The 562614-nt window shown below is 41.0% G+C and overlaps 67 protein-coding genes and 5 long non-coding RNA genes across 112 annotated transcripts; 38 read left to right on the forward strand and 34 right to left on the reverse strand.

The window, feature by feature from the left end:
• Positions 1-3919: 3919 nt before the first annotated feature.
• LOC6573952 (nucleolysin TIA-1) lies at positions 3920-70311 on the reverse strand. 5 transcript variants are annotated; one of them, XM_044008243.1, is made up of 9 exons: positions 66000-66020; positions 53796-53949; positions 18089-18176; positions 15612-15687; positions 15396-15492; positions 9495-9684; positions 8987-9388; positions 8358-8511; positions 3920-5040 (listed from the first exon to the last, which is right to left on the reverse strand). In XM_044008243.1, the coding sequence occupies exons 1-9, from the start codon at positions 66003-66005 to the stop codon at positions 4999-5001; spliced, it is 1209 nt and encodes a 402-aa protein (XP_043864178.1). In that variant the 5' UTR covers positions 66006-66020; the 3' UTR covers positions 3920-4998. The 5 variants fall into 5 exon arrangements, with proteins under 5 accessions (XP_043864178.1, XP_043864175.1, XP_043864176.1 ...); XM_044008240.1 differs by lacking the exons at positions 53796-53949; positions 66000-66020 and adding exons at positions 45115-46201; positions 48122-48316; XM_044008241.1 differs by lacking the exons at positions 53796-53949; positions 66000-66020 and adding exons at positions 45115-46201; positions 48283-48298.
• A 57198-nt stretch (positions 70312-127509) lies between these two features.
• On the reverse strand, positions 127510-130642 carry LOC116804895. Of its 3 annotated transcripts, XR_006356945.1 has the most exons (4): positions 130469-130642; positions 128878-129132; positions 127759-127926; positions 127510-127686 (listed from the first exon to the last, which is right to left on the reverse strand). XR_006356945.1 is itself a non-coding variant. In XM_032733801.2 (3 exons), exons 1-3 carry the CDS (start codon positions 128989-128991, stop codon positions 127651-127653), a joined length of 318 nt encoding a protein of 105 aa, XP_032589692.1. In that variant the 5' UTR covers positions 128992-129246; the 3' UTR covers positions 127510-127650. The 3 variants fall into 3 exon arrangements, 1 of the variants encoding a protein (XP_032589692.1); XR_004364924.2 differs by lacking the exons at positions 128878-129132; positions 130469-130642 and adding an exon at positions 128232-128295; XM_032733801.2 differs by lacking the exon at positions 130469-130642 and having other exon boundaries at positions 128878-129246.
• A 2634-nt stretch (positions 130643-133276) lies between these two features.
• LOC6573953 (trypsin-3) lies at positions 133277-134214 on the forward strand. The gene has a single exon (XM_001999976.4). It carries the CDS (start codon positions 133285-133287, stop codon positions 134065-134067), a length of 783 nt encoding a protein of 260 aa, XP_002000012.2. The 5' UTR covers positions 133277-133284; the 3' UTR covers positions 134068-134214.
• A 1652-nt stretch (positions 134215-135866) lies between these two features.
• On the forward strand, positions 135867-165656 carry LOC6573954 (tubulin beta chain). 2 transcript variants are annotated; one of them, XM_044008415.1, is made up of 7 exons: positions 135867-136162; positions 157187-157421; positions 158333-158562; positions 163044-163211; positions 163334-163598; positions 165040-165362; positions 165433-165656. In XM_044008415.1, exons 1-7 carry the CDS (start codon positions 136106-136108, stop codon positions 165523-165525), a joined length of 1371 nt encoding a protein of 456 aa, XP_043864350.1. In that variant the 5' UTR covers positions 135867-136105; the 3' UTR covers positions 165526-165656. The 2 variants fall into 2 exon arrangements, with proteins under 2 accessions (XP_043864350.1, XP_002000013.2); XM_001999977.4 differs by lacking the exon at positions 163044-163211 and adding an exon at positions 162748-162915 and having other exon boundaries at positions 135870-136162.
• On the reverse strand, positions 165643-169327 carry LOC6573955 (116 kDa U5 small nuclear ribonucleoprotein component). 2 transcript variants are annotated; one of them, XM_001999978.4, is made up of 7 exons: positions 169173-169327; positions 168882-168996; positions 168152-168823; positions 167999-168090; positions 167738-167929; positions 166174-167676; positions 165643-166115 (listed from the first exon to the last, which is right to left on the reverse strand). In XM_001999978.4, exons 2-7 carry the CDS (start codon positions 168993-168995, stop codon positions 165758-165760), a joined length of 2931 nt encoding a protein of 976 aa, XP_002000014.1. In that variant the 5' UTR covers position 168996; positions 169173-169327; the 3' UTR covers positions 165643-165757. The 2 variants fall into 2 exon arrangements, with proteins under 2 accessions (XP_002000014.1, XP_043864349.1); XM_044008414.1 differs by having other exon boundaries at positions 169238-169323.
• A 253-nt stretch (positions 169328-169580) lies between these two features.
• Positions 169581-171833, forward strand: LOC6573956 (28S ribosomal protein S18c, mitochondrial). Of its 2 annotated transcripts, none has more exons than XR_006356974.1 (2): positions 169581-171315; positions 171369-171537. XR_006356974.1 is itself a non-coding variant. In XM_001999979.4 (2 exons), the coding sequence occupies exons 1-2, from the start codon at positions 171282-171284 to the stop codon at positions 171776-171778; spliced, it is 444 nt and encodes a 147-aa protein (XP_002000015.1). In that variant the 5' UTR covers positions 171209-171281; the 3' UTR covers positions 171779-171833. The 2 variants fall into 2 exon arrangements, 1 of the variants encoding a protein (XP_002000015.1); XM_001999979.4 differs by having other exon boundaries at positions 171209-171315; positions 171369-171833.
• LOC6573957 lies at positions 171786-172448 on the reverse strand. The gene has a single exon (XM_001999980.4). The coding sequence runs from the start codon at positions 172374-172376 to the stop codon at positions 171852-171854; it is 525 nt and encodes a 174-aa protein (XP_002000016.1). The 5' UTR covers positions 172377-172448; the 3' UTR covers positions 171786-171851.
• A 141-nt stretch (positions 172449-172589) lies between these two features.
• On the reverse strand, positions 172590-175090 carry LOC6573958 (RING finger protein 37). Its single transcript, XM_001999981.4, has 2 exons — positions 173978-175090; positions 172590-173892 (listed from the first exon to the last, which is right to left on the reverse strand). Exons 1-2 carry the CDS (start codon positions 174689-174691, stop codon positions 173122-173124), a joined length of 1485 nt encoding a protein of 494 aa, XP_002000017.2. The 5' UTR covers positions 174692-175090; the 3' UTR covers positions 172590-173121.
• Positions 175091-175811: 721 nt separating this feature from the next.
• On the forward strand, positions 175812-178393 carry LOC6573959 (sphingomyelin phosphodiesterase). The gene is made up of 4 exons (XM_001999982.4): positions 175812-176908; positions 176978-177695; positions 177774-177923; positions 177990-178393. Exons 1-4 carry the CDS (start codon positions 175887-175889, stop codon positions 178092-178094), a joined length of 1995 nt encoding a protein of 664 aa, XP_002000018.2. The 5' UTR covers positions 175812-175886; the 3' UTR covers positions 178095-178393.
• A 448-nt stretch (positions 178394-178841) lies between these two features.
• LOC6573960 (sphingomyelin phosphodiesterase) lies at positions 178842-181299 on the forward strand. The gene is made up of 4 exons (XM_001999983.4): positions 178842-179001; positions 179104-179998; positions 180051-180918; positions 180997-181299. Exons 1-4 carry the CDS (start codon positions 178872-178874, stop codon positions 181099-181101), a joined length of 1998 nt encoding a protein of 665 aa, XP_002000019.2. The 5' UTR covers positions 178842-178871; the 3' UTR covers positions 181102-181299.
• An 87-nt stretch (positions 181300-181386) lies between these two features.
• LOC6573961 (corticotropin-releasing factor-binding protein) lies at positions 181387-194175 on the reverse strand. The gene is made up of 7 exons (XM_001999984.4): positions 193698-194175; positions 186097-186172; positions 182552-182826; positions 182366-182472; positions 182179-182297; positions 181925-182088; positions 181387-181865 (listed from the first exon to the last, which is right to left on the reverse strand). Exons 1-7 carry the CDS (start codon positions 193746-193748, stop codon positions 181623-181625), a joined length of 1035 nt encoding a protein of 344 aa, XP_002000020.1. The 5' UTR covers positions 193749-194175; the 3' UTR covers positions 181387-181622.
• Positions 194176-194678: 503 nt separating this feature from the next.
• Positions 194679-195659, reverse strand: LOC6573962. Its single transcript, XM_001999985.2, has 3 exons — positions 195176-195659; positions 194911-195119; positions 194679-194853 (listed from the first exon to the last, which is right to left on the reverse strand). Exons 1-3 carry the CDS (start codon positions 195657-195659, stop codon positions 194707-194709), a joined length of 840 nt encoding a protein of 279 aa, XP_002000021.2. The 3' UTR covers positions 194679-194706.
• A 1332-nt stretch (positions 195660-196991) lies between these two features.
• Positions 196992-208308, reverse strand: LOC6573963 (calcium-binding mitochondrial carrier protein Aralar1). Of its 4 annotated transcripts, none has more exons than XM_044008315.1 (11): positions 207817-208308; positions 200863-201015; positions 200169-200331; positions 199997-200088; positions 199705-199899; positions 199416-199639; positions 199092-199127; positions 198703-198869; positions 198522-198640; positions 197851-198460; positions 196992-197787 (listed from the first exon to the last, which is right to left on the reverse strand). In XM_044008315.1, the coding sequence occupies exons 1-11, from the start codon at positions 207880-207882 to the stop codon at positions 197489-197491; spliced, it is 2124 nt and encodes a 707-aa protein (XP_043864250.1). In that variant the 5' UTR covers positions 207883-208308; the 3' UTR covers positions 196992-197488. The 4 variants fall into 4 exon arrangements, with proteins under 4 accessions (XP_043864250.1, XP_043864252.1, XP_043864251.1 ...); XM_044008317.1 differs by lacking the exon at positions 207817-208308 and adding an exon at positions 204545-204754; XM_044008316.1 differs by lacking the exon at positions 207817-208308 and adding an exon at positions 201233-201390.
• Positions 208309-208556: 248 nt separating this feature from the next.
• Positions 208557-211277, reverse strand: LOC6573964 (STAM-binding protein-like A). The gene is made up of 5 exons (XM_001999987.4): positions 210907-211277; positions 210088-210630; positions 209708-210029; positions 209523-209635; positions 208557-209448 (listed from the first exon to the last, which is right to left on the reverse strand). Exons 1-5 carry the CDS (start codon positions 211020-211022, stop codon positions 209283-209285), a joined length of 1260 nt encoding a protein of 419 aa, XP_002000023.2. The 5' UTR covers positions 211023-211277; the 3' UTR covers positions 208557-209282.
• A 930-nt stretch (positions 211278-212207) lies between these two features.
• Positions 212208-218376, forward strand: LOC6587017 (neutral ceramidase). Of its 2 annotated transcripts, none has more exons than XM_044008318.1 (6): positions 212208-213025; positions 215842-216000; positions 216070-216393; positions 216457-217323; positions 217386-217996; positions 218051-218376. In XM_044008318.1, exons 2-6 carry the CDS (start codon positions 215875-215877, stop codon positions 218232-218234), a joined length of 2112 nt encoding a protein of 703 aa, XP_043864253.1. In that variant the 5' UTR covers positions 212208-213025; positions 215842-215874; the 3' UTR covers positions 218235-218376. The 2 variants fall into 2 exon arrangements, with proteins under 2 accessions (XP_043864253.1, XP_043864254.1); XM_044008319.1 differs by lacking the exon at positions 212208-213025 and adding an exon at positions 213065-213139.
• Positions 218377-218690: 314 nt separating this feature from the next.
• LOC6573968 (prolyl 4-hydroxylase subunit alpha-1) lies at positions 218691-242119 on the forward strand. Its single transcript, XM_001999991.4, has 11 exons — positions 218691-219145; positions 230000-230198; positions 237511-237662; positions 237738-237894; positions 237970-238157; positions 240480-240649; positions 240711-241193; positions 241269-241334; positions 241399-241467; positions 241529-241625; positions 241689-242119. Exons 2-11 carry the CDS (start codon positions 230008-230010, stop codon positions 241772-241774), a joined length of 1659 nt encoding a protein of 552 aa, XP_002000027.3. The 5' UTR covers positions 218691-219145; positions 230000-230007; the 3' UTR covers positions 241775-242119.
• Positions 218884-221348, reverse strand: LOC122757061. The gene is made up of 2 exons (XR_006356961.1): positions 219366-221348; positions 218884-219300 (listed from the first exon to the last, which is right to left on the reverse strand). It is a non-coding gene; the product is annotated as an uncharacterized LOC122757061 (long non-coding RNA).
• LOC6573967 (putative uncharacterized protein DDB_G0282129) lies at positions 233516-235776 on the forward strand. Its single transcript, XM_001999990.4, has 2 exons — positions 233516-235026; positions 235096-235776. Exons 1-2 carry the CDS (start codon positions 233656-233658, stop codon positions 235429-235431), a joined length of 1707 nt encoding a protein of 568 aa, XP_002000026.1. The 5' UTR covers positions 233516-233655; the 3' UTR covers positions 235432-235776.
• Positions 242120-243826: 1707 nt separating the features above from the next.
• On the forward strand, positions 243827-245736 carry LOC6573969 (prolyl 4-hydroxylase subunit alpha-1). The gene is made up of 5 exons (XM_001999992.4): positions 243827-244064; positions 244122-244291; positions 244363-245294; positions 245365-245530; positions 245596-245736. The coding sequence occupies exons 1-5, from the start codon at positions 243877-243879 to the stop codon at positions 245664-245666; spliced, it is 1527 nt and encodes a 508-aa protein (XP_002000028.2). The 5' UTR covers positions 243827-243876; the 3' UTR covers positions 245667-245736.
• LOC6573970 (prolyl 4-hydroxylase subunit alpha-2) lies at positions 245731-249766 on the reverse strand. The gene is made up of 6 exons (XM_001999993.4): positions 249474-249766; positions 247431-247585; positions 247139-247295; positions 246214-247072; positions 245977-246142; positions 245731-245905 (listed from the first exon to the last, which is right to left on the reverse strand). Exons 1-6 carry the CDS (start codon positions 249653-249655, stop codon positions 245811-245813), a joined length of 1614 nt encoding a protein of 537 aa, XP_002000029.3. The 5' UTR covers positions 249656-249766; the 3' UTR covers positions 245731-245810.
• Positions 249767-250646: 880 nt separating this feature from the next.
• On the reverse strand, positions 250647-255029 carry LOC6573971 (prolyl 4-hydroxylase subunit alpha-2). Its single transcript, XM_001999994.4, has 8 exons — positions 254696-255029; positions 254073-254227; positions 253872-254019; positions 253308-253498; positions 253091-253239; positions 252514-253023; positions 252270-252435; positions 250647-250766 (listed from the first exon to the last, which is right to left on the reverse strand). The coding sequence occupies exons 1-8, from the start codon at positions 254875-254877 to the stop codon at positions 250666-250668; spliced, it is 1602 nt and encodes a 533-aa protein (XP_002000030.1). The 5' UTR covers positions 254878-255029; the 3' UTR covers positions 250647-250665.
• Positions 255030-255844: 815 nt separating this feature from the next.
• LOC6573972 (prolyl 4-hydroxylase subunit alpha-3) lies at positions 255845-259039 on the reverse strand. The gene is made up of 6 exons (XM_001999995.4): positions 258552-259039; positions 258284-258483; positions 258058-258206; positions 256593-257021; positions 256339-256519; positions 255845-256264 (listed from the first exon to the last, which is right to left on the reverse strand). Exons 1-6 carry the CDS (start codon positions 258986-258988, stop codon positions 256242-256244), a joined length of 1419 nt encoding a protein of 472 aa, XP_002000031.3. The 5' UTR covers positions 258989-259039; the 3' UTR covers positions 255845-256241.
• Positions 259040-260423: 1384 nt separating this feature from the next.
• LOC6573973 (prolyl 4-hydroxylase subunit alpha-1) lies at positions 260424-261700 on the reverse strand. The gene is made up of 2 exons (XM_001999996.3): positions 261487-261700; positions 260424-261427 (listed from the first exon to the last, which is right to left on the reverse strand). Exons 1-2 carry the CDS (start codon positions 261669-261671, stop codon positions 260749-260751), a joined length of 864 nt encoding a protein of 287 aa, XP_002000032.3. The 5' UTR covers positions 261672-261700; the 3' UTR covers positions 260424-260748.
• An 839-nt stretch (positions 261701-262539) lies between these two features.
• LOC6573974 (prolyl 4-hydroxylase subunit alpha-1) lies at positions 262540-265307 on the forward strand. Its single transcript, XM_001999997.3, has 10 exons — positions 262540-262727; positions 262796-262947; positions 263015-263171; positions 263254-263581; positions 263647-264040; positions 264097-264179; positions 264246-264308; positions 264392-264467; positions 264724-264813; positions 264882-265307. Exons 1-10 carry the CDS (start codon positions 262540-262542, stop codon positions 264998-265000), a joined length of 1650 nt encoding a protein of 549 aa, XP_002000033.2. The 3' UTR covers positions 265001-265307.
• A 134-nt stretch (positions 265308-265441) lies between these two features.
• On the reverse strand, positions 265442-277860 carry LOC6573975 (J domain-containing protein). Of its 2 annotated transcripts, none has more exons than XM_015167202.3 (5): positions 277760-277860; positions 276870-276992; positions 271378-271479; positions 268598-268714; positions 265442-266786 (listed from the first exon to the last, which is right to left on the reverse strand). In XM_015167202.3, exons 2-5 carry the CDS (start codon positions 276954-276956, stop codon positions 266553-266555), a joined length of 540 nt encoding a protein of 179 aa, XP_015022688.1. In that variant the 5' UTR covers positions 276957-276992; positions 277760-277860; the 3' UTR covers positions 265442-266552. The 2 variants fall into 2 exon arrangements, with proteins under 2 accessions (XP_015022688.1, XP_002000034.1); XM_001999998.4 differs by having other exon boundaries at positions 268559-268714.
• Positions 277861-285236: 7376 nt separating this feature from the next.
• Positions 285237-337846, forward strand: LOC6573977 (tropomodulin). 11 transcript variants are annotated; one of them, XM_015167206.3, is made up of 7 exons: positions 285238-285671; positions 331188-331340; positions 331403-331915; positions 331979-332230; positions 332305-332452; positions 333811-334102; positions 334823-334881. In XM_015167206.3, the coding sequence occupies exons 1-7, from the start codon at positions 285429-285431 to the stop codon at positions 334836-334838; spliced, it is 1617 nt and encodes a 538-aa protein (XP_015022692.2). In that variant the 5' UTR covers positions 285238-285428; the 3' UTR covers positions 334839-334881. The 11 variants fall into 11 exon arrangements, with proteins under 11 accessions (XP_015022697.2, XP_015022692.2, XP_043864321.1 ...); XM_044008386.1 differs by lacking the exon at positions 334823-334881 and adding an exon at positions 335853-335921 and having other exon boundaries at positions 285239-285671; XM_015167210.3 differs by lacking the exons at positions 285238-285671; positions 333811-334102; positions 334823-334881 and adding exons at positions 302307-302377; positions 303597-303953; positions 332632-333360.
• Positions 314237-318933, reverse strand: LOC26527792. The gene is made up of 2 exons (XM_015167214.3): positions 318183-318933; positions 314237-314769 (listed from the first exon to the last, which is right to left on the reverse strand). Exon 2 carries the CDS (start codon positions 314419-314421, stop codon positions 314275-314277), a length of 147 nt encoding a protein of 48 aa, XP_015022700.1. The 5' UTR covers positions 314422-314769; positions 318183-318933; the 3' UTR covers positions 314237-314274.
• Positions 337847-338520: 674 nt separating the features above from the next.
• LOC6573978 (sodium-independent sulfate anion transporter) lies at positions 338521-341092 on the forward strand. Its single transcript, XM_002000001.4, has 2 exons — positions 338521-340320; positions 340380-341092. The coding sequence occupies exons 1-2, from the start codon at positions 338862-338864 to the stop codon at positions 340949-340951; spliced, it is 2031 nt and encodes a 676-aa protein (XP_002000037.1). The 5' UTR covers positions 338521-338861; the 3' UTR covers positions 340952-341092.
• Positions 340987-341997, reverse strand: LOC6573979 (plectin). The gene is made up of 2 exons (XM_002000002.4): positions 341883-341997; positions 340987-341817 (listed from the first exon to the last, which is right to left on the reverse strand). Exons 1-2 carry the CDS (start codon positions 341967-341969, stop codon positions 341107-341109), a joined length of 798 nt encoding a protein of 265 aa, XP_002000038.1. The 5' UTR covers positions 341970-341997; the 3' UTR covers positions 340987-341106.
• A 130-nt stretch (positions 341998-342127) lies between these two features.
• LOC6573980 lies at positions 342128-343094 on the forward strand. The gene is made up of 2 exons (XM_002000003.4): positions 342128-342751; positions 343086-343094. The coding sequence occupies exons 1-2, from the start codon at positions 342128-342130 to the stop codon at positions 343092-343094; spliced, it is 633 nt and encodes a 210-aa protein (XP_002000039.4).
• Positions 343095-343096: 2 nt separating this feature from the next.
• LOC6573981 (eukaryotic initiation factor 4A-III) lies at positions 343097-344926 on the forward strand. The gene is made up of 4 exons (XM_002000004.4): positions 343097-343341; positions 343401-343767; positions 343832-344023; positions 344091-344926. Exons 1-4 carry the CDS (start codon positions 343209-343211, stop codon positions 344596-344598), a joined length of 1200 nt encoding a protein of 399 aa, XP_002000040.1. The 5' UTR covers positions 343097-343208; the 3' UTR covers positions 344599-344926.
• LOC6573982 (4-hydroxybenzoate polyprenyltransferase, mitochondrial) lies at positions 344606-346479 on the reverse strand. The gene is made up of 2 exons (XM_002000005.4): positions 345298-346479; positions 344606-345238 (listed from the first exon to the last, which is right to left on the reverse strand). The coding sequence occupies exons 1-2, from the start codon at positions 346336-346338 to the stop codon at positions 345029-345031; spliced, it is 1251 nt and encodes a 416-aa protein (XP_002000041.2). The 5' UTR covers positions 346339-346479; the 3' UTR covers positions 344606-345028.
• Positions 346480-347745: 1266 nt separating this feature from the next.
• Positions 347746-350440, forward strand: LOC6573983 (high affinity copper uptake protein 1). Its single transcript, XM_002000006.4, has 2 exons — positions 347746-348127; positions 348718-350440. Exons 1-2 carry the CDS (start codon positions 348053-348055, stop codon positions 349174-349176), a joined length of 534 nt encoding a protein of 177 aa, XP_002000042.1. The 5' UTR covers positions 347746-348052; the 3' UTR covers positions 349177-350440.
• Positions 350441-350509: 69 nt separating this feature from the next.
• Positions 350510-367062, reverse strand: LOC6573984 (paired box pox-meso protein). The gene is made up of 2 exons (XM_002000007.4): positions 366257-367062; positions 350510-352171 (listed from the first exon to the last, which is right to left on the reverse strand). The coding sequence occupies exons 1-2, from the start codon at positions 366264-366266 to the stop codon at positions 351156-351158; spliced, it is 1026 nt and encodes a 341-aa protein (XP_002000043.2). The 5' UTR covers positions 366267-367062; the 3' UTR covers positions 350510-351155.
• Positions 354087-354829, forward strand: LOC6573985. Its single transcript, XM_015167215.3, has 3 exons — positions 354087-354352; positions 354413-354482; positions 354541-354829. The coding sequence occupies exons 1-3, from the start codon at positions 354251-354253 to the stop codon at positions 354735-354737; spliced, it is 369 nt and encodes a 122-aa protein (XP_015022701.2). The 5' UTR covers positions 354087-354250; the 3' UTR covers positions 354738-354829.
• Positions 356248-357067, reverse strand: LOC122757043. Its single transcript, XR_006356939.1, has 2 exons — positions 356954-357067; positions 356248-356867 (listed from the first exon to the last, which is right to left on the reverse strand). It is a non-coding gene; the product is annotated as an uncharacterized LOC122757043 (long non-coding RNA).
• Positions 367063-373579: 6517 nt separating the features above from the next.
• Positions 373580-374405, reverse strand: LOC6573986 (cytochrome c oxidase subunit 7A, mitochondrial). The gene is made up of 3 exons (XM_002000009.4): positions 374284-374405; positions 373765-374134; positions 373580-373706 (listed from the first exon to the last, which is right to left on the reverse strand). The coding sequence occupies exons 1-2, from the start codon at positions 374299-374301 to the stop codon at positions 373880-373882; spliced, it is 273 nt and encodes a 90-aa protein (XP_002000045.1). The 5' UTR covers positions 374302-374405; the 3' UTR covers positions 373580-373706; positions 373765-373879.
• A 68-nt stretch (positions 374406-374473) lies between these two features.
• On the forward strand, positions 374474-375260 carry LOC6573987 (ADP-ribosylation factor-like protein 2). Its single transcript, XM_002000010.4, has 3 exons — positions 374474-374621; positions 374680-375034; positions 375100-375260. The coding sequence occupies exons 1-3, from the start codon at positions 374557-374559 to the stop codon at positions 375232-375234; spliced, it is 555 nt and encodes a 184-aa protein (XP_002000046.1). The 5' UTR covers positions 374474-374556; the 3' UTR covers positions 375235-375260.
• LOC6573988 (uncharacterized protein F21D5.5) lies at positions 375038-376949 on the reverse strand. Its single transcript, XM_002000011.4, has one exon. The coding sequence runs from the start codon at positions 376805-376807 to the stop codon at positions 375245-375247; it is 1563 nt and encodes a 520-aa protein (XP_002000047.1). The 5' UTR covers positions 376808-376949; the 3' UTR covers positions 375038-375244.
• A 273-nt stretch (positions 376950-377222) lies between these two features.
• LOC6573989 (cytochrome c oxidase subunit 7A2, mitochondrial) lies at positions 377223-377876 on the forward strand. 2 transcript variants are annotated; one of them, XR_006356962.1, is made up of 3 exons: positions 377223-377369; positions 377425-377769; positions 377819-377876. XR_006356962.1 is itself a non-coding variant. In XM_002000012.4 (2 exons), the coding sequence occupies exons 1-2, from the start codon at positions 377340-377342 to the stop codon at positions 377701-377703; spliced, it is 309 nt and encodes a 102-aa protein (XP_002000048.2). In that variant the 5' UTR covers positions 377223-377339; the 3' UTR covers positions 377704-377876. The 2 variants fall into 2 exon arrangements, 1 of the variants encoding a protein (XP_002000048.2); XM_002000012.4 differs by having other exon boundaries at positions 377425-377876.
• LOC6573990 (probable Dol-P-Man:Man(7)GlcNAc(2)-PP-Dol alpha-1,6-mannosyltransferase) lies at positions 377866-380281 on the reverse strand. Of its 2 annotated transcripts, none has more exons than XM_015167216.3 (5): positions 380023-380281; positions 379784-379957; positions 379573-379726; positions 379138-379509; positions 377866-379076 (listed from the first exon to the last, which is right to left on the reverse strand). In XM_015167216.3, exons 1-5 carry the CDS (start codon positions 380279-380281, stop codon positions 377948-377950), a joined length of 2088 nt encoding a protein of 695 aa, XP_015022702.2. In that variant the 3' UTR covers positions 377866-377947. The 2 variants fall into 2 exon arrangements, with proteins under 2 accessions (XP_015022702.2, XP_015022703.2); XM_015167217.3 differs by having other exon boundaries at positions 380027-380118.
• A 551-nt stretch (positions 380282-380832) lies between these two features.
• LOC6573991 (26S proteasome regulatory subunit 6B) lies at positions 380833-382136 on the forward strand. The gene is made up of 2 exons (XM_002000014.4): positions 380833-381351; positions 381407-382136. Exons 1-2 carry the CDS (start codon positions 380847-380849, stop codon positions 382078-382080), a joined length of 1179 nt encoding a protein of 392 aa, XP_002000050.1. The 5' UTR covers positions 380833-380846; the 3' UTR covers positions 382081-382136.
• Positions 382137-382236: 100 nt separating this feature from the next.
• LOC6573992 lies at positions 382237-385912 on the forward strand. The gene is made up of 6 exons (XM_002000015.4): positions 382237-382519; positions 382580-383078; positions 383138-384250; positions 384305-384551; positions 384614-384756; positions 384818-385912. Exons 1-6 carry the CDS (start codon positions 382326-382328, stop codon positions 385886-385888), a joined length of 3267 nt encoding a protein of 1088 aa, XP_002000051.1. The 5' UTR covers positions 382237-382325; the 3' UTR covers positions 385889-385912.
• A 270-nt stretch (positions 385913-386182) lies between these two features.
• LOC6573993 (serine/threonine-protein phosphatase 5) lies at positions 386183-388904 on the reverse strand. The gene is made up of 8 exons (XM_002000016.4): positions 388645-388904; positions 388113-388354; positions 387902-388052; positions 387693-387814; positions 387365-387635; positions 386855-387305; positions 386715-386796; positions 386183-386652 (listed from the first exon to the last, which is right to left on the reverse strand). The coding sequence occupies exons 1-8, from the start codon at positions 388811-388813 to the stop codon at positions 386593-386595; spliced, it is 1548 nt and encodes a 515-aa protein (XP_002000052.1). The 5' UTR covers positions 388814-388904; the 3' UTR covers positions 386183-386592.
• A 284-nt stretch (positions 388905-389188) lies between these two features.
• LOC6573994 lies at positions 389189-390641 on the forward strand. Its single transcript, XM_002000017.4, has 2 exons — positions 389189-389695; positions 389762-390641. Exons 1-2 carry the CDS (start codon positions 389456-389458, stop codon positions 390386-390388), a joined length of 867 nt encoding a protein of 288 aa, XP_002000053.1. The 5' UTR covers positions 389189-389455; the 3' UTR covers positions 390389-390641.
• A 213-nt stretch (positions 390642-390854) lies between these two features.
• LOC6573995 (CLIP domain-containing serine protease 14D) lies at positions 390855-394487 on the forward strand. Of its 3 annotated transcripts, none has more exons than XM_032730367.2 (6): positions 390857-391423; positions 391856-392599; positions 393151-393253; positions 393503-393675; positions 393736-393840; positions 393944-394486. In XM_032730367.2, exons 1-6 carry the CDS (start codon positions 391363-391365, stop codon positions 394312-394314), a joined length of 1557 nt encoding a protein of 518 aa, XP_032586258.1. In that variant the 5' UTR covers positions 390857-391362; the 3' UTR covers positions 394315-394486. The 3 variants fall into 3 exon arrangements, with proteins under 3 accessions (XP_043864265.1, XP_032586258.1, XP_043864263.1); XM_044008328.1 differs by having other exon boundaries at positions 390924-390942; positions 393944-394487; XM_044008330.1 differs by lacking the exon at positions 393944-394486 and having other exon boundaries at positions 390855-391423; positions 393736-393905.
• A 325-nt stretch (positions 394488-394812) lies between these two features.
• Positions 394813-396675, forward strand: LOC116804146 (serine protease easter). The gene is made up of 4 exons (XM_032730375.2): positions 394813-395104; positions 395376-395572; positions 395632-395821; positions 395873-396675. The coding sequence occupies exons 1-4, from the start codon at positions 395044-395046 to the stop codon at positions 396601-396603; spliced, it is 1179 nt and encodes a 392-aa protein (XP_032586266.1). The 5' UTR covers positions 394813-395043; the 3' UTR covers positions 396604-396675.
• Positions 396676-396940: 265 nt separating this feature from the next.
• Positions 396941-398169, reverse strand: LOC6573997 (charged multivesicular body protein 3). Its single transcript, XM_002000020.4, has 3 exons — positions 398077-398169; positions 397703-397943; positions 396941-397638 (listed from the first exon to the last, which is right to left on the reverse strand). The coding sequence occupies exons 1-3, from the start codon at positions 398119-398121 to the stop codon at positions 397253-397255; spliced, it is 672 nt and encodes a 223-aa protein (XP_002000056.1). The 5' UTR covers positions 398122-398169; the 3' UTR covers positions 396941-397252.
• Positions 398170-398510: 341 nt separating this feature from the next.
• LOC6573998 lies at positions 398511-400701 on the forward strand. Its single transcript, XM_002000021.4, has 6 exons — positions 398511-398871; positions 398934-399191; positions 399250-399390; positions 399460-399599; positions 399675-399805; positions 399867-400701. Exons 1-6 carry the CDS (start codon positions 398620-398622, stop codon positions 400331-400333), a joined length of 1389 nt encoding a protein of 462 aa, XP_002000057.2. The 5' UTR covers positions 398511-398619; the 3' UTR covers positions 400334-400701.
• Positions 400702-400826: 125 nt separating this feature from the next.
• On the forward strand, positions 400827-404327 carry LOC122757042. Its single transcript, XR_006356938.1, has 3 exons — positions 400827-401164; positions 401241-401632; positions 403227-404327. It is a non-coding gene; the product is annotated as an uncharacterized LOC122757042 (long non-coding RNA).
• Positions 403059-407648, reverse strand: LOC6573999 (GTP-binding protein Di-Ras2). Its single transcript, XM_015167220.3, has 4 exons — positions 407510-407648; positions 406004-406303; positions 405760-405945; positions 403059-405698 (listed from the first exon to the last, which is right to left on the reverse strand). The coding sequence occupies exons 2-4, from the start codon at positions 406172-406174 to the stop codon at positions 405342-405344; spliced, it is 714 nt and encodes a 237-aa protein (XP_015022706.1). The 5' UTR covers positions 406175-406303; positions 407510-407648; the 3' UTR covers positions 403059-405341.
• Positions 407649-408047: 399 nt separating this feature from the next.
• LOC6574000 (metallothionein-1) lies at positions 408048-408581 on the forward strand. The gene is made up of 2 exons (XM_002000023.4): positions 408048-408181; positions 408281-408581. Exons 1-2 carry the CDS (start codon positions 408160-408162, stop codon positions 408379-408381), a joined length of 123 nt encoding a protein of 40 aa, XP_002000059.1. The 5' UTR covers positions 408048-408159; the 3' UTR covers positions 408382-408581.
• A 1349-nt stretch (positions 408582-409930) lies between these two features.
• LOC6574001 lies at positions 409931-413523 on the reverse strand. The gene is made up of 4 exons (XM_044008250.1): positions 412682-413523; positions 410701-411216; positions 410447-410641; positions 409931-410382 (listed from the first exon to the last, which is right to left on the reverse strand). The coding sequence occupies exons 1-4, from the start codon at positions 413055-413057 to the stop codon at positions 410165-410167; spliced, it is 1305 nt and encodes a 434-aa protein (XP_043864185.1). The 5' UTR covers positions 413058-413523; the 3' UTR covers positions 409931-410164.
• Positions 413524-413618: 95 nt separating this feature from the next.
• LOC6574002 (40S ribosomal protein S29) lies at positions 413619-414708 on the reverse strand. Its single transcript, XM_002000025.4, has 3 exons — positions 414599-414708; positions 414054-414153; positions 413619-413988 (listed from the first exon to the last, which is right to left on the reverse strand). The coding sequence occupies exons 1-3, from the start codon at positions 414658-414660 to the stop codon at positions 413980-413982; spliced, it is 171 nt and encodes a 56-aa protein (XP_002000061.3). The 5' UTR covers positions 414661-414708; the 3' UTR covers positions 413619-413979.
• A 148-nt stretch (positions 414709-414856) lies between these two features.
• On the reverse strand, positions 414857-417622 carry LOC6574004 (testis-specific zinc finger protein topi). Its single transcript, XM_002000026.4, has 3 exons — positions 416114-417622; positions 415772-416043; positions 414857-415709 (listed from the first exon to the last, which is right to left on the reverse strand). The coding sequence occupies exons 1-3, from the start codon at positions 417487-417489 to the stop codon at positions 414973-414975; spliced, it is 2385 nt and encodes a 794-aa protein (XP_002000062.2). The 5' UTR covers positions 417490-417622; the 3' UTR covers positions 414857-414972.
• A 2461-nt stretch (positions 417623-420083) lies between these two features.
• Positions 420084-423118, forward strand: LOC6574005 (formin-like protein 14). Of its 2 annotated transcripts, XM_002000027.4 has the most exons (5): positions 420084-420301; positions 420643-420906; positions 421047-421493; positions 421558-422502; positions 422567-423118. In XM_002000027.4, exons 2-5 carry the CDS (start codon positions 420664-420666, stop codon positions 422735-422737), a joined length of 1806 nt encoding a protein of 601 aa, XP_002000063.2. In that variant the 5' UTR covers positions 420084-420301; positions 420643-420663; the 3' UTR covers positions 422738-423118. The 2 variants fall into 2 exon arrangements, with proteins under 2 accessions (XP_002000063.2, XP_015022708.2); XM_015167222.3 differs by lacking the exon at positions 420643-420906.
• A 72-nt stretch (positions 423119-423190) lies between these two features.
• LOC6574006 (flavin reductase (NADPH)) lies at positions 423191-424240 on the forward strand. The gene is made up of 2 exons (XM_002000028.4): positions 423191-423473; positions 423537-424240. Exons 1-2 carry the CDS (start codon positions 423401-423403, stop codon positions 424085-424087), a joined length of 624 nt encoding a protein of 207 aa, XP_002000064.1. The 5' UTR covers positions 423191-423400; the 3' UTR covers positions 424088-424240.
• An 821-nt stretch (positions 424241-425061) lies between these two features.
• Positions 425062-427819, reverse strand: LOC6574007 (N-alpha-acetyltransferase 80). 3 transcript variants are annotated; one of them, XM_002000029.4, is made up of 3 exons: positions 427426-427819; positions 426260-426365; positions 425062-426160 (listed from the first exon to the last, which is right to left on the reverse strand). In XM_002000029.4, the coding sequence occupies exons 2-3, from the start codon at positions 426290-426292 to the stop codon at positions 425657-425659; spliced, it is 537 nt and encodes a 178-aa protein (XP_002000065.1). In that variant the 5' UTR covers positions 426293-426365; positions 427426-427819; the 3' UTR covers positions 425062-425656. The 3 variants fall into 3 exon arrangements, with proteins under 3 accessions (XP_002000065.1, XP_043864242.1, XP_015022710.1); XM_044008307.1 differs by lacking the exon at positions 427426-427819 and adding an exon at positions 426426-426501; XM_015167224.3 differs by lacking the exon at positions 426260-426365 and having other exon boundaries at positions 427426-427816.
• A 70-nt stretch (positions 427820-427889) lies between these two features.
• On the forward strand, positions 427890-429376 carry LOC6574008 (mediator of RNA polymerase II transcription subunit 6). Its single transcript, XM_002000030.4, has 4 exons — positions 427890-428543; positions 428603-428777; positions 428844-428949; positions 429020-429376. The coding sequence occupies exons 1-4, from the start codon at positions 428353-428355 to the stop codon at positions 429307-429309; spliced, it is 762 nt and encodes a 253-aa protein (XP_002000066.1). The 5' UTR covers positions 427890-428352; the 3' UTR covers positions 429310-429376.
• Positions 429321-431694, reverse strand: LOC6574009 (uncharacterized protein YMR317W). 2 transcript variants are annotated; one of them, XM_002000031.4, is made up of 3 exons: positions 430817-431692; positions 429698-430747; positions 429321-429640 (listed from the first exon to the last, which is right to left on the reverse strand). In XM_002000031.4, the coding sequence occupies exons 1-3, from the start codon at positions 431382-431384 to the stop codon at positions 429387-429389; spliced, it is 1872 nt and encodes a 623-aa protein (XP_002000067.3). In that variant the 5' UTR covers positions 431385-431692; the 3' UTR covers positions 429321-429386. The 2 variants fall into 2 exon arrangements, with proteins under 2 accessions (XP_002000067.3, XP_032589742.2); XM_032733851.2 differs by having other exon boundaries at positions 429321-430747; positions 430817-431694.
• Positions 431695-431803: 109 nt separating this feature from the next.
• On the forward strand, positions 431804-433747 carry LOC6574010 (synaptosomal-associated protein 25). Its single transcript, XM_002000032.4, has one exon. The coding sequence runs from the start codon at positions 432090-432092 to the stop codon at positions 432726-432728; it is 639 nt and encodes a 212-aa protein (XP_002000068.1). The 5' UTR covers positions 431804-432089; the 3' UTR covers positions 432729-433747.
• LOC6574011 (mannose-6-phosphate isomerase) lies at positions 433743-435568 on the reverse strand. 2 transcript variants are annotated; one of them, XM_015167225.3, is made up of 3 exons: positions 435477-435568; positions 434470-435093; positions 433743-434411 (listed from the first exon to the last, which is right to left on the reverse strand). In XM_015167225.3, the coding sequence occupies exons 2-3, from the start codon at positions 435044-435046 to the stop codon at positions 433798-433800; spliced, it is 1191 nt and encodes a 396-aa protein (XP_015022711.1). In that variant the 5' UTR covers positions 435047-435093; positions 435477-435568; the 3' UTR covers positions 433743-433797. The 2 variants fall into 2 exon arrangements, with proteins under 2 accessions (XP_015022711.1, XP_002000069.1); XM_002000033.4 differs by lacking the exon at positions 435477-435568 and adding an exon at positions 435204-435312.
• Positions 435569-435585: 17 nt separating this feature from the next.
• On the forward strand, positions 435586-438740 carry LOC6574012 (dipeptidyl peptidase 3). 2 transcript variants are annotated; one of them, XM_015167226.2, is made up of 5 exons: positions 435591-435682; positions 435926-436180; positions 436245-436551; positions 436707-437598; positions 437669-438740. In XM_015167226.2, exons 2-5 carry the CDS (start codon positions 436008-436010, stop codon positions 438667-438669), a joined length of 2373 nt encoding a protein of 790 aa, XP_015022712.2. In that variant the 5' UTR covers positions 435591-435682; positions 435926-436007; the 3' UTR covers positions 438670-438740. The 2 variants fall into 2 exon arrangements, with proteins under 2 accessions (XP_002000070.2, XP_015022712.2); XM_002000034.4 differs by lacking the exon at positions 435926-436180 and having other exon boundaries at positions 435586-435682.
• A 142-nt stretch (positions 438741-438882) lies between these two features.
• LOC6574013 (meiosis-specific nuclear structural protein 1) lies at positions 438883-440827 on the forward strand. 2 transcript variants are annotated; one of them, XR_006356950.1, is made up of 3 exons: positions 438883-439891; positions 439964-440533; positions 440603-440827. XR_006356950.1 is itself a non-coding variant. In XM_002000035.4 (2 exons), exons 1-2 carry the CDS (start codon positions 439022-439024, stop codon positions 440474-440476), a joined length of 1383 nt encoding a protein of 460 aa, XP_002000071.2. In that variant the 5' UTR covers positions 438883-439021; the 3' UTR covers positions 440477-440591. The 2 variants fall into 2 exon arrangements, 1 of the variants encoding a protein (XP_002000071.2); XM_002000035.4 differs by lacking the exon at positions 440603-440827 and having other exon boundaries at positions 439964-440591.
• Positions 440828-441141: 314 nt separating this feature from the next.
• Positions 441142-444076, forward strand: LOC6574014 (autophagy-related protein 13 homolog). Its single transcript, XM_002000036.4, has one exon. It carries the CDS (start codon positions 441503-441505, stop codon positions 443153-443155), a length of 1653 nt encoding a protein of 550 aa, XP_002000072.2. The 5' UTR covers positions 441142-441502; the 3' UTR covers positions 443156-444076.
• Positions 444077-447577: 3501 nt separating this feature from the next.
• LOC6574015 (adult enhancer factor 1) lies at positions 447578-448697 on the forward strand. The gene has a single exon (XM_002000037.4). It carries the CDS (start codon positions 447752-447754, stop codon positions 448394-448396), a length of 645 nt encoding a protein of 214 aa, XP_002000073.2. The 5' UTR covers positions 447578-447751; the 3' UTR covers positions 448397-448697.
• A 246-nt stretch (positions 448698-448943) lies between these two features.
• On the forward strand, positions 448944-451948 carry LOC6574016 (LIM and senescent cell antigen-like-containing domain protein 1). Of its 4 annotated transcripts, XM_015167228.3 has the most exons (7): positions 448944-449039; positions 449325-449423; positions 450296-450415; positions 450481-450786; positions 450843-450984; positions 451051-451309; positions 451374-451948. In XM_015167228.3, the coding sequence occupies exons 2-7, from the start codon at positions 449410-449412 to the stop codon at positions 451568-451570; spliced, it is 1038 nt and encodes a 345-aa protein (XP_015022714.2). In that variant the 5' UTR covers positions 448944-449039; positions 449325-449409; the 3' UTR covers positions 451571-451948. The 4 variants fall into 4 exon arrangements, with proteins under 4 accessions (XP_015022714.2, XP_015022715.2, XP_015022713.2 ...); XM_015167229.3 differs by lacking the exon at positions 449325-449423; XM_015167227.3 differs by lacking the exon at positions 448944-449039 and having other exon boundaries at positions 449125-449423.
• Positions 449273-450009, reverse strand: LOC122757054. Of its 3 annotated transcripts, none has more exons than XR_006356951.1 (2): positions 449622-450009; positions 449273-449550 (listed from the first exon to the last, which is right to left on the reverse strand). It is a non-coding gene; the product is annotated as an uncharacterized LOC122757054 (long non-coding RNA). The 3 variants fall into 3 exon arrangements; XR_006356953.1 differs by having other exon boundaries at positions 449610-450009; XR_006356952.1 differs by having other exon boundaries at positions 449601-450009.
• Positions 451949-471993: 20045 nt separating the features above from the next.
• Positions 471994-476174, forward strand: LOC116804881. Its single transcript, XR_004364902.2, has 3 exons — positions 471994-472563; positions 472636-473012; positions 474625-476174. It is a non-coding gene; the product is annotated as an uncharacterized LOC116804881 (long non-coding RNA).
• Positions 476175-485954: 9780 nt separating this feature from the next.
• On the reverse strand, positions 485955-496589 carry LOC6574019 (homeotic protein empty spiracles). The gene is made up of 3 exons (XM_002000041.4): positions 495071-496589; positions 487067-487224; positions 485955-486624 (listed from the first exon to the last, which is right to left on the reverse strand). The coding sequence occupies exons 1-3, from the start codon at positions 495999-496001 to the stop codon at positions 486088-486090; spliced, it is 1626 nt and encodes a 541-aa protein (XP_002000077.1). The 5' UTR covers positions 496002-496589; the 3' UTR covers positions 485955-486087.
• Positions 496590-504852: 8263 nt separating this feature from the next.
• LOC122757052 lies at positions 504853-511374 on the forward strand. Its single transcript, XM_044008304.1, has 2 exons — positions 504853-505001; positions 510532-511374. Exon 2 carries the CDS (start codon positions 510647-510649, stop codon positions 511283-511285), a length of 639 nt encoding a protein of 212 aa, XP_043864239.1. The 5' UTR covers positions 504853-505001; positions 510532-510646; the 3' UTR covers positions 511286-511374.
• A 22827-nt stretch (positions 511375-534201) lies between these two features.
• LOC6574020 (homeotic protein empty spiracles) lies at positions 534202-536519 on the forward strand. Its single transcript, XM_002000042.4, has 2 exons — positions 534202-535743; positions 535817-536519. The coding sequence occupies exons 1-2, from the start codon at positions 534549-534551 to the stop codon at positions 536170-536172; spliced, it is 1551 nt and encodes a 516-aa protein (XP_002000078.3). The 5' UTR covers positions 534202-534548; the 3' UTR covers positions 536173-536519.
• The last annotated feature ends 26095 nt before the right edge of the window (positions 536520-562614 follow it).

Genomic DNA, 562614 nt, shown 5'->3' on the forward strand with positions numbered 1-562614 from the left:
GCGTTGTTATTTTTACAAAATTTTTTTGCTTGTTTTTATTTGTTTTCCTTCAATATATTTATGTATACATAATATAAGTTTTTTGTTTTTAGCCGTTTATTTTTAATATTATATTTAAGTGTTATCTCTATTCATCATTTCTATGTTGCAATAGTTGTTCTTTTCATTTTTCATTTTTAATTTTTCCTTTTTTGTTCCTTCTTCGTGTTGTTCTTGTTTGTTGTTTTTTGTTTAAGCTTTGTATATTTTCTTAATGCTTCCTCGCTAACAACTCATTGGCTAGCCCCTAACCGTCCTGCTGGCTCTTTATAATTACAATCGATCCCCGTTTTGAGCAGCCTAGCATTTAAGGTTTCAATTTTAAATTTGTTGTTACTTTTACTTTAACTTTTACTTGTTTTTTCTTGTATATAATTTGTATAATATTTCGCTTGCTTTTAATTTGCTTTACGTTTGGCGCGTTGGTTTACAAAAAACGCGACCAAATTTTGTTTTTTTTTTTTTTTTTTTTTTTTTATTTTTTTTTCTTTTAACTATAAATATTTGCTTTCTTTCATTTTCTTGGGGCTGCTATGCTTAATTGGATTAACCTTTTAATATTCGTTACATTGTTTCACATGTGATTTCTTATGAAAACGCCATTTTGTATATACGTGAGTGTGTATTGTATGTGTGTGTGTGTGTATGACGATAGTTGTGGCCATGTTTGATGCCATATATTTTATTTCATATATATATTATTTTAAATATATATATATCATTTCTTTTATTAGAACATAGCTTATGTAATTTATTTCTAATTTTCGCTTTGTTTTTCGCTCTGTTGAATTATTATTTATTTTCTTTTTTCTTCATAATAATTTGCTTTCATATTTTTCCTGTTTGCTTTTGGGGCTTGTGTTTTCTAGTCCTTGTTCTAAAACACACTCAAACATTCTTAAATTTCTACAAAATATTTGCAATACTGCAGTCGATATCTATATTTTGTTTATATATTATTCGCTATTCACTTAACATATTTTATGTGTTAATACATACATATACATATATAGATTTTACTTCTCTTATCGCAAAGTGTGTGAGTGTGTGTCTGTGTGTTGGTGTAATTGGTGAAGTTGTGTGCACAGTTAATCTGCGTCTTAGTATGATGCTATGCTATTCAATACCTACATATGCATGTTTTTATTTTTATATTTTGTATTTTCATGTATTTTCTTTTTGAATTTGGTTTTCTTTAATTTAGCAGCTTTTGGTTATTTGCTCATCGTTTGATTTCTTCTACAGTTGCTGTGTATTTTGTTCACAATCATACTATGATTTTAAATGCATAAAATGCATGCTTATGCCCTCTGGAATATTGCACGAAAATATTATGGATTGCTTCGTTCGATCTTATATAGAGAGTCCGCCTCGCTCCGCTTACATGGCTAAGTGATTTAGTTTGCTAGTTTAACGCTTAACTCTTGGTTTGCTCTATTCATTGATATATATGTTTGTATATATATATATATACTATATAGAATACATCTCATATAGATAGGCAAAGGCTACGATAAATAACATTCGCCTAAACGAGATGAACTCACTATATTCTATTCACGGGCTGTCTCTCGGCTCTTGTCTTTGCTATCGAATGGAAAACCATAAACATAAGTTGATCAGATTTGATGCCTTGGCTATTTTTGCAACTCGTCATCTCTCGTCATCTATGTGTCGGTTTGAGTACGGCTCTATGTAAATATCTGTTATGTAACTATTTTTATATTCATTGATTTTTGCTTTGTTTTGTATTTTTACTGGTATTGTATTGTTGCTTAAATAATACTTGTCTTTGATTGATTTTCGGTTTTTGCTTTGTTCTTGTTGTTGTTGTTGTTGTAATTTGATTTGATTTCGTTCGTTTAATTTATTTATATTTTTGTTTTAACTTAATTTATGCTACGTTACTTAACTACAGCGTGACCCCGGGCCCTACATTCATTCCATGTTTTGTGTATGTATGTATGTGTGTCGCTGTGTGTGTGTGTGTGTGTATATCGTAAAATTTTGCTAATGTTCCAGTTACAGCTTTCGAATAATTACACACCAAATTGACTAAATTGTAATTGAAGTTTCTAATTTGAAACAACAATTGGTTTCATGCATTTTATATCCGTTTTAGTTGTGTTTCCGTTTCACAGTGTAAAAAACAAGAATTGCCTCAATATCAATTGCAATTTCAATAATAAATGTCTATAAAATCCGTTAGAGCTAAATCCAAACTAAATAATTCAGCTAGAGTCGTCGTCAACTGAAAACTGACTGAACAAAGAAAACAAAGGACATCATCAACTGAACAGAGTAGATACTTTCGACTGGAGTAGTGTTAGCTTGTCCAACTTGGCTTACTCAATGCTTATGTAATGCTCCTCCTCTTAGACGCCTATCAATATTTGTTTCTGTTATTTGTGGCTGTTTTACTGTTACTGTTACTGTTACTGTATATATATAAATATTTTGTTTGTATATGTATATGTTTGTAGACGTATATAAATGTCTTAGCACATTCAATAGTTGCACAACATTAATACTTTTTTTTTTTGTATTTTTTTTATATATGTATATATATATAATATACTTTCTTTGAATCGTTATTTAGCTTTTATATATCTTCTTAATTCTTAAGTTTTTTTTTTATTTTATTTTTTTTCTGTGTGTGTTTTTTATATTATTTATAGTTTTCAACTCTGGGTAAGCTTCTATGTGGAAACTACTCATTTAACTCTTCACTGATATGTTGCGCAAACATTAACAAACAAACCAATAATATTTGTATATAATTTCTCTTTTGGTTTTTTCATCTTTTCCCATATATTATTTTGTGTTAAATATAAAGTTTGCTTTCATAAATGTGCTGCTTTTCTTATAGCCAAATGTCTTTTTTTTTTTTTCTTTTTAAACTCTTTTTTTTATTGGTTTGGTCAACAATGCTTTAAATTTTCATCTGCCTAAGATATCGTTTATTTAACAAAAAGTTCCATTTCCTTTCCTCCTCTTCTCCTCATTTTTCCCTCATTCTTGGTTTAAAGAAAATAACAACATAAAAATGCATTCATCGCATCAGCTTCAATCTCTCTTTTTGCTCTGGCTTAAAATCACATCTACATCTAAGTCGTCTCCAGTCATGCTGGAGCATGCACTGTCCCTCGCAAAGTCCGTTAATTCTAGTGCTAAAAACATCTTAATAGACATTACAACTCCCTAGTTTCTTAAGCTATGTCGGTTTCGTAGTTTCTTTCGATTAGGGTACGGTTACGGTTACTGTTACGGTTAAGGTTACGGTTACGGTTGCGGTTACGGTTAAGGTTATGGTGAATGCTATACTTAGCGATCCTCGTTCAGCTATAGACATGCATACACAACACTCAATTATGTATTTGAACTATAGTACTACTAATTGCCATCTATCTCTGTCTGCCCCTATGCGAAAAGCAACATAACTGCATATGCTTATGTGTGTGTGTGTGATTGTGTGGCTTGTATACAAAACTATTAATACCCATACACCTAAAATAATATAGGCAAGCGCCACGTGCGAATTGACATCCAGCACCCCCTCCTGCTCCGCCTCCTGCTGACCCGCTCTTCAGTTGACCAGTTCAACTAAAACTTTAATTTAATTGCTCGATTCGTTCTCAATGATGATCTATTACATTTTATATCGGGTTTTTATCGCTTCAATTGTTTTTTGTTTCGCTTTGAACATATATTTGTAATTAATCATCCAGAAAATGTTCACATATAAATGAATGATGGACACATATATATATCTAAATGTATATATATATATATATGTGAATATTTGTGTGCATGTATATTTATATTAAGTTGCATATGCCACTAAGCTATGTATGTATATATATATATATATATGTACATATATTTAAATATGTGTATGTAACCATATACATGTTAAATAAGCATATTTTTTCCACTTATTACATAAGCCGTTGCAAGTGTATGTATGTATGTGTATATGTGTATCTGTCTGTCTGTGTGTGTGTTACGACTAACTATCTTTGACCTTTACTGAACTACGCTTTCTGTATATGTATGTATATATTCCTCTCAGGGGCGGCCAGTCGGAGGCGTGGCTGTTTGAACTATAATCATCGAGCAGCACCTAGAGCCCTATGTGTGATGGCTCAGCTAGTCTTATACTATATGGTATATATGTATGTATATGTACTTAATGGGCATACTCATGCTCATGCGAGTATGATTCAGTTATTCAATTATGCCCGAGTTTGTGTCTGAGTGTGTGCGTGTGTGTGTGTGTACTGAATGCACCCTTCCTGTCTCGCTGGCTTGAATTAATTGCTTTTGCTGCTGTGCTTGGCGCATGTTCGGACATGCGTAAATGAAACAGGATCTTCGGAATATGCATTATAATATTTTCATTTCAGCTTGGGGTTTGGTTTGGGGTTTGAGTTTGGGTTTGTTTTCGGTGTAGCGAATTGTTAATGCGCTCATTTAATTGCTATATATACGTATTTATATTGCGAATTTGCATTTTTTATGGCTAATATCAATTAATATCATTCGATGGCATATTTTGATTGTATTCATTGAACGTACGTCTATATAAGTATGAGTATATGCATGTATTTGTGTGTATCGGGCGTCTGCCACAGTGTCAGCTAATCTAACTCCTCCTCCCCCCCGTCCGCCCACACATTTCACAAGCCTCATTCAGCTAGCATTCCCCGATTTGGCAAGGCCCCCAAATATTGCAGTACTTGAATCGAACCACAACCAATTGGCGCCTAGAGTCGCTGCCTTTGGCATGAGAATCGACTCGAGCTGAGCCTCGGCAAAGGGGGGAAGCAGGCAGGCAGGTAATCTCGTCTAATTGATGTATGGCAAATGTGAAATTGTAAAGACCTGTGGAACACATGGGTGTCATCTGTAATTAGCTTTACATAATTCGTAATTCGGATTTCTGGGCTTTCTTTGTTTCTAACACAATAAATTTGCAGCTAACCATTCATCTTCTGGCAACTGAAATAAAAACATATACGTTTTATACGTTTGAGTACCATAAACAAGTTGATATTAAAGTAAGGTAAAACAGATACGTATGATGTTGAATTTTGATATTATGTGGCTTTGTACATGTCGTTTGAGGGATTTTTCAAGATCGAGTGACGTTTATATTGATCAAAGAAATCAAAATCGAAATTATCGCAAACTAGGTGAAATAAAGGAAATTAGTGTTTGTGTTGCTGCTATTAATTACAAAGCCTGTGAGACAGATAAAACGTATATTTGTGTTTGTGATGGCCATCTCCGATTTTCGGCCAGATATCATCATCGAATATCGAGCATCGAATTACGAGTTTCAGTTTGAGTTAAGCTTGTGGCTGGATTGCATTGGACTTGCGTTGCGTTTGTCAACGTTTGATAGATAGTAACGATTATTAGTTATTTCAGATACTATTAACTGCGAGTGCTTGGTAAATGTGTGTGTGTGTGTGTGTGTCTGTGGGTGTGTAGGAACATGTCTTTCAATTACTGAGCAATCACAAAATAAAGGACTACTTAGATAGTTGTATGAGCTTTGTGCTAACAATTCTTTGTAACATTCTGTTGCAGACTATAGGAAAATGATAGCAGGAAAAGTCGAGTTCATCAATTGTTTGGCTTGGCTTGGCTTGGCTTGGCTTGGCTTGGCTTGGCTTGGCAGTTGGCAATGTGGCGATGTTCTCGTCTAGATCTACGATAGTAATAGGCACTAGTGCTGTCTGTGTCTCATCATTGACACATTAAATAGTGAATGTATGTGTGTGTGTGTGTGTGTGTGAGGTCATGTATGCGATAAACGCTTTCTGCGCACAAAAGTAGGCAATGCTAAACGCTTACAGATGTCTGTATGTGTGTGTGTGTGTGTGTGTGTGTGTGTGTGTCTGCAGACCTCAGAATTTTTATAAATAAATCAGAGTATGTATGTGTGTGTGTGTTTGTTTGTGTATCTGCGCGTAATTAATTACAACGCATTTTTAATTATGTTTATTTTCACCATATAACGCATGTGTGTGTGTGTGTTTTTGTCTGTGTGTATGTATTAATGTGCATCCTAGGCTGCTTTGTGCACAACGCTCAGAAAATAGTATACTTAATTTATGGTCTTCTCTTTTTTTTTTTTTACCAAATTTTTTGTTTTACTTATTTACGCAATATATTTGTTTTTAATTGTCTTAATTTCTTCTACATTTACTTATAATTGGTTTTTTTTTTTTTTTTTTTTGTTTAATTTTCATTTTATTTTACGCGGCATGCATAACACATTTATATGAAGCATTAATTTATATATATATATGTATGTGTATGTGTGAGGTTGTGGGCTTGTGGAGAACCATGTGTGTGTGTGTGTGTGTATGCTATTTTAAAGCAACTTATTTTTTAATTTTTGTATTTTTTGCATTTAAGGCTTATTTAAGGGTCACCTGCAACTGTTTATGAAGCTAATATATCATGAGCAGCTGCAGATGTCTGTGTGTGTGTGTGCTGTAGCATATTTTGTTGTGGTTCTACTTTTGTTTTTGGTTTTCGGTTTTGGCTTTGGCTTTTGGGTGCTGCACTCAACATTCGACGTCAATTAAGCAATTGCTCGGCGCTTCGCATTTATTTACAGCTGATTTTGTTTTTCTTTCTTTTTGTTCAGAACTTCTGCTGTACTTAAAAAAAAATTTGATTTTTTTCTTTCTTTTTTTTTTTTGCTTTAATTTGTTTTTCTTTTTTAGCTTTTGTTGCTTACTGTGCCTGCAAAAGTAAAGGATAAACCTTAAAAAATAATATGGGTGTTAGTAAAAATTGGAAAAAAATAGTAGTCGGAATAAAATGTATAATGCAGTCAAAATTGTATGCAGCTCTCTTGAAAAATGAATGGCTATTAAAAACTTTGTATGAAGCAGTAAAAAAGTAAATTGATGTCGCATTGTATCAATATGAGAAGCAGTCGAATGCAGAACGCTCAAATGAAAATCATTAAATATTACTCACAAACACATCAAATATGTAAATACTCAAAGCGTATGCTTCGCAACAGGGATTAAGTGTACAAAAGTTCAGCTTTTGCTTTTTTTATTAGATTTCTATGTGCAGGCATTTAGAAGAGGAATTTCGTTTTATATTAATTGGCATTAGAAGCAAAATTCCTTTGTTGGTCGCAGTCGAAAGGAATTTCAATTGATTATTGAGTAATTTAAAACAGTTTTTTTTTTTTTTTCGATTTGTTTGCCGACTGAACTATTGTTATCATGAAAATTCAAATTTATTTCGTGTATATTTTATTTGATGTCAAACCAGGTTTTAATGTCAGGTTGAAGTGAAACGTGAACAGCAGCTGCGCTTACTTAGCTATTCTCAATAGAGAGTGAGATGAAAAGAAAATTTATTCCATTTATAAATATATATAAATATATATGAATATCTGCAAAAATATATATGCATGAAGAGCCTGACTATGGTATGGTTATACAAGTAAGTCTTTCTATGCATTTAGCGCTCTTCCAAGAACTCATCTTAATATACTCTACAAATGAAATATATCTAGTTCATTTAAGCTCATTTGCATATTATATTTCAGCACAATGCATGAAAAACTAATATTTTTTACTATGTGAAAAAGGTTTCAATCAATTATAATTAAATTTTCAATTCTGTTTACTTTAGTCAAATAAACCTCGAACAATTCTAATGACATATCAATTCTTGCAACTGAATATTTGCTTGTCGAGCAATAATATTGATGTTTTTGCTCAGATTTATTTCATTTTATAAATTGAATATTCGCTCACATATTTTTCACACTCATATTACATATTTGCTCTCTATTGTTCTGTGCTTGTTTTCTGATGCAAATACCTAAAAACTAAATGCATTAAACAACAACTACAACATGCTTAAGCTCAAAGCTCATAGTGCAGACAATAAGAGGCAGCCAAAAATTGAAAATATTAAAAATATATATATATATATATATATATATATATATATATATATATATATATATATAAAATAAATAAATATATATATATATATATATATAAAATAAATAAATATATATATATATATATATATATATATATATATATAACAATATTTATAAATAAATAATGCATATGGCATAGCTAACTAATAAATAAACAAATAAGTGAAATTGCAAACAGGCGAATCGAATGGAGATCAAATTCAAAACATTCAGAATATACGACTTTGAATGTATGTACAAATGCGAATATGCTTTATCTCTGTATATATGTTGGTGTGTGTGTGTGTGTTTATGTCATTTGGTATTGGTGTTGATTGGCACATACCTGGGGGCTCACTTGGAACTGCTGTATGGGATAGGCCACCACGCCGGCGGCCTGTGGTATTGCAGTGCCCGCAACGCCCGTTGCCAGCTGCTGGGCCGGCGAGATCTGGGCCTGGGTGACGCCTTGCCAAGTGGCTGGTATCTGTACGCCCATTCTGAAAGGGGAGAGGAAGAAGAAGAGTTCGTACATGAGCCAAGAGCCAAGAGTTGTTGACGGCAACAATAATGCACACACACACACACACACACACACACACAAACACTCAGGCACTCAGGCACTCCCAGGAGCCAGCTCTACTACGACAATTACCACCGGCGAGACAGATGAGCTCTGCTCCCTCACATATCCAGCAACTGCCCAGAATGCAGCATATGGATAAACGTGAGAGCCGTGCGCCGTGCACCAGGTAAATATACGCCGCACTCAGAAATGAAAACTTTAGCAATTAGCAAATGAATTCACTCATCCGTCTTGCTGTCGCTGCCCATCCCCGGTGGCGATTCAATCATGTTGTGTAGAGCGGCACTGGGAATGGGCGATGGGCAATGGAAAGGTAGCCACAACGCTAGCGCTTCAGCTAATGAAATAATTATCCATAAATCGATGGCAACGGCATCAAGGTTACCTACCCCATGTAGCCCTGCTGATAGCCTCCGTACTGGCTGAAATGGTAGCCCTGGATGCCCTGCAGGAACTGGTTCTGAACGGCCGCAGCGTTGGCCGCCGCTGCAGCTGGTGTAGCAGCGGCTGCGGTCACCGACGAGGCCGGATAGGTAGGCGTCGGCGAGTACCAGCATCCAGTGGCGGCCAGCTGCTGCCCATAAGCGGCGGCGGCGGCAGCAGCGGCGCTCACGCCGTATGGAAAGCCGGCGGCAGCGGCAGCGGCGCTGTTCAATGCCTGGCTGGCCATGGTCTGAGAGTTATTGGGGTCGCCGCTCTCCTTGCCCCAGGAGCACTTCACGGGCTGGGCATTGATCTCGGTGTTGTGCACGCCGACGATGGCATGGGTGGCTGCCTCCTTGGTGGAGAAGCTGCAAGTAGAATTGCAATGGCGTATGACAAATGAGCAGCTAGCCCTGGATATGGGCTCGAGGAGGAGCTGGGGGGAAGGGGGAGCCAGTGTGAGCCTCGACTTACCGCACAAATGCGTAGCCCTTGTCCTTGAAGACGCGTATTTCCTGTATCGCGCCGTAGGGCGCGAATGTCTTCTGCAGCACCTCCTCGCTGAGTGCGGTAAGGGCGCTATTAACGCCGCCCACATAAACGGTGCAATTGGAGGGACTGCTCTGGTTGTAGACCTCGTCGAAAGTTAACGGCTTGATGTTCTCTGTTGGCGTCGGGTTCGGGTTGAAATATGCAAGCAGAAATTGGCAACGATTGCCATTAGTGGCAATTCATTTCGATATTTCGCAAATGTTGGCCCCAAGCCACAATTAATGACTGCAGTTTTTATGCCTCCCTTTTGATTCTTTTTTTTTTTTATGTACTATATAATATTTTATGTCTCTTACTGCTATTGTTGTTGCTGCTGTTGCTGTTGTTGTTGCTTTCAGGGAACTGCATGATTAATATGCAAATTAATTAAGGGTTTTGCCCGCAGCTGAAACGACTACAGCGCCGCTTGCCTACGGTTTTGGTAATTAAAATAACCGCATACACTTAGTCAAAATATTTCCCCATATACGTATATGTGTGTGTGTCGTTGTGTGTGGCTGTATGTATATCTATATATGTATATATGCATATAGATATTCCTGTACGACAGCATTTAACGCTGTTCTTGCTGTTGCTTTTGCATTTTTAATTTATTTTATTTTTTATTTTTTTATCCCCTTCGTACGTATTTGGTGTGCTTGCAGTTAACGTGTTTCCCATTTTCTCGGTTTTTCGTTTCATATTCAGATGGGAGCCCACATTGTACGCCATATTGTGGCCGACTGTTGGGCACGTAGTATTTCTATGCAAAAGTTACACTAATTACTTCCTTTGAGCTTAAAACAAAATTTGCACTTTTAAAAATAATGTCAAGCTTGCGTGTTTATGTCTTTGTTTAGTTCGGAACAATTTACAGGGGCTCTGCACCAGTCACTGCCAGAACATACGCTTGTTCTCCATTCTCTTTATTTATTGTTGTTGTTGCTCTTGTTGTTATTCTTGTTGTTGTTTTTGTGGGCCATACGAAAGTTTATGGGATTTAAAAACGATTTTACTACATTTTTTATACTGATTGCTGCGAAGTAAATTCCATTGAATTTACGTTTTTTAATGGTCGCAACGCGCAATTTGATTAAAATCATGACAAAAACAGTCATTTATTTATGTAAAACAAAAAATGAATAAATACAGCAATTGGTTTAAACGTCAAAGAAATTCTTGCAATATATAATAAATGCTAAAAAAAAAAAAATATTATATAAAATATTAATATTTTTAAAAATATATGTATTAAGATTTTAAGTATTTTAATATTTAAAAAAGTACAGCAATTGGTTTAAATGTCAACACAATTCTTGCAATATAAAAAAAAAAATATTAAATAAAAATTTAAAATATTTTAAAATATATGTATTAAGATTTAAATATTTTAAAAAGTTAAAAAAAAAAAAAAAAAAAAAAAAAAAAAAAAAGCCGCAACTGCTTTAAGACTCAACGACATTCTTGCATTATAATAAATTTTGAAAAAATACAAAATATTAAATTATTAATCTATTAAAAAATATGCATTAAGTAGAACTTTAAATAAATTATTTATACTTTAAAAATAATATAAATTAAAAAAGGGTTTTGATTCAAAATTAAATATTAATATGAACTAATTTTGAAATTAACTACATTTTAATAAATAATTATTTTAAATAATTTTATTCAATTGTAAACGTACCGCGTCTGCTTAGTTCGTATTAGCCTAACCTTTGCTGATTTCGTGTAATGCTCTAAGCTCAGCCCTCCATTATAATTCCTTTACATATCGTTAGCTTGCGCTACTTGGCTCTGCCTCTCCCTCTCTCTCTCTCTCGCCGGCGTTTCATATATCTGTCTGTCCCGCTCCCGCTGCTTTGCAGCAAACCAAACAACACACAAAAATATGGCTCAATAACATGCAACAGGACAATTCTTATACACACACACACACATGCACAGCCGAGGGTGCAGCGTATAAGCTAACAAGCTTGCAAATATATTTGAAAGCTTTTGCCACAAATGAATACGCCTTGTCACACACACACACACACACACGTGAAAACATGCCCTCACGTGCTCTCTCTGAGCGTATGAGAGGGGCTTAGCCCTAGCTGCGTTGCATACTTTTGAGCGCAATGTTTCACTAATTTGCACTTTGCTTTGTGCTTGTGCCTTCGTTTCATTTCTTTGCCTACAGTTCTCCTTACGCTTTTAAATCCGTGTAATTAAATTTGGCTAGGTATGAAGGTAGCACACACGCACACACAGACACACAGACACGTATACGTGCTTAGCCTTGGGGCGATTTGCAGTCTGCTGCTGTTGTTGCCGTTGCACCCTTTGGCTGAGCTGCGACAGTCCCTTGCCACAATTCATTTCATGACTACACCAAATTAAAGTGCTCAGCTCGGCCTGTACCTTTGACTGCAAGTGTGGACATAATTATCACGTTAAAACTAAAGGCCCTGGCCGGCGGGCAGGCCACACACACACATACAAAAAGATATATACGTATATAATAATAATAATATATATAATAACCATTTGGCCTGACTGTCTGACCGTCTCCCTCTCACATTCTCACTCTCTCTCTCTCTCTCTCTTTCTCTCTCTCTCTTTCTAGCTCTCTCTCTGACTGTCTTTCTGTGCTCTTGGCACTGCAATTTGAATGAGCAATTACTGGCATGTACAACTTAATGATGAATTAATCACCCAGTCATTAGCGTACATAATTCAAGACTTTATACATATGTAAAAGAAAAACCATCCCCAGCAAACAAAAAAGCAATGCGAAGTTGCTGTTCGAGCACATTTTCAACTAATTAATATGCATGAGCTGGGCGTAAGCATATTATTTTAAAGACGCATTAGCCAAGCCAAAAAGCGAATTAATGTATTTGAGCTTGCGACAGAAAAGTTTGAAGCGGACGAGCGAGGAAGAGTGAGCAAGAGACAACCAGATGGGCAGTAAGTGACAGAGTGAGGGAGAGAGAGAGAGTCAAGCTTGGTTTACATCATTGAGTTATAGCAAATCCAACATGGAATCGTTAAATAAATCCTGCAACTTCAAGTATTTTGAGGCCATGCCCATGCATTAGCATAAAATGTGGCTTCACCTGCAAGTTTTCATGCAGACGGCTACGAATACAGTTAGCAGCACTTGGGCAGCGCTGCGAGGCATTTCAACTTTTACTTAATTGTGCGCAACTCTGCATAAAATGTTGATTTATTGCGGCAACTACAACTGCCAGGTAAGTAGGCGACTCACGCACACAGTCACATAATTTGCTTCAAGTTTCTGGGCACACTGCCGCCCACACCACGCCCACTCGCCAGTCGACAGTCGACAGTCGGCAGTCGACAGTTTGCTTTTGCAGCACAGTCAAAAGTCAAATAGTTTTGGCACAGAAATTTGTCATACAACATTGTCGACGTCGGCGTCGACGTCGCTGTCGTCAGCGTCGGCGTCGTGGGCTTTGTTTTACCGGCATATTGTTTCAGGTTAATTAAGTTATTACTATAATGAGCTTGTAAGTATTTTGGCCTTTATTTATGGCATGCATTGAATTGGCGCTGCAGCGGGAGCAGGAGCAGGAGCTGGAGCAGGAGCCGGGGGGGAACCTTAACCGGTTAACAAAAGCGAAACTTTGCCAAAACTTTTGCCACGAGCTGCTGTCGACAATAAAAAATGGCAAATGCGTTTATTATAAGCCCAGAGCTTGGCACACAAAGAAAGCAGAGAGTGAAAAAAAGAAAAAAGAAAAGGAAACCCCAACACGGAAAATAAAACAGAAAGAAGCAGAATATTGCAAAGCGACGCCAAAATTGTCACAACTGTAAAATGCGCAATTGCGTCGGCTCGTAAATCTTAGCTACAAAAGGACACACACAACACACACACATGCACAATGCTTGCACACACACACACACTCACATATGCTGGTGATTGGCTTACTAAACGTCGCAACTACGGACTGATTGCCACGGCTATAAAATGTGCAGCCTGCTTAAAACATAAAAATGCCAGACCAAGCCTGGCCAAAAGCACTCGCAGCAGCAGGAGTAGCAGCAGCAGCAGGAGCAGGAGCAGGAGCAGGAGCAGGAGTCGCAGCAGCAAAGTGGCTGCGTAAAATATCAAGTAATGCCAAATCCCAAATGCGAAATGCGAAATGAGTTGAGTGCTACAAATCGTAAAGGCTGGCAACCCAAACAACTAGACATGGCCATAAAGTCCACAACCTACTCTAACACACACACACACACATGAGAACTATATAGACGCATGGTAAAAACCCTTTATGTAGCTACGACTAAACGACAGCTCGTAATTGTGTAAAATCTTTGGCGGCGTCTTCGATTTTCGGTCCTGGCCTGCTGAATCAGCAAAGTCTCTCTCCGCCCTCCATTGAAATATCCAAATTATTTCGCTGGCAAATTGCTAATAATAACTTGTATTACAACTACAGCCACCGCCGCTGCTGCACGACCCGGCCCCGCCCGGCCCCTCGACCCCTCGGCGCGGCCCGGCACAGACAAGCCCGTGACAAAGGCAAATAAACAATGAGACCAATAAAAATCCGCTTAGGCTTTCATAGGCGTTTTTTATGACAACAATATAAATGCAAAAGCAAAAATTCATGCACATAGTTGTTGTCGTAGTTGTTGTTGTTGTTGTTGCTGTTGTTGTTGTTGTTGTAGTTGTTGTTGTAGTTGTTGTTGTAGTTGTTGTTGTTGTTGTTGGCCCCCAAAAATGGGAACCCTTCAACATGTCAGACCTTCCTTCGCACGATAAATTTCACCTTGACTCTGTGCCCGTGTGTGCGCATGTGTGTGTGTGTGCGTGTGAGTGTGTGTGTGTGTCGAGCAAAGAATGCCAAATGTTTGTTCTATAACCATGAAATTTTTGCTATCCTGTTACCCGCTCACTACAACTGAGTGTGTGTGTGTGTGAGCCTTTTATGATAATAGTTTCGTGTTGGCAAAATTTATTTATCTGATTTGCGTCCTTCTATAGTCGCTCTCAAAGTAAGAACTTCTGTCTGCGTGTGTGTGTGTGTGTGTGTGTATGTTCGCTCTTGTGTGTGTGCATCAAACAAATAAAAATTATGTTAAAACATGCAAATACGCGTTAACTTTTGATTTATGGCAGACCAAGACGAATCGAAAGGAGCTGCTCCTCCAGCGCTAACTGTTAATAATGATTGCGCTAGTTAGAGTTAGTTTTGTGGTTACAGTCGCTTAGCGCTTTCGAAGGGGGGGAGGGAGTGGAGGCGTGCGCAAATGAAAATTGATTCGCCTTGCCGTGCAATGGAATATGTCGCATTACTTTCCCTCGTTTTACCCTCCCGCTGAACCTTTTGCCGTCGACTAATTGAAAAAGTTGAAGCCGAAATTTTGGAGCCTGGCCCATTACGGAAATTAAGCGCGTGCGGTTTTTTTAAACAGCAAAAAAAAAAAAGGGAATGGTAAAAAAACACACAAAAATTAAGAAAACATAATCTGGCAGAAAATTTTGCTGCGACACGTTTATAAATAGCAGACGGGTAAGTGGGTCGGTGGGTTGGTGGGTCGGTGGGCTGGTGGGGCGAACCGCGGCTGGATGCCTTTTTGCGCAACCTTTGGTCCGTGTCATGCCAGTGATACCTTTGGCATTCATTGCCATAATTTCCTGTAATAAGACCGATGCGTCGACTCCTGCCAACAACAACAACAACAACAGCAACAACATTAGGAAGCGCGACACGAGCAACGGCAAGGGACTCGCTGACCCAGGGTCGCCCTCCATACGCACAGTCGCACGCACAGGCGGGGAAGGAAGCCCGGGGCCAGGCCAGGTGACAGTCATGATTTCCTTACCTTTACTTGCCGGCGGTTTCCGTGTGGCCCAATTCGTGCGAATCGAGCGCGAGCCCAGCCACTGCCCATTCATGGCCGTAATGGCGCTCTCAGCTTCCTGCAAGTAAAAACCAAAAAAGCGAAAGTTGAGAAACGCGTGCCGGACTCACATTGAGCTCATAGATATGGGCGACGGCATGAGACTGCATTACAATAGCCGAGTCGCGCCTTGCTTACCGATTTCTTGATGAAGGACACAAATCCATAGCCCTTCGACTTCAAGGTTTGTGGATCGCGCACCACGCGGCAGTCGCTGCAAAGAGGAAAAGGCGAGAAATGAGAAGTGATTGGGAATGCAAAATAATAAATAAATTAGTTATAAGTTTTTCAATATTTATTTAATATATTTATTTTATTTTCATATTTTGTGGCAATTTATTCCTTTTTAGTGTAATAATTTATTCAAATATTCAATTTATCTATTAAGCATATATATTTTTTTCTTTTCATCTTTTTTCTCACTTTATTTCTATTTAATGAAGTAAATTATTCAAATATTTATTTTAATCTATTATATTTATTATTAATTTCTCTTCTTTTCATATATTTTCTCACATTATTTCTATTTAATGCAATAATTCATTCAATTGTTTGTTTTAATCTATTAAATATATTTCTCTTTTCATATTTTTTTTCCCACTCTATTTCCATTTAATGTAATAATTTAATCAATTATTTCTTCTAGTCTAGCTCAGCATATCATATCCCTGCAAAAAAGAACTACGGCAACTGGAGATCTGCTGCCTTGCAAGCACTCTTAAGGCTCTCTTCAAGCCGAAGGCAAAGCCATAAATTTATTGAAATAGTTTTACAGCAATTTGAAATTAGTTTCGCTATAGTATAACGACAGCAGAAGAAAAGCGAGGAACATATTTATTTATCTTCTTTGTAGTACAAATTGTTTCATCTCAACACTTCAAGAGCGATTTAGTTGATTGCCCAGCGACCGCGCCTCAAATTGATTTCCCACAGCCATAGCCAGAGTCCGAAAATTCTTGGGGCCGTGGGGCTGTCGGGGCTGTCGGGGCAACGGCTAAGCTAAGCTAAGTTGCCAGCAAAGTTTGGCAATTACCCCCGATCCGGCAGTTTAGTTAACATAGTGCCGGGAATGTTGGCAATGGTGGCTGGCAACTTTTTTTATGATTATTATAAGTAAACTGGGGGCAGAGGCGGGCCAAGTCGGGCGAGCTGGCAGACGGCTTATTAAATATTCACACGCGCCGCGCATTTAACAAAGCTGAATCAGAAATACGCCAAGGCCCCCAACATAATGCCAAAACCAGGCAACAAACAAAGAAAAAACAAAATACGCCGTAAAAGCTCAGGCAGAACACACACACACAGAGAGACATAGACAAAAGCAAAAACAAAAACAAAAACAGGACAAGGAACACCGCACGCATAAAAGTTTTGACAAAGAAGTCGTTGGCCCCGGCCTAAGAATGCGACGGCGGCTGATCCCAGTGCGCCGCACGAACGAGTCCGTATCCGATACGGAATATCTGTATCAAAGTTCGTCCCGGTTGTTTGCATTAAGCGTTTTGACATGGCCGCTGCCATGGCAAGCAGATGACAGCCGCATATGAAAAGAAAGTTATTTAAGTTCGCGCTGCCAGCAGAGCGACGCAGACTGTTCGAGCCGATAATCCGGAGGTGGCGACATGGGCGGTTTCCGGTTGCCTGCGCCCATGTGCGTGGCGCAAACATATCAGCGATGATGATATCGAAGATATGCATCGGCCAGGTGCCAATCGAGTGCTCAATAGGCCGTCAAGCAGCCGCTGAAGCGCGTAGTTGATTTTACCATTTGAGCCGCTGGGAGCCTGGCAACCGTTGGCAGGAGGCAATCAAAGGACATGCGCCGCTCATTAGCACGACAAAGTCAGCGACTAGCTAAAAGCCTTGCGGCCAAATCAAAGCCCAAATCATTTTAATGAGTTTAAAATTATTAACATTCGCAATTGCTTCCGATAAGGGTGGACTGTTCTCGGGGGAGTAGCGGGGGGTTGCGGGCGATGCGGTGGTGCGCGCATTGATGGAACAAACAAGCGCATAATCCAAAAATCAAATACTTTAGCCAACATTTTCTACAAGTCGCCGGCGGGCAGGACATGCCACAGAGCCTCTGTCAGCCATTTGGGCCGAAACTTTGCGCCTCCAACAGCAGTTAATTAAGTCAAGTTTCTGCTGTTGTTGTTGCTGTTGTTGTTGCTGTTGCTGTTGACCATTAGCTTCAGCCGCTCGAGTCCTTTCATGCCGAAAAACAGCAAGTTAAATATTTAAGAATCTTTTGTTATTGTTGTTGCTGCTGTGATTGCTGCAACAATTTAACTCGAGCGACACTTTCTGTTTACTTTCAGCAGCGACTGTCGGGCCGCGTCGCACAGTGGCTGCCAGCAGAGTTCGCTTAAGTGAAATTAACATAATATACTTTTCCGCGGCGTTATGAAATTTTTATGTGTGCCAACGCAAGCGAATTACTGAGTTGATGCAAGCAACCGCCTCACATGCGCCTGCCCCAGCCCGCTCACCCCGCTCACCACCTACCAAAATATAAAATGGCCGCACACCTGCCGAAAAAGATGCGCCCAGGTAGGCAGCCACGAGAGCGGAAAGTAAATCGTGAGAGTGGAAATTTGCATTTTAATACTTACGAGATTTCGCCGAATGGTGTGAATGCTTCGCGCAATTGCTGAGTTTCAATTTCTGAGCTCAAGTCCCCCACAAAGATGTGGAATTGTTCTGCAAAAGATAATGAAAGCAGAGAGAAATAAGTTCAAGTTTATGCACAACTAAAGAGAAGCGACTATTAATGATGTTGCTACAGCTCATCTTCAGCCATCTCGACTCTGCTCAATTTTTAGTTAATTTTTCATAAATATCTCTCAGAAATTTCAAGCGCGAGTAGCAGCAGTAATTATTTATTAACATAAAGTCAAGTGCTGCCTCTTAAGCTGAATCGAGTCACTTAACCTTATCAAAATTGAGAGCTTGGCAAACTCTTTGACTTATAAGCTAATTATGTTCAGACTGTATAGCCTTATATGTGAAAGGGATTTTTGGGAGCATTTATGCAGTCTGAGATGTTGGAAACTCACGATAAATTGTGAGTATTTGAGAGTGTTACCAGAATGATGTATAGTAATAAAGCCAAAACTGTCTGTGATCAGTCTACTGAGTAAAGCATAATCTAGATTATGTCAGTCTAGATTTGCTTTGTCAGAGATTTATTATATTATATATTTATTATTTAGATATTTCTAAAGAGATTATGGTTATTCGTGCCGCTTTCACTCCATACCTAATATGCCTAATCGTACTCATTCGTACCCATCGACTTGATCATATCAAGACGGTGCTCGTAGTTCAAGCGTATGAGTGAACTACCATACTGAGCAAATTCTCTTAACTGACCAAGTTTTACATACATAGTCAAAATCGGAAGCAATGCAACCACAGTTGATTGCTCGGGTTTAGAACAAATTGTAAAAAATTTCCAGAGGAGCAAGAAAATAGAATTTAAGTAATTTACATTATCACGACTATCGTAACATTTTTTTAGTAAATGTCACTAAATAAATTATTCTTAAATAACTGATTTCGCCTAGCCACAAAAAAAAAAGTTAGAATTTAGTTCGTGTTGCCAACAGCAGCCAGAAACAAACAAAGCTCAATTTTTGATACTTTATTTTAGCAATGTTTTTAGTTAAATTTTTAGGTTTCTTGATAATTTCTTCAATACAGTTTTGGGGCTAACTATTTATTGTAGCTTACGGAACGCATTGCAATTAACAATTTTACTAATTAAAGACACTGAATCACAAGTGAAATACTTGATGCAGTCGTCCACATTTCAAAAGATTTTGTGAGAGGCTCAATGTGAGTAAGGCATTACAGTCACAGATGGAGGACATATTCCCACACACACAAACACAAACACAAACACACACACACACACAGTCACACATATTTAGACATAAACGAGCTGTGTATATGAAAATCAGCGAGTGCACAAATTCAAAGGCTTGCGCTGTCATGCGAACTACACACACACAAACGCAAAGAGCAAGATGCACAATGCACGCTCACACACACACACACATAAGCACATGGGAATACACACACACACACACACACACACATCGAGTCAAAACGCAATAATTTATTATTATTTTTGTGTGCTTTGTCTCTTTGGCACAGAAAAAGTCGCAGCGTTTCAGTTGCTGTCGCGGTTGCTGCTGCCGTCGCTGCCTGCGTCGACGTCGCCGTCGCCGTCGCCGTTGTCGTCGACTGCTTGTGCCGTTGTCCTTCGTATGCTTTTGTGTCAGCTAAGCTAAGGCTGAGTAAAACTGAGGGTTGGCAATAGGCTAAGGGCCAGCGTAGTGGGATTTTGGGGGTCGTCACACACACACACACACAGAATGAGAGACACACACACATATATACACTCACAGAGCCAGAAGTCTTACCCTAAATAATTAGCACTATTCAACTGGGGCATGACGACGGCGACGGCAACGGCGACGGCGACGGCGACTGCGACGTTGGCGACGTTGACGGGCGCGGCTGTGACTGCCGGCTCGACTGCGGCATGTCCTACGTCCTGTGTCCTTGTCATCATAGTCGTCGCTGTCGTCGCTGTCGTCGCTGTCGCCGTCATCGTCGTCGTCTGCTGCACGTGCAGAAATTAACATTTCCGGTAATTTTGCGAAAATGAAAAGCAAAGCGAAAAATTAACGGCAGCAGAAACGTAATGCGGAAAGCTTTTGTGTTAAATAAATATTAAAAGCAATTCGCCAGGCCAAGCCACAGTCACATGACGATGATGAGTAGTGACTGGGACAGAGAGTGAGAGGGAGATGGAGAGAGGGGGGTAAAGAGAGACTGCGCTGGCAGCTGTGTGAGTGAGCCGTTAAAGCTGGGATGTTGGCTTTTAAAACACAAACCGAAACGAGTAAATCGCTGCTGCTGCTCCTGCTCTATGTGTGTGTGTGTGTGCGTGCACAATTTTTATTTAATTGTAAATTGGGTATACGCCACCATTAATGAGCCCATTGTAAAAGCAGACGGCGGCAAGGCTTAGCTGACACTGACTCAAATTGCGATACACGCAGCTCCACCAATTGTCATTATTGTGAGCCAATTGTGCTTTGCCGTTGTCGCTCCACCTTGATGTGGCTGCTGCTGCTGTTGCTGCTCCTGCTGCTGTCGCTGCTCCTGCTGTTGTTGTCAGCTCAAAGGCAAAGCGACGTTTGAGGCATGCACGCAACCTGCGAATGGCTGCCCGGTTGACTGGCTGGCTGGCTGGCAGACATACTTTTGGCTTATTGGAGCTGGAACCAGCGAATGTAATATTCATGAGCCGAAACGAAAAGCAAAGTTCTTATTGCTGACATCGAGAGGGCGACAGAGAGAGAGAGATAGATAGAAGGAGAGAGAGAGACATGTACGCTAATTGCAGTCAAAGGCTGCTTTAAATTTGCCTGAAATGGGCAGCGGGTACGGCCTGGTTCTGTATCGGCAGCCACTTTGTTGCCTTGGGGCTGTCTGCGGGGGTGGGTGTGTGTGGTGTCTGTGGTGTCAAGGGGCTGCCAGCATTTCTTTCGGCTGGCTCGTCAGCTCGTTGCCTGATTAAAGCTGTGCGTATGTAATGAGTTAATTAAGTTTTTGGCATCGCTGAAGTAATCTCGCTCACTCTCCCTCTCCTCTCCTCTCTATATCCCCAGGAATCGTCATGTAGACCAGCACACGTGCACATCAATTAATTATAAATCCTCGGCAGGCACACGGCTTTTACAAGTGTTTTGTATATTTGCAGAGGACGCGTCTGCCCCGACTCGAAAGCGCTAACGACCTGTGCGCCGGGCAGGACATCGGATACGGCATGGAAGTACTTGTAGTGGTGGCAGCATGGCCAAGTGTGTCAGTAGTGTGCCACGCCTACTTCTCTACCTTTTCATCACTGCGAGCGGAAGCCCGACATGAGTGTCTTAGTGTGTGTGTGTGTGTGTGTGTGTGTTTTACAGCTTTACTTAGCTAGAGCTGCCAGAGTTGTTGTAAATTTTATGTTATCCGTTTCCATTGTTTGTGTTGCCTTTATTTATGTGTCGAGTCGTTGCCTGCCTCAACCCCAATGAAGAGAGAGAGCGGGGGGGAGAATGTGTGTGCGTGTGTGTGTGTGTGCGCTGATTTGCCATTGTTATTTATGCGCTTGTGCTACACCTTATTTCCTGTTTGTCTTACATAAGCTGCAACGCTTAATTACACGCAATCGCATAAAGTCGACTCGAGAGTCCTTAAGGGCCCACGGCGAATGTGGCCAATTTATCGATTGGCAACGCTGTCTATCGATAGCAAATGTGTGTCACCGCCTGGGCCATTTGCTGGAATGAAACAGATTACGCTTTTGGCATATATTTGCGCATTTTTGCATAGAAATCATTTTCAAATTCCATCCGGTCGCTGACCACACGGCGTATGCGTAATCGCAATGGCAATTATGTACTCAATGGCCAAACGGGCACTGCATCAAAGCTAAAAGCGTTTAGCGGCTAGTCACTAAAACCAACAGCTGACCGACTGCTGCGACTGCGGCGACTGCGGCGACTGCGGCGACTGCCCGCTGTCATATGAAAGCCCAAAATAAGCAAACAATTTGACGCTAACAACCGCAAAACGTGCACGACCCACAATTTGGGCGCTGCTCTGTGGGCGTGGGCCCGCCCACAGTTTAACCCAAAAAATTGATGAATATGTAAGCAAATACGAAGGACTAACACGCAGCGGGTGCTGCCACACATACTAATACATTGGATAAGTATATGCACACACACACACACACACACGGACAGACACATGTATGTAAAAAAAAAGGATCAAAGTCCTGAGGCGCGTTAATTTTACCAGACGTCAGCAGAAAAGTAAATCGGTGCCCAGTTGGGTGCGATGCTGCCCTGGACATTGGCTTCAAATATGAGCAGGAGCAGGAGCAGGAGAAGGGAGCAGGAGCAGGAGCAGGAGCAGGAGCTGGGAGCAACCCGCATGACCACAAATTATATTGAAATGTTAATAATCCAGTTGCTTAGACGTGCTGCGTGCAGCGTTTGGGGCTCGCCCCAGAAAAGGACAACTCAACTGCAAAAGGATATTTACATGGACATGGGCAGTGTCCAGGGCCGCCCGCCTGGGCTGACTTATGACTTTGATCAATGCCGGGCGGGGCACCCAATCAATTTGGTCCATTCCACATTTGCCGCATTTATGTGCCTTCGAGAGTCACTTATGCCCGCAATTTGGCACTGCGGTTATCCTGGCAATAGGATACTTGGGCAAGGAGACAGCAACAGGAGTGCTGCGCCTGCTTGCTGCTGCTCATGTTGTTATCCCAGCTTGCCGTTCGCCTGTGATATATGAGAGACAATTTGAATGTATTTGGGGCGTGCGTGGAGCAGCTTGGCTCAGCAAATCTTTAAATTAAATTTGCCCGACTCGAATCAGCGTGCATTATAAAGTATAATGTGCTTTTAATTTCATTAATTTGCAGGCAGCAAGGGCAGCGCGGGCAGCAGGGGCAGCAAGGGCAGCGGGGGCAGAAGGAGGCGGACTTGGATTACTGAATGAAACTAAAAGATCTAATTAGCGTTTACCAAGCGAGTACAGCAGAAGCAGAGACAGCAGCAGAGGCAGCAGCAGAGGCAGAGGGCAGAGCGACTGCTGCCAACTTAAAGCAAACTTTGCGCTTTAATTTCAACTTAATTACGCGCACAGCTAAGCAAATGCCCCGGCCTGCCGTGCAGCCGTTGCAAATGCAGGCACGCTGCAGTTGGCTAAACTGAAAGCCAATCAACTTATTTAGCCACCCCACTGCTGCTCCAGCTCCTGCTCCTGCTCCAGCTGTCTGTTTAATGAAACTGCCGGCACTTGAAAGGCGCGAAGCAGTCAACAGTCGTTGACATTAGCGGGGCATTAGATGCAGCTAATGCCATTGGCTTCTAGGCAGCTGAAATAGCTGAATAAATAGAGGTGGGCTCCCTTTAAACTAGACTTGTTCACTTCAGCTTATTGTTTCTTATTTGTATTGCTTCTCTGCACTGCAAATAACTGTTGACAGTTGCAAAATGTCTGCATATAAGTGAACTTTGCTCACAACTGAGAGATAGTTCCTTAAAGGAAACTCTGAGCAGATACTCAGAGAGCAACCGACTGCATCGGTTCTTTAATGAGCTCATTCCCGATCGACTTGAAGTCGTTTTCCTTTTGTTTGGCTGCGTATGTGAAATGAGCTTATGCATGTGTGTGAGAATTTATTTAACTTCTCGGGTGATTTGCACTCCTACTACATTAACCGATTGTCAAACGTATCGCTCCCTAAACGATGTTCGTGTAAAGGAAAAAAGGAAAAGAATCCCAGTCTCTTATGAGCGAGAGCGAGTGAGTATGATATATGCATATTAGTAAAGAAAGTGTAAATATTGAAACAATTAACTTTTGCATTCAAGCTATGCTTAAAATCCGCTTGAAGTTATGCAAAATGTTGTTTCATGTAATGTTAACTAACATGGCTAATGTGACTTTGATCTATGTTATAACATCAGAAGCTGGGCGGCATTTAAACTGATATCCTGCAAGTGCTCCAAAGCAATCAAAATAAATTATATAATTATTATTTAAGGATTGTTGGTAAATGATAAATACTTCTTAGAAATGCAAAGCCTTGAAAATAACTCTACTTTCAAATGAAAAGTAAAAGTGCTCAAAGTATTAAGTGAACCATAACAGCTTAGTTAAACCCACTGTTAAACCCATATGTTTTCCAATATAAGAATATTCTATATAAGCGTATACCTAGCCGCATTTTACGTATTTCTTTAATCTACTGGTGTCACACTATTGACTAAACAGACTTTCCTCTTCTTGATCCTCTTATGATAAGGTGCTTAGTTCTTACTCATCATGGCCCACCATCGATTGTGCTCAAGTAACTATCGTATTTATCGCTGGTTCTTCAACTCTAAGTGCGATAGGGCTGCTAAAGATTAGATTTTCATTTATCATACAATTGCTAATCTATATAAATGGGAAATTCGAGCATTGTTGTTCGTTCAAAGCTGCTGTTGCTGTCGCTGTCGCTGTTGGCAACAATTTCCTTGACATTGTCTATGTGTGAGTGTGAAAATCATTGCGTTCTGGTTGGGCTCCCAATTTCGCAAGCAGGAAAACGGCTGAAACAATCTTATCAAATTGTCGCGCAGATCAAATGAAATTTTCATTTTCATTTTCATTGTGGTGCGCGTCGCGTCGCTATGCGTTGAATGTCTTTTATATATATACATATTTATGTAATATACTGTGTGTGTGTGTGTGTGTGTGTGTGTGTGTGTTGTGCTGTGCCATGCTGGGGGTTGCTGACACCGAGGTTGAGCTACCTTTTCGTGCCGTTGCCGCAGAAACTTTTTGGGTTATTCAGTGACTACGTTGCACTATTCTTAGCTACTTGTGTGTGTGTGTGTGTTGTCGTTGTCCTTGTTGTTGTTGTTATGGTTGCTGTTGTTGTTGCTGCCATCGCCGTCGTCATCATCCCATTCCTCGTCCGCACCGCGACCGTCTAACGTGTAAAACAATGACTCATTAAGACTCATCTAAATTCTAATGAGATTCAGTAACTATTAAAAACAAAACATGCCAGAGCCAAAAGCAACAACAACAACAACAAGAGCAACAACAACTGTAGCAAAGGGTTGCTGCCCTAGAGGCAACGACTTCTCTACACCAGCACCCCCACTCACACTCACACTCACACTCACACACACACACACGCAAACACTCAAGTCTCTTATCAGAGCACCCTTTTGCCGCCGGCTTGCGTCCATTTTGTGCTGATTTCGGCTGCTGTCTTAAAGTGCTCGCACCCCAAGAAAGAAATTTCACTCATTTGTATGCGAGTCACTTGCTCTGCCTTTAAACAAACGTCAATAATTTGATTTAAATTTGGCACACAAATAAGAAAGAGACGGCGAGAGGAAGAGAGAGAGAGGGGGCGAGGGATATGTACTCGTTGGGGAAACGCAACAACAACAACAACAACAAAGAAATGAGGTGTATTGTATTGGCTGTGCTTATAAAGCAATCAGACCGATGCCAGCCAAATTGAGAGAAAGATGTCTGGGAGTCAGTTCTATTCTGGTTTTCCGCTCGCGTGCAAATTTCGCATTTAAATGCCAGTCATAGGCGCTTGTTTGCTTTTACACTTGGAGGCATTTGCATTTTGTGTGTGTGTGTGTGTGTGTTGACAAATGTGTAGAAAGCGTCGCAGGACTGCAGTGCACAGCTAAACGAGACAATGATGGAAGGCAAAAGAAATGGCAAATTTTTGCGTATGAGAAATCGAAAAAGGGGCAGGCAAAGAGGCCAAGGAGGCCAACGTGCCCAATGTCGCCAATGTGGCAAATGTGGCCAATGTGGCTTTAGCGAATGCATTTAACTGCTCCCAGGCGGGAAAACAAACATTTTGCCTTATAAATTAGAGAGCACAGTCGCTCACTCACACACACACACACACGCACACACTTGACTGTTGGCTGCATATAAAGCGAAATAGAAATTGCGTCTGTTTGCTTTTTTAGAGCGACAACAATGCAAACACCTAACTGGGCGCCGCAGCAGCGACAGCAACAACAACAACAACAGCAAATGCTGGGAAGCTGAATAAGCGAAAGCGTTTGGCTTGGCAAAAAAGGGTACAATGATTCTATATATACGGCTTGGCCATGGCCCTGTGTTTGGATTGGATTTTGGGTAGTTTAACGCAGTCAGACAAGAACAGAGCCCACACACACACACACACTCAGCCAATACCCCATCCTCTAGCAACAACGAACATTAAGCGGCGTTTGTTGTAGCATTTGCCTAGGAGAGGTCGGGCGGGGTCAGGCGTGTCTGGTGGGCAACTAATGCTGTTGTTGTTGCTGCTGCTGCTGCTGCCGGTCGCAGCACATGTTAAAGGTAAACGCGACGCAGGTGAACTCCACTCCCACTCCCACTCCCACTCCCAGCCCCAGCCCCAGCGATTCATGCAATCTGCATATTTGTCGGGCGCCACGAAAGCTAAAGCAAGTAAAACCTGGCTCAAATTGCGGTTACCGCTTTACTTTCCTCTACTTTTTTTTCCAGCCATTTCCCTTTCTCTTTGCCCCATTTCTTTTATTTTTATTTTTTTTTTTGTTGCTGTCATGTCACTAGTTTTTAGTGTGTGTAAGCGTAGGTGTTGATGTAGCCGCACTCAGCTCGACACACGCACAGACACGGGGCCCTTATTGGCCCAGTCCCAGTCACAGGGCAGACCTTAGCCTGGAAGGCGGCTACGATCGGGGTCCTGCCTGACATGGCTGCCACATATGCGTCGCTCCACACACACATACATACATACATCGAGCCTCGGGCTGGAAAGTAGAACAACGCCTCGCGCCGGCTTGTTAATTGTAAAGAGTTTGGCATTTGTGTGTGTGTGTGTGTGTGTGGGTGTGGGTGCGGTTAGAGCCAACTCTAACTGAAAGTGGCTTCATTTAGTTTCGCACATTCGCAGTTAATTAATTTTGTTGCCGAGCCAAAAGAACAAAACAACAACAGCACAACGCAGTGCTGGTGCGTTTGATCTAAATCCCCAAAGAAAAATGTTAGCAGTGACTGCCAGGACTGAGCCAGGACTGAGCCAGGACTGAGCTGGGGGTGAACTACAACTGAGGTGTGCGCAGCTGGCGCATAAAAAATTGAGGCAAATTAGTATTATGCGACAGCAACAGCAGCAGCTGGCCCTTCCCACCAGAGATCAAGCGAGCCATGAAGATGAGGCAACGTCACATCAATTTGTGAGGTCGAGAAAAAGAGTTTGGCTTAACTGGAATATCTATGTTGTAGAGATGGATAAGTTCAGTAAAATGTCCAGAGTGAGAGAGAGAGAAAGAGAGTGAGAGACAGGGAGAGAGATAGATATAGAGAGAGAAGAGAGAGAGAGAGAGTGACGAGCCTAAGATATTCATATGATTATCATCATTATTATCATCAACTCTTTTCTTCTCAGCTCGCAAAACAACATAAAAATTTTAATTTTTATGGAGTAATTGGTCAATTGGGCTAAGTAGTCTCATAGAGCATGCATGAGAGAGCCTAAATCCAAAATAAATATCAAATTTTTTTATATCAAAGGAAGAATATGAGCTTTCAGAGCTGAACAAGTAAAAGGCTTAAAACGAAAAATTTTCCGAAACATTAAATTTCTGTATTGAGCTGCAAGAAAATATTGACGTTTTTGGGTCTTTAGAAAAGTGTTCAAATGTAGAAGCCAACTTTTGGTGTTTAGAAACCTCCAAATTTAAAAAGGCTTTTCCAATGTAAGACTATAAATTGCTACAATTAAATTTGATTTTTTAACGATTTAATGGGAATGTTTTTTCTGTCAGGTGTACCCAATTTTTGTTTCTCTTTTTTTTTAGTTATTTATTTATTTATTTATTTTGTATTTTATTTTATTTTATTTTTTTTTTTTCAATGAACATTATTGAGAAGTCAAACATAACAGACTGTGAAGCAGCCTGTCAACGAATAAGCCTCATCCATCCCAACACATGTGAATTATTGTTAGGAAAATGAATGTGTATTAAGATAATCACTGTATTACTCTATATTAATAATTAAAGAACTAAGAAATAATGGTTAACTAACGACACTATAATGTCATCGATACATAATGAGACCGCCTTCAATAGAAATAGAAAATGTATTCCAAAATAAAAATTGAGAGCACAGGTTAGCTTATACAATTTAAATACGATTAAATAAATCCTTTCTCACTATTAGAAAGGAAGAGTAAATCAATCGCAACACTCCGCGATGATCAGCTCAATAGCAATCGCTTTAACTCAATCATCTAACGGCCTACATCACTGCAGCTCAATCAGAGATTTTCCCCATAGCTATAGCTAGCAAATGCTCTAGCTTAGAGTCCTACAAGCTGCTAATTGCAGTTAGCAATCCAGTTAACTCAACTCAGCTCATTTACTTTCCTAAAGAACAGCCAATGGCAATAGCCGTGAGCAGCTCGTGGCAGTGATCCGAGTTCGTTTGCTGCGCAGGAGGTCACACTTTTTGCACATGCTCAAATGGCCAATGCTCCTTGCTCTGGCGCACCCATTCTTGTTAGCGAACAATACGGACAATGCAAGTGCCAACAATCAGCCAGAGGGAGGATTGGCAACAAAAAATCGAAACAGAGCACAGTCTGAAAAAAATCAAAAACCAAATTCAAAACTCGCTTTGCGGCTGCCGAATGAATTGTTGATATTACTGCATCTGCAGCTCCATCTCCATCTCCATCCGAATCCCCATCTGCATCTGCATCCATAGCCGCATTTGTCAGAGCTGGGCGCAGCTGCTACACTTTATTTCAGTCAGTTTCTGCTTTTTTCTCCACCTTTTTTTGTAAGTGGCTTGTTTTTGCCATGTTCCATGCCTGTGTGTGTGTGTGTGTGTGTGTGTAAATTGCGCTCTTGTGTGCAAGTGCGGTCATTTAATTTCGATTTGTGTTTTAGATTGTTTTGCGTTGCATTTGTTGATTTTTGCCATTTAAATAGAAATTTTTATTTTCTACACGTTGCTGGACACGGTCTGGCCGGTCTCTCCGGTCGCTCCGGTCTGGCCTGGACCATGGTGGGTGTCCGTGGCTTGGCCGCACAGCCGTCGCCAGTTTTTCTTTTTTTTTTTTTTTTTTTTTTTTTTTGCTGCTGCTGCTGGCTTTTTCTAGCCAGTTTTTTTTTTTATGAACGCATGTCCTCGGGGTGTTGCCAACGCGCGCGCCTGGCAAATTGGATTTCTTTTTTCGGACATTTGAAACTGACGAACGCCGGTCTGGGATCAACCGACAATGGCAAGCTGCGACCAGACCTAACATCAGCACAAACACACACACACACACACACACATGCAAACAACACATGGCTGTACATGTAGATATACATATATGCGTATGTATGTGTGCACTCACAGTCGACGCTTCTATTAGCCGCGCGCATTCATAAGAGCGGAAATTTAATCTGTGCCACAGCCGCGCTCCGCTTTAGTCAATTTAAAGCTGACGGCAAATGTTATCAGCTCAAAAATACTCGTTAAATATTTAAATTGACGCAAAGCTAATGAAATAAAACCAATCCGCATGCGACTTCGACTGCGACTGCGACGCAGGCCGCAATCCATAGAGATTTGTGCGGCGCGTTCATTTCGGCTGACTGCCTCTTGTGGGCCGGAAGACGGCCCTAAGAACTGCTGCTTATACCTTTTACCACTTTCCCCTCTCCTCTCATCCATATTTGACTGCTGGCAGTCGCATCAGTCAAAGTCAATTCGACTGGAACAGTGGCAGCGGCTCTGATTCAAGCCACACAGCTCTAAGCAGTGCGACAGTAAGGCACTGCGCGTTTTGGTGAGATGCTCAACGCATTCGACCCACTGTGCAGGATGCGTCTTAGCATGCGGCACACGTAGCATCTTGCTTTAAATGTTTAAATAGAAGCGAATACGCTAAAAATCAGCAGTGACAACAGCACAACCGGATAAGAGACAGCACATACGCAAGCGAGAGGGAGAGTGTGCGAGAGAGAGAGAGAGAGGGTGATTGGCATAAATAAGTAAGAGCAACGATGGCCTCAGTCTCTCTTCGCCATATTGTCAGCGTAGCGTTTGTATCTGCACAAGTGTTTGTGCTTGTGCGTGAGCGTTCGTCAACACACACACACACATATACAGATTTATATATGTATGTAATGCATATATATATATTTACTCAAATGCTGTGCCCAAAGCGCACTTGAGTGTGTATCATCATCAACATCAGCTGCTCTTCAGCCAGGACAAGTCAGAGTCCTAGAGTTCCCTATGCCAACAAAATGTTGGCCCCGTCCCGGATCCCTAAACCCACAGCAGTTGGCTGAGCGCCGCTCCTGGCCATAGATATATAGATACAAAGCTACAGATATAAGCAGCAAAGCTGTAGAGCTGTGGAGCTGTGGAGCTGTGGAGCTGAGTGAGTGTGCACCCACTACAGTGACAGTATCTTTGCCCGCTTAACAGTATTACAAGCAGACTAATGAAACGAGCCGGGGTCGGGCTACGGCTCCGACTCCATCTCCGTCTCCGTCTCTGTCACCATCCCCAGCTCCGTCTCCGTCGAACTGGGTACTCATCCATTCCATGCCCCCATCCTTCCGTCTCCGGCTGCAATTTGACTTGACTTTTACGTATCGTCAAGTACTTTTCTGGTTTTGCCCACTCGGGGGACATTTGTCAGTCAAGAGACAAATTTAATTTTTGCAGCCAGACAGAGACAGAGACAGAGAGAGAGAGAGAGAGAGAGATGAAATGGACTGCGATTAGATATGAATGGCAATGAAAGTCATAGCAGCCGTATATGACGATCATGGGCTTAACTATTCCGGCTATTCAACTGTTTGTTATTGTATTAGGGCCCACTCGTTAGTCGGGCTCTGCACTCGCTCCGCATTTGGCCGGCCCCATTCGTATTTCATATGCAGCCCGGCAAGTGGGTGCCCACTTTGCGTATACGTAATTTTATTACAGCTGCCCAAGCAGAACAAACTGCCCTTTTGCCCAATGGCCGATGCTGTTGCAGTGCGAGTGGCATTGCCGTTGCCGTTGCCGGTGCTGCTGGCCAAAATGAATGGGCCGCAACTATTTTTTGGGGGGAATTACGTAGCCGTTGTGCTCCACTTTGTGTGCGGCAGCCGGGCCAGGCGATGCACAGAATTCATTTCGCATTGAAATGGCTGTTCAGAGAGCAATTAGCTGAAATTATTGTTGCTACGTGTGCGTCGTCACTTGCAGGGGTAACTGGCCGGCAGGGGGCGGAGCAGTAGGCGGGGCGTATGCTTAATGCGTGCGAGTATGGTCATTATTCAGAGCTTGCTCTGGGCCAAGCTGAAAAAAAAAAAAAAAATTCTGATTTGCGGTTTGGCAATGCCAGCCACAAGGCCATACACACACACGCGCACACACACACTTACACATACGCGCGGGCTATATAGAATTTACCATAATTTAGTGAAGCATCCCCCACAGAATGTGACGAAACGAGGCAAAGTCAAGTCGAGGCGAAATTATGCCAAAACAAATCAAGCAAATGAAAATATCACAGCCTCAAAATCAAGGCAAAATACACGCAACGCCAGGCCTCAAAAAGGGACCGTTCGACTTGAGAAGGGGCGCGGCTGGCGCTGGGGCTGTGGGTGCCACAAATGCTGTGCTTAATAGGCATCAGCTGGGTATTAAGTTGTTGTTTTTTGCCATCGACTTTGGCATCGTCTTCCTCAGTTCTGTTGCCTCGTCTTGGCAGCGTGACAACCTTTTCCTATTTTTTTTCTTCTTTTGCCTTTGGCTTGCCAGTTAGCAATACAGAACGTAGCCAGAACCAGAACTCGGGGCCAGAACTTGACTTGGGCATTATAACAAGCTCTCACCCAGCTGTGGACCTTCTTCTGGTGCTGCTGTGGCTGCTTCTTCTTCTTCTTCATCGTCGTCTTCGCCTGGCAATCCAACCTCACTTTCATTCAACAAACAATTTGCGGAATGCCATTAGGTGACGCCTACTGAGAAAATTATCTGTGCCACCCACTTTTTTTTATTTTTATATTCGACATCTGCTTCGCCGAGGACGCGGGCCGGGGAAGTGGACGGTGCAAATTCAATCACATCATCTTTTGTTGAACTCACGACGGCTCTTAACAGCAGCAACAGCCACCAATAAAGACGATTCAAAAAACTGCTGGCAGAATAAGTGTTGAGGTCTGTTGAATGCTGTCGGTCGTATACATGTATATATGTATGTATATGGGAAGTCTATACAATTATCTAATCAATTTTTAAGACATGTTTACTTTTTTTTTTATAATTTAAGACTGAGAACTGTAGCTAATAATTGACAGCGCTGTCTTATTCTTTTCAACGTATAGATTGAATATTGACTTCAGTTAAAATAGTGTGTAGTAGATGAATTTATTTTGAATTCAAGTCTATAAATGAATATTTTATGTGGTCTCTAACATCATTGAAATCTAATCTTAGGTTCCGTTGCACAATATTTGCTATGATATTCTGTTAATAGTCTAATCAATTTAAGCTTCGAGCTTTTAGCCTTAATTTTCTCGTTCTTTACTCTTCGTACCAATATTGGATGGATAGATTTGAATGTTGGCTTAAAATTCTGAGAAGAATGGCCACCACTCTGTAGGCCAACTTTTCGATCGAATTATCAAAAGAATGAGCATTTTAAAAATGTTGTTTTTTTTTTTTTTTTTTTTTTGCTTAAGGAAAAAATTCCCTAAAAAAATCTTGTTCAACATAAAATCACAAGTCATTTTAAATATGAATGAATTAATTTAATAAATAAGCTGCTACTGGATAGAGCTCGATAGTGGCTTTACTTGAAAGTTTCTACCATATATTATCAATGTTTACTTTGATCAATTCAGTTATCAATCAATTCAATTATAATACATGGAAAAAGATTGTTTTCCAGCTTTAAAAGCTTATAATATTACATAAATAATAAAAAAAAAATCTATATATTGCACTTCTCATAAATTTTACATTTTTAGATATTTCTAAGAGCGTTCTTAGCTAAAACTAAATAAATCAATATATTCATGTCACATTATTAAAGTTCAGTTATAGAGTTCAGTTATAGAGTTCAGTTCATCTCGTAGATAATATGATGGTGAACTATAAAAGGCGAAGACTCAATAGACTTCATCCTCTGGATCGTCGAGGATCGAACTTATTTTTAAATAGGATTAGGTTTAAATAAATAAGAGCGACATTCATGCCGACTAATTGGTTAAGGTTTGGAGTAAAATGCGCTATAGAGGATTAGGAAAAAAAGTTAATAAATAAAATGATAATAATATTAATAATTACTACTAAAATACAGAGTAGCTATATAAAACAAATTTCATTTTCATTTCGAAATTCAACTGAATCAATTGATTAATTGAAAGACTTATTAACAAATACACTCGATGACGCTTTATCAGCTCTACTGCTGGAATTTAGATATTTGAGAAATATTTGCAGTCTAAAGTAATAATTAATAGTTAATCAGTTAGCTGACTCTGACATATGTATGTTTGTATATGTGGACCTCATCTTTGATCGTGGGGCGGCGTGGGGGCATGGAGTGGTTGGCATCCAGTGTATGCTGCTTTTACAGCAATCAACGCTAGTTAGTTTCCCGTATCCGTTTACTAACTTTGTCACTTTGCGAACCTGTGCATCTACGTTTACATTACACTTCTCAACCACATCAAGAGCAAAGCCTTTAACGACCTGTCAAATTTCATTACAAACTTTAAAGTGCTCTTAACTTGAACAACAACCGCAAAATGCATCACACGACGGCAACTAAAACAAAATGCAACTACAACAAAAATTATAGACGAAGCTTCAAAAAAAAAAAAGATGAAGAAAATAGAGGAGGAAGCAGAGGTCTGGCAGGAGGTGGAGTAAAGCGAAAAAAAATTAATTGTAGCAACTAGTGAGTGTCAATGGAAACCACAACAACAACAACAACTGCTGATGCTGCAAACATAAAACTAACCAACTAACAAAGTATAAAACAAAAACAAAAAAACAACTATTGAGTGCTGCTCATTGCCCCAACTCCCACCCTCCATTCGCAGCCGAACCACCGACTGTCAGGCTCCACGAACAAAAATTTCTAATTTAAAAGTTTTGCGACCAACCGACGATAAGTGAGGCAGCCGAAACGGCAAATAGAACACAACAAAAGCAACAAAAACAAGCGGCAAATAAAAACGCAACAGCGTCACACAAAGAAACACACACACACACGCACACAGACACACATACAATTGCAGATAATGCAACCCCCACCCACTGGCGAATAAAAAAATAGCAGCCAGTGTAGCTGTAGGTGGCTGAAGCAAGTTTGGCCAAGTGCAGCTGCAATTTTGTTGCTGCGGCAGCGATGTCGGCGTCGGCGTCGGCATCGTAGGCGTTGCGTTGCTTTGCGTTGCGTTGCGTTGTTTTTGCCCACATCGTTAGCAAGGCACATCGGCAACATTTCGTCAGCTTCCGCCTTCGCCTCCGCCTCCGCCTGGCCCGGCCTGCTTGTCTCCAGCTGCTGTCGGGCCCCAGTGGGGCAGCCCAATGTGCCAGCCAGTGGCAGAGGCAGTGGCTGAGGCAGTGGCGGCCAGTTGTGTCGGTTGGAGCAGCCGCGTCATGCGCGTTGCTGCTGCCCTGTTTGCTTTTGCTTTTGCGATTGCAGCCGTAGTTGCAGGTCGCCAACCCACCCCCACCCCCCAATCCCAACCCCACACACCCAACCCCTGACACAGTCCAGCCTGCAGCTGTGAAACGTTCGTCTTTAGTCGCTGCTCCTCGGCAATCGTTGGCAGCAACTATTTTTATACACCGCTCACACTGAGTCCATGTATGAGAGACTGTGTGTGCGTGTGTGCCCTTAGGGGTTGGGGCGCGTTTGTCATTGTGCATTACATATAGCATGCATCGTGGTTGCCATTCAGTGTGGCAACAATGTTGCTGTATTGTTGTAATTTGCTTGTTGTTTCGCTTGCCTGGCTCGTTGCCTTTCATTGGTCTTGAGGCGCATTTTCCAGCATTTCATGCAATGATATTCATATTCGAATCGTGTGCATGTGGCCTGCTGGCAAATCGAATTATATTTGCTGCATGCCACAAAGCAGACTATGTACATGGCCGCAGTGCAAATACAGCTGCTGCTGTTGTAGCTTTTGCAGCTGTTGCTGCCCCAATCGAGTGGCCCCACTATGCACTTTCGCCCTCTGACCTGACCAACAGATTCCAGAAAATTCGATTAGCTCGTTGTTTAGCTAGACAATTATGACTGCCTTCAACGATTTTTTTTCTCTTTGTGTGAGTGTGTGTGTGTGTGTGCCTAAGCTCATTTTATGCCACACTTCATAATTTATTTTGCCTCTCTCTTTTTTAGATTTTCTTTTAATATGTATTTTGTCATGCATAATGGTGACATTTTGACGCGCTAATAAACATAATTTGCTCGTAAAATATTTTTATTGCCGTCGTCTTTATCGGGCTCATATCTGGCTCACTTCTGCCAGGTATGCTTAAGTAGCTGTATATGTATATGTGTGTCTGTGTGTGTGTGTACTCACACCTATACACACATTATATATTTTTGCTTGTGCAGCCAGAGATGAACAGAGTTCATTTGCAGATAGGCAAGTGAAACATAAAACTTAAAATTAAACAGATAACAAAGGCAAATGATATATTAACAGCGAACAGTGTCTGCATTAGTCGAAGATTGAGGGTAACAAACAGAATTTAAAAAGGTGGTACAGACTATAACGTCGTAAATAGTAAAGTGCCTATCCTCGGCTATAATAATCAGGGCTCATATTTCGAAGGTTTCACACCTAATTATAATTATATAATATATATGATTTTTTATATAATTATATCTGATTTTTTAGATTTAAATCTATACTAATATTTAAATTAATAATCCTTTATGATATATTCATAAGTAGATTAGAATATAGATGCAGACATGTAAGTCTAATGAATATATTATTTATTTATAAGATTAAATATTAAGCACTATCTACTGGGCCTTCGCCTTGTGCTGCATATATTATTTCTTGTTATTAGAAATCACTGAAAGATCAAATTGAATATGTAAATGATCTGTCTTTAGAAATGTTTCTTCATTCTGCTTATATTATTTTATATTATCTTATTTTAATGTCAGTTCTTTTTATATATATATATATATATATATTTATGATTTAATGTTTATAAAATAATAATACACTAGATTCGAACCAGTAGTAATATATTTAAAATATTTAAATCTGTGATAAAAAAAAAATAATAATAATAATAATATTTAATAAACCTAAATTGTTTAATATTTTATATATGCAATAATTATTTTTATATATTTTATATGTAATAATTAATAATTTATTAGATATGAGTAAGGTATAATAATTAATATTGATGATTAAAAATTATATAATTAATATTTTATAAATAGTTAATTATTTGCTAACTTATAAGCAATTTTCTTTTATTAAATATGAGAAAAATATTATTTAATAATGTTTATGAAGCAATTGCTTTAAAATTTATAAAAAAAAAAAAAAAAAAAAAAAAAAAAAAAAAAAAAAAACCAACATATATTTATGCATCAAATTATTGTTTAACCATAGGAAATAAAGACTAAAATAAAAATTCAAATTCCACAGCAGCTTAAGCATCATTTGGACTAGCTGCCAAATTAGCTATTAGCTAAATCGTGATAAATTTTTATTAAGTTTCTGTATCCAATTTAAAATAATTTGAAATCTATCTATGCTTGACTGATAGCAGCCAGATAATAAATAATATCAGATCATACATTATCGGTGACGACAGTCAGTTCTCGTTTCACTTTCTTTTCTTTTTTACTTCTGCTCCTATTACTTAATTTATCACTTGCTTTGCACCACAGTGGCTCATTATCTGCGGCGTCGTGTTGATGCGCACAGGTCTCTGATTTCCGCTCCACAGTGCAAAGGCAATCAAGGAGCTAGCGAACGGCAACAAATCACATTTTCCCATTTTCCACACACACACACACACACACACACATACTCAGCTATAAAGACAGCGTGTTACCACTTGTTTTGTTTTTCTGCACATGGAATGAGCAGAACGAAAAACATTTTTAAATATTTATTAGCAACAGCTTACAAGCATCATCTTATTTTGTTGTTGTTGTTGTTGTGGTTGTTGTTGTGGTTGTTGTTGTTGTTGCTGCCTTTTGGTCTCGCCTCGTGCGATAAGTAATTTCGTTATTTGCCAAACTCTGCGACCAACGCCCCCAAAACAAGGCAGCGCCTACGCCCACGCCCACGCCCCCAACGTGGCCCCCACTAACAGCAGAGGGTCTACGCCTTTTTGGGCGCTCGCGCCATTTGTCTGCTCATCCTGCCAGCTTGCTTGTTGATGCCATTATCTTATTCAGCATCCTTGTCATCTCATAAAGGATGCCTATTATAAATTAATTTTTACCATCCACGACTGCCGCCTGCTGCTGCTGGCTGACTCCTGCTGCTGCTGTTGCTGCTGTTGCTGTTGCTGCTGCTGCTGTTGCTGCTGGTTGCCACTTTTTGGGGGCGCTCTCCTTGCTTTTATCACTAGCCGCTCACGTTGCCCGAGCCCTGCCAGCTCGCATGCCAAACATGTTGCTGCTCTTTGTCTGCGTGTGTGTGTGTGTGTATGTGTGTGTGTGTATATGTGTTTGTTTGTCTGCCTATATGACAATATAATTTTTTGATTTAAGGCTGCTGCTGCTGCTGTCGCAATTTTTCAAAGACAACAACAACAACAACAACACATCCCTCATATTTTTCAGGTTGCCACAAGCAAAAAGTTGCTGGCATCCACACACACACCCCACACCCCACCCACACACACACACACACACATGCATAGCCTACTCTTGACATTGATGCCGTATGCTGTGCTCTCTATTTTATTGTTATCATTAAACTGTAACACCTCCCGCCCCAAGCACGTCGCATCCTGCTCCTGCGTGATGTCTGTCTGACATGTTGGCTTGTTTGCCTGTCTCGCTCCGAGGCGGCTTTGATGCGGGCTCTCGAGCCGCCCTCAACAAGTTTTTGGGCTGCCATTGATCCCAATATGATTAAAAACTATACGCTTGGCTTATCAATGGTTGGCCGTCTTTGGATGGATTTCTTGGGCTCTTGTTCAATCATGTTCGGATGGGCCATCGTTGCCGTTGCCGTTGCCGTTGCCGTTGCCGTTGCCATTGCCGACTCCTGCTGGCCATGATTAATTGGCAACCACAACTGGCGGCGCGGCGTGGCAGGGATGGGTAGCAAAATCAAAAGCAAAGCCCAGCGCGGCGACGCTTTTTGAGTGTTAAATGCACTTCATTCATCAACGCTTCGTAACCGCAACGAGCTGCTGGTCTGAGGCCAAAGAACAATAACAACACAGCAGCAACGGCCGCAGCTGGGGGGCAGGGCTAGGTGGCAGTGTGGCAGTGTGGCAGCTGCATTGGAAATTCAAATAAAATTTACCACAGTTTCGTAACTTTGTCAACGATGCGCAACGTGCGCTGTGCGAAAGGGGCCAGAGTGAGTGAGAGAGAGAGAGAGACAGCTGGGGCAGGAGGCGAGCAGCATCTTGCTGCTGCTGGGGGCAGGGCAGGGCGATGCCACAGCAGTGTCAGCCAACGAGTCATGGCGACGAATTGCAATTTGCAATTTTATGGCAGAGCAGCTAGAAGCAGAGACAGCTAAACGAACAGAAAATGAAGCAGCAGGAGCAGCAGCAGTAGCAGCAGGAGCCACAGAAGCAGCCGCAATACAAAACAAACCAATTTAAATTTTTAGCGCTGCCAGCGAGCAGGAAAGAGTCCAGAGCTGGCAAAGCTGAGCTGGGCGGTCGGAGGGCATGGCACTTGCAGAAATATAGTTAACAGCAAGCAAAAGCTGGCGAAAAGCGCAACAAAGCGTAGCTGACAAAATCAAACCAAATGCAGAGCACAGAGAAAACAAGAAAAAGGGCTGTTGGAGAGGGAGAAAGCAAAGAGAGAGAGAGAGAGAGAGGGAGACAGAGCGAGTGACAATGGAAAATTGGGGTTGAGTGCGATTCGGGTTGGGGATCGTTGGTTGTTGGGCGGGGGGAGGAGACGAGCGACGCTTGACTGGCCAAACACTCAATCAATAAATTATGCTGCCACCAAATATACAAATCGGCGACCGGCGAGCGAGCCACAGTGGTTGAGTGTGGTTGTGCCTGGGTCGTCTGTGGTGGTCTGCGGTGGGCTGTGGAGCTCAGTGGCGCTCTGCGAAGCTGTGTGCTGTCCGTTTGGCTTGTTTGGCTGGTCACGCGGCAGCCAAACGAGCTGTGAGCGCCAGCTGCAAAACAAAGGGCATGCCCCAAGCTGCAAGCGGCAAGCTGCGCCGCACAGGCGAATGTGGCTTTGTGGATTTTCGTGTGCTGCGACCACTGCCAGGCTACCAGGCAACCAGGCTGCCCCGCTGCCCCGCTGCCCCCGCTGCCCCGCGGTCACGCTGCCACCAATGCCGTTAGTCATTTTAAAAAGTGCTGCGCTGACGTCGGCCGCGGCCAGGCGTCAGACAGCAATGACAATGTCATGTGCGCGGCGCATTGTGCAAATGTGGCCAGCAGCAGCAGCATCATCAGGAGGAGTAACAGAAGTAGCAGCAGGCATAACCACTGGACCGGTCGCTGTTGCTATGTCAACGCCAAAGACAAAGGCGCACTGCGACCAAATGTCAAAATGGCTGCAAGGCGTCTCGGCAACGGCTGCGGCAGTTGTGGCTACGGCTACGGCTAGGGCTACGGCCATGGCTACGGCTCTTGTGGCCGCTTTCAGCTGCCGCCTGCTGCTCAGCATGACCCCAAGTTGACCTCGAGCACACGAGCCGCTCTGAAGCGCGGCAAGCTGAATCGATAATTTTCATTCGGCCCACGCAGACAAGCAAACAAACGTCGCCGAATGATTTGCATGCAGGTGCCCCTTCGCCCTCTGCTCCTGCCCCATGCCTCCTGCTCCTGCCCCATGCCTCCTGCTCCTGCTGCTTGTCCACGCCATCAACATTAAAAATTTGTATATCAAATATTGATCAGTATTGACGATTGCAAAAATGGCGGGTCCGCGAACCGGCAGGAAAGCCAGACACAATGTCAACTGCCTGGCACACATGCGACTGTGTGTCTGTGTGTGTTTGTGTGTGTGTGGGTTAATTGTGCAGCTGCAAACAAAAGTTTTTATTTTATCGCTAACCGCAACGCTTAAAAGTATGAAGTGCTTTTATTATTGGCATTTACAATGTGCAGCGAAAGGAGTCCAGGATTGCAGGAGTGCTCCAGCTGGAGCTGTGGAGCATCATTAATAAACGGAACATGAAACTTTCGCCCAGCCGCTTGATCGATATTCGTAATCTCACTTAACATTTGCGCACAGCTACGCACATGAAAGCACCTGCCACCCACACACTCACGCACATCCACGCACCCACACACACTCTTAAAAGTCTTGTCGAGCTTCATTGTCTCTGCTGTGCGACGTCCGTGTCCATGCGGTCCAACTAAGCGGAAGCTGTTGGAATTTACCAACGTTTAAACTTTAATGCTGTGTACAAGAGTACTTTTTATTGTTGTCCTGCTTTGCTGTGTGTGTGTATGTGTGTGTGTGTGTGTGTGTGTGTGTGTGTCTGCTCTTGTCTCTTCGTTTTCCTCTTTCACTTTTTTGTTGTCATTCGCTTTACCTAGCCACCTACGTCCCTCGGCCGTTGGGCTTTCGATTTTTTTTTTTTTTTTTTGTACTGCATGTCCTCTGCCTGGCTGCCCGCTCCAATTGAACCTAATCCGGCTGCTAAAGTATTAGCTTCGTAGTTGTATGCTCATCCCGGCTGTCCAAACTGCCTTATGCTGCTTTTGTTGTTTGCTGGCATTTAAAAAACAAAAAGCATCGACTCACTCCAGCCCCAGCCGGAGGTGGCCAACGGCGCACCAACTATGGCCAGCTGGAGGTCTGTAAAAACTTTTGCCTCTGTCTGAGCATCTGCAGTCATAGCTATAGCTGGAGCTGTAGCTGGAGCTCTAGCTGTCCCCTCACTTAATAACAAGGCGACAGTCGCTCTATGTGTATGTGTGTGTGTGTGTGTGTATGTCACCCTGTCGGTTGCAGAAAATGAACGACAGTTACTTGGCCCTTGCAAACGACGAGCATACTAATCTGTCTCCTCCTCCGCTTCCGCCTCCTCCTGCTGCTGCTTTTGCTTTACCCTCCCGTCGTCATGTTTTCCGTACAGCACGTAAATGAAGTAAATGAGCGAGAACTCCGATCATTGTGTTTGGCAATGAGGCGCTTATAGGAGCTCTCGGATTTTGCTTTGTTACACCAGTACATAGCGAAATCTATATATCATCCATCTATATTTTATATATGTATGTATGTATATGTGTGGAGCCATCAGCTCATCTGTAAAGCAGGTAGCGCACTGGCAGCTCCACAAAGACACGCCTGACAGTCGATATCAATGAATGCCACTCAGTTGCTGCTAAAAAATTAAAACACTATGCGACAGATCCGATCTGACACGATGTGATGGCAAGTGTCAGGTGAGCGCGCTTAGGTTTACACAGCCGTCAACATGCCGTATGATTGATTTTCTAGTCATAAACCAAGCAGGTCAGCAGCAGCAGGAGTAGCAGGAGTAGCAGGAGCAGCGGCAGCTTCACATGAAACTGTAAACTGAACGTGACCAGATAAATGCGGCAAATATTAAACGGAGAGCGTAAGCTTCAATAATAATAAAAGTTATAAATCTTAGCATTGGCTGTCGCCGCTCCGGATGAGAATCAGTTGAGGCATGAGAGGATGTGGCCATTCAGAAAGGGCACAGAAGGCGACGACGAGGACATGCTGCAGCGTGGCGATAATAACAATTTATTGCACGCACACAAACAACCCCAAACATAAGTACACACACACACACACACACACACAGACAGACACACTCATGTGTAGCGCTGCCAAGTGCACAGAAACAGACACAGCCACATCAGGAGTAGCAGGAGTAGCATCAGCAGCAGCAGCAGCAGCAGACAGTGCAAAGCAAAGCAGTGGGAGCTGGGCAGCCAGACGGGCATAAAAACCACACAATAATAAAAATGAACAATGACAGGTTAATAGCAAATAAATGAAAGCCCATAAGAAAAAGCGCAACAACAGCAAAATACTAAAGAGAGAGCGAGAGAGATAGAGAGTGAGAGAGTGTGAAAGAGAGCTGCGATAATGGCCAAGAGCTGAGCTGAGCAAAGAGTGCATCGAGTTGCTTGAAAGCAAACTTATTCGCTCAGTGTAGGCCATTGATATATGGTTTTCAATTTTCAAAACCATTGACCACTTACAGCAGCAACAGCAACAACAACGACAGCAGCAACAACAATAGCGCCAAGCTAAATGGCGGAAAAATGTCTGAGGAAAATGGCAACGAGGCGCCACAAGTGGATGCTGGCATATTTAAAGCATAACCACGCACGTAAGCGACTCGTTAGAGCCGAGCCAGGGCAGCCAAGGCAGCCAAGGCAGCCGGAGCAGGCAGGGCCGATTGTCTGGCTAATGGCCGCAATCGTACTTAACAGCTTCACATAACGGCAATAATGGCCCACGACGGCTTGGCAGCGACCCGCACTGGACTGACTCAACTGGCTCAACGGCAAACAGGTTGACAAAATGCAATGGCGAATGCGCCGAGTGCCCTGAATAATTGTCATCAGCATTACAATTACACTGGTGTGTCTATGTGTGTGTGCGGGTGTGAGCAGGTAACAGGAATCAATAATCAATTTCGAGTCATCTGACTGAGCGAATGCTGATGAGAATATATAGATTATATACATATTGAAATATTATAATGTAAACTTATTTTTAAATATATGAATTCTGTAATGAGTTCATTTATTTCCTTGAGATTAGGACTAATATAAAATTATTTATAATGATTTTAAAATCAAAACTAATTTAAGAATAAAGCACACTGACGCCTTTAGTTTGGCTCCAAAAAATAACAAGCTGACATATTTTCACCTAAATAAAATACTCGTAAATAACTCAGCCTGTTCTCTCGAATATTACAAAATTGATTCATATCAATTAAATTAATCAGAATTTATAATATAAATAGCATTTATGCTTTAATTCATTTAAATAAATGTTTTATTTTTTGCATTTAATAAAAATTTATAAAGTTTGAAATTTAATGTCACATAAATGAATATAAAAAAAAAAAATAACACAATAGATATTCATTTGCATACACTATAAATTCAAATTTATGCGCACTTTTTGCTGCAAGCAGAAAAAAAATAAAAATACAAAATACAAAATAAATAGAAAATTATTTATTATATTTATGGAAAAATATATTTCATAAATCTATTTTATTTTCGCAATTTGATGTTGCACAAATGCTGTTAGCTTTTTAAATTTTAAATTTCGGCAAATGGCTTTAACGATTGAGAGGGAGAGGGGGTAGGAGTAGAAAATCGATCACCTGCTTAAAGTTGAGACGCCCACGAGACGCAGCAACAGCAGCAACAATGGCGGCTACTTGGCAGCTGTGCCAACGCCTGGGCGAACGCATCTGTCAACGTCCTTAGAGTTTAACAAAGAAGGACACTGCGAGTGCACATAGGGAGAGCCAGACACCGGGCCACTTTATAAGCCAAATTTAACGCTTGCTCGTTGTTACTGTGGCTGCTGCTGTTGCTGTTGCTGCTGTTGCTGTTGTTGCTGCTGCTGTTGCTGTTGTCGTTTGCAATGCGCTTTGTCTGTTTGCTTTGTGGAAGGACAAGCAAGACGACAACTGCTGCTGCTGCTCCTGCTGCTGCTGCTGCTGCTGCTTTTAGTCGCCCCTTTTCGTCTCACTCGCTTTTTGGCAATTCGCCTGTGGATCTTACAACGAATTCAATTGAAAATTTCAGCAGACACTCGACGGGGAACGAGCATTGCAAATTTCAAAACAAATTTGCCGCAACGCAACAGCAGCAAAGTTTTTGCAGAGAAGTTGAAACTTTGATTCGCTTCGATTCGATTCCCTTCGATTTTCAATTCTCAATACTTTGTCCCCTGGTCCCCTGCCAGCCCTCGCCACCCTGCGCCACGTCTGGTCAAGTGTGGACGTGCGTTTAAGTGTTACGTATGCGTCACGTTGTCCAATGCACTTCAACTGGGCTCAATTGGCAGCGTCTCGTCTCCTGCTCCGTCTGGCTGGTTGTCTGAGGCGCTCAGTGTTCGGCTGTTTGCTTAGTGCAGTTTTCACTTTGTGGGCGTTACACACAAAAAAATAACAAACAGCCGCGCCCACCGCCCTCCGCCTCCCGCCCACACACTGAACCAGAGTCCTGCTCAGGAAGACTTTCTTATGCTATTTACTTTTGCCTTCCACACAGCCAGACTTGACGTTAGTTTTGTTTGCTTCGCTATGTGTGTGTGTGTGTGTGTGTTTACCTTTCGTTTAGCAATGGCTATGACAAAATCAAAAGCAAATCGCTGAGCCAATGCCAAAGTGGAAATTGTCAATAATTTCAAATTGATTTCTATTTGATTGAACAGCAACCAAAGACAATTGAATGAAAGTAAACACCTAGCAATGGGCACTATAATTGCACCAACACCAATATCAAAATACCTATTTCCGTTTAGTTTAGCTCGGCTTCAGTCTCTTTGAAACCGAAAGTGAAGAAGTGAAAGCTTGACGGCCCAATTGGCATTAGACAGTTGGCCATTACGGGCTTGGCCAGCTTTTACGAGGCATCATAAAAAGCGTTACTCGAACTGCGCCCGTCTCGTAAAACTCGTGAAATTCCTGGGCTGGCAGCCATAAAGGCAAATCGATAAGTGGGCCCAAAGTGTTGGCATCGCTCGTAAAGTAATCGAAATGGAGCGCAGGGCAATCAAGTCGCTGGACTTAATGTACTTGGGAATTATACGCTAATTATATTTGTAATTCTTATTCTATTCATGGCATAAAGTGATTCTTACCCTGCTTGGGCGATACGCTAAGCACCTGCTGCGGCGACTGTTGCTGCGAGTGAATTTGGTAATGCTGCTGTTGCTGCTGCTGTTGTTGTTGCTGCTGCTGTTGCTGCTGCTGTTGTTGCTGCTGCTGCTGCTGTTGCACGGCCACCGCCTGCTGCTGGGCGGCACAGACGGCAGCGGCCACGGCTGCTTGCTGCTGCTGCTGATGATGAGCAGCTGCGGCGGCGGCTGCTGCTGCTGCTGCGACTGCCTGCTGCTGCGACTGCTGCTGATGCGGCGACTGGGACTGCGGATGCTGCTGCTGCTGAGTCGTAACAATGGACATTTGCTGAGACGATTGCTGCTGCTTAACATTGACCTGGTGCTGGGCCTGCTGCTGCTGCTGCTGCTGTGCCGGAGCCTGCTGCTGCTGCTGCTGCAGATGCGTCTGGTGTATGGCCAGCAGCTTCGTCTCGTACGGCTTGGCCCCAACCGACAGCGGCTGACTGCTGAGCGTCATCTGTGCTGTTGCTGGCATCATTAGTGTGGGCATTGCCAACATTTTTTCGATTGCTGCTCCTGCTGCTCCTGCTGCTGCTGCTGCTTCTGTTATTTCTGCTGCTGTTGCTGTGGCGTTACTGTTGCACGTTTTGCGGTTTAACGCAACTCGCTTTGATGTTTAATGAAGTGCCGCCTCACAGTTGATGTGTATCATCAAATCGTGTTAAAATAATTTTCGGAGCATACGTTTGTCTTTTATTTTAAATATATATATTTTGATTTTGTTGTTGTCGTTTATTTTTTTTTTTTTATATATTTTTGTGTGTTGTGTGAAACCGCACTTTTAATTGCTGTTGTTGCAGGTTGTTGGTTTGCGTGTTCCTTTTTTAATATTTTACGGAAATCATTTGGTGCGGTAAATGATTTCTACAATTTTACTAATTCCAAAAGTTTCTTTTGCGGTTTGTGCTCGCATTTATTTGCCGCCTGCCGTTTAGCTTTTACAGTTTTTTATTTAATTTTTACTATTTAATTTTGCCCTCCATTCACTTATCACAGACCAATAAGATATTAACTTTTTTCTACAAGTTCTGGCGCTTTCCAATTTTTACTGGTTAAAAAAAGGATTTCAGTTTTAATGCATATAAATATATAATTAAATATATTTATAAATAAACGTACAAATTAATTTTTTTAAATATAAATCATATAACGTTATGAAAATATATAACAAAAAATTAATAATAAAATATAATTATTATTATTAATGTTTAAAATTAAAGTTTGATTCATCAAATTAAAAATTAAAATATTTGTAATAGTTGCGTTTGCATTTTCTTTAGTATATTAAAAAGCCAATTAACAAATATGAAACGTGCTTTTGGACTGAACCTCATTTAATTAATTTCAAATTTATTTTTCCATATTTATTTAACTAATCTGATTATTTGGGGCAACACTACGAAATAACCCTTCTCCAAGGCCCCATCAGCTGCGTGCTGCGTGCTTCAGAGTGCTAAGCCATCATCTTTTTTTTTTCCCTCTCTCTTTTTGGGTAATTGCAGTTTTTATGATTCGGTTTTATGATGTTCCTTAAGCACAAACATAACGTTCTGGGGCGCGGGCATTATCGTATATCAAGCCTAAGCCATTCACACATCATTTGAAAAATTAAATTTAATATTTTACGATTTTCGGGTGTGCGCTGTGTGTGTGTCTGTGTGTGTGCGTGTATTTGTGTGTATACAAAGCAAAGCTTGAGCCAACAAAAAATAAAAATTATGCGCGTAACGCAATGCGAAGCAGCAGCAGCAGCAGAAGCAAGAACAACACGAGCAAAATTATAACAATAATAATAAAAGGCAGCTGAATGTAAGCGCTGCTTTTTATGCGAGCGACGCGCGCCCAAGAGACAAAACAACAGAAGCCAAAAGCGAGAAACGAGAAACAAGAAACGAGAAACCAGAAAACCCAAAACTCTTCAAACTCCAAAAATCGCACGCCCCAAGTGTTGGCAAGTGTCAGGATCAGGCGCTGTGACAGCCACAGCTACATAGCCAGAGTCAGCGCCACAGTCGGCGTTAACGTCAGTCTAACGCTTCCGGTTTTTATAGCGCAACGCGCACAAAAGCCCCAGACAGCGGCACAGAGCCGGAGGAGACGGACAAATGTTATGTATAAATATAAACTTATATTTTTATTTTTGAAAGCAAAAAACACATACAACACACACACACACACACACACACACATACAGAGTAGACGCAGTAAAAAGCAACGAGTGTATAACAAATGCCAAAAAAAAGAAAACAGTGTACAATACACAGCATTCGTTGTCATCTAACTGAAATTTGTGTGTGTAAGTGTGTGTGTGTGTATGATTCATACACACAAATGCACTGGCCTTTTTATATGGCCGCGCTGTGTCGGCGGCTTTCGGCGTTGGCAGGCTGGCTGAAAGCATTTATTGGCTGCTCGTTGTCGGTTTATGTGCCACATAAGCCGAAGTGGCAGAATGTGTGCATGTATCTGTGCATGCATGTGTATGTGTGTGCATATTGTTGTTGTACATAATGTGTCCAACAAAAATGAAGAATAAGAAAACGAACGGCAAATACCGCAACACCAGCACCAACAGCAGCAGCAGACAAAAAGTCATTGTGTTCCTTGTAAATAGAACTAAAATCGATGCGTACAACAATTTTTATGTTCACACTCTTCAGCAAATCGCACATAAAACATCGAGTGCATGTATAAAGCTGCACGTTAAAATAGAAATACATAAGCCTAAACTATGCCCATTCACAATCAGACACTATCGGAGTCTCACAGCACTTTGCCCCAAAAAGTATGCTACGAAAAATTCAATTCGAATTTCACTTTTAAATCGACTTAAATTAACACAAAATAACTTGAAATGAAAATGGAACTTAAATGAAACTCAGCTCGAAAATAATATAAAACTAAATTCTTATTTTTTAGCAGATAAAATCAGTATTATAAAATTCTACAAACAATTAAACTTATTTACTTTTGTCTAAATTTTTTTTTTCCAGTTTTATTTTTATGTTTTTCAATTTATTTTAGATTTTCGACTATTTTTTGCAGTCGCTTTGCTGTTTATTTTGTCGCGTCGTGAACTGCGTTTTGAGTTTATATTTTGATATTTGGGGTTTACTTTGTTGTTTTTACTTTGCGTTTGAATTTCCGTGTTGCAGTTGCTGCATTATTAGATGGGTGTTGTTATTTTGTTTTGCTTTGATTTTTTGTTTTTGTTTTTGATTTTTGTTTTCTTTTTTTTTTGTTTGGTTTTGGATGTTTTTTGTTGGTTTGTTTGGAAATTATAATAACAACTTAACAACAATGTAACGAATATCCTTTCTTTACGAGGACACAATTCAAACTGATTGCGAAGCGCGCTCGTCGTCCTCCCAAATAGTCAAAGACATTGTCCGCTGAGGCATACCGTTATTCTGCCGGCGTCGCTGTCGCGCTGCCTTCGCTCCGAGTCCGGCACGCACACGAATCGCCTGCCAATCGTCCTGGCCAACTTCGTGTCGCGGCTCGCTCAGGCCTGCGCAATCTCACAGTTCGAAATGGTTTGTGTCTCTGCTAAGCGGGCTCAATCGAATGATTTATAGCACACTGAGCTGGCAAATTTCCCAGTGTAAGGTACGTTTATGGCACGGCCAGCTGTTATACTCTGCTCTCTGATGCTGCTTCCTTACAGCAGTGCATTCTTAAGAGGATTTCGCACAAAGTACTTGTGTTTCCCATGTTACGGCTGCTGCATTGTGGCGTGGATAGGCAGAACTTGATTCTGGCATGAGCGGCTTTGCGAACAGCAGCAGCAACAGCAGAATAATGTCAAATGTTAAGCATATTATAGACAAACAAACAGCATACACACACACACACACAAGCAGTAACTCTCATGCATTTACAGACAGCCCCGCACATAGTACACACTATTGTTTATGCGCTAAAGAGCCAATAATCCACTTTTGTTTTGTTATCATTTGCGCGCCCTTAAACCACCCGAGCAACCGAAGAACGGAGCTCCGACCAACCAACCCCACGGCCAAGAGGACATCAAGCCACCCCAACAGGCTAAGCGCCTTTGCCGCTGCTTTCACCCGTCTCCACTTAATTTCTACTTGATTTGTCGCTTAAGAAAACTAATTGTCTGCCTTTTGTTGAGCGTGAAAACAATAGAAAACATTTTAGCAACTGTTACTTTAGCCGAAAGCGTATTAGAAGCATGGCCAAGGCGGCGGCAGGCGGTGGAGCTAAGCACGCAGCAATGTTGCGGCTAAGGCGAGCCAAAGTGGCTGACGAAGTGGCTGGCGGCTTTAATGGTTTCGGTCTCTTTGGCCATGGCTAGCAGCTGCTGGCGTTTGTTTTCTCACAGTTGGCCTACGACGCCTTCAAGGTCGTTTGCTTTAAGCGGAAATGCAAATGTAATTTTAGTGCCAAAATAGTTGCAAAAGAGAGAAACAAAATTGAAGCCCTTGAAGCTAATTGGCGCGCTCCACAAAATTACTTTGATCTTTCGATTCTCGGCTAGACTCGATGCTCATTCTACATGCATTGGGGGCATGGCTAGAAATGCATTATAATTTATTTTTCATTTAACAATTAGAGCAGCGCTGCAGCTGCGAGCGCAACTCACACGGAAACTCAACTCGCTCTGCATATTCATGCTCAAGCAACGCAAACAAGTCGAATGCTGCTCAAGTTTGCGAGCCATGTTGATTTCGCAGCCAACAATCACAAACTAGCAATTGCAATGCCAGTTGCAGTTGCAGTTGCAATTGAGTTTTGAATGCGAAAATACACGTGAATATCAAATATCAACGCAAAAAACTATTCACACTCTGCACTCAAGTCAAACAACAAAGTTATTTCGAATATTTGCACACATTAAATATAAATAATATTAAAGAAATTGTAAGTTCTATATAGAGCACATATAATACAGCAGAAGTATTAGAAATTCGAATAATTTATGTTTTTAAGAGCTAAATTAATTATCTTATGTGTAATTATGTGCAGTAATTAAATTTAATTGATCAATATGTATAATGCAGAATTGTCAATTAACAATTACATTTACTCTTGTTGAGCGAGTAAAATAAATAAATAATAATAAATAATATAAATAAATCATATGCTAAGCGTATATATTTCAGGGTATTTAGGTAAGCTTCGTATTTATTTGGAACAAATTTGCCAAATTTTAATATACTTATTAGATTAGAATGATTCTAAAATTAAGACTAGTTTAAGAATTAAGTACTAGCACTAGTAAGACTTCGGCTTACAGCCTTAAATATTATTTTTATTATTTGCCTTATTTTTATTTGCCGTAGATATGCATTTTGGTTTGCCCACATATGCATACATATATATAATTCATATGTCCATTGGCTAAATATAATTTTTAGGCTAAATATAATTTTTAATTTTAATTTTTAATGGAATATATATTAATTATAATTTATAATTTTTGGGCTAAATATAATTTTTATTTAGGCATTAAATTATTATAATTAATTGAATATTAATTATAATTTTGTCATAGGAAATACATTTCTTGCATCTCACACGTTCCTAACAACAATCGCTTTTCTAGTACCTTTTATGTATTTTATTCATGAACTAACTTCTATGATCCCTTTTATTCCATTGAATAAGGAACTTCCTAAAAAGAAGAGCCTATTTATGGCCTTTATATACACACTCATTAAAATGTCTTAAGTATATTAATCTGTGTATGCTTTCATATATACAAAAAGTCTAAAATATTTAAAAGTCAAAGCTTTAGAAGGTATCGAAGAATAAGGTTACGAATGAATATTCTTGCCTTAATACTTCATATGCTTTAGTCATTCGATGCTACATCACACAAAATCAAAGAACTACAATTTCAGTATAAAAATTTAATAAAAGAAATAAAAGTCTTAGTGTAAGACCTGACGAAGGCGGTCATATTTAGAATCTACATAGTACGACGAGTACTTTGTGAAAATGAATGTATATAATACATTCAGTGCTTGCCTGTGCGGCTTTCATTACCCAGTTAACGGCTGCTGAGATAAGGAAGTTATCGAGTTGCATTCGCTTTTGATATTAAGCGAGCCCCAGCGAACCCAGTGCGCCTTTATATTTAAATGCAAATGTCCTCGAAGTCCGACAATAACGATATCAACAGAGCGATATACATATTACCTACTTGGCCCAGCACACCAAAACATACAAACTAACTGCCAAGCACACGCACACACACACACACACACACATGCACACATGCACACGTACTGCTGTGTGAGTGTTAGCCGTAAGGCAAAGGACTCACGTGAGCGATTAAAATCTGAAGGAAAGTATTTGTGTTTTATTTTACTTTTATTTTATTTTTTTCGCTACTTCTGCTGCTGCTCCTGCTGCAACTGAACGAGGGTTGTTGCCGCCAGCTGAGGTGTAAATGAGCAGAGCAGAGCAGAGCAGAACTGAGCTGAGCTGTGCGACGCGATGCGACGCTGAAAGGGTTGCCCAGCTGCGACGCGGGCAGAGGCAGTGGCAGCGGCAGCGGCAGCGGCGTGTAATTGGAGGCGAGTGTCGTGTAAAATGTAAAACTTGCGCCGTAAATAAATCAAAACTTTCTGACTGAACAAACATTCAGGTGAGCGAAAAAATGCAGCATGCGACGGCAACAGCCGCCAGCGTCAGCTTCAGAGCTTCAGCTACAGCTCCAATCCAAATGCGGGCCTCAGCTAGGCCGGTAGGGGTAGAGCGGTGCAGCGCACAGTTACATATTGACAAGTACGCCCAATGGGCGGCAGTGCCGTGTGTGTGTGTGTGTGGGAAGGTGTGCAGCTGAAAACCGTTACACGAACGAGGCCGCTGCTAAAAATTGGAACAGCTGCTGCCGTTGGGCCTGAGAGGTAAGGCTCTTCACCTGCAGCCGGCTGAGCAGTTGACGGCGCAGTTGACAGCGCTTTTAATTTTTTATTTTTATTTTTTTGCGAAACATCAAGCTTAAATGCTGAGTAAATTAACATACACACACAGTGAGTGAGAGAGAGAGAGAGAGAGAGAGAGAGAGAGAGCGAAATAGACCTCTTGAAATCACAAATGAGCTGCAATGTCTAGAGACTTTGGTGCCTGTCAGGCCCCGAAAAGTTTTTTTGTGGCCACACACTAAACGAAATGTAAATGGATCATTAATACTGCCCAGAGCACAACTACATTCATATATCTATAGAGAGCATGAAAGTTGCGTGCAAAAGTTTTGCGGATATCTTGGCAAAATGTGGGCAGCAGCAAGTCGCATTTGTTGTGGCAGCAATAATAAAATCATAAAAATATTATCATGTATAAACAGTTGCATAAAAGAGATCTTAAAACCATTTGCAGACTTCCGCTGCTCTGCCTCTGTTTCAAGCTCAACTTTCTCATATCTGAGGTAAAAAAAAAAAAAAAAACAACGAAAAAGAAAAAACTTTTGAATAAGTTGTCAGGTTTCTGGCATTCCCAGTCTTAGCTATAGCGAAAGGCATATTGTTCCATAGCTAATATTAAAATATTAGTTAGAATAAACTCAAATCGCTTAACAAAAATTATTGACTGACATGGAAGTATAGTAATACATAAAGTCTCGAAAAGTACTTAAAGCTAAAAGAACAAGTTCGTTCATATATTTCGTATATTTCAGTATCTATTTTAGTTTTTAAGGATGTCTTCAAATATATATTTTTAGCGATTCTTTGGATCACTCAATTAAATTTTTATTATTATTATTATTTTTATATATTTATTTTTATTTCATATTTTTAATATTTAATTAATTTATTATTATTTATTTATTTTATTTATTTTATTTTATTTTATTTTATTTTATTTTATTTTATTTTAATATTTAATATTTAATATTTAATATTTCTTCAAAAATATTTTTTTAGCGATTCGTTGGGGCACTTAATTAATTTTTTATATTTATTTATTTTTTTTTTTTTAATATTTCTTTATATATAAATATTTTTTTTTCTTTTAACGATTCATTGGGGCATTCATTTATTTTATCAAACCAAATCAGAGAGTATCTCAAAGTCACGCAGCTGAAATATGCATAAAAACTTGTTCATATTTTTTCGCTACGGCCTCGGCCATAAATATATTAAGCCGGAAAACTTTGCCCATTGCTAGTGGCTGCTCAGCTGGCTAGAGCCGCTTAGAGCGGCAGAATTGATGAGCGGAGTTTAACTTAATTGTATGTGGGCATCGCAGTGCGGCTCGGTGGCATGCTGATTGCGTCAAGATAGCGTTTCAATTTGTGCCGCGATAAGGCAACGAGACATAAAAGTAAATTGAAATACCTGTCGTTCGCATCAACGTCAACTGGCCAGCTGAATATCGCAGGCTGAGTGCCTCGAACTGAGCCTCAGCCTGAACCTGAAAGTGAACCTGAACCTGAACCTGAGCCTGAATCGCATGCTGATGCTGATAGGGGCGTGGGTGTGGCCTGGCTTGGGCATGGGCATGGGCATGGCCTCTGTTGTTGCATTGCCCGTGGACCTTGTCACGCACGTGCAGATGGCAGAGTTTCAAAAATTTTTAATTGAATTTGCCACTGGGCAATGGCTATTGTCTGAGCATGAAATCTCGTCTAAGGGCTGGGGGTGGGGATGCTGGGTGCTGCTACTCACTGTGCAACGGTATCATGTACTCCATTTCCGAATCACTGCTGCTGTCGGCCTCCTCCATGGGCTGTGCAACGCCTCCGGTTGGGGCAGACGAGTTCGTGCGCTGCGCCATCTCCATGGCACGCAATGCGGGCAGGCTGCGCGGCAATCGGCCGTTCTGCAAGAGGCGACAAGTGTTGGCATATTAAAATTAGACACAAATGAATAGAAACACGTCCAGGACACTTTCATTTGCAGCAGGTAATTATTACTGGAGCACCCCAGCTGCACGACCATAAAAAGAAAATGGAAAAAAATTGGACTGACCACCGGCCGGACAGCTGAAGCGAGACAAATGGCGTGTGCACTGCTATACAAATCATGAAAAAGGATAACACGTTGTAATCTGAGCAATGGATATAAATGCGTTCTCCTGCGCTCACCTTTCTCGAGCTGTGCCTTTTTTTTGTTTGCACGAAACTAAACTAAAAAGCAACAACGTGACAACTACAGCAGGACTAGCAGGAGCAGCAGGAGCAGCTGTAACTAGATGCTGCCAGAAATCCAATTTCAGCAAGTAGCAAGACATAAATTTGTTTGTGCCACACAGAGAGACGCATTAAAGCCTCGCACCGGTTGTCTTTCCAGGGAATTGGGTAACTGGGCCGAAGAACGACAGAGAGAGAGAGAGAGGGAGAGAGACATCCGGTCTGGCCATGTCCAGCAAATGAATTCTGTTAATGCAGACATTACTCGAGCATATTAAAAGTCCAAATGGTCATTTCGTACAGAATTTTATAGCAACTAGCCACAAATACACACACACACACAGGCAGACAGACAGACGGACGATGGCAGTGGGACAACAAATAGGCACATTTGTTCCGCCTCCCGCTGCCCAGCCCCTTGGCCAACAACCCTCAGGACTGCAGTCAATGGGGCAATGTGGTTAGCAGCCCCAACCTTTACGCAGTTTTGTTTACCTTGCCACGACAATTGTGGCTGACAAAAACGACAACAACAACTACAGCAACAACAACAACAACAACAACAACAATAGCAACTGAGCATGTAGTTTGCCAATATATACATAGGCACACATAAGTGCATATACACACACACACACACACACATACATATACTATACAAGTAGTTTTTTTTTGCACACCCCAACTGGTCAGGCGAGCGAATGCTGTACAGCCACACCCCCACCGCCGCCCCTTAGGACATTTAGTTTATTTGATGTTGCGAAATGAAAATTGTGACATAAAAGGGACTAACAACATAATTAAGTAGTGTCCAAATGTGCAAATCCAAAGGCATAAAAAGCGTTTGAAAAAAAATACAGCCAAATAAGAAAGAGAGAAAGAGTGAGAGAGAGAGAGAGATAGAGAGAGAGAGTGAGAAAAAATAGATAGCTTGCGAGCGAATGCGTTTATGTGCGGTTGCTGCTCGCCAAATGGCACTTAAAGGATTTGAGTCCAATTTCCAGCTTGAAGTAGGCTCCGAGTTATGGGGCAGCAAGCATATTAACTGAATGACTGGGGCAGCAGGAGGCAGCAGGAGGCCGATCGCCAGGCGCACATTAGATGCCATTTGCTCGTTTGTGGCCATAATTTTTAGTTTTTTCTAGCCACGTGTCGCCCACAAAAGGGTCATGATTAGTTTCTCGAAAGAAAAAAATAAGGAAAAAAAAACCTTGGTTCGCACAGAGCCCAAAACAAATAAACAAAGCCGGATCTGAATCGAATGCCGGCCAAGACATTGCCATAACTATTTTCAAGACTTAATCATGGCTAAATGTTTTTGTTGACACATTTCGGCTTATCCGCCGCCCGAAGGCAGCCAGAACTTATTTCATATTTACGAATCAAACAACAGCTGGCTTCATTTCTTTTAAATAAGTCTTAGCGATACAAGCAAGGCGCTTTACGGCAGCTCATTTAACAGAATTGTAAACACATTTCATCAACAACAACAACAACAACAAACGCTGGTAGATGGACTTTCTAACTAAGCTATCTGCTGGCACTTGTAAGCGTGGCGGAATTATTCCTTATGCGCTGCCAACAAAATTACCAAATTGGCTTACTGTGACTCTCTCTGCAATTTGTTGGCCTTTTACTTAGCGTAAACAGAAATACGTTTGCTCGCCTGCCTGGGCATGTTAACTGCTCTGAGGCCTTGGCATTGCTTGACGCGGCTTTCACTGGCTCAAGGTACCCTGTAACCAGGCATAGATCAAGAACTGTTGCTGCTGCGAATGAAGGGCCTTTGGATACACTTTTCTTATATGTAATTAATACATATATGTATATGTATATTTGAGATTAGATAATGAGACATTGCCTAAGCCTGCTGTGTGTCTTTCTAAGGCATGGCTTAAATAATGGCATGGCAATTATTATTACCGACTGTGGATACCGAGAAATGTTTCCTTTAGTAGATAGCAAAGAGAAAGTCAACATTATAAAGCTATTTGTTGATTAAAGCAAAATCAGAAGCCAATGTGATGATAACAGAGGATTGGACTGCTTTTAGAGGCCCATAGCTTTGAGCTGCCTTAGTTGACCATTCATTAAGCAGTTATTCGTAGGGATTCATTGGCTTAATTTTCCCATTTAATGGATAGAATTTCATCAGGAAAACTCTGGCAAACAAAATTGTTATAAATAAGTAAATAAATAAAATAAACATAATTCGCTTCTGTTTCAGTACGTCACAATCAGTCTTCACTGCACCTAATTCGAAATGCTAGCATTCCCTGAAATAGTATTATTAGGGTACATCATCAGTAAGTTCTACGCTTATCCACTAAATCTATTGTGAATTCAATAAAAAATATTGATTTATTAACGGGAATGTACTTGGATTGCTAATTCAAATTCTTTTCTAACGAATATGTATGTCATTTGTTGGAGTGAAGGCGTCGATAATGAATGATTGAATGAAAATATTTGGAGTCGTAGTTTCCTTTTCTTTTTTAAATATGGGAAGCTGTAATCTTTGTTCTTAGTGTAGTAGTAGTAGTAGTAGGTGAGATATGTATATTCAATGTCAAGGTAAAAAGTTCAGCAAAAGCCACGAGAGCAAGTACTCAGCGGAACGTTTACTACCGAGATCCAGTGATAGAATCAGTATCGGAGTTATGCTATTAACATAATGCTATTAATAGCATAACAAGGTAATATTGGGAAGGAGCAATTCCTATTAATAGTATTGGCATTAACAGTATCTGTTATCAAAAGATCTAAATGGGTTCTCATAAAGTGAACAATGCTTTATTAGTGATAAATATTATTAGTAACAAATATATTAGTAACAAATATTAAATTTCTAAATACATACGAGGTATCTGCTGGTCAGTCAGCTGTGCTGCAGCACATCAGACTTCTTTTATTTTGTTCATGTTTTGAGTATTTGATTTGATTTTCCAACAGTTCCCATCTGCAGCTTGTGTGCCTGTTTCTATGTGTGTGTGTGTGTGCGCGCGCTTTCTACATTTTTTATTTAATAAAACAAATTCAGCGGACAGCCTGCGGCGAACATGGCAAGCGAAATTAAATTATTTCCTTTTTGGGCCAAGCCGCGAACACGCTTTGCCGTTTCTTGTTGCCGCTGATGAAGGGGAGGCAGGCGGGGGCAGCTGAAGCTGGCATTTGACAGGCCTGTCAACAAAATGAGGCAGCGAGCGAGCGAGTGGCAGAGACGTCCGTCCGTCCGCCCAGCCGCCGACTTCTTTGTATTTGTATATTTTAATGACCAACAGACATCAAATATGCATGTCGAGCGGAGTGCGGAAAGCATCTTGATGCGGCCCCGTTAACTCACTCATTCGGGGGCCCAGATGGGATTTGCTTAAAACCGAAATTCGTTTCAATACGGCAAATGCATTTGCGGCCGTTCTTTGCATACATTTAGGCGTCGTTTTTCAGCTCGTTATATGCAAATGGGGCTTTTCATTGTTGAGCTTTAATGACGCCGCATCGCATCGACCTTCGCGCAAATATTGCAAATTGCCTGTCAATAATATGGAAATCACGCAGAAATGCCGACCATCAAGGGCTTAAAGTTTTTTCTCTCTCCTCTCTTTGTTTTTTTTTCTTTAATAAAAACATGCGTATGCAGCAGATTTCAAGCACGCACACACACGCACGCACATGCAATGGCATGCAAATATATGTGTATTTGTATTTATTTGTGTGTGCATGTGTGCATGCGTGCATGTGTATGCAGGCAAGTTTGTCCAACTGTCAAGGCGTCTGCCCTGGTCGGGGCCTGACATGTGACGTGATTTCCACGCTGCGTGTTGTTGTTATTGCATATTGCGCCGCACTTCCGTTTCCTGGCGGCGCGCCGCTGCATTTCTTTTGCATAATAGACGTTGATTAATGACGCGCCAAAGCACAGGTAAGAGTGTATGCAATACATTATTTATGAACGGCCGCTGCATAATTAGCGACGCACTAAAATTGCCAGCAACAGCAAAAATTATTAATAGCAGCCTCAGGCCCAGGTCCAACTGCATGCCACCCAAAGGTGGCCAGTTCGGTTGACAATGCATTGCCATGAAGATGGCTATTGTTGTTGTGTTGTTGTTGTTGTTGTTGCTGGCAGTCGGCTTGCTTTGACAGTTGCCATTTGCCATTTGCCAATTGGTATGCAGCGCAAGCTCACAGCGGCTGGAGCCCCAGCCCCAGCCCCAGCTGCAGTCCCAGCCCCAGCCCCAGCTCCAGCCCCAGCTCCAGCCCCAGCTCCAGCCCCAGCTCCAGCCCCAGCCCCAGCCCCATAAATTAGACCCTCTCTCCCATATCACTCAAAGCGATGTGGAACCGCAGCGGTGCGGCGGTGCGGCGGTGCGACAATGAAGCGGTGCCAAAACGGATAGACACGCTAACGGCATCAATCGGCAAAAGTGCAGAGCACGGAGCATGGCGTACGGAAATGACATAACAGTCAGGGGCCCAAGGACACGCAACATTGCATATTGGGAGCACACGGCGTATGAGCAATGCAAAATGCTGCCAACACGCCCGGGCCCAACAGCTCAAACCCATCCTGCCAACTGGCAACGATATCGCTCATAATTTCCAATTCGCATATTGCGGCTAGCATTCGACCGGACAAGCAAAGGCTATACCAAATCCAAACCCAAGCCTGAATCCAAACCCGAGCCCGAACCCAAGCCTAAACCCCAACTCAATCCCAACTGCATTGTCTCTGCTAAACTCTGCACATCCTGCAATTGCATGCCACACAATGTTTTGGCCTGTTTGCTCAGCTGCAGTTAAGTATGCGTTGCATGCTCCTCTGCTCTGCTCTGCTCTGCTCTGCTCTCATGCTGTTGCCGCCTCCTGCTGCAGCCTCATCCTGTTTTATGAGAGCATGGAAACTTCACATGCACTTTACCTACATAGATCAATTTTAAGGCCCAGCTCTGATGTCGGAGATGGCATAGAAATCGACGAGACATTGATTTTGATTTAAATTCGAATATGCAAAAACGGTTTGGCATATTTTCACAGTCTATTTGAGTTCTGTGTTAAGCCTAATTATGGAATTCTCTGCGAGTCAGACGAGCTGTGTCTGAGCAGAGATTAGTATCGGGAGTCTGCCTTTGCTCTGCTCGGATCAAGCTTATCTCAGCTCAGACATCTGTGGAACATTTTGAGACCCTTTTAGGAGTGAGCTATCAGATATGGAAACACATTGAGGGCAAAATGTGCGACTTCAATGAAATCCTTAATAGCCAAAGTCCATGCAAATCCTTTGTAACTATGTATTCATTCGCATCCAACTAATCGTCCAATAATTGACAATTTGACGGCTTTGCTAATTTGTTGTTACATGCGGCGCTGTCACAAACTTTCGCTGCCCGCCTTTTACGCTCTTCGCTTTGGTTAGACGGCAAAGCGGGCAAAGTTGTTGCCGTTGGTGCGGATGCGCCATGGCCACTCACAAGCAGTTACAAAAATACTCATAACACACAGCTGACACTAACACAAGCATGGGACAAGGAAAAGTTTGTTCGACAATTAGTTAAAGCCTTTTTTCCATATGTTCCACGATCAATTCGTGTCTGTTCAGAGTAAGCTCTATTAATAATGCGACCTACAGCTGTAATAATTATATGAGAACATGATTTAACTCAATGTCGGTATATAATTGCATGAGCAAGGCGAATCCTTGCAAGAGTTCGGCATACTTTTCATTCATAAGGGATGAAATGGGATCGCCAAAAACCAAATTCAATTTTTCTGCGCGTTACTTCTTATACGCTTACTCTCCTTCTGTATGCGTATGAGCATAGTGAGCTAGAGAGAGTAAGAGAGAGACAGACAGACAGAGTAATGAAAAATAGCTCACATGATGGTGATCACGTCTGTTTGAGCGCTCGAAGCATACTGATTTCGTCGTGTCTGATTTTCACTGCTCGAGCCTCAAGCCGAGCTGAGCCGAGCAAATACGAAGTAGAGCATGCATGGAACGACTCCAGTGACTCGATGCCTTAAGGCTTTCACGACTTTCTCATTCCGTCTTAAGGCTTCACATACTCTCGCTCATTTTAACAAAGTTTGCGCACTCCAACTCAAAGTCACTCAATACATTGTATGCCTCTCGCTCACTCCATCGACTTCATACCGAGTGGGCTCTACTTGACGTATGTTGTGAGTGAAGTGATGCAGCATGCATTTATTAGAGCTAAGAAATCAGGATGATATATAAACAGCTTCAGCTGAAGCTACTAAGCTACATATATATAGAGACCAAGAGAACTCAAACTAGTTCTAAGTGCAGACACTTAGATCAAGATCTAGAATTTGGCTGCGTATAAAGACTTACTTACTTTGCAGGTGTTCTCTAAATTCCTCTATATTTTATAAAGCTGTATATCAGCTGCATCAGCAGGCTCTGCTATTGACCATAGATAGAGTTACCTATTGCGCAGGAAATCTTTAGAAAGCTCATCAGATTCAGCCAGATCTTGCTTCTTCTTCTTCTTCTTCTCAAACATAATCAAAGACCCATCTGTTAAATGTAGTACACTATGAGTCGAAATAAACTTCATTTTCTCTCTTTATTCTTTATTATACTAATTGGTGTTGGAGTACGCTTATCTGACTGGCTGCCGAATACAGTTGGTGTAACCAAATATCTGAAGGCAGCTCCTAATTTATGTGAGAGGCAAATAAATCAATTAATGTCAAACAACCTGTAGACAACACGGCGGACAAAACGGCATGGATACGAGCTCAGCTGTGGCTGAGGGCGCTGACTGGGGGCGGATGGGCGCGGCAGGCGTTTTTGCTTCGTTAGACTAATAATAATTAGAAGCCCACTGACATTTTGAGTCGAAGGCAAATACAATTAATTACCACAAAATACAAGTAAACACAATACAAATTTATAAACACACACACACAGAGTGAACGTGAGAGCTGAAGTATAGGGGCAAGGGCATGTGGTGCAGAGGGGCAGAACTCGTAGATATCAAGAAGTAAAGCGGCAGACGCTAAATCAATAGACGCCGCACACAAAACTTGGCCATTTCGATGAAGAAATTATTTTCAAATGCTGCTGCGAAACACACTCAAAATAATGAGTTAGTGGCCAAGGAGCATGCTGAAGGAGGCGAATGAAGCGCGGTCGAAAAAGCCACAAAAAGCAACCAAAGTAACAATAACAACAACAACAGCAACAACAACCACAACAACAACATGAAATGCCCCAATCAATTATACGCCCAATTAAATGCTGAAAAAGCAGCGAAAAATACCGACAAATATAATGGAGTCGAAAACCAAGTCGAGAGTCGATCAGGAGACAAGACTCCAAGTCGCAGTCGCACAGCATTTTTACTTGTTATTGAAAATAGAGACGTGCACGTGGGCAAAAGACAAATAAAACTGTTTCAGACATTGCAAACAGTTGAGGCATGAGGACTGAATCGTGACGCACGTACGAGATACGCTCTGCTCTGCCCCTGCTGGCCAGGTGAATATCAATTATGGGCAATAGCAGGTGTTGAGCGATCCCAAAGAGTGCTGTGGCTAGCAGCTGAGAAACCTTTCAAGTAGAAGAGATCTCTACATTGCTCTAACTCTCTCTCTCTCTCTCTCTCTCTCTCTCTCTCTCTCTCTCTCTCTCTCTCTCTCTCATATGTTTGCATCTGACATTTCTCACTAATTTCGTGCTGTATATTGCGCATTATTCACTTTTATTTATGTGAGCTTTGCACTGTCAGAGAAGTAGAGAAGAGTGAGAGAGTGAGATGAGCTTACTGCTGACTGGCCAAGTTATGTGAGCTATTCTCCATTGTATAAACTTGCAAATAAGCCCCAAAAGAATTTGCACAAATATTTCCGTGCAGACGGCAACATGAAAATAAACAGCTAAAGGGAGCTAAAGTTATTTCATGTATCGAATGGCATTCGATGTTGCTCAACTGAACACTGAATGAATGCTTGAATAACTCACCGTACGGTAAAGCTCACTTACGTCGGCTCAGAATGCGACGTCCGGCTCAGGCCAGACCGGGCCAGTCCAGGCCGGGCATCAACAAATGCAAATTGTTATTGCAGCAGCAACAACAGCAACATTAACAACAACAACAACAACAACAACTGGCAGACAACTTCACATTAGTTGCAATTTGCGGGCTCTTGGTGTTTTTTGGGCGTGGCACATAAATTGCAAATCCTTAATAAACACTGGTCAACGGTTAAGTTTGTGGCTGAAGCTGGTAAACTTTAATTTACTAAATGCAAAAGGCAATTTAATTACGGACGCACACACACGCATACGCACACACACACACACACACACGCACACAATCACCTGGTTATCTTGGAATTTACTCATTTATTTATATCACTAAGTGCGAGCGTATTTAGCCCACATGCAAGCTCATCTATTTGCATAAATTTATTTTATGGTTTATTAAATTATTTTAATTGGATGAACAATTAAATCAGCAATGCACAAAGGTATTTGCCTAGTTCGATATAGATTCTGTGGCTACGCTTAGGCTGGCCAGCAATATGTGATCGAAGCGACTGCGATAATTTTAGTAAGTGCTGGAAAATTCCATAAATAAGAGTTTTTCATTTGAAAACCCAATTGAAATAATTTGCCATTTTATGTAAATTTTCATTTTAATTATATTTCCATGGCCTTGTTGAGGTAATTATGATATGGCTGCTTAGTCAATGGCGATAGAGGAATCTCTCTCCCAGCCTCTCCTCCACACCTTAACTCTCTCCTTCTCTCTCTCTCTCTCTCTATCTAATGGCATATTAATAGAGAAATCCTTTAAAAGAGTAATTTAAATACAAATGCTTTGAATTTGAAGCCATGGAGCCATTACAATATATTTATTTATCTGCTTATTTATCTCGCTATAAAAAAAAAAAAAAAACAATAAAACCTAAAAGATGAAGTGTAGAAAATATGGATAAGATCTCCTCCATAGCCAATGTCGTTTCTATAAGTCACTTTTATTCTCCTATTATCTCTAATTGTAATACTATTTATAATAAATTGTAATATACTTAATAATATATTTTAAAAATGTGAAATAAATAAAATGAATTAATGAAAATAAAAAAAATAAAAATGTTCATATCTTGCAGTGTACCATTTCAGGCTGTATTAGTATAGAATTATTCATAAATAGTAATAAATAATAAATTTAGGAATAATAATATATTTCAACTTAAGAGCAGCAAGCACATGGCTTATGCTCGCTTTTTCTATGTTTGTTTATAAATACTTTGCTAAGTTTCAACTAAAGGCGATCGGACATTGCTGAAATATTTATGACGAAGAAAGAATGCTCCAAGTTGTACAAAAAGTATTATTGAGTATTATTATTATTGAGTAGATCTGTATTTCTGCCAGACTTGTAAATTCGCACTTAAGGTTCAGTTATATTAGTATATAAAGACAACTGCTTCCCTGTAATTTTTAGATATAACGTTTTCAGCTTAACTAACTTTTGATAGCAGATAGCATCATCCACAAATTCGAATGCCATTTACTCAATAACATCTGTCAGCCTCTAGTCAAGTATGGATATTAATAGCAGCATAGTTGCGGAGCATTGGCGCTGCGTTGATGTCAATCAGCGTGCTTAGATCTTAGCCAACTTCTTGACACCTGCACTTGCTAGGCAAGTGGCGGGCAGGAGTCGCAGGATTCGCACTACTCGCTGTTTTTGTTGTTGTGCTTGTCGTATTTTTTTGTTTATGGCCAAGAATGTTGCACGCGTTCGAAACTCCGTTTGCCTCCGCTGTTAGCTGCCTGCTTGACTGCCTGCCTTTAATTTGACAGCCGTGGCTTGGCATTGTCGTTTGGTTTACGTGTTGTCTATCTCTGCCAGCGACACGCCCCGTGGCTGCAGCGCGCCGCCCCCTTTCCATCACCCCGCACGAGCGATTTCTTGTTCCACATTAGGAAACATTTTCTTTGTCAGTTGAGGTTGCATTTTATTGTGTTACAGCACAGTTTGGCTAAGCTGCCGCTGTTTCAGTTGTTGTTGCTGTGCATTTTGTTGTTTTTGTTGTTTGCTATTCTTTCTAGTTTTCGCCCTTCAGCTGTTGCCCTGCTGCCCCCGGCCCGTGCCTTTGCGCTGAGCGGCAGTTTGGGATTTGGCCTGACAGCTCGCTTGAAATTGCGACTGTCAATTGCATTTAATTCGCGTTCTTACTGCTGCCCTGACCTCAGCCACAGAGAACACAACACAAAAAGAGAGAAACAGAGAGAGAGAGAGAGAAAGAGAGAAAGAGAGAAAGAGAGAGAGAAGACTTAAATTCGACAAGAGACAGCCGCAAATTGTTTGATAGTTGCAAGTCTTGCATAAGCTGCCTATGAAAGAAATTTATGATGTGTATGTCCTTAACGCCTTTCGGATTGTAAAGCATCCGGCGTGTCGTGTGCTCTGCGTGCTGAAGGAGGTGAGGCGGCTGTTGGCAACGTTTACAGTTTCAAACGCAAGCCTGCTTACAGCTCTTCGAGTGTCAGGTAAAATAAACCGTTAAAAATAAAGAGCTTTCACAGCGACTTGCTTTTGAAATTTGGCGCCACACACACACATACAAATACACACACACACACACACAGAGACAGAGAGGAGATTCACACGGACACATCATCCGTGAGCGCAAGCAGTTTCAACAAAGAAGCACTTGACAGGCTCACACACACAAAGAGAGACACACATACAGCAGGATTGTGGTAAAAGCTTTCAAGTGGCAGCAGCAAAAATAGCGAAAACGAAGTCGCCTCGGCAGCTGCTGCTGCTGCTGCTACGACGTTCGCAGTTCGCAGTTCGCATCGTCCTTTTCATTTGGGCAACGGCAATTCAGAGACTCTTGGCAACCCAATGCGTACCACAGTCACACACACGCACACGATTGCTGGGGCATATGTATTTGTAGATGCGGTGAATTACACGCTATTCAACACCATCGAATTTCAGCAACGCCACCTCGCGGCCGCTGCACAGATTAAATTAACAGCGCACTGTGAACCATGGAAACCCATGGTGGGATCAGGCCGCACAGGACATTGGGGCGAACTTGAGTGGAATGAAGCACTTGCTGCAACTGATTAGCACAGCCAGCCAGCTGTATGAAAGGCGAGAAAGTCACCACAGCAGCAGCAGCAACAGCAACAGCAGCAACAGCAACAGCAGCAACAGCAACAGCAGCAGCAGCTGTTCATGTAGTCCTGTCACAGTGGTATTACAGCACAATGCGAGCTCTTTTTTTAGTGGCTCTGGGACCAAGTCAAGGTTTTGATTTGCGCTGTTGGCATCGCTTTTCACGTTTGGTCGCATCGCCGTTTTTACTGTTAACTTGTCCAATTTGCCATTTCAACTGTCATTTCAGCATCGCACAAAGCTTTCAGCTGTTGGCGCTGGCCACAAAGCGTTGCTTTGATATTGCATCCCCTGACATAAATATCGGATTTCTTTTGGCTAAAGTATCAAGAGCCATCGCCTGCACTGCGTCTTGCCTCAGCGTGTCCTTCATCTGTATTTCTGTATTTCTCTATTTCTGTATTTCTATCTGTCAAAGTAATGACAACATCAGTTAACGATTCGTTTGGTTTTTCTTTTTGCCGCTCGCTGCTCTCGTTGCCTGCCCCCACAAGCACAGAGTATCCTTTGTCCTGTGCTGCTTTTTGTTGGTATGTTAACGGTATATAAAATATGAATTCACTTACGACCATGCATCACACATCAGCCCGAGGCCATTAGGCCACTTCCACTCGCATTCAAAGGATACGCGTACTGCCATCCGCTTCTCTCTTCCTGCTCGCTGCCCGCTGCCCCATTGCATTGGCCTCTGCACTTTATTTGGCGCCACCTCAACGTGACTGTTTGTTTCTGCCGACCCAACATCCATTGTCTTTGCTTTTAGTCTCTGGGAGCCGCTTAATTTCATTCGGCTTTTGCCTTTTTTACGTTCTGTCTTTCGCAATGCCTTTCGATCGCCACAAAGAACAGATAGCCATGTCGTCTTTTGGCATCCATAAGCGGATAAATGGATTCTGCTGGCTGTACACGGGCTGGCCAGAAAAATGTCATTTTAAAGTGCTAAAAAGCCGCTCAAGAATGATTCGAGCTGCAAAAATGAATCATTTTAAACAGCTCCAAATAAATATAAGAACATGTTTAACTAAAAAATCCCTCTGAGTATAATACTTCATAAAATTATTATGCATAAAATTATTTATTCAAATGGGCTTTTCGAAAATGTAAAGCATTAACATTATTTGCTGTTGCCATTTGATATTTAATTATTTAAAAATAATTTGGAAATAGATGGCATGAGAAATGAATAGTAAGCTTAAAATACTTATAAACAATAATTAACAACTAGGAAAAAATTAAAAATGATTTGAATAATACTGACGAAGAAGAAGAAGAAGTCTGAACATTTCATATATGAAATATATATTTAATCATTTAATATATGTAAATACTTTCATTAAATTCCTGTCATCATTTGTCTATGTAGTATCTTAGAAATACTATCTCCTAGCTGATGGTGCTCACATAAAAATATATTTTTCACATATTTCTTTACATATGCATATAATATTAACAAAAAGAAATTTAATAAAAAATTAAATCGAAATTTCAATTCGTAAATTTAGATTTGATGCAGCTTTGGTAGGCTGAAAAAGCTACAATTCAGAGGTGCTCTATATGCTCCATAAAATCGTAATATTACATTCAGTATGTAGAAAATAATTCTCCCTTGCTAACTAAAAAATAAAAAAAATATTAAAAATAAAAAATAATAATAAATAAATCATTTCTATGCTCGCAACATAATCAGCCAGATTCAACATTTCTCTTTGGGGATAAAATTGTTCAAAATCTTATGGCACTCAGATGCAACAAGAAGCTGCAACACTTGAATTTGCAAATAGAGCCAAATGCAGCACATATGAAGCTGCTTAAATATGCAAATGCTAAAACCAAAGGCTGCCAGCCACACCTCCCGCCCCTCGACAGCCATTAGACCGCCATGCTCGCCGGCAGGAGCTCTAACACCGAAATCCGCTTTAAAAAGCTCGGCAATGGCAAATGGAATATGAACGGAGCAATTATTATTTTCCGACCGAGTGTTATTTTAGCATAATGCTGTGGGTGGGTCAATTGGGGTCTGCTGCCCGAATGAGAGTGATATAAAAAGAGAAAAGCTTCATGGGTTCTCGAGTGCAGTATTTTGACAAAACAACAGCTGAATATCCCAGTGCAGCATCAGAGGAGCCTCAGAGCCAAAAAGCATGCCAGGAGGAGGCTAACTGAGCACACATAAGCGAAGTACACAAACAAACACCTAGAGTCATGTGGAGCTGCAGTGGGAGTACATTATAACAATGACCAAGTGCAAACATTAAAGTGAGTGCATAAATGGTTTCTTTGTACTGCAGACTCGGCTTTTGAAGAGGAAGAAGAAGAGCCGGAGAGGCAAAAAAAAAAAAAAAAAAAAAAAAAAGTTAACTATAAATGGACGAACGTCGAGCAGGAAAAACAAACGAATTTCGGTTGGACTGTTTGAAAGATGAAGGCAAGGCATTGTTAAGTTGTAGTTGAAAACCAGACCGCAAGACACACACACACACAGGCACGCAATACACTCACAGATATGCGAATGTGTCTCAGAATGGACAGTTATGGATATGTTACAATGGCACTCACACACACACACACACACACTCACACATGGCCAGTCACTCACACTCGTGCAGTCGAGAAAGGGCATTTCATGGAAGATTTAACATTCAAATGTGCAGAAGACGAAAAAAACTGAATGAGGAGGTGAGGGTGGGGGGTGGAGTTTGGCAAATGCTTTGTAGCATACATTTCGAGAGCTAAATAAAACTACTTAGGCGAATGAATGAGCACAAGTAAGAAACATGCTGTGAAGCGAGCCAAGAGGAAAGAGGTCCTTCGCCTAATATGCATTTTGCTTATGTTTATTTAAAATGCTGTAGATGATGTGTCTCCGGGAAGCACGCTCAAAGTAAGTGCGAGTGAAGGCGAAATTTGACAAACTGCAAGTTGTCAGCAAAGGAGCAAAGTGAAGCTGAAGCTGAAGCTGAAACTGAAACTGAAACTTCAAATTGCTAGCTGTGAGCTTATGAATTTTCATACTTGCTTTAGCAGTTGCAGGTGGGTGCTAAGCGAAACTCTGCGTGTATATATATATATTTTTTTTTTAAACCTGTAAGTTAGTATGTGTGTCTGCTCAACTACAGTTCTTGCTGCTGCTGATTCTTAATCAGAATATACTGATCTGCTATGCACAAGCAGACAAAGCGCTGCCCGAACTAAAAAGAAATGCGGAATATACAAGGCACACGCTATCTGTGCAGTTGTATCCGAGTCCTTGCCTTTGGCCAAAACCAAAAACAAGCACAGAAACCAAAGCGAAAACGAAAGAAAAAGGGAAAAAGGGAAAAACAACTGACAAGCAAGAACGTAATTTACAAGGCGCGTTTGCATGTCGCTGGACAGCACTCAGGACTCTCAGGCTGAGCTGAGCTCAGCCAACCCCAAAAGCTGAGCACAGGTTTCAGTAGTTTGTTGCCATTTTTTAGTTGCTGTTGCTGTTGCTGTTGTTGTTGTTCTGCTCGCTGCTTAACTCATATTAAATGCAAAAGTCATTGAGCGCAGGACAGCAGCAGGAGGAGCAGGAGGAGCAGCAGCCGGAATAACAGGGGCTGCTGCAAAACAACAAGTTTATTTCCACATCCTTGGACATGAGTTTGCTGTAAAATTTCGTGTTGATGATCTTACTAGGTTATGCATTAGATTTTCGTGAGCCACACCACCAGCCCGGCCTTCCTCCCTGCCCTATCTCCCTACCGTCCTATCTCTCTCTGTCTATCTCTCTTTTGCTTTCAATATCAGCGCTGCCTGTCCTTTCACTTCCGCTCGCTGCTGCTGTATTTCCTGTCCATGTAACTTTGATTTTTTGTGTGCTGCCTCTGCGTTAAATCTCGCCAGCAACATGCACCGAAATTGTATTGCTAAGCTTTCGACTTAGCTGCAGTTGTTGTTGTTGCTACTGCTGCTGCTGCTGCTGTTGTCTTTTATGTTTATGCAAATTGAAATTTTGTGCAGCTCTTGTTAACTAATAAATATTAAGTATACGCGCCGAGGTACAGGCACACAAATCGCAGCATTTTAAAACTCTTTACTGACTCAATCCGATGCACACAGCGATTTGCCAGTGCACCTGAGTAGCACCTGAATGGACACAGCACTCACCTGCTGATGCGCTCTGATGGCCGCCGCAGCGACGACTTTCAGCGGCAGCACTTGCCGCGCGGGCGGTGTTGGCGGTGCTCGGACAGGCAGCGGTCCGGCTCTGGGTAGCGTCGTCTGGTAGTGGCACTGAAACGCTAGCGGCAGCAGCAGTGATGGCGGTGGCGGTGGCGGCAGCGGCGGCGGTGGTGCGGGTGTTTGACCGAATGGTTTCGTCGACTCCTTGGCAGCATGCGAGAACGGCACTGTCTGAGGCGGCACAGGCATACTGAAGGGCACAAATATCATGGGCGGTGCCGTGTTGCTGCTGTTGATGTTGTTGTTCGTGTTGCTGTTGTTGTAGTTCAAGGCAAAGTCATAGTTGTTGTGGCAGCTGGCAGAGCTAAGGCCAATGCTGTTGCTGTTGTGTGTATTATTGCAGTGGGCGTGGCAGGGAGTACTCGCTTGTTGACAACTGCCAGCGGCTGGCTGCTGCGCAGGCGTTCCAGCTGCTTCCAGGCAGGCAAACGGCGGCAGCTGCTGCGTTGTTGTTGTCTGCTGCAGCGTTGTGATGCAGCTGATCTGATGAGGAGGCGGTTGATGTTGATGATGATGCTGATGCAAATGTTGTGCTGTCACCTGCGGCGGCGGTGGTGGCGGCGGCTGCTGCAGCCTTGGCATGGGCAGATGCTCATAGCTCTGCCGGCAGCAGCGGCACTCCTGACAGCAGCTGGCAGCTGGCGGTGGCGGCTGACCGCTGTTGTTGCAGCAGTTGCTGCTGCCAGGCAGCGGATATGGATTGCTGTTGGCGCGCGCCGCTGTGCTGGAGTAGCTCAGCTTGGGCGCCTTGCCGCCAGCTGCTGATGCCGGCGTTGCCGTCGGCGTTGCCGTCGGCGTTGGCGTTGGCGTTGGCTGCCACTGCAGCGAGCAAGGCAGAATGCCCATGAGGCGCAGTCCCACAGCAGGACTGGCCGACTGTCCAGCTCCTAGGTTATCCAACTTGAAAGCGTGTTACCAGAATTTTATTTAACTGCAAAGAGAAATAGAAAAATTACTGTCTAATAAATGCTTAGAGTATATTCAGGTCAGCTACTGCCTTTCGCAGACTTTTCTCAAACACAAAAATTTAAGCAGCAGCAACTACACATTCCTCTTCTTCTTCTGTGATATATATTTGCACAACTTGATTATATATATCGTATTATATGCTTCACTCTCAGCTTTGGCTACATTCATTTCTGATTAGTAAGAGAGCGGGCCATGTCGCTTCGTCCCTGCGTCCTGTCGCCCCTCTTCGGTCCGGGTCTCTGGTAATTTATGAATAATTTTTGTTGTGCGCGGGAGCAAAACCTTCGACACGCTTGATTACAATTTCTTAAAATAATTTCGAAAAAAAAAAAAACAATGCGTAATTTCAGGTGCTTTGAAATTTTGTGGGCATAACAAAAACATTCATTTGCCTTTGCTTAGGCTCTGCTGTTTCTTCCTCCTGCTGCCTCCTGCCTGCTGTACGGCAGCTGGTTGTTGCTTACATATCCAGCCGAGGGCCCCCGGCTCCCGGTCCACTCTCTCTCTCTCTTTCTCTCTCTTTAGGCCGCTGGGCTGGCACTCGTTAGAGACTCTCAGAAATCACTCAAAGTTTTTCAGAAACGAGAAAACCAATTTTTCAGCTGAGTGCATTTTAATTTGGTATACGCCCCGTGTGCGCCTGTTGAGTTTGCAGTCCGCTCCACAACTCCACAGCTCCACAGCCCCCAGTCCTGGCATGAAGGAGTGTGAAAACCGAAAATACTATAGGTATAGAGCATATGGTCGGTGCGGCGGCTCTTGCTGTTGCCATTGCTATTGCTGCTGCTGTTGCTGTTGCTGTTGCTGTTGCTGCTGCTGCTGCTGCTGTTAAAAAGGTTTGCTTTTCATTTCAGCACGCCTGAAATGGCAACTTTGACAAACAGCAATAGCAATGGCAGCAAGCAGCAAGCAGCAGCAAGACAAAATGCTGCTTGCCCTGGCTCACTTTGCCTGCGCCTCCTGCTTATGCCTTTAAAATTGGCAGCCGAGTAGGACTCCTGCTCGTCTCCTGCTCGCACCTGCTCAGCGCTGCTGCAACTGCTAGCTGGCTGCCTCGTCTCATGCTGTTGCATTCCGCCTGCTTTTACGCACTTTGTCAAAACGAAGCCAAACAATGGAATTTTAAATGTGAAAAACTCGTAAACATGTCCAGCATCGGTTGCTATTACAGTTGCACCTGCTGCTACCCAGCTAAACAGACCCCACCGCCCCTCATTGTTTCGAGCAGTGTTCAATAAATTGCTGCAATTGATTTTACAGTCTACCTTCGGCAGCTGCCAGCAGCTCAGTGTATGGTGTTTAGCATTCGGAATCTAGCCAAGCTATAAGAAGAAGCAGAGCTTTCAATCATCTATTGAGGTGTGCATAAAAGGTTTGTAAACTAATTAAATGTGCTGAAACTTGCTTTACTTATATTTCTATTATTTGAGCAGAAATAAACTTAAATCGAAACTAAAATCTTAATTAATTCTAGTCATGTTATCAACTGAGAAATCAATGCAAATGCATTTGCTTTATTTATTATATGGAACCAATGTCTTCTTAAAGGCGTAAATCTTGAAATCTTGAAGAGCCAGCAGAATGACAGCAAATTATTTATCTTTCAACTTGACAACTCACAAGGGATTTGCTTATTAATGTTCGTAAGTCAAGTTAGCAACTCTTTAATTAAATATTTGATATTTTCCCGAAATTCATAAACTCCCTTTCAGTCGTAAAGACTTTAATACTTTGCGCTTGTTAAGTTTGCCTAATCTCCAAAAACTTGAACTTGTGCACTTTTCTAATTTGTGGAAGCCAAACGAGTACCGGCTTAAGCCATGCACATATTTCGGCTAGGTTGCCACAATATTCGAGGCACCTTGCCGGGGCGCACGAACATTGTTTGTAACCATTTCAAATATTTTCTAATAATTCCAAAAATACTTCAAACGCACAATGAAAAATATTTGCACAAAATTAAAAGCCAACACAAAACACAGACACACACACACACACACCTATGAAATAAAAATAAAAATGAAACTCTCAGCTCAAGATCAAAAGTTTTCAAGTGCTGCAAGCCCACGAACATATCAAATAGTTTAAGATACAAGACGGCAACAGAAAGAGCAACAACAACAACAACAACAACAACTAGCAGAAATATATGTAAGCATAATAAGTTTTGGCGATTGAGCTGGCGGCATGAGAAACTTTTGCTTTCGCAACAATTTGGCAGCGTGTTCAATTTAAATTTGGTAAAAATATGTTTGCCAAAGAACTTATCTAATAGCAGGAAGCAGCTGCCTGAGAGAGTTTTGGCCACTGTTCAGCTTAATTACAAAGCGAATAGTGAGTGAGTGAGCTAGTGTGCTGGCTGATATAAACATTGCCAGATGGAAAGTGGTTAAGCTCAGTTTGCCACAAAAAATATGTGACTGTTGTTGCCGTAGTTGTTGCTGTTGCTGTTGTTGTTGCTGTTGTTGTTGCTGTTGTTGCTGTTGTTGCCGTGGGAGATTCATGCGCCACTTGCACAAAAGCCAAAAGTACATAAAAACTTTGAAAAAGAATTTGGTAACATCAAAGCAAAAATTTTTAATGAATTTCTTGGCCAATCCCGAAAGCCTCCAAAACGCACCACCCGCAAATGTACGGGTGGCAGCAGAAAAACGGACGGCGGGAGGAGAGGCATGCTGAAACTGAAACTGGAGTGGGGCTCTTGACTCCTCTTGGCTTGGCCGGCATGGACAACACCCGGCTTTGACCATGGCACGGAAATCGTGTTGCTCGTTGGTGGCCTTAATTAAATTTAAATATTTTATCACCGAAAAATTGCCAGGCGGCAGCAACTGCACAGCGACAGCAACAACAACAGCAGCAACAACAACAGCAGCAACAACAACAGCAGCAACAACAACAGCAGCAACAACAACAGCAGCAACAACAACAGCAGCATCTCTGGCATGAAAAGGGTGCGGAAATGTTGGCAGTGTTTCCATGTGTGTGTTGCTGTTTGTGTTTGTCTTTGTAGGTGTATGTGTGTGTGTGTGTGTGTGTGTGTGCCAGTGCAGACAGCCAAAAAATACTGATGTGGGTGTATTTTTCATTATTTGCCAAGCGCTGCAACTTTTTTGCTTCCCGCCCGTCGGGCTGGTCCGCTGCCTTTGCCACACTTCATATTCAATTGTGTTGAATAATTGCCATACGGTTTTTTGACCAACGGTTTTTGACACTTGCCTAAAAGGACACACACGCGCGCTCAAGTGACGCACCCCCATCCCCAACCCCCTCCCCCTTCCAGTAGCCCTTGGCAAACGTTGCCCTTATGCCGCATTTGAAGTTGAACTTCCCCCTTCATGGGCGCCCGACCAAAAAGTGAGCAAAAAACATTCGACACAAGCTGAACGACTGCAGAACTGTGGACCTCTGACCACGCCGGCAACGGCAACGGCAACGGCAATGGCAACGGCAACAAAACATGCCAAAAGCGTTTTTTGAAATATCTTTGTAAATATTTAAAATGTTCCGCACATGCGGGTACTTCAATCATGCACCAAACTGAATTGAGCCGGGGGGAGGGGCGGGCAGGGTGATATACTGGTCGGTCGGTCGGTCTGTCTGTTGATGTCTGTTAGCTGAAGCTGAAGCTTGTGGAGGATTGGGCCACGAACCCTTGTCGCAGGCGTAAGTTTTAAATAGTTTTTGCTGGGCAATGTCAGCATACAATTTGGTATTCATAAATTAATGAAGCATCGGGTAAAAAATCTCTCTTTGGGCTCGAAAGTTTTTCCATAAATTATATACTAGGGGCCAACTGGGTGGATGAGATTTAAATATGGCATTAAAATATGTAATCTGCTTTGTATTTTCAAATCTATCGCATTCTGTTTGGTTCGCAATTTACAAGCAGAGATTAGAGTAATTCCAGCTCAAAATGTTTTCAATTTTACATTAAAAACTCATTCGACCTTGCTTTTTTCGGCTTTAACTAACTGTTGTTAGTAAATGAGCAGCTATTTAGTAAACTGTTTAGATTTTGTTACGTAGATAGCTAATTAATTTGCTTCTGTTCAAGATAAGGACATAACTTTGACTTGACTTGAGCAAAACTGAGTCAGATAAAATCCAAATAGTACAATATTTATCTGTATAATCTAAGCGATTTCACTAGACTCAGTTATACGCAAGTACCAAATCAAACAATACTTAAATTAGGAACGGAAAGCTAAAAATGATTTGATTATATTTATAAAATAGTTAGTGTAACGGTGGCTTATGATTAAAGATACAAACATAGAGTCCTACTCACAATAATTACCTTATCTCTAAGGCTATGCAATAAATGACCAACTTGAAGGATTAATTTAATATTTAAAATTAATCTTTTTTTATTATGATCTAATGGTCAAAAGCTTCCTTATCTTTAAATATTTTATTCAATAGTGGAGCATTTTAAATGTACTTAACTTCTCTAGCCTTTGATAGCTCAAAAGCTTATATTAACATTTATAATCATAAATCATTGACTGATGGCAAATGAATGATAAATTGTCGATATGATTTTAATAATTTCTAAATAAATATTAGAGCATTTAAATCGACCGACAGGTAGTCTCGATAGTGGAAACCATAGATGGGAGAAACTATCGACGGGAGAAAGCATCGTGTGGAGTAAATAATATTTTAAGGATTTTAACACCTTAACTTAACTTATTTTTGTTCTCATTTACTATTTTGATCTGAAATTGTATTGGGTTTTTGCAAATACCTTTTTAATAATTTCTCAAATTAATAAATTTGAATAAAAGTAAAGCAAATTAAACAAGAAGTATATTATTTTATTCCGCAGATTAAAAACATTAAAGAGTGGCGTGACAAGTAGAAATATAAAATATATTCCACTTTTAATTTTTTCATGATAAAATCTCACACAGATAGACGATCAAGTCTGGCGGCCGTAAAAATTTTGAATGGGATCCATTTAAGTAGATTGAACCATTAACAAATATTATGAAGTCGGCCAGGTATTCATATTATAAATAAAAATTTTGTTTATGCATTACATTGGGAACCAATAATAATACATAATAATTGCTCATTTGTTTTGCTTATCTTTTCTAGGATTTCTATAATTAACATGGAAATCCAGTCAGTTTTATTCTGATTTCTTGGTTTATTTAGACTATTTATAGTACTTTGACTTTTAGATAACAAGAGCTAAGAACATATATAATAATTATGATCTTTTATTTAAATTTATTTATTTTCCGTATACTTTACTTAGTTTTAGCATTAATTGATAACCTAAAGCTTGTTAGTCAAAAATAATTCACCAGAAATAAAAAATTATGAATTTATATAGCATATGGAAAAACAGAGCTAAGTAAAATCGAGAGCGATCGACGTCGTTAGGCAGTCAGTTGAGTCTCTCAGCTGTTTGTTTGTGTTTGAGAGCGAGGCCACAACAAGCAAATGAGCACCAAGCCGAACGGTGGCACGTGTGTAAATGAATAAAAAAAATTCAGATACAAACAGAGTAGCGTCATAGAGAGCACCGGCACTCACACTTATTCGCAGGCGCAACGCAATTGCATGGGCCGACGCGCCTCTCGTTTCCCTACACCAACACAACGGTAGCAATAACACACTCACGTTCACACACACTCACACACACACACACACAGACACCGAGAGGCAGCAAGTCGGCTGAGAAATGACACAGTTAGTGTTGTATCGAGCTCTTTTTGCAAAAGCACAACAAAACTCGCGACGTTGGCGGCAACAAACAACTACAGCGCAGCACAAGGATATACGCACTTTTACCGTGGGCTCGGCCGCTCGGCTCAGGACAATTACGGCAGACGTTGACGTTGACGTTGACTTTGTAGCGGAACACAGCGTCTCGTGTCGACGAATTAACACTGAAGAGCCAACTGGGCGGTCGGCGCTAGGTAGTTCAGTTGGCCCTGGCAGCGCCGCAGCTGCACAAGCACGCAAAGCGTGGACACATATACACACACACAGACAGAGACACACACACACACACATACACTGGCCAACCCAAGCAGCGAACAAAAAATTTAGCTAGGCTATAGCTATAAAAGGTTGTGGTTGACATTATCATGTGCAACTAAATCACACGCTTACACACAAGCGCATGCAACTCTCTGTGTGCGAGTGTGTGTAAGAGCGTGTATGTGTGTATGTGCTTGCTTAAAAACGAAAGCTGCGTCAATTGTACCAACTCATACTATGCACGCTTTGTCGCACCGCCCCTTTATGCGCTCATTCGTTCGTGAAATGCGGCGTATGAGTAATAAAAACACGCACACACACACACACTGCAAAATATCCGCCCCCCGCTCAGCGTACGTTTGTGCCATTCATGGCATTTGATATGCTAATTTGCACGATTCCCTTGAAGATGCGATGCCAGAGAGTCGCCAAAAGACGAAGCCACCACCAGCTGCTGCCAAGCCAAGCTGTAGCCATCTCCCAGCTCAGCTGCAGCTCAAGTTTCATACGAGAGCAACTCTTTGCCTTTGAAACACGTTGCGCTTTGTTCAAGGCTAAGGGTGCGCTACACTATGGCTACGTTATATATATAGGCATAGATATAGTAGCTCATCTGATAGATAAAGATAGGTAGACAGATATATAGATATATACAGATAGATAGATGTAGATACATACATGGACAGATAGGTAGATATATAGATAGATAGATAGATAGATAGATAGATAGATAGATAGAAACATAGATAGATATGGGTAGACAGATATTTAGATATATCAGATACCTAAATAAATAGATAGATAGATAGACAGATAGGGAGATAGATAGATAGATAGTTTGATAGATATACATTAAGATACATGGAATGATAGATAAATAGATAAATAGATGGATGGCTAGATTGATAGATGGATAGATAGATGGGTAGATGGATAGAAAGATGTATAGATAGATAGATAGATAGATAGACAGATAGATAGATAGGTAAGATTGATAGATGACAGGGAGATAGATACATAGAGAAAAAGGCAGATGGGTAAATAGATAGACAGGAAGATAGATAGATAGAAGATAGATAGATAGAAGATAGATAGATAGAAACACATATAGATATGGAGATAAAGATCTTATTTATTCATTTATTTATTCGATATTACACTTAATATAAAATTAAAACTAACATTAAAACTATGCGGCCTTCGAGTTGATATAGATCTTATAGTTTGTCAACTTTAATTGAATTTCAATTTAAATATAAAAATCCTTAAAAAGAAAACTTAAATGATATTCCAGTTGAATAAAATGCACTTCCCACTCAAGAAAAATATTTAGCTATTGCAACTGTAGCGCATTCCGCATGTCATGCAGATCCTATTCAACAAAACCTGCATGTGTGTGTGTGTGTGAGCGAAGAATCCACCACCGAAGCGCACGATTTCAGAGCATGCTTTTGTGCGCTCTCAGCTCTCAGCATGCTGCAACGCGACTCACTAATACCAAGAGAAGCGCCAGTAAAACGTCAGCAGGCAGCGCAATGTGCTGCATATACAGCACAGAGGCGGAGTCTCAACTCGGGGCTATGTAAAGGCCACGGCTGCTTATATACCCAACTGGGAGGTGGCTACAGTATTCGATATGTGCGGGACAATCATTTCGATAGCTGGACAAAATGGCGGCACTCAACATTCATCTGGATTGATTGACAAGTAGTTGGGCTATAAGACCCTGGTGATAACGACGCCACTGCGCTTTGTTTACCACTTGTTTAGACGGGGGCGACGGCGGGGCACAATACAAGAACGGAACGTAAACATAAACACGATACAGAATAAAACACGACGTGGACGTGGCATTCGAGAGCGAAAGTTGTGTTGGTGTCTTGTATCGCAGTTAGAGCCGACGAGGCCGACGAGCTCGACGAGCACGAAACAAACTCTCTCGGCTGCTAAAAGTGCGATACAATGCAACAACAGCAACAACAGCAGCAGCAACAGCCACAACAATCCATGGCAACTGTGGCGTGCACAGCCGGCATATCCTTTTCATCCTGTTGAGCGCGGGACACCTCGCATGCAACCGGCGTCCACTTTGACAGCGAACGGACACTATCGTCGACTCTTTGGCAGGCATATGTGACATTATCGGCGCTCTGCGCCCACGCGCGCCCAGCACAATGGCCAAAGGGACGAAGCACAAAAAGCAAAAAACCAAAAAAAAAGGTGGCCAGCCAAAAAGCCATGAATAATATTTGCAACTTATCTACGCAGACAGCCGAGCTCCCGCACATTGACAAATTATGCAAATTTTCCGCTTTCAGATTTTTCTGTGTAAACATTTACTTTACTTTTCCGTGCAGACTCTGCCAGCAGCCATCTGGCGCATCTTCCCTTTCGCAAGGACCAGGCCCCAGCCGCTCATTTGACATTCGTTAAAATTTCTTATCGGGCGCTTTCATTAACGGTCGTCTGGTCCTGGCCAGCGACCTTCTAATTGTCGTGCAAATTAGTCGCATAAAAATGCGACCGCGAGCATCAAGACGAAACGTTAAGAAAGGAAAAAATGTATATGTATATGTATGTCTATTCTCATTCTCAGCGATTGCCCAAGTTGCCTCTGTTTATTTACCAACTGCTGCCGGCTGCTGGAGATCCCCAGCTTCCATTGATATAGACGGGACAACGACCGTATGGCAGCTGTTCAAGGAAATGAAAAGCAAACAACTTCGCCACCGCCACCGCCACCACCACCGCCGCTGCCGCTGCCGCATGTGAGCCTGTGAGCCTTTGCGTTGCCCCTGCTGCGATTTTTAAGCGGCACACGAAAACGTGCCTGTCGAGGATTAGCCCCAGACACGCAGCAGACGCCATCAGGCAGCTGTTTGGGTGTCACAAGTGCCGCCGGAAACTCACAACAGGCCGGTCCACATGGATTCCTATAGAGCTTTCCACTTAATTCCCGTGGAACAGCCAGCCGAACGAAGGCCAATCGATTAGCCATGCGGAATGTGCTTAAAGCCAATGTTAAGGTCTTTAAACTGTTCCCAACCGTCGACTCTAGCGATTGATGAGCCACTACGACGGGTTGCCCACAAATTCAACTCGATTGCCAAAGCTGAAATCTTAACATCCCGTGATTCTTTCTATCTTACATAAACCAATAATAAATCAAGTTTGAATATAATTAATTGCAAAGAGAATGTAATCAAAAAGCTAAAGCGCACAATTTCTTATTAAATTGCTTAGAGGAGCTCATCAAATATTTTCAGTACTTCAAATGTCTTCTCAAAATTGAAACTAAAGTGGAAAACTAGTTATCGATTCATTTGTATAATCATTCCAAATAAGTTTTCTTTGCATTCATTAATTATTCAAAATTATTTTCTTTGAATCTTCGCCGCAATCGCAGCTGAAAGATTAATTTTATGTTTGTGACATAAATCAAGTTTAGTTTAGTCACAGAACGTAGTTTGCGTAAGACAATTTAATCATTTGTCGACTTTTTCAATGGCTAAGTAGTTCCATGATTTAATGTTAAATTATACTGTAGAAAAAAATTAAATAAATAAATAAAATATAAGATATATAAAAACAAGTCTATTGACATCAAAGTATACACTAATGCAAAATTATTTCAATGTCTTTACTATTGTGTTTACTAAAATTAAGTTTTTAATGAATTTCACTTTATCTGAAAGTATTCATATAAATATTTCTATTTATTTTTATAGATGACATGGGACAGTATGTTTGTATAAGTAAAGATTATTGTACTTTATCACGCGAATGTCACATAAATAGAGAAAAATAGATGTACTTTTATTAATATATGTATGATGCCTTCCAAACTCATTTTATAAATATTTCTAGTTCGCTCTCCTTCAGAATGCTAAATTGTAATCACCTTCTCTTTGTCCCCCACGATCATATCCGAATAGGCCTCACGGTCCTTTCCACTCAGCAACAACCGATGCTACGTTCGGCAACAGTTGCCTCAATCACTCTTCCTCGCTCTCCCTCTATCACTCGAGTGATGACGAGTGCACTCGTACAAAGTAAAGTGAACAGAGTAGAGTCGTTTAGGAAAGAGTCACCGATAGTAATAGTGCAGTATCAAGTCAATATACATACATACATATTACATAAAACCGGAGAACAATATTCACTTTTCACTCAATCAATATAATCTTTATTTTGTACATATTCACTCTCTGTTCGGTTATAAATATTAATATATTATATATGACAGTTACTTTTACTATTTTTTAGTTGCGTATAATAATTTTGTTTATCTAAACTCCATATTAGAGTGAAATGGAATTAATAGCTGGGGAAGGTCCTTTTTTTTGCTTTTGCCAGCTGAGCTGAGCTGTGCTTAACTCTTCAACCTAACTGCCAAATTCTCCTCGTTCCCAGCCCCTCACGGCCGGGCGGTCGGCATCTTCAGCCTCGGCCATGGCCATAATAAAGTCAATGTGCTGTCATTAACATAATTTACAAATACTTGCAGTCAGCGCGTCCACCGCTCGCACTGCTCCACCGTCTGGCACTAAATGTCTGTTAATTTGGAGCACAGTGAAGACTGCGCTGTGGAGGCCAATGCAGCATTTCATTTATTGCGCGGCAGCAGCAGAAGACAGAATGGCTGCTGCTCTAATTGAAAAATTATTGGGCCATAAAAAATGTAGAACGCATAAAAAATATGTTTGTTGCCTTTCAACAGCGACGACGCAACTTTTGCCAACTGAACGGGACTTAAACGCGAGTTTAATTAACTGCAAAGTTTTAAGTACTTTTAACCCCCTTCCAGCCTTCCAGCCCCGCCCACAATGTGCCAGTCAACCTATCGCACCGTGAATTTAATTCATATTTTGAATAGTTGTCTGAATACGCGTGTTTCGCCAATACACATAAAGCACGCGACATTTAATGGCGCTTTGCCTCCTTTGGTAGTTGAGCCATGGCGCAGCTTAAGCACTCGTCTCGTCTTGCATTTTTTCTTCTCCATATCTTTTGTGTTTTTCGGTGAAATAGGAAAACTTTTTGTATATTTATTTTATAATGAAATTCCCCAAAGTCTACAGAGATGAAATAAAGAGACAAATAGCGAGGGGCACGAGGAGAAAGTGAAGGGGAGTGAGCAGAGGGAGCACAGATAGCGAGAGAGTGAGAGAGAGGGAGATGGCTGCAGCAGCAGCAGCAGCAGCGGAAAAAGCATTTTGCAAAATTACCCTTAAAACAAAAATACATTATTGTCATCTAAAATGCAAGCATGCATTATCCTGTCACAGGTCCTTTGAGAGTTGGCTTTTTGTGTCGCCGTCGTCGGTTCCTTCTTGAAGTTGGTAGCCGTTGTTTTCCTCCTCTTGCTATTTTTTTTTTTTTTTTTTTGTATTTTGTGCAAAATGCAGCAACGTTTATTATATGCCACACTGGCCCGTTATGCCACACCCACAATGAGTGTTGCAGTTGAGTTTGTGTCCTTCATAAGCCAGGGACTTGGGATCAATTTGCCTGCAGCAAGAAACCTTTTTACTTGCGCATGCAAATATGGCAAACGCATTGCCAACTAAACGCGATGCGACACTCCGCCGCTCGACTGCTCTTCTTTCCTCTTTCCCCTCTCCTCGCTCAACTGCTTTCATCTTTTCATATTGCCACCCTTCAACTCTCTGAGCACTCAGCTCCAGAACTGGCCATCGGCCAACTGCGTCTCGTGTTAATGCTCTGTTCTTAGGGGAAATTATCGCAGCCAAAGCCACACTCACACAGTCACAGTCACAGTCACAGTCACAGTCTCACTCGCAGTCACACTCACAGTCACACATACTCAAACTGCCGTCCCATGCTCATGTTGAGTTGGGCCAAAGCAGAATTTGCCAAATTACATATTGAAATATTATTGCAGTGTGCCGAAAATTGTATTATGTGTCCCTGTTCCGGTTACCATTGTCACTCGCACCACCACCTCGCACCCCTCCGCACCCCTCTGGCCCAACTGCAGCTGTCCAAAGTGCGAATTTGACAATTTTTACAATGGCAGACACTGACTGGGGACATTTGGCGCTTGAAATTGCTTTCAAATTATTGTGTCAGCTGCGGCAACGTGGAGGCTTGCAAATCTCCAAGCTGGCCTGGTGCTGGACTTGGCCAGCCTGGCGCTGGCTTCCGGCCCCGGCTGTGCCTTGCGTGCAATTTGCGGCATGGAAATTGAAAAGAAATTATTGGTTATTTTTGCATGCGTTGCGCCTTCTGAGACCTCAAGGATAACAATCGCAAAACTGAGGCCAAGCCAAATTACACAGCTACACAGCTAATGAAAGCCCGCGCGATGACTAGGTAAGCCGCAATAAATGCAGCCCCTAAGACACATTAGCTCGAGCAACTAATTGACTTTGTATACGAATACGAATCAAATTATGCCTTGAGACTTCATGCTTGAGCTCAGCCATAGAAAAAATACTCTATTAGCTGAGGATATTCATAGAATATGAACAGATTTCAGTTAGAATACTCTGTGAATGCCAGAGACACCCAACCATAGATACACACACACACATATGCAGATAGTTGAAGAGAGAAGGAAATAGAGCGAGCAGCAGGGCAGCGGGATGGACGGGCGGGCCATAGCCGCAAATTGAAAGACAATAAATGTGCGCAGTCATATGGAAAATTGTGATATTCACACAATTTAATTAACATGAATAAATATTGTTACAAGCGGGCGGGCCAGACTGGTACAACAACAATAATAACAACAACAACAACAACAGCAGCAGCAGCAGCAGTAACAACAACAATGGCAACTAGCAAACCGGCTAACCAGCTAACGAGCTGGGCAACGTGGCGTATGAGTGACGGCGAACATTTGATTGTCTGTATGCAAAGGCAACGACAAACAAAACGCAAACAAATCGAGAGAATTGTCGAGTTTTGAAATCTAACAATACAAAAGCCTCCAACAGACAGCCAACGCCGAGCAGGAGCCCCAAATACCTAACCCGCTTCGCCCGACACTCGACGCATTCCGCGCTGCCAGCGACATCATAAATCCCTAAAATCTCGTTTGTTATTGTTTGAAACTCGACCTCATCAGCAGGCACTGCTTGAAGCGACTGCAGCCCACGCCCATTGGCAACCACTTCAATGCCGAGCCAAGCAGAATTCTGGCTAATCAGAGCATTTGGCGGGAGTTAAGCGCGACTGTCATGACTCTGTCCCCCAAGCCATGCCACATCCCACATCCCACAGCCCACAGCCCATGCCAGCTGCGAATCTAACGGGCTCTTCATTTCATTGCCGAGATTTGTCAGACTGCTTGACATATGTGTGTGTGTGTGTGTGTATGTGGGAGCCGACTCCTGCTTCAGCTGGCGGCCCTTTACACAGCCTTAGTCGAGCTTTGCTTTTATATGCATGACAGTTGTATCTGTGTCTGGGTTACAGGTCGATTTCGTTGCTTTGATAGTATATCTAGTAATAAATATAAATATGTTGTTTTTTGTCGGATGAGATGGTTGGTAATTATAAATATATGTGGGATTCCCAAAAAGCTACAACATCCCTGGCAGATGCACCGCGGAGTCGTTCGTAGTCAACGTAAACTTAGAGCTAGATAGGCCGTTGATAGACTTAAATAAAGAGAGTCGTGATGAAGCCGTCATACAGAGCAGTTGTGTGGCTTAGAGAAGCCGATGATGTTGAAGAATAAGAATAGTAAAATGAAGACAGTTGATCGCATAAAAGAAATAGAAGTCAAATAGAGGTCCCAAGAACTGCAAAGAAAGACGAACGGTCGATCGCCTGAAAAGATCACTTTTCGCGTTCAATTAATTCAATATGAGAAAATCGTCGACTCTCAATGCTTAATTATAATTTTAAATCTTTAGCAAAGCCGAAGGCGTATGGTATACACGAGTATGCATGCAAGCATTCAACTCTCTAGCTCTTATATCTTCTGAGATACTTTTGCTCATACGGACGGACGGACGGACAGTGCTATATCGACTCAGCTCATCGCCCTGATCAAGAATATATAGCAAGAATATATAGCACTTTAAGGTCACTCTTGCTCATGGAGTCAGTGGCCTTGAGGGGTCAATGACCTTGATGGCCCAAAGACCTTGAGGGCTCACTGATTTCCCATTGAATATGGGTCCAGAGTATAAAAATCTCTGATCACGTGGCCTTTCACTCATTTACAGAATCTAACAATAGATTCTTGATTTGGAATATCATAACAGATTATGATGGCAACAACAGCTCGAGTATATCTTTTTAATATAATAATTTGTAATTGGATTTATACTCTCTTAATTTATATATTATATATATTTTAATTTATTTATTTCTCACAGAAAGCAAACAAATTTAAGTAAATTACACATTAGGTTTTCTACAATTTCGCTGTCCATAATAGAAATTCTCTATGTCAACAAGTTAAAGAAATTTAAAAAGTCAAGTCCTTCCACGAATTCGGCTGAAAAGAAAATGAAAATAGAAATAAATAAAAGAATTAATTTGTATTTTCCCAACAATTTCATTAGCAAATTTCAATTAGTTGCACGATTGAATCGGCAAGATATTTACAACTTTTTGCCACTTAAACATTCCCAAATTTCTTTCTGCGTCCCTTCTTTCAGGTTTCTCTCGCTGCTTGCGCTATCTCTTTGGGCTTGTCGGCATCTATATTAAAATCAATTGTAAAATCAGTAGAAATAAACTCGGAGCAGCAGCGTAAACTTTCACGATTCACGATTGAAATCTTTTACAGCCAAATTATGAGCATTTTCAATTTTCCTTTCGGTTTCCTTGCCATCATCAGCCTGCTGCAGCCTGCTGGCAGGAGGCGAGGGCAGGCAGCTGAGCGTGACACAAAAGTAAAGCAAACTTTTGCGCTTACAGTTTCATGAGCAGCAATCGTATCTCTCTCCCCCTCTCTCTCTCGCTTACTCACTGTCTCTGTCTTTTTCTTTGGTGTTGAAGACGTCGATTTGCTACAACAACAACCAACAACGCCAACACCAACAACAATAGCAACAAGACCCATAACAATAACAATAACTTGACTGCAAACCTTTCAATACCAAGAAACGCTGCCATGTTTCAATTGTGCTAAGATGTAGATATATATATAAAAATTGTTGAAGCAGTTGGAACCGCTTGCCTCTGGCCGCAAGTCAAGTGGGTGCCGGTGTGGGTGCGGGTGTGGCCGCGGGCATAGGACAACCAGCAACAGCAATCATTGGGATCACAGAAAAAAAAGTCAATTGTTCAAGTTAAAGTGAAACTTTTTGAAGAACTTTTCCCAGACACTTGGCTTGCCCCAACAATTTGCTTTCAATTCGTGCCCTTTATCGCTGGCTCTGTGAGACTCTGTGTATTCAGCTGTTGGCCGCTCTGCCCCGCCCCTCTGCCTGTTGGCCGCCATGAAATTGCCATTGACACGTTAAGTTCGCAATTGTAGACCTGCCCGACGATTGTCCCACTCCCACTCCCCCTCTCTCTCTCTCTCTCCGCCCTGGGTCCGCTTTGCATGTCTGGCCGCGCCGCTAAACGTAGTTTTTCCGCACACTTTGTCCAGCTGTGCGTCCTGTGCAGACAGATCCTGTCGTTTTGGCTCTTATCTACAAATTCGTGCGTCTAACAACTTTGCTCTCTGCCAGACAGACTTTAAGATTGAAGTCCACTCCATGCCACTCCACTCCACGCTCGCTGTCGCACCTCATGAAATATATGCGCACCGCTCATATTTCAAATCGAAAGTTCATGTTTATATTTTGGCTAAGGGCTTTGCTAGTTGCATCCACAAAAAAAATAATACAAATAAAATAACGAAAATATATAAAGCAAGCCACTTTTGAATTTGACACCAGCTGCTGCCGCCTGCGGTCACCCAGTTCCCATGCCGCCTCCTGCCTGCTGCCTGAAGTGGCCGTAAAAGCTTTCAGCATTAATAGCTTGAGTGAGTTTCAATACATATTGACAATATGGCCATTGGCAAAACGCCACACACACACACACACACACGCACTCTCACACACACACACGCCAAATTGATGACAGTTTGCCAGTTGCAAAGCCGCAGCAGCATTCGGGGGGTCCTTGGGATCGCCGGGCATGCATATGTGAACCGACCATCGACCATGGATAAATACATGGAAATAGCTTTGGCTATTTGTTTTTGGCATTGTCAAGCCAAGGGGTATGTGGGTATGAGTTGGCGGGGAGCGGCGACGGCCAGCAGGCAGCAATCGTCGCTGTTATGGCTTGTGCCATTTTGGCACTTTGTAATTGCCTTGTTTGCCCCCATGTTTCCTTTTTTTTTTTTTTTGTTGTCGTAGCGCTTTATGTTGTTATTGCATTGTTGGCAAGGCATTTGGGTTACTTTTTTTTATATATATATATATATATATATATATGTATATGTATATTTATATATATATGTGCATGTGTATTGGTTTAGGGCTTTTCCTAAATCTGTGCCCATAAGCCATGCTTTTATATATCAATATTTGCGCGCTGTCTAAAGCCAAATAGAGGAATTATCAAATCATCCTTGGGAATAGATTCTATGCAAAAAGTTTTGTAATCGTTTTGCGGTGTGAGATTTCTGAATGTGAGTGGGGATCTTTAATATATATTTCTTAAAACTTTTAAAACAATATTTAAAATATTTAATTAAAATATTTAATTAAATATTATATAACATGTGAGCTTAGAATAAATTACATTCTATTTACATATCAGGAAGATTTACCATATCTTGAATTTCCTCCACAAATTTTCTTAGTTTTGATATAAGATAATCCCATTATATATATATAAAATTTAATGTAAAAACTCTAAGATATTTCAAAGGCTGCATAAGCATTGAATTCTAAAAATTCCGTATGCCCTTTCTCATTTTTTCTTTACTCCCAAAATGTTTTATTTCTTTGTTGTTTTCATTTCCATTTCGTTAATAAATGTTCTTTTATGCTCTTCATTCAAGATTTATGATTACTTAGAACTGACTCTCTCTGCTTGATTCAACCTTCTTCGCAGTTTCGATTGTCAGCCAAGTGCCTTGTGCCCTGAATAAGTTTATCCCGATTCCTTAAAGTTCAGCTTGACTGACGATAATTCTGGCTGGCAACAGAGTCGCAACAGTTCAGCTCGGGCAGCAGCAGTGCCTGCTAAACCGTATTAGGTGCTTGTCAGCTTCAACCAATTGGTCTGCATTCTTTCAGCTGCAAATGTAAGTGCAATTTTAATAACAACTCCATTGATTTATCGTATGCAAACCGCAAATTATTTTATTTGAATTCCAGAAGAGAAATGTCGCAATTGTTTCCCAGCAGCAGCATTTTTGCAATTGAAATGCCACCAAAGGCGCGCTCAAAGCCAACGGGTGGGTCTTAAGCCACAATATAGATATAGTCAAATGCATGTGTGTGTTATGTGTGTGTGTGTGTGTGTAATACACATGCATATGTGGAAGGCCGGCATGCCAGGCAGCCCGGCAAATGCATTTAGAATTTATGTGGCACTTGTCGTCGAAAAGCGTCGCGAATTTATTTCTTGTATGCGGTGAACGTTGACCACTGGCCATGGCCACCGGGCCGGGCCAATGGTTGCCCGGTCAGTTGCTCTCGCTGCTATTATTATTGTTGCTGTTGTTGTTGTTGTTGTTGTTAGTGTGGTGATAGCCTCCGGTCAGCCGAAAAGGGGCTCAAGAATATTTTGTTGCGGCGCGCGTCGTTTGTTTTATTGTTATTGTGCAGCCATGACTTAAAAATTTGTCGCGCGCTTTTCACAGGCCCAGGTCCCAATGCTGTAAGCAGAACAACAATAAGAATTACAACTGCAACAACAACAACAACAACAGTAGCAGCAGCAGCAGCTGGCGAAGCAAAGCTTTTATTTGGCTATTTGTTTGGCTGGCAGCCGAGTCCTCCCCACAGGAGTAGCAGCAGCAGCAGCAACAACAGCAACGGTAGCAGCACCGTTAAAATGAGTTTGTCAGCATTGCTCGGGTCTGGATGGGGCTCGAGCTGCTGCTTGATGCATACGGATTTGTCTATGGCCGTGTCTGCTGCTGCTGCTGCTGCACTCCTCACATGTGCAGTGTAAATTTATCGTTTTTAATTTGCCGCAAAAAAAAAAGAAGAAGCGAATGAACAATAGGAAAAAACAGCTAAAGGCAAAACGTAGCTGATGGAGGGGGCAGCCGTGGGACGCGGCTCAAGAAAAATGGCAGCCGCGTAATGCCTTTAATGGGCTTTGCGTGCCCCAGTCTCAGCCTCATGCCCCATGCCCCACGCTCCACGCTCCATGCTCAATCTGCGCGGCTATGCGAGCCGTTTTGCGTCAACTTATTGAAGGCGATAAATAAAGATTCCGCTTGATAAGTTGCAAGTGCGACGGTTGCAACAAACACACGCTCACGCACGCACGCACACACACACACACACACTCGTTGAGCACACGTGGCGTATGAGCGATTCGCCAATTGCCTGTGAACCTGACGCTGCAGCAGCTGGCGCAATGATTATGTGGTTAACATAAATTTGTTTGCGCAATTTGAAGAACTTGCGCTGGCTGCCCCCCCGCAACCGGTGCACCCCTCTCTCTGTCCGCTCTCTTTTCGCTCGCTTTCCGCTCTCTTTTTCCACAATGCCCATAATTCGTGGCCCAGCACAGCCCCTTAAACTTTCGACGCGCAAATCTATGGCCCAACGACGGCAATCAAGTGGCCCTGAATGACTGCAGTTGCTGTTGCAGTTTAGTTTAACTACAGTGGTGCGGTGGTGCAGCTGCAGAGGCAAGGTAAATGCAATTTATAAACACCAACAGCCACTGTGCAAATGAATATACTGGCAAAGCTGCTCAAGTCGAGCTGTTAAAAGCCGCGCAAGGCGAGCTGTCAAATATGCTGTGAGCTGACTCTTGAATCCAGATTGGATTATTGAATGTAATTATGCGATTTATGCATGCCCATTGTTAGCTCTGTTCGCTGAGCATAGCTAGGGTCGAACTAATATATAAAATATAAAGTAATTATTATTGCTTTACCAGTAGTTCTTCAAATGAACTTGGTTTATATCAAGAACTCTTTATTTTCTTCCATTTCTTTGCAATATTTTCAATCATCAATAAGGTCAAATATTTAATTCAATGCAAAGCTTGTTCATCAGGCAGCATACCCTCGGTCATGCACAGTATAACAAAGAAGCCCTTGCAGCTGTGCACTAAAATTTGAATTTATGTTATGGCCAAAACTTTGCACAACTCAATTAATTAACTTTTGTTGAAATAAAAACAACAACAGCAACAACAACGGAAAGAACAAGCAACACAATAAAAATAGAAATGAAAACAACAATTAACCCGCTGCGCAACAAGAACAATAAGTAATATAAATATTTTGTTTGCTCGCAAATACAAAAATGTAAAATTGCAAAAATTCTCATGAAATTGAAAAAAAAAAAAATAAAAAATAAAAAAATAGGAGAGCGAAATGAAATATGAAAATAGCCAACGATGTTTGCAGTGTGTGTGTGTGGTAAAAGCAATTCACCAAACTAAACTATTGCAGCCAAAGGACCGCAGGAAATCAGCGTATGATATGGAGCCCATTGAATGTGATTTCATTTATTTTACTTTACTTTTTTTTCCTTTTTGCTTTTTGCCACAATTTTTTATATATTCAAATATTTTATACAGCTCCAATTGCGCATACGAACCGTGGAACCTCAATAATGACCAGACGCCCAAAGGCGCGTGTCGTCGTTCATCATTTGGTCGCCTCTTTGTAAAATTGATGTGGATGCTTGTTGCATCATTTGCGGCTGTCCGTGTTGTTGTTGTTGTTATGCATGTTGCACGTTCATTGCTGGGCACTGTGGGCATTGGATATTACATGCAATTGCAGTGTGCTGAAAGTTTTGATTACCAACGACTAGCAAACTTTTAGATAAATGCAATCTATTTAATTCTAGGCATCAATTTTGATCCAGAGTAGTATATTTGGATTGTAATATCCTAAGAAATAGGATTGCGAGCTGTAATGGTTTTGTATTATAAAGAGGTAGTCATAACTGACGCCATAAAATAAATATAATCAAATATATCCGTGCATCTGTCTGTCTGTCTGTATGTATAAAAGCACAGATCGTGAGGCCCATAGGCTAGAGACTTCAAATGCTATTAATATATTGTTCCATTTTTTCGATAGCTTCTACGATTTCTTTAATATCGATCATTTAGTTTCGGGCTTTGGTTATAACTTGAATACCATAAAAGCCATGGACATCGGAGTTACTATGTTCCTTACGCTTGACATTTCATATACTGCTGTGCCCAATAAGAATTTGCACCTTTTTTCGATCAGTCATCCCATTTTCCTATAATCGATAACAAGAATCGATTTACTTTCTTTTCATATTTTTTTTTTTTTGGCTTGGGGACAGCAAAGGATGGAAACATTTCATATGTGAGCCTAGGCATCAGCTCGTTGCACAGCGCAGGGTATTTCCTAGTCCTGCAACTCCATTCAGTACACTTTTGTTTCGAATTCAATCGGGAACCGTATGCAAACCTGATAAAACAATACAACTCAAAGTAGGTAATTTCATCTATTATGATTTTGCTGATTGCAAACTAGCATCTGCTACAAAAGATATATTTCATATTCACATCGTATTAGCCTTTTTATTTATCTTTAATTTACATTTTCATGTGAAAACTGAGAAATTTGCAAGTACAAGAGTTTTGGATGCACCGATGCCCACTTGCACCTCATCATTGGCCTCGCATTTATCCAGTATTTGCTGGAGAGTTCGGGATATATAAGAAAATATAATTTCGCCTCATGTTTTGATAAGGCCATTTAATCAAGGGCCGTCGAGAACGCAAAGTGCTGCAAACTTCTGTAACGATTCCTGATTTGCTTTGCAATCTTTAACCTTTCAGCTTGCTGCAGTTGCCAAAAGAAAGGGGCGTGAGGCTGGGGGCGGTGTGTCTGGATGTGTGTGTGTGTGCAGCAAAATACCCAACAATTTTCACACGCACACAAACGCAATTGTTTGTGTTTGCCCCAGCGTGTATTTGTGCATGTGAGGAAGTATATGGGTGTGTGTGCATGTGAGTATGTGTGTGTGTGTGGGAGCGTTAATTTTCACAATATGTTGTATCCTGCAGCCAAAAGTTAATTAAAAACCAACAAAACTCGACGCAGCACACACACACACACACACATATATATACATATATGGATGTGTGTATGTGCTGTGCACATGGCCAGAGCTTCACGAGAGACCTGAGCATCCACTTGGCAAAAATTGTTGGCAACAACAACAATGCCAGCCATTTTTCTGACCCGACTGTGCGTTTCTTGGAGCCAACAAATTTTCGCATATCAAGGAGTCCCGAGGCGCATGCAACTGTTAAGAGCAGCGAAAGTGCTACAGAAGACATGTGGCATGCGGCATGCGGCATGTGGCATGTAAAAATCATTTACATTCGAGTCCCATATGGTGCTCCACTCGCTCCACTCACTCCAACCGGTTTGCTTTTCTGCATGCTAAAAACGCAATTTGCACAGTTTTGATTAGCCCGCATAGCCAATTTTTGCAGCTCGATATTTGATTTGAATGCGATGCTGGCCAAGGCCGAGCACGTAGCCGGGCTATTTGGCTGCGCTGCCGCCCCAGGATATGAAATGAGCGGCCAATTCGGCAAACGGCAAGCGGCGAACGGCTAACGGTTTGACGCATTTGGCCCAAACAAACAGCGACTCGTATATGTGCTTTTGTAAGAAAATGGAATTTTTAATCCAATTTAATTGGCAAACAGCTGCGTAGCCAAGGCAAGCAGCTCCATTGTGGCGCCAGAAGTGTTTGCGCCAAATCGGAACGCGCTTTGGCTGCATAAAAAACCAACAGCAGCAAAACAAAAACAAAAGCAAAGCGCAATATTAATAAATAAATTGGCGTTCAACAAATATGTTTGCACAATATTCGCTCTGGCTCTGTACCGCATTCAAGAAGGGGCACGCGGGCGACACATATTTTAAGCTTCCTTGCCACAATAAGCAGTGCAACAACAGCAACAACAACAACAACAGCCACAAAATTGAGCAGAGCTCACAAAAAAAGCGCTGCTGCACTTTGTTGATTAAATTTCATGCTCGACTCCATGCACTCGAAGCAGCTTCTATCTATGGCTCGAGGGACTGGCAGGGGTTCGCTCCACAATGACAAAATTGCTTTTGTATTAAATCTAAATTTTCGTGTTTGGCTCTAAGGCAATATCAGGGACATAGCATAAAGCCAGCAGCAAAGATAGCGCACAATTGAAGCGATTAATTCATTTAATAATGAAATATTGAAAAATATTGATGAATCTTAACAATAAAATTGACTTGGATAGTTTCCCAAGAAAGTGTTGAAGTATTCCGAAAGGAAGCTCGAGCTTCAACCCTATCAGCTGCATCCCTACCTCTAGCCCTTCCTCTAGCCCTACCCCTAGCCCTACTCCTAGTCCTTGCTCTAACTTTAGCCCTACCTTTAACCCTTTAACCTTTAATATGAAAGAAATCATCTTCTCAGATATAGATTTCGATATATTGTCATTCAATCGATTATATACGACATACAAGTCTACAGGTTCGAATTGGAATATCACATAAAGAACTTACCACACTGACTACATAAAAAGGCGAAAAAGACTCATATACCCACACTATTTAACTTATTGCTTCATTGTAATTGAATTTATTTTACCTCAGCTAAAATCCTTATATAGACGAACAGAGCCGTTTAGCTTTACATTCAACCATCAAACTACAAAAACATATACAAATGCAAAATATAAATAAAGCCATGAGAGATCTTGCATACTCAGGTGTTAAATTTTGCTGAACTACTCCTCTATTCGAGGAGAATAACTTGTGTCTACTGTCATAGTGTTCAACTGCGTGTGTTTGGAGCAGAGAGCAGAGAATAGAGGAAGAGTTGTTTTGATGCACCTATACTCAATCGAGTATATGCCATTTGCATATACATAAATACATACTGCGCTCTCTCGCTCCGCTGCCTTCAGCGGCAGAGATACATAATAAGAAATATATGTACTTTTAATTTAAGACTTCATTTGATTCTTATGATACAATTATTCAATAAAGAGCTCTTGACAAACCAACTTCAATATCTCTATTTGAAAGCACGATATTTTAAATTTGCTCAGCAAGAGGTTTAGCTTTCCTTCTGAGAAAAGGTCTGCCAGGCTCATGAAAAATCAAAATATTTTCCAGATAATTATCATTACTGAAACCGAATAATAAAAACACTTTCATTAATCATTATTTCTAGTGATTTCTTTTTTCATTGTCAAATCGGCCAACTCTAAAGTCATACATGATTGGCTACAATAAAGCCTGCGTATCACTTCCAGCTGATTATGCATATTAAATCCTTAAAAGTATTTCAAATATCACACTTACACTTGCAATAAAATTCTTAGCCAGCCAGACACATATCTTGGCCGTTAATTTCAAGTGCCTTTGATGGGCATAAGCTGTGCAACACTTTCGCAACTTCTGCAAGTTCGTTGAACGATCCGCAGTTTGCTCTTTGGTCCCGGCCAAGGTACGTACTACGTATCCCTTGCGATTACCATATGCAAAAATGAATCTCGTAAATCAGTGCAAATATATCCCAGCTCAGGCTTATTGCAGCAGCTTATCTGCTTATGACAGCTTTCCGCCTGGCAAAGAGCACAAAAAACCAAAAAAAAAAAAAAAAAAGTCAAAGGGGAAAAAAATAAAATAGCTGCGGTTAGTAGAGGTTGCCGAGGGCGACAGCAACTAACCAAAATGAAGCAGCCCACGGACACACGGACACAGAGACACCGACATAGACACAGACACAGACAACATAAAACACGCGTCCAGAGTGAGCATAAGTGGAGCGTTCGCGACAAACCCAAAAGGACAAAACCCAAGTAACCACAAAATAATAAAAAACCCAAAAAATGAAAAAAAAGGAGCAAAAAAAAAAAAAAAAAAAAAAAGAAGAAAGTAAAGCTGCAGACTCGTTCAATGTTTGCAAGCGTTAGAAAAGGCCATGAAAAAAAGAATGCGAAAAGTTTGAACATGCTGGCGGTTGCCTTCGACACTTTAAACAACAGCCAGGACAACAAGTGCCAAGAGAGAGAGAGAGAGAGAGAGGGAGAGAGAGAGAGAGGGAGAGCAAGAGGGATTTCATTGTCAGGCCACGTGCATGGGTTAACTGTCAACGACATCTTATTATGAATTAGTGTTAAATGCCGCGCTGATAGCGTTGATGGCACTTTACAGCAATTTCACATTAAATTCCTTGGCCCAGCGCGAACTTCATAAATAATTGACTTAAATTCCGATGGGCTGCCCTCAAATTTGTTCGCTGGCCAGTGGATTTATTTTTATGGCGGCCGCAGCAGACAGAAATCAGAAATCAGAGCCAGTTCACAAACTTGTTAATAATGTAGCAGCGGCTGGATGGCTCGAGGGCACCGCAGCAGCAGCAGCAGCAGCAGCACCAACACCAACACCAACACCAGCAGCAGGAGCAGTTTCGACTCCTGCTTCGCAGTTAGTGTGCCGCATTTTCCGGCACTTTCCAAAACAGTCACGTAACCACGTTAGTAATAATCACTAAAGTTTCAGCTACCTACAATCTACCCAGCCCCAGCCCCAGCCTGTTGCCGGCTGTTGTGTCGGCTCATAAATATTTGTGATGCGCCCGCCCAAGGTGTGCTCGGGGTCTCGTGGCTCATGGCTCATGGCTTTTGGCTCGTGGGTGCTGCAGTTGCTCTCTAAATTATTGAGCGCTGCTCATCATCATCATCAGCAAACATTGTGTGATCATCCTGGAGCTGTTCCAGCTGCGCCTCTTTCTGCTCCTGCTACTGCTCCTGCTCCAGCTGCTCCTGGCTTATTTACATTTCGTGCGCATCGCGTGCTGTGATTTACTTTTGCGGCTTAATTTCATCTCCAGACATTATTTGTGCCCCATGCGCTGTTTATCTTGGCCGTTAAGCACTCGACGCCCCTTATCTGGCTCCCTGACTTCTGGCTGGCATTTCTTTCGGCCTCTCCTCCTGCTCCTCCTTGTATTGTTGATAAACTTATGCAATTGCACGTGCCGCCTAACCGGGCCGTGAGGTGGCTGCTTTATGGCCCTCACTTGCCTGGCCCTAAGCCCTGTTTGGCGGTAAATTAACATGAATTTATAGTTAATGTGTCTACGAGTGTCTCGACTCTAGGACAAAGGCCAGCGGCACTCGTGAAGCCGGCGTTTGCTAATTGATTATGGCTCTGCTTGGCGCTCCATTGAGGCGTCATCAACTGGCGCATAAATCAGGCAAATGTCCGTCTCTCTCACTCTCACTCTCTCCTTCTCTTTCTCTTTCTTTTTTTTTTTTTTTTTTTGGCTGCCATAAGGCAAAGCCATGTATAAATTTACATTTTTAAGCAACAAAAGCAGCAAACGTAATAAAAAACAAAAGGAAATCATAATGCAGACTGTCAAAAGCAAAAAGGAAAAAAATGAAAGCGAGACGAGAGGAAAAGGCGCAAGCAGCATCGCTCTGCTGCTTTTATGATTGCAGCATGGCAATAAAATTGATTAAATGCGACAGCTCGTCGACCATTTTTTAATGCATAAATTTTAAGTAATTTACAGACGTCGCGACGTCCCACCCTCGACATGGACAGCAGGTACTTTCCTAGCTGCAGCTTGCATTACAGCTTCACCTGAATAGGCAAACAAACAGCTAAGCAAAATGAAACCAACGGGCTTGACACACTGCTTAATACTCATTCAGAAGTCATTATAAGCTACGAAGCAAACACACCTGCATAACGTTTATTAAATATGTGATATGTAAAACATATACGAAAATTCTTTGAACTTAGTTAATAAGTAATGTGGCTTATGTACTGCAGAGCCTTCACACTGTCAGCTAATCCTACTTTCTCTGGATTTGCGGCGTTGTAAGTTTGGGGGCATTCTCGACTCGAAATACGCATCAACGGTTTCATAACTTTCTGACAAATAATCAGGAAAACGTAGGAACTTTGCATGACAAACTCTTCGGCAAACTCTTCGCTTAGAAGGGGAAAAAAATGATCGTCGAGGACGTATACAGAGGCAAAATGCATTGGAAGATAGATAGAGAGAGAGAGAGAGAGAAAGAGAGAGAGAGAGAGAGAAAAAGAGAGAGAGAGACAGCAAGAGTGAGGGAGAGAGAGTAACGAAACTACTTAGCGAAACGCTTCAGCCTTGTAGAAAAAAAAGCAGAAGAATATAAATTATAAGAATAAATAAAAAATAGCAAAAATAATAATAAAAAAATAAAATTATAAACAAAAATAAAACAATAGTAAAAATAATATTTAAAAAAATCCATTTTTAGGCAAAACTAATTATTTTTAAACAGATAAAAAAAAGCCTGAAATGAACAGCAAATTATAATAAAGCAATTATTATTATTATTTTTTTTTTTTTTTAAATAAAAATAAGAATAAAAAAATATTTTTAAAAATATTTAAAAAAATAACTAATTTATTGGCAAACCTAATTAAATATTTTAACAGATAGAAAAATAGCCTAAAATGAAAAGCAAAATATTTGGTAGAGTAGAAAAAGCATTATATAAAGCTGTTGGTATAGCTAATCCCACACGTTGCTGGAGGCCAGTCCAAATATGAACTGCTGCTGTGTGGCGCTTCCCTTTGGCCACTTGAGACAGTTGGACCTTTAAGTGTCCAACTGCAATGCATGCTGTGACAGTTTGGAAATGCCAGCCAACCGGCAAAGTTCAAAAACCAAACTTTCATGAAAGCAACAACAACATCAGCAACAACAAAAACAACAACGACAACTACAAAAGAAAAACAATAATAAAAGCCGAATGTAACTACAAAAGGAAGCGAAGATCAAAAAGAAGCCCATCGCTGCCCACCATGGTGATGGCCCTCGGTCATCTGCGCTTAATTGTAACACTGATGGACAGAGCTGCACATGCAGTTTGCAAAACAAAGCCGGGCGCCAGTGTTTCAGGCGGCGCAAATGGGAAAAGCTTGAAATACTCTTATTGTCTGTGCTGAGTGCGGCTACTTTGACCTCAACTCCATGCCCATGCCCAGGCCCAAGTCCATGTCCATGTCCAAGTGCAGGCGCACCGCCTGGCAGCCTTGGACAATAGCTGGAAAAAGAACAAAACTCGGATGCCAATGTGCAAAAGTTGGAAAAATCTGAAAGGCCGTCAACGCCACACAATAAGTCAAGCTGCAACAGCAGCAACTACTCAAAAACAAAAACCAAAAAAAAAAAAAAAAGAAAAAAAGAAAAGAAGAAACAACAAAAAATTGGACAAAAAATGAAAACGGATATGCGCGCAGTTACTGCAGAAAACAAAGATTCGCGGCGCTAAGCAGTCGTGCGTGAAGTGCGTGTGTGTGGACTTATGTGTTTGCGTGTGTGTGAGAGTGTATGTGTGTGTGTGAGTGCGCCGGAAGCCATTAGACAAAAACGTGCAGCTGCAGCAGCAGCAGCAGCAGCGCGCAGCGAGCACAGGATATGCGCATTGTTGCCACTGCCCAAAAGTGGACACAATGTGGGCGGTCCTTGTTTCGTGTTCTGATTTCTATACACTAAACTCTGGAAAGATACAGCTCCTAAGACAGCGACTATAAGTGCGAAGGTGTCAAGTGGTATTGGGGGCTTTAGTTGTTGAATAAATTAAAAATAATAATTTTAATAAACAATAAATTTCGAATATCTTAAAATATATAGACAATAAAACTGAAACATATTGTATTATAGCATGCACATATAGTGCTTATAAATACTTACCACATTTAATGGTATGGATTTAAGGAACTCCAATTTTCAACATCCTCATCTTCCCTTTGATGTAATGTATATACATTTAAAACAGGGAATATAAGACACAGATTGAAAGCAGATATTCTTTAAATATTGTTAACCAAACGCCAATGGAGGCAAAATATTCTTTACACAAAAATTGCATATTTACTATCTTAACTAATTAAAAATATTTGTATATTTATATAAATATATTTAATAAATATATATAATTTATTATGACTAGTAACAACACTGATAAATTACCTTTTCTAAGTTATATTCTATATTTGCTTGAATATTGCAAGCCTTTTTATAAATTTTTAAATTTATTATTTATGAGCGATAGAAATGGACTCATATGATCGACCTACGAGCGTATGCAAAGCCTCATCAAGCCGATGCGCTCTGAGAAGAAATAGAGTGAAACCGGAAGGAATAGCCGTAATCTCTTACATAAATAATCAGTTGATCATACAATTAAAGCAGCGCCAGTTTCTATGAGCTCAGGAATAATCTAAGTATATATTGTAAATCCTATTGGAAAATGTCATAACTTTTGAAAATGGCAGTTCGCTCTCAAAATTTGTTTAAAAAAATCAGCGTTATACAAATCGAAAAGCAGTGAATTGGTATACTTTACAAGCTTTTGTTGAATTTGTACGTGGATAAACTTAACCTAAAGAAACAATTGATATTTACTATATTATATTCATTCAAAAACTATATAAATAAATAAATAATAAAGTCTAATTATATTATTATAGAGCTTTCATCAAATTAATATCATTGAAAAACACTATTAATAACAATAATTTAAATACTCATATAATATACAATTTTGTTCCCCCTTTAATCTCACTTATTCAAGTCTCATATAAATTTGTTTAGCATCAACTATAGAGTATTTCTGTAGAGAGTTTTTCCTGTTGCTTTCGGCCACAAAAAAATACTTGAACAGCTGCATTTCTGCGCTTCCGCCGTTTGCCACGGCTGCTGCTCCTGCTCCTGCTGCTGCTACTCCTGCAGCTGCTGTTGATGTTGGTTGTCTGTTAAATTCGGCGCAAATTGTTGCAGTCGCGGCAGGCCTTGCACCTGCAGCTGGCCGAGTGAACCAACTGACTGAAACGCAGGGAATTTAACGCGGCGCAGCTCGTTAATGCGGCAGAGGCCGCTAATGAGTCCGTCGCGCCTTTTGCGTGTACTCGGCCGCAAATTAATGGGCGATTCGCCAAGGATATTCGATTTATGCGAGTTGCGCGATTTTATGACCGCAGCAAAGGCCGCTTTTATCAAGTTTATCAATTAAAAACGAGCGTTTGGTAATTAAAATATTATTGCCGTTTTTTTCTGCTGGAGTTTTTCATTTAATTGTTGCATTTTTAATCAGCGCCTAATGAGCTAATCAATGTGCCGAAAATTGTAATTTCCGCCAATAGCGAAAAAAAAAATACACACAGACATACTCACACACACACGGAGGATTTTAATTAAAATTTGTATTCGCTCGCTGATAATTGAACAACAAATGTTTCATTAATAATCTAATTGACCATAATGCGAACGAAATTGGCACTAAATTAGTCACAGGAATTGCTGTTATGTTAGTCAAAAATTAAATTTGCAAATGGCTAAAGCCCACACAAGGCTCAGCCTGGGCCAGAAGCAGGCGCGCCACGCCCATCCCTCACCTAACAAGCGCAGTGCATAATTCAGCAAAGTTAAATTAACCAAAATACATGTTCAACAACAAGCCAGGCGAGGCCAGCCGGAAACGCACAACAGCAACAGCAACAGCAGCAGGAACAACAATAGCAACAGCAACAGCAACAACAATAGCAACAACAAAATGCAATTACATGCACTGCATACTTTTGGGCTGATGTTGGCTGTTGGCAGCAAGTTTCTCGGCAGCCGCAAAAAGCTCAAAGGTTTATTAGATTTGCGCTTTTATTAAGCGTTAAATTATTTCGTAAATTGCTTCCAGCTACAACAACAGCCGAAAACGCAAAGCAAATAAACACAGCAGCAGCAGCAGCAGCAGCAACAGCAGCAGCAGCATCAACATCAACAGCAACAGCAACAACTCGTCCTTCGCCCTCTCCTGCTGGTTGCTTTCTCTAGTAGTTAAATTACTTCATTTCTGTTATCATTTGCATAGACACAGACAGAAGCAGAAGCCGCCCTGCGGCACTTTAATTAATCATTTGAGTGGCTCCTGTTTTCATGCTTTTGCCCCATTGTAAAACTACTTACGAGCCGAAGCCGGAGAAATAAAAACAAAAGCTCTGCTAAATGAGCGAACGCACAGCAAAAAGGCGATTAGCTGGCTCAAGCAGCCACGCCTGCTGCACCACTCTGCCCCTCCCCATCTCTCACCCTGTGTGTGTGTGTGCGTGTGTGTGTGGTGTCCTGCTGCCTGTTGTCCTGCACTTGCCTGCTGAATGCCTTTTGTTTTGGGCAACTTTGCGCTAGGCAACACAAATAAATAAATATGTATGTATGTGTGTATGTGTGTGTACCAAAATATCTAAATGTGTAAAATGCATAGATGTTTTAACACAAACACACACACACATACATACACATACAATAGAAGTGGTTGCCTTTGACGCCCTTTTGCCACTGCTGCCGGCTCCTGCTTCACTTGGCAATGCTCCTGCTCCTGCTCCTGCTGCTGTCGTGCTTTGCATAGAAAAGAAAGCATCCAAATGCTCAAGCCTTTTAGAGCACAAAACTAAAATTAACAGCAGCAGCAGGAGCAGCCAGCAGCAGCAGCAGCAGCAGCCGGCAGGAGCACCAATTGTTGTCCGTCCTGTTCGTGGCATATTCATGAGCGGCCGTTCTTAAAGGCCGTCATAAATTTAAATTGGGCATGGCAAGGGCTACTTGGGTAAACATTACGACCAAATAGTGCAGTGATCCCGATCCTGCCAATTGCCAAGTAAAAAATTATTTCCTGTCGAATAACGGGAAGGCCAACAGCGAGCTACGACTTGTATTCCATGTAAGCACTAGGGAATCAACAACAACAATAGCAACAACTATAGCAACAACATCAACAACAACAACAACAACAACTACTACTACTCTTACTACATCAACAACCGGATGTTCATCCATCGGTGTGCACTGCGTCTATTTTATAAGCTTTTGCCAAATCTTTTCGAGTTGATTAAAAACAATAAAAACAGCGTGTTCCTTATGGCCAAAAGCTGAGCCATAAATAAGCAATTTATTGTGCGCTTCCGCCGTGTGCTCTGCTCCCATTGTGAGCGGGCCTGTATCACAGCAGAGTCCGGCGCTGCTCGATGGCACACGGCACGCTGGCAGCTCCATGGACTACGTTGCGCACCGCTGGGTCACCACCACTGCTGCTGGACGCTCATGGCTCATGGCTCATGGCTCATGTCTCGTGGCTCTGACTCTGACTCTGACTCTGGTTGTGGCTCTGGCCATATCCAGCTTGGCACTCGGACGGCTTTCGATGTTTATTGCAACATTTGGAGTGAAAGGCACGAAGCAATTTCCGCTGCCACGAGAGCTTAGCTATATTAGCGGACAACACACACACACACACACACACACACACACATACGGCAGGGCAAGGCACACCTAGCCACACAAAGGTCAAACATATTTGTGGCATTTTGCTGTTTCCTTTGCGATAAGCCCCGAGCATTAGTTATTTAAAGGCGGGTGCGACGGCTCTGCAAGTTGGCGTGATTTAAGCTTGATTTAGAGTAATGCGGCTGACAGCACGCCCCGTGACTGCAAACGACTGCACAATTTGTAACCAACTGTTCGTAATTACTAAGAATATTTTAAGGACAGATCTTGATCGCTGGCATATCAGATCTTTGCAATTTTTAATAGCTGTTCAACTTTTTAAATATTTTCATTTATAGAATGCAAATTGAGCGCTATTTAAATGTGGCACTCACTCTAAGTGGATCTCTCCTCTCATAATCTGAAGTGATCATTATCGTATAGTCAGGCACTCATAATAGTCTTCCATATTTCTCTTTTGGCGCATGCTCAGCTAAGATCAGAGAAAACCGAAGAGATAAAATCTAAATGAACTTAATTACTAAGACTTAATTTTTAGGGCTTAATTCCTGCTTAGCCTTTTAATTTTAAATTGCATATAACAGACAAAGAGGTTTAGATTATGAGGTGCACAAATAATACAAATATTTCTTGTTGAACTGGAAACCAAAATATTGTAGTCTTTTCAAAAATAAATAAATAAAATAAGAGAAAAAAATAAATAAATACAGAAGAAATATAATAAATAAATACAAAATAGATAAATATAATAAATAAATATAAAAAATAATATAAAATAAATATTAAGAAAGCCCGTTCTAGTTCTGACTCCCAAAAAGTTGCATTTGTCATAATATTTTAAGAGGAGTAATTATATAAAATAGCTTACCTTTGTATGAGATTTATAATTTCAAAGAGATTGCAGTCATTCGTTTCGTATACTCTCGATACTTTACATGTCTGCTCGTGCTCCCAGCACATCGGCTTGATCATGCTAGGCCGAGGCTCGAGCTCACTTATGAGCGTATGAGCTGCCTACTCTTGTATGATTGGAGCTGCTGGTAGTGTATGAGAGCTTAGCTAATTGTCCACAAGTGTTCTATGCCTACATACATATATGTATGTATGGAAATCAAGATAATTAGAAACTTACAATTACAATTATAATGCGTGTCAATTGCTTGACTCCGCTTATAGCATACGGTTATTGCGATGAAAATTCTGGTGCCCTTATTTAAGTATATGATTATAGCGTCTTTCGAATACATATAATACCAGTCCCTCTAGCATCGTTATAACCGGATTCTACTGTACTATGTGCTATGCTGGTAAATAGTAGCAGGTATAAAGACAAAAATTATATGCAACAAAAAACATGTTAAAAATATTAGCTGAAATATGTCATTAAAGTTACACGAAAAATAAAAAATAAAAAAAAATAAAAAAAAAGCAATTAGCTTTACTCAAAAGAAAGCTATACCTGAATATTTCATTAAAATATATTTTACTTATATATGCTTATGTAAATTGTAAATAAAAACTATAAAAACCTAATCCAACATGCCTTAGCAACAACCCAATGCTGTAGAAAGTTTTCGTTGCAAACAATTGTAATGCTCCTGCTCCTCCTGCTGTTGTTGCTCCTTCTTCTTCAGTTTCTTCCCCTGCTCCTGCTTTGGCTGCTGCTGCCCATTAAATCCGTAGCTCTGTAACTGGAAAATTGTAAATTCAACAGCGTAATGCGGACAGCGCTACTTATGATTACTTTTCGCTAATCGCTGAGCATTATTTCCTTTCAATTTGTGGTCTTTTATTTACGTGCATTTGGGCCAAGCGCTGACCGCACACACACACACACACACAGACACACACACACTCGTGCACACGTATGATGGAATCACGTATGCCGCACACATATAAGAATGTAACTGCTGCCAGATAGAGCAGCATGGGCACGTGCCGAAATTGTTTGGGTGTTACGGGTCGCAGGGGACAAAAATCTTTGGAAGAACCCCACGCACGTGACAACACAAATAGTTGCTCAATAGTTTTTGACCATTTTGTTGGAGCACTGGCGAGGGGTGGCACGGCAGGGGGGCAAGGCAGAGGGGCTGGAGGGCAGTTGGAGGGACTGGCATACCGGAAACTTTTATGCCATTGCATTTTTGACATTTTCCTCGGGCCACTAAATCCATTAAAATTATATTTTTTGGCGTATGCTTTTGATGCGCTTCTCTAATTTCATTTCATTTCATTTCATTTTGTATTTGTATTTCTTGTTGATGTCAAAATAAATTGAAGTTATTTTTCATTTTTGTGCGCAAATTGGAAATGTGGCCAGCACTTGCCTTCAACTCGAACAAATACACATACATACATACATGCATATGTATAATATACATATATACAGAATACGTGCATACTGGAATCGTACAGAGTTCAGCCCGTCTGGCCGCAGCAATTTTCTAATTAAATTCGATTTTCGCCATGCATGCGGCATAAATTGTTTTGTCATTTTCCGGTCATTGTGTGTGTGTATGTGTGTGTATGTGTGTGTGTGAGCATACGATATGCACAAATCGTTTATGTTTATATCTGTATATGTATATTGGAGTAATGCCACCCGACCCCCAATCCTTAACAGTGGCATTGGCAGCTTTTGTTCTTCCTCTTCCTCTTGCTCCTGCTTTTGCCTTTGCTCTTGCCTCGCTTCAGGCGACGAACTTGTATGCTCGTTTCAGATTAACAGAAATTGAAAATCTTTCTCTGGATATCTGCGACATGCTCCTCTCGTTATCTGCTGGAGGGGGGTGAGTGGCTTGGTATGTGTGCGGCTGTGTGTGTGTGCATGTACAAGAAATTTAACAAGCTGTATAATTGGTGCACATGCCCAACATACACCCCCTGCCCCCGCCACCTTGCCAGCGCCCACTTGGGCCACTCCAACTCCCTATACCTCAAACTCTCCCCAGCTCCACTTTCGGCATATTACTGTGATTTTTTTCTGTTCCATGTGTGTTACTTCCCTGAAAGTAAACCATGTGCAAACCAGGTATATTAGCTGTGCGAATTTTGAAAATTCAAATTTCGTTTGATATGATAGCAGGTAAATGAATATAGGTATATTAAATGAGAGAACGGATGAGGGATATATAATAATTAAAGCCATTAGCAAGAGAGACAAATATAGATTATACCGAATAGTATTGTCCGTAAGGTAGACAAAAGTCATATTTGGGCAAATTGCGAATAGATTCTTGACCTTCTGAAGTCGATAGTCAAGGCGAAAGATAAAGTTATAATAGTAGACTGATTCTAAGTTCTTGACAATTTCCACAGAAGCTGTGTTTTGAAATAAATAAAAATCAAATACAAGCCGATTTTAATGCCTTTTGAATAGAGTACAATGCGTAGTCCTGGAGAGATATATTTGTATATACTTATATTAAATAAATATAAATAATAAACTTTTGCAAATATGCTTCCGAAATAAAATGCTATAAAGCCATAAGCCATACAGATTTTATACAGAAAGCTAATTTGTGATTTGTTCAAGGAATACTTGGAGAAAAGTCTCTCTTATTGAAGAATAAATTTATGAATATAAATGTCGTTTCATTATAAATTAGTTAAAATGACCATTTAGATTTCTAAGCATGACTTTATGTCCAGGGTATTTCCTATTCGTTAGCTGTTGACTTGACCTTTCCCCAATTTTTTGCATATTTTTATTTTTTTTTTTTTTTTTTTTTATTCAATGTTGTGTGGTTTCTCATATAAGCATGCAATTTTATATTGAGGGGGCCGGGGAGGATGAGGGTCAAATGTTTCATGTTTTAACTCACATGTGGTTGGCATGTTTTATTTATACGCTGAGCATTTTTCAGAGGCACACAGCACCAATGTAGACACCACAACCCCGCCGACCACACCTGCCCAGGTAGCTCGGGCAAATGGGAGCGAAAATACATTCATTTGATCTGGCTGCTGCCTTGATTTTAACTATATAATAATCTTTCACTGCATCGAGATATCTTTTTTGGATGTATAAGTGAGAGAGAGAGAGAAGAGAGAGAGAGAGAGAGAGAGAGAGAGAGAGAGCGAAATTCTTGGCAAAGCTAAAAGCCGGTTGTCAATGGAGTTTCGTTTTGGGAAATGCCTTTGAAGCTGGATTCAGATTGCTTTAGCCAGCTCGAGCTGCATTCAATGCGAGCTCACAAAGAGATGACCTCCACCTGCTCGACTGCAGCTGATAGAATTAAATGGAATATTGCAAAATATGTTGTCCATAATGATGCTGACTAGCCAAGGCGGACAAAGCGGACAAAGCGGAGGAGGCTACTATTGAATGGCTGTCCTTGCCAAGATGTTATCCTTGTTGGGAGCATCTTCTTAATTTCCGTCTCGTCGACGCGACGGCAACGGCAGAAACAACGGCAACGACGACAACATTTCACTCAATTCAATTACCTTAAGAGTGTCACCGTCAAGTGTCTGGCAAGGACTATGCCAGGGCAGGAGCAGCAGCAGGAGCACAGCGAAGGGCAGGAGCAGCAGCGCTGCAACAAATGCAGTATACACCATTGTGGTTGTTGTTGTTGTCTTCGAGACTTTGGCATTTAAAATCCCACATTTGATGTGCTTAGAGCTGCTGTCCCTCCGGCTGGCTCTGTCTGGCCGTCTCGCCGTCTCGCCCGCCGCGCGACAGACAATTTTCGTTGGGTTTACCTATAAAGTCGACCTGATTTATTGCCTCACCTTGCCATTCCCGTGGAGTGCCATGCCCTGCCGTGGCATGCGATGCCGTGCCCCGTAGCCGACATGGCGTGTAATAAAATTTTAATCGATGTCGTACATTTGCATGCCAATTGCTGCCAGCTAGCAGTTGGAGCTGCATGCTCCCCGCTCCTGGCAGCCAGCATGCCACCCGGCCAATTACGAGCCAAGGCAAGCGAATGCGTCACATGTAATAAAACGCATGAGAGGCAAAGCCTTCGATGGCGACGCTAACTTGGCTGCCAACCGGGGCTAATTTGATGCGCATTTGCATAAACAACGCAACCAAATGCAGCTGCATGCAACTGCCTCGTGGCACCTGTAACCAGGCTAGTTAATAATTATAATATACCGCGCATCTGACTGCAATGGAATTGCGCTGAAAAAATGCGAAAATAAATTTGTGTTATTTTCTGAAATTAACAACGGAAATGAAAAAGAAAATTGAAAATTGTTCTGCTCCTGTCGCTGCTGCTGCTGCTGCTGCGGCTGCTGTTGCCAGATTCTGCTTCTTTGGTATGACTTCTTATTGCAAACGACGCAAAATTCTTGGCCTGCCTACATAAATGCTCCCCAGAGCGGCTGCTGTGCGTAATGAAAAAACTTAAATGGAATATAAATATGCGGCAGCTGAAGAGCTGAAGAGCTGCCTGGGCGGGGATGAGCTTGGCCAGCTGGAATTCAGCTGGGGAAATACAGTTTTTACCATGCTGAATGGTAATACAAAATGGAAATGGGCTAAGGGCAAAGGGAAAAGGGCAAAGGGCAAAGGACAAATGTGTAGCAACTTTTGAAGCGGAAATGAATTTTCAATGCATGCCGCTTAACCATATGACAATGTAATGCGCTCATTCACAATTTTAATCTCGACTCTAATTGCAAAGGCCGTAGCCGAAATAAGCCATTAATTTCATACTTGCTGACCATTAAGTCCATTCACGTGGCACTTGCAACACACTTTTACGCTTTGCTGTCATGGCAATTACGCCTAAGCTCTGTCAAGTGTCAGGCATAATGCGCCGATTGCCAGCAGCAACAACAACAACAACAGCAACAACAAAAGCAGTTGTCACTGTGGCCCATTAAGTCGGCGCCTGCCAAATTGCTGATCCAGCAGGGCAAATTCTTTTTAATAACTGGCACAGCGCGTGGCTTCTGATTCTGTTTGGGGCAACATGTGTGGCAAATAGTTCGCACAAGTCGCACGGACGGACAGCCAGTTGATAAAGACATAATGACATAGATTTAGTTTTTATGTGGCCACATTTGGGGCGCTTGATATGATTATCCGTTGCTGTTGCCGTTGTTGTTGCCGTTGTTGTTGCTGTTGTTGTTCTATAGAGTCAAATTATGGCTGCCGTAGCACATGAGTTTGCTTTTGGCCATTTATGCCATAATTTGCCAAACAACAATGCTGCTAGTTGGTTCGCCCCCCTTCCATTCCCCACCCACCCAAGGAGTGGGCTGGGTGTCGCTGGCAACAGCTTATTTGGCAAATCACCTGCGCTTCCTTAGCAGCTTCCTGCTTAGGCGAACTTAATACTTCCCTGCCAGAGCGTAAGACCAAAGACAAGAGCCAGCCAGCAGAGCAACATGTTTTCTTTAAGACGCAAATGCCTGTTGGTAAAATAAAGTACACACTCACACACACACACTCACACACACACACATACACACAGCTACACAAAATCCTTATAATACCTTGGCAATTTGGTACAAGTCTGCATCCTGTTGCTTGCCAAACAGGCCTCTGGCTTTCCATTTGATAAACAGGCGTGGCCCAGCTGCATAGCCGCTTCACTTACCTGTCAGACTGACAGACTGATAGACTGACTGTCGAACAACAACAACAACAACAACAACAAGAGGCCGACGAGCAGCCTGCTCATATTGTGCTTAATGTGTTGGTCTTGCCTCCATCAGTTTTTTTTTTTTTTTTTTCTTCTTTTTTTTCAGTTGTCTGCGCTGTCGGCTCTGAAGTACCTTTTTCAATTTCCCCAGAGGCGCTTCCGATCAAACAGGAAGTGCTTAAGTTCAAACTGGAGTGAAACACGCCCACCACAGCTCTGAAAACATCATTGACTGAGCCAAAGAGCGAACGCATGCTATTTGCTCACCAAAGCTTAGGCCACAGCGACTTGCCAATGCGCTACACGGCAGTCGAAAGAGCATAGCTAAAACTGAACTGAGCGCCATTTACGGCAACTTATTGGCTGTGACTGCATCAACTTGAACATATTCAAACCCCTCAGGCCCCAACTTCACTTGTAGCTCAGCTAGCCCTATAATCTTTCACAAAATAACAGCATGCGCACATCGCTTCGGCTCCATGCTCTCGCACACCTGTAACTTCATTACCGTCTGCCGCGCCGTCAGGTATGCAATATAAATATGAACTCGAAAAATATGCCGCCGCTTGGCAAAAGGCGTTGGGCAGGGGGCGCGGCCGGGTCGGGGGGCCCAGACACTGGCATCATATTTCATATGGCTAATAAACCAGACGCACAGGGAGCCACGAGGATGTCGACAGCAGCAGCAGCAGCAGCAGGAGTAGCAGGAGCAGCAGGAGCAGCAGCTTCATGAATTTATTAATGAGTGGCAAATGAAGTTTTTCAGTGCTTCATTCTACGGCTGTGCAGCATTCACAAGGCAGCTTAGTTCGCCAACCACAATGCTGACAACTAAGCTGCCACCCCACACACACACACACACACACACACACACACAGTGAAGAGGGTGCGGCAAAAAATGAAAACAAAGGAGCCCATCAAAAGCCAACCCGGGGGTAAACAATAATCTAAGGCATTTCTGTGCATAGCCCGAGTGTTTGCCCAACGCACACGCAGCCTGATTTACGTGCGTAATGCACAGGACTCTGTGCTAAACAACAATAAGTGGAGCAAGGACTCCGGCGGCAAGGCGGCTCAAGTGCTCAGCGAGCAATGCAAATTGAAAGCACAAACTGCAATTTTTGGTTTTCCAAGACAAAACAAACAAACACAGAAATGAACTCTGGCCACCCGGAAATGAATGAGGCGCGATTTGCTCGTGTCGCCAGCCAGCAGGAATGAAAGCGTAGCCAAGCAGGATGTCGCTGCTGTTCCTGCTGCTGCGGGCTTTGGCAGAGTTAACAAACTTTTGTGATTGATAAATATTTAAAGGGCAGCAACAAAGCGAAATAATTGAAATAAGTGAAGCAGCGACATCGAGGGTTGCTTTCTATCTCTCTCTCTCTCTGTCTCTCTCACTCACTATCACTCTGCTCTGCTTCCTCTTTGACCTGGCTGAGGGTTGGGCAGCTGCGTAGACGATTGTGACAACAACAAGCCAAAATGCTTGTTAGTCTCCAGATTGGGCACCCGTAGCTGCCGAAGCTGCCGAAGCTGCCGAAGCTGCTGGAGCTGAACCTTCATTCAATCTAATTTCGCTGCTTATCGCTGTAGCTGAAGCTTAGCTGCTTTAAAATGCGAATGACATGCCAAAGTACTCCAGATACAACAGATTGGGACAAGGGCGAGAGAAATAGCGACACTGCCAGCAGCTTGCCCCGCACACACTCTCTCACTCTCTCTCTCTCTCCCCTCTCTTTATAATGCCGTTGCCCTTTCCCCGTGCCCGTCTCAGTGAGCACGCTTCAGTGCAGGCTTTGTTTGCCGGATGAGCAACAGCGCGTCATGCGGCCTTAATGTCCTCGACTTGCTTGTTGATGTTACCTTTCCCTTTTTGAAATACTCTTCCCACGTAGGGCATGCCAGCATAAGCCCAATGGCTAAGTGGACAGCACGTCCAGGTCCTTATTTGAGTTGAAAATTCATCAGTGGAAGCTGAAGACTAAATCAACCTCAATTATTTCATACATTATGAAAACACTTTTTCTACTTATTTAATAAATTCAAAAACTAATTGATTAAACATTTCATTTTGCTACGGAATAACTAGCGTCGAGACTCAGATTCAAATCGAATTTATTCTACATCAAAGCTAAGAGGAATAGTGACCACACAGTTCCACAAGCGCAAACAAAGACCCAAATCAATAAACAGAAAATTTAACTTTGCTAAATAAGCTATAATTATTTTTAGTTTTTTTTAATGATCAGGTATAAAAAACAACAATGAACAGGTTTCATTTTTTTTTAAACTTATGAATTATTAAGTACTATAAATTATAGTCTATAATATTACATAATAACTTTAAAATATATTCGTACTCGCTTTTAAATTCATTTAAATTTAAAAAAAAAAAATAAAAATTTAAAAAAAAGTTAAAAAAAAAAAAAACAAAAACAAACAAAAAACAATTTTATTATATATTCCATTGTTCTATAATTTGTTTTCTTTTATTAACAAGCTGTATTTAAAATGGTATTGTTAATATTTAAAAACAATACACATTCTGTTTTTTTATCGATCATAATTTTTTATAGTGATTAATAAAAACTATTCCTAATAATAATAATTTCAAATAATTATTAATAATTATAATACATATTTTATTGGTACTAATTAATTTCATTTTTGTTATTAAATATAAAAATAAATACAAGCAAATATATATATATATATATATATATATATATATATATTATTTACAGAGCTATCAAATAGTTTATAATTTGATTCAAATGTTTGCTTAACATTTTTTGTACTTTAATTAAACATATTTCTAGTTTCTAGACTGAAGTAAAGTTCGTTCTCAATATATTCCTAGAGTTCAGATAAGAGCATTAAATTACGATTGTATTTATGCTAGTCTCGCTTCCGATGCTACCCTTAGAGCGGCATCTGACTTTCATTTGTGCGTTGTGCGTTCGCTTCTGTTTTTTCTACTTGGCTGCCGATTGCTGCAAGTATGTGTTAGTGTATGTGTGTGTAACGGCGTGTTTATGTCTGTTTGTCTGTGTCTGTGCCCACATAATGTCGCCATGTCGCCATTTCGGCAGACAGTGTTTGATTTGAATTCATTGTCGCGTAATTTGCGCTGCACGCCTTTCGGTTCATGCCCCGCGCAGCCCGGCCCCTGCAGAGTGTTGCGCCCACATCTCAGGTGCTCGCCCATTCCGTGTCGCTAATTACACAGTAATTAAAATAGCTGTATTTACACACTCACGCACACACACACAGACACATGCCAAGTGCGTGCAAAAATGCTAAAAAATAAAAAAAATATATATATGCACATATACATATATACATAATAGGTAAAACAGTGTACAATGCACACATACATATATTTCACATTTGTGCTCTTATGTTCCGGTACATTGCGCATACGCCGCGTACGCTGCACGCTTTGCATGCGCTTTGCAAATTAACCAAATGGCCAACAGAGCCAGAGCAAAATGAGAGTAGCGAAAAAGAAAAAAAAAAGAAAAAGTGGAAACCAAACCCTAAACAGCCGGCAAATGTAATGATGTTTGTTAGTACCGCCGGCCGGGCAATAATTCTTGCTTCGCTGTGGGCGTGGCGGACATTTAACACATTTCGCCCGTCGAAAACAAGCTGTAAATGTTGTGCTACCTGGGATTGAAAGTGGGCTTGGACTGGCGCCTGTATAGCCGAATGCTTTTAACTTATTTCGTATGGGCTGCGCCATTTTAATTGCATTTCACTGGCATTCTTTGGTCTGTCATGCAGGCGTTGCGCCTAAAAATAGGCTGCACTCGCGACCCTAAGAGTGCTTTTGCGTGTTTCTATTTCCAACTTAATTAATAGCAAACACAGCCGAACAAGAGCCAGCAGCAACAACAACACAACTCAGCTACAACAATGCCAGCAAACAAATGGAAATATTTACAAGTAAGTTTTTTTTTTTTGGTTCACCCCATACACTTGATTTATATGGCGCACATATTTTATGCATAATGCTGTTGGCTGTAATTAGTGCTGCATACGATTAGGCCAAGCCGGCAGCTGGAGCGGCTAAGCTGCTGCCTGATTTAGCCATTGCAATGCATTGCCCGGCCGCATCTAATATTTATTATCAGTAAATTACAATTTGTCTCTTACATGCAATACGATTCCATTGCTGCATCTACAGGTCATAAATATTTATTTACAACTCTCTACCGAAAGGCTGTCAGTGCCAAGAGCAAATGTTTGCCTAACTTTTGCCTCTGTCTCGGCCTTTGTGGCAGCGACCCTTTGCCCCCTTTGCCATGTCTCCCATTTACTCTGAAGCCCAGAGATATTTTTGCCTTGCAGCATTCCAGCTGGCATTTTTCACTGACAACTGCAGCCTTAATTAAACAAAAAATAATAATTTTTGTCATGCCAAGTGCCGTATCGCAAATGCACAAATAACTTCTCAATTGCAGCGCTGCAATTCTCAAATTATTGCCCCAAAACAAATAATCTCATGGAACAATGAGTGCTCGAATTTATTGATGTAAATACAGCTAAATAGAGACTGGAGGTGCAACTTTTTGTATGGAAATCCGATTGCAATTATTTGATATGGAATACTATTGGGATCTCAATAAGCTAGTTTTCGAAACATGCAATTGTTCGTGATAGTCTTGATTTATGCACTTAGCTCATATGTATAACAGAAATGCTTTTCATTTATTTCTGTATATTCATTATTAACATTTAGAGCATATGTTGAATAGAAATGCTTTATAGATTTTTTGTTTCATTATTTTCGTTAGGATCAAGTTTGCTGCAACTTCGGAAAATAATCATTCACAAGTATTACAAAATTTCATGATAGCTCTTTGAGTGATTTTAAGAATCTTTCATGCAGAATATAAATAATCCGATGGCATCTAGCTAGTACTCTAAAATGCTCGCATAAAGTAATGTTTTCTATACAGAAAATTTTAAATAGAATATTCAATACAAAACAGTTAAGTACAAAAATATATATGTACAAGGCAAGCGCCACAAAACGCTATTTTGTTTTGATTATAAACACATAGAGACAGATTCACACTCACTTACAGCTTACCTTCTGTAAACACATAGAGAGGAGATCATAAGTCCAAATCGCAACACAGCAAATGTTTCGCCCAGTCAACAAATTCGTAACGCAACAAATAACTAGAAAAGGAGGAAAAAATTCTTATAAAAAAGAAAAAATAAATAAATAAATAAAAAAAAACAGCAAAAAATAAATAAAGAAAAAAATTAAAGAAAAAATGCATATGAATAAAAAATTTTATAGACGTTATTAAGTATTTTATTATTATATTTTTTTAAATACTAACCACTTTTCGTAACTTTATTTTAAATAAATTAATGATTTTCTTTGAGAAAAGTCTTTCATAGCAAAGCAAATGGCTTTGTTATTTACAGACCTACATAGACAGATATTTCCCACTTTTTTCTAACTTTCAAAGAGAGCTGATAGTCTAATTATTAATACTTTTTTCCTTTTTACTTAGATTTTTTCATGGTATCTATTTATTTATTTATTTCTTTTTTATACAATTTAAGCATTTATATAAATTTACCACTAATTGCTGTTTGCCTACTTATTGTTTTGCATCTCTTTATATACATAGTTGCACATAAGTTTCCTGCTTGCATTGCAATAATCTGTCTTCAATTTAATATGTATGAACTTAATTAACTTTCTACTTAAATTAAGATGAGGCACTAACTGCGGCGAGGAGCTGGTTCTGGAGCCATAAACCAAAACCAGCACAAAGACAATAAACCAATTAACTTTATCACTTTTTGGAAGTCAGCAGCTGTTTTATTTTGGTAGTTGTGCGACTGTATGTGTGTATGTGTGCCAGTGTGTGTGTGTTTGTGTGTTGCGCTAATGAAGCAAAAATTATCTGCTTAGCGCTGGCTCATGCTGTTGCCTCTTATTGCTGCAGCGAATGCCAACGGGGCAACTGCCTCGGCCCCCTCTCTCCCACCCCCTCTCGCACGGCAACCAAGTGGCAGTTGCAGGTGCCAGGCGATAATGATTGTAATTAATTTAATTCCGTTATATTTTCATCTAGACGACGTCGCTGTAGGTATCGAAACGATCCTCCGCAATGCGCTAAATGCTTCTCGCCTTTATTACTGTCAGTTACATGTATACGTGTATGTGTGTGTTTGTGTTTGTGTTTGTATTTGTGTTTTTCATATGCTCTAATGGAAATGGGTAAACAGGGTATACTAAGCTAAGATATTTTGATTATGTACATATCTTAGATACATATATATAATTAAATATATCTCATCTCAATCCATTGCATCTTATCATCGATGTAACTTGATTAACAACTTGTTTGGAAGGTGCATTGCAATCGAAATACTTTTAAGATTAGATACATATACATATGTAAATTCGAATATCGTATGCATCAACAAATTTTATTTATTTATAGAGCAGAATTATTTTTTGTATTTATTAAGATAATAAATATTATGTAAATCATAAATATTACAAAAATAAAATACAAAACAATATAAAATTAAATCTAAAATAATCTAAAATTTTAAAAATTAATATAATCAGCAAATTAGCTCATTGGAGAAGAAGATAAAACATACAATAGTACATATAAACTTATAGCTCAGGGTATATCCTAGTCACACACACACTCTCTCTCTCTCTCTCTTTCTCACTTTCTCCTGCTCTTTCCCTCCTCCTGCATGGCATTCCCTTTAGTTTGCTGCTTCATTACGTTTCGTGTCATTGTTGCTGTTGTTGTTTTGAATGTTATTGTTGTTGTTGTTGTTGTTGTTGTTGTTGTAGCCACATTTTTGCTCTGTGCACTGCTTCATTTGCAGTTAATGCTGCTGGCCTTCTTCGAAATCAGTTAACTCCTTTTGCTAATTACTAAAGTTTTATTTCAGTGGCTTACCCCCCGCTGGCCCCCTCGTACCACCGACGACCCAGTCATAGTTTACAACTAGAGCTGTTACCAGAGGCGTGCGGCAATCTTGATGTTCGTGTCAGGGCCACACAGTCCCATATGCTTTCACAAATGCATGTGTATGTATATATGTATATGTTGCCCTAGACAAAAGGGTTAATTAAAAGCCGTAAAAGCCTGGCATTGGTATTGGTTGATATTACCTGCGTACCTGGCTTCAGTTTACAACATGCCATTCGGATCGGCGTTGATGTTACTTTGACAGCTACAGTTCAAATGTCAAGTGCAGACACACACACCCACACACACACACACTTGAGCACACTCGAACGAGGCAGCACAGGGCGGACGCCCACACAATATCGTCTTTTTAACGTACGAAAACAATAACAAGTTGTGAAGAGCAACATGTAAACGAAACTTTGGCGAACGAGTGCGGCTCAAAGGACAGAAAGGACTCTGACGGCACACTTGAAACTTGCTGGCTGTTGTTGGCTGCCGTGATGCACTGTCAGTAGGAGTGCACGATGCTATCAGTGTCCTCGAGCTGGTAAATATTGTTGCCAGAGTTATCAAATTGTGATGCAAGTGCCGCAAAGTCTTCAGAGCTGCTGCGACTCCTGTTCAGAATCAATCAAGTGCTCAAATTTTAATCAGTTGCACCACAACGAGTTGCTCGAACTTGTTAAGTTTGATGCCAACCGCAGCGCCAAACTATCCTGGCCTGGGGCTGAGGCTGGGGCTGGAGCTGGGTGCTGTGCCAATAGCAGCCGCAGCTCGACCACAAATAACACACGTTACCTGGTCAAGGATACGAGGCAGATACAGCCCCAGCCACTCCCCCTCGAGCCCCATTAGAGTCGCTCAAGTGCTTCGAAAGTTTTGATGCTTTTGGCGGATTGATGAGCCAGTCTGGAGCACAAGGACGAACCACAGGCAGGCGATGCATCAGTTGCTGTTGTTGTTGTTGTTCTTTCGTTATTTGTGCCTTTGTTGGTAAAACAAATAACAATAATTATCTTGACAACAATTTCCGGTATTTGCGCTTCAGTCGAGCGCAACGAGAGGCAAAATGAAACTCAACTCAACGCAACGCAACGCAACGCAACTCAACTCGGCTCAACTCTGCCCAGCTCAACTTCAGGGACGTGCCAAAGGACCCACACGCAGCAACAAGGACAAGACGTGGCTCAGCTCGGGCCGCATTCAGGTGAGGGAGAGTCGCAGCTTGAAATATTTTGTAATTTATGTTGCCACTGCGGCTGCTGCTCCTGCTCCTGCTCTAGTTGTTGTTGTTGTTGCTGCTGTTGTGTGGTTGAGCAACTTGTAATCATTAACTGTGGGCTGTGGATACCCACTTCCTGCCTGCGGTTGCCAGACACCCACAGCCAGCCCATCGTAAATATCATATCAGACGTTGTTAAACTTTTGCCTTCTGATTTTGTAAATTTGATAACAAATCAACTGACACAGGACTCGCTCGATTCGAGCTCGGCTATAAATCAGAAATCAGGCCATAGGTAAACAAAGGACAACTCAATCTCTCTGACAGCCGGCTTCTGCCTGACTGCCAAGCTCTCGAAGCATCGAATTATTAATTGTTAATTTAAGCATGAAATTAAAACAATAATTTATACATTTCCAATTGGGTTTTGAGCCATCTTCAAGGCATAACCAACAGCAGCTGCTGCGCCCCTAGCAACAACGACATCCTAAGAGTGAACTTTAAGCAGCTGAATTTAACAAACTTCTCAAGATTCAGTGATTCAGTGATTCAACTAAAAGGCGAATTGCAACTGTAAGCCTATTATATTCAATTTTAATTCGAATTTACAGCTGTAAGAGGTAGAGAAAGAGATTAATATTGAGAACAAATTTCTCCTTAAATTTAACTTATAAAACTGTAAATAAAGAAGAATTTTGGTTTCGTTTCAACAAGAAACTTTCTGAAGGACTAAAATTGGCAATGATATTAAATTGAACTTCGATTTAATTTTGAGACTATTATATGAAAAATATCCCAAATTTATAAGCAAAAGTCTCCACAGCATAAAACAACAAAGAAAAGATAATTATTTCGACTTTTAAATTAAATAACTTGATGAATATAAAATATGGCACTAATTTCTCTTAAGCATATATGTACATATTTTCCTGGGCCAATCTCTCGCTTTGTGCCTCTATATCTCGCTCTCCGTTTCTATTGAGAGTATATTATACTAAAATTATACTTTATAAGGGCATTTTAATATTAAATAAAATTAATATTTTTAAGTATTACAGATAGGCTTTTAGAATTAGCTTTAAGTAAATAATTACAGATTAAGTTGATGCACAGCATATTGGCCCACTAAGAAGTTCAGATTTTGAGCCAAATAAGCTGCCAAAAATTTAAATAAAAGATAAATAAAAATAAAATTGTATTTAAATTAAAATAAAATTTAAAAGTCATTAGATCAAAGTAAAATTCAGAGTTTTACCAGATTCACGTTTCTGTTAAATATGAAATATATAAGAAACATATCAATTCACATTATGTTAGTGAAGTCAAGTGATATTGTGAAGTAATAATACATATACTTTGATAACCTCTTCTTGTTAGAGTATTCCAAGCACAGTTCTTAGTATACTCAAATTGAGACTCGATGAAAATTAAATAAATACAGCTGTGGCTGAACGTGGTACCGGGTGTTACAGTGAGCGAATGAGATGGCAAGTACTCCTCATTTCGAAAAACAGTGTATGTATTGTTGTTTGAGAGCAATGTAAAGGAGGCTGCTGGATATAAAGAGAGATACGACTAGAGAGAGAGGGAGAGGGAGAAACTGAATTGTAGAAGCAGAGCAGCACAACTCATATACATATATAGAGCGTGGCTATGTAGATCTATGGATAACGGAAAGTGGTCATTTCGACTCACATATACATATATACATACACATATGCATATATATGTGCATAATCGCACAGAATCCTACATTCATACAAAATGTAACCAACTTTTGAAGATGTTTGACGGCCATCGATTGCAATCAAAACTTAAAGCCTACTGCCTACCATTTCAATCAAATTCTAAATTAATATAGTTGTAACTCCCATCTTTAATATGTGAAATTCTAGCACACCTGGGGCTTTTCGTTAGCTCAGCTCAAAGTTTTAATTGCGTCTGGGGTAAACGAAATTCCTGCCGCCTTAACAAACAACGAAAACAATTCCAAGCAATTAAACCCAAAGTAATTTTTGGCTAGAAATTTGCTAAGCCATGCACACACACACACACACTCACACTACCTCACACTCACTCACTCACACTCAGAAATATTTTAATTTGTATTTATTTTAATGCTTGAACGCGTTCAACAGAACGACAGGCGTTAAACCCACATCGTAGGTCGGTTAGCAAACGGAGCTCCCTTTTGTTTCCCACCCACTCAATAGGTCAGGCCCAGCCCCAAAAGCATGAAATTCCTTTTGAGATTCTGGTCAAATGATTCTCAGCTATTTTTTAACAGCGCCTCAAGCTATGCACCAAGTTTTCGTGGTTTTCCTCGAGCCTCCACACGCAAACACGAAGCAAATAGCCGATGGCACAGACTTCTGGCTGCTGCACACTTTAGCATCTAATAAAGTTTAACGGGCATGTGCATTATAATAAAATTTCATTAAATTACCCAGACCCAGGCTGAAACAAGAAAATCATAATAGGAAGAAGTAAACAATGTGATGATGAGCCCCAACGACTGTGCAATGCCCGCTTACGGCTCAAAGACAACTGAATATGTTAGAAAATTTAAGTTTGTATTTTAAGAGACTATATTAAATAAATAGAATGAAATCTCCCAAAGGCCAACAGAGGAGATGTCTATTGATTTCATATAGAATCTATAATGAAACCTTTGGGTTTCGTATTAAGTCCCTTGCACGACTTCAGCGTGAAGGCTACATAATTTATGAATTTATATTAAGAAGAACTCATCAGTGTATAATCAATCATAGTATTTTAATATCATTCTTATGCTTAGTATGACAAGTTTATAATTTTTCTTCTTCTTCTTCTTGATCTTCATTCTTTATCATGCTTTTAGCTAATTTATTTATTTATTAATTTATTTATTTTTTTTTATTATTATTATTATTATTTTTTTTTTTTTTTTTTTTTGTAGGAAATATTTTCAAGGTTCAATTTTATGCAGCTTAATTTTATATTTTGAAAAATATTTATTATGAAATTTTAAAAGCTATGTAAAACATAATTTAATACATATTTAATTAAATATGTTTATTTTTATATTTTTAAATATATACACTGCGCGTCATCAGGTTAGCGCCCCCCTTTACACTCAACCTCAAAGCTAAATAAAATCTAAACCATCAGAGCTCTATCTTTGAAATTTTTTTATATTATACTCCATTTATTTCTCTTTAAAATACAAAAAGAATGGCTACTGTAACAATAAGGATTATTTTTTAATAATTTTTTTTGTAAAATGTACAAAAAATATGTAACAAAAATTTGGTCATCAGATTAGCGCCCCCTGCATTAAATTCAATTTATTTAAGCTAATGACCAAAAATAACACCGGTATTTTAAGCTATTGTTATTTTTAAGTAATATTAGTAGTGCGTAGTGCCGCCATTGTTTAAAATTACTTCAAAAATTCGATTAGGAATGGAATTATAAAGTTGTTCAATATAATTCAAGGATATGGTTGACCAAGCGTGTTCAATACCTTTGATTAACTCTGTCCTTGTACTATATTGCCTTCCGGACTCATATACTTTCCTGACCAACCATCCCCAGACGTTTTCGATGATATTAAGGTCGGGTGAGTATGGTGGCCACTCCATGAGATCAACTTTTTGGCCCTGGATCCAGGACTTCACGGATCGGGCGGTGTGAATTGGGGCATTATCGTGCTGGAAAGTCCACTGCATGTTTTGAAAAATGTTTTGGAAATGTGGAAAAGCAGTTTTTAAAACGATGTTATAGTCCTGTGCGTTCATACGCGATGTCAAAAATTGAAGCTTGCATGTGCCGTAGTAAGATATTGCTCCCCAGACCATAACCCCCCCCACCCGGCTGTGTAACCGGTCCAAGTGATGTTCTTCTTTGCGTAGGTCATGGAAATAATAATTATAGCCATCAGGTCCTTCCAAATTAAATTTTTTTTTCATCTGAAAAAACAACATATTGCCATTGGGTAGACCACGTCATGTGCGCTCTGGCAAAACTAATGCGCATTTCTTTTCTCAGCATATTGAGTGGTGGTTTTTTTTTTAATTTCAGTCTCTTTATGTTATTAGCTTTCTTAATTACTCTTTGGACCGTTGATAAGCTCGCCTTAACACCGATTTTTTCCCTAATCTTAGTGGTTGAGTCATGGGAATTCGAAGCTTCCCGAACTATTGCTCTTCTATCTGCTTGTGAAATCACTTGATTATTGCCGCCTTTATAGTTTTTTCCATAGTTTTCCTTATTTTTAAGAAAATTGCCAATTGTTTTCCTGTGTCTTCCTGTTTTTTCAGCAATTTTATGGAAGGATAATCCAGAATCAAAGTATGCCTCAATCTTTGATTTTTCATCAAAAGATAAAACTGTTTTTTTACCCATACTGTACATTTATTTAAAGATATTGAATACTTTGAGCTTCCCAAAAAATTTGGTGACTGTACTTGGCAAAATAAGCAAGATAACTAAAATTTCATTTGGGGGCGCTAATCTGATGACGCAAAATAAGTGCACGCATTCTTTGCGAAAATAAAGAAGAATAGAAAATAAAATATAACGGTTCTTCTCTCGCGCTTGATTTTATTATGAGAGACATCTCATATGTTGACAACAAAATCAAAACAAAAACTACGAAGTTGCGTGCAATAGGAAAAGAGAAAAAAGCAAAAGAAGATGAGTGTGAAGGGGGGCGCTAACCTGATGACGCGCAGTGTATTTATATTTATTTATTTATTAAAAAGCTACATCTAATGTAAAATTAGAGGTAACATAATTAAATATTTTTATGCTATATTTACAAATTATTTTGTTGATATATTTTAGATATTCTAAATATACATTAATTAAAATATATTTATTTACATGGGAGTACAAAAATGGATTGATTGCAACTGTAATAACTGTGCAGGTATGGACTGTTCTAGACAATATGTGATAGCTCTTCAAAGTGCTTTTCCAGTACTAATAAGGAACTTAGCAGATCCTTAAACTGCTGTCTATAAACACTTGAGAATCTCTCGAGGTATAGATCTATCATATTCCTCCAAATTTCTACAAGCCTGTAACTCACTTCTAAATGGATAAACAGATCAGTATAGACAGTGGGCCCAATCAATATACTCCCTTAACTTTGTGAACGTGCATCAAAATAGGCTGAGAACCAAATAAGGCGCAGGCAAATTTGCGTTTGAAGGAAGCAAATTTAGATAAGTTACCAAAAATTAGACGGCAGACGACTACAACTGTATGTGTGTGTGAGTGTGTGTGATTGTGTGTGTATGTGTGTCTTGCATGTAACTGCCAGCTGAATGCCAGAAACAATTCAATTAAGCTGCAAAATGTGTGTGTGTGTGTCTCTTTGTGTGTGTGTGTGCGTGTGTGACGTGTGTAATAAAGTTTCATTTTATAGACCTGCTAGCAGCTTGGACCAACCATTGCATTGGCGTCGCCCGAGTCGCATCCTCAAAAGCATAACTCGTGCTCATCAGATTCCAAGCACACGTAGTTCCCATGGCTGTTGTTGTTGTTGTTGCTGCTGCTGCTGCATTTTGCACAAGTTTTGCTGTTGAAAATTGAAAGCATTGCTGCGGTCAGTGTCTGTCGTTTTTCTGGTCAAGCGAATTCTTCACAATTACTTCTACAGTTGGAGCGCTCGTTGTTGTTGTTGTTGTTGCTGTTGTTGTTGCTGTTGATGCTGCTGTGTCTGTTGCAGCTGTCCAAAACGGCGCACTAAACACTAAATAAAATTTTTGTTTTTCAACTACACACGCAGGACACACAGGACACACACACACACATGCACACGCACGGGGAGAATGCAATGTCCTTGTTCACATATGTGCAGCCTGTGCGTTCTACGGCCTGCTGCTAGTGCTGCTGCTTTGCCTCCTGCTTCGTCTCCTGCTTCAGCTACAGTCCACTGTGTGACTCTGCCATATTGAACGAAGATTTATTGCAGTGCCAGTTTGTCCAAGTGGAAATAAATCAAATAATTTTCCATGTGGAAAAATTTCAAATACAAAAACAAAAAAAAAAGAAACTGCCGAAAAATTAAAAGCCAAAACAAACCAAAAAAAAGAAAAGAAATAGAGGCAAAATACATTGACTAGAAAATGCCAGCAAGCAGCAAGGAAATTCAAGTGAGCCGCAGGCTCTGGCAGGAGCAGCAGGCTGCTGGCAAGGGTCCTTATATAATTTACTCATTATGCAAGCCAGAGCCTTGTATGAGTGTTGTGTCTGTGTATGTGTGTGTGTGTGTCGGCACTAGCAAAAGTGAAGCAAACGTTGCCCCGTAAGACCCGCCTGACTGCCTGCCCCAGTCTTTGCTCATTTTATATACTTACATAACAACAACAACAACAATAGCAACAGCAACACCATCAAGGCAAGTCATTCGGTGCATATGCATGAGGAGTCCTTTGGCCAGTCTCTGGGTCGTTGGGTCGTTCGCTTCACTCTGAGCTCTGCACTGCGCCGCTGTATTTTTATATTAGCGCACATTGCGCATACGCCCCGTGCACTTTCGCCACATTACCTAACTGTCATTGTCCAGAAATTAACGAAAATAAATGTATGCATGAGCGTACACAAACACACCGAGACACACACACACACACACACACACACACACTCAGACACTCGCTGCAAGTTTTCGGCTCTGACGGAAGCAAAAAAAACAAAGGAAAAATAAAACAAAATAGCGCAGAAAACTTTTGCATTTGCTCGTGCTAATGTATGTTAATTACAGGGGGATTTGCCATGCAGAGGATTTGCATTTTAATTTATGCACCGAAAAATTTGCCTTTTACTTGAACAAAAAAAAAAAGGAGGAAAACGTGAAGAAAAATAGAAAATTAACATGGCAGCAGACCAACTAGTTGAGCAAAAACAAACTGAAAACGGACAACAAAATAATGACACAAATGAGAAGTTACAACAACGCAATCATCTCAGTCACAGTGTATGAGTGTTTATGTGCCTGTGTGCGTATACTTTTAGTAGCAAGTGCCACGTTCATTTGCCTGTCAGTTATATTTGGGCGCAGCTCAATCTGAATCTGTTTCTTTGTAGCTAATGAACCTAAATTTAATTATAGAATAGTTGAATGCACTTAGATATTTATATATATGTTTTATATATAAGACACTGCCTATTCAATATTTTCAATGCATGACATACTTCCATCACAAGTGATTTCTTGGGCTTGACTTATTTAAAATTCAATCCACGAACTTATCTTTCCACTGTTTCTGCTCATGCGAAAGCTTTGCTCGAGCGAATCTGCTTACATCGATGCATGAGCTCTTCCCGTGAAAACTCAATTATTCAGGTAGCATCTCTCACACTTTATTTTGGAATTCACACCCAGGTCAGAATTCCTAGATATGAAGGAACAAACAACTTTTAAAAAGTATATGGTATGTAGTATGGTATATAATATAGCATGTATGTAGTATGGCAAACTTAATGTACATCCCGTTCTCTCTTTTATGATATTAGAAAAATTTCTAGTAGCCCAATTCAATGACAAACTGAAATGATTATAGATAGTCTTACAGTAAAACAGTATAAGAGTATAAGAGTATAGAATATGCGACTAAACATAACAGTCGATCGTTTATAGGGATATAGGTAAAACACTTTAACGCTTTAACAAATATACATATGTATATACAGAGCTGTCCACATTTTGTCAGATGGGTCCGGCAACTCTACACAGTTGCCCATATTCGACGGATCCATGTTTATTTATTTTCAAATGAATAGAAAATAATTTTTTTATATTAAAGATTATGATCATTTTATTTTGATGATATCCATAAGCCTGTGCAGAGCATTATGCCTGCCTCTATAAGAAGATATAGGGTTTTCAGATGGGCTCATCGAATATGAACAATAATTATATATTTTTTGCATTTTTGTGTAATGTTTATTCTATTGTATAAAGCTCTTCTACAAAACATCCATTCACAGCCCATTTATAATGCACGCTTTAATTATTCCACCTACAACATATAGTATCTCATGTTATTAACAAATAAGTACACCTTTTCTCTGCGATTCCTGTCACACAGGTACTCAGCTGCTCCGGCAGGTGGAACCATGGGCGAAATAGAATAGAGAGCGCCGAACAGAGGACCTCGCATGCTGTTCAATTAAATTAATACAAAGCTCGAGTACATGCTGTAAGGCTAAGTAGCAGCGCATATCGCATGCAAGGGGCACATCGTGGTAGATGGGGGCGTGGCAATCTCTGTAAAGCCTATGACGAGTAAATAACTTAAGCATTGGAATTTGCGCACTAAGACACAAACACATAAGCAAATGCAGTAGGCAGTAGGTGTGGGTGAGTGTGTGTGTGTGTGAATATGTGTATGTTTTTGTAGAAGCGTGTGTTGGTTAAGCATCTTATTTACGTATTTATATATTTACATTGTGAATATTTAATGGGGATATGCGACGGATTACAACAGCGAATGGGAGTGTGTGCGTGAGGACGTGAATGTGTGCATGTGTGTGTATGTGTGTAGAAAAATGACACAGTGCGAGATAACTAAAAGAGAATATTTAAGCAATCAACAAGAGGACAGATACAGCAAAGCAGAAAGGATGAGAGATACATATATGTGTGTGTACATGTTTGTGTGTGTGTATGTAAAGCTACATATGAGCACAAAGTCTGTGAGCTTAAATAAATGTTGCATAACCGAAGGGCCTGGCCTGGCCTCGCCTGGTCTGTCATGGGCCCTTTGCATTTGGCGCTAGCGACTCGCACAGCAAATGGCTATAAAGATCAGATTCAGTCTGTTGGCTCAAAGTGGCCGACGGCTTAAATCATTCAAGCGTTCTTTTTATGGCTGCAACGAAACGAGATGAGACTCTGCCGCTGTCGTCGCTCGCTGCCAACTACTTTTTGCAAAAAAGCAATTGTTTAGTTAATTAAACGACAAAGAATTGCACCGAGCTGACTCTGGCATTGCCCCCAGCAAATTGAGTCCAAGTCGATTGCCACTTGCAGATGCAAAGCGAAACAATCTGAGCTGTGGAATGAACAGCCTGATGAGCATTTGTACGCTCTGTTTGCGGCCAATTGAGATTGCATTATGCAACCCAACTTGAACCAGTTTATTGGGTACTCTATTAACAGAGGTTATATTTTAACAGAGGTTATCTATTAACAGAGGTCTGTACGAAAAATACAGAAATTTAATCAGCTTAATAAGTACAGAACAATAAATATAGTAGAATAGTTTGGATTAATAGAACGATTATACTTAAGGATATATTTCAGCAGTATACTAACCATTAAATATTTGCAGTGAAATATTTCAATACTTGGGAAATATTGTGCAAAATTGCATGGAGTACAATTTTTATGGAATTTATTTAATAGGCCAGTAGCTGAAACAGATGAAAATTTTATGTTATACCTCTTAAGCATAAGCTAATTATTATATAATTAATTCGATTATTCAAATCGCTAAATAAATATAAAAATAAATATTTTCTATATTCAGCCCCGATATCAATATTTTCCACATGTCTTTAACAGATTTCTTCACATTCCTCAACACAAATAATTTTGTTTAATTTTTTAGGTGTTTAATACAAGAGTATTTATTTACTTATTTATGTATTTTTTTTTTTTTTTATTTATTTATTTATTTATTAATTTTTAATTAATTTATTTATTTATTTATCATAAGCATTACATTTTTCAGTTAAATTATTTTATAGGTAAAGAGATCTCATTTATTTACGATTTTTACCATTTATATTTATTATTTATAACACAATAATAAATGTGCTTCATATGACCATGAGGATTCATCGTTTTATATATCTTGCGCAAGCCTCGCTTAGGCCAATATTTGCCAATTAAGCTTGAGTTGCTGATTTATATTTAGAGCAAATGTTCACAGATTATGGATTACTATTAGAATTATCAAATATATACTGCTAATCAAGTATATTTTGTAAGTTGTTGATGATTATATTAGGCTAAATGCTGAAAGCAATTTAAATCTATAATCCAACAGATATTTACAATGGGGTTACAAGAAATTTATTTGAACGGATAAAATTATGAAAGAGTTTTTGAAGGTGAATTTGATTGTAAAATTATAAAGATAATTTTTTTTTTTTTTTTTTAATATATTTAAGCGTTGAATCCGTACAATGCAATTATAGTAGCTTAACAACACAGTTAGAAAATAATATAAAGAATCTAACCTTCTGATATGCACAGGAGGACTATAAAGAAAAATAATTTGATTTGAGCTCTTCAAAACGTCTCACTTATTTTTATGATACATCAAAGGACGGAAAAATTGTTCACATCTCAGACGCATTAAAGAGTCCCAACTCTCAATCGAGTATTTATAAAGTACAAAAATGAGCTTACCACAAGCTTCAAGCGTGCTGGCGTCCAGCTGTGATATTTGCTTGCAACATTGTTTGAGGCGTGTGGCAGGCGCGTTGCATGCCATTAATGTTAATGAATTTTAATGGCTGCAATCAAACGAGCTGCTTTATCTCTTTAGCCGCACTTATGGCTAATGAGAGAGAAAGAGAGAGAGAGCAAAAGATAGGAAATTAGTGAGTCAACGGAATGCGCAACATTTTTAGCAAAAATGTTGCACTATTTTGGGGCATTTGTCGCATTACGCTTATCCTTTTATTTATTTGCACTAATTAACACTGCATTCCACAGTAAACGTTTGCCTTTTTTATACCGACCTCGTTTTGGTCATGTTTTGTTATTAACAACAGCGTAATCATCTTCACTGTTCACAAGTGAGGCTTTTTCGTTTTGTACCCTGTATATAAGGAGGGGAGGGTACAGTGTGTAAAGGTGTTTTAGAGCATGGTCAACGGTAGAATTTACTAACCTCCGTCTTTGTTGCTCTGTCCGATAAGTCCTGCTTTACATCTCCTGGTCTGTACATACATATACATATATGGAGCCATCGATTTAGGTATGAAGCGATTCGCCTTTCTATAGCATATATCCATAAATTAATAATCAACAAGTCCTTAAGAGGCTTTAAAGTTCCTTGCTGAAATGAAACCCATAATTGTACAGTAAAAATTTTTATAAATAAAAAACAAATCTCAGTCTAAGATATGTATTAAATTCACGGTCCAGGCTATCTGCTAGTCGGTCAATGTAAGTTTCATATATCCTAATATCTAAAGCATCGTTTGTTTCTTTTTGTGCTCTAATTAACTGCATTTACTTTAATGAGCAAAAATGGCAACTGCATTAGGAGCTGCAGCCGTAGCAGCTGCAACAACAGCACCGACAAAAAAAAAAAAAAAAAACTGACACAGTTACGTAAAAGACGTGACCGTGCGTGAAAACCTTGCTCTCGCCAGGAGGTTTGGGCGTGTGGTTTTTGCTTCTCTGTTGGCACCACAGACACCACATTCAGACTGCCGTTCAGTTAAGAGGGAGCTTTAATTTAAGCCTGTCATCAATTTCTATATATATATATATATATATATATATATATATATATGAATATGTGTATGTATATATATGTGTGCAGCTGTTCAGGCATTTGTCTATGCAAAATTTGTGACACTCATTAGTGCAATTTGCATGCATGACGGCAAATTGAGGCCCAGTTTCAAGCCAACAGCCGTGTCCATCTAACTGTTCCATTTGAAATAAATGCATACTCAGATTGAGATACGGATACATGGGCAGCTTTAGCTACAGCTGCAGCTGCAGCTGCATCCGCAGTTACAGTTATAGATACAGATGCAGATGCAGGGGCCAATTGCATTGTGCTGGTACGTTCATCAAATGCAGAGCCATAGACCGGACACGGCCGGAGTTGGAGCTGTAGCAGGAGCTGCAGCAGGAGGCGGTGTCAGATGCTGTACCAAAGGCAATTCGTTCGTTGTCGAATTCAAATATGTGTATTTTTATTTGACTATGCTTGCGTGTGTGTGTGTGTGTGCGTGTGTGTGTTTGTGTATGTGTCTGCATGCCTCTCATTCACCTTAGCCCCAATCCATGCCGTACTGTCCAGATTCAGCGACACTAAGTAAACATCAACGCAGCTGTGGTGTAGCATAACACACAGAGCCCATGGCCTGTCTGCGCTGCAGGCCATGGCAAATGCAAATATGCAAATGTGTAGGGAGCAGCCCAGCCCGATCAGGCCACACCCACTGCCCACATAGCGATAACATTGCTTTGGTTTCCAGCTTGGCGTCAAATGCAGATAAAACGCAAAACATTCCGAATTAGTAATCTGAAAAAGAAAACGAAAAAAAAGAACAACTGGCTATAGCAACAGCAAGAACAACAACAATTTTTGCAAAAACCAAATTCATTTTCAATTAAGCACATTTCAGCATATATCGACAGAGTGCGAAACCTCTCCTCTCTCTCTCCCACACTCTCTCTCTCTCTCTCTCTGGCCTAATACTTTTTGTAGTATAGTTGGCACTAGTGAAATCATTTGAAATGCTAAATAAATTACGTATACGTACGTTTCGCTCATATACATATACATACATACATAAGTGTGCATTGTGCAGTGCTATACGCACACACACACACACATATGTATATGTATATGAATGTATATAGTGTTTGGCAATTTGCAGCCGCCGCTGTTGACACTCGCCGGCCATATGGCCAGGGTGTCAGAATGTGGTCAAAATGCCAATTGCAAAACAATTGCATTTTGGTTACTTTGCTGTTAAATCCGGAATTTCGATGGCAGCCAACTAACCGACATGGCGACGGCTTCCGTTGACACTCGGGACACTCGGGCCAATCGGGTAGCCAGCTGCTTGCCTAGCTGCTAATGGGTGTGTGTGTATGTGAGTGTGTGTGTGTGTGTGAGGGGGTGAACCGACTCTGTATGCACGGAAAGACAATAAAACTCTAGAATCCCAAGCTTAAAAGCAAAATATTGTAGCTAAGCGCGCACACACATGCACAAAACACACACACGCGTATAAATCTTTTGCTGCATTGCGTGTATTTTATTTCGTATTCCATTTTCCCTTATATTTTTGTTGGCTCTGTTGTTGCTACTGTTACTATTACAGTTGTTTTTGCTGCTATTGTTGTTGCTGCTCGAATGCAATTTTCAAATTTGTAGACGACAAACATTTTTGACACATTCGCCAACAGAAAATTCGCCAAGCTAACATATTTAAAAAAAAAAAATTAAAAAAAGAAAACAAAACCCCAACAAGCAATTAAATTTCACACTTTAAAATGCAAAAAGCGGCAAAAAGTCTAAGCAAATGAAATACCCTTGAAGATATCTGCTCTGATGAAGGGAATTTATATATTATATTTTATACACACATTTTAAAAAGTTTTTATCAACATGCGCAGTGAGTTTCATTAAAAAAAATAATAACCGTTACATTATCTGCAAAAAAAAAACAGCTTAGTTGTTGTACCGATGATTCCATTAGTAGGCTCATTACATAGTCGACAGATCTATTCAATTTCTTTATAGGTTATGTAGGTTACCTATAGGGTATAGGTTATTGGTATCATGGTATGATATGTGAACTTTTTTGGCTAGTCGAACAGACAGAGGGCGTCTAATGCTTTTTACTAACCAGTGTATAAAATACAGAATAGAGTAAATGTCACTTAGCATACAATATACTCGTATTACATGCATACTAGTGAGTGTTCCAGTCAACCTAGACACCCTAAGGTGAAATATACAATATGAACTGAGATTTATGATATATTATTATTATATAAGTTAAGCGCTCCCATACTAGAGTACTAGTGATTGGGGGACGCTGTGTTGGGTTCTTGTGAATATATAACAACTTTGTGTTCAATGAAATAATATATTTTATATAATTTGGAACAATAGGTCTAAACTCTCTTTAGTCCGAATATAAACTGAACTAAATCTGTTCAACTGGTTAGGTTCTCCCCTTGAATGTCTGACTGAACTCTCCAGCCTCCTTAGATTGTCGAATGTCTTAACTTATATAATTGATCTGACTCATATAATATAGCTTTAAATAAAATAGAAATAATAACTGCTATAAATTCCAATTTATTACGAATTTATTATTATTATTATTTATTGGTTTTTTTTATTTTATTTATTTGCCTTGAACTTTTTTTAACAATCATATAAATATTATGCTACAAATTTACTGTTTTTATACAGAGGATAGCTATGGCTTTTTCATTGATATATTTATTCTAAATATTTTAATGTTATGAAAGTTGTTTTTTTTTTTTTTTTTTTTTTTTTTCAATGTTTCATTTTGAGGTGCACCTTTTAGCTTTTTGTAAATTTATATTTGGTTTACAAAATATAAAATTTTTTAAAATAATGACTATAATTTATATTTTGTTATTATGAAAAATACTTATTCTCTTTTTTAGAATATTTGTTTAGTAAATGCAAATTAAACAATTAATTCATTAAAGAATACTTATCTAAAGATTTCAAACTTCATATATAAATTCATAATTTGTATATCTTGTGGGCTTTATTTGCATATCTCGATCTACATATATACATCTACTTAAATCTCTAAACTTATTTGTAAAATCGTTGTTCATATAAAGAAATTATATTCGAATAATCTTTTTAGTTATTTATTTACTTTTTAATTCATATATTCAATTAAAGAGCTTAATAAATCAACTTGTCATTTGCATCGAATGCCCCTCAAGGTCGGCCAACTGGCCAAAAATCTGACCTCGATTGTTCCCGGTGGTGTACAGGGTATATGCGAGTAATATAAAAAAGAATTTGTCATACACACTCGCAAAAGTGCTAAATTGCATATGACATGCAAATACGTTTAATTTCAAAAACTAAACTAATAAAAGCAAGTGCAGCTCACGTCCAGTTTCCATTGCCGTTTGCCATTTCTAAAGTTGAACAATTTTATGTTTCTCTGCATTTTTGTTGTTGTATTTTTTATTTTTCATTTTCAGCAAAATAAGCAATCGAAATGAATTTTGCAAAATTTGAAAAGTTAACGCAAATAGAAATTTTGTTTGCAATGCAATGCAATTAAAGCTCGACCACGACATTTGAATACACATTTGTATATATGTATATTTGTGTATGTATGTCCTTGATGGAGTATACGATGGCCTGAATATATTTAAATCTATCTATGATATTAAAAAGAAAATAATAATAAAAATAAAATAAAAACCTATGCAAAGAAAATGAATGTTCTTTGATCAAATATTTATAAATTAAATTTAAAAAATTAAACTCTTCCGCTTTCGCTTTTGAAAATTGAATTCCTTTTGTTATACAACGTTTAGCCCCTTGGCTCTAAGGCACATGACAAGTCATTTCATTTGCCTTATTTGTAACTATTCAAACTGGATCTGTTTGAGAGATTCGCCTGCTCCTGGCCCGAGCGTGCTTCGAGATATTGTTACAGCTGCAATCGACAACAATGAGTTGGCAGATCGATTGTGTGGAAGAGATGAGGCATTGCATGGCCATCTGCCACTAATGCAGCATGTAGAAAATTACAGCAAAATGATGCGCAAAATATTTCAATACGAAATGATAAATATTTCGAATTATCAGCTCGGCAAGTAGGACAGCCGCTTCGTGCTCGTGCACTGCTGACTGAGAACGTGCTTCTCTTTTGCAACTGTCCAGGCATAAATACACGCGGGTATCATACACACATACGCACACACACATACGCATACACACAAACACACTGACAGTTAAAAGCGGCAACAAAAGAAATCGCACACTTCAACGTTTTGAATTTGTAAAAGGATATTTTTCACATTATAATAAGAAATGAGGCAGAAGACACGCAGCGCATGTTATAAGCACGCCCCCCACTGTTGGCCACGGCTATGCGGGCCCCCCATCTATCGCCATCTCGCTCGCTCTCTCACGCCTATCCTGCTGCTGCTGGCGGGCACTTTAAAATGCAGAACAGCTGAAAAATCATATAAACACAAATAATAAAATCGACAATTTGGCAAGAGGCGCACGCACATCTACATCTCTTTATATGATATCCTTGTATCCATGCGTGCGTGTGTGTGTGAGCACATAACTGTAAATGTACTGGCAACAAAACGTGCGGCGATTCGCTAACAAGTCCAACAGCCCCAATGAAAATGCTCAAGGAAACAAAAAAAGAAAAGAGTTAACTCGAATTCCCCCCCCCCCCCTCCCCCCAACATTTTGCTAAAGATAGCATCATACAGATTCAACTTGGCGACTAGACGTCGATGGGAATATGACCTCACACACTCACGCACACTCACTCATAAATACATTATGAATGCAAGCAGAACAAATTTATTAAGCTAAGACATGGCAAGCGAAACTAATCGATTTTTGCATAGAACTAAGCAGCTTAAATGGATATTTCTGTATTTCTTCTGAGTCTCGGAACAATTGAAAATGATTTGTTTAACAGCTTTTATTACTTCATTTATCTTGTGTCTGGCTAAAGCTAAGGCTGTGCTGCCAGAAAGGCCTGTAATCAGCCCTAGAATATATGGAGGTAGGGAAATATCTATCCAGAAACTCGGGGGCTATGCCGTACAGATCTACCTACGGCATAAGCTGATATGTGGCGGCACGTTGGTCAGCTCACGTTATATTGTGACAGCGGCTCACTGCTTCACAGCCACTGCGGACTACACCAAATATCACGTAGTCGCCGGCGAGACGGAGCTAACAACGTACTTTCCAACAGAGGAGTCGAAAAATACCATACTCAAGCTGAAGATCCACCCGAGGTATAAGAAAACTGAATTCATAGCCGACATTGCCGTAGCCTCCCTAAGCATACCCTATACAAAGCCCGCTGTCAACTACCTGCCGCTCTGTTCCCGGAAGCCGTCATCCGGCGATCGGGCCAGCGTCTCCGGCTGGGGCGTAAGCGACTACTACAAGGACACGTTGCGCGTCATGGAGGTGCCTCTAATTGCCAAGGCGGAATGCAACCAGAAGATGCAACGCACTATGCCCCAAAATGTGCTCTGTGCAGCCGACTACAACGGCCGCACCCTCTGCAACGGCGACTCCGGCGGAGCGCTGGTCATCAACGGCGAGCTCTGCGGCATCAGCACGTGGACTGCGCAGTGCGGCAATCGCGTCATGCCCGACGTTTTCATGAGCGTCTATTACTATCGGGATTTCATTAAGGAAACCATCGCCGATATGCGAAAATATAAATAACAAATCTACGACGAAAACAAGCTATTTATATACATAGATTTAATGATATATATAGTGATTTTTATTTTTTATTTAACAAATTGACCCCTTATAGCTATGAGTGAGCTATTAATATTTTCAAAATTAATAATAAATATTTGTAATATATATAGAAGGGGATTATTGAAAGAGAGAGATAGCGAGAGAAAGAGTGAGAGAGAGAGGGGGAGATCTAAGAATACGAGTAGGCCTTACAATATTTCACTGACAAATCAAAACATTCTTTAAATTCTAATGTGGTGAGGTAAGAGTTTTAATACTTTAGTTATCTGTTTACGAATATTAATATTTCGTTATATTTTTGTAACAATTGGAATAACGAGTCTCTAAAAGCAGAGATCAGTATCGCTATTTGCATATAAGTTTCAATATTTGCTCAATATAGAAAACCAACATCAATTGAATATTTGACTCAAAGCAAATCAAATCAATTTTGTCGCATTGACAGATTTTATAGTTAACAGATGCTCAATAATAGCCGAAAAATTGATTTGGAAAGCATTAAATTCATATATAAGGAACAAAAAATAATTAAATATTTTAATATATATATTTAGTTCGTAAATATAATATATCAGATTTTATTGTTATACATTAAAAATACAATATAAAATTAATAATATTAATAACTTAAGCTTTGAATTAAAAACTCTTACTTATTAGATAAAGATACAAATTTTGTATTTTCAACGTAGTCTTTATTTATGAAACATATCATTAATATAAAAAGTTGTAAGCATATAATATAATCATATAATATTATTAAAATGATTTAGAAAGTAAAGAATAGATAGATAGTAATATTTACTCTAGTTTAATGAATTCCGTTGAATTTATACGTAAGCATACATATGCATTTCAATAAAGCATAAAAAACATTTTATAAATTTGTTAACCGTAAAATAGTAATCTTAAAATCGGCTTTATATACCAAATAAAAGCAAATAGAAAACCATTAAATTGTTTACAAAAGACATTCCAGTGAGACAGGTTTTCTTTTGTACAAGTCATTTCCTTTCTCTTCCAACGCCGAAAGAAAGCAAAGAATGTCATGTTCTAGTATTCCGCCTTTTCGTTTGTGAGAACCTAACAGTCAATGCAAAACTTAGAGCTGAATCAAAATGCCTCACATTCAAAGCGCATACATGCTCGACCAGACATTCTTCTTCTTATGCTTAGCTCTCTGCGCTCTTTTCGCTGCTCTCTTTCCACAATCGCGCGCTCTGGCATTCATTCTTCCACATCGTTCCCAAGAGCTCCAACTGTTGCATTCTCTTTCGCCACATCGAATCTTCCAGTGCGCAGTCATGCATTGAGAGCGAAAGAGAGCGAGAGAGACCGCGTGCCACGCTGCTGCAGCGAGAGGAGAAAAGCAGCAGACGAAAACAAGTAACACTAACCAAACCGCAACACAGCAGCAATGAAAATGCCTCCACAAACCTGCCGGCGCTTCGCCACAATTCCAGTCAGTTTTTATGTTCATCATTCATTAATAGCGCTGTTGTTGTTGTTGTTGTGGCGGTAGTTGTTGCCTCTGCCTCTGCTGCTAGCTACACACAGCTTGTCGTCTGCATTAGCGCTTTATCAGCTGCCGCTACAATTCTAAGCAATTGCCTCCCGCTCTCGCTCTGCCGCTCTGCCTTCCAATGCCTCCCCGCCGCCTGGCATGGGAAAGACGCAACTAACGCTGACACAGCCCGCTGCCTCGTCGCGCCAACTCGCTCTCGGGGCTCGCTCACTATTTGTAGCTGCGGCCGTTTTCAGTGCACGTTGGAATCTTGACGCGAGCGCGACGATCACTCATAGTGTAAACCGTACCCAGAGCGTTTCGAATAACTCACACCCCGTTTCCCTCGCTTTTTGTGTGTGCAGCTGCTTTTGTGTGTGTGTGTGTAAGTGCGTGTGTCAGTCTGTCTGTGCGATACTCTGTGCATACACATCTTTCAAGCCGAATTAACTGCTACCTGACCTTTGCCAAAGTCTCAGAGCGTCTGACAATATGAGAGAAATCGTGCACCTGCAGGCCGGCCAATGCGGCAATCAGATTGGTTCAAAGGTACGTATAATTAATAACAATTCCTCCTCAGTGCCACACATTCGACGCCCCTTAATGAATAGTTTCGACTTTTTCACAATATTCCTAACCTCACATGTTTAATTATAAAACAGAACGAAATAATCGCGCTCTTTGCACTTTCCACGCTCAATCTCTTTCGCTGTGCCGTGCCGCACGCTCTCTTTCCCGCGCTCTCTCTATCACATTGAGTGTTTGTGTGTGTGTGTGTGTGTATATGTGTGTGCGTGCTCTTTGCCGCTTTGCTGCAGATTGTTTTCGATGGGGTTCGGGGCAGACGTGTCAGACACTCACGCGCTCTTGCGCTCTCAGTTCGGGAAACTATAGAACTGCAGAGTAACAACAATAACAACAACAGCAACAACATAAACTGACGCAACCGACAATTCTAGAAGTTTAAATTTGCGCTGATTTATCTTATCATGTTAATGATATCAGCAGGCAGCTGAACGTATGTATTCTGAAGCATTGGACTCCCATAGATCATTTTGCAAAACGTAACACAATATACAATGTGCACTTGGCTAAAAGCTTAAAGCTTAAGCAAACATGGCAAATTAATTACGACAGCCGTTATGCTAGTTCCCGTCTCTAGTTGCCAGCATTTCTTAGGATGTTTTCTTATAAAATAGATATATTTATAACGTATGTTGTATGTAGAGAATATAGAGTATCTCCTAGTCAGTCTAGTCAACTTAAAGTACCTGTAACATATCTACATATATAGAGTATCTCCAAATCAGTCTGGAAAATACAAACATCGATCTTGGTTCATTATATATGTATACATACATATATACACAGCATATCGTATGTAGAGTACCTCGTAGCCAGTCTAGCCACCTTCTAGCACTTGCTTCATACAAATCGGAATATTAAGTACCTCGTGAAACAATGCGATCATTCGTGTAAACTTGTTGGCTTTGATCTTCAACTTTGTGGTTCAAGTAATGCATATGCCGTTTGAATGTATTTCGAAACTTTCACGAAGGTTTTTTTGGGGCTGTGCTCCTCATATACCATTTGACAGCTCTGGCGGGCCTAGGTAATTAATGCTAGGTAAGCTTTCTTTCGAATGCCCTCTATACTTGACTAAATTTACCTGCTGTTTTATGATTGTTGTTGGACTTAGTGTTGTTGCTGCTGCTATATAGAAAAGTCCAGATAATTGGGAAGCGCTAAGAAATGCAGAGCACACTGGCATACACAATTAAAGCGGCACGAACAGAAATTTGTATCTTGTAGCTATTATATCTTTACGATTCGATCGCTCTTCTTTTGCCGCCTGCCAATTCCATTGACAATGACGCAGAGCGCACTTGTATTTCTCTTATCGCAATCCACCTATTTATGTAGTATTGTGTGTGTGTGTATGTGCATGTGTTTGTATGTATATATGCAATCAGTCTTGTTTACAAAACTTTGAACATAAGTCCAAGTCATAAATGGGTGACAGCTCGTATCGCTAGCAGAGCGGCGTACCCAAAAATAGGCATTACATATGACACTGACTATTCGGTTATTTCGCATCAAGTGGGTCACAATCTAACTGACGGCGCCGGCTGACTGACAAAAGCTGAACGCTTTTTCACTTAACCCCGCATGTTAACTGCCAATTAAAAGCAAAACTAGTTAGCGTGCGCAGCAGTGCCTGACTGAGAGTTACCCTAAGCTCTGTTGATGAATCATCGATAATTAATGCTACATGGATGAATATTATGGTATACGAAGATGTGCATGTATTTGGGATAGAATTATGCAATAATCATATATCGTCCTAATACATATATCGTATTCGTATGTAAAATAAAAAAATTAAAAAGTCATATTGAATATTCATTTACCAAATTCAAAATAATAACAAATATTGCCAATTAATTAAAATGAGTAAATTAAAAAATAAATAAAATAAATAGAAATTATTATGGTACATGTATTTGCAGACTTAAATAAAAAGATTTAATAAATTACTAAATATAAAAGTTATAAATATAAAAGTAAAAAGAAAAACAAAAATTACATATAATTGACAACAAAAATTCGGTTTATTACAAATTATTCATTATGAAAATAAAAAATATTAAAAATTAAAAATAAAATGTATAAAATAATTATGGTAGTGGAAGAGCGAGATAAAGCATATCAATCAAAATTAGTATATTAAAAATGAACATCATTTCGATTGTGAATTAATTAAGTTAAAGCAAATAAAATTTGTTCGAGCTGTGGATCTTATATCGATTGATTTCCAAGTCGATGTCAATGATAATTTGCTTTACTGTCTATAGTAGGCTCTGTTACATAGTGTTGCTTAAAACTATTATACCCCGTCTTCAACGCATTTCACCGGTTTGGGGGGCATAAAACTGAGCGTAGCTGTCGCGACGCAGCCCCAAAAAGGCAACTCGGTGCCCATTCTAAGCTAATTTAGCGCATTAATGTTGACTCGCGCAATTTACCCCAGCCATGAAAATCCAGAAAGAGCCACAACAACAACAGCAGCAACAACAACAACAACATCAATGAAGTCGTTGACGTTTGACACAGTTTTCGTTTTGCTTGTATTTTTCTCTTGGTGTATTTTCTTCGTTTCCCAGCGCAGTTTTCTCTGCACATTAACCCATCTGCATATTTCGTTACGTTACTTGTTTTTCTTCTTTCTCTCTTTTTATTTATTTTTTGCTCCCTTTTTGCCGGCTCTTTACACGCTTTTCCACTTCAATTTTATGTAAACATATTTTTAAAGGTCTTTTTTGCGTGTTACCAAGTTAATTAGGCCGCACGTTGCAATGACAAAGCCATGGCCTATCCCATCAGGTTTGATGTACCCATTTCCCATTTCCCATTTCACTCTGTTTCTGTATGCCAGCATAATTTAAAGTTTATTTAAATACAAACCTTCAATTCATTATACAATCTCTGACTACTGGGCTGAGCTGGGCAGGGCAGGGCAGGGCCCATGCTCATGTATAACACATCAAAATCCAAACACACAAAAAAGAAAAGAACAAAATAATTGTGGTTGCATTAAATTTGCCTATAATAATATTCGAGGATATTTTGCTGCTGGCATTATTTACATATACATTTAAATTTCGTTCATTTTCACTGTGATATTATTTTGCAATTTAATTGAATGTCCAATTCTGATTAATTGGCTGTCAGTGTGAGTTATTGTTTGTGCGCTAAAATAAATAAATAATAAATATGCAAAACTGCGTGCGTGGCGAAAAATATGCTCCCTCTAAATGGACAAATTTATGTACAGCAGCAAACTGTTCTTTTCTATACACATACATACAATCAATATATTGTATATACATATATGTAGGCACAGTCTGTTCAGATAAAGAAAACAAGCGCAGAGAATCGAGTACTATAAATTTGTCATAGGTTGCTAAAATCATAAATCAATAGATAACAGCAGCGTCAATAAGGGATAATAATTTTAACCTTAATGAAAAGAATAAACAACAAATATGCCCCAAATTAGATTCATAATGCATAATTAAAGTTTTGCTGAATATTGATTTATTTATATATTGAATTATAGTTTACTTGAATATTGTATAATATTTATAAAAAGCTCTCAAATCAATCGAATCAAAATTGTAAATAAAATATATAAATATACTCGCCGACCCGGCGTACTTCATTCCGCCTAATATTACGTGGCTACGCTCGTTATCAGTTAGGGTGCTCACCGTACGACCATGAATCATATCTGTAATTTCAGCCTGTAGTTCTGATTCGACTTTGTGATCTAGGCATCATCTCGGCACATATGATATCATCTTTTTCATCTTGTCGAATACCTTCGACTAGCCCTTTAAGCATGTGCGGTAGGCCTTGTTTTTGTCATTCTATGAAATATAGCCTGCATCGAATGTCCCCAAATTAATTTAACAATCCAGTTCATTCACTCATAGCTGGTGATTTCGAGTACTTCTACTTAGCACCTTTTTCATTCATTTGCTTCTCTTTAACCCGTGTCAGAAATCTACAAAATTTTGGGCCCACTTAAAGCAATTGTTAAGGCTTGAGATCCAATATTGAATATAAAAAGGCATTTATAAAATACATTTGCTGAATTCTACATTTTGGTTTGAACTGAATTCAACCCCCACAGAAAATAATACATTTTGTGCTTTAATTTTTCAATATGGCCTTAAGACTTTGTGCGCTCCGGTATGAGCATTGAAATTGATCACATACATATACACACTCACAACCAACACACACCCAACTCCGACACATGAACATGCACATTTATTTAGATACTAACGATACTACATACTAAGGTCATGCATGCCAGGATATTTTGAAAAAAGGCCTGCAGCGAGCTCTTTTTTCATTATTTACATAAACCTAATTTTCCCTAAATCATTTTCTGAACAATAACAGGCGAAATCTATTTACGGCGCACACCGTACGTCTTTGCCCTTAATTCAAGCGTCTTTCGTTCCCTTAAAAAAAAAAGAAGAAGAAAAGAAACGAAACGACGACGGCGACGGCGAGTGAGCAGCGAGGAGAAAAAATGGTTGGGGAAAAATCGTGGCAAAGTGAAAAAGTATATAGACAAGTGCAACGTTGTCGTATTTCAGCCAACAGCAACAACAACAACACAAAATGCCAAAACGCAACCAACAGACAATAAAATTAAAGAGCTGGCAAAAGCCAACGAAAACCAAAGGATCCAACGTGGCTTATACTGCATGCAAATGGCTGAAACACATTTCAATGTGTGCAACGTGTGTGTGTGTGTGTGTGTGTGTGTTGGCCCGCCTTAGGACACATTTATTTATGCTTATAATGGCAGGGCATCAGAGCAGCGCCAAAATAATGCACAAAATTGAATTATCGATAACGTTGGCAACTATCGCAGCTATAATTTCTTTATGGTTACACGCTTTTGCCATGTAGCATGAGCACGCTGCGGGTGGCCGTGATGTGGTGTGGTGTGGCGTGGGGCAGCCACCTGCCAGCTGCCATGTGGCATGTGGTTCATGTTTCTGGCTGAGAGTTTGCTCTGCCCGCTTGCTTCTTGCTAATGCGCCTGGCAATATGCAAATGCAATTTTGATGTGGTCCCTGCTATGAATTTTATCTGTCGGTGTTTGTTTGATGGTGGAAATAACAACAAGCGATTGATAACTTGATTGTTGTAGTTGTAGTTGTTGTAGTTGCTGTTGCTGCAGTTATTGTTGTTGTGCATTATGAGTGGAGTAGATCAACGGATGCATGAAAAACAATTTTAGCTAACCAGAACAGAAATCAATTGGAATCTAGCACTGTCCGCATTGCATTGCTAATGAAGAGCTGGAAGAGTCTAAGAGTCGATGATACAGAGGGTTTATTAATGAAATTGAATACTGAATATGGCTAGACGGCGTATATTTATTTACTTTTCTATTTACACTGTGGTACATCAGCATAGAGCTCTGTGCATGTTCTCCACTGATGTTGCATATTTTCTATATTATTTAGGCTATATTCACACACTTCTATTTATATTGGACTATGTTATGTTTATTTTTCATAAAATAAAATGCAATACTGCTCTGTATCATTTCGGTAAATATTTTTGTAATACATATATAAAATAGAATGCTTTCAGAAAACGGTCATTAGGATATTTCACTAAAATATTGAAAACTAGAATTACCAGAATTTTTTGTACGCCACAGAAGTGCACCAACAATTGCAGTAAATGCAAATATAGATGAGAAAACTGCTGTTGATTTTCTTGGTGAATTATAGATTTTAAACAAAATAATTAATTTAGGTATCCACACAGAGGAAAGCATATAAAATATAACAATATTTACAGAAACTTTATAATAAATTACAAATATTATTAGAGAGATTATTATATTATTCCATTAATATTATATATTCCTTTATTATTTCACATACTTATGACGCTACAAAAAATTTGCTAAATATTTTGATTGTTTTCTATAGTTTCAATTTTATTTAATTTATTTTTTGCAACACAAATTTAACTAATTTGTTAACAAATATCAGCTACATTTTTGTTGTTTATTATTTTTAAATTACAAAAATTGTTTAACTAAGCGAAACTCCATTAACATCAAGGCAAAAATGGGGTAAAAAAAAACATGCAGTATGTATTAGTCCTCGCAAGAAAATTCATTATGCTTCTATGAGCTCTATGTTTATTCGTGTAATTATTATGGTAGCCCTCGCGCTAAAAACACAAATTACAATCACTGAGGTATAACAACAGAAATTAAAATAAAAATATATATGTATGTTTGTATATTTGTAAAAAAGAATATGTTTTTCAATTTACATAAAAATGTGTTTATGCATACCAAATGAAGCTCATCCACATGCACATACATATTCATACGCACACATACGCGCCCTTGCGCCGAACGGTATGCAACACTGAAAAAAAGGGGTGAACGCTTTGCCAGCAGCATGTGGAGGCAAGAGCGCATCGTTGCACAAACTGATTATGAATAAACAAGCGGGTATTTTTATAAATATTTTGCGCATTTTGTTCGCATTTTAAAAGAATAACTTATTTATGCATTTCTCTGTGCATCGCTGCGCTGCCGCCCATGCAACATGCAAATTGTGTGCAGGCGCATAGATATTAGAAACACATTAAAGAACAGGCAGACACAGACAAAAGAAAACTGGCAAACTGGAAGCTGACAGCAAACAGCTGTGCTCGGAACACAAGCCACACTCACAGGTGCGACTGCAGCAGTTGTGGCCATAGGTAAGCCGCTTGAAGCGCCTGACCAATCCGGCCAGTTGCTGCGGTGCCGTCGGTGACAAATAGCCCAAGCAGGAGTAGGGAGAAATTCTTTACTGTTATTTATTTAACACTTTCGAAAAGCATTCCACTCCTCTCTGGTCATTAAAATCTCATGTTGCCCCTTAATGCATGCGGCTGTTGCACGCTTTCAAGTGCCCGCCCGACATTCGAGCCGCAGCCAAGGCTGGGCATATGTTTCATTATCATTCGCTGTATGCCAACAGATATTGTTGTTGTTGTTGTCGTTGTTATTGTATTTCTTTATTTGCATTCATTTCTCTTCTATATTGTGCATTCGGGCTTTTATTGTGCATTTTCAATTACTTTGGTAATTTTATATTATTGAAATTGCATGCCACAAACTGTAATTATGCCGTTTTGCCTTGCCATTCCACTTGCCGCTCTGATGCAGATGAACGCCACCTGAAATATGTTGCGCTTTTGTAATCTGGTATTTACGAAATAAATAAAACAGCAAAAGAACAGCAGGAAAAAAACGCAAATACAGATGCAACAAAAAAAAAAAAAAAAAAAAAAAAAAAAAAAAAAATTGAAAAAAGGTAAAAAAAAAGTAAGTGGAGTTTTATCCAAATGCATTTAAAGCTTTTAGGTTTAATCCGAGCTGCATAATTGTAAATACAGCCAGAAGCTGCGCGAAGCTGTAAATTATGCATGCAATTGTATTGGCAATTACATATTTTAGCCTTGTGCACGGCTGTTTGGCTGTTTGGTTATTGGGCTGGCCGATAAGCAGGCAACGGCAAATAACTTTGAGCCAGGGTGCGCAGCGAGCAGATAATGCTGACAGATATTAACCACACGCGATAGCAACTGCCCAAATTTATTGCACACTGACACATAATTAACAAAAACAAATCATGGCAAATGCAAAAACCAAAATAGAGAGATAGAGAGAGACATAGAGAGAGAGAGAGAGACAATAAAAAAAAAAGAAAAAAACCTACACACGAAATAATCAAGATTTGTTGGCTTTGTTTTTGTTTTATTTAAACACGTTGACAATAATTGTGCAGCCGAAATAGAAATAGAGATGAAAATGGAAATCGAAATGGAAATGGCCAAATGGAATTTCAAAATAAACAAGCTAAGCAAAACCCCATTAAAAACCAAATGTGGTCAAAATATATATCATTTATATGTGCGTGAGTGTGTGGGTGTGTGGGTGTGCAGGTGCATAAACATATGCAAAAGTGTGGCCAATAATATCCTAGAAAAATGCTGGCGTTGGTTTTATAATTTATAGCAGGTTAGCGCGCGCGTTTGGACCTGGCCAAACAGCCAAACCACAAATAGCCAAATGGCCAAGCACAATAATTGATCTGGCACAATATTAACAATTGTTTTGGCGTCAAATTAATTTGATTTTCAACGGTGTTTTAAGCGCGCTCAATAATAAAAACTCCAATCGCTATAAACAAATCAAATGCAATGCACAACACGAATTATCTAATCGTTAGATATATATAGGTATATTTCATCTGTGGAAAGCAATTAGTAAAAGGATATTGATATACATTTTATATATGCCAATAAAAAAAAAAAAAAAAAAAAAAAAAAACGAAATAAATAAATTACAAAAATTAAGAGTTAGCATAAATCATAAAACACAAAATATTTGCGCGTATTTGCATGAAAGCTTTTCAATTTTGGCATCTGCCATCCGATGCGGATCTGTATGGCAAACAGCAATAATTGGATTTTCCATCTACATATCCATACATACACACATATATTACTTACTCGTACCATTCGCCTTTGTTCAAACGGCCAAACGGCAATCAAAAAGAACATTGGGCTATGCTCGAATTGCAAATACCCTGTACATAGATCTGAATCGGCAAGTCGGAAAATGCATTTTCCAGTGTTTTATAAACTATGCTATTGAAGTGTTAGAAATTACAATCCAATATCTATACCAATATCAATCCAATATCATTGGGGAGTCATTGTGAAACATAGAAAAAGAGTTTTTTCTACACTTTTATATAGAAACTCATATATTAACGACAAAAATATAAATCAAATGGGGGCGTGACAGATCAGAAAATAGATCGGGGCAGCCATTGGGCCAGATACTTGTTATATGTATAATGTTTATTATATATTTAAGTAAATTTTCAATACAGCCCAATTAAACTTATGCAGGTTTATAGCCGAAAGAGCTCGTAAGGCAATGTATAAAAATATTAATTTAAATATGAAATGGATAAACATTTTTATGCATATATCGCAAACAAAATGGCAAAACGTTATCAGCAAATACAGCGGATGGCGTGGAGAAATGGCCCTTCAAATAAAATGACTAATATTTGATATTCCGTTCAGTTTATCTCTTTAGTTCTCTTTAATGACATTTTCAGTCATTAAATCGCTGAAATATATAACTGCTGCAAATAAAATTAATACAAATAATATCCATATATATGTAGTCGTTGCATTAATAGCTAGCAGTTATTTACGCTCACTCCACGCTCAAAGTGCAAAACCAAAATGAGAAAAAATTGTAAATGTCATTTATATAAATTAAAACTCTTCACATGCCACAAAACATGGCTATTTACATGGCACATACAAAACCGCACTGATACGACTATCGCGGCAATGGCAATGGCATTAGACAAAAAACTCTCTGATTTGTGCATTGACGTCGCATACTGCACATATGTAAATATCCGCATATGTTGTTAAACTACATTTCCGATAAGTCATTTCAATATTTTAAAATGTGTTTTTATGTGCTTAAAAAATACTTAATTATGATGAAATTAAATAAACGTAATATAAAATTGAATGAATAGAAAATATCTTTCGTTAAAGATTTTAAGTTATACTCCTTAAGAGAACTATAGAACAGAGAAAACTGCTGTCTATGCTTATTTAATAATTTTAAATATTAATATACATAAGCTATGTAGCATATTAACATATAGCCTTATCAAACATATATATATTCTTGATGTAATCCGATTTTACTTTGCCCATATATCTGCTCATATATGTGTATGTATATCTGTCTCTCTTCTGTCTGCCTAACAAGAGCAAGAGACGAGCCAGATCTACCGAAGATCATTAAAGATGTCAATGTGTATGCAGCAGTATTCATTTCGTATTTATATTGAAGTAAAACGAAGCTAGTTGCAGCAGCAGAGAGTGTTCCTATTGGTCGTTTAAGTCTCGACTGCAAAAATCTCTACCTGGAGCTGAGCTCAACAGTTGAGCGAGACTGAGTGAGTAAAAGTTGCCGTATATAAAGGGCAGCAGTTGCATCAATTCTTCAGTCGCCCAGGCCTGCCAGGGGTCAGTCATTCAGTGCAGTGAAGTGAAGGGGAGGGAAGTGAAGTTAAGTAAAGTAAATATTCAGTGATCGTTGAAGACTTAGAGGAAATACTTATAGGTAATATTAGGCAAAGGAGTTAAAAAAAAAAAAAACTTAGAGAAAACACGTAGAAAAAATACTTAAAGACAAAACTAAGTAGAAAATTTACTGAAAGCACTTAGAGGAAAGATTTAAATTTCTTCTAGAACTTAGAGGAAAGACTTAAAAAAAATTAGACAAATTTACATTTAATACTTAAAAGAATTACTGAGAAGAATACATGGCGGAAAATCTTAGTGGAAATAGAAAAACTGTTTAAAGAAAATAGTTAGATCACAGTGCAAAATCGACTGAGCTCGTCGCTTTGATCAAGAATATATATAAGCTTAATTGGGTCTGCCACGCCTCTTTCTGCATGTTACATACAAAGTGATTACACCCTAGATTAGCATTTTCAATGGGTTCCGGGTATAAAAAAATAATTAAACTTTTTCTAAATCTTTACAATTAGTTCAATTGGTGCAATTCGATCCTTATTTTCATGTTTCGTAATATGACAAATTTTGTTGTAAATGGTTCATAATGAATATGTTATTTACTGAAAAATAACATTTTGTCTATGGCATGCTAATTGTGGCAAGTGCATGTAAGACTTCGAATAAGGTTTGATTTGCCACAGATTTATTAACAATTTATTAAGCCTGAACTGCCTTTGGGTAATTGGTTTGCTTTACAGATCAGCTGACAGTAAGCAAAGAACATTCTTGACTTTAGCCAGCATACAGCTTTAACAGCTGCTCGGCTCGACTCGCTCTTTGCTAATAGCCTTTGAATGCCGTCAACAGCAACAACAATAAAACGACCACGGCGTAAAGCACTTAAGTCTAAGACGCGCGAGGCTGGCTCATATGCGTCAGCGGCACTTGAAGGGGTTGGGGCTAAGACTTGACGTTTAACGGCACATGAGTCTCCACACACTTCAATGAAATTTATCAGTGTTTGTGCGAGTGTGCCGGTGTATGGGTGTGCGCTTCCTGTACTGACACTGTTTATTTATTTAGCTATTGCCAAAACGTACTTCAATGCACGAGCTTCATATCGCTTGCCACATAAATATTATTATTATTGCTCACTCCGCCCCGAGGCGGCACGGGGCTGGACATGTAAATAAGCACACATTCATATACATGTATTTATATAGCAAATGATGAAGTGCAAGTCGAGTCGCCGCAGTGCAAGCAGTGCGAGCGAGATGGAGCACATGCAAAATGATAGCGGCAAGTGCTTGAAGATTTTGGCCATTAGCAAATATTATTGTTGACTAGACAGCAGCCACACCAGGACGTAGACGGCAGCTGGCAGACAGCAGGGCTCATACACCAACACAGCTCCAACACGCTCCAGCACTTCAGTCCGCTCCCAGGTGGAGAGGCTCGCTGGCTAACACAAAAACTGAAATGCTTTCATATGTCAACAGACACATGCAAATAGGCGCCAGCATAATGCCCTCTGATCGGAGCAGCTGGGCGCAAATCAATGGTGTTTACTGGAGGGCATGCAAATGGCCTGGTTATCCGCATTATTATTATTTATCTCGGCTGGGCAGGGCAAGAGTTTGAGAGGGAGAGGGAGAGAGTGAGAGAGAGAGAGAGAGTGAGAGAGAGAGAGAGAGAGAGAGAGAGAGAGGCCCAACACATTAGTTAAATCAATAGAGGGCCAACCAGACTAACCAACCAACCGACCGAGCGACCGACCAAATATACCATAAATATTTACATATCTAAATCGACAATTATTGAAATCTCAATTGAAATTGTTTGTCAATTGCGAATACCTGTTTATCTGTCTGCCTCTATCTGTGCCTATGTGTGTGTGTGTGTGTGTGTATGGGTGTGCATGTAACGAAATCCAATCCACAAAAGCAAATTTCAGTTTTGTTGTTTTATTGTTTAAGCGTAAAATCAATTGGTTTAATATTTAATATTTGAAGCGTTAATTTATACGAAAACACAAAATTCAACATATTGCCGTTGATTATTTTGCAAAATAAAATATTTAGATAATTTCTGTGTAAAGCCATATTTTGTTAGCCGACAATTAGACAATGGTTCAATTGGTTTAGTTATTGCATCATTACAAATAAAAATAAATAAACGAGAATTGTTAGTTAGTTTTATGGAATGTTATTCAGTCAAAGTTTTGCGGTTAAAATTGTGTGCGAAAATAGATTGCACTAGTCTGCACGAAGAAGAAGAAGAGACAACTGAAAATCGTCTTAATGCTTAATGAATATTCAATTTTATTTGACTCTACTTATTACTGTCTCTGCTCAATAAATATCAAATGCATATCAAATTGTTTATGTAAGTTGTTGCATATATTATGGAATTTTATGTATTTGGCTCGGATTGGCTGTGCTCTTGCCTACTTTCATTTATTATTGCAATTATCTTGATTCAAATCGAAAACGAATGTTTATTAATATTTCAGTTTACTTTTAAATGTTGTATTTATGCTGTATATGCAAAATAAAGAAGAAGAAAAAGTAAGAATTCGGCAGTCGAGCTCTACCGGCTGGAAAATACTCATTCACTGCACAAAATATTTGTATATTTGTCGGAAAAAAAGACAGGAAGGAGTCTACAGTTACTTAGAAACGTTGGGCCTTTAGCTCTAGCATAATATTGCACGATCAATAATCAACAGTAATTCGGTTTTTACCACCTCCATAATGAATGTATTGGCTAACAATATTTAACGTTTGATTGGAAGAGGGAATTCCCTCCTCAATGACAATGCACACATTCAGCCAATATACCCATTTGAGTTCGTGAATGAGTATCAAAACCAACAGCATAAACTTGACTCAGAGCAGGGGAAATTGCGCAGAAAAACAACAACAACTACAGCAAACGCAATGTGCTGATAATGACAATTAGTGGCCACATTTAAATTGATGCACTTGATGAGAAATGCAATTGGAAATGCAGCAGCAATGCACACACACACACATACAGCCATATAATGGGTAATTTACGAGATAGGCGAATTGGTAAAAATTGCATTTTTCTGGTGAACCGAGGCCACCTCGAAATTCACACGTACTAACAGCAAATTATGCTCGTTTTTTGTATATGTAGCAATAGTAGGGCAATTATACACACACACCCTTACATAAGAAACAATAAATTGCATGAGAATCGTTTATAATTAAGCTGCGTAAGGCCGAGCAGAAAAGTATGCTACGGCATTTTATTTGAGCAGCATTCGACGAAATCCTTTTAGTATTATTACAAAATACCCACACACACGCACACACACACACACACATGCACACGTCTGCGCACATGCAGATGGGCGTGACACGCGCCCATAGGATCGTTAGTGTAGTTTAGGGTACAATTCGTTATTTGCGATGGCACGCATATAAATTGCATTTTTGAGCAGTTGCCTCGGCTGCAGATGGCCAGGTTTCATCTTGTTTTTAAAAGGGTTTTGCCTCCACATATGCTTCTTCTTGCTTCTTTTTATCTTTTTTTGTCGCATCAATATGGTTTATGGCCAACGGCTGCAAAATGTCATCTATCGATGGGCGGCCGTTAAGCTTTGAGTGTGTACAGCCATTTTTATTTTATTGCGGCTTATGGCTGAGCTGGGCTGTGCCCGGGAGCAAAGCTCATTACGCTAATGGATGCCACGCACACACACACACACACACACACACACACACACACACACACACACACATACACACAGAGAATTACCATATATTGAAATATATTTTTGTGCTGCCGGCAAATTAAAATAAATTGACTTAGTTTCGCGCGCTTTGAATTTTAAGCGCCGGCTCTCACAAATCGGGCGGCTTTTGTGTGCGCATTTGTAAATTGGCAAATGGTCACCGAAAGTGTTGCAATCCTGTTTATTTATTTATAATTAGTTTAATGCAAACGTTCCGAAAATTCAATTTCAAATCAATTAAAATGTGCTCGTGCGCCGCCTTGTCAAAAATATATCGAGAATTTAGTTGCGTTTCTGGCTTGCGCTGATTTCAATTACAAATTGAAAATGTATATTGAATTGTTTTCACATTCTCTGCAATCACAAACAAATGTGGGGGCAGATTTCAGTATTTTAGTATATAAATAGGTATATTTATATACTAAAATATAGATTTATATTTAATTTATAAATATAGAATAAGCTAAGTTGTAAATATCTCAGTTGAAAAGCCATAGCTAAGCTCTGTATATAAATAAATTTTTAGCTTAAGGTTTATATGATTTATAATACATATATATATATATATATATATAAGGTGAACCACCTTACAATATAGTCATACAAATAAAAATATATTCAATGGAAATATAAATAAAAAAAAAGTAAATAAATGATATCAATAAAGTAAATGAATGAAAAAAATAAATAAATAAATAAATAAAATTTAATTTATCTTTTCTTCATATATGTACTTATATACTTAGTCAATTTGAATATATATTAAATTGATCACGTATGTAATTACATATTGCCTTAATTAATTTGAGTCTCAATTTATAACTACATATATTTTGAAAATATAATTTAAGAGAAGGAAGCTAGTGCCTAACAATCCCTCGCCGTGTTTGCAGTTTATCTAACTAATTAAATTGAATATTATAATTTCAATAATGAAAAAGTTGAGTTCGTAAACAAAGAAAAAAAAAACCACAAAAAAAAAAAAAAAAAAAAAAAACAAGTAAGAAAGCTCTAGTCGAGACTGCTCGACTACGAGATCCCCTGAACCCTTGGAGCAATAGATATTTCAATACTTTTTCGCGACTTTCAGCTTACACAAGAAACACGCACACACACACACACACACGCACGTACGCACACACAGGTAAACATACCCACACACGCATATAGACACACATACACACACACACGCATACAGACACAAACGCATACACACACACATACACACACACATACACATACAAGCAACCACGCATAAACACGCATGGGCTGCAGTGTGCGCTTACTATGAGAACTTAATTGTTTAATAACTTTTTTATGGACGTACGATCTTCATGAAACTTTTAGATAATGATTATAACATGAATATGCATGTACTTGCCAAAGCACAAGTCTCTAGTATTTGAAATACGCTTTTTACAAAAGTGAGGGTGAGGGGGTGAATTTAGAGGTGGGGGGTAAATTTTAACAAAAATCGAAATTGTATAAATTGCATATAAGCATACATTAAAAATTTGGAGACTCTAGCAATAAAGGTGTAGAAGATATAATTTTATAACTGGGTTTCGATAAGGTTTTTTATCGATAAAAAAAGATCGGGATGAGTTATCGATTTTTAATGATAAACTTGATATGCGCGCTGTAATTACGGACATTTTAAAAAAAAATTTGAAGTCTCTAGCTCTTATATCTTCTGAAATCGACGCGTTCATACATACGGACAGACGGACAGACGGACAGACGGACAGACGGACAGACAGACGGACAGGGCCAAATCAACTCAGCTCGTCACCCTGATCAAGAATATATATACTTTGTGGGGTCTGCCACGCCTCCTTCTCCCTGTTACATACATTTCAACAAAACCATTATACCCTGATTTCCCATTGAAAATGGGTTCAGGGTATAAAAAAAAATAGAAATATCTTTGCTGATTTTTAAATATTTTTTTTTTTTTTGTTTTTCAATATTTAAATAAATTTTTATAATTTTAAATACATCTCTCAGTGAAATGTGAGTAAATATTTAAAGCAAAAATCAAATTTTTTTTAATGTTAATATTCAAATGATTTTGCTGTAATAGAAGCAACTCAATAATCGTGTTTTATCGCTTTCTGTTGCAGAATGGAATTTTAATTAGAAATAATGTTTTTTATTTATGCGCGTGTAAACACGGAGCCACGCGCATTGGTTATGTAAATTTACTTCTATTATGTACATTATTAATTCAATTATTTATTTTAATTGATTTCAACAAATGTACACATTCCGTGCACAGCAATGCGTGTACTTCAGTTTAATAACACTTGTCGGTCTACTAAAAAAAACAGAAGAGTAGTGAAAATATGAACTGGAGAGAATTAAAGAGCTCTTGGCTTAAGATCTAACTGAACTGAAATCAACTCCTAAGTCCATTGGAATAGCTTCAACTATCTTGGCCATGATTTATTGCCATTGCAATTGTTTATTTATGCGTGCGCCGTGCGCCGCGAGCGAAAACGTCAAATTCAATATTCAAACGCAGTTGCCGAGCAATTTGGGGGCACTCGAACCTCCACAGCTCCAGAGAAGTCCCTCGCAACGGGATCCCATGGCGCACTGGCTGGGACATCCGGTGCGACATGCACTTCCGTTGCTTTGCGCAGAGCGCGCGCTCATCCTCTGCCAGGCTCCTCAAACGCACACCAGAATGTCCTTTTGTCTTAGGAACAAAGCGCAAACTGCAGCGTACATTTCTTTGCCGGCCGCAATTAATTTATGCTCGCTTTTTTCCTATTTTTTTTTTTTTTTTCTTCTTTTAACCAGCTTTGCCACTTGACTTTGGCTTGACTATGACTGTGGCTGTGGCTGCGGCTGGGGCATGGTCGCTCGGTCCGCCGTATTTTTGGGGGTTTTTGTTTGAACGCTTTGAGAATTTTAATTTTGAATTGAATTTCTTTTGGGCTCCCATAAAAAGACGGCGCCACAAAGGGCTGGCGAAGTGGCGCCGCTTTGGTCGACGCACGTTGCCTTTTGTTTACTTTTAATTTAATCATTCGTCGTGTTCCTCTACTTCGTTTTTTCGCAACTTCTTTCTAGTTTTTTAGCTTGTGCGCAATTTTGTAATTAAGCAATTTGACCTCAGCTAGCAAAAGTTTCACGCAAATGAAGGCAACGTAATTGATTTTTTTTCCACGTTTCGGTTGCAGCAGCTGAAGGCAGTGTTCTAAGACCACTTTATCAGACCCACCTCAAAGGCCGAGACAGGCATGCCAGCAGCATGAGTCGATATCAGAGCAGAGCCTTAAACGGGCAGTTGGACAGTTGAGCAACATTTTACGCCCGTCACTTACAACAACAGGGCAAAAGTTTTCACAATATACATACATAATAAGCTTTTTATGGAGTAAAAAAGCCAGAAGAGTTTACCTAAGATGGTGAGCAACAGGGATACCCTGTAATCGAGTTGAAGTAAGCAATAAAAAAGGAATAAATTGATAAAGTAGAAATGAATAAAAGTTGTAACTGCATTGATTGACATTTAAAGTTAATTTATGTATATGATAAATTACTCCAACTGATTCCACTCTCTGTTAGCTATTGGATTGTACAAACAGTTTGGCCAACTTCTGTTCGAATCTGGTTAGTGAATGGCAATACCCGTTAGCAAGTCAGCTGAAGGCGTGGCAGCCTTTTTTGCAAACAGCTCAGCACTCAATGCCAAGAGCAAACAAACAGCTCAAAAGTAGTCAGAAAGAAATACGCTTATCTGCAATTGGCTTCGTAAAATATACGAAAACATATTTAAATTTCCCCACAGGCAACAAGTGCCAGGACAACAGCAGCAGCAGCAGGACAAAGTCAGTCAACTAGTTGTCTCCCATGCGGGTAGCTAAAAGCACACACCCGCACACACACACACATACACACACACACGCATACAGGCAACAGCCAAACAAACAAATACCAGCAACAGCGTATGCAAATCAAAGTTATTGTCAGGCCAAAAGTGTCTACCGATGCGTACAATTGAGTGTCATATTTCCAGTTTCTTATATATGTAAAGCTAAAGGCGAAGGCGAAGGCAAACGGCAAACGGCAATGGCAATGGCAAACGGCAAGCTAAGCCACACAGCTATTTCTCATATGAGGTCCAAGTTTATGCAATGGAAAATTTGACTCTCAACTTTTTTGAACGTTTCCACTGCCACTTATATATACATATACATATATATTTTTGGGTATGCAAGTTGTTATCATTGTTGCGCGTCTAAAGGCCAATGGAGAAATAAAACTTTGCCAACAACAGCGAACAGTAATGCAAACATTTATGCTGCGCCGGGATTAACATAACAACAACAATAAACCTGTTACATAAGCGCCAAACTAAAAGCAATGCACATATTGTGTATGTGTATGTGTGTGTGTGTGTGTGTGTCTGTCTGAGTTTGTGCTTGCAATCAATGGTTATCCGATTTGAGGCAACAATGCTAAAAGCGCTTCAACTTTTACCTGTGGACTCAAGCAGAAGTTCAATACACTAGACAGGAAAAGTATGATGAATATTTTATTAAGTATGTGACAGTACTTATCGATCATACATATGCCTGTGTAGAGAACCCACAGCTGTCTTTCACTTTACTTCACTTCACTTTTTGTTTGGTTTTTGTATTTGACAATAACATGAATGAATTAGTTATTAAGAAAATATTGACGGACACTTGACGAATTAAGAAGCTCATTGAATAGAATTTTATATAATTATATTATATATTTTATATTATAAAAAACAAAATATTATAAAATATCTGTATAAGAAAAATTCTGATTTGGTTTAATTGAGGAAGGAATTTTCCAGTGTCAAATGATTTGGCTTTAGAATTTGCTGAAGGAACAACTCTACTATTAGGCATACTTACCTTATATCAGTTGTTCGACAACTCATATTCATGAGTCAATTCAATTCTTATCAACTTCAATAACATTTTACAAATAAAATAAAAATGCAAGAAGAGCGACTTGAACAGTTTCAGTTTTGTCTATAATAATTTCCACTCTTTATTTGCAATAAACATTTTCCCATAAATAATTCAAGACTTAATTACCTTAGTTAGCTGATGTCATTATAGACAAGTTACATCATACAGACGACGACTCTGATGACTCTGACTTAGATAAGTGGACTTTATAGGCTATACATAAAGAGAGCTTGCTTTTTGACTATCGTTCCGTGTACGTAAGTCAGCGCAAATGAAGCATAAAAAATACATATATACATAAAGTAAAGTAAAATGCTGAAAAGATGTCCGAGAGTGCTGTCAGGAAGGAAAAAAAAAAAAAAATAAAATATAAATATGAAGGCTTTGTGAATAACTTAAAGATATTTAATGGCTCGGTCACTGAAGCACAATAAGCAATGTTGCAGGATATGTGAACTGTTTTTACTTAATAATATAAAACTTACTTAATGCGCACATGGAAGTACAATTGAATAAGTCAATATCTATAATATGAATGAATCATTTCGGATAATTATTATAAAAACAGTTGAGAGTTGGCTTTATGGCAGGTTCTTGGTCAGCTGGAAGATTTCCAGCCCTACGAAACGTTGGTGGCTCAACATAATATCAGATGCCGAGTAAAATACATTAATTCATGTCCTTTGGGGCTTAAGTCTATTAAAAATCATTCCGATCGATGGGAGTGGCGTGCAGCGCACATTGCGATTTTCTCACAATTAGCATTTTGGCATCCACTCCAGTTTCTACCAGCCGCCGGCCCATGCACACTCATACAACAGACAACGCACACAGCCACATGCTCACACACACACACACACATACACACCCACATATATACATACACCTGGCCAACAAAGGCGAGCGAAACGATTGAAACATTTTTAAAAATTTGAAATTCATATGCGCAACAAACGTGAAATGTTTTACGAAGCGTATTGGGCAATAAAACCAAAGCGAAAAATGGAAAATGGGGGGAAAAAAAAACGAAAAAAGTAAAAGCAAAATAAAAACTTGAATCGCACGCAAGAAAAATACACGTGCAAATAAATACGAAATAAAAGCGGTTTGAGTAGAAAGGTTAAGGATAGTGGGCAAAGAGGGAAAGGGCGAGAGAGAGAGAGAGGGTATAGCGGAGTGGAGAGATCGAGTGCGTGGGTAATGGGGAGTGCAGAGGTGAAACAGGAAAATCGCTGAAGCACTCGAAGCATAGAAAGAGGCAAAAATAAATAAATATATGAAAACACCTAAAAGGATTCAATTATTCCCCCTCGTTACACAACAAAAAATAACACGAACATCGCTCCCGCTCTCCCGCTCCCCCCTCGCTCCTCGGCCAGCAAAAAGTGCGCGCCCATAAAAGTATGCAACAGAAATTGCTCACGGCATATAAAGTGCTGCAGAAGGCAGCAGGGGCGAGTGGTGCGGCACGGTTTGAGCCGTTTGAACGGGTTGGACTGGTGGATGATGGTGTGGACGCTATAGCATATGCACGCGCATAAATCGCAAGCAGATAGATACCAGAACGCTGACGACGACGACGACGACGACGACGAGGGCAGCGTTGGCGCTGCTATTGGCCATAAAAGCAAGCGGCATGTAAAAAGGACACTCATATTTATATGCACTGATTGCCCAAGCAATGCAACACAAACACACACACATACACACACGCATACCTACACACACACACTCACACATGCACACAGAGGCACACACTATTTGCTGACACATGCGAACCGATACGTATATTGATTGAAAAATAATATTTCAGCGCTGTGCAGTAAACTGCAAAAATACAGCGAGTCCTGCGTCATTTCTCATCGCATAGAAAGTAATATTATGATATACGAGCGCACAGCAGCCAGATTAGTGTATCTTAGTATATTCTACACGAAATTTGATCTCTACTCGTTAATTCAAAGTTATTTGATAAGCAAATAAGACCGAGAATTTTTCTTTGAATTTGTTAACCAAATAAGGGATTATAGCTGGAAGATATAAGGAATGGGAGAGTGTAACATATAAAGCAATATTTTGTATGTTTTTATCAAGTACTAAACCCATGCCATTATCATCGTTTATATTCGCATTTATTTCTCACAAATTAACACTTCCTATTTTCCTTTACTCCTTCAGTTCTGGGAAATCATCTCGGCTGAGCATGGCATCGATCCCAATGGCTACTACCACGGCGAATCGGATCTGCAGTTCGAGCGCATCGATGTCTACTACAATGAGGCATCCAGCGGCAAGTACGTGCCCCGGGCCGTGCTCATCGACCTGGAGCCGGGCACCATGGACTCGGTGCGCCAATCGACCATGGGACAACTGTTTAGGCCCGATAATTTCGTGTTCGGCCAATCCGGCGCGGGTAAGTGCTTCGTGTATTGGATTGCAATGCTGGCACAAGGCAACACTTTGAACATATCCCTCGCCCTCGTTCACCCCCCGGCCACGGCGTCGTTCATCAATTACCTTAGCCCTGAAGTACATCGGACAGCGTTCAGCTAATGCATTTCAGCTGCTCATTAATGCTGCCATGTCGAAGCATGTTACATGCATGCAGCTGCTGCTCCACTTTGCCTTCGTGTTTTGTTATTGCTCGCAAAATTCGCCCCGCAGCTGATCGGCAGTTGGTTCTGTTTGCCAGTTTGGTGGCCCTCATCAGTGACCATATCTCTGGCAACAGTTGTTCCAGCTGCTGCAGCAACAGCAACAGCAACAGCAACAAGCAGCAGCAACAAGCAGCAACGGCAACAGCAACGGCATATCATGTGCTGTTGTCATTGCTTTGCTAAGTGCAAACAAGATGACGTTGATGAAATTGCGACTGGGTCGTCCTTGCTATGAGCAATCCTGATAAGCAACATCAGTGGGCCACGTATGGCCAGCTCCTGCTACTCCTGCTACTCAGTTGGCTGCACCACCGTGCTTTTCCAATGCTGCTGCTGCTGTTGTTGTTGTTGTTGTTGTTGTTGTTGTTGTTGTTGTTGTTCCGTTAATTGCCGCTGTTGCTGGAGACGTGGCTGCCTGTCCGGATTGTTGATGATAATTGCAATTATAAAATAGCCTGCGGATGACGATGAAAATTAATTTTGTACATGTCACTCAGCACAATGTGCTGCTGTTAATGCTGTCATTGTTGTGCATGTGTTTTTATTAACTGCTCGCATGTATGTGAGTGTGTGCCTCTGTGTGTGCGTGTGCTGATTAGATAAATATGTAATTGTTATGCCTATACCTATTCATCTCTTCATCTGGCTATTTATCTACCCCGCACAGGCAACAACTGGGCCAAGGGCCACTACACAGAGGGCGCCGAGCTGATCGATTCCGTGCTGGAGGTGATGCGCAAGGAGTCCGAGGGCTGTGACTGCCTGCAGGGCTTCCAGCTGGCGCATTCACTGGGCGGCGGCACTGGCTCGGGTCTGGGCACTCTGCTCATTTCGAAAGTACGCGAGGAATATCCGGATCGCATTATGAACTCCTTCTCGGTGGTGCCCTCACCCAAGGTAAGCGTTCGCATTCCATTTCTATATATCATCCCATTCACACGCACAGCCCCCCCTCCCATGATTTTGGGCTGGCAAAATCCGCTTAGCGAAATCAGCTTAGCGTGCACTCATTGCGCTAGCGGCGTTTGTAAGCCAACCAGCAAAGCCCAAATGCTTTTCACCTTCACGCCTTTTTGTCAAATACACCAAAATCAGCCTACGAAATTTGGCCTCAACCGAATCCTGAACAAATCTGACTCAAATGTTGACCTAGTCTCTTTTAAAATGTTTATTTATTTTTTAGCTACACTGTATATTCCTTTTCCAGAAGGACGCAGCCAATTTCAAGTTGATCTTAAATTTTATATTATATAAATTTTATTTTATTTATTTATTTTCTTCTTTTTTTTTCAAGTAATCGCAGTCAACTTCTACTTAATTCAAAGTTGATCCTAAATTTTTTATTAATTGAATAATATAAATACAGTAGAGTCCCAATAATTCGAAATGGCAAGGAAATACATAGAAATTAAAATCATCAAGCATTATTGAGAACAAATTTCTTTCAAGAGGATCCATTTTTTTTTTTTTTTTTTTTTTTTTTTTTGATTTATCGCCATTTTTGATTTAGCGGGTTACGAGTTATCGAGACTCGACTGTATATATATTTTTCAAGTAATCTAGTTGATTCCAATTTTACAGGAATGCTTAAAGCATTGCTCAATTTTTGGTATTGGAGATTTTTATGTTCCGCTTAATAAATTTGATATTTATCTCATATAATCTCATATAAAAGGCATTCTAAAGATATAAATCTACTGGAGATAGTTCTAATTGTTTTCATATATATTTTTCGATTCGAAGGCGATTCTAATTAGGATATATTCAATATGCAATAGGATATATTGAAATGGAAATTTTTAAGCATATCTACTCTCTAGTATATCATATCAGCTAAGCTCATATAAATAGTCCTCATGTAGAGCATTGCAAATTCAAGTTTAGTGTTGAGCCTGCAGCATAATATCGAATTTTATTTTATTTTGGCCCCTTGTGTGCGAATTTCAATTGATGTCGTTTCGTTTATTGCCCACGGTATGCGGATCTGCCAAATAATATTAATTAATTTGCCAGCGAATTTTAGAACCGCCAACGGCCTGCGGCTAATTGACAATTCGATGGCTGAAATGCAATTTGGCTGGGGCCGCCACGAAAGGAGGAGTTCTCTCTAGGTGGTGTATATGAGTATTTCGTGGGCTGGTTCCTCAATTGCTGGATTCTGACACGCTTCAATTATTGCTTAATTAACCTAGTTGCATATTTTACACACACTCACACACACACACGCCCAGCTCGGGCGGCACGTGAGACGCCTTCATTTGCATTATAATCATCATGAGCATTTAATTACATTTCGACATTTAATTAAATTAATTTAGTGGCTAATTGATTGTCAATAACAGGCGGTGCACCGTCAACAGCACATCGTCATCGGGGTATTTTTTTATGAATTCCCTTCGTATTATCAAACTAATTAATTTTTTATTTTACATTGAAATTTATAAAAACAAAATAAAGTTTATTTAGTGGATGAGATTTTATGTAGTTTATATTTTCAATTAAATTTTTTAACATTATCTAAAGTGTCTAGCCAACTACAACTTTAAAGCGAAAATTAACACTTTTTTTTTTTTTTTTTTTTGACTAAAACATTATAGTTTACATAAATGAATTTTTTTTTTTTTTAATTAAACCTTAACTTCTAGTAGATAACCCCAAGTAGAGCTCAGCATTAGCTTTTTGTCATTAATATTCGCTTAGTCTACGATTACTGCATGGCCATCATCATAGTTAGTTCCATTTCTCACAATAATAAGATTTTCAATTTTTGTCTTGGAAATATACATTATATATAATTATACATATATATCATGTATATCATTTATCGCATTTAAAGCTCACCAATACAAGTATATAAAATAAATTTAAAGCCAGCTACAAACAATAAAAAATCATTATAATGTCATTCATTTAACCGAACTTCAGATGCAATCTCTTCATTTTTACGACTGCTGAATTGCCTCCAACTTGACACGGAATTTTAAAGGCGAGCAGAAAAGGTTTATTGATGCGTGAAATTAGCATTCGACAAACTGCTTAAACCAATATAAATGTACATATATACATATATCCTACTCTGGACATTTTTATTTGAGCACTCGCTGTGAGTCCATATGCAGATTAAATGGCACATACATTCTCTGTTCTGTTTAATTTATTGCCGTCATGCTTGAGCAGCAAAGAGCAAACTACAAAGTCGCACTTTGCATTGGGATTGGGTCAGTTCGGCCCTTTCGGCCAGTTGACCAGGCCCAGTCCCAGGCCCAGGCACAGCCTCTAAGCTAAGCCCTCCCCTCTCGCCACTCGCTGGCATTTGATATTTATGTGCTCTTGGCCTGGGCGAATTACCGCAATGTTTTGGCATTGGTGGCCATTTTGTTGTGGCCAGGAGCTGCCACGCGCCTGTCACTTGATGCGTATATCAAATTTCAGCGATTACTCGCAGATTTTAATAGTCAATTATTATTATTATTATATTTTTTCGGTTTATATCAAATTTAAAGTGAAATGAAAAGCGATTCATATATAAAACCAGTTAATGGTCTCTAATTAATTCTATGCACAGCACAGCAGCAGCATCCAGATGTCAAATCCTTTTCAGATTTCGAGCATAGCAAATATTTAGCTAGAGCAGTTCAGCTAATGCAAGTGCAGTAACGAAAGTTGGGGCCATGCATAACTCATTATAATTAGATTCATGCAGTATCTGCAGTCCAGGTGAGCGTTCGTTATTGCTCTGTGTCGGCGCCATTAAATAATTGCTAGGATTTATGGGCAAACATTTTGCATTGTACAAACAGCAATTGGCTGGCTGGCTGGAGACAGGCAGTGCAATGCATCTTGTCAGTGCAAATATAATAGGCCTGGGCAAAGTATTACACATAATTTTCAGTTTCTGCACACACACATACACACATGTTGCATGCAATAAGCAAGTGCATTTATGCAACAAATACTGGCTTGTATGCCCGTCAGGTTGGCAACACTTGGCTGGGGACTGCAGCAGGTGCATATCCTTAAGGGGCAGCACGTTTTCCCCATCCATTTCCATTTAGTTATCGTCTGAAATGCAACTTTCATGTACTTCACTCGATGCATCGCAAAGCAATGCAAAACACATTTCAGAGAATCGAATGCAATCTCTAATTTCTGCATTCGAGAGACCGAACGAAACATATGCATTTTCTGTTGACACTGCAGCTTAATTAAGTTACTCAAAATCCATAAATAGCAGGCACTGTTTGAAGATTAAAGCTGCAATTTAGCTGTCTAATTGATGTACAGGATAACCAATAAACTGATGGAGCTCAAAGCTAACTCAGACACTCAATGAAAATTATTAGAAAAAGTTTCTTAATATAACAATAAATATGTATATAAATTTAAAGTTTTTGATAAGAATTTAAATTAGATTAGAATTTATATTGGATCAGCACAGAATATCGAGGATGATATATGTATTACGATGCTATATACAATAGAATCCCGCTATAATGAAAGTATACCCGGAAAACGCTTTAATCATATAAGTTTGCTCATAAAATTTTGTCTGAGGACCAGAATTTTCGTCGTACCGTACGGACGGAGACGTATAAGCGGAGTCGTTATAGCCGGATTCTACTGTATTAGTATACTCAATGCATCATAGGGTATATAAATATATATTTATTTCCAATCAATTTAATTAATAATTAAAATTTGTAATTAAGTGCCGTCTCAGAAGCTCATATATACATATATAATAATTCATTTTTTTTTTTTTTTTTTTTTTTTTTTTTGATAACCTTTATAATTATTTAACAAGATATATTTTAATTGAGTTTATTTAAACTTTCGCTAAATAGGTAGACTAATCTATTAGGGACTATTGACTGATTACCAGTTTTATTTGAATGCAATTTATTTATTTATTTATTTTTTTAATTATTTAGTACATAAACAAATTCATTCATCCAATTAGATTATGATTAACTCTTGCAATTAATATATGTATTTGCTTATTTTATTTTCTTGCATGCGTCACCTGCGCCGTTTCTGCTGTCGTTTGCCGTTTGCCGTTGTTTGCTCTTGTCACTTACGTAGGTGTCCGATACCGTCGTGGAGCCGTACAATGCGACGCTCTCCATACACCAGCTGGTGGAGAACACGGATGAGACGTTCTGCATTGACAACGAGGCGCTTTATGACATCTGCTTCCGCACGCTGAAGCTCTCGTCGCCCACTTATGGCGATCTGAATCATCTGGTTTCCGTAAGTGAATTCCCACCAACAGATTAACTAATGTGTTTGTTCGGTTTTGTGTTCGGTGAATCCATCCACACCCTGTTTCCCTGTGCCCACACAACATGTCCGTTGTCCACGTTGTTGTTGCCATCCAGGTGTCGGAGGTGGTCGTTGAGCCATATAATGCGACTCTCTCGGTGCACGAGCTGTGCGTCAACACTGATGAGACGTTCTGCATTGACAACGAGGCCTTGTACGACATTTGCTATCAGACCTTACGCCTGGGCGCACCCACCTACTCGGATCTCAATCACTTGGTGTCTGTAAGTAACTAGCAATGGATGAGGACGACGACTCACTGCACAACTCAGGAACAACAAATGATGCCTCTATATTATTTATATTTAGCTAAACAGTTTCTAATTGGCATCTCTCTCGCCCCTAGATCACAATGTCCGGCGTGACGACCTGCCTGCGCTTCCCAGGCCAGCTGAATGCTGATCTGCGCAAGCTGGCAGTGAACATGGTGCCCTTCCCGCGCCTCCACTTCTTCATGCCCGGCTTTGCGCCGCTGACGGCCAAGGGCTCGCAGCAATATCGCGCCCTCACTGTCGCCGAGCTCACCCAGCAGATGTTCGATGCCAAGAACATGATGACCGCCTGCGATCCCAGGCATGGACGTTACCTAACCGTCGCCTGCATCTTCCGTGGTGAGTGCTCCAACCTTTTGCCCTGATAAATGGACACGATTATGGGGTTGACTTTTGGGTGTCGTTGACATGACTTGGCAGGGCGGCCCCACGTGCTCTTTGACGGGTCTCACGTGAAGGGCGGGCCGCGCCCACATTCCGACAGAGAAAAATGGTGTTTTAACAACAAGCAACAAACGCGGATATGGCCAACTCTCTCTGTGTTTGTGTGTGTATGTGTGTGTGCGTGTGGTTTAGGCTTAAACGTCCATTGCGCAGGCAACGCAGCTTAGGGCCGTCCAACTTAGTCGCTTTGTCATGGACAGCGGTTGGCGCACCTGTCCGCTGCGTAGGCCTCAGCCGTAGTCACGTAGTCACGCCGCTGCGACGCGACGCGACGCGACGCGCCGACGACAATTTTATTAGCAAACGCAAAGCCTACTTATGGGTGCCACTAAAAATGATTAATGCACGTCGACAGGCGGCTAAAAAGGCTGCAATCCGTCAGCGCGCACGTAGCGCAAATTTGTTTGTCGCCCTTGTCCTGCTGCCTGTCCCGCTTGCCGCTTCCTGCTCCCTGCTTCTCGTGGCAGGGGGCCGCATTTTTTCGCGCTAATTTTTAAATTAATAAACTGCTGCGCTGCGGCGCCCGAAAGTATGCCGCATAATATTTCATTTGTTATTCCTTGTGTGCCTAACAGCCGAACACTCGAACGACCCCGCCAACGCCTCCGCCCCCGGCCGCACGCACTTTGCCTTTGACTGATGACTCGCAAAACGCGCGTAATTAGAAATTTACTTTCAAGATCCATTGGGGAATTGCGAGTCTCGGCTCTAGTCCCAATCCCAATCCCAATTCCCATCTCAGTCGCCGGCGCAGTTCCAGTGCCGCGACCGCCGCCTGACACGGCTTTTGGGCCTTAACTAATCATGCTGAACGTGGCTTAAGGCTGCAGCGGCAGTGCCTGTCGCCCAACTTGCTCCTCCACGTTCCCTCCACCGTTTGTCCGCGCTTACAAAATAATTAATCACAAAAATGAGCGCCAGCTAAAATAAAAAAAAAAAAGAAACTAAACAGGGAAGCGCAGAAAAAAAAAGCAACAAGAATTTAAACAGCTTTTTTAGTTGCCTCATGGGACTGCTTCTGTTGGTGTCCACCACCTGCAGGCCCCGTCTCCGGCGCACCCACTAGACTTACGCCTAAGAGCGCCGGCATCGACACAAGCAGAAGCTGAATGAGAAGTAGCAGCAGCAGGAGCGGTAGGAGCAGCACAAGCATAGCCCAGGTGGCCAAGTGCGCTGTCAGGGCTTAGAAGCCGTTTAGTATTTCATATTCAGGGATTTGGGGATTTACTTGACGCATCAAAGCCATCTTGGCTTTTGATGTGAAAGAAAGCGGAAAAATGCTGCCACCAGAAGCAGAGTTCAAGTATTTTTACGCTGCACTCTTAATAATTAACAGGCCCCATGTCCATGAAGGAGGTGGACACACAGATGTTCAACGTGCAGAGCAAGAACAGCAGCTACTTTGTCGAATGGATACCCAACAATGTGAAGGTGGCCGTCTGTGACATTCCGCCGCGCGGGCTCAAGATGTCGGCCACATTCATTGGCAATACGACGGCCATTCAGGAGATATTCAAGCGCATCTCCGAGCAGTTTACGGCCATGTTCCGGCGCAAGGCCTTCCTGCATTGGTACACCGGCGAGGGCATGGACGAGATGGAGTTCACCGAGGCGGAGAGCAACATGAACGATCTGATATCCGAGTATCAGCAGTACCAGGTGGGACACACTCAGCTTGAGCTTATTAATTTCCTTTGCCTATAATCGCATACTCCTCCACTCCTTCCAGGAAGCAACCGCCGACGACGATGTCGAATTCGACGACGAGCAGGCCGAGCAGGAGGCCTACGAGTCAGAAGCACTGCAGAACGGCGCTGCCTAAGCAAGTACTCGAAATAATCGAGTATTACTTGTTATCTGCTGAACTATCTATCTATTTAACTAGGTTTACAGTTGTGTAGACACAAGTAATGAAAGTTAATAAACAGTAAACATAGTATTTCATTTTCTTTATGACGAATGCATTTTCATTTCCAAGTTGCTGTTAAAAACAGGTCAAGGATCTGTTCCCGATCGAAAATGCAGTATTTTATTGGATAGTTAGAGACTATAAATTATAGTGGATAGTTGAGTAGCACATCCTGTCGCGCCAGCTCCAACAACATGGGATCGTCGAAGAACTTGTTGATGGACACATCCTCGGAGAGACCCTTGCGTCGGCGTGTCTTGATCATGAACTCACGAGCCAAATGAGAGGCTTGCTGTGGCTCCAGCGGGCGGATGACAATACTCTTGTCCAGCGGATCGCCTGGCACGATTTGCCAATGATGGAATACAGACAGGCAGAAGGCCTGGCCTTGGGTATGCGTTCGCAGATCTGTCTCAAATCCGAACGAGTCAATGGCGGGTATAAATGCTTTGATTGTGTAGATAGGAGAACCCGAGACTGGCGCATCTTGTGTTACGTGACCTCTGCAAGCATGGATGAAATGAATACACCTCAAGCAAGTCTATATCTTAACAAACTTACCGGCGACGCGCCAGGACAGTGTAGACCGCTGAGACGCAATCCGCAGGTGCCTGCACCTCGACAAACAGATACGGCTCCATCAAACGGGGCGTGGCCATGAGGAAAGCTGAGTAGGCGACACGACGGGCTGTGGGAATGATTTGGCCGCCACCACGATGCAGTGCCTCATTGGCTATGACGGCGTCCAGAATTTTGAACTTAACATTGCGTATGGGCTCCTCGCAGAGCGGTCCCTCGCGTGTGCCCCATTGAAAGCCCTGCACTATGGAGTCCTTGACCGCAGTCAGTAAATTTTTATCGACCTCGGAGGGCAGCGTATCATCCACCAGAATGTTGGGTCCAGTACTATCCGGCCCAAAAGCCCAAATGGAACGGGCTGCCAGCAAATCCCAATCATAGTTGACCTGAAAGAACTCTCCGATGCGCTTCTTATTCCAATTGATGCAGACAGTCTCGTTCTCGATGTCCTCGGCCAAGCCCTTCTCCAACGGCTCCGATATCATGGTTATCTTGTTCTTCTTATTTGGTGTCTCGGCGAAACACTTCAATGAGCTGGTCTCCACAACGGTCTCACAGAATGCCACTACCGGATCGGCCACCTTGATATCGATTTCCGAGTACATCTTGCGCAGATCATGCATGACGCAGTCCAAGTACAGCTCGCCAGTGCCCAGGATAACGTGTTCGCCTGACTCCTCGACACGGGTGGACAGCAGAGGATACGATTTGTTCACTTTACGCAGACCGTCCAACATTTTTGGCAGCTCTGAGGGATTCACCGGCTCCACAGCTATCTTAATGATGCTTTGGGTGTTGAACTTGAGCGGCCGGAATATGTAAAGATCCTCGGGCACATTGATGTCCACAATGCTGGATGTTTTCACTATGCACTGGTCAATGCCTTCGATGAGCACCCAGTTGCCCGAGGGCACACGATTCAATTCCACTTTGTAGCGCGCCTCATAGACCCACAGTCTACCGACTTGAAGAATCCGGGAATCTTCCTCGTCCTGCAGTGTATAATTCTCGCCCAGCACGCGCACCTCTTGCCCAGCATGCAGTGTACCGGACACAATTCGAGCCAGCACCTGGAAGAAAGTGCAGTCGTCGTTGGGATACATCTTCGAGCTGTGGACCATCAGGGTGCCGTACTGATTGCACGATATCATGTCACGATAAATATCGCCCTCTTTTGGGCCAGTGTATATGTGATCCACTTTACGCTTGGCATTCTCCAGCGGTGACTTAATGTGCTCCACGCACATATCCACAAAGCCGCTGCAGTCGCCCATGAAACGATTGCACACCACGCGCAGCAATGGCCGTATGTTGGATTTCATCTCATCCTTTGACACGCGCACGTGCAGCTCTGCCAAGGTGTCCGACAGCGTAGTGTCTACGTCGCCCACCACTTGCGCAATCAATTTATACATGGGCTCCAGTATGAACTCCACAAAACTGCGCTGTGCCGAGTTGTGTGGCGGCTTCTTGGTAAACTTTCGCCTGTTGAGGGATTTAAGGATTATTTGATCAACACTTGGATACCATTCAAATCCAAACTTACGACTTGCTATGGAAGTACATGTCGCCCCATAGACGTTTGGCAAATTCATTGTAATTCACGCCTTCATACGTATCCGCATAGAGCTTGGCAAAGGACTTTAGGGTAAAACAAAAGCCGTACAAAGAGCTTGCAAAGCAAACGTTGCCTAGCACAGGCGAAACCATCAGATTATCATCCGCACTGCCGTAGGTGCTGTTAGATATAAAAGAAAGAATTTGTCATTAAAAAGGATTCTCAATATGAAAATGTCTACTCTCAAACCTCAACAAGCTGTTGACTTCCTCGACAATGTGCTTTAGCTTGAAGTAAGCGTCTTGAGGCGGCAGCTTGAGCTCCAAAATTAAGCGATCGATCTTAAATGGGAATTAAGTTAGCAACTATAAATTAGTATGCATATACATTCAATAAGCTCACCTTGTTGATGCAAACAGTGATCGCCAGCCGCTCCTGTACAGCATGCTTGAGCAGACGTTCGGTGTTCAGCATGACTCCTTCGGACGCATCAATAAAGAGCACCACGCCGTCGCTCATGCGCATAGCAGCGGTTGCCTCATCCGAGAAATTCACATGACCGGGCGTGTCAAAGATGTTTAGCAAGTAGCTCTTCTGCTTGACATCCTGCAAGACAAGCGTAACCGGTGTGGCCTTGATGCTGCAACCGCGCTCCTGTTCCGTGAATAGCGTGTCGGTGTAGCGCAGCGAGCGCTCCTCCATGTTCTCAAACTGCGGATGCGTCTGACGTATTAGACAGTCCACAAACGTGGTCTTGCCATGGTGCAAGTGACCGATTAGTGCAACGTTTCGAATCAAGGGTGGCGTGTCCATGAGGTCTGCCATGAATTCCATATCATAAGTAGTTTCGGGCAGATCCTGTTCTTTAATCTGGAATTTCAACTTCTTCACGGGCTCTATGAGCGGCTTGTCCAACGGTTGTGCGTCCTCCTCCTGCACAATCGTCTCCACGTCCGGCCCATACACCTCAACGGCCGATGGGTAATAGCGTTTATCCTCATGTAGCACAACAGCTGTTACTTCTTTATCTTCATCATCTTGTGGCTCCGCTTCATCCTCATCCATGGCATCCTCCTGCAACATGTTTTATATGTAAAACCAATGGAATAATTTAGGTCTCTTATGTACTTACATCTTGATCATCTTGCACATCGGGCTGACCATAAATACTTTGGTCATCATCATCGTCGCTGTCCAAATCAGGTCCTATATAGTTGCCGAACTCATCATACAAATCAGAATCCATTCTGCAATTTTCATACAAATTTATTTAAATACTTAATAACATTTTTTATCCACTCTAATGGGATTCTAAAATTGGTGCATTAAAAACATGGGTCACCCTAATGAAAATTTTGCCAAACGTTTACTCAGCTAAACCGGCATCGCCGAATGACCACAACTAGAGGCTCCAGCTGCTTACCTCGATTATAAAGTTGTTGTTTATTAATTTGAAGCAGAATGGAGCGTATTTGCAATGGGTTATACCTGGTATTTATTAAAATATAAATATTTTCAACAGAAAACGCGGAATACGATGCACGCCGCTCTTCTTCTTCGAAATCAAGCAAACAGCTGGCCGGCAACAGTGTGACCAAAGGCAATATTCGGTATAGTTGCCAACTACAAATAAGTAATGCAGCCCTGGCGGCAAAAATAATATTTGAATTTTCTGTTTTTTTTTTTTTTTTTTTTTTGTTTTTGCAACCTTCCTTTTGCACCATAATTGCTTTGACCATCCCTCAACAGTCATTAAAACAGGTAAGAGAGAGGTGCTGCTGGGTAGATCAGGTAGGCAGATAAAGATTTCATCTTACCAACAGATTGCTGAGGTAATTAGTTAACCGCGTAGTTCCCTTACAAGCACATCAATATGAATGTGTTGCTAGTTGTTCTGCCAGTTTTACTTTTAATCCCTATTATTGCTGGAAAAGTTGTAATTGCTGAAAACACAGCAACTCTTCCAAATACCATTGCCAGCCGCGAGGACCTAGTTACATTGTCAAAATATTACGTCAGCATTCACAAGCCGTATAATGTGAAGAAATATGTGCCGTATAGGCCAACAAACAAGACAAATATATTGCAAATCCCTCCAGCATTATTATTACCGGCAGTGCCAAAGCGCACAACTCAAACGCCCACCAATGATTTCGATTGGGGGAATGCTGAAGACGATATCGAAGTAATTAGTGATATACCAAATTATTCTACTGAACAATCCGCGAGTACCACGGAAATTCCCGAGATGTCCACATCATTGCTAACTATAATTGGAACAACGCCAGGCTTCGAAGCAACCACACCTTATTACTATATCAATACCAAAGATTCGAGCACCGAAGAGGACTATTCAAATAGCTCCACAACAGAGCCAACGCCTGAAGCTACCATTACAACAAGCTCACTAGCACCTGAGTCTGAATCAATAACCGAAACAAGCTCTACATCTTTCATGGATACGACCGCTGGAAATGATTTTACTACAGAACCAACATCAACCCAGCCAGAAGCGACAACCGAAATGGAAAACCTAAAAAGTTTACATCAATTGGCCACGGAAACAACGCCAACGATTGATGTCACCACCAATATAAATTGGGCGTTGCCAACAACATTGTCCCAGTCAACAACCGATGTTTCCATTTCCACAACTCAAGAACCGCAAACATCAACGTCAGCTGAAACAGAATCTACCACAAACATTGCTAGTACTACAATGCAATACACAACCGAATCAACAACTACAATCGATTTACCAGATACTACGAATTTAGCTATATCCACAACTGATGGAACTACATACTCCCAGACAGTGACTTCAAACGAATCAGCAGATGAAACGACTTCTCTGCCTATATTTAAATCTTCTCGAACCGAGACGTCAATCGATTTGCCAGACACAACCAAATTTATATCCACAACTGAATCGCCATCAAGAACATCTTCTCAGCAGGACACTACAACTGATAAACCAGACACAACTACAATTCTCGCAGTTACATCCACAACCGAAACATCTGAAAGTAATTCAACTGAAATTCCACTTACTCTGGCAAACACTTTTGCAGTTGAAAGTACTACTAGGGCTATTATTCAAGAGACGACCACAGCAGTGACAGCTAAAACTACCGTAAAAAATGCTGTATTTGTTGATGATATAATTCAACCTAAGCCGAGAAAGTTCACTTATTCTTCAGATGTAATGCCCGAAACGGATTGGGATTGATTGGATTGGGAGTAAATAAAAAATAGTGAAAAAAATATTAACCGAGTTGTTTTATTTGGGACCATGCATATTTACTCATATATCTATATCATAAAAATAACTAAAAGTCTTTGCACTTGAATTATATATTCAATGTCGAAACATTATTTAAATAAACCGCCAAGGGCTGCCAGATAGTTGAGTTGCAGCTACCAGGGCTGGCATATGCGCAAACAGCTGCTGAAATATATCTACTGGCAACATTCTTACTCTTCTACCTGGTGTGCCTCGCAGCCCTATCAACCGAAAGCGAAAATATTAAAGATGTTTAAGTTAACAAGGCTTATCGCTCGAAATGGTAAATGATAATCTAATAAACTAAAAGCATATTTATAACTGTGTCTTACTTAGTGAATGCTGTCCATTTAAGAGGCACGCAACAACTATTACCTCGCTCGTTCGCCAATGCGCCTGCTGTGAGTGAGACGGAAAACACATCGACAACAAAAAATGCCGACGAACCCATTGATATACCAAATCCTTTTGAAAAGGACCCACAGCTGTGCATATTGTGCAAGCACAACATAACGCCGCACTACAAGAACGTGAAGCTGTTGTCCCAGTTCCAATCGCCCTACACGGGTCGCATTTACGGCCGCCACATAACCGGGTTATGCAAGCAGAAACAGGAGGACGTGGAGAAGGCGATAGTACGCGCCCAGCGCTGCCTGCTAATGCCGGGCTACCACAAAGACTTGGATTTCCTGCAAGATCCCAAACTCTTCGATCCTGAAAAGCCCGTGCGCCCGCATAAATATTAGACACACGTTTTTCGTTTTGTTTTGTTTGCCGAAATACATTTTAATATTAATTGTATGTAATTTGGTGTATCAGTCAGTCTTCATCCAAGTACTTAAGCATTTCTAGAGGTATGCCTAATTGGGCGAGCAACGTTTGTTTGGTAACTCTAGGCTGCACCAGCTTCTGTAGATCATCCATTGCAGCAATAAAGCCATTTCTCCATGTATCTATATCGGCTTCTAGTTCAATTATTTGACGCTCTCTCCAGGTGTTAAGCTGGGGTTTTGTGTTTTCCGCAGGCGACTCCTGCTCTGGTGTCTTAGGCCTCTCCACAGGCTTCTCAGCAACGACGAATTCCAGTCTCTTCTTAGTCAGATCTCTGCACTTGCGTGCCAAGCCAGGACGTCGACAATTGGTTGAGTTTGCCTTTAGCTGTAGCGGCAGCGCACGTGGAGTTTCAATAGCATCAGAGGACTTTTCTTTATTTTCAGTGAATTGTGGTGTTGCAGCCAGTTTTTTTATTTGTTGACGAACTCCAGGCGTCGTATTGGCTTTTCTTACTAATCTTAATCCCAAACGACGTCTTGGCTGTGGCGTAACATTAATATTTTCATCCATTCAGATGCATTTATTTTATTACAATGTCTGATTATTAGGTAGCGTTGCCAGACAATCGAATTGTTGAACTGTTTAGCTCACACACACATACATATGCAGTTGTGTCATTGTCATAAAATTCAAATCTTTCAACTTGATCTGTATAACAGTTGCCTAGAGCCCCCGATACAAGCTTTCTACTAGCAAGTTATATATAGTTAGTTAAAGGCAATATTTTTTTTTTTTTTTTTTTTTTTAACTTTATTATGTTATGAATATATAAACTTCGCGCTTGATCTCGTCCATCCAATTGTGGGTTGTATAAAGTCTACAAAAATTATGCGCGCTTTATCTGCTCTATGATTATACATATACTATATAATGTAAGTTTAATCGCATTGCCGACTAAGTGTGACCTGATACTGATAATTGGGAATGAGCATCCATCCATCCAATCCGCCATTCCAAGTGTAATTTGGCTTCGAATAAAAAATCTCAGCACTTGCTAAAATCGACGCTGATATGATATAAATTATTCTAAGACCTATTTTTACGAACTTACGAACTGAACAATCAAGAAATAGAAGACACAATTTAAAATGAAGAAAAAATTAAATTAGATTAAATTATAAGTAAAGCCAGAACGCCCAATAGCGCCGCTTCGCTGGTATCTGAAGATTGAAGATTGGCAACAAAAAATCCTATACACGAACCTAATTATATCGAAGCACTAGAATACGAGACTATGCTGTATGGATAGGCACGACTACGGCAGCTTGTGATAGCGCTCCACGTCAACGCCTTGGAAAGACACCTTGCACACGCACTTCTGCGACGCCGATAGGATGACGAGGCACTCGCGGCAAACCAGGTGCCGACAGGTGCGAATCTCGTAGGCAAACTGACTGCTGCGGCAGTTGATACAGCTAGTCGGCTGCATAGGCTGTGGGGGCACCACTTGGGTGAAGCGGGTGATCTTCTGCAGAGCCTGCTGTATGGCCTGGTCAATGGAAGACGTTGTGCCTGTGGCAGATGAGGTCGTCGGCGATTGATCGGCGCTGCTGGCGGTGACGGTGGAGCTAACTGTATACGCAGAGTAGCTGTGTCGCGCGCGCTTAGCAGCGGGGGGCGATGTTGGGGAAAGGGAACCTGAGAATGCCGATGTGGCTGTGGCAGTGACTGTTGACTTGGTCTTGCGTTGCTGGTGCTTGTAACCGCTACTCAATGAGGAGTAGGTGCCGACGCTCATGCTGCCCGGCAGGCACATGTGGCTAGCAAACTGAGAGGCATGGCGGCGACGCATACGCGAGCTGCCCAGCGAGCGTGGCGCAGACTTGAAGTGCTCCGAGTGCTCCATTAGAAACTTTTCGATACGCGCCTTGAGCGCCAGGTTTAATATTGCTTTGCGTTGTGAGGTATATTCTAGTCCCGTGAACGGATCGGAAGGCAGGCGACCCCACTTGGCCTCCTCTTCCGAGTGCTTATCAATGGTGGATTGGTCGACCACTTTACCCGATGGCAACACCGTGGGAAATATCTACAAAAAAGAAAACCCGAGAAAGAGAGGGGAAGACAACGAGAACGTGAGTTAGAGCTACTGTAGAGCAATACAAACTACGCACCATTAATTCCCAGGTTATAGAATCAAGAAACTCCTCTGGTATCTCCAGCCTCGACTGCTCGCGCAGTTCCGGAATGTGACGCGAGGGCGAACGCTGGCCTGCCTGTTGCTGCTGTGCTTGGTCCCTGAGGCCATACGGATCACTTATCTCACTCCAAATAGTTTTCATTAGCTCGCGATCGGCCTTATCTAGACTGCGGGCAGGCAGACCCCACATTTGTATTTTACGCAGCACAGGCGGACACCGTTCAGTAGTTCGAATCACAATCTTCACGCTGTTCGTTGCGCCCAATATCTTGTGGGCCGTCTTGAAAAAGAATACCTTTTCGCTGCGCTGTTGTGCGGCTGCGGCACTGCTGCGCGAATTGTAATCGCTTTGATAGCAAAACGTTACCGAGTCCATACCCTTAGGAAGGTCACGCACATAGGCGACACGCTCCCAAATGCCATCATATTTTCCATGCACCTCGAAGCCCGTGGATCGCAAAGCTCCGGAGCTGGGCCATAGCTTAATTACCTTCAGATCGATGGCTTTGGGAAAGTCAAAGACGATATCAACGGGCGGCTTGCATACAGCGAAGCACATAAACCCCCGCTCGATGTGCTCCTCATTGTCTGATATGAGATTCGCAGCTGTGTAGCCATCCTCGCAGATGGCATCGCATTCCACAGAGGGCTTTAGTTTCGGATTAAGAAAGTTGATTAGACTGCTCATTGAATGCCTCTATGTATGCGTCCGTTCCCTTCGTTGCTCAGTTATTGGTCACGCGGCGTTGCCGTTGCGTCTGTTTTGCCCCACCTGCTCAGATTTTTTTCTGCTAATTCGCACAGAAAATGGCGTCACTGGCTCCTGTGTTTGCTATTGTCGCATACAATTACTCACGCCTCACATGCACGCACACAGTTACAACACACACGCAGCGCAGCGATTCAAAATATTCTTAACGCCTTAATTGATCTATTAGTTTTTCCGATTTTCTGCAATTTTTCCAAAGATACTGGCCTTTTTACAAAACCTTTCCGTCTTTTTTCTCTCGTGTTTTAATGGCTAATAACTCAGCTGTTTAGAATTATGATGCCAGCTGCCTTAAAGCAGGGTTGTCATGCACGCACACAACAATGCTTCAAATGCCAGAGCATGTTTGGTATTTTAAATATTCAATGATATTAATGGCTTAGATGGAATTATTTTTTCTATTTTATTAATTATATTCTAAAAGTTTTCTTGTATTCTTTGGCTTTTGAAAAATTTTCTTGGTGCATTTGATACTTTATTTTTCAAATGGCATACCAAAACAAATCCGTGCAATTTTCGTGGAGAATAACTCAAATGTGTTATCGATTTATTATTTATATGTTCACAATGGCAAGCGATATCATAAAAAATAACAATCGAAATTAGGCGCGTTTCTGATTTTCAAAAAAGTTCATAAATTTGTAATTTTTAGTATTTATTGTTAAATTTAGCTTGTAGTAAGTATTCTTGGGGGTTTATATTTTTTTGTTTTTTCTCCCAATTAATTATGCAATAACATGCCATATGTCATGTATGTAAATAAGTATCTAAACAGAAAAGGTCTATTCTTAGTCTAAACTCTTAAGTTATTGTAAAATTTTCTTATCTGCAAATAGTTTACTGCAAAGTACTTTAAAAATAAAATATTATAATGTTTTATTATTCTAAATTGCTTTTAGATACAGAATAAAACTGCAGTTAGTCTACTTGGACTAACTAGCTAATCACTTATTAGCTTCATTACTGAAAATAAATAGATTAATCCTTATCAAACTGCTAAGAGTAAAAACTCTGAATGGGTACGCTATCTGATGATAAGGCCCTCTTAGTGGTCATTCAAAACCTATAAATTGGTGTTCAGGTGCGACGGTCTGTTAGTAGATCAGTGAACGCCATGAAGTCGTTGATTGTGTTACTGTGTGGTCTTATTGCTGCGACGGCAGTTCATCTACCAGGAGTCCCGATGGACTTCGAGTTGGAGGATAAAGTGCTCTCGGCCATCTCCGATGATGTGGCTCAGCGCTTGGAGCAAGAGTACTATACCTTTTTGACAACCGGAGTGGAAACTCCAGCGTTTCAAAAACTAACACAACAACTGGCCAAGGCACATACCAAAAAGGATATATTTACCAAGAATCTGCCCGAGTTAGAGACACGCGATAGCTTTGTCGTTTGCACACTGTGTCGCTCTGTGATCAACGTTTTCATTCGATCCGTGCGCGAAGAAGGCGGCGAGTTGAATGGCGAAGACAGCGCTGTGCTTATGAAGAAGATTGCGATGGACGTGTGCCGCCGCATGGAACTCCAAACGGAGGAGGTGTGCGAGGGTCTGATCGACTTCAATCTACCAACTGTGGAGTACATAATGCACAACTCGGAGATGGACTCACACAGCTTTTGCTCCCTCTTCATGGAGGTCAGTTTCTGCAACACGGGCAGCAACCCAGCCTACAACTGGACCTTGACTGTCGACGGCAAAGTCCCCGCACCAACCGGCCCCAAGTCGGACACGCCCACTCACAGTGCCAACGACTTCAAAATATGCCAATTCAGCGATATTCACCACGATCCGCTGTATGAGCCGGGCAGTCTGGCGGCCTGTCCTGAGCCGCTGTGCTGTCAGCGGCAGAAGAGCACCACGGAGGGCACCAGCGATGCTGCCGGCTTCTGGGGCGATTATCGTGATTGCGACTTGCCCTGGCGATCATTTGAGTCGGCGCTGGATCACGCTGCCAAGACAGTGAACTGCAAATATATCTATCAAACTGGCGACATCGTTGACCACATGGTCTGGGGAACGTCTGTGAAGAAGAACTCTGAAGTGCTGAGCAAGGTTACGGATCAGTTCATCAAAGTGTTTCCCGAGACACGCGTCTTTCCTTGCATTGGCAATCATGAGCCACACCCACTCAATCTGTGAGTAAATAAATACTCCTTCTTCTTTTCCTTCTTACATAAGTAAATCTCCATTCCATTTGGCTACAGCTTCAGCCCCGAAGGAGTGCCGGATGAGATCAGCACCAAGTGGCTGTACGAGCACTTGTACAACGACTGGTCCAAGTGGCTTCCGGCAGACACCAAGGAGACCATATTGAAGGGTGGCTATTATACTGTTTCGCCAGAGAAGGGTTTCCGCATCATTGCGCTGAACGGCAATGATTGCTACACGGACAACTTCTGGCTGTATCACAGCGGCAATAACAAGATACCTCAGCTGCAGTGGCTCCACGACACCTTGCTGGCCGCCGAGGCCGCCGGTGAGCACGTCCATGTGCTAAACCACATACCCTCGGGCGACGGCACCTGTTGGTCGGTGTGGGCCCGGGAGTATAACCGCTGTATCACCCGCTTCCACAAGACAATCAGTGGCATATTCAATGGTCACTCGCACAAGGATGAGCTGAATGTGCACTATTCGGAGCAAGGTCACGCTACGGCGGTTTCCTGGAATGGCGGCGCCTTGACCACATTCAGCTACAAGAATCCCAATTACAGGGTGTACACTGTGAATCCGGACACGTACGATGTGACCAACCATCACACTTATATTTACGATTTGAACGAAGCCAACAAGAAGCCCGCTGAGCAGCCCAATTGGTTCCTGGAGTACGATTTCGCCAAAGAGTTCACCGAAGATCTGAGTCCCGCTGGCATTGACAAATTGCTGGACGACTTTGCCGACAAGCCAGACCTGATGCGCAAGGTTGGTTGCTGCTGGAGCTACTCCTATACATATATAAAATAAATATATATTCCTTATTCATTTCATTTCCCGTTGCAGTATTGGCGCTTCAGGGTCACCTCGGCGGAGCCCCAGTTGACCAGCGGCTGTGATCGCAATTGCTTGGCCGGCTCACTTTGCCGTGCCGCAACGACAGTGAACAACCAGAAGGAGCGCTGCGAGGAGCTCAAGCAGCGTCTCTTCGAAGCCGTAAGTTGTCGCTGCAGTTAAAGCATTTCATTCAACTAATCATAACCTTTCATCCGCTATCAACAGCTGGACAATGAGCCCGAGGAAAAGGATGATGGAGCGGCAGTGCTTGGCGCTTTGAGTATTAGCTCACTCTTGGCCTTGGCTCTCGCCATGCGAATTGGCTTCTAGAGACTTTTATCTGTAATACACTAATAATAACTTATATAATCGCACATACCATTTTCTCACTATCATGATTAAGTACAAAATCCAAAATATATTCACAAAAACACACACACACACACCCACACATAATCTTGTTTATGTCACCTTGTTAATCTATTATTTTCGTCCACTTATCGACTGCCAGAGGCTGTTGTACATGTGGGGCCTGTGTCATGCTCACACTGTGGGTTAGCCTAATCAGCCCTAAGCATCATATTAGCGAAAATTAGCCAATAAAGACATAAAACCTAGTTGCTGTTGTATATAACAAATATGTATTTATTTATATGGATTTTCTGGTTTATTGCCAAAGTCAGGGCTCGAATCTTGATCGAATGTTGAGCAGTTCTGCACGTGTGCGTGGAGCCTTTGTATTTATTTTTAGTGCTAATCAGATGGACTCATATCAGATCAAGTGCCTGAAGTGGCCAAGTCGTTAAGGGGATTACAATTATATGAGCTACCTTTTCTATTAATTGTTTAATAAACGGACTGTAATAAATATAGCTCTCTATTTTCTTTTTTCTCCATTTCTTTTATCAAACAAACAATTTGGTAGCCGTAGATATTTTATATAATTTATTACTTACCATAAAAATCTCTTGTGCTGTTGTATCAATCATGTTTAACGGTTATAACATTTAAAGCATTACGATAGGCCGATTGATAAGAGTCTGCTGCCTATAAATATGGGTTGATTGTTTCGCAGGAGTTTAGTCTTAGCCGCATTGCCTATCCGCAATGGATCGTGAGTGGAGTCTTCTGGTATTACTGGGCCTAGCCTCGCTGCTCGCCTGCGGCCACGCCCATAACCTGCCCGGTGTGCCGATTAGCTTCAGCACCGAAGAGCGTCTCACAGCTGCCAGTTCAGGTGATTGATTTATTTTCCACAAAAACTTATCGCAGCCCGCCGAGTGGCTCAAGAGCTGTCACGGAAAATCTAGATTCGCCCTAATCGTGTTTCCATTTGCAGTCAGCGTGGCGGAAGAGATTAGCCAGGAATTTGTGAAGTACCTGCGGACGGGCATCGAGTCGCCGCGACTGAAAGTTCTGGGCGATGAGTTGCGCACGTCACACAGCCAGAAGGACATTTTCACCCAGCCCTTGGTCGATCTCAGCGCGGCCGATCAGTACTTCACGTGCACCATCTGCCGCGCCACGGTCAACGTGATCGGACGCACCTTCACGGGCCCCAATGGCGAGCTGACCGGACCCAATCGCAATCAGAATGCCAAGAAGATTTTGCTGAGCTTATGCGACTACTTCGATATTCAGACGCAGGAGGTGTGCTCCGGCCTGTTCGACCTGAACTGGCCGATCCTCGACTACATCTTCAACGAGACGGTGGCCGAGTCGCGGAGCATTTGCAGCATGCTGCCCATCAAAATCTGCCAGGTGCAGCAACCGGAGTTCAAGCTGAATGTGACCATCGTCGGTGAGACGCCCAACGAATCCAACTACGAGTTGGCAGAGCACAGCGACAATGACTACCTGGTGCTGCACTTAACCGACATCCACTACGATCCGGAGTACAAGAGCGGCGGCCTGGCGGAGTGCAAGGAGCCCATGTGCTGCCGCGATGATCTGCCCGCCGATGCGAATACAACGGGCGCTGGCCACTGGAGCGACTATCGCGACTGCGACACGCCCAAGCACCTGATCCTGAATGCCTTCGAGCAGATCAAGAAGGAGCACGCGCTGGACTGGATCTACCACACGGGCGATGTGCCGCCGCACAATGTTTGGTCCACCACGCGGAAGGGCAACATGGATATGCTCACGGAGATCGATCAACTGCTCGCCGAGCACTTTCCCAAAATCCCAGTCTATCCCTGCCTGGGCAACCATGAGCCGCACCCAGCAAACGTGTAAGTAGAACCAAAGTCCACTCTCCACTCACTCCTGATATTTTTCACTTAGTTTTGGCAACGCTGAGATACCCGAATCTCTCCGAGTCGACTGGCTGTACGAGCATGTGTGGAGCCTGTGGTCCAAGTGGCTGCCCAAGGAGGCTGAGGCGACCGTGCGTCGTGGCGGCTACTACACGCTCTCTCTGAGGGAGGGACAGCGCATCATTGCGCTGAACAGCATGGATTGCTACCTGTACAACTGGTGGCTATTCTACGACGGCTCCATTGTGCTGGAGCAGCTGCAGTGGTTCCACGACACGCTGCTCGACGCCGAGAAGGCCGGCGAGCGGGTTCAGGTGCTGACTCACATTCCCTCTGGCGATGGCGACTGCTGGACGGAGTGGTCCAGGGAATACAATCGCATCGTGGCGCGCTTCAGCCGCGTCATCACGGGCATCTACAACGGGCACACGCACAAGGACGAGATGAATGTCCACTATACGGAGACGGGCCTGGCCATGGCTGTCTCCTGGAATGGCGGCAGTCTGACCACCTACTCCTACAAGAATCCCAATTATCGCATCTACCGGCTGCACGCGAAGACTCTGCAGGTGCTGGATCACCACACCTACACGATCAACCTGACCGAGGCCAATCTGAAGCCCAACGAGCCGCCCACCTGGAAGAAGGAGTACGAGTTTGGCGAGACATTTACGAAGAACACAAGCGCCGCTGGCATCGATCAGCTGCTCGAGGACATGGCCAAGAAGCCGGATTTACTGCGCCTCTTCTGGCGCTACAAGATGACCGAGGCGGATCCCAAGCTGGCCGCCGGCTGCGACGAGGGATGCCTGAACAGCACCATCTGCCGCATCGCCACAAGCCGGTGGAACGAGAAGCAGCGCTGTCGCCAGCTCCAGGCCATACTCCAGCAGAGCGTAAGTCGTGGCGGCCTTGAATATTCCAGCGTCGCATCGCATGCTTAAAGTCTTTTCTCTGTTATCCTTTGCTTGCAGCTCGAGAACGAGAAGCAGCCGCAGGACGACGGTGCAGCTGCATTAACGGCTTACAGCCTCGCCAGCGTGCTGGCTCTGCTGATGGCGCTGCGCCACTTGCTTTAATGGCAATCGAGCTGCCAAGAGTCAGACGAATGGCTTATCTTTGTGGGCTGCCGCACCACGATTATAGTTGATTATTTATAGCACATCGTTATTAATTAGTTCGATTAGCAGAGCGCCCATAAACTGCGCCATAAACTGTGCCCACTGACCCTGCTGAACCCACACACGATAGCAAATAAAACCAGTTTGTAGTTTTAACATTCAGAATTTTTGATATACACATATAATTACATTGAATTTACTTTCTTAATTTTTTTTTTTTTTTTCCTTTTTTTTTCGCTATTTAGTTTTGGCATGTGAATACTTTGTGCTCGGATGGGGTAAAGCGCTACAATAATAACCAAGCAAAATGGGAGTTGGGGTAGGCGCTGGGGCTGAGGGCTGAGGGGGTGGGGGTTGCCTTGCCTTGTCTCTCTGGTGCCATCGTGCTTACACATCCACACCCACATACATATTTACAAACATCAAATTGTAATCATTGTGCCGGCCGCATCCCTTCCTTCGTCTCTTTAGTTAGCCGCTTATAGCGCGCACAGGAGCGTGGCTATATCCAGATCGTGCTCGTCGGCCTTGCGTACGATGACAGCTGCCTGATTCTGGTAGCGACCGGTGGAGACCAGACGCACGCTGGTAACGCCACAGAATATAGCCTGCTCGGGACCCAGCTCGGTGGTGGCACCACAAACGGCACTGGCTAGCTCCATGCCGGTGGTGTCCAGCCCAGCCGAGCCACCAATATCTAGGCGATCCTCGTATTGGTGGCACTAGAAGGCAATGGGAATTCAAGAGTAAGAGCGACTCACTCCTGACTGAATATACTCACATCGTAGTTGACCTTCTCCTGAGCACGCACAGTCTTGCCGCCAATGCGCAGAGATCCCAGGGAGACGGCAGCCGGAAAGAGTGCGGAGAGTGTGCAGTTGCGAGCGTGTCCAAAGTTTGACATCTGATAGACGGCGGCGGTGTCCTGGACAAGTACATTGCAAGCTGGGAGGGAAAGAGTGAGAGAGAGAGAGGGGGAGTGGCAGACAGAGAGAGATAAATGGAAATCTTAGCTAATATTTCTAAAAAACTTACGTTGCGATATCTTATGGAAGCGCACGTTGGCCACAAAGGAGCCGCGGGTGGGTATGCGGTACTGCAGCAGTGCAGCATTCTGACTGGATCGAAAGAATTTCTTGTTGCTGAAGCGTGGCCTGGAAGCACAGTTACATAGAGGTAAATGAAAAGAGGTAAATAAAAGGGGAAGAGCATGCCAGCCTACCATTGCTTATTGTTGTTGCAGAACTCAAACACGCGATCCTCGAGCAGACGATGATGATCCTTGATTGACGGAAAGTACTCACCATTCAGCTCCCAGCCATCCACAAACTGCACAAACAGAATGAGTGGTTTGCCGTCGCATAAGCTCATCAATTATAATTGAACATTAAACACTGGGATCACTCACCGCCATCAGGCCACCCGATTCGCAATTGACGTCATAGTGCTTCATGGTTATCTCGACAATCGTGTCTGGCTCACCAATCACATATAGACCGCAGACGGACTCGGCGGCCGTGGCCGCGGCAGCAGCTGCCTCCAACTGCGCGCTGGTGGCCGCCTCCAGCTCCAGCAGCGTCGCATCTCTGTTGAAATTGAGCACGGCCAATGGAGCCGCTGGCGGCGCTGCGGCTGACTTCTTGAAAATGTAATCACCTGGCTCCGAGGCCACATGCATGCAATCTGTAACGGCATTGCGTGGGAGTTTGATTAGAATTCCCTCTCTCTCTCTCTCTCTCTCTCTCCCTCTCTCCCTCTCTCCCTCTCTCTCTCTCGCGCTCTTTCTCTTACTTCATTAACTGCCCGCTGGGCATATGAAAGCAATTTAACCAATTGTGTAAGTTGCAACAATTTGCAGCCGAAGCTTTGTCTGTGTGGGTGTGTGTGTTCGTGTGTGTTGATGCCCTAATTGAAAGCCACTTGGCTTTCAGCGCACACATGCAAATTGAAGCCACGTCTTGACCCAAGCTCGTTGCCAGCATCCCAGCAATTAATATATCATACACAGACCTGCGGGCCGTCCAGCTGATGCCACTTAATTCCCTGACTATGGCTACTGTTGCCTGATTTATGGCGCGCATTATTGGCTAGATTTTGGTAGTCCACACACAGACAGCGACACACGCACACACACACACACACGGGCACCCTCAAACCCGCCAATATGGTTTACTTTGCGCTGGCTTTTTATTACTCTTCTGCCTGACCAAAAACAATTAAACTATAGTCTGCCTTGGACATTTTCGCATGCTCGACACACACGCAACTTGAGTGTGTGTGTTTGTATGTGTAAGTGTGCCCAAGCGTATTTTGTGTGTCTGTCCATAAAATCGCTTATTGTGCACACGGCAGGCAGTACCTATTCGTATACCCTAATTAGGGTATGTAAAGTATTCAATTCTGTTGCTGCAAATATATATTTTCTTGAACTGAAATTTAAAAATGATCTATGTAAATAAAATGTTGTTTACTAATGTTTAATATTTTTTAAACCATTATGCCCTGATTTCCCATTTTCAATTGGCTCAGGGTATACAAAATATATAAATGTATATTTATGCATACATATTTGTCTCAGCTAAAATAATAAAATTTGTAAAGTTATATCTTATCATTCAATTTTAATTTTTTATTATTCAGCTTACATTATTTTAGGTATTATTTGACTAAAGTCTGCATTATTATATAACCAATCTATTTTGCTCTACAACCAGCCCTTAACTATTTATACTATCGAAATAAATAAAAATGATAAATATTAAATAAATATTAATAATTAATAAATAAAAAATAAAAAAATAATATATAATTAAAAATGTCTAAATTATTTGTAAATATAATTTAAGCAGTGAATAAACATGAGTTTATTTATTTAATCTAAATAAATAATAAAATGTTAAAGCACAATTTTAAAATATTGTAATATTTTCCTATTGTAATATATTGCTATCCAAAATGTTAACTGTATTTAACAATAACAAATTATCTATTATTAAGTGGTCAAGCAAGGATATTTAGAATTCGTCATGCTGATGTTTCGTTTGTTGTTTCATTTACTCCATATATTTGCAAAAGTATCTGCGAATGCCAAGTGGCTTTTAAGCGTTTGTGTGGGTGTGGGTGTGTGTGTGTGTGCGTGGGGATTTAGGACATTTGGCGCCTAATTGTTTATTATGTTGCTTAATTGCATTAAATTGTCACAATATGCGCATTTCAATAATTGAATTGAGTGCGCTTAACAACTTTAGCAACATTATGCATAATTGATAAATAACGACTGACATTGAATTTGCAATAGCTATAATTATGCACTAATGTATTCATTTATGCCAATTGATAATAAATTTGGTATTTTCTATGAAAAACACGATTTAAATGACAGTTCTTAAGCTTAGAAAGGACATATATGTATGTCTGTAAATTCCTTCACTAGAGAATTTTCCCTAATTAATTTTTATTTCTTTATTTTGCGAATAGAGCTTTATAATACATGTAGACTATTTTAAATATTTATAAATAAACTTAACTTTGTCTCAAAAATCAAGCATCAAAGAAGCTCACATTTGCTAAGCTGCCAATGCTCTTGGGCTAAAAAAGTTCTTTGATTTATTATGTAGAAATAAGTGGTTGAGTATATTAGACTGTCATATACTCTAAGCTCTGGGTTGTACCCTTGAAATTCGTGAGGGTATTTATTCTGATCTAGAAGTAAAAGTAAAACATATTTTCACAGCATTTCGTGTCAATGGAATTTAACATCAAGTTGAAATAAATTGATAGGCAATCTACTTAATTGCTTTTTAATTACACAACTTGTCCAGGCTGGGCAACTGGTTCAAAGAACTCTTGTCTACAGGACTAGACTGCCAGCAATAATATTTAAATTTCTTCTGTCTCCCTCTCTCTCCCCCTCTCTCTCACTCACTATGCATAATTAATCATATCAAAATTCAAAACTCAAGATGATGTCATCTATGAATAAATTATCGCGCAATCTCAGCTTTGACTTGTTTACTTGTTTGGCTAGCAGCGGCCGAAGGCGCAAACCCCCAGCAATTATAAATAAACCGAATAAATACAAAATACAGAAAATAAATAAAAAAGTAAAAGGAAACGGAAAACTAAGATTTCTGCAGCTATATTATGTTTACTCTAATGGAAATGGCCAAGGACGTAGCTGCGGTTGCCTTGCCAATTGCTGGCGTGTGGCCAGCTTGGATTGGTTATACTATTTATAGATGCTGTCGGATGGACTTACAGTTAGTTTACCGTTCTTAGCTCACTGACAAAATTCAATATGCTACTTTTTTCATTAGGAACTCAATCTTATCTTAATGACCATCAAAGCATTCACAGATTTGCTGTTGTCCTGACAATCGATGAATGAATATTCATGAGTTTTATTCGAATGGATTTCGATTGAAGTGCAATTTTTGATTGTGTTTGCTCGCATTTCTTGCATGGAGAAACAATTTTGCAGCTCTTATGTAAATAAATTACGTATACGTCATTGCGGCTAAAGTGGTTAAAAGAAAAACACTCGACAACATGCGAGCGAAAGCAATTTGAGAGACAGTTTGGCCCAACCGCAAATATTTTGTAAGGGTTTACACTCTAAAAAAGATTCGAGATTGTCTATTGAAACTTTGTGCAAAGTGAACTTTGGGGCTATCAACAGAATTGCCAATACTTTTCTATATTGTGAACTAAATTAAATACTATTAGTGCAGCAAATAAAATTGACAATTGTAAATTCCTCTCGCATTGCATCACCTTCATTTTTCTTAGTGTATAGACTCTCGACAGCCGCCAAAGTGCAACTCACCCGACGGCACTTGACTAAAACTTTTAACTACCAATTTGTTAGTGCATCTTCCGCCCACCCCCGCCCCCTGCCACTTTATCGCTATATAGGTACATAGTTGTATGTATTTGTGCGCGCTTTATTCTTACCTGCGATTCGGTGCTCGGTGTGGGGCATTGCTGCGCCCGGATACAGCTCGAAGGAGCGCTTCACGGTGGGCCAAGCCTGTGCGAAAGATTAAAAGTGTAAGAGCAAAATAGATGTTTTTTCTATGGGCGTGAATAGCCGCTTTGACGGCATCAGCCGTCATTCAGGCGACGAGACGGCAGAGATATGCACTCAAAATGTGCCGCAAATGTTGTTGACAAAACTGAAACGCGAATGCGATAAAAATCAGCAGGCTGTCGAGCCAATAACAGCCTTTCACTAAGCAACACGAGCCACAACATCACAGCACCACAGCAAAGGCAATGGCACGCTTTGTGCTAGTTGGCTCACATGCTAACATCAGACCCCCCGGCCTGCTGCGACCCGTGGGGGCAGGGGTCGGCAGGACAATGTCGCTGTGCCTGAGCCTCAATGCAGCTGCCGATGCTGTACAATTGCGCTTTTAATTAAACGCCGACCCACTCACTAGTCGACTAGTTGGCCCACTAGTCGAGCAATAACCACACGCGTAACTTGCAGCTGACTCGTCAGAGCAGCGAAGACTTAAGTGCTTCTGCGTCTTGAATTTTAAGCATAAATGTTTTAAGCTTAAGAACTCAATGTTCTATAAATAGCGACGGACTGAAGCCCAAGGGAAAAACAATGTCCTTTGACATGGGCTCGAAATCACATCATTCAGTTTATGGATTGCTCTTTGACAACTTCATTAATACCCTGTAATCAGTGTTGCTTTTTTACTTAACAGTTTTTTAAATTCTCTTTTCAGTAATTTTTCGGACGTAACCATACAAATTGTAAAATGTCTATATATAACAAGGGAAGATATCACATAAAAGAGAATATTTATGATATTTGTTAAGGAAATACGCAAAGTATTTACAAAGCAATCGTATTTATCTTTCCAATACTCTTTAAGCTGAAGCATAAACTCTACTTAGTCGTAAATAAATCTTTAACTAAACATTTCACAACTTAAATAAAGCTTAAATTTCGCTTACTCTTCGCTAAATATTCAGTTAAACATTTTACACAGTTATTCACAGTTCCTTCAAAGGAGTTTATTTTGGTTTCCAAAAGGGTTTTATTTCTTGAGAAATTTGTGATTTTTATCACACTGAGCAATTAGATAAGCTCAATCAAAGCCACGCCCTTCTTCTCTCTGGTACATGTCATATTTCAAGCCAAGCACTTTGACTCTGACTAGGCACATTTTTTTTTTTTTTTTTTTTCGCTATTTTTTATCACTGTTATTATTATTCATTTTCACAGTATTTTTTGTATCTTCGCCGAATTGATAAAAGGTTGCGTTCGGGGCGCTAATTGAAATTGTTTTTCATTTGGGTTCACGCTCAGACAGAAAAGCGACGGTTAAATTGATGAATGTGGATTCGCAACAGTGCTCAACCCTCAGAGTTCACGAAAGGAAAAAATAATTGTATTTGTGGCTCGAAGTTTGGCGTATTGTTTGCGCAATACTCGAAAAAGCCGACGTGATTTCGGTCTATAACGAGCTAGCCGTGGTGAGCCGTATGCTTATGAAACTGTCAATTAGTGGCGGCTTTGGTGGCCTAACTTTAATCTGCACACACACACACACCCACACACACCTACGCATGATATTTTTTATGCTCAAGTGACGTCATTAATCTTTGACGCTCGCAGAGGCAAAAGCAAATTGTAAAGTCAATCAAGAGGCTGTTGAACAATTCGCAGCATTCGTCAAAGCTGATGACAGTCGGTAAATAAATGATAAATATGATCCTTTTGAAAACACTCGAAGCAAGTTCATTTGCATAATATCATTGTCGCTGAATGGGATTCGGCATGCCAGGACGAGGCACCCAGCTACCAGGATAACAGCTGCCACCCATGGCTGTCGATTGGATTCCTTTGTTAAAGTTGTGGGATTGCTAGTTCGTTTTTAGCTGGCAGCAGCTGGTCCGAGTTGTTTGTAAAATTATTATGGCTTGTCAACGACACCTCTATCTTTATACCATACAAACACACACACACACACACAAACACACACAGACACAGATATCCATATAAAGTTCAATTCAAGTTATTTTACAGCTGACTTTAAATGATTTTTGATTTATGCGCACAGCTCTTGGAACGTGCAAAGCCACGTGCATATATTAATGACCTTATCATGCATTCGAAATTCATTTAGAATAATTCATTGGCAATTTAAAAGCATTCGTTGTCCTGCTCTCGTAATGGAACTTCGCATCAGATGTAGTCAAACATATTGTGTATTAAAAGTTTTCTGCTCTAATTGGCTACAAGTTTGTTCGTGTCGAATCTCTGTTCCAGCAGCAGAGTTCCTAAAATATTATGACTTAATTAAAACGCCACCAGCTCTGGCAGATGCTGCCGATGGCCAACAACAACAACAACTTGACACCTACGCCCACTACGAACCGGAAATGCCGTGAAAGGTATTCGGCAGCCCGTTCAAATATTTATTGCACACACACACAGGCACAAGCGAAAGATTTTCGCGCTAAGCCGTGACTTCCCAAATATTTACATTCCGTCTCAAATATAACAATTCACATAGTATGAGCATAGCATGACTTAATCATGAGATAGCTACAGCAACAGCTTACACGCAGACAGCAAATACTCGCTTTAAAAGGGTCGTCTGACCAGCAACAGGCTACGTCCTCAGTGCTATAAAACATTTTTCGGGCAGTTTTTTTTTTCACTTTTGTATTTATTAAATATTAACCAAAAATTGGCTTGCCTTTTTCACGACGTTATCTAATATGCATACTAATACGCTGTCCTTAAAGGATTGTAGCTAATCTTTCATTGAAATGTATATGATGTTCTGTTATATCAAACGCTGGGCAATTTCATTTTTCAATAACCCACACCATTGGAAGAGCATGTACTTTTACTTTTGCTTCTCTTTGCGATTCTCATGAGCTCTAGTTAGGCATTTGCCTATCGAGATTATAAATGGAATATCGTGTGAGAAAATTTTAAGCATATGTTGTGTTTTACAACCCAATAGGCTTAAGCTCTGCCTTTCTACTTCTCTGCCTCTCTCTCTTTTTCCCTCTCTCTCTCTTTTTCTCTCTCTCTCTCTCTCTCTATAGAAATATATGTAAATATCGTTTCCTTCTACAAAGAAGTGTTGAAATTTGTGGTGAAGCTTGTAAATATTTTAATATTTAATTGTCGATAAATACTTATAGCTTATAGAGATTATTTCGATTTATTAGATAAAATATAGCTTCTATATATATTTGGGCCGAAATATATACAAGTAGTATGCATTTTTGTATAAGCAAATAGTAAATTATTCTGATAGCCAAATCATTTATTCAACCGAATTATTAAATATAATAATATAAATAAGATATATTAAATATCATATAGACATGTAATGTTAACAGGGCAAAAAACTTTAAATTAAAAAATAAATAAATAAATAAAAAATATTTAGAAGTAGAATATAACATATATTATTTTTTTAATATTTAAAGGACAATTAAAAAGAAATTTTTTCAAATTTAATATATAAACTTTTGTTGTCACACAAAATTTTAAAATGTTTTAGTATTTTTCTTAATTAAATTTATTTTTTATTATTATTATTTTCATAATATATGATCATTATTATTATTTTTATTATAATTTTAATTATGTTTTATTATTTTTTAAAATCAATATTAATACTATTTTTGTATTATTTTTAATCTTTTATTGTATTTAATTTTTTTTTTATTTATTTTTTATTTTTACATATTATATATAGATTATTATTATTTCTGCTCTTGCAAAGCTGTAAACATATGAGAGTTCTGCTGTTGCAGCAGAGTTTTCCAGCGAATCGCTAATCTGTAATAATCTATTTTGGATTTCTATATTTAGCCCCTGACATACAACAGTTCGAGCGTCGTTCTCCAATAAATGAACAGGAGCAAGCAAATATTTGAGTTCACGCCTTCTCTTTGATTTTTTGTTTTTCCAATTAGTTCAAGTCCATTGAATTTGATTTTTAATTCAATGAATTGGCGGCATATAAATCAAATCAAGATCAAATTAGCCTTCAACCTCAATAAAAGTTTCTCATTAGCTCATTAAGAGATAGCACAAAGTTTTCGGATTGCAAATGTCGCCTTTCATTTCAGCACAAGACGTTCTTTGAAGCGTATGAAAAGTTAATTTTATCGCGTATACGCCTGAATGGCCAGTGGGACTAATGGCTCAGCGGGCCCAATGCGGCCGTTTATTAAAAAAGTATTTAATTAATTTACGCAAAAGCCGAATCAACAGCGCCGGCCGCCAGCTTTTAAGCCGCATTTAACTGAAAAGTGCAACTGCAACTGGAAGTGCAGTTCGAATGGGACCATTTACGTTGCTTGAAGCTAACTAATTACCGCGCAGAGCACTCGTGATGTCAACTCAGCGCGATGTTGTTGTTGCCCCAGCAAATGGAGCTTAATTAACTTTATGTCATGTCACGTCTATGACACGCAAAAATGGCTCAGTCATGTGACCCCAGCACCAGCTCCAGCTCCAGCTCCAGCACCGCAGTATTTTCCACAGCGTAAAGACATCTATTAGTTTGGCGGAAATTAGTCGCACATAGAAGCGCTGGAAGCACAGACTGCGTCTCGGAATTTATTGAGCATGCTGCAACGGATTTTATGCAAAGTGCGCACTCGCACCACCCCGACTCATATTTCATGTGACAGCATTGAGGGTTCTTTTTTTCCGATTTCTCTTTTTTTTTTTTTTTTTTTTTTTTTTTGGCACAAATTTGCGTGGGTAATGTGGCCAGCTGCTTCTGTACGAAATACTTAGATATTGGATTTATTGGGTCTGGGGAGCAGCTTCTGTCCCTGGCTGCTGCTGCCAGCGACGCAGTTGACAAATTGGTGTCGATTAAAAGTTTGCGCCCTTCCAAAGTGAAGAGCAAAAGCAACAACAACAGCAACAACTTCGAGTGCAAAAATTACTTTCACACACTCTTCGAGCAGAACAATGACAAATAAACGGTAATTAAGAAAGTTTGTCTCTGCACTTATTAAAAAGAAAGACAATAACCTGATTCTCTAATGCTGGCGTATACAAATATATATACATATGTGTATATTTACACATCTCGGTGTTGCTGTCGGTATACATATACATATATGTATTGCCGTGCCAATTAAGACTTTGAGAGCACATCAGCTTATTTTAATTGGCTCCTGGCAGATGTGCAAGGCAAATGTCACAGAGCTGGAGCAGGAATCGGGCACTTTAGACTTGGCCCTCTCTCGGTGGCTCACAGCCTCGGTGGCTCGTTAAGGGCCAAAGTGTTGCTAATGCTGTTAACATGCGGCATTAAGCGAGCATCAAGTGCAGGCTAAGCCCGAGGAATGGGGGCCTCATCTCCAACTGTCGTTTGAGTGACCAGCTTGGCTACAATGTCCGACTGGACGTTGACTATTGCATTGTGTCCAGGCCAAGCCAATGTGGACACAATGAATGGCCATCATTTGCAGTACACGTATATGTGTTTGTGTATGCGTATGTGTGTGTGCCTTGCCGGCCATTTTCCTCTTGCCTGAATGTTGACTTTTGCCCGCACAGCCGCCGTTGGCTCAGTCGCCATGTTTGAGTTGCCTGCATACAGTTAAATTGCAGCTGCAAAATTTACATTTCTTCTCCACTTGACACTGGCCACTTGGCTTCACTTGGGGCGATTTGGTCTGCTCAATGGAATTTACTGGCTTTTGAGTAGCTAACAACAACAACAACAACAACCGAGGCAGAACGTCGAACCCATGTAAACATATCGTTGCAACTGATATTATGGATAGCATTACGGTCAAAGGTGAGCCCGATAAGGATCCATTCATTCACAAGCCGTGTGCACATCGCATTCAATCTGCAATTCGAATTGATTCATGTTGTAGTCTGACGTTTTGCCATGTTCGATGCCTCTCGACCCACGCGTACGAAGCTCTCGCGTAAATTGTAATTAGATTACAATCGTACGTACTGCGCCCAGGAATAAACTCGCCTATATATAAATATATATATTGACAGATGAGTTGTTTGTATAATCAGCTTGTTGTTATTACTTAATGAAGTTAAACTTGCAGCTGTTGTAGGTCAGAGTTGAACAGGGGAAACGCGTGCACAAGTGCAAAGCCTATTTTTAGCCAATTATTAGTTGGTATCTGATGGAAATGCTTGTACATACTTTTCTTTTCTTCTTCCATTATAAATGCATTTCAATTATGTGCAATATGGCAATACTACTGCAACTATTAATCATTTATTTAAAATATTCCCTTATTCTGAGGCACCATTTGATTATTTTTATTACATTTTAAAAATCTGCTACAGCGAACCTTTCAAAATTTCATAAAAATTATTCGATTTTAAAGAATAATATTGAATATTGAAAATAAATTATTCTGTATTCATAATACTTAAAATAAATTATTCTGTATTCATAATATTTAAAATAAATTATTCTGTATCCAGTTCTTTCTTTTCCATGTAATGATATCGCTTAACCGTTTGATAGTTGACTAAGAGAAATTAACTATTACAGAATTTTAAAGTATTTGATCCGCTAATGATTATATGTTATGGGTCGTTTCAAAGTTGCTAAATTTAAATATTGAATAACCAATGCATCAATGCATTATAATATAGATTAACTAAAGAAATTCCCAGCAAAAAAAATATATATATATATCTCGGAGCATGTATTACTTATAAACACAGCTCGATTTCATTATGTATTTATTTTCATTATATTTTATTTTTTTTATCATTAGTTTATTATTAAAGTTGTTTAAAATTTTTTAAAGTTGTTTCTCATTAATATTTTATTTAATGTTGTTAATTTGGGGAGAAGCTATTGTAGTTCAATTTAAGCCAGTGGAAATCGATATTTGTATAATTTTTCAGTTTAAAAATATATTTTTGGCTGACTGGGAATATCTTCAAATCAAAATATCAGATAAAATAAATATAAGCAAATAAATATATTTTAAAAGACATCTTCCAACATAAAAACGCATTCAAATGAGCTCTGAATAAAATCCCAAAAATTAAATGATTAGCCGGCCCAAAATATTTTCTTATGAAATTATATAAATTATACTAACTAGAGAACCTCTTTTTAGGCCAAGCAAACTTTTTTTTAACAAATTACAGCTGTCGCTTGAGAATTGAATAAAAAATCTAATAAAAATGACAACGCGTGCAATAAAACATGAAATTGATTTCGCAGCAAATGATATTTGAGTCCGAGCCCTTTAATCTGACGCACGCCCAAAACTTATTCACATAATTTGAGCCTAATGAAAGCAATCTGCCGCAGCACATGAGCAGCAGAAAAAGCTGAACAAAAGTCGACAGGTTTCTGAAACTTTGCTCATAAAACTCGAATTGGCTTGGAGCCATCAATCTCTCGGCCGTAAGTCGCTGACAGAGGGAAATTAATTCAAATGATTGACAAGACACGAGTTGAATTTTGAGGCAAAAGTTGGGGCCAAGCAACTTGTTGATCGAAATCTAATTACACAGAGCCTCGAGGCTAGCTCCAGTCAGCACTTACCTGGACGCCCAGCACAATCATGGATAAGTAGCAGTAGACCACGAGCTTCATTCCGTCGGAGTTTGCGTCTGCCGCTGCACTAAATCGGACCGTGAAATTGTCAATTGCCGCTGCGGCGTTGCCTAGACCAGACTTTCAATTAACCGACAGCCAAAAAAGAGAGCAGTGCGTCCTGGATGGAGCCTGGAGCTGAAGCGAGGAGCGAGCTAAGCTGATTAAGTGGATTTGCGGCGAGCGGTCACACGCTACCAATAAGTTTATTAGAGCGAAGGAAATTGACGACGGGGCGGAGTCACGTAGTTCGCACTTGGATCTAGATTAAAAGTGAAAGCGTTTTGAATGGCACAGAAACCGTTACACGACAGAACACCTCGCAGGGATACAAAGGATAAAAACTGTTCAGGATATTGCAATGCACGACTTCCGTTGGCTGGCGACACGAGATGTCAAAGCTGCCGCAACCGACGACAGAATGTTGGTCCTTATCAGCGGCGCATTTCCTTTTATAGCCCTCGTGTTGCCACCACACGACCACCCACACCGCCCAGGCGCCTCAGCCCCGCTGCGTCGGCAGCGTCATCGCTCGCTCGTGAATTTGAAATCTGCTTTAAGTGCACAACTTTTGAATCCAATGCGAAAGAAAAACTTCGCCCATATGCAAATATTTTCTATTTGCTTACGAACTATTTGCAGCAACTGATTTTGGCACAAGTATTTTTATTCTTCTCCAAGGCAGTGCTCAATGGGTGCGTGTGTGTTTCTTTTGAAAAGTTTCGCGCAACATGGGAAACTCAACACGCCAAAAGCTTTGTGCAAAGCTTGCCACCAGAGCTGCCAACTTGCTACAAAAAGTTGCCAAGCTGAAAAGCTCTCCAACGAACTTTGCTTGAAAAGAAAACGGTATTTTTTTTTTTTTTTTAACTATCTATAAACTACATTTATTGACTGGAAAATTCTGCCACTTTCTTACTCCAACTCTCTCTTCACTCTCTCTGCTCTTTCCCCGCTTTTACTTCAAGCCAAACTCAAGTGAAGGCGCCATCCCCACGGGTATGGGCACGTTCCGCGGATGGCTCAAGTCGCCGCGATCGTAGTAGCCGCCCAGATGCTCGCCGGGCACATGGTACAAGCCATAGTGGAGTCCAGTATTGGCGACCTGTCCAAGAAAATGCTCGCATAACACAAATAGAAAGTTTATTTGGGCAGAGCTCACCCGCTTCAGGCCATTGATGGAGGCCAGCAGCAATGCCATTTTGGCCAATAGCAACGCCTTGCCACTGACAATGGCAAGCAGTTGGAAGCCCATTGGCACCAGCACAGCCCCTAGAGCCGTGACGCCAAACATCATGGTGATGATCATGTTGAAGCGATGCCGACGCAGCCGTGCGCTGCCCACGGTATCCGCCTTGCGCTCCGGCCCATCTGTGGATAGGATTCAGCTGAATGTTTAAGTGATTAGGCTCTGCTCAGCTACCCACCGTTGCTCAGATAACGCTCCGTGAGCTTGGCCAGATTGATCTGCAGCGTGTGTGTGGTGAGGCCCTTGGCCAGGATAACAGCGAGTTGATCAAACCAGGTCAAGTGCTTCAGATCCTTGGGCTCATCGGCCGCTGGTCGCGCTTGGCCATTTGTGGCATTTGGTGCGGCAATCAGCCGAACGCCCTCGTAGAGCGGAATCACATCCGCTGCCATGATGTCCTCGAATATTTTCAGACTGCGCGCACGAAAACATGACCACAAGCTCGAGCCGGAGCCGGAGCCGGTGCCGGAGGCGGAGGCGGAGCCCGAACGGAAGCAGCTGCGCATCTGTTGACGCAACTGCTGCAATTGGGCAATCCAAGAGACGCGCGTATCCGTGGCCTGCGTTGGCTTCACTGTTGCCTCTTCCTGGCCTGCCGTCAGCTGCAGCAGCAACAAACACACGGCCAACAGGCAGACACTTTTCGTGAATTTCCCTTGCATTCTGTGTGCGGCTAACCAAGAGTTCGCATCAAGATTCGGATTGAAACTGCGGTGGCTTGAGCGATCGACTGCAGCTTTTTATATATGACCAAGAGCTGGGGCCACTCAATGGAAACGCATTTTGCTGCTGCAACCCGTGATTAGACGGCCAAAAGGCTGCACTACGTACTGCGTGCAGAATAAAATTGCTAACGGAGATGGGAGATCGTGGTCAATGCTGACGGTCATGGTCAGCGGCTGCCAGTCGAGTCGAGTGGGCGGGTGCCCAGATCTAGTAAGCCACATGGCCATATAAAACTGTTGAATTCGAAATTGAATTTGTTGTCGATTGAGCGACCTGAAACCCCCCCGCCCTGCTGGGCAGCAAATTGCCTTGTCAACGCATTTGTCAAATGCCACCGTATTCTAATCGCATGTGCCACTCGACTGTTAGCTGATGCAGTTAGCCATGGCTAAAGCGTTTCAGTGAGCTCCATCTCCATCTGCAGCGCCGAGGGCGTCGTACTTTCCAATTCGATAAACTGGGAAAAGTTGTGACAGCAGCTCGAACTATATTCAGTTGCACACTTTCTAGTTAGTTGCACTACTTTAGACTAGGGCAACGGATTTAGTCAGAATGAGATTATTTAATACCTGTACGACATTTAGAGTGCATCCATGTTGGTATTAATTAGTTAGAGCTACAATAGGAATAATAGAACATTATTTAATCTTAGGTTTGAGGGGGTAGAGGTTGAGTAATCAAAAAAATTCCCAATTCCTATTCCTAGTTGATCAAATTTCTGATAATACTAAGACTGATCCCTAGTAGACAAGGGATACCTAATAAACAGTGAGTGTTCTTTTTTATATGGTTACAATACGGTTACTTGGTTGAGGTTGAATACATAGAATATACGAAAGTAGATGTTATATCTCTATTTTAATTATTATTTCTTGGGTTCTGATACGCCTTTCATTCTCTCTCTCTTTCTGGCATGCCTTCTTCTGTCTGTTGTCATTTTTTAATGGTTCTGGATATTGAAATTATTTGCAACATCCATAAAATCCCATACGAAGCTGGGCTTAGCAAAGTCTGGACTTCGTCTATAAACTTTATATGTTTATTATTTACATATATTTAAATATGAATTATTTATTTCTTTTTTATTATTGTTTGTTTTTCAATATTTGTACATTTATTTATGTTTATTTTCATTTGACATTTATTAGCTAAGAGGTAATTCATTGCATTTTACTTTATAACAGTTGAACAAATTCGTACTAAATTTAAAGGTTTTACGCTTAAATGTTTGAGTGCAATAAGAGACGTTCAGTGATTTCTTTTCTATTCTTTTGTTTAGATTTAGATTTAGATTTAGAGTTTAGACTATGCATCTAGTTAAAGTTACACTTTCTTCTTCAATATATGTATGTGTGTATGCTCGCTTGATGTGTAGGTAAAACAGTTGCCTTCAATTGTGTGCCATAGATGTTAGTTATATATTATCATATACTTGCATATCTATATAAATTTATATATATATATATGTAAAAGTTTTCTATTCCGTATGATTTATATATGTTTCAAAAGTTTTGTTACGTTTGGTACAACATGTTGATGGTACGAAAAGTTTCCTCTAGAATAGACATTGAGCTGTATCCTATATATGTTGTCCTCGACTGATTGTGGATGTGTGTGTAAACGCGTCTTAGCAAAATATAGACATTTGATCCAGAGTCGCCTTCAACCTTCGGCCTATATATATATTATATGTATGTACATATATGGCTACAACTGTACAACTTTAGACCTAACTGGCGCACGGCAGGCGATGCCGCCAATATAATCATGAGCCCGTCGCCGTTCCCGCCGGGGCAGCGGCAGCAGCGCCACGTCCGAATCGCGGCAGGTACAGGCCAAACTTGGACTCAATGCCTGTCAGGAGCGGCACAGCCGCATGGTAGCCACCAATGTGATCGGGCTTGGGCTGCTCCGCGCCCAGCGTGGCGTCCAGGGGCAGACCTGGTTTGGTGCCCTGCGAGCCCTTCGGCTGATTGCCGCCAAAGTCCACGTAGAACAGGCGCTGCAGCAGCTCGTATGTGACCAAGGTGACGCCAAATTGGGGCGATGAGCGGAAGACACGAGCTAATCAGCCAACAGAGAGAGTAATTAGAGAATGGTTTAGCTTCATACTCTGTGTCTACTCACCTGCTGTGCCCTTCCAGAATGCTCTTGGTCCCTCTTCGGCCATAATCTTTTTGGTGGCATCCCAAACGCCCGTGTACGTCGTCTGGCCCGTGCGGGCGGCCACCTGCAGGCGCGTCTTGATCACATCCGCGGGCGTCACCAGCGAAGCAGCGGGCACTCCCGCAATGGCGCCAGCGGCCAGCAGCGATACGGGATTGTTGTAGCCATCCTTATCGGCCAATGCGGCCTTGACGTGTGCATAGGTTGGGAAATAGATGGCCGAGAAGTTCACATCACGTAGCAGGCACGCTTTGGCCCCTTTGTAGAGGCCAAGGAAGCCCAGTTCGCGAACCACGGACAGCGCACTTATCTTGGAGCCGCCAGCAATCTCGCCGGCCACCTGCAGTCGGATTTTGACTATCTCCAGCGGATTTGTGAAGATGACCTGGGCGGCACCACCACAGGCGCCGGCCACAACCTCGCCCCAGACGGGAATATTGCCGCGCTTGTCCGACAGATTGTCGCGCACGAAATCATTGACAGTCAGCTTGATGGCCTTCTCCGGAGCGACGCCCATCAGCTGGGGCAGCAGACCGCGATAGAGGCCGAGGATGCCCTCGTGACGGATGACCTGTTGGATAATAAGCACTGGTTATAGCTAAACAATAATATTTCATATATATTTCGCGTACCTTCTTGAAACAATCCCATGAATTTCTATAGGCGACCTCGCCGATCATTGACCCCGTGCGCTGATTCTGCATGCGCGTCTTCACAAGATCAATGGGGTAGACCACCGTGGCGCCAGTAGCTAGAGGAGACAGTGCATAGATAAAAGACTTGCTAAACCCCAAATACTCTTCATTGGCTTACCGCCTGCAAAGGAGGCCAGAGTGAAGCGATAGGTGGCCTCCAGCACTTGAATCAATGCCGATCGATCACTGGGGCTGTCGACGGCCTTAATCTCGGCCAGACGGTGAGTAATATGCTTCGTATAGTGCTCGGGCCCGATGTTGCTCAGGTCGCTGTAGTCGATGCGGCTGTGGGGACAAACGATTTGAGCAAGTGGTTAGTCAAAGGATCAGGATGCAAGGATACCCACACATAAGGAACTAAAACGAATTTACACCGAAGGGGTGATGCATGGCCAAAGGGATTTTTGATTTTCGTATCTTTTTTGTTTATAAATTTTTGCGAGGGAGGAAAATTCCATGTCTTATTAACATTTTTCTGATGTTCTCTTTAAGAACAACAACACTTGCCTACTTGGAGAAATCTTTTTGCGTTTCCACCATCTTCTAATATTGTGAGAAATACATTAATGTGAACAAAATTGTATGAGTTCGAAAAAGAGAGAGCAAGAGGGGAGAGAGAGAGAGAGAGAGAGAGAGAAAAGATACAAAATGTCAACGGTTATTGCAACAGGAGAGACAAACACAGGGGAGGGATTTGATTATTTATTTTGAATTTCGAACATTACTGACCAAATGAATTGCCTACAAATGAAATGGTTTTCGTTGTTGTTGTTGTTGTCATTATTGTTGTTGGAGGAGGTGGTGGAAATATTAGTGACCTAGATGGCTTACCCAGGCTGATTAACAGCGCCCGTTATCTGAAACAATATATCAATTTCCAGCGGGGTAATCTGGCTCATGGTTTGCGCCGCATAGAGCAGCTCATCCTTGGTGACCATCTCGGTGCGACTTCCCTTGGTGGCATGTAGGTAAATCTGCTTGATCAGCTCCATGTTGTTGAGCAGCGATGTAAATGCCATGAAATACGGAAAGCTAACTCTGTGACCCTCGGTGACCTATGAAATGGTTTGACTATAGATATGCCTTGACATAGATGCGCTCAAGATTTATATAGACATACCGCCAGCAAGTTATCCTTGACATCGGGCGTGAGTAAATGCCGCTTGACCTTAACAATTATGTCCTGAAAGTCTAGGGGGGATATGAATCCAGTGCCAGCTGGATCTTTGCTGCGGAATGCCTCCATTGCGTGCTCCTCGTGAAAGTCGTGCAGCAGTTGCGTAAATTCAGCATAGTTGATAAGACGCTGCTTCTTCTACATATATATATATATATATACATATATTTATAGGGGTGTATGGGAAATCGTTTAAGTGTGTGCTTTAAAAATAAACATGTTTCCGTTCACGTACATCACCAAAGTAGCGTTTGATAAATGTGCCATCTAAGCTAAAAGGTATCTTTGAGTGCAGTTCAGTTTTTTGTACAACATCAGCGAAATCAGCTGGATGAATAAGTAAATAAACAAATAGAAGCAGCATAAGTCAATAGATCAAAATCAATAAACAAATACGTTATAATTACCGTATGAAACAGTGCCATTGCCTTGGCGATCAAACAGCTGAAAGGCAGTTCTGTAGAGTGCATCGGGGGCGCAGAGCAAGCCCTCGAATGCCTGAAATTCCGGGAACGATATGAGGCCATCTTTGCTCGTGTCCGCAATGCCGGCGAGCAGGCGCACCGATTCCTGAAAAGCCAAAGGGTTCAATGTTTAGTCGTTGGACTAATAAGTGGTGATTAGTTAAAGCAAAGAGTTTATCACAGGAAAAAGTACAATCCAAAGACTTCGACCCGGACGCACCTGGGAATCAACTCCAGCTGCGAGCAGCCAACTAACTGATAACAAACAACAACCGATTTAAATGCCGTGACGTCGACAGAGTTTCGCACGAGGCTGACAAATGATACCGAGTGTGAAACCGGTTCATTATGAATCAGTTAGCTCTATGAGATAAATATTTTAAAATTGGCTGATTCGCACAGATCTTACACAGATGAACGTTATCTCTACTCAACGAGCGTGTTGATAAGAGGTGCTCCGAGTATAGGGTTAGGCCGGACGCATGTTTTTGTTGCAGCTGTCGTTGATTGCTTATCACAAGACAGGCAAGACTGTATGTATGACCTTGCAATGACCCAATGATGCGCCGTTGTCTGTGACACGGGTTTTGTTTTGCTGCTGTTGTGTCTTGCTGCTGTCTCTGCTGTTGCTACTTACATCATTGAACGCCGAGTCTGTGAACAGGCCCAGAAATTTGCGCACGAAATCCTCGCTGGTCATATAATGCTCGCCATCCTTCTGCAGCGAGGCGTACTTCAGAAAGACTTCTCTCAGTTTATCAGTGCTGACGCGCTTCAGCAGCGAGGGTGTCTGCAAGAGAACAAAAAACCAGATAACAGATCGTATAGCATCGTATAGCACAGATTGTCACAAATATACGCGCACATCTCGCACGCGCGCTCTCTCGCTCGCGCTCTCGCTCTCGCGTTATTCCTCTCTTGGAATGGCAAACAAAAGCAACACGTGTCATAAATATACAAACGGTGTGCGCTCTCTCTCCGCTGTCGCTCTGGCGAACTCAACTTACAGTGGCGGCAATTGGCATTTTATTGATATTTGTTACTATTTCGCCTGGCAGCAGTGTGTTTTTTCAATGACCAAGTCTAGCTGGCATTAATTAGTGCATCGACTTGCGCCGAGTCCAAACTGAACCGAACCAAACCCGTTGCCCAACTGAATGCCCGCAACGGCCGCACTTCATTCTATTGCAAAGCAAAACTCGTCGCGACTCGCGAGAGCGCGCAAATTCTCTCTTCTTGCGTTTCGTTTTATCTTTTGCCTAACAGCGTCTGATCGCTCTGTCCGTGCCGCTCTTAAATTTCGCTCTCTCTCTCTTCTGCGTTCGGCTGCTCTTTGACACTTCCGCCTTTTTGTTGACATCATAAATTAGACAATATTTATGGTTTGCTTGCAAACACTTCGAAATGCGTGAAGAGTGCCAAATGTGCAAGGGCAACTACTCTTAATTATTGGCTGGGAATTTCTTTTATTGCCAGCCAGGGCTAATCGGGGGTCACTGCTGCTGTAAGCAATTCCGTCAACAGCGAACTGAATCGCCTTAAAGTCATTCACATTTATCAATGAATGCGTTGACGTAATGCGATTATCATCCGTTGAAATTGCCATTTGCTCTTTACATTGGCTGCAGAGAACGCCAGTTGTATGTAGATTTCCATGCACACACACACACACACACGCACGCACAAACACACGCACAGGTGATATGACAGCGAATCACAATAACAAAAACAATTGATTGCTTTGAAGTCAACAGAAAATCCATTCGATTGAGTCCTGTATTGATTTCAAGGCTTATCAGCTTGTTTATTATTTATGCAGTGTCGCAGTTGTTGTTGTTTGTTCTGTTTACTTTTTTGTTTTTCCGTGGATGAAAATGAAATGTGGAATCTGAATTGATTGGAATATGATATAATAATCAATTAGTTTATCACCTGCAGCGCATACGCTGCCAGAGAGCACATTGATTATTTTATATTAAATACGTGAAAGTTAAGCGAGCGAATTTATGAAATATATATAAATCAACGATAGGTTATAGTTATTATTTTTCTGTATTTATTCTTTTTAAATAGAACGGAAGAGTTAAGGACATGAAATATGCAGTTAGGGCAGTAAAACTAACTACCTTACTTATCTAACTAATGCTTAAGAGCATAGTAATAAGCCTCAAGAAACTGTGGCAGCCAAGTCTACTTTTCACTTGGAACAATTCTGTTTCCTTTCCATCTCAAAGAGCGCACTTTATAAGCTGTCATAAATTGCAATTATTATATTTTTCCCATCTGCATAAGGCACCAGATAATTCACTTGCTACAATGGAATCATCATCAACCACAAATCAACAGCTCTTGCCCAGATTATGCAGTAATGAAAGGAATCCTTGTTGCCAGCTGTTCGGCTTAGCGCAAAGCTTCACGCAGTTGCACGTTGAACTTGAAATCCGTCAAACAAACACAAACATCACACGCACACATGCACAGAAAAATAGAATACACATATAGTATATATAGAGATATGTATATATATATATATTATAACTAAGTTTTGGGCTTTGCATTCAGAGGCACAAAATATTGCACATACGCCTCGTGTGTCGCTGCACTTTAACTGTATGACTGCTGTTTGTTGTTGCTTTTGCCTGGCTGAAAGTTATAATGAGGTCGTTTGTCTACCTGGCTGTTGCTCCACAGAGTCAAAGTTCGCGGAGAGCCGAAACGGCGCGCCTGCCGCTGCTCGTCACGTGTTACTGTCTGCGCTGCTTATAGCTAAATATAAATATACATATTTGTATATATATATATATATATATATATATATTTATGTTTGTTTTCGTGTCTCTCTGCAAATGGTGCGCCCCTGAGAACAAACAAATACTGCATAACTTTAAGCAATTCCTGTCAAGGTCAGTCGGGCTGTTCATTATCGCCATTTTGTCAGAGTCGCATGACTGGTGAGCCGTACTCGGGGATGAGCAGGAAGTGCGATGAAAGTAAATCACAAAAAAAATAATATATATATATATATATATATATGTGTGTATAAATAGTTTGTCTGAGCTGAGCAAATCGAATCAAATCAAATTAAAAGTCTGAAACTTATTTAACGAAAAAGTACTAAGGCTATATCCAATATCATTTCCGATAAGTGTAACTATAGATCTTGAACTTTGCATTGAATTCAGCTACAGTTAATTGCAGTAGGCCTCATTATCACAAGTACAAAACGAAACTTTAATGTGCTACTGGGTGATTACGTATACGCAATGTCGGGCTGGCCATATAATTGGCTGTGGCAAAAATAACAACAAATAGGCAACTATTCAACTACAGTGAAAATTAACTAAGAGAGACAGAGAAAGAGAGAGAAAGCTTATGGAGAAGAGAAGAGCTAGGCCAAAGAGAATTAATGTAATGTAATAAGCAGCGAATGACTCCAATTTACTAACATAAATAAACAGACGGCATTAAAAAAAAAAAAATCAACATTGAACAAAGTTAGAAACAGCTTTAAATGTATAAAATAAATAAACAAGAGCCAGCACAGTTTCCAGTGAAAATTGAGATAGCGTCGAGAGCTAATTCAGCCCCTGCCTGAAGGTGATTTTGCCGTTGTTGCTTGACATTAAAGTGGAGACCGAGAGACGGCCGTCATCAAAACAGATGATGCTACGGCGAGCTTTTTTCGTATAGATCATATGAATGTGACTTGCCATTTATAATTATGTCGCTTTTGTCTCTTTTCTATATATACAAAGATATGTGTATTAAGAGCCTATGTGAATTCAAAACATTGACAAGTGGCCCTCGTGGTTGTCTCTAAAAACTTTTGATGGAACATAACAAATCTATTATTGTATAGATGTATACAAAATTGTATAAATATTCATTGATAAGCTGTATTTTATAAGAATATAATCTTATAATAATATTGTATATAAGATTGCATATCTATGCAATATTAATTTTCTTATATACAGGAAGTTGCTTGATTAAATTTAATTTTGACTTTTAGTTTTATTTGTTTATTATCTATTCCCTAAGATAAATATATAAATAATAATGATAAAGCGCTGGTCAGTCCAGGGATCACATAACTATAGCTGGTTAGGTTTTATGTGACTGGAAGTTGATAAATGTTCATTAAAGACCTGCATTGTGTGATAGACAATTATATAACTGTGCAAAAAATGAGTTAGGCAATAATTTTATATATCTGTGGGGGGCTATAATATTAGTTCTGAGATGATGAAAAACTTAATAAAAGAAGATCTTATTAACTCAAGAATTTCTTATTATATTATTATTTATAGACAGTTTACCTCTTCCATTGCTGATCAACTTTTCTATAGAACTGAACTGAGCCTAACTGATTTGAATGGAAATAAAGTCCTGTTAAACACTTTTAGTGATAGACACTTGAACCTCTGTTATTATTCGTGAAATTGGGCTATAATTATTTCAATTAGACTCTCGCAATCTATTCCATTTGTTTCTCTAATATTTGCTGGGATATTATCGCGCGTCTCAGCTAATTTATTCGCTCGTTTGTTTACAGCGCCAACTGTTGCTGTTGCGAGTGCACAGTTGCTGTTGCTGTTGCTGTTTCTGCTTGATAATGTCAATGCCAACGGGCTTCCAGGTTCGCCGATTACTATGAATTTTCACGCGCTCGCTCGCTCGCTCACTCTCTCTGAATTTATCTTTTTCATATATGTATTTATATATACATATATTTTGTTCACTATGTGTATATATTTCGATGGGCAGAGAAATTTTAATTTCAATTTCGACTATATCGCGCGATTCGCGTTCCTTTTGCCGAGCTGCGTGCGTTTGCGACGCTTCACTTTTCCGTTCTGAATCAAAATCTGAGGTACTGGCAGCAAAAGCTTTTCCCAGTAATATACTACCCCAGCGACGACGCGACTGCGACTGTGACTGTGACGGCGACTGCGACGGCAACGTCGACTGCAGCAGCGGCTGACAAGCGCCTGGGGTTTACTTTTATGCATTTGTATTTGTTGCTGTTATTGTTATAATTGTTTCTGTTGCTGTTTTTGCTTTTGCTTTTGTTTGTGTTCGTCATTTGTAATTTGCAATTGCATTATGAATATGTATTCGTGTTTCTGTCACTGTATTTGCAGTTGTGCTCGAGCTCATTTCATGAGCCACAACAACAATATGCGCTCTGTGTGGGCTGTGTTGGCAGAGCTTTACAATTTGTTTACTTATAGGGTGCAACATTTCACATACAATAACAACAACAATTGTAGTCTGTGTGTATGTGTGTGTGTGTGTGTAGCAACAACAACCACCTGTGGAGCAGACACATAGCGAAAAGAGAAAATCGTGCAAGCTGCCGCTGCACAATCCCCTTACGTGATGGAGCTTTCCTAGGTGCATTATTCCTATGCATATTCCAAGCAAACCAACAAAAGCTCTACTCCGGCGGAGAACTTGGCAGCTGGGCGCTGGGCGCTCAGCTGAATGACTAGCTGCTTCTGGCATCGGTTACCAGGGCGAGAAACTAGAGCTAGGCAAACATACATATGGCAACAGATAATGCCGATTCCCATTTAAAGGTCAACTTTGCGGTTTTAGCATAAGAATTTTTGAAACAAGGTTGAATTAACTACACTTTGCCTTGAACTTCGTTTTGCGAGTCTTGGCCAAACAAATTTGCTCAAAAAGTGGGCTTTAAGTTATATATGGAATGAAAAAGGAATTAAATGAAAACAGTTAATGATGTAAATAAAATGAGTAAAAGAATAAAATAAAACAAAACATAAAATATTTTAGAACCATTAATGAATTAATGGAAATTAAGTAAACTGAAAACAAAATACCCTGTATAAAAAACAGTTGGATAGAGCTAATGTTGGGGATCTTACATTTAGAGAGATGCACTGAAAATTGATCTTTGTAAGAATAGTATTAAATTGAAAATTAATAATAAAAATAAATAGTATTTAATAAATACAAAACACTTGTTACCCTGTGTCATTCCTAAGAGAGACGTCATACAAAATTTATTAGTATCATACCAAAATTACTGAGTATTGCTCAAAAAAGCAAATCGAAATTTTGTATATATAAAGACATATATATTTATATATTTTATATTTTCAATTTATATACTTTTGTTAGATAATTTAATACCTTGAATATATTTGTAAGATAATTGGATTATATATGAATATAAAATAATAAGCTTTAAAAGTCGGCTCATTTATATAGACTGGAAGAAAAACATTCGGACAGACATTCAGGGTTATAAAAACTAAAAGTAAATCCACCTCGAGCTTCGATAAAAAACAAAAATTATATATAGGAAAATTCCCAAACAATTTCATACAAAAAATATAAATTAATTAACAATTTAACACTACTAATAAAAATATATGAATTCAAGCAATGAATATATGCGCTCTTTGACCTTGAATGAAATGGGTTCGAAACGTTACTAAAGACGTGACTGTATTGGTAGAGTTGAATAGCGTATATAACTGTATTACTGTATATGTAATCAATCGAATATTGCTGTTTAGCTGCTGTCAGCACGTGCACCACATTCTACAACAGAAAAAGCTAAAGCCCGCGTTGCGTATACGTCGCATTGGCCGGCCGGCCGGGCCGGGTGCACGCACGTGAATCGCGCATGGCTGTGTTAAAAATAGTTAGAGACAAGAAAAAACACACACACGCACACATACACACACTCACACACTCACACACACACACACACACACACACACGCACACATGCACACACTCACACACACACAATGAACATGGATAAATATAAAGAAAAGCACGCGGCGCTCAGAGAGTAGCAGCACGTAAATAAGCCCATATATCTCAGCATGCTGACTGGGTCGAATGGCAATGGCAGAGCTAACAAGGCTTTTGAAAAGCGAGCTGCATGCAATTCGTGAAATGAAATCATTTACAATTATGGCTGGAAACACGACACGACTCTACAACTTCAGCTCCCAGCCCTAGGGCCCTGGGGAGCGGGGAGTGGGGAATGGGGATGGGGGAATCAAAATGACAATGTTAAGACCTTTAACTGCGTGCGACTTCCATCAGCTGATTTTGTCAGCTGACGAACGTCTTTTACGGAGCCAGGCACGAGCTAAAGTCGCTGAAGGCTCAAGAGCTGCACGCCTCCATTTAAAGGCAGACAGTAAAACATCTTTGAGTGGACACTTGGCAGGGAATTCAGTACCGTAAAGACATCCTGAGTGGCGTGTTTCTTGTTAGCCCTGGCCAACAAAATGGCTAAGGATGGGCGCGACTATGATAAGAGCGACGCTGTCAAGCATAGTCTAAGGGCCACATACATAGATAGCGCGCATAAGTAATTAGATTCTTAAGCTTTTAGCTGCTGATGGGAGAGCGCTTATCAATGTTTATCTGACAAGTGAATACTCTCCACATATTGTGCTACTTGACCTCTCACACATCGCCAACATGGCAGGCTATTGAAAAAGTCATTAGACTCACGCACACACACGCACACGCGCGCATAATATTTGCGTTAATTAAAAGGTTTTAATTAACACTCAGGGCACATATTGTCGATTACTCACTTCTTGACATTGAACGCTATCCTGTCCTGGTATCCAATTAATTGTGTTCAATTCGTTCATTGGCATTATATATACGATATTACGATATGTCGACTAGCTAAGGGTGGGCAGCAGGGGAGGGGAAGTGGGGTAGGATATTGGCACGAAAGTCAATTTGGCAACCAAAAAAGAGCTAAGAAAATTATGAGCAGAACTTGATTTGGTATTAAGCGCGGCGTTTATATATTTTCCCGAATAAAACGTTTAATCAAGGGCAAGGGCCACACGGCAACGGCTACGGCAGGCGACAGGACCCCTCCCCCTTTCGCTTTAGGCGGCTCGCTTGATGCGCTCGCTTGGGATGCGTACTGCTCTTTTATCGATTGTTGTTCACACCACAAATATTAAACTTGTTTTTTGTATCGCAACTCTATGGTTTGTAATTAAATTATTTTTAGCCTGCTTGCGGTTGCAGAATTCCGGGCTCTGCTCTATAAGCCGAACGGACTGCACGAGCCGAGAAAACACGTAAAACTGCGGCGGGAAATGCAAACGCTAAGGGCTTTAATGCTAGTTGGGAAATTTTAACAGCGCTGCCAAATAACATTTAAGTTAACATAACATTTCTAATTGGTCCAATCTGAATCTGAAGGCTTCTTGAAATGTAAACAAATAATACTTTGCAGACTGATGTTACTTTAACAGCAGCAGTCAATGTTAAAATTAACATTTTATTTTTACGAGCAGATATTTAAACACAGTTTTAAAATAATGTACACGTTTATTAATTTAAGCAATTTAGTAAGCATAGATAACACGATTACCATTTAGTGGCTTCTCTTCAAACAACATGTTATAGCATAGTTATTAATTTCTTAATTAGTATCTTTTTCTTTTCGCAATATTAGGTAAATATATATAAATATCAATATTTTAAACATTTTGCATTGTTGCTTTCATAGCGGTGTGTGTAGAGTGTAGAGTTCTTTAAAAGATATAATAAATACATGCATAAATAAACAAAACAATTTTTAACAAAAGTATAAGCCACAATTGTAAATCACATTAAAGAATTTATATGTATAAAGCAGATCCTAAATATATGAATTAACTGCAATTTATGCTAACCGAAAGCTAATGTCTGTCTAATGCCATTTGTTTAGCGCATCTAAATTTGCAAATGCAAAAATACAGCTATACAGTCGCAAAATATGATGCCTCCATTTGTTGTTGTTTCATTGAAATCTCTTAGATCGTTAATCACTATAGTGTTTGTTTATCTGCTTCTCCGGTTACATCGAGCACCGACTTCGCTCTAGTTGCCTTGCTGAATGATGCTGTTGTTGTAGCTGTTGCTGAGTTGTTGCTGTGTTTTGTAGCCTTTGTTAAATTCGCTGCTTTTGCATCCAGTGGATGAACCCATGTGCTCTTAGCTGGTAGAAGTCTGTTGCCGTGTCGCTGCTGAGTTAGACCAGAATTTCAGCATACTATCTGCGCAGATCGATGACCTTGATCTTGGTCTGGGCATCTATCTTGATGTGCTGTGCATCCATGAAGAGCGGCGGATCATTGGGATGTGGGTGAAATCCGCTTTGCCGGCACTGTGCAATGTAGTCCAGGCCATAATGCGGCGTGAGTAAGAAGAAACCAGTTCTAAAAATAAACACACACATTGCGCACAGTTCGAATCGATGAGAACAAAATCAAAGACAAATGCAGTGACTCACGTATTGTATTTGGGCGCACAGACGATGGCGATTGCCTCCGGCATCATCATCTGGTAGGAGCAGTGCGTGTGCAAGTCAACGGAGGACAGAAAGGCCGTCTGGCTGGGATGGGTCTGTCAATGAAAGCGATGTGAAACATTCATTAGTCAACTATGTATGTAGAGACTACACTCATGGCCACCTACATGTATCCAGCCAAGCGTAATGAGCTGCATTTGATCCTGGACATCGAAGATCTGCTCCTCGTGCATCGTGTTGCAGCTGTCTGGCGTGCCCTGCTGCTGGGGCGCAATAATATGCGTTATATAGAGTTCATTGTGGGCCAGGTGGCCGGCGAGGACGCCGCAAGTCTCGATGTTATTGGAGGTATTGGCATGCGCCAGCTTCAGGAACACATCCATGGTGTCGCCGGGCACATTGACGCAGCGCAGTGAGCCGGCCAAGAGCGAGTCGGTGCGATTGAACTGCGGCTTCCGGCTGCGATCGAATGCGGGCTTTGATGACGAGCTGTAAGATTACAAATCACGTTAGTCCGCTGATTAGGATTCTCTTGGAGTGGACTCACTTGGCAATCTTGTCGGCGGCACCAGCCTCAGCTGCCATCGGCAATAGGAGACCCGAGTTGGGCAGGTTGTTACGGTTGGTGCCCGTGGGAAAATCGTTTGGATAGACCACCTGATCGAGCAGACTCAGATCTGGGGCCGTTGGTTGGCTGCTGGGATCCATTTGTACGTGCAGATTGGCGGGTATGAGGGAAGGAATAGATGAAGCTGTCGCTGCCTTCTTGTTGGCCATCTGCTGCTGGCGCTCTCGCTCCTGTTCGCGCATTCGCTCCGCCTCCTTGTTGGCCAGAAACTGTTCGTATTCACGTTGGTACTGGGCCAGCAACTTGTTGCGCAGCTTCTCCGTTGTGGGCATGATCTCGTCCTTAATCGTCTTATTGATGGCCTTCACTTCAGCTTTAACGCTGCCATAGTCCGGATGCTGGCGTATCTTCTCAATGAACAACGTCATGTAGCGCATGTATAATATAAATGCATTCTCATGGTCGCCCTCATTCAGATAGACGTTGGCCATGCGCAGGATCTCCGTTCCGGCGCGGTAATAGCTGCGGAGTAAAAGGAGACGATTCGTTGGCCAAAAATAAATCAACCCAAATAAAATATTTTTGTTGTGCTGCCTATAGGAATTTCAGTCAGAAACCCACACACACAAACACATACACAGGCAGGCATTTATATATGAATGTGTGTTTGTGTGTGAATATCCTTCAAAAGACAAATGCGCATGCAAGGTCTTCGCCTCTGCGAAGTGTGGGTTGACATTGGAGTAGAATTTCCGCTTGGCGCCACAGCTGTGAATCTTTGGCTGCTCTTCAACTTACCGCGACACTTTCATATTCTTGTCCACATCGATGAGGTTGCCGCAGTGGGAGAGATTTTTAATGCGCTGCTGTGGCTCCACAACGCCCATGTTCATGTTATTCACGGCCTTCGACATGTTTTTTCTTATTTGAGATTCTCTTCTGATTTTATTTTTTTTTTTTTTTTTTCTAGCTAAGCTTCAATTTTGTCTCAGCGTGTTTTTGTGTTTAAGGTACAGCTTGATTGCAGTTCTCATTTGTAGTATTGCCCTTGCCAAGGATTTGATTATTTTGTAACAATTGTCAGCGAATTACTCATTACGCAGGTGTTCGTGGTGATGGCGTCGCTGGAAAACTGTGAGAACAGCTGTTCGGTAGATGAAAGAACTGAAATATGTCCCTTTAACAGCTGAGTTAACATCTGTTGATATCGACTGTTATCGATAGTTTTACACTTGCTCGATAGCTTTATGCAGATTGCCCGCGCAACTGTTAACGTGAAATTGAGCAGTCAGTTAATATTTGAATAACATAAAATGTATTTGACACGAATTCCATATAAACTAAACACAATAAACCAACACTTGCAAACTTTTGCTCATATACAAGCTATGGACATTCCGATAATCCTTATCGCTCTAATATTTATAGCTTGGCTAATCTTCATAAAGTTATGTATAAGTAGATATCAGTTATTATTTTTAAAGACCCCCACTTGTGCTAACTTCAACAATAGATTGGCTACTCTTGCTAGTTATTTGTAGAGCCTGCGTGTGGCCTGAAGTGTGAGCGGCTGCCTATTTGGTTAATATCTTGAAATAAGTTAGATCGAGCTATTAAAAGATTTACAGTTATTTGCCAAACGGCTGCATAGTTCAAGTGGCTGAAGTAGTGCTTGCTTAGGGTGAGTTAGCTAATCTCTAGTTTAAATCTGAGATAAGCTATCAAAGGTAACAGCAACGGCACTACCGAGGCCATAAATCCGAGCTTATCCCAATAGCAGCTGAGTGACAAAGGGTAGCTGAGGCACTCAAACAAAGACCACGTTTCAGACTTCAGCTCTGATAATGCACAGCAGTTGAGCGAGTGAGCGAATGACTGCATGAGCCGATGACTAACTGAGCGCTGGATGGCAATCAATGTAAAGCAAATATAAATAACAACTGACCAAATGCCATTCAAAAAACACAAGCAAAATAATATAAATAAATAAACAAAACGCAAGCGTGGTCAGAGAGACAAAACAGAGAGGGTAAGAGTGTAAGTGAGAGAGCGAGAGAGCGAGATCGTTATTCCATCTTGGTCAGTCAGTGGCCCAGTCATCGAGCAGTCGAGTGCCAGATTGGGCGCATAGCGGGCGTCATTTTTTCATTTTCAAAATCTCCAGCGCGACGAAACCGAAAAAAAAAAAAAAAAACCTACGCGACTTCGAGCCGAAAATCGGTTTCAGTTTCGTTTTCTGTCCATTACTTGTGCTGTGAGGGGGGCGTGGCAGGCGGGAAGCGCCTCTTGTGTATCGCAGATAAATATACATATACATATATATGTACATATATGTGCATATGTATGCCTGTCCCATCGAAGTGGCATGTTTTGAAATCTTGTTTCACATTTGGAACGGAAAAAGTTTTTGCAATCGGTTCGGTCATCGAAAATGTCCAGCAAATAAATAATTTGTACGTGTTAAGCCGCAAATCGCGATCATAATTAAACAATTAATTGAGGGGCCATAGCGTGAGATAGGCCAGCGAAGCAATGAGCAGCCCTTGGCTTGCACTCCACGTAGAGCTGGCGAATTAGTGCTATTTAGACTATTTGCCGTATTAGTAACTGAAATCGCTGAGATCGTAATTGCTATTAGCTGCTCGAGCTAATCAGTGCCAAGGCAAAGGAGCCTCGTTGCATAAGCTAACTGTGCTGAGTGCCGCGCTTAACCTCGAAAATCAGTGCGAGAATCGCGACTCACAAACACACACACACACACACACACATACAAAAAAAAAGTGAAAAAAATAAAAATAATATAGAAAGAAAAGAGAAAAAAAAAATAGTGTATGAAAAGGCTCATCAGCCCGCCATATGAACCGAAATCTTTTGTAATTCGCTCAATTGGATGCCAGGAGATACATTTGAATCTTTTGTAAGTGATGCGCACAATGAATGGCGAGTGGACGTCGTGGACCCAAATTGTCCGAATTAAAATCAGATAAAAGCCAATTGCAATTTGGATAAAAGCGGAATTGAATATAACTGAGTAAAAGAAGCAAAGCTAATTTCCTATTCCTATATAAAACAATGCAATCGATCAATATTATAACAGATCTGCACTCCAGAAATGAAGCTGGAGAAAAAAAGAAGAAAATATACTTGTATAATAATATAAGCAGAAATTATAAAGAACTGTATTGTATTTGAGTCTGTATCTGTATTTGTATCTGTGAATCTGCGCTCTGGCCCTGCAGCTGTTATCGTTGTGCCTTTGTGTGCTATACCCTACTCAATTGGTGTGTTTCCCATATGTGATGACATATGATATGGCATATGAATATGTATGACATAGAAAATCTATTTCCATATAGAAAGTAGATTTACTATATCATTAGCTCAGCTATGGAACTCTTATGGCTATCCCAGGTGTCACTTAATAATTCAGAAGTGAATAAGAAATGGAACAATAGTATAACTATATTAAATGAATATACTATTTCTTATCACTAGCACAGATCTTAAACTACATTTATCTATACTCTTAGATTTATTTTTCTATACAAGCTTTTACCTAGGAAATTAATATAAAATCATGATATTAAATCCAAATGCAAATAGTTCGCAGCGTATTTCAAGTTCGTCTTTTTCGGTTGCTTGAAAGTTTTTTGGCTTTTAGGTATTTTCTGTACTTTGCTTGACATTGCCCGCTGCTGGTGCTTTTTTTTTTTTTTTTTGTGGTCTTTGGCTTGGCCAGCGGCATATGAGTAGGTATTTTATTTAATTTTCGTTTTCAATGTCGACTTGTCGTCGACTGAATTATGCAAAGCGCGCGACAATCTCGATAATTGTTGTGGATAGTGTGCGGGGGTGGCAGGGCAGTGGGTGGTGGAGGGAGGTAGACTGAACGGGGGGGTAGGTGCTACTTGGAGTGACATGACATATGGCATGGCATACAAAACAATTACTCACACTCGATTTCCTATTTAGAGTCTGTTAAATATAAAGTTCTTTTGTGTAAAACGTGGCCCGCATGCAATCAAGAAAATATACATAAATACAGAGAGATTATCTGAAAATGCGAACAAAAGGCGCATAATAAACTGCTCAACTACTTTTGATTTCAGTCAAGTCAGCATTGGCCACAGGCCAACGATTACAGCACCAGCAGCAGCTGTAGCAGCCGAAGCAATCACAACAACAACAACAAAAACAACGACAACAACAACAACAGCTTTGGCAACAGAAGAAGGCTAACGATTTCGCAAGCTGATAAAAACCAGTTTTGAGTAACGAGTCGCATTTGCCTCTGTTGCTGTTGTTATTATTATTGTTGTTGTTGTTGTTGTTGCTCTTTCTGGCTGCTGATAACAGCGATTGCCCATTGTTGTTGTTGTTGTTGTTGTTGTTGTTGTCCTTGTTGTTTTTGCTTCGCTTTGATTTAATACGCACTTATCTATTTATTGATTGGATGCAACTGCCGAAGGTCACTGCGATTGCAGACACCTCAATAAATTAGCATTTGCCGCTGGCCAACGACCGCATTATGTATCCATATAAATGTTAAGAGACGTCAACATACATATATATATATTTCTGCCTATTATATACATTTATGGATGGTCTGGCCGGTTGGCCCCTTGTTTATATAGAGTAACACGAATTTTGTAATCACTTATTGTCAATATTTGCTCAATACTTATATTCATTAAAGGCCCGTGAAATTGGCAAGCTTGATAAGAGGCTTGCCTATGTTGCCATAGATAAACTCGAATGGGCATAATCTAATCAGTTATAGGAAAGTATGTAAAGCTCAATGAGTTTATAGACTCATTAAGTTGCAATTCAATATATGACTACAGCTTTAGAGAGATTGTGGCGAGCGAACAGCTGAAATCTGTTTTGCATTTTAATTAAATGAAGTGAAGTGTGGACATGAGTTATTATTTATATACATATACATACATTTATATATATTATTTGAAAATATTTTTAATTTATATATATATAATTTTTATTTTTTTATTTTTATTTTTAATGATTAAAGAATATATTAAAAATGTTGATGAATATATCACTTACACTTTCAACGTTCAAGCAGTTTGTGCATATTCCGTTAATAATGTTAAATTATGGTCAGTTCGAGTAACTTGAATGAATATATAGTTATTCTTATTAACGAAATGAAGGAGCATAAATATATATCAGAGTAGAGCTCTTCGTCCGACTGTCCAGTGCCTAATAAATAAACAAAACAGTTCTTACACTGAACAACAAAATTGCAACTGTTGCCTGATGCGATTCCCACAATTATTTTTCTGTTATAACACATTTTTAAGTTAGCATGAATCAAATTTAAAAATATATTATAAATTATATGCACCATATATGGTATTTATACAGAGTGTACCAATGATGTTATTGTACGGTATATAGTAGGAAACTAACCAAAGTTTAGATACAGTTTTCTTATCTTATTTATTTGTCTTAATTTACAAAAAGAATTAGGTCAATATGTTGCTTACTTTAGGAGATATAACTAAATGATTATAAAAGACCCGTTTTGGGTAGTTTATATTTATTCAAAGAGATTTTATGACTTACTGCAAAATAAATAAAAATGCTTTTCAATTATTAAATCTCTACCTACTCCCACTCTCCCTCTCCCTCTTATTTCTCCCCCTCGTTATCTCACTTGAATACCTCAAACTTTCCAAATATAATTAAATTTTAATCATTTTTCCTTTGCAGGTGAATTTTCATCCCAATTATTGAGCCGCAACAATGGCTAATTGGAAATTTAGCCTCATCACGCTGTTGGCGCTTAGCGGGCTCAGCTGCCTGGCCAGCGCCTATCGAGTGGGCGTGGGACGCGCGGACATCACCGGACCGCCGGTGGAAATTAATTTCGTAAGTTTGTGACAGGCATTTGACACGCCGTTGAGCTTAAGTGAATTACCTGCCCAATCCCCGCCACAGATGGGCTATGCGAACATCAAGCAGGTTGGACGGGGCCTGCACACACGCACCTTTGCCCGCGCCTTCGTCGTGGAGGATGAGAAGGGGAATCGCGTGGCCTTCGTCAGCGCCGACTGCGGCATGATGGGCTACGGGCTCAAGCGGGAGGTGGTGAAGCGGCTGCAGGCGCGCTACGGCAACATTTACACCATCGAGAACGTGGCCATCAGTGGCACCCACACGCACGGTGCGCCGGGCGGCTTCCTGATGCACTTGCTCTACGACATTTCCATTCTGGGCTTCGTGCCACAGACCTTTGAGGCGATGGCCCAGGGGCTCTACCTGGTGAGAGGCTAACTCAAAGATTAATAATGATTGATAGCTAATAGCCGAATTAATCCCGTTCAGTGCATCAAGCGCGCCACGGACAATCTGGTGGATGGCCGCATCTACTTCTCCAAGACCATTGTGCTCAACGCGAACATCAACCGATCGCCGACATCGTATCTGCGCAATCCGGCGGAGGAGCGCGCCCAGTACGAGCACGACACGGACAAGACGATGGCGCAGCTGCGCTTCGTGGACAAGGACAACAATCTGCTGGGCGCCTTCAACTGGTATGCCGTGCACGCCACCTCGATGAACAACACCAACAAGCTGGTGACCAGCGACAACATGGGCTACGCGGCGCTGCTGCTGGAGAAGGAGTACAATCCCAATAAGATGCCCGGCAAGGGCAAGTTTGTGGGCGCCTTCTGCTCCTCGAACCTGGGCGATGTCTCGCCCAACATCATGGGACCGAAGTGCTCCCTGTCGGGCAACGAGTGCGACATACTCACCTCGCACTGTCCCAAGGGCGAGGGCGAGTGCTTCGCCTCCGGCCCAGGGCGCGACATGTTTGAGAGCACACAGATCATTGGCCAACGGCTGGCCGAGGGCGCGCTGAGCCTGCTGAACGAGCAGAGCCAGGAGTCGACCGCACGTGAGGTCACCGGAGATGTGCGCTTCATCCATCAGTTTGTCGATATGCCCAACTACAATGGCAGCACGTACAATCCGCTCACACGCAAGCTGGACAAGATCAGGGGCTGCCAGCCGGCTATGGGCTACAGCTTTGCGGCCGGCACCACTGATGGCCCAGGAGCCTTCAGCTTTGAGCAGGGCACCACCACCGACAACCCCATGTGGAACTTTGTGCGCGACTTCATAGTGCCGCCCACCCAGGAGGATATCAAGTGCCATGAGCCAAAGCCCATTCTCCTGGCAACGGGTCGAGTGAGTGCCTGAAGTGATAAAAGCGAATAGTAAAGGTGTTCATAGCTATATTCCCCTCTTAGGCAACCTTCCCGTACGAGTGGCAGCCCAAAATCGTATCCAATCAGATCCTAAAGATCGGCGATGTCATCATTGCCGCCGTTCCATGCGAGTTCACAACGATGGCCGGGCGGCGCTTGCGGAACCAGATTAGAGCCGCCGCCTCGGCTGCCGGTGGCATCGATACGGAGGTCATCATTGCCGGCCTGACCAACATCTACTCCAGCTACACTGTCACGCCCGAGGAGTACCAGGCGCAGCGCTATGAGGCCGCCTCCACAATATTTGGCCCGCATACGCACACTATTTACATGGACGTCTTCGAGCGCCTGACCAAGGCGATGATGCACAACCAGAGTGTGGACGCTGGACCCAGTCCGCCCTATATGAACGATGTGATGCTCTCCTTGAATACCGGCGTGCTGTTCGACGGTCATCCCATTGGCACCGACTTTGGCTATGTGAAGACCCAGCCCCATAAGCAATACGGCATCAATGACACCGTCAGAGTCACCTTTATTTCGGGCAATCCGCGCAATAATCTCTTCACGGAGAAGACATACTTTTCGGTGGAGCGTAAGATCAACGAGGATCGTTGGAAGATCACCTACACGGATGCCAGCTGGGAGACAAAGTGAGCATTCTTCTAACCCACTTGATGACATTGAGTCTAACTGTTTCTTTGCAGAATGGTCTGGCATCGCACGAACACGATTCTCGGCTTCAGTGAGCTGGAGATCATTTGGAACATCAGTCCCCAGACCCTGCCGGGCGAATATCGCATACGGCACACTGGAGAATACAAGTATATACTAGGTGGGAAATACCCCTACGAGGGTCTGACGCATTCCTTTACTGTCACCGAGGATTAATTGTCCCCAGTTGATCAGTCCAAACTAATCAGTGTATTTATTTACCACGCATAAATGATGATGAAAAGCTTTATATTCTAAACACTAATCAATTGAATGCCAAATTTTTTAGAACTTAAATAAAATGAATACGAAAAAGGAATCTTGAACAGTGGAAATATATATGGGCAGAGGTTATGAAGTATAGTTTATATCTAGACATTTTTCCTGTTCATGCATTTGAATTCACTGAAGTCGCGCGCCCACATAAAAACATCCCACAAACAGCTGTTTCGATGAGATCCACACTTGCGCACAGTTCACTGGAACTTGTTTTAGCTGTGCGTGGATCGTATCTCACTACGAAGAGCAACTCAAAACAAACGCGACAAAATGAGCTGTTGCTCTCCCTTTCGCTCTCCTGCTCATTGGCTCTTTCCTATGGAATGTATCCACATGCGGCTATAGCGGCAATAATATCGCTTTTAGTTCCATTTTGTGGTGCTGAGCGCGCGGTCGCATTGTCGATAAGGTCCACACACAGCAGCCAGAATCGAATAGAAAACAAAGGCAAAAACAAATATATAAATCAGGACTGGCTAAAAAAATACATACTAATATCAAACATATGTGTGTCCGTTAGCTTGTGTGTGCGCGTGTATTCTTTTTAGTTGCTAATTACAACAAATTGTAAAAGGAAGTTGTTAAGTGTGAAGAGAATTCTTGAGTTCCATTCAACTGCAGTTTGTGTGTGCGTGAAAGAGCCCCGATTAGCTGTAAACAAACGGCTAAAAGACAACGCTAAGAATAACAGAGAAAAGAACGAGTGAATCGACGCCTACGCGTTCTGATACTTACGCCGTGCAACAGCGGCTGTTGGCCCAGCGTTTAGGGGCAACAAGTTTTCCAGGAAATCAGAGTTCATAGACAGGGTAAGTGCGCCTGGGCGGGTGTATGGCCCCTCGACCGGGAAAGGGGCTGACGTGTTCGATTGAAGATCGTCTTGTCGGCATCCAGTTTCCGCCCTGCACTGATAAGCCTTTTGTCACCATTCCTCTCGCCTCTCACTCCACAAAATGTGGGTCAACTCGAAATTGAATATAGTAATTTTTTTGATTAGAAAGAAATTTCCAGAGAGACGCATAGACCTACGTCATAACAGAGAAACATATGAGTTCCTCATGTCCAAAGCTATTCTGTTATTTTATATGTATGTGCATTTAAATACTGTCGCCTAGTTGCGCTATCTCCGCTTCTATCGTTGCCCACATGTGTGGGGACGCAATTGAAATAATGCCGCTGCCGCTGCCGCTGCTGCTGTCGCTGTCGCTGCCACTGTTGTTGCCGCTGCCGCTGACCGCCACACGCGTCAAATGCTCCCAGTTATGCGATAAGTAAAGAATCTCGAATCGACAATTTGTGTGTGGGCTGCTGCGGGGCAAACGGCATCGCGGAGGCAATTGAAGGCAGCAGCCCAGTCACGTAGTCAATTGCCTGCGTTTGTTTTGATATGTTTCCATCTTCTTGTTGCTTTGCGCCGCTCTTCGGTTGTGTTTATGTTCCGTGTTCATTGGAAATCAACCCCTAAATGAGAGCAGGCTGGAATTGGAACCAGAACTGGAGCAGCTCATTGCAACTGTTGCCGCGTTGCCAACTATTTGAAAGATGTGAATAAGAATTTCAAGCGAGGCGCTGATTTTCCAATTGGAATAACACCGACTACATTCTCAATGAAATTAAAAATTTATTTTCTAAAATTCATATAAATACTTAAAATTGATTTGAAAAGAAATTTAATGATTTCAACTAAATTAAGTAATAATTGAATTTAGCTCAGAATGCCACGCATCACATAATTTAAAGTTCACGCTCCTTTCGCGAATATGAATCCAATTAGAATCTGCTCATGTTATTAGCGTCTCTTTAGAATATCTAACTCTTGTTTATTATACTTGTATACACGCATATATTCCGTTTTATGAATATAGCGTCAAGCGTCAATTAATCGACGATTTGCTAAAATTTATGAATTTTATTAATCAAGATTCTGGTTTAATGTACCCAGGCGACGTAGAATTGACGTACAATGCGTATAAGCTGCTTTAGCTGCGGCTCAGCCGTAATGGTTTCAGTTAGTATATCCAATTTGCACGCATCGAATCCCCCACCAGTTAAGTAGGGAACATGTCATAAGACGTGGGCGCACAGCATTTGAATTGCAAACAAATTGTTAAATACTTGAGCCGACAATTGTTGTTATTCGTTTATTTTGATTATTATTTTTGTTTATTTTTTCATTTTGGGCGCACTCCAATGTCGAGTTCATCTCTTGACAAGAGGAAAACGAAAGCAGCTCAAAGGCCAACAGCGGGCACCAAATGAAATGAAATCAAATCAAACGAAATGAAAGCAAATGAAATGAAAGTGCTGCCCTGATTGTTGCCCCACTCTGCGGCAGGTGCCCCACTCCAGCTCGTGGCCAGCAATAGCCACTTCCTTGCAACTATGTCCCCACTTGCACTTCCACTTCCATTTTCAATTCCCACTTCGGCTTCGTCACGAGTTTGTTGTGCAATTAGCTTTAACTTTTGCCAAAGCTGGCAGCTGCATTTGCTAGCATTTTTTTATCTTGCGCATCTCTTTATACTCTGCACGCATTAAGAGTGCCAAAAGGGGCGTGATCGACTGGCATGATCTGTGGATGTGACAGACTAAAACAGGTCTCAAGCAGACAGACGCACAAAGCTAAATCGGCCATCGTCGTCCTGATCAAGGATATATGCACCTTATGAGGCCTGCCACGCCTCCTTCTGTTAGTAACGTATATTTAATATAGCCATTTTAGCCTTTTTCAATGACTTTAGGATAGAAATAGCTGCTAAATGAAATGTCTATATAGTTGTAATCTCTTGTATATTTTATATTTATAGTTTATATATGAGAACTATTTGGCCTATGCTCTGCCAGCCTAGAGACTAGATTGCATATAAATAGAAAGAAATGCATAAGTGCATACATGAGTGAATTGTAGGCTGAGCGTGAAGACTAAAGAGAAAACCCTCGATTAACAATTGTGTTCAAGAAAATATATAACATAAAGCAGATGAAAATTTAATTTTTCCTTGCAGAATAGAATACAAAGCAAAAAATTGCGAACAAATTAAATATGTATATGCCGGATAGAGTTCATTTTTAATAATTTTGTAGGGATGAATTAAAAATTGACCCTTCATAGAAAAAGTAAAAATAAGAAAATTTATTAAAAAAGAAAAAAAAAAAATAATAATAATAATTACTGAATAAAATTAGAAAGAAATTTGAAACCGATTTGTGGGGCAAAGGAAATCATTATAAATTTGACTATAAGTTAATTTATATATAAATAGAGGGTATCTGCTAGTCATCCATGCTTGTGAGCACATCTCTTGTTTTATGCTCTTAGGTAGCTATGTTAACCGGTTTAGATGCGACTGTCAAGCGGGTATTTACGGGGCTTATGCTTAGAGAGCTCAAGGTGAATCGGCTGGCTATATGTAAAGCGTATGCGCTGAGCATATTCAATTCAACAATTTGTCATTTGTAATGAGCAAACTTGTTGGATGCACTTGAAACGGCTGGGCATTAGCAGCCGGATCTGGCCAGAAAATGTGAAATTATGAATACATATTTAATGTTGCTCACAAGAGTTTTTCCGCATTGAGTTGGGCTCAAGTTCATGACAGCGCCTGTCGCATTTACGCCAATTAAATTAAAAGTTTTGTCACTCGCCAACATTTGCGATAAATGTTCAAGTGTTATATACATATAGATATACACTCGTATATAGTAGACAAATGTATCTGTATCTGTTGTTCATTCGAACTTTTTCAAGTGACAGTTAAATTGGCTCGTCTCGCAGGGCAGTCAAATGTGCTTCGTAGGCAAAATTACCGAAATGTCTGTCAATTTGATTTTAATTATGCACACGAATTGGCCAAAAGGCGCAGCCAATTGGAGCTGGCAATGGGGCAGCTCGAGTTACAGTCAGCTGCGCTTCCATTTCACATAAGGTCAGATGCTGTTTGCCCATTAAATGCCAGCACATCTCTGTATCTGTGTATCTGTGTGTGAACGACAAAGACTTGCCACAAATGTCAACGGCGCCAACTCTTGGCTACCAAAATTGAGCACCACATAAATGTCAGCTACTGAGTTATGACTTTGGCAGCCCTAACAACCAGCCAACTGCAACTGGAAACTGGCAATTGGCAACTGGCAACTCTCGACTGCCAACTGGCGGTGGACAATGTGCAACTTGCTTTGTGGCAAGTTGTAACAATAACAACAACAACAACAACAAAAACTGCCATATGGCAATTCCCGTTGCAATGGCGTTCGCCTGACATTTGCACCTGAATAACAATGCCGCAGCTTCGCCTCGCAATATATTTCTCTTGTTTCATTTTGATTTTCCTCTACAACAACATACAGTGCAAGCTGGCCATAAAAGAATAGAGCATTTTAATTCCAACTATTCATATCTCAGCATTGCAGAGCTGAGCGCTTAATACTTTAAACTTTATTTGTGCTACATAAATATTCTGCATAAATTGCTTTAAATACTTCTTGAATAAAATAAAGCATTAGAGTAAATGCTTACTTTTGTTTAAATACATTTTAATAGGTTAGCCAACCGCTTAATATATTTATATTTATATGCAAATATATATGTAATACATTTATTTATATTTATTATATTAATAATAAATCTATAATTCATGCCCAAAACATTTAAGCAAAAATTTACAACATTTTTAAAATATTAATTTTACTTATAATTTATTATTCAATGCAAAATGTTGATTTTGCCTTTACATTTCAACCAATATAAGGTCAAGGGTCACATATTGATAATTTGATCCTTTGACAATCAAAACGACCCTGTCCAAATGCCCTTAAATAGCCATCTCATTCTAACTCTGCAGCAACAGTTACCTTAACCCTCTCTCTTTGTCACTCTCTCTCTCTCTATATATTAGTGAAAATTTGCAAGTCAGAGATTAAAAGTGAGCAACCGAGAAGCAAACTCCCTCGGGTAATATAATAAACCTCCTCAAAAATTCTGTAAAAGCGCCCAGCCGAACACCCATACTGCTGTAACACTGGGAGGGAACAACTATGAATTGGGAAACATAGAATATATACTCATAGACTGTGAGAGGTTATGTTTTATTGGCGTGCAAACATATACATACATATAGATAATAAATATATATAATTAATAATATATAATCAATAATATATCTAATAAATATTGAGCATTTCTGATTTTTAATTTTTAATTTTAAGGATATACTAATTTTTAAGGAAATACCTCAAATGAATGAAGTAATAATATACATTATGAATACATAGGAAATAACTAAAAATCAATATATTAATACAATCAAGTCTTTCAATTTTATCATAACTCTTTTTTATCACATTTAAACACCGTCGATAGAGTTTTCAGCTGGAAATTCTACGGCAATGCAGCTAACCATACTTGCTTACTATTATTTGCAGTTGCAATTCTCTAAAGTAACATACATTAGTTTTACAATGTTTCATAGTTTATGCTGTCTCCTGTGGCAAATAGAATAGAGTCTGTAGCGAGCATCCACTGTACGTATTTTTCAGCTTGTTGACAGTTTCATTTAAATTGGTTGGCAGTACTGGGAATTCAAAGAGTCGGATGAAGGGAGAGCTGACTGCAGCACACACACGGGCAACCACCTGCTGGCTGTTTATGATAAGAGTCAAGTCGTGTGTGTATGTGTTTGTGTTTGTGTGTGTGTGTGGGAGATGTTGCGCGCAGTTAAAGGATGGCACATTAACAAAGCTCGGTTTCTATGGTTACGTCTACGGCTAAGGTTACGTTGTCCCTGTCATCCGCAACGGACACGCAAAGCCCGGCGGCCGAGCTGCAGCAGCTGCAGTTGAGCTGAGAATATTTGCTGCGTTTGAAAAAGTTTTCGAGCCACAGCAAAGAAAATTTAACAAATAATCAGTCAGTCAGTCAGTCAGTCCCTCAGTCAGTCAGTCAGCTAGTGAGCTCTTCAGCTCGTCAGTGGGCCACTCGCTTCATTTAGCTAATGTGCAACGTCAGCGCAAAAAATTGCATTTCATAACTTAATTGCAACAAAAGGCAAAAAACAAAAAAAACAAAAAACCCAAAAAAAAAATTTGCAATTTTTTGTTAGCTGCAAATTCCGAGGCACGAAAGCAGACGCGACTTTTAGCAGAAAATTTGCTAGTTGCTAGTTGCATAAGCAAACGCATTGGCAGCCGAGCGAGAGGTGTATATAATAGCAACACGCAAGCGAATTTCGCTGCTGCAATGTGGCAGCCACCAAAGTGGGCGTGGCATTTGACGCCAACACAAAAAGTGCAATTCGATGTTGCAGAACAAATTGAATAACGGCATTTGCCAGCAGGCAAATTCAGCTCAGTTTACTCTGCTCGCGTTATAATTGTATCGGACACAATCTAATTTCATTTCGTTCACCAGCAAAATAGTTGCAATTCAATTGACAAGTAACTGAATAACTAATTAATTTAATTAAGTTTCATTAATTCAATTGGAAATCCCAAAGAGGACGGCAGAGGACAGAGATAATCGGGCTGGCAGGGCACAGTGGCCTTTTGGTCAATTTAAATAGCAAAAATTTTCAAAATGCAAACGAATTCCTCAAACTTTTGAAATGAAACTATGTATGCATGCACAGGGTGTTCATTTCACAGGGTGTTTACAAATTTGGTGTGGAGTGAAGAGGAATAAAGTGTTTGTGGTGAATTAATTTTTGTGATTAAATAGCATGAAATAAATAATTTGCTTTCTTGTAGTTGAACAAATACCACAGGAAAAACAATTGTTATATAAGGGTATAAAAATATATGTATATATATGCATATATAAATTTATTAATATATACTTGATTTATTTTAACATATCCTCGTTGCTTCGCATCATTTTCTCGCTTTTTATGTACATATTTTTCTCGTTTTATTGATTTAAAAAGCAAACAGATGAGCAATGGTATGGGTGAAAGGGAATGAATTAATTTCAAAAGACATAAAGACCAAATAATCACTGTTTTATACAATATAAATATTACAAAGATTTATTCGGTTTTCTTAAGAAGAAAATAAAGTTAGCTTTTAAATTAAATTGTGAAAGAGCGTTTACTTTATCAACTTTGTTTTTTGGTAGCGTTTTTTGCATCAAAACAAAAGTAACAACTAATTCAAAAACAAAAAAAATAAAAAATAAAAAATAAATAATAAATAAATAAATAAATAAATAAATAAATAAATAAAAAAAATAAAATAAAAAAAAATAAAAAAAAAATAAATAAATAAATAAAAAAAAATATAAATTAAATTATAAAAAAAATTAAATATTTAATTTTGTTTGTTAATTACTTTGAAAGCTTTTATTTACTTACTTCTGCAGCCAAAATACGATTTTTTCTAGGTAAAGGAGACTACGAATATAAATATGAATATGAACAAATAGCAGTACAGATACACGCACGAGAAAAATATACTTTCAACACTTTGGGAGCGTGTATAAAAAAAGAAGACATTTAGAATATATTCAGAAAGCGGCTCACTTTATTGTATTGTTGGGAAGAACTTTAGCATTTGAAACTCGACTAAAGTGAGCTGAACAATAAATTGTTCAATTTGACGCTTCATTTTAAAATATTTATTTATCAATTAAAGCATTTAGCTATTCATATACAACAAATATGCATAGCATAATTTTCATTTTGTCATGCTTACTTTATTTTTGGGCATATTAACATAATTTGAATTTCAAGTATTTTCTGAATGTTTCTTTGGCTTCATTTGCATTTGAGATATAACAAATTCGACTTTTAGCAACTGCAGTGCATTATTTATAAACACATTCTGTTGAGAAGCAGCCAGGCTGGATTGTGAAATTTATTTGTTTTTAATTGTTAATTTATTCAGCTCTGCATTCACATAGAATTTTAATTTAAATTGTCTTAGACGAGTCATTAAAATATTAAACAGCTATGAAATTTTTACTTAAGCGAAACTAGGGGATGTTCCTCATTTGGTGCGCGAATCAAGACGAACTAAAATGAGGGAAATTTTTTTTTAGCAATATGTGCAAAATGTCTTCAATACTGTACTAGGTATATTATATTTGGCAACATTAAATATAAGGTCTCAAAGAAATTTACAGGCAGAGTCAGCATGATAACCCAGCTCAACTCTATATACAATTGCTCTTTAAAATGCCAAAGAAATAAACTTTTGCCTCATTTCCGTGAGGTAACCCCTATGCCACGCCCTAGTTAAAGAAAACTTGTACTACAAATAAAAATACTTTTTCATTTCTTTCCTTTTCATTATGAGCCGAAAATGAGAAAATAGAATGCGGCAAAATTTTTGCTGCTTCAATCATAAATTCTTCATGCCCTATATTCAGTTGCCAGTGAAAGAGATTTTTGCTTTCCATTTGTTTGTGGCCAAGAAGTTACGTTTGTTGTTCCTCTGATTCTTCGCGTGGAAGAAAAGATGCGAAGGTGCTGGTATAACATTGGTCAGCACAACAAAAGCGAAGGCCAAAAGGCGAAGAACAAACAGTTCAGTGAACTCATTAAAAGCGAAAATTCCGCACGTGTTTCATTCAATTTCTGCAGCAACTGCAAATGTTGTGAATGGTGGGGCACGGCCAGATAAACATTTTGCATTTCAATAAATGCGTACGCGTTGGCCAATATACCGTTAATGATTTAAGCATTTCACTATAAGAGCGAACGAAAAACAATGCGACGCTTGTGTTCGCTCAACGAACATGCAGCATCATCGACGCGTATCCATCAGATACATTTGCATAACAATGCGCCTTTCAAAGTTCTTTGAACTCCACTTTATAGTTCTATGCTGCAATCGAGAAAATAATAATAAAAAAAAAAACAGTTAAAAGTTGATGTTGCGATTAGAACATTTTATTAGTCGACCCAAACCGTTGCTGCATCCATTAGTTGTCCCACATTCCAATTTCTCTTGAATCTGTTCGTGCTGACAACTAATTCTTATCAGAAGAGACGCTGGGCCAGCCCAACTAGAATTTGGTGCTCAACCGGTTTGACGCTCAAACGACGGTTACATATGTATTTTTGGAAGTGAACAACTTTTTGATATCCCTAGCTGTGGGCATAAATAAGGAATAATGTGAAAACAGTTAAAAATTTCTATAGAACCATATAGGCCATGCTGACGCAACTTTTATTTGACTATGTGAATGTAAATGTGGATTGTTAAAGATCGTTATACTGACCATAACAGCCTACGACTCTTGATATTACGCATTTCTAAAGATATATCTATGTATTACATATGGATTTACTATGAATAAATCAATTTGTCTAATGTAATACTATGATATGTCTGATTACATTACCCAAATTATATAATAATCATGTATGGCATAATATAATAAATTATTCTATTGTATTATTTAAAAACTGCTGTACATTTTATAAGATTTACAAATGTAAGCAGGGTTAAACAATTATTATAAATAATAAAATCATTTGTCATAATTAGAAAGATGCTTATCAGAACTCATTTCAACTTGGTGTTAATCAAAGGTTAAAGAAACTTTAAAAGTATTTCACTTAGCAATTTTTAAAATTTTCTTTTCGATTTTATGCAGGATATTTAGTTTATAAACTTTTAGTATACCACTATTATATAATTCTATAATTAACAATCAGTAAACTAATATGCAACGTCTGATTTGCTCATGTCAAACACGTTTGATTTAGTAATAAAAACTATTGAACATAAAATTTAATTTATTCCGCATTTAAATATATAAATAAACCAACAATATTTAAAAGCTATGCAGTCGTAATATAGTAGACTTTGTAATACTCATTCATAATTAAGTATTAACAAATTGAAAATATTTATTTATTTATAAATTATTATTTATTTTTATTCCTGGCAGATGAGCCGTGACAAAAATTATGTAATTTGCACATTAAACTATGAAAGAGTTTCTTTCGCAATTTTTCATAGAAGATTAACTTTTCACCAATTGAAATGCTTTCCTTTCGCTTTAAGAACGAGTCTCAAGAATGTACCATAAATTGAAAAGCATTTCGCCTAGCTGATGGTGGTGCTAGAGCTCGAGCGTCATCAAGTAGCGGCAAATAATTTATATCAGTTAACGATCGGGCGAGGCGGCTATAAAAGCGCGTCTTGTCGTTGTTTTATATATTTGTTGCTGTTTTTTTATGCGGCAACCGGTTTAGCACATCGTCCCAGTTAGACATCGGAGGCATCTTTGGCGGCTCGAAATTTGTCAACTGAGGCGAATTTGGCAATGATTAATGTGGCCAATTAACATGCGAGTGCAAGTGTAATATTGTGCCATGTTGAGTAGTGTTGCGGTCTGCTTGGGGTTGTGTAAATGTGCCTGTGTGTGGTGTGTGTTGTGTCTTTGTGTGTGTGAGTGCTGGTTGTGCTTGTGAGGTGCCTGATGTGTGGCCTGTGGTAGACCAGAAGACGAACTAATTAATTTAAATTAATTAAATGGCGTCTGCGATGCGTGTGATGTCCTTGCAATCAGGCAGGCAGAAGCCACAGTCCAATTGGAATGAATATATGTATCTCTGCCTGTGAGCTTTGAATCCCATTTAAATCTGATTGGCTAAGCCAAAAGCGTACGTAAATATAATCATAATAAAGCATTCGATAAAAGAACATGTTGCTAATTAATGGCGTTATAAAATTATCTGAAACAAGATGCTGCGATAAGTTCATTAATTACCGTTCATTTAAAACGGGAATCCAAAATTTCACTCGAAATATATCTTATATATATCCCATTTCAATTTGTTCATAGATAGAATCACGTTTGGCGGTTTTATTATAATCATTTCCTTCGGCCATAAATACCGAATGTCTGCAAATATCGCAAATCTGAATAACAAATCAAATTCGCTAGCATAAATTAACTTGATTGATAATTTCTGGGTGGGTTTCATTGAATAAATTATTGGCTAAGAAATTTAAATATTGTAAGATTTCCATCACATCAAAAAGTTGACCAAGTCTATGTGAATAATTTATAATTTATTTTATATCTACATATGAAATATCCGTTCATAAAAAATAAGGGGCATATGGGAAAAGATTTGCTAAAAAGTTATTATTTGGTTCATTTAGAACCGATTAATATTTAAACATGAATTTTAGACTTTACATATACGTATATAGGGTATCTACGAGTCTCCTACTGCATATTCTTTGCACACTCACTTATTGACTTTATTTTGTCTCTTATTACGAGAGAAGAGCAATAAACCGAATGTCATAAAACAAAAACGGTTGGCCAAATTAAAAAATACAGCTCATTAAAACAAATTGCAACGGCAATTTCCAAACAAAAAACGTTTCACGAGCGACTCTTAAATGCTGAAGACCAGTATATCGGTTCAGCCGGGCAGCAGCAGGACATTAATCAGCACGAAAGCTGATTTCGAGCTCAGTGAGTCTGGTGCTTGGGCTTAGGCTGCTTTTCTTACACAGCCAGTGGCTAATGCAAAATCGATGACCAAATTAACTTCCCGGGAGGTGGCAATTGGCAATTGGCCTTGCAGTTGGCCCACAAAAACACTATGCAAATTGGCAAGATGCTAGACATTTATTGAGTTCACTCACATAAAATGCAATTGAAATGCTCTAACTATTTGCCCTCGCTTCTATTTGCTTTGCAGGCCGCACGATGTCGTCCTGTCTGCGCCTGCAGTTGGCGCTCGGCGTCCTGGTGCTCGCCCTGACTGGTGTGACGGTGCGCGGCGAGGTGTACACAGCGCTGGCGGAGATGGAGGAACTGCTTGAGACTGAATCCGTACTGATAAGCAATCTGGAGGGCTACATACGCGTGCAGGAGGACAGACTGAGCTATCTGAAGAAGTGAGTACCGAGCAGGGACAACCTCTGCTAAGTCGCTTTTCATAAATCAAGCGTGCATCGAGTATCTCACAGCTGCATTTGCAGGCCTTTGAGATACCTATATAAACTCAAGTCGTTGATAGCTGTCATTTCAGTTCTCTTGATTTCTTTTGAGCACAATTGTGTAAGGGTAGAAATATGTTCAGGCTACTGCAGTATGACCAATGCATTTTGCATATGTAGTGCAGTGTAAAAAGTAAGAAAATGAAACTCTTATGATACTCACATTTCAATAAGAGGAATATTTATTTAATCACTTAATGGCAGAAAACATTTGTATTTATTTTTGGTTTGGTATTTATTAGCTTAATAAGAATTATTATATTTATAAATTGAAGAGCACAAATTTGTTTCGAATAAACTTTAGCCATTTACTTTTTAATGTTATTTATTAAAAACTCTGCTGAAATTCAGTTATTAAATTTTATACATTTTTGATTTTTGTTGTTCCAAATTGAACGAATTCTTTAAATTGAAGATTTATTGCATATATTTGCAATACATATGTAGATCAAAATAAATATACGTATAGATAGAGTATGTAGCATTCAAACTCTAACCACAGTTGAAGTTGAATGGTTAGGTGTAACTGTTGTTAATATTGAAGAGATATGAACATGTATGTGTGAGATGTATGCTGACTGTGGCCAATGCGGTAGTAAGTTTGTTTATGTCTTCGTAAAGCGAGTTAATTGTTTGTGCTCTGATGATATTCCAGTTGAGAGGTTTTATAAGCTGTTTGTATGGAGTGAGAGGGTAGACGGCATTCGTGGCATTTGCGTGTGAGAGGGTTAAGTTTGAGTTGAGTATGTGATTGTGTTGTTCTTCGATGTTGTTATGAGAGCTGGTGCTGAGCTAATGCTGTCCACTTGCGTGTAGTTGTAGCTGGTTGGTGTATATATATATATATATATACATATGTATATAGTGCAGTTTCATTAGCAGCTGAATAACTCGTAATCACAGAGATTGTAGAGCACAAGGCAATAGGGCACGAACAAAATATATTCGGAGCATTTTGTGAGCAGGTGAAAAGGGCTTTGCAAATGCCTATATATAATTATCCATATATAAGCAGGTAAATTAGTTATATATTATATGTGTATAGAGTATATTCTTATATATGCGGAGCACTAGGAAAAATACTTAAGCAAGCTCCCATTAAGTCTTAATCAGCTCGCTCGAGATCTTACAGAGCTGACTAGTCTATTCCCTCTTTCTCTTAATTACTCAACCTAGAGATGGATGTAAAAGACACATTCTTAGCGCCTACCGAATATAAGCATGCAAATAAACTGAAGTCAATGCATCTTAATAAGGTTTCAACACTTTTTGCTAGTCTTCCTATTATAAGATACCATAAATAATTACAGCAAACCATAAATAAACAAAATCCATATATATTATAATGCATAAATCACATATAAGCATATTACAACTACAACAACAAGTCCATAGAGAGCAGACATTATGCAGCATATTTTAATTGTGAATTTATATAGGTAACCAAACTTATATATTCGTCAGGCAATTACTATTTCATGGCCAACTTTCGAGTAGCTCGAGTGCAGAGTACTCAGAAGCAGAAGCACGCTCGACTAAATCAATCTAGCTCGTATAATGTGCTGTTTATGTAGATGAGGGAGCATAAACTACTAGACATACATTCATAGCTAGCGGCAGGTGAGGCTGTGAGGTACGCTCATAATTACAGTGGCTGTCGCCAGTATTTTAGCCACGTGCGTGTGGCAGCTGTTGCATCTGCAGAAAACGGGCGGCAGCATAAGTGTCTTAAGCACACACATGTACATCTACATCTACATCTACGCACATATAGATAAAGATGTACGTGTGTATGCCTGTTCTCTTCTATTTATGCGGCGCCAAAGACACAGCGAACGCTATTTACTCTGCATATCTTGAGCTACCCCTGGCGCACATACATATGTCTGCTTATATACTCGATTATACGTTTGTGTGGTAAATGATTGTTGGCCCTGCGTGCAGCGGAAGGACGTAGATGCAGGATAAAGGGCACAGCGGATGCGGTAGGGCAACTCCCCTAATCAAATATGCCAGCAGAGAGAGAGAGAACAGCAGGAGCCCAAGCAGGATCTATCTTATTTACTGGATCCGCTGCTGCGCCCCTCTCTACCCTCGTCTTTGCGTCTGGCAAACGCAAAGGGACAGCGCCGAGGGGGGCTGCCAAAACAGCTGTCAGCTGTTGTTGAAGATTTTTGTTGTCATTGCACCACAGTCGCATCCTTGCAGCTCTGCGCCTCTGCACCTCAGCCTCCGCATCTCTGCCGAGTCATGGCGCGTGCCACAAACTATTGGCTGCTGCGCGCTGCCAGCAAATTAAAATTTAATACCGAGTTAAATTTTTCCATTTGGCAGCAGTTGAATTCGCCGGCATTTCCCAGCGCCAACTGCCAACTGCCGCGCCATGCTTTGTTTTATTGTTAACGACGCGAGCGCCTTTTGCACGCTGAATGTCAATGCACCACATTTTACTATAAACAGAAGTGGAGCCTTGGGGGCCGACTGCCGTCTGCCGTCTGCCGTCTGCTGTCAGCTGTCAGTTGTCCTTGCAGCATCAAATCTCGATTTGATTTGTTGTTTTTTGCGTTCGTCTCTCGCTGCCTCTGGGCCGAAATCCAATTAAGTTGGCCAACATAGATAAGCCACACACACACACACACACATGCAGCGCTAACAACTGCACGCCGTGGTGGGTGTTTCGGCTGACACTATTGACTCTCGATAAGCGCTCGCACCACGAATGTAACGGTCGCTTGAGCCAGGGTAGCGAGCTTCTTATATACATATACAAATATGTGTATGTATATGTGCATGAGCATATAAAGGCGTCGCCTATTTCGCTGTTATGAATTGTGTAAATATAAATTCAAAATGCTGATAAAACGACTTGCAATGCCGGCTGCGGCATAGTCGAAATTCGTTTCAACCCTCATGAGCAGCAGCAGCAGCGGCAGCGGCAGCAGCAGCGGCAGGAACAGGAGCAGATGTTTCCAGCACAACGGAACGCGCCAAACGACGCCTGCCGCTGTTGCTGCTGCTGCTGCTTTTGTTATTGTTGTTGTTGTTGTTCCAGAGTTGTCTTGAGCTCAATTATTGTGTGCATGTTTCAGTATATAAGCCAAGTAAATGGTTATATTTTATTCAAAGGGGGGGTCACAGCAACGCACGCGTCGCTGCCGTCTCTGCCGATCCACTCGACTGCGCGCCGGCGCAGGAAATTGCTAGTCGAGGAGCGACTGACAGCTAGCGTCGCAGTTCAGTCGAGTCGTAGTTGTCGTGCCGTGCGGATCACTCAAGCAGTTGCAGTTGAAACCGTCGAGATCAGTGAATACAGTGAACACTCCCAGAACACCGCCAAGTACAGTGCGCGTGCATCATGTCGAGGCACAACTATACGAATCCGGCCTTCTGCCAGAACAGCGAATTCTATCCGGTGGCGTCCAACAATTGCGTCGAGTCCATTTACAATCGCAGCCTGCAGTTGAACTTCAATGCCGTCTCTCGCACCGCTCAGCCACCGGCCGCGGCCTGCCGCGACCCGCGCGAGGGGCCCTTGCGCATGCAGCGTAGCATGTCGACGCGATCGGTGACGCGTAAACAGTACCAGCAGCAACAGCAGCAGCAGCAACAGAAGCAACAGCAGCAACACAAGCAACAACTGCAGCAGGAGCAGCAGTCTTCGAGTGGCCGCTATGCCTTGGTGCCACTGGAGGATCTAGGCGCCGTGGCCAGTCGCTATGCCATTGTGCCTGGCCAGGCGGCGCAGCGCTTGGCGCGCTCGCAGGACAATCTGGATCGGTATGGCTCGCGGCAGGGCCTGCAGTCAGACGAGGAGCCGCACTCCTTTCACGAGGAGCCGCAACAGCAGCAGGAGACGCAGTTCGCCAGCCTGCCGCCCACACTGAACGCGCCGCCGCCCAAGCCAGCGCCCAAGATCAAGCACGCCTTCTCCAGCGACTTTGGCAGCAAGACCTTCCTCATTGTGGACAAGAACAGCAACCAGCGCTATCAGATGGTGCCCACAGCGGAGGATGAGGAGCTGGTGGACGAGAACCAGGAGATCATACAGATGCACAATGGACGGGCGCATCGCTATGCGGTCATACCCACGGAAGCGGATGACGACTACTTGGCGGCGGAGGACTCGGCGCAGGCGCAGCAGGAGACCTGCTTGAGCAACACCGAGCTGAATCAGCCATTCAACATGCGTACATCGACCCCGCAGCAGCGCAATGCGGCAGCTGCCACACGAGCGCTGCACGAACTGCTTACCACACCCCGCAAAATGCAACCACCACCGCGCCTAGCCCATTCGACGCCGCGCAACGCTGCCCACCACGAGCAGCTGCTACGCGAGCGTCAGCTACAGCTCTACCAGAGCCAGCAGCACATCAGCCTCCACCAGCAGGCCACCACCACCACCGTCTCAGTTGCGCCGTCGCCGGCGCTGCCGCTGCGCCAGCAGCGACTCTCGCCGCAGCGACTGCACTACGAGACGGTGAAGCCGGCAGCGACGGCCACAGCTCAACAGCAGCAGCTGGCCAGTGACCGCACCACGGCAGTGATTAGTCCGCGTGTGCAGGGCCAGGAGCTGGATCTGAGCAGCGTCCATGGCAAGTCGAACATCAACAACAACTCGTACCCACAGAAGCTGGCCAATGCCACCATCACGCTGGCCATTGTCTCGTTGATGCTCGTCCTGGGCAGCACCATGAATGCCGGCCTCATCATCTACATGATCGCCCATGTAAGTGTGCTCAAGTCTGCGACTCGCTCCCATCGATCCTCGACTTATTTCCCACCTTCTCTACTTTAGCTCGGCAAGTCATTCTACCTGCAGTTCGGACTGGTTGCCTCCTTTTGCGGCATGGGCCTTGGATTTCTAGGCTTTCGCTCGCGCCACTGCGAGTGGCTGCCGAACCGCAGCTACACCTCCGGCTACATCCTGGTCACCATCTTCTGCCTGTTCAAGTGCTGCGGCCTGCTGCTCATCCTGGTGCTGGACCCGTTTCCGGGACTGCCGCTCCACGATGTCACCACGGGCGTCATCCTGGGCCTGTCCACCTTCACCATGTTCTTCATCGGCCTGGGCGTCATTGGCAGCCTCTGGTGCTATCGCCCGCCGCCAGACAACCGCGTCAATGTGGTCTAGACGCTGTCTGCTGTTTGTTGTCTTAGTCTTAATCTTAGCCTAGTTCGTAGCAATTAATCTTAGTCTTAGTTTCTCTCTATTCTTTTTAGCGAGCGGCATCCGCAACGGCTAGGAGACCAAAAAAAGTATTCGTAATTGGAGACGTGTACGAAATTCCTGCACTGAATTTTTCAAGACTGTAAATATCGCAGCATGGGGCGCGCCTTGAGATAAATGGGTTGTAATTAGTTGTAAGGCATCAGCATTTGTTTTAATAATTACTATCTAAATTATTGTCTATGATATTGTTCGACATTTTGCTTAAGATTTGCACATACAATAAAGTTATTCAACAATCGCACACAACTCACACTTTTGTACTTTTCTGCTGAAGATTTTAACTCAATTATTTAAGGCAGGGAGAGCTCGCGTGCTCTACCGGGCTGACTGCCTTAATTAGTTCTCTGGGCTCATTTTATTTTTTATGTTTTATCCCGAACTCTAATTTTAATTCGTATTCTTACCAAATTCCCTTCCTTTAGCCTAATGAACCATTATTCATTTAATTAATCTTGAATGTGTTTTGTCTTGCTTCAGCTCTCATTAACTGTCATCTGTTTCTATTTGCATTCATTTATCATTTTCATTTAAACTTTATACTTTTGCCGAGACTTTTCTTTAAGTTTTACATTTTTAACTCAAATCAATTTATTTGTTTAGTAATATTCCTTTAATATAAAATTTAAATATTTTAATGAAAATAATATGGCTTTGAATTTTGTAGATGAGGTAGAACTACCAAAATACCTGTTGAATTTCTCTTAAAATTTTAATTTTATTATACTCTGGACAGTTTTTAATCGTAATAGGTATAGTGAGTTTGTTAAGATGTATATAACAGAGAGAAGGAGTCCAGACAGTATATATCTTTGTTTATTTGCTATTATGATTTTTTATTCATTTAATTTATTTTTTAATTACATGTTTATATATTTATATATTTTTTTGTATTTATGTATTACCTATTTTTAACTTCTTTTCGAAATATTTCTTTATGTACTTATTTTACTTTTTTATATATAATTTTTTTTTTATATTATTATTTATTTATTTACTTTTATTTATGAAAATGTTTATAGCAAGAACAGTTGAAAACTGGGTAGATCTAGCCATGTCCGTCTGCCCATCCGTTCTTCCGTACGACTGCCCGTCATGAAAACTAAAGAGGCTTTAAAAATTAAATGTATATTTCTGTATTTCATTTCCTCATACTAAAATTGATATTACACTCGAAAAACTTGTTTCAGAGAGTTCCATTTAAGCAATAGGAATTGAATAAATATGTTGGCATAGTAAAGCCCACAAGTGCAGACCAAACACAGATGCTGCGTACAAACAGAGAACGCGCTGTGTGTGTGCGGGCATTATGAAGAGTCGGTCACTCTAGAGCACCCTTACTTGTTTACTCTGATAAAAAAGAAACTCATATATATATATTTTTAATTCCCTGACTAGGAAAAAACAAATTCACTTTAACTTGTATTACGATTATGAGAAATTCTGTGCCCGCCTCAGGGCTCGCATTTCACTTTGATTTGTCACATGATATCGAAATTGAAATAAATCAATAAATATGATTTTGCTATTGCAATGCTGTATCTATCGAATTCGGTGTTTTTTCTTTATGTTGCTTTGACCTCCAAAAAACTTTTGCAGTGTGCCAAAAAGTTTTTAGAGTGGGGCTTCGGCTGGGTTTTAAGTTTCATTGATGGAGAAAAATAAATATTAAATACAAAACAGTTTGCAGTCTGGCTGGCTTCATAAAATTAAAAAACTTTTGGAATGTACTCAGCTTTAATTTCATTAATTATAAATAAAACGAACATTTTGCAGCATCAACTTTACAAAGTGTTTGTTTGATTTACGCCCGAGCTGCAGTGCAGTTTGTGGCAAGCTTCGAGGGCGTTACGAGACAGATGTAGTCGTAATTAAGTTTGCGATGGCTTAAACGTAATCAAATTGCTTATTAAACTTTGTATAAAACTTTGTAACTCTCTCTCTCTCTCCCTCGCTCTCTCTCTCTCTCTTTCTGCACTCTAGCAAAATGGATGAATACCAAAGAGAGCATGCAGATGCAGCTAGCGATATAACCGCCTACGTATCGAATCCAATCAATGCGTATTTACTGACCAAGCGTCTGACCACAGACTGGCGGCAGGTGGAGAATCTGATGGCACACGAAGTGGGCGCAGGTGGGTTATCTCGAACTGAGAGAAAGTTTGTAATCCGATTTGAATTTGATTTGTTTGCTTTGCTCCACTCAAAAGATTTTGTGCAGAACCTCACGCAATATCGCAATGTGCTGAAGTTTCCCTCGGACGAGGACCTCAATGGGGCGGCTGTGGCGCTGCTCCGCCTGCAGGACACCTACCAGCTGGACACGTCTAGTCTAGCACGTGGCAAGCTGAACGGCATACAGTACAGGTGAGTGTACGCAAATGTAAATGGGAAATAACTTGGATGGGGACTAATCTGCCTGGGGCATGCAATATTACGCAGCACGGCAATGTCGTCGGATGACTGCTTCGAGTTGGGCCGCCAGTCGTACGTTAATCGGGACTACTACCACACGGTGCTCTGGATGAACGAGGCCATGGCCCGCATGCTGGAGGAGCCGCATAATCAAACGCAAAGCTTCACACGTGCCGATGTCCTGGAATACCTCGCCTTCTGCACCTACAAGCAGGGTAAGTTCATGCATGGGGTGTACGGAGTACGTGTCCATCTGTTAATGGCCATTTTGGCTGCTATTGTTGCTGTTGCTGCCGTTGGCAACAGACGTTCGTATGGGTGTTTACTGTAGTTCTTATGTTGTGTCTCGACTCGTTTGCATGACACTTTCGACACCCCTTGACAGCAGGGCCACAGCCACAGTCACAGCCGCTGAGCATTTTTACTGCATCTCTCTGCCACCTGGCCATTTGACAGCAGGAAATTGCACTTTGCTGGCCCCTTGCCAGCTGAGCCCAGCCCAGCCGAGCCAAGCAGCACTTCTCCGGCGATTAAGCCCGACGCTCGTTAAGTGCGAAAAATTGTTGCCTGTCTGCAGGAGCAATGACAATATTGTGACTGACTTAGTGCCGTAGTTGTAGTTGCAGTCGTTGCCTTTGCCGTTGCTTAAGCCGTGCAGCCGTCGGATATAAACAGAATCACGTGCCTACTGCAGCACAGCAAGTGCACGTAATTGCGCAAACAGAAGTGCGGTTTATTAATGTCGCATTACCCCCTCACGTATCCTTAAGCTTATGGCAAATGCTCCCTCCGTCCCCTGAGCCCACTGTCTCACATTCATAAGTCAACACAATGCGTGACTGGTTGTGTTTATCTATCTGTATGTGTATGTATGTCTGTATCTGTATCTATAGCAGAATCTCTATCCGCCCTAATGGCCGATGTGAGCTGCCTTTGCTATATACCCAATTTTATAATGGCTTGTTGGGCTTGAAAGTTTAGCATGCTTTGCTATGGCTGCAGTTGAATGCAGTTTTTCGGAATTTGATTGCAAATTTATTTCTGAAATTTAACTAATTTAAGTGGTTCTAAAAGTCTACAGAAAATAATAAACTGATTGCTTGAATTATTACATTTTACATTTTAGTACAAATATCAAATTTAATTCTCTTATTTGTTTATTTAATTTTTTTTAATTTTTTTTTTTTTTGTTTACAAATATTTGTCATGTAATAATATTTTTTTTTTTTTTTTTCAATTTATTAATATATATTTTTTATTATTATTATTTTTGTCTCGCTTAAATCTATTTTTTTTTTTTTTTTTTTTTTTTTATTAATTTGAATTTTAAATACCTGTTTTACTTAAATGAATATTATTATTTTGAGCTCAGCTTGGGGCTTTTGTTAATCGTTCAAAATAATATGCAAACAAATATAGAGAATGAAAATATTCAGAATTTATAAAATTCTACAAGCAAATTGAATATTAAGACCAGAAATATCCACTCGAGCTCCTAACTGCATCGACATCCTTTCAACAGAGTATGGCACAGCCTTAAGCTTCCGTTTTTCTGTTTTTTGTTTCTTTCCTCCGTTGTTTGTGTGCTGCGTAAAAAACTGACTTCGCAGTATTTGTGGGCGTGCTGCGCTAAACGGAATTGCTGCCATACTGCAGAAAAAATGCAAAAAAATACAAAAAAAAAAAAGAAAAACAATTGCTGTTGCAATGCCATGCCACGCCCCCGGTTCAGTTGCCACCTCCGCTGTCGTACACCTACCGCTGACACAGAAATCCCGTTGCCGTCGATCAGCCGAGGGCACCCGTGTCAGCATGGCTGCCATTGGCAAGCAAAATGCAAATTGAAGCTCTCAGCCAGGTCGGGATTGGAGGCGACCGAAATTTCATTGAAAGTAAGTGCGCCGCTTAAAGTGTCTGGCAAACTAATTAAGAACTCGCCGCTGAGCGACTGCCGAGGCAAGGCTGGGCCATAAATAAATGTGAATAATTTCGATGACCATGCTAAAAGTTTTACAAGAAAAGGTCCTGCTGGGCCTGAAGGTCTCTAAAAAGTTTTTCTGCTTTAGTTGTTTTTCGGCCATTGCATATAAGAAACTTGAACTTATTTGCTGGCCATTTTTCCACACGTTGTGGGCTGAGCGGGGGGGGGAACTGTGCCTATGAATAATGTATGATGCGTTTAACATTTGTCAGGCTGCGATGGGGGCTCAAGCCTTCTTTATTATTAACTTCCCTCTGAAAATTCATTGAAATGTTTGTCCTCGGAGCGTTGCTAACTTTCAGGCGTCGCACTAAATAGTGATACGAAATGCAGTTGGCATGTTGAAGTGTCGCTTATTCACGAGTGCTCACTGTACGCCCATTGTTGAGAGCTTTTGATTGATTACGAGCAATTAGAAGTCAAGGTCGCCGGCAACGAAAACTGTTGCCTGCTTTTAGGCATAGTAATTAATTCAGTCTTGTCTGCTCTACTCTCTCACCTGTCCCTCAACAATGGAACCTGAAATTGGCTTTGCAATTGAAATTTGGGCATGCAGGCAATGTGGAGAGCGCACTGACCATGACGAACGAGCTGCTGCAACTGCTGCCCGACCACGAGCGGGCCAATGGCAACAAGAAGTTCTACGAGAAGGAAATTGCCCAGCTGAAGGAGAAGCTTAAAGTGAAAGGGGACGATGGCTCCGATGCCACGCCCGTTTCCGATCTGGTATTTACCCTACAAGTCTTTGTTAGTTAGTGCTTTCAACTATCCTCTCTTTGTTGTCCAGCCCGTGGTTAAGAGCGATCCTGGCGTCTTCGACATGACTGAGCGCAAGGCCTACGAAATGCTGTGCCGTGGCGAGCTGAAGCTTTCGCCCTCTGTCCTGCGTCCGCTGCGCTGTCGCTATGTGAGCAACAATGTGCCGTTCCTGAGGCTGGCGCCGCTTAAGCTGGAGGAGGCCTTCCTGGATCCATACATTGTAATTTATCACGACGCCATGTTCGACAGTGAGATTGAGGTACTCAAGCGCATGGCGCGTCCCCGCTTCCGCCGCGCCACCGTCCAAAACGCAGTGACTGGCGCCCTGGAAACGGCCAACTACCGCATCAGTAAATCCGCCTGGCTTAAGACCGCCGAGCACCGAGTGATTGGCACAGTGGTGCAGCGCACCGCCGACATGACTGGCCTCGACATGGACTCGGCCGAGGAGCTGCAAGTTGTTAACTACGGCATTGGCGGCCATTACGAGCCACACTTTGATTTCGCCCGAGTAAGTTGAAGTAAATTAAGCACACCTGGAGCACACCTGACTTTAATGTTGCGTTTACTCTTTTCTCTTTTATAGCGTGAGGAGATACGCGCATTCGAGGGTCTTAATCTGGGCAATCGCATTGCCACCGTTTTGTTCTACGTGAGTTACGAACTTAATATGTTTAAACTGAACTTTACTTTATGTATTTCGCCTTGCCTTGCAGATGAGCGACGTGGAGCAGGGCGGTGCCACAGTTTTCACCTCGTTGCATGCGGTTCTGAAGCCCAAAAAGGTAGCTCTACGAGCTCCAATCCAATTAAGTCCTGATTAAATGACTTTCACTTTATTTCCAGGGCACGGCCGCATTCTGGATGAATCTGCATCGCTCCGGCGAAGGCGATGTGCGAACGCGACATGCAGCCTGTCCCGTGCTCACGGGCAGCAAATGGGGTAGGTTGAGCCGCTGTCTAGCTTTGTATCTCTTGTCCGGCTAAACTCTCTACTTTTCTGCAGTGTCCAACAAGTGGATACATGAGCGTGGCCAGGAGTTCAGGCGACCCTGTGACCTGGCCCCGGATCATGGTGATTTTGCCATCTAGTGAGAAGAAAAACTGAAGCTGTTGCTGTTGCTGGACTCTCATTTCCCAGCCGCCCTTACTCGTACTTCTACTTACTTTGCGCTCTAACATATCTCTAAGGACTCGCCAGCCGGGCAACATAAACTCTATTCCTATTGTAAATACTCAACTACGACATCCAACATCTGGAACGCCGGCTGGCCGATGACGACACCCATTTCTTTCAACTACATACCATTACTTGGCATTAGTGTTATTTTAGGCATGCTATTATTGAATTTACTCATTTTTGTACAAAATATAAAAAATGAATGCTAGAAATACAAACAAAATGAAATAATGCGATTTATGCGAATACGAAAATGAGACTCACTTGCTTTCTTATGTGCGAAGAAGTGGGAGACTCTACTGAAAAATTTTATTTTATTTTATTTTATAATCTATTTTCAGTGTTTGTTTTTTACTGAGCTGATTATTTACTATAACTTTTTTTGAGAATGGCACTAGGTATTTCATATTATTGTTTTTAAGTCAATAAAAAAATATATACTCCGACGTGAATTGTGAAAATACAATACAATGCCATATACATATATGAACACTTGAAGGCAATTGTACTTTTTAATATTTTAACAGGCATACGAATTCATTAGCAAATGGCTTTTTGAGCAACTGAATTTAATATGAATTTTATAGATTTTTTCCATTCTGTTGTAACTCAAGGAATCTCAAGCACTTCGAGCGTTAACTATTGAATGGAACTGTAAGACAGCATAGACACGTTTAATTTGGACTTGGGCTTATTAAATATTCTATTCCATTATAGTTGAAGGATTTTATTTCAGGTAGGTATACGTATTGCCTTGTCTGGGATAAGTATTGCCTTGTTATGTCGTCTTTGCAGTTAAAAAACTGTAAGTGGCTCCTAGTATTGAAGCTAGTTTCTTTTACCATGCATCTAGTGGAATTTGAATACAGGGTATAAATATTTCATAAAACTGTAGGTAACAGGTCGAAACGGAAGCGTTGTAGACCCCATAAATATCTTTTAGACATTCATTCTACTCTCTAGACAATTTTATAGGAGTGAACTTATATGGTAATAGCGTGTCGGATATAGCGACGGTCCTTTGAACGTAGCGACGCTATAACCGAATTCTACGGCATATCAAAGTAATATATAAAAATTTAAATACAAATAAATAATGTGTTTTTTTTTTTTATAATTATTTTTGCTATACATTTTCTTATATCTGATTAATATGAGTAAATTTATAAAATATGCAGACTTTGTTAAAATATTAATTTGTTGTACGTTTTTGAGTATTGAGGTTTTCTCTATTAGAGTTATTAAAATCCAGCTGATTTGCCATTCGCTATCAATTAAGATGAGCATAAGAATAAAATCAGCTAAATTTGTTAGACATTTAATTTTGAATTGTTTGGGAATTGATTTCAGGTGGAGTAACGTAATTTTATTTTGTGTAAACTTTCGTATGAACATGTTGCTCTACGGATTGGCTTGAGGCGAAAATTCTCTGACCTCGTTAAGCAGCGTAAATGCTCGTATTTGGCCAACATACCTGATTTATGCATGTGCGTGTGTGTATGTGTGTGTGTGTTTGTTGTTGTGTGCGTGCACAAATGCACGCAGGCTTGGCAAAACACGCATGCAGCACGCTACATGTTGCATACTTTACAGCGCTTGTGGTAAATTGAATTTTCGCGACTGCCACCGCTCGTTGAGCCATGCGGCTGCTGTTGGCCATGGCAACATCCCGCAACAGCGCGCGGTTAACAGGATGATGGATATGATTTATTGCATACCGCATAACCAGAAAGCTGCTGCACGGCATCGTACGTCGGAGTTAACGCATATGAAAGTATTCCGTGCATGCTGTTCAAATAATAGAGGTTTGAATAGTTGGAATTAAACAATTCTGTTTGCTTAGCTAGATAAAACAGTTGTTCTCTTTGTGAAGAAATATTATTAAAGATATTTGTAGTAGTGGCAAAATAAATATTCAACAGATGCTTGGCAATTTTTTGGAGCTGCTCATTAGCTCACAATCAGGCCAGCCCACATTAGCTCCCAGTCCGTTGGCTCGATCGTGTCTCACACAATGTTGGAGCACTTGAGTTTAGTTTTCGTGTGGCTGCTGCTGTTGGGTGTTGCCTGGAGTCCAGTGAATGGCGAATATTACTCTTCCGTTGACAAGATGCAGATGTTGGGGGAAGTGGAGTTGGACCTCGTCACTGCAACGCATCTGTATTTGACGGAGCGCCAGGAGCAGCTTAACGTGATGCACAGGTAGGAAAGGTGCTGCAAAGAAAGGCGAAAACAACTCATCGATTGATTAATTGCCAGCTTCGTGGAGCGGGTGAAGCTGGAGCATGCAGCCATCAGGCAAGAGTTGTTGCAGGATGCGGAGTACCTGGAAGAGCCGCTGCAGGCTTTCAGGCTGATCAAGCGCCTGGTCGTCGATTGGCCAAAACTACACGACTCGCTGGCTGCAAGCCAGAAGCAGCTCCGAGAAGGTGTCTATAGACTCAAATGCAATCTTGCCATATATGTATATTCACATTTATTTAATATCCTTCACATGCAGAATATGCCAAAGTAGTGAATGAAACAGGTGAGGCGCATGGCCTGCCAAATAAAGAGGATCTTAAGGGCGCCGTCAGAGGCTTGCAGCGACTGAAGAGCGTCTACAATCTCACCGCAAGCGACATGGCCAACAGCTCGTTGTTCTGGAATGAGTGCCTCGAGATTGGCGTGCAGCTCTATGAGCAGGCCGACTACCGGAGCGCCCTCGAGTGGCTGCTGCTGGCTGCCAAATTGGTCGACCAAATCGAGGACGACAATGCACAGGGAATGCGCGCACAGGTCTACGAATATTTGGGCATGACTTACCTGGAGCTGGGCGAAAAGCAAAAGGCAGTCGAGACATTGAGGGAGCTGCTTTCTTCGCTTTCACCAGACACGCCCCATCCAGTGCGCTTTCTACTCGATGACGTGGAGGACACTGAACCAAAGTGTCCCAAACAGCTGGTCGAGGCGTACTGGTATGCTAACTTCTCGCGTCTGTGCCAGGGCAAGCGGCTGCCAGAGCCCGGCTCATTGAGCTGCTATTTGGACTTTGAACGTCATCCGCGATTCAGGCTGTCGCCGTTGAAGGTGGAGCAGGCGCATCTCAATCCCGACATACATATCTACTACGACGTGCTGACCGATCCTCAAATAGAATCCGTCCTGGATTTGGCCAGTCAGCTGGAAAGTTTTCGCTCCACGGTGCTCGGGGACGTGGTAACAGACACGCGCGTTAGTCAACAGGTTTGGCTCAATTACACCAGCCCCATCATGAGAACCGTCGGCAACTTGCTTGGTGCTATTTCTGGCCTAGATATGACAAATGTCGAGGAGATGCAGGTGGCCAACTATGGCATTGGGGGTCAATACTTCCCGCATTTCGATTACATATCAAAGCTGCGCGAAGATTACATAGAGAGAGGCAATCGCATCACCACGAATATGTTCTATGTAAGTCTTGGACTGTTTACACCCGTAAGCCAAAGCCCGTAGTCCATAGCTAAGCTCGACCCAACTTCAGCTTTCAGATGTGCTCCAAGGCGGCTATACCGTGTTTCCCTTTCTCAATGTATTCCTGAGGCCCGTGAAAGGCTCCTTGGTTATTTGGCCCAACGTACACAGATCCCTGGCACCCGACTCCCGTGTCCTACACGCTGGCTGTCCCGTTCTGGAGGGCAGCAAGCGCAGTAAGTTTAAGCTAATTGAAGATACTTGGAACCAAATTTCATGGATTATATTGAATATTTTACAGTCGGCAACATTTGGATACATTCTGCTCAGCAGGAGTTCCGTCGTCCCTGCACGCTCGTTTCGACTGAGTAAAGTGCTGTTGCCTTGACCTAAGATGTGGCTTGGATTCATTCAAATAATAAATACTAAATACAAATAATAATTGACTAAATTCTTTATTTATATATTATCACAAATGGCAAGCAAATATGATTGAGTTGAGATGTGAAGGATTGCTTAGTCCTTATACTGCAAGGAGACCTCGTGATCACGCTGCAGCTGGCAGGGTCTCACATGGTCCTGGTGGCTCAAACGTATCCACACATTGGCAACTGGAAGCACAGAGGGTATTCGTGATTATGTGAAGGGGAAAAAGCGAGCACATGTTTATTTCTCTACTCACTCCACTTGCTGCCCTGCAGCACCGGGCAGCCAGCGTGCTTGGTGCGATAGTCGGCATCCCCGGAGCGATGCAAATTGTACCAGAAGAGCAGGCTGCCCTGCTCGGGCTTGACGAGCAGCGGCAGAAAGGGAAACGCTGTGGCGCCGCCTGCCTCCACATTCGATAGCTGGATACGGCGACAAATTGAGAGAGAATAACTTGAACAACTTGAGGGCAATTTCATCTGTGCACACTTACATAGAAGATGCCCGTAGCTATGCGATTGGTCTTAAACCTCTGCAAGCTGTAGTCAAAGGACTCTGGGAAGGAGTCCATGTGCGGCTCGTAGTGGCCGCCAATGCCGTAGTTGGCTATTTGCAGTGGCTCCGCGAAGCCCATGTCCAAGCCGGATATCAGAGTCATGTGCTGGCTCAGCTTCTCAATGATTGGATGCTCGTCGTACTCAAAGACAGTGCCCTGGCTGGTGCGGAAGGTCGCTGCGGTGCTGCCGTTGGTCGGGCTGTAGACTTCGGAGCGCTGCAGCACAGGCCGAGCCAAGTGCTGCAGCTGCACAGATTCGTGGGCGCCAATGACTTCATGCAGCTGTATGATATAGGGATCCCGATGCAGCTCCTCCAACTTGTACGCCAGGTAGTTTAAGCTCCGCCCATGGCCGCTGAAGTAGCGACAGCGCAGTTCACGTTGCGCTGCCGCGGTTGGCATTAGCTCCTCGCGGCAGACCTGCTGATAGATGAGGTAGTCCTGCGTGGCGTGGTAGTCCTCCGGCCTGCGCGCCACCTCGTGCATGAGGCCGCGCTTGACGCCGTCGGAGATGAGCTGCTCCAGGTGCGCGCGCTTCTCCAGCAGATGGAGCCGCTGCTCCGGCTCCACGTCCAGCACGTGATTAATCAGATTGAGTGCGTTCTGGTAGTCGCCCAGCGATTCGTGGTAGCCTATGACTGCTTCCATGAAATCCAATGAGACGGGCTCATCGCTGTAGCTCTGCTGGGCCAGCAGCCGCATCGACTGCTCCAGCCAGGGCACCGTGTTGTTGAAGTCGTTCATCGAGTAGAGATGCTGGCCCAGCACGAAGCAGTCCTGCCACGACATGGCCGATCTGTAACGAGCTGTCGCGTGTGATTTGTGATTGCCACTTGCCACGCCCAGGGCCGCCATCACTCACCCGTACTTGACACCATTCAGCATGCCACTCGCCAGCTCGGCCACGTCCAGCTTGTAGGTCTGCTGCAGTCGCGTCATCGCCAGCGTGGTGCCCACAAAGTCCTCCATCGTGGGGAAGCTCAAGTTCTGTCGGTGGCCCGCCATGGCCTCGAGGAAATCTATAGCACAAGCCGAAGCAGCAGGAGTGCCGGGGCAGGGCAAAGCGGGGATTGAGAGAAAACAGTTTAATCAAATCGATAATGATAACATGTGAGTGATGCCCTCTCTCCCCTTCACCACGTTCTGATACCCACTTGTGCGACTGTGTTCGGTCTCCACGGTGCCCTCCAGGGTCTCCCAGTCGGTGTGCAGGCGCTTTATCAGACGGAACGCATTCACCGGATTGTTGAGATAGCTCTCGATGCTCTTCGCTGCGGTCAGATGCTCCGCTCTAATCTCATTGATTTCTCTGCGGGAAATAAATTCATGAAATTCTCGTTGGCGTGTTAAGCATTAATCAGATTTTAAATTGTTTCATAATTTTTTCTTCATTTGCATAAGCGCCATTTGCATATTTAACTTATTTATTTATGCCTGGAGACATCCCATTTATAAGCACTTTAGTACACTGTCACAGCACAATCGATCAAAACTTTTAAGCGACAAAAATCAAACAATTTAGTTGGGCATAAATGACTGCATAATGCTCTATTAACAGTTGCTGTGAGAAACAGAGTTGTGTGTGTGTTTCAATCAGCAACTTTTCATTGTGTTGCCCTTCTTTGCGATTCTCACGAGCTTACTTTTTATTCTCATGCTTTGATTACGATTTGTGTGAGAATTCGAATTCAGTTTTCTCAGACTCTCACGTAATTTGCATACGATTTTCAAATATAATTTCCCCAATATTTACTCTAATTAGCTTTCCCCTTAAAAGTGCTGCCTATATGTATTTATTAAATATTTTAAATCCATGTTTATATAAGCGTATTTTAAATAAATAATTAATTTGTTTTTACGCTTGTCTCAGAGACACACTCCGTTCTTTTAATGTGTCTCTTTATTTATCTGAGATTAAATGTCGCCATAACGATCAACGGCAATGTCGCCGAGTCTGTCAGCTAGATAGTATCCGATTTTATCGGGCTATTGATTAGGTAGTAGCACTTGTTTGTTCTTAGCAAGTCAGAGCCATAAATAACTGATATTTATTCGCTTTCCTGCAAATTTCTCTATTTTTTATGTGCTCGATGACAAACTGCGGAGCTCGCTCGTAAAGTAAGGGGTGCGAAAACTTGTTCCGCATTGCACTTAGGATAAAAATCCTGTTTGAATTATCTATGGGATATTATAGTGTTTGATTTATATGTATTTATATGTTTATATATGTTACTTTTGTTTTTAGTTTAATTATATATTTCGTAACGATGCCATTGAAATACTAATTTGTGCATTATAGGTAGACTGGCGACGAGCCGGTTTGCAAATATAGCTACTAAGCGTATAAATTTAATTGAATTCCAAAGATAATCATTTGATACACATACAAAAGGTGGGCAAGTCGTTGACACTTAAAGCAGCAACTGCGATTCGCTGAAGTAACCATCGATGTCATTAGATCATAAAAATGCAAAGATCAAACAATGCCGAAGCTGTCAACTAAGCGTATATTAGGTAAACGACTAGAGATATTAGCAGGTCATAAACTGAATAGAAGGCAGCTCTCTAAAAATATTAACAAGTGCTGGCCGATGACAAAATTAAATCAAGTGAATACTAACAAATATAAAATGAAATAAATTTGCTTTTTCACATTCGTGTTGTATTTGCGTACTTGTAGCGTTCCCTTAGGCCAGACTTACGATTCGGGTGGCTTAATGTGAACCGGTTAGGTGGCAATACGGGAATGAAATGTAATTAAATGGAAAAAAAGGTAACAAAAAAAAATTAGACTGCCAGAGGCGCATGATGAGCAAAAATATAAAATTATAAGCAAATCTCAGCCTCGAAACTCTCCGCGAGTGTAAAACAGGCCCAACAGTTGCTTTGGATGATCAAGCATACAAATACCAAAGAAACAATTTGCGTGGGCTCTATCATCGGATGTGGGCATGCAGCATTTGATTATTGATTATTAATTACTTATACTAGCTGAATGCTAAATATTGATGAGCTGCTGCTTAGGTGTAGTGTTAGTTGTACTTAAGAAAGACGCCAGCTGAGATGTCCGAGTCGAACCAGACTGGCGAGGGAACTATAAAGGTCCACTACTTAAGCAATTAACTGGTTTGGCTGACTTTTTAAAGGAAATCTGATCTTCCAGCCTCTCTCTTTGATATCGATGGGCGTAAACTTACCTTTGAAGCAAGTCGGCATGCTCCCTTATTTCATTCACGTATGTCTGCAGCTCTTTCAACACGATGACCTCCGTGTGCAGCAGCTGCCCCAGGCCGCTAGTTGAGCTGAAGAACTCCGCCTTGGCTGCAGGGATTTGCAGTACAGCCAATACAAGTAAATAAATTCCCGGCAACATGTTCATTGCAATTGGCTCTCTTAATTACAAATTAGAGAATGTTGAGTCTTAGAGCTCGTGCTGTCTCTGCTTCGGCGCGTCGTTTAGAACTGTTCGGGCTCGATCTGCTTTGAGAACAACAAACAGTCTTGGCAGATCGTTAGTCAAACAAAAGCTCGAAGCATTCTCATTGCTTGCGCGGAGCTGAAGCTTTCGACGTGCTTCTTGGCCAGGCCAAGTCAAAGAACTGCCCGCGAGGCTCAGCCGTCAGGCTTGATTGGGCCAAGTGGTTAGGTAATAAATAAATAATAAAAAAATAACACGAGTTCAATAAACCTAAAGTTGCTCAACTATTGCAGAGGCTCTAATTGTTCGCTAATTGTCTTTCAGCCGATCTGAGAGATCATCTCCGCCGTTCGTATAGCATTCAGCGTTTGTCACAACTTCTCTCTTTGCTAATTACTTTCACTAAGCCGCTCGCTAGAGACTCGTTCCATTGTGATTCCACTCTGTGTCGCTAATATGCAAATTAGCCGCTAAAACTTTGCCCGTGAACTTGTTTATGCAAATAGCCGGCAAAACTGAGCTCAACTCAATCAAGTCTTCGACTCACGGTTTGTTTTGAGTCAGCTTCGCAGCACAGTGAGTGCTTAAAAGTGAGTCTTAACCCTATAAACAACAGTCGTCTATTGTTAATTTTTCGAAGGCATTTGAGTTGATCTCAAATATGTTAACATATTTTTTATGTTGAGTAATTTTCGTGCATTGTTAAGCAGGTTTGCTTTACAGGCGAGCAAGTTACTTCGATTGTCATTCTGTTGGCTAACTCTATATGTATTTTTACCACAAAAGACATTTACAGAGCACACACACTCTGGTATTATATTACAATTATACTCGAACCACGAACCGCAAAGCATTGCAAAGCAAACTCGCAGCGCTGAAAAGCTGAGAATAACATTTTTTCATTTCTTTACAACTAATAAAGCAAATCAAATGAGAAATTTATGAAGCGAAATAGTGGTAAATCAACAAGTTTATTTAATTATATCATAGCCCATGGAAACTTCATTATCCCGAAATACATCACAGGGCCGGGCAAAGGTCTGTGTAGCCTCGTGTATCCAAATGTTGGCAACTGTTCAAAGAGAAGATAGGAGATGAGAGACATAAATAGAAACATATAAAATAATAAATTATATAAAATATTAATTGATGCATATTATTATATACAAATACCTTTATTGATAAGGGTATATTAATTGATTCTTATTATAATATAAATATAGCTTTATTGATAACAGTTTGAGGGCAGATGTGATTTGGCCTAGGTAGTCAACTCTTTTTGTTTATATAAACACAAATAAATAAATAAATAAATAAAAGTTTATTAAAATTATTATAAAAGGCAAAAAAAATATATTTTAATATTTTTTATTTTTTTTTTTTTTTTTTTTTTTTTTTATACATATAAATTAAACAAATGATGATAAAAAAATTGCTCTCATACTTTTATCAAAGAAGTATTTTTTTTTTTATATGTTTCCTTTTCTATCCGTAAAAAAAAATCTTGTCATTAATATATATACTATAAGAAAATTTATGGAATGTGTAATTAAGTATATTAATTTTAGCGTCTTAGCTTATTGTAATCTAATATTTAATAGCTAATGTCAGTTAAATACAAATTCCGCGCTTTGTCAAATATTGTAAAGAGGTTATTCGTTGCGGTTTCCCTACATTTTCTGATGAGAGTTTTTTTCACACAGCTCAGCGGCTCGATCATGCGAAGCCGACGCTCTCAGTTTGAGCAAATTAGATTATTGCAGTTGCTTCAAAGCAAGAACTACTCCAGATTGATATAGAGTATATATATACATTTAGAATGAAATAATTTTAAAACTGTGAATTTATTACTTTTTAAGGTTCAAAAATTCTTGTTGATATGCAACCCAAGTGATTTTAGTTAGTCTTAACTAATTAAAAAAAAAAAAGAATAAATAATAAAAAATATAAAAATAAAGAAATAAATTAATTAATAGATAAAGAAGAATGTAAATAGCCCGGCTGCAATTCAATATCTAGTTCATTATAAAATAAATATATCAAACAGTTCGCCCTTAAATTTGTTCAGTGAAGAAGTGGAATTGATAATATAATATAAATACAGTATATTAATAATATTAAATGGAATAATAACGTTAATCTAGTTGTAGCTTAACTCTGATTATCTGCTAGTCGAGTATACCCAACTAGCGCACTTTAACCCACTTCATCTGTTTACCTGTCATTAAAAGCTAAATTAACTATAAAAACTCTGAGCACTCCACTACTACGTTCCATTTAATGGCATATACAATGCAGTCTACAAAGCAGTCTGTTGCTTAGGCACAAGAATAACACCAGACTGATTTGGTTGCTATTGTTCTACGGCTGAGTATTAGAATTTCAGCATTAATATTTCTAAAACTTGAATTTGTCCATAGAATGTTTTCATATATGAAGAAAACATGTTTATGTATTCAGAACATATTAAATGCGACATAATTGGTGTAGTAGCTATTGTGAAAGCAAATATTGATGCAAATTGCGATAGCAAATAGATTTTTGTTTTGGCTTCGCAACGCTTTGAGATACTCACTCCACTTGCTGCCCTTCAGGACCGGACAGCCGGCGTGCTTGGTGCGATAGTCCTCGTCCGAGGATCGATGCAAATTGTACCAAAACAAAATGTTGCCTAGCTGCGGCCGCACGGCAAAGTTGAGAAAGGGAAAGGCCGTGGCGCCACCCTGCTCCACATCCGACAGCTGCAGCGGCCCGTAATAGAAACATTTTGTACATGAGTCAATGGACACATCGAGGCTTAGGCCGTAAAGTCAACTTACATAAAATATGGCCGTGGCGATGCGATTGCCCTCGGCGGCGGGATAGTGGCGCGAATCACGGAAGAAATCCCAGTGGGGCTCGTAGTGCCCGCCGACGCCGTAATTGGCCACCTGCAGTTGCTCGCAGTAGGTCATGTCCAGGCCGGTGGCGTCGCCCACGTCGCGCAACATCCGCCCCATCATGGGGTGCGTGCTGTACGGCAGCCATGCGTTCTTGCTCACGCGGAACGCGGACTTCATGCGCTGCCCGCCGGACAGCGGATTAACCGTGGAGCGTTGCATGTGTGGCACCGCCATGGCGCGCAGCTCTCCAATTTGCTGGGGGCTGAGCATGTCGTGGTAGCTAACCACCAGTGGGTCGAGGCTGTGCTCCTCCAGCTTGAGCGGCGCCAGCAGCCGATAGGCGTGCCGTCCACGTGCATAGCGACAGCGCAGCCGACGCTGCTGGGCGGCAGAGGGGCCGACCTCGCCGCGACACACCTTCTCGTAGTGGGCGAACTCCTGGGTGAGCTGTGGGCGTATCGAAAGCCAAAATTAGTCGCATAGCCACCAAGATAAATCGAACTGAAGGTCTCACTCTGTAGCCGGCTGCTTGCCGTGAATGCGCCCCCTCATCGCCGTCGTGCGCCAGGTTGGCGGCCTTATCACCCAGATGCCAGTTTCGTATGCGCGATGGATCCAGCTCGAGGACGCGCTGGCTGAGCTCGTATGCCGTGTCGAAGTCGCCTAAAATCGTTTGGTAAATATGCATGCAAGTTGGGCCAGCTGAGTGGCAAGTGAGTGACTCTGCTCACCCATACGGAATAAACTCTGTGCCACCGTTTCCATGCTGTTCAGCAGGGCGGGCTCTGGGGTGCTGGGGCGGGGCTGATGGCGCCGCAATCGCTCCATGGACTCGCGCAGCCACACTTTCGTGTTGTTGTAGTCCTCCATTTCAAAGAGTTGTTGACCCAACACAAAGCAATCCTGCCAGCTCATGTCCGTGCTAAAAATAATGCCAGCACAAAAATCGAAATGAATATGAGTGGTGCTTGGGCTGGGCCCACGACCCACGACACACGATTTACCACAACTAAAACTGGAACGGAGCCGCAGTACTCGAAGGTGTGCGAATGTGTTGGGCAACCTTAGATTAATATTCATACAACACGATTCCGCACGATTGGGTTTATCTACGATAGATTTATCTAGAATAGTCACGGCACTTTAACCGCAACTTTGAGTCCGCTCCTGGCCACAGTTGAATAGTGTGAGTATGCGTGTGTGTGTGTGTGTGTGTGGGTGTAGTACTCCTGCATTTTAAGCTTGACTGGTTATTGCTTATTTGGTTTGTCCTCCTCCCCCGCCCATTCACTCACCCGTATTTGATGCCATTCAATATGCCGGCAGCCACTTGAGCTACATCCAATTTATAGGTGCTCTGCAGGCGAACTAATGCCAGTGCGGCGCCGTCCACATCCTCCTGGCTGGGAAAGCTCAGGCCATAGTGTTGTGAAATGTTGAAGCCTGAAATAATTCATTTGAGTTTCCGTTTAGGCAATTTCATGCCGGATACGTACGGAGTTGAGCGCTCATTTGCTGGACTCGACTGTCCACATGTGGCCAGTCCGTGTGGAGGCGCTTCATCAGCCGATAGACATTCACCGGATTGGTCAGATAGTTCTCCAGGCCTTTGGCTGCCAGCGCATGCTCCAACTTTATGGCCGACAGCTCTCTGTGGATCAGGTTGTGGAAGTTGGCTTAGACGAGTTCTAAACTCTAATCATAAATCGATAGCTACCAGTTTCTCTGCCGTCATAGACATAGACCAAGACGGCAGAACTTAATTAATTCTAATTCATTTGAGAATCTACGTGATTTCAAACACAAAACTTTTTCTTTCCAGCGAGAGCGAAATGCTAAATGCCAAACTGTAAGAGTTTGCGGAATAGTTGCTTGAATGGAAAATTCTATTCGAATGCTTTATAGTATATTTTATAGTATATTTTTATGGACAGTTCATGATAAACTCGGATCAATGATCAATAAAAAACCCATTGAATAGTGGATGACATTTAGCTAACCCGAAACTGATTAGCATTTAATGAATAGACAGAGCTAAGACTGAACTAGGTACCAGATTAGGTAATTAAATAATTCAGAGTAATTATAATTACTTTTCATTAAACTATGCTATCCTTACCTTTCTAACTGTAGTAGAACAGTTTTAGCCGCATCCAGCTGGGAGCTCAAATCACTCAACAAAATCTGTTCCGTGTGCAGCAACTGCTCCAGTCCTGTAATGGAAGAGAAGTAATCCGAAGCCTGGCAACAGCACAGGCTGGCCAGCACACCTAGTGCCAGCAGTCCAGTGCTGACACGCATCCTAACTACCAGGTATATATAAAGGGAATATAGCAGCCGATAACTTTGTTAGCCGTCTGCAATGCCTCGCGTCTCACAACAAACTGATCGGCATCGGCTGGCGCAGCTTGGAGTGAACATCCCCATGAGAGATCAGCGAATAAAAGCACTGATGACAGACACTTTGGCACACGCGATCAGAAGAACGGATACCCGCGACCAGGTGCTAACTACATAGAACACTATATGCATAAACAATTAATGCGCGGTCTATGTCTATGTCTATGTCTATGTCTATGTCTATGTCTATGTCTATGTCCATGTCTATGTCTATGTCTATGTCTATGCCTTTGTCTTTGTCTATGTCTATGTCGAGCAGTATGAAATATTAGATGTCGCCTTATGATCCACTCTAATGAAGAGCATACGAGTTTCGTGGCGATTAAGCGTGTTTTATGGCTTTGCCAAAGCTGATTTAGTGATGCTTATCATTAGCTCGTTTTCGTTTTCGTTGTCGCTGGCGCTGTTGACCAGGCCCAAGTTCTAGTTCTCTCTACTCACCACTGTCGCGGCATATCGTTGCCTTATCCGATGGCTTATTAATTCTACCTAATTAAGAACGCGTTGTTTGATATTTAATAATAAAGTCGACAATAACGATGCGACAGTGTTGGAAAGCGTCGCGCTGGCCAATAAGTCAACATAAGTATACCCTGTAATTTTGAGATATGCAATAAATTTAATATTATATCATTATAATATTTACTTAAAATATAGTAAATATTTTAATGCAGGTATTATAAATTTTTTATATATATATTTTTTTATTTCTTAGTACATTTTCTTACTTTATAATCAATCAGCCGTTGACAGTTTAACTGACGATTACGACACAAAATGTATCAAATGCCTTCAGTAATATTTTATTGATTTCTGAAAACAATGAACAAAAACAGGGTATGTCGCTTAGCGGTTTTTTATTGGATTTTGTATTTATTAATGGGCGAGTAAAATTCATTATAAGTGCCATTGTTTGCTTTAATTGACATTTGATTTACACCGACATCTAGTGAGCTTAGCATTTGCAAATTTCTGTTCGTATTTATGAGTATTTAATATTGACTTTAACTATTTCCTGTTGTCAGACGACAAAAGACATTTGACCAAAACCAGACAAACGCTCAGCTCTAATGCTGTGATGCATAAATATTGAAATTCGCTTGCTCTTTAATTAGTGAACGGCCACGCCTTAGAAAAAAGGCATGAAAGTGCAAATGAAATTCAATAAAATGAGGGAATTGTTGGGTTTTTGTTCTCCATTGCGGCAATTAGGGAAAGATTAAAAGGCACATCAAGCAGCAGTAACTCTGAAATACTGTGAGGCCTTAGCTGAGCTGCGTCCAGGCCGCTGAAAGAAATGAAAAACAAGCACATCTATATCAGAAAGACTCTTGTGGCAGGTGTCGTTGCTGCTCTACTTACTCAGCTGAGTGCCCAGCAGCACCGGGCAGACCAGCTGGCGGCTTCGGTAATCTGGCCTCGGCGTGGCTGAATGCTCTTCCCGGCTGCGTTGACTCCAGTAGAGCAGCGCGCCCCGTGGGACGCACACGCTGAGCTCCAGTTGCGGGAAGACAATGGCGCCGCCCAGCCTGGCCTCTTGCAGCTAATGGGTGGAGTGAGACGATAATAGACCAATTAGTAACATATTAGTTAATCATTGCATTTAAATTACGCACGCTGAGCAGAGCACGTGCCGCATGCTCGGCTATGCTTGGTGGATCCGTTGGTGGTGTGACGTGCTCGTGACTGTGCCGACGTGCCTGCCACAGCTCCGGCTCCACTCCGCCAATGCCCAGTTGACTGTGGATGCCACGCAACCTTCGCTGCGCCAGCTTAGTGAACTGCAAAGGCTCAAAGGCCTCTCTCCTGGAGCGCCGCTGTTGCGGCAGCTCATCCAGCATACCAATTAGCCGTTCGGTCTGCTTAGAGCTGAGCACATCATGATACAGCATGATGTATGGCTCCTCACTCAGCTGCTCCAAGCGCAGCATGCGCAGATTCGCAACATCTTGGCGGCACTCTGTGAAGCGGCTACCTGTTACGGGCTGCTGTGCCGTCGACCGACACAGCTCATCAACAATCAGCTGCTCAACGGATTTTGTTGACTTGAAATGAATTTAAAGAAGAATACGTTGAACTCGACAAGCATATACATATTATTATAGATATATATATAACTATATATGTACATATATTAGATGACAATGGGGTTTGCGATTACTCAGCTGGGAACATAACTGAATTTTATTAGCGGAAGGTAACGTGAAGAATAGAAAATTGTGAAAAAAAAAATATTTTTATTCTGCTATATATAGTAAGCAATTCTACAATAGAAATTTAACAAATGAAAGTATATGAAAAAATTCCTAAACTATTTTAGAATTATAAAGTATGAAATTTTAATATTTGCCTTTCGAAAAGTCTATTTTATATAGTAAATTGATATTGATATTTATAGAATTTTTGAAAAGACCGTCATGTAAATATACATATATATTAATATACATATATATTAATATTTGTAAAAATAAAATATATAGCAAATATGGCTAATCAACAGTTAACAAATTATTTGTCAAATTAAAGATTTTTGTTATTCTTTTTGTTTTCAATTTAATTACAATAGATCAAGGAGTTTTCACTCCACAAAAAGAGAAGTTCTCATATGATATAGCTCTTGCTCTGTAATATTTTGAAGATTGTCTCCAAAGATTATACAAATCAGACAAAGACCTTGAGGCATTTTTTACGAAAATTGAAAGTCCAATTTGATGCCTCCAATAGTGGCTGTAATACATATAAATTTGAGTTCAATCAAGCAAAAGTATCCTCTATTAACTTGCCAAAAATGATAAACATGTGTATAACATTGGGTGCTAGGCATATCGGTATAACATATATCTCATATGTATATAGCCTATATCTTCCAACCTATATCTTCTATGTTTCCAACTTAGAGCTATAAAATGAGATACTTAAGGCAGATTCTTTCGAACATCTAAAAGAGTTTCAACTACTTTCTTTTACCATGAACTCCTTCTGCTTTTCTCCCTATGAAAATGCTCGAAGTAAATACTACAAAGTGATTATTTATCGGGCTATTGTTGGTTTGCTTGTGAAAATTTGTGCAATTCTGTTTACCTTTGCCTTCAGCTTCCTGTTGGGCACAAACTTGACAGGACTTCCGTTTAAAGCACGTTCTATCTCGGCTTTTGCTTTTTGTGCACTGCGACTGGCAGGACGCAGGAGCAACAATTCTTTGGCTGTTGTGAGTGCGCTCAAAAATTCACCTGAAGCAAACAAGGAATTTATAGAAAAAAAAAAAAAAAAAAAATAACAAACTTTTATGAATGCCAGTGAGATGCACCTGCACGGTAATCCATATTGAGCGATGCCTCCAGTATTTTAATCCTGGCCCGTTCCTGCTCGCTGACCGATATTGTAGCATTCTGCTCAGCTGCCAACATTCCCATCGCCGTCTCCAGCCAGTGCTTGGCTACGGCGTGGTCGCCATTCCTCTCCGACTTGCGAGCTATCTCTAGACAGTCACTCCACGACATGGCCGAGCTGTTCGAATTGAAGCGTCAATGTAGTGTGTGCTTTGCATTTGTTTGCATTTCTCTGGGCATACTCACCCCACCTTCAGGCCGTGGACTATGCCCAGCGAGAGGGCGGCTGGCTTGAGGTCGTATACGGATTGCAGTCGCAGCAGATTGAGCAAAGCCGCCTCGTAGTCCTCCTCGCTGGGCAACTGTAAATCCAACTGATAATCTGGAAGATTTATGGCCAGATTTTGGCTGGCATTCGCCTGTTGCTCAAGCAGCGGCCAAACGCTTTGGAAACGCTTGAGTATGGTAAGCACATTGAGTGGATTGCCCATGTGCTCCTCCACCCGCTCGCCCACCAGCTGATGCAGTTCCTCTATGGCCGCTGTCTCACTTTTAATTACCGCCAGCTTTTGATCTAAGGCATCTATATAGTCGCGCAGTGCGTTGATGAGCGAGTTCTCGGTGGTCAGCAGTCCCCGTAAGTGCTCCTCCTCAGTGCTGCCACTCACAGCTCTTGGCCACATCAAAGCGAGCCAAAGTAGCCACAGCCATCGCTTTGCTGCTGCTGCTGCTGTTGGCATTTGCATAATTAGCCTTTGTTGTTGCTGTTTTTATTCCCGTCCGGGTCAATGACTGGCAAGTTTTTTATATTTGTTAAAAAATAATGCCTGCTTATGGGTGCCAAAGTTGCTATGCTGTAACAATTGACCAAGCCGCTCGGCTGCTGTGGCTAAACTAAGAGGTAGAAACTGTGAACGGTCATGAGAAAGGTGTAAGAGGCAAACTGCCTTTTAAATTTTAAAGTATATTCTATAATTCTCTTCTGAATTCTCTCTGTTCTCTCTTCTCTGCTTTGTTTATTTCTTGTCTTGCGAATCTATTGTTGTTAGAAGAGCAAGTCATATAGTCATATATACTGATGCCTGAAGCAAATTATTTGGCTTCTAATCTAAGCAGGCTATAGAAATGCTAGCCGTAAAACGTTTCCATTGAGTCGAGCTGCTATTACACGGATTTTTCTCTCTTTTCAAATCCTTTTAAATGAATGAGTGAACTTGAAGATTTAATTAAATAGAGTTGACTAGGCAAAGTAATTAACATTTACCCAATTAGCATTTACCCAAAGTTAATAGCCATAAAGTTACTCAAGTGAAAATAATTCATAAATTTATATATTTCCTTAGTTACCTACTAGAAAGTAATTTAAAAATGCATATACAGGATATTTACACCGTTTAAATACCTTATCCATTGCCTTAGTTACGCAATCGGATTTACGAATTACGTAATTAATGTTATGTTCATTCGTGTATAGACAAACATGTATTAGGAATTATGTATGAGCCAAGGTTAACTGTTACTTAATATGTCAAAGAACTTGTACTCAATTCCAGCGAATTTCGCCTTGCCCTGGTTATTGGGCTAATTTCCTCATCGTCGTCATGATTAAGACAATTTCAAAGAATTAATTACGTCTGTGAAGGAGCTTCAACTGATGTCTTAATAAGCGTAATTAGTCCTTCTGTCGCTTTGTTAACTTCTAGCTCTCCATTTCAAGCTTTGAAGCCTTCTCGAATCAGCTTCGCTTCGTTTTACGTAACAAGTTCACCTCATTTCATCAGAAATTCTGAGTGCATAGCTAAAATGCATTGGCATGAAATGCATTTAATTATTTAGCAATCATTAATTATGCTTCAATTCGTATTTAAGTGGGCTATCAACCGAGCGTAAACTGATGGACTAATGGTTGGTAAAATTGCTGATATGATTTAAAGTGTTTCAATTTAATTATAATTTTCCTTCACTCTCTCTTTCTCTTTCAGTCTGGCTCGCATATCAGGGTAAACATTTTAAAATCTGCATGAAGCGTGGCATTTATTTATTTATTATATGCATGTATACATATATATTTATATTTGAATAAATGAATGAAACAATGTGTATAACAGTTTTCTGACATATATGTAAAATAAAATTGATTTTATTGCTCGGAAAATATTTGTATTGTTTACCTTTTTCCCCATTTTGAGTTTATTTGAATAGGGTATGTCAGGAATACATATTGTCTTACATATATATACGTATATATGTATATGCACTTTATTGATATAATGTTTATATTACGCTGCTATATATTTCTGACTTTAATATTAATTTTAACACATTGTCCAACAAATTTTATCTCTGCTGAAACACTCAACTTTACATACACAACTTTACATAGTTTAATTTAATAACAATATATTCAATTAGATATCAATTTTATTCGTGAAATCAATTGCCATTAAAGCTCTAAGTGGTTCTCATCCGTTTGCTCATCCACCGTTACCTTTGATATCCTTATGCGATCGAGCAGCAGCTCCGTTTGTAGCAAGGTTTTAGTATTGAGGGCTGCCTGATTGGTCGGTTCGAGTTTTAGAATTTCGTTTGTGAGCTTATAAGCGAGCTTGGTGTTGTTTAGCTTCTTGTATACCAGAGCAAGGTGTTCCAGAATATGTATTTTACTGGCACTCGCCGAGGTTTCCAGAGATGCACGCTTGCGTGCCTGCTGTAGCCACTGAGCTGCATATTCATAGCTCTGCAGGTCATAAAAACTTCTTCCGATTTCGTAGCATTCGCTGGCGCTCAGAGTCACATTCTTGTCAGTATAGAAATCCCTCAGCACAACTTCGTTGGCTAGCTCTGAGGTGGGAATGCCTGTGAGCTCCTGCATATCCAATAGATTGCCAGCGGCGATGAGGAGATCCTCATTCGTGGGTCCTCTAAGTTTCTTTTTATCCATCTCGCTATCGATCGCATTAATGTATTCGCTATGCGTATTGTTTGCCAGCAACACATCAAATATCTCATGCTTCCAGAGGCTGGCGAACCGATTAATGGTCAAGAACGCGTTGATTGGATTACCATAGTACTCCTCCGTACTATTCATATGCTCGTGCAAATTGTCGATGTCGGTCAAGTAACTGTGCAATAAATACATATATTATTTCTATTATTTAATTTTAGCTTGCGTCGAATCTACCTTGAAATCGTCTCTTGCTCATTCTGCACCTTGTCCACATAAGACTCCAAGTGCTTCACCAGCACCGCCTCCAATTGCAGAAGACTATTTAATCCCATAGTGGGCTCAGCACATTCGGCTGCAATATTACCAAATTCGAAGCATGCCAATCCGAGCATCAATAGAACCGCACTCAGTCGAATCATTTTACCAAATGTTACTGGCTGACTTTCCATTTCAGATATTAGAGATAGATTTGGAATGGAACTATGAAGAAATCTAGGCAAATATTTACACAGTTGTTCGCTCTTGCTTGTTGGCTTATGCTTTCTGTCGCGACAACATAATGAAGGGGTCGGGGGGGAATGAAAACAGGGGAGTTTAACAGCAGCTGAAATGCTTAGAAAGAACCAAATAATATTTTATTATTTTTTATTTTTGAGTAATCGAATATTTGTGGAGTTTTTTTTTTTTCGTTTATTAATTAATTCTGTAGTGAGATAATGAGTATGAATTATTTCAATTTACTAATTGCTGTCACTTGTTTAATATAATAAAATAAAATTAATATAATAAAATGATTATAACAGTTGTGAGATAAAAGCCCATAGCAGTAACTTTTACATATTACACCTTCATTTAATTTTTTTTTTTTTTTTCATTTTTCATTGCATTTCACAAATAATAATGTGAAAGTTAGTTCAGAATATATCTTTCAAAAGGACTCACGATTTTCAGACCTATCTTTGTTAGCAAATTTAACTTATTTCTTCTTTATCGTCATTTATCTTCCATATGAGCTGCAAATCAATGGAACATCTAAGGCCAGCTAGCACGTAGATTCAAAACCAGTTATTTGGCACAATGAACTTTGCTGTTCTTTACGTTTTCCGTGAGCAGAAACAGGTTTGGCTCGATTGGCTATTGGCAGCTACGTTAGGGCTAGGGCTGGGGTTAGAAATTATGTAATATGCGTATGGGAGCCATGACCATGCATATGCTATCAAACGGGCCATCAGCCGGCGGGGTCAATTGGCGAAATCAGTTGAGCGCGAGTCGTGGCCGAGAGTAGAGATGCTTCTGAAGCTGAAGTTGTTCGGGCTGCTGGCGGTGCTGGCAGCTCTGTGCTGGAGTGATGTCACGGCCGAGTTCTATTCCTCCGTGCATGCGATGTCCAAGGTCTTTCGGTACGAGCAGCAAATGCTGCAGCACATGCAAAAATTCATCGCTGATAATGAGAGCAAATTGGATTTTCTGCGAGCGTAAGTTGACTCCGGCGGGGCTGGGCTGGCACTAATTCAATTTGATGCAATTCAATCTGCAATGACAGGCGGCTGGACGAATTCGAGCGCGAGCGTAGCCAAGCCGAGCAATCGGGCGTGACGTACTTCGAAAGTCCGCTGAACAAATATTTGCTGAGCAAACGCCTGACCCTGGACTGGGAGCACATTGCGAATCTCATGGCAGCCGCAACCGGAGCGAGTGGGTGTCCAATTCACTTATATGCTAACCACATTACGCATACGCTCCGTACACCCTTCAATTACAGAGCCCCTGTCACGTCTGCAGCGGCTGCGCCAGCGAGAGGACATGCCCAATCCCCGGGAGCTGGAGGGCGCCATAGATGGACTGCTGCGTCTGCAGTACATTTATAGATTGCAGACCAAGCATGTGGCTGCTGGAATACTCGACGGTGTTTCCTATGGGTGAGCCACATGGCAAATAAATGGGAGAAACTCTAACAGGGAATGCACTAATCACACTTACCCCACGTCATCTGCATTGTAGCACTCAGCTAAACGCTCAGCATTGCCTGGACATAGCTGAACAGGCGGCGCGAGATGAGCATCTGCAGCTGGCGCACGCCTGGCTGCTGGAGGCGAACCGCCGTCTATTGGACAAGGATCGCGCTAAGCTACTGCCAGTGATTTTGGAGCAGCTAGTCAAGCTGAAAGCCAGGCTAAGCCAGTCTGAAAGCCGAGGCATGAATAATACCCTGGAAATGCTGAAAAATATAGAGCCAGGCAGTGAGAGCCCCTTGGATAACTGGGAAGAGCTTAATCAAGTCCAAAAGCAAATCGAAGAGCTGACCGCTAATCCAGTCGATGAACATGCTGTGCGTATGGGACTTTATTATCATACTCCAATTCATCTAATCTCTGTTTCGCCTTGCATATCTAGCCCCTACCTGAGGACCTGACCAAGCTGAGCGACTTTGAGCTCTACCGCCACACCTGCAATGGTCATATAAGACCCACGCCGTCAGAGCTGCGTCAGCTGCGCTGTGGCTACATGACCGAGACGCATCCCTTTCTGCTATTGGCACCCCTGAAGGTCGAGGAGCTGAGCCACGATCCACTGCTTGTGCTCTTCCACGATGTCATCTATCAGAGTGAAATCGATACGCTGATGAGGCTAGCCAAAAACAAAATTCATCGTGCCACAGTCACGGGCCACAACTCTTCCGTTGTGTCCAATGCGCGTACCAGCCAATTCACCTTCCTCCCGAAGACGCGCCACAAAGTGCTGCGCACCATCGATCAGCGCGTGGCCGACATGACCGACCTGCACCTGGGTGAGCTTCAACTGAAACTGTGCCCCGCCATATATGTATATGTATTTCGATTCCAGAGTATGCGGAGGATCATCAGCTGGCCAACTACGGCATAGGCGGCCACTATGCCCAGCATATGGACTGGTTCTACCCGATAACCGTAAGTACAGAAGCTCAAATTCATATTCATATTTTATGATGAAGCTCCTTTAATCTGCTTTGCCAGTTTGAAACTAAGCAGGTGTCCAATCCGGAAATGGGCAATCGCATTGGCACCGTCCTCTTCTATGTAAGTGCCTTTGTGGCCTTTGTTGCCCTTTGTTGCCCACTGTTACCCACTGAGAAACATGTTTTCCCTTTTGCACTTCACAGCTCAGCGATGTGGAACAGGGTGGAGCGACGGCATTTCCCGCTCTGAAGCAGCTGCTCAGACCCAAGAAATATGCAGGTACGTGCAGAAGGAACTTGAATGGGGGCTGGCTAATGGCTTCTATAACGTTACGGGACGATAAACTAGCAGGAAGTCTAGTAATATTTTGAATGCGCTTACAGTCTAAGCTTATAAACACTATGCTGCAATCAAAGCGAAAACTTAAACACTATTATGAAGCCCTATCCTTTAAGGCATTCAAGTTCCATCTGATCCTTGTACAGCCCCCTTTGCATACACGTAATTATATGTCTCTCAATTTCGCTAATTTTAGCCGCGTTTTGGTACAACCTGCACGCCTCGGGCGTGGGCGATGCGAGGACCATGCACGGCGCCTGCCCCATCATTGTGGGCTCCAAGTGGGGTAAGTGGCGAATCTTGCTGGGCATTCGAGCTCTATTGGTTTAACAATGTGGCTCTATTATTATGCAGTGCTTAATCGCTGGATACGTGAGTTCGTGCAATCGGATCGCCGACCCTGTTACCAGTGGGACGACTCGAAGCTCACGCTCAGTCAGGTCTTAGAGCTAACGGGAAGTCAACTGGAGTGAATCATATAGATAGTGAATCATATAGATAGATTAGTTTAAATAAATAAGAAAAAACTACATTGAGGTTTTTTTTCGTGAAGCCTCTTCAAATGAAGAAACTTCTTTAAATAGTTGACTTTATTTTGTTTGCCATTTATACATTCATAATTCCGCTAAATTAAATTCAACATTTATGTATTTGCATAATTTTGCTAGTTTATGAAGCTTTGCCTTACGCGATTCATACGCCACGTGGGCCCTCAAAAATAATTTTCTTTGGCTTGCGATCTAAGGAGATTCTGTTTTAATTACGAATTAGTTAAATCTTCACTAGATTTCATTTTTATTTTTATTTTTATTTATTTTTTTAAATTTCCAATTATTATTGAAAGGTCAATAATATGTGTGTATTTGAGTAAATTCAATATGATTTCAAATAAACATTTATATAATGTAGCTTTACGATGGCAAAATTTAATTTTCGCTCATATATTTGTATTTTGATATTCATTTGTATAACATTTAAGAATTGCATCACACATCGATATTAAAAACAACAATGCATCAAAACATTTATATTTCGTCTTTTTTTTCTTGTTTTTTTTTTTTTTTTTTTTTTTCATTATGTTTTTAAGCAAGTCTACGAGTGACTGCTCTTTCTTTCATAAATTAATAAAATAGTTTAGTTATTTAGTTTTGTTTGCAAATTTTGGATTTGCTTGTTAAAGGACACCAAGTGAAAGATTTTTTTTTTTGACTATGCAGTTTTTTTTTGTTGTGTATAAATAGTTATTAAATTCGCTTTTGTGGTAGGGTTTTTTTTTCAACTTTTTCGCTTCCGATAAGTTCTGTGTGGTGGGCATTTTGATGCTAGGTTCAGTTAGAGTTATCAATTTTTTTTCAGTGCACTGGTAAACACTTCCAAAGGGATTGTCTCTTAGGGGCACATGGTACATAAATACATACATCAATATACAAATAGTTGTAGATAAATATATTCATTATATAGTATGTGTGTGTGTGTGGGTGCTCGTGTATATGTGAGTCAGTTTGACACTGTATACATTTAAAATTTGACTAATTTCATTCAAATGTTTCACTTAAGCTTAACTTTAACCTCTTGCCGCCTTCCAGCCGTTTGTTTATTGAAATTACAGTTTCTTTTATATTTAATTACCATTTTTCATATTTTAAATACACCTATAAACATTTATATATATAATTATTATTTTGCAACGCTATAATTCACATCAATATATGTACTATGCCTGTATATAGAACACGTACGCCTTTATATCTGTATATATGTAGGTAAGTAGAGTTGGTTAATAATATTTTGTATTTCGCGAATCGCGACTTTCGCTCAATATATGTTTTCTTCGCATATGTCTTGTATTTGCTTTGTTCAATAATATTTGTAATTGGAATATGTTTTGTTCAAACTCACATCGAGATATACTGCCCTCTGAGGGGCTAAAAATATGCATACAATTTTCTCTGCTTGGCTCTCTCCTCACGTTGATCTCATGGCATCGATAATCATCATCAGGTCATCCATCCATTCTCCCGCCGCTTAGATCTCGTAATTGCGAAATTTGTTGGCCACATCGGTGTTCTCGGTGCCCCACTCGGCCTTGCGGCTGCCGTAGTAGAGGGCGGCTCCACCTTCGGATGCGCGTCGATGGGCTGGGTTCGGGGAGGCGGCGGTGAGGCCGCCGCTGCTGCAGCTGGGACCGCCCGGACCAGCACCGGCGCCGGTCTCCGGCAACATGCGGTCCTTGGTCTTAGGTGTGGCCCAATGCATGGACTTTGATTGAACGAAAAACAATTGGCCATTAATCGAATTTTCTTGTGCAGCTACGCAACTACTGCCAGAGCCAATGCATCCGGACGGATTTGAAATACGAACGTGAGTGTATTTACATAAGAATCGATTTGAATTTGTGCTCGGATGCATTGGCTCCTCGTTCGCATGCATGGCGTACACTTAGAACACTTTGGATGAAGAGGCACATTGAAAGAATACCATAAAATACGTAAAACTGGAGGTGCTCAGGCGATCAGAGTCAGGCTTTACACTGGGAGTTTAAATCAAGGTTGTAGCTAGTTAAATTTAAGTCACATTTGCGGTTTAATTGAACCAGTGGTCTGGTTTTCCTGTGTGCCGTGCCCAATCTTACTAGCTCTGTATCTTACAAGCAAATCAAGTGGGGAGGTAACCGCAATGGCCAGTCGAGTGAGTTTAGTCCGCAAATGAGAAACGCAACCTGTGCAAATGGCTGCCACAGGCGACCACCCAAAGCCGATTTATGGCAGCTGCCATCATCCGGCCACAGCAAATTAGCCAGGCCGAAACCAACCCCCTGTCAACTTTGATGACTGCGCGACAATTTCCTACGGAAGTTCGCATAAAGCTCGCCTGCAACGCGGCAGTTAATCTAATTCAAAATGCAAAAATGAGAGAGCGAATGCAAATGCATTCTCATCTAATCACTTATTCCATTACCCAAAAACAATAGTGTTTTACGAATGCATAGAAGATGAATACGCTAAAGTCAACTACAAAAATTCTTTTTAACTCGGTTGAAATAAATATATACTATAAAATACAACTACCCAAAAATTTAAGCCAAAAAATTAACTAAATGAAATAAAATTCAATAGAACTTGATACGAAAAATTGAAGACAGATAAAATAAAAAATATATATATATTAAAAAAAGTATAATATAAGAAAACGTAAACCAAACAATAGAAAAAAAATAAATAGAATTGTATAAAGCAAATATAAAGAAATAAATAAATAAAAATTAAGCTTTCATAAAATAATCAAATTAAATAAAAATATATATACAGATATGTATATATAAAAAAATTTATAAATATGTAAACCAAAAAATTAAAATAAATAAAAACTGATATAGAAATGGCAAAAATTAAATAAAACAAAATTAAAAGAAGTACATTTGGCATAAAAAAAACGAATTAACAAACAATGAAAATTAAATACCAGAATCGGTTAAAAAGAACATTAAGAGCTTTAAGTAATATTATTTTTATGGAAATGTGCGTTAGGAGTATTTCTAGAAAATCGTTAATTGATTAACTTTAATTATATTTCAGTCTATGGCTAGAATGCGAGTATATTAGGTGACTTGCTGAAACTAGAACCTGAACTCTCATTGTTCTGCCTTTTCAAGTGAATGAGTCACTCTGGCTCTGGTATGGCGAAATACCTATATATGTATATATGTACATATACAAATAAATATAAATAAATAATCATCTCTGTCTCCTTCTAGATCATTAAATATATATGGTCTCGCGTCACTTGTTGTTTGCCGTAGTGCAAATCGTTTGAAAGGATAACAGACAGTTGGAGAGACAACGCTGATCCTGATGCTAGTCATATACAATGTGAGCCACTGTAATTTTTCCACTTTATAAATAAAGCCTAAACAGGCGGCACATACAGAGAAAACACAGCGCCACAGTTGTCTACGGTGTTTTTCGTTTTTCTTTTGAGGGGGATTGAATTTTACTTCTCTGTTTCGGTACATTCCTGGCCCATACGCATACCTCTTTATCCACCTTCTCGGCAATTGTGTATCTTCTCACCTGGCCGACGTGCTCCTTCATACCCAGCCACTGCTTGTAGCTCATTGAGATGCCGCTGTTGCGCCACTTGTCGTACACGGCCCGCTTCTCCGGATCGCACAAGGTCTCCTTGGCCTCCTGCAAGTGAAAAAATTTCCAAAATGCTTTTTATTTTTGTTTATTTGCATTAGTTGATTGAAGTCAGATTTTGTTAAAACCCAAAACAAATAGCATTTAGCTCGTCCTCTGCTCTGTTTGGCTACGGCTTGAGCCGTTGCTTGCAAAGTAATCAATTTGTGTAGTATACTTATTAGCATGACTGTGATTAACAAACAAACACACCCACACACCCACACACATACGTTTGTGAGTTACACGCTCAAGTGGCTTCGATAGCCTATCTGAGCTGATACCAGCAGACATCTACAATTTGTATGCCAAAGCAGTCTGCTGGCATTCAATGAATAGACAAAGACCACAGATTCACAGACACACCCACACACTCACTCACACCCACACACACACACACACAAAGAAGCAAAATTACACACGCTGTGCTTCTGAGATTTTATTGCCATGATTCGCACGTGATAATCAATTATTTTACTACTCATTGGCTATGTGGGTCAGCAAGCAAGGTTTTCGAGCCGTCAGCTGCCGGCTGCTTTATTTCTCTTCAATTAATTTTGCCTTGTAGCCATTTTTGCTCTTGCCAATAAAGGCCGACTTGGCCTGGCTAAAAACTTGTCGGAAACAGCGTCAGGATGCTTAATAAACTGGGAGTGTCAGCAATATAAATATGTTCTTATATACGTTCCATGAAATTCAGCTTGTTCTCAGAATACACATGTCTTGTATATGTTTCTCTATATATGTAGTTTCTGTAATCATCTTATGTTTTATAAGTGCACGCTGGGAGATGACTTAATGCTTAAGACTTTTGTTTTGCATATACATATATGTATATATAAATGTGTGGATATATGCTATAAATATATGTACATACATATGTAACGGTAATTTGACTACCATTAATTCTAATTCTATGAGTTTACATGCTGCTTTCTTTGAAAATCACGCGCTCTGTGGGAATAACAATTTCTTGTATAGACTACGTTCAGCAACAGCCAATGTTGCCTCTCACTCTCTCCCTCTGCACAAGCTTTAAGCCTCACGCCAATACTACTGCAACAGTAGGAGACAGCCATGGATATAGGAGATTTACAGACTCAGATTCTGCTATCAATTCTATCAACAGTCTCTCCTCATGTTATCTCAACGCTACGGTTATACATAAAAACAAATGATAATAATAATAAATATGAGTGTTTGCATTGTGGTGCATTGCTTAGATTTGCATTATATTATCTTTGGCAAATACATGTCTATCAACAACAAAAAGGCATTTTATTGTTAACAGTATATGTATCATGGGAAATAATTTGTTTTTACTTGCATTAAATTGAGAAAGTGTTTAAATTAACCAAATATGCTTTAAGGCAGATGCGCGTAGAACTAATTTCAAAAATTTATACGAAAACATGCTGGAATCAAATTTATGCACATTTGAATCTTGAAATTACTCTTGAAATGCTTTATAGCCATCATCAGCGTTTGTTTTATGGCTTTGACGTTATAGCAACCATAAAAAGGGCTCCCAGCCATGTTCCAAGGCAGAGCAAACACACAAACAGAGGGGGGTGAGAGAGAGACAGAGAGAGAGATAGAGTGAGGGAGAGCTAGGGCGAGAGGGAGCTTTACAAGCTGCAAATTTTATTTGCCTTTTATGGCAAGTTAGAGCTCTGGACCCAGTTTCACAACTATCATCCATAGAAGAACAGTTCCGCTCGACTTGTTGCCGTTGCCGTTGCCGTTGCCCAAACGCGTAACAAGTTTTATTGTCGCCGTAGCTGACAGGACTCTAATGAGCAGTGGCAGGCAGAACAAGGACGAGCGAACTGGCAACTGTTTGGCTAAGTTGATTTAGTTCCCTTACGTTGTCGGTGGCTAACAATAGCCGCTGAAACATACAGACGCACATTAACATATGCGTACATACATATGTTTATTTTTATGATACTCTGCTCTGTTCTGCTGCTGCTGCCTCCTCACACAGCGCAAAATCAATAATCCTTTTCAAAATAGTAGCCATATACACACATACATAGGGTATATATATGTATATAGGGTATAGTCGCATGTAATTTATTTTATCTACTTGCAAAGTGCTCGCGATCTCTGCAGCTTTTTGTTATGTGTAAAATTCAATTTGAGGTTGAGTGTAAATGAGTGTGCTTCTGGTTATTCAATTGTGTGTGCTCGTGCATGTGTGTGTGTATGTGTATTTGATGCGTGTGCATGTTTGCGCTTTGTTCCATGTGGTTTTAAGCATTCACCGACTGACAACCAACCATTTTGCATGCCCCACGCACATCTCTTGCTATCGTATATGTGTGTGTGTGTCAGCTTGTGTATGTGTGCGTGTGTGTGCTTTTAGTTTTTTTTTATTACGCTAACTGAGGGGTTATGTTTTATAATTTATGTGTATGGCGAGAGTAGATCAACAATGCTTTCAGCTCACCTAATGCAAAAAAAGAAGAGCAAAAAAAAAAAGAAAAACAACTCGAGTCGAAGCTTTTAACTTAAATAAATTACCCTCGGGGGGCATAATGCCAAGTCTTTGGCCGCCCCTCGCCCTCGCCCTCGCCGCCTACTTGGGCACCCACCTGGCGGTACTTTATTAAATATGTAAAATGTTTGCGTTCCTGTTTCCAGGTAAATGTTCTTTTGTTGCTCCTTACCTTTAGCTGCTGGAACTTGGCCTCCGCGTCCTTGTCGCCGCTGTTCTTGTCCGGATGATACTGGAGTGCCAGCGCCTTGTACTCGGCCTGGATTTGCTCCGGCTGCGAAGAAGAAGACAGAAAATTACGCAAATTAAGTAAATTGCAATGAAAAATTCTGTTCTGCTATAAATTATCCAAGCATTTTGTGGCATCAATCTGGAAAAAAATAATAATAATTTCAAATTATTGCGACATGCAGATTTTGTGCTATTCCGGGATGAGCATAAAGATGACAGTGAACATAAAGATGATTACGGCGATGTGTCGATACTGAGCACACGCTAAGTGAACAAGCGACGCCACGGCGTCGTCAAGGACAGGTGCGCGAACAGGTGTAGCCACACGACAGGTAAAGCTGTCAGCAGCAAGCGCAGTCTGGCATTAGAATCAGAGCAACATCAATGGGGCGGAAGCGATAAGTCCCGATGACAATAACAAGCAAACATCTACGTGATGCTCTGCTGTACGCCGCGAAATTGTTTGCCGGAAAATGTCAAGAGTGAAACTGTAAACCGCTGAGTGTAATAGCATCCCACGTTCCCGTGGGCCTGAAAGACGACCCAAATTGTGCGAGAATTGAGACCAAGCGCATAACACTTGGCTCAAAGGACTCAAAGGACGACTTCTGACACTACGACAACCTTGACATCGGATTCCGCCCACGACCGACTGGCTGACATTAGCGTCAAGGCTGTGCGAGCAATTGAAATTAATTAAGCCAAAGTGTTTGCAGTGACAGCTAACAGCACCAGCAGCAGCAGTAGCAGGAGCAGCGGCAGGAGCAACAGCAACAGCAGCAACAAGTTGCTGTCGGGCAATATTTTGCGGCAGACAGCATTTATCCTGCTGCTGTTGGCCGAGTTTGGCGGCTGACAGGACCTGACAGTTGTCATCGCAACCCAGGCAACAAAAGCGCATTATCCACTCTGAATGGCATGGCGGTGGCACGGTAGAGCGGCAGAGAGCTAAAGCGGTAGACCGGCAGAGCGCTTGGACGGTGCCCGGGCACTCAATTTTCAAAACAAAAGCCTCTTGTTGAGCCTTGTTGTTTGTGCCAGTTGTTGATGAAAATGGCTTTGCATGCACAATAACAGACATTCACAATGAGCGCTGATGCCACAGACCAACAGTTGCCCAGCTTAGTCAGTCAGTCATTCAGTCAGTCAGTCAGCCAGCCAGTCACTCAGTCAGCCTTTCATAATGCCATTACTTTACGCTGCTTGTTTATTTTCCATTGTCTGCATAAAGTATAGACGTTCCTTGCTTATACAAGTTTAAGGCTTATATATATATATATATGTCTATACATATATATAGATATATATTTATATAAGCCTTAAATAAATTATAAGCAAGGAACGTCTATATAGCTATGTATATCTTACACTTGTGAATATTGGCAATACTTATATTTATATGTTGTAAATATTTGCTTTAAATATTACCTCTAAATATTTCTTCTATTATTAGTAATTGCTCTAAGTATTCTTTATAAGTCTTCCCTCTAAGTTTTTCTTCTAACTATTACATCCAAGTATTTCTTCTTAGTCTTTCCTCGAAGCATTTCCTCTAAGTGTTTCCTAAACGATCACTGATAACTTCACTTCACTTTATTGCACTGCACAACTGACCCCACCAGGCCTGGGCGACTGAAGAAATGCTGCAGCTGCTGCACTGTATATAGGGCAACTTTTACTCAGGCACTCAATCGCGCTCAAATGTTCAGCTCGATTTCAGGTAGTAGTCGTAGCAGTCGACCTTCAAGCGACCAATGGGAATACTCTCTTCTCTTTAAAAGGCCAATGGGAACTCCCTCTGCTGCTTCAAGCATTCTAGCTTCGTTTTACTTAAATAGAAATACGAAATGAATATTGCTGCATACATATACATATATATAACTTAAATGATCATCTTTAGTTCTTCTTTGGCTCTTACTTCTCTTAGGCAGGCAGTCGGAGAGACAGACTGTTAGACAAGGAGGTAGACGGAGACATAGGATATGCAGTCACACAAACGAACATATATAAAGGCAAACAAACACACATACTAAATCGGATTACCTCGTTACGCTGCACAAGGATATATGTATGTATATGCTTGATATGCTAATTAGCTTATGCACATTAATATTTATTATTATGAGATGGCATAGAGCGTAGTTTCTTCTGTTCTATAGTTCTCTTAAGGAGTATGACTTCTGCATAGTTTGCCTCCTTTTCTGGCTATTCCACCCCATACTCATTTTCAATGAATTTATTATAAGCAGGCTAGACCATTTACGAATAGGCTAGATCTAGCCGGAAATGGGCTAAACTGGCAACACTGAGTAAATAAATATATATAAACTGTTGTCGACTCCGTTTGCTATTAGAATATTTCTATTATTAATGAGCGCACGTTGATTTTTGTATGTTGAGCTAACGGCAGCGAGGCGTATAATTAATTTCAATTTGTATTACTCATGCGGCTGACTGCAACGGCAAAGGCACGTAAAAAGAAACGTTATTCAGGCAGCAGCAGACAGAGATTCTACACTCCCTCCTCCCATGGGGGACGCCCACAATTAACTTAATGAATCTCTGGCAGACATTCACACAGGCTTTTCTCTGCATTCCTACGTAATACATGGTAAGGGGTGTGAATGCGTAGTAGATCCTGGTATTACAGACAATAACGGGAATTTGATACCAAACACAGACACGCACACACACACACATGTACATAACTAGAAATGTGTGTCAACGAAATGATATGTTGACATTTTGTTATTTTCGCCGTCTATTCACAAAATTTGAAGCTTCAACAAAAAAGGTTCGTAACAGGAACACAAAATACCCAGCATGAGGCACATTCAGAACTTCTCTTGTCATTTTCAATAGCTAGGGAAATAGCATCAGCATCCAATGACTCATGAACACAATATGCAAATAGTAGAGGCCGGCATTAAGTAGATAGAAATGTGCAGGGGTTCTCTGTTGCAATCGAGTGTGCGAATTGCATAATGCAATTAAAGTGAACCAATTAGAAGTGAATTGATCAATTAGTATGCATTGCCGTTAAATTAACTTTGCACCGAATTTCCATTGGATTGTACCGCACCAATGTTGGAGAGAATTGCAAATGAGTATCAAGAGACTGCAGTCCAATTGTTCTACAGATACAGATACAGATACAGATACAGATATTTCGAAGCTGACTTTCATTATAAAAGCCAATAAACATACATATGTCAACATGGGTATACGTATTTGTGAATGCATAAATAAATACATGCATATATAGAATAAAGCGAACATGTTTGCATATATATACATACATGTATAGAATATAGACTGGACGTGACATATGCAAATATTTCTAAGAGTATCGCATAGGTCCATCTGGTACAACAATGCTCGATTCATCTGTGTGAGAATAGTAATGGGAATTGTAATCGCTTTGCTCTGAGCTCAACTGAAGGCCATTCAAAAATCTATCCAAGCTTATTGCATCCAATTCTAACTATTATAGTAACAAAAGTTGTTAATTTTTACGAAAAAAAAATAATAAAATAGACTGAAAATTTTATATAAACATTTTTTAGGAATTTAAAATTTAATAATTTGCATAAAATAACTTGAGTTGCTCAAAAACAAGTTTGATTGTAAGAAACAAAAAAAAAAAAAAAAAAAAAAAAATTTTTTTATTTTTTTTTTTTTTTTTTTAATATTCAATTTCAAGTTTCGTAAATTCACCTTTCTTAATTTTTCGCTATTTTTTTTTTTTATAATTTACATGAGGAATGTATTGCTTAGATATAAACTGAATATAATATATTCACATATTATGGGCACATCAAGTAGAAAGATTCATACTCTGTGCCTTCTGCTGTCTTAACTTATTAAAAGTGAGCTTTCACTTGTAAAAAGATGAATGAAACAAATATCATTGCTGTAAAATTTTCTATTATTAAAGGCGTGATTATCAATTGAGTGTGAATGGTATTGATATAAGCTATAAAAATTTACTTGAAGTAGTTAATCAAAATTAGGTAAAGAAAAACGGCTTAATTTCTTCGCAAAGTCTGAGCAGAACTCCTATAACTCCACCACCTTGACGGAAAATTATACATTGCACGCAATAAATATCATTTTGGAGTCCCTGCTGAAAGCCTCCAATCCATATGTTACTTACAACAACAATAATAATAATAAACAAGCTCTCTGAGTGCTAAGCCTAATGGCATTGAGAATGAATTCTTGAATATAAAATGAATACAGCTTGAAGAACTGGAGCTGACTTTGTTTTCGGCAACAGCTATCCTTGCTTTTATTATATTTGAGCAAACTACAAATTTTCATATTAATGAGATCCGTTTCCCAGCAGACATTTTGCCATTCTCGCCCGCAGAGTCACCCTCATCAGGAGTGATGCTTAGCCAGGGGGAACTCGTGCATAATTCAATAGATGGCACAACATGATGCAATCGACAGCTTGAAAAATTGCCAACATTAAAATGTTTACAGGTGGAAAATTACGGCAACGTCAAAACATTTTTCATGCCATTGAATTTGATTATGCCGCAGCCTGGAAAAGTTACCTTCGAGCTACGCTCATGCGTGCTCGGAAAATTGTTATTGAAATTTTGAGCTAGAAAATTTGACAACCCCAAGCGAGTGTGCCGAGTGTTATTCATACAGTGAAATTCCATTAAGCTAGGCCAGAGCCTTGGGCTGAACAGGTAAGTGAGTGCGATTAAAAGGGTTTGGATGTCAACGCAACGGACGAGCCATGCCCACATTCAATACAAGTAAGCCTAATGACAAAGATCTTGTCAGGCCGTTGACAGGCGAGCGCTGCGAGCAACCTGATATTAAAACTGAAAATAATTGCCAGGCTTAACTCAAGCAGATTCCCGCACACGCACACGCACTCGCTGACAACTTTTGTCAGAGATAATTTAAGGACTCGGGCTGTCAGTGAAAAGTGAAAAGTTTTTCCCCAGCTACACGATTTCCACCAGGCATTCGTCGGCTCGGGCGTTTAATTGCCAAGTGGCAGCTACTAAGTTGTATCTCAAAGCTGCAGCCGCACTCAATTCTTTTAATCTGGCACGTCTCTGAATCTGAATGCGAGACGTAATTGAAACTAATTCTCAAAGCAAATGCCCCGACGAGCTGAAAGCCAGGTCGGCAAACGTCAACTTGTATTTGATTTCATTTATATCTGGATCTGTATCTGTATCTGTATCTGTAGCTTTATCTAGCTTTGTTTATCTAAGACTGTTTGCCTGGAGAAGCGGAAATGCGGAAAAGCGTTGCCTTTGTGGCTGCCATGGCACTCGCACCTAATTCAATTAATTCCAAATTAAATTTTTGGCCAAAATCTTTAACGGGACCGCTGCTTGGATTTGCTGCTCAGCTCATTGGGAACTTAGTTAATTATTGGTTTTAATTAAACTTTCGACTTACCGACGAGGTCTCGTCGCAGTGGAGCAGAGCGTAAAAGTCCTCGTTGGGACTGCGTTTATAGTTGATGATGGCATCCACAGCGCTCATTTTTAGGGAGTTTTTTATGCGGCGAGGTGCAGTTAACTGAATATTAAAATAAGAGTGATTATGAATACAGGTAAAGGAAAAATAAATAATCCTGTTAAAATTGGAGGGCCAATTTAATATTTTACTTTTATTAAATTTTAAATTACAATATTAAACTTAAAGTGAATGTTTCATTTAACTGTTTATATAGCTTTAGCTGTAACATTTTCACACAGCTTTCTCATTTGTTTACTGCGATAATTAGTTGATACGAATATGAATTTGATTCATTGGCAAACAATAACAAATAGCATGCATTTAGTTTTTGCCTCTCCAAACACGTTTAAGCCACAACAGCTGACCTTCGAGCCGAAACAAATAAGCTAAGAACAATTAGCGGCTAAAACGAGTTAAATGAAAACGCGCACTAAATTACGAAATTCAGTTTTTGGCCTTCTTTGACTTGTTTGTTTTTTTTTTAATTATTTTTTTCTTTATTTAATTTGAGCCACTTTCACTTAGCATCGAGATGTTTAACACTTAAGACGTCGTACTACAGTTATTGTTTCTTGCTTCGCGCTCTCACAATCAAAACAATTCTACAGTCGAGCACTGCATGACGCAGCGGGGAAACGGGGCGGGTGCAAGCTGTGATTGTCACTACACATAAAGCTCTCACTCTCACTCTACTCGCACTCGCACTCTCACTCTCAGCCGTGATCTCTCTCTCTCTCACACTCAGTGCTCTGTCTCTTTCGCACGCTCGCTGTGCACTTTTAAATAAAGTTGTCTGTTATTTAGCTTTATTCAGCTGGGTTTATTACATTTATTAGCGCTCACGATGCTGCTGGCAAGACGTCGAAGTCCAAACTGAATCGACTGCCAACGGCTGGGGCTTTGTTTGGCTCGGCTCTGTGCCAGTGTGGCTTGGCCTACGCACTGGAAGAGCTTGTCGTATATGTCTCTAGTGAGAGGCGCCGCTTCTCGGCAGCTTGCGCTCACCAAAAGTTTCCTACACGCAGGCACCCAGCACCCAGCGCCCAGCACCCGGTGAACTTAAAGCACCTTTGACTTTTCGGCCGCCTTCCATGTGCGTTGATAAGCGCGCGGGCTTCTCTCATTCAAATGACGGACACAGCATTACGTGCTCAGTGCTCAAGAACTGGTTTGATCGTAGCTAATGTCGGGTTATACCCAATTGATAACTGACTCAGCACCGTGAGTAATGTACCGAACGGTGTTAAAACCCCAAATGAATTTCAGAGTTAACGCCAAAGTTGTGCAGTGTTTGCACTCGCTAAGCTTTTAAGCTCAGACAATTCCAGTCGCACAGCTTTTGCATAAGCGTATGCATGCTGGGTGCTTTGCTAAGCTATAAAAAGTTTCGCTACAGCTTCAACCATAAACGGTGTTTTATAGCACTTTGAATGGCCAACGGCAACTTGTTGATTTACTTCTGAGCAGTGTTGCCAGTTCAGCCTGCAGTGTTGGTAATAAGTTCCTTGAAAATGAGTATGGAATGAAATACCCAGAAATTGAGGCAGACTATACAGAAGTCACAGCTCTTAAGAGAAGCTACAATACAAATGCGTTTGTCTCCCTGTATATCTATTCGTATGTCTGTCTGAAGTCAGATAGACTACTACTGTGAGATCAGTTTGTCTCTCCGCCTTTCTCTCTGTCTGTATGCCTAACAAAAGAAAGGGACGAAGAAGAACTACAGAAGATTATTTCAGTTTTCTATATGTATGCAGCAGTGTTCATTTCGTATTTATATTTAAGTAAAGCGAAGCCAGAATGCTTGCAACAGCAAAGGGAGTTCCCATTGGCCTTTTAGAGATAAGAGAGTGTTCCCATTGGTCGCTTAAAGCTCGACTGCTACGACTGCTACCTGAGCACGACTGAGTGTGTGAGTGATAGTAGCCCTATATAAAGGGCAGCACCTGCTGCATTTCTTCAGTCGTCCAGGCCTAGTGGGGGCCATCGTGCAGTGCAGTAAAGTAAAGTTAATTGTGTGATCGTTCAGCTAAGCGTAAAAGACTTGGAGAAAACTCTTAGAAGAAAAGTTTCGTGGACAGACTAAGAAGAAATACTTAGAGGAAATACTAAGAAAAAATACTTAGAAGAAATACTTGGGTGTAATACTTAGAAGAAGAACTTAGAGGAAAGAATTGGACTTTTTGCCTGCTTTGGCCTATTTCTCTGCGCAACCCAACTTATTTCAAAGCTCAATAGCTGGAGCTCAATATCTTGAAGCGACCCACAAGGAACCATAATTAAATTATACTCTTCCAAATTGTCAAACACTCGCTCCTATCGGGAAATGGCACATTTTGAGCTCTGCCAAAGCCAGCTAAGACTCATCAATCTGCGGTCAGTAGAATGCGTGGTGTGGCCTGTGGACACACGGAAAATCGCTTTTCAAATTAAAAGAAGCAGTCAAGTGTGGAAAATGCGAAGACATCTGTGCGGCGAACGGAATGGAAAATGTAAACTGTTGCATGCTTTTAGGTGGGCAGCAAAAGTTTTCATAGACTCGCCGCCGTAGCTGTCGCCCCCAAATGGGCCAATGGGCGGCCCAAAAAATAATTTCCGCCCATAAATCATCATAATGGTTGGCCAAAGGCCCCAGTTCCATATGGAAGCGAGCGAAAAGGTGGTAGGCAAACGAAATGAAGATGAAACAGATTGACAGCCAGCATAGAAAACAGGAGTTGACAGCGGCCCACGCACGTTTCTCAGCTTACTCTGTGCGTGAGACTATAAATGTACACATATATATATAAATGTGTGCGTGTATGTGACGTCTACAAATTGAACTAGCTAGAGGACAGGCACACACACACACACTGAAAAATAGAGAAAGCAACAGACAGAGAGATAGAGAGAGGGAGAGCACGAGCGAGAAAGTAAGACAAAACGAAACGTTTTAATTAGACAAAAGAGCTAGGCAACTATTTATTTCCATTTCTGTTTGCCCGGCTAGCAGCACTGCCGCTAGCCAAGATACACACTGAACGAATGGAAACACCAGCGAAATCCAGAAGACATAGAGCGAGCTCCAACAAGCTGTCCAGAGTCCTGTCCTGTGTGTGTGTGTGTGTGCGTGTGTGTGTGTGCGTGTGTGTGTGCGTGCGTTTGTATTGAAATTGGTATCCCATGGCAACTGCATTGCGTTTCAGTTAAAAGCAAAATCGCAGCTCAAACAATTTGCTCGGCCACGAAACTGTTTTCCAATTTGGCCCGTATATTTGTTTGCCAATTGCATGTGCGTCTTTCAAATAGAGCTGAACTGAGTTCGAATTGAAGTTTTTGCAGCTGTTGAATACCTGAGATGCCCCAAACAAATAGACGCGTGTTAAGGAAAGAAATGTATTTAGGAAATTAAAAGCATTTCAAATATAGGGTATTCGACACAAAAATACTAGGGGATGGAAGTATCTATTTAATAATAATTTCATTAATTTTAAATATATGACTCTATTATTTAATTTGTATTTCATTATAATATAAAATATTCTGCATATTTACATAGATGCCTATATTATTGATATTAACTGCAGTTCCGTAACACATTTTAAATAAATAAATAAATAAAAAACTGTAAGAGTTGAGACTTAATGCAGAAGCTAAGAACTGTTAAATTATATATTTTAGTGCTATATGAATTAATAATAGCGGGGACTTTAGGGAACTTTTCACTGAACTAATGTCAGCTTAAGTAACTTAATGAAATACTAATTCAGATCACTTTGAAACTAAAACCAAAGTCGAGCTGATGGACTTTACTTTTAGAGAGAGAGAAGAGAAGAGACCGCAATTTTCACATTGAACTCCATTTGGAAAATTTCCTAGGATTGTTAGGTCTCTTTTGCTACGACCTTAATAGGTAGCACACAGAACATATAACCTTAATTAAGGAAGAAATGTAGTTAAGTTCATATCTTAACTACAATTCTTTTCATACATAGAGATAGATATATTAATTAAACGGTATTAACAACAAATATACGGTTATTCAAATAAAAAATTATTAACTATTTTATTTACAAAATGCTTAATTTTAATTGCAATGTAAATGTATTCAAAATGGCTTATAACATAATCTTATATTGCAGAAGAAGATGATCTCCGATTATTACGATTCCTTTTTTAAAGCAATACAAATCTATGACAAAAATCTACTGTAGAAAATTAAGCAACTCTTCAGATTTAATATTAAAATATAAATAACGGATATAAGCCGAAAAAGTATAGAAGAGAATATACAAGAAATGTTAACCCTCTAGCTAGAAGGTTTATTTTATTTCAAATTTAGCATTGCACATGATAAACTCTTTTCCTTACCTAAGCGAGTAAAATAACTGATAAATATGGAAAACTAGCCAAGCGTGAAACATTATACAACTTTTGCATAGGATGCTGTCGATTCTGGCATAATGCGAGGCACTGCAATATTTTACAGCACAATTCACTTTGTGGCAGTCAACGAGGATGATTCGTTCTCTGTTCTCTGCTTTGCATCGTTCGATTCAATTGGCAAAAGTTTTTTATTTCTGGAAAATTGGCATTGTGATGGGTGCACATGAGTCTCACAAAGCTACTGCTGGCAGGGCATTGAGACGCCAGCTGGCTGTCAGGCTGTGTCTGTGCTTTATATCATTGCCTGGGCTGGTCTGCTCCTAGGTCAACGCAAGTCAACGACACTAGCCAGAGCAAGACAGAGATTGAGATTGAGATTGAGAGGGAGAGAGCGAGTGCGAGTGCGAGTGAGAGGCAGAGAGAGGGGGCAACGACAGCTTGCTGTGTTTATAATAAAAAGTACTTCAATTACTTTGTGCAATGTACAACTGTGTAACTGCGTGAGATAAACGGAATAAGCCCGGGCCCAGGCATAGCTGGGGGATGGGAGGCAACCCTTCTGGCATCCTTCACATGAGCGAGTTTTTCTTTATGTTTCGTGCATTTTTGTTTTTGTTTTTGTTTTTTGCGAGTGTCTTCGCTTTGTTTTATTATCCGTTTTGCGCTCCCCTCGCTGACTGCCCTATAATTTATTTATGCCTATGTTTTATTATTAAAGATTTCCCATATATCGCTCGGCAGCGACGCGTTGGCGTTGGCGTTGGCGTTGCCGTTGACGCTGCCGTCCATCCACAGGCCACAGCGGGCTGCTTGTTGACAAAGAAATTACTTATTAATCATATTTGAGCGGTGATTTTACGTCATCACGGAGTCAACAGCTGTTGGCGGCTTCTCATTATCCTTTATCCTTTACGCCCTACCCTTTACCCTTTGCCTGCGGCTCTGTAATCTGTAATCTGCTGAGAAGTTGCCGCTTTGACAGATTTCCCGCACAATGTAGACCCAATTACAGCTGCTCTCGAGACAAGCAGTATAATCAGCGATGTATCTGCTTTCATATATACACAGTCAGCCAAAGTATTCGTATCTGTATCTGTATATCTATCTGTTTCCACACAGATGCAGATATATGTATGTCGTCTTGCTGCTTGGGCTTCTAGTTGCGCCGAGAGACCAGAAAGACATTTGTCGAGCATTAATTTTAGAATATTTCATGTCTTGCGTTTATTCGGCGCTTTGTTTGCACAGCGAGGCACTTGTCTTTCATATATCTCTCAGCCGATTTTACAGGAAGTCCGTCGCACTGCTATAGTGCCGCATCGGTATGATGAATGAAAAACTAGCTACACTCACGATAGTTTTGCCAAACGCCCAGACACCCTGTACCCAAGTGCAACTCAGCGCTCAGCTGTCGAACGCCGGGCAAGGCAAATGCCGCTGGGCCAAATGGCCAGACAGTCAGAGACCGTAAAAACGGCAGCAACAGCAGGAGGAGTGGCCGCAGGAGGAGTGACAGCAGCAGCAGAGGCTGCGGGGCAGCAGATGCAGAGCAACAATAGACACGAGCAATGGCCTAGTCCCAGTCGCACTCCCAATCCCCAACAGGCTGTTTATAATATGTAGTTTTACTTTCAAATGCCCTAGGTCTGAAATCGAAAAACTAAAAAATGTTAAGTATAACACTAAGTCTCATATCAGAAAATATGAAAGTTGATGAATAAATATTTAAATAATAATTTCTTATATTAGGGAAATATACATTTGAAAGAAAGAAATTTAGGAATAAAAATATACAACAAGAAAAATAAATTATTATTTGGTTAGGCTAAGTTTATTTTTACAAGTTACTAAAACTGGCTTAGTAGAGTACCTTTAATATAATATATATTTTATATTAATTTATTTGATAACATTATCATTTCCAAAATTCATAATTTCATAATATTATATTATATTTTAAATTCTGAATTTTGGATATGATAATATATAAATAAATATATTATAAATAATATATTTTAAATATGTATACACAAGTATTAATTATGAAAAATTACTCTAATAACCCAGTTTTAACATATTCTAAAAATAGATTATGTATGTATGTATAAATTTAAAATTAAGGTAATATTGAAATGATAATATATTGTATAACAAGAAATACACAAAATTAATAATTATTAATATTTGAATATTATTGAAAAAAAGGACTTGATATAATTTTATAAACTGAATACAATATAAATTTTAAATAACAAAATTTGGAATCATAAGATCACAGATATAATGAAAAATTATTATTACTCTCAAGTTAAAGAAAAAAATTATTTTAAGAAATTGATATATTTGAAAACACATAAATATTTTAATTATTTTTATCTATTTGCCTCTTTAGATTTAAATTATTTTCATTAAAGTTAAGCATGACTAAGGTGCAAAAAACACATCATCTATTTAAAGCCCTTAGGCAATTGTAATTGCAAGCTAAATAAAACACAGTTGAACTTAAAATTATTGGTTGTTTACTAAATAAACACATCAACAATATCCTAGTCCAAGGGTATTTATGGGTCGGCGCTCTCGCGCTGACTTCGAGCTCTTTCTAGTGGCTTTTATTGTTTGATGGACTGTGGAGCCGGGGGCGAGGGTGTGTACCAAAATAGCGCCAGCAACGCACGTCGAATGCAGGGGAGGAGGGAGGGGGAGGGGGGGAGGGCTGGCAGTTACAGATTTGACATGCGTCATGGCTCACGCCTCGGCCAGCGGCACTAATTGCAGCCCGTTCGCTCAGCATTTTCAGAAATTTCGAATTTCATTTCGGATTTGGCTTTAGCACTTGCAGCAGTCAAACAATTAGCAAACGGCCCGCCCGAACAGCAGCTGCTCGCCCAAAATATTGAATTGAACGTCAACATTCAAATCTGAATTCAGAGCGATCTGTCGCAGTCGCAGCAGCAGCAGCAGCCAACGTCAGAGATGCCAAAGAGCGGACACTGACTATAGCTGGCCTGCTCGCACTTGCGGCTGTCTGCGACTATTTTGGTAATCCCGACTAGTTGGGCATCTCGCTCGCCGGGAAAAAGCACCAAATACACAATCACACACACACACACACATTGATGCATATGTATATTAATATACACATAGACAGCTCATGTCCAACCTAGTTGTATGTATTGTATTTGGTATTTTGGTCGCTCTCCGGCGACGGCGATGGCGACGGCGACGGCAGCGGTTCCGGTGCCAGGCCAGACGGCGAGCAGTGCCATCGATCGGGACAGAAGCCTCAGAATCGTGTAATTTGCCTCGTGCGTTGACGCTGGGCGCTGCTCGCTGATTATTTTCAATTTATTGCTGCACGAAACGAAACAAACTGAATTTTTCCGTTCCGCTCGCATTATGCGTTTTTAATTGTACAACAAGAAATTCATTTTGTTTCATTTCTGCAATTTGTCTCGCGTCCGTTCTGTCACTTTACGTTGTTGTCACCACCTCTGTCTCTGTTGTCGTTGTCGTTGTCGTTCCCGTTGTCGTTGTCGTTGTCGTTTTCTTCCTATTCCGTTGTTCGTTGCACGCTGTTTCATTGTTCGTTGTTGTCGCCTCTTTCGTTGTCGCTGGCTGAGCGTTTACTCTCGCAGTGTCAAACACAGCCAGCGCCAGTGATCATCTCAGGAAGCATTCAAGATCTCAAGATTCACAGGTTCCAATTCGTGTCGTGAATGCAAACCTAAACTCAATTCTGCTCGTGATCGTGATTGTGAACGTGATCCTCATCGTCAACGTGATCGTGATAGTGATTATTTTCTGAAAAATTTCGATTGTTTATATAATAACCCAGAGCGGGCCACGAGCACATACAAGAAAGCAAGAAAAGAAGAAGAAAGAAGCAAAAAGAAGAAAATTGAAAATATTCATTTCTGCGTGATTCTCTTTCAGGCAAAACAAGTTGAGAAATTCTCTATTGAGTGTCTGTGCTGCCCTAGTGTGCGTGTCGGTGGGCCGCTATAGTCGCAATAGTTTTACAAATTTAGTGAGCAAGCGCCAAACCGAGTGAAAGTGACCCTAAAACAAGAGCCAAAGATACTCAAAAGAAGTGCATAAACCCCTTGAGATAAACACAATCAATTAGCAAACATGTCGGACAATGAGGAGGTTGTTGCTGCCGCCGAGGAGCAGACCAAGACAAGCCCCGATCCGGTGCCAGCCGCCGATGACGATGGCAGCAAGACCAGCGTCGTCACCGAACGCACCGAGGAGGTGATTCCCGGCGAGACCGAGAAAATGGTCACCGAAGCCATTGACGAGGATGGCGATGTCGTTGAGGAGACAACCGAAGTGACCCGCAAGACCGTCAAGCGTACCATGAAAATAACCGAGGTGAGTGATAGGAGTAGTACATGAATCTAGGGCTGGATCAGTCAGTGTTGGAAATAACCAAAACATGTCCAAATTCTTTATTTACTTATATGTTCATAAATATACATACATATACCAAAAATCATTTTTCACTCTGTGTGTGCGTCTTAACAAATTGTTTATATAGCCGTAGAAATGCCATAAATCACGATATGCTATCTATACTAGAATAGCATATATGTATATCCGCAGTATGTGTATGTAAATGCATGTATATATCATATGCTGAGCTGTATATGATATATCTATATGATATATATGTGGCTCGGACACACTTTATATAGGCGACGACGCCTGGCACGAAATCACAAATTTTGCAGCTGTTTGATTTCAGCGCAAATTACGAATATCAAAAAAACAAAAATTATTGTTAAGCACAAATCACTTAATGCGTTGTGATAGCTGCCAAGAAAGCAGAAAAAAAGCAATAATAAAAATTAAAAACAATCCGCCAAAAAGAACAAAATTATTATTCAAATGAAATGCAATAAATTCTGCGTTGCCTAGCAAAAGTCGCAAAGAAAAATGTAAAAAATATTGAGGTTTTCGTGTCTGGCGGTCTGGCAGCAGAAGCCGGGGCGCATTGCAATTAATTGCAACAACTTTTGTTGCACAAGTTACAAATTGCATTTCCGGTTCGGCGCGGCAGCGACGCGTGCGGCCAATGCAGCGCTATCTTGACTCTATATAGACCGCCTGAATTGATTTCTGTTATTGGCCAACTCTGTAGCCTTTTATGGCCGTCTGGGCTTTGTTTGCAGTTGTTTTTGGTTTGTTTTTTTTTCGTTTTTCTCAAATTTTATGTGACCCAAATTAAATTTGCGATTACGAGATTTTCGTTTTGGGGCTGATTTGACATTTTGTCCTTTGCTGTTTCCAAAGAGTCAAATGTTAAACGAAATTAAATGGAATCCGTTACGCACATGAGTTTAGATTTGCGCAACATGAGCGACAGCTATGAGGCAATGACACTGGCTGAAAGCCATATATCAGTTCCAGTTAATGGCCGAAGCTTTTATCGACGAGGCAGCGTTTATTTCCTTTAGTAAAGCTTTTGAAGATTGGAGGTGCACTATGTATTGAATTTGGCACTCAGTTTTAACTATTATTGGCAGGTGCCTGAACTTTCAGGAAGTTTTAGTTGTATTTAGTTTAATTTATATTTATTTTTTTATTTTTTATTTTCAATTAATATTAAATATTATTCTTGGGTGTCTTAACATATATAAAATAAAGATGTTTTAGTTAAGTTAGTGAAGCTTCAGCTTGTTATTTATTTTTTACTATTTTTTACTTATTTACTTTATTTTGTTACTTTATTTTATATCATATTTATTTCTTTTTTTTTTTCCAATTATTGTTGATTATAATTTTTGGTTTTCTTATCATATGTCCACATATGTTCATATATATGTATATAAAACACAGATGTTTTAATTAAGCTTCAGCTTGCTGTATATTTTCTTTTAAATATTATTTTACCTATTTTTTTTTATTATTTGTTTTTATTATTATTTATATATATATATATTTTTTTTTTTCAATTATTTTTTAGTATCTTAACATGTATGAAATACCAAAGTTTTAATTAGGCTTCAGCTTGCTATTAATTTTTGTTACTATTTTGTACATATTCTTTTTATTTTATTTATTTATTAATTTATCATTAATTAATTAGTTTATTTATTCAATTAATATTTATAATTATGTTTAGGTATATTAACATATATGCAACACAGAAGTTTTAATTAAGCTTCAGCTTGTTATTTATTTTTTAAATTATTACCTATTTGTATTATTTATTTGTTTTTAATTATCTTATTGATTTATTTTTTATACCCTGAACCCATTGAAAATGGGAAATCAGGGTATAATGGTTTTGTTAAAAGTATGTAACAGGCAGAAGGAGGCGTGGCAGACCCCACAAAGTATATATATTCTTGATCAGGGCGACGAGCTAAGTCGATTTGGCCCTGTCCGTCACACAAGTTTTTCTTTATATATCGATAACTACTCCCGATATTTTATTATCGATCAAAAACCTTATCGAAAGCTAGTTATTTAATTATATCTCCTACACCTTTAGAGCTAGAGCTTGCAAATTTTAAATGTAGACTTATATGTATTTTATATAATTTCGATTTTTGTTGTAATGTACCCCCACCCCTATATCCACCCCCTCACCCTCACCTTTGTAAAAGGCGTATTTCAAGTACTAGAGACATGTGCTTTGGAATGTACATACATTTTCACCATACGCCCTGAAACTTTTATTAAGATTGTACATCTAGAAATTAAATTATTCAACAAATAAATTCTTATAATGTTACTACACTACAGCGCAGCCCAAGCGCAGTTAGCAGAGCGCATTCTAATACGTGTGTGTGTATGTATGTGTGTCGAAAAGAAGTGCAGACTGATTAGAATATCAGATTAGAGGGTTCAGGGTATCTCCTAGTCGAGCAGTCTCGACTAGAGTCTTCTTACTTGTTTTTTTATGTTTTTACTTACTTAACTATTAATGTAAATAACACTAACTATTCTGTATAAGAGTTTTGGCTTATATATATATCTTTATCTTTTGAACGTCGCATTAATTTATATTTTAAGAGCCTTTAAATTTCATAAGTTTTAGTTAAGCTAAAGTTTGCATTTCGGTATTTTATTTTTGCTTATTATTAACTATTATTTGAATATTATACTAAGACTCAAGTCAAGCTAAGTTTTCTAAGCTGCAGTGTTTTGCATAAAGCCTGATAAGCTCTATGATGAATCAGCAGCTTAAAAGCATATTATTTCCAACGCAAACGCTTGTCACCTCCTCAGATACATCAATTTCATTGTGTGTCATATGAGTGGGTGCATGTGCGTGGGTGGGTGTGTGTGTTCATGCGTGGGTGTGCGTGTACATACATGCGTCAGTGTGCCCGTATGTGTATGTTGGCCCAGCCGCAGGTCAGCTAATTGTGATACGTGTGTCCGATGCGAGCGTGCCTCGTGCCACATGTCCTTAATGAGGCACGTGGTCTTTTTTGTCATTTTTATAGTTGGCCGCAGGCGTCTGGCAACCGCACGGGTACGTGACTCCGGCACGGCTCAAATTGAGAATGCAAAATGTGTTTAATGAGCGGCATGTGAGATTTGACATAAGCCATGAATTTTACAGTTGACTTAGCCGTAGTTTGCTGACCGCATCGCCCTTGCTCTGTTGTTGGCTCTGCTAATTTGCTAATGGATTTATGTAGTTGGCGAAATTGATATTGATGCAGTTAGCAGCATAGATTAGCAAATTTTCGTGGAACACACACACACACACACAGAGGCCAATAGTTGCGCCCAATGAGGCATGCCGATTAGTGCAGCAAGGCGTAAGCGATCACACAGTGCCGCACACAAAGCCGTGTGCAGAGATGGAGTTGAATATTTGGCCAAACACATTAATGGAATTTTCGGCGGCTCAAAGCCGGCAGCCACCCACACTTACTCACACACAGACACACACCCACCCACACACATGTGGTCAATGTTTGCTCAACTTGGCATTGCCAGCACAGATTTCGGAAGAATCGGTGCTCCACCACGATAGTGCCTGACCCTGGGCCGTTGCCTTAGCCCACTGCTGGGCCGTAGCCCTATGCGTCAGTAGCATTGACAGCTGTCAACGCTGCTGGCGCCTCAAAAACGACCCCACAAAATAATTCACAAGCGTCATCAGGCACACATACACACACACACTTACAAATGAGGCACGCATATTTATGTAGTCTATACTTTTCGCATTGCTACGGCATTTAGGTGTGACAAAACGAGTCAAAAACAATTCAATGTCATGTTGCGGCCACTTGATTTTCATTCATTTGTTGCAGCTCTCCCAAGGCAGCGGCCGCCCATTGCGCATACGACGCGTTGGCTCCAAGCGCTGCTCGCCGCTCGCTCGGTTCTATTCGATTTTGGTCAGCTATTTATGCGCTTGGCGTTTATTTTTTGTTTTTCGTTTCGTTTTGTTTCGTTCCGTTTGAATTTATTTATTTGGCTGCTTTTTGCTGAGCAAACAATTTATAATTTTAATGCACACACGCACAACAGTTGCGACTGTGTCTGTGTGTGTGTGTGCGTGTGAGTGTTAACTGAACATAATCTAAATATGTTTATATAATTGAAAAGCAAACGCGAAAACATCAAGCAAAACATAGCCAAAGTCTAAGTATGCCAGTGCGTCAGGCCAGGAAGGACGGGGGAGGCGGGCGGTAGGCAGACGATAGACGGAGGGGGCGTGACATATACAAACTGTTCATATGCTCATCAGTATATATGTAGTATATGCATGTGTGTGCGTGCTTGCGGTATATAAATACTGCTGCCAAATTGCTGAACGCACTGGGCCCACTGGGCGTATGATAAACGTGCCATTTATTTTGGCAGTCGGCTCGCTGTTTAACTTTTGAGCAGCGCAATTTTAGCACGATATGCGTCGAACGTGAGCATTGTTTGTTGCTATTGTGCTTGGCATAAATCAGTTTTATGAGTGGCATATCTCTTGTAATTTACAAGCACTTTTCATAAGCTGCCTGCCCCGCACAGATTTATTTGCTAATGCCTGAAGGCAAATGTCTGCAATGCGTTTGATTTTGATTTGGACCTGCCGCAACGGAAACTTTGCCACAAAGAGTTTACTTTGTAAGTTGTTGTTACAAGCCCAACAACAACAACAACAGCCGCAACAACAACAACAACAACAACATCAATGCCGCATCAACTGGGCAAACAAATAATTTCATTGCCTTCCATAAACTTCCTGCCGCCCGCTGGCGGATATTCAATTGATATTTACTTATTTCAATTACATTTTGTGTGCGGCGCATAAAACTCAAAACACAAATTCAATTTACAAAATGTTTTGCGTAGTTTTGCAAGTTGCCAACCGCAGCGCACACCACCGCATCACCGCACCACCCCACCACCACATCAGCCGTTGCCACTTTGGCTACATGTATCAATCCTATGCCTCTCACTGAATCCCACAAAAACAGACCCAAATGCGAGAAGCCAGCTGCAGATGGGGCCATGCAGCCCTCTGTCTTCAGACTCTGCTCTCGGCTGGGTGCTCGGGCCGTGCCGTTGTCTGCCCTCGTCATCGTGGTCTGTTGGCAAATCAATGAGGAAATTTGCCAATTGGGTAAATTCAACGCATCGTAGGCAACAGCTTGCCAGCCAGCCAGCCAGCCTGCCAGCCTGCCAGCTGTGCCCGTTGTCTGCTGTCTGTTGAATATGTCTGACAACAGCAAATGCAAATGCAAATGGCTCGAATCGCAATTAACTAACCCGTCCGACGAAACAGGAGAAAGCTCTTAGGCACTCCTCAGTTCCAAATCGAAACGGAAATTGTCCAAATGTGCTCGAAGGGCATTGCAATAGGCGAGAGTTAACAAATGGTTATTCCAAATTATAGAGAGCAGCCAAAGCCACCAAGCCGACTAACCAATACACTACACTGAAGCGAAGCTAATTCCTGACCAATTTAAATCCAATTTAAGTCCTGTCTAACCAAACACAACCAAAATTTGTAATTGAGTTTGATATGAAATGGTTTGTTACACATACATATACATATGTATATCTCTATATAAAAGAGACTTTATCATATCATTTCAAATTTATGAAATAATAAGTAATTACCTTAAATTATTCAGTTGTTATTTTTGCTGTCACTAAAAGCAAAATAATTTATGAATATCGTATGAACTGAAAACTCAACTAATTCTATTTACAATTCAAATGTAAATCGAAGCTCTATTGGCCCAGCGATTTACCTGGCTGCTAGATTACCTATGCCAACATTTAATTCATTCAGACACTCAATGAATTGAAATGAACAATTTAAAGGCAAATTAAAGCGGCTTTGACTGAGCTGGGAATTAAGTAAGTAGCTGCCGAAAGGGAAATAGAAATTTACCTATAGAGCGCAATTGTGCTTTACAATTTAATTTAACAGAGAGATAAAAAACTTATAGAGACAGACAAAGAGAGAAAGTAAGAAAGAGAGAGAGAGGTAGAGAGAGAGGTAGAGAGAGAGAGAGAGAGAGAGAGATGTAATTAAAAAGAGTGCAAAAATGGAATTTTCACTTTCGATTTCTGGTGTTTGTTTGCTTCATTAATTATTTGCAATATGTTTTCGACCAGGTTTATTGTTGATTACACAGCGACCATTTGCATAACCCAATTAATAATTTAAGGCTAACGGACAGCTGATTATTAATACAAAGCAATGCGTGATTTGCTGCCCGGCACATCGTAAATAAATAATCCCCATTTATATTCATATTCGCTGTTTTCACGCTCTGCTGAGTCTCCTGCCATCGACATTTAATCCAGCTCATAATTCAATGCGGCACTTGACACTTCCCCGGCAACGGCAGCATGGGCAGCATGAACAGCATGGGCAACATGGGTGGCATGGGCGTGGCATGCGTTATTCTTTTCTTTTTACCTTGTGAAATGTTGGCCTGCTTGTTAACTGTGGAGCGGCAATGATAGCGACAACAATAGCTTCGTCACTTGTCATCGTCAGACTTATCTGGTATTTTAACATATTCGCCGGATACTCTTATCGCCTGCAGTTAAACGTAAATAAATTAAATTATTTTTCATAATCAAACTGGTTTACGACTTGCGATTTCTTTCATGGGAGCTCCTTTCCTCCTTTCCAACACCTTTAAAATCGTAAGATGGAGATTCGCATATTTCCGAATCATATATACATATATCGGCACTAAAAATATAAATATAAATATATTAATTGCTGAAAATAATTCAAAAGATTATTCATATCGTAAAGCGCATAGGGAGCAGCTAAAATAATTCAGCTTTAGCTACAATAAATTATGCTTATGCATATATAGCAACGACCACACTAATATACAAATATTTAATATAATATTTATTGAGGATAACATAGCAGTAAAGTAATATTTAATTGTAAATCCTTCATGCTTACATTACATAGAAACTTCCGTGTTTCTATTAAAATCTAAAAAGAAATAATTTATTAACTATAATATTTTTACTAGAAGATAATATCACTTTTAATTCATTTATTTGTAATATTCGATAGTTAGACTTTGAATACAGTCTCCAAGTTTAACTTTTAGTTTAATGTAATTTTTTCAATTTTTATTTTAAACACTAAATTTTACAAAATTCATTAAATTAAAATTGAGTTGCATATGAGCATATATGCATATATGAAAAGGTGTGCACTTTTACCAAATTGTCACATAGCTGATAGAATATTTAGATCACACATTAATTTAGATCATTTACAGAATATTAAATCATGTATCGAATTTTTTAATCATATAGTGAAAATATCTACAATCTAGATCATGTATGGAATACTTAGATCATATACTGATTTTAGTAAGTAATGTAAAAGTTACTAAAAATACAGGTGGCCAATAAAAAAGGCCTAAAAAACAAGACAGTTGCGATAATCTGATATCTGCTTAACAATGTGGGTAAAGCTTGGAGCGATGCCTTGATATACTACAGATGAGCTTTAAGATGTTATTTAAACTCAATTGTGGTACTTTATATTACATTTGACGATGTATATCTGAGCATACTGATGCAAACTATTTTGATTATTTAAATTGATCCATTTATAAGTTCTATTAATAAATGACTTTTTGCATTTTGTTTGCCTTATTTATATGGTCCATAAATGTAAATCTCTAGTATGATGCCCCATTATCTGGCATCCGCTGCCCACATTCAGAGCTAATATTTTCTTAAGGATTGCCAATTTTATAGCTCATAGGTGTCTGCCAAGACGATTTCTCTAAGTCCTCATCTATTGGCCACCTCTAAGCAACTCAGTGGCATTTCAGCCATTTCCTTGCCACGAAATAAATATGCTAGGCAGCTGCCTTGAATATTAACAGATATGCCAAAAATTTGTCAACAGCAAACAAAGCGATAGAAATCGAAAGTTCTGATGCACTTGGCCAGCCCCAAGTCCCAAGTCGCTAGCGGCTAGCCCCCTCTTCCCCTCGCCCACTCTATATAGCTGTGTGTGCTTTTCGTAATGCGCATTGCAATTTATTTGGCTGCAGGTCCCGTAAAGAACAAAAGGCACTCGAGAGTAGAAATGTTGATTGAACTGCAGCACTTTGATTGCATTTCGATGTTGCCTCGATTTCAATTTCAGTTGCTTTACAAGACTCAAAAACAAAAGGCGCAGCGCGAACCGAATAAGCACACATACAAACAAGTCAATTCGAGCAGATTCGAAAGCTATTGATTTATTGCTGGAATGGCACTAATGGAGGCGGGCCAGTCAGCCAAATAAATAGATTAGTTTTTATGCGAATTTTCTGTGCGCATTTTGCGTAGTTTGTGACGCGCGACCAACAAAATCTACCAAGCGAAGCGCCTGGATTAGTGAGTGTGTGTCTGTGTGTGTGAGTGTGAGCACCCAGAAATAAAATATATACAAAGAATATATATAGAAAATTGTAAAATTACAATACGAAAATAAATAAATAATCCGCTTGATATCTGCCATCGATTTGAATCGATCGCGAATTGCGCAACGATTGCCAACTGGGAATCTATTTTGTAAATCGGATTAGGCAAAGTTCCAAAGTTCCAATTGACAGGCATGGCCATACTAGATGAAAAGGTAAGCTGCGCATCTTGTTAGACAAATTGATAGCCCAATAAGCCGCTCTCGGGTCTATAGCAACAACTTTGCACTGATCCCATCAAAATGCGTCAACAATTTGGCTAACATTTCGGCATGGCCGAAGGAAGGGATTCGCACAAAGCGCCATTGTTGTCTCACCTGTTTCGTTCAGTTATGCATTCGTGTGTGTGTGTATGTGTAGGTGGGAAAATCACTTGTCAATCTTTTATGTAAAAAGCTGACGCCAGCGTATCTGTCACCTGCGCCGCTCGTAAAATTTTCTCGCATGCTTCCGTTTTCTTTGCACTTAATTGTGTCTGCTGCTCAGTCGCAGTCGCAGTCGCAGTCGCAGTCGCAGTCGCAGTCGCAGTCGCAGTCGCAGTCGCCGTCGCCGTCGCAGCTGCGGCTGTTGTGCGTGTGTGGTTCAAAGTGAATTGGCGTCGACGTCAAAGTCGAAGTCGCTGCCAACACTTCAACGCATCTTTCAATCGCTTTTGCCACCCGCCCGCATGTTGTTCTCAACCCGTTGAGGAAAATAAAAAACAAGCAAAAAGTTCACCAAAAAAAAAAAAGTGGAACATGTACCCATGTGCCACAACTAGCAGATACTCTATCAAAACTTGTCGCCTCTAACATATATTCAGTGTAAAGAGTATTATAATTGTCGACTAGGCAACCAAATGGTGCAACATGTCGTATGCGCAATAAACTCGCTAATGTTAATCCCTATCAAAGCTCAGCTGTTTATGTGCCAGAAATACCCGGACTTACCCTTTTCCGACTCTTGGGTGTAAATACAAGATTTGGCCATTGCCAAGGACTTGTGTCGCCTTCGCTTTGACTTTGCCTCTAGCTCGGGCTGCGACTGTGGCTGTTGATGTTTTTTTTTTTTTTCTGGTTTCTTTTTGGCTGCGGGTTATTTTCTGCTACGTATTTTTCACTTAATAAAATTGTTTTCATTCGCTGCGCTTGCTTTTCAGCTGATTTTCAATATGCTTAAAAATAAACGATAGCAACAACACCCCCAGCGCACATCAAACACCCTCATCAGCCCGTCGAGCCGTTTTCATTGTGCTCAAACTGCAATCGATACACTTTTATCTTCCGTCCATCCGGCTTCTATTGTTGTTGTATCTATTAGGGCTGTTGCCCTGCCTTTGGCTGAGCTTCTGAGAATATCGCTTAAGCAGCCTCGTTGCCGTCCTGCTGTTTATCCTGCAATCGATAGCTGTGCGCTGATACTGCAAGACTCGGCCCGCATGCCTCCCCCGTTGGCCGCAACCTTATAATTGTTTTCTGGCTAAGCAGCTTAGTCGCCTGCCGTGGGCTGCACCCTGGAAGCAGCTAAATGAATGCATTGTTATAATGCTTATTAATTATCGGAAATTTAAATTGAATTGCCAATGCTTTACTGTCTTCATTTGCTACGATTGTATTCAGTGTGTCACTCGTCTATGGACTCTGCTGCAGTTGTCAGAAACATGTTGCAACTATTTAAAGCATGCTCTGTGTTATTTCCCCATTGTCTGCTATCGCACTCGTGTAATCAATCAGAATGTGGCTCAACCGCCAAAGCGAACATGCTAAAAAATAGAAGGGAAAAAAGAATAGAAACAGAACAAAACAAACAACACGACATGACGCTGACATCTGCTGCAGAACTGCGCTCGCAGGCGAAACACAAAACAAATCACAGCAAACGTTAAAGCGCAAAGCGAACTGTGTAGTGTACACACACACACACACACATACTGTACACATGCAATACATGAAACCATGTTCCAAAGACTTTCAATTTATTTTCACTAAAACGTTTTCGTATGCTGCCGCCTCCGCTGGGCTTGTGATGTTGTTCTTGTTGCTGTTGTTGGCCAACGAAAATAAAATCATGTTTGGCTAGGCATACGGGGCGTATGCGCGACGAGCTAAAATCCAATGAAATGACCCAGCAACTGCAACGCAAATTGATTGCCACATGCATCTCTAATTAGTTGACTGGCCCACGAAACATGTCCACAACACGACGAGAGCGACAGCAATCGGCAATCAGCCAGCAGGAGGCAGGCAGACAGCAGGAGGCAGGCAACGGGCAACGGGCAACGGGCCATGGGCAGCTGGCGACGCGTTAATCCCGGAAGTGCGCAGCGACATTTAAATCGAAATGCGAACGGCTGCCTACAATTTGATTGCTTAATCTGTCCGCCTGACTCTGGATCTCGCTGTGGCACTGTTCTGGCTAACTCGGCCGTTTAACACTGCGTATGATTAATATGCAGCATGTATGCCCGCCGCCCTCTCACGACCATTAGCCGGGGCGCCCCATTAGAAATGCATATAAATTGAGGCACACATTAAAATGTCGTGCGGCCAAGTCGATCCGTAAATCAACGGGCCATTAGAACAGCAGCAACTACAGCACTCAGCCAGCCAGTCAGCCAAGTTGTAAGATATTAATTTATACTGTTTAATATCCCCCCGCTACATATGTATCTAATATGTATTTGAGTGCAGCACCAGCCAGCGCACCAACTTATAATAGATCATCAAATTTCGAATTCAGATATTAAAACAGTTTTCTGATCACATTATTTTGACTTTAGCTTTTATTGCTCTGATTTTTACTGTTATGCATTTAAGCATAACATATTTTTATGTTCTAGATTTTTTAATATCTTTTTTTTTTTATTAATTTAATTTTTAAATTTTACTTCTTTTTATTTTATTTTATTTTATTTTTTTTTTTTTTATTTGTTAAATTTATATATATTATATGATATTTATTTATTATATTTTTTTCAATTTTCTCTTAGGAAATTTTCATATATGTTTATATATATTTATTATAATTTTTTCATCTAATTTTTAATACTTTTTTCATAATTCTTAAAAAAAAAAAAAATATTTTTTAAAGAAATTTTGTATTTTAATTAAGTATTATTTATTTATCTGCTTCATATTTCTTTTTTGCTACCAAAATATTTGACAAAAATGTTTAAATAAATTCGGATACATATATGTATATATATAATATAATATATACATACATATATGCATTAATTATAATTAATATTAATCTGCTTTTTATTTATTTTTTCTGTATTTTCATCACTTTTTTAATAATTATTTTGCGTATAATTTAAATAAATATAAGTTCATATTTATAAAAATTTATTCATCTTCATTCTGTTCTGTTTCACCTATATAAATATTATTTGTTTAAAAAAAAACACTTTAGCATAAAATGATTAATTTATTAATAAATAGTTTTTATTGAATATTCCGATATATTAATATATTTGCATAAATCATTCAACGCTTATGTAACTCTTCCAAATGGATTTGCCTGTCCTCAAATGGGGCCTATGCACAGCCGAAGGTCCATTCAACTGCACGCCCTTAACTCACTCGCCTGTTTGTTAGTGTTTGCATATAGAGAAATGTCTTGAGAAGATTTTCTATAAATACATATTTCATATTTTATTTTTTTCTATTTTTCGATGTATTTGTATGGCGACCCCAGTCGAGGCGAAATTCTTTAGAAACATTTCTTTTTGTTGTTGTATTTTGCTTGTTTTTTCATTTTTTTCTTTCTTTTAGTATTTGATGTTTTGATGAGATGCCCGCTCGCTTTGGTTATTTAAATTATAACCTACATATTGTTAATGGCTAAGAAAGAAATATATAATTAAATAATATTTATGGGGCGTGGACAGGCACATGGCCAAACTTGCACGAGGTAAAGGGGAGACGGTTGAATGGGCCGAGGGGAGGGGGCAGTCCTTTGTGCTGCAATGCATGCGTGTAAATGAATTGAAAATGTTTTTTTATGCAAATGGAAAACAAAGCGTTTATTGTTATTCTTCCATGCAGCGCAAAATTAATTGCAATGCAATCAATGGGCACTACACAATGCTACATTTCCAGTTGATGTACGTGGATTTCAATTAAAAATATATATACACACATAGACAGATAATTATTTATTGCTGCTGACAAGCGTGCAATAATATTGTATGACACAGAAAGCAGCTCCCTATAATGCAAACTCGCCGAGCACATTCGATTCGTTGTTCGCAGCTTGTACGTGGGGCACTTTCAATTGCCGAAACTATTTATAACAATTGCCGTTCATATAGATAGAAGCGTGTTTTTAATAACACTCGTAGATTGAGAATTACCTTGAAAGCAGCGCGGCCATTCAGAATGAAACCATGAATAAGACGCGTCGGCCGAGCAGAGGAAAATGTAATGCCAAAAAGAAGGCGAACGGCTAATGCGAAGCAACAAGCAAAAGAAGAGCAACAACACTTTTCTCACTCTTCCAATGGCCACTCGGGGAGCAGCAGGTGTGCCTGTGTCTGTGTGTGCGTGTATGTGTGTCAAAGAGCTAATTAGTGTACTGGGAAGAGAAATTTTGAAGCTGCGCCGAGGTGCTCTTAGCTGCCGCCACCTGTGAGAGCACACCTTTGAGTGTGTATGTGTGTGCGTATGTGTGTATTGGTGTAAAACACCTTCAGCGCGACAATGTCAATGATCATTTCTGACACGAAAGCGTGGGCGTGGCGCAGCTGCCTGCCAAGAGAACCGAAACTCACCACACCATCCACTGTGAAGTGCCCCTCAAACTGTGCGCAGGTACATATATATGCATATGCACAGGTAAATTTGATAAAATGATATACAGCCAGAGTGCTCAGGCAGCTGAGCAGCGAGGCGAGGTCAAAGTACTTTCGTTCCCCGTCTGCATTTGTTTACAAACAACTATTTTTACAACAACTCACAGCAGGCGGAGGGGGGCGGAAGGGGCGGCCGGCCGAAGTCATCGAATGGAAGCCGTTGCCCTCGGCTCGGATACGCCAATAACTGGGAGACCAACAAATAAAAAAAAATAGTTTTCATATCGCTGAATATTAACGCTAGGGGGCCATTCTTGTTGTTTCTGAATGCAACAGAAAATCAAATACGTTCGCATATTGATCTGAGCCAAATATCAGCTGACCCCAAAATGAAAAATATGTGAAATCGCTTCAGGCTCCACTGTGCCAGACTGCCACATACCATAGCAAAGCCAGAGCTAGTTGTTGAAAACTACAGTTGAAATTGACTATGACGTACAGTCAGTAAACTGTATATGAGAATTGACTTTGTATATGGGATAACAGAAGTTGACAAGCTAAATTTAATTCTTTAGAGTGAGTACGTGTGTCGCATACCCTGTATAGATAAGGCAACCGAATGTATGTGCATTTGGTGTAGACCGATTTATACACCATTGTGTGTAGCCACACACAGGCAACAGTTGCGTCGAAAAGTATTCAAATTCGAAATGAATTCAACGCGCATCGATTTTGTTGCTGTTGCTTTGTTGCTTTAGCTTTGTTGCGTTGGCTATAAATAATATTTAATTTCTTTCTTTTTTTGGAACAGTTTTCAACGCGTTATATTTAGCAGGCGTTGAGCCTACAATTCGTTTGTTGTTGTTTATTTTTGTGCAGCAGCTGTAAAAGAGGAGAACAGAGGCGAGACGAACAGCAGCATCAGCAGCAGCAGTAGCCGCAGGCGCTGAGGCAGGGGCATGGGCAGGGGCAGGGGGCAAGGCGCTAGCTTCGCGATTTATTCTGGCGACTTGAGATGAAACTTTTGTGTAAACTTGGCGAGTGAAAATAAACAATTAATTATACGACTTAAGGGACGAACAGTCAGAGCAGTCGAGGATTTAGGGCTCCAGCGTAGCCTCCAGCGCGTTGTCAATGCAATTTAAAATTTTCTTTTAATTAAAAGACAACAACTCGTTTTAAATAATTTAATCGACACTGACGAGAATAATACGATTTATTGAATAATTAAAGCACAAAAAATTAACACAATAATAAATAGAATTTATGCAGACAAAAGCTAAAAAATTGTGGGATCAACTGGGAAGGCCTTATTTATGTATGCTCTGTATATATATAAATATATATATATATATATTTAAATATACAGCCTTTGCTTTAAGATTGATGCATATTTTGAGAACGAGGAAAATCAAAATTAAATAAAACAATTCCACATGCTGCCTGTATAAATAAATATATGCGAAGCACCTTCACTCTTGCTGTTTGCTGTTTGCTTTAGTTTGAGCGAGACTGAAATAAACTAAATTACTTGTATATTAATTAGAAATATGTCAACTTGTTGTTGTGAACGGGCAAAGTTGACTGTTTTAATTGCTTTTCCGTTGTTGGCTGCGGCGAGGCAAAATCGCTGACAGTTTGACAAGCTCCACTGAGACATGGCCAAAGAGTCGCATCCGCATCGACAGCCGCTGCAGTTGTTGCAGTTGTTGCAGTTGGCCATGGCAGATTTCGAAGGCAAATCGATGGGAACAATTAGCGCTGAGCAATGAGCCTGAGCCTGGCCAAGACAAGCAGCGCAAATTGTTGGCATTTCGCATTACGGCAATTTGCGATGGCCCCAGTCGAGATTGGCAATATATTTGTGATAATTATGGAGACAGCCATTGCTATTAGATAGATATACACGATATGCTCAGTTGTGTGTGCAGATATAGGTGAGCAGATGATTTGCTCTGCCTATAATTAGACAGTGTGACAAATAGTCGAGCAGAGCTCGCAACGCAATAAACTGTTCACGCGACAAGGTTGTCCACTGCGTGATTTACTTACAGCAAAACAACAACAACAACAGCAACAGCAACAACAACAACAACAACAACAATATGATTATACATATATTTACGCAGAATTTGCTTAACAATTTGCGCTGCACACACAAAGGTGAGAAACAAAGGCCAAGAACGACGCAACTGGCCAGCTGCAGGCGCTGCCAGGCGCTGCCAGAGGCGACCCGGCTACAGCTGGAAGCCGTAAACGACAGCCAAATCCTAGCGTCAGTTCAGTTCACTTCGGATCAGTTCAGTTGAGTGCCACGCGCAGCAGCTAGCGCACGGAGCCGTTGGCAAGCGAGTCTTTGCGGCTAGACATATAAAATCACAATCAAACATTTCTTGTTGTCTGATTTTTTATTTGAAATTTGAAATTTGTTTTATATATCTCTCTCGCATTTTTTACTACCCGTCGAAATTTGTTTTTCGTGTTTTTCGTGTTTTGCGCGCGGTTAAGACAGAAAATGTTAAGGAATTCGCTATAATTTTTCAAGCGAGTGTGGTCAACAGAAATTCACCTGTTCGTGTATTCGCAAGTTCGCTGAAAGCCAATTTTATTCCACTCTCTAGCGGCATAGCCAGCAGCCGCCCCCTCCTGAATACAAACGTTCACATTACGCATACGTCGCGTTGACGGCCTGCAAAAAAACAAATAAAATAAAAGAAATAAAAAAAGAGGCGAATAGCAAAAAAATACGAAGCAAACGAATAATCATAATATAAAGAAGAACCCAAAATGTAAAGCGGCAAATATTTTTGCGCACACATTTTCAAAAGTGTATAATTTAAAGTGGCCATACACATGCACACACACACACACACACACACATACATATATATGTATTCAAATGCCTGTGTGTGTCTCTGTGAAGCATTTCATTTTTAAGATTATGAGCAAATTGTGTTAGTCTGCCGCTGCGTCCCCGCGGCAACATTAAGTGTTGATTGTGTGCGCCGCTCTATTAGCGGCTGCCTCTCGCCAGGCGGGCCCCCCTCCTCCGCACACCTCTGCTGAGCAGACACACCCCCCCCCCCACCCAGAATAGTCCTCGGGCTGGCTGCTGGCTGCTTGCTTCGCTCGCTCGCTGGCTGGCTGGCTGCCTCAGCTGAAAATCAAGCAAACTCAGTTCGTTGCGAGCGCGAGCGCGTCTGCTGCTGCCGCTGCTATTGCTATTGTGGACTGCCAGCCAGTCAGCCAGCCAGCCAACCAGCCAGCCAGCCAGCCTGCCTGATGGCCCAGTTGAATTTTTAGCATTTGAAATTTGCATGCATATGAAGGCGATAAAACCACACAATAACACTGCATATACTCTACTGGTATACAACAACAACAACAAATACAACAACAAACAAACAAAACACCCACGCGTTATTAAAAAAAAAAAAGCTAAAAACAAATATCCAAAATACACATACCAAAAACAACTACAACAAGTGCAATTCAACAACAACAACAACAATGAAACACAAACGCAGCTAAAAAAAAAAAAAAAAAGTCTTATAAAAAATCAACATAGCGCAACATAAATTCACAACACACACACATACAGCATACAAAACAGTGCACTACAGAAAATCAATTAAAAAAAAATCGAAAACAAAGCAAACAACTCAAAGAACATTTAACAATGATATCAAACATTAAATGAAAACACATGAAAAATGCATTTGGAGCTGGTCAGCGGAAAAGCCCTTAACAATTTTATTTTTAAGCCAATCAAATGTAATGGCAGACGTGTCTCTACATTTGATAACACCGTTTTGAAAGTTTTTACTTGGATTTTTTTTACTCCATTTCCATTTCCCTTTAATCTGCTGTCGAACCCAATTGGCCACCTGCTCGCTTGTCTCGCATTTTGGCCAACTTTGTGAGTTGGACGCACATGAATAGTTTTCCGAGTTAAAATGGCAAATGGGAATTCCACAAATAGAAATTGCTTTCAACTATTGAGGGAGTGTGTGTGCGTGTGTGTGCGTGCAGAGCCACAATGTCCGGTCTTACTTAAGTATCATAAGGCATCTCCCGATGGGCTGCGAGTTGCTTTGATTTGGTTTAAACTTGGCCATCAAATAGAGCAGACCGAGACCACAAGCTCTTATTGAAATGACATTTTTATTGAATATAAAGAAGCAAAATTTGTGTTTGGAAATTTACGATTTGTGTTGCTCTATTTTATTAGAACTATTTCTATAATTTCCCTTAATTGCCTGGCTAGCTCATGTGCCATTACGTTTAATGTTTGCCCAAATAAATTGAAAATTCCTTTTGGCAGGCAGCGTTTATTTATATTATCTTTTTCATACTTTTATTAATTATATCTGTGCATATTATGCAAACAATTCGTTTTCATTTAACAACAACAAAGCAAATTGTTGGCCAAAATGCGCCTCAAGGCAGCTACACTAATAAATTTCAAGTCGAATCAGCAGAATGCTTTATATATTTCATATATATGTATATGTATATATGTATGTATATATATGATATGTGCTCAACAAAATATCGCAACGAATTAATATAATAATGTGTTTCCAGTGAAAATGAGTGAAAGCGAAATGAAAAAAGTGTCCATATAGATTGAGTAAATAATACCGCAGAGAATTGGAAGTCGCAAAGTTTGTTCGTGTTCGAGTGCCAAGAGGAATTCCTGAGAGCCATGAAATAAACTCACAAATTAACAAAAGCACACAAAGCAGCGCGTAAGCATAAGGATAAGGATAACACTTGTCACCTCTCAGGATTAAAACACAAACATAAACACTCTACAATATGGCAGACACTGCCAATGACAAGAGCCTCAACGACGACAACGACAATGACGTCATTGAGCAAGAGGAGACAACAACAACAACGAAGAAAACTTCGCAATGGCGCAAGACGCGCACCACCAAGGTGAGCGAGGAGTCGCAAATGCGAGGGCGGTTCAATAAGTGTGCGCTCTCTAAACTCTATGAAATATGCAAAGTTTTTAGCTTGCCTTGAATTAAATGAGATGTAGAGACTTTCGAAAGGATATAGAAATTTAAAATATATTGAAAATAGTATTTGAATACTTTGCAAATAAACTATTAAATAATAATAATTTATTTATCATTTTATTAAAGCATATTAATTTGTATTGGTGTAGCAAATTTGCATGCATCTAAAATATAAGTTAATATATATAATATTACTACTTATGTATATTTTATATTGCATATTTGAGCATTATTCTATTGTATATATAGTAATATAATATTTATTTAATATTTATTCCTTTTTTTTAACATTTATTTATTTAATATACATATTAACATATATGTAATACTACAGTTGAGCCTCTATAATTTGTACTCCGACAAATCGAAAATCGCGATAAATCGAAAAAATTCTATCCTCTTGAGAGAAATGCATTCTTAATGATTAAATTTCAGTGTGAATCGAAAGAAAAAAAACTGATCCTGTTACCATTTTGAAATATCGGGACTCTACTATATTATTTACATGAATGTATATATACTCTTTACGTTTCATTACTCTTTCGTGAGTTTCCTCAAATATATAAACTAATTTATGTATAATTAATTCACATTAAACTAAATGAATATTATATATGAATATATTTCTTTTATGCAAATTATTAACTAAGCATTTGGGCCTTACCTTACGATCGATATAGTATTCAGCAGTATTCATAGGTATTCAATGGAATAAAAATCCCTAGGAAATTCTGCAAACTTTTCATATAAACGCTTAATAAATAAAAAGCTTATCTTGTTTGCATAAATATCATAAAAATAGAAATATTTCTCAATTCGCCCTCGCTATTGTAATTTTCTATGTATGTGTTTGCCAATAGGAAGTGTGTCTGTGTGCGTGAGTCAGTCTGAGTAGCTTTTAGATGCGTCAAGTAATGAAAGGCAATCGCATGACCAGCGTACGTACGCCCACTCCGTTCAACATTTGAAGCTGACAAATAAATGCGACAGATTGAAAGTTGGCCAAAATGAATGCCGGACACAGATGTCGAGAGTGACGTCTCTCGATTTGCTGGCCAACAAAGGCCAATAGAGACGAATTACTTGATTTTGGCAAAAACAAAATGAAAAATATTTATTTTCTTTGTAAATACGTTGCGAACAGGACAAAACAAACATATCACAGCTCGCGCAGAGATATATATGTATATATGTGTGTGTGTGTGTGTGTGTGTGCTTGGAAATATACTTTTAGAAGGAGCTCTGCTAATTAAGCGAAGCATTTTGTTGTGCTTTGCACTTGATTAACTTTTAATGCGACTAAAAATAACCTGCGCGCTTTGGACATTAATCAAGTGGCGTGCCACAACTCGCGGCTCATGGCTCACGGCTCGCGGCTCACAGAGCTACTACTACTACTATGTTAAATGCTGCTGGCGGGCACACTTCTAATGCTATGCACATACATTCGTTCGAGCACAAAAGGGTTTCGTCCTTCGGCAAAGAGGAAAAAACACACAAACTGACGTCCTTAAAACACTTTCAGCCATCGCTTGGCCAGCAGAGGCAAAGCAAACGGCGTTAGAAATTTTCCAGGTCAGTGAGTTTCCATTGCAAGCTGAGGCGATTCACCCGAGTCGGAGCCACAGCTAGAGCCAGAGCCAGAGCCCGAGCCAGAGCCAGAGCCAGATCTGGAGCCATAGCCAAAGGATAAACATAAGCACACAATGGGCGGGCGGCACATTGATTATATTCAGCCACATGGGACCCAATCTGCGGTGGCTCTGCCATACGACAGCGAGTTTCTGGGCGCATAAATTACTTCGACTAACAGCGCGGGTGGCAGCAGGGGAAACAGCGAGAGCAACAACAACAGCAACAGCTACTTAAGCGTCCTTAAGCCGCACTCACCTGTCGCAGACGGGCGCACCTGCAATCAATCAAGCTGTAAAGTATTTATTAAACGTTATTATGAGGTTTACCAGCAGATATTGCTTATATACATACGTGAGAGTAAACACACACAGACACACAAACACACACACATACACTGACAGATATGTATGTATTTTTTAATAGCTTCATTGTTTCTCTTAACAGGATTTCATTTCACTTAATATACCAACACAGTGGCATGCACACACACACACACACATATTTAAGTATATAAATATATATCCATATATGTATATGTCTGTTTATATATGTATATGTATTTGTGTATATCTATAAAAGCTACCGCTGCCAGCTGGCATTACCTGCCCTTAAACCCACCTTGTTCCATGTTCCCTCCCCCCTCCCCCTTCGCCCATTCCACCACTCACCATGTGCATCATTACTGGCTTTTATTGTTGTTGCTGCTGGGGCACACTTGTTAACCCGACGTTTGGATTTACCCGGTGGCATTTTGGCGCTTGCTTCAAATGAAGCCAGAGAGCAAGCATTGACGTTCCTGCCACGCCCCTCAACGACTGTCAGGTACCGCCTGCCAGGTAGTTCAGCTCCAGTTCGCACTGGGTTTTTCATGGCAGCAATCAAGCTGGCTACAAAGGCTATCGCAGTGCAGAGTTTCCGCACCGGCGCCCCATTTCCCGTTCCGTCTTCTATTTCGCTTTTTTTCCGGCTTTTTCCTAACATTTCATTCTCCTGCATTTGCCGTTCTGTTGTTCTTCTCATGTGCGAGGACTCCAGCTGAAATTCTGACTTTAGGTGTTTTCATTTTTACTTTCCTTTTTTTCTGTTTTGTTAATTTCATTGCCAGTTTTATTATTTCATGCGATTTGAGACTCGTTATTTCTCTCTCATTCTAATTCTCTCTCTCTCTTTCTCACTCTGTCTGTTGCTCTAATTTAATGTGTGTTAAACTAGGCAATTTTATCTTTTAATTAAAACTGACGCGTCTGCTCCTTTTACTTTTTTTGATGTGTAACACCCACACACTTACACACACACCCACTCACACACGCACACACATAGGTACATTAATTAAGCATTGTATTTTTCGCTTGCCACATGCCAAGGCTGGCGAAAAAGTTAAAACCTCAACATTCGTTTTATTTGGCTGACTCGCATAAAATATTCGCTGCCCTCAAGTGGTACATGGCCTTAGAGCTGGGGGCGTGGCACTGCCACTCATTTTGCACCATTAAGTTGCAAAAGGCTGCTCAATGGCCGCAAGCATCGCATGGCACGGCATTTCATCGCATGGCATGGCTGCGGGGGTTCCGAGTTCAGTAAAAGGCTAATTGATTTGAAGCATTTTGGCCTTTGCTTGAGAATTGGCTGCCAGCTGATGCGAATTGTGGCAATGAAGCAAGCAATCAGTGGTGAGCTAGGCCATATTAAAGCTGTTGCCAGATATGGAGGAAAACAATTTTCAGATGATTTTCAAAGATTGTGTACAGAGTGAAAACATTTTATAGGAATATATTATGGCTGATATGGTATCGACAAGAATCTTATAATTATCTTAAACTTTTAATTTAATTTAATTTATGATCAGTTTTAATTTAATATATTTAATACATAATTAATTTAAATTTAGATTAAGACTAACAAAATTTTCAGTAAAAGTATTTTTTAAAAATTGTGTGCAAATATAAATTTTCATAAAAATTTAGTATATACAGACTTTTATTCTATTTATTTATAATTAATTTTTTATTATTAGCTTAATATTCATTTATTATTTATTTATTAACATTTTTTTAATATTATTATTAACATTTTTTTTTAATTTTTTATTATATCTTTAAATAAATTTACATTTCATTTGTGAATTTTTACATTTATAGTATACATTTACTAGAAATTAAATTAAGTTTACTTTATATACTTTTCATTGTATTTTTTGTATATACTTTTTATTAAATTTTTTTATTAATTTAATTATTCATTATTTATTATTTTTTTATTTAATAAAATTTCTGTTTTTTTTTAATTTTTGTTATCTTTTTATATATTTATTTTTTGTTAATTTGTACATAGTTTTTTTTATTATTTGATAATGTAGTTTTGCCATTTCTTAACCACTTTCATCAAACATAAATTGTATTCAAATTGTTTTCAGTGTAGATATACATTATAGACAAGTAGAATATTCTAAGAAAATAGTTTCGCCATAGAACGGATCATTGCAGATAGGATATGTCAAATCGCAAATGCTCTGTCACTGAATAATTACACTTAAAGCCTTTAAGGCAATCGGCTTAAGTCTTACAAAATTTCGAAGGTATTTTTACCACTTGAGCACTTAATACCAAATTGCTCTATAGAAATTTTATAGCAATGGGATATGTGAATCATGCTCATTATATCTATTATATGTATATCTTCAATATTTTATTTAGCAATAAATCAAATAATTAAATTTTTCATGATCTCTAGGTACATATACACAAAACATATATAAATATAAATATGTGTTAAACTTTCCAAATATATTTCTAACGTTTCTTTTTTCTCTCTCTCTCTCTTCTCTTCTCTTTGATTCTTTTAGGTAAGCAATGCCAATTAATAGGTAAACACACTTGGCTTCTATGTGAATACGTAGTAAGTAATTAGCTATATTTTTATTGAATTTAAACATTTATACTGTATTTGCTAGCCTCTCTTTGTTCCGTCATAATTTGCTCTTTATTGTGGATATTTATATTTGTTTTCTGTATTTACTTGTCAAGTTAACGGCCATTGAAGAGAGCAAATATATCGAAAATACAACACGCAGCGCACACTCACACACACGTGCGCTGTGTCTGTGCCTGCGTGTGTGTGTGTGTGGTTTCTTGTGTATGAACAAGCAGTTATAAATAATTTCTGGCAAAAAATCAGCAATTTTTCCGTTGATCTCCAAGTATAGCGCGTTGGCACAGAACCAAAGCGAATTGCGCATACGCCGTGTGGCTCGCCCGCACACTCATGCATGGCCAGCTGCAGCTGTGTGCGTGAGCACGCTGGTATTGGTGCTCAATTGCTCTGGCTGCCTGCTGCTGCTCTGGAGCGTGATGGTGTTGCTCTTGATGCTCTTAAGAGCATGGACTAAGAGTGCGAGCCAGCCAACACTAGAATAGAAAATAAACAACATGATTTTGTTCTTTCTCCTTGCTGGTTCGTTGTTTATTTATTGTATGCTGTTATTTTGTTGCTGCCCCTCGGGCAAAAGGTCTATTGCATCTGCGAAGGCTATTTGCAGCGCTGCTTGTGGCACTGTCGCCTGTCAGCATCATTCCCCAGCATTGATGGCGGCGACAGCCTTGTGCATTAAATCAAAATCTGTGAAGCTAATGCCGCTGCTCAGCTGCCCAGCTGCCCATCCAAAGTTGCCCAGTTGCTGTCCAAGCTGCCACATTGTTTTGTCACATTTTCGTCAGCTGTGCACAGCATTTCCGCTCTCTCTTTCCCACTCTCTCCGCCGCTCTCTGCCCCGCTGGCTGTCTCTGTCGCTCTTGCAGTCATTAATTCACGTCTAATTAGTTATGATTTTCGGGATGGTTTCAATTGTGCGCAAAAGAACAAGGACGTGACTTTGGCAAAGAACTTGCCGTCCGTCACAGATCAAAGTGAAAATGTCACAAAATCAACGAGAGCAAATAAATATTAGAAATTCATTTGTATTATATATGAATGTATACATACATATATACGTGTTTATATATATACATATATATATATATATATATATGTATGGTATTGCTATATATAGTATATGGATAATTAGTCTGTTTTCAGCACTCTTCACTCACATTTACAGCTGCTGCGCCACTGAGAAATTGACTGTCAGGCATTTTAAGCGATTTTCAATTCCACGCACATGCACGAACACACGCGCAACAGTAAATTCACATACTATGGAACTGCTGCACACACATATATACAGATATTTTGGGCGTTCTCGTCTTGGCCAAATTTGGCAAAGATGGGGAACCGAGGCGACTCGCCGCCCTTGTAGCGCCTTCGGCCGAGCAGTTTAACTCGCTGCAATAAACACAAAATGTGCAAAACAATAACAAAAATGCCATTTGGCGGCATTACAGCGAATGTTGTTGCTGCTGCTCCTCCTCTTCCTCCTCCTGCTGCTGCTGCTCCTGCTGCTGCTGGCCATGTCGTTGTGCTTGTAAAGCTCAGACAGCTTGCCACAGTAAAAACAAACCAAAGACGTGGTCCAACCTGCAGGCTAGGCACAGCCAAAGGGTTGTGAGGGGATTGGGGGTAATGAGGGTTGGGGCTGGGGGTGGCTGTGTGTGGCCAAACGACAGCTCGCTTGTTGCACAGCTTTCTTTGCATTTGGCCGAGTGCCAAAAGTTACCATTACGGTTGCTCTGGGTGTGACACAAAGGCGTCCGGCTGAGGCTTGTTGTGCTCAATTTAAGACCGCTTGTCCCACAGCTGCTAAATGGAAAATTTACTGAATTCAACAATTCTGCTGCTGCTGCTGCTGCTGCTGTTGTTGTGGTTAAAGGCCTTGACTGGCCTTTAACACGTCATTTTAAATGCAAGGCGCAAATAATGCGATGACCAATGGTATTTATGGAATGGCCAAGAAATGATTGAAAAGTGCATCAAGACTTTGGCTTGTAACGAGGTCATTGACGGCTCCACAGCACTCGGAGTTGTTCTTTGTTGCCGTTGGGCCATTGGATAGAATATTTAGCAATCGGGCTGACAGCATGATTGCATGCAAGTGCTTGCCACTGCTGGAAAAACTCCTGAAACTTGACATCAGCTTCAACATTTTGCAGTACTTAAATTGCTGTTAATTTCTGCATTTATTATTGCTTTTTTAGTCAAGGGCCAAAGCTAAGATTGTATTGAATCCACTTCACTTTTAACTGAATATATTTCTATGTAAATATTTGTAGTATGCTTGAAGCACTGGACTTAGTTTCATGCAAACCAAATATGGTCAAATAATTGCAAGGGTTGCGCATTTTATGTTGACCTCTTTTTATGAAAAAAATATTTTATTTTTGCCAGAATGTGGTACACGGCTCTTAAAGACTTCATGCGTTGCCCTGCTCATATTTTTTTTTTTTTTTTTTTTAACCAAGGAAAAATACAATTATTTTGATGTTGTCAATAACAATTTTATTTGATTCAAGTAAATTTGTTGACATCACTTTTTGACTATGATATCTCTCAAATGGCATATTGAACCACTCTCTGTCAAATGATATTGGCTGAGTCCCTCGAATAAAATCATTCCTCTATGTATTAATTATATAATATTGATTCTACTTACTTATCAGTCTCCCTAGAAGACAAAATAATTTAGACGGGTTTGGTCACGATTCGCAATCTGGAGACAATTAAATGAGCCAAAAATTAGGATTATTTGAGAAGGATTTTTAAAATATACCTATGGCATGTCTCATTCCCTTACCTTTGGGCTTAGTGGTCTGGTAGGGTTCACTTGTAGCATGTGTCAAATAGAATAACTTCAAATTGAATTCAGTTAAGTGAGTGAGCGTCGCACAACAAGTTGACTGAGTTTCTGTATCGAGTCACTCATGCATAGTCTTCGCACTTCGCAGTTCATTTTCATTTCGTGACAACGAAAGTCTATGTGTGTGAGCGTGTGCGTGTATGTGTTTCTAAACACACGACGGTTTTCTCGAGTCTTCTGCAAGCACAGTTTTTCACTCAACTTTTTCGGCTTAACAGCCAACGCCACTCAGTGTATTTTGAGCATTGCTCCTTCGCATAGGGTCTTTGCCATTCATGCAGATCTCTGTTATACATATATGTATATGAGTATTTGAAATAGAAACTCTAGGGTATCTTCAAGCCTTGAATACCTTATATTTCTTTCTATATTTATTTTCTGTGCTACATAAATTATTAACATGTCACAAAGTAGCTTCATTTTATAAAACTTTTACATTTTGCATCACTGCGGCTGCAGCTGCATTTTAAGGTATACATGCAGTGCTAAAAATATGAGTATTTATATATATATATATATATATATATATATATATATATATAAATGTTTATTTTTGTTTTTTTTAATTTTTTTTTTGGTTGACAACTTTTATTTGAAATTAAACTTTCATTCTGTGTGAGCTTCTGAAACACTGCTTTGCTCTGTTGGTTAAAGTGCGCTTGGGGAGTTGGTCAACGAAGAGTCTCTTAAGCCTTCTTAGGAGTTGTGGGAGTGTTAAATGCGAGTGTTTATGTATGAGGCTTAGAATTTGATGTGTGTTTATAGTTTTGAATGTTTTATATAAGTTGGACTGTGTTTATAATGGTTTTGATTTGCAAGTGTCCCATGATATACTCCTCTAAGGATTGGTCACTCTTTCGACTGTTTTTTTTTTTTTAATTAAATGTGGAGCAACTTTTCTCCACAAAGAACTCCCGTATTTTCAATAGCTTGAAAGAATGACAGCCCGTATTTGAAAATATTTTACTAGATTTACTAGATGACCCAAATATATTCTTTTAGCCTTTGTTAAAGTGACTTCACACTCAATTTAAATAAAACTATAATCGTTTTTTTTTTTTTTTTTTTTTTTTTTGTATTGAATTGTTTAACATTTATTTGATTCATATGTAATTCGATATTATTCGATATTCGTTATTCGTTTATATAATTGGATTTTACTTGTTCAGCTCTAACTACACATACAGTAAATCTTGTCACATGTCTTTCATTAAGCCCTATATACTAACATTATCCCATTTATAGACACTAAAAGGTGTGTATACGATAGCTAAAACTATTATTGTTCGAATGTACGCGTTATGTAATAATAATTGAATACAATTCAATTAAAATGCTTCGATTCTAATTCAATTAATTTTCCATTTTTTAGTTATATTTAGCTCGGTTAATACGGTTTTTGATTATTCAGTGATATCGTTTGCAAAGTTCTTAAGATATGAATACGACGTTTGCCCAACGCCTACGCTCCCCACCCTCTAAACTATGTGGATTAAATGAAAACCTTTTGAGATTCTTCAAAAATAAATTCAGTTAGAGCGAAGAGCAAATTGTTGAACGGGACTTGGGTAACAATCTGGAAAAATAATTTCATTTAATTGAAAAGTTTTTGAAAACTTTGCCTATGCTCATATTAAAATATAAATTCCTTGGCTAGCAGATGAAACTTTAATTTCCAGTTGGTCAAACAGACGGCTATCAATTAGGCACACCCACACGCACACACACACACTCACAGGCACTGTAAATTATTAGAAAAATTTGGCAACATTTTGAAAGTTTTTAAAGTGAAACCCTTCGGCAAGCCTCGAGCATGTCAATTTAAATGCTTGCCCAGCCAAGGCCCTCACATACGCCCACTGGGCACGCCTATTGTAATGTCTCTCGGCAAATGGGGTCAAGTGTGTATATGGCTCTCAAGTGCGAGCAGCACGGCTCAAGCGGCCAAAAGAAAACAATAAACTGTGTGCCGTAGCCAAAAAAAAAAAAAGAAAAAAAGAAAATCACAAAAGCAAAACAAAACCAACAAGAAATAACAAGCCTAAAGCACTAAAAAACGCTAAAGGACCGCCAGTGTGTGTGAACTGGAAATCAATACGAACTAAAGCCATTCGCCACGCCCCAAAGCACTCAGGGACGCCTCATTGCCGCTGCAGTTGGCCGAGTCGCGCCCTATAAAGTAGGCAACGAAAATTGTTTAAAGCGCGCGCTTAACTTAATAATTATTATTGCATATTTCGATATTCCTTAAACTGAACTGAACTTAACTGAACTGAATGCAAAATGCAATGTGAGTATATATTTTCTTCTAGCATTGCATTTGTTGTTGTTGTTGTTGTTGTTTTTCCTTTTTGCTCTGGCTTGAATGCAGCCAGAACTTTGCGCGCACGCTGCTCACTTCTAGCGCAGCTCCACTCCGACTTATTGTGTCATAAAGTCTCATTGTGCTGGAGTGTATTGTGCATTCGTGACAGCGCTCCCAAGACTACCGTTACTAATTAGCGCGCAACCCAGTTAATCAGCTTCTGCCGGGGTATTATCCCCGACTCAGTGGGGAGCGGGCGGCAGACATACAAGAACAGAGGCTAGAGAACAGAGAGCAGAGAGCATAGAGCATAGAGCATAGAGCAGACAGCAGCCAACAGGCTGGCAAATGAGTTTTCTTTGATTTTTAGCTTTAAGTTTTTTTTCTGCTGTTGTGTTTTGCTTTTTTTTTTTTTTTTTTTTTTTTCTTCTATTTTTTTTTCGTTAGAGTTGCGCTCATTAAATGCTGGCAACTGGCAATGCCATGACTTTTGGCCCAAAGGAAGAAACCCTAGACAAATATAATCTCATTGCGTTCGGCCCTCTGGGCGGGCGTTGGCTGGCGCTGGAATGCGTAAACGTTGACGATTAACTGCGCCATGAATATAAAGCAAAATAAAACGATTAGAACTAAATATAGAAAGATATCTCGCAACATAGCGGGCACCCCGAGCACTCGCTCTCTGTGGTTTTTAGCAGTAGCAGTCACTGCCCCCGCGTCCTCCTGTATCAGTCGACCGTTGAGCTACTGTGCTACTGAGCTAGCTGGGCTCCTTGGCTGCGTCTAGCGGCTGTTCGGCCTCTGTGCAGTCAGAGAGTTGTCGGAGGCGGCACTCAGCCAAGTAGCGAACTCTTCAGATTGCATCTGCCCTCAGTGTTTGGTTGCGTTGCCGGGCTGCGGTTGTGGCTGTGGCTGTGGTTGGTGCTGGTGTTGGTTTTGGGGGTGGACCTGGTCGTCGTCTCATTGCCTCATTGCCGTGCATGGCGCCCGTGCCCAGGGCAACAGCTGTAAGTCAAGATATGGAAAATGCTGAAATATTAGTGAGTCGGTGTATGTAAGTCACAATCTCATACACTAGAGACTGCATTCACAATGTTTGTCCGTCTGTAAAATAAAATCTTTCATAGCTTAAAACACACACACACACACGCACACGCGCGTACATTTATATAAACCTGCCTCTGCCCAGAAACTTGAACAGTTACCCACTCCCATGACGAGTGCATTCAGAACATTATAGTACGTATACGCCCCGTCAACTATCAGAGCATGCCGTGGGGGAATTTACATTTAACACGCGAGCGGACAAGACAGCTGGCAAGAAAGAATCATCAGCATGGCATAGCAAAGATTTCTGGCATGCAGCCGCGCACACATGTTGCATAATTGCGTTCCATGTTGCCAGCTGAAGCCGCATTTATAGTCGCATTTCAGCTGCCTGCATGTTGCTCAATATGTTGCCAGCTTGGCAGTAAAAAGTTTCCCCTGCCTCAGCCAACTAAATGGGAGTAGCGAGCAGGCAGAGGAGGCAGAGCGGGCAGAGTGGGCAGAGGAGGCGGCTGAGAAGGCTGCAGGAAGTGGCAGCGCTTGGCTGCAGCATTGTTGATGCGCCAACAATGAGCAAGAAGGCACACACATGCAAATGCATCAGGACAAATGGAAAGCATAAGCGAAATGTGTATACAAATACGAAATTTAATACACATACAAATTGCGGTAACAGGACTTTGAGCGGAAAAATTGCATTCATCTCAAAAGCAATTGCTGACTATTTTTTAATGAAATTGCTCACACAAGCGAACGTGAGAGTAATACGCAGCAAAATGTATTAATTTTTGTATTTTTTTATTTTTTGTTTTCAATGGAGTATTCTTTGTCTTTGACATACAAGACATTTTTTAATGAAATTCACAAAAAATGATTCGTGTGTAAATAATAAACTGTTAAAATTATTTTTTGTTTTTTTTTTTTTTTTAATTGAATGCAGCAGACAGTTGCAATCGTGGACAAGCGCTGACATGCAAAATAAATAAATAAATTTCAATTGAATCCGATAGTGATAAGTAACATACAATTTTATGGTTGATAAAAAATGAAATGAATATAAACTTACATATTTTTCTGCATAACCTCGGAAAAAGTAATAAAATTCTTACTAAATAAAAATATATAAAAACCTCAAATTTTTCTTCATCAGAGCTGATTAAATTTTGTATATAGAAAAATTTATTTAATCGGAGTATTTGTTGACGAGATATAACTCTTTAAATTTCTATAATTATTCAGAGCTGTGTATTCGATTACTTTTTTAATGAGTTTACCAGCATTAGCATGTGAAAAATACTAATTAGTCATCTTCAATCTTCTAACATTTGTATATTAAAACTTATATTAAAAAAAAGACCAATTTTTTTCCAGAGTTTTCTCATTTTAAGTTGTAAACTAAAAATTCTAATTTATATCAAATAATTTTGTTATATATTTTTTTACTACCTGTAGCAGAGCTTAAATATCTTTCGTATTTTTTAATAATTATTTTTTTTTTTTTTGTATAATTATAAATATAAGTATATTGAAACTCACTTTTTAAACCGCGTTCAATTGATGTGTTAAATTAATTCATTTAATTATTTATAATTTCTGGCAAATGAGAATATGTTGCTATTCAACTACTCGGATGAACTAAATTAAATTGCAAATGAAATGAATAGTTTTGGCCTTTGATAAAGCTGCGTTTAATTACAAATCAATTAAATGACGAGTGCAGTGCTTCCGCTTTTGTAATTAAACGCTCTTTGGGATTCCCCCAAGTGCAATGCGAAACTGTTAAAGACCAAGCTGAGAGGGTCCAAGAGTCAGGGGCCTAGATTAAACGGGCTGTGCTGGAAAGCGCTGTGAAAATCGCAGCGCTGCATTCATATTAAAGAGAGAGAGAAAGAGAGGAAGAGAGAGGCAAACAAAAACATCCTTTGAAAGGCATTTGGGCGTATGCGCTAAACGGACGAGCAAGCAAAGGGCACATGGGCCACTCCCTCCGATCCCTCCATATGGATATCAGCTATCAGCCATGCGTTCACTGTGGCCACTGTGGTGCAGCCACCACAGCCCTACTATGCAAGCTCCTAGTTTGCACTTTTCTATATAGCGAAATTCAATCAAGCGCTCGGCTGAGCAGCTTTCAATTAAACGCTTATCGCGCTTGCTGCAGTTGCCGCTGACAAGAACAAAAGGCCTCGGGCCAGGCTGGGCCGCGGCTCGTGTGGGTCGCGGGGTCAGACATCATTAGAAGCAAGTGTAAAAGGTTCGGCGCATTAAAATAAAGCGCACTCGAGATTATGGAAACTCATTAAAAAAGTTTTTCGGTAACATATTTTACAAGACCTCAACTTTCGCTCAGGCTGCAATGGCGTAAAGAATGCTCAAGGACTCCAGAGTGTGCAGCTGATGGCCTGCTAAGTAAGCCCGAAAGTCCGACGGTTTATTTAACAAAAAAAATAAATAAAATAAAATAAACATTACAATAACAAATGGTAAAAAAAGACAGAGGGGAAGGCGAGGCAAGTATATAAAGGCCAAAAGCAAATAGAGCGTGTCATAAGAACAGGCTGACTTCGTCCGTGTCTGGGCTGCTAAAAACATTCATAAATTAGATGTCAAAGCCCTGGCCTTAACAGCAATAATATACACTCACACGCACACACACTCACACGCACACGCACATGCACACATATGTTGGACACATGAAAAAAGGGTCAAAAGTGAATAACAACACACGCAGCTGAGCCGCTTTGAATGTGAGCGATTGGTATTTGCTATTTGGTATTTGGCAAGCAAAAGTTGTTGCGACTCTATTAACAAATTATTTTTTGGCCAGCCAAAGTTGAATTGAGGCCATCAATTCTGGCTCATGCAAATGAAAGTTAAATGTTGCGTGGCCCAACAAAAATTGAGTGAGCCCCTAGAGTCAATGGCACGTTTAATATCCTGCACCGTTGACAGCCCAAATTTGACATATCCTGCCAATTTATTGCCACACTCGCTCACTCTTTCTATTTCACTGTTTTTTTTTTTTTAATTTTTTTTCTTCGTTTTTTTCTGTATTTCTTTGGTTTTATTTGCATTGCTGGAAACACAGACATTTGCGTGCTTTGCTTACTTAATTTTCCCACACACACCCACACGCATACACATGCATAAACATAATTAAGGCAAGCGCAACAACATGCGAAACTCGCGGCATAAACATAAATCTCTGACAGACGTCCAGCAGCGGCAGCAGCCACCGACTCCAGCCATAACCCAAAGCGCCGTAAAAAAAATGAGATCCAAGTGGAACTCATTACAACTTGACTCGCGACTCGCAGCTCGCAACTCGAAACTCGCATTCATTCATGGCGCGCATTTTCATTCATACGCACCGTTGTATGTGAACGCCTCATGGTTAGCTCGGTTAGCCCGTTCGCCTTGCTGTTGTCGTTGTCTGTTGTCTGTTGTTTGTTGTTGTTGTTGCAATTGCGGCCGAGATATTATAATGCTGGCACGCACTTTTATGGACAGCCGTGTTATCAGCGTTATCCTGGCCGAATTATGCGCTCGACTGCGTTTCACTGCGTACCGTAAAAATTGCCAATGGAATTTCGCCTAACAAGCCCGGCGGCTGCGGTTTTTATCCGTTTCTGCGGCACTTGTGGCGTATGCGTAATATTTGCGAATAATGCGAAGCGCTCGTTGCGTCTGCCTCAACGTTGCCGACGCGACTCAGCTTGTGCGTGGACTAAACTCCTGTCTTATAGTCCTGCCGGCGCCGCTGCTGCTGCTGCTGCTGCTGCTACTGTTGCTTCGGCTTCGCACTCGTCTCGGCCCGTTCGGCGCTGCACTGCGTCGGCCGCGTTTGTCGGCTTTTTGAAACTTTGCCATTTGTTAGTGTGTCAATGGCGCTTGCATGCGGAAATTGTTGTCCAACTTGTAGCAAGTGCAGAAAATGTTGTTGCTTAACGCTCAAGCTGACAGCACAAACACCAACACCAACACCACACACACACAGCACAGCACACACACACACACACACACACAGTTGTGCTGTCACATCATAATGCAAATATTTAAAATTCACCCACGCATTATATTGATGCTCAGCTTAGACGCAGAGTGACCAAAAAAAAAACAGGAAAAAAATCAAAATAAATATAAATATAAAAAAAAAAAATAGAAAATTGTAGCTGATACTTTGACGCATGGCGCAACACACGGCGCCTGCTGATGCTAATCAACTTGGTCATGTTGCTGTTGTTGCTGTTGTTGTTGGCGCTGCCGTCAGTTGGTGCGACAAGTTTGGCAGCAGCCTGGGCGAGAGCGAGCGTGAGTGGGCGTGGGGTCTGCCTGGCTGCCTGGCTGGCAGTTTGCTATTATTTAAATCAGGAAGTTGAAGAAATTTCCGCTCCACACGGCTACAAATTGGCAGTAGGCCACGCAGACTGGCAGCTGGCGCCGACACTACGGCTCTAGCCGGCTCTAGCTCGTCCTTGCGCCAATGCGTCGCGTCGTCGTTGTCGTCGTCCTCATCGGCCTCGCTTCCGTTTCGTGTTGTGCGCTCCGTTTCCCTTTGACAGTTACGTGCACAGCCGTCGTCAAGTCAATTAAATTTTTGTTTAAGTGATTTGAACAGCCGTGTATAATATCATCAGGCCAGGCCAAGTCAGGCCGGGCCAGGCTGGGCCTCCCGCGTCCAATCTAATGAGAAATCGATGTGTCCCACACAATTTGCTTAAATCCAATTGAAACTCTGGTCGCGCACCTGGCACTCCCGATTGCCAGATACTATATATACTATATAGCAGAGTAGCTCCCGGCGGCCATTTAATGAGTTTTTATTGCGCTGCGGGTGCTTTGATTGCTGCGACTTTTAACTTGATTTACGCGCCCATCACTCCCACTATTGATTTTACAATTAAGCCGGCTCTGGCCGGGCCTGGCCTGGTCTCGTCTCGTCTCGTCTCGGACTGGGTGTGGGTAGCTTGTTTGGTATGCAATGCATTTTGCATGTTTTCGCGTGTTTTGCGCATTTGTTTGCGAAATGTCTTACAGCCAGGATGTGCTCGCATGAGCCTGCTCCTTATTTGGCTTTCAGTTACTTTTCTCTCAAGAGTGTGAGAGTCCTTTGTAGCAAGCTTTATGCGCCGCATCCGCTGCCTGGCTGCCTATTTGCAGTAGTTGAGGCTGCAGCAACATCGAGACGCAATTTATGCGGTAATTGCTTTTTTAAGCGCTTCACATTTATCTTTTCGACGCAAGTGAAATGAGTTTGGCGCTGCCTCTGCCGCTGCCTCGTTCTCTGTCTCCCTTTGCGTGTCTCCGTCAATTTGCTTGCAATAATAGCAAACGGCAGCAACAACAAGCAGACAATAATAACAGAAGCCCACGGTAACAATGACAACAATGCAAAAGACTTCAGCTCAACTACTTACAATGGCATTTTTATGACATCTTCTATTTGCCTCCGCCGAGGAGTATGCAATGAAAATGCCAGTCGACTTTTGGCATTTCGCTTGCCCTTTATTTTGCCTCGGCCCAACATTTTACCCTAATTAATTAGACGCAATGCGAAAACGTTCACAACAACAACAACAACAACAAAAAGTACATACAAAACATTGTAGATAAAGATTAATTTGATGTGAAAAATTGCGACACAAACTTTTTGATTTATGCTCCCAACTTGTCTGCCAGCGAAAGGGGGTTGCAAATGGGCGAGATATACATATTATATAATTTTATGAGCGCTCGCTAAGTGGTCATCAAAATAGCTCTTAATAAAAGTGAAATCACTTTTGCAAGCCTTGCCATTGCTAGAACCACTTTCGATGCGTCAGCCAAATAGTTTTTTTTACAGCCGAAACATTTGCATTTAAATTTCCAGTCCACCCTAAACTTTGGCGCGCACCAAGCCACGGTGGCTTTCAAACTGCGCTCAGTCCAGCCTAACAAGTTGGCAGCACCGTCAAAATGCTGCCTCAAGGCAATAGTCTGGCAACTCCATTACTCAAATTTCTCGATTATTATCTTCGATATGTGTCATCGATGCTCAGTAGTTAAATTAAACCTGGTTTGTTACACCTTGTTTGTTACTTTTCTCTCAAACTTCGTCGTCGCCGCCTGCCGTTTCGCGCTGTTCGTAACGTGTTTACAATAAACAATTGCGCTGGCTGCATATTGTTAACTATATCGCTCTCTAACACTGCGTGTTCTCCACTTGCACAGAACTCCGGGTTTGTCAGAGAACGAAAAAAAAAAACAACAAACAAATATTTTGTAGGCCACAGCGGATTTCGATTCGTTTTGTGTGTGTCACGCCCAAACACATCCGAAACAAAAAGTAACAAACACAAGTTAACCGTAGTGCGTGTGACGACTAAAAAAGTGCAATAAAAACGATATTTACTAGAAATTGTGCGGCAACGAGACCTTGACAGCTGTAAGAAACACATAAAAACAAGTAGGAAAAAAACGCAATGGAGGTTAGTAGTATTATTATTGTTGTGGTTTGTGGAAGCTATATGACAATAGCCAGCTCAAATGAATCTTTCATTGATAATTGCCGTTTTCCTTGAATGATTTCATTTCATTTCATTTCAATTATTATTCGACAACAACAAAAATAATGCATTCCCTTTTACCCCGCTCACTCGGCGCTCTGTGCTCCGTGCTCAGTGCTCAATTGAAGGCGGTGTGTGAGCGAGGTGGCCAGCGATAACGATTACGTCAGTGCGTGCTCTCGCACACACTCACCCTCTCTGTCGCCCTCTCCATCATTCGCGGCCCGCTCTCTCATATTCGAGCTCTGGAGTTTGCGCTCTGGGCATTCACTTAGGCGTTCTCCCAAATGTTCGTTGTTGCTACACTCGCTCGCAGGGTTCGCTACAGGTCGCGTCATCTAACCCTATATTAATGGTCTTCATTATGGATTCCCATCACCGGCTATAAAATATATCGTGTTATTATATCACCACAAAGCTGCTTTCTTTTTCATTTTGTCTTGCGGTGTGGCAGCCTTATTATAGATTTCATATAAAATTTCGCAAACTTTGTAATTAATATTATCAAATTTGCATTTTTATATAAGACAATTAACAGCTGTTTATTGTTCCATGCCCCCTGCTTATCAGACTTGGGTCTTAATCACCGCTCATTTATGACGTTGACGTAAACAGTTTACCCAGTTTCAGATAAAACATATAAATATAAATATTGATTAACCCATCACCCAATCACTCACTCTTTTATAGCTCATGAATATGTACAAAGATAATCGCTATGAGTAAAGACTTTATGTTTTATATCCACCTTTCCCAACAAATTAAAAATTACCCATTACCATTTTTTGCTAAGTTTTTTTATTGCTACTAATTACTTTGCCTAGACCTCTCTCTCATCTAATGGGTTAATGATTAAGCTGCGCTTTCTTGCCCCACAATTAAGCCCTTTGCCAGATGCGCATTTGGACGCCCACACTGAGGCGACAAAGCGCATTAAATGTCTTTTGTGAGCTAAGTAATTAATCGTCTTTGTTTTTACCATTTGACGGCCATCAAAGCAAAACATGAAAAGCCCCTCGAAATAGGGGCAGAAAGAAAAACACAAAAAAGAACGACAGTCGGCCAACATTGAAATTGGCCATTTCCGGCATTTAATTGACGTCGTGCACACGAAAAATTGTCGAATAACAAACAACAGAGGAATAGAACTAGTTTACCCATTGAGTGCGTTCTAGTGTTCCGCAGATTGAAATGATGAGCAGACACGCCGGATTATATGTGTTCCATTCGCATGAAGAATGGAACGAGTACATATCGAATAGCATTAGCAGATATATATTTTATTTCATGCGTGTGCAGCAAGCATAGCTAATATCTAGTTAACATTATTATATCGTTAATATATTATTATATAGTTAATTAATTATTCACTCGTAGTTTTTGACTTGACTTGACAACCTTGGCTGTTTTTTTATTCTCATAGTTGAGTGAAACACTGTTATTAGTTTTTTCAAATTCACTCCAATTTATATCATATTTTATACTAATTTTCCATTACTTAATTATGGCTTAATAATAATATATAATAATAATATATATGTATTTTGCTTCAAGCTTCCCTTAACAATTTCCAATTCAATTATAGTTCAATAATATCATAGACTATATTTAGTGACCTTTTCCCTATATCAATTCAGGCTATAAATAATATATATTTTAGCTCTAACCTTTTCCACTAATTTTTAAAATAAATGAATGAATCATAAATATAATATAATTTACTCAAATATTAAATCCGGAAAGACATGAGTATATCCACAACTAGGTTAATCGATATACGGGTGTTAAGACTTTCAAATGTTTATTCTTATTTATATAGAAATTAGAACCATCATCAATATCTAACTTCAGCGCAAATTGTGAAACCTGAAAGTTGTTGTCTATTAGATATAAGCCGGCAATGAAATCATCATTGATAGAACGGACTAAGCCAGCATTAGTGCGTATCTAGATGCTAATCGAATTTGAAGACCATTCCGCACCTTGTACATAATATTTCAGATTTAAATGAAAATGTGGAAAACCGTTGGGACGATTAAAGTGTTTCGGCATTTTCTTTTGCCTGTTGCCCCAAACTGTCAGCCGAAAGTTGTACAAGTTGTTAGCCACTTAAATTTGGCTGTTAACAACATTGACAAGAGGCAGAGGGAAACATCTCTGCGCAGCCCAGACAAAAGCCTAAAGTGTTTTCTCTTCCTCCACTTTGTTTTGAGCCATGAAACTTCAGGGAGTTGGCTGCAGTAGAAATTCCATAAAAAGCAGCTTGTCGAGCATTCTTTTTTTTGTTTTTTTCTTTCATATTTCTTATTACTTGTAAATGTAGCTCTGGCTTTATGCTTATTTTCATAAATTTCCACTTACTCATCTGGAAGCCGCTGAGCCGATTTCGGCTGCGTCTTATAACACGCTCCGTTAACCGTATTTGGTTTGGATGGGCATTACTTACTTCATCATTCGCCCAAACTTTGCATAATTCTCATTTATTACCGCAACCATTTTTATCTCGCAGCGATGAAATCTGCCACATAAAGCGGCATTTTTTATTCCCAGCCAAGTGTTTGGCTGTCTGGCTGTCAGCCTGGCTGGATTGCACTTTCCGGTCTGCTCTTTGGTTCAGTTTGGTTTGGGGTCTGCTCCAATTTATCTTACAAATTTAATCTTTTTACATAATTTGCGTATGGCTTTCGTGTAATTATCTGCACAACTCCTGCACTGTGCGCCCATCAGCCGGAGCACAGGCTCCGGGGAAGCATGGGAAAGTTTTCAGCTGCGTCGCCTGTCAAAAGTTATGCTCGTTACCTATACATATATGCACAGACACACACATACCTATAGGTTGCTCATGCACATATACATATTTCAGCTTTTATTATAGTTCGTTTAACTTTAACTTTTGTTTTTTTCCTGTCGTTTCAGGTAAGTTCCCGCTGAAAATAGCAGAGGCTATTCCAGAACAAAGATAAGTAGTTTTTTGTAATCTGTTAATATATGTCAGTCCTAAAAATATTGGCCTGGTGACTACAGCGCTTTGATTACATTCGTAGCAATTCCAATATCAAAGCTGGGTAAATCATAAATTTACGTGACATTAATTGATTTATAGCCATGAATAGTTGAAATATGCAATTCTCGCCAATTTATTTAAACTATAGCGGTTCAATAAAGGTGACATTTGACTGAGTAGAGCCAGCTGTACGCTAACGTCTATTCAATTCGTGTTATTATTCAGATATTTCACAAATGTCAGGCAATTTTTATTACTCAGCAAAGCAAAATTTGTAATTAACTTTTGCTTAGACTTGCTCTTGAGAACATTTCTAGAGCTGAAACTCTTCTCAAAGGTTTCTATTTCAAAAGCTATTTAAATACCATCTGCTTCTAATGGAATTCTAAATTCATTGGGCGCACATGTTCAGCTGATTGCCAGAATGACTTATTAAGCACTGGTGTTGCAACTGCCACGCCCCCGCCCCCGTCAATGCACGCGATTTAGAATCGCATCGCATGCAAGCGCCGCGTTTTAGTTTCCATCTGTGTGCACAAATCAGACTCGATTACAACATCGTCGCCGTCTTGTTGGCTATCATCTGCAGCTGCAGCTGTGGTTGCTTGCCACACACACACACACACACACACACAAACAAACACACGCAGAGTGTGTTACCAAATTTGAGGGCAGCGACAGAGGCTGTGCACTTGCATAATTGCCCGCAACTGGCAACAGAAACCACTCTAATTGCAACTAGCTGCTGCATTTCAAATTTCAAATGTCAGCCTGGCTGTGCGACTATGTGGCTGTGAGTGGTTCTAACCACTGAGCGGCGACAAATGGGCCGAGTTCATTGGCCGGCCACTGGCTGTGCGAGGCGTTTGCATGCGCGTAATGACACGTCGTTCGCATTTCCCCAATGTGTAAACTATTCGATGTAGTATAAACAAGCCGCTTAATTATGGACGGGCCAAAGACCGCATCGATGCGTAAGCCCAACGGGTCTCAGTTTGCCATTTGCATACTCGCATAGACATCAATTTTCATTTGCATTGCATTTGAAAGCCTACGAAAAACATGAAAACCATCAAAGTAAAACAAAGACTTTTTGTCTGAATTAGCTTTCACTTTCGCTGCCGTTCCCAACTGTTATTAGGCTTTTTCTTTGTTTTAAATAAGTGCTACGCTATTTTTCTTATTGTTCGACGAATTTGTTATTCCCTGGCATTTCGCTCTTACAAATTTGAGCAAATTTTTTCGTGAATGCTGCGACGTGACAAAAGTTGCAGACTTCAAACTCAATGGCAAAATGCAAACTACATAAATTTTGCGCACTTCATGACGCCGCCAGCAGCAGCAGCAGCAGAAGCCACACGCCCCCACCTTTGTTCCGCCCACATTTCCCTATTTGCGTATTTGTTGCCGCTGTCGGTGATGTCGCCTCAACGAGTCTGGCTAAGCTGTTGCTTATTTGACATTTTATTGATGATCTGGCGGCACGACAAATGAAATGCGCCGCACGTTTCTCATTTTGAGCTAAACTCCATATCATCGAAGCAGGAAAAAGCAGTCAACGCACTTGGCTCTATATATATAGCCATAAATGGAGTCAGAGACACATTTCACTCTTTCTTTTTGTATACCCTATATTGTGTGGTATACCAACTGTAAGACCAAGAAACTCTTTCTGCAAGTCTTCATCAGATAGCAATAGTTAGATAATTACTTCTTCTTGCTAGGCCTTTTAAATTAAGAGGTTTGGCTAGTCATAGACTAACGTGCTTCTGTTTTTCAAATAACGCAATTACATTGTATGATTCAACGTTTACTAAAACAAATATATGTATATGAAAATTCTTCATTTGGGCTAAAGTGACAGACCTTATGGTCCAATAACTTTTATTTATATAAATCCCCTTTGATATATATTTTAGAAGAGTATTAAATCTTCATTATGCGAAAGTCTAATTTCTTGCGCGTTTCGCTTTTGTTTTAGCTTGGTCAACAGCTGTGTAAATGTTTTTGTCACAAATCGAACCGCAGTCGAGGAAAGTTTTGGCCCATTCTCTCGACTTGGGCACAAGTGTCCGTAATGTCGTTAGCTGTTTTTGGCCGTTGTTAATTTGCCACTTTGTTGCAGCGCCAATGGCAATGGCAATGGCAATGGCAATGACGATGGCGTTGGCGATGCTAATGCCAAGTGGCCTTTGCTGTTAGCCAAGATCTCAGCAGCGCTGGCTGTGCGTGCCCAATCAGGCGGCAAACCATCCGATGCGAGTGCACTGAAACGGAACTATCGGGCTCTCAGTTTTCAGCACTCGACACTCCACGCTGCTTTAGAATGACCAATGTGGTCTCAACTTTCCAGCCAGTGCCAGGGCCAAGTTCTACATATTTTCTGTCGACTTTTTCTTTGCCCTGGGAGTTGCGGTGGCAGCCGCTGCAGGCTGCCGTCTGCTGTCAGCTGCAGCAATAGAGCCCGCCCTCTGGGTTTATCGCTGGCATGCAAATTGCATAAAATATTGCCAAGCTATAAGAGCAGATTGCTGTTCACTGAATATGTGATTTGCGGTCACAATGGCTGGAGCTGGAGCTCTAGGGACCAGAAGCAGATACCAAATGCTAGCTAGCTTGGAGGAAACCACTAAAATGTTGCTCAACTAGCACCAGCACCCAAGCTGCATTTGTCAACAGTCTCTGGCAGCTACAAACAGTCGAAGATTGAATACACAGAGAAGAGAAATAAAATCTCTCACACACACATACACAAAGCAACAGCTTACCTTAAGTCCCGTGTGTGTCATTGAGGTGAAACCATGTCCGTGGCATGCACCCTATTCAAATCTTAATCTTAACCATGAAAAACCATTTCCCCAGACACATGCTGCTGCTGCTGTTACCCCTGCAATTTCCTATGCTAATTTGCAGAAATGCTTTCCGGCCATAAAACCCCTGAGTGACGAGCGCGTCGCGCGAGATAATTAAGATTTTTGGTATTTTCTAATGTGATTCCGCTCAAGAACGTACAATTTCCTGGTATTCGCGCAGCATCTGGCGCGCATCCTCAACGGCACGGCGCGGCACGGCTCACTTCCTATTTGGCCATGTTTGGGCGTGCTCACACATTTCCAGCCATTAGTCATTAGCGGCGATTACGACCCGGCCAACTTTTCACCTGTAGCCCGAAGCGGAAAGGCCGAGCAATATGAATATTTTGCGTTTCATGATGTTTTTTTTTTTGTTTGTTGCGGATTTTCCGCTCGAAAAACGTGATCTCCACAACGAGTCCCAAGCGGTTGGTGCCGCTTAATTAAATCAGCTAAGCACCTTGACCCACTTGCCAGTCACTGGCCACCACTCGCACCACCACATTCATACACATTCGCAAATCTGCAAATCACCGAATACAGCATTAGACATGTTTCGATATTTGTTATTCGCACATTTCGTGGACTGCGAACTGCAAACTGTTTGTGGACTGTGGCAGCTGCATCTGGTTAAACACGTCTCAATGCCTGCTCCCGTTTCAAGGCCCGTTGCAATTCATGAGCTATGCTAAAAGCGATCCGCTAAATACGTAACTCAACTCGCGAATTGGCCGCCTAGCATGTTGACAACTGTTCGCTCCATCGTATCTGTCAGATACAAAACATATATATGTATATACTAGTACATATCTCGTTACGCCACCTTGCTTATGTTGTTTACGGTGCATTTGCATGGTGGGTGCGTCTTCAAGCCCCACTACAACTGGCTGCCGTTCCGCTATAGATAGTGCCGCCTTCAGCTATCAAGTGCTGAAATGTGGCTAGCCTCTCAATATGGTTAACTGTGCTTGGCTTAGCCAGAACTTTGTATACACCTTTACGGCCTAACCCTCAATTTTTGCATATGTGTATAAGAAATTTGAGAAATTCTGCCGTTTAAAAAGGGCTAAGGCGAAAATATGTACACAAAGTTCTACCTATGCCAAATAGTGGGTATTGAGAGATATTGTCTTCATTGAATTTTATCGTTATATATATATAAGTATTTATATATAAAACAAAAATCGAAAGATTTAAAATAAAAAATAAATAATCAATTTATACATATTGTAAAAAGTTCTCAAAATAATTATTGGTAAAAATTTATTCTTAAATACATATAAAACTCTATATTACCGAGCTTATAGAACTGTTTAAAGAATGAATTTAATGTTCGTTGAGCCAACTGAAAAATTGTAATATAAAAATAATAATATCAAATACTTCCTAGTCCTGATAAATTTGCATTAAAAAAAATAAGTTTGTCGCTTTGGCTTGGTCTTTGTTTTTCTCGTTTTCACTGGAAATGGCCGTGCCTGCTTTTCCGATGTAAATTATTAGCAGCGCCTCCTATCTGAGTGCCTGAGTCTCGGGAGTGCCATGAACTCAATTATTTTCGCAATTATTTTCATTTTTAATGAGAATTCGTTGCTCTGCGTGAAACGTGGTGTTAGATACGATTGCGGTAGCTATAATACTAACCTGACTGACTGTACGACTTGTTTAAAGCGTTCGGCGCTAGGCGCAGCTGAGGCGCCACAATTGAAAACCATTCACAGCTCGTGGCATTCGCTGCGTCATTGATGTGGCTGGCAGCCTCGAAATAAAACTGTTTATTTCAATTAATCTAAGTCTGCCCTCAATTGAAATGTCAACATGCTGTGAGCTTTGGCTCTCCGTTCTCCGTTCTCCGTTGTCCGTTGTCCGTTGGTCGTTTGCCGTTAGAGGCTGCCTGACATAATATCTCGTCGACTGCTATCTGTGCCCTGTTGCTGCTTCAATGCATGCCACTCACTTTAAAGTGGGTCAATCGACAGCATTTAGCTGTACTTCGTATCTCTGTATCTGGACGCAGCATCTGCAGAGCTTTTGGTATGCCTTGTCAAAAAGTAATTAAACTGAAAAGAGATCAAATGTGACATAATAAGAGAACATAAATTCTTTATCTAGATTACGAATTCCCTTTAGCTAATCAAGTGTTTTTTATAGGCCATAAAAATGAAAGAATAAAACAGTCTGAGATTTAGTCTCTCATATTTCATATGTAAAGCAATTTTATATTGTCTAGCCCTAAAAATTAATGGATTGAAGTAACTCTATGCATATTATGCTTCTTGATATATCGAGAAAGCTGGCATATTATATTTCCTGTTTGTTTCTCATATAGTTTTCACAATTGTTTTCCTTTATTTATACCTATATTTAATATAGACTGAACTAACTTTAGTATCAAATTAATATTGAATTACCCACTAATTAAATAAATAAATATAAACAGACTGAAATATAATAAAATGGACTTTCGCCAGTTTCTGTAAAATACAAAATTCATAGCCAGATCAGGCTGTCATATATATGAGTGGACACAACTTGCTGCAACTGTTTGCGGAGTATCTCTTGATTGTGGACTCCTTGGCTATAGCACTCTTACTTGTTTTCTTTATAGCGAAACCGGTTTCACTTAAATGGCGCACTGAAGTTGCAGCAAAGTACGAAAAGTGGTTTATGTGGTTAGTCTCGCTTCCTGGCGCACTCGTCAGTTGGTCTGCTGCTGCCCTCTGAAACCAGTTTTGGCAGCGTCTTTAGATTTGGCTTTTGTCCGTTGGCTGGCTGGCTGGCTTTCTGGCGGGTTCACTTGGGTTCGGTTCGGTTCGGCTCGGTTCAGTTCAGTTGGTTTGTTTGTTTGGGTCACGCTTTGGTAGAACTTTGAGCCCACTCAGCGTGCTGTACAATTATTTTATGTAAATTGCTGGCCCTCTGGCCGCGTGTCTTTTAGTTAACTGACTTCGTGTCCCTATGTCAGCAGCTCTTGGCCAAGTTGGCTGCCCAACGACAGCTTTGTGCTTAGCCTTATTCATTTGGCCATGCTTTGTGTTTTATTTTAATTTCCAATTGCCACATTAATGCCAGCGCTGGCGATAAATCTCAGACAGAGAGAAAAAGCTGCGCAATACTTTCCCACAACAAATCAATCGCTAGGGGCTGCTTTACTTTGGTTACTTTTGTTTATTTATGGCCCCTCAGCCTTGGCAAGAGTTGGGCTGGGGGTTTTTGTTCAGCTTCGATTTCATGCTCGGCGCATCGTTTTAGAGTGGAAGTCATTTAAGTGCAGACAACGTGCCACACTTGGCTGCCCCCGCCGGTCCCGCTGCAGCTTTAAATGTATGCGCCTAATTTACATTGCCACCGACTGTCGATTACGCCAACTTGAAGCGAGTCTCACTGACTCACTGACTCGAAGACTGGCTGACGAGCTGGCTAGCTGACTAACTGTGTGGCTGACTGGCTGACTGGCAGTTGCGATTGCTGCTCTTGGCTCAAACCGCGCGTCAAGCAAATGTTGCACGGCTGTTGCGACTCTTGTTGTGTCTTGCTGCTGTCTCGGCCCGTGTTGCACCTTAATTTGGTGTTTTGTGCTTTGTGCGCGCCAGTCGCTGCTGAGCCCCAGTCCCGGACACATCCAACCACATTAAGCGTCTGCGTCTGCGTCTGCGTCAGCGTCAGTGGTGCATAGTTTATACCTGCATAATTGGATTTGCATTGTGTTTTATTTTAAGTTTTATTTATTTTTATTTGCGTGGCTCGCCATTTATTGATTTGCAATAAGTGTCATAATACACGCTGAGCCCGCCATGGAGAGCACCGAGCCAGTGGCTGAGTTTCAGAAGATCAAGCTGCGACCCGTGCCCAAGATCAAGCGGCGTGCACCACAGCCGCCGGCTACCCTAAAGCTGCTCAAGAATGTGTGAAATGAATATTAATTATGGAGTACTGTAAATAAATCCATTCATTTCATAATAATTTCAACATTTGCAGACTTCGTCCACCACAAAGACAACAACGCTCACTACGCCGGCCAAGCTGTACGGCAAGGACTTGAGCGAATACGATGATGTGGATGTGGAGAGTCTGTTGGCGCAACTGTCGCCCGAGGAGATAACCATACTGGCCAAAGAGGTTGATCCCGATGTAAGCAATGACTTGGATCTCTTTTCACATATCCTGAACTTAACGAATCCTTGACTTTTCAGGACAACTTCCTGCCACCAGATCAGCGCTGCAGCTACGAGTGTACCAAGGATGCTACCGGGCCGCTGAATCGCAAACAGCTCATCGAGCATATTAACAAGCAGGCAATCGAGACGCCCGATCAGCCGGAGTTTGAGCCGTATGTGCAGGGCAAGGTGCGCGGCAAGAAGTGGGTGCCACCACCAAGGGATGCGCGTGACATTGAGGCGGAGGAACAGATCGCCATTGACATGGGCGAGGAGTACGAGCATGCTCTCAGTGATGCCACCCAGGAGGAAATTATCGACCTGGCTGCCATTCTTGGCTTCCACTCGATGATGAACCAGGATCAGTACCACGCCTCACTGCTGAACAAGGGCCAGCCGGTTGGCTTGGGCTGGGATGGCATCACAAAGTCCACACAGCAGAAGTTGTTCCCCATGGATCCGCCCAACAGCACAGATGTGGATGAGTCAATCAAGCGCGTCAAGGATGACGACAACAAGCTAGTTGACCTGAACTTGAATAACATTAAGGTGAGTTCACGATCTAAACTAAAAGTATGTGTATGAGCTAACTATGAATCTCTTTGTCTCCAGAATATATCGGATGAGAAGTTCGAACAGCTCTTTGCAGCACTGCCTCAGAATGAACATTTGGAAGTTCTATCGCTGACAAACGTCGGACTGACCGATAAGACAGCTCTCCTGCTCGCCGAAGCGATCGAGAAAAGCAAAACCCTGAGAGTATTAAATGTGGAAACCAACTTTATCAGTCCGCCCGTAATTGTCAGACTAGTGCAAGCTCTGCTCAAATGCCACACCATCGAAGAGTTCAGGGCCTCCAATCAGGTAAGTGGCGACAGCTCAATTGAATTTTCAGTTCAATTGAACGAGAACTAACTCCGCTCTTATGCTCGACGCAGCGATCTGCGGTGCTTGGCAACAAGATTGAAATGGAGATCACCAACTTGGTGGAGAAGAACCCATCGCTACTGCGACTCGGCTTGCACCTGGAGTTCAACGATGCGCGTCATCGCGTGGCCGCCCATCTGCAGCGCAACATCGACAGAAGTAAGTTGGTCGCTGCCATTGGCAGCTGTTTCCCCCCACGCACAATGGTTGCAGGTTCTCAGCGTTGGTTCTGCTCGCTAGGCTCGCGATCCCTTTGAATTTCTTGATATAATGAAATTACGTATATATATATAGGCCTTTATTCACGTATGACTCGTGTATACCTCACTCGCGTTTAGGTGAATTGCAGCAAGGTACGTTAGCTTTCCACGCCGATGCTTCGTCACCGTCATCCCCATCCACTTCAGCATCAGCATTTCCATCTACATCCGCATCAACCATATCGCACTCAAAGGCAAAGAGTTTGGCTGCTTTCGAGCAGTTCGTGAAGGCTCGCACCTGGACTAATGCATCAGATTCTGCTCATGTCTTGCCAGCAGGGCGCATTACGCGCAACTTGCAGCTGACTTCCATGGCAGGCACATCAACCACAACTGGAATCGCAGCCGAGGCCTCCACATCCCGTGCTGCCCTGAGCCGCTTGCGCGCGGCGAATGAGAAGGAGATCTAAGCTTGGATGTCCTCTCTCTCAGTACCCAAACGGCGTTGGTAACCAAAAAGTAGTTGATATGCTCTCTCTCCCACTCTCTCTGTTTCTATCGTGTGATAACCAGGTAAAATGTTATCGTTTCGAGAACCCACCCGACGTCTTTGGCATCTCTTTATAGTCCAGTCGTTAAGCCTAATACTTCAGCACATCTCTCACCACTCAGCGTTCGTGGCGTTCATGTTCTCGTTATCGTTTTCGTTCTCGTTCTCGTTTTCACCTCTCGTTTCGTTGCGTTGCGTCACCAAGTGTCAAAAATCTAGTTACATATGCCTAAGTCGAGCTTATTTAAGAACACATTGACTCGCTCACTCGATCGCTCACTCGATCAGAACTTACACATTGTCATCAGTAGATCTAAATTAATGTAATTACTATATATAGTGTATCAAGTGTTGCTAAGTCAGTTTTACATACTAAGTCAGCTGTACGGGAATATCATTCTTCACGTAAACATTTTGCTATTTCCACTGCCCCATCACACACATATACATATACATACATATATGTCTGTGTGTATAGTTCCCCGTTTCAATAACTCCTCTGTATTGTGTCTTCCTCGTTAGCGACAGTGAGAAATCTTTATGTCTTGTATATACCATAGAATGTGTGACAACTTGTCTACAGTACGATTCGATATAAAGCATTATTAATCAATTATTTGTTATATATTATATTTAAATCCCGAAACTATCAAACTGTATCCCACAACTCAACTTGTCCTCTGTGTATATTAAACTACCGCTACCAATCAACCAACCAACCAACAACAACAACAACAACAACAACAAAAATTCCAAACGATCTTCAGTCTTCCGGGTGCAAAAACTTAAGCCCAATTTGCCCAAATTGATATTGCCCAGCAACATGGAGATTGAACGTGATCTGGGTCACTCGGCAACGCCCTCGCCGTCGCCATCGCCATCACCGTCGCCACAGCCGCCGGCCGACTATGATGTGGAGGTGGATCCGGATAATATGATCATACGGGGCGGCGGCGGCGATGCCTACGATCCAGAGATCGATCCCGATAATATGGTGGTGCCCGGCAGTCGGGCCGTGACGCCCAACTATGACGACGAGGGCGTCTACCAAGCGCACACGTGAGTGAACCCACCAAGCAACACCCAACAGAAAACACCACCAACACCATGCACACCGGAGCGGAGTTCGCCCAGACACAGTCAAAAATGTACAGACAGTCAAACAGCCGCCACTCGATCAATTCTCGTTCTCTCACCTCGCTTCACCTCGTTTCGTAGTAACGTTGTTGTTGTTGCCTCTTGATCCACCAACATTTTGTGTTTTGGCCATGGTGTAAAGAAGGGCTCGTTCTGTCCATAGTCAGAGCCAGCTCTCAACGTCTTGCAGACCAAGAACGTGTACATAAAACTCAAACTCAACCCAATATAAAAACAAACAAAAAACACAAATGTAAATCTATCTGTACCTGATCGTTGTCGTCGTTATCAGCAGCGCTGCTCATGCATTTTGATCCATATTGTATATAACTGGGACACGGCCATCCATCAGCATTAGCTATGCACTACTAACATCCCAGTAAAGTCTCTAGGAGCAGACGAGCGGTTCTTGTATCTTGTTTTTACCCCAACTCAGTCTACTCTTTGTGCTCTACCCCCTTATGTTGACACTAGACCACCAGACCAACAGACCAACAATATTACCCTCTCTCAGACAGTCAAAGAGTCGAGAAGATCGACTCAACAAAGCGCTTTACATTGTTTCTTGTGTGTTTCGTCTATTCTCATTTTTGTGTACTATTTCTTTCTCTCTATCTCTGTCTCTCTGTTTCTCGTTTACAGTAAGAAAAGATCTTGAGTTACGCCTGCAGTACAGATTTTTCAATAATCTGCATAGAAAGTCAACAAGAATTCAATAAACCAAAAAAATAAATAAAATAAAATAAAGAAAAAACCTAAAAGAAAGAAATGCTAAAAAATCAAATCAAAGCAACTAAACTAAACATTTTTAATGAGTTTTGTAAATTTAAAAATAAAAAAGAAAAAACGAATAAAAAACAACAAGTTTAATCTCTGTAAATTAAACGTGTAAACAATATATAAAAAGAAGAATATAAAAGAAAAGAAAGAAGCAGCAGCTGCAACGCTGGCATCTGAATGCGTTAGAGAGACCAAGAAGTAAATAATATATAAATTATATATATACATATACATATATACACCCACATACATATACACATATCTATAATGCGCACAACGAACCACTGATACATGCAAATATGTAAATATATCTACGATACAAGCATATATAGAGAGAAGATATATTTGAAACTGATTTACGACAAAAGTCAAGGCATCTAACCCCAGCAAAAACTCTAGACGTAATGTGTATAATTTTGTCTAATCTCTAACACAGGTATCTATGAACACGAATTCCACGTAAAATGTTTCTTTATAATCGCAAAACAAAAACAAAAACAACAATATCGTCTAACCACACAAGCATTTTCGAATTTGAATGCTGCGGTCTAGTATATATGCATATTAATATTAAAAAATTACAAGATCTTAATTGACCTTTGAAACAAAACAAGAACAGAAAGAAAAAATCAATTATAACTCAAGACTGTTAAGCGTACTGATCTTTTTGTACTTTGTTTGTTAAGCCATGCATCCGATATTAACTGAACTGAAATGTTATTATAAGTTTAAATTGAGAATTGCATGTTTGTTAACCCGTCTACCATGCTGCATGACACGCCCACAACTCCTGATCCGAAACTACCTAAAACTCATCCCATTGGCATTGACTAAACCCAAACAGAAGTCGCTGTTCAATCCACAGAACTCTAATAAACTTCTCTTCGTATAGGAATTAAACTGCGATGTACAATTTTTAAGTGAAACTAAAAACACAAATAAATCAAATAACAGCCTCAAATAACAGCAATATAAAATGATTTAAAAAAATATATATTTAAAATTAAAATATAAATGCCATAGACCAAAATGTCGAAGCAATTTTTATAATTCAATAAAGGCAGCATCACACGAACAACAACAACCGCAACAAGATAAACAAGAATCCACTTGTAAAACCATCTAGCAAAGCTCTAAGCGCCAAGCCATGTCGAACAGTTGGTATCCAAAACTTTTACTCAGTTCCTTGTTGTTCGTTCGTTTGTTTGCTTGTTTGTGCCACAACTCTAGACTAAGAAAAGAAGTAAACAAAAGCCTAACACTGCCAGCGTTAATCTTAAACAAGCCCAACTAATGCAAATCCCAACCCGAGTTCTGCTTAAGCCAGCCCCAATTAAAAACCCCTAGATCCTAAGACTCTGTTGCTCAAACATTTCTTGACTTGCGAGCGAATTTTTGTCCCGACTACTAAAACATAAGTCCAATGGGCGTACGCCTTGAATGTTGTACCCAAAGATTGATTGATTGATTGATTGATTGAAATTATGACAACCTGTTGTATATTTTGATTAACCTTAACTTAAATAATAATTTGTATTCCTCTGTTCAGTGTTGCCATTTAACTAATCACATTGTATTTGTCTCTTCTCTCTCTTTCTCTCTCCCACTCTCTCCTCTCTATCTTTTTCTTTTGTCTTACAGTACGTGTGAACCGCCTCAATCAGCGTAAATAAAAAGACAAAACATGCCACAGCCAACCAAGCAACCAATCAACAACAGCAACAACCTTTTCTGTGTGTGAGCGTGTGATTTGTGTCTTTGTTTTATTGTCCAATTATGTACGAAATTAACAAGAATCAGCAGCAGCAACACCACCTGAACAACAACAACAACAACAGCAACCACAACAAAATCAACAAGCAGCATCATGTGCGCCAACGATTCTGTGTGTTCAACTCAACAACAACCACAACAACAACATCTTGTGATTTTCCCCCTTTTTGTAACTCTGTGTAACCGCAACTCCACCAACAACAACAACACCACTACCACCACCACTACTACCAACAACAACAACAACAACAATATCAGCAACAACAACTACAATACCACCTAAAACGACCCACACCCAACAACCAGCCGCAAAACTAACACCGAAGAATGATGTTAACATGCAGTACGTATCCGAGTATCTGATAGATACATCACATAAGTATCTTTAAGCTAGAGCAGCGCTTGCTGAAAGCGAGTGTTAACACGTTGATAGTCCATAAGTAGCTTAGTAAATATTGATATCTCAGCTTAGCATTAACTACAACTTCGATATAGTTATAGATAATGGATAAACCCAATGTTGGCACTTGATATCAACTGCAAGTGTATCAATCGTGCGTCATGCATCGATTTATTTATACATTTTTAACAAGTTTCTTGCTCCTGCTCTGCTGTTGGTGTTACATATGTCTCTTAACTTATCTATAAACTATATAATTGAAAAATTGCCCCTAATCCCAATTTATGGCTATATCTTTTGCAGTTGGTCGTCAGCGGCGCATGGGTCATCTGAGCAGGAACTATACCATTGGCGTTTGGCCGTAGGCACCGAGACGTTCTGGCAGCCCCGGGCAGATGCCTATCGCATACTCATATATGTGTACATGATATACCGGCTGATATGAACTATACATATATGCGTCCGATTATGTAGTTGATAGTCCCAATTGTTGTTGCTGTTTTATTCGAAAGTTGTGCCACTCGCTGGTTGCCCAACTTTTCGTTTGTTTCAATGTTTGTTGCGTTCAATGGAATTTTATTTCAATTACAATAATTTTTTTTTTTTTTTTTTTTGTACTGTCCGCATAAGGGCTTTGTGTTCATTTATCATATGCTAGTTATTTGAGTTATGCAAATGTTTGTTGTCGAGCAAAGAACACACACATACACACACAATGATATATTTAAATTAATTTTATCTAGACATTGGTATTGTTGAAATTAACAATTAACAAAACAAAGCAGCTTAATTCTATCGTGTTGTAACCTTAAAAAAATCTTTCCTTAATCAAATTTGTCAATTTTAGATTGTTCAGTTATTTACGCTGCAGCTTCACACGTGCCCATCCCATTTTGCAAATTGTAATTTTTGATAACGATTTGATTTGATTCGGTTAAATTTAAAATTTAATTTGGTTTCATTTCGTTTAGTTCGAAAGATTATGGCAAGTGCTTGAGCTTATAAATATTTACATGCATACACATACGCGTACATACATACATGCGAGTACATTATACTTATATATATATATATATACACACATAATTATATATGATACATATACATATAGCCATGGTCTCTGAAACAATTTACTGCTATTGAATTATGAAATTGCCTAAACATAATGTTACAATTTTAATTTTAAATACGCATAAAAACAAAAACCGATACAATTGTATATTGTAATGATATATCTTACTTTATATGATCTAATGCGATGCTTTTAAAATACAATTTTTAAAAATCATGAAAAAAAACATTAAAATTAAATAAACAAAAAAAAAAATTATATCAAATTTTGTTTATTAATTTATTAAAATGAATCAAATTTATTAAATCCAAATTAAGATAAAGATACGATAGGAATTCTGCCTATGTTTGCTCACTGAATTTGTCATTGATATTCAGTCTACAATTGAGTCATGGAAAAATTAATATCACCGACGACACCTGTGCCAGTTGATTTGGTCGATAATGGCTAGCCAAACAAGAGCAAGTCGTGTGGCCGAAACAAACAACTGGCGTCCCGCTTCCACATTTTTCAACAGGGCAAACATCGGTGGCCGCGATAAGATCGCGCTTTAGGTGCCCAGCATCCGGCGCTATCATTCAGTCGCTGCATAGCCAAGCTAGCAGCCGGAGGCAGCTACCGGATTTACACAGTATCATATCAAAGGGAATACCGCAATGTCCACACTGGAGACTGAGGTGACCTTCCGCAAGCGCGCGGAAGTGAGTCAGAGTCTGGAGGCGCAGTTCCGCAGCTCCTCAACGGACTGCATACTCATCACAGACCATCGCACCTCGAAAAGCAAGAGCCTGGAGCAACTGGAGGCGGCCAGGCAGGAGCATGAGGCAGAGCCCTCGTGTTGCATGAGCTATGCGAGGAATGCGTGTCGCATGAAGACGCTTAAGAAGCGCCTGCCCATCATTGAGTGGCTGCCCAAGTACAACAGGCAGGATGCCATTGGGGATTTGATAGCCGGCTTCACTGTGGGCCTCACCGTCATTCCGCAGGGTTTGGCCTACTCGGGCGTGGTGGGCTTGCCCGCAGAGTCTGGTCTTTACGGCTCCTTCCTGGGCTGCTTTGTCTACGTCCTGCTGGGCACGTGCAAGGACAATACCATTGGCAGCACAGCAGTGGCCTCGCTCATGACATACCAGTTCGCACACGGCTCCTGGGCGCACTCGGTGCTGCTCACTTTTCTCACCGGCTTCATTGAGATTCTGATGGCCATCTTCAAGCTTGGTGCCCTGGTGGAGTTTGTGTCGGGCCCAGTGAGCGCTGGCTTCACCAGTGCCGTGTCCCTCATAGTGCTCACATCCCAGATGAAGTACATTTTGGGCGTGAACAGTGAAGGTGGCTCGTTCCTGCAGAGCTGGATCAGCATGTTCCGCGACATCGATAACTTTCGCATTTGGGACTGCTGTCTGGGCTGCGGCTGCTTAATTCTCCTGCTGGCCATACGCAGCCTCAGCCAAATACGCATTGGCCCAAAGCAGAAGTGCGAACGTAGCCAGCTGCAGCGCGTGCTCAACGAGATCATCAAATTTGTGGGCGTCACCCGCAACGCCACGGTTGTCATAGGCGCCACTCTGGTGGCCATGTACCTGGAGGCGAACGACAGGAATCCCTTTCGACTGACAGGCTACATACCGCCTGGCATGCCCACCATTTCACTGCCCAATTTCACGGTCGAGGCGCAGCCGGGCAATGCCACAGCCGGCATTCCCGCAGTGCCAGGCCAAAACTTCTTTGAGATGGTGCAGAGTCTGGGCTTTGGGCTGATTATAGTGCCGATTATAGCGCTGCTGGAGAACGTGTCTGTCTGCAAGGCATTTGCCAAGGACAGACAAATCGATGTGAGCCAGGAACTGTTCGCCACCGGCGTGGCCAACATGGCCACGGCCCTAGTGAGTGGCTACCGGAGCAACGGTGGCCTGGCTCGGTCCGCCGTCAACAATGCCAGCGGCTGTCGCACCAACATGTCCAATCTTTACATTGGCATCATAGTGGTGCTGTCGATCAATTACCTAACCGAGTACTTCTACTTCATACCGAAAGCCGTCCTGGCCGCTATCATCATATCGGCCGTAGTGTTCCAGGTCCAGTACCAAATCGTAGGCCCGATGTGGCGCAGCAAACGTGAGCTCGACTCCTGAATTGCTGTCTTAAATTGTCTTCAATTGATTCTCAAATTACAGGCTCTGATCTTGTGCCCGGTCTGCTGGCGTTCGTCACCTGCCTTGTGCTGCCTCTGGAAATTGGCATCGTTGTGGCAATCGGAGCCAATCAACTCTACATACTCTACCATGCGGCGCGGCCCAAGGTCACGCTGGAGCAGCTGGAGACGGAGCATGGCATTAAGTTTATAAAGATTACGCCCGATCGCTGCCTGATATTCCCCTCGGTGGAGTTCGTGAGGAACATGGTGCTCAAGTCCGGCAGCAAGACCACGCTGCCCATTGTCATCGACTGCACGTACATTTTCGCTGCCGACTTCACGGCGGCCAAGGTGATTTCTTCCATGGTGGAAGATTTCCAGCGACGTCGTCAGAAGATCATCTTCTTCAATCTCAAGCCGAGTGTGGTTAGCATTTTCGAGGGTCTCAAGACCAAGCTGGTGCTCTGCTACAATACGCACGCGCTCAGCCTGGAGCTACTGCCCAATGCCGCAGATCTGTCGCAATCGGTGGACTCATTGGAGGCAGGCACCTCTACGGGTGACTCTGTAAGCATGACCAGCACTAGCACGCTCTCCTTGGCCAAAATGTAGATGTCTCTCTATGGATTAAAATTAAACATTAAACATAATGCCATTCTAAGCGATATAGTAACATTTTTCTGCTGCAAATCAAACTTGAGCATTTATAAAATAAAGTACAGTTAATAAAATTAAAATATATGATAACATGAACTTTGAACTTTGATTTACTGCTGCATATGCTGATGCAGTTTGCTGCGTATCTCAGCCTTGCGTCGCTCCCGCGTCGCGCGCTGCTTGGCTTCCTGGGCGGCGCATGCGGCACGCTCGGCCGCCTTTTGTGTGTTCCGGTAATCGGTTCGTGCAGCATCGAGCTGCCGGAGGAGCAGTTCGACACGCTTTTTGGCCGCCTCGACCAGCTGTTGTTTCTCGGTCAGCTCCTGCTGGGCGCCATTGGCAGCGTGCTCCGAGTTGATCACATTGGCCTGGGCATTCTTGACAGCCTCGCCGAGGGTCTTCAGCTGTACGCCGGCCTGCTTGGCCGCCTGCGCGGCTGCGTTGCAGTTGCTCTGCGTCGCTTGCAGCGAACCCATCTCTTCCTCCACGACCAACTCGCCTTCACGCACCTCCGACTCCAGTTGCTCAACGATTTGCAGTTTACCTGCCAAAGCAGCGTCTGCAGCATTTGCTGCTGCCAATGCTTTGTCGGCCATCTGAATCTTCACCTGAAGCGCTGCATTTTCCGCGGCTGGCAACTGGGCATCTGAGGCAGCTTTCGCTTCCTGTGCCGCTTTCATGGCAATGCAAGAGGCCTTTTGCCTCGTGGCCGCATTCGGAGATAGTTTTATGTGGCAACCTTCGTCCTTCCTACCACACCCTTCCTTAGCATTGTTGCGCCCGTCATCGTATAGTAAGCTAGTCGAGGCTACAGAACGTTTCTAAGACAGGCGTAAATTTTCGATTTTCCCAGCTTAGAAAGAAACAGTAGCTTTAAGACTCTTACCTTGCCTATGCTGTGGCCAAGAGTTTGCGGCTCCGAAGGACAGAGCAGACAGACTAGGACTAGGAGCACTACAGCCTTAGCAGTCATTATATATGTATGTACATATATTCAATTTCAAAGCTTGTTTCGAATGAGGTCGGATAATATTTTGTATTCAAATAAGGGATGCTGTCAGACGAGCGTGGAGATTTATGTAAGATGACAAATTTTCAATGCGTTGCGAGCCTCTGGTGTTGATATGTATAATGAGCATCGTACTGGCGAGCAGAGCACACCACAAACGTAAGCCGTCCTGCAGTAAGGAGCAAGATCCGTCATCCAAAGCAAGCTGTCAGTTCAACCTGAAGTCCACAAAAATGGCCGCAACGGCAGCGGACGAAGCTAGCGCAGCCAAAAATGCCCAAAAGTGTGCAGGTGAAGAGGCCGGACAACTGGCCATGTATCGATTGGCCGACAAGGCCGAGCAGGCTGCTCGAGCGGCTGAAGCGGCTTTGAATGGCAAGAAGCAGCTCCTCGAGCAACTAGAGCAGAGTCAGTGCGAAGCCGATGCTGTCATAGAAGAGGTTAAGAAGGCTCTGGCCAGTAGCAAATGCAACATAAATACAATTGTCCGCATCGCTGCAAGCATTAAAAATCATCAAGAGGTCATGCAGAACTTTCTAGAAGCTTCGAAGGCGAATTTAGAGAGATATAAAGAAATAGCGGCCTGTGCCAATATTGAAATACGGGAAAAGTATATGATACTTATGAACGTTAGCAAGCGAGAGGAGGAATTAAAAAAGTGCATGGAAAAGGCCAAAACAGATCTTTGCCGAACCGAAAAAATTGCCGAAAAGGCGGAGACTGCAGCGGTGGAAGCCACTCAGCGTGTAGAAATGGCACGAAATTTGTTCCAAAAGACAAAGAAACTTAAGAAGAGAGACTTGAAATTATTTCAACGGATATTTAAGAAATTTGTCAAAACATAATAAACCATGATTAACAATTAATAATTTAATTTTATGATAAATAATTTAATATATTTTATATAAACTTCATCGGTTTATTAATTGTTATTTATAATTAACCATTTTGATATTAAAAGCAACAAAACATTTAAATGAGGCAATGCGCGCCTAAATGCGAAAAATGAGCAAAAAAATGGCAGCTCCAAAAGTGCTGCTCAAATTCGTTATCGATATATCGACGCTTCACTATCGATAGCTGAACTAGTATCAATTTTCCATCCCCAAGCCGCATGAAAGTTGTAGAAAAAATATTTAGAAAACTTGTGTTGCTCTTGGTAAAGATATTATTGTGAAATATTTGAACACATTCAAGTCGAAAATGGCGCGCAAAAATGCACAGGCCGAGGATCTCTCGAATGTGGAGTTTGAGACAAGCGAAGATGTGGAGGTAATACCCACCTTCAATGCCATGAACCTAAAGGAGGAGCTGCTACGCGGCATTTATGCGTACGGTATGTTTTTGTGTGTATGCCTAAAGAATCGCCCTCTATTAATCCTAATATACATGTAGGCTTTGAAAAACCATCTGCTATACAACAGCGCAGCATAAAGCCAATTGTGAAAGGACGCGACGTTATCGCGCAAGCACAGTCCGGTACAGGCAAGACAGCGACATTTTCCATTTCCATTTTACAAAGCCTGGACACAACGCTGCGTGAAACACAGGTCCTGTGTTTGTCCCCCACACGCGAGTTGGCTGTTCAAATCCAGAAGGTTATTCTAGCCCTAGGTGACATGATGAACGTCCAGTGCCATGTCTGCATTGGCGGTACAAACCTGGGCGAGGACATACGAAAGTTGGATTACGGCCAGCATATAGTAAGTGGCACACCCGGTCGTGTCTTCGACATGATCAAGCGACGTGTCCTCCGTACAAGGTAAGCTGTGGAATATATTATTAATTAAAATATATCTAACATGTATTGTTTGTGCATTTTGCAGAGCCATCAAGATGCTGGTACTCGACGAGGCAGACGAGATGTTGAACAAGGGCTTCAAGGAACAGATCTATGATGTCTATCGGTATTTGCCGCCAGCTACTCAAGTGGTGCTCATTTCCGCTACGTTGCCCCATGAAATTCTGGAAATGACCTCCAAATTCATGACTGATCCCATTCGAATTTTGGTCAAACGGTAATAAAATATAAATATTTACGTCCGTACCGAATCATATATAATCATAATCCCGCTTTCATTACAGCGATGAATTGACGCTGGAGGGCATTAAACAGTTCTTTGTTGCCGTGGAGCGAGAGGAATGGAAGTTTGATACCTTATGCGATCTCTATGACACACTGACCATCACCCAGGCAGTCATTTTCTGCAACACTAAGCGCAAGGTGGACTGGCTGACGGAGAAAATGCGCGAGGCCAACTTCACGGTCAGCTCAATGCATGGCGACATGCCACAAAAGGAGCGTGACGAGATCATGAAGGAGTTCCGTGCCGGCCAGTCCCGCGTCCTCATCACCACCGATGTGTGGGCGCGCGGCATAGACGTGCAGCAGGTGTCCTTGGTCATCAATTACGACTTGCCCAACAATCGTGAGCTGTACATTCACCGCATCGGTCGATCGGGCCGCTTTGGACGCAAGGGCGTTGCCATTAACTTTGTGAAATCGGATGATATTCGCATTTTGCGTGACATTGAGCAATATTACTCGACGCAAATCGACGAGATGCCCATGAATGTGGCTGATTTAATCTAATACCCAATTCTATTAACCCTAGTTTATTTAACATTTGAACCACGGCAAACAATCTTTTCTTAGCTGTAACGAAACTATGAACTACGACAAATGAAATGAATACATTAGAAGCGTAATTCACATACAGCACATAACCACAATCTGTATATGTAATTAATAATAACAATTAAGAATTGAATACAGAAACCAGTTTGCTTACAAAAGTTGAAGGCCGAATGAGTCTAAAAGCGAATGAGCAACACATGTTTTTAGACGTTTCCCCGAGGCGATTTTCTGAATAATGTCAACAAATTGCATTAAATACCATTAAAACTTCTACAAAATATAACCGTAAAATAATTAAACTATTTAGCTATGTACAGACTTTGGTCTAGAGCGAACCCGCAAATGAAGGATGAAAATTAAATTAACACCACAGCCACACAACCATTCAGCTGATTACGTCCGGCTTTGATTGGGGTAAAGGTACATATGATGGAGCTGTCACAGGTGCTAGCGTCGCTTTGCTCTGTTTCTTGCTGTCGTCCGACTTCAGCAGAGTGCCCAGCACGATACCCAGGAAAAGAATCAGGCCCACCTGCTGGTTGGAGAGAAACTTCTTAGCGCAGTCACTGGGATTGTCTATGTTGAGGGAGTAGATCTGAGGAGTAGTGATTGATTATTTTACCGTTATTATATTCCACTCCATTGCGTACTCACCTGCTGCACCAAGTGCGCTCCGACGACGCCCACTGCGGTATAATAGGGCAGAGTCTGGTCACAGGCATAGCCGGCAGAGGTGAGACCCGCCAGCATAGCAGCTGTAAAGCAGGAGAGCCAGACTTTTGTGTTCTCTCCAAAACGAAGCGCCGTCGACTTGACGCCTATCTGCAAGTCGTCCAGCTTGTCTTGGTGGGCATAGATGGTGTCGTAGACAATGGTCCAGCACACACCGGATAGATAGAGTGGCAGGCAGGCTTCCAGATTAACGCTTCCCTGAGTGGCACACCAGCCAAGCAGGGCGCCCCAGTTAAAACACATGCCGAGCACCAGCTGGGGCCAGTACGTGACGCGCTTCATCAGCGGGTACGTAATTACCAAACCCAGCGAACTGGCGCCCAGAAGGATGGACTGCCAGTTCAGCTGCACCAGCACAAGCAAACCCAGGCTAAGCTGCGCCGAGAGAAATACAATCGCATCGAACTGCGTAATCTGTCCAGAGGCCAGAGGACGAGTGCGCGTTCTTTCCACCTTTGCGTCGATATCTTTGTCCCACATGTCGTTGATGGTGCAGCCCGCGCCGCGCATAATCAATGCGCCCAATGCAAAGAGTCCCAGCATCGAAAAGTCTGGCCAGCAGCCGGCGTCAGCACTCAGAGCTATGCTCCAGCCGCACGGCCAGAAGAGCAGATATGTCCCGATGGGTCGGTCTATACGCATCAGCTGTGCGTAGGGCTTAGCGGCGTCGGCCAGTTCCTGTAACAGTGTTGCTTTATGCGGCGTCTTCCTCTCCTGGTTCGAAGATTTCGACAGCGTTGTTGTGGTTCTTTGGTGGAGCCTCCAACTTGTCATATGTTCCTGCAGCATCAGCAGTCTTGGCATGCGATACTCGCTGCTGTATGTATGTAGACCCACATAGACACGCGCCGGCACAGCTGGCATGTGTTTTGTAGTTGTTGCTGTTGCAGTTGTTGCCATCGCAGCATATGGCAAATGTATTTTAGCCCTGCCTTGTAGTCGCAAGTGTCGTAACGCAAACATATTACTGCTGTGTTTAGTGACTTTCTTATTGGAATACTGTACACATTGGGGAACGCAGTCAGATTCTATCTACCGCGGCACCACTTCGCATGTAACAAATGGCAAGAATTTCTCTCTTTTGCGGCTTAGAAATATACTATCGATATATCGTCATTTGAAACATAATATTTATGTTATCGATATTATTCCCAGAGAATTTTAGCTCCTGTTTATGTTTATAGCTTAAGAAATCTTGAATCAGTTTCAATTCCATAGTCTTCATAATATAGCTATACATCACAATTAAAGCATACTCACTCTAAATCAGAAAAAATACTTTCTTAAAATTTCCCTGTGTTATAGAAGCAGATATAGAGTGCTGCCACATCAACAAATAATGATCCTTTAATGCTTTGCAAAAATAGTTACCCATATTTCAAATATTTTGTTTAACGTATTTTGTATTGAGGTTCTTTACTTCTCTTTTAAAAATCTTACAGATTTTTATTGGTATTTTAAAGTCTTAAGTAATTTAACATACATTTAAAATATGATTTATTAGCAAATGTTTAAAAATGAGAAATTAAAATATATGATCTTTAAATGGCAATTGTATAGATGAATATTATAATCTGAATCATATATCTGATAATAAGAAATATTGTAAGCATTGTATTTTTTTAAATACAAATTTATATATATATGTATATATATTCAAATTAGCCTCATGGGTGCGTGTTTTTATTTATTTTTTTTAAGTTTACTGAAGTTCTATAGCATAATAGTCAGTCAGAATAGTCAATATTTGCTATAGCTTTTTAGGCTAATTTTTGGCAATAGCTTTTACCAATTTTCCATCGAATGACCCAACCATTTAGATCAGTCGAATATCGTTTACCGATTTGCTGCACACGGCACCAATCTTTCGATGTCTGCACACGGCAAAGAATAACCGTAACTTTTGCACACGGCCGTAAAGAAGTGTTTGCACTCGGCCATTATTGGATTGCGGCTAGGCAGCAGTTAGGAACAAAACATGGGCAAAGCCAAGTGGGCCTAATGCAGACATCAAGCAAATACGCTCCTCGACGGTCGCTATTGAAACAGTAGTTACCAGCCCGAGTACAATAAAAAAAAAAATACTTTGACCAGTTAACAATAATCTTAATAGCCACATAAATTGAACTTTAACAAATCCATATATCATTCTATGAGTTAAATTTCACCAAGAATAATAAAACTTTCTGACGCTTATCAGGTATATGACCCTGATGATGATTTGATGATTATAGCCAACTACCCAGCATGCAGATCTCTAACTGATTGCAATACATATGGGCAATCATTTGCATGTGTCTGCTCTCCCGCTCTCACCCACTCTCTCTGCTGCTGGTCCCGTCTCTCTGTTGCTCTCTCTCCCGCACACCTGTCACTTACTGGTGTCAACATCGCTGGGCTGGTGCTCGCGTGTGGGCCATCGCTCATGATATTACCGCCTGCAGTCCGCTGCTGCTGGCTGATAACAAACATATTTCTCAGAGATAAGCGTATCGGATATCGCCTTGACGGGATTAGTGTCAGGTTTTCTTTAAAAAACACCATACGTTCGTTTCTGCCAAGCAGTCAACGTTCCGTTCTCAGCAGTTAAGCAAGTGTCAACGCGGTTATCACTAGCTTAGGTGCTCAACATACTGTTTCACTTTGCGTCCAATTGAATTAGATTCACAATCTCGCAATGGACTTGATGTCGATGGCTCATGACGATGGGCATACAGGCGCTGCCGCCCACACTTGTCCCATGATCATGGTGGTAAGTTGCTCAATAAACTAACTTCAATTGCACTCACGGCAACTGCAACAGCAACTGCGTCAGCAACTGCATCAGCGACTGCATCTCTTACGGCAACACTTGCAAATGCAGACATACATACATATTTATTTATTTATTCGTGTGCATTCAAAATTCTTTGCAGCGTAGAGAGAGAGAGAGAGTGAGAGTGCGCAAAGATTTATTTTAATTAGCATCGCATTTAATATACATACTTATTGTGATCTGCCAGTTTTTACTCAGAGCACATCTCGCACTCACACACACGCACACAACAATGCAAACACAGCCGTTTAGCTGCGATGCTTAATTTTAGCTCGCTCTCGCACTCTCTCGCATCGCGCCCCTGCAATCATTTACGCTCTGCTCATATGTATACATATGTATGTATGTATGTATGCCTATGAGTTTGTTTGTTGAGCAAGAGACAAACATTAAGAAATACCGGGTGCTCCGGCGATAAGAACGCATGTTACATGCTATCATTTGTTGCGATAGTCATCGAGTTTACATGTGTCACCCTGTGATCGACTTGTGCGCTCAATACATGCATCTCTTTCTCGCCCCCACAGTTTCATGGCGGCCACTGCGAGCGAATTCTGTGGCGCAGTTGGGTGGCCTACACCGTTACCGAGTTCGCCTTCTCCTGCATTGCCTTCTTCGCGATGTCTTTCCTGTACGAGTTGCTGAAGTTTCTGCGCGTTCAACTGGTTCGCCGTGAAGCACGTAAGGAGGCTGAGCAACTGGCCGAGGAGCAGCGTCGCAAGGCTTTGGGCGACTGCAACGGCTGTTCTGAGACGCAACTGGCCGAAATCAAGGATAAGACCTATTGGCAGCGCATCTTCAATATGCCTCACATCATACAAACCCTCTTGACCTTCATCCAACTCATCATCTCCTACTTGCTCATGTTGGTCTTCATGAACTTCAACTATTGGCTGTGCCTGTCCGTGATTTTGGGCCTCTCTTTTGGCTACTTCTTCTTCGGGTATGTCCAGAAAGATCCGAAGGATAGCGACTGTTGTCCATAGTCTGGACCCCATTAAACCTAAGCTCACACTTTCGGCCTACTAAATCGGAATTAATTACAATTTTAATTCCTCGCAATATTACTGTAAATACATATACTCAAGACAACCGCAATCAACACTGAGTATACTCAAATTGAAGAATGGACGGCAAACGGGATTATTAGACACGAACAACACGAACCCATAGCATGGATGATACGGGTAGATGATCATTTCAACGTCTCATTTTAGCAGCAGGGCATATATCAAAGTACCGACTGGAGAATTTACAGCAGCAGTCGTTTCTCGCGAATATTACGTGCACCTGACACACTCCGCTTGCGCAACCCATCTCATCACATAGTTCACGGCTCATAATGCTTGGGAATCATCTCTTCTATCCACTTATCAAACGAGATTGAGCGAATTCCCAATTCACTGGACTTGGTATCAAAGCTGATACCTAATGACAATGAAAGCAAATTTGATCTAGCATCAGACCTTCCCCTCTTTCCACTTTCCACTAATCATCATCACTGGGTTGGATGTAAAACTAATATGCTTCATACAATGCTGACATGCGCACGTTCACACATATATTTCTAACCTCTTTTTAACCTAAAACACCTACTAACACTTTCTGCCTATCCTAATTTTGTTCTTTCCCTTTTTGTCCTTATCTATCCTTATCCACATCCACATCCTTACTATCCACTTTCACATTCTTATTATCCAGTGTCTTTAGCCCTACACTATACAACCTATCCTACACAGATAACATTGCTGTCATTTCATTCATTCCATCATGACTTCAATCATACAGCCTATTTGGGAACACGGCTGCTCCATTTGGCCAACAGCTGCTGCATACCTCATTGAGAAACCGCAACAAAGTGAATACCACACATGGTGGGACACTACTGGGAAACCAGAAATAAAGACACAAACTTAAAGTCAAGCACATTTATGTTATTCAAAGCACCTGCACCACACATAGGCAAAGCATGCACCTAACCCTTACCCTCTAGCACACACTCCCTCCTTCACACTTAGCACCTCGTATCCCTAACCTGGCACAACCATCCAACTGCACAGTTCCTCGCGAACATCCATGCACATCCCCACTCCAGCACTTGCACTTCCACACAAATTCGCACTTAATAAAAAAATGATTTGTTAATGAGTATCAGAATAGTGTCTTAAAGCTCGAAGCTACACTCTATAATAAAGTATACTCAGAAAAGAAGAAAGATTGAGGTAAGCTCCACCTTCAATCAGAGCATAATTCTTGTCAATTCTTTTTACCGCATAGTTATTATAAAAATCGACACTTTTTTTTGTTTTTTTTTTTGCTAAAAAAAACAAATTTATTTTAAAATTTTTCTTTAAGATTTATGGCATAAATAGTCAACTAGAATTTACTTAAAGAGCATATTGTACAAATAATTATGAGAACAAGAACCTATGTAATAATAAAGTTTTTACATATTATAACACAACTCAATACTTTATTACTTTCTTCGAACAATCGAAAAGTTGCTATAAATGTGAAAAACAAATGAAAATCTCCAGAATTACATACATCAAATTCGTTGAAACAGAGAGCTCCCCGGAGCCGCAGGTCCCACCTGGCAGACCTAACAGACCTAACAGTAGTACGCTTACCTAGTATCTAGATCCCTTGGCCAAAATATATTCATCCCATAAGTACTGGAGCAATATGTGATTTCGGCTTAAGTGTTAGTTTGATATTCAAGTGCGATCCCTAGTCTAGAGCCTTAAGCTAATCGCGTATATTAATCATATATGTATGTTCTGTATGTAGGTATATATCCTATATATATATATATAAGTATATATATGTATATGTATACCGTAGTTAAACCCTTCACTCATGCCTGACTAACAATTCGAGCTGCACTCACTCACAGCTGGACGCGATTCGAAACCAGTCCAACTGACAATAACCGAACCAGGAGGAACTAGGATGGGCCGTTGCCTCATAAGCCAGTTGCCCCGGCCGTCATCATACCGCCGTGGTGGTGGTGGTGGTGCATGCCGCCATTTTGAAAGTACATGTAGTAGTTGTAGGGCGGCTGCTGTGCCGCTCCGCCCTCGCAGTCCAGCAGCGGCTGTCCCCCGTTGGCGGCGCCCACCGGCGACGGCGTCATGGGCAACGGGGACACCGTGTTGCCCTGGCAGCTGGCGCGCAGGGCAACGGCCTGGTGGTGCGCCAGAATGTCGGTCACCGAGTGCGACGAGGGCCAGTGGGCGGCGGCCACGCTGCGCAGCTGATGCGTCTGCCCCGCCTGCGGCGGCGAGGGGCTGCCGCAGGAGACGGCCTTCATGCTGTACGCCGCTGCCGCACTATACGGCTGGTAGATGGAATTGTAGAGATGGGCGTGGGCGTGCGCATGATGAGCGCTGGCCGCCACCGCGGCTGCCGTATGCTGGTGATGATAGTGATGCTGGTGCGCGGAGTGTGTGTGCTGCACGGCATTGACGTTGGCCACATTAGCGCTGCTTGCGCTGCCTCCGCTGCCGCCGTTGCTGCCCATGCCGATGGCTGCGCTGCCGGCGCCAGCACTGCCAGCTCCGTGGTGATGGCCTATGCTGCCCAGCTTGTTGCGCAATATGCGCGAGATGGAGCTGACGCTGGGCACGTTCGTCTTGTCGCAGATGCCCTCGCTGAGCAGGCGATCGCGAATCTCCCAGGCAAAGATGCCCGGATCCCGCTGCTTCAGCTCGCGTATGTAGTTGACCACCTTGGGCGTGGTGACGCGCGGCTTGGAGCCGCCAATGGCACCCGGCAGTATGGAGCCGGTCTCGTGGTAGCGCGCCAGTATCTTCGAAACGCAGCCGTGACTCACGCGCAGCTGGCGCGAGATGTCGCAGGGTCGGATGCCCAGCCGGGCCAGCTCCACGATGCGCATTCGCGTCGCATTTGGCAGCGGCCGGCCGTTCACAAAGACGCCGCCCAGCTGATTCACTTCGCCGTACTGCGGGCACTGCGACTCTGAAAGGAGATGAAGCACAGGGCACTGAATCAGTATGTGTGTGTGTGAGTGTTAGCATAGAAAGAAGAGGAAGAAGAAGAACAACAACAACTACAAGCAGAGCTAATGAGAGGGCGAACAAAAGCACATTTGCGTCTAATTAGCTTCGGCTGGGCGGCCGGGAGCGGGTCCAAGTCAATGGAACTCTAGTTCGCCTGAAAATCGCAACACTTTGCTTCCCAGAACTGCGGATGTGGGTGTAGACGCATTTGTGTCTGTGTGTATGTGTGTTTGAATCTTGTGGGATAGCGAACAAAAAAAAAAACACACACACACAGAAATGCGCCGAACGTGCGGAAATGCATTTTGTATATGGGCGCAATGATTAGATTGTAGCTGTCCCAACGGCATTGGGGTTTACCTATCTGAGCAATGGTATAACTTGAAATAAGTATTAGGTAATATTTAGTAGTACTAGTATAGTATATATAGTAGTAATAGGCTTATCAGAGATTATATAAATGGGAGCTCTTAGATATTGCACCTCATAAATATTTTATTATGCTGTACATAATCTTAGCCAAAGTATAAAATTATTTATTAGAAGCAATGGGACTACGTCAGTTAGCTAGCTAAAAATCAAGATTTTTATTTTAGTTAATGACTTTAGCTAATGATTTTTTTATTTTCCCAATTTACTGTAATAACCAGAAGACACCATATACTAGGGAAAAATCTTATTCGCTCAACGAGTTCCACTTCCACTTCCAATCTTGCTGAAATATATGCATATGTATATTGCAGACATTTAATCTAACCCTTGACATCTAATCGGCATAAAATCCTTCCGTATTTTCAAATCTCAGAAGGAAAACTATCTTCATTCTCTATACCTCAAAGAAATATGGCTAGATTTAATTACATTTTTTTTTTTTTTTTTTTTTTTTTTTAATTTCTATAAATTTTAAATGAATTTTTGTGGCAAACCAGAAGGCAAAGTATCATATGCACTAGAATACAATTACAATTCATAATAATGGCCGATAATTATGGAAAAATAATTTTAGCCAATTGGTCGTATCACCTGCTCTCGCAGTTACTCCGACCCCGCTGCCAATTCATTACAGTCACTTGTAAAAGTTTGCACATCTGCGCCTTATGCCGTCGTCTAATTTAGAATCATGTAATTAGCTTCAAGTTACACAACAACAACAGCAACAATAAGAAGAAGAAGAAGAAGAAGACTATGCAAGACGAGGCAAGTTTAACTAAGAACACGTACAGAGCCAGCAAAGTGCCTCAAAGAGCGCCATAAAAATCACAATAGGGCTGCCGAGTTACACGCGCCACAAGTTGCAAGTTGCAAGTTGCAAGTTGCGAGCTGCGAGCTGTGGATGGAAGAATCGAACAAAGGCCTGAAAATTGAAGAATTGAGCGAGGAAAAGCAGAGTTTGAGGAGAAAGTGGCTGAGGGGGCGGGGGCGGGGGCTTACTCGTCTGTGGAACAGAAAACAAGTGTATCGACCTCAATTGTTTTTTCATTCATAACTGAAAATTGTGGCCAGTAGCTTAACGAGGCGCTGGCCATTGCCATAATTAAAATACTGTGTTGGGACTGTTGCGGCTACTCGGATCGGATTACAGTCCAAATTGGAAACCCCTCAGACACTTGTTGCCCCCACTGAACTGCAGCAGGCGGCATCAGCAGACTGCATCGAATTTCATGTACTTTATGGCTAAATGCATTTGCGCACTTGTCAATTGCACTTCGATCACATTTTGCTTTTTTCTTTTCGATTTTCGTTTTGCGCTTTGCCCCGTTTGGGGCCATTCGCCAGACAAATGGGCCACGCGAAACGTGCAGCTGCATAAATAATAATCCACCTACAAAGTCGAGTTTCATTGAGAGCAGTGCCGCGTCTACAGATATAGAGCTATGCATAGATCATCCGCTGGGACTAGTGCGAAAACCCAGCATCATAAAGGCAATAACTATTTGCTTTGCATAAGTTTTTAACAGACGCATTTGAGAAACAATAAACTAGCCGCGCTCTATAAAAACCGATAGATCCCACAGTTCGTCTGCCAGTCAGAGTCAAGATGCTAGTTAGAACTAAACTGATTATTCTGCTCTATTTGTGCCTCGTGCTGCACTCCCAGGCAACGGGGGCAAATCCTGCGGAGGAGCGCGCAGCTAGAACGGTAAATATAAACTCCCCACGATTCATGACTCATGACTCACTCACATATATATCTTTGCAGAAGAACGATGTCTATGATTGGATATCGAGTCTATTCGTGGACTACGACAGCGACGAGTCGGAAGAGTATTGTATGAAGCGAGCGACTCTCCCTTTAAGTTCACCTATTAATCCGATTTACTTTTCTAGTAATTTGTCGCAACTGCACGGTTATTGTGGGCCAGGCGAACAACATGAGTGCTACCAGTCCGCCAGCAACAGTTGCACCTACTCCGAGTGCTCCAACTGCTGCCCCAACGGCGAATCCTGCCGCAACTACACCAGCTGCGGTGGTTCCTCCTGCTGCTACAACTGCTGTCGCTCCGCCTGCCCCCGGTGCTCGTTAACTAACGTCGCTCAGGCAGTTTAATTAATTTAAGTTTCAATTTGCTTAAAGGGATTTGGTTATACGAATAGAATATGTCCGACATTTCTTGGACTCGTTTAGTCTTTGATGAATTGCAGCTATTTGCAGTGTAAATTTGGCATTTAATATATGTACATGTACATATGCATATGTATGTGTATTATGAAACAAGAGTTGAGCCAAGTGTTGTGTTGCTAATCCCAGCCAAATCTCAGCCAGAAGCAGCCACTCGGCATGCAACAGCCGCCAGATCAAGATCCACACAATTGTTTTGACATAAGTCACAACAAATCGGCTGGCGCTCAACGCAGACCCACACGCATTGCCGTCTGGTTCGTCTGGCTGGTGGCTGGTGGCTGGTGGTGCGAGCAGAGACACTCACTGTGGTGTGGCTGGTCGGTCGGTCCATTCAGCTTGAGGCTCGGTGGTTTTCCTGTGCTGTTTGTCGCCTTTGAACATTTCGCCTGGCATTTTCCCAGTGACAGCCAATGTGAGACGCCGGCAGCCCAACTTGACATTATGTTTGACATTTGTAATCTTGCGATCGTTAATTATTTTCGAATTGAGTTACAAAGGGGGCCCACGTAGCACAGGCACAGAGCCACACAGGAGTAACGCCAAAGATCATACACATTCGACAAATGTTCCCTTTGCCGTAGCAGTTGTTGTTTTTTATTTTCTACTTCGTCTGCCTGCTATCCGGCGGGGTATCTGTGCGCCTGCCTCTGCGACTTCGACTGCTCCGGCATTTGTGGCATCCGCATTGATAGCTGCAATTTGTTGCTCTACTCAACAACATTATCTTCGAGTGCTTGACTTTTGTGCTAAACGTTCATAAATTTGTCTCCACAAATATTTTCAGTCTTAGTCTGCCCCGATGAATGGTGCGCCTCCTCGCATTCATTTCCCCCCCATTTTTTTGTTGCTGTTGTTTCAGATCAATGTTTACTGCGTCATTTGAATGGCTTTTCAAATACGCATGACATCAATTTTCGGCAATTATTAAAGATTAATGGGCGCCAGAGTTGACCATTCCACTATGGGAAAAAATCCCATTTTTTTGGCATTAATTCCAAATAATGAGCTAGAGATATGAAATTTTTTGTGGATGCTCGTCAGGCTTTAATTTAATTTCGGATTTTTTTGGTTTTTTCAATTTGACCCTGATTTGACCCCTATAATTTTTTTCCTTGATATTTTTTTGCCGTTAGTATGAATTTGACAGTTCTTTTCATATTTTCATATTGTTGAACTAAAATTAGTCACATTCTTCTTCTAATTTAATATCAAATGCAATATCCTCGTCTTCTGTCCATTCGTCACTTGAATCACCTTCATGATTTTTCAAAATATGATCGGGAGATTCAAATAGTGCAACGACTTCATTCGGAATATTCCTTTTTTTATTTAATTTTTGGCGTTCATTTAGGCAGAGGCTTGATAATAGAGGATCCGACGAGTCTAATGCTCTGTTGAAAACATCAGTTATGTTATTCAATCTGCTGCATTTTCTTGCATGAGATCTTCTGTCATTCTTGTATATTTTATTTCTGGCTTCATTAAGAGTGGAGTTTCGTAATTTTCCTTTGACGCAAGCTCTGATGATAACTTTCTTTTTAAACGACATCCTGCATTTTCATAATTTAAATATTTACGTCCAGCTTTATTTGGAGACGTCTCGTGCTCACCAAACGCAATTACAACATTGCCATCAAGCCAAGTAGAATGTTTAACTTTAAATCGATCTAACATTCTATTGCATTTCAACAAACATTTTTTTATATAGTGAATAAATTCCTCGACTTCTTTTTGGATAATTTTTTTAAGATCTTCGTTCACATTGTTGTTAAAAGATTTGGCAATAAAAGATATTACAACGTCGTTTTGGCGGTTGTTGCATCTCCAAATTTCCAGCAGCACTGAACGTCTAAACTCAAGCGCAACTACAACATGTCAATTTTCGGGAAAAGGGGCAAAAACGGGCAAAAGTTATTAATGGGTCCTTATAGTATATGGTTTAGTTAATTACCCTCAGCTAAAACTGCCGAGGCCTAGCGAGGACTGTTAAAGTTATACTCCACAGAACACAAACATATTTGTTAGGATTAAGCTAAAAATACACATGAACAACACATTGCACAGTTACACAAAAACACAGAAGTATACAAAATCACTACGGACACTTATTATATATACCTTTATTAACTTTTTGCATATTAAGTTTTAATTTATGCGATTAACAAATAAATTTTATACAGCTAAAAAGTTGCGATCTATTTGGCGCGCTTTTTCACATTGCAATGCAGCGCTGAATCATCTGACTTTGTAAAATTATCAAATAATAGGGGTAGTCCCCAAAAATTTAACAAAAATATTTTGATTCTATCTAATGAATTTAGAATTGGAAAAAAATATTTCTTTAGCGGTTTGAGACAACAAAAAAATTGTATTAATGCCAAAATATCGTACTTTTTTCCCATAGTGCATTCGAATGTGAAGTGCGTGCGCCTAGTTAATTATTATATTGAGTTATGAATATGCCTCGATAAGACAGGGCTCCAAGCTAACTAGCCCGAAAAATTGCCGGACTCAAACACATTGAACTTGAGCTGGAGATAAAGTTGCAACTGCAGCAGTTCCATATGGGCTTATCATTCCCGCTTGATGATCTTTAGCCCACAATGGAAAGCTAATGTGCGGCTTTTGTGATTTATGGCCAATGGGCATTAACATCCGGCCGACTCAGAGTCTGAGCCAGAGATGAAGCCGGAGCCGGAGCCTGCAGTCAAATTAGTCACGTATTTTTGCTATTAGCGCTACAATTCAATTCCCCATAATTCGCCTTCGATCGGGGCTCGAGATGAGTCAAGAACTTTATATGCAAAGATTATTCGCGACGTGCCAAACACAAATTTGTCCCAAACGCAAATTTTGATAAATTATTGTCATGCATCTACAAACGTATCATAGAGTTTGTCCAATAAAAGTTAGCATTCAGCTGTTAAATATGATATGATCTTGTTAAAAAAACAAGTTTCAGCATCAGGGACCCCACAAAAACAATATATGGAAACAAAGTAAATACATATGTATTTAAAGATTCTATTGCAATGGGCGTGCGGAAAGCAAACACTACTTAGCTGAGAGTCTACAGAGATTTAACTCGGAGCTACTGTCGCGCCGCCTGCAGTGACCCTTCCGATCGTGCCACAATGACCCGCCGTCGGCATTGCATTGTTGTTGCTCTTGTTGCTGTTGTCTGGTTGGCTTGGTCGGCTGGTCTTATTAAAGGTGCAAACATGCCACCGCCGTTGAGGATTCAAATTCGAGAGAGTCGCGTCGGTTACGATCAGAGGCCGATGCATGAACGATGAGCGGGGCAGCCAGCTCCCAGCTCAGGTGCAGCTGAAGTGTTTGCCCGTTGCCGTTGCCGTTGGGTTTATTTTGCGTGTTTGTTTGCTTTTGGAAACCTTCGAATGTAGAGAGCCCACTTTTCACGTAGACATACTCTATACCTATGCATGTATTATTGTTTATTTAATTTTAAGTTACGCATAAAAAACGGAAAAACAAAAAAATCACTGACAAAACTGGGCTTGGGCTACTTCAGTGCACGCTCTGGTCCATGTTTGCTCTGATGTCTATAAAGAATAAATTCGTAAGATAGAGCTACTTTGTCTCTAATGAGTATCCGCATCCTGCCAATTCCACTCAGTCACTCAGCTAATCAAGGCAAACAAGCCGGCGAGAGATCGACTGCGATCGGTAGTAGCTGCGCTTCTGTCGCTTCTGTTAATGAAAAGCAAACACCTACGAAATGTGAAGAGCTCTGGCAAACAGCTTAAAAAATCATAAACTCATTTTTTTTGTTTTCGTCAGGGCCAGTCATGCCCTACCCGGTCTACCCCTACCCCTGCCCCTGCTCCTAACATGCCCTGCCCTGCCAATATTTGCCGATGGATTTTGGTCTTATGAATCGATGCGGGCTGTCATCAGAGTCCTGGTGCGGGTGCTGCGGCGGCCTCAGCGGAAGTCGCTATCGTTAGCGGGTACAAATGGCTTACAAATGGCTCTGTTTGCATTGGAATCCTATACGCTGTCCAGTTAGACGGGCATCCCTTGAGGAAGACGCTGCCGCCCCGACGCAGGCCATAAAAAGCTCAATTAAAATTGTCTATAAAGCGAAATTATAATTCATAAATTCTGGGAAATTGCCGAATACAATGGCAGGCACTGTTCTGCATTCAGCACTCGAGACGGCCGATAAACAAATTACAAAATGCTCCAGCAAATGGAGTAGCCGCAGCAGCAGAGATGCTGCACTGCGACTTTATCTGCGCTTTCTAATTCCTGGAATTTTGTGTGAAACAAAAAGAGATGAGAGGCAGAGAAAAACAACTTTTGCTTTGACAAAAAACCGCTCAGACCTTCCTGCGACAATTAAATTTAGCAAAAGGCATGCCGCACTTGAATACACATAATATTTGTGTATGAAAACGCGAAAGGTTCACCAAAAACTCACTGAAGCATGCAAATCCAATTACAGGAGCAATTAACAAACTTTAACTAACTATAACTAATTAAAAATAATATATTGGTTGTTGGTTCTTTTTTTTTACAAAATGCTACAAAAAATAACATAAGTATATGAATAGTGATATATGTGTATATACAAGCGTGTATACATTTATAAATAAATAAAATTGTTAATCAGTTAAGTGGCAATCATATCAATGCTCAGATTAAAAGAACTGCTTGAGATAGAGAGGAATAGGGAGACACACAGAGAGAGAGAGAGAGAGAGTGTATAGACATTTGTATTTATATTTATTTCCTACTTGAATCAACTGATAAGAAACGTTTCTACGTATGTATGGTTCAGTATACGCTACTCCTTTATTGGTCTAGGCAATGAATTGAAATCTCTGTCTTTTGCGATTATTTTTTATAGTTTAAGGCATAATAATGTTGTTGTTGTGTCTGTATTGATACTCGTTCAAGAAGAGAAGTAAGTATATTAGCTGTGGATATTTTCGTTGCAGGCTAAGCATAAACATAATATACTCCACCTTATGCTCTATGTGGTAATATTTTAAAATTATATATGCTATATGCTATATTTGTTATATATTAAACGGCAGAGCTAACTCAATGTAGAAAATTAAGGAAAGATAAACGTTTTGTTCTTTAAGAAAAAGAAAATTATAAAATAAATGAATATAATACTAAATACTAAATCAAAAATCACGATAAATCGACAAATATTCTATCCTCTTGATAAAAATTTGTTCTCGATAATTCTCTATAATTTGAATTTCTCTATAAATCGTAAAAAAATTATCCTCTTGTCATTGTGAATTATAGGGACTTGATTTGAATATAAAATCTATTCAAAAGAGATAAGTAAGCCCCGATTAGGACCTCTCCACGTCCCCATTAGTAGAATTTTCCCACAAAAATAAATTTTGATGCTCCTTGAAAGAGTATTGGGCAGTCAGTTCGCGTTCGATGCCAGCAATCCTTACTTATATTCATTAGAAATTATTTGCTGACAGATTTGAAATGTCAAAAGGCAATAAACTAATTTCATGCATAATTGAAATTAACAAATTCAACAGACAACTGGCAATTCGGCCAGCTGATAAGCGATTTTTGTACATTTTTATATTCACTTTTAGAAATAAATATTTCGATGTCTATATCTGCTGAAATACATTGTATTATTTATGGCCTGGGATTATGCCATGGGCAATAAACATTTAATCAACGATTCGCAATTCAGCGACCCCAAATAATGACATTAATAGAAATTGCAATAATTTTAATTAAATATCATTTCGAATTCGAGTCAATCAACACGTTTCCACTTCTAGCGAAGCATTCAGCGTCCATTCCCATTGTAATTTTATCAAATTGTAGAGAAACTCTGAATAATTTCCGCAAAATGGGACAAACTCTCAATGAAAATCAAATGCTTAAAGCATTTCATATCTAATATTCGATATGGAACAAAATGGCGGCGAATTCGACTCGCCATTTGAGTCGACGCCCACGGCAATGGCAAATAAATTTGCCATGAAATGGCAACGTTTTATTTTATTATATTCAAAGATGTTGTTTTTTATTTCGCGAATCGAGGACATGATTTGTTTTAGGTATTCACAGTCTATCCTTAGGGACAACAACTGCGGCGCAGCCAAGAGAGCATGGCAAATTAAATTTCCTTTTTCACTTTTCGTGATTTCTTTTTTTTTTTTTTCCTCAACAGCAAATTGCAATCTGCAGAGCTGCAAGCTGCAATATGCTGCTGTGGCAATAAATCTTTTGCTCTTGGCAAGTGGTGCCCGCTGCCTTTGGCCACTGCCCGGGTCTACCAAGCCATTTGATTGACAGAGCGCTGCCGCCGCCACAAGCCAAGGGGTTGACTTGTGCAAGAAAATACCCTGTACTTTCCTTAAGTTTCGTGAGAGCATAATACTGTAATCAATCATAGTAAAATCTATATTACATCCTCTTTATGTAACTGTTAATATGTTATTTTGCATAACATATAATTTTTGTATATATAATACTCTATTATAATATTTAATACTATTCAATTCTTTTTAACTACAATATAAAATCATCATAAAATTTATATGAAATTAAAAACATATAATCTAATATTAAATATAATTTAATAAGCTTGTATAACACTTAATAATCTAAACAGAATTAATAAAAAATATAATTAAATTAAATATTTAAAAATCTTTTCAAATTCAACAACCAAGAAAATTAACAAATATATTATTGTTTCATTTATCGCTAAAGAATACCACTATTACGGCACATTTAGAGCTATTAACATGTTGTTAAACGTTTTAGAGACTCTCCAAAGCTGCAAAGTGTGAAAAGCTGGTTATTAAAAATAAAAACAAATGATATCATATGTACATATATACACTTCGCTGGTAAAGGGTATCTAATAGCTGAGCATCTGTGCAAATTAATTATATTTTCATTTTAAAAGTAAAAGAAATGATTTGCATTTGCAATGCAGAAAAAATTAATTTAACAACTCAGTTGAATTCTGTTGAGGCTCGGCGGTTTTATTTCATTTTCATTTTCATCCGAACATTGCGTATACGCAGTGTCAGCGGATGCTACCTAGCGGATACTACCTACCCCAAACTTATTGGGCTTGCTTTAAAAATAATTCTTTTCTCAACTTGTTGGTGGTGACGATTAAAATTCACGTTTAACATGATTTCATGCCAATATATATACTAAGTGCCCATAGAAGAGCTTGTCGACAACTTTGCATTCGGAGCGTTTCACAATTTGCCGCACAATCGCGTTTATTTATCAGTGAATTTATTCAAGCGCTCATGGGCTAGCCCAGTAGAAGAAGGAAACGTCTGACTGTCCGTCTGGATGTCCCTTTGAACTGTCGCAATGTTATTCCCATTTAATCAGTAAGAGTTCAATTCCAAGCCTTATCAAGCTGAAAGAGTGCGGAATTGTCATTATCTGTTTACTCAACATGCCTCGATCTTTCATTTCAGATTGTTTGCGAGGCGCCTCATGAATTTTAAGTTGGCTTCAAATGAACTGATTAAATGAACTTTAATTCTAAATAGTGGCATTGAGAGTATAGGAGACTCTGCTAATTCAAGATCATTTCTGATTTCTTCTCTCTGACGAAGTCTGATTTTATTTGAGAAATAAATTGATGCTGTAATTTAATATAATATAATAATTTAATTTCGCCTTTATGTATGGGAAATATACAGAAGTTTATATATAAATAAGCTAAAATTTTATTATTTCCATTTATATTTATTCATATTAGTATATTATTCGTAATCATCTTGTATCGTGTACGGCCATTTGTCAATATTCTATTTGCAACGAGTTAAGTTATATCATAAGAAAGTATTTGATTATTTCTTTGTTATTTATGTTTTATTTTTAGAAATGCTAAAATGTTTGTAAATAAAGAAGCTAAATCTGAGAATGTTAGCTAATTAGACATCAGTCTTAGTGATTTTCTGCAATATTAAAACTATGCTAATTAACATATGTTAATATGAGTATTCAAAATTAAGAATTAGCTGTGTTGTCTTGAAGCTAAGATTTATGTATATATTAATACCATATATAGTTCTAAAATCTAATTAAATTGCTCCTATACCGTATTATAGTATATAATAAATGTATATAATTAATTATATATTTATTTCTTATTTTATTTACGCTCATCTCTTAACAATATCAACGATTTTCAAGTATTCCGATAAGATTTCAATAAATAATTGCTTGTAAACATCATTGCATCACATTGACTTGAGTGCGCATATAAATCTTAGATTCGGCCGATGTAAGCCATTGCTTTAATTTATAAATTAAGCTCATTAGTTTGTGTGGGCTCCGCCTTGGCGCACATGCGCCACATGCCCAGCGATCTCACCCTTGGCCTCGGCTTGGCCCTCGCCCCTGCTGACGCTCCCTCTGCGTGTGGATATCAAAAGTACATAAAACTAAATAGATTCCTTCAGCGTCAACAACTTTGTCTGTCAACAGAAATGAATGGCTCCATAAATCACGGCAGCCGCAACCGCAGGCTGGCATCACACTAGATCCCGCTAGGCAGGCTAGGAGCACTAGCACAAAATATGACAGCGTCGGGCTGCTCAGATTCTCTCTGCCCCGGACCTCGAGATGCAGGCCGTAGCGTACCCATTCCCGTTGCCGGCGCATGTAAAAAGGGGCGCGCCCAAGACATGCTGCGCTGACTTCAATTACGCGTACCAAGAATGTGGACAATGCGAGCGCGCATTGCCCAAATGCCTGGCGAGAGCAACTAAGGCAAAGACAAATATACAAAAACAAGCAATCATTGCCAATGTACTAGAACCGAATCCGTTCGCTGGCAGCTCCGCCTCAGCTCGCCGCCGACACGCATAAATTTTGTTTGGCCCGACGCACTTTGAACTCTGGAGGCTGCGGTTCCGGTCGTAGGTCGCCGGCTTCCTTTGGGAATATCGCAGCCATCAAGGGGTTAGTCTGAGTCAAGTTCTGGCATCTGGCTTAGGCATCATATTGATGAGCTCGCATTAATTACGACCCAAGGGGCGCCAACACGTGCCCCCCACTTGCGGCAGATGCAGCGATTAGAAATGCATTAAACTTATGTTAATGAGCTGAGTTTCGCCAGCCAAGCGGACATTGTTTGTGCATATGGCATATATGACATATGCCACTGGCACTGGCACTCGCACTAGCACTAGCACTTGTCAAGTGTCACCAGATCCTTTGGCAGCGGCTCCAAGTGGGCGGCCATCAGCATAATTAAATACACGCACCAGCTAGCAGCCAGCTGATTTAATTAAAGTCGCCTGTGCGGGCCACCGACGCCAAATAATCAAGTCAGTGGAGCGTTGACCAAAACTTGTACGCAATCAGGAATATCGAAGGGAAACAGGAGTTTTTACGATGCCCTGGCCGCACAGCTCTACCCATATGAATGTGTGCGTATGTGTAAGTGTGTGTGTGTGCTTATATACAGTTCCATTAAGACGTGTACACATTGACGCGACTTTTTTCTCTCTCAAGTGTTTGCCTGCATTTGTGACCGTCTTGGTCGCCGTCATCTTCGTCGCCGTCGTCGCAGTTGTTGTTGTTGTTATAGTCGTTGTTGTTGTTTTGCTTGCCTTTTGTTTTACTGCCCATTTCTGTGATTTTAGCATCTCGCCACTGCGCCCGCTGGCAGCCTGTGGCAGGCTTTTATGTTTAGCTACCGAAGTAGATGGCTACCGGTAGCCGTTAGTCACGCATTTCTGCATCTACATAGCCATTGCCACTCCGACTCCGACTCCGACTTCGACTCTGACTCTGACTCTAACTACACACGACTCCGCTGGCTCCACTGCTCTGTCTGCAGCAGCGTCTGGCCGTTCTAAGCAAACAATGCGGCGCACAAACAGTATGTCAAACTCATCCGAAACCAAGTCATTAATGCACCCAAGTGGAAGATCCCCAGCTTGGTAATCCTAAATAATAGTTACATTGATTACATTTAACATAAGCAGTGAATAGGAAAGTGATAGTAGGAAATGGTATTACAAACACTGGACTTATTAGATTATGTGAAGCTATATGAGTACTTCAGGATGAAGTTTTTCATTTACTTAACCTCTAAGTAGAGATATTATATTTTATAAGCAAACATTTAGCAAAGCATGGCAAAGACACAAATTTACTAAATTTATTTGTATTAACTTGGGTACATATTTTTATAATTTTATGTGACTATTCTTTTCGAATTTTTTATCAGAAACACATTTGAGAAATTTTATTTATATTTTTAGGAAAAACTATAGATTTTGAATTGAATTTATAAGTAAATAACTAAATAAATAAATATCATAATTATATTATTATTTTTTTCTTCTGTAAATACAAAGCTATGATTTTATACCTGTTATTTATTCGCTTAACAGAAACACTAGATAACTTAAGCAACGTCTCCTTCGACTATATAAAGACTTTATATAATGACTATTTGCTATAATCGAAAGTCCACACACAATACAGAGAAAAGTACAAATACTACAATTACATAATAAGGGCACATTATGCACCTGCTTAAGCGCATGCCAAAAAATATTGAAATCGCATTTGTTTCGAAGATTGCGCTGAAGCGTAATTGTGGATCGATGTGTCAACAAATCGGACAGGTAAAACAAATCTCTACACGGCCAGCTTTTGGCCAGCTAAGTTATGCGGGCCTTTTATTTTATTTTATTGTTTTTATTTTGTTGGTGCCTCTTGTTTTTTGGGCCAAAGCAAATGGACAAACAGAGACACGGACACTTGACGGCAAAAGCGAAGACCACACGGCAAACACTGTGGCACAGACCACAAACATTACAACGATCATTAGTTAAATTAGAGGCAATGGCTCCGCGGCCAACGGCGACATTTTCTACTTGCCCATCATCGCCCATGTGCAGGCAAAGCAAACAGTTGACATTGCTACCGGGAGGCTGTCGATCATGCGTAGAAGGCGGCAAGCGGCAGGCGGAAAGGGGCAAGTGGCGACGGCATCGCTGCCCATCTTTGAAACGAAAATCAAAAAGCAAATACGACCATACCGAAAAGTGTCTTGGACTCGCACTCAACGGTAGCTGTGCCGTGTTTGCATTGGACATTGCGACACCGAGTCAGGTGCTCGCTTGGCGACTGGGTTAACAGGATGTAGCATGCGCCGAACCACTTTACCCATGTCCGCCTTGCGCACACGAATTTCCCCACTTCAGAAACGAAGATGCAGTGGAACTGAAGCCATAAATGCCGACGGAGATATGTTTCAGTACGTGAGCATATAGTCTGGATGGACCATGGGTGATCTTACAAGTTAGCAGAGAAATGTATGAAAGGGATTAACACAGTATATATTGTATTACCGTTGACTACTTATAGACTGATTTGTTTGACTTCTCCGCCTCAACATACCTGGATCCATTTCCAGATTAAAGAACTCCACAATTGTATCTGCTTTAAGCTATCTCTGCTGATCTCACTTGACTCCAAATCCACTTTGAGTACTTTCCCTGTGCACTCGTTTGACTTGTACGTATTTATTTTATTTAATTATAATCGAGTGGTAGGCTGCTTGGGTTAACCGGCTGCTTGGGTTAACTTGGCCGTATTGTTAGTTTCAATTAGGGCATGAAATTTGCACAAATTATCGGCGCTTGTTGCCGGCGCGACGCCAATTGGATTGCCAGATTGGGTTTCGATTGGGTTGGCGCTTCGCTTCGTTTTAGAGTCGGTTTTGGATGAGCTACTGGCCTACTAGCTGGCTATACACACAGGTGAGTTGCTGAACCACAACTGAAAATCTGATTAGCACATTTTGGCAATAGATCTTTGACTTTCGTTCAATAATTATCACACACTTTTCACACCCGACTTTTTTCTGGTCACTTTAGATTGAATTTACTTTTATAATTTTATGCAATATATGAATGATAAGCATCGTCGCCATTAATTAATTATGCATGTTTGTATTGATCGGCATCGATTTGGAGCACACATCGAGCACATAGATCGCACTTATTCTTGTCACATGCAGTTCCGCATTAAAATCCAATTGCCCGTTTCTTTCTTTCCTTCCACTAGTAATCCGTGATCCGTGATCCGTGTGGGAGCAGCGCGCGTTTCACATGCACAGACAGTCACAGCTCCCCAACTTGTTGTTGTTCATCACCCGTGGCTGCTGCGACTAACGGTCGCTCACGTTCATCAATCCACAGCCACATGCGAAAAGAACCAGCAGCCAAAGCTAGCAACGACGACGGCGACGGCGACAGCGACGCAGCATACCAAGATCTCGTGCTCTCTCCTTCTATCATACTCTTGCTCTCCCGAGCTCAACGTGTTGTATGTGTGAGTGCGCTTGCTCGTGTGTTTCCTCTTCACACTCGCATTCACATCGCACACACTCTCACTGAGGGCGGCGATCGCTTTGTATTTGTTGGTTTTAATGGCGCTGCTGCTGTGTGTTGGTGTGCGTGTGTTTAGCTCGCTGGCAAAATAACAAAAATGAAGAATGTCTGTTAGCGAGCAGGAGCGCATTCAGTGGAGTGAGCGCCCAACATATGAGAGAACTATCAAATGAAATGTGCATGAAATATAACTTAATAATTAAGGCGTGTATATATAAAGATCATCTGGTGCTGTTAGTGATACAATTTATATAAACCTATCAACATATTTGATCACAAAACTTAACATTTACCCGCGATACGCTTCTGTAGTTTACCAGCGATACATGTATGCATATCTATGTGCGCCTGTGTTTGTGTTTGTATTTCTGTGAGCATATCTCTTGTAGTTGTGCACTCGCGTATCTCAGCTGCGCACGAGTAGTCTGCTCTTGTGACTCTGACTAACCATACGCAACCGGGCGGAGTTAATTTTTGAATGCTTGAATGGCCAATCTGAAGCAAGTAAGCGTATCCGTAGCGTTCCGCAGTGTGCCCGAGCGATGTCATGACTTTTTAGCATCACACACATACTGAGGCCTGCAGTTTGTCTGCAGCTGGGAGGCGGGGCCGAGGCAGACCGCCTAGTTCGGCATCGCCTTTTAGCTGATGATCGCGTGCATCTATTTTTGCTTCATTAACGAAATCGTATCATTAGAGCGATCGTTGTTGCTAATAAAGCGGCGCAGGGCCATATCCCTTTTCGCATTTGCCCAAGCAGGAGGGGGTCATGGCCCGCTCCACCTTGTCTCTGGCGCGGCTGCTGCTGAGATGCTGGGATGCTGCATTTCGATTATAGCCGAGGCGTTCTGTTTCGCATGGTTAGACTTAATTATAAGAAAAGTTGTTGTCTTCATATCATTGTCACTAATATTTTATTTCGTCATTTAATGGTTGCTGCCAATTTCTGTTGTCGTTCGCTCATTAGAATGCCACCCGTCCCATGCCCTCTTCACTCTCGCTCGCTCGCTCTCTCTCTCTCTTTCTCCCTCACTCTCTTTTATTACGTTCACATTTGCATCTTTCCGCCAGTGCGTCTGTGTGAGTGAGCGAGCGAGCGACCACATTGCCATTGTGTGCACTGCACACGCACACACTCTCGCCAACGAGTTGGACACGCCTCCTTGCGATCGCTTTGGCCTACCTGCGCGTACCTTTTGCTGCGGATTCCACTCTCTGCTCTCTCACAGGCGAGCTCTGATGTTCGCCATTGTAATTGTCTATTTTGTGCGATTCTCTTGAGCTTTTAGATAACAACAGAATATAGTAATTGGCACTCCTAAAAAGACTAGAAAGGCTTGCATGCCAATCAATTAAAAAGTGTAGTAACTAGAAAATTTATATTACCAGTATTAAAATGCTAATAATATAATAATAAACACATCATTTAACTATCTAATTGCTTCTATCTATCCATTTTTCGAACAAATTTACTCTCTTTATCTGAAATTTAAATCATTTTTTATTGCATATTTGATTTTTTTTTTTTTACCTTATTATTTATTTTATTTGTATATTGACATGTATGAGTCTGTGTATATATTTATTTTTATATATGCATATATGATTGATTATGTCTATGTAAATGAAAAACTAAATACATAATTAAATGAAACAAACTTTACTTAATGGCGAAAACTAGGAATAATGCATACATTAATTTTTATACAAAATATGTGCAATGTATATAATTATCCATGTATGAAACTATGATCGTTCTGTATCAGAAACTGAAAACGTTTTAAATTATGAAGAAAGCTATTCTCTAAGATTCTTATTAATTTAAGTATGACTTCATTTGCTCATATGCCTATATTTTGAGCTTGACAGTAAGTTAAGTTTGCTTAACAATCGTGTAAATTGTGTATGGGGTGTGTATGTATGGCTGTGTATGTTTATGTCCATATGGCGATATATGTGAATGCTTGTATATCAAAGACTGGCCGCAAATAAACTAAATATTGCTTTCTGTAGAATGCCCCACTTTGCGATTCTCATGAATTCAAGTAAAATACTTCGGCATTTCATACATTAAAATTATGTATTTGTAACCATTTCTATGAACAGAAAAATAAAGTCTGTTCTCAATAAGTATTTTATACTCTTTCTATTAAATATTTTTATTAAGCAAATTACAAATCCATTTTGAATACTTACATTATATTTAAAACATACTTTTATTTAAATATCAGAAAATATAATATTGCCAGACTATGTGAAAAATATATATATCTGTGATTTCTGAATTTTTTTTTTATTTTCTATAAATAATTATTTATTATAATTAGAGCCTAATTTTGTTTTAACTTTCTTTTGGCCATGAAACGGTCATGCTTATTATAATTAAAATTTCTCTTAATATACCATTAAACTTAAGCATTTTACTTACATATGTTTTTAATAGGTATGTCTTATTTTTCAAGTTAACTACGTTACCCAAAAGTTGACAAAAAGAAAACAAAACTTTTGAAATAATTAGCCATATGCGAAAATTAAAAGCTCCATGCCATAAAGACGATCCCAAGACGGAGACGAAGACAAAATTATCTGCGTTTAACAAATTGGGGAAGATGCTTTGAAGTTGCCGCCAACAGCGACAAATGACAAGCATAACAAATGAATATTATGTGTTTTTCTCTTTCTTATTTTTGTCTCATAACACCCAACAAAAATAACAATAACAACAACAGCAGCAACAGCAACATCTTCGCCAAGCCGAGACGAACAAAAAATATGCGCAACACTTGAGAAAACAAAATACAAATGCGTAACAGAGTCAGCAGGAGCAGAGAGCGGGAGCAGGAGAGGGAATGGGAACGAGAACGGGAACGGGAGTGGGAGAGTTCAAGTGTCGTGAAGTGGGCAAAATGTGCTATATAATTGACACATTCAGAGCAGCATCCAAGTCGGCACTCGCTTACATAACACCAAAGGCAAAGGGTGTAAACGCTGGACGGAAGCGTCGAATTGTCTACGCCAACTCCGGGCACTTAAGGTGGGTTGGACAGCGTTAGAAGTGCGCCTGGTAACTAGTCAGTGATGAATATGTTGTACATCGGTCGGTCGGCCACTTGAGTGTTGCGTCCTGTGCCGTGGACATTAAATGGCTCAGCGCAATTGCAGTTAACGATGAATTATTGGAATAAACCTGAAGCGGCTCACTTGAGAGGCAACGCACCGCGACTGTCACCTGATCCGAGAGGTTTTCGCACCCGCGCACAGCTAACGACCCAATGAAGCTGTAATGTTACAACATTGCCCGCTAGACTCGCTAGGTGGGACAGGACAGGACAGGACAGGACAAGTCATCGGCTGTGAGTGTGAGAGGGCGGACACATGTTTCTACTTCTCATCGGTTTCAATTTCACAGGCCCGACTATCTGGCTCGCCCATTTCGTCGGGATTGGCTGGAGCAACGGGAAATGGGAAGCGCATCTTTCACGCCGATTTGAGTTTTGTTGTTGCCCGTTTCTATTTCGAATTCCCATTCCCATTGTCTGGGGGGCGTTATGGCGTATAAATTTTAAAAATGCATTTTGGGTATTTTTAAGAGTTTACTTTTCCGGCAAGCATGCCGCAGTCTGTTTCAATGTTTCTGTTTCGGTTTCTGTTTATTTATCAAAACACAATCCCCAGAGTCAATCATGTATAAGTTTAATATAAAAATGTTGTTGCACTTAAACTTAATTAACATTATAAATAAACAATTAAGCATGCCATTCTACAAATGGCAACATCTCTGCTGAATGCATCACTTGCATCTATTTTATTTTTATTTGAATAGTTAAGCATGCTTGCCTGCCCCATTCAGCTCGATTAATGGTTCTTCTCTTCTCTACTGTCTTGGCTCTTACCCAATACTTAAGCCGTGTTTATTATTCGATTGTATTGTGTGTAGGGAATTAGCTAAACATGCATTAATAATGCGCGCGTATTTGATGTTTTTCGTAAATTATATTGTTGGTGTTAATTAAAAACCTTCTTCGACGGTTTGCCCAGGCCAGTTAGAGATGAGTCGGAAGCAACAATGGAGCCGCAAAGTTGCTTCAGTCAGTCGCCAGAGCTCACCTGTGCCAGGGGCACGGCTTTGTGGTTTCAAACAATAATTAAAAGCAAATAAACAAGATTTGTTCAACGGCTAATTGAAGCTCAAATAAATCAAAAATTTAACTAAAAGCATCGCTCAAGACCACCCAGAAAGATCGTGCTCGACCGGTGGCAAAAAGAGTTGAGTTGTAATCGAAGTGTTAATAGGCCAAACTGGTTTCGTTTTGGACATGTTGGACATGTTGTGGGACGTGCCCGGCTGGATCGATCGATCGATACAGAAAAATTGCCAGACGTCTAAGCTGAGCAGCAAGACTGAGGATGACGACCAAGATGACAAAAGACGAAACGCTGACGTTGCTCACTCATCGGCCGTTCATCTGAGAGTTGTCGAGATTTGCCGCCGTCGAGCACAGCCACAGAGACAGAGACAGAGGCAGAGGCTGCAGCAGTAGCAACGAGTTCGCTTCACGGCGGTTGCACTTGAATGCTTCAACGACATTCTGATTTGTGGTTGCGGCTGCTGCGGTGGTGGCGGTGGCCTGCGTCTGTGGAGCATTGGCACAGGCGCTGGCACAGGAGATGGAGAGCGCGCGCCGACTGCCGTTTGCCCGGCAATATTTCACGTTAAAATAAAACTACAAATTTATCTATGCTGTAGTAAAAACAAACAAATGCAAAACGATTCTGAAAAAGGTGAAAGTTTTTTAGTGCCATAAGCACACGGATTTGGTCTCCATATCCCCATCCCGATCTGAATTTCTATAGGGGTTGCAATGGCGCTCTCTCTCTCGCTCTCACTGAGAGTCTATCTCACTTTATCGCCCTTCATCAAAACGCAGCACAGTTAATTTCAATATGGCGTCGTCGTCGTTTCCGCATGGCGATGCTCAGATGCTGATGCTGATGCTGATGCTGATGTTGCCGTTGATAGACGCGCTTTAAATGCATAAAATTGCTGACTATAAATAACATTTAATGAAACACATTTTTCGATTCTTGATTCTACACGCTACTTCCCGCCCTTTTTGTTGGTTGTTGTTTTGTTGTTTTTGGCAAAGGATTGGAGCAAAACATTTAGCTTCGCATCTTCTATGCGTTTTGAGTTATTATTGTAATTTGGCTGTGGGCAGTCGTGTGGAACGTGTGAACGGAGCCGGAGCTGGGCCCTCGGTCGGCGTCATAGTGATGCTGGTGCTCCACGATCATGGCTGGGATCATGCTGATGATATTCTAGATCCTGCTGCCAAGCCAAGTGCTAGTTGGAATTTTGTCATATACACATTTTTCACAGTCTGTGTAATATAATAAGTTTGCGACAAATGTTCATTATTTTTGCAGACCAAGGCACAATTAATTAGGAAAGAAGAGGAGATGGATCTTGGGCAACTTAACAGAATCTGCCTTTACAAAGTACTCCAGATGAAGAAACGGTCGATTATATGCAAGTACTGAACCACCTACATACACACAAGCACTCACACATCATCCATCCAAAATATGTTAACGGTAAACTCGCGTTCATTTTTATGCGCTTCGCGTGCACATCTCAAAATTTAAATGTGCCGTAACGGCAAATGAAATAGCAAAATAGTTGTTCTTCGACTTATTTCGCCCCGCCCACCCAACCGCTCACACACACACACACACATGCAGATAGAAACTAACAGAGAATATGCAAGTGTGTGTGAATTGCACAGAAAAAACTCTTAAAATAGCCATATTTGTGTTTCCCTTCTTATTTTTTTTTTAATTTTAAATGCTTTAGTTTTATGTAAGTGTTTATGGAGAAATAACTAATGAAAACGCCTTAAATTGCACATTTCGCTGCACTTCTGTAGGCTTTTTCTTCCTTTTCTGCTTCTCAGTTATTAATAAATACACACTATGCTGACTGAATCTGTGTGTGTGTGTGCGCTTGGCAATGTGTGTTAAAGCGCAGCATGATTCGCTCGATTTAAAATACATTTCCATGCCAAAGGCAACGCGCCGAGTTGCCGCCCTTTGATTTATAAATCGGACTCCTCGCCACATCCAAGGCAACACATCGGCACAACGGCGGCAATTTTCATTTTGTCGCACTGTTTTTGTTTACTTAATGTCAATGCAATTAAATTTTCTGTTTTCTTTTTGTAAGCCGAAAACAAATATAATAATATTCGGCAAACATGTAGAGAAAGGGAACCCAATCCGAACATAAGATTCGGTTGTATAAATTGCCGAAATAAAACTTCTAGTAATCTTAGTTTACAGCCAAGATCTTATATTTCCACGCTTGAAATGCTTTTGCGAATGTTGAGTTACACTTTGAACTTAATTATTCTAACACAAGCAACACAATCTAGGGGTTGTACACCAGGATTCTAGCTCTGCAAAATGATTACAAGTTATTAATAAAAATCACACAATGATGCACGGACTACTTACACTATCTGGACACAGAAATATAAGGTGACTACGCTGCAACAAATATGCCGGAGATGGCATTACGGATTTGCTGGTAATGGCTTAGCTTAATGGGTTAGACTATACTGCTTGCGCCTTATTCGTCCTTCTGGGGCACGCTGAGCTCCCAGAAGAGCTTGCCCATGCCACCAATACCGACCAGGGCAAGCGCCACGGTGACGCGGTAGAGCACGCTGTCGAATGTGGAGCCCTTTAGGAAAACGGGCTTGCCGTCCTTCTTCTGGAAATGCTCCTGCACCTTGCGGATTTCGAAGTAACCCTTCTCAATCTGATCCTTGCTGGTCGCGGTGGCACGACGAGAGGCGGTGGTAGCAAAGCTACGGACAACGGCCTGCGATAACAAAAAGTGCGGTTAGTTTGGGGTCTTCCAGTAATCTTACGTAATTGAACCATAATATATCCAGTCTCCGAGATCAATATATTTATTAATCAAGTGTTTTCATAGTCAATAAATAATATTCATCTTGTATTTGTACTTACTCTGGACAAATTCATCATTTTGCTGAAGTTATTTTTATTTTAAGCAGCCTAAATACAAATCGTACGAAGAGCTGAGCGAAAAATTCACGGGCCTCAGATTATGACAGCTGTTTGACTTTTTGGAGAACGGCGCTGCCAGATCGTTTGTAAAATGCCATTCTCACGTTTTGTCATTCACATTAAAATATATTAAATTATTCCTCTTAGGAATACAACTGTTTATATTAAATCTATTTATTTATTTTAAAAGACAGTGAAATATAAAAACGGGTGATGGGCTTTCTGACAGTATTAAAAAAGATGCGTCAAAAGGAAAAGGAGATGCGTATTCTATTGCTGTAAGCATTTTCTGCAAAGTTGTACAAAATTGTGATTCATGTTTTCATTTTTCTGTAGAGGATTAGACAATGCAGGAAAAACAACCATACTCAAGCGTTTCAATGGAGAGCCCATCGACTCAATCTCGCCCACCCTGGGCTTTAATATTAAAACACTAGAACATAACGGCTACACACTAAATATGTGGGATGTGGGCGGACAGAAGTCGTTGCGCTCGTATTGGCGCAACTATTTTGAGTGCACAGATGGGTTGGTCTGGGTCGTCGACAGTGCCGACCGTATGCGCATGGAATCGTGTAAGGAGGAGATGCAAGTGCTGCTTCAAGAGGAGCGCTTGGCTGGGGCAACGTTACTTGTCCTCTGCAATAAACAGGATTTGCCGGGCGCTCTAAGTTCAAATGAAATCAAAGAGGTATTATTGTAGTTAGACATTTATTTCGATTATCCATATAAGTTTATAATATTTTACGGTTATAGATACTATGTTTGGATGACATCAGTACGCATCACTGGTTGGTAGCTGGAGTGAGTGCAGTAACTGGAGAAAAGCTGCTAAGTTCCATGGACTGGCTTATCGATGATATTGCTAAACGAATATTTACATTGGATTAAAGGCGAATGGCTATTTCTCAACCAAATACATTTTGTATAGTTTCTCGTCTTCCTCATTGGAAAAGTTTGGCCTAAAATTCACTTTGTGAATTGAAGTAAACCCTTCGTCCATGGTTGGCGCAACATACTTCTTCTTCATCATGTTGAATACCATGTCATTGATGGGAGAGTGGTCAGTCTCCAAGAGTTCGCGATAAGCAATATTGTGTTTAGCGTGCGCTGCTGTCACGTTCATCACAAAGCAACGGCACGGAACATCCTTCTCCATAGCCAGAGACATGAATCTCTTACGGGATGCCACATCCACATTGGTATTATCCACCACACATGACTTATCAGCGTTCAGTGCACGCTGACACGCATTTAGGCATGCCTGTGTGCTGCCCAAAGTGTCTGCACTGATGATCTTGTAGCCCTTGGGGCCAAGCACCTCCGCGCAGAAGTGGCTCTTGCCAGAGCCGGGCAGACCAACCATAATAATCATCTCGCATTTCTTTGTGTCAAACTCAACATCGTCCGGTTCAAACTGCGGTGTCTGATTATTTATACTGCTTGGGTCGAAGTCTGGCTTGTTCCAGTGCTCCGCGCGTTTACCAAGAAAGTGAGACTCGGGCGTGTAGAAGCAGACGCCCACGTTTGTAGCAAACAGACGATCTGCTAGTGAATGATCTTTGCGTTGCTTTGTGGCACCCTTGCCTGTCTCTGGCCTTCCGGCTGCATCGCCCACGAAGAAGCAACGATCCAGCTTTATGGCGACACTTTCATTCATCTCGCTAAGCAGATGCTTCCACATACCTGGCAGCGGCTTGCGATAGTAGCCATCGCCTATAGCTATAAACACCTGCACCGGCACACCCAATTTCTTCACTATGTTCTTGACTTTTGTCTTAAAATCTTCTAGGCTGACTTTGCCACGCGCTATGCCACCCTGATTGGTGAAGAAACAAATTTTGTACCCGTCCTTATGCAGGCTCTGTAGTTTCTGAGGCACCTCGGGATAGATGATCTGCCAATCGTCGGTATTCTTCGGAAATACATTTCCCGACTTTGTCTTGATGATAGTGCCATCCATGTCATAGGCTGCTATCTTGCTGGAGGGAGCCAAGCCAGCACTGTTATAGATTAACATTTTACCATTCGCGACAGAATCCCATTTCTCTTCCTTATTGGCAATTTCCATGGCAAGTGTCGCCTGCTCTTCTGGGGTGGTTTCTGCGTTGTCCTTTTGAGTTTCTGGTGCGGGAGTAAAGACCACCTCGTAGGGATGACGGCCGTAAACAATTTCCAACAGATCACCATGCCGCAGCTCGCATTCCGTGTGATACATCGCCATGGCACCATTGATACCACATGGATTGACACCCAGCACCTTCAACTGAATGCGTCCCATCTCCAAATTCACTTGTAATCGAAGCTGCTTCTTAGAACAGCGGGCATCACGGATCCCAGTCTCCTTGCAGCGTCCCAGCACATTATCACCGCTGACCAAGTGTATGGCACAATGCTCGGCCTCCATGGGCTTCAGCGTGCAATTTCGTGCAACGGAACGGTTTAAGTATGTGGCCAAAGCCATAGTTATAATCTTTTTATTAATTTTTTACTTATACTTTTCTATATTTCCGCGTATGCGTCTTTTACACGGAATACTCTCTTAGAAATGAAAGATTTTTGCTATATGGCTGTATAACATGCAAAATCGATTCCTGATATATACATGCGCGATAATTTGACTCAACGCCGGCATCAATATCAGTGTTATCGATATATTGGCGCGAAAAGCTTGAATGCTCCGAAATAGCAAAGCTTCTGTATTTTCAATTTAAAATTTGTATTTAGCGTAATTTAACAAGCATTTTTAATTTTTAGATTATTCAAAAATTGTCTTTCACATCACATTCATAAAAACTATGTTGTGCAAATAATTAGGTTTAATTTCTGTGGAAGAGTAGGCATTTTTAAATTGATTTAATATATATGTACAATGTGAATCAATTTTAAAACATAGTATACTATGTGAGTTATCGGACTCATTCCAAAAATTTTACTTTAATTTGTAATTATAAAAAAAAATAAATTTTCTCTTTTCTTGCAAATTGTATTCCACAATGCAAAGGAATCTGATATCAAAATTGCGTGTACGTATTAATAGATCAAAAATATGTACATATGAAACTAATTAGGTCTACATAGCCTCTTTTGCGCCAAGTCAATGGATGTTACTCTATTGCATCGCCGCTCCTGCCGAGTCGTTCCATTCAAATGTCTCCGGTGAAGATGAGTGGGAGAACTGGTGCTAAGATAACGCCCAAGATGGCCAAATTGCAAAAGCAATATCAAGAAGACAATGGAAAACCTGTTTTCCTCAAGGGCGGGGTCATGGACAATGTTCTATTCATGTCGACCCTTGTGCTTTGCGTCGTAGGCCTTGTGGGCGATTTTATTCTATGGTTTAGCTATATATTGGCCTGATCTAAGATCGTGTTTAATTCTAATCATATTAACCACACAAACAACGTTTACGAAACTCAACATGTGGTAATGTTACTATTTAGACAATTTTGTTCAAATTTTCATATCATTACAATTAGCACTAAGGCTGCAGCATTTCATTCAACATAAATAAAACCTACATTAGCATTAAATTCGCCGTTGGGAGCAAGTTTATTACAGATAATCAAATAAATTATAACTTATGGGGCAGACATGGTTTTTGTCATTTTTGATTTATACTCTCCTCATCCATTTTGTCTATGACCTGCTTTAGGCACTCCTTTGTTGAGGTCTTCTCCAGGTCGCAGATGCGTGTTAAGTCCATCGTAGCAATCTGTTCAATCATTTCTTTAATCTTCTCCTGCTTTATGATCGACTTTACCGATTGACGCAGTCCACTACGTGGGACGCCATGCGGCTTCTGGATTTCCGCAGAATCATTTTCAATATGCCGCCCCTTGGCTCTAAAGTGCTGCTCAATTATTTTTCGAATCTTAAGTTTGGTAGCAGCGCGGGACTTTTGTGGCGTTTGCTTCAGCGCAAGGTTTCGCAGTTCCTGAAAGTTTATCTCTTTTGCTGCTTCAGGGCCATCATTAAGTTCCAGAGATACTTCCTCCACAGTAGCCACTATGCCATCGTCATCATCAACCTGCACCGCCATATGGTCTATAACGGGTTGCTCAGATTTATCCATTGGCTCGGGGGCTTTGTTGTCCAACTCGGTTTCTTCTTTTATGTCATTATCCAAAGGCAAATTTGAAGTTACTTCCACTTTATCTGCCTCAATTTTCTCTTTTCGTTTATTTTTCGTAATTTCTTTTGGACTCTTTTCCTTTGGTGGCTTCTCTTCATGTTGGAGCACTGTCTCAGCAGGCACTCGTTTCTTCAAAATACCTATGCAAGGCTTTGTTTTAATCCGCACTGGCAGGATGGAGTTGTACTGAATGCCGATGCTATTGAAACAATCTATAAACTCCAAAATTTCGAAATTCTCCTCCAATGTTGCCCACAGCTCCGTGTTGTGCTTATTTTTCGCTTCCACCAACAAGTGACTATAGATGGCGATTTCCGCTTGAGTATAGTTCATTGATTCATCCTTGCTATAGGTCCAATTGCTGTTGATTTCCATGAAACGCGATACACCGCTCTGTGCGGCCAAGTTTGCAATATGAACCGTTACATTTGAATTGGCCCCCTCCAGACGATGCAACCGAGAGAGCGCTGCGCCACCTGGATAATTGGTTCCCGAGACAACAAGCAGGAATATGGTTATCAGCACATTGACAAGCAAATGCGACGCTGCAATCAATGCCAGGAAGCTATGCCATGCGGATTTGGCACTGTTCATCCACCTTTAAAGAAAAATAAGTTGAACTAGAGGCGAACATTCATTAACTATGTGTGCAAACTTACAAACGATGGCAGCCGCAGGCTGCAGCAATATTGAGAACAGGAAATACGTATATGATAAATCGAAGTTCCTTGTGTGGCAGTATTGAGTACAACAGCACGAATCCCAATGCCGAAAGAGCCAGGGGTCGTAGGCGCCTTTCAAAGTAAATGCCAATCGGCACAAAGAACAATGACGCACCCATAGCCCGTGGAAGTGCCGAGTAAAAGTACCATAGAAATGGGGACGTGCCCCAGTTTGAGCTTTTGTTGAGTATCGTATTGTACCACAGCACTTCGCCCTCAGGCCATAGTAGGCGGCGCCAGAAGAACGAGTCCACCAATACAGTAGCTGCCAAAATGCACACTCCAGCCGGCAAAGCAATCTTCAGTAAACTGTGAAAGATAAAAGTTGTTAAATTGTTACAAGACCTATTTAAGAAATATTTCTAGCCGCACCCATCGATAGATAACTTTTGCCTCAGCAGATCTTGCGCAAGCAGCAACCCCAAAAACAATGCCAACTCGGAGCGAAACACAATGATTGCAATGCCAGAGCATATGATAAATGGCTTGGTTTGGCCGCGCATCCAATACGTAATTGCATAGAGCACTGAAATAAATCAAAGTAATTTAATATTGAAGGAATCAATATAATAGAGCAACGTACCAAATGGCAATGCAAAGATGTTTGGCAGGGGCCGCGTCATGTAGAAAATATAGTGAAATTGCGTTATGGTTATAGCCGTAAACCATAGACGCACTTCGATGCCATAGATGTTGGTAACGGCCTTTCGCAAATTGTTCCACGCAACTGTAATAGCTCCAGCTAAGACAAGGCGGACTGTGAAAGATGTTTGTTAGCGTAAGAGTTCCATGTCGAGAGTTTCATTTATCAGTGTCTTTTACCTACATATTGGGCCCAGAATTTATTGATGCTCAGCATCTCGAAGAGCACCACAAACGGAGCAGAGAACATCGATACAATGAGGGGCCCAACAAAAGTGCGAGGCACAACTCCTGGATACTCATGATGATCGTACTGCGAGAAATTGTTGCGCAGATATAAGATATCGTGCATGGCCTGCAAATTGAAGCTCTCCTCGACCTTAGTGAAGGGTGTATAGACGAGGTGGGCCGCAGCCGTCATAAACACCAGGCCGTCCATTTCAGTTCACAGCTTTTGTGAGCGAATGAATAAAGATTAATATTGACTCTTCGCTGGATATGAAATTGGCATGTTACATAATTGCCATGATGGTTGGGACACCAAATCGTATGTATTTTGGTAAATTCACATATATCTATATCACCAACACTGACGTGTTATTTTGATCAAATAACCGGCCGGCGTAAACAAATTTGTAATTGTTATCAAAATTGCTTTAAATTTTCAGCATTGCCAAGTATGTCCAATTAACCTGCCATACAACGTATATTTGTTTTTCTTTGGAGCAAAATTTACATTTCCAAAATAAAATCGAAATTTGTTTTAAAAATAGAACCGTTCCAAGTTTGCAGCAACAAAAACATAAAGACAAAAGCAACAACAGGTCTGCCCATCAGCTGCTCATGACTCACGAGCTCTCACGACGCACGCAATCATCGTGAATGTGAAAGCTGGCAACCCTACACAGCACTGATTTCCTAAAACGATTTGAAATTTCAAGTCATCCTCATCAGCATCGTCTGACGGCCAATGAAAAGTAAAAGTAGCTTTTGAAGACGATAAAATGGATAACAATGAACCGAAAATCTTAGATGAAAGCGATTTTTATGTTATGTATAAGAGATTGCAGCTGCAGCTGGAATTGCTCCATGTGCAGGAAGACTACATTAAGGAGGAGCAGCGCTATCTGAAAAAAGAGTATGTGCACGCACAGGAAGAGGTGAAGCGGGCCAAGGCTGTGCCTCTGGTCATTGGGCAATTTCTCGAGGCAGTTGATGAGAACACTGGTATTGTGGCATCCACCACGGGCTCCAATTATTATGTGCGCGTGCTGTCCACAATTGACAGGGAACAACTGAAGCCGTCCACTTCGGTTGCGTTGCACAAGCAAAGTAACTGTTTAGTGGACCTGGTGCCTCCGGAGGCAGACAGTACCATCTCAATGTTGTCGCCAGAAGAGAGACCCAATATAACCTATGCAGATATTGGCGGACTTGATATGCAAAAGCAAGAAATACGCGAAGCTGTCGAATTGCCATTGACTCACGCGCATTTGTATAAGCAGATTGGTAAATAAGTTTGCTGAAATTAAATAGGTAAACAGGTTCATTTCCATATCTCTAGGCATTGACCCACCACGCGGAGTGCTTCTCTACGGTCCCCCTGGCTGCGGCAAGACAATGTTAGCTAAAGCAGTCGCTAATCACACCACAGCATCTTTCATTGCTGTTGTTGGCTCGGAGTTTGTGCAAAAATACCTGGGAGAAGGACCACGTATGGTTCGTGATCTGTTCCGCCTGGCCAAACAGAATGCCCCATCCGTTATTTTTATTGATGAAATCGATGCGATTGCAACCAAACGTTTTGATGCTCAAACCGGCGCCGATCGCGAAGTTCAGCGCATATTACTAGAGCTATTAAATCAAATGGATGGTTTCGATGAAACCACCAACATCAAGGTAATTATGGCCACTAATCGCGCTGATACTTTAGATCCAGCCCTCCTTCGCCCCGGACGCTTGGATCGCAAGATAGAATTTCCGTTGCCGGACCGCCGTCAAAAGCGTTTGATTTTTACCACCATAACAGCCAAAATGAATCTAGCCGAAGACGTTGATTTGGAGGAGCTCATTGCTCGCCCGGACAAAATTTCGAATGCCGACATCAACGCGATTTGCCAGGAAGCTGGAATGCATGCAGTTCGGGAAAATCGTTATATCGCACACGCTAAAGACTTTGAAAAAGGCTACAAAACAAGCGTGCGGAAGAATGAATCTCAGCACGAATTTTATAATTAAATATTGCCATGTACGAAATAAAAATATAAAATTAATTATAAATATGCTATTAGAAAGGATGGGTTTTATTTTTGTTTCTTTGGCGCGGTCCAGAGTAACGTCTTTTTGTTGCTTACGTAAACATGTGAATGGCACTCTGCAGCAAAATTACCATCAGCTGTTTTTTTCCAACTTGCCGCTCATCTTGCTGAAATTTTTTCAATTTGTTTCTGGCTAAGAGAAATACGTTTCGAAACTTATTCATCATGTCTAAAATATCATCGGTAGAAACATACGTCACGCGAATTAAGCCGGCTATTGAGAATTTTATAAAGGAGCCAAATATAGCAAACATGTCAATAGTTGAGAAAGAAATAAGTGAATTTGACTTTGGACAAATACGCATATTTCAAATACAAATTGTAGTACCACTCATGGTTAAGCTGGATGCTTTAACAGGGTAAGTCCAATGAGCTAGAAAATAATCTGACAGCTACAAATAAATCTTTCTATTGTGCAGTGAAAGTCAAGAACTGCGCGTAAGTTTGGTGAACTGCCTCCGACACATTATTTCCTATCTGTATTTGACGGATGAGAAGGCTGTCTGCTCTCTGCTGGTGGTGGTACTGAAACAGATACGAAACGCTAATGGTGCTGCGTTGATGCCCAATCTCACAGAGGAAATCAAATTGGCGGTCGTCCTTTTCATCAAAGTCATCTTACAACGAACCGCAAGCGATGTGCTCGAAAATTTTTATAGCCAGAACACAGTTGTGACTATTGGCCAAATACTGCTCACATTGATGGAGATCATATCCAAGGAGAAGTATCGCAAATTGGTTAATTCATCGCTGGAGTGCTTGTTGGTGCTATTCTACGTGCACGATGATGCCGATGCTGGGGATGTGGTATTGCGCAAACAAATAGCCGACACCATATTCATCTTCCTTCCCAAAATAGTTACAGTGCTGTACGAAACTGCAATGGCAGATGATAAAATAGGCGAAACAACTAAAATAGTAAGTCTTCAATGGAATTTGTAATTAATGACACTGATTAAACAATGGAATTATTCTAGTTGGCCCTTAAAGCACTAGGCCGTATCACCTGCATCATGTTTGAGGAAACCTCCAATGAATTTCTAAGGGCACGTTACGATGTGAATGCATTCAAATCGCTTTTTAGCACGCCTCCTAAAGGCGACAACACAGATCTCCTAAATGATATTAACATTTTTGGCAGCAAGCGCCGTACGCTTGAGGAAAACGAGGAGCGCTTAAAGTTTCTTCAGACGAATTTACGATCTGCACAGTGGATGGAAGTCACATCAAGACGAATGAGCGGCATATTTGTGGACACGTGCATCTTGCGAGCCCATAGTTCTGTAATTGTGCGGCGGCAGTACGCGGAGATGTGTTGCTTACTGCTGAAAAGGTGCGCGCACAGTTTGAAGTGCAATTTTATTTACCTGTTGGAGAGCGTGGTGGCTCTATCGCAGGATGAGGACAACGACATAGGGAATATGTGTCAGGCGAATCTAGCTGAACTGCAAACAATGCCCAGCTGTGCCGCCATCTTCGATGAGAATGCTGAGCAGCTGCTGGACAGTCATCTCAACAAATGGCCACGCATCTTACAGCGTTGCGATGACAGCGAGCAATTCGCCGAATTGCTATTCTTCAAGGGCTTCTTGCGTAATCTCAGCGCTAATAAGTTACAAGTGCTGTTCCTGTTGCCCAAGAATCTGGATCTGTTTGTCATGTGTTTGCTGACGGCCTTTGATCAGCGCTCATCGCCGACTTTGCTGAATGAGGAATACGCATTGCGACGCATTCAGGAGGACACTACAAGGGAAGTGAAGGCACAGTGTGCCAAACTGCATTGGCGCCAATTCAAATACCTTAGTTCCACACGCTGCATAAATACGCTTTATGACATTGCCGCAATATTGGGCACTGAGCCTTCAATAAATCGTTTGGTGTTTGATGTTTGCCACGAGCTGATCGAGCGACGCAACTCTGCGATGAATGAATCAATTTTACTAATGACCACGATGATTACATCCCAGCAGCGGATTGCTCGGGAGAGTCGCCTAATTCTGGCGGAACTTTTCGTCGATCAACTTCTGGCCGAAGAACACTGGCACTTGGCACTGCAACCGGATGCAGCCTGGCGACTTAAGGTCGAAAAGGTTGGCATTTCATTATTTATGAATCATTATTTATTAATTTATAAACCTTTGCAGTCTTCCGCCTGGTTTAAAGATTACACACCTGGTCTATACTCATCGGCGCTGGAAGTGCGCACTCAGGATTGCGACTCAGATGATGAGAGCGACCCAGTCCATAGTCGTGTCACCAGTTTGGATGCACAGTTCAACGTTCAACATATCTGCTTAGTCTTGGATGCCCTGGGACATTGTGCTCTGTTCATTGGTGATACTTTTGACCGCCATATATTTCGCAGTTTGCACAAGGTGTTGCTAAAGTTGGGTAAGCATTGCCTTCATGATGTCATGTCGTGTCCAATCTGTAAGGCAGTCATTCAATTACAGCTAGCAGCAACACGGTGGTGCATCAGGCAGCTACATTTGCATTCGTCTCCATGCAGGTGGCCTTAAAGTATGCAGCCCCTTCGCATTTCATAGAATGCTCCACGGATTACCTAACCTTTCATCTCAATTCACTACTGAAGAAGGTAAGTCCCGGCTGTAGAGCAAGCGAAACTATGACTACATCGACTACCTTCTCCATTATAGTCACCGGAGAGCAGTGCAGCCGTAGATATACTCACTGTCGTATTGCAGTACAGCACGCGTGGAAATGTTCCACATCTGGAGAGCATTTTTCAAACGATATGTGAAGAGTGCACCAAGTCACATCAAACGGGCAATGTTCACTCCTACTTGCGCGTCTTCAATGCATTCCTGAGACACGTGGTCAGCTGGCAAGACACCATTGCTACTGAGATCTCTGACACTCCAATGCACGTAGATGAAGATAACAATATCTTAAATACTTGGTTGAATGTGCTCAATAAGCAGCCAACTGACATTCCTATTGACTTGAATAGTGTGCCAAGTGGAGAAGCAGACATAAATATGCCTGAAGCAGACCTCGATGATTCTCCAGCGGAAGAGCCTTCGAAGCCCAGTTTGCCGCGTCATATTGAACTCATCAAAGAGATTATTGGTCAGTCCGTCAAGTTTCTTTCAAATTCAGAGCAAACACAGCAAATTCTCGCATTGGAATGCCTGATAAGTGGTGTACCCCTGCTCAAGGACTACGAGGACGAGCTTCTTCCTCTTGTGCATCTGTTGTGGGCGCCGTTAGTCGAAAAGTTTCGGCAAAAGGATCCGGTGGTGCTAAACCGGTGCTTTAGCTTATTACACATTCTCGCCCTGCATACTAAAGAATTCATTGTAAAGCGTAGTCTCAGCGATGTGATACCACAACTTAAGCAGTTCTTGCAGACAGCCAGTAACCACAGCTGTACGGAAATCTTAAAAGCGTCCACACAGGAGTACAAACTGCAGCTTAAGCTGCTGCAGGATCTTCCGACAGTCATACGCAGCCTGCAGATTGAGGGCAAGCATCTGCACGACCTGCTGAACACTGTGGCCTCGTACTTATCCCAAGCACAGCCAAAGGAGTTGCAAGAACTGGCCGTACAGTTCTATGAAGATTTATCTACCTACAACGGACCATTTGTGTATGTATCGCTCCTGCACCGAGCGCATCTCAAGGACTATAAAATCAACGTGAATAAAATTTTCAACAGCTTAGGGTTTAGATTAGCAACGCCAACAGAAATCGACGGGCTCAAATAAAGTTATAATTTGATTCCAACTTAATTGTATTATTACAATGCTGAATTGTTTTCATTCCAACGACTGAAGCACTAATCCTTGAATTAAAAATATTCAATTATTTGTTTCTAACTTGCATAGTTTTTTTTTATTAAAATGACTTGTAAGTATATTTAAACAAGGATCGAACAAAAATTTAATTTATACAGAATTGTAGCCTTTGGAAATAAAATTTAAAGTAAAGGGCTTCGTAGTTGAGTGTGGGCGCGCACCTTATTGCCAATATAGAAATGCTATGCATAAACACAATACTCATACTTTACTCACTGTTTACGTTGTTTTATGTATTTTTTCAAATCGAACATACACTGTATACAGTGAATACTCAGATGCTTAGCACCAATTAAACTTAGCATCCGACTTCTAAAGCCATCTTTATATAATCATTCTTGTATGCAAAGTTTGTATCAAATATAGCTGTATTTGTTTTTAAGATTGCTATTCTGAAGCTCTCATCCCTACATACCACAACTGTCTCTCTCTCTCTCGAACTTAAATCGTAGAACAATTAGCAAGCTGTGTACATAGAGGTATTTTGAGCAATTTGGAATCCCGTGTTGGTTTTGATCGTTATAATGCAGTTGTGGATTTGTAAGCGTGGACAGGGGTGTGGGAGAATGTGGTGTTCATAGCTATTGTTATGCATAGGAAGCAGGCCGCTATGACTACGCCAGCCAATTCATAAGACTATTGGCATAGGCCATGGGTTTAACATCAGGATGTGGCTGTGAATAACAAATACAATATGATTAACATATTTATTAAAGAGTTCTACATCAATACTTACCACAGCCTGAAATGATGTGTAATTTGGTTTTAAATTGTTACCAGTAATTGTTATAAATGCGCCCATGTTGCCCATAGTATCACTGTAAAGGGAAGTTTAGTACTTGAGCAGTTCGGATAGTTTTAATTAGTGATAATTACCAATAATTTGGCGCAGAGAAGACAGTTATGCATTGCCCATTGTGGGCCACTTCATAGCCCATGTCTTTGACCTCGTGACTGCGAATGATGTAGTCCAAATTGTTAGCTTTACAGAATGCCTCAGTGACGTCCGGACCGAATTGTATACCCACACCGCGCTTGGAGGGGCCGCGACCCATCCATTGTTGCGGGTCGGACCAGAGCAACTCGCACATGAGTCCCTCCTCCGGTGGCTGACAGTTGCGTTCAATTCGCCTTATGTTATCTAATGTAACATTGTCTGATGAGAACAGACCGCCATGCATTACCAGGATTTTCTGGTTAATGCAATGGCATAATGGCAGCCAGTTAAATACTTGCGTAAATATATCCGCCATTGTACTGGTATACTTGGCGGTAACCTCGCCCGTGAATCCATACATCTGATTCATATTGATGCTCTCATGATTGCCTGTAAATGAGTTTCGTAAGTCCTGAGTTCGACGACTGGCGTCACTAACGTTAGCTTACCACGCGATAAGAAGAAATGATTCGGATACAGCAACTTGAATCCGAAGAGCGTGAATATGCATTCAACCGAGAATGAACCTCTATCGACAAAATCTCCATTGAATAAATACGGATTCTTCTCTGAAGGTAACCCGTTTATTTCGAAGATATTCATTAGATCATAGAACTGGCCGTGAATGTCGCCGCAAATAGTAAACTTCTCTTCATCTGGAACTTTAATATCCACAAGGGACGGCTGTGCACGCATGTACACATCAATGTCACAGAGTATCTGCAATCATACATAAGCTATACATTTCATATTAAGGCTCAAATGCAATAACGCTACCTTATAGGCGAATTTTCGATGCAGTCTCTTTTGTGCTTTATAATGCTCCATAAGGTCTTTCATGAACTTTAAAGTAACCTTGCCATCCTCCAGTTGAGGTCCCTTATAGTCGTCCTCGATGGCTACATTAAAAATATACATTAATTAATTATGAATGCAAGGACTTGATTGTGAGTTCAATATTTAAATAAAATAATTTGATTACTTACTGATGTTCTCCATGTCTCTGTACATCTCCGAGAGAGACTTCTCTGGCTTATCCACAGCAATAGCACGCTCAAAGGCTCGCATTTTGACAATCTTACTGCACTCGGTAAACTTTAGTTTAGCGTCCTTATCATTGGGTCTGCATTTGGCCACCTAAGCAGATAGCTTATCAATTCATGCGTAACAGGTTTGTAACAAACCAATTGTACTTACATATTCAAAATCAGATAGCGCCTGTTTGAACTTGCCTAGGGACATATGGGCCGCCGCGCGCCTATAATAGCCCTTTAAATAAGTGGGATCAGTTTTTACTGCCGAAACGCCATCCTGCAGGGCCAAGCCAAAGCTTTCCTGGCGCAAATGCGCGAGGGCCCGATTAGCATAGTATATTGCACTGCTGGGGTAAAGTTCTATGGCTTTGGAATACATGTCAATGGCTTTCGAGAATTCCTTAGCTGCGAAATGACAGAATTGATTACGATTACATATTTGACATTAACTATATGTTTCAATTAAAATATGCAGATTTTAATTTCAAAAGCTACTGTAAAAATTATATTCACATAGCGCCACTGCTAGTCAATTGTTTTTAAGGTTAGGTCGAGAAAAAAACGTACTAGCAACACGGGACGCGCAGTGGGTGCATACAACTGCTTTTTAGATTGCATGTGCTTTCATGCCAGTCATTATCAAAACTGTCTAATTGTAGTTTGTTTCAATTTCAATTTTACAAATGACAACTTACTTTTGAGCAATTCATTTCCCTTATTTTTGTACTGCTCAGCCGCGGCAAAATCATGTTGCGTTGCATCCGTCGCCGAATCAGGCTTGGTGGCATTAATATCTGCATTAGACACTTGTTCTTGCTGATTATCAATAGATTTCTGTTGGATTTCCTGTTCTGACGACGACATACTTTATTTTAATTGATCAATTTTTTCTGCCTAGCTGTTCTCTAATATTATTTACTGTCTGCAAACTTTCAAGAGTTGAGAAACGCCACAATGATTAGTGCTGTGCAACAAGCGGGAAGGCGCAACTTATCGATATGTTGATATTTTCAAAACTAGAGTAGATAACTTCTCAGCTCAATCGTAATATAATTCTATCAATATTGCATAAACATATGTCAATAGAACTTACTGCCCGAATTGTGTTCAATACTAAAGAAATTGATATAATATATATTTCAATTTCAAATACATTGCTTCATATTTACTTATGCGCTTAAATGCACTGCAGCACAGTTGCAGGTGCTGCACAACGCCGCATATCTTATTATCGATAGCTTAAGAAGCCGTAACAGCTGTTGTGAGCTGGGCTTTGTAATCAAGCGGCGAAGAAAAATTAGAAACGGGTTGTTGTTAGTATAGAAACTTTGAGGCGAATAGCAGCACTGAGGCACACAAGCAGAACCTGGCTTGAGCGGACTTCAAATAGAATTGCAATTATAATCATTCTGGCTGTTATACTCAGTCGCCAACTAACCATTTCAAAGTGCATGTGCGGGGGCGTGTCAGCGTGAGACAGTGTGCAGTGAATAAATATATGCAAATATGAATATGAGCAATTTATCAGTTGACGGCGAGTTCCGTTATATTATTCAATGGTTTAACGAATGGAGTGAGCTGCAGCGCGATGATTTTGTCTATGTGTTGGTAGAGTATCTCACCAGAGACACGTCCGTGAGTGCAGGCGGAGATGGACATGCTGGCAGTACCTATGTAAATGGCGTCGTCAATGCCCTCGCCACTTCGGGTGTACAGGAAAAACCCATGAGTCTTTTTCAATGCCGTGTAAATATATGAAGAACATTTAGTTAATCCGTTACATTCTCTTGCTAAGGCTTATTTTTATAACAGATTAAACTGTTTCGTCAATGGAGTCCCAAATGGCCGATCGAGTTTAAAAGTAAACTGCAAGAGAAAATCACCGAATTGGACCCAAAAGTGGGAGAAAAAATCATCAATGAACTGAAGACTTCACACTCTATGCACAATGGTGATGTATCTGTGAATTTAAATGTAAATGGAACTAGCGGCAACGGGTACGCTGAATTGGAGCAAACGACTGCAGAGCAAGAAACGTTGCCAAGTACAATAGAAACGCAGGCGGCAGCAGCAGTTGCAACAACAACAACAACGACGGCAGCAGATGCAACAAACGGTGTCAGCGATCAGACTTTAGACACAGTTAACGATAACCACTTGGCAGCGGTGTTGCGTCAAGAAACGCCAGTTGATGATGATGATGACGACAAGCTCGCTGGCAATGATAGCAATGCTGATACTAATGGCATTCGTGGGACGTCGTCATCAGTGACAACGATTGCGGTGAATACGTCCCCAGCAGAGCAGTCGCCGTTGCAGCCACAACAGCAGCAGCAATCGCAGTCGACTATCGAACCTGTAGAACAGGTCGAGAATAACGTTTCAGCCAGTGTCATTGTCTCTGTAGCTGCTGCGCCCGAGGTAGTCCCGGTGGCATAAATACACGGAGAGCAAGCGAGAAAGGAGAAAAAAAAACAATCGGCTTATCGAGAACATACGCATAGCATTGTACGCCATCAGAATCAATACATTCCATATATACACATTTCTAGACATACATACATATGTATATTAAGCAAAAGTTCATTTCATGTCATTTGTGCATTTATGTTTAGCGTAAGCTGATTTACTAAATATGTTAGTAATATTTTAAGTTCAATCTATGATCAAAATATATATATATTCAAGCACATCTGATCGCGCACTTTTAAAGGATATGAAGGTCTTGCACTCTCTTGTAAATGTCGATAGCCCATTTACAAGCACTCAGAATGGATAGCTCGGAAATACTTGAAAACATGTTTTTAAGTGATATGTATACATGCATGCATATGAATGAGCGAGTGTGTGTGCGTGCTTTACTTTCGTGTTGCCGGCATGTTGACTTACGCACGAGGTGTCAGTGCCACTCAGATTTTGGGCCAGTTATGATCGTTCGCTGCCTTTGCCTCTCTCAGCTCTACTCAAATTAGTTGATACGTATATGCATATGAGTGAGTGTGCGTGTGTGTGTTGTTTCTTTGTTTGCGTGTGTAGTGGTGGCTATTTCATAAGTTCAGCTTTTGGGGCATTCAATTTATTTTCTGTTCCCTCTTTGTTTTGATTCGTTGTTGATAATAAAAATCAAAAAAATTAAAAAAGCAAAAACAACAGCTGCACTCCGCCGTCAAAATGGAAATGGAAATAAGATATACTCAGATATTGAACCAATTTATTTCAATTTTATTTTGCACCTCGACGGCAAAAGTTGTGCTCGCGTCTGATCAGCTCAGAATAGTCCGCAGACTGACGACGATTGTGCCCGCGACTGTGTGTGTGTGCGCGTGCGTCTGAGTGTTAGTGTGTGTATGTGCTGTTTATAAGTGTGTATCTAAACGGGAAAAATTGTAGCAGCCACTGAACGAAAGCGCAAAATGCATTTGCGGTTTGTAAAGCTAATTTGCTTTGTAGTGACTAGCACATTGTGCTTTCAGTGTAAGTACAAAGAAAGAAGCAAACAAACGACTTAAGCAACAAACTGGAGTGACGCTCTTATTGGAGCTCCGCTCTTATTGGAATCCATAGCTGCTGCTAGTGTATGACAAATCAGATTCGAAGCAAAAGAACAGACGTCATCTCGGTGCCCATGTGGGACTGGGTCAAGGTCAATGTCTAGAAATTCCGAAAGCAAATATGCTAACATCATGCTCTGAGCCAACAAGCGAAGGGCAATAAACTACAACAATATAATTGCGAAAACGACAGCAAAAGTGACTCAGTAATTGCCGAACCGGACTTCTGTTGGCGCTTTGGCCACTTCTAGCTTGCAGACATTGACCTTGACTATTTGCTTGGTTTCAGTCTGCGTTTTTTGTATTTTAATTATTTGCACATGCGTTTACCTCAGACCAAAATCGAATTTTGCAGTTGTTTGCCCGGCCAATGTCTGCCATTGCATACGGATCAAGGATTGTGTGCCCTTTGTCCGGCTCTTGCTCAACCACAAGCCCGAAGAGCGCGCCTCTGTATTTTCTATGGTCCACTCAGCTGGCTGTGGCTTTCAGGGCCTCGATCCTCTTGCCTGCTGTCCCCATCATCAGGTGGCATCTTCACACATCGGTCGCAGTTTACGCTATGCTCCAAGCGAACGCTGGATCTGGGGCCCTTCAAGTAGCTCAAAGCGCAATCCAAGAGTCAACGTCAACCTCAATCGCCTTTTGGCGCATGAGACTGAAATGCGATTACTCGATTATCGAGATTTTGCGGCTCAACGCAATTGTCCCCAACCACTTGAAGAGGACTATGATGATCATCCTTATAAGTTTGGCAGCGGACATCACTTTCACTTTCACATTGATCACGATATGGAGACGGCGAAGAAAGAGTTGCGTCCAATACCTGCTGATAGGCCGATTGTCTTTCCCGGTGACCTGCGTTTCCAACATGCAACGGGCTTGAACGATCAGGTCGAACTCTTTGCCGATGCAAGTGAGGAGCAAGTTATACATGACAACACGCCCACAACCACGCCCTACCCTGTGACACCAGCGACAGGTGTGAGGCTTAACTCAGCCGACTGTGGAGTCAGTCTGAACACACGCCTATTGGGCGGCGACAAGGTGGAGCCAGGCCAATATCCGTGGTTTGTCCGAATCGCGTATCGCAATCGCAGTGAGTATAATAATTTAAACAAAAAATTTATTAATACAATCCAATTGGGAATGGTTTACAAGTGCCTGAGTACGTGTTTTCATGTTAGACCTTGACATTCGGTTAATGAACAAAAAAAGCACAAATCAAACAGAACAGAATAGATCGATTATCCTAGCTCATTAGCCACGTTAGTCATCTGCATGGTTAGAAAGCAACCAATGGAGAAAACAAGAACTGCTTTTAGAAGTGACATCGAATTTTCGCTACCGTCACCTCCTTGCGAATCGTTGCCGCGAGCCCCCGACTTTCCCTTTTGGTTTGAAGGATTGTTGCTACCATCATGGGGACCCCCATTTTTCGAATTGGGATAGCCATTCGGATCGTACGATCCGCCTTTATTTTGTTTCCCAGAATTTTGCTTGCCGTTGGCACAATATGAACAATTGGGATCTGTATTAGTTGCACTTTTGCAGGGACATCCCTTAATCATGTTGTCAGATCTGCAAGCAAGCATATTGAAACATTAATTGATTAATCTATTGTTTATTGTCTCCATTCTCCATTCACAGCCAACAATCGCATCAGCTATCGCTGCTCTGGCTCTCTCATTGCCAACAATTACGTTCTTACCGCCGCCCATTGTGTTGTTAACCTAGTGAGTGATCTGGAAGTGTAAGTCTCAGCTGATGAATCTTTAAATGTAAAAAATGAAAATGAAACTGAAACTGAAAATTAACCATCAATTGTGGCTAATCAAGATTTGCCGAGAAACTCTTAATTTGCCTTCGATGCAAGCCTTAATTGGTCAATTTTAGATGTGAATGATATAGATCTAAAGTGGGCTTCAAAGTCGGCTTGCACTGGAAGATAGATGGGCGATAGTTAGTACAGACTAAGCCATCTTCAAATTTATCTTTATAGATTTCAGGTGCGTATAGGCGACGACATCTCCAGCCCTCAGGATTGCGCCCCGAATACTGCGAACTGTTCTAAACCGAATATATTCAACATTATACGCGTGCTGGTGCATCCCAACTACGACCAGCCGAAGTACGCGAACGATATAGCACTGCTCGGGCTCAGCAACAGTATAAGTATACGAAGATTACCTTTCTCACGCACCACGATATTGTAGTAGTTTAATATTGTTGCAGGTAAATTCACACCAATATGTTTACCTTTGAATAGCACGGCAGCGCTTGCGGATAAAATTATTGGGCAAATGGGTGTTGTGGCCGGGTGGAGCACAAAAGCGGAGAGTATGTTGTTATACTTAAGATAAATAAAACTGAAATGAATCACATTGATTATACCCAGTGTGAAATCATTTCGTACGCTTACTCGGTTTTTTTTTTTTTACAGCTAACAGTTCAAACAGTTCCGGTAGCTCACCTACGGTGCGATTCATCCGGTTGCCCATTGTGAACACGACCAGCTGTGCGATTACCTATGCGACGCTTAGCGAGAACTTCCAGCAGCCGATTGTCATTACGCCGAACCACCTGTGCGCCCAGGGCCAGCCCATGAAGGATGTGTGTCGCGGCGACAGTGGGGGTCCCTTCATGGACGACGGCACCTCCGGCATCCTCAATGCCAACGGACGTTACACGCTGCTCGGAATTGTGGCCTTTGGGCCAACCCTTTGCGGCGTGACAACAATTCCAGGCGTTTACACGGCTGTCAGCTCCTATATAAACTGGATCTTTGACAGCATCAATATGCAAAATACATGAACGGAAGATTTGCGAGAGACATGACTTTTTCCAAAGTTCTTTCAACGCCAAAGCCGAAACTCTGCGCACACACACGTAGAGTTCACCGTTGTGTATTATTCCTATACAATATAAATACTATAAATAAACATAAAGATAAATAAAAAGGAGAGTGCTTCAGCCGAGGCTGCTCGACTAGGAGATACTCTACAACCTGCGAGAGCTTATATACAATATAAACAAATTATGTAGGCACACACACTCACATAAGCACATGCTCTTCTTTCTTCGCAGCTTACTGCTGAGTTATGGGAATGTCTAATTCTACACTCATTATACGGTATGGTATGGTCTGCCACGCCTCCTTCTACCTGTTACATACATTTCACAAAACCAGCATACCCTGCTTACACATTTTCGATGGAAACAACAAACAACTCGCAAACTGAAGAAAACGGAGAACAAAACAAAAAGCTCAAGCAAAAGCTCAGACAAAGTTCTCCCTTAAGCTGCGCTCGCCGCTTCGCTGCGTCTCAGTTGTACGCGAAGCCTTGCTCTGGCCTCTTCATTCGTAGCGACCGGCTGCCGAGTGAAGTTCAACGGAGATTCCGTTTTGGTCATCATATTTATTTAATTGCTGCATTTACTTGAATAGGACATTAAGAGATATACAAATAAAAAACAACAAAAATATTGCATATAACTGACGACGTTTTAGCCGAAAGCTTGTGTTACATAATAAAACGAAACATGCTGAAAACATTTTCGATCTACTTAATTTTGGGACTTGCTGTGAGTTCGGCAAATTCGCGTAAGTAGCTAAATTGCCAAAGGCAGTGAAAAGTTTGTTGAATCATTAAAGAAGCCTAAAGAATAATGATTTATACACACAAATATCTGCATGTTTGTTGGTATGTAAATATGACTATGTATACTGGGGGCCACCACAGCTCTCTCGGTAGATTAGCTATTCCGAAACCAGTTTTATTTTGAACTAAACGTAAATAGAAATTATTAATTCAAATGCTCAATACATGTATATACAGATTGATTCACTATATATTTTTGTGACTTGTTCGCAGAATTTTATTTTCCCAATGAGGCTAACCAAGTGCCGAACTATGGACGATGCATCACGCCTAATAGAGAGCGTGCATTGTGCATCCATCTGGAGGATTGCAAGTATTTGTACGGAATACTGACATCAACACCTCTACTAGACGCGGATAAACTATATCTCAGTCGTAGCCAGTGTGGCTATTTCAATCAGAAGGTTTTGGTATGTCAGCATCATATAAACTTCTCAAATTACGCCGTAAGCAATATCTTGACTTGCAGATTTGTTGCCCAGATCGTTACCGGGACACCACGCCGGTGACGACAGTACGACCCATAGCAAACAAAACAGACACAAGCTTATTGCCATTGCCGGGTCAGTGTGGAAATATATTATCAAATCGTATTTATGGCGGCGTTAAGACAAAAATCGATGAATTCCCCTGGATGGCGCTGATCGAATACACCAAAGGTAGCTAAGCGACAATGTGAAACCATTGAATAAATGTATTCGTTTCCTCAGGTAGTGGCAGCAAGGGTCACCACTGCGGCGGATCACTGATCAGCACTCGCTACGTAGTGACTGCATCGCATTGCGTCAATGGTAAATCTCTGCCCACTGACTGGCGTCTGACGGGAGCGCGTCTTGGTGAATGGGACACCGAAACGAATCCGGATTGTGAAGTCGATGTGCGTGGTATGAAGGATTGTGCGCCACCGCACTTGGATGTGCCAGTGGAGCGCACCATACCGCATCCATCGTACGATCCCAATTCCAGGAACCAACTCAATGACATTGCTCTGCTACGCTTGGCACGCCAAATCGAATATACGGACTTTGTGCGTCCCATTTGTCTGCCGTTGGACACTAATCTGCGATCGGCCACATTCGATGGTATTTCAATGGATGTGGCTGGCTGGGGCAAGACGGAGGAGAAGTCGTCCAGCAATCTAAAGCTGAAGGCCGCCGTGGATGGCTTCACCTTGTCGGAGTGCCAGTCCGTCTATAGTCGCCAGAACATTGTCCTAGAGAATACACAGATGTGCGCTGGTGGCATGGAGGGCGTCGACTCGTGTCGTGGTGACTCTGGTGGCCCACTCATAGGCCTCGACACAAACAAGGTGAACACCTATTATTTTCTGGCGGGCGTTGTTTCATTCGGACCCACGCCATGTGGCCTGAATGGCTGGCCAGGCGTCTATACTCGAGTCGGACCTTATGTAGACTGGATACAGTCGACACTGGAACCATAAAATATTCAAATAGCTTTAACTTACTTGGTATTAAAGATGAGCGAAGCACGTAGCTAAGACCATAACAAACAACACCGAATTTTTAAAATTTTCAAAGAGTTCTGAATGCTACGATCCTCTGAGATATCATTTACAATTTATAGATTCTCTCATATGTATTTCAGGAAATATTATTTGGGTCTCAGCCTAAGGTTATGCTTTAATAATATCAAGTCGAAAGTTGTCATTAACATGGCCAAAAGACCATATGGCTTGTGCCATCATATATCATATCCCATATGAGTTTTAAATTCCTCTGTGTGCAGAGAACGACGTAGAACTGCCTAAAATCCGAATATACGCTTAAGTTACATTTAATACCGATCAATTATAATAAATTATATATGTATAAAAGTTTACAATTTTAACACATGCAGTTCAACATAATATGAACCAAAATATTGTACACTTAAGCTTATAAAAACTGTTTATAGAGTTTCACTGTTATTTTGGTTTCTATAATTCACTATCGGGGTAAGCAGCAAACTATTGGATTTTGGATTTGGGTGGCGTGCAGGGTGCTATGATAAATATAATAATCATAAGCTACATTTTCGAAATTCGAATCTAAATTTTGCTACATGCATGCTGCCCCTGTTCGGCAACTTGTTTATGAGCGCAACGATGCCAGGCGACTCTGCATTTCCTCCAGCTCTTCGCCATCATCGTCATCCTCCTCGACGGCAACGCGGGAAGCTGCTGCTGGTGTCTTGTCTGCTGGTGTTGCTTCTGGCGGTAGTGGAGCCTCGCCCAGTTTACCATCCGTAATTTCCCAGAGTACCTTGTCGACCTCTTTTGCTGCCTCCTCCTCCAACTCCTCAGACTCTTCCAGCGAATCCATGGTTTCGTCCAACATCTCCTCGATTATGCCGGCCTTCATCATTTCCTTTGACATGTCGCGCATAATGCCCGCCAGCTCCGGATATCGAACAAGACTCTGCATGGCCTGCATGACTTCTGTGGATTTCTGCAAAGAACCAGCCACCCGCAATGTAGCTATAAAAGAAATTCAAAGATCAATTAGTGGCAGTAGTAACTACAATACACCAAATTTACATACACAATTGATTTTTCATCTGCATCTGTATGGAGCTGAGATGCGCCTTTGATGTGTATATGCGATTTATCGCCTTTCGGGCATTCACTATCTCTTTGGCGAGAATGATGCAGGTGTCGCGGTCATTTTTTTGAGCTGCCTGTTTGAGAGATCGTTTCACCTTCTCCTCTTCTCGTTGTATACTTCGTATCTGCCTATCAAGCTGATTGCCCTCTTTTCGCAACTTGTGCGTCCATTCTTGCACCTATAGATATCGAACGAACAGATGGGGAAAATAAGAATCAAAACAATTGGAACATGACATCATTTCAAGGCAATCCATGGCCTTGTTAATGCGCAAAAGTGAAATGAAACAATGTGGTATTCTGATATCTAACCTGTTCTTTGGGGTCTTTGCTGGGAGTTTTGCCAAATAAACCCATTTCACTTTGCTTATAACGGTATGCTAATTATTATTATATTGTTTAAACTATTCGACTTAACACTGTCCGTGAATCATTTTTTTGTGATAAGTCTGGCAGCACTTTTCCAATGTTTATATTTTATTTCAAGACAGTCTGGCAAGGCCTACGTAAACTATGTATGCAGCTTTTTGTCAATGAATTGATGGGAATTAATAAATATTTTTACCTGATATTGTTTATTATTTATTATCTATAAATGAGTTCATTTAAAACATAAACGTTTCTTCAAAAATTAAATACTGAACGGGAACTATTGCTCCTCATGAACTACTGTTCAACGACAAAGCAGGTAGCAAAAATATTGGTCTCGCTCACTGGCCAGCGTACTGTCCTACAGCACAGCTGGCACTTTATAACACTAGCATCAACCGCGCAATCGTGATCATGTTTACCGCTTGGCAATTTAGTTGAAGTCTTATTTAATTTTGTAGTTTTATAATAATAAAAAAAAAAACAATGCAGTCAAATGCAATAGTCAGTTGTTTATTGCTCCTGTTTCACAATGTGTGCTGTTACCAGGATAACTGGGTCGAGCCACATGCGTGGGCGGAACTGACAACAACGCAATTCAATACTCCAGGTGAAGATGCCTGCCAATGCCAGGCTTTGCCACCTGAAGGGAAATCACTGGCAACAATTGAGGATCAGTTAGCGCTAATGTATTTTAAAAAGTTTGTTAACACTCTATTTAATCGAAAAAAGCTCATGGTAAGTAGGCGGCGTAATCATTGTCAAATTTGTGCTAATGACGTCATGTCAATCATTTTTAGCATGGCAAAACGTCAAATGTTTTCAAGCGATCGCTTCTGTTTACATTACAAGCGTCACAAGTTGTTGAACTTGAGACGGTCGAAGATGTGCGTGATCTTGATATTTTACTTAACAAAATACTAGATGATGCAAACGATGTTCCCTTGTCGTCGGATCAGGTTGATGACGACTATTCCTATACGCACAAGGAAATGGGAGTGTTTGCGCTTATTATGGATATTTTCAAGGACCTTCAAAAGCTACTTCAAATATCCGAAGTATGACTTGCTACTATTAAATACATATTAGCACATATATTCAAGTATGTTTTCCTAGGTGCGTTTCATGTTAACTGTTCTGCTGATCATCGCTACCGGGTGGATTGTGCATAAACGATTCAGATATTCTGCAATAGCCATAGTTATAGGCGGAATTTTCCTGTATGGCTACTTCGTTACCTATTTAGAGTGCAATAGGGTATGTAGTATTAATTGAAACCACGTCGTTTGGTACATTTCTATATATCTTTTTTTCTAATTCATTTAGAAACTAGAGGTCGATGCTGTCATTGAAGTAATTGACAGTCATCAAGAGTCCATGGATAATGCAAATACAAACTGGTTGTCTGGCATATATGGCTCTTTATTTAGAGAGTCTAAAGAAAAACAACAGAGGCAAAAAATTTTGTTAGTACTACTCATTAGCTATTTGCTTAAAAACGTATTCATCAACTATACATATTTTTGTCATGTACGTTACAGAAAGTCTAGCAAATTACGTATGCCTTACTGCCGACCAGATCATGTGTTCATTATGTATGCGAGTGAAATCTTTCTCAAACAAATTGAAATGATCTTAGAAAAAACCACTCAAACTATTTCGAGCTTAAATTGTAAGTTTCTAGATCTTAAAAATATAATGCCATTTATTATAATTGCTTTCTTTACCCGCAGCGGAATTATCATTTCCATTCAACTTAATAGCTCCTTTCGGACTTATAGCTCTGATTGGGTACATAATTAAATTAATCTTCAAGTACGTTATAAGTCCGAAGATGTGGATCGGAGTTTTTCATGGGAAATCTGGGAAAACCTCTTCACAACCCCAAGTCACTGCAAACGAAATGGTCGAAGATCGTATATCGGGCGAAAACCTTAAAATGTTATTAAATGTCATAGGTACGACAAATATAGTACAGTCTCAACAACAACAAATACAACTGCCTGTGTCGGGTGTACAAGAGTTGGTGGAACCAATTGAAGCACCACCACCACAAACGCCTGAGAAAGCACAATCTGAAAGCAGACAAAGTTCAGAGCCTAGTCCCAATATTAGCAATGCCTCAGAAGACATCGCTCATGAAGCTGGCTTCACCGTTGTAGATGATAACTCGGATGGTGATCCTATTAATACCTTTTAGCTATTTTTAGCCTTTTTATGAAATGCTGTATTATGTGTAATGTTTGTGGTTATAGTTTATCTTTTACCAACTAATTGGCATACCTTTTAACCCAATTATGCTACCAAATGATATTTTTCATAGCTAAATTATTTCCGTGTAATTATTAATTATTTTGCACAATTAGAATTATAAGTTAAACCCTACAATAAGTTCATTAAGTGTCAATAATAGGCCTAATATATACAGTTGTTACGTTAATATTATGTTATTATGCAATTTTAAGCTTGTATAAAAGCAAGTGGCTGAGTTATTGTTAAAATTTTCAAAATCCCTTTGGCACTGAGTTTTCTTTTTGCTGCGAATAAAATAGGTCAACATACAACTTATATTTTATGTGAATAATAATTATTTGTATATTCATGAAAAAAATTTTAATTAATTTTGTGTAAATATATTCATACATTGTATTTTAAATTACAAAACACGTATAAATGTTCTATTATATATAATGAAAAAATGATCAATTTTTGTATTCAATTATTAATATAGTAAGGATTTAATTTGATCACGATTTGAAGTATTATAGAAGTATTACAGATGCACAATGCAATTAAATGAAATGTTAGTTTCATATCACTATTGCTCCACAGAAAGTGCCGGGATGACTGGATTGAGCCACATGCGTGGGGTGGAGTGGCATCAAGGAAACTAAATAATCATGCTGGAGACTCCAGTCAAAGCCAGCGTGTGCCATCTTAAGAGACATCCCTTCCAACAAAAGATGATCAATAGGCCTTAATATATTTTTAAAATGTTGTTCATAACATATTTAGCTTCGATGCACTAATGGTAAGTAGGCGGAAAAATCACAAACAAATGACAGGTCATATGATATCATCTCCACATTTGCTTTTATGTTTTTCAGCACGGCAAAGACAAAGTTTTTGAAACAGGCTCTGCTCTTTTCTCTCTGTGATTCAGATGTCGAAGAACTTGAACATCTTGATCCAAGATGTGCTTAATTTTAATATATTGCTTGCGAAATACCAATACTTCATAAGGCCGTCAATTTCCCGTTGTCGTCGGCTCATGCGGACGTCCTTTATTTATATCAGCCACACAGTGTATGCTCACATTGTGAATATTATCAAGGATTCACAGCAGCGACTTGAAATACCTGGAAATTCTTATTTTGTATCGTTTTTTGCAGAAAGTAAAAGCTGATTTTCAGCTTGTTGTAATAGAAATGGGCTTGGCAAAATGTTTATGACGTCGAGAGAAAATCTTATGTTAGCAAAAATTTGTACAGAAGCACAAGTAAGTAATCCATTACGGTAATTGCTGAATGTGAAGCCATGTTTGTTGGGCTAATTTTCATCCAATGCAATGTTTTGATAAATGTTAGTAAAAGAAATCTTTTTGGAAGCCGTTGGTTCCATCATTGTGAGCTTATTTAGTAAGTAGCTAAATATTTTTAATATTTGCCTGCAGCTGAACTGCCATTTTCATTTAACTTGATTTCTGTAATTGCACTCATCGTCTTGATCGAGCTAAGAGAAGCGAAACAAATGTGTGAGCTCAGAAATAAGCAAATACGAAAAGTAGCAAATATGTACTAATAGTATTCGAATTGGCTAGTACTTCCTTTGAGTATTTCCTCGAAGTGTTTCCTATAAGTATTTTCTCTAAGTATTTCGTCTGAGAGTTTCCTCCAGGTGTTCCCCCTAAGTCTTCAATGAAAGCTTAACGACTGAAGAAATGCTGCAACTACTGCCCTTTATATAGGGCGACTCTCACTCACACATTGAGCTGCCCTCAAATGTTGACCCCGACGTCAGGTAGGGCTCGTTACAGCCGAAGTTTAGGCGACCAATGGGAGCACTCTCTGCTGCTCTCTTCAAGCAGTCTAGCATTAAATGGCCAATGGGAACGACCTCTGCTGCTGCAAGCAGCCAAGCTTCGTTTTACTTAAATGTAACTACGAAATCAATACTGCTGCACACATATAAACAACTGACATGATCTTCTGAAGCTCTTCTCCTTTGCTTGCATGTGGACAGACGGAGAGACAGATAGAGAGACAAACTGTGACATAGACAGGGAGACAGATATGCCGCCTGGCACAGAAACATTCACATATACATATATAGGCAACCAAACACGCATGATAAAATGTATGTGTGCTCCATCGTTAGTGTTTGTATCAATAACTGAAAGCTATTGGTAACGGTTTTTTAAAATTCTTCATTAGGTTTAACGTTTGTGGTTTAACTATTAACGGATTTCGGTTAGCCAACAATAATTTTGTCATAGTTAAATTATTCTTTATTTAAATAATTCTGCGTGTAATTATTTCATGCTTGCACGATAATTATTTTAAGTTAAATCTCCAACAATAAGATTTCATTAGGTGACATTAATAGGCCGCCCAAAGGTGTTTATTACATGTTAATATTAGGCTAGCGGCCAAATTGTTCATATGTTTATATACGAATAATGCCAATTGCTGAATTTTTGTTTATATTTACAACATCTTATTAGCATTGAGTGCGTATGTGTGTGTGTGAGTGTGCTTGTATATGTGTGTGTGTGCTTGCTGCATATTGGAAATGTAAGCAATAATCAAATATTCATCATGAATAAACTAGTTCAATATACAACTTATTGTTGTGTGTATAATAATTTTATATATGTATGTCTATATAATTTATATATATATATATTCATAAAAAATTATAATTAATTCGGTGTAAATATATTCATTCGTTGTATTTTAAATTATACTTTTGAATTACATATACGTACATATCGATGCTGAATTACAGTTAAATAACATTCGCTTAATTTTATTATGCAACAAAGTATCCATGTTCTGATTTGTATTATTTATTTATTTAATTATTAATTACAGTGTATTCGACTACTCGGCACGCCCTTTTAAGCCATAACCCGTTTCGCTATCAAGAGCCCAACAAACCTAACTAAACCTAGGGAAACTAAGCGGAAAACCTAAAGCACGTAGGATAATGCTAATCGTACATAAGATTCAACGAAGTCTGTCATTAGAATTATACATATACATATACATATATAATAAATACCTATGTATGCATTGGTTTGCGGTGGCGAACTGAGAGAATTTATCTAATTGATTTCAGAAATCTTATACGCAAATTGGTCCGCTATCAAAATCTTGTTTAATAATTTCACTAGACAAATTCAACAATATTTAGTAAATAAGTATGTACTATGTTATATATTTGATTTTTTGTTTTTTATTTTTTTTTATATGCTTGTGTCTATGATTGGCTTTTCGAATAACTCCTCATCCACTATGCATCTAAATTATATCTATACGAGCAAGTGGCATTGTGCATAAGAAATGAGCTAAGTCATAATTAATATAATTACTTCGGCCTTCCTACCCCATCCTCCCCTCTCTATCATATCTGCCCCTAATTTGGCATGACAGCAATGAAAATGAATTACTTTTAATTAGCTGAATAGGTTATACGTAATATAAATTGCAAAAACTAATTAATGCCTTCCCCTCTCGTAATATCAATCAACAGTAACTACCATATTTAACCATTAACCTGCTAATAGACTTTAAATCCTAAGCCAACCCAACTATTATAATAATTAAGCAAATACCACAATTTGTAAACTGTGCTCGTTTTTAGAAAACAGGCAACTCATATACCATTTCGCAACACATGTACTTCGATGTAAACGGGGATCGTAATCTCCATCTCTAGCACTAACTCTACAGTTTCTGAATGAGCGGCAAAAATTGTTCTTATTGCCTAACCTGACGATCCCCCGATCCCGGACTGCGATCGGGCCGTCAGGCAGGGCCTAATCTTCGACTATATCTAAGTTGTTTTGCATTGTTAATAAACTTCAGCAAATAATTGTAAATGAATACACGTTTCATCCATTCGTCTGTCCTTAAATCATTATGTCTGCCTAGAATCTATAAGTACCATAAGTGAAAAACAATTAAAAGGAAGGAAACTAACACACACGATTCGTATGCATACTTTCTCTGGATTATCAAGTGGGGATCATGTGAATAGAGTGTGTGAGTATTATTTATACATTATAAGTGATGTTAGTAATAAGTAATTATTCCATTTGTTTAACTTTTTCGTTTTTGGTTTTGGTGGTAAATAGTAGTTATACAGCAATTGATTGATAGTCAGATAAGCGCGTCTGCAGCAATCGAATGTGATGGATCCACTCGATTCCAGTGCCACAAATGCTACAGAATTGTCTTCTTCATGATCTGTTGTGAAAATGATGATCTGTGATGATCTGTGGTGATATGATGAGTTAGGCCTGGAAATTGGCTTATCATCTTTGGTAGTAAGTAGATAAAATTGTATGTCTTTTAAGTAGGTACTTTGGCTTTTCCTTTGGGTTACACATATGTATGCATATATGTGCTTATATATATATAGCATTGTGATATATGTATAATGTACACATCTATAGTGTAAGTGCGAGTATGTCATGTCCTGTTATGTATGTAGTATGCTTATGTATTTGATATGTATGCCGTTACGTTGCAGATGACGTTTTCCGAATTCAAATGAAATTTGTATACTTTATGACTTGTATATATATATATGTGTGTGTGTGTGTGCGAGTGGGTGTGGGTGTGAATGTGCGGGCGGTTCAGTGATTGCCTTCTACATTCTGATAGAGACCAGAGAAGGTTAAAATCTATGTATGCAAAATATACTCGTAATGCTGTCTTATAGTTTTCGTTTTTGGTTTGCTTCATTCCATCTATAATTAATAATATATTTCCCATCTATGCAGGCTACGTTCTGACAACATCAGTCCCAATGTATGATATATATATATAGTATATATGTATATGCATATGTTTAATCATTGTTCGTGTGCATGTGTGTGTGTATTTCTATGTGTGTTGGTGTCTGTGAGGGATGAGTTCTCAAATCCTGCCACTGTTCCAATGCGAGTATTTGTCTGTCACGAATTTAGCTTGCCAAACTGGTTACATAACGCCGCACTTGTCCTTCACGCCGGCGCCACTGGCTCCGGCACTGGCACTGGCGCTGGCCTCTCCGTTCTCCGGTATGGCTCCGTTGGTCTCCTTGCATTTCTTCTCCTTTTTCTGTTTCTTTTGCTTCTTTGTGTCCAGCTGAAGCGAGACGGTGCGCGTCTTCTCCATGTTGAGCAGCTCCTGGAACAGCTCGGTGACATTGTGATTGGTTTTGGCCGATGTCTCCATGAAGGATATGCCCCAGGTGGTCGCCTGCGCCTGCCCCTCCATTTGCGACACTTCACGCAGCTCGGTGCTCTCATCGCACTTATTGCCCACCAGCATAACGGGAATAGAGTTGACATCGCCCTGCAAATCACACGAGCTATTATCCAACGTCTCTATCCATCTATCTCTATCAGATGCTTACCTTTAGCTCTTTGATGAGCTCCCATATGGGTCGCAGTTCCTCTAGACTCTGCTTGGAGCACACGGAGTAGACCAAAATGAATGCGTGGCCCTTGGAAATGGATAACCGCTGCATAGCCGGAAACTGATGGGATCCTGTCGTATCCGTGATTTGTAATGTGCAAATATTCTTATTGCAGCTGATGACCTGCAACGGCCCAGAATTGAAATCCAGCTTGGGTAAAGTATTATGTATGGTTACCCACCTGCCTGTAGGTGTCCTCTATGGTGGGTATATAGCTCTCGCGAAAGGTGCCCTTGATGAAACGCAGCACCAAAGAGCTCTTGCCAACGCCACCAGCTCCAAAGACCACCACACGGTAGTCGTTGCTCTGCTCCGGCGCGGCGCGCGTCACCTGATTCTTTTGCTCTGTCATCCTGACAGTGTTGTGGGGCGGACCTCTACGGTTGTTTAGTGTTTGTCAAGAGTGGAGGCTCGCTGTGTTGCTAGGTTTGTCGACCACTACGTCAGTGCTTTACTTGAGCGCCATACTCTGGTTCTGGTTCTGCAACGATTAAGAGCAGCAAATCAATTGGTCAGTTGAGCGGCTCGCTCGGGTTGCGTCTGCATTTTTTTTTTTTTTTTTTTTGGTTGCCCCTTTCCGCTTCCTGCTCCGCAACCTGCTCCACAATAAAATTATGAATAGAATATATGCGTAAGAGTGCGGCTAATTTTATCCATGTGCCAGTCGCGTTTATGTTAAGGTAGGCTATTGATTTTTTCTCTCGGTATAAATACAATTTGTTAAAATTAACGCCACGACAGAGAGATCTGTGCGGCGTTAACCTTTTGCCAGCTAGTGCCAACGTCATTCGCAATATCATCATCATCATTATCACCATCATCATCGTTGTTGTTATTGTGATTACATACTATTATTTCAGCGTGGGCGGCTTGAGCATGAGAGGAGCGGGTGATATTGTGATTGTGATTGTGATTGGGCTCAGGTATCAGGTCGACCGCATTATGGGCAGCTTGGCACTCCTACACACACGCACGCACACTTATACGCCCACACACAAACATACGCACATAGTTTAGTGTATAAATAGAAGCTTTGAAGTGCAGGCGATTACAACAACATCAGGAATAACAAAAACAGTTAAATGCGTGGGTGAGCAAAATAATCGCTTACAGAGCCTTCCCCTGCATACACACACACACGCACACTCTGCCAGCCCGTGTGGGTGTGTGTCTGTACGTATGTATTTTTTGTTATTTGCTCTGGTGACCACAAACTTTAAATTGTTCACTTCCGCACACACAGAGTGTCCTGTGTTGCCACCTTAGTTGGAAGCGCTTTGGTTATTGTCCTCTCACTGTTTTGCTCTTTTGTTTTCTTTCTCACGCCCTAATATACACGCACACTCGCAATCATACACACACGCACACACCCGCTCAGACACACACACACACATACACATACACGCACGCACAAATATTTTGTTAGCCGTTGATTTTTAGTTATTTTATTTTGACTTGGATTTATTGATTTTATGTGTGTTGCATTTTCACCTTTAGCACACGCACACGCACACGCACAAGCGTACAAACAAACTCACGCACACACCAACACACACATTCACACGCCCACACACATATCGAACAAATATTAATAAAAATGAAAATACAGCAACTTGTCGCCTGCCTCTTCGTGCTTGCTGGCGTGTCTATCAGCAAGGATATTTTGAATAAAATGCGTATTATTTACATTCAGTTCTTGCATTGCGTTGCACTTGAATTCGTTGCTAAAATGTCGCGCGACTTTTGCCTGCTAGCTGCTATTGCAGCCGCACTCAGAAATCGGAAATACACTGACTCTTCGCGCATTCGCAGGGCACAGCGACACGGTCACAGCCGAAGCCGATGATGAATGGACAGGCAGACAGACAGACAGGAGGGTACCCACATTTGGAATGTGTTCGGTGTGCGCTATACGGTGCACGATAAGAGTCACAGTACCGCCCATTATCCACCTCATGAATTTTCCACATGGAAACGCGTGCGCAGTGCCAACGCTGTCCACTGAACTAAACGGGCAGCGGTTAGAAACCTAAATAAAAGCTTTAGTCGAGACACACGCCAGGCCAAGTAAGCTAAAGCTTTCAAACGGAAAACATTAGTTGCACACGGCTCGAACATGTTCAGTCGGCCGGCCGGTCGGCGTGTGCAAAACTTGAATTAAAGCGCCCGGCAGCCGTGTGGAAAGCCTCGTTTCGAAAGTGTATAAAATCGGGTAGCATCCGTGGATTGGGCATCAGTTGTATTCTGCAGTAAAGTGAAAGTGACTCATCAGTCAAGTGAAAAACTAAATATTACTTCTTGTGCTTTCAAGTGACAGTCTTAAAAAATCCATACAAAATGCCTTGCCCATGCGGAAGCGGTAAGTCAGCCGAAGGACATCAAATAAATAAATGCAAAGAAATGCCGATCAACACTTTAACTTAATATTAAAATTATTTGTTTATTTATCTATTTTTAGGTTGCAAATGCGCCTCTCAGACCAACAAGGGTTCCTGCAACTGTGGCAGTGACTGCAAATGCGGTGGAGCGAGCAAAAGCAAGTGCGGCTGCTCCAAGTGAACTCGTCAGCAATAGTACACACGCACACATACATACATTCATTAAATTATAATTAGATTCGATCTTTTACGGCTAGTTGCTCTTGCGGAGACAACTACATACACACCTACATACATACATACATACATACATAGATGTGAAGAAAAGCTCATTCAGCAACACAAATTGAATAATGTGCAATAAACCAAATTGAAATTAAAGTTTTTTACTGCGTCGTTTCCACTAAATGTCAATTGTTGTGCAATCATTCAATTGTTTTTCTAGTAGGGGCGAGTTTTTGGTTTTCTTTTCATATTTATTTCGCCACTTAGTGGGAAATTCGAAACGCGCCTGCTGGCGATGCAGTTGCTTAAAGAATAACTGTATTTTCAGCAGAGATGTATATATACACATGCATACATATGTACATATATAATAATAATTATGCATACGAGTATAAAGTGTGTATTGTTATAACAGCTGCAAAATAAAATTAATATGAACATTTAAAAACATTTTTTACTCAAGTTTCAATAAATATAATTCATTGCATTGAACTGTCCAGAATATTCTGGCTCATTTTCCATGCTGATCATTTAAAGATATTTCTCGAAACAACTGAATTTAGAAAATATTTCAATAAAGTGAAAGTCTAACTTGATTCTGTCTTTTCTTTTTCTAGAAAACTCCCGTTATCATTTTAATTTGATGATTTTTCTCGAAATAACAGTATACGTACATATGTATGTATGTATGTATATATGCACATTTAAGCACCTGTACTTAAGCAGTCTCAACTGAAGCGAATTCAATTTAAATGCGATTTAGCCTGAAGTTTTCGCTCGACGCCAAAAACTTTCCGTGTTCGGAGCTAAAATCCAATTAGGCATTTGCAAAGCGAATGCAAACTTTAAACTTCATTTCTTAATCGAGGCATTTAAATTAACATATGCATACATTCAGTTTCATGTAGATGACAGTTTTTTGTTGTTGTTTTTTATTATTGCTCGAGTTAATACATACGAGCATTTGTCATACAATATTTCGAGTGGCTACGTTGTGCCAAGGTAAGAACGAAACCTTCGCTGATTCTATTGAAGCAATCATATAATTGCTTCTGTATGCCACAGGCCAAGAGGTAACCAGACACCGTTTAACCTTTTCGTAAATAAAAAAAAATAAAATAAAAATAAAAAACTTTCAACATCAACTTTGGCTCAGCCACTCTAGTGTCAATTGCTGAGACGTAGTTTGACCATTAAAAAGAGGGAGAAAAAAAAAAACACAAAAGAAATCAAATGAAGAAAAAACTCAAACTGGAATCGTTGATAAATCAACCTTATTATCTAAGACCAAAAGTACAGTTTAAGTAGGTCTCACTGTTTGAGCAACCCTATCTACGTACGCTTGTACACATAACAGTTATCAGTTCAAGAAGAACAATAATGATTTCGAAATCAGGTAAATAAAAGTACATACATATCTACAGGTAGATGGGATCGTTTACACGTAAAAACGATGAAAGTTAAGAAATATAAATATACGAAATTTAATAATAAAACATTGAAAATAATTTATATAAAACCAGTTTGCATAAATTTGTATTCAATATAAAATAACAATTCAAGCGAAATACTAATTTAATGCTATCAAAAAGCTTGAATAGATCTACAATAAATCCTCGTATAAACGAGATTTCAATATGAATACATGTGTGTGTGTGAGAGTGTGTATGCATGTATGTATGTACATGAGTGCAGATGTATGTGCATATGTGTGTGTGTCTGTGTTAACTGAATTGCAGTTACTTGATAACAATATTCTGTGTCAAGCGCTTCACAAAGTCCACGTTCAGGAAATTGGCCATCAGTGTGAGCACCGACTTCTTGGGCGGACGACAGTGCCGCAAGCCCGCCTCTTGGCAGCACACATTGGGAAAGCAGTCGAGCGTGGAGGTGCAAGCCTTTGGATGCAGATCAAAAATCGTCGGCGGCGGTGCGGTGCACTCCAAGTATTCCGTAACTGTGAAAATGAAAAATATAGCTATCAACTATGAGCTGGAAGGGTTATATGTAAATGAACTTACGATAATCAAATGAACGCTTCACTGGCACCGGCACAGTCTCCAGCTCTGGCTGGGATGTGCGGCAGTAGCGCCGTCGACCATCGGGACAACAGACGCGCGGCCAGCAGTCCATGTCCGTGTGACACTCCTGCACATCCCACCAGAGCTCAGCCAGCGGACGAGTCGGACAGCGACGTGGTATCAGGCCCAATATGGCTGCAGCAGGAATTTCGTTAAATGCATTCCATGTGGCTTCTTGTGCGCCGTGAACTTACGTGCGTGTGCCGTCTCCTCGAGTGGCTTGGCAATGCCCGCGACGCAGCTGCTGGAGCCAAAGATGTCGCAGCAGATCTCATCCCGTTGCCAGACCAAACAGTCCTTGTCGGACTTGCAGATTTTCGGAAAGAGCTGGAAGCGCACCTCGTTCTCGCGCGGACAATTGAAGCGCTGTCGCAGATCAGCGGCAGCCCGTTTATCCTTCTCCTTGTCGCTAGCTCCGGCGGTGGCAGTTGGAAAGTTAAGCGTTGGCAATGCTATGCGGAAAGGTCCCTCAGTGGTGGTTGTTGTTGCTGTTGTGGTATTCAGTTTGCGCCTTGGCTTTGGTGTAGTCTTCAAGGGCTTGCGATAAGCGGACTTTTCCTCCTTGAAGCCGGCAGCTACTGTGTGTGTAAACTTCTTGGGTGGATGAGGCTGCTTGGTGGGCGCACTCACTGGCACAAGGCTCTGCTGGCCAAAGCTCCAAAATCTGGGATTGAAGAAATTGAATCCATTCGCCAAAGTTGGACGGGGCGCTGAACGTATGATAAATGGATTAGTCAACAATGGTCATTACTAGTTCTGCTCCAAATAACAAGCGTTGCAAGACAACCAAAGCGCAGTTCCCGTCACCCAGTTAACCCACTCGTAAAACAAGTGCTTTTGTTAATGCTATTGAAAGTGAATCTTTGTACGCCTACAGGCAACATATTGCCGCTGGCGCTGGAGCGCAAAGCAACACACAGTCCAGAGTCCGCACCCCTCCCCCTGACACACACTGTTACCAATTACAAATGCCCATTCACTGTGTGAACGCTTCTTACTGGCCTAGTTTACAAAAGACTGGAATGATTATCACACGGTATTTAGTGGAGGGACTAAACATTATTGTTAACTAAACAATTAGAATGAAATTTGCTTTTCTTGTCGACGATGCAATTAAAGGCAATTAGTATTACTTAGAGGTAATATGAACTGTTTAACTTTAAAATTTGAATTTGTAAATTTTTTTTCTTAATTAGCTTTTACATCATTCTAATAGCTTTTACTGGTTTTGTCACTTCCAAAATGATGTCACCCATTATAAATAGCTAAAATAAATCAAAGAATTGCAAATTGACACTAAATGTCGCAAATTTACAATATGTGAATATTTATAATTAATAAATTTATATTACCATAAGAGCAGAGATTTGTTGAATTTTGAGTCTATGTCTCTCTCTGTCTTTTAAAGCCATCGCATGTTTTACTACTTTACATATAAATTACTATGCCAAAAATAACACCTCAAGAAATATGCTTTAAAGACTGTGGGAGCCGAAAAATCGTGTTTTAATTGTAATTGAAATTGCAACAGCTTTGAATTAAGATGCCACACAATAGGCTATAGAGAATAATCGAGTGACCCAATTTGATCGTTAACTCCATAAGTGTCATCTCTAGACTTCAATGCCGAATAAAATATACAACAAAAAACACCAAAACTTCGTTTATCATAAAACGTGCTAATTAAGGCCCAAGTTCAAGGCTCGCCTATTCAAATCTACGCGGCTTTCGTTCGAGATGACGTACATGCAGACAATTCGATGGCAAAAATCAATATCTTTGATAAAAGTATTTCATTCAGTACCTTTCCTAAAATGCAAGTCAATACTTTAAGCTTTCAATGAGTATGAGCCGCATTCAGCATTACTGTCGCATACGTCGCGTCCCGCTCGCCAAGGTCGTTTACGACTACTAAAAATGACAATTTGAATTTGAAAGCTCAGAGCTACAGCGACTGCTCCAGTTATCAGCCGCATAATTATCGAATGTGGTTGGTTGTTTTCTTTTCGTAGTCAGACAGCTTCTCAGACGGCCTGCTGCTTTTAGTTGTCTTTACCAATCTTAAAAACCGAAAGCTAGGTCAGTGCCAGCGGTAAGACTGGCTTGCCTTTGCAGCGGTCATATGGACATAGGCTAAAGTCCATTTTATGCAGGTCCGATCTAAACTTAACTCACTTGTTGTAGTTGTTGTTGTCGTCGTCGTCGTTGTCGTTGATGTTGTTGTAGATGTTGTGGTAGGTCTGCGCCGCATAACCACCTGGGTGCGCCTACGCTTAGGCTGTGCTCTGGCCGTACTATCTCTGCCTTCCAGCGTCATCTGTGTAGCATCGAGCGGCAGCTTGTATTGTGCAACAGTACGAGATTTGGGGCCGCGGGAACCGCTAGCACGGCTACTGCCTTGGTTAAAGCCCTCCGCATCAGCTCGTGTCGCTGTTGCATTTTTGCGATGCCATGTCGCTGCCTCTGCTGTTGTTGCATCATTGATCGTGGCCACAAAGCAAAAGCTGCTCAGAAGTGGCAGCAAAAGCAACAGATACACAGGCAATTCCATTTCTCATTTAATTCAAAATTTAACCAGGTCAACGAGTTTTATTCACATCTATGGAAATTGATTTTTATCGATCACTTATTTATTTTTCGCTAAAATATTAAGCTTCGCGTACATGGCATTTACTTGGTATTATTCACGCTCAAGACCTTATAGTTTGGGTTGGAAATGCACTCGCGACGCGTTGTTGTGAGTTCAAATGGTCGAAACAAACTCAGCGGGCGAATGTGCAAAATTTTAAGTTTCAGCAGATAAACAACAAACCAAAGCGCCAGCAGCAATAGCAACAGCTGAGGCCCCAGCTGCGTAGGCAGCTAAGAGAGCGTCAATTCGCTCTTTTAGCCAGCGAGCCACTAAACAAACTGGTTTCTGTTGCTTATTTTTCTCCAAGTGCTGATGCTATTCAACACAAGCGCAGCTTGAGTGCAGCCCACTGGACACCACTAACCCAATATTATAGAAATGAGGAAGTAACTGAAGAAAGCAGGCATTGCAGTCGTTCAATTGCTTCCGGCATTTCTAGTGAAATGTACATACAATAAGGATGCAAAGGTAAACAAAATATTTTACGTGACTTGTTATATATTTAATCAAAAGGAGATTTAAACAAAGAACCTTCTCAGAAGGTAACAACTGCTTGGTTAGGGACTTATGGAATTGAATTCGGCGTTTGTAGCACTTAGTTTGTAAACCCTGTTGCATTGGTGAATGCTGATTTGAGATGATTCTCTATTCATGTTGTTGTCCCTGTGCGTCCTTAAGTTCAGATGCCTTCGGTTTCATTTAAATCTCCAGATGATTACTGTGTTGTTGCTTTGTTGCTGTTGTTGCCAGCATATTAATAGATGTAGTCCCTCGAAAGCGACTACTAAAATTAATATGCTTAAATATTGACGCATTAAACGCCAAAGAATGAAGCGGATATTTAATCCAGCTGAAAAAATAAATAGAAGAATAAGCACATGGAACACGAGTAGAAATATTTCACTTTTAACTTACCTTCTTGAAGCCAATGTCATTGGCGTACTCCCTGAAGCATTGACGACAAATGTTCAGGCCGTATTTGCGGATCAGACCATGTCGGTTTGAGCAGGCACGGCTAAAATATTAAATAAAGCACACATTAACTGTTTGTTTTGGCTACTAAATCGCAGTTAACTTCTGTTAAACAATCGTATAAAGCTGCATAGCTGTCGCAGCAGCTGGCCGGGCCATTCCAATTGAAAATGACAAGAGCCAGCTACAACATTTGCTTTGGCCACCCTTCATTAAGGAAATTGTTAAAGAAGTTCTCGCATATTTCCGTACTCAACCGGGGGCAAAATGATATTTAAGCAAATTCAACATCTAGTACAAGCACATACATACACATACAAATACACAAACAAATACACGGGCGGTATGCGCCATGCGAAACTAAGGCGTGCTTAACCTCAAAGACACAAAGCAACTCAACTATGCAACAAAATACAAGTTTAACAATAGACATACATGCAAATTATACAGCAATAAATGCAAAATTTTACTGGCTACATTTTACTTACCAGCAACGGGAGCCTTGGCCGTATTTACGAGGATGCGAGTACCAGAGAGTAGCGAAACCCATGTTGGCGTATACGATGGAAAAATCGAAAAGAAAGAGGACGGCAAAAATGGCTACTAGACACATGAACTGTCAAATGCAAACGTTGCCACCTATCGCAATCTTTAGTTGCGATAGTCAACACTATTAAGTATTGTAATATTGCCAGATGTGGTGGATTGATTTGCGGCCAATCAATTTAAAATTTAAATACCATCTGTTTCATAGGCATGCGCTTGTGTTTTATTTCCAATAAATTAAAATAAAATTAATCATATTTTTACATTTACAGGTAAGTTAAACTAGAAGTATAATTATTAGAAACACATACATATGTTAGAAATAAAACGGTTGCGCAGTATTATTTTCTACCACCACAACTTTGACATTTTCGTTGTTTTCTAGCTGGAAAGTCTGTTGCTCTATTGGTTCTTTTGCCTCCAGGTCTACGTACGACATATGGTCTTGCTCCTCGTTATTAAGAGGCATTTCCATAGTTTGCACATACTCGGAGCCGTCGCCATAATCGCTGGGGTCAAATTCAACCATATCAAACTGTTGCTCATGCGCCATGGGCGACGTAGGCGAATGCATAACTGTGTCGGCTACTGAATCAACCACAAATTCAAGTCCGCTCTCCTGCATTTGCTTCGCTTTCAATGCGGCTGCCGTCTCCAACTCGAACTTTTGCATCTGCATCATCAGCCGTGCATTTGCGTCCAAGTGCGAGTGGCGTGCGCGTACATGCTTATCCCGGTCGCCACGCTGCCGGAATGTCTTGGTACAGAAGGGGCAATCATAGGGTTTCTCGCCGGTGTGAATACGCTGATGATTCTTTAGTGCATCAGCACGATAAAAACGCTTGCCGCACTCCTCGCACTCGTACCGACGCTCGCCCCGATGTATGAGACGATGCTGATAGAAGACGGAGCCGGTGAGAAAGCGCTTGCCGCACACCAGGCAGTGATACGGCCGTTCGCCCGTATGGCATTTGCGTATGTGATCATTGAGATCTGGGCGTATGGTGAATTTGCGGCCACAGTTCTCCTCCTGGCACACAAAAGGCTTCACACCTGGCGGGCAATTAAACAACGTTACCTACATGTAAGTCGCTGATAACTGCATTGCCACTCACCTTGGTGGAAACGCAAATGCTGCCACAAATGACTGGACTGCGTATAGGACTTGCCACAAATGTCGCACAGATATTGCCGCAAACGGCCCATCGTAGCTGCGCTCCCACTGTTGCGCAGCTCCTTCTCGCGCTTCTTCTTATTCAGATGCTTCTCCTCGTAGTGCGGCTGAATCTCGTGCGCGTACTCAAAGTTCGTGGTGCAGAACTCGCATGGCAACACAAGGCGCTTGCCGTTCTCGCTGAGCCGAGGAAAGTAGTGATAACAGCTATAGCTGCACAGAAGGCAGAGGATGCTATGCAGATGCAGTTGCAAATGTTGGTCAGACTTTAAAGCACACTTACCGATGATCCTGGAGCAGCTCCACATTGGCAAACTTCAGTTCGCAAACGTTACACACAAAGAAGCGATTCGGCTGCGCCTGCAGCTGCTTGAGCCCTTCGCGCATATAGACGCAGTCTGTTTGGTAATGGACACAGGCCTCTTTGGCGGTGGTCATTCGTAGATCACAGGCGGTACACTCGAAGCGACGCTCCGGCAGATGCGTGGCCGAGTGCATTAGGAGGAAGGACACATCCGCAAAGATGAAGTCGCAGAACTCGCACTGCAGCACATTGCCGAGGAGGAGTGTAGTGAAATATTCGTCCCCGTTCCTGAGCGACATCCTACCCATCTCGGCGGCCAGAGAGAGCAGATTCTCGCCCTCCAGCATAAGCTTCTTGAGCTGCTTCTTCAGTACAACCTCATCCTCAACCACAGGCTCAGCCTCAGCTGCGTCCGTGGGCAACTGGTGCACAAAGATATGCTCCAGCGCCAGCTTGACGTCGTAGAAGATGCGGCCACAGTTGTCGCACTTGAGCACCACCAGTAGTCCCAGCGCCGAGGGAGCCACATGTTGTTGGTGGATGCTCGTCTGTGTGGGGATCAGGTCAAGGGCGTGCTTCTCCATGTGGCGAACCAAGCCGGAGGTGTGCACAAATTTGCGCTCGCAGATGCTGCACTCATTGGGACCCTTCGTGGTGGTCTTTTTGGACTTGGAGCTGTCGAAGCCCGTTTCTAGATCGTACTTGAGTTCGTCTTTCATATAGCGACGAATGCGCACCTGGTTCTCAACGATGATGCGCTCACTAGGCGTCTTTCTGGGCGGCGTCGATGTCTTCTTCTCCTGCACTGCTGCCGCTCGAACCGTTGGCTTCTGCTCCGAGTCGTACTCACATCTGTGATCCTGAAATGAGGACGTGTCGAAGAGGCCATTGCAATTGGAGCACTTAATAAAGCGTAAAACGGTTGACTGCGGCACTAGGGGGCGTGGCTGCGACACCGATGACTGCGGCAGCTTATGGGCCACAGCCTCAGCTAGAGCGGCACCTTTCTCCGGGACTGTCTTCTTGCTGTTCACTCCCGACAGGAACTCGCGCAGCTTTTCTTGCTCGGCCTCGGGATCAAAGTCCACTCTGCCATCCGCCTTTTGCAGTATCTGCTTCAATGCCGGATCAGCCAGTGTGCGCTCGACAGCCTCGTCTGCGGGTATCGGAATACCTGACTGCATCTCAAAGAACTTGGCCAGATCCTCGTGGCTAACAATGCCATCTGTCTCATTGGAGACTAGCACAGTGGCACCCGGCTGCAGTTCATCGCTGTTCACAACCAAATCTCCATCCAGCTCAAATTCAGCCATTAAGAACTCACCATCCCCATACAAAACTAAATTCGGATCCATTTTCTGATTTGTTTGTACTATTTATTATTTTGAAGCCTTAAATTTAACGAATTACAATGCTTTTTGTCAACGACTCTGATTGTAAATGAAGTTTGCAGCAAAAGTCCTCAGTAATAAATATGTCAGTGGAAGTGGGAAAAAAGGGTTGCTGTGCTCAGCAAGGTTTCAGTTTGATTGACAACATGGGCTTACGTTACGTTAAGAATTTGAAAATCTGTCAATGGAAGTCTTGAATCTTAAGCGGTAAACCAAAAAGTAGCGGAGTACTTTATGACCAAAATTGCTAAATTTGAACTATCAAAACTAATAATGTTAAACCAAGTCGAGACTGCTCTAAAATTAGATCCTCTGAGCCCTTTAAGGGACTGATATGTGAATAATTCTTACCTTATTTTCAGCTTACACAAGAAACAGCGCATACACATTTACATGCACACACACACACGCATACGAAAGCTTGAGGCTTCAATCAGTTTTGTCAGCTTAGCCTATGTCTATGTCTCTCTGTCTATCTCACAGTCTGTCTCTCCGTCTGTCTGCAAGCAAGCAATTGAGAAGAAGAACTGCAGAAGAGCATGTATGTATGTATGTAATGATGCAGCAGTCTTCATTTCGTATTTATACTTAAGTAAAACGAAGCTTGGCTGCTTGCAGCAGCAGAGAGCGTTCCCATTGGCCATTTAAAGCTAGACTGCTTGCAGAGAGCAGCAGAGAGTGCTCCCATTGGTCACCTGAACTTCGGCTGTAACGAGCCCTACCTGACGTCGGGGTCAAAATTTGAGCGCAGCTCAGTGTGTGAGTGAGAGTCGCCCTATATAAAGGGCAGCAGTTGCAGAATTTCTTCAGTCACCCAGGCCCGGTGGGCGTCAATCGTGCAGTGCGTGAAATTGAAGTGACATGAAGTGTGTGAAATTATTGTCATTACAAAAACAAATTGGAGAAAAAAATAATATAATGAATAAATTTAAAATAAATAGCATTAGATGTGTACCAAATCTTTTTAATAATTATGACATAGTTAACGGGGTTTTTTCATGAATCAGTTTTCCGATGTTAAATTCCAAACATGTTTCTCTTATCTTCCGGATATTTCCGTCATTAACTGACTGATAATATTAAAGCTAATGTTTATATTTAGTTTTTTTATACCCTGAACCCATTGAAAATGGGAAATCAGGGTATAATGGTTTTGTGAAAAGTATGTAACAGGCAGAAGGAATCATCGCAGACCCCATAAAGTATATATATTCTTGATCAGGACGACGAGCTGAGTCGATATAGCCCTGTCCGTCTGTCCGTCCGTCCGTCCGTCCGTCCCTCCGTCCGTCCGTCCGTCCGTCCGTCCGTCCGTCCGTATGAGCAAAAGGATCTCAGAAGTTATAAGAGCTAGAGAGCTGAAATTAGGCATGCATACTCGTGTATATCATAGGCAGTACGAGTTTGCTTTATTTTTTCGATAACTCATCCGATAACTTTTTTATCGAGAATAATCGAAAAATCGACTTGGTTTTTTCAGCCTAGTTTGAATACTTTTAGACCTGGAGACTTCAAATTTGCGTTGTATATAAAGTTAATGGATACATAGATTTTGCCATTTACAGATTTTGGATACCACGCCCCCTTCGCCCCCAATTTGTAAAAAACGCATTTCAAGTACTAGAGACTTGTGCTTTGGAATGTACACACATTTTAACTATATGAACACATTCTGAAAGTTTCATAAAGATACTCTTACTACAAGAGAAATTATTCAACTAATAAATTCTCATAATATTGCCCACATTGCAGCGCAGCCCAAGCGTAGCCGCTGCTTACTGCGCAGTTAGCAGAGCGCGTACTTATAAGTGCATGTGTATGTATGTGTGCATAGAAGAAGTGCAGAATGATTAGAATATCAGCTTGGAGGGTTCAGGGTATCTCCCAGTCGAGCAGTCTCGACTGGAGCCTTCTTACTTGTTTTTTTTTCTTTTTTTTTTCAATAGCAATAATTTCTAATTTTAGATATTTTAAATTCAACTTAATCTATATAAATTGTTCTTATTATAATTTTCGGGATATCTTCCTATAGCTTTATATATATATAAATAAATTATATATAAATAAATTAAAATAAAGCATAGCTTAGCCAAAGCCATTTAATATTAATAAACTATTTTTATTAATATGTTTTTATTTTCATAAAATATTTTGTATATTTTATATTTATATTTGATACTTTATTACATTACATATATTATTCTTTATGCTTTTAGGTTTTTACTACTTTACCTGGCTTTAGCCATGGCTTGTTCGGTATACATACTTTGCTATAGATGGTAATAAAACAATTTCAGTTTACTCTTTTGTTTCAGAATATCAATGTACAACGAATACTGAACAACCGTGCGCAGTTAGTCATTTTATAGACAGACCCCATACTATACTAAATGATATACTACGCAAACTTATCTAATCCAGATATCTAAAATACTAATATAAATTGATAGAAATGTACATATATACATAAATGTTCTATACATTTGTATTTATACATATGTATGTATATAAATATCTATTGTTTATGTTTTCTTTTAGGCTCAAGCTGTCGATGCCAAACAGCGCTCCAGGTAAAGGCGATTACTGGGTGGCAGCTATCAGTGTCTGCCTTTCCAGATAACAAGCTTCGCAAAATGAGTAAATGAGTAAATGCGATGACATACCACCTCCGCTAATCAGTGCGATACTTTAGTTTGGGCCGAACGGCACGGTAAACACCTACGGAACTCACTTCTATACGCCAAGGGTCCGCCCTGTCTTACAAGATTCCATTACGGTAAATGAATGTGAAATTAAATGTAATGTACATATAGAGCAGAGATGGAGCCCGTTTTAGTGGGCTGCCTTGGATGCGTGTCTTTGTCGTTGTCTTTGCCTGATTCTTTGGCTCTATGATTCACCAGCAAAGCAACGAAAGAAATCCGTAATTTGATAACAATAAAAAAACTAAAATTAAACGAGCTGCGCGAACATTTCTTATCGGCGAATTGCTAGAAGATAATGCGCCACCGTGGATACGGATACGTATGGGTGCCTGGCCTAGCCCAGCGGTTGGCAGTCGTAGCTCTTTAATAGCAGCGCCACTAATGCAGTGCCCGTACACGTATCGCTTTTCAGGCTGTTCAGGGTGCTAAAGGCATGGATGTGGATACGGCGATGTACGCCTACATCTCCGAGCCGGTGGAGTTTAGGCAGCTAGAGGGCGAGCCCATCGATTTTCGCAAGACGTTCGATGTGCGAGGTCTCGGCACCGATGAGATGCTACAGTTGTATCTGCGCAAGGCCCACCTATCCGACGAGGTTGAGCAGATGCCGGCAATGCAGCGGCGCGCCTATGTCTATGACATAGTTCGAAGCCATAAAGGCCCCGGTTACTGGGTGGTAATTGCCAATGGAAAAGAGACGGCAGTGGAAATCATCATGCGAGTCATCCTCATCTTCATGATCACTATCATTGTCAATATCACCATCATTATCATTATCATTGTTAAATAGTTGCTCGTTTTCTCTTCTTCTTATAGCCGCCCTGCATGCAGGTGAGCAGCAACGTCTTCGACCAGCCTCCGCCAGCCGTTCTACCACCGCCCGCAATCAGAGCATCGCCAGGCAGCGATCGTCGCTTGTTTGGAGACGGTGTCAGCCTCAGCATGAGCAAATCATCCTCGTCCAATAGCTTGGGCAGCTTCACGGGCGCCTCAGGTGCCGTTCCAGGCCCCAGCTTTGCCACCAGCGTCGTGGTCAGCAACAAGGGCTCCAAGTATGAGATAAGCGGGCCTGTCGGCTTCCAGCATGTCTCCGGAGATGTAACTCGCGATCGCACTCGAAATGCCTTCGATTTGAATGCAGGCGCCAATGACAACGTGCTGAAGAAGTACATGATGGAGCGCGGCATTACCGAGGAGGATGTGGCCGGCATTCGGCGGCAGGACCTGATTAAAAATATTGTGCACTCTAATTTCACATGGATGGTATGGACACCACTCAAATTATATTTACCTATTATACAAATGTCAATCTAACTCCTTATTACAGCCTAACAAGCAGCAACAAACGCAAGAGCAGGAGACAAAGATGCCAAAGCTTCTTTATGCCACCATATCCACAGATAATGAGATTGCACCACGTCCTGCTCCACCGCCAGTGCCACCTGCACCAGCAACGATTAGGCAGGCTTCTTCGTCCAATACCTATTCCAATTATGCGACACTTACGTCTCGATTTAGGGACATATCTGATATAGACCTGGCTTCAGCGCAGCCTAGCCACAGCAGGCAGCAGGATGTGGGTACAGTTGTACCAGTTCAGTTGCAGTCACCGCAGCCGATCAGACCCAAAATACCGCCTCCGCCCTCGGCAGTGACTGCGGCCAATACTCACGCCTATCCATCAGCTACAGAAGTCCGTTCCACACCAAAACTCAAGCCACAGAACGAAACGTATGCAACGATTTCATCTCAAACGCAACGCAAGGTGGGCACAATACGAGTGGCTCCCCCGGCGCCGCCAAAACCAACGATTGTGCCTAGTGGGAACAGCACTCCAGTGGAATTTTCACCGACTAGGCAGCCGCCTCCAGCCCCTATTAAGGCCACACCTGTGCAGCCCAGTTGGAACAGAGCTCCAGTGGAGTACGCACCGGTTAAACAGCCAACTCCACCGCCTATTAAGGAAGCTCCAGTGCAAGCCCGAATGCCTCCTGTGCAGGTGTCCCAAAAGCCAAAGAATTCAATAAAAGCGAATGCACCACCACCACCGCCACCGCCACCCCCTGCATCTGGAGCACCACCACCCCCTGCATCAGGAGCACCGCCACCACCACCTCCTCCACCATCATTTGGAGCGGGTGCCCCAATGCCACCACCACCGCCGCCAGCGCCTGGATCCGCCCAGCCGTTGCCCATTAAAAAGGCGGCTGCAGCCCCGGCTGGTGATCGCGATGCTTTCTTAAAAAGCATACGACAAGGCGTATCACTAAAGGTGCGTTATTATCCATTTCACTTATTTTTTTTTTACAAATTTCACAATGAATTCAATTTTACAGAAAGTCAATCAGAAAGCAGCGACAATAAGTGGCGTTAAACCGCGTGCTGAAAAGAAGCCAGCTACCACCGACTTCTTGAGTGAACTCAAATTGGGAATTACTCTGAGACGTGTGAAGAATCCCGCAGATAATCCTTATTCAGCGGCGAATACGGAGGAATCGCAAGCGTAAAAACTACGCGCGTAACTTTTGAAATTAATGGGGCAACGCTTGACTCGGTGGGCAAGCTGACCGACCACCTCAGTGAAATTAATTCAGATTTTTTAAAGTCTGGCCACACTAACAACGTAATTTTAAAGTTACTAATTTTAAATATTGTACATTTTAACAATTAACATTATCTTCCTTATGTCACTATCTATTTACGAAGCATTATCGATATTTTCGCTAATTGCGCAGTGATTTTATATTAATTAAAACTTTTTTAATACTTAAAGTTGCTTTTCGGACACTTAGATAACCCTATAGAATTTGAAATGTCTTCATGACAATTTACATTTTGCAGTGAATTTTTGTAAATAAAAATATTTGTGGAGGGGAGTAGATAACATATCTTGCTGATTACCTTTTTATCTTTTTATAAAGCTGACGGCGCTTACGAGCACTGCACATTAATAGAGCGTGCATCGGTGTGTGTGTATGTAAGGCATAACCAGCTGGACAACTCTGGTGAGCAGCGCAAAACGGCAAGCACTTTTGATTGTAATTGGTGTGCGATAAGTCAGGAATTGACTATTGTGATACTGCAATTTCTTGATTCAATCACTGAAAAGTGTTCACGGTATACCCTGTGGTTTTCATTGTGCTCCAATATACATAAGAAATAGGAACATTATGCAACGGATTGCAGTAATTGGTGGCACCGGCATGACCGGTCAATGCGTAGTGGATTATGCATTAGAAAAGGGTAATGTACAGTGTACAACCTTTGGAATTCAGCTCAAGTGAATGAACCGACATTTTTTTTCAGGTCTGAAAGTGCGTTTACTTTACCGCACAGAGCCCACCGTACCGGAGCGTTTCAAAGGCAAAGTTCAATTAGTTCAGGGCGATGTAACTAATATTGAGGACGTTAAGCGTCTGATTGAGGGCGATGGCGTAGTGGACGGCGTTTGCGTTATACTGGGCACACGTAACAAACTGGAGGCCACGACGGAGCTATCTCGCGGCACCGAGAACGTCATAAAGGCCATGAAGGACGCAAATCTCAGGAAGTTTTCCATTGTGATGTCGTCGTTCCTTTTGCGTCCTCTAACCGAGGTACCTGCTGTATTCCACAAACTAAATGAGGAGCACCAGCGCATGTTGGACTTGACAAAAGCATCCGGCTTGGACTATGTGGCTATTTTGCCACCACACATCGCCGATGAGCCATCCAGTAGCTATACTGTGGTGCACGATGAAGCACCCGGCCGCTTGGTATCCAAAGAGGACTTGGCCAAATTCATTGTAGATTCCTTGGATCAACCTGAACATTATGGCAAAGTTTGCGGCATCGCCAAAAGCGCTAAGAGTGCTTAAATGGACGATCGGCATGACATCAGCAATATGGTATCCCCTACGCATATAAATGGGAATCAATCTGCAGTTGGTTCTTTATTAACGTACAATTAGCAATGCTATTAAAGCCTTACAAAGGCAAACTAACAATAAATAATATTTGATATATTCATACTTATCTAAATGTATGGATGTGCGTGTGTGTATATTATGTATGCGCACTGTAAACTTTCCATTTTAAGAAATAAATAAATTTAAATTGCAATTACGTGCGATATCAATTGGCAATCCGGCGCATGTTCGGTCAGACACCTGAAATTTCAAGCCATTAGCAGCTGTCGCATAGCCCGTCATGCAGGTATTTCGAAAATGTGCACCTGTAGAAATCTTACACGAGCTAACAAGAACTATATGAGGCCACAGATCAAGCTGCTTGCTGTTTCCGCTTTCAGGCCCAATGCCAATATTCATTAAGCAAATGCACGAGAATCATATGAGAGAAAACTATTTAATTGCGTCCAAGTACAGGTCTCTACTGATATATTGAATACGTTTCATATTAAGTCAAATTGCTTGTTAAAAATTGGGAGATGTTCATACTTAAATAAATTTCTTTTAACTTTCCTGAAGCATTCAAAATTTAAGTTACACCACAATTCCACACAGAAGCATTTCGATTATCGACAGTTCACTGTATGCACCCACACATCGGCACACTTGCTCTCATTTGCGCTTACGATTGTGGCTTATTTTCGTGTAAATGAAATATTGTAACGAAACTTTCGGTTCTCTCGTTGGGCGACCGACTGTGCCTCGCCTATTTCGGGTGCAGCTGTAATAAAAATAACATTACCGGGTGGGCACACATCAAATTTTGGCTTGTCGCAGCACCATGAACTTGAACTTGTCATAGATTTCTTACGACAGATTGCAGATGGATGCTTCCGTTTTGTCTTTCGTGCATTCCCCGATTAATCACACAAAACACAATGCGCTTAAAATGTCTACAACTTTAATATAATTTATTGCCATACATTTGTCGCTTAATGCTACGTTTCCAATCTCGATATGTATATCTATTCTACAGTTATTTGGAAGATAATTGAGCTATCATATGTAGGTAGATAATGTCTAATTAGCATTCGAGCAAATAACACCACAACAAATTATAAGAACATAAATCATAAATTAATAATAATACATAACTAAATTAACATCAATATATTATGAGCAATATATTTTATAACACGCCAATTATTTAGTGTGCATGTGTAGTAAAGCATTGTTCGATAACGGTAACAAAAAATACATGCGGAAAGTAATATTTAAAAATCAACACGAGCGTAATATGAATGTTTTCGTTTTTCTTTAGTAATCGTAATGGAATCAGAAGCAAACGCCTAAAGGCTTCGACGGCTCTGCCGTTTGGCAGTTTCTATATATATATATATATATATGTATACTATATATTTATGGGACTAAGCCCAAGCGTTTGCCGAATTTGACTAGTTTAACTGACACGCTCCGGTCAAGTTGGAAGCGTTCGCAGGTTGGTTAAGCCAATACTACTACTACTACTGGTGCTGACGTCTATAAGACCTTCTTCATGTATTTCTTGTTAAGATTTTGTAAGCTCGGCAGCTCGCAGTGGCGCGGTCCATACATAGAAACAGGTGCACAGTATTCGTAACCAATGCGTTCGTAGAAACCATCCTGGTCAATGGTCGACAGGTAAATTGTATTTAGGTCGAGCACCACACGGCAATAGTCTTCGGCAAATTTCATGATTAACTTTCCAAAGCCCTGGCCACGGTACGACTTGTCCACAACAACAGACTCTACAAAGCAAGCCTTCTTTTTGGATGTGATCGGACTGAGCTTCAGATGCGCTATCACACGGCACATTCCCTCCGTGGTCAGGACCAGGCTGCAAGGCAGCGTATCACAAGAAGCCTGTAGAGAGCGCATGCGTGCAGTCTCGGAGCGCGGCCATTCGGAGTTGATGAGCGCGCATGTATCCTTCATTAGCTCGGGAGCGTTGTGAATTGGAACCACATTGAATGGACTGCCGGAAACATTGAACGGTGGAAGCCCCTGCAAGAAAATCAAATATATTAGCAACATGCCAATAGATGTGTCTGTTAGAAAAATATTTAGTCATTGCTTTTGTTTGGCTATAAGTGGTCCAGCTACCTCATAGTATGGCTCCCGTTTAACATAACGCATATCGCCTTAACTGATAAACTAATTGGGCCGACTTTTTTTGTGCCAGCATCAGGCTACCGAAAAGTGCCAAAATCTAAAAGAGAACAAATAAAATTCTATTCGTTTCGAATCGAGGTACAACTACACTGAATACTTCTGAGTTATTTACAGGTGAACAAGTGGATATGTGTATTTATAACAAATGGCTATGAAGTATATATATATATATACACATTGTACACATTGAACAATTATTTTTGACATTTGACATGTGGAGTCCTACGCTGCATAAAGTGTATGAATTATGTTAATTAAATTATTATTAAAATTAAATTATTATTATTATTTTTTTTTTGTTATACTTTTTTTTATAGCTTCAGTTTCAGTCTCAGTTATTGGCCTTTAACTTAATGCTAAAGACATTTTGAAGAATTCAAAAAATAAATAGCTAACTAAAGTTAATTCTATTTGAATTATGTTTGAATGAAGAAACCTGGGCAACAAAATATTCGCTCATTATTTACATTCAGATAGAGGGCATTTTTCATAAAACATAATGGAAGCAACATTTCCGAGCGTTGAACTTGAATTCAAACGCAGCAAGGCTTTGATATAATAATAAAATCTTTAGCTAATTATAAACAAATAAACTATTTTACTTGTGTATTTATATACATTATTTCATTTTAGTGACCGCGACTACAATGTGGGTGTTAAGTCATGGAAAGCACCCACACATATTTACATTCTACAATACATGCATACATATCTACATTACTACACAACACATAGGCATGTGTTTGCCTATAATTTTGTCCGCGAAAATCAAGGTGATTCATAAAAAATGTTTCTCTAAACGTTAACGGCACTTGCACGACCTTGACTAGCTAAATCGGCAAAAAACATATAATATATAACATATTTAAGCACATTCTTTTCGGAAATTGGTTAAGATTTGGGCATATGACTACCATTGTACATATAGATATGAACATACATACAAACAAATGATTCTAATAAAATTGGTTGTACATGTATACATATGTATGCCCGTAGAAAAAAGCACCGCATAAACACACAAACACATACTTAAATTTTATATATGTATAATTGTTGAAAAATGCCTAATTATTGACTTTTTTGTTGCTGTTTACCATTGTGAGCACTCTTTGCTCTTTGCGTTGTTGTTCCTCACGAGCGCCACGACGAAACGTACAAAGCGCACTGATATAGTTTCCAATTCTGACGATCCGAAAAATGGGCCAAGTTCCGCAGGCCGAGCAAAATGTTTAATATACAATTGATGTTGATGATAATTTTGTTGTTTGTGTGTTTGTAGTTGTGGCGGTAGTGACGGCGTTGACGGCAACAACAGTTTACGCTTGGTTGACTTTGTACAAGAGAATTTTTTTGGTTTGATATGTATGTATCGGCCCTGTCTCTATGCTTTAATTCAAATATGATTTTAATTTAAACAGCAGCCGTTACGCTTTGTTTTATTTTTAAACATTTTGTTTAATACTTGTGTGGAGCGATGGTATGTTGCCACCTTGTTGATAAATGCAGCGCACTGCCAACTTTCTGGCAAAGTGAATCGGCTGGCCACCACAAATTATCGAGCATTTATAAATACATCGGAAATAATAAACAACAAAATATAAATAACAAAAAGTGAACTACTTGCGCTTTACAGCAGACATCTTACAAATAAATGATAAGACACATCCATTGCAATTAACAGATTAATAGTGAACTTACAGCGACCTAGTGCCGTTATAATTGCCAAAGAGCAGCTGTTGAATTTTTCTGTTCGCGACACTGAAATATTTATTACACAACAAATAAATCAAATAAAGACATATCGACAATGTGCAACATTATAAAATTGGCAGCGTACAGTCTATAAATAATTTGTAAACAAACTGAAAAAGAGGAAAGACGCTCGCGCAAGCAAATAACAGAAAGCCATTGACACTGACCCACTGATTGATCTGCAATTGTGTTCTGTCATCGGCCGACGCCGACGTCAATGAAATTAACGTTCCGCAGGCCAAACGGATTCACGTGCAACAGCCGCTGAAATGGCGAACCGACAAATGGCGCAGCCAGCAGAAAACCCTTTACGTCTATCCTGGCACGATACCCAGATGATGGCCACATTGAGTCCCCAGACCGTTATGGACTACTTTTGTCGTAAAAGCAATCCCTTCTACGACCACATGTGCAACAACGAAACGATAAGAATGCAACGTCTTGGAGTTGAGCACTTACAGTGGGTATTTGATGCAGTTAATTGAAGATTCAGTTTTTATAATTATCTTATAATTACAGTAATATGCTTGGCATGGAGTATATTTTGCTTCACGTCGCTGAACCTATCCTCTATGTCATCCGCAAGCAGCATCGCCACAATCCTTCAGAGGCGACACCAATTGCCGATTACTATATAATTGGGGGCACCGTATACCAAGCGCCCGATCTGGCCAATGTTATAAATGCGCGTATTGTAAGTATAGCTGCTTTTCCTTTTTTTTTTTTACTGTATAATCATAAAATGATGGTCTGCTTTCAGCTCAACACAGTTGTCAATCTGCAGTCCGCATTCGAGGAAGCCAGCAGCTATGCGCGCTATCATCCCAACAAGGGCTACTATTGGGACTTTTCGTCCAACAAAGTTTGTAAGTACATTCTATTCTAGTATATTCTACATTTGCAAAAAAAACTGAATCCGTCATATATTGCTTTTAGTGTCGGACAAGTCTAAAAATGATAAAAAGGATCCGAACGCAGCCAAGGATGACAACAGTGGAACTCTCTTCCAAAAGCAACGTGTGGACATGTTGTTGGCCGAATTATTACGTAAATTTCCACCGCCCATACCACCAATGCTACAAAATTTGCAGCAGCCGCTGCAAGTGGCCTCGGGAGCCGAGGGCAGCATGGGCGCGAATTCAGCAGAGAATCATGCCATTGGGCCATTGGATGTAGCAACGGAGAGCATAGACATGAAGCCGCCGCCTGAGAAGAAATCGAAATGATTGGCGAGCAATTTAATCATTTAATCGTATATTTGATAATAAGTAAAGTAAACACAACTTAATCTTAGGAATTTGATTTAATCTTCATTTAGAGCACTCAGTGCATTAGCTGTGGTCGGCTTCTTATTCTTGGAGTGTACTGTCAGGCAGTGGTTGGTGTAGTCGAGTATGCTCTTGAATGACTGCTTGCAGATGTGGCAGGGCACAGATTTCGTGGGCGTACGATAGACACCAGCATGGGCCACACTCTTGGGAGCCTTCTTTACCGATGGTGGTACCATTTGCATTTGATCTTTGGCTGCTGAGTCTGCAGCTCCACCGCTTTTGGGGGCTACAAGCGCAGAGAATGTAACAAAGGATTTTCTTCCCGGCCTAGGCTTAAACTTACCCATGAATGGCTGTTTCTCTAACTGTTGCATTATGCTAGCACGCGACTTGGAAGAGCTGTCGCAACTTCCAGCTGACGAGTTGCTAGTCAGCTTAGGCAGCTTGGCCTTTTGAACGTGATTCAACTCTGTGAATGAGAGTTTACGCTTCTCCCCTGGCGGTATTTTGTCACAGTTCTCCATCAGGTGAATGTGTAGCGCGCGTTCCAGGACGAATTTCTTGTCACAATACTTGCAAAAATATGAGTTCTTGTTTCGCATGGCCAATGCACTCTTCGTGTGCGTATCCATGTGCATATCCAGCGACTTTTTCTCACTGAAGCTGGCAGTGCACAATCGGCATTTAAATTGAAGTGTTGTTGGAGCTGTAGCAGTAGCTACGCCCACAGCTGGCTTTTTTGCCCTTAGGACGATTGCATTGCAAGAGGAATTTTCAGTGCAGGAACGTAGCAACAAGGATTGGCGGTAGGCACTATTCACTATGGGACCACCCTTGGTCGTGGGCAAGCAGCTACGGCGAGAAATGGGATTACCTGTAGCTAGCTTGCGTGCTGGACTATTCAATGTGGTTTTCACAACAATCGACATGCGCTGCTTGAATGTGGTGCCACTAGCTGTGGGCAGGAAGGAGCGACGAGGACGTGGCATAGCAACTGCTGGCAGCTTTGTTGATTTGTCGGGCTTGCTTGAGCACTCGGTAAGCTTGAGAGCTTTGACAATCAATTCGGACACTTCATTTACCATGTCATTGACCACAGAAGCTTCATTGGCTTTGATTTCCTGTTCAAATGCAACCAATGGAGCAGTAGATGGCATAGCTATGAACGGCTCCACGTTAGATTTTGGGCGATTAACTGCAGTCGATACAGTTATGGATGGCTTCTCACTTGAAGCTGGCCGATCAACTGCAGTTAACGCAGAAGCAGATGAAGATGGGCGTTCAGGAGAAGCAGATGGCACAGTTGTGGACGGCTTCTCATTTGAGGCTGGGCGATCAGCTGCAACTATCGGAGAAGCAGACAGCACGGTAATGGACGTCTCCTCAGCAGAAACTGAGCGATTAAAGGAAACACATATTTAGCAGCTTATTAATAACATACATATATAATTTTGCTATTTACCTTCCGTTATATTCTCTAGCACAACATTGGCGCTCAAAGGGTAAACACTACTCTTATTATTGTTTTCCTTCACAGAGTTTTCGTCAAGTGTCATATTTGCCTCGCTGAACATCGTATTGGTTTTCACTGTGGAGACTGTGGCGTCTATGGTGGACGACAATGTCGAATTCTGTTCATCTGGCTGAGTATTTTCCTTTTCTGCATCCACTGCAGTCGAAATCGGACGCATGCCAGGCATTGTCATATTTTTTGTAGGCGTCGAGCTCAATGCGTTGTGTTTGTTTAGAATACTTTTGTCAAAGGGCCGCAATGGTGAGCCCTGATCCTTGGAAATGTCGTTCTTCATTAGAGTGTCAAGTATTGATTTCATATCGTTCTTCTTCTCCTCCAATGTTTCGTCATGTTTTAGGTCCTGCTCCATGTTTTGCATTTCTAAATAGTGACTAGTTTGCGAGGCCATTGCCGATTGCCATTTGCTGGCAAGCGTGTCATCGGAATCACCGTCAAAGGACAAATAAACACTAAGGCTTTCTTCACCAGAAGCAACTGAACGACTCGAATTCTCCATAGCTGAACGACTATCAAAAATTATACACTTAATTTTTTGTTTCACTAACGCACAAGATGAGAACAGAAAATCTTTGTTTATATTAAATAATTAATTACAAAATATCGCGCTGAAGATCACTGACGCTTAGCCTTGGCTGTACCAACAACTATTCGTTAATATTTCAAATGTGTTACCCAACACTAAACGCGCCAACCAGTTATGAACGGCGGTAAAAATTAATTGCAGCTTCGCGGTGGGTGCTCAAAGTTTTTTTTATTATATATTTTCTCAATTTCAATTATATGTTGTGCTGTTATAATATTGTACTGGTAGTTTTTGTAAGATCTGTTGAAATTTACAACTTAGAGGATTGCTATGATTTGATACTAAACAGCCCTGGCTTATCGGTTATCGGTGTCGTGTATATGTATGTCGATAAATTTTGTATATACACAATTGGTTCTTGTATTTGCATAAAAAGACTTGCCAAAATATTGTACAAATTAAAATAAACTTTCGATCATTATTAGTGAAATTTAAGTTCCAGTTCCTATTATAAAGAATCGAGCTTGATATAACGATAATTCCTATAAACACATTGTGGTGGCGTCAGCACTGATTGTGACTCACTTTCCAAATTTCGCGAACCTAAAAGGAGAAAAAATCGCAACCACTTGCTAAGTCATCAGTTTGACGTAAACACCCGTACTTAATAATCACGTAATGGCTGCAGTCGGAGAAAATGAACCGCGCACAGAGTTGCAGGAGTTGCAGCTTAAGTCTGCCCAAGTGGCCGATGAGTCTTTGGAAAGTACTCGTCGTATGCTCAGCTTGATGGATGAATCCAAAGAGGCTGGCATACGCACTCTGGTCGCCCTAGATGACCAGGGCGAGCAGCTGGATCGTATCGAGGAGGGCATGGATCGCATCAATGCTGACATGCGAGAGGCCGAAAAGAATCTCAGTGGCATGGAGAAATGCTGTGGCATCTGTGTATTGCCCTGGAAGAAAGTCAACATTAAGGACGACAGCGACAGTGCATGGAAAGCCAACGACGATGGCAAGGTTGTCGCCAGTCAGCCACAGCGTGTCATAGACGAGCGGGAACGTGGCGGCATGGGAGCACCTCCGCAATCCGGGTATATAGCACGCATAACCAACGATGCACGCGAAGATGAGATGGATGAGAATCTGGGACAAGTCAACTCAATGCTGGGCAATTTGCGCAACATGGCCTTGGACATGGGATCAGAGCTAGAGAACCAGAACAAGCAAATTGATCGCATCAATGCCAAAGGCGATGCAAATAACATACGCATGGATGGTGTTAATAAGCGCGCAAACAATTTGCTCAAGAGTTAAACGCCGAAATTTTCACTTGAAACGATGATGATATACATATGATAACCTAATTAGAAGCTTCTTCTCATGCTCCTACTCCGCTCTTCACTTACGTGGTACAACTTACTAACTCACAGAAACATTCACAATCAACAGCTAGAGGATCAACAGCAACAATAAGGAACAAATGTTGTGGGCACAAATTTAGAAGCAGCAGCAACAATTTTAATTTACATATTTGCTGCTGCTGCAATATCTAACTTTATATATATATAATATATACGTATACGCTTGGTAAAGCAAATATGGAAAATATCAACTAATGCGACTAACCCATCTATACAAAAATATTATATATTGTATATCTATTTGTATACCTATTGTCTAACTAATAAGCACGCGTTTACGCGCAACCAAAAGTGAAACACACAAATTTTATAATGAGATTTTCGTAGAAATGTATTTACATTTTTTTGGTACAAACTTTTTGAGGCATTTTCCGACCTTTACGATGAACTAAACTCGACAACTTTATGACAAAAGTATATTTACAATTTGTGCGGCCCGAAGTGATGAAGGCATTTATTCAAGGAGTCAACGGAAACGAACGGAACGCGAACGCCTGGTTGAGAATTATTAAATATTTAAGAGTAGTGTCATATTCGTAGCCAATTTATGTGCATTCTTTGTGTACGCCACTTTGTTAATACTATACAAAATACAATATAAATATATGTATATTGATGTACCCCCTATCTATTTATAATATATATACACACACAAATATTTATAAATATAAATATATATACATCATACGTCAAACAAATTGTAAACCCAGTTATTAGATTAAGTCGATGCAAAATTGTTTGTTTTGCAGTAATCTTAAATTCGTTGTACACTTGAAAATGTTTATTGTATTTGTGTTGAGCGATGATGTATTTTGATTATATTGATTAGATTTAACCCCGCTTTAAGAAATTATTATTGCCACTTAAGTTTCAATAGTAGCTGTTATAAATTGAAACAATTTAAAAATGTAACGTCTTTGGTTTATTTCAAATTTTAAAAAATCACACCACAAATTTACATTCTAAGCAAGCCGAAAATAATTATATGTTGCAATGTAAGCGGAAAAGTCATCGCCGCAGTCCTCCGTATGCAGGAACTCAATTGCGGGAGCAGCCTCGACTGGAATGTAGATAATGTTGCCACGCGATACGGTTATCTCTTTGGGGCCGTCTTTTGTGGTTAGCTTAACAATGCGCTTCCCGGTCAATGTCAACATGATGGAGCCGTATTTCTGTATTTCCAGTTTGTAGGTATCCACAGTGTGACTTATAGCAACATGGATGACTGCAAAGTCATCAACAGGTGGCGCGAACACCTCTACGAAATCATCGATTCGATATGGCATAAACAATTTGCATCTCGCCGGCTTGCCCTCATATATCACAGAGGAAATTAGCTGCTCGACATCTTTGTACTTGGGCGTGAGTCCCGCACGAATGACATTATCGGAACAGGCCATGCACTCCACACAGTCGCCTTCCAGATACGCGTGAATCTCATTGGCGCCCAAGTATATGCCTTGGCCAGGTTTCAAGTGTATTAGGTTTAGAAAGAATAGAGAGAGCACACCGACGTCACCAGGAAAGTCCGCATTGATCTTGTTAAATACATTTAACAATTCGTTGCTCTCGAGTTCTGCACAAAAAGAAAAGTAAATTTAACTGAAATACTTTAACTGACTTTTCCGACTTGCCTTTCTTATACTTTTTGGCTATCTCCTTGAGGCACGCGGCTATCTTAGCATCGTTGGATCTCATTAGGATCTCGTAGCATGCCTTTAAGCTTTCCGTATCTCGTTTTTGGTGCAACTCGTGGACTGCCTCCTTGCCGATGAGCTTGGACAGTGGCTGGAACTCATCAATGTTATCAATGATATCATCGATCGGCTGAAATCCAACCAATGCTAGGAAGGGTGTCAGGGCAATGCACATCTCCGGCTTGTGGTTACTATCCTTATAGATTTCCGGTCGCTCCGCGTGCAGACGCTCAGCTTCGCATTTATTTGGATGCACTTGTATACTCAGTGCTTTTTTAATGCTCAACACTTTGAACAGGTACGGCAGTTCCATCTTCAGAACACGGTCTAGAGTTTCTCCCGTCTCTTTAACAATGGAAACACCGCAAAAATGGGTGCCCATCCACATTTCCGCGTAGGGCTCATCATCTTTCAGGACAAAATCCGGATCGTTAGCCATTGCCAGTTGTGCAACGGCTGAATGGATGCCATTTTTGCCCCATTCGTAATTTTTTACCCAGCCAGTTAGCTCCATCGTCCTAACGCCTGCGGAAAAACTTTTCTTTCTCTGCTGGGGTCAACCTGAAGGTGATAAGAAACATATGATTCATACAGCTGTATGAAAAGGTGGGAGGCAATCCATTGGCAAATGCGTATTATTTTTTACATATATGCCAATCCTGTCCACTCACCACGCCTACAATTGTACATACAGATAAAATTTTTTTTATATTTTTAAATTTTAAAAAAATATTTGATCTACATATTTTTAAAATGTCAAATAGTGTGACCGCAAACGGTAAAATACTGATTTTCCAATTAGAATAAAATGTTTGAAGAAAGCATATTTAATCTGTAGATAATCTGTAGACAGTTCTGAAAAGTTTATCCCAAAAAATCTGAATTAAATAATGCGCATTTTGCTTTATCTCAAGTTACTTGCAATTAAAAATGCATTTACTTACTTGTTTAAAAATGTACGCTTTTAATTATTTTTTGTTCATCGCTGTTAAACATGTAACAGTTTATGTTATCGTTTTTCTTGCTTGCAATACATTTACCAATTGGCAAAGCTTACAGAAATATCGAATCGCAGCTATCGTTCATCGCTAGTGACAACTTGCACTTTGTCGGCATTTTGAGTTTTTCCTTTAATTTTATAACTTGTAAGGTATGTAACAATCAATATTACATTTTAATTTGTTTATTGATTAGGGCCTGCTAATTTCTTTGATATGCTTTGCGTGCTACGCCCTAAAAACAAACGGTTTCATAGCATTAAGAGGGCCGCATGCGTATGTACTTATATACAAAGATATACATTCATACATATATGTACGCGTTCATCATTTCTATGTTTATGTTTTTCATTGTTTGATATAATTTGGAAATTAAAGCGTTTTACATTTTGCAGTTGCGGATCAGAAAATTTGTTGGTTGTTTGTATTAATATGAAAATAAATTTGAAAATCGTGTAACAGTCAAAATTCTCCGTCATGTTGCTAGTTCAGAAAATTCATAGATTTCGTCAACTAGGACAGTTTTGCCAATTAAATTTTCGAACAGTCAGCAGTTACACGTTAGCGCGACGTTTCCAAAAACAGTCAAAGCGCATTCTAAATTCCGGTAAACCAAGTACACCAGTTGGGCACGCAGCCATTAATTACAGGTATTCCACTGTTAGGCGATCAGCTGTTATCTAAATGCATATCTGATTTCTCTCTTTGTTGCAGCACACGTGTTAATCTGCCAGAATTAAGCGTAATGGCCAGCAAAACTTCACATTTTGTCCTGCCCAATACACAGCCCATTGCCGATTTGGATTGTAAAAATGCATTTGAAAATTTAACCGATAAGGAAAAGCTGTACGCTCATTATTTTAGCAAGGCCTCGTGGGATGGCGGCCTCGTTGCTGTTATTCAGTCCAGTCCGGAGGCTCCACTTATCTTCTCGCTGCTGCATCGCATTTTTGTTGCCGAAAAGCCCGCGGATCTGAAAATCAAAGCACTGAAAGCAGGCGCCACAGAAGATGATTTTACAGTAAGTATATAAGCAGCTACGACGATAGCTCCGTATGGAAAAGATGAGTGGAATACGATCATAATCATGCATTAAGAGCTAACTGTAAAAAGTTTATTATAGTGTTATCTGTCGCCTGTTAATCTGCAATTAAATAATATATTTTATCATTCTAGGCATTCCTTGTTTACGCTTGTGGCGTGTTCGCCAATGCAGGCAATTACAAGGGCATGGGTGATAGCAAGATCGTGCCCAATTTACCGGAGGAAAAGTTTGAGGCAATTGTGCGATCGTCCGCTGCGTATGCAAATGAGCCACGTGTAACCAAGACATTTGAGAAGGTGAAAAATCTAATTTATGCGCTGGATGCGCGCAATGAAGTGCTCGGCTTTGCGCCAAGTGGTGTAACCACATACTGGTCGGATAACTGCACCAAGGAGGATTCAGAAATAGTCAACGATTGGCTGACATCGAAGCGCATTGAGCCATATATGTGTCGAACATTCAAGGTGACAGAAAACGGAAAAACATTCTATGACGTTAAGCTCGGCTCAGTTGCGAACTCCAGCAAGGAAGGCATTACCTTGGCGCTGGAGGAATTCAAGGGCAACCAATTCCGGGTTACGCGAGGCGATTATCAACCGTTGCTGCAACGCGTAAACGAAAATTTGCGTCAAGCGAAAAAATATGCTGCCAACACTAATGAAGAGAAAATGATTGAGCATTATATTAAGTCCTTCGAGGAGGGCTCTTTAGCCGAGCACAAGAACGGCTCCAGATGGTGGATCAAGGATAAGGGACCCGTCATTGAGACATACATTGGTTTCATTGAGACCTACCGCGATCCAGCTGGCGGCCGCGCCGAATTCGAGGGCTTTGTGGCCATGGTCAACAAAGAAAGCTCCGCTAAATTTGCCGAATTAGTTAATCGTGCCGAAAAGCTTCTAGAATATTTGCCCTGGACACAGGCCTATGAAAAGGATTCGTATTTGAAACCAGATTTCACGTCCCTAGATGTGCTAACCTTTGCTGGAAGCGGAGTGCCCGCTGGCATTAATATACCTAACTGTAAGTAGAGAATTATTTACAAAAAAAAAGAAACGAATATGCTGATAATATGTTTTCTACCATCTTACAGATGACGAAATTCGTCAGGACGAGGGCTTCAAAAACGTTTCGTTGGGCAATGTGTTGGCTAATATCAATCGCAAAGATTCCATACCTTTTCTATCCGACGAGGATCAGGCGCTGATGAAGGAGTACAAAGTGAAGGCCTTTGAGGTGCAGGTTGGATTGCATGAACTTCTGGGACATGGCAGTGGCAAACTCTTCCGCATTGATGAAAATGGTACCTACAACTTCGATGTGAAAACAGTGAAGAGCCTCGTGACTGATAAGCCCATTACCACTTGGTACAAGCCTGGCGAAACATACGATACGAAATTCGGAGCTATTGGTTCATCATACGAGGAATGCCGCGCTGAAGCAGTGGGCCTCTACTTATCTCTACAGCGGGATATACTGGAGATATTTGGTTTCAAAGATGCTGCGGAGCAGGACGACATCGTTTACATAAACTGGCTGAGCCTAATTTGGAACGGCATGGGCGTTGCCTTGGAAATGTACAATCCCAAGTCAAAATTATGGCTGCAAGCGCATTCGCGTGCACGTTTTGTCATCATGAAAGTTTTGTTGGAAGCTGGCGAAGGATTTGTCAACATCAAAGAGACTGAGAATGGGAAAAACCTGCTGCTTACATTGGACCGTACTAAAATCCAAACGGTTGGCAAGAAGGCGCTGGGCGAATTTTTGACTAAGCTGCAGGTTTACAAATCCACCGCTGATATCGAAGCTGCTTCCAAAATGTACGAACACTACTCAGAGGTCAACGAAAGTGGGCCTTATCCTTGGGCAAAGTGGCGTGACATATGTCTGGCACACAAGAAGCCGCGCATTATTTTGGTGCAGGCTAATACGGTTGTAAACGGAGGCAAAGTGGAACTGAAGACCTATGAGCCGACCCACGAGGGCTACATTCAGTCGTGGGTTGAGCGTTATCCTACCACTGACATTGATGACATACTGGAAGATATTGTAGAGCACGATAAGAAGTATTTCCCAACTGCCTATTCTAAATAAAACAGCTGCGAGTGGCTCGTTCATGTTAATTCTGAATATAAATATATTACAAATCTTTATATATTGACAAACAATGCAGTTTCCTTTAAGATATCTTCAAAATAGTTGATCATTGCAATATACGATCTCGTTACAGTAGTTACCCGATTATTTGAAAATCCTTTTCTAACATATCGATATACAAATATCGATATAATGAAGAATATCATAAACAATGAATACAGGAATCTAGGCTAGATATACACACTTCTTTTTTTTTTCTTTTTGTTATATACTTTTATTGTTTCAGTTGGTTCTAGTTTCATGTAGTTTATAGCTTTTATTTAATTTGTTTATATGTCCTTTTGCTACCATGGCAACGATGAGTGGAATATGGGCGGATCCAAGGGATGCACAACCCGCGGTTTTCGCCACAAAGGCGCACAAAAGATTTGTGCCCATTGACGAAGACAAGCTCTTTAGAACCGAGAAACATTTCTGCAAGACCTTGATTGAAGCCGATCAAATAAGAAAAGTGCAAGCTATGGAAAAAAAACGACTTCCTAAGACAGCTAACGCCGACCTCTTGTTGACTGATGAGTTAAAGCAACTCAAGCGTCAGGAATTCCTCGATCGCAAGCGCCGTCAACAGCTTCGCAATGACTGCGAGGAGCTGCGGCAATTGGCTGAGCAGCTGCGATTGGCAGCGATCACCAAGGATCTCGAGGAGCATATGAGGGAAGTAAATAGAAGTCGACAGCTCGCAAATCATGTGAAACTGCAGGGCTTACAGCGTGCCGAGGCTGAAAGGCAACAGCAGTTGGCCATGGAGCAGGAGAAAGAGCTGCGCAAAAAGGAGCAACAGGAGGAACTGCGCAAGACACTTATATCCCAAGTAGAAGAGCGGCAGAAATGTCGTCAGAGCGAATACGTACAGACGCTGGCGGAGCGGGAGGTCCGCATGGCCATTCAGCAGCAAATCGAAGAAGAAGACAGAGAGCTTCAGTTGGAGCTACAGCGCCTAAAGATCAAGAAGCGAGATGACATCATTCAGTTTATAGAGGAAAAACGAGAATATGAGGCTCTGCAAAAGGTAAAGCTCAACGAGGATAATTTAAAAGCATTTGAGATACAACTGGAGGATGCTAAGCACAGAGAGGAAATGGAGAAGGCCAGACTTGAAGCGATACGCAAGCAACAGGAGATTAGTTCGCGAATAGGTCAGCAGGTGCTTGAAGTGGAGGTAAGTCTTCTGAAATTTAGTATTGAAAACCAGAGACCTTATAATAGTATTTTTTGAACTCTTCCATTACAGAACAGAAAGCGGCAACGCGACAATGTCTTGCTGGATCTGCTGCAGGCAGAGTACAAAGCAAAGGGCGATGAACGCTACCGGCAGCAGCTCCAGCAGGAACAGCTCGAACGCCAGCGTGCCCGTCAAGAACTAGAACGCTATCGTGCTGAAGCCTATGAGCGGCATTTAGAAGCAGTGCGCAAGAAGAAGGAACAAGCTGTTGACAAAGATTCTTTCAGCATCGACATCCACGCATGCGGCGATAACGAAATGCTGATACGCCAACAGCGGAAGGAGCATGGTGCTCTGCTTCTGTCGATGATTGAGGAGAATAATCGCAAGCGTGCCGAAGCAGCTGCGGAAAATATTCAATTTTTCAATTTGAAGGCGAAGTCAGACGCCGAGCGCCAGTCGCGTATTGAAGAGGAGCGCCTGAGAATGTTGAGTTCTGTGCCGACTGAGGTTCTGAAATATTTACCAAAGCAAGTCCTTTCGGAATCGGACCGAAAATATTTCAACGTGCAAAAACAATAAGAGTTGATGCATCAGTGTAATTGAATCCGAATATTAGCCATCACTCATTGGCGCAAGGTTATTAAAAATTCTAGATAGTAGTATTAAACAAGTGAAATATATGTATGTTAAAATATTTAATTATAGCAAAATCCTTAGTTGGCATTTTAAATGAAGACGCCCAACCCGCCCACATTGCGTACGTGACGTGTCTCATACATTGCTGAGAGTTGCCATATTTCTTTGAAACATTGATAAAATACTTAAGGCTGATATGCTAATCACAGTTTCATAAAAAACATATTTGGAACTCACAGTTTCAGAGCGCACTTTGGAGATTTTTATTAAATAAATTAAAAATACACATGAGAATAATGTAATCATTTTAAAAAGATATTAAACCATTAACAAAAACAGTTTATGTATTGGGAATACTCAAATAGTATTCTATTTAAATATTACCTTGAGTATATATAACATTAAGGCGAACATGTATTCAATACCAAAAACAGCCTATAATTCAACATTGTGATCTGTTATTATTATTATTACTTTTTTTCACTGTGAATGTGAATATTCACAAATCACTGTTTTGTTTTTCATGTAATCGCCTATTTTGAGAACCTGGCAACTCTGCGTCAAGCCCACACAACATTGAGTATGGCAGCACCAGCACGTCGCAGTCGCATTTGCTTTAGTTCAATGGCGGACAGTAACGAAAAAAGTGGGAGTGATCTTTGTTTTTCGCTTATATTAAAGAATTCAATGAAGTAAATGTTTCAACAAATAATAAACACTTCAAGCAAATAATTTGTAGTACTTTTAAAATGTCTAAGCATGTGTTAATCGTTAATCGAAGTGTCAAAGCATAAAGTGCACAAACAAAAACAAAAAAGAAAAATTCCAGAGAATACTGCGAATTGGCATAGACAGACAATACGCGGAAGCAGTGTAAGAAGCAAAACAAAAAACGAACTTTGTACGCTGTTGCAAGTACATCAAACGGAAAACTAACTCAGCTACTTAAAATATAAGAAATAAACAAAAATGTCTGCGCAACGTTTAAACGCAGCCGAAAAAGAACTAGAAAAATACATAAAATTCCTGGCGTTCAAGACAGCTCAAGTTGTGGTGCAATCTCGCCTGGGCGAGAAGATACAAACGCAATGCAATCCGCTGGGTGGCAATGATTGGTTCAATATTGTTGTGCAGGATCATCCCGATGTGCTGGACGAGACGAAACGTGCGCTGGCCCTCAAGCAAGGCGAAAGCATCCTGCAACGTCTGCCGTTATGCGTTGAGATTTCGCTAAGGACAACCGAGGGAGACAAAATGATACTGGAGGTGTGGTCGTTGGATCTGCTGCCAGTGGACAGTAATAAAGCGGCCGTTGGAGAGGATTGCAAGGGCGAGGGCGGCAACATAAACGGCTTCAATGACAGTCAAACACTGAAGGCTTCCTCCCATCAGCTGCACGTCATCTACAATCGGATGAGCATTATGCTAAAGTCGCTTATCTCGCTCACACGCACGACACCCGCCTATAAGTTGTCGCGTCGCCAGTGCCCGGACTCATATGGCATCTACTATCGTGTCTATGTGGATCGGCCGCAGGTGCACACGCTGGGCGAGCGACACAAGCAAGTGAAAATTGGTCAGCTGAATACAATTCTGGGATCGGTAATCATGTCGGTGGCTTATCGCACAAAACTCACCATTTCCCCCACGGCCGGACACCAGGCGGCAGCTACGGCACATCAGACGCAACAACACAATGCCATCATGCTGAAGTCGGATCACTTTCGGCCTGCCAGCGATGCCAGCTCTCCCATCCAGCAGATGTCAACGGTGAAGCTTGCGGCGGGCGGTGCAGGTGGTGCAGCTGGCACTGGAGCGGCGTCCGATAAACGTTTCATAGACATTGAAAAACCGTTGCGTCCAGGTGCATTTACAGATCTGGGCAAGCTGCGTCAATTTACTGAGACTGATTTCGTACTGCCGGAAACGCCGCCATTTGAGTGGATGCTGCGGACGCGGCATGAGAGCAATGGCAGCGGCTCCATCGAATCTCTGAATCGCAAATGTGAATCGCCAGTTCTCAACAACAACAATAACAACAACAACAACAACAACAGCATTAATGGCAGCAGCTGCAACAACATCAATCAAAACCACAACAACAACAACTCGACAGCATTTAAGAGCTTTGAGAAATCAACAACAGCCGCAGCAGCACCTAGTGCAGCATCGCCCATTAAGAGTCTATTAATCCCCGCGAGCAGTGCCACATTGCGCTACAAGTCAGCGTCAATGTTGCAGGAACAGGCATCCGCGTCCTCATCGCAGCTGCAACAGCCACCGGACGACGACAGTCTGCTGAAGGAGCTGCATTTCCCGTTCGCCTCGCCCACATCGCAGGTGAATGATCTGGCGAAGTTCTATCGGGAGTGCTATTATGCGCCGCCATTGCTCGGGCTGAACGAACTGCAAGCGCCTGCAACAAGTTGTAGTGCCACAGCGGCAGCTGCAGCTGCTCTATCCAGCAATGCAACCGATGGCAGCATGGATGATTTGTCGCGCCAGCTGGAGCAGTTTGAGACGTCGCTAGAGGATTACGATAAGCTCGTCTCGCAATTCGGATTGAGCGCCTCTTCGTCAACGGGCAGTCGCAGCAGCGGCGGCCTTCAGATGAGCAATTGAAGAGATCAATGGAGACAGAAAAATAGAGTGAGATAGCTTGAACGAGGGTCGTTTCAATAGTAGCTCAGACTAGTTAAGTTTCAATGATAGGCTCAAGATAATTTGTACGTTGTGCGTTCTTTAAATTGTTTACACTGAATAGGCTATTATGATATTATTATTATCTTCATGTCTCCACTGCATACATATAACAGAAATAGAAAAAGAAGAAAAGAAATTCCTACTATAGGCTAGTTAAATGGGCTTCAGTTTTGTATAGTAATCAAGTAGGGAGCTCATCACGTTTCACGTTTTCAGTGCAACGATTCATAATATACGAACAGATCATCCAAACTCTTTCATACATATATGTTATTAGATTGGGGCGTACGCCTCGCTTGTTGTTTATTTTCCTCTTTGTTTATGTGCCTTCGTAGGAAATACACAAATATACACACTTGAATATAATATATACGAAAATGCATCGATCCAATTGGCTACAGTTTAGATTCGAAGCGAAATAAAAGTTGCCTTTTGCTTATCGAGAATAATAACGAGCTCATAATTCGCAATTTGAACTACCTAAAGATCTAAGTAGATCTAAAGTAGCACCAAACTATTAGACTAACCAAATTTGTATGAAAGACTTGAATAGTTTTACGAATTGTACATACATATTTGTCTAGTAATATTATTTTGTATATAGCCAGGGAGAGAGAATAAATAAGGAGCTGCATTAACAAATGTAAAATATTCTTCTATTCTACTCTATTTTATTCGATATATTTGTATTGTCGCGCTTTGTTATTTATTGGTTCCACGAAATGTGCTAAGTTTTGCATCTTAATCAAATTGAAACACATATAGTATCTATATTATATATGTGTATGCATATAAAAAATAAGGAAAATATGTCAAATTAAACGAAATTGTTTAACAGAACACAAATTGTTTATTTATTTATACCCAAATGCCTTTGATTATCAACTCTAGCTGACCTTGATCGTATATATACATATGTAATAAATAAATTGTAATACTGGCTTTTAGAACCTGCCCTACGATTCACCTTCAAACTTGCCAATCAGCCAGCTCGAGCAGCTATCCTAATCATAAGTACATACAAATTGTTTATAATTGAATCGCGTGATATGGATTCAACATAAACTATAAACCTGAGATTATTTCTATCAGCTTCTTCCAGGAAATGTTCTACGGGAACAGCTATGAACTGTTCGCATCTTGTTTATGTCAGTTGTTAGTTTTTTTTCCTCGATCGTAGCAATTAAATATTATATAATAAGCCGCAGAGTTGTTGTTGCTGTTGTCGTGGTTGTGGTTTGCTGTCCGTTGGGTTTTAGCTGCACTCAGTATTCACTACAAAAATAACTGCTAGATATTAGGTAAATTTCTCGGCACCCATAACACTTAGTACACTGTTAAAAGTTATATTCATCTGGCGGACAATATAATCTGAATCAGCTAGAAAACAGTATTTTTCTTTGTCTATAACACATTCTTTTAATAATGCATTGCCAATGGTGATCTTAAGTGTACCAGAGTAGTTCATGATGCATCGCTAATGGAGATCATAAATAAATCACAATATATGTATGATGAAGATGTATGATTCGCTAATGAAGCTTTTAACTAAACATTAGTAAGTGCATTACCTATTCACCATCATTCTGATAATTGCTCTTTTTGTTTTAGTTTGTTTTTGTCGTTAGGCATTAAAAGTGCATTGCAAAATGTTTGATTTTTTTTTTTTTTTTTTTACTGTCCACGTAGAATGAACGTCACTATGGCAACGACATCGCTAAGGTTAAATAGTTTTATTTTTAAATATACATATACAAACACATTGATGCATACGTGTTTGTGTAAACAGATGTTGCCATGGATGTGTTTCTACACATACATCTGTATCATTGCGTATGTATGCACAGGCATTTGTGTGCGTGTTAGTGTTGCGCTTTTTGTTTTGCTACATCTTATCTGTTGTTTTGCTAATTCGCTATTTCAATTTTTCCTCAAGTGCCTTAAGCACAAATAGGCAAGTGCACACATACATACGTATATATCAGAGCAGGGTTGGTCCGGTAAGTTTGCCCGGTTGCCGTTGAGGAGGTTGGCAAACTTTTGGTGTGACTGTCGCACCCAACAGGTCATTGGTAGTAGTGTAGTGTGCAGATATTTGCCGTCGTCACACCAATGCAAAAATATAATTCGCCTTTGTTGATTCGCTGTTGCCAGGCGAATTGATATTCGCCTTTGGCTTTGTCATAGACCGCAACGTTGGCTGTGTAAAGCAGCTCGCCGTCAACCTTACTCAACATTGTATCGTTGCAAATTGCAAGTGTGTGTGTGTGTATGTGTGTGCATAATAATTGGTTTCGCCAGGCAAACACTGCGCTCCATTTTGGAGCCCCTGTTACCCCCACTAAGGTTGCACGCGTAGGTCGACCGTTGCCACCGCCAACGTCAAAGTTGTTTTCATTAGTTTCAGCTTCGGCGTCTCGCGTCCGGCATCCGACGGTTTGGCAAGCTGGTTGTATATTTCTTCGCGGGGAGCTAACTCTCACTTTTGCACCCACACAGCCCAAATTCAATTTATATTTATTCAACCAGACTTTGGCCGCTAGTCATTCATATAATCTTTGATTGCTGTGAAGATTAGATAAATGCTATCAAAAATGATGGCTAAATGTAGTTACATAGATCCCAAGGTGTGAAACGTGACAATATACTATATTGTATGTATTATATGAATTGCAGTTAAATGAGATAAGAATAATACAATGCGATTCACATGCCTTGCAATAAATTACCTTTAAAGTAAAATTCAGTATTTTCGGCATTCCATGATAAGAAACCTGAAAAATCCAAGCGCAGCAAAATAAAAGTTTGTACATATGTATGTATGTGTGTATATAAACAAAAAATATATACTACACAGATAAGCAGAAAAAGTAAAGCATTTTTACGATTACGCTTTGCTTAGGTATTCGTCAATGCACATTTTTGGAATTTTTCTGTGAAAACTTTAAAGATTAATGGCTGCGTGGCAGTTTACGAGCAACTGGTCAATTGCTGCATAACAGTTTGGAAGCAACTGGTTTTACGAGTTGCAGTATATAGACACACACACATACAAATACTGTGCATGTGTCGGTATGTTAATGCATATGCACAAACTCGCAAACAAGGGGCGAGTTGTTGTTGTTTGTCTGGTTTGCCGGTTTTTGCGCCAGCTGCAATAATAAATAGCATAATTTAAGTTATATTTAGACACCCACTGTTTCCGCTTGCAGCCGACTATTTGAGACAATCTGTGGGCTCTGTTACAGCGGATCGATTGTCAAAGTTTAGCCATATTAAGCTCTAGCTCTATTACATGTCGTTCCCAGAACAGTCTAGCACACATGAGCATAAGAGAATCATTTGTAATTTAATTATAGCGTCCCAACTGTTGCTACGTGCCATTTGTCTGGTAGAACACAGGCAACATTGTAAGGCGCCACCTTTCGGTGTTGTTTATTTGATTTCGTCTTCTTTTTGTTATTGTATTTTTATTTTATTTTTTTCAGATGGCCTCGACGACGCTTTGTTTGCTTTCATTATGTAGTGACAAACAAAAGTCGTTGATCGAATCGCGCCTGGTTTTTAATGGGCTGATAGTAGGATAAAGGTACTGTTATAAAATGATAAGAAGCTTCATAAAACTACAAGGTTTCATTACAATTACATATTTACTTACATATGTACGAACAGACATTTGATTGTAGTTAAGCTTGTATAAAATGCAATAATTGCAATGCGGAAACTGAAAAGCAGAAATTGCAAACCTCACACTGTCAGGCGGAAGTGTAATTCACAGATCAGGCATCAATTATATTAGTATTCAGAATAGAATATTGCGTATATTGAATTGTACTGACTGAACAAAATTTCCTCGTATCAACTATACTCAAAAATGTTTCAGCATATTAACTCATCAGAGTACAGAAATAATTAATTTATTTATTATTATCAATAGAAATAAAGTAATTAAATATATATGCTACGGTATTACAGCAAATTACTTGTAAATACAATTTTGATCTACAAATTAAAATAAATGTAAGATTAGGCGCGTAAATTCAAGCACGATATTTTTTATCGGTTCCTTAAATAAATTTCCTCATACACTGGACTGCCAACTTAACTCAAACTTAGCAACTACTTGATCGAATATACTGGTTTATTGGTGGGCAACTCAACTATTTATTTATTTAGTACAACAAAAATGTAAAAAATGTTTTGTTTGATAAAATATTTCATTATTCAAAAAGTTTTAAAATATATTTTTAGACATTTTTGTATTTACTGAGTATCGAAGTACTTTGTCCAAATTAAGATCCACAATATTCACAGCCTTGTTAATGTAGTGGCTTATCGATATGTTAATCGATTATAGCTTCTTCTCTGCTAACTTCGACTTGAGAAACTAGGGTGTTAAATAAATAGTATATTGAAATATATTTATATCAGGCGTGTTTAAGCCAGCTAACGAAGCTGGCCAATTACAAAAAAATACATACCGGCGACAAGCCGTACACGTGCACCTACTGCCACATGCAGTTCAGGCAGCAGGGCACGCTCATCAACCACATAAGGACGCACACGAATCTCGTCAGTCAGCCAGCCAGACTGGAGCACACAGCAATGCCAGCGCATCTTGGACACGGTGCACAACAGCTGACAAATGGCTTGCTGCAAAACAACCTGCACAGCACAACGCCCAACTTTCTGCAGCTGGAGCATCATCCACTGCTGCATTTCCTTGAAGGCAGCACAACAGTAAGCTCTTTGGTTGCGAGCAATGCAGCGGCTGCTGCGGCGTCCGCTGCTACGGCAGGCAATACGGGGACAGCGCCAATAAATCCAAAAACTGAACCTAACCAGACCGAACAGACCCCTCGCTTAAACGTGGGCACCATTAATATGTTAAGAAGCGACAATCCCGATCGCCCATTTGGCTGTAGCGTCTGCCGGCGCTTCTTCTCCCAGCAGAGTACCCTGGTAAACCACATTAAGACGCACACGGGCGAGAAACCATACAAATGCAAGATCTGTGATGCAAGTTTCCGGCAAGTGGCCACGCTCAACAATCACATGAAGATCCATACTGGAGAGAAACCGTACAACTGTTCCTACTGCCCCAAACAGTTCCGGCAAAAGAGTACTCTCCAAAATCATATAAGGATCCACAAATGCTAGTTTGGATATTAGATCAAATTCGGATACAGTTGTAAATGCGATACATACACCAACACATGCGTAATACATTAAAATACATTAAAAACAAACATGATGTACTGGAAAGTGTAATTTATCTGCTATGCAGAGCGCAATTAAATGTAAACAAAACTAAAAACTATAGTATGTTCGTCGAGCTAGAATATCTCTTAATTTACAACATTCTCAATACGAAATTTAATTACTTATTAATTTTATCAGTTTTATATTCCTTTTATCTTCCCAAGTAGATCAAACATAATATACAAATTATCTAAAGCCATTTCAATGCATTGGGATCATTTATACCTATCAACAATATGAATACATAAATTCATAGATATTGCGGTTAGTTTTATAAATGTTTATTTAGTTAAGAACGGTGTTTTATTTTAGAAAGTAGGCAGCTCTGTTAAGAGATCAGTAACAAAATGTTAAGTTAACAGTCGTCATGAATAACAGAAAATGTTCATTCATTGCGAACTAGTCGAGCAACAGAAATTACCTTGGTTCGCTCAATGAATAGTTCGATTGAACATATACCAAACGAACAATTTTAATTGAGTGAGAATTTTAATGAAAAAGCTAATATTGCTTTAAATAATTTGTGTCAGTGTTCTTATAGGTAAATAGAGTTAATCACTGGATATAGACATCCAAAGTGCCCACGAATCAATTGCATAAATAATAAGATAAGAGTTTCAGATGTACGCCCAATTTGGCAAGACCACTGTTGTTGTTCTTGTTGTTGTTGGTGGCCACAAACACAAATATGAGCAGTGTTGGCCATTTTAGCTAAATTGAGAGAAATTCATATATAGTTAAGAAACCGGACTCGGCCATAAAATAGCTGAACAATCAACACTGATTTATAGAAAAGATACTTTTATATTTTGTTTGCCGTTTTCAGTGAAGCTAAAAACGTCGAGCGTGTACGTAGAAATTGACTGAGGCGAGCTGCAACAAGTGCAACAAGTGAAAGCCAATTACCAGAAATGCCGCCCGTTCAGTAAGCGAAACAAGCAGAACATTCCAAATTGAAATATTAACGATATTACATCATCGTCATTATCATCATAACGCTAGAAGTGACCCAAATTTCGCTTTGCTTCATTCATTAATTTTTGGTCAAGGTGCTGCAAAATTTAATTGATTAGAAAAAGCACAATCATCACTTAAAACTCACTCCAAATACAATTATGCAGACCATTTCGACTTTTTGGTATCTGTGAGACATGTGCTGGGTATTTGCTGCCCGCATAAGTTGCACTTTCTTGGTGTTAAAGCGCCAGATGTTTACTCCATCGATGACGTCATGGCAACATTCAAATTTATTTATAGCCGCCGCTGCCGCACAGTTGTGTTGTTTACCTAGTGGCGTATGTGTGTATATGTAGCTGTGCGAGTGTGTGTGTGTGTGTGTGATTTGGCGTCTCGCAGTGGTGCTCAATTCAAATTATGCACACTTTTCGATTGCAAATCTAACTCCTACTTTAGCTGACCCTCCGCCCATCTGCTTTGTTCAACGATTGCTTTTCAACTGTCGACACTCGCAGTGCACCGAAGCCGAAGCTACTTATGACTACATTGCCCAAATCAATCCACAAGGAATGCAAAGCTTTTTAACATTCGTCAGAAATATGATTCATTCGCGTCAACAATGCTGGTTCGCTTGCTTGATAAGCCAGACACGCAAACTTTACGTTCCCCAAAACGTCTCCGTTTTCCAGTTGTCATTTCCATGCGCTACCCCACACAGTTCTGAGCGAAAGCCTTCATCATGATGTACTCCAAAGCTGAAGTGTAACTGATTGCTAATCATGTGTATTTCAAAATGTGATCTATACTAATCCTAAATGGTTTATCCTTCTTCCCTTGCAGAGTTCAGGCCATTAATATGTCGCTGGGTGCAATGCATTGCACGAGATGCTCTGACGGATTCGAGCCCACCGAGAAGATTGTCAATTCCAACGGCGAGCTCTGGCACACGCAATGCTTTGTGTAAGTGCACACTCGATATATTTGATTGATAATTGTATTGTTATTTTTTATATTTCCTCTTACAGCTGCGCTCAGTGCTTCCGACCGTTTCAGGATGGCATTTTTTACGAGTTCGAAGGACGCAAGTACTGTGAACGGGACTTCCATGTGCTATTCGCACCATGTTGCAACAAGTGCGGCGAATTCGTAATTGGACGTGTCATTAAAGCCATGTCCGCCAGTTGGCATCCGCAGTGCTTCCGGTGTCAATTGTGCGCCAAAGAGCTGGCCGACAGTGGCTTCATTCGCAACCAAAATCGTGCACTTTGCCATGAATGCAATGCCAAGGTGAAGGCAGAGATAACGGGTCGCTATGTGTGCCAAAAGTGTCAGTAAGTGGGCGTGGTCTCAAATACTCGAAATGATAAACTAACCCAGATCTTTTTAGCGGCCTGATTGACGAGGAACCGTTGCGATTCCGTGGCGAAGTGTATCATGGCTATCACTTCAACTGTTCAGCCTGTGGCACAGAATTGGATGCCACAGCGCGCGAAGTCAAGAGTCGGCCTGGCCTGGTCGCGAACGATATGGTGGATATAAATTTAGCTCTACATATGACTATTATATTTTTAACAGTTGCTTAAATTTTTATTTAGAACGAACTGTATTGTCTTCGCTGTCACGACAAGATGGGTATTCCCATTTGTGGCGCCTGTCGCCGACCCATTGAGGAGCGTGTGGTCACAGCGCTGGGCAAACACTGGCACGTTGAGCATTTCGTTTGTGCCAAGTGCGAGAAACCCTTCCTGGGTCATCGCCACTACGAGAAGCGCGGACTGGCATACTGTGAGACGCACTATCATCAGCTCTTTGGCAATTTGTGCTTTGTCTGCAATCAAGTCATTGCTGGAGATGGTTAGCTAGAGCTTATTGTTTTATATATTTACTTCGAATACATTTTATTTCATTTTCATTTCAGTTTTCACCGCATTGAACAAGGCATGGTGCGTTCATCACTTTGCCTGCTCCGTGTGCGATACGAAAATGACGCAAAAATCGAAATTCTACGAGTACGATGAAAAGCCAGTGTGCAAGAAATGCTACGAACGGTTTCCCAACGAACTGCGACGACGTCTGCGCACCGCCCACGAGATGACCATGAAGAAGAGTGTCTAGTGGAATAAGTTGTAGCATTCAATTGTCCAGCTCAGCTTTTCCAGCACACAAAATCTACACCAAAACGTGTAAAGTCAAAGTGCCTATTGCCGTTTAGTTCTTTGTTTGTAGTTGTCCACTTCTAACATTCAATGTTAATTCTCAAAACTAAACAAAACACTGTGCCTTTTTCATATAACTGTAAACTTTTAATTTCCGTTGTACTGTAATAATTTCTAAACTAAAGGCGTGTACAGTTCTGGCATCGCTTAATATTTTTTTTGTAGCTGTTTTACAACGGCAAACATAACACAAACATATTGTACTGGCAGCTGTTATCTAATTGAATTTTATTTATATACATAAATGTTTTTAATATATAATAAAATTTAAATGGTAGTCGGAATTCTATTTTCTTGGGGCATTGCTAAAATTAATATAGGCAAAGCAAATAATCCGCCATACGGCAGCAAAACTTTGCTGCTAACGCAATGTTAAGCTCCTGTTAGAATCGATAAATTATCGAAGAATTTGGCGGTTAAGACTACTGTTTTGAATTTTTAAACCTGTTAGGAAGAATATTCCAAATGCGAATGGCTGCTAGCCAACAGATAAATGTATGAATATCACAAATATTTTCTTTTGTATGGATAGTAATTTTAATTTAATGCAGCTCAAGTATTATTAGCTCCTAGGATGAAATATATTCCACTCGAAGACTCTCGAAGTTAACTCTTTGTAAATTCGCTCCAATAGCTTTTATTATTAGTCTCTTCAGTGATTTTTCTTTTCTCTGACTTCCGTGTTATTAATAATATAATTGGTTTGCTCTGGCAATGCGATATCTATATTTGTTCAGCCAACATGAAGATGCAATTTATTGCATGCATTAAGGGAGACAATATAATGGGGCATCGACGTTTATTAATTTGTCATGGGCTTAAACGGAGCTGGTATGGTTGTCTGCCAAGCCAAAGTCCTTTGCACTCATTGCATTTCAACACGTTTGGCAGTTTCACTTTTTCGACTGCCCCAAAAGAAACGAAGACAACGCACATTAATTAGGAACCTTCATTAGACACATGCCTATCAAGCGGACTTGGATTCGGACAAGTGCGCCCTCGGCTATATCCAGAATCGTTGCTGGTGCATTGGATATATCCAAGTTTCATGTAATTAAGCCAGACGCGCTCACAATTTAAATTGCTGCTGCGCCGCATCGCGTCGGGTTGGGCCGAGCCTTCTGCTCGTTCTTCATACGCGTCCCGTCGCGTCGCGTCTCTCCCTCCGTATCTGTATCACGAATTGGCAATTGAGCAGCTCAGTCGGAGAGTTGGCGCATCCGAGTCCCTCCTCATCAAGATCCTCACCGGGGCATCCGTAGCAGCAGCAGCTTCGTCTTCTTTCTGGCTGCGACGTTCGCTCGTCAGCGTTTGAGCCAATAATTATGGTTATTAATCGGCTGGAGAATTGGCTGCTAATTTGCAGTTTAGTTACAAATTCTGGCCGCCAGCGTGCAATTACTCGCTTAAATTATAGCTTCAAAATAAACAAAACGCCGCAACGCCCGATCTGGGGGCCCGAAAGTTGGCGGGGGGCAAAGGTCACGCCGTATGGCAAACGCACATTGCATTTTATATGTTTGCTTATCAGAGAGGCCATCAGGAGGCTACGCTGCTCATCAGCTAATGATGCTCAGAGTCGAGTCCCTGCCTCTTGTGCTGCTGCTGCTGCTGTTGTTGCAATCAACGTTCACCAGCTGGACTCATAATTAGATGGCCCAGTGCCAGTCATGGGCGTTACTCAATCATGGCCTGATGGCACAACCCCCAAGACGAATCTATCGCCAGTGCGCGTGAGCGAGCGAGCGAGGGCACGATCAGTGCAGCTACAACATAATTTCCAGACTTCTCCGGCTCGTCCACAGTTGCTTGAGCCCTTGTCCAATTTGAGAGGCGCTCGCATTTCGCGGCCACGGCAACACTTTTGCTCCGCCAAATCAAATCGTGTGCTGTTTATTTAAATAACCATAATTTAGCAACGCTTCTCGTCTCCGACCATTGACCAATTGGGGGCCCATTTATTAACCCACACACTCTGCAGCACCACGAGCACCACCAGCACCACCATCAGCAGCAATGGATGGGGCCATGGCCAGTGCTTCAGCATTATGGTACGATCTGTTCCCAGTGCCCGGCATCATGAATTTTCATGTTTTGTGAGAACATAAAAATTCAATTTAATATGCTCTCGAGTTCGTTTGGAGTAGGTTTTTAGCAGGAAAACGTTTTGTCTACGGGCATCGGTTAATGAAAATTTAGTTCAATCATTGTGGATAACCGTGTTCGAGCTCGTTTGAACAATCTGGCGAAATACTTTATCATGCATCGAGTTGGGCGATATCTATTTGGTTGTAGGTGTTGATTGGCTAGCAGACGAGAGATTCCATGATATCGCTTGATATTGTCACTGCGATCATTTGTGGCACATTATGACAATGTGTCGATTACGATCGTAGAAATGCTAATAGAAAACGGTGATGCCTTGGTCTATATTCTGGTGTATCAAGTTTCTGTAAAGGTACAAGTATTTATCTTGAATTAATTGTTTTGCGACTCAGGGAAAGAAAGAGAATGTGTTGCGAGGGTGTTGTTATTATATAAGACAATGAAGGGAAAACATGTTTTTTATAGCAAACCCTACTTGTATTCAAATAAATTAGTAATAATTAAGGTTAGAATAGAGCGTTGGCGGGGTTGAATATAAGAGTGTGAAATAGGAAGAGGAAAAAAGGCAGAGATAGAGAGAATGTCGGAAATATAGAAACACAGAGAGCGTTAGAGATAATAGATAATCGGTAAAGACAAAAATAGAGTGAATAAACGAGGAAGAAGCAGTCAGTTAAAACGAGAGAGTGAGAGAGCGAGAGAAAATACAGAGTTATACAAAAAGCCAGAGGGAGCGAGAGAGAAAGAGACAGTAAGAGGCAAAGGACAGAAATACAGTGAGAAGGAGGGCTAGACAGAGATGGAGCAAGAGAGAGAGAAAGAGAGAGAGGGGGAGAATAAGAGAAGTAAATTGGCAAAATCGAAAATATACTTAGAAACAATTGTCGGTTCCTTCATTCGAAGATTATGATATCCGTCGATTATTTTCAACAACTTAAAAGAATTTTTCATTTGTTTAATAAATATAATAAAATATAAAGATAATTGTATAAATTAAAATTCGTTGTAGATTAAAATATTGCTCACTTTCGCTATATAAAATGCTTTTTGTATATGGGTAGCTCGATTGTTTGGTGCATAGCACAATAAATGCCATTATTAACGATTAACGATTTATGATCGGGGTAAGTGCTACGAAATTGGCCAACTTCTAACTTGGCTCGCTGATTCCGCTGTCCGCCTGGGCACTCAGCACGTCAGGTTTGAAAAAAATGAGCTTGTTAACGCTCCATGATGAGTCTAGTTAGTGTCCGCTGCCATGATCTAAACCATATAACCCGAAGCATTGAATCGATCTGTAGATGGATGGCTGCATGGGTGGATAGATGGGTGGATGGATGGATCCGCTTGCAGTCCAGCCGAGTCAGCAGTCATTAGAGGTTTATGCAAAATTACAACACGATAACACGTAATCATTAGCGTTGCACTCTGATGCTCAAGATCGCTGCCTCAGACGGTGTGAGCAAACAGTTTGAGATGCAGCAACAACAACAACAATAAAAGCACCAACAACAATAACAACAACAATAGCAACTTCAATTTGCAGTTTCATTATCAAAGGAGGCAAAGAACATAATTTGACTGAGGCCAAAACATTTGGTTACGTCTACGGCTAAAAGAGTCCAATTTGTAGTAGTTGTTGTTTGTGTTGTTGTTGTTGCATGAGCTCAGGCTAGTAGTAGTCAGAGTCTATCGATCACGTTTCAAACTGAAAGGCACGACCATGACGACGATGTGGCTCCGATTATGGCCACGTTCTTGTTGTTGTTGTAGCTGTAGTTGTTACTGTTTGTTGTTGTTGCATAGTTTGCACAAGACGCCATTGTTCTATTGGGTGCTAGAGGAGTTGGGAAATGCTGACGGTTTTAAAACTTTTATGCAATTAATTGCATCAGTTTTGTGGCTGGAATGCGCTGCTTGTCTGTTGGGCCATCCGTCCGTCCGTCCGTCCGTCTATCTGTCTGCCCATTGCTGCTGCTGTTCTAACCACTTGCCGTTAATTTTAAAATTGTGCTCACGTTCTGGCAATTTGCTGACCACCCACATGCAAATGCAAATGCAAGTAGAAGTGCTCCAGTCGGGCATGCTCGACTTGAAGATATCCTAAATTATGCTCCAAATGGAATATCATAGTATATACATTGATATTTTAATATATTTGAAAGGAATATATTCAATGGAATCAAAGATCTATTTGGCTTGCTTTGATATCTTTAGATTCAAACCTATTATACCCGTTTAGATCATGACTGATTGGTATTGAAAACGGCCACCCCTTACCTGAATTCGATTCGTGGAAAATTAGACGCCCGCTCCGAGCTGGCCGGCAGCTAGTGTGCGAGCTGGAACAAGCTGGCAGTGAGCATTTCATTTGCCATTTGCCCATTGCCAATTGCCAATTGGCAGTCGCCAGTTGCTTGTTGGCAGTTGCAAGTTTGTATTGAGTCTGCGCCAGCTCTTTGGCTAATTTGACACTTGGGGCAGTTGCACAATTGACTAGCAGGCCGACAGGTTAGCGGAAACGCAGGCACCTCTTCTAACTCAGCTGCGCTTGGATGCATTGCTTGCCAGGAATTGCGCTTGCCGCAGCTGAAAGATTGCATTGGCAATGCGGTGGGTGTCGATGCGAGTGGGTGGACTGAATGATATCTTTGTAATTATATTCAATGACCATTGACTATATACACATTCATTATAGCATATATACTTAGAGCATATAGCATATATACTTATTTAAGCGATTGAGCGTGATGTATATGTATGATTTATAATGTATGTAAGGTTAGACTTCGTCGAGAGCAACGGTTGACAGGCTGAGAAGCTGCGATGTGATGGATATCTATTAATTCTATGTCTAAAATTTTCATTAAATTTATGGAAAATTTTAATTGTATGACTTAATTAATGCCATTCTTATATACAATGAACTAGAGTGAAGTGTAAGTGTAGAGTAAAGTGTTCATACACTTTTAAAAACGTATTCAACATACATTGAATATTTTTTATTAATTCTCATGGTTATTCTCGGACTCTATGGATTGTCCTTTCAGAAAGGTTCCACACAGTTAAAACTAATGCAAGCACTGGGAGAGTCATTATAAGAATGGCGAACATTTGGTGACTGATCATGGAGATCAGAGGGTGAGCGATAACTCCTCCGCTCTTCCATCTTCAATTTCTATTCCAATTGTCTTTCCTTAGATTGGAAGTCGCTTATGATAATTTACAATTGAAGATATTTTATATTAATACTTAATTTCAATAAATAATTCAATAAATAGTTGACCTTAATCATGATATGGAATGCATATGAAATGATTTTATTTTAATATGAATAATTTGTCTTAATTTTTTTTTTTAATTTTAGCGCTATTATTATACAATTAATATTTCATTACTCTGAACTATTTACTGATGAAATGTATATATCTAAAATAATTATTTTAATATGACATTCGCATTTTTTATGTCACACTTAGATATACAGATTTTATAAGCTAGCTTTTGGGCTGCGCTTAGCGATACAATGTCTATTACCCTGATTTCCCTTAAGCCTTTAAGCTCGATTCGGCCTGAACTCAATTGAAGAATCATGCAGCTAGTTGGTGAATCAATTCACGTATAAAATGTTTATCCAGCAATAAAAAATCAATAAGTATAATTATCATCTATCATAAAAAATAATAATTATAAATGTTCTCAGAACTGCATTCTCGTCAAAAATATATTCTTAGAATCGCAGCTGATCAATCAATTGCATAAATCCCACTCAATCTTATTTCCGGCAGGCACTTCTCACGCCGTGGAAAGCATTTCACAAATTGCACGCATTTAAGGAATGCGCTAAAAAACGAAATTTCATGACAAATTAACAGAGGAATAAAGCGAAGCGCGAATGCCCAGCCCAGCCCACGACGACGACAACGACAACAACAACAACAACGACAACAGCAGCGACATCAGCAGCAACAGCGAACGGGCATTGGGTTAGGCTTCTTTGTATGGGCTGTCAGAGCTAGTCGGAGGCGCTGGAGGCCAGGCGGACATGCACACAGGCACGTATTTCTGGCACAAGTGTGCGCAGTTTCACAAGTCTCCATCCAGTCCAGTCCGTACTGGGAGTCAGAGTCAATATATATTCCAAAAGGAATTCCGCAAATAATTGCGGGCCGGCCGCAAAACTTATGGCAATTGTGTGGCGGTCGAGCAAAACGGACACAGGCCGTGCGGTCGCATCGCATACATCACGTGCATCAGCAGCAACAGCAACAGCAACAGCAACAGCAGCAACAACAACAACAACTTGTACTGGCAAGCAAACATTTCGAATGCAAATAAAAAATCACGCCAATAAACTAGACATTGCGACGCGACGCTGCTGACGAGGCAGCCAGCGGATCAGCAGGCGCACACTCTACAGTGGGGCAGACAGTGGGGCAGACGACGCTCTGGCTAAGACAATAGCAATAGCTGCTAGCAGCCCTCGCCAAATCCACGACGTCATGATGTCTCGCTGGGATTTGGATTTCAGCAGCTACAGTTGCTGCCTGCCTGACTGCCTGACTGCCTGCCTGCCTCCCCGACTGTTTGTTTGTTTGTTTGCCTGCCTGCGCTCCTGACTTTGCCTCGACGATCGCGAAATTGCATACAAATCGCTTGTTTGGTAAATTTAACATAAGCGCGTCAGTAGCGCCTCTGGTTTGTGTGTGCATGGCGAGCTTGGAATAACTTAAAGCAACCAAAGCCACAACAGCAACAACAACAACAACAACGACAATATTGAGGCGCGGACTTATCTTGTTCTTGTTAAGCTGCCCGGCTGGCTGGCTGGCCGATTGGCCGCTCCTGTCTTGTCGTGTAGCCATCATGTAAAACGCATTGGCCCAAAACCGGGAACCAGTTGGCCCAACTGCTCGCCGCCTGGTGCATCCACATTGCCGTGCTTGTTGATCAGTGTCGTTACCCATCGTCTCTTCCTCATCCCCATCCTCGTCCTCGTTGTCGTCTCCGACTCAGTCAGGCGTTTGCAGGCGGCTGCAATTTGTTTGAGTTACGGCGCTTGTAAGCACACTTTAAGGATCCATTGTATTCCAATCAATAAGCCGGGCATGACAATGAGACACAAACTACAAGCCCCGGGCCCCATTGAATGTCAACCCGAAGTGTGTTCAACTGGAGCGCCGTTTGCCGCCTCTTTGTTTGGATTCTTTGTTAGGGTAATTGTTGAAGTGCCGCAAATGCTGCGAACTAGTGCGCTTCCTATAGCAGCTACAAGGGATCAACATTTGTTTACCAATTATCTATATTATTAATGGGTATTATTATACTTTGGATTGGCTTAGATTTTGCTTAGCTTAGCAGGTAGTAAGAGATTGCTTATAGCTGATGAGGGAAATACCTCGTCCGCTCTAGAGCTGTGCACTCCTTGGAGCAATCAGTATTTCATTTCTTGTGACTCTAGCCCTGAAAAAGTGAGATATCTTAATTTAGTTTCATATTAGTTTTCATTGATTTTATGAAATTGGAGAGATCTTTCGATGAGTAGAGTCCAACTTAATTTGCGCTTTATACTCAAAGTCTCCAAGGTGAAGTCCGTCTGTCCACCTTAGAGACTCAAAGTATAAATAAAAAGCTGCGGATCAATGCTGATCTCATGAAATATATTCTTAATTATATGCACATTATTAAGTATTTCGAATCTTTGCAAACGAATTATTTGATTAGAGCTTACAGTAAATCCTACTGTGTCGTCCGCCTATCCGTTTCGTTTCTCTCAGCATTATATAACAGATGTGACAAATTTGAAATTTGAAATCTATTGTGCCTATAATATTTATATATATCTATAAAATGTTTGTAAATTTATACAAAACATTTGTTGGCTCTAATATTTATAGTTATCTATAAAGTATATATAAATCAAAACAATTTTTGTTTTTAAATTTTATTTATTTTAATATTTTTATTTTTATTTATTTATTTATTTAATTTTTTTTGCAGCTTATTGTCCAAGACTCTACAGCGCATTTTGCGCAAAACCTTATTTAATTAGATACCTAGTATACTGGTATAATTTATTTAAAAATATATTATAATGTAATATAATATATGATATAATATTTTTACCAATATTATGCAAATAAAATTTGGCAAACTGTGATCATTTTAGAATATCACCTATATTTACCCCAAGTACAGCTGATTTCGAGCCCGTCTAATTCCTGCTTGCCAAGCAATTGACTTCCAATTAAATATGTCAAGCGATGCAGATGCAAATGGAGCCACGCGAAGCAACTGGCCGAGATCCAGTTCTCCTGTTTAAACACACAGTGGCTGAGCTTCAATGCAAATTGCGGTGCGGAATGGCGCATGCCCGGAGTCCAGAAGAGACTACGCACTGCGCTGCATTTCATTAGCATATCACATGTTTGATGCGAAGGCGGGGATGACATTTTGACCAACAACAGCAACAACAACAACAACAACAACGTCGGCAAGGGGAGGTAAATTTATGTGCGGCTGGGGAGCCAGCCGGTGGAAAGGATTAACGAGGATTAGCCTAGCCAGGCAGCCTGGCTGACTGACTAACTGACTCGACCAACGAGCTGACTTTTAAGTTGGCCCAAACGTGGCGAGGCGGTTCGCCGGTTTGGCTCGGACTGTGAAGCTACCGTTGATGGCATTTACGATAAATTTACGCAAGTCATTTGACAACGCTGTCGTCTGGCTCAATGGAGCGATGCTGCTCATCATTATGGGCCGAGTGCGCAATATGCAAAGCAGAGGGAAAAATTGTGGTAAGATCTGATGTGCCACTGCCACTGCAGACAGCCAAAAGTCGTTGGCAGCAGTTGGCAAAAACAAACAAAATGTCGCACATTAAGCGACTGAACATTTCTCAAGTGTCACGTATACGTCATGTGTGCCGCAGACATGATCAGCAGCCGTTGCAGCCGCACCACCACCACCACCACCACTAACACCACCAGAAGCAGCAGCAGCAAGCAATTAATTAATCCTGCACTTGGCCAAGACTCTGGTAAGCAGACAACGTTCAGCTAGAGGCTGTTAGACCCACGTATGTGTGAGACCTGCCTAGTTAGCCCATGTCTACGTCTCCATTTGGCCAGCTCGTTCCCATTCATGGCTCAGTCACTGGCTTATTAAAACGTGTCTAGGAACAGGTGAATATAGCCACATAAATTACCACCTCTTCATTAGCTCTGTGCGTCTACACCGACTGCACAGTGGTTCCACGTGAAAAGTGAAGTGCACAAGTATATTAAATTTGAGCTCAGGAGCTTTTGAATATTTTTAGATATTTTAGATGTCTTCTTAAATGTAATATTTATTTATTTATAGATAGCATATAAGTTATTAATTATTACATAATATTTTACGCTAAAAGCCCTATCGAATCATTTTGAATAGGAATATCGTACAGTCTATGTATAGACTTGGTCTAGCCTACTCTATCGGTCCATCGAGCTGTCTATCTGTGCATCCGACATTTTTTACATCTATCTGCATGTGCTCTCTGTGCATTCATCCGCCCGTCTGTCCATTACACAGTCCATACGGCATTCTCTCTATCCGGCATTTTGTCGATCCTGGTGGATCCTGCCCGTTAATCCGCCCATTTCTCCGTTCATTCATCCACCCGTCTGTTCGTTACCCCATCCGTATAGCATTCCGGCATGGCTTCTGTCCGTCTCTGCGCTCGTTTGCTTGTTCATCTGTATGTCCCTCCGTCCATCTGTTATATTTTTAGGAGCCTTATATCGACGACACATTCTTGGTGGCTCTTCGACTTTAGGTATATATATAAAATACTAGCTAAAATGCTTGGAACAAGGTATTTCGATCCAGGCACTTCCTAGTAGGTATTTTGTACTTTCAATATTCTAGAATTCCTTAAAGCAAATTCTATTCCTGATCCTCGCAGTTGACTACACAGAATCACTCACTCAAAGAGGAAGAGTATCTGAATTCGATATGCCGTGTATAATAATACTTTCCTCTTTCAATTCACAAACTCATCATGTTCTCAGTCAAGTTCTGTGGCAATGGGCCCACTGTGGTGCTTTGGTTAACTTAAGCCTAGCCCCATTGCCTGTGCTGGGCAAATTGACTTACGCGCGCGTAATGGAATTTAATTTCTTGTTAGCCGGGTTAACTGCGACTGCAATTGCATCGAGATAAGTCCTTTATGCTCACGTATGCGTGCCTGACCCCATAAGCTAAGTCGGCCTGCCAGCTCACCTGTCCGACCCGGACGCGGACCCGGACCCAGGCCGGGTTGTTAGTGCGCCGTTCTTCCTGTGACACACTTCTGGCAATTAGTCATAGAAAATCGTGTAGTCGCCTCGGCTGCGTGTCTGCGTGCCTCGCAGCCATTGTGGGCCTAGCGTCAACGTGGACTTTTGTAATTTTAATCACTTCCCTCGACCAGAGAGTTATTAGACGAGGCCCAGGAGCCGCTGACCAAATGCAACCAGATTGTTTTACAACATAATTAGGTGAGCTTGTGGCTGAAGCCGTTGCACCACGCACAGCTGAATCGGAAGCATCGGCCGAGCAGGGCGGCGGCTAAGCCATACGGGACACATATGACTTAAGTAGTAAGGGGTTACGGGAATCGCTGATGTCGTTGGCAAAATTATGAAGTGCAGCCAAGTGCATGTTTTGAATATGTTTTGTGATAGGGGCTGGCATAAAAAAGAAAATAAAATAAAAAACAACATAAACAAAAAGAACAAAAACTTTGCTCATAAAAACCAAGAACGCCCCTGTCATTGTGCTAAAGGCTCAGGCGATGGCCTGGCCACAAGCTTTCACGTTCCTGTTTGCAACTTTATTTCGATGCCCAAGGCGCGAAAACTACATTAACAACAACCACAGCCACAGCAGCAGCAGCAGCAGCCACAGCAGCAGCAGCCACAGCAGCAGCAGCCGCAGCAGCAGCAGCAGCCGCAGCAGCAGCAGCAGCGACAACTGCAACAAGTCAACAACAATTCGACACACACACTTGCCAACTGGGCTGCCTGGTGTGAAAGCGTGTTGCTGGCCGTGTTCCTCTGGCCCGTGCTCCTTGCTGCATATCCCTGGTGCCTGATCCCTGGTTCCTGGGCCTTGGCATTCGGTAAAGCGTTCAGCATCGATTCGTTATGATTGCATGTTAAATGGCTCCCGCTGAGTTATTACGAGACAAAATCCTTATTTATCGCTTTCTGATTTATTTGTAAACGATTTTTGCGCCCATCTCGTCCTTACCAACTCTACGCGCCTGTTAGCCTGGTTAGCTCTGGTTAGCCCGGCCACTGGCCAATGGCCCCATCTAGATGGCCAGGCCTTGTTTGCACAGACCGCCAGACCCGGCAGCCGTATTTCTTAGCCATGGCTATTTTTACTGATTTCAACGCCTTTTTTTATGGCCAACAACAACAACCACAAACATACGGCCAAGGGAAGAGTTTCGTGTTCTTTCCCTCTACCTCGCCCACTACCTCGCCCTCTTCCTCTGCTGTATTTACTTGTGGTTCGTCCATTGTGGCCGGCTTATCGCAAGTTTGTTGTTGTCGATTTGTGGTGGTGCTGCTGATGGTGGTGTTGGTGGTGGTGGTGTGTGAATTTGTGGCTGCTTACTTAATTTTGACATATTTATTTTAATGCCGTTATGGCTAAGTAGTGGGGCAGGGACAGTACAAGGTAACATTGTGGGATTTAAGGTACCTTCTGTATAAGACTTCATATTTTGCTATGGAATTTTGAAATTCTCTAATTTGTTTTAAATAATTTTTTATTTATTTATTTATGGGACAATTTATTTTTGGTAATATTGTGTTGTATTGAATTAAAAGAAGTTTTTGTGATAATATATTATTGAATAATTTTCAACATATTTTCCATTCATGAGTAGAAGTGAAATGAGAGGAATTGCTCGTTTGCTTTCCATATACAACTGAGAACCAAAAACAGAAAATAAGAGAGTATGACACATACGTGGAGAGATGTAGAAAAAGAGAGAGATACAAATAGATATAGAGGCATATAAAGATGCAGAGGAAAGAAAAGAGAGTGTGTGTGTGTAAGAGAGAGATCGAGAGTAAGCCCTAGTGATAGAGTCACATAAACATATACGCTTTCTCACGATTCCCACAAAGTTATTTTAAAGTTCAGCTAGAGGGTAAACTCTTTTATGATTTTGGTATACTCTTCTTTCCGAAACGATTACGATCTCTTGGTGGCATAACTCTCAGAGCTCTAGAGCCGAGAGTAAGGAACAAACAGTGCAGATTGGGACTTTCATAGGAGAAGCGACAGCCTCGACTGAGCGCTCCGAGTAAATACGAAGTTGAATGAGACACATTTTGAGTATTGAAAGAATTTACAATTTATTTATTTTACATTTCATTACACTTGTGCTTGAGTGAGAGAGAAAATGAGAGCTGGATATGCTGCAGGTGAGATAATTATTTTGCTTCTTTTTAATAATTTTTATAATATTCTTAAATATATTAATACTGTGAGAGATAATGTTAAATAATTTTATTTACTTATTTTATTTTTATTAAGTAGAAAAAATAATTATAATTGCTCAATAATATTTTCAGCATCATCAACCCTCTGGTATGGGGTCTATACATATATACATGAATATTACCATACATATTTATGTCAACTATAAATTGATAAAGAAAATTATGTGCAGTTGAACATTGCAATGCATTGAAAATAATTAAAAAATTAAATGGACAAACTAAGCGAAGTTGTTTATATGATTTGAAATCAAACAATCGAAAGCATTTTCATGATCGACTGTGATTGACAGTCCAGCAAGTGTCATAATATAGCCGCCGCTATAACATGATTATGTTTATTGGCCGACTCTGGCTTAGCCATAATGGTGCTCATTAAATGCCGTTATAAGTCCCCTTACCACCATAAACCAATGTCGCTCAATTGCCCAATTGCTCGACAGACAGTCATGTAGAGAGAGACAGACACATACACACACACATACACACACACATTCACACTCGATTACCCCAAAGACACTCCAATTCGTTATGGACTGGAATGCAGTGAGAGAGTTTAGCTGCATTTTTGTTCCTTTTCTTCTTCTTGCCTTTGGGCCAGTGCTGTGGACGTTGGCCAAAGTCAAATGACCAAAACGTCGTCAACATCGACGCCTTCTGCCAACAACCAGCGAGCCGAGGGATGGAACGGAACGGCACGGTATGGAACGGAACAGCCGCCGCGTGTTTGGCATGGCTTATTAAAACGCAAACGGCTTTTTACGATGCGCAATAAATTGGCGCTGCTTGGCGATACTTGGCCGTGTATGCAAAAGGTGCTTCAAACAAACAAGTCAAAGCTGCAGCAGCAACAGCAACAGCAACAACAACAACAGCAACAACAACGGCAACACGAGGCGAACGCTTATGGCTTAAATTAATAAAATAAGCTTTGTCAGACAATTTACAACGCGTCTTCAGCGAGCAGATTACGAGCACGCGGACACGATCCAAAGATCGGGCCAGGCCAGGCCAGACCAGGCTGGACAGAGTCGATGCAGAGACACAGTTACTGCTGTTGCTGTTGCTGCTGCCTGTCTGTCTGCCTTGGTTCTGGCCAGTTAGATGAGCGCACGAGTGTCAGGGGCCTGGGCCAGGGGGATGACAGGTGGTTGGCTGTGGTGTTTGTTCGTTAATTAGCGAACATATTTCGTATAATCGGTGTCATATTAGTTATAAATTGGATAAAAGCGCAAAACGACAACTTAATTAATTTTAAATTCCAATTTATAAGCAACAAAACCAAAACCAAAACCTAAACCAAGAAAAAGAAATACAAATGCAGCTTGTTGTCGTCCGTTGTCCGTTGTCCGTTGTCGATGATGGTGCCGCTGATAACGATTATGGAAGCGCGACCGAGTGACCGGCTAATCATGGGCAGCTCGCCCTCGACTTTTGCATAGAAATGCGCAGCAATAAGCCAGGCAGACAAACTGCAGCCAGTTGCCGCATACCAGGGCCCTGGCCTGTTGCCTCATGCCTGTTGCCTGTTGCCTGTTGCCTGTCGAGGCTCTCTCGGCTCGATTTGGATGCCCGGCCACAGCTTCATTTAAATTTTTGCAGCCTTTTGCCCATTTGCCCAGGTCCAATTCCGAGAATCCACTGTAGTTGTTGCCGTTTCCCTTTGCCTTTACTGTTGCTGTTGTTGCTGCTGCTGTCTTTGTTGTTGTTGTTGTTCTTGTTGCTGCTTCTGCTTTCGCTACAATTCGATTAGGCCACGTCTTGGGCCACGTCCGCTGTTGATATATTGCGGCGATCAGCAGTGATGATCATTTTGTTCGCCAGATTGCGTTTCGATCAGCATCAACTGTAAATTATCTTATAACTTAATTCATTAATAAATTTATGAATTGCCCGTTGTAAATTGTTGAAATTTATTGGCCCCAGTTGTGACATTGAATGGCCACAGTTCGAGTCCACAATCCGCTGGGCCCCTTCGATATTGCATTGTCTATGGACTATGATAAATTTGTGTTGTGGGCAGAGACAGCGGAACCTTAACGTTTCCCTCTCTCTTCCTCTCTCTCTCCCTCTCTGTCCCTCTCTCTTTTTGTTGCTTTCGTAAATAGTTATAAATTGCTCGATCATTTGTCAGGCACTTTTTAAATGTCTCTTTCGATTATGTCTCGCTATCTCTGTCTCTGTCTCTCTCTCGCTGTCTCTGTCTATGCCTCTATTATTGAGATGCTTTAATTAATGTGGCATTTAAGATTTTCAGATTTTCTTAATAAATTTTGATAAATTTCAATAATTAAGTCATCTTCATCTCAATGAGCCGCGAATTGAAGAAATATTCCAAACAACTTCATTGAATGAATACTTTTTTTTCGAATACAATGCCTATCGATCGGTTATGAATGAGACATTTTCTCTGGGGTAAGCGTCTTACGAAAGTTATAGCTTAGCTCAACCCACTATCAAACGTTTTACATTATGTTTCTTGCATTAATCATTTATCTAGCACTTTGGGAAAAAAAGTCAGCTAACAACGGAAATGTTGAATGAAATAAAATTTATGCTCAATAGGAAAAAGTTGAACAAATAAATCGTAACCTTGCCAATTTTTGTTTGATAATATTATAGCTAAATTTAGAATATAATTATTCAGTTTAATAGCTTAAATCACAAATAGCTAAAAATAGTATATAATTATTTAAAATTATCACTTAAGTCCCTTAAAAAAATTAACTAAAAATGGAAATGTTGAATGAATGGTGAAATTTATGATTAATAGAAAAGCGTTTATGCACAATTGAAATTTCGAAATTTCTTTTTATTGATAAAAATATAATTATTTAGTATAATCGCAGTTTAATGATGTTGATAATGCTTAAGATTGCCGCCTCTATACCATAAATAAGTGTTGAAGTTGGGTCAAGGAGATAAAAAACATGCTGATCCTTTTAAGCTCTATTAACATTCTTTTGAAATTCTGCTAGACATCAGAGCGCTCGAAATATATTATGAAAGAGGCAAAATTGTTTGATTCTTGCGGACTGATAAGTTGAGGACTCGAATCGCTGACAGCTTGAATCGCAGATTCATTGAAAGAGAGAGTGAGAGACAGAGAGAGCGAGAGAGAGGGAGTGAGTGAGGTACAGACAGAGATGAAGAGCTTTTAAAGCGTTTGCCGCATTAATTTTGCTAATCCTGTTGCGCTTTTACCCAGGAAGAAGATGATGATGATGCTGATGATGATGGCCATGGCCATGGCTGAAGCAGACACTGAGGGATATGCTGAGACAGCAGCGTTCAGCGTTCAGTGTTCAGCGTGCAGCTCAATGGTCATGCCGACTGATTTTATATGGTTATATTTCTGACTTTTGACAGGAACAAGGCTCGTTTGTCGCCACGGCGGCAAAGTGTTGTTGCCGTTGCCATTCCCAAGGAATGTCAGCCCGATGTTGTTGTCAAATTAACACACAATGCGCCAGCTAATACATTATACAATATGCGACCCAGCCGCTGGCCACATTTCCCAGAAGTTATAGACACTTTTTGCGCGGCCAATGAGAGCCCCACATATCAAGTTAAGCATAGCAACAAATGTACATATATCAACTGTATATATATATCACGCTTCCTCTCCTTCTCCCTCTCCCTCTCTGGCTGGCATCGTAAATAATATCAATCGTGTAAGTAGCTGCCAGCACTTAAGAACAATTCGGTTAATCACTTAATTTATGCGAATGCTACAAATCGCAACCTTGTTGCATGCCACGACAGGGCAAGGCAGGGCAAGGCACGGCAAGGGCTGGGGGCAAGCTGCTAATCCTTTGGTTAGATGTAGAGTATATATATGTGTGTGTTTGTGTGCGTGGTTGGGGGACCTTGGCTAATAAACGATCATTTAATAAGCGCTTTAATGCCAAATTTACGATCGTTTTATTTGCATAAATTACCAAAGTTGCCAACTGTATGCACATTAATTTCCCAACTAAATTGCCAATAAAATATTATTTATGTTGTATGCGAAAAATTGCTGAATGCCGGCACAACAACCAAATGAGACGACTCTATAGGCAGGGATCACTGTGAGTCGCAGGCAGCGAACTTTATGAGCTTCGCTTGGCCTCTCGCCTGCTAATAGAGCCATAAAACTCGAGCCACTCGACTCTGATATCGGGGAGTGCTAAATTGGTTGTTCTAGATAGGACAGAAACAAATTGGGCTTTGTACACGATAACGTGACGAGCCCTAATTGAAATTGTAATATTCTCTAAAAAAAAGTAGATCCACTATAAATAGGGCAAGTGTGCTGCCAAATAGACAGTTCCTTCTTGGAAATGATTACGATTGTCAAGTTTAGTATTGTGCTTGTGGTCGGTATAGAGAGAAATTCAAATCCTGTCGGAGCTAATACTCTCATGTCTTTCTAGCTCGTGGCACAGCTGCTGACTGGCACAGCTGCGGAGGCTGCAGTGGGCGAGTTGCTGGGATTAGTTGGCAATGTGGGCAGCACGCTGTTGGAGCCGGTTGTCTGCCTGCAGCAGTCGGCGTTAACTGTCCTTCAACAGGTGCTGGGCGATCTTGGACTCGGTTCATTGGCCACACAGGTGGCAAATCTGCTGACACCGTTATTCGATCAAATTAACGGTCTGCTTACACAAATTTTGGCTGCCCTCTAAATGCTGCTCAAAATATGAATAAATTATAAGAAGGCAAGCTGAGCATAAGTTGAGTTGGTTGATATTACTATACATCTAAAGGGGGGATGGCGTGGATGAGTGGGGTGTGAGATTTTATTTATACTTTATAGGAATTCCGCCATATTGCTTCTATATATACGCGGAAAGATGGCTGCATCAATCGGATACATCTTCAACAAACTAAAAAAAAAATTCATTCACTCGTCTTTTGTATTCCTCAAAAAGTATCCACAAAAAAAAAAAAAAATCACCCAGCCACACTTTAATGTCGATGCTCACATGAGAAAGTATAATCATTTTGACAGAATTTACTCGGAAACCTCATCAAGCGACTTCCTAGACGTGCCACTTGCTATTGCCACTTGGTCGCAGGATAAAGTGAGCTGTAGTTCAGTTTTGATTATCTGTGTGTGTGTGTTTTATTTTATGTGTGCTCTGGCGATGCAAAGCGATAAGGCCGACATCGGGCTGCGCTTTAACGAGCACATAATCGTAAAAAACATGTCCAGTTCAGATTCAAAGATCCCAAAGACAAGAAGCTGCAACAAGTGACATTCGGTGGACAACTGGAGCGAGCAGCCATAAAGCATATTAGTTTAATGTTCCGCAGTTAGTTCATTAAAAACTCGACCCGATTCTCTTTAATTGTCGTCGCTCCGTCTAAGAACCGGCTCAGAGTTAAAGGGCGTACCGCCGCCGTCCGTTGGGCCTAGAGCGCGCTGTCGTAGGCTTAGTTAGTTTGAAATTTGGCAAGAAATTTGCCGACCTTAGAATGGGATGGGGATGGAGATGAAGATGGAGATGGGGATATATATGTATATGTCGATGTGGAGCGCTGTGTGGTCTGTGCTGTCTAACACTGATCTCATGTCCATCGGACGGCCAATTTGCGCTGGAAATGTGTGCCACATGACAAGCAATTAAGCCCGGACCCGGCCAGTGTCAGAGTGCGTACGTGCCCTGTGCCCAGGCCGGTGGGGTACAGTGAACCCGCGCGAAAGCTATAAATTTATGACAAATTTTCAAAAGAAATGAACGCACTGCGTGTGGCTCACCATTCGCACTGTTGTCCAGCTTGGAGCTTGGAGTTTGGAGACGTGGCGGCACTTAACACCACGCATCATTTTAATTATTTATTTGGTCATAAAACAGTCGAAGCTGGAGGAGGCGGCTGCCTGGCTGGCTGGCCGTTTTGGGCTGCTCAACTTTCGGCACAGTTTTCGCCGTTGTTTCGCTTGTGCTGCAAATCGTTAAATTTAACAAATTGCCAACGATTTTTATCGCGCCCGGCCCTGGAACATCCATAGATTGTGAATGCTTTTATTTCTTATATATTTTTTTGTGTCTTTCTTTTTTTGACTGCCCAACAAATTTATTTATGAGCAGTGCAAACATATTTCAGCTTTTGTTGCTCTTCCCAGTCAGCGACCATAACGCATAATTGGTCCTCGAGTTATGAGTTGAGTGGAGTAACTAAATGAATCACGTACTCCAAGCGGTCGTGCGATTCAAATCATTTTAATTAAACCAACAGCTAAAGCTCAAATTTATGAGAGCTATCAAATGACAATGCATAAGATCGATTAATTAATTTCAAAATAACAATGCACAATCTATATAAATATTGTATGAAAAATAAAACTAACACTTCTCACACAAAGTTCGTTTCCTAAGTCTTTTGAATTTCCAGGTCATTTGGCACACTTTTACTTGATCTGGCATTTAGCTAATTGAACAACTTCGCATTAGGCACTGCGCAACGATCTTAAAGCGTTTGGCTTAATGCCTTATTAAAAAACCTAATTAAAGCGTAAAAATTTTTATTTTAATAATTTCGAAGCTGAAGTCTCGGCTAATCGTTTCGCTAGCTATACATATGCAATGACTGCAACAACAACAACAACAACGTCTGCTCGCTGAGCAAATAAAACTTGTTAGACGCCTCTTGGCTATGCGAGGAACAACTACAACTACAACTGCTACAACGACAACTACAACAGCCATACGCAGTGGCAACAACAACAAGAACAGCCAAATACGAGTACTCATATGTTAACTGAGAAATAACCTGTAATTATAATAATTATCTGTAAATTATATGGCGCATTTACAATTGCACACGATTTCATGAGCTTGTCATAAAAATTTAAAACAGTTAACTTGGCTTCTTTTTATCTCTGCCAGCCAGCCGCCATATTTCACTTGTGCGAGGAGCAGCTCGGCGAATAGCTGCACTCACCAACCAACATTTCCTTGGCTACTTGACTTTGCTAAATTCCACTGTAGAAAATTTATGTTGATATTTATTTAATATTATTATTTACCTAAGAATATTAATTAATTTAATATTACCTTATATAATATTGTTTTATTTATTTATTTTATTTTTTATTTTTGTACAATTTTAATATTTTATATATTTATTTAATGAGTAGAGCTAAAGTATTTAATGGAATTAAAGCAAAGGAGTTACTTATCAGATTATACTTTATTGTTATATTAAGAATAACGGAAATTGGAATTTTAATATATATAACTAAGTATAATATAAATACAAAAAAAAAAAACTTTAACAAATAATAAATTGCAGGAAAAACTGCATATATTGACTTAGAATAAGGAAATAAGAGCCAAGTTATCAGCTAAATTTATACTCAAATATTTATTCGATGTAACCATAACCTAATTTAATTTAATTATAAAAAAATACATATATTCAGTTTGTAATAATTTAATTTAATTAAATAAGCTTTACTTCAGAATTAATTTAATAATTTTGTTCAAATAAATATTAAACATTATTCATAAATTACATTTTTATATATACAAATATATAATTTTTTATATATAAAATATAAATATAAACATTATTCATAAATTACATTTTTATATATACAAATATATATGTATATTTATTTAATATTATATTAGTTTTTATTTAATTTTATTTAGAGGTGAGTTAGCTAATAAAGTTATTAGAGTATTTATATTTTAATCATTATAGTTTGTTATTAAATTTAAATATCCATGAATTTAATTTATAAATGCAGTGTGATCATAATCATTAGCTATGCAAACCAGTTGAGAACTGTGAGTATGCCTGTACACTTATTTAAGCAATTTGATGCGTATGTATACCCCATTTATGGCAGTGTATGCACTCCGTGCCGTGTGTTTTTGTAATGGATTATAATCACACAGTTGCAGTTTATACAATCGGACATTAAAAACGTGGTCATAGCTCCATTTGGACGAAAATGAAATCAAATCTCTTTCGTATGTGAAACTGTCGCACACTTCTGGCCCATCCGGTTAGCGGCTAGTGGAGGCCGAAGTTACGCTGCTGGAGCTGGGCCTGTGACAGTGACTTGGGGACTGGGGCTGGGGCTGGGGCTGGGGCCGTGGCCGGGGCTGAGGTTGTAGCCAAGTTGAGCACTCGCTAGATCACTCGATTCCCCATAATTGAAACGGGTTTGCCACAAGTGAGCATGTTTTTTGTGTAATTCGACGTCGTCGTCATCGCCATGGACGATGTTTCGCAGTTGAGTGTCGGTTATAAAGTAATTAGCCTCAATTTAACGTTTATACTCGGTTGATTATGATTATGTTAATTATATTATTTTATGCGACAGTTTGGCGGACGTCATCCGCTTACAGTGAAAACCAGACGAACGCAATTCCAGTTTGCCTGACACCGATGAACTCGAAAGTGTGACATACGACCATTAATTACGACTTTTGTAGTTAGCCAGCCAGGCTAGCTAGCTAGCTAGCTTGCCAACACCACAGAAATGCCAAAAGACCGTTGCCAAATGATGAGCTGGCAGTCAATTGGCCCCGAGGTACGCGTAGGCGCGCGATGTGCAGTCCAGCCAGTGCTGTCATGGGAACTGCAGCCATTTGCTGCACAGGCCGCACATAAATAAGGCGGACAACTCGCATGCAGAACAAAAGGAGCTGCTGCAGAGGCAGCTACTGGGCAGAGTCAGAGAGAGCTGAATTCGTACAGGTGAGCAAAAGTCGACACTTTTGCCAAGTTTGCTTATAATTGAAGTGCGATTTCTGGCAAAGATTGTCTCGCATTTTCATTAATCAAGCAGCAAGTTTGTTGCCTAAGTCTTTCGTTGGCTGACTGGCTGAGTGGTTGGCTGCTTGCCTAATGGCTTTCTATTAAAAACTACTTTTATTAATTAAGCAAACAACATAATTTTCTTGTAAATTGCTGCATCAGCGCCAAATCATGGCAGCTGCAGTCGGCGCTGCCGTCGGCCACGCTAATTATACCAAAGCATCTGCATGAGCGGATAACTAAGCGAAGCCCCTGGAAACCAAACTGAGGCCCCGTCGACGTCAGACACCTGATGCTGTTGCTGTTGCTATAGCTGCTGCTGCTGCTGGTGCTGCTGCTCTTGGTGAAGCTCAACGTTAAAATTAAAACACGATAAATGAGTTTAATAATGGCGGCAATTAAACGGCTACACGGCTGCACCACGCACCAAGCACCACGCACCACGCTCCAAGCTGCGCACTCTGCTGAGGCTGGGATAACAGCTTTGGCATCAGCATCGGCATCGGCATCGGCATCAGCATCAGCATCAGCGTCTCAATTACCGCTGCTCTGCATGGCGCTTCACGGTTGAGAAATTCGACGCCACTTTCAAAAACGCATCACTCAAATGTTGTAAGGCGTTGAGGCTTGTTATGTGCCCACAGTCGTTACAGATATCCAAAACAAGTAGAAGGAGAATTGAGCAGCTGTATCTGTATCTCTATCTGTATCTATGTCAGTGTCTGTGTTTGTATCTGTATCTGTTTCTGTGTCTGTTTCTATACGGTTGCTGCATGTACACGTTGTGCTTGGGAAACCAAGCGCGCTCGAAAACTCATCAGCAATTTATTAAAACTCATCAATACTCATCAAAATGCCTCCGCTATAGAACCTCAACTCCAACTCCAACTTCTCCGATTCGAACACGAAGCCCAAAATGAATGCCTGCGGTTAATTTAGCGCAGTTCAATGCGAGTTCGGCTAACAACAAAATTGAAATATGTTTGAATATCTTTATTTTATTTTCGTCTTGCGCTACCCAAACTATTGAGCATTTGGGCATTTGTGTTTGGCCAAGCATTTTGTTACCACTTATGCTAGAAACAGTAAGAATAATATAAATAGCTTGTCCTTATTAATTGGGTTAGCCTTAAAAAAAAAAAAATAATTTAATATATTTAAACATTTTATTTATTTCTAAAGAAAGTTCATACTTGTAGCAGCTATGCACAAGAAAAATTGATGTCCGATAAAAGGGGGGAACTCACGACAGTGTATAATATAATGTTTCTAATTAAACTATGGGGTAGACTATGATATTATTACTATACTGCTTCGGTTTGGACGGATAATACAAAATATCACAAATTGAAAATAACAAATGAAGCGAATCAAATTACTATAGACTATATATATATATATATATTATCTGCCCTGATACAATTTTACCATTCCATTCTATAACAAAAGCAAATATTAGGCTAGTAGACGATAAGCTAAATTTTTAATATAAGTTTAAGTGTTTATTTTTTCATTAAAAAAATATTCATAAAATAATATTATTTATTTGCAGCTCAGATTTGCTTCGTCTACTTCCAACTGCTTTGGTCGCTTGTTAGTCATTTGTCTGCATTTGCAGCTCATTTGTTTGCTTGGCTTGTTCAGAGTGCGCCGAACAAAATGTTTTGCATATGTCAGAGAGACGCATAGTCCGAGTCAGTGTCCAGCGCCGCATGCCCATCAATCTGGGGCATCAATTTGGGAAATGCATCAAAGTTGGCAGCCCGAACAGCTTGATTAGTTGTACGGCTCACAGGCAGCAACAACAGCAACAGCAACAGTAACAGCTACTACAACAAGAACAACAACAACATTCGTTGCATGTGGCTCATTAGTTTGGTGCCGCTGAGGAGGCTGTGAAATTGGGAATCGTCTGGTGTCTACATCAAAATTAAGTTTTAATAATTGGCTCACATTTATATGCTGGCTTAATTTGATTGTGCCGTCGAATGTTTTCGACTGCGATCAATTAATCATAGCTCGTTGATTGTTCTTCTTTCAGCTCTGCTCTGGGCAGTGGGCGTGCCGGTCCTAATGAAGTTGTGCCCACAGCTCTCCTACAGTCCCAGGAGCGAATGATGCCAACTCGTTAAGCGGCTGTTAATTTCAAATTTCAATTGTTAGCTTTCGCCAATTACCCGAACGTAAACGTTTTGATTTTCTTTTTATTTTTGTTTATTTTTTGTGTGTATATCAAGACAATATGTGTGCCAAGCAGATTGTGAGCCTGGCCAGACCTTTTGTCGCCGTCCCGCAATGAAGTTCACGTCCTGTGCAGCAGCTCCAGCTCGCTGGCTGGGATAATGCTAATCAGTGTCATCGCATCAGCGGCAAAAGTGTTTGGATATTTGTTTAATGAAAGCGAAACGCAAGCAGTCACAGACACATACACAGACACAGGTACAGCCACAGCTCCCTTGGCCTCCTATCGTGCTGCAAAAATCAAGTCATTGGCTTTGGAGCTCGCTCGTCCGACGCGTCCTATTCCCGGGCTGTTTCGTTGGCATGCATTCGTTGCGCAATTAATTAAGTTGAGCATTTTTAAATGTGTTCGCTGCTTGCTGGCTTTTGCGGGTCGGGTGTTACCATTTTAATGCCCAGCGCAGTTCACAGTTCCACAAAGCCAACAGCAACAACAACAACATCTTGAACAAGTTCTTTAACATGTCTAATTAGTTGTTGGACCCTGGACGATGCTGCTCTTGCTGCTGCGTGCGATAAAAAAAATGCATGGCACTCATTTAGTGTTTTCTTAAGCTGAGACATAAATTTGCAAGCAGTTAAAAGGGTCTGAGCTGGCCAAGCGATGTGATTGCTTTTCGCGTATTTTGCTGACCAGATAAAAGACACATCATGGAGCTGCCTGTGATCTCATTTTGGAGCCTATGCTGATCGTACGGGACAGGCCAAATGTGACAGCAGAAGATTTCAGTTATATAATGCATATAGACCCAATGATCTGTAAGTTTATATCTACATTTTGATAGGCACTTTAGAGTAATTTTGCTACAATCATATTTATTGGCAAATTTACTAATTGTTTAGTTAAAGACAGATTGCAAACATAACATAAATTAATACAAATAATAAAATACATAAATATTTTTAAGGCACTTGATTATTTATATAGCTATATTACGATTATTATATTAAATTGCAAAGCTGGGCTTAACAGAGAGTCATATATTTACTTACAATATATTGAGTTTGTTTGTTTTGTTTTAGTTATACAAAATCACGGAAATAATTTGATTTCTTGCATTCATTTTATCATAATTTTTTTTTTATTTATTTATTTTTATTTTTTGAAGAAATATTAGATAAGCAATCTTTAATTATAAATTCCCTAAATGGACTTCTTAAATTTTTAATTGTTAAAATATGCTTCTAAACGAAATTCTTTTGTTCTTCTTTAACTTCTTCGTCTTTAATTTAATTTTTAGGCTGAATTTTATATAAATTATTCAACTTTTTATTAATTTTATAGTTTTATTAAAAATAAAATAGGAAATGAATTTTTAGACTTATGTTTCTCGGACAAGAATAATTTTTATTATTTATATTAGCTTTAGGGAATTAAGAAAACTAAACTCATTTAACTCATTTGAAGATACACTGAACTCCGTGCAGAGCTGACATTCCTATTAGTTGATGCTTCTTTTACACATACATACGTGACGTATAATACACACACACAATCATGCATACAGCACGCGCTCTGCTTGATTCGCATTTTGTGCTTTATTTTTGGCAATTAATTGTTGAATAACTTGTTGTGAGGGAATGAAAATTGTCGATCTCGATTAGGATATTCAGATGTGTGTATTTCTTGGAGCATTAGCCTCTTCTGTTTGAAGTACGTTTTTTTCTGCTAATCTTTGAGGAAGTGGGGGAGGCACGTACTCAAAGTCCAATTATTAGCAATTTATGTATTTATCACAGGAAACCAGATATTACATTTTAAATATCTAAATTGCAAACATAGCATCGTCTGCTGTACAGTTGATAGCATTTGTGTTAACGAATCACAAATTACGATTATGGAATGCGGACTACGGATTGCGAACTGATATGCTATATCGATGCTGTTCGTGAACATACATACATGTAGGTATGTAATATGCATATCTGTATGTGCATATATGGGATCGGTCATGCCTCCTTCTGCCACTTAAATACACTTTCAACTCTCATTTTCAATGAAATTAGATAATAAACTATTCAATATACTTTTACTATACTTTACATTACATTTAATATAATATTTAAAATAAATAATATTTCATCTATATCTAAAATAATATTAAATATAAAAATAACATAAAGTTTATTATAATTCTAATCTAACTAACTTCAACGAACTTCAATTTAATCGAGCATTAAGTAAATAAATATAAACATATAAAATATCGACATATAAGTGGAAAACAATAATTTAAGTAACTGTACTAACTTAATGTATATCATTATTACAAATTTATTATTTGGTAATTATTTCGACTAATTGACTTCTTTATTTTAGTAGACAAACAGTTTTCTAAGAAGTTGGCATTGCCTTATGTAGCCAAGGTTCTGATATTAGCAATTTTAAATATTTTTAAGTACGCTTAAATACAAGTGTTTATTTAAGACAATTAAACGAATTCAAGTGAATAACTAAAAATTATATTTTGTGTGTGTTTTGTGCTAATTGGAATTTAATCGCTGTGGCTCTGCTGCTGCACCTTAACACAGGCGCATTCAGTTGCAGATGGAGATGCAGATGGAGGAGCAGCTTCTGTAGGCAGGTCAAGTCGGGGTTTTGGCAATGTGTTTAGGTTAATAATCGTGTGGCTGTGGCTAATGCGAGTGCAAAGCCATGCATATGCCGTGTCTAGCCACTTGGTGGAACAGTTGGCCGCGTTGGCAGCTCCCAGAATCCGCGAGGTGCGTGTTCCGTCTCTGGCTCTATGTCATTTTAATGGCTGGCGCTGTAAATGACCAATGGGGCCTAAACTGGTTGCAGCAGCTGCGGCCACTCAAAATGCGTGCAAATTGCACCACCAAAGACACGAGAGACAGCCACAGCATGGCTTGGCATGGCTTGGCTTGACTTAGCTTGGCTTGGCCTGGCCTGCTGTCCGCTCGGTAGCCGGCTGGGCTGACAGCGAGCTGGCCAATGGCCAACGGCCAGCGGGACCAGTTCGTTTTTCGCTGTAATTAATCATGCTGCATAAATTAATGTAGCCAGCAGTTAATTAACTTAAGTTTATTTGCCCAGCATTTGCAGGCTGCTGATGAGCCAAGCAGGCCATTTGCCGGAATTACGGGCCATAAACCAAAATCGATGGAACTACAATCAAAACTCACACCTATTGAAAACAACAGCAACAGGCCGAAGCCGAAGTCGAAGTCGAAGTCGAAATGTGCTAATGAGCGATGCATTGTGGCAGCTGCTATTGTGATTTGAGCCGCGGCATTTACAACTTCTGATTGCAACTGCCAGGTGCATTGCCCATTTGCCGTGTAACTCTTTGCTTGGTCTATGGGGAATGCGACCCCATAATTTGGTCGATTGTCAGCCACAACTTCGTCGACTTCGACTTCGACTCCGACTCCGACTCCGACTTCAGTTCAGCCTGTTGGCTGCACCCACTAATTATTTTAAATTAGTTGCCCAACGCGACGTCGCTTTACAACTCTTGCCTCGATTTATTGGCCATGTTGGGGGTTGGAGTTTTGCGATTCTAGCTGCGACACGCCCACATGCCTTTTGCAAACGCCTCTCCACTGTTTGGCCGGCGACAAAGCGGCATGGCTTTTAACATGAGCTCGCTGCATTTCGTGGGGGCGTGCCGGCGCCCACATCACAAGGCTTATTGATTTTGATATAGCTCATCGGGGCAGGTTGTGTGCAATCGGGGTCAAAGGTTAATTGGCTAATTGATCGCACAGGTTGTTCGACGATACCGAGCTTGAACTTTGCAACTTGGGCGCCAAGTGCTGGCATTGAGGGAAAGTGGGCTAGAGAGGGTGTCCAATATTATTTGGTGGGTATTAAAAGTGAAATGAGCACAGCAGGATAATTGTTTTGAGAGAGCGAGCATCTAGAGAGCGCCTAGGCAGAGGGGCATTCCTGTTCTGACAGCTTTAACTTTAAGTTCAATTAAAGTGTCACTGTTATTACTTATAATTACTTGTTTATTATGCATTCATGTTGCAAGCTTATTTTGAATATATGGCTCAGTTAGGTCGATATCTGATATCATCAAATTTCGGGTATTTAATTTCATGATGTGATTAGAATTAGCACATTTACCTAGCACGTTTCCTTATAATGCAAATATAATATATAAGGCAATTCAAAGCACTCTGCGTTCCATCAAATTAGTTTAGGAATAAAATAAAATTTTAGGTGTCTTTTATTCAAAATTTAATCTTGTATTACTTTATAAAATATCAGCTAATATGATCATTTTGCTTACATTAACATTCAAATGAGATTTGAAAGATGTAAACAACAAAGTATCTATTCCTTAAAAAACCCTGAGCTCTTAGACCAAATATCGATTAGTCTAATCGATCAATTGCATTGCATGCAATAAATAACTTGGACAAGTGTTTCAGGCCGACTCAACTCACACGCTATAGGCATGATTCACATTTCTAAAGTGCCCGCTAACAGCGGCTAATCATCATCATCATTACTCAAGGGCCAAGGTAAAGGAAATTTCAATTTTGCTTTAATTATTATTTATAAGAGAGCGAAATATGAAATGCTGCAGTGAGTGCCACTCCTTGAGCTACATTAATTCGAGGGGGGGCGGGGCGAAACAGCGCATTAGGTATTCGTCAAAGTCATGAGCTGCACACCCATACGGGATCATCGGTTCGCTTTGGCTTATGCTCTATTGGCCTCTTGCAGACCCGGACCACCCCGGCCCGGACAGACAGAAAAAAAATCCGGGGAGGGGAAAAACCACTCAAGAGATAAATAAAAGAAATACTTAAACCAAAACTAATTTGGAGAGGTCGGCGCCCAATTTCTTGCAGGCGCCTTTTAATATAAATCGTTTGCCATTCGTCTTGTGTCATTAATTTATAAATATATATAACTAAGGCTGATTCCACAAAAGCTCAACGTTGGCCAGTCACTCACCAAAGCCGCGCAGCTCAGCGCAGCGCCTTGCGTGCGCATTGGGGGCGTGGCTGGATGGACGCCAAATGGGCGCTCATTAATTTCCAGAAAATGAGTTTTCAAATAAAGCCGAAAGCTATTAAATTGAATTCGTCTGTGCTCTCGACTTGGCGTGCTCAAATTTTGCCCTCTAATTAATGTGCATTGCCAAGAGATGTCGGGAAATGCACGCGCCACTAAAAACTTTCCACACGAGCTGCTAAATTCTATTTGCTTAAAATGCCCTTAAACCATACTATATATACAATTATAATTTGTAACGATGTCAGCCCAACAATTCATTAATAACCCTACAGAATAATAGTTTAGCATTCAGACATACAGCTTACTAAATAAGCAATTAATTAAACTATTTATATGGTGGATAAATTTGTTATTAATAGTGAAGGTATAGAAGAAAGCCAAATCAAATGGCGAAAAGCTCCTAAAGCACATTAAAGTATTAAATGTCTTTGCAGCTGATTAAATACGTAATTAATTTGAATATGAATATATTAGGCAAATATGATTAAGTTTTATTTTTGTCATTAAAATTATAGTAAAATTAAAAAAAATATATTATTTTTAATTAAGGGAAGACTCATCAACATTCTACTTACAAATTATTGCTAACATAATAATCATAAATAATAATAAAAAAATAAAGAAAATTAATTTAGGCAAAGTAGACAGGATAAGATAATAATTGTTTAAATTATTAACTTTATAAATCAGTTGAGAGCAGCCTTTAAATGCTTATTATGAAGCCCTCTAATGTGATGTTGGCTAGCATACATGCATACATTGTTTATAGAATAAAATCTTTAAGGTAATTCTTGAACATTTTTCTTGTGATATATTTTTGAAAAAAAAAAGAAAATAAAAGCTAACTCATACATACAAATATCGTTGACAAAAAATACGTTAAAGCTTATTAAGACTGTATTTAAATAGCTTTAAAATTTAATCCAAACCAAAACAAGACAACATTGTTTTGAAGGATGTTTGCATATTAAAAAAAATAAAAATAAAATAAAAATAAAAACATTATTGAATTTGTACTACATTTGTATATAATAATTTTGTTTTGCGAGAGAAGTCTTTTAACAAACCATTTCATAATTTAATATAAAATCAAACGCTTTTAGCAGATGTGTCAGTTGATTGGGCTATGCTAGTTTATTGTATTAAAATTGTCTTGCGGCATTCCGTTTGCATAGACAGCTCTGGGGCTACCCCTGATGTGTAGAGTACATAGATATTACAATTTTGCGTATTCAGTGTAAATTACAATTTTGCAGTCATCCTTGACAGACGGATAGACGACTACTGCTTAGAGCTGCACATGCAACTCCTTCTTGTGCCATGCGAACGAGTATGAAAATGGCTGCTGTACCGCAGCGATCGCATTCCTTGTGGCCAAGCCGTCCAGCTTTCTCCTGGTGCACACACTTCATTTGGGCGCAGTTTGATCTGTGTGTTATTTATGGCTGCTGCAAATTAACTTTTCCTCCTGGCTGTCATGGAATCCAATTTGCCAATTGACGCCCGAACGCATTTGCTGGGCATTTTGGGTCTAGCCTGGCCTGGCCCGGCTCGGGCTGGGCCCAAAAAGTAGTTAAAGCTGGCGACTTGGCGGCGCTCTGCTCATTTCAATTGAATTTATGTGCCGCCAAGAGGCGCCACAAAAATGCAACTAGCCCGTTGGCTCATACATACATAGGTGCCAAGAGCTTGGGAGTCCGAGAGTCCGGGAGTCCGAGAGTCTTCGACCGTGTCTGTCTGCTGATTTATGGCCCAAGCGGAGTCTCCTTAGTGAATTGTGTCAGAAGAATTGGTATTGAACGTATTTGCACTCGTACTCGCACTCGCATTCACACTCCAAGCTGTAGTTGCAGTTCGGCTTCTTTATTAATCGACGGCAGCGCCAATCGACCGCCCACGTTGCGGGCTGGCTCGTAAAATGTGCCAAATGAAGTTTAAACTGCAATTCCGTTTGCATTTGGCTGCCTCCGCATTAGCTACCGCCTCCTGCCATACAAATGGCTGCTAAATAGCAAAAGTCAACAGCAACAACAACAACTAAAAAACAGCAAGCGGCAAAAAATAAAAAACAAAATAAAATAAAACAACAAGAGGCCAACTACCGGGACGCCTACGCTGTCGCCGGCACGTCCGCTGCACTGCAGCATGTGTCAGCCCATCAGGCCGTCCCCCCCTCAATGCCCATGCCCATTGCCGTAGTCATTCCCACTTGAGCTGCTGTTGTCAAATTTGCGCTGCCTGCAGCACTAATGACGCCCTTAATATGCTCCAAGTGCCTGCCTGCCGCTTGCCTGGGCACTGGGCCGGTTCAGAGTTGTTGGCGGTGCGGCTGTTGACTTGGCTGATAGCCATTTCACACTACCTGCCCTTTGCTCCCTCTCACTCTCTCTCTCTCATTCTCATTTGCGCAAATTTGTTTTCAAAGTCGTCGCCGTCGTTGTAGACACGCCAAAATCAAACGAAATACTTTGTCGGCTTTGCAAACATATTTAGCCAAACATTTCAGTTTCTTTGCCCTAACTTGTTTTCAGAAAAAGTTACTTATTGGATACTCTGTTATATGCAGAAAATATATACCAGAGAGACGATTTCAATTGGCAATAGTAATAGATATAAAGGGTTCTTTAGAAACGCATAAAACTTAAAATTTGTATAAAATATTTATCAACTCGACTTTAAGCTAAGATTATTAAGGATTATAAAATAATGCAAATAATAAAATATTTAACTTTTGAGTAATGGGTCTAAATAATTATTTTAATTCGAAGATTTAATTGTCATTGCCAAAAAACCCGATTCACAAAGAAAAATGAAAAACTTGATATAGATATAGAAAATGTTTATACTGCTAGATTGTCAACAATTTATAAGAAACAGAAACTAGTCTCATGCAATGAGTCGAAATAAATAAATAACAAATTATTCTTTCAATAGAGAAAATATCATGATTTAAAGAAGAGGTCGAGATGAAGCTAGGGTTTTATAAAATATAAAAGTTAAAGGTTTTTCTATACAAGACTTATCAAGAGTTTTCTTGCGAGATTTTAAAGTTAAAATTTAAGGAACTTAAGACCCACGATTAATAAAGATCTTCTGAACACATATAATATATAATATGAATTTTAATAATTTTCTTCTGTTTCTATGAGCTGATGTAAGTAATTGTATAATAAATTTACTAAAAATATGTGCCTAAGAAACGTAACTCCCTGAAGTCAGTAATATACATTCAACATTTTCCTTGAGCTATATTTAAAAATAAAATCCAATTCACTTTTCTAGCATTGAGATTCCATTGCTTGCTTGCTTGAATTGGAGCTGCGTCAGTCAGCTGAGTTTCTGTCAAATGTTGATTATTCGGTATGTAGATGTACATATGTAAATAGAATAGCAAGCTAGCGACAGCGACAGCGGCGTTGGCGTGTACGTACCGAGGATGTGTGTATATGCACTTATTGTAATAATAGTAAACCCTTCCGTTCGGCGAAGCCACCTGGACTCACCTGCTCCACGCTGTTGGTCATGCCACTTGCAGTAGACAACTTCATTGTCTGTTCTGGCTTCTGTTGGGTGTTTTGCCTAAATGCCCATAAATTTCGCAACCTATCCACACACACACACACACATACACATAGAGCCATTGGGAAACGCCTCTCCCATACAGACGCCGACACACATACACACGCTCTAATAGCAATTAAGTAATTCTCACATCGTTTATGCAAAATACGAGAATAGTTTTATGCAGTCGACCCCACAGACCACTTCGAGTACCTGTTTGCCACCCAGTTCCTAGTGCTTGCTCGCGTGCAACCTCAACACCCTTTGCTTGTACTCAAGTGGCCCATAAATTGTTGGCCAAGTTTCCACGGAGCACGCCCACTTTTCGTTGCGCTGCTTTGACAACGGCAATTACCTTGAACTTTCGTCTGGTTCAGTACACAGCTCTGGTCTTGGATCCGTATCGGGGGCGATTCAGTGGAAGCTCTCTCAAATCAAAAAAAAAAAAAAACAAAAACGAAATTTATTTTTATTGTACTTTGGGTTAGCTGCCGGGCACGAGTCGCTGGCATTTCCACAATTCCTTCTTGCTCACTCGCTCACCACTATCGCCATCTCGCTCTGCCCGTCTGTCTGTCTGTCTGCCGTTTCGCCGGTTTTTGTCAGTTTAATTTTTTGGTTTACTTCACGTTGCAGTTTAAATGACGCCAAATTGCTGGGCCATTAGCTGCCTGCTCCATATGCATATTGCGGCAGTCGGCCGGCGCCCCCGGGGCACTCAATCCTTATTTATATATAGTAGTAAATAATTTTGATAGTCAATCGTTTGCATTTTAATATCAATTTCGCATGTATTGCTCGGCCATGGATGTCTGCTGGGCATCCAATCAATTCGTCGTTCCATCACCGACTGACGTTTATTTTTTGGCCGCTTTATGAGACCGTAATTCGTAATTCGAAATACGTAATTGTTGATTGCATTTTTACTGTCAACGTTTGGCACACAGCCTACCCAAATGGCTCGGAAAAGGGGTACGGACCACAACAACCATCAACCATCAACAACAACTCAATAAGGGCGCTTGTTAGCATTTGGAAAGTCATCGAAATGTTGACTGTTTGCTCGTTGGCAGCTGATCGATATTTATTATGGTCTCGTTAACGTTTGCGGATTATTGAATAGAGAAAGGGTGCCAGGCTGCCAGCTAATAGCAAATTGCTTACTTTGCCTTAGTAAAAACTAACCGGATCGAGTTGGTTTATCTTATATATTAATTATCTGCAATTGTGCTCAAACTTCAGCCTGTTCTGTTAATTCAAATCCTTTGCTGAACTTTTTATACCCTGAACCCATTTTCAATGGGAAATCAGGGTATAATGGTTTTGTTAAAGGTATGTAACAGGCAGAAGGAGGCGTGGCAGACCCCACAAAGTATATATATTCTTGATCCGGGCGACGAGCTGAGTCGATTTGGCCCTGTCCGTCTGTCTGTCCGTCCGTTCGTCCGTATGTATGAACGCGTCGATCTCATTTGGTTACGCCCTGAAAGTTTCATTAAGATTGTACGTCTAAAAATTAAATTATTCAACAAATAAATTCTTATAATGTTGCCCACACTACAGCGCAGCCCAAGCGCAGTCGCTGCTTACTGCGCAGTTAGCAGAGCGCGTTCTAATACGTGCGTGTGTATGTATGTGTGTCGAAAAGAAGTGCAGACTGATTAGAATATCAGATTAAAGGGTTCAGGGTATATCCTAGTCGAGCAGTCTCGACTAGAGTCTTCTTACTTGTTCAATATAATTTTCCTTTAGTTTAGCAGAATAGTAAATCATTTTCATAAACTACTCATTTAGAGCAGGTAAAACCGGCGATAGTACCATCGATAGTAGCGATGGAAATTCAATTTTGCGATAGTTCAAAGGATCTCGTTCGATGTCGATATATCGTTTCACTTAGTGGTCAAACTATGTAACCATCACAAGTATCGATTGCTGAAATCATCGAGTAGAGTGAAACCATCGAAAGGAGATTTCATCGCTGATTTCGCAGCTCTAACTCACTTTCTACTTTCCGTTCAAATTGAAAGCTGCAAGAAATATTTACTCATATTCAGACTCAATCTCAAGTCTGGTCTTTGCTAATTTATAATATGTATATATATATGTATATTAAATTAATTTATACACTTTAACTTAAGTAATTTACAAATCAAAGGAACACAAACTAGCTGACACTTTAGGCCAATCGAAAGCAACTCCGAATTTCAATGGGCATTACTGCTTTTCATGCTCTCTCTCCCGAGATCGTTCCCGTTCTCGATCTCTCTGCCGCTCCCGCTCCTTCTCAAGCAAATACATTTGTTGCTGTTGCATGAAGTGTTGCTGCTGTTGTTGTTGCTGCTGCTGTTGTTGTTGCAGGTGTTGCTGATGATGGTGCAGCAATTGCTGTTGCTGCTGCGGCGTTAAGACGCCTGCCTCGTTCTGCTGCTGGAGCAACTGTTGCTGGTGCTGGGCAAGCTGCTGCTGGAACTGTTCGCGCAGGCGCTGATGCTCCTCAGCATCCAGGTCGCTGCCATAGTCGTCCATGTCAATCACTTCGTCCTCGTCATCCTCCTCAATGTCCTCGTCGTCCTCCACATCCGTGGAGCTATGCTGGGAGCCATCGTGTTTGGCATCCTCGTCACCATCGCAGCCGGCGCCACCGCCGCCGCCCGAGGAGCTGCCCTTGTTGCTCTTAGCATCGCTGCTGTCGCCGCCCTCTTGTTGCATGCGCTTGTGCTTGGTGCGGCGGTTCTGGAACCACACTTTGACCTGTCCGGGCGAGAAACACATAAACTTCAATTGAGTTTGGCTCACTTAAGTGCGGTGCACTGATTGGGCCGCTCAACCCTTTGCGACGGGTCGGCAGCTCGTAAATAAATTTAACGAGTCTTTTAATTCTATTTATCTGCCTGCCTGCGCCTGCCGCCCAGCTATGCCCAGCTATGCCTAGCTATGCCCAAAGGACGGTCTCTCCGCCCAGCCGCTGGTGCTCCCTCTTAGCGCTAATAACTTGGTAACTCCCGGCACTTGGCGAGTTAACTACCAGCTGACATGCAATCACTTAACGCTCGGCCAGGGGTTGCTCCACTCCAGCCCGGGGTTGAGCCTGGCCAATTGGGCAAGGCATTTATTGAATTTGATGCGCATTAAGCGCGGCCATCGAAAGGGTTGCACGGCCTCTTACGGCTTGGAGTTTGTCTGCCCTGCTTACCTGTGTCTCCGTCAGGCTGAGTCCCTGGGCCAGCTGCTTGCGCTCCGCTCCCACCACATAGTGATTGCCCTCAAAGGCGTGCTCCAGCTTAAGCAATTGCGTGGGCGAGAAGGCGGTGCGCACCCGCTTTGGCTTGCGAAACGGTTGCAGCAGGAAGTCTGTAAGGGTTGTTCACATAATAAATAAATCAGATATAATACTTAAGCATATCGCTACGATGTGATCAATTAATAAATTCATTGCTGATATATTTAGGAATAAATTTGACTTAAATTAAAATTATATACAAATTGAGATGTTTGCTGCCTTTGGATATTCAGTTAGATCCTACCAAAAAGGCTTAAAATGAACATTAAGTATTATAAGAAGTAGAGTCATCTCTGTTCTGTAAACAACTCAATACAGTCGAGACACCCAACTCATTGGCCTAGGATTATTCACTGTCCCAATTGCCTAATGTTCGAACACACAAAATCTTATTGTCACAATATATCCTATATTGAGGTTTGTATTACTCCACATCAATTTGAGTTAAGCCGAAGGACTTGTCTGTATAATATGCAGTGCTCCTAGTTTAAATATTTCGAAGACTGTACTCATTTGCGCCTAAATCATCACCTACACCCGCCTCTAGTTTTCCCTTTTTTCAACCCTGATCTTATTGCGCATCTACTCACTAATCAAGACTCCACAAACTCTTATATCCACACCACTTCAGTTGCCCCTTCATCATTATTATCATGACATCATATATCAACATCGACTTCAGTTAGACCATAGATTCACTTAAATTCTAGATATTATAAATTGCAAATAATTCTTTAAGAAAGAGTCTTAACTGATTTATAAAATACACTTTCTATTACAAAAAATTTCCATCAAAGTGCATGTTCTCGAAATTTCCATTGATGGAATTATCCACAGGTTGTTCTTAGGAATAAATGTGGAATAAAAGCTCAGTTAATAAAGTAAACAAAAATTTATGTATATAATGTCGGAATTATAGCTTAGAGCTACGTAGAAGTTAAGTTGAGGTTTTAATCTTTATATTTTAATATATTGAAGTTTCATTTCCAACTGTACAATAATGGCTGGAACTCTTTAAATTATTTTAAGCGATCAAATTTGAAATGTCAAATGTTATTTAAGTTAGAAAATAAGTAACCAAAAGGCAATCAATTAGACCATGACATACAGGTGTGCATGGCAAAGTATTTGCTAATAAGGTGAAAGCACAATATGGAGAATAGGCCTTTAATAATGGGAACTACATGTTCAAACAGAGCGTAAAATGTGCTGCCAATTAAACTAGTTAATGACAACAACTAAAGTAGCCACGTTTCAGTCACCATTTCGGAATTGTGTTGCCATTTTGCGAGTTCCCAGTTCCACTTGACTTTTAAATGGCTTTCATGCCGAGGTGGAGCCAGAGCAACCACTGATAAATTTTCCATGCATGACGGGGCGAGTGGCATTTTTTTTTGGTTTCAGTGTTGTCATCGCAAGTGTTGAAAAGCATTCAAATATGGCCGCCAGTGGGAAATGGCTCGCACAGCGTGACCGGCACATATTTGGCGCTATAATTTGGTAATTACGTGTAGCCAGTCCGTCAGCCAGTCGAACCACCCGACTGCCTTGGCATATGTATATGTATGTTGGCGGTGCTGCTGCCGTTGGTTCTGCCAATTAGGCGACATGGCCCTCAATTTGCTGGTTATGATTTCCGCGAATGCCGTCGCCGTTGCCGTCGCTGAAAGATGCCGCAAATTCAGGCCTGCTAAACTCATTACAAAACAATAAACAAATTTCCAGACATGGGCCTGAGCACAGTGAAAACAAAGGCCGTGTGGATCGTGCCGCAACGGCTGTCGGCGTTGGCGCTGTGTCTGCCATGTCTCGACATCGCTGATAAGCGAAACAATTGCGCAGAAGCCGCCACAGTGAGCCTGGGATCGGGGATCTGGGATGTGTGCCTCGGCCGGGTGCTGTCCTCGGCCAAGTTGAACGCCAAGTTGAACACTTTAGCGCGCCTAAATGTCGACAAAAGCCGCCAACGACGCCTCCTTCTCGGCTCGCTGTGGCCCATTGTTTCCAGTGCGGGCAAGGCACTCGCACAACGTGATATTTTGACGTTTATCACGATTTCTGGAATGGCTGTGGCTGTGGCTGTGGCTCTGGCTGTGGCTCTGACTCTCTCATCTCACGCGACGACGCTGCGTGAAGTTAGCAAAATTCGAATTGAGCCACAATTTGAATATTGATTTGGTTCGGGATATGAGCTCGCTACTGTGCGAGAGATGATGCCGAGATTTACAGCAGCCGGCAGGGCACATCTATGCCATAATTATAATGATTAAGTGGGCACCAAGAGATGAGCCGGCATCACCTGCAGGAAACTGCTTTTAGCTTGCGACAAGCTGAGCCCATTACAAAATCAATATTGACATTGCAAATTGAACTCTGGCAGCTCAGCCAACAGGATATTTAGCTCAGGGCAACAGCAGCAGCAGCTTAGCCCAGCTCAAAGCAAACAAAAACAAATGGAAGAAGGGCTGAAGATGGAGAGAGAGGGAGAGCAAGAGAGAGAGAGAGAGAGAGGCATCAGATGAGCCCTTTCTCAGGCGATTGTGTCGCATTGTGTTTTGTATCTTGTTAGCGTCGAACGCCTAGCTAAACGGAACACAACAAACAACAGCGCGCAGCTCGCTGGAACTTGTCAGTTTGACACTTCATAAATGCAACCACGCAGTGGTGCGTCTAGCCTGCCACCGATGCGTGTGCCCCGCCGAACTTGACAAACAATTGCCACAGCCGTGATCCAGTTTTTTATGCTGCGCCGTTTGCCTGACATTTGTTACATTTGACAGCTAACAACGCCGGCTACAAGATGCCGCAGCAGCAGCAGCAGCAGCAGCAGCATCAATTGCAACTGCAACTGCCACTGCCACAGGCCATTGCAATGGCAACGACAACAACTGCTCCTAAGACTATAATTGATAGTGTGCGCCGCACAATGGCTACTTAATTATTTTTTCATAGACTGTCCCCAGTCATCGATCTGGACGCAATGTATCTTTGAATGAACTGCGCGGGTTGCGCGTTGACTTGCCTTCGCTTTGTTGTAGCTCGTATTGATACCCTTATAAAGAGTATAACAGATTTTTCAGGAGATATGTAATGGCAAATATTTGTGATCAGAAAAGGAAGATATTTATTGGATAGGAATGTAGAAGTCAATTTAATTTCTATACCAACTATAATTGACTTAAATGACGAAAGCCTCTAATAATGTCTAGTGGAACTAAATGACTTGTGGGAAATTACTTGTAAATGTTACCTATGTATTATATAAAGTTTGTCCTTAGCTTATAGGTTTATGAATATATTACAAATGTGTGTTACAAATGTTGTTGAAGTTTGTTGCTCATACATCAAGTAAAATACATTGGACTAGATAATATCTATAGGTATATAAATATAGAAAGAATTTAGATGACAGCTGTTACTCATATATCATATAATATAAATAATATCCATCTATTTATCAATATTTGTCTTCTGTATTAGCCCACCAACTAGTTAAACCAACCATTATGTATAATAAACTTGAACTAGTTATCATTTGAAATTCCATCTATAAATTAGTATGATCTTACTCTTATATGTAAATGGGGGAGTCTGTGATATAGATAACTATATGTAACTAAATCTGTATATCAAATTGCTAATATGATAATATTTATAATTTACTATATTCCTTTGCATATTAGCAATAGTTCTCTGATCTCATTGAATACTTTGACCCATATGAATATTTATACTTGATTATAATAGATTAAATTTTATTTTCGCTCAACAAACTTGTTTGTTTATGAAATTCATTCATTCAATGAAACTTATGTCACATGTCAAAATAAATTAATGAACTTAATGAAAATAATTTGAGAGAAAACAGTATATTAAAAATAGATAATTATATTAGCAAAATTAGTAATATACATATCACAATACCTAATTATAAGCATAATTATGTTAGTTAAAACATTATTATAGCACAGTAAATGAGTTCGTTTATGCAATTTATTAATGCAAATTTTTTCCACATGTCAAAATTATTTAATAACATTTTTTGAACATATTTTAATAAATATCAATAATTAATTAAGAAAATAAAATACACGAAAAAAATCACGAGTTGAAAAAAAATTATAAAAAAATATATAAATATTGTATAATATATATATAGTTCATATATATAATATATATATATAGTTCAGAGGTGCGCAAGAGTATTTCATATTTCGCTTTTCCTTCTTTTTTTATAGAGGGCCAAGCACAAAGAAACCGCCGTGCGAAAATACGCGCAATTGACAATTAATTGATGTGTCCGCTTTTCTGTTGCTGTTTCATTGCTGTTGTTGTTGATGTTGTTGCTGTTGTTGCTCACACCCTTGTCAGCTGTCACTTATACACACATATATGTAGTTTTTTATGATTAAAGTGTTGCCTTAGTGCGCATTTTCAGCTCCCTTCGCACCACTCTGATCGATCGTTGGCTCTGCGTGGTTTTTGTCCATCTTATTATTTATCACTTTATATACAATTGCAGTTTTTTGTTGTTGTTGTTGCCTGTTTTTTTTTCTTTTTATGAGTTTCGGCTTTAGTTTTATGCTCTCATGATTTTTTCATTAATTTATTGGCATTCGCTGCTAGAATTGCAATTACCCTCGCAGTACATTGACATTGGCAGATAAAATCAGAGTTGAAATCGAAATCAAATATTCTGTCAGTCAGCGATAAGAGCTGATCTTTTGTAGTGGCCATAAAGTGAAACGTGTTATCAATGGAAGATTGATCGTTAGCTTGAAATTCTATTCGGGTGTTGAAATCTAAAGTTTGTTTCTGATATATATGTACATTCATATATCCAATTGAACTTGTAGGGTATCTATTCCAGAGCTTGATTGATGCATGTACAGGAATCTCTTTGTAAATAAATATTTAGTATAATGGCGAGTCGAACAATTGCTACAAAAGAAGCAAATCGATCTTAACTGAATTTAATAAAATATTTTAAAGGTATATACCAAAGTGTAGTAACTATAATTTAATAAATATTTATGACTTTTCGGAAATATAATAGTATATATTGTATCATATCATGGTGGGATCTTGAAGAAGAAGGCTTGTTTTGTTGCTGCAACCTGTTGGGAGCATCTGTAATTAAGCTGTCATCATAATTATCTTCTTGATCTTTGGCGCTATAGACCTCTTTCTGCCCTGTCTGCCACAAAATGACGCGCACGAGTTGCACTGAGCGAAGCACTTACAATTAATGAAATCGTTATGCGAAACATTGACATTTCCATTTTCACGTTCATAAATCAAGCGAAAATTACAGCACTTAACTAACGATACAGACACAACAACAACAACAACACTCGAGAACAGCAACAACAATATACTTGGAGAGCAAACTCCGCCTGCTTTTTTATAATGGAACATCATACAACATAATTAAGGCGTAACGAGGTCCGTTGAAAGCAGGTGAAAGGTGTGTGAGTGTGCCGAAAATAATGTAACCCAAATATACGAAAAAAATAAACACACACACACGAAATAATTCTTAAACTCATGCGAGAAATGGCGCAGCATGAAAATTCAAATTGTAATTATAAGAGTAGAGCAAAAGAGCGAAAGAGAGAGAAAGAACAACAGAAGTAAACAACAACAAAATGTAGCATAAAAAGGCTAAATAATAATAAATGACAATGTTGTGAGACGCATGCGGTTGGGATCACTCTGCATGTGCACGTGAAGGGGCGGCCGGGCGGGTGAGCGTAGATGAGAGACGAGAACTGGGAACGGGTAACTCGTAGCTCGTAACTCGTAACTGGGAATTGAAATTGGTCTGGCGATGGGTTCGTTTGCTTGGATGCCCCAAAACCTCAATTAAAAACGCATTAACATTTCACTCGTTGCACTTTTTTGCCGTGTGCAGGTATGTGTGTGTGTGTGTGTGTGTGTGTGTGTGTGAGTGAGTGTGTGTATGTATGTGTGTGCCTTTGTGTTATACATACACCGTAGGGGCTCTGCTCAGTGAGTGGCGCCGTCGCTTTCAAGCGCCATTAATTGGTAATTTTAAGTCCACACACATATACACTCATATACACACACACACACACACTGGCACACACCCAATACACACACGCACAGCTGGCTGGGTATTTAGGTACGCTGCTTGACCTAACGATGTGTGTAATGTTGTTTAAACAATTTAATTAAAATGTAATTTGTTTGAAAATACTTATGAAAATGGGTTCGGTTCGTTTCAGTTCGGTTTGGTTTAGCCCCTTGCCCACCCTCTGTCCCCCCCTGCTGCTCGCTGCCCCACACCCTCGCTTTGACGACTCAAAATGGTCATTGCCTTCTCCAGCTGCTGCTGCTGCTGTTGATGACGATTACGTCGATGATGATGATGATGATGATGATGATGATGATGATGATGAGGCTGATAGACGTCTAATTAACTTGTAATAAATGCTTGCAATTTACTTATTTAACTTTAATTATAAGGTGCAGCAACAACAACAACAACAACAGCAACAGTTGCTGCTTATAAGTGAGTTATTGCGTGGTTTGAGCCGAATAACCATTTAGTGGTTCTCCACTAATTCTCTCTTCTCGCAGCTTGCCTCAGGCCTAGTGCCCTTCGAAAGTTTACATTGTAGAAGGTCGAGCCTGATTCAAATTACAACTTAGACTTTAGAGTTATTTCTAATTGCCTAAATAAGGTTTTGTTTGTGGCTTGATGTTTGCTGTTTCTAATATAATGAAAACCGAAATATCAAAAGCTGACCAATGCCTGGACTACGTAATACTCAAAGCTTTTATTAATTGAGCATATAAAAGTTGTCTGAGTAGAGCTAGAAATTCCAGGGGTTTAGTTCTACAAATTATATACAGAACTCATCAATTATATTTTGAAATAAATTGATTTGATTGGACTTTAATTTACTATTTTTAGGTAATACGACACGATCGAAGTACAACCTACCGATTTAGCGTTCAGGAAGGAGTCTGTCCCCAATATATTTGCTCCAAACATATATTGTTTATTTTGTATATATGTATGTATTGTTAATACAACAGAGAAATACCGGAAATATTATTATACGTCCGTCAATGCGGACATTGCATAAAATCAATATACAATATATTAAACATAAACTTGGATATAATTAAAATATTTAAAAATTTGATTGTCTATTTGGTTTCTGATGAATTGCTCCATTGTCTCCGTTTGTTTGCCTTGTGTTTTGTTTTATTGTCTCACAGATGAGAGAAAGATGCAAACTGGTTTTGTACTAAACTAATTTTGATTGTGCTCAGTCTGAAATTTGAAACTTGAAAACTTGCATAGAGCCATATTTTACATCAATTTACTAAACGAAAAATGCGTGTCCCAAACTATTGTATAGGCATTGCAAAATCCATTAAACTAAACGAAATATATTCGTGACTTAGAAATTGTTAAGATTAATAAATCGCGAAATACTTCATATGATATTACCGAATTGCTGGGGAATGTGTTGGCAGCCCAATATAAGGAATGTTATGTATTATGTATATCTACGCTCATTGCGGCGGCAACTATTTACTTTGTTGAAATCGAGAAATTCTTTCTAGAAAATAGAAAATCGGGAAACTTCAACTCAACAGTTACGGCTTATGCAAAATACTAGAAAGTAGTTGACTGTTTTTTTTTTTTTTTTTTTTTTTTAGTTAATAGCATCCAACTGCAATGTTATTGTTTCATTAAGTTTTGACGTATCTTAACTGATCTATTAAGAAATCTTTTAAGAAAAATCCATACCAAACTTAAAAACCCTGAGGATTTTATATACATAAATTTGGTTGCATAAATGGGTATATACATATTCCCGACATTCCATCGGGAACTGGTTCATTGAGCAAGAGCCCATTATTGGTTCGACTACTTACTGCCTGGAAAACGTGGAAATATGCGTCCATGTCGGCTGAGCAGCCAGGGATAGAGCGGATAGCTGTCACGTATTAGATGAGGAGCGGCCACAAATGGATGATGACCATGAGGCGGTGGATGTCCTGGATGGGGGCCGCCTGGAAATATGCCCAGCGGATGGCCGGGCATCAGATGCGGTGGTGGCGGCGGGCCATGATGTGGCCCCGTTGGCACAGGCGGATGCTGAGGATGTTGCTGTTGTTGCTGTTGCTGCTGTTGCTGGTGATGATGGTGCGCCAAGGCGGCGGCCATTTGGAACTGGGCGGCGAGAAAAGGTGGAGGCGGTGCCGCTGTGGGTCGAACGGGTGATGGGATGCCGGGCGCCGTTCCCGTAGGTGAAGCACTATCCGTGGAGCGTGGAGCACCAAGTAGCGTGAGATTTGTTGGAGCCGGCAGCGGAAGCGGGCGAATGAGTCCGGGCAGCGTAATGGGTGCAGTGGGTGGTGCCACAGACGCAGCTGCAGCTGGGGAAGGGGACCGGCTGGCCGGCGTGGGCGGACTTCGTGAACGGTCATCCAAGGAGGCCCGTCGCCGGCAATAAATGAAGCCGCGTGGTGTTCGCCTCTCAATGGAGGGTGATGTGGCGGCGATCACTGGGCTGTCGCCTCGTGGCGAGGCAATAACAGTCATGCGCTGCGGATGAGTCGGCGTCTTCGCTGGCGTTGATGGCTCGGCGCCGACTATGGAGTCAATGCTGAAGGCCAGCTTTGGCTTGTTGCTGCTGTTGTTGTTGTTGTTGCTGCTGCTGCTTGTGCTGGAAGAGCAATTGACACCGGTGGCTGAGGACGATGCTGAGGCGGACGGAGCTGTTGTGGAGCTAACGGACACCACAAAAGGATTCGTCGGCGCCATCGGCAGCATGTTGAACGTTTGACGACCGCACGTGACCATTTGGCACGACGATGTTCAGAGATTCGATAGTTGGATAATGGAAAACACCGCACGAGGGTCAAACAATGAGCACAACAGATGGGTCAGTTGGATCGGTGCACACACATACACACACGCACACGCACACACACTAGTGAACGCGTAAGCACATAAATAGATCAAGAGTTTGGTTTAATGCATCAGCGATTGGCATCCGTCGTTGACATTGATATAGTGGAGCGCATCGGTGCTGGTGGTGCTGCTGCTGCTACTGAAGCGTGGCCGTCGCACTTCACTGGCGAATTGACAGCGGTGGCTACGGCAGCCGCGTTGACAACGTCCATTGATTGCGGTCGTCGCGTTGATGAGCACTGTCAACGCCATTAGCATTATGCGAGAGCAGCTAAAGGCGTCTAATTGCCGGCAGAGCGAGCTGTATGTGCGACGCTGCCCGCTCTTGGTTACTGGCTGGGTCGGGGGGTACCTTGCTGCGGGGGCGTCGGCAATTTGGAGTCTCGTGAAAATCGCTTCTCAGTGCGTTACGTCGCGTGGCGGTTGCCGCAAAACGCGCGCGCGAATGTCTGCCACAAAATCACGGAATCAAACTGGCTGTCGCTTCATTTTTTTCCGGGCTGGCACTGGCATTCCAGCGGAGCTGCGGATTTGCTGCGCCCTATTGTTGTCTCGCTCGCCCCCAATGCGCGTGGCGCATGCGCCAAAGCAGCGCAGATAAATGGAGTGCTCAAACCAGCTCCCAGCACGCTGTATGTGTATGTGCGTGTGAGTGTGCGTATGTGTGTGTATGTCGCTGTGTTGTGACCACTCGTCAGTCTGGTCCACTTTTGGCGCTCTCTCGCTCTCACTCGCGCTCGCGCTCGCGCTCGCTCTCTCTGCCTGGCTCTTGTGCTCGCGCTCTCGCTCTGGGCTTGGCTCTCACCGCGGGGCAGCGCTTGGCCATTTTTCGCACCAGTTTATGACAGCGAAACAAACAATTTGCGCTAAACAAAACAGCATCATTAAAGCGTTTGTGGTTTTAGTGCCCAACTAGCTGCTGGCAGAGAGAACTCTGCTGCCCGTAATGCGGGGCGTACTTTGAAAATGGGCAGTCAGCGTTTATTGGCACAGTGGTTGCTGAGTGCGTGAGAAACTGTGAATTTCGAGCGAGTTGGGCTTGGAATGAAACCAACTATATTTATATGAATTGACATCTTCTATTAAATACAATATCATATATAATATATAGATTTGTATACCATACTGTATCAGCATAAGACTAGCATTTGTATATAAAATTTTTAACGTAGGATTATCTATACTAAAACACCTTATTTTTATTATTTATAGCTCCTGAAGAGAAATTTAAAAAAAACTTCTTTCTTATAAAAAAAAAAAAAATAACTAAATAAATAAGAAAATGTAGATAAGTAATGTACCAAAAAAATGCAAAAAAAAAAAAACAAATAAAATTTCTAGTAAAAGAAATTATTTAATTTATTTAATCATTTTATGTAATAAAATTTTTTTTCTTTCTGCAGAGAAAAACAAATAATTTTATTTCAAAATTATTTTATTAATACGTTTGTATCCACTCTCTAACTGCGCACTTTATAGAACTGTAACTGCAACATATTTATATCAGTTTAATTTGTATATTTAATTTTGATGGGCTTTTTTTTTAGCCACATAGCAAACTTTGTTTTTTCGAACCATTGTAGTCACCTTTCTGCGACGGCGTCAGCATCATTGCTTATTTCCATAGACGCCCTGCCGTCAAAGTGGTGCCCCTCAGCTGGCCCCACTCCCTGCCCCTGGCTGCACAAAGTATTGCACGAACTGCATCGTCATCGGGCATCGAATCTTCATCATGTTGGCGGCCCAAGAGTCCAGCATGAAAATGGGCGGGCCCTCGTTTTCTGCACCTTCAATAAAGAGTACAATACACATACACAGGGATTTGCTCTCGCACTCACACACACGCACACACACATATACACTCAGATGCCTTGGCCCTGAGAGTTGTGAAAATAAACACCTCGTTAAAGCTGCAGCAGAGGCATAAAACATGCAGCGCCAACTTCGACATCGTCATCATTGGCATTGCCATAGGTAAATCTATATATGAGCCGAGTCCAACCACTCCAGCCCGCCCACCGCCCAGCCCAGCCTCGTCCGCCGCCTCTGCCCAATTCGGACGCTCGACAGCCGTCCGAGGCTGGCAAATAAATTGACGTGCGCTTTGTGTTGGATTTGTATGCATCTAGATAAAGTTTCCTGGCTCAGGCGGCGACTCCTGCTGCTGCTGCTGCTGCTGCTGCTGCTGCTGCTGCTGCTGCTGCTGCTGCTGCTGTCGTCGCATCTCTCGTTCTCCTGCTCTGGTTCTGGTTCTCTGTTCCTCTGTCTGGCTCCTTGCAGTAACTGCATTTGTGCAGCACTCTCCCTCTGTGAGTGTGTGTGTGCGTGTGTATGAGTATATGTTTTTGTGGCACCTTTGGGTGCGGTAATTGTAATTGGTTTTTGTTGCAGCTGGATTCGGATTGTTGTTGTTGTCGTTGCTGCTGTTGCTGTTGTCTGCTGCAAAGTGTTGGCTGCCTCACGTTTCGGGATAAATCATTTAATTAGTCAGACAATGAGTTGCAGGCTCCATCTTCTTCTGCTTCTTCTTCTTCCTCTGCTTCTTCTGCATTTTCGACGCCATTGCTGTTTTAGCAAAGGTCAACGATGTTGTTGTTGTTGCTGTTTCTCGCACTGCCAATGGGCAGAGGCGTGTTCATTGACTTTTTACTGTAATTGAAATATGACTAAGGCAGCGGCCAAATGCAATAATTAGCTTTGTTTATTGTTTGCATGTGATTATTTGATATCGTTGCTGGTACGCCCATCGCCTGCAGCGCCTCGATTATAAATTCACATAATACAGAATATGCACACACACACAAATCCCGTCTATTTTGCAAGTAATTAAAGGTAATTTGTTTCAAAATTAACAAATTTAGGTAGACAATTTGAATACATAATGAAAGTCAAAGTAACAGTATTTATATATTGAAATAAATGAGTGCAAATGTTCGTAAATTTGTATATAAAACGTTCTCCCTAGCCTAGCACTGCACTGTATGCTGAATACGTTCCACAGGCCGAGACTTCCACGTTCCACACTCACAGCGCAGATAACAAGCAACCAATAAACGTTTCCCATTGGCTGACGGCTTGCAAGAGCGTGCGAGTGAGTGCGAGCGAGCAAGCGAGAGTGACAGAGAGCGTAACTATCTAAAGGGGCGGCTATGTAGCAAAGTGAGCAAGTGGGAATTACAGTTGTTGTTGCTGCCGTTATTGTTGTTGCTCGTGTTGTTGCTGTTGCGGCTGCTGGCAACATATAAATCCAATTCATTTAATAATTGCCAACGAGATGGAGCTCATTATCAGGAGTACTTTGCACGGCTTTGCCAGAGAGTGAGAGAAAATGGAGACCCCCTTATGTATGCCTCTGTGTCTGTGTGTGAGTGGTGGTATCTGGTTGGATATCGCTGTCACTCTCTAGTTACAGTTAGAGCCACAGCTTTAGCATCCCCCTGCTCGGCTTCCTTTGCGGATGAGGTACATAAATTTGAAATCAGAAGCGAATTGATTGCGTTGCCTAAGAGTTTTGTGCTAATGTGTGCACTACCCCACTCTATGTATATATACGTGAGTGTGTGTGTGTGTGAGAGTATGTATTTATGTATATGTATGTGTGTCTCGTTAGCGTTTTCATTAGACGCACAAATGAGGAGCCAGCGACTGTCTCATCTCTGATTTCTGTGCTCTTCTGCCCGCCCGGACCGGAGGCTGGGCCAAGGCATGAGCAGCGGGGGCAAGTCTAGGGGCCGTTAATGGCGATGATGGCGGCGGCATCTGAGTGTCAATTAAAGCAGCAGCCTTTGTTGTTGCTATTGCTGGTGCGGCTGCTGCTGCTGCTATCGCTGCTGCTGGTGGTGTCCGTCTGGGCGGCTCTTTAGCGCATCATAATTGGGAGCAATGGCTGCGATTGTCAGGGCTGCGGCTCTCACTGTTGACACAACTAATTGGTATTATTTGTTTTAATAATTGAGCATTTTTGGCGATGCTGTCACACGGAGTGGCAGAGATTTAATTAAAATTCTCTTCCAAAAAGGGTTCCCATATTTCACTTCTATGTTTTTTTTTATGCTCATTGTTTGCTCTTGGCGGAAGTAGCAATTTAATTGAATTTTAATGGCGCGGATTTGAGAGCCGCGTGACCCGTCGAACTTCCGATTGCCGTCGCTAAGCTTGCGACTTAATTAAATGCAAATAAATATTTTGGATTTGCTGTGCAGCCGATTGAGCGCTTAGTTCAAGATCAAACAGATCTGACAGTGCGGAGCAATGGCAGCTACTGCTGCCAGGTTTCAGCTCCGAGCGTGTGTTTAGCGCAGCAAATCCGAACTTAACTTGGAATTTGTGCGCCTCAAAGCCAGTGGAAATCCGAGATCAGCGCTGGACTAACGCTAGGATCACCAGAGATTGTTCGCTGGACGCGTATTTAATCCAATTATCGATGGCCAACGCTCGCGGCTCATCAATCCTTTCCTTTCCTTTCCTTTCCATTCCTTTCCTTTCCTCAAACAATTAGATGCTGACTCGATGTTATGAGTAGGCGGTCCAGGGGATTAAGCGCGCGTAAGCAATGGGCGCATCCCTCAGCTACCGAAGGTATACGACTTCAGAGGCATCGGCATCGGCATCGGCATAGGCATCATGCGGTCCCTATGGCAAGAACAGATTATCGGCATTACCGCAATTATGGAACTTGGGCAGGTCCTGGCGTAATTTCAATGCGGTTTTCCGCCGATAAGCGTGTCCAATCGAACAACACCTCTACCTGGACTGGAGTGCCCGTGACTATAATTTGAATAGAAATGCATTGACGTGAAATGGAAGAATTCGAGTGAATAAATGAACCAAAAGTACGCTAAAATTATCAAAATGAATAATATACGAATATACGAATAGAATAGAGGATATACGAGCATATGATAATAAATAAAAGAATAAATTGAATAGCAGTATAGTTTTTAAATACTTTTTGAAGATTTCAATACTTTTCTCTCTCTCACATTGTTGCTTTCTTTTCTCTCATTCTCTGTGCCCTTTTGTTTCGTCGTTTATGGCTCTTTAAGTTGTTCATTTAACGCTTTGGAGCTTTTCACATTTTGAAATTGACAGCGTCGTCAGCTTTTGCCCCTCCACTGTCGCCACGCCCCTTTCAGCTTTGTTTGAATTTAATGCCAATTCGCTTTGCATAATGAGCTAATAAAATATTTGGCGTGCATCCCACGCTTGAAGCGAATTGCGCTAATTTGCGGCAGTTGTCGCGCCTCGAATCTGAATCTGAATCCGAATCCGAATGTGAACCTGAATCCGAATCTGAATGTAATTTCAACCAGCTCTACATGCTACCCACTGGCTGTCAGACCGTCGCCACTTGCCACACCCAGGGGTTTGTCAGAAACCTCATTAAATAATGAGCTTCGTTTGAAAGCTGAGCGAAATTTTAATTAATCAACTTATCCAAGATCAGTGCCCGCTCGCTTTCGACTTCGGCGCCCGTGTAGGAACCCGAATGCTCGCAGATCCATCGGCGACTACCTGGCGTTGCCTCTGGCCGCTGCTCTGCGCTAAGCTATTCAACCGCCCACAATTTAGGCAAGGCCGCAGGTTTGTATGCAGGTTCGTTAATTGGATTAAATGCGCTATCCGGTGATTTAACTGATCCGCAGATCCGCAGATCTTCAGATCCTGTATGATCCTTTCACATGCCAGCCAGCCAGCCAGCCAGCGTTAGTCCTGCATTGATCTTGGATTTCCACTGGCTTTCAGGCGCACAAATTCCGAGCTAAGTTTCGGATTTGCCGCACTAAACACGCGCTGATCAGCTGAAGCTCAATCTCAATCTGCCAGCAGCTGGACTAACTTTGCTTTGATCTGGCATCAGCGAGTTGATCTGGATTCTGTTTGCTCGATCCAAAATATTTGCTCGCACTTACTGGGGGCAGTCCATGCAAATATTGCGCTGACTTTATTAGCAATAGACGAGTAAATCTGTAAATAAATGCGAGAGTTTATGTTCCAGAATATAAAATATAATTTTTATTTTTAATTCCAAGAGAGACTTGGTAGAGTAGTTGGAGTAATGATCATGAGGTGGGCTTAAAAGAGAAAGTAGAAATCAGAGACTCACACATACATTTTGTTTATTCCTCGCAGTTCCAAATATACATATTTTCAGATATGATTTTATCTACTTTCTGTTTAATAAAATTTTGAGTTCAAATATCATTAAAGTTTTCAACTTGAGTTCGGTTTGTGTTTAATTGAAATCTGTTTTCAATTACTTAAATGACATTGAAACAGATTTTACACATGATGCAGGAGCTTGAGTTTACCATTGCGTAAATGGACAGAAAGTGGGTGGCAAGGAAAGTGGATCCATGTGAGTGTGGTTAGCGCGCAGACAAATCGCTGCTCATTAATATATTCATTCATATTCACTCATCATAGCGGGCAAATGCATTGTGAATCGATTCGATTTGAACTCGAAGTCGACTCATAATTGTGTCTGCCACAAATGTGCGGCAGCCACGCGGTTGCAATTGCACTCTGACGGCGTTGATAGACACAAATGCCAGCCCCCGCATCCACATCCTTGTCCTGTTGCTCGTCTTGGGCTACGCCCCCGCCACAAAAGACAAAGTGAAAAATATTTTCTCCTTTCCTTTTTTGTTTTTTTTTTTTGAGTCAGCGTGAAAATTACAAACAGCTGCTGCGTTGACGCTGCCGCCGCACAGTGGTTGCAAGAGCATGTTTAATGAGTACATGTAAATATCTAAAAATATTATTAATACTTACATATAAATATATACATAATTATATTATAATATACAAAATAATTTTACTAAAAAAATTTTTTATTTTGCTTTCCTTAAAGTGTAAATTTATATTAAATACAAATTTATAAATAAGTTTTATTATAATTATAGATCATTATTATTTTTTGGTGTCATCTTTGAAATGTGAATTTTGTTTAGATAAAACTTTTATTCTCATAATATATGTATTATACATTTTATAAAAATTATATTTGATTTTTTGGGTTCATTTTAAATTCATATGTGAATTTATTTTAGATTAAATTTAAATTTTAAAAATATAATTTAAAAATAAATTTTATAAAAGTTATGTTTTATGTTTGGGATCTTTTAAAAGTGAATTAATTATCACTTTCGTGCCACTGTGCGTCTATTTGGAAAGTGAAGGGCGACGATCTGTCGCCTAGCGCGACTGCAGTTGTATGTGTATGTGTGTGCCCGCGACACAAAAGACATTTGTCAACACCCCCCACTTAATGGCCACCGATTGGGACTGTGCCTGTGCTGGCTTGTTTCATTTTTTGGTGTTTTGTGGTTTGCTCAATATTTTGACGCGTGTGGATCAATTAATATTCAGATCAAATGCCTGTATGTTAATCATAATTCGTGGTATGCCAGGCATCTCTCAGATACATTCCTGCAACCCTATGCAGATGCAGCTGCAGCTGCAAGTGTTGATAGCTGCACTTAGCCTCGTCCCAGTCCCAACTCTTTGCCGCTAATTGGGTGCGAACGTGCGGCAATTAGTTGCACTCGAGTAACGCACGAATGCAGCATCCTCCGTCGATCGGGCAGCGAGAGTCGTGAGCCCATCATAATCTCAGCTAGCGCCATGCTGATCAGCGAACAGCGATCTGGAGATTAGGCCAACGACAGCTATGTAACGGTTCAAGCTGCCCAGGCTGAAGAAAGTGTCAGTTAGGCATTGTGGTATATGAATCTGTAGCTGTATCTGTATCTGCATGTGTATCTGTATCGGTGTATTGGTATCTGTATCTTTAGCCATTGTTAAGCTGCGTGGCGCCAGCATCGCATCCGAGAAAACACAAAGTTTTCATTTGATTTATTAAAGCGCATGTATCTCACGGATGCCCCAACTACAGCTGCAGATACATTTACACGTTCCGAGTTACTGTTGTTGTTGTTGTTGCTGTTCCCTTTTTGGCTGGCAATTAATTAATTCTTAGTGTAGAACTCTGTGCATTTGTTCAACTGCCTCTTAGACATTTACAAAATGTTTTCCTTAATTTGTATACTTATTTTTTTCGGGGCTTGTTCTTCTGGGGCAGTGGCCCGCAGTTGGGGTTTATTGTGGGTGTTGCCTGACACTTTTCTGGGCTTGTCCCCCATTAGTTGTGCTTAACTGGAGACGCCAGCGTCTGCCCCAAAGCTGACAGCCGCCAAGCGGTCGAGTTGAACATTTTTTTATGAGTTTTACCCCAGATGAACAACAACTTGTCCAGGTCTATGACAATGAGCCGCGATAATCCCTATCGGAATGTGTTGCTAATAGAGTTGAGAAGCTGGAGCAGGTAGAGATATGAACTGTTTCGTTGTAGAGTAAAACTATATAAGTTATGATATTTCATATATTTTAATACCTATTTATGTTAATATATAAACATGTGTGTTAAGGCATTTGGATATTTGCCTTCTGAAATATTATTATATTATTATAAGAAATTGAATTATTATGAATTATTAATTGAATTATTATCGAAATTGTATAGGTTAAGTAATTGAAGCTGAACCACTGTACAGAGAAGTTGTTATTGTACGCGCTAGCACGGGAGTGTCGCTCTCCAAAAGATCGCTCTCTCGCTGCTCGCTGTTAGATGCGCATAGGTGCGCTCTCTACTGTGCAAGCTGCGCTTGCGTTCATGTTAAATTTAATAAATTCAGTACAAAATTGAACACCGGTGCCAGCACTTCGTATATTTCAGAGAGACCGCAAGTTGCTGTCTACTTTTTTTATAAATATTATACACTGGCCATCGAAGGACCAGACTCCTTTTGGAAGGACATTTTTGGCGCCCCCGGGTGGACACTCTCTGGAATTGAAGGAAGCTGGATTATGGATTTTGTGGATAATCAGGGAAGTACATAAATACATAGAGCACATAGATGACCAAGTAATGCAAGCCATAAATAAATAAATGCATTACTTGAGACATACAAAATATTAATGTATGTACAATCTACGCCTATGTACATTGTGTTGAGCTTATTTCAAATTGAAATTTAAAAAAAAAATAAATAAAAATAATAATAAGGTGCATATTGACCTTTGATCTGCAAATAATTCAATCTCTATTGCCTCGCATAATCCAAGTTTTCTTTGGCGCCGCTAGTGTGTTACAGTTTTTTTGCTCATTTTCGTCTCGCACTTTCGTTTTGCGCTTGCGCTCACAGCTTGCACAGATAATTGCGCTCTTAATTTACGCTCTTCATTTGCATGCGCGCTTGCAATATCGTTTGCACTCGCGCTTGCACTTATAGTTGCGCTCTCGTTTTACTGTCTCGCTTGCACATATTAGTGCGCGCTCACTTTGCGCTCAGTGCATACTCACTTGCTATATCGTTTGCACTCGCGCTTACACAGCAAATTTCGCTTTAATTTACGCTCATCATTTGCATGCGCGCTTGCAATATCGTTTGCACTCGCGCTTGCACTTATAGTTGCGCTCTCGTTTTACTGTCTCGCTTGCACATATTAGTGCGCGCTCACTTTGCGCTCATTGCATACTCACTTGCAATATCGTTTGCACCCACGCTTGCACACGCAGCAGCGCTCTCGCTTTGCGCTCAAAACGTGCGCTCGTCACTTGGATATATTTTCGCTCAAAACTTGCACTCTCGCTTTGCGCTCATTGTATGAGCTCGATCTGCACTTATATTTTGGCATTCATACCGGCGCGCTCTCGCTTATGAATGCATTGCACTCAGTCGCTCAACAGTCAAATATAACTCAATAGACCACTTGCCCAAATAGTCACTCAACATTTTGGTTGTTGTCTTCGCTATATCGTAACAGTCACTCAAGTATAGTTTAACACTGCCAGCGTAATATATTGAGATTTATTACGATCGCGCGCATTTGTTAACATTCTTGAATTGCTCTTCGCTTGTTGTCATACATTAAGTGAACTTTTATTTGTTTCGATTGAAATTGGTTTCAACTGAGCATCACTTATAGCATCATGACTAACAAGCGAGGAAAGAATAGGTCTATGGACGAGTCATCATCAGAGCGTGTCGAAGCTCTGTTGGCCGTTTACAAAAATGTTACAAACGACATAACACGCATTAATAAATCATTAAAAGATTACACTAAACCAGTAGAGCCATTTGAAATTGAATGTCGACTTGAGATATTGAACCGCTACATAGAAAAGGCCTTTAAGACACAACAAGAGTTGGACGACATTAACGCAGATTTAGTGCCTCGGTCAACGTTAGAAGATTTGTGTGTATCGACAAAAGCACTTCTTATGAAGCGAGGTAGTGATAGCCAACCTAAAAGTGAGAGTCCCGCTAACTCTACAATGATTAGCTCAGTGTCACATTCTAGGAATCTACCGAATATAAAGCTGCCAAAGTTTAGCGGAGAATATTCGGAATATAAGAATTTCATTGGACTTTTTGAGAGTTTAGTCGACAACGAGCCAGGGTTATCAAATATAGAAAAGTTTAACCACTTGTTGTCATGCTTGGACAAAGAAGCATTAGGCACTGTCAAGGCATATCAGGTGACAGATGCAAATTATCCAAAAGCGTTAGCTGCTTTAAAAAATGTGTACGACAATCAGTGTCTCATATTTTTTAACAACATTTCAAAACTATTTGATCTCCCACACATGTCCGAACCGTCAGCATCATCTTTGCGCATGCTGATAGACTCAGTCCGTGCCATTTACGAATCTCTTTTATCGCTAGGATCTGATAAGCAGATTTCGAATGCCATGCTCATCCATTTGGTAATGATGAAAGTGGACGCTGGCACGCGCTCTAGGTGGGAAGAGAATCTTGACTACAATAAGCTTCCATTGTGGCAAGATTGTGAAGCTGCCTTGAACAGACGGTATCAGCATTTAAGTGCTGAAGACTCATCTGGTCCACGTCGTAAGGTAGCTCAGGATAATAAGAAAAGAATTGGGAAAACTTCTCTAGCTGTCGCTCTGCCAAGTGAGCCGCAGAGTCCCAAATGCGTGTTTTGTAAAAAGAACGATCACTTCATTCACTCGTGCTCGTCGTTCGCAGCAATACCTTGCCAGAAACGTTTTACGTTCGCAAAGAGCTATCCGCTCTGTATAAATTGTTTGCGAACAGGACACTCAGTGGCTGCTTGCAAATCAGCCCACTGTCGTGTGTGCTCTAAGCCGCACCATACCATACTGCATAGATACAGCTCTGAAGCGGCTCAAAGTAGCTCAGCAGTTGTATCAGCAGTCCCTCGTGTCACTTCGTCACAGATTTCATCTGTAAATCACGCACGGATAGCCTCTGATCAAGTTCTTTTGGCAACTGCAGTTGTGAAGATAAAAGATCAATCTGGATCTTATCACTTAGCTAGAGCTTTATTAGATTCCGGCTCGCAAGTAAATTTCATAACTGAAGAACTGGCAAAACAGTTGAAATTAAAACGGCAAAGATCTGGGATTCAATTGTTGGGCATTGCTAATTGTCAGTCATCTGTTCGGCACAGCGTTCAAACTTCGATAGCGTCCCGAACGGACGACATAGAAATCCGAACAGACTTTGGTGTGTTACGTTCCATTTCGTCGTATCAACCAGAGAAGCACACTGAAGAGATCAAGGTACCTGATAATGTACAATTAGCTGATCCTCAATTCCACAAGCCGCAACGTATTGATTTGTTGCTCGGTGCTGATATCTTTTTTGATATATTAAGAGAAGGCAAAATAAAAGGATCCGATAACAACCCAACATTGCAATTGACTGCCTTTGGTTGGATTGTATCTGGTCGCTGCCGAACATTGAATGCAGCTACTAGTTCGTCGACTTTCATTAGCGTCGTAAACGACGACATAGCTATAGATTCAATAGTTCGCAAGTTCTGGGAGTTGGAAGAAAAGCCAAATACAATTAATTCGAATTTGTATACCCCAGAGCAACAACTGTGCGAGAAGTCATTTGTGGAGACTATTTGCCAAACTACCTCGGGTCGTTTCAGAGTGTCGCTGCCATTCAAATCAAGCCCACATTGTCTTGGTACGTCTTACGACACAGCCAAGCGACGATTTCTGGCCTTGGAAAGAAGAATGAGCAAGCAAGAAGACATTCGGCCAATGTATATTGACTTTATGAAAGAATACTTGGCCTTGGGTCACATGAGCCCAACTAACAATCAAATTCCGAGAGAGCCGCATTATTTCATCCCATATCAATGCGTGCTAAGACCGCACAGCGCATCCACTAAACTTCGAGTAGTGTTTGATGCCTCTAGCAAGTCCTCCTCTCAATTGTCGCTGAATGATCTACTCATGGTGGGTCCGACCATCCAGCCGCAGTTATGGGAGACTTTGCTAAGATTTCGACTTCGTTCTTGGGCTGCTACAGCAGACATCGCTAAAATGTACCGTCAAATTGAACTTGACGAGTCCCACCGCAACTTTCAACTTATTGTGTGGAGGGAAACGCCCACTGATCCGTTACAAATCTTTCGATTAAACACAGTAACGTACGGGACAGCGACTGCTCCATTCTTAGCAATTCGATGTTTAAAACATCTAAGCGACTTGCATGCTTCCACTCATCCAGCTGCTGCAAGATCGTTAGCCCGAGATTTCTATGTTGATGACCTGTTGACAGGAGCAGATAGCGTCGAAGAATTGTGCTTGTTGCATCGAGACTTGATCGCAATTCTTCAAAAGTTTGGATTTCCTCTCACAAAATGGTCGTCCAATTGTAAACAACTCGCAGCACAACCAGCTAGAAACGATATAGTTATTGGTCATCAAGAGGACACAAAAACATTGGGATTAATTTGGAATCCAATGAATGACAGCTTTAGATATTCCATGAACTGTCCAGTAGAAGTTCAACAGACCAAAAGATCCGTTTTGTCATTTGTAGCAAGGTTATACGACCCCTTAGGTTTGTTAAGTCCGATCGTAACTCGTGCGAAGGTCCTTTTACAGGAAATGTGGTTGCACAAACTTGGGTGGGATGACCAATTGCCTGTTCAAATGAGGCAAGAATTTGAGGCAGTAACTAGCTGTTTCTCAAATCTAAACTCGTTGCATATACCTCGTTACGTTGGCACACTTAAATCGAAAGGATGTCAAATCCATGGATTTGCTGATGCCTCAACGAGAGCTTACGGTTGTTGTTTATACGTAAGAATGCAAACAGATAAGGGTATCACTACCAGGCTGCTAGTCGCTAAATCTAAGGTAGCGCCCTTGAAAACAAAATCTGTTCCGCGGCTGGAGTTGTGTGCTGCAGAATTGTTAGCTACCTTATGGGATGCGGTAAGGAAAGTACTTGATTGTCCTATTAATCAAGTCACATTTTGGTCAGACTCTGAGGTGGTGCTTCATTGGCTGCGAATGCATTCATCTAGCTTGAACACATTCGTTGCTAATCGCGTTGCAACCATCCAAGAGTTGACAACTAATGTATCTTGGCGTCATGTACCAACGAAAGACAACCCAGCAGATATTGTATCTCGGGGATGTTCAGTTGAGGAGCTTAAAACATCATTGTGGTTTTGCGGACCAGGATTTTTAAAGCTCTCTGACACATTGTGGCCAGCCAACCCACAAATCACCCTATCAAAGGAGTTAGAGCTGCTAGAGAAGCGTAGAACTGCAATTACTATGATCGCGGTCGATGAGGTAGCAAATCCTATCGTACATCTTATTGAGTCAACGTCATCATTTTCTAAGCTAATCCGCATCGTTGCCTATATGTTCCGCTTTATCAATGGAAAACAAGAAAGTCATTCTTCACTTGTTCCTACAGCTTCTGAGTTAAGCTTCGCATTCCTTGCAGTTATATCTGTAATTCAACACATTGAATTCAGCGAAGAAATAAAGAAAATAAAGAAGTCAGTCGTGTTGCAACCGTCATTGCAAAAACTGACACCATTTTTGCACCCACATCAGCATGGCAGGCGTATGTTATGGTTGCTACGAGTAGGAGGTCGTTTATTGAAGGCACCATTAGCACATAATGCCAAATTCCCATTGTTGCTTCCAAAAAATGTCGTTTAGTAACGCTTTATTTGGAGCATTTGCATCACTCTCATTGCCACGCCAATCCCCTAGTACTAATGGGCCTGCTTCGTCAGCAGGTTTGGCTGGTCAATGCTCGACAGGCTTGCAGTGCAGTAGTCCGAAAATGTGTACATTGTTTTCGCTACAAGCCGAAACTCTTATCCCAAATAATGGGCAATCTTCCCGCTGATCGCTTACATGGAAATAGGCCATTTGAGATCAGTGGAGTGGACTTTGCGGTCCAATACTAGTTTCGCTGGGAATTCGGGGCAAATCGCCAGTCAAAATGTATATTGCCATATTTGTTTGCTTTACTTCGAAGGCAGTGCATCTTGAATTAGTCACCGATTTAACCACAAATTCATTTCTAATGTGTTTATCCAGGTTCGTTGGTCGACGTGGGCTTGTCCGGAAGCTGTACTGCGACAATGCCACCAATTTCGTGGGTGCTGCACGCACGCTGGACCTCAAAGCTACGTTCCATGGCAACACAGCGGACATGGAAATGTTTGCTGCGGAGCGGGGCATGGAGTTTGTATTCATCCCTCCTCGAGCGCCGCATTTTGGCGGCCTTTGGGAAGCGGCGGTGAAATCCGCCAAAGGTTTGCTGCTGAAAGCGATGGGCAGCGCTCGATTACGGCAAGACGAGGTGGCCACCGTGCTGGTCGAGGTCGAGGCCGTGCTCAATTCGCGGCCAATGGTCGCTCCCAGCAGCAACCCCAACGACGGCGAAGTGCTCACGCCAGGGCACTTCCTGATAGGAGCAACGCTCGTGCCGCTGCCAATCGCGTCCACAGAGCCAGTCGACGACGTCAAGCTGACACTATTAAAAAGATGGCAGCTGACATCCAACATCAAGCGTCGATTTTGGAACGACTGGTCAAGGGACTACCTGCTCAGCCTGCAGCAGAAGTCAAAATGGACGAAGGAGAGACAGAACATACAGGTCGGAGCAGTCGTGCTCGTGGGAGAGGACAACGCTCCTCCACAACAGTGGATGCTAGGCGTGGTGACGGAAGCCATAGTCGGAGGAGATGGTAGAGTGCGCGTAATTGTCGTTAAGACAAAAATGGCACATATAAAAGGGCAATTCATCGCGTTGCACCACTGCCACTCCACTAATACACCATGTTATTGAAGCCCTGCGGCCTTTCAACGCGGCCGATGTTAAGGCATTTGGATATTTGCCTTCTGAAATATTATTATATTATTATAAGAAATTGAATTATTATGAATTATTAATTGAATTATTATCGAAATTGTATAGGTTAAGTAATTGAAGCTGAACCACTGTACAGAGAAGTTGTTATTGTACGCGCTAGCACGGGAGTGTCGCTCTCCAAAAGATCGCTCTCTCGCTGCTCGCTGTTAGATGCGCATAGGTGCGCTCTCTACTGTGCAAGCTGCGCTTGCGTTCATGTTAAATTTAATAAATTCAGTACAAAATTGAACACCGGTGCCAGCACTTCGTATATTTCAGAGAGACCGCAAGTTGCTGTCTACTTTTTTTTATAAATATTATACACTGGCCATCGAAGGACCAGACTCCTTTTGGAAGGACAATGTGTATATAATATATCTAACATCAATTTAATATATTTATTTATTTAATATTTATCTATTAATAAGTAATATACATAATACATAATACATACATACATTTACTTAAAGTGTATTTAAATTTGTATTATATTACCTACTTGCTGTTAAAAAAAAAAAAGAAAATCATTATTGAATAATCCACTATTAAGCAGGAATTCAAAAAAAAAAAGCTGCCAATCTAGCATAGTCTAATTTAGCCAACGGAGCTAATAGTACGCATTGATCAATCAAATTTATTTATATTTATATTTTTTCCTATATATTTCCAGAAGGACTCTAGGCACAGCTTAAGTTTCTGAATAAGTTCATCTCTGTCTTTGCTACAAAATATTAATTGACTCTAAAATATGTTATTAATAAACAGGCTATATCCTAGTGGTCCACTCCTTAAACTAGAACATTCTGCCCTCTGTCTATGTTTTCATTCACTCATTCAGTGGCTCAGCAACTGAGGCTCAGCTGTTGTTTTTAGCGCTGTGCAATCCGAGTGGGCTTTGCCTCATTTTACAAATGCATTCGCAATGCAATGCAAAATGCGAAATGCCAAATGTTTTGTTAGCTGTCGGTGTCATTGTGGAATTCCATTGAATCTGTTATTTATTTGTGATACCTCATTGACTTTGCATGTTGCCTCATGTGAGATGCGTCGTGCGATGGCAGCTCTGGCCTCTGGCTCAATGGTTGACTTTGATATTTTGGCCACACGCCGTGTCAGTGTCACACGGTCTTATTATTCTTTCATTAACTAGAGTCTCTCTTGTAAATTTCCGTATGCACACACACACACACACACACACATGCATTTGCTGTGTATTCGAATTTTGTTAAACAATGCCGCGAGCTGTGAAAAGTAACTCACTGGCCATTGGAAAATTATAGATCAGGTGCAGCAGCAATTGGATGATTGGATGTGTAATTGTTGCCATAATTGCAGGTGCGGCAAGTGGATCCGTTTTCCATATGCCATATACCCTGCAGTTATGAGCAACTAACCGAACCATTTGCCATTTGCATTTGCCACAATGGGGCTAAGGCATGCAACGTCTCGGCCAGCAGTCGCAGCATCTCTCTGCAATTGCAGTTGCAATCTCAATGTGTAATAGACAAGCCAACTAATTTTGCAGCAATTTGGCCTGAGAAACCTATACGAAAACGGGCCACAGATTCGCAGTCGCAGTTGCAGTCGCATTCGCATGCGCATTCTGGCAAACGGTGGCAACAACGTCTGTGATGTGGCCCCCTGCACCAGCAGAGCCCGGCCAGCTCCATTCGTAAACATGAGCAAATTAACAAATGATGGACAGACGTCGACTCTCCTGGGATCGCTGCATGTGCATGCAAATGGGGCGTCCAGCCACTGGGGGGCGATCTCTCTTTGAATGCCACCACGTCATGTTATTAGCAGCAATTTAAGCAAATAATCAGCGCAGCAACTGATGACCCACAGCAGGAGAAGGAAGAGGCGGAGGTAACAAGGGCGAGCAGGAGGAGGAGGAGGTGGAGCAGGGGTAGACAGCGGCTCAACGCGTGACTTGCTGCCAGACACAACATACAATTGCTGCAACCAACGTGTGTACTACATGTGTGTGTGTGTTGTCTGTCTGCGTGTGTGTGCACACAAATTTAATAAGCAGCCAGCAAGCGGCTTGATGCTGAGTACTTCAGCTCTTGAGAGAGATTCTAATACTTTGTTTTCTCTTCTGTTTTTTTTTTTGGTTTTGGGCTCTGATGGATCTGGTGGTGCTGCTCGGCTGCCCGGTTGCTTGGCGGTTTGGCTGTAGCTCGTAATTACCACTGGTACTGGCTGAATTTGCATTCCGTTTGAATTGCAACTGTTGTTTTGCGCCTTGCGCCTCACGACTTGCCAGCAATTTGGCACAGTTTGTAGTTTAGCATTTTGTGGCTGGCTGGCTTTTCACAGTTGATTTTCCGATTGCCTGTGGATCGCTAGATCGGTAGTTTTATTTACAAAAAATTAGCACAGCTTTGCTTGTTTAGACATTCCGCTTCCCCTCACGCCTCTCCCCTACACAAAGCGCGTTTGGAGAGAGGGCGCGCAAACGTTTTACTTAATTTTACAAATTGCTTTTATTAGGTTTCGTTTATTTGCATTTTGCGCTTTAATTTTACGCTTGGCTTTTGTTGTAGTTGTTTTGTTGTTTTTCTCTCTTTTCTGCTGTAGCTTTGACCCTGCGCTGCCTTTATTACGTCTCTGCTATTGTTGTTGTTGTTTTTGTTGTTATTGTAATTTCGAGCGTTTATTTTGCAGCCGTCCCTTTTGCCAGGCTATTGTTATTGCTGCCGGCTCCGATTTATTGTTAAATGTTGCAATTTGCAAGTCGCAAATATTTAGATTTTGTTGTTGTTGCTTTTTGTTCGCCAGCAAAAGCCGAAATTAACAAAAATATTGCCAAATTGCAAGAAACCCATTTGCTTCGCTTTTCGTTTAACGCCAATTAGGAGTTATGCAATCAACCGAACATTAAAAAAAAAAAATAAAAATAGAAATAAAAATTTAATAAAATAAAAAATTAAAAAAAAAACAAACAAAATAAAAAAAATAACTAGTTAACTATTAGAGTTAACTTTGTTATCTTAAATGACATTAACTAAATAAAAATAAAAATTGTATTAGGGATAAATTGATAAATATATATTTGCTGATAGAAAATGTAGTTAAACTGGATATTTTGTTTATTTGACTTTTATTATTATAACTACAAATATAAAATGAATAAAAAAAAAAAAAAAAAAAAAAAAAAAAAAATAATAATAATAATAATAATAAATAATAACAATAATAGAGGTACTAATAATCGATCAGTAAACTAAACTAAATAATAATAATTTTATTAGGAATAAATATTTTTTTTAAATACATTTGCTCATAGAAAATATAAATAAACTGGATTTTCCTATTTTACTTTTATTATTATAATTATTTTTATTCCAGACTAAAATTAAGACATCTTTACATCTTTAATAATAAAATGGTCTCTATCTATCGCGTCTATCGCGATTTCGTGTTATCAAAGGAAATAGGAATATTCTACACGAACTTTAACTACCGGTTATTAAATATTTAGTTACTATATTAAGTCAGACACTCTCAACTTTTCTAATGCTGCTTGAGTAGCTGCAATTAGTTGGCCTCTCGCTGTGTTTCTTGGAGCCCTGCGCTCTCGGGTCTCTGACCAGCACAGCTTTGGGTTGATCTCGTTTATCGCTGCGGCTCAATCTCATCGCGAGTCTCCTCCATTTATTTAAATTGCTGCATATCGTGGGCATTGAATCGCTTAAGCTGTAAGCCCCGTAACACACCCATTACATCAGCCGGGCGACAGGCGAATCGAATTACAACAACAATACGCATGTAAATCAACACATGATAACATTAATGCCTGAGCTGAGTCGCTGCTCCCAATCCAACTCGAACTCCAACTCTAATCGAGCCGCAGCTTAAGTCTGAAGCGCGTGCGTCGAGTTAGCCGCGGACTTAATTACTGATTACCATTTATAGATAAGCACAGAGCGAGCGATTCCCTCAAAAATAGACAGCCAAACCCAACTCAAGCGAAGTCAACCCAGTCCAATCCAATCGAATCCAATCCCCAGTCCAATCATACCCAATAGAAGTCAACTTCAGGCCAGACTCCTGCCAGTTAATTAAGACATTAAATGTTGCCTCGTTGCCTGCAATTTGGCATCTGCAATCAGAAAGCGTCAAAAGCAGCCACCAAATCGCTCACATCCGCCCCCAGACGGAGCCGGAGACAAAGACCGAGCCTTATCAGCGCCCACGTGTTGAGCGTTTATTGTTGGCGACTTTCCGGCCATTAGCGCTACCCGGACGGAGGCATTGTAAGTGCCACGGCCTGGGATAGCAGAGAAGGTGTCGCAATTACATTGCCCCCTCGACTCGATTCTCGACTCCAGACTCGACTCCAGACTCGACTCGACTCTCGACAATTGTTTGAGCTTCCTATCGATTTGTCGCTGGTGTTTGTCATGTTCTGCTTTGGCAGCGACACCTTCTTGGAGAGCATTGGGACCCACGGCCATTTGAGCACCTTTTTCTTCCACTTGGCCTATGTTGTGCCCTCGACGGAAGTACCGCTGTCACTTTCGTTCTGGCCAAAAAAATAGCTGCCTTCCTAATTATGATCGACGCCATATTTGCAGCGCTCATAAAGTAATTGTTTGTCCCGTGCTGCGATTGCCCAAAAACAAAGGCAACTGAGTTGAACGGAATGTAAACAAAATTATAAATTAGTTATTCTACACGGCGCTGTCCAAAAAATATTTTAATTATTTCCAATTGTGTGGAGCTTGGCTTGGATTTCGTGACTTCTGACAGGAATCGCTTCTTTACTATTTCTGGTTTGTATAGTTTTTTTTCTTTTCTGAGGTAATTGGCAGAGATATTGGAACTTTGGAAACCATAAAGTTCATGCCTGGATTGTACCGTTAGCAACCTGTTGCCCTGACCATAAAATTCCCCAACTGTAGAAAGAGAAATACGAATTAAAATTCCATTAGAATTAAATATTAAACAAATGTGTCAAAACCATTTAATCACTGGGTTAAACAAAAAATTGGTTAAGAATGTAGAAAGTGTTGTTATTTTTTAATAATTAAGTAATATATTATTTTTTATACATCTGTATATTGACTTAATAGTTAAATAATAAATATTATTTTTTAATATATTATAAATTACATAAAAATATTAAAGCTGCATTATATATAACATATTCAAAACATGTTAAACATTTTTAGAAATTGTTTATATTCAATAATTTAATAATAAATATTATTTTTATATATTTATATATTAAATTTTGTATATATAGATTTAAGAGTTAAATAAATTGTATTTTTATTTGTATAATTTTTTATATATTTTATATAGACTTAATATTTAAATAGTAAATATTTTTTTTTACATATCAGCCGTATGATCAAAGTTCATATAACAAATAAGTTATCAGTGTTTTCGTGTCAGCTTTATAAATAGTATATACCGTTAATCCAGCTAGCGACCTATGAAATTAAAGACTATAAACTATAAACTTGATCAACTATATAGCCCCAATTCCTTGCCCACACAAATATTTCTAATGCCCCCTGAATGATGTTTAAACTCTGATATAACAATCCCAAATAGAGCGAGTTGTAATACCCACCAAATGATATAAACTCGGGGAATGCATAAACCCAGGTAATGTTTATTTTGAGTGGCCGTAAATAGTTGCGAGCTCGCATTGTTTAAATAATTTCAGAGTGGTTTCGTTTTTCCTGCTGGAAATCGTTTACATTCCATGGAATTGTCCAGTAGCAGTTGTGGGGCGAATGCCAACCGGCTGGGTGGGGGGCATATAAATCGAAGTCAAATTCATTTGTAATTCGATATTTTGCTCGATTGCTGCTACCAAACGATTGCCAATCGGGGCAAGCGCCAAAAGCCCAATCAAATTTCAAAGCCTATAAAATTTGCAATAAAATAAATTGCTGCAATAACGGCGATGTCGCCCGGATGGAAATGCCACAATGTATATACATATATATAGATACATTTGTATACTGTGTAGGCAGAACCCCACTCCACGGATGAGACACCCCACTCCAGCCATCGATGGCGTTAAGGTGCAGAGCAATTTTCGCTTCGGCGACTCACAGAAATATGTGCGCCAGAGACATAAAACATTTTTTATGGCTTTAAAATCGACACAGGCATTGGGTAAAAGTTACACTTTCTCAATGGAAAGCCCCGTAAGGCCCGAGGGAGTGCTTGGCCAGTGTTAATGCTGTGGCGGGCCATAAAACCCTGCGGAGCTTCGAAATGTTTCTCCTGTTAGTTTTAGCTAAGACGATTTGTACTTTGGCTGAAGCTGAGCTCTAGTTACAGTTAGAGTTACAGTTACAGTTACGGTTGGAGATTTTGGTCAAAATTTATTACAAAAGTGCAATAAGTCGTTCGCTCAGGTGGGTTGACGGGTGGGCCGAGCCCACTGACTGAGTGTCATGGGCTGTGCTTTAAAACTAATGGCCTAAAGGCAAATAAAAACTGGGCCATCTACAGCCACACACACTCACACACACACACGCGAGTCGAGTGACCCCAGAGTGACTACGGCCGGACACTTGACTTGTTTAGCGAGCACATCGCTGACCCCCTCCTCCTTCGGCCAGTCGTCCGCTGTGTGTGTGGGCAATATTCTCACTTTTTGCATTACATGTGTACCTCAATGCGACAGCCGATTGCGACGGCCCCTTGGGCCTTCTTTAATTGGAATTGGCCGGTCGCTGTTTGCCCAACTCTTGTGTAGCATGAGGCTGGGCATGGACAAGGGCTTGGGCTTGGGCTGGAGCAATTGCAAATTTACGAGTCAGGCGTCAATTAAGTATCGAATTACAACTTGTTTAATGTCAATCTGTCTTGGCCCGGCTCTTACTGCAGGCCATTCATTTGGCCGTTCGGCTGTTTGCCTGTCTGGCTGTAATTTGCACTTGGAGCCAAATTGGCCAACGGGCTCGAATTGTTGACTTTGTTGCTCGCTGGCGCTGCCACATGTAAATGGCAGACGTTTGTTGTTACTGGCAATCTGGCAACGCTGTCGCTGCCAGTTGTCACTGTCAGAGCTCATTGCGCCTGTCAAAAATCGCACAATTATCCAACAAATTAGCTTGTCAGCCACACACTAAACATGGCCGGCGCGTCACTTTGTCTCTGGCAGCACCCGCTGGCCCCCCTCCTCAGCCCCGCTCCGTCCACACCCCACACCCCACACCCCACACCAGCACCCAGTGCACCCAGGCTGCCCATTAATATGCCAGGCCAGCCGCATCGCGTGGGCCGCTAAGCAATTACCAGCGCTGACAGTTGCTTGTGTGAGTTTTGACAGCCCGTTGGCTACCATATAATATCAGAAATAACTTATTAACTGCATATATTAACATTCAATTTGAGCGGCCATTGCTGCCCGAACACCACTCACCACTCACCACTCCACCATCCCCTCTCCCCTCTGGGTACTGTGTGCTGTGACATTTGCTGTAGATTCATGGGCATAAATCAAAAATCGAAGAAAACCTCAAAGTCGCTTATGAATTGACAATTGAGCCAACGCCAACACGGCGAGGCATTTAGGTATCACACGGCCATTGCCAGAGAACCTGAGGATTCAATGCAACTGCTCGAGTGTCTCAACAGTCGCAACAACAACAGTTCGACTGAATCAACTATGGGCCTCTACACCTCATCGCCGTTGTTGCTGTTGTCACGTTTGGGCTGTTAACGTGTTTCGGAGACACTGACATGGGCCGCAGAGGGGGCAGAGGTAGAGACAGAGTCGGAGGCGGAGGGGGGCTGGCTAGGGTCTGGGTGATGGGAGAGACCGACCGGGCATGAGCTGGGTGAATGACAACGATTGACTTGACACTGGCACTTGTACAATTTTAATTAAACGCCACTGGTATTGATCATCGATAATTTTGGATGGCGTGCACTGAAAGAAATTTAGCTGAGAGTTGGGGAGAATGTTAGAATGTTAAGGTAGAAAATATGTAAAAGAGAAAGATAAAGAGAAATAGAGAGAGAGAGAGAGAGAGAGAGAGAGAGGGAAAGAGAGAGAATGAGTGGGAGAGACAGAGGGAGCGTGAGAGATGGAATGAGAGAGATATATATCGAATTAAAGACAGAGAAATCTATCTATATTCTTGTTGCTAATCCTATCAGATTGAAACATAAGAGAAAGAAATATAGAGCGATAGAGAGGGAGAGAGAGCCCGAAATAGATAGTAAGAGGGAGACAGATAAAGATGGAGACAAAAATACAGATAGAGTTAGTGTTAACTATATAAATATAAATTGAAATAATGTCCACATTCTCTATAAGTTTTCTCTTCACTGCAACTTATCAGCCAATGATTTCTCTCAGTGTAGTGCGACGACCAGCAGATCGAGTGCTCCGATCTCTTGCCCCTGCGCCCACGCACTGCGCATAGCAGCTCATTCCACTGACTTACAATTCTAGGAAACTTTTAAGCCACAATTTATGCTCGTTTAAGGCGATAAATATAACAGGGCCCAGTGTGATTGAAGCTGCTTGCATTCCACAGCAACAACAGCAGCAGCAACAGCAGCGGCGGCAGCGACAGCCCCGCCCACCGGCCTGCGGGCCTGTTAGTTGGTGAGCTTGTGAGTCACTCGCTGGTAATTGAATGCGTGTCATTTGAATGGCGTTGCTCGGAGAGGCCGTGGCAGGCGGAATCTGGAATCATAAATATATATGAATCGAAATGCCGAAATGCAAACAGAGCCAATTAATAATGGCCAGAGCTTTACAAAATGGCCGCCAATCTCATTGGCAATTGCATTTTTTACGAGCTGGCGAGCAGCTGAACGGATTCCGGAATGATTCCATTGATTTATGCATCCCGCTCGATTGAGTGGCTGTGCCTGTGTGTGCGTGTGAGTGTGCGTGAGGGCGTGTGAGTGTGTGAGTGGCTTCGCATTCGATTTGGCATTTGTTTAGAGCATCAATTGGCGCATGCATTTAAAAATGATAATTGCATTACATTTGCAGGGTTTGGCTGGCATTTGATTTATGGCCAGCAATTAAAAGCGCATTTCGCAAGTGGAACGCATATGGAACGAGAATTATCGCTGCTGCTGGCCAAATGTGCGTAAGCGGCATTAAATAGATTTTTAATTGGGTGCAATCAAAATGGAAATGCCACACGGAAGCAAAACATTTGCTGAATCTGCACAGAGTGAAGGCCCATGACTCAGACACTTGGCTACGATTTGCATTGGCGACAATCTAAGCATTTGACTCATTGTGTTTGGGATTAACCCTGCTTAGCCACAGTCACACCTTGGCCCATTTTTTTGGAGCACGACTTTCCACCGATTCACAGCCCAAAGAGCACATTAAATTTAAGCGAAAAACCCCTTTTTCGCGCAAAGGGCAATCATAAAAACTAAAACGATAGTCATCTGATGAAGAGCTGCAAAGCGAAATGCGAACCATTAAAACCCCAGACAAAAGCAGCCGCTGCCACAGAAAAAAAAAAAAAAAAAAAAAAAACATATCTGTGGCCACATCCGAGTCCGCATGTCCAGCAGCCGCGAAGGTGTGAGCCGTGAGCTGAGCTTCAATTCCATTCATGCGACTAATTAGCGACTGTCGCGCATGCCCAGAGATATGACAGTTGGTGAGATATAGAATGAGACTGCGAATGGGAATGGGAATGGGAATGGGCATGGGAGGAAGAGATGAGAGCTTCGGCGGAAATGCGATGACAAACGGCTTGACCGAACGCCTCTCACACCTTTACAGTGCAGTTTTTTGGGTCTCAAATGGGTCGCACTCCACTGATGCTTATCCCGGAGATGAAATATTTCGGTGATAAACGCGTCCCAGATGAGCCGCCTTTGTAAACGCTTGTCAACTTTGCTTTGATTGCGCTCTTAGCATGTGAAAATTAATTTTTATTGCTTTCAATATGCAAACGGCTCACGGGGCGTATCAGCGATGCCGCCGACTGAGCTTCCTCCGGCCGACAGCCCACTTCCTGAGAGCGAGCTGAGGCCCCAGAGTAGCCCCAGCTTGGCCCCAGCATTGGCTACTTGCTGCCATTTGTTGGGGCTTGTTCGTACCTCGTCGCGCATCTCTTAGATGCGAGTTGTCAGATCTCGGGCTGCCAGCGCTGAAGTATGGCTTCCGTTAGGGGCTACCGTGAAGAGGCGCGGCCCGGTCCGACCTGGCTGCTGCTGTTGGCTGCCGTTTATTTAGACCAAATGCAGTGGCCCGGCTCCGACCAGCTTAATTAGCTGGCCTCGCATGTGTTTTGCACTTTTGTTTGCTTTTCAGCATTTTCGCTGCAAATTGCCCGAATGCCAGCCGAAAGCCGTTGCTCATGCTGCAAGCGGTGTCATGCAAGCCCACTGGGTCGCCGGTTCACCTGGAATTCTCAGTGCGTTGCCTTTGCCCACAATTAAGAGAGAGCGAACACCGTTTAATTGTGGCCCAAGGCAATTAGGTTGCACTTAACAGCGTTTAACGGTTACTTCCGGTGCAGTTGTTGCAAAAGCCTTTAACTAATTAGACCATTAAGCGTGTCAAGTGTGAGCCATTTTATTTTATTTTTATTTAAATTTATAATTTTGATGTATTTTACAAAAAAAAAAAAAAAGGTATAGGAAAATATCTGCGTATTTGTAAACCAAAATTTCGGTGTTTCTGAAGAAAACATTCGAATCTAATTTAAAAATAATATTAATTCAAAACAATTTGTAGATAATACTGAGAAGTCCTTAAACATAAAAAATAAAAAAAGCTTAGATATTAAATTTAATTTAATAAAATATAAAAATTAACTACAAATATTTATTTCGCCTACATAAATAATTAATGAACTATCATTTGCAATGTTAGATTAAAAGTTGTGTATTCATATGTTTATTTTATTTTATTTGTATTTTTTTTTTTTTAAATATTTTTCTTTTATATTTATTGTATTTTTTTATTTATTAAAATTTGTTTTTGTTTGTTGAAATTAATGATTAAAATCTGCTCCTAATATACAGAGCTACGTTTTCTGCAAGTCAGAAAATAATTTTATAAAACTGAAATTAGCTTTGATTCTTATTAGCCCCAAGCCAAACATAAAAATTTTTAAATATTAAATTCAATTTCTTAAACTATGAAAATAAACTAAACATATTTATTTCAGTTACAGACAGAATTTATAATTATTTCAGTAAGCAACAGTCCGACTTTAATATTTTACAATTCGAACTGCTCTAGTTTGGAGTGCTAGAGCAGAATTCTCTCAGATCGTAAAATGAAATTGAGAAATAGCCTTTCACATTTCATCGAACATTTCGAATAGCTCAAACATTTTATGGCACTTTCAACATGCACACAAATTTTTCAAAGATCCTCACATTGTTCCCATATAAATCACATTACAAATATGAGCTCGAACGAAATATGCTCGTGCGGAGTCGTGAGTGCGGGCCAAGCCTCAAGTCGTGACAATAAAAATTGTAATTAATTAGATTTTGTACAGAAATTAACGAAAACAAACAAATGAATAAATTCGAACTGGCATAGGCAAACAACAACAACAACAGCAACGAGTGTAACGTGGTGGTGGTTCGGTGGTGCAACCGCATTGTGGAGCACGATCACGAGGCGCTCGCATTTCACCGCGTTCCAAAAATAATTCAAATTAATCAAAGCCAGGAGACGTGGCTGCTTTTCCATTTTCCCACAGCGAGCTGAAGAGATTCCATAATGAAACACAAATCAAATTGAAGATTTCGTTTGAACAAATCAACAAAAAATCATAAGCTCGGCTCGTTTGCTGTACAGCATGTGACCTTTCCACTTTGGAGGCTGACCTCTGGGCCCGTCTGCTTAATGCGCACTTCCATTTGAATTTGTTGAAAGCTCGAGCAATTAAATACAATTCCATTACAAAGTAAACAACAGACTAAAAAGCAAAATAGCCGCCAATTATGCAAAAGACTCGTCGACTTATCGCTGTCTCGAGAGAGACAGATATAGAGAGTGAGAAGGCGAGATAATCGCATCAGATGAAGCCTTTGTGTAGCGCCGACGTTCCAAATTATGAAAAACAATTAAAATTATGCGCTGACCTTAATTAGCTGATTAAAACACACAAAAACAAACAAACGCGCTGCCAACTATGTAGACCAGCCTCGAAGATTGTCACACTGAGTCACTCCAGCGGCTCCAATTGCCGCTGGCAAGTGGCTGCTGACTCAAAGATCTAGTTGTAACAAGCTTGTGCAATTAGGCTGGACCACCCCCGAAAAAGAGATGCGACCAGATGGATGGACCACACGCAGCCAGCCAGCCACCGGGTTTAGCGGTTGAAGTGCCATAGACAAGCACTTGACATGCGTCAGGGCATTTGTCGCAAATGTCAACGACATGACGCCAGCCATCGACCACACACGCACTCCAAATCCCATCTTCGACGACTCTGACTCTGACTCCGACTGGCCTATAAACACGCCTCTATCGATGCTATCTGTACACGCATTCCGCACGCGTTGACTCTTATTTGTAACTCAGTTGAAAGTCTCAAAACACGGCGTTACTCATATTTCAGGCATTTTCAAAACTACGCGCCAAACTGCCAAAACTATTAAAAAAACGAGAGGAAAAATAAATAAAATAAAACAAAAACAAAAGCAGAAAATAATCGCGTCGCGTCGTAATTTCGCTTGAAACTGTGATAAGTCAGTGGACAGCAGTGGACGAGGATCGTAGGGCCGAGACGAGCTGAGACGAGACCCTCATCAAGCAACGAGTTCATCATCTTTTTGACAGCCAAACTAATTGACGAGACGCGCATGCGCCGTGGCCATAACAAGATATATGGCCAAGATGACAACCAAATGCTTGGTTCCAGCTTCAGCGTCAGCTTCAGCTTCAGACCCAGCTCCAATCTCCTCAATCTTGGCTAACCGCTCCAGCTGGAGTCCAAGGCACTGAGTGTCTACTATGTTTGAGGCTTTTGTATAATTATGAGCTTAGCGCCGGCTGGCTTAATTAGCGTTCTGCAGCATTCTCTGTATTGGTTTCAACAAAAATATCAATCAAATGTGAAATTGAAACGATTGACTGACTGACTGGCAGACAGACGAGCGGACGGGCGAACGGACGGACGGACTGAGTGGCGTGTCGAACAATGCCGCTTTGATTTGCCAGCCAGCCTCACAGAAAAGTGTCAGAGAAATCAAATCAATTTTAATTAGGCATTCGAATCAACTCGACTCGACTCGACTCGACTCAGTTCAGTTCAGCTCGGTTCGGTTCGGGGAGTCCGACTCATGTGTGCGGTCTGTGGCAAGTGGCAGCTGATTAAAAACAAAGCCGCCGCGGGCTCTCAAAACTTTATATACAAATCTGTGCACATTACGAATGCCGCACCGTGCATTGACACCAATCGAAATGAATGCAATGGAACTGTGCTGCCCTCCCCCTTCCCACTGCCATTCCACTCCCCTCCCATTCCTCCCACTGCAGAGCCAAGCAGCTGCAACTACTATGCTGAGGCATTTTAATGTCCAATTTCAGCTGGAATATATATATATATATAGAAATATTTTTTTTTTTTTTTGGGCCTGCGGCACGGGCCGAGTTTGGGTGTTGTCATGTCTGCGCTTTGTCGGGCCAATTAGCTTTAATAAAAAATATTTTCATAAATTATGAAAATGATTGAATTCGGTTTATTGCGGACAGCGAGTGAGAGACATCATTATGGCACCCATTGCATTTGCATTGATGGGCAATTGCAGGGGCGTGGTGGCCACATCAAACGGCCGCCCTCGGGAAAAAGTGGCACAAATCGAGGCACAGCTTGAGCTGGCGGCTTCACAGAACAAATGCCGCCTCGACAGGGCAAATTACATAATGGCCAGCGCAAATTCGGTGGCCTTCTAATATGCCGACTCCTGGCTACTGTGCGGCTACCGAGCACTTGAGGATTACGATTACATGGTTCAAGTGCTTCCAGTACAGCTGCGTGCGGGTGTTCCACTTTGCGCAAAGTTAAGCCTCACATGTGATTCTCTTTGTATGTGTGTGTGTGCGTGTTTTCCCAAAACAATTAAGGCTCAAAGATGCACTCGCATCCTCGGCCAATGTAATCCGCTCGTTGAATGGGCACCAAATTGGCTTAAATTAAGTCAAGTATGTGAGGCAGTTGAGCATTTTGATGAAGTCTCACACTCTTTACATCTATCTATCGCTGTCTCTCTCACTCTCTTTGTCTTGTACAATAATTTCATAATGGCCTCATATGCATTATATTATTATCCTTTTACCTTATGGCCATTCCTTGAGACTTATCGCCCGGTCTGAAGGGTGCTTCAGTTTGCCTTTTTCAGCTTGTTGACATGTTGGCATATTCTTGACTTTTTTGTCTCGTAATCCTAATGAAATTAAATGACATGCCATGAGCTGGGAGGTCTCTCACGAGAAAGGGGTAGCACAACAATGGCGTAGCCTGCTTTTGAAAAGGGGAGTTGACTGTGAAATGAAATTTGAGTTTGATTCGTGCTATTGCAGGTTTTCTCTAGTTTTCAAAACTGTAAAATGTGAATACAAATTATATATGAATGTGAAAGCATAAATAAGCAATGGCATAGACAGTTTTTGTTTAGGGGGTTTTGCATTAAATGATTTATATTTGTGTTTGTTTTTCATTACTTTCAGATTTCCCTAGTTTAGAAAACTGTTTGACTTTCCTTTTACTATTTTTCTTAACCACGCCACTGTGAATATATGTTTTATTATAATTTGCTGCTTGCCAAGTGTGAATCTATTTAAATGTGAATACAAATTTACCTAAATGAAAATAATTGAATTCAGAGAACAATTCTCTATTTAAGCAACTGAAATTCGCTGCGATCGCCAACGGATCAGGGTTGCTAGGCTCATAAGCAACTCAGTCAGTCAGTCAATCAGTCCGTCAGTCAATCAGTCAGTCAGTCACACATACACTCACTTTAATTATAACTTTAATAAGCCAAAAGGCAGCTCGTCTGCTCTATCCACCCCGAAAATCTTCCACATGAAGCCGATGTTTCCCCTCGGTGATGCGCGCGGCACTTCATTATTTCCCACTTTGTATTTAAATCCGTTTTGATCCTCTTGTATGTTTGTGGCTTAACTTTTTGGCTCTTTCCGCTTCAGAGCTGTGCAGAGAATGGTTTCGTTCCATTCTTTTCATTTGACTAGGAACACCCGCCTGTTGCCCTTTGCCTGCCGCTGACTTTTGTAGTAAGATCAAAATGTTGAGATCGCCTAAGATCGCCAGAGATCGGTGATCAGCTTCAGCTGCTTGCCGTTAACTTTGAGCACCTTCCGGCGGTCATTGTCTTCCAGCTCGAGACCAAATCCATGTTCACAACTCAAGTGGCCGACCATTGTGTGGCCATCGGTCCAGATCCAGTTGCATCTACAGTAGCACCGCCTCGGCTGCAGCTACTGTCGGCTTGTTTTGGGCCATGAAGCTCATATATGTTTCATTATCTCATTGTTAGATCGGCTTAGCATTGGCTGAACGATGGCTACCGTCTGCAGCTATGGCTAGCTCAGGATATCTTAGCCCATATACATCCTTGCCGTCGTTGGGCATTAGACGGTTATGGAGTAAATACTTCAGGGCTGCCATGCGGCATCTGGCATTCAATCAAATGTAACCGAAATTCATTTTGGAAAAAGATTCCCCTCTGGGATGATTCCCACCCCGCTTGCCAGCGCAGCGCTCTCAATCAACACGCAAATCCTTTTAATTTAACACGCGCGCTCGCGCTTTTAACTCATTCAGCGCCATTTTGGCAGAGTTCGTGCAACGTGCAACGTGCAGCGTGCAACACAAAGTAGCGGCATTATTTGTCGCAATCAAATGCTGATGATGTGCGCTGATTATGTGCGCCTGAGAAAAATGGCACAGACGACGCAGTTTCGGGGTGAATCTCCCTTCGCTGTGGCATGGCAGGGGTAGAAGGGGGTTGCAAAACGTGGCAGGCGGCGAGTGGCAAACGACAGCGGCTCAGCATGAAAGCAAAAATTATTTAAATGGCGTATAATAATGGCAGTCGCTGCGCAGGCTGCGGATGCCCGACTCCCGGCTGCCAGCCTCATAATGATGCGCCTCATAAAGTGTGCAAACTGTTGTCATTGCTGACATGGAAAGGGGTGCTGGGTGCGGAGTGCGGGGTGCGGGGTGCGGGGGGTTGGCTGGCAAGCTTGCCAAGCACAGCAGGCAGCTGCCAGGGAACCGGGCCGGAGCCGCAGCTTATTATAAAACCCATCTAAAGTGACATCGCAATCAGGCAGCGCTTATGGCAATTCATTTGTTTAACGACGCCGAGCGGCGCTGCCAACAAAATGGCGGCCCATTTGGCTGTGTCCTTGTGCGCGCGTCCTGCGCCAGGGGCGGCTTCTCTTGGCTTGCTTGGCGCGCTAATTTCGCATTTATGAGACTCGCAGAGGTTAGAGCGAGCGAGAGAGAGACAGAGAGAGAGAGAGAGCGCACAAATTACAGCACATTTCTTTCATTTCATTTTCCATTTGACATTTGGCAAATGCCAAAGGAAAAATTGTGCACAAAATGAGGCGCAATTTACAGCGCTCGTTGTGTGTAAATTGAGTCATCTGCAATGCGCCCCGCGATCCCTGACCAAGCTCATCCCTATTCCAATCCCAGGCCCGATTCCAATCCCAATCCCAGTCAAAGTCCCTATTCCATTCCCATTCCCATTCCCATTCGCAAACTCATTTTTTTATGTCTGCGCTGTTGTTGTCGCCAGCGACATTTTCTACTAACATGAACAAATTTATATCGTTTGCCCTCAACCCTCGGCTGCCCCTCGTCAAGGCGCTCAACCGTGTCCATATTCCCTTTTCTATTTCTATTTTCATTTCCATTTTCATTTACATTTCTATTGCTTTTTCTCTTGCTGTATCTGTTCACCGAATTGTTACCGTTTCACAACTTATGCATTTACATTTTCGTGCATTTTTACAAATTTACACATTTGCTTACATTTTTATTGGGTGTCATCATTAGTTTCGATATGCTAGTTAGGGCAGGGGAGGGCGAGAGCGCACGGCAAATGGGGTGCAAAGTGCAAGCGACAAGTGTGGGCGTATCATTTATTACGTGTGGCTCTCCCCACGCGAGGGCAGTTCGAGACAAAAGGCATCAAGCGGTGACGGTCAGAAAGTCAAGATATCATGTGACTCGATTGGGGTTAAGATGCAAATTACAATTAGAAATTATATATATAGATGTGTATTACATAAATAATAAATAAATAATTAATTAATATATGTATACGTGATACAATTTCAAATATAAAATATTATACCATGATTTCCCATTCAATAGCAATCCAGGAAAAATAAGAGATTTTGATTTTAGGCACAGATTAGTTAAAAAATAATTTTCAACTCATATTTTCAAATTCTTTTGACTGTTCAATTGAAATATAAGTGGATAATTTGTATCGTTCTTATAGTGAAATATATAGTATAATAATAATATAATATAGTAATATATATAGTAATAATAATAACTCGGAAAATATTTCTTCGGTGATTTTATATGTTTACTTGAAGTCTGAGTGAGACCCACTAATAACAGTATTAATATAATAGTATCTACCTATAACTTATCTGTAATAGTTATAGAATTATAGATATACATATATTATATAATATATATTAAATGTGATATATTATGTATTATAATTTATATATTCTAAATTTTATTTATTTTCTATATTATACATTACAAAGCCATATACAATTTTCTAGCAACTGGAATCAAGATTTTATCTGCAGTTGTTTGTGCTCTGCCGCCGGTTCATAAATTTTGATTGGAAGATAAAGTCGCATCTAAACGGATGCAGGCAAACGATAATGACACACGAACAAAAGTGCTTGTCGACCGAAAAATAAGGTTGAAATGTGTCAAAAAAGGGGAGTAAGCAGAGCAGAGCAGGGCAGGGCAGGGCACGGCAGAGAAGAGAGCAGAGAAAACAACTCGTAACGAGTACGAATGGCCACTAAAAAATAGCGGTGAAAAACTATAAAAATTACGTTGATTTTATTTTCAGCAACTAAGATTTTCCTCTTTGTATGCGATTGTTGTACGGCTGGCCGACAGGATAGCAGCAATAGGGTTTGGGTTTGGGTTTGGATTTAGGTTTAGGTTTAGGTGTAGGGCTCGGGCTAGGGCTGAAGAGTCCTCGCCCCGTTGCGGAAAGTGTCATAAAAATGCCTGGCTCTTGAATAGTGTAGAATGTTTTGCACACACGTACGGAAAGAGAAAGGGCAGCGGGTAGGGGAAAAGTGAAAAGTGGGAGCCAGCGCTAGACATTTTTATGACATTTCTCTGACTACTGTATTCTCAACATCTTTTTTTTGTTGGCTATGGCTGTTGGCCTTCCTTGCCTTGGCTCACTGCTCTCTGCTCGCTGCTGAGCACTTTTCAGACAATTTAAAGCAATGTTTGCCGCTGCTGACAGCTCGTAGCATTTCCCATTTTCCATTTTCCATTGTCGTTATCGTTGTCATGTCGTTTTTGTGATTTTTATTATTGTCAAGGATTAGATATAAATGTTTTATGTCGCTTGGCCCCTCCAGCCCTCAGCTCAGTTGTTGACCAAAAATTGTGTTTTAATATGATTTTATGGCCTTTGTAGTTATTGTGCTCGTTGTTTTGGTATTTCTTTCTATTTTTTTTTCTCTCATTTCATTTCGTTTATTCAGCTCTTGATTAGCCTCGTTCTGCGTGGCGTGCACGAAATATCAAATGCATATGCTGATCCTTGCCCCTTGGCGCTGGCATTTACCTTGTAATGGGTTTTTCTCAGAACTCGACAGGGCACAGAACGTTTGTTGTCCAGTTGCCTGATGAGCCCATTCCAAACGCGAGCGCGCCCCCGCCTAGGAGCCCTCGATCCGATCCGATCCGATCCTCTCTCATGCTTATCATCATTTGAATTGGAAGCGCTGTCAGTTTCGAGTTTTTCTCGGCTACTCTATTGCCACGCCTCTGCAACTGCCCCTGCCGCTGCCCATTTTCTTCCATTCCCCTGTCACGGTGCTCAAGCGTGAAAATGCAGCCACAATATCATCCATCATAATTTTGTGAACCGCGTGGATTTACAAGCGTTCAAATTATGAGCGGATCGTTGGGAAAACGAACTTATTATGAGAGCTGTGAAATTGATAGATCTGAGCTGAAATTCCACGAATCGAAATATGGATTTAGATATGTATATATATAAATATATATATATATATATACATGTATACCTGCCGCCTGCGTTGCCTTCAGTTCCAATCTAAAGCACTGTAAATTAATTACATTTAAATGCCAGCACACACACGCACCCGTCTTCTATTGAGACTTCTATATAATTGTGCCATTTTCAGTGTAAAAAGACAAAACAGAAAACAGAAAATAAAAAACATCGAAAATTACAAACTCAATTCAAATGAATTTAGTGGCACTCCTGAGGTGCACTCGAAGTGTTCTTCTAATCGCCGACTCATCATCATTAAAGTCAATTTTTTGTTTCTCAACAATTTCTTGCCACTAAATTAAACAAAGGGAAATTTGCCACGTTTTTCATTGTCTTTCATCTCAGGCAAAAGTGAAACTCTTGTTTTCATATCTAAATGCTACATGATTTCAGCCGAAAAATTGTTACACGAGTGACCAAAAATAGGGAGCTAGAGAGATACACACTGAGCGAGAGTGTGAGAGAGAAAGAGAGAGAGGAGCTAAATTGCATCATACTGTGCGCCTTGTTTTCTGTGGAATTGTTTGCAGCTCGAAAATTGTTGATTTTGACACCTTTCTGCTGGGCTGGGCATTGTGCGCTCTCTATGTCTGTCTCTCGGGATTGCCTTCGTTTTATTTCCATTTAATAAATACGTTTTTTCTCTGTGTGTGTGTGTGTGTTTGTTTGAGCCCTTGTTGTTTGCCCTTGTCTTGCATTTTTTATGGTTTTAATCTGCAGTCACAGTCGTTTCGCCAATGCGAACTTTCTGCATGAGCAGATACCCTGTAAATTGTGAAAATTCTACTCACTGCTTATTATGAATATTTCTGCCATTGCATTAGTCTAATCTAGCAAAATATCATTAGAGCTAGTTTGTGCTCAACTTTAGCAATTATTTTTGTATAACTCAGAAGACCAACTGAAAACGCATTTGGGCTACGCGTTTCGATGTATTTACAGGGTGTCTTAGGTGCGAGAGCTGTGTGTACTCGCACTCAATTGGTTGCTCAGCGGGTGCTAGAGCTCGGGACAGACAGCTGGTTAGGCGAACATCTATTTAGATGAAGCTGCTTCTCCTGCTGCTGTTGTTGCTGTTGCTGCCGCTCCTGCTGCTGTTGCTGCTGCTGCTGGTAATGCAGATATCTTTATTTGCTCATTAACAGGACAATTGTTGCGCAGGTCCTGCGGTGAGACACAGGCACTCGTCCTTGCGCCTCGGCTATTCGATTTTTTTCCAACTCACTCTTGTCCTTAGTGTCCCGCAGTGGGCGTGTGAATCTAGCCACTTGATGTTGCATTTGCTTAATTGTGAAATGAACAACTTGGGCATATATTTTTCAACTCTGAGCCCATTGTTTTATTTTGTGTTTTCGCACTATCGCGTGTTATTCACACGTTTTGGCAATTAAAATGTGCTCCTTGATCTTTCGATTTGATTGCTATGCCCTGTACACGAAGCTCATTAATCAGCATAATTATGCTCTAATAGCGCCGCTTGGTCACCGAATGCAATCGGCTCTAGCAGGCAGTTCACTTCATTAACTGTCTATAAATAAGATTTCAATCTAATTTTGAAAAACAAACGAATCTCAACTCTCGTGTATTTCGAAAGTCATAAATTATGTGCGCTGCTCCCGAATCGATAACCCTGACGAACAATCGTCTCGACTAAAGCTAAAAAAAAAATAGTGTGAAAACTATTTGTTGGCATTATTTACTGATTACTAATTGATATTTGCGTCTTGCTCTCAAAATAGGCAGCTGCCCCGGCAATGGGTGCTCTGATTTCAGCTCGATTTGGATTGCGATCACACACACATATACATAAATAGCACAAAGTTTGTCTTGTGCCAAAGCGAAAAGCAAAAACAAATAACAAAAAACTAAATATATGCATAGAAATTAACATGGAAATCGTACGCGTATTGCCCTCTATATAAAACTGTCGCAGAAAATGTGCGCCTGATTTGATTTATTGGTAACAGGGCGACTTTTTGAAGTGCATTTGTGGTGCGGAATTTATAATTGAATCGATTCTATTCACTCTTCGTCCACAACAACCAATGCTAGTCGCTGCTCTGCCGCTGCTTCTGTTCAATATAATTCGAACAAAGTTCACACAAAAATCAGCATGCGGAGTGGACGAGCCAAGTTAGCAGAGCAGCATGCAAATCACAAATCAAACTTGGTCGCATATGGCCTGATATGCATAATATATGTGTATTAGAAATATAGAAGATGAAATCTGATTTTGTATTGATTTGGTATATACTATTTATAATATTAATATATATGTGAATAGCTATAGTTGACATGTATGAAGTAATTAGAATAATTACTTATATTGAGAAATGTATATATCTTTATAGTATTTGTAAATATTTACATATGTAAATATTTATTTGCTTACATGAATAAATTATCGAGAATAGCAGGAAAAATAAAGTCAAAATAGATTATATATTATCATATATACATATATATGTACTTATCTACATATGCATACATATACATGCTGAAATATACGTAAATATGTATGTACATATGATAATTAATTTATGAATATAAGTATATAACTTGTTTTCCATTATGCATGTGTATACATAGCATATGCTTATGCGCACAATCCATACTAATATGCATATATAAAAAAATTCTATTTATATTTTAACACTAACAATTATAATAATTGTAATTTTTATATAATGATATAATCACATAATATTAAAAGTCTTTTTTTTTTCATAAACTTTGGAATGATATAAGAAATATATATACTTTATTTCAATTTGTCTAATATTTTTAAATCCATTTAGCTTATGCTGTATAAAATATAAATTTAAATTAATAGAAGGGGAATACTAATTTTGTATTTCTTAAATTTTTATTATAGCAGATAAACATAACTGGCTAACTATTAACGTGGCTAAGTAAACGTCCAATTTAAAATATTTGAACAGTTTTCGCTTGCTTTGTCCAATAAAATAAAAAGCAAATCGAAATCTAACCACAAAAACTATGAATGACAGTGTAAGCCAAATTACACAGCGACAGCCACAATGCCAACAAAAAGAGGAACAACAGCCAAACAACAATAACAACAGCAACAACTACCACAACTACCACCGGCTGAAGAAATCAACGGAAGCCATATGCAGAAATACACAAGCGCACAAATACACAAACACACACAAATACATCGTAGCGAATTAAATTGTGTACGCCTCTCCATGTGCAACTGAACCGTTCAGATAATGAGACAGCATGGCGTGGCCAGATAAAATCCACAAGTAGGCGAGAGTGCAATGGCAAGCTCGCGGGCAGCGCTCATTGGTCTGTGCGTCTGGTTGAGCTGCTCTTGCGCTCTCGCTCTGGCACGTTGCGCGAGCAACGGCAATAGCACAAGCAGCAAGAGCACTCACGAGACGCGGGCGCAGACCGGTTTGACGTGTTTTATGGAAAGCGAGAGACGGACAGACAGAAAGAGAGTGAACGAGAGTGAGAGCGAGAGAGAGAGAGAGCGTGCGCTCGCTCGTCAAGTCGTTAGTCGTGTGTGTGCATGTGTATAATTCCCACTGCGTACACTTGGTGTGACTGCGGCGCTTCTCTCGATTATTCAGACTGTGAACGTCGTCGAGTGAACACGTTACGAGCGCGTCGATCGCAAAACTCAGACATACAAAATAATAAATTGTTGACTCTCTGTGCCCCCCGCTAGAAAGTTGTTTACGTGCCCGTCGCCCGCAACTGTCGAAGGGTTTCAAAGCTAACGGCAACCATTTAGTGTGTAGTGAAGCGCTCCAATGGTGCGCCAAGTGTAAAAACAACAACCAAACAAACAAAGGCAAGTGCCTACGCAAGGATTAACTGAGATACAGTTTGATAGACAAAAGCCGCCAACATAGCCGAACTAATCGCCGCCTCGCCCGCACAATCAACGCGCGTATTTATGACTAAAATGATTCCGCCGGTACCCACCTCAGCCGTCATGTTGCCCACACCCAAGCAGAAGATCGGCTTCAGCATCGAATCGATTGTTGGCAACGATGCGACGGCGACTGCCGCCGGAGGCAATCCGGATCAGCAGCCTGGTAGCCCACAGGCGGATCGCAATGGACCCGGCTCGCCGCCCCAGACTCCGCCCGCTGCGCTCACAATGCTGTCCGCCACGCCCACACCGCCACACCATCTGATGGCACCGCCAACACATCACGCCCACGTGCTACCACCGCACATGGCACCACATCCGCATGCGCATCCTCATCCGCATCCCCATCTCTCACCAGCCCAACAGCACGCCCTGCACCAGCATCTGCTGCTCCATCAACAGCAGCAGGGCACACCAAAGTCACACCACGATATCCAGGAGCTGCTGCAGCGCCTGCATCACAACGCTGCCGTCGCCAACAGCCTCAGTCCGCTCCAAACGCGCCTCTCCCCGCTGGGCGATGTGCACTCCACACCCGTAGCTGTCTCCCTGAAGCGCGAGCGCTCACCAGCACCGCCCGGCTCGGATCAGCTCGAGAACCCAGCGCAGCGCATTCAGCCGCCACACACGCCGCCCAAGTCCGTGTCGCCGCAATCTTCGCAGCCCTCGTCATCGCCCACATTGCTGGTCAGCACTCCGCACAATACACCACCTCAGCAGCACCAGCAGCAGCAACAGCAGCAGCAGCAACAACAGCAACAGCAGCAGCCGCCCAGCTACCCCAAGACACCTGTCATGCATTCGTCCGCCGGCCCAGGCCCCGCTGGCCCCGGCCCCAATCCGCTCATGCTGCCAGGCATGCCGCCAGCGGGCTTAGTGCGTCCGTTCCCGATGGGCCCAGGCGGTCCACCGCCACCGCAAGGCCAGCCGGGCATGCCCGACATCAAGGCACTGCCGCCGTACATCAACACGCCGCCGGAGTTGGCGCCCCAGCACAATCCGCATCTGATTGCCGCCGCCCAGTTCCAAATGGCCGCAGCCCTGCAGGCCGGCCATGTGCTGGGTCCAGCAGCAGCTGCCGCCGCAGCCGCTGGCCTGCCCCCGCACGCCGCCGCCTCCTTCATGGGCAATCCGGGCATGCCGCGCGAGAGCTACCCGCTCTACCCGTGGCTGCTCAGTCGCCACGGCCGCATCTTTCCACACCGTTTCCCTGGAAGTAAGTAACAATGCCTAGCCTGTGCCTTCCGAGCTTTGACTAACCAACTCGCTTCTTTTTCTGCTCCTTCCAGACTTCCTTCTGCAGCCTTTCCGCAAGCCGAAGCGCATTCGCACCGCCTTCTCGCCGTCGCAGCTGCTGAAGCTGGAGCACGCCTTCGAGAGCAATCAGTATGTGGTGGGAGCCGAGCGCAAGGCACTCGCACAGTCACTCAACCTGTCGGAGACCCAGGTCAAGGTCTGGTTCCAGAACCGTCGCACCAAGCACAAGCGCATGCAGCAGGAGGACGAGAAGGGCGGCGGCTCCGGCTCCGGCTCCGAGCGCAACATGCACAACGGCAGCGGCGACGAGGACGACGACGAGCTCATCGACATGGAGATGGACGATTGTGCCAGCGATGATGAGCATGATCTGGATGCGAGTCATTAGGTGGCCACTCCTCCATCTTGTCTATCCGTGAGTTCCTTACTAAAGAGACGCCGCCTACATTGCTGAGCGTTGTGCGTGAGTGTGCGAATGAGTGCGAATCAGTGTGTGTGTGAGTGCAAATCTTAAATTTAATTATTTGTGATATATTCTTAAAATGAAAAGCGCTAGGCTTAGTGTATATAGACAACCTGAAACTCTCATCTATAGCACTCCCTGCAAAAGTATTAAGAACGTTGCGAAGAGCGTCCACTAGCCCCGCCCCCAAACTGTGCCAAAATCAAAGGAGGCGGGCGAGCTTCGTGACGAGTTGAGTTGAGCTCAAAGAATTTGAAAAGAAAATGCAAAAAGAAAAAAAAAGATAGCTAGAAAATCATTTTGAAAGAGTTGAAGAAAGAAAGAGAGAGAGAGAGAGAGAAACAATTGTACAAATTAAATTAATTGCTTAAGCGTGTAAATATAATGAAAAACCACAAAAAAATGCGTGCGATACAAAAATTAATTTTAATTAGCGAATTTCTTGCACATTTTCACTCGTATTTTAAAATTCCTGTAAGTCTATTTAGCATTTATTTATCACTAGATTTATGTTAATAATTGTATTTATATTTAACACTAAGCGAACAAATCGGGCATTCATTTTCCAGCTTACGATAGAGCTTAAGCTTTAGTTACTTTAGTTGTAATTGTTAAGAAAAGACATTAAAAAAAATGCTTAAAGAAATATACATAAATATATCAAATATTCTTATGCAAGAACAAAAATACATATAAAACAAAGCAAATGATTTTTAATTGGGGCGAAGAAGCTGGGAGCGATAAATTGACAAGTGTAAACGGTAAACTGCATTGGATACCTGTGAAAATCAATCAAAGTTATTTTTGCAACTAGCATAAATTATTCGATTTTTCCATTACACAATATGTATATTATGTTTTCAGGTATTGTTCATCTTAAAGAGTCGACCTGTGCTAAGCCAGTTCCACAGTTTAAGCAACTCAATCAAATTGTTTTCAATCAGCTTGTTTTTCATCTACACACGACACACAGATTTACATAATCTACAACAATATAACTACGATCCCAAGCAATTCGAGGTAAAAGTGAGGGGCTCCCAGACCAAATTGGCACTTAACAAAATTCAGAAAAAGTTTCCTTAAACTTTCGCAAAGCTACGGGAAAAAAATATCAGCTTTTACTTAGAAAGGCGCCAGCCAACAACAACAACAACAGCGACAGAAATATGAAGAGGTCATATATAAAGCCAGAGACAGATTTACACTCTGACTACTTTTAATTATGCGCTAGTAATTAATTAACGCGTGACATTACTTTCTTGTGGCTGTTGTAGTTGTTGTAGCACTGCGCTGAGCTGGTGTTCATAAAATGCATTTAGCGATTCTTTATAGATTTCATAAGCATTTTAATTGCACAATTTGAAATGCAAATCGTGTTTTATTGTAGAATTTAATTGAGCGCAAGTGAGATCAAAAAGACGAGTACGTAGGGGCAGTGCAGGCGATGCAGGTGGGTGTGGCGGAGGTGTAGCTTACACACACACATATATTTACACTTATACATATATATACAAGTATCTGAAACGAGTTAGCTGGAATTGACAACGCGGCATTTTTGACTCGAGGTGTGCTAATGGTTTCCAAATCAGAATTTATGTTCATTAGTGCACAATTTATGGGACAAATCGATAAACGCGCAACTCGCTGCGATTCCCATGAATATGCAATGGGAACTGCATTGCAGATCCGCAGGCCGAGTCATTGATATGGCTAATTAATAGGCAAATCGAGTCTAATTGCTAATTACTAGCTGTTAACAGCACTAAATTGCGGCCGACTGTCAGAAGGCGTCTGGTCTATGATTTGGTTGCACAACTAAAGCCAAAGCCGAGTAAACAATGTAAATAAGGCTCATGCATAAATCAGTGTCAGAAGCTCAACAAATCAAACCCTTAGAGTCAATTACAGAGCACACAACGAGAGAGAGAGAGAGAGAGTGAGAGAGAGGGAGAGAGGGAGAGTGAGAAGGAGTCTCTGATATATATCGCAGTTACGCATAAAGCACACAGACAGCACAAATGAAGTGCTTGGCTCTGGCTAAACATCCATTGACCGAGCCGTGTCTTATTTGTCTAGAGGCACGCACATGCGATGCCTCGATAGGCGCTCCGCTTGGCAGTTTGCTGTGCTGACTGTTTGTCTGTCAAAAAGTTGATTATAATTAATAATAAATTACGACGCCCACTTGATTGGGGGCTTAGCTGCAGCTCTGCTTTGCCTGACGATATCATTTCAAATGTTTCTGTAGAACAAAAACACATTAGAGAGGCATATAGGGAGAGAGGGGGACAGACTGTGTGAATGAGAGCGAGAGAGAGCATATGTTGTTGTTTTGGTGATTCTCAGAAATTAGCTCAACAATTTTTATATACAACTTGCTTTGCCCCGTGGCTGATTTTGTGTCTGCTGCCACAAAAGGTTTGTGCGCTTGTGGCGCGCCCCAACAACAACAACAACAACAACAGCAACAACAAAACATTCACTTTATGCTTTTGTGTGTCTCGTTATTGTTGTTGCGGCCAAGTTATTTATCCAATAAACTTATTAAGTAATCCAATTTGGTTAAATTAGCTGCGTCGTTTTTTGGTTGTTGGGGGATTTCTTGATTTTTCTTTTTCTCTTTTTCTCTTTTTCTCTCTTCTTTGCTTCTCTCTCGATCTCTGTGGCAGCTGCCCAAAGTTGTTGTTGGTTTTAATTGAGTTTTGTTACAGGTATCTCAAATATGTATGTGTTTCTGCTGTTGTTGTTCACATGTTCGCTTAATTGCCAAGCATTTTGATTTCGATGAGCTTGCCGATAGTAACGATATAATATATTAATTAGCCAGCTCTCTCGTGGCTCATTGATCGATTGCCTGCCTGATGCAAATTGTCAAAAGATGTTTCGCTCGTTCCATTGCCAATGCAATGCCAATAAAGTCAAATTGATGCTGTTGATTTTCATGGCCCGCTAATGATCATTACGGGCACACTCAACCGATCGGGACGTGCCACAGCGAACCGACTGAGTATGTTAGTGTGTGTGCTAGTGTGTGTGTGTGTGTGTTTCATCTTCGTTTTCTGTCTGATTTCTGCTGTGCTTTTCGCCTTGCTGCAGAGTGTTTGTGTGTTTGTGTTTAATGTGTGTTTCCAGGAAGATTAATACAGCGAAATTAAGGAAAATAAATAAATGTCAACGCAGTACAAGATCGTTATCTCATTTAACAATAATTACCCTGATATGGGATATGCTAACTAATCTGTTATGCCCCCATCTGCCCATCTGCCCAGTCCACGGGCCGTAGGACTGTTGCTCGCTTCGATCTCCAACAGGTTTCGCCTGCTGGCCGAGTTGTCAATGTTAGTGCTTTGTGCTGTTGTGGACTGAGCACACAGTTGGTGTTGTTGGTGTTGTTGTTGTTGTTGCTGTTGTTGTCAACGTTTGGGATGTCATCGAAGGTGTCGCTGGACCATGTGTTGTGTTAAATTAAGTAATTAATTTAAAGTCCATGTTGAGGCATTTGTCTAAACGAAAACGAAAGACTTAGGCAACGAACTGGCGGCCATTCTTTCACTCAGCCACGCCACGCCACGCCACACCAGTTAGCTTTTCAATTCACTTCCGCCAGTTGGCCAGCGATATGGATCGCATTCTTTCAATTGCTTGTAATTTTAAGCCGCCTTTTGGCTTTCGTCCATTGCTCGTTGCCCGTTGGACGTTGCCCGTTGCCCGTTGGCGACTTCCTGCGGTTAGCCCGAAAGATTGGCATCAATTTTGAACCTCTCGACATTTGTTTGTCATAATAATAATTCCTAAGCGTTTTAATTGAATGATTATAATGTGGGCGTTCGTTCCAGCTCCCTTTGGACTCGCACAACAAACTCTGAGCTCTGAATCGAAAAGCGCTTTGTCATTGCTCACTGCTTGAGAGTTGGCTTTAATTGCATTATGCCCTGGCCTGAGAGTCGGCTCAAATGTATTTGTTATTTCTGTGTGTGCGTGTGTATCTGTGTGTGTGTTTACTGTTGTCTATCCAGACTTTACATAAACATTCAGCTAAGCGCTCAAGTGCTTAATTAAGATCAAAATTTGTTAGCATTTATTTATTTAACAATTTTCTGTGGCCAGGCCCAATATTTTGATGTTTTCTAATTGCCTCAATTATGTTGTAGCCGCGCTCAACTGCTCGGCTCTCTGCGGCGCCAGCGCTAACCTGACCTGACGACGCGCCATCTCATTCATATGCAAAGTACTCGTATCACCAGATTCCAGCAATCCACAGTCCACTGTCCAGAGTCCACTGTCCATTGCTTTAATTTGGTATATCAAAGAGAGACATTATGCTGCCTGTCTGCGGAGTGTGGAGCGCTCGTAAAAGCGTCAAATTTCTCGATTCTCTCGTGACGATGGGGCGCCTGGTCTGGCTTCTAATTGTTGATATGCATCTCACTCTTGTGGCATCCCGAATCAAGACTCTTAACATTATTTGGTGAGTTTTATATTTTTTATGTTTTATTTCAAATTAGTCGCATAAATATGCCAACTTTATGATGCGACCTGATGCCTGCCCGACTATTCTCATCTTCTTCAGTTTGTTTCATTTTTTTATGAGCACCCACGCGGTGTTTGATTGTTTGTTTTGGGCGAACAGACGAGCGCTTGTTCGCCGCATGATCAGCTCAGTCCGCAATGCATTATTCAAAGGGTATTGGAGAATCCCCTGCCTGGGCAGAATTTAGCTGAATAAACAATCAATTACCGTCAGCCACAGCCACAGCCACAGCCACAGCTAGAGCCACAGTCGTAGCCGCAGTTGAATTATGCATACCGTTATTGAATTATTATAGACTGGCCGTACCGCCCCTTTGGGCTTCTGCCCCTGCTCCAGGCCCTGTCAAGCCTTGCCAAATGCGTCTATTGCGTGTGGCCATTCCCATGCAGCGAGTGCAATATTCGATAGAGTAGCTGCGGCTATCCATATTAATTGTGGGTTCGCCATTAATGCACCTCCATTTGACGCCGCCTGTTGCACCGCTGCACCGCTGCACATGCTCCGGTCGGGCGGGGCGTCTAATATTGCAATTACCAACAGCAATTAACCCATTTCGCATCGCCATAGGGGCCAAGACACGAAATGCTCTTTGTATAATTAAAAACCAATTAGAATATTCATTATGAAAATTGCTATACGCTTTAGAATCGTAAACAAATGTGCATCAGCTATGCCATGCGAGCTTATTTAAATTATATACCCGGTTGGGGGCGGCGGAACGACAACTGAAAGCTAAAGCTGAAGCTGAAGCTGAAGCTGAACCGGGAAATGTTTTCTTGTTTATTTCCATTAAACAGTTTAGCTTAATAAGCAGGCGAATTATTAATAGAGCTGCGTCAGCGGGCACGTGAATGTGGTTCAGCTTAGTGGAAATGAAATGAGCAATATTCGAGTAAAATACAACCTTGAGCTATAATTAAAAAGCTGGCAAATCAATTGAGCTAATGATACACTCGCTGAGTAATTGGAGCTCATAAAATCAAATGGGATAAGGTCTGCTATGCATGACTATTACTATCGAAATGCCAAGAAAGAATGTGGACAAATATAGACATATATGTAGCTAATGTCTCCATTTTAGTGCCCCGCAAGTTCGTTGCCTAAGTCATTTGTATCCTTCATATGGCCATTGTGTCGTCTCCCATTAATTTGTAAGCCTTTCTCGAGCCATATTAGAGACGTCTTATTTACAGCAACAAGCAATTCGTCACACAGCTGGCTACTTGGTAACTAATGCGCACCCACACGCATCCCGGAGTCGCACTCATCGATTCACACTCCGTTGGGGACTGTCGCCTAATGCCCCGAAATTAATGAATGCAGTCAGCGCCTAACATTTGTCACAGCAATTTTCAATAATTTCTATCCACACCAAAGCAGCAGCAGCAGCAGCAACTGCAACAGCAACAACGTGGACAGGGAAATTATTGAGAAATTATACAGTCGACGGGCTGGCAATCAAACAATTAAATATAAATTTGTGGTATTCACGCCCCAATGCGTGAGTGGCAGCCAAGCAGCATTGATGTTGGCATTCCATATAAGTTACGATCATTGAAACCACATACATGAAATTCACAGGAAAATATTGTCAACAAAATGCTCATAGATTATCAGGAGCTGCTCAGGCAGCAACAGCAGCAGCAGCAGCAGCGGCAGAGCAGCAGCGATCCAATACAATTTTGACAGCGTATTTCGTAATAAAATGGAAAATTCATTGAAATTGAGCAGCACGGCAAGTGCATTTCAATTAGCCGCATGGAAGCCATATTTAGACTTTTAATTAATCAATCGGGCGCTGGGAGTGCGAGCGAGATGGCAGCACTGTTGCTGCACCTCTCGCTGTATTTTGACATTTTCCACGGATATTAGATTAACATCATTTTAAAATCAAATTAAAACATTAGCAGGGCCCACCCCTGACAGTGGAACTGCCAAACAGCCAAAACATTCACTATTTCAATGCGAGGGGTAGAGCTAGGGCTTGGCTGGACTGGGCCTAGGCCTAGGGCTATGCCATTGCGATGCCCCTTCGATTTGTGCGCGTTACGGCAACTGCTGTTTTGTTTGGCGTAATTTAGATAACAGCTACAATGGGACGGGCATTGGCCTATTGACAAGTGGCATTTTCCGGGAAGCGACCGAAACCTCACTTCATCATCATCATCATCGCACTCATTTCAACGGGGCCCACGCAGCCAAGTGTCAGGCGTTTGTGCACACGCAGTGCCAGAGATCCTTTCGCCTCCGGCTCGGGCTCTACCTGAGCCGGTAAAACAGTTGTCAAGCAGCAACCAACAACACCAGCCATGTCGTGATGTCAATGATGATAATGCCTGGCGATCTGACTTGGACTCGGACTCGCACTCGCACTCGGACTCGCACTCGGACCCTGACCTGCTGTGCGTAGGCGTAGGTGTGTGTTTGTTGTGTGCGTAGTGCTCTCTGTGTGTTTGCTCTTTTTAATTGGAAATTAAACAAATGACCCAGACCGGCCTGGAGTTGAGGTTGAGGCTAAGGCCTATTATTCCTCTTATGGTTTTGCGTGATTTGCCCCAGGGCACTTGAGCGGCAATTGTTGTGGTGATGCGTATTGTTTACTCAATTGTTTTCTTCATTTTTTACGAGGAGAAACCGTTAGAGCCGTCCAGGCCAATGTTTTTGGTGGGAACAATGCAATTTTGCTACATCTAATTACCAGGAAAATTGAGAGCTAATGGAATGAAGAGACAAGATATCGATATGGGCAATAAGGCAATATCAGCTAGAAACGAGATAGAAATCTGGCAAAGTATATAAAACTTGATTTTAATTACTTTCCTTCATCATGCAATACTGCTGAATCGCTTCGACAATCTGCTGCAAACATTTCTTAAGGCAGCAAGTTTGTTGCCCAAGTCTTTTGTTTTATATAAAAGAGAGAAGACAGAAGAGGGCAATACCCAGTGAAAACCCCGCTTAAAATTCATTTTGTAAACATCACAAGCCCAAATGCAGCACTTAGTATGGCCATTGGCTTCCGTTGAAATGCAGTGAGACAAAAACCCCCCAGCCGCTGGGTTCGCACCGAAGCCGGGTCTAAACGAAGCTTTGCCTGCGATCAAAACTGAAACAATAAGTCAGGCAAATGACACACTACACCACAGCACGGCACACAGAGTCCTTTAGTTGAAATTTTAAGAAAATCTAATCATCTGTTGTTACGCCCACCGTTGGCAAGCCACGGCTCAGGGCCAGCTCCGAATTCCGGGGCCAAGAACTAAGCAAGCAGCAAACGTATTAATTAAATGTGCGCAACGCCTCCCAGCTTCAGTATCTGTTTCTGTAGTCGTAGCTGTAGCTGTCTCTCTCTCTCTCTCTCTGTGTGTTTCTGCGCATTGTGTCAGAGCTCATGCCAAGGAAACCCTTTAGGGGCATCCCGCTGACAGAGCTGCGTTCCGAAGTTCGCTGTAAAATTATGATTATTGCCATTATGTGCTTATTAAATATGAATTTCTGAGCCTGGCCGGAGCGGGCACAGGCCGGCCAGTTGACTTGTGGCTTGGGCTTGTGACAAAAGGCATAAGTCAATGCTAGGCATGCAAATATGCGTGGGCGTGCCGGCCAACCCTTTCGGCTGCTCCTGCCGCTGCTGCCCAGCACCTAACTCGACTACAAACAATGACAAGCTGAAAACACAGCAACTGCAGTCGAGGATTAGGTTCATTGAAAGAAATGTCTGCCGGCAGAGACACAGAGCGAGTTCGAGTCCAGCTACACAACAACTGCGACAGCCTAACAGGATTGCCAAAGTTAAGCCACAAGTGCATGTTGTGGGCTTAGCCAGAGTCGGGCTGATCTAATCCTGTTAGAGAGAGGCAGATTGAGCTGCAACCGGATTCAGCTTAGCTCAACACACACACACACACACATATACACACTGCGAAAATCCCGCTGACTCTCTCGGCTCGATTTCTATGGGCAGGAGGCAACGGGCAACGGGCAACAGGCTGTTGGCAGTTGGCAGGAGGCAGCAGGCAGGTAAGCAGCCTACTTACATGCTCCGATCGGGGCAATTTCCCAAATAAATAAACACAGTTTGATTGCCAAAAATGAGAGCCAATTATGGCTGGCCTGACATCTGAAACGCATGTCAGCGAACAAATTTAAACAAAATATTTGTTTTGTTTATGTTGATGTTTATGTTTTGGCTGAGCAGCGACGCGACGAGACGATTTTCTTTCAGTTGGGCCTCGCTTGATGGAGAGCTGGCAGTTAACCGCTTTCTTTGCTCGCTTTTCCTCGTTTTCATCGTTTTCCTTACTTGTTTATCGCCGCATTCATCTGTGAGCGTTTGCCCACATTGTTGGAGCGCTTTTATAGCCAATTTACCAACTGAATAAAAGTAAAACGTAACAAAATCTGTTGGCCCAGAGATCTGACATTAATCTCAAATATATTACCGCAGTAATTTGATATTTTCTCTCGCCGCGCGCGCCAACTACACAAAACCTTCAATGCAATAAAATTAATTTAAATTCTCGACTTGGCTAACACACACGCACACTCGGGCACACACAGACAGACACGCACATACTACATGACTAAGCGCCTTCGCCTTACGATACCAACTCAAACTGAGCCAAGTTCCGTCTTCGGCTTCAGCTCCATCTCCAGCTGTAACCTCGCTCATAAAGCAGCCAGCAACAAATATCTGTCGTTTATTTAAATTTAGCTATCAAAAATGTTTACGATCCACATAACTGACTAAATCACCATAAACACCCTGTTCGGTGTTTGGAGTCTGCTGCAATCGCCCCGCTGCCCCATGCGGCGCTAGGCTAGACCGAGCTGTAGACTTTCGACCAGCATCATCAGATGATGCGCATCATCATCATGATCAGCATGCGAACATCATGATGAGCGCACACCACAATGGCGCATTCGGTTACCCTAGGTGGTAAGTTGTGGCAACAAGTGCCTCGCAATATATTCTGTCTCTCTCTCTCTCTCTTTCTCGCTCCCTCGTTCTTGATCGCTTTCCATCTCTTTCCCTGATGGACACCTCGCTCTAATCTCTGCGAGTCCGGCTACGGACAATCTTTGGCACTTTAGCGTGTTGAATGCGCTCATTTATGTGAAATATGATACGGGCCATAATATGCAAAAACATTTTAATCAATTAATTATCTGCACAGCTCTTCAGGCAGCACACGGCAACAGCATCCCCACCTGAGCGCTCCAAGCGGGTGCTGGACAGAAGGCGCTGCCCGTGTGCCCGCCTCACCTTGTGCTCACTTTGTGCTGCTTGCCGTGTTGCTGCATGTAAATAATTTTAAAAGTTGCTCATGTGAAATGTGGCACTTAAATAACCCAGCGGGTGGGTGCACTGACTCAAGTGATATGGGATCGCAGCCTTGCCCAGCCCAGGCAGCTGGCCAGCTGATAGAACGCGACAGTTAGCAAACATAAAACGCTGCCTGATTAAATGACTAACTGATCCAATCACTTCTGACATATGCCACAAGCTCTTTTGCCCCTTCAATCATTATCAACGGCATGCCAAGGCATATGTGCCCTTGTCTTAGAAGTATTTTTATTTAATTTGGAGCAAGTTACTTTGACGATGCATAAAATCCAACAATTTTCACAGATATTAGAAATACGTATATACAGGCAGGATGCTTGGTATACTCCATGATTCAAATATATATAGAGTCTGCGAAAAATAAATATTTAGTCTCCAGTTGACCTACGCCTTCTTCTCTGCCTCATATAAGTAACTGTCCTTGGAACCAAAATGTATTTATCGACTGATTATATACATATATTCACTTATTCACACATTAGTAATTCTATTCAATAATTACATATCAATTATTAATTATTTAACAATTTATTCAAAATATGAATATTTAATTCCAAGTCAATTTGAATTCATCATCTGCTTATAGTATATAGTTTAATATATTATTAATTTCATTAAAACACTTTTATTATTAATTAGTAATTATTTAATAATTTGTGCAAATAATTATTTATTTAAAATTGCATATTTATATCGAAAACAATTTTGGTATTCATCATCAGCTTATAATAAATATTTTAAAACATTAAAGCCTTTTTAATTTTTGTTATTAAATAATTTTGTCAATTATTAATTATGTATAATTAATAATAATTTGAACTTTTTTATATTTTTGAAAATAAAAAGAATTTAAATATGTATTTTAATATATTATTAATTTTAAATAATCTTGTCAGTTATAAATTTGTTAATCATTTATTTAAATTATAATTGACATATTTAAATCGAAAGAATACTCATCGACAATGATTCATTAGAATTAATTTAATCCACGAGTTTCTTAAATTAAAATTTGTTAAAACGAAAATACACATTTAAATTGACATCAGCATTAAGGCCTTAATTTCCATTTAATTTATTCTATTTTCTAAATTAATAAATATAGTCATGGGTGCATTCACCCATTTCATTTCCCCTATTCATTCTTAAAATTGCTATATATAAAGTATATTCTATCCCGCTGATAAGATTTTATGTATGTATAATTAGAGACATTCAAAATGCAAGGAAATAAACTGTTTAAAAATTATAATTAGTGTAAAAATAGTTATCTTATTGAATATGAATTTGGGTATTCAAATAACTTGTCCAAAATGTTCTAAAATATCTAATAATATTCGCATACTTTGTGCATATTATTAAAGAGAGAAAACAAAGCCTCAGCATCGACGATTGTTTATCAAGTTTTATTGATTTTAAATCGCTTGCCAAACTCATTTGGAACACTATTTCCTTCAATGCTGACCTTTCAGTGGTTTGTGTTCTCTTTATACAAATATTTTACTGCAGAGCCTCGACCGTAGATCTTCTGCTTCTTCTTCTTCTTCTGGTTGATGCCCCATAAATTTGTTCTTTTGTCTGCTCTTTATGTGCTGTTAATTTATTAATGAACCGCCTCGAACAACAACAGCAACAACAACAACAACAGCAACAAATACAACAGACGAAGCCCAATTGCCGATCCGCAGATCCCGAACGGTTCAACGGATTTTCGTGTTGTCTTCGCGCCAGCGCCTAATTAAGTTTGAACAAAGCTTTATAATTTTCGCTGCGCATAATTTAGCTAAAGAGCTAAGGCCACTCAAAGAGAGCGGGAGATGGATGGTTGGATGGAGCGAGGGATGGTGGGACAGAGGGTTGGAGTGGAAGGGACGGAGTTGCCGAGATTTGATTGCTTTCATAAAATGTATTATTTATTTACTTTTAATTGGCTTCATTTGATGGCTTTAATGATCCGCAAATATCGGCAGCAGCAATTTTTATTCACGCTAATAATATAAATTTAATATTAAAGCGACTCGCTGGGTTTCAGATGAGGTGGGGGCATCGGGCATCGGGGAGCACTCGAGCAGGTAGACGGAGACATGCAATGAAACGGGTTTCCAGCTGACTTCAGGGGAGCTAATGATATCACACCCAAAATACCCAAGCGGTGCTCATGTGTGTCTGTCTGTCTGTGTGTGTGTGTGTGTGTAAGGAAAGTGAAACCCCGCTTCTCACCTGATGCGCCAGGCCATACACAACAGGAGTTCGAACCTCGACCGCGACCTCGACATTATCTCACTCTCGCGCTCGCGCTCGCGCTCTCGCTCTCGCTCTAGCTCTCCTTGCATCTTCCTCTCTCTCTCTCTCTCTCTCTCTCTCTCTCTTTCAATATCTCTGCGAGCTGCTGCCACCTGCTGTGAGTTGATGCCTCAATCGCTGTATTTGCTGCTAGCCAGTCGGAATCTCATCGGGAATCACTTAGATCCCAATAAATAAGACTCACGTACCCAACGCACCCTTCCTCGACCTGCACCCGCCTCCGCCCCTTACACAGCCCCAGCCTCAGCCATGACTTGCAACATTAATTACGCGTTAGTTAAATTCTAATGCAACGCGATTACAAATTAAGTTATTGGCTCGAACACTCGGGCGAATCGTCATGCTGAGCTGGACTGTGACCACATGCGTTAGTTGCAAGTGCCAAGTGGCATACGGCATGATCCAGGACCAGTTGGGCGCAGCATGCAGCGGCTGGTGGTTAGGAAAATATGCAAATTCATCAAGCATGACCATAGCTGGGAGACGCCCATACGACGCCCCCACAGCTATACAGCAATGCAGCAATACAGCATCCACGTTGGCCATTAACCGGCATTACAATAAATATGAAATTAATATTCATTTCAATTAATGTCAAACATTTATGTCCACAAAAGCGTTGGGCATCATTTGTTGCTGTCATTCAGCTGCGTGTTTGTTTTTTTTTTTTTTTTTTTTTTTTTTTTTTTTTTTTTTTTTGTAAATGTCTCTCAATTCATTTGTTATTGTTGTTGCTGTTGCTGTCGATCGGCTGTTGGCGACTTGGCGGCTTTTGCATGCGATTTTATTAGTGTGATAGTGTCACAGAGTCGGCATGATTTATGCGCAGCCCAAAATCAGTGTGTGCCTGACTCACAGTGCCAAAAACACCAGGCGCAAGAGTGCGGGCTCCATACACAAACACAAACACACACATACATACATACATACATACATGTATATATAGTTTTGTAAAATTTCTTTCACAAAGCCATTCTCGATATGCGGTCGAGATAAATGCCACTCATTAGGCCCCATAACGGTTGGCCCCACGGCCTCTGCCTTGAGACAAAGCCCAGATGAACTTCGCTCGGCCGGTAGACGAAGTGTGTGCAAAGTTCAGTACCAGCTGAAAGTTGTTGTCATCACCAACTTTCCCACATGCCAGCTGGCCATCAGTGTGCCGGCGCTGCGAATTAGCAGCGAGCATCGATTGGCCAGCCAAAGATCGATTGCTTAATTAAGCTGCGATTTGACAATGTCAAATGTCGCTGATAAACACGCGGGTTATCTTTCACAAATGACTGCTGCATGTTTGTCCCATCAATACCCTCTCTCTATCTCTCTCTCTTTCTCTCTCTCTCTCTCTCTCTCATTCACTCTCGCCGTCTCTCGTCACCCCTCGCTGTGGCCCGCCACGCCTTTGCGTCAGCATGCAAATGAGGCGTTGGCGTTATCGATCGCAACATGTGTATAAATTTAAGTTCGATGTGTTTTGTATTTTGTTTTTATTACTGTCGATAAGTCGTTATAAATTGGGTTAGAGGTGCGTTCGGATCGCGTTGTTGGCGCTGTTGGCGCTATTGAAGCTATTGGAGCTTTGTATTGTATACAATTCCACTCTTGGCCCCTACGCCGTCCGGACATTTCGCATACTTAATGCGCTTTAAAAGCTTTAAGTGATTGTCAAGAGATTTGCATAATTGCTCCCTGGACTTGGACCAAGAAATAGATGTGACCGAGATCGTTTAAACATGTACATACGAATGTTTGAACATTTTGGAAACATGCGTCAACATAATTTTAACGCCAAGTGACTTAACATAATCGATCTTATCGCAGCTGTCCCCAGCTAGGCTGCAACAACCTGGTCAATATTTATGTTGGCCTTGGCTCTAAGTAGCGACTGCGAGCGGCTGCTCGGCGCGAGATGGGGAAGGAGGCAGGTATTAGGCCTTAAATCAGTTGCTTACCATTAGGAGCGCTGCTGCACCACCTATCTCTCTGGCCATCATGCGACGCGACGCGACGCGTTTAGAAGGAAGTCATAAACCAATTTGGTGCGCTCGTGTGGCTCGCTAACGGGCTAACCAAATCGGAGCTGGCGCTGAGGAGAGCCCCGTGCCTGCTTAATATGTCGTGCATGTGGCTGTATTTAAACAGAATCTCGTGCGTACGTGACATGGGGGGAGCCCACAAAAAATATGTCCCCCTACCTAGCCAACCATTGTTGCCCACAGAAATAGCAGTTGCAGGTTAGCGCAGTGTCGTCGATGGAAATTTATAGAAAAGGGGGCTAAACAGACTGAACAGAGAATCGCCTTGAGAGCAGCTCAGGTGTAAATTATAGGGTATTTGTATAAGTACAAATACTATGAATATATAATAAATATAATAATAATATAAATAATAGTATAGGGTATTCATATAGGTACAAGTACTAGAACAAGCTAATCAAAGTATCGATGTGAACAGAGAATCAATCGCCTTGCGAACAGCTCAAGTTCATGTTAGAGGAAAACTAATACATGAATATTCTAATCTTTTGATATCGTAAGGTATTCGTACAAGTACAAATACTAAAACATGGGTACCTTAACCACTAGCCCTTAGCCTTAAAATCTTAATAATAATATTATTCTAAGAAAACTAGTCAATAAGAAAAAAGGTTTATTCTTTGATTTCTCATTTCCAATGGGTAAAAAAAAATTAAAATAAAATAAATTAATTAATGTAGATATTTGATGTAAAAATAACGGAAATATATTAATAATAATAATAATAATAATGGTAAATCTTATAAACAATTTGGTCATTATGAAGCTTTAATATGAAATGATACAAAAAACAAAATATCTTTATGTTTTTCTTCTCAATTTCAGGTTCAAATTCAACTTCATTTCAAAACAATTTCCTTATCCATTGCTTTATCTGACCCCCTCTACTTACTGCTAAGCATGCCACGCCCCTGTCTGTGACTTTATTGTCTGGCCTATTCCATTGAAATGACTTTCCTGCGTCTCGTAATTGACTTCATTCACACTTTTCCCTGTTTTTATTTACGCAGAAAGATCGATTAAAATCAACTCGCTCAACAAGGCGAGCAGAAACCAAATTCCTTAATGAACTTGTTTCCAAATTGTTAGGGGTTTGTTTACTTTTTGACACTTGGATCTTTGATTCTTTCATTCATAAAGTGCAGCTCCAGCCCAGCCAAGCCAGATTGCTATTGATAGGCAGCATCCTGTTTCCTGAGACTCAGACTGAGACAGACTAGAGGCGACGTATGTGGAATATTAATGAGTCGGCAGGCAGCTACGAAACTCGGGCTGACAATTAGCCAAGCGGAAATGTTATCCGCCGAGGCAGACAGCACAGCTCCTAACCCTAGCAAAGGCAGAAGAACAACAGAGAATCAGAGAGGGCTCCTAACTAGCTGTCTTAAGGGCGCCCACATCATTCACTGCGAGCTGTCAATCTCAGAGATTGACAAAACTCGTGTGTGTATAAAAACTGAAAGCGCGAATTAGTGTTGATTAAATTATGTTAATTTTTTTTTTCTTATTTTATTTTTATTTATTTGTTGTTGTTGTTGTTATTTTGAAGTCGAAACTGTCACATTTCATTTGTAAGACACTAAAAACGTTTTGTTCGCTGCCAATGCCACAAAGTCGCATTTTACGCCAGACATGCGATCGCATATGGCCGTATAGTGTATATAAGTGTGTGTGTGTGTGTGTGTGTGTGTGTACGCGTTTGGCTTTTGGTTTTTTATGATTTTGCGCTAGGCCCGCATCGTGTTGCAGCTTGTCGAACTGTCCACACAAAAGCGCGACAACAACAATGCACAGACTTCAGCTCTTGGGAGAGAACAAAAAAATGTTGTACGCAAGTCCATTTAAAATGCATTTACATTAACATTATGATGTGGCCGAGGACGTGGACGAGGACGAGGACAACAACAAGAAAGAGAACGAGAACGAGCACGAGCACCGGAGAAGTTTGTGTGGCCCAGGCTCGCACTGCTTGGCTTGGAATGGCTTGGCTTGGCCTGGCTTGACTCGGCTTGGCCTGGGCAGAACAATTACAATTGTGTGTCTGGAAGTTGTCCTAAGACCCAGCACGGCCCGGCTTGTACTGTCAACGCGCCAATGGCGATCGATCGCAGCGATAGCTTTGAAGTCGTATTTGGTGTGTTTTTAGTGCAAGATTTGGCGCTTTTGTCAAACAGCCGCAAGGGTGCGCAAAAACCCAAACCAAAACAGAACAGAACAGAACAGACGGGCAGGGCAAGGTGAGCCCAGTGATACTTTGTAGAAATGATTGTTAACAACAGAATCGACAGCCTTGGCTCGGCCAGCGGCCATGGGGCCATGGGGTCGGGGCTGCGGGGCATCTCGGATCTCTCCCGACTCGGCCACATAGTGAAAATATTTACGAGCCAATCAAGCATTTAAGTATCACATTACAACGTGTTCAATGTTCGATGAGTTGTCAAGTCATGTTTGCTCCGCACAGTACACAAGGCCCTGGGCCAATGCCTGGCCATCTGAAATGTAGTTTTGTAGCTTTTAAATGCATTTTGTTTGTTTGACTGGCCCAATAAAACACACACACACACAGACATACACACACACACATACAAACACATATTCCAGAGAGTGGAGAGATTCGTCTTTAGATTGCTTTACATGCGCATAACATGACTTGCGACACGCTTTTTCGGTGCCCCCACTCCACTCCACAATTCCCAGCGCATCCCGGCCCAAGCCTCAGCCCAGCTCCAGGCGACGGGCGTGGAATTTAATAAGCGTGTTTAACAAAATTTCTTAGACGTCGCAGCGTGTGCACACACATACACTCACACACACACACAGATGTGACATTGAACTTGAAATGTCAACGGGACCAGTCGCTAAGACGATATTGTTGTTGTTATTGTTGCTGTTGTTGCTGTCACTGCTTAATTTGCAAACAACTTAAAGCCGCTCCATATAAGAGAGTGCCATCTAATTTAGCACCGTGTTAGCTGTCAATACTTATGCGAGCAGCAATTGGGCTCACTTCAAAGCTCGCCGACAGAGCGAGCAGCAAGTGTCGCACTCTCGCCGTTTGTTCAACCCGTGACACTGCTCGACTGTCGCCAAACACACACCGCATAACTCATACGCCGCGTAAGCCCACGCCGACGCGTTGCGGAACCAAAGCAACAAATTGTCATTGAGATTCTTGTCCCAACACAGATGCACACGCGCATTTTAAATATATGGAATAGCGTTTATAATCGATCGATCAGCGCCCAATACACATTCCATGTTCATTGCTAAATGATATTATAATAGCAGTTGACAGACAAAACAAATACAGTTAAGCTGAAATTTTTAAAAAGGTATCAGAGCAAATAAAGTCCTAATATGCATGCAGAAATATAGAAAATATGCTTATACTTGTCTCTTATCCAATTTATGAAACATCTTGTCAAATAACTTCTTTGCAAATTAACCGATTTCAGTGAAATTTTCAACATACCAGCTCCATATTCTATTGAATAATTGGCAATCAGTAAAAACAAAATCTCTTTCACATTTTATATATAATTTCTTAGCAAGGCACCATTTTTAAGCTTTATTTTCCAAGATATACAAGATTTAATATAATAACAAACCCTTTCACATATTGTCTATATATGCAAATGGACTTCAATGTAAAGGAACTTGAGATCGACATCCATAATATAACTAAAATTAAAAGTGTATAAATTATTTTGCAAAATTTTTGATGCCCTAGCTTTACAGAATTACGAGATACAATTTAATGATGATTTTCGATACGCCTTATGATTGATAACATTGACACGTGAATATTATAGGTATTTAAAAGAATCGCTATGTAGTTTGAAGTCCTTAACTTATTAAAATTATAAGAGCGTTCATACAAGTTCGACTGAGTAAAATCAAGAACAAATACTTTATGGGACATATATGTTAACAAAACCATTCCACACTGATTATCCCTTTTTAGGGAATTTTGATGTTGATTGAGTCAATTTCGGCATAAAATATTGATTTATTAGAGTAAAACAAAATTTATAGAAGATTGCAAATAAAATATTCTTTATAATGCAAAGATTTTTAGATTTTTAGTTTTTTGAAGTATTTTTGAAGAATTGATAAAAAATGTTAATCTCCATAAAAATTCAAACTCCTAGAGAACATTTTCATCGGTTGCATTTTTAATGAGGAATATTATTCTCTGCTATATATAAAAACTTAAGTCAACAACTTTTCAGTTACGCTCTTGGCACCATCAATAAAAACAAAGCAAAGAATTAATCATGCATAGATGGAAAGGTCTGTCACATTTGTGATATCTCTCAAAGCTCTTTTCAGCTTAATGCAATGACCCTCGTATCTTGAAACAAATTTTCCAATTGCCCCTGGCACGCTGGCAGTTATTTAGGCAAAGCAAACAAAACCAGCAACACCTTCATGGAATTGCCCAATTAAATCAACAATAAACGAGGCTCTATCGTGCGCTCTGCCCTGCACTCATATGTGGATGTGTGAGTGTGGACCGACCGCCTGCTGCAGCAGTGAGCTGAGACAAATGGAGGCCATTCCTCTAGAGCAGCTGGCCACAAATTCGCAGCCCACGTTGAAGAGGAAACCGGGCAAGATTTGAGGCAGCGACGACGACGACGACGACGACGATGCGAGCGGACGATAAGGCGCGAATTGAGTTTCGAGGGCGTCGCACGCTCTACGACCAACTATAAAGCCATCATATAAAGCCAGCAACGTCTGCATGTGTCAGTGCCTCTGTGTATGTGCGTATGTGTGTGTGTCTGTGTGTACTTAGTCAAAACAATAAACATGGAAGGTGGAACCTATTGCGAACGTAAATTAAGTCATTAAAAAATGCTAAGTTACCGGGCCAAGTCGCCGAGTGGAAGCGAAGGGGGGAAAGGCAGCTCGCTGCCAGGCGGAGACCCTGTCGCCCATGACTCTGTGTGTGTGTGTGTGTGTGAGCCTACCTATGAAACTCTCAATGAGGTTAAGTAAGTCATTAAATTTGTCGCTAGACACGACCATGTTGGCCACAATGGCGACAATGAGCGTAGCGAATTCAACGCTGCTGCCGCTGTTGCTGTTGTTGTTGCTGTTGCTGTTGTTGTGGCTGTAGCAGATGGCGGAACACGATAATAAAATAAAGCAGACGTTCAGGCAACAGGGAACAGCGACAACAACAACAACAACTACAGAGACAACAAACATTTTTCGTGTGCCTATCAATGAGAAAGGAAGTGACGATTGGCGATGCCAAAGACGATCGACGATCAACGATTGACGATTGACGATGTCTGTATTACAGCTAAACAACAAATATCGCCCATAATTTGTCAGTTAGTGGTTAATTTTATGGTTAAAAGACATAAAATCGAACGCTGCGTGGTGGGCCTGGCCATAATTAGACAACAACCTGGCCGAAACGCATAAAATGTGCTAATTGAATAAGCAAAGCAACGGATCGTCAATCATCATACACAAAAAAAAATACATAGACAATACGTGAGTGCTGTCAGGTGTATCAATATTGGGAAAATAATTGTAAGCAATTTCTATAAGATAGCTAGCAAGAGACAGTATTTTATTATTCACAATTTGATCTCTGATTAGACTTCCCTGATTACAGTCATTAGTCTACGAAAAGTTCCCATCGAGCCATGGAGCCAACTTGAATCGATATCCAAATTAATTATGTAAAACTTCTTCCACTTAATTGCGAATGTGTTATCGATGCAAAATGATCTCCTAATCGAATTTAAATTTGAGCAAAATTTAACAAATGTTCAATTTAATAAAATTAGTTAAACTCTCAGCGCGACGAGCGATAAAAATTTGAATTTTTAAACAGGAACCAAACGACAGCAAGAGAAACAGCAAGAGAAACAGAAACAGAAACACAAACAGAAAGACAAACACTGTGCGTTGTATATGGCAGCCAGTGTATTGTATATTGTATTGTATCTGAGTTTCAATATCTGAAACCCATAATTTCTAAACGACTACACACGCACAGTCAGCGATTTATCTTAAGTGACTTATCTAAGCAAAGCGCTCAGCGCATGATTACGCCCCGCTCGTCACCATCTGGGGCCCGGGAGACTTTGATTTTGTCTCCGTCTCCGTCTCCGTTTCTGTCTCTGTCTCCGTCTCAGTCTCAGGCTGAGTCGGGATTTGGGTCTCAGAGACGGAGAAACGCCCGCGCAGACGCATGAGTATCGGATTCGGTTTTATGTACGACATGGCGATTGTTTATGAAACATTTGGCTTAATAAAGTAATCATAGCATGTTTTACGAGCACTCGCACTGATATGCCCCGCAACCCTCTTGCCTAACACACAACTCCACACAAAGTCTGTGGCTCGGCTCACTTTCTATGCAAAACGAGTTGGGAATCGGAATCGCCTTGTTTCTTTCTTGCTCTCTTCATTTTTTCGCTCTCTTTCTTTTTGGTTCTTGGCCAAGTGCGAATCACATTAATGTCCCGCTGTTCGAAATATCTGCGCGATTAATGAGCTTTAATTTGCATTTAGCAGTTTTTAGTTTGTCTTCAGTGAGCGAGAGAGGCAGACACAGAGGAGAGAGAGAGAGAGAGGGAGACAATGTCTGAGACTGGGCCCCTGACAGAGGCCCCATATGATTATGGCGAAGCGTGCACAATTTGACATTTATTTATATTTGAATGCCGTTTAGCATTGCCCAGCTCCATAAGTCCATAGTTTATGGCTCTGCGTGGGTCGTAGCGCAGCAACAACAACAAGATGAACAAAACACAAAAGAAATATTTATATGTATATATATGTATATGAAAGAAAAAAACTTAATCATATTTAATATTTAATTATTTCAGTCGAGCGCACAGCGAAAACTTCCGCCCGAATGCGAACGAATAATCAAATGAAATTTATGCGCCCAGCAAACATGACAAAACGTGGCTTACGAAATTCGCTGATCTGTTTGACATGCAAATGTTGTGTTTTATGGCCAATTTGGCATTAATTACAATAACTCATATATACATATACATATACATATACATATATATTTGTTGGCTGCATAGATCTGACCGGCCGATCATCTCCGCATTTTGAAAGTCCACGCAAATGCAAATGAGCAAATGAGCCAAGCACCCTTCACCTGGGGTATTGTATTACATGCCACTAAAGGCAGCCCCGTCTAATCAAGAGCCACTCGAAGCCCAAAACGGTAGTTGGAAAACAATTTAACAAATAGCCGAATAGCCGGCTCCACATCGAAATCAATTCCGCTCCGAATCAGCCTCAATGTGGAGCAGCTGATAGGAAAGGTTCGAGCTTCGTTTGCACAAAATTTATGCACAACTCACACCTTCGGGCGGGTGAGTGAGTGTGCGGCAGAGAGTTGCGTGTTGGCCAAGTTAAATAACAAATTCGCACATCAAATGCCACAAGGAGCAGTTCACCAGGGACAAGTCCACTCGGACTGCTCTATCAAGCGAGGCTCGTGCACAAAAAAGGCGAAAATGCGAAAATTGTACCCAATTTCTGTGCACAGACTGCGGCTTATTGTCACCTCGAGCGCTGGGGACCCGTGGGCCGGTAAAGGTGCTAAATAAAGTTGCTATCGAGCAGCAGCAGCAGCAGCAGCAGCAGCAGAAGCAGCAGCGGCAGCAGGTCCGTCCGTCCCAGAGTCGTGAGCCCAATCTAAATATCTTAATCTGGTACCTGGCTGTGGCTGCCTGCGACTTTGGCTGTAAATGTGGCTGAAACCGAAACTGAAATGGAACTGAAATGCTCAACTGGATTTGGGTGTTTGTTAGTGCGTAAGCTTTTTGATAGAATTGAACGATTAGAAGTCCATAAAGCGACAAAAACATGACAACTTACGCGGCGGCGGCATCGGCAAACAAGGCGTTGCCAGCACCGTATGCGTGCATTTGTGTGTGCGTGTGTGTGTGTGTGTGTGCCTTTTGCACATGGAGCTGCTAAGGATTAATGATGCCAACTGATTCAGATTCAGGCCGAGAGCCCAAGCCAGTCGACAATATCAACTGTGGCAGTCGCTCAGCTTCTGCCTTTACCTTACCTCTGCCTTTACCTTAGGCCAACTCACTCAGCTCGTTAGTCGCTTTTGGTCAAACGAGATTGCTGCGACGACAAAAAAATCTGTGTGTGTGTGTATGTTTTGTATCTGAGGGCGCAGCAGCCACAAATAATCGCCCGATCGTCGTCATCATCATCATCATCATGATCATCATTGGAGCTGTGTGTGCCACATTGCTTGGCGGATTAAGGCAGCAACTGTTGCTGCTGCTGCCGTTGCTGCTGCTGCCTGGCCAGACCCAGCGACGTCTGTTGAGTGTCACCAAGCCTCCTCTGCACCCGCCGCTGCCCGACTCTACCCACTCCAAAGGTGCATTGTACCCAGGTCCACGCTTTGAGCACCGCATCGCGGCCCATTTAAAATGTGCACAAATAGTTGCGCATGCGCGCAGTTAATCTGAGGTTCGGCCTATCTGCGGATGAGGCTGCGTCACACTGTCTGGCTGGTCGGTTGGTTGGTTGGCTTCTTGGCTGTTGGCTTGTTAGCCGACCACTTGGCTGGCATTTCTCGCACTCGCCAGTCGGAGCTTTCGTCGGGCCGCCACTTTGGAGTGATGGAAAGTGACGCGTTCATGTTTTGTGTCATTCCGCTGCCATTTGATGTATTGTGACAAACATTCTTGGCCGTCGCCGTCGGACGCTTCTGACCGAGCACTCGCACCGTCCACACAGACACGGATGCTGCCAACAGATACAAATGCAGATACCGATACATGCAGCTACACAGATCAGCCGGGCAGTTGCCATTAAGTGGCTAGTCGAGAGTGGTTTATGAGCATGTACAAAGTTGGTAGATGTGATTAGTTGGTGATTAGTTTCAATTGCAGCGGGAGCACAGTAATTGCATTTAACTTATGTGCTCCACAACCCACAGATCCCAATGAAGTTCTTAGTTTTCTTCCTTCCTTTTTTTGCTGAGTACTTTTTGCACGCGATTTATATAGGCTTGCTAAGTTTCAAAAATCTTAAAATTCACACTTTAATTATGGCTTAAAACAGGAGAGCCGAAATTATGAAAACATCAATTTAATTCCTAATTCATTCTTTCAATCATAGTATATAAATAGGACTGATAAAAAGTTTAAAAATTGTTTTAGCTATTCTAACTATTCTACTGAAATATGTCATATACATACATCATTCAAAGCTCATTCATTAGAGAAAGCATGAAACACGATTCTCATACCAATCCAGAATTCTCTTCTTTTTTTTAAAATTATATATAATAACTAAAAAGACACCACATATATCAATGACACATTCACAATGTACCCATTAAACAGCCATCGCTGATTTTCTCATTTCATTATTCATAACCCAGATGCGTTATTGAACCTCTTCATCTTCCATTAACTTTTTAATACTCCTTATACTAATTTTATTGTATATTCCCATCTATGTCATCCATTTCATTAAGTCCAATCTGGAGGAAGATGATTATCCTCATTCTTTATTAATTTCATCAACCTCAACAGGCTCACATCTCACAAGATTTTAAGTTCTATATAAATTAATTTTTTTTATATTAACATTCTTCAAATCATCAAGCATCATTCATTTAAATCTAATTTGTGAAAATCGTAGTTATCCTAGTATACAAAAATGGTTTCAATACTTGTTAATGCCAGATCCCATTAACAGGAACTCCTCCCTCACAATGCTCAAATATCAATATTCTGAAAAGTATATATTTTTACCTCAACATATGTAATACACATTATCTTCAATATCTTCTTCATATACGTATCTATAAATTTGTGTACTATTACTATTCCATAAAATTTAAATATATTTGAAATTCATTTACCTTTGCCTTTTGTTTGCCTTTTCTCACATATAACACATACATTAAATAATTGCGATGCAGAAACAAAACACTCGAATCGAGTTGGCAATCATTTACTTCATGGCTGCAAATCCGCAAACCAATCTCAGTTTTGCTTACGCAGGACGATAGGCGTCAATAAGGCATACATACATACATATGTGTGTATGTATGTATGTAGTGGAGCGGGCTTTGTTGGCATTTGCCAGAATCCGCAATCGCTGACCAATAACAATATCGGCTAGGATACACAGCAACTAGCTATAAATGAACAGAAACCAATTTACAATTTTATTATATTTTCGCAGGGAGCAGATACACAGCACACACACACACACACACACACACACACATAAGAAAATGGTCGAAATCGGCGTGAAGAGAAAGCCAATAAAAATCGAAATTGTCGCAGGCGAAACGGCGCGAAATTGAATGGGAATCAATTTGCTTGCGAATCATTGAACAAATTGAAAAGGACATAAGCACAGCACATGTACACAGCATGCAATATATATGTGTGTGTGTGTGTGTGTGTGTGTGAGTACATGAAATGTCATAGTATGGATTGGCATGGGTCTGGGATAAAACACTCGCACACACAAACAGATCCACTCGCTGATTGTAAGAGACGGCCATGAGGGCACACAAAATGCTGAAATTGCTTGCAAAACAAATAAACAACAACAAAAGGCTGAGAGCCAGAGTCCTCGGCTAGGGCTGTTCCGGAATTGAGTCAAAAGTGTTATTGATCCTCTGGCTGGATGTGAGCTGGGCGCAAAGCTGCTGAAATGCAAACAAGCAGCACACCAGAGCCAGGGCCACAGACAGGAGCAGGACCTGGCCGGGCTGAAGGGTCCTTGGCAGCCAGCGTGTGTCCTGCGTCGCTGTCTGTGTCAATATCCGTGTCCCCATTGCGATTATGTTTGCGCAGCCATCTTGATTGGCAATGTTATAAAATAAATACACTACGAGGGCGGCGGCCCGAGCAGGGGGAGGGCGTGCCCGGATGTGCGTGGTGCGCCCAACCCAGGCGCTGCCAGAGCGCTGTGGGGCTGGAGCGTGAAGTGGTAAATGGCTGGGTGGATTAGTGCGCATTGCCAGCAGCAATTGCTGTGGGACTTAGCGGCTGGATGATGGTGGCTGCTGCTGCCTCTGCTTCTGCTGCTGCCTCTGTCTCTGCCTCTGCCGCTGCTACTGCTGCTGCTGGTGGCTTATTGGTTTTGGCTGCTGCGCCAGCGGAAGGATAACGTCAACGGCTGACTGTTTGCTAAATTGAGCAGCGTAAAGTGCGACAGCAACAACAATAATAACAACAACAACAACAGCATCACACTGAAATTGAGAAAGTGCTTGGAACTTTGGGGTCAGAGACGCAGCCAGCCAACCGAACGACGATGACAATGGCAATAATAATTTTGCAAAATCGTTTGTCATTTACGCATGGCAAACGGTTTTGAAAGTAAACAGCCGGGTCGTCATCAGCCATGATGGGGAGAGGATGCTGCCAGGGATTGTGTGGAGCGCAGGGCGATGGCCGCAGGGCGGGCAGCATACCCCAGGGATATTTATGGCATATAGATATTGTTCATTTCGCTGTTGGCAGGCAATTTTGTGACTAATGTTTGTTTAGCTGTCGTTGTGCATTTGCGACTCGACGGCTGTGAGGATGGGAGGATGGAAGAATGGCCGAATTGGGGCTGCCAGGCGGCATTAAGTAGATTGTTGGCATGGATTGAGGAAATTATAGAATGCATATAATCGAAGGCATGATTACAAACAAAAATGAATATACATATCTATATAAATTATTATATATATTATATATACTATTTTATATACCTATATACATTCTTATATACTCACACAGCAGATTCACAATTATCGCTACTCATTCAAGACGAAATTATATTATAGATATTTGTATATTTTTGAGAAAGTATTCCCTTTGGATTTGCCACACCCCATTGAAATTCTAGACACCTTTTCGAAACTGTTGAAAAACTCGTATAATTACGATGATTTACGAGAGGCGCATCGAAATAAAAAACAAATACAAAGGCGCCCACGCCCCTGGCTCGAAAGTGTTTAGCTAAAAGCTGTATATAAATAATATTCCATTGATTTATGTGACAAATCTGCACAATAGCTCTTCGTATGCAGATGGGAATTAGAATGAAACAAACGGCCTTCAGAATTAATTGGTGCTATTAGGAGTGCATTGTGAGCCGCGACAATG

Source organism: Drosophila mojavensis, unplaced genomic scaffold (assembly GCF_018153725.1).
Source record: "Drosophila mojavensis isolate 15081-1352.22 unplaced genomic scaffold, ASM1815372v1 contig_277, whole genome shotgun sequence".
Taxonomy (NCBI): domain Eukaryota; kingdom Metazoa; phylum Arthropoda; class Insecta; order Diptera; family Drosophilidae; genus Drosophila; species Drosophila mojavensis.

Bases quoted from the DNA above. Each gene is read 5' to 3' on its own strand.
- LOC6573952 (XM_032731196.2), bottom strand. From the start codon at position 70,221: ATGCCAAGGCTGCAGCAGCCGCCGCCACCACCGCCGCCGCAGGTGACA. The intron at 15,493-15,611 runs GTAAGCAAGGCG...TTTTACTTGCAG, and splicing joins TGTCCTTCATCAAGAAATCG to GAAGCTGAGAGCGCCATTAC. The intron at 9,685-15,395 runs GTAAGGAAATCA...CGACGCCAACAG, and splicing joins GAAACCGCCGGCAAGTAAAG to AGAACATCAAGCCGTTAACT.
- LOC116804895 (XM_032733801.2), bottom strand. From the start codon at position 128,991: ATGGCCTGCAGCGCAGACAGGCCATGGGCTCTGTGTGTTATGCTACAC. The intron at 127,927-128,877 runs GTGAATGAGAGG...GTTTCATTTCAG, and splicing joins CGGCATGGATTGGGGCTAAG to CAAGGAACTTTAAAGCCTCT. The intron at 127,687-127,758 runs GTTAGTAAATTC...CCTTATATACAG, and splicing joins ACAGAGCAACAAAGACGGAG to GGTACAAAACGAAAAAGCCT.
- LOC6573953 (XM_001999976.4), top strand. From the start codon at position 133,285: ATGATTTGTTTAACAGCTTTTATTACTTCATTTATCTTGTGTCTGGCT.
- LOC6573954 (XM_044008415.1), top strand. From the start codon at position 136,106: ATGAGAGAAATCGTGCACCTGCAGGCCGGCCAATGCGGCAATCAGATT. The intron at 157,422-158,332 runs GTAAGTGCTTCG...TACCCCGCACAG, and splicing joins GTTCGGCCAATCCGGCGCGG to GCAACAACTGGGCCAAGGGC. The intron at 158,563-163,043 runs GTAAGCGTTCGC...GTTGCCATCCAG, and splicing joins CGGTGGTGCCCTCACCCAAG to GTGTCGGAGGTGGTCGTTGA.
- LOC6573955 (XM_001999978.4), bottom strand. From the start codon at position 168,995: ATGGATTCTGATTTGTATGATGAGTTCGGCAACTATATAGGACCTGAT. The intron at 167,930-167,998 runs GTTTGAGAGTAG...TATATCTAACAG, and splicing joins GAAGTCAACAGCTTGTTGAG to CACCTACGGCAGTGCGGATG. The intron at 166,116-166,173 runs GTAAGTTTGTTA...CCATGCTTGCAG, and splicing joins ACTGTCCTGGCGCGTCGCCG to AGGTCACGTAACACAAGATG.
- LOC6573956 (XM_001999979.4), top strand. From the start codon at position 171,282: ATGTTTAAGTTAACAAGGCTTATCGCTCGAAATG. The intron at 171,316-171,368 runs GTAAATGATAAT...TGTCTTACTTAG, and splicing joins AAGGCTTATCGCTCGAAATG to TGAATGCTGTCCATTTAAGA.
- LOC6573957 (XM_001999980.4), bottom strand. From the start codon at position 172,376: ATGGATGAAAATATTAATGTTACGCCACAGCCAAGACGTCGTTTGGGA.
- LOC6573958 (XM_001999981.4), bottom strand. From the start codon at position 174,691: ATGAGCAGTCTAATCAACTTTCTTAATCCGAAACTAAAGCCCTCTGTG. The intron at 173,893-173,977 runs GTGCGTAGTTTG...TCTTTTTTGTAG, and splicing joins CTATAACCTGGGAATTAATG to ATATTTCCCACGGTGTTGCC.
- LOC6573959 (XM_001999982.4), top strand. From the start codon at position 175,887: ATGAAGTCGTTGATTGTGTTACTGTGTGGTCTTATTGCTGCGACGGCA. The intron at 176,909-176,977 runs GTGAGTAAATAA...ATTTGGCTACAG, and splicing joins GAGCCACACCCACTCAATCT to CTTCAGCCCCGAAGGAGTGC. The intron at 177,924-177,989 runs GTAAGTTGTCGC...CGCTATCAACAG, and splicing joins AGCAGCGTCTCTTCGAAGCC to CTGGACAATGAGCCCGAGGA.
- LOC6573960 (XM_001999983.4), top strand. From the start codon at position 178,872: ATGGATCGTGAGTGGAGTCTTCTGGTATTACTGGGCCTAGCCTCGCTG. The intron at 179,999-180,050 runs GTAAGTAGAACC...TTTTTCACTTAG, and splicing joins GAGCCGCACCCAGCAAACGT to TTTTGGCAACGCTGAGATAC. The intron at 180,919-180,996 runs GTAAGTCGTGGC...CTTTGCTTGCAG, and splicing joins AGGCCATACTCCAGCAGAGC to CTCGAGAACGAGAAGCAGCC.
- LOC6573961 (XM_001999984.4), bottom strand. From the start codon at position 193,748: ATGAAGCTCGTGGTCTACTGCTACTTATCCATGATTGTGCTGGGCGTC. The intron at 182,089-182,178 runs GTAAGTTTTTTA...TTTCCCTCCCAG, and splicing joins CTTCCATAAGATATCGCAAC to CTTGCAATGTACTTGTCCAG. The intron at 181,866-181,924 runs GTGAGTATATTC...ATTGCCTTCTAG, and splicing joins AGGAGAAGGTCAACTACGAT to TGCCACCAATACGAGGATCG.
- LOC6573962 (XM_001999985.2), bottom strand. From the start codon at position 195,659: ATGCAAGGGAAATTCACGAAAAGTGTCTGCCTGTTGGCCGTGTGTTTG. The intron at 195,120-195,175 runs GTGGGTAGCTGA...TCCTATCCACAG, and splicing joins GGAGCGTTATCTGAGCAACG to ATGGGCCGGAGCGCAAGGCG. The intron at 194,854-194,910 runs GTGAGCTCTGCC...TTTCTTGGACAG, and splicing joins CCATCAATGGCCTGAAGCGG to GTCGCCAATACTGGACTCCA.
- LOC6573963 (XM_044008315.1), bottom strand. From the start codon at position 207,882: ATGCCAATGAACGAATTGAACACAATTAATTGGATACCAGGACAGGAT. The intron at 200,332-200,862 runs GTAAGTAGCAAC...TTGGCTTTTCAG, and splicing joins CAGACTCGGCGTTCAATGAT to GAATCGGTGCGCCTGCTCGC. The intron at 198,870-199,091 runs GCAAGTGTTGTT...TTGTCCCCACAG, and splicing joins AAAAAGATTTCTCCAAGTAG to CCGCATCGACTACAGCGACC.
- LOC6573964 (XM_001999987.4), bottom strand. From the start codon at position 211,022: ATGTCGAAGGCCGTGAATAACATGAACATGGGCGTTGTGGAGCCACAG. The intron at 209,636-209,707 runs GTAGGTGGCCAT...TTTCATTGACAG, and splicing joins TTACGCTTGGCTGGATACAT to ACCCATCCCAGCCAGACGGC. The intron at 209,449-209,522 runs GTGAGTCACTGC...GTTTATTTTTAG, and splicing joins TGTGCGCCCAAATACAATAC to AACTGGTTTCTTCTTACTCA.
- LOC6587017 (XM_044008318.1), top strand. From the start codon at position 215,875: ATGGCTAATTGGAAATTTAGCCTCATCACGCTGTTGGCGCTTAGCGGG. The intron at 216,394-216,456 runs GTGAGAGGCTAA...AATCCCGTTCAG, and splicing joins TGGCCCAGGGGCTCTACCTG to TGCATCAAGCGCGCCACGGA. The intron at 217,324-217,385 runs GTGAGTGCCTGA...TTCCCCTCTTAG, and splicing joins TTCTCCTGGCAACGGGTCGA to GCAACCTTCCCGTACGAGTG.
- LOC6573968 (XM_001999991.4), top strand. From the start codon at position 230,008: ATGTCGTCCTGTCTGCGCCTGCAGTTGGCGCTCGGCGTCCTGGTGCTC. The intron at 230,199-237,510 runs GTGAGTACCGAG...TCTGCACTCTAG, and splicing joins AGACTGAGCTATCTGAAGAA to CAAAATGGATGAATACCAAA. The intron at 238,158-240,479 runs GTAAGTTCATGC...TTGGGCATGCAG, and splicing joins CTTCTGCACCTACAAGCAGG to GCAATGTGGAGAGCGCACTG.
- LOC6573967 (XM_001999990.4), top strand. From the start codon at position 233,656: ATGTCGAGGCACAACTATACGAATCCGGCCTTCTGCCAGAACAGCGAA. The intron at 235,027-235,095 runs GTAAGTGTGCTC...TCTCTACTTTAG, and splicing joins TCATCTACATGATCGCCCAT to CTCGGCAAGTCATTCTACCT.
- LOC6573969 (XM_001999992.4), top strand. From the start codon at position 243,877: ATGTTGGAGCACTTGAGTTTAGTTTTCGTGTGGCTGCTGCTGTTGGGT. The intron at 244,065-244,121 runs GTAGGAAAGGTG...ATTAATTGCCAG, and splicing joins CAGCTTAACGTGATGCACAG to CTTCGTGGAGCGGGTGAAGC. The intron at 245,531-245,595 runs GTAAGTTTAAGC...AATATTTTACAG, and splicing joins TCTGGAGGGCAGCAAGCGCA to TCGGCAACATTTGGATACAT.
- LOC6573970 (XM_001999993.4), bottom strand. From the start codon at position 249,655: ATGAACATGTTGCCGGGAATTTATTTACTTGTATTGGCTGTACTGCAA. The intron at 247,073-247,138 runs GTGAGTGATGGC...AGCTCGTTACAG, and splicing joins CTGAATGGTGTCAAGTACGG to ATCGGCCATGTCGTGGCAGG. The intron at 246,143-246,213 runs GTAAGTGTGCAC...CGCCGTATCCAG, and splicing joins TAGCTACGGGCATCTTCTAT to CTATCGAATGTGGAGGCAGG.
- LOC6573971 (XM_001999994.4), bottom strand. From the start codon at position 254,877: ATGCGTGTCAGCACTGGACTGCTGGCACTAGGTGTGCTGGCCAGCCTG. The intron at 252,436-252,513 runs GTAAGTTGACTT...GGGCCGCTGCAG, and splicing joins TCGCCACGGCCATATTTTAT to CTGTCGGATGTGGAGCAGGG. The intron at 250,767-252,269 runs GTGAGTATCTCA...CTCTTTGAACAG, and splicing joins CCTGAAGGGCAGCAAGTGGA to TTGCCAACATTTGGATACAC.
- LOC6573972 (XM_001999995.4), bottom strand. From the start codon at position 258,988: ATGTGGCCAAGAGCTGTGAGTGGCAGCACTGAGGAGGAGCACTTACGG. The intron at 258,484-258,551 runs GTGAGTATGCCC...CAATTCGAACAG, and splicing joins GTCCACGGCCTGAAGGTGGG to CTCGGCCATGTCGTGGAGTG. The intron at 256,520-256,592 runs GTGCGTAATTTA...TCCACCCATTAG, and splicing joins CGGCACGTGCTCTGCTCAGC to CTGCAAGAGGCCAGGCTGGG.
- LOC6573973 (XM_001999996.3), bottom strand. From the start codon at position 261,671: ATGATTCGACTGAGTGCGGTTCTATTGATGCTCGGATTGGCATGCTTC. The intron at 261,428-261,486 runs GTAGATTCGACG...TTTATTGCACAG, and splicing joins GAGCAAGAGACGATTTCAAG to TTACTTGACCGACATCGACA.
- LOC6573974 (XM_001999997.3), top strand. From the start codon at position 262,540: ATGCTTCTGAAGCTGAAGTTGTTCGGGCTGCTGGCGGTGCTGGCAGCT. The intron at 264,180-264,245 runs GTAAGTACAGAA...CTGCTTTGCCAG, and splicing joins ACTGGTTCTACCCGATAACC to TTTGAAACTAAGCAGGTGTC. The intron at 264,309-264,391 runs GTAAGTGCCTTT...TGCACTTCACAG, and splicing joins TTGGCACCGTCCTCTTCTAT to CTCAGCGATGTGGAACAGGG.
- LOC6573975 (XM_001999998.4), bottom strand. From the start codon at position 276,956: ATGAGCGCTGTGGATGCCATCATCAACTATAAACGCAGTCCCAACGAG. The intron at 271,480-276,869 runs GTAAGTCGAAAG...TCTTCTTCGCAG, and splicing joins ACTGCGACGAGACCTCGTCG to CCGGAGCAAATCCAGGCCGA. The intron at 266,787-268,558 runs GTATGCGTATGG...GTTCAATCAAAG, and splicing joins CCGAGAAGGTGGATAAAGAG to TCCATGCATTGGGCCACACC.
- LOC6573977 (XM_015167211.3), top strand. From the start codon at position 285,429: ATGTCGGACAATGAGGAGGTTGTTGCTGCCGCCGAGGAGCAGACCAAG. The intron at 285,672-331,187 runs GTGAGTGATAGG...CAACATTTGCAG, and splicing joins GTACCATGAAAATAACCGAG to ACTTCGTCCACCACAAAGAC. The intron at 331,341-331,402 runs GTAAGCAATGAC...TTGACTTTTCAG, and splicing joins CCAAAGAGGTTGATCCCGAT to GACAACTTCCTGCCACCAGA.
- LOC26527792 (XM_015167214.3), bottom strand. From the start codon at position 314,421: ATGTTGCGAGATATCTTTCTATATTTAGTTCTAATCGTTTTATTTTGC.
- LOC6573978 (XM_002000001.4), top strand. From the start codon at position 338,862: ATGTCCACACTGGAGACTGAGGTGACCTTCCGCAAGCGCGCGGAAGTG. The intron at 340,321-340,379 runs GTGAGCTCGACT...CTCAAATTACAG, and splicing joins CCCGATGTGGCGCAGCAAAC to GCTCTGATCTTGTGCCCGGT.
- LOC6573979 (XM_002000002.4), bottom strand. From the start codon at position 341,969: ATGACTGCTAAGGCTGTAGTGCTCCTAGTCCTAGTCTGTCTGCTCTGT. The intron at 341,818-341,882 runs GTAAGAGTCTTA...CGCCTGTCTTAG, and splicing joins TTGGCCACAGCATAGGCAAG to AAACGTTCTGTAGCCTCGAC.
- LOC6573980 (XM_002000003.4), top strand. From the start codon at position 342,128: ATGAGCATCGTACTGGCGAGCAGAGCACACCACAAACGTAAGCCGTCC.
- LOC6573981 (XM_002000004.4), top strand. From the start codon at position 343,209: ATGGCGCGCAAAAATGCACAGGCCGAGGATCTCTCGAATGTGGAGTTT. The intron at 343,342-343,400 runs GTATGTTTTTGT...ATATACATGTAG, and splicing joins ACGCGGCATTTATGCGTACG to GCTTTGAAAAACCATCTGCT. The intron at 343,768-343,831 runs GTAAGCTGTGGA...TGCATTTTGCAG, and splicing joins CGACGTGTCCTCCGTACAAG to AGCCATCAAGATGCTGGTAC.
- LOC6573982 (XM_002000005.4), bottom strand. From the start codon at position 346,338: ATGTTTGCGTTACGACACTTGCGACTACAAGGCAGGGCTAAAATACAT. The intron at 345,239-345,297 runs GTGAGTACGCAA...ACTACTCCTCAG, and splicing joins GAGCGCACTTGGTGCAGCAG to ATCTACTCCCTCAACATAGA.
- LOC6573983 (XM_002000006.4), top strand. From the start codon at position 348,053: ATGGACTTGATGTCGATGGCTCATGACGATGGGCATACAGGCGCTGCC. The intron at 348,128-348,717 runs GTAAGTTGCTCA...TCGCCCCCACAG, and splicing joins CTTGTCCCATGATCATGGTG to TTTCATGGCGGCCACTGCGA.
- LOC6573985 (XM_015167215.3), top strand. From the start codon at position 354,251: ATGCTAGTTAGAACTAAACTGATTATTCTGCTCTATTTGTGCCTCGTG. The intron at 354,353-354,412 runs GTAAATATAAAC...ATATCTTTGCAG, and splicing joins AGGAGCGCGCAGCTAGAACG to AAGAACGATGTCTATGATTG. The intron at 354,483-354,540 runs GTATGAAGCGAG...TTACTTTTCTAG, and splicing joins CGACGAGTCGGAAGAGTATT to TAATTTGTCGCAACTGCACG.
- LOC6573987 (XM_002000010.4), top strand. From the start codon at position 374,557: ATGGGCTTTCTGACAGTATTAAAAAAGATGCGTCAAAAGGAAAAGGAG. The intron at 374,622-374,679 runs GTAAGCATTTTC...ATTTTTCTGTAG, and splicing joins GAGATGCGTATTCTATTGCT to AGGATTAGACAATGCAGGAA. The intron at 375,035-375,099 runs GTATTATTGTAG...TTACGGTTATAG, and splicing joins GTTCAAATGAAATCAAAGAG to ATACTATGTTTGGATGACAT.
- LOC6573988 (XM_002000011.4), bottom strand. From the start codon at position 376,807: ATGGCTTTGGCCACATACTTAAACCGTTCCGTTGCACGAAATTGCACG.
- LOC6573989 (XM_002000012.4), top strand. From the start codon at position 377,340: ATGCAAAGGAATCTGATATCAAAATTGCGT. The intron at 377,370-377,424 runs GTACGTATTAAT...AGGTCTACATAG, and splicing joins ATCTGATATCAAAATTGCGT to CCTCTTTTGCGCCAAGTCAA.
- LOC6573990 (XM_015167216.3), bottom strand. From the start codon at position 380,281: ATGGACGGCCTGGTGTTTATGACGGCTGCGGCCCACCTCGTCTATACA. The intron at 379,510-379,572 runs GTGCGGCTAGAA...TATCTTTCACAG, and splicing joins CAAAAGTTATCTATCGATGG to TTTACTGAAGATTGCTTTGC. The intron at 379,077-379,137 runs GTAAGTTTGCAC...TTTTCTTTAAAG, and splicing joins GCCTGCGGCTGCCATCGTTT to GTGGATGAACAGTGCCAAAT.
- LOC6573991 (XM_002000014.4), top strand. From the start codon at position 380,847: ATGGATAACAATGAACCGAAAATCTTAGATGAAAGCGATTTTTATGTT. The intron at 381,352-381,406 runs GTAAATAAGTTT...CCATATCTCTAG, and splicing joins GCATTTGTATAAGCAGATTG to GCATTGACCCACCACGCGGA.
- LOC6573992 (XM_002000015.4), top strand. From the start codon at position 382,326: ATGTCTAAAATATCATCGGTAGAAACATACGTCACGCGAATTAAGCCG. The intron at 382,520-382,579 runs GTAAGTCCAATG...TCTATTGTGCAG, and splicing joins AAGCTGGATGCTTTAACAGG to TGAAAGTCAAGAACTGCGCG. The intron at 384,757-384,817 runs GTAAGTCCCGGC...TCTCCATTATAG, and splicing joins TCAATTCACTACTGAAGAAG to TCACCGGAGAGCAGTGCAGC.
- LOC6573993 (XM_002000016.4), bottom strand. From the start codon at position 388,813: ATGTCGTCGTCAGAACAGGAAATCCAACAGAAATCTATTGATAATCAG. The intron at 388,355-388,644 runs GTAAGTTGTCAT...GTCATTTCGCAG, and splicing joins GGGAAATGAATTGCTCAAAA to CTAAGGAATTCTCGAAAGCC. The intron at 386,797-386,854 runs GTAATTATCACT...TTCCCTTTACAG, and splicing joins TTCTCTGCGCCAAATTATTG to TGATACTATGGGCAACATGG.
- LOC6573994 (XM_002000017.4), top strand. From the start codon at position 389,456: ATGAATATGAGCAATTTATCAGTTGACGGCGAGTTCCGTTATATTATT. The intron at 389,696-389,761 runs GTAAATATATGA...TTTTTATAACAG, and splicing joins TGAGTCTTTTTCAATGCCGT to ATTAAACTGTTTCGTCAATG.
- LOC6573995 (XM_032730367.2), top strand. From the start codon at position 391,363: ATGCATTTGCGGTTTGTAAAGCTAATTTGCTTTGTAGTGACTAGCACA. The intron at 391,424-391,855 runs GTAAGTACAAAG...CGAATTTTGCAG, and splicing joins TAGCACATTGTGCTTTCAGT to TTGTTTGCCCGGCCAATGTC. The intron at 393,676-393,735 runs GTATACGAAGAT...ATATTGTTGCAG, and splicing joins CGGGCTCAGCAACAGTATAA to GTAAATTCACACCAATATGT.
- LOC116804146 (XM_032730375.2), top strand. From the start codon at position 395,044: ATGCTGAAAACATTTTCGATCTACTTAATTTTGGGACTTGCTGTGAGT. The intron at 395,573-395,631 runs GTATGTCAGCAT...CTTGACTTGCAG, and splicing joins ATTTCAATCAGAAGGTTTTG to ATTTGTTGCCCAGATCGTTA. The intron at 395,822-395,872 runs GTAGCTAAGCGA...TCGTTTCCTCAG, and splicing joins GCTGATCGAATACACCAAAG to GTAGTGGCAGCAAGGGTCAC.
- LOC6573997 (XM_002000020.4), bottom strand. From the start codon at position 398,121: ATGGGTTTATTTGGCAAAACTCCCAGCAAAGACCCCAAAGAACAG. The intron at 397,944-398,076 runs GTTAGATATCAG...CGATATCTATAG, and splicing joins GCAAAGACCCCAAAGAACAG to GTGCAAGAATGGACGCACAA. The intron at 397,639-397,702 runs GTATGTAAATTT...TTTCTTTTATAG, and splicing joins GCAGATGAAAAATCAATTGT to CTACATTGCGGGTGGCTGGT.
- LOC6573998 (XM_002000021.4), top strand. From the start codon at position 398,620: ATGCAGTCAAATGCAATAGTCAGTTGTTTATTGCTCCTGTTTCACAAT. The intron at 399,192-399,249 runs GTATGACTTGCT...ATGTTTTCCTAG, and splicing joins AGCTACTTCAAATATCCGAA to GTGCGTTTCATGTTAACTGT. The intron at 399,806-399,866 runs GTAAGTTTCTAG...CTTTACCCGCAG, and splicing joins AACTATTTCGAGCTTAAATT to CGGAATTATCATTTCCATTC.
- LOC6573999 (XM_015167220.3), bottom strand. From the start codon at position 406,174: ATGACAGAGCAAAAGAATCAGGTGACGCGCGCCGCGCCGGAGCAGAGC. The intron at 405,946-406,003 runs GTGGGTAACCAT...GGGCCGTTGCAG, and splicing joins TAGAGGACACCTACAGGCAG to GTCATCAGCTGCAATAAGAA. The intron at 405,699-405,759 runs GTAAGCATCTGA...TGTGATTTGCAG, and splicing joins AGCTCATCAAAGAGCTAAAG to GGCGATGTCAACTCTATTCC.
- LOC6574000 (XM_002000023.4), top strand. From the start codon at position 408,160: ATGCCTTGCCCATGCGGAAGCG. The intron at 408,182-408,280 runs GTAAGTCAGCCG...ATCTATTTTTAG, and splicing joins GCCTTGCCCATGCGGAAGCG to GTTGCAAATGCGCCTCTCAG.
- LOC6574001 (XM_044008250.1), bottom strand. From the start codon at position 413,057: ATGGAATTGCCTGTGTATCTGTTGCTTTTGCTGCCACTTCTGAGCAGC. The intron at 411,217-412,681 runs GTGAGTTAAGTT...TCATACGTTCAG, and splicing joins GACAACAACAACTACAACAA to CGCCCCGTCCAACTTTGGCG. The intron at 410,383-410,446 runs GTAAGTTCATTT...TCATTTTCACAG, and splicing joins GAAGCGTTCATTTGATTATC to TTACGGAATACTTGGAGTGC.
- LOC6574002 (XM_002000025.4), bottom strand. From the start codon at position 414,660: ATGGGTTTCGCTACTCTCTGGTACTCGCATCCTCGTAAATACGGCCAA. The intron at 414,154-414,598 runs GTAAGTAAAATG...TTAATATTTTAG, and splicing joins GGCCAAGGCTCCCGTTGCTG to CCGTGCCTGCTCAAACCGAC.
- LOC6574004 (XM_002000026.4), bottom strand. From the start codon at position 417,489: ATGGATCCGAATTTAGTTTTGTATGGGGATGGTGAGTTCTTAATGGCT. The intron at 416,044-416,113 runs GTAAGTGTGCTT...CCTTCTGTGCAG, and splicing joins GAGCTGCTCCAGGATCATCG to CTATAGCTGTTATCACTACT. The intron at 415,710-415,771 runs GTGAGTGGCAAT...ATTGCCCGCCAG, and splicing joins GCATTTGCGTTTCCACCAAG to GTGTGAAGCCTTTTGTGTGC.
- LOC6574005 (XM_002000027.4), top strand. From the start codon at position 420,664: ATGGATGTGGATACGGCGATGTACGCCTACATCTCCGAGCCGGTGGAG. The intron at 421,494-421,557 runs GTATGGACACCA...TCCTTATTACAG, and splicing joins ACTCTAATTTCACATGGATG to CCTAACAAGCAGCAACAAAC. The intron at 422,503-422,566 runs GTGCGTTATTAT...TCAATTTTACAG, and splicing joins GACAAGGCGTATCACTAAAG to AAAGTCAATCAGAAAGCAGC.
- LOC6574006 (XM_002000028.4), top strand. From the start codon at position 423,401: ATGCAACGGATTGCAGTAATTGGTGGCACCGGCATGACCGGTCAATGC. The intron at 423,474-423,536 runs GTAATGTACAGT...ATTTTTTTTCAG, and splicing joins GGATTATGCATTAGAAAAGG to GTCTGAAAGTGCGTTTACTT.
- LOC6574007 (XM_002000029.4), bottom strand. From the start codon at position 426,292: ATGCGTTATGTTAAACGGGAGCCATACTATGAG. The intron at 426,161-426,259 runs GTAGCTGGACCA...ATTTTCTTGCAG, and splicing joins AACGGGAGCCATACTATGAG to GGGCTTCCACCGTTCAATGT.
- LOC6574008 (XM_002000030.4), top strand. From the start codon at position 428,353: ATGGCGAACCGACAAATGGCGCAGCCAGCAGAAAACCCTTTACGTCTA. The intron at 428,544-428,602 runs GTGGGTATTTGA...TTATAATTACAG, and splicing joins CTTGGAGTTGAGCACTTACA to TAATATGCTTGGCATGGAGT. The intron at 428,778-428,843 runs GTAAGTATAGCT...GTCTGCTTTCAG, and splicing joins ATGTTATAAATGCGCGTATT to CTCAACACAGTTGTCAATCT.
- LOC6574009 (XM_032733851.2), bottom strand. From the start codon at position 431,384: ATGGAGAATTCGAGTCGTTCAGTTGCTTCTGGTGAAGAAAGCCTTAGT. The intron at 430,748-430,816 runs GTAAATAGCAAA...TTAATCGCTCAG, and splicing joins GCTAGAGAATATAACGGAAG to TTTCTGCTGAGGAGACGTCC.
- LOC6574010 (XM_002000032.4), top strand. From the start codon at position 432,090: ATGGCTGCAGTCGGAGAAAATGAACCGCGCACAGAGTTGCAGGAGTTG.
- LOC6574011 (XM_015167225.3), bottom strand. From the start codon at position 435,046: ATGGAGCTAACTGGCTGGGTAAAAAATTACGAATGGGGCAAAAATGGC. The intron at 434,412-434,469 runs GCAAGTCGGAAA...CTTTTTGTGCAG, and splicing joins AGCCAAAAAGTATAAGAAAG to AACTCGAGAGCAACGAATTG.
- LOC6574012 (XM_015167226.2), top strand. From the start codon at position 436,008: ATGTTGCTAGTTCAGAAAATTCATAGATTTCGTCAACTAGGACAGTTT. The intron at 436,181-436,244 runs GTATTCCACTGT...TCTTTGTTGCAG, and splicing joins CACGCAGCCATTAATTACAG to CACACGTGTTAATCTGCCAG. The intron at 437,599-437,668 runs GTAAGTAGAGAA...ACCATCTTACAG, and splicing joins TGGCATTAATATACCTAACT to ATGACGAAATTCGTCAGGAC.
- LOC6574013 (XM_002000035.4), top strand. From the start codon at position 439,022: ATGGCAACGATGAGTGGAATATGGGCGGATCCAAGGGATGCACAACCC. The intron at 439,892-439,963 runs GTAAGTCTTCTG...CTTCCATTACAG, and splicing joins AGCAGGTGCTTGAAGTGGAG to AACAGAAAGCGGCAACGCGA.
- LOC6574014 (XM_002000036.4), top strand. From the start codon at position 441,503: ATGTCTGCGCAACGTTTAAACGCAGCCGAAAAAGAACTAGAAAAATAC.
- LOC6574015 (XM_002000037.4), top strand. From the start codon at position 447,752: ATGCAGTTCAGGCAGCAGGGCACGCTCATCAACCACATAAGGACGCAC.
- LOC6574016 (XM_002000038.4), top strand. From the start codon at position 450,195: ATGATGTACTCCAAAGCTGAAGT. The intron at 450,218-450,295 runs GTAACTGATTGC...CTTCCCTTGCAG, and splicing joins ATGTACTCCAAAGCTGAAGT to AGTTCAGGCCATTAATATGT. The intron at 450,787-450,842 runs GTAAGTGGGCGT...AGATCTTTTTAG, and splicing joins TATGTGTGCCAAAAGTGTCA to CGGCCTGATTGACGAGGAAC.
- LOC6574019 (XM_002000041.4), bottom strand. From the start codon at position 496,001: ATGGTCACGTGCGGTCGTCAAACGTTCAACATGCTGCCGATGGCGCCG. The intron at 487,225-495,070 runs GTAAGTAGTCGA...CAACCCTTACAG, and splicing joins ATTTCCACGTTTTCCAGGCA to ACTTCCTGCTGCAACCGTTT. The intron at 486,625-487,066 runs GTAAGCAGGGCA...TCGCCCGGACAG, and splicing joins TCAGCCTGACGGAGACACAG to GTCAAAGTGTGGTTCCAGAA.
- LOC122757052 (XM_044008304.1), top strand. From the start codon at position 510,647: ATGGAAATGTTTGCTGCGGAGCGGGGCATGGAGTTTGTATTCATCCCT.
- LOC6574020 (XM_002000042.4), top strand. From the start codon at position 534,549: ATGACTAAAATGATTCCGCCGGTACCCACCTCAGCCGTCATGTTGCCC. The intron at 535,744-535,816 runs GTAAGTAACAAT...TGCTCCTTCCAG, and splicing joins TCCACACCGTTTCCCTGGAA to ACTTCCTTCTGCAGCCTTTC.